We start from the raw sequence: 576,716 nt of genomic DNA on the forward strand, positions 1-576,716 counted from the left end.
CACATCACCACACATAATCCCACCCCCACCACATTACCACACATAATCCCGCCCTCCACCACATCACCACACATAATCCCATCCCCCACCACATTACCACAGATAATCCCGCCCCCACCACATTACCACACATAATCCCGCCCCCCACCACATTACCACACATAATCTCCGTCCCCACACATTACCACACGAGGCTCCATCCCCACACATTACCACATGAGGCTCCGTTCCCCCACATTACCACACAAGGCTCCGTCCCCACACATTACCACACGAGGCTCCGTCCCCGCACATTACCACACGAGATATCCCATTTAAGTTAACAAGAATACAATTCCTACTTCGCCTGGCTTATTCCATGACAATTACAAAATCGCAAGGACAAACATTTAATAAGATTGGCGTTCTCCTACCTGATCTTGTATTCACACATGGTCAATTATACACTGCATTCTCTAGAGCAGTGTTCCCCAAGTCCGGTCCTCAAGAGCCACCAACAGGTCATGTTTTCAGGATTTCCTTAGTATTTCCCAGTAGGGTTGAGTGACTTTTACTTTTATAGGATTGGGTCGGGTTTCACGAAACCCGACTTTTTCAAAAGTCGAGTCAAGTGAAATCGGCCGATCCTATAAAAAAGTCGGGGTCGGCCGAAACACGAAACCCAATGCAGTGCATTGGGTTTCCAATGGTTCCCAGGGTCTGAAGGAGAGGAAACTTGTGGCTTGTGATTCACAAGCCGCGACGTCACCGAAGGTCCTTCAAGCGCTGATTCTTAGGAAGGAAGGCTGCCGGAAAGAAGCAGGGCGCGTCCGAGGGTGATTATATTCCTATTACTGTGCCAATCAGCAACGGGCACAGCGACGATGATGTCATAAAGGACATAGAAATCCCACGTTTCTGATTCAGCGACGGGCACAGTATCGACGTAGATGTCATAATGGTTGCCATGGCGACGATGATGTCATAAAGGTTGCCTCGACCAATCAGCGACGGGCACAGTCTGCCGCAAATTCTGGAATCATCATTGTCCATATACTACGGGGACATGCATATTCTAGAATACCCGATGCGTTAGAATCGGGCCACAATCTAGTCTATATATATAATTGTCTAAGGGTTTTTCCGTCTGTCTGTCTGTCTGTCTGTCTGTCTTTCTGTCTGTCTGTCTGTCCTGGAAATCCCACGTCCCTGATTGGTCGATGCCGCCAGGCCTCAACCAATCAGCGACGGGCACAGTATCGACGTAGAAATCCCGCGTCTCTGATTGGTCGAGGCCGCCAGGCCTCGACCAATCAGCAATGGGCACAGCGACGATGATGTCATAATGGTTGCCATGGCGACGATGATGTCATAAAGGTTGCCTCGATCAATCAGCGACGGACACAGTCTGCCGCGAATTCTGGAATCATCATTGTCCATATACTACGGGGACATGCATATTCTAGAATATCCGATGCGTTAGAACCGGGCCACAATCTAGTATATATATATATATATTTATATATATACCCCTATACTATGTGTATTTATTTTAGCTATGCTATTCTAACCTGTCAGTGTGATTTTACTGTACACCGCACTGAATTGCCAACTTTTCGCTAGAACACCGCTGCGTATTTCTCGCAAGTCACACTGTTGGTACGTGTGTAATCCGTATTTTTCTCGCCCCCATAGACTTTCATTGGCTTATTTTTTGTGCAATACGGTGACAAACGCAGCATGCTGCGATTTTCTACGGCCGTAGAAGACTGTATAATACGGATCGGTAAAATACGGCAGATAAGAGCTGGGCCATAGAGAATCATTGTACCGTATGCAATCTGTATTTTCTGCACCTCTCATACGTCCCTAAAACTCGCTAGGGTGACGCCGGCCTTAAAAGAAGGATTCTGACTCAGCAGCACCTCTCCCTACACTAGCTGACTCAGGAGCAGAATGCGGCGAGCAGGGCAGTGCTAGGTATCTTATAGACCTGATGACACTGTGCAGCCAGCCAATCACTGTAATACCACAACAAAGATGGCTGCGGCATTACAGTGCATGGCAGACAATCCCTGCATGGACATTGGTGCTCTAAATAGCACCCAAATTGCAGGGCGGAGACACGAGCTCCCTCCGAATAATCCCGGAAATACTCAATGCTTGCCGAGTACACCGAGCATAGTGATTAGAGATGAGCGGTGTTCGAGTCGAACTGTTTGCCAATTTCAAATCCGAGCTGTTTTGGGCGGTGTTCGAGTCGTTCGACGAACTCTAACAATTTGCTTAAAATTCGGCTGTTCAAGTTTCTGTTTGATAATTGTTCGTTCACCAAAAGCCTAACTTGATTTGCACATTAAAAGTGTTTATCATTGTTAATAGACTGTTTCAGTGTATAGTGGGCAGGGAGGGGGGGCGGGGGATAGATCTGTGCTGAAATAATGCCGATCTCCATTTTTTTTTATTCCCGCATTTACAGTGGGGCGGTGCAGTCCCTCAGCCTATCACACAAGCAAGGGCATGTGTCATTGGCTGTGTATGTCACATGTCCTTGCCCTATAAGAACCAGCCATTTGCCCCGTCGCCACCATTTCCTCACTGCTGCAGCTTAGTGTTAGACGGCACCACTGCTGCTGTGTGCGCTATACAGTCTAATAATGTTTTTTTGAAGCGAATTTTCAGAGAGATAAGTTTAGGGAGTAGGGAGGAGTCGGGACTAGTTGTAATATCAGCCCTTTTCAGGGTAGGTTACAGCAGTTCATAGCACTGCCAGGCAGGTCTGTGCCAGTGCTGTGCATGTGTTTGTCACAGCATTTGGTGTAATCTAGCTCAGCCAATCCTTTTGGGCTAGTAGCTTTGTCTGATAGTCATCTGAGTAGCCCGCCTGTGAAGTTAGCTACACCGCCTGAGTATCTCAATTTTTACTGCATCTAACCCAGTTAATAGTTTTGGGCCTAGAAGCAGTGTCTGCACGTCAGCAGAGTAGCCCGCCTGTGAAACTAACTACACCGCCTGTGTATCTCTATTTTTACTGCATCTAATCCAGTTAATATTTTTGGGCCTAGGAGTAGTGTCTGCACGTCAGCAGAGTAGCCTGCCTGTGAAACTAACTATACCGTCTGGGTATCTCAATTTTTACTGCATCTAATCCAGTTAATAGTTTTGGGCCTAGGAGCTGTGTTTGCACGTCAGCAGAGTAGCCCGCCTGTGAAACTAACTACACCGCCTGTGTATCTCTATTTTTACTGCATCTAATCCAGTTAATAGTTTTGGGCCTAGGAGCAGTGTCTGCACGTCAGCAGAGTAGCCTGCCTGTGAAACTAACTATACCGCCTGGGTATCTCTATTTTTACTGCATCTAATCCAGTTAATATTTTTGGGCTTAGGAGCAGTGTCTGCATGTCAGCAGAGTAGTCCACCTGTGAAACTAACTATACCACCTGTGTATCTCTATTTTTACTGCATCTAATCCAGTTAATAGTTTTGGGCCTAGGAGCAGTGTCTGCACGTCAGCAGAGTAGCCCGCCTGTGAAACTAAGTACACCGCCTGTGTATCTTAATTTTCACTGCATCTAGCCCAGTTAATAGTTTTGGGCCTAGTACCACAGTTTGGCCACTCAGTTCTGCTCGGTTTTCATCCATCAGTTGTTGTGCCAACAACTACAGATACAGAGTTGCCAATTAGTTAAGCACTAAAATGAGTGTCAAAAGGCCTGCTGCTTGTGGAAAGGGGAATAGGTGTGTTGGAAAGGGAAAAAAAGGTTGTGTCCATGGGGTAGGTGGTAAAGCAACAGTAACATCTGCAGAAGAAAGACCATCTTCCAGCCAAAGTAAGATGTCTACTTATTTTCTACTTCTTTTCGTGGACAATTTGATATGATCCCTTTCTTACGACCATTGCTACACGCATCGCCAAAAATTCCAGATGAGGCACAAAAACAGCAGGTGTTTGAACGGATATCAAGTACTCGTTCAAGTGGGCTCTCCTCCATGTCAACTTCAACATCACAACTACTCCAGTCCTCAGAGTTGTCACCCCAATCGCACTTGCTTCCTCACAGCTCCCAAGTCTCCAGCTGCCCGTCTGAGCATGGGGTAACACACAAGGTTGAGTCTGTAGAGCTCTTTACGCATACTATAGCCTGGGAATCAGAGGTCTGCTCTAGAGCTTCTGTGAATCCAGACGAGGATATGATCTGCACTGATGCCCAGAATCTTTGTGAGTCGGATCCAGGCCCAGATGAAGAAGATTCTGAGCATAATGTAGACCCTTGGCCCAAACTGTAACTCCTGTTGGTGGAGACAATGAGGAAGATGATGATGAGACTGAGATACCTGATTGGAACGAAAACTTGAGTTTTCGGTCAGGGCAGGAAGAGGTTGGCTCTGAGGACGACGGGTGTGAGAACACACAGGATGATGATTTCGAGGTTGTAGACCCCACTTACTGTCAACACCCAGTTCGCCAGTCCATGAGGTCAGTGGAGGAGGATGCTAGTGACGAGTCTGATGACGAGGTTACGTTGCGCCTTCCTGGACAGAGACGGAGTACTGGAAGCACTTCAACAACTGCATCCTCAACCCCAACTGTGCCTCAGACCACAAGTCGTGGTGGCTCTTCAGGTCACACGGGCTCTAAGCCTTGCATAGCCTGGCCATTTTTTGACATTGCAAAGGATGATCCAACTCATGTCTGTAAGATTTGTCAACAAAATCTCAGTAGAGGACAAAAAATGACTAGCTTGAGTACTTCATGCATGAACCACCACATGGATATGAGGCATAAGTTGCAGTGGGAAGCTCACTGTGCTACAATGCGGCCTAGTGGGCCGGGTCAACCACCGTCTGCCCGATCAAGTGCATCCGCGTCCTCTTCATCCTCTGTGACTGAGGGGACAGCAGTCGCACATGGTTTTGGACGCAGACCTTACACCTTTTTACCCGCAACAGCCAGTGTGATTGGCAGGTCATCAGGACATTTGCAAGTTTAAACACCTGCTGTTGTTGAGTGCTCTCCGACATCGACACCACATTTTGATCAAGGCAACATAACATCTCCGCCTGCACCTTCCTCACAGACCAGCAGTTTCCTGGGCACACCCTACTCAACTCCGTCTAAGCACGACAGCCAGCCCTCAGTCCCTCAGATGTGGACAAGTAAAAGACCATTTCCTCCTAGCCATGACAAAGCTAAGAGCTTGAATTTCTCCATCTGCAAGCTGTCGGCTAAAGAAATGCTGCCTTTCCGCCTGGTGGACACAGAGGATTTTCGAGACCTTATGTGCCTCAGAACCAGATGCCCAGTCACCTCTACTACTCAAAGAAAGCTGTGCCTGCGCTACACCAGCATGTCGCACACAACATCACCGCTTCCTTGAGAAACTCTGTGTGTGACAGGGTGCATTTCACCACAGACACTTGGACGAGTAGACATGGACAGGGGCGTGACATGTCGGTGACTGGGCACTGGGTAACTATGGCAACATCAGGAGAAGGGGCTGCTGTCCAAGTCTTGCCGTCCCCACGAGTTGCTCATTGATCCTCTGTATCTAGAAGTTCCTCCACTGCTTCTGCCTCCTCAACCTCCTCTCAGTCCTCCACCTGCACCCAAAGCCTGTCTGGTAATGCCACCCGCATTGTAACTGCACAGAAGGAATCCTGCACACCTCCTCACTATGCTGTCACCAGGGCTTAACGGCATCAGGCAGTGTTTACATTGAAATGTCTGGGAAATGTGAGTCACACAGCTGAGGAGTTGTGGTCAGCTCTGGAGACTGAGTTCCATCAATGGTTGTCTCCACTCAACCTGCAGCCAGGGAAGGCTGCGTGCGACAATGCTGCAAACCTGGGTGCGGCCCTTCGCCGGGGCAATGTCACACACATGCCTTGTATGGCTCACATTTTGAACCTGGTTGTCCAGCAATTTTTATCCCACTATCCCGGACTAGATGGGCTTCTGCAGAGGGCACAGTCACTGTGTGCTCACTTCCGCCATTCGCATCCCGCAGCTCAACGACTTACATCTCTACAGAAGTTGTTGGGCCTGCCAGTTCACTGGCTGAAATGCGATGTGCCCACATGGTGGAATTCAACTCTGCACATGTTGCAGCGATTGTGGCAGCACCGACGAGCCCTGGTGCGATACGTTATGACGTATAGCCTGGGCCAAAGAGATCAAGAGGTGGGGCAAATCACGCTGCAGGAGTGGTCTCAGATCAGGGACCTATGCACTCTTCTGCACAGTTTTGAAATAGCAATGAAGATGTTTAGTGCTGACGATGCCATTATCATTATTACCATTCCGGTGATTTAAATGCTGAAGCACACCTTAAACAGTGTTCGGAGTCAGGTGGTGGAACAAGAGGAGGAGGAGGAGGAGGAAGAACAGGAGGAGTCGTATGCGGAAGGGATAATATGTCCAAGGTCAAGAAGGTTGGCAGCACCAAGGCGGCTGGCATTGGAGGCTGGGGGAGAGGGATTACCGAGGGCGCATGGTAGCAGCCAAACTGTTGAGGAAGGTGCAGGAGGCGAGGAAGAAGTGGAGGACGAACTGGCTCTGGGCATGGAAGAATCATCAGATGAGGGAGACCATGATCAAATTTCTGTTGTGCGAGGTTGGGGGGAGAGGGCAGACGAAGGAAGCATGATTCTCACCTCACCACCACCAAGACAACAAGGACTTGGTCCTCCTGGATGCGCAAGGCACATGAGTGCCTTCTTGCTGCACTACCTGCAACATGACCCTCGGATTGTCAGAATCCGAAGTAATGCTGACTACTGGGTTGCCACACTCTTAGATCCCTGGTGCAAAAGTAAATTTGGCGAAATAATTTCTGCCATAGAAAGGGTTTCATGCATGCAGGAGTATCAGCAGAGACTGTTACAGAATCTAACATCTGCTTTTCCACAAAATACCAGTGGTGCACGTAGTGAATCTATGAGTTCTAACTTGCCAACCGTGGGACTATCGAGTCATCACTCAAACCGTAACAGTAACATCGTATCTGGTGGTAACAGCAATTTTTTCCAATCGTTTCAAGATTTTTTTAGACCATCCTTTGCAAGGCCAAAGGAGACAAGAAGTCTGACACACAGCCAATGCCTAGAGAGGATGGTACAAGAGTATCTCCAAGTTAACATTGATGCCATGACTGTGGAACTGGACCCTTGCTCATTTTGGGCTTCCAATCTTGAAAAATGGCCTGAGCTCGCCACTCACGCCTTGGAGATCTTGTCATGCCCCGCAGCCGGCGTTCTCTCTGAAAGTGTGGTCAGCGCTGCTGGTGGTGTGCCGACAGATAAGCGCACGCGGCTGTCCAGTGACAATGTAGACAGACTAACGTTCATCAAGATGAACAAATCCTGGATCCGCAAGGACCTTTCTACCCTTGTGTCATCTTGGGGAGTCTAAAAGCTTGATGATTTTTGAAAATCACCTCACCAACCGTTTTAAAAAACTCTGTCGAAATTCATGCCACTTAAGTGGTGTCTGTGGACGAATTTTTGGAAAACATGGAGACTCTTTATTTAGTCCCCTTGCTGAGTTTTACATGATGTTGCCATCGTCAATTTCAGGTGGGTGGGGTCGTCTGCAGAGTTGTTTACTCACACTATTGCCTGGGATTCAGAGATCTGCTCCAAAGCTTCAGTGTCTGCTAGTCAGCAGAGTAGCCCAGCCACCCACCGCCTGTTTACCTAAGTACTATTTTTAACGGCATCTGGCCCAGGAAATCCTTTTGGGCCTAGTAGAATTTGGTGCTACTCAGCAGCGTACCCCACCCATGAAGCAAGCTACACTGCCTGTTTACCTAACTACTATTTTGTAACAGCATCTAGCCCAGGAAATTCTTTTGGGCCTAGTAGAATTTGGTGCTACTCAGCAGCGTACCCCACTCATGAAGCAAGCTACACCGCCTGTTTACCTAACTACTATTTTGTAATGGCATCTAGCCCAGGAAATTATTTTGGGCCTGGTAGAATTTGGTGCTACTCAGCAGCATACCTCACCCATGAAGCAAGCTACACCGCCTGTTTACCTAACTACTATTTTGTAACGGCATCTAGCCCAGGAAATTCTTTTGGGCCTAGTAGAATTTGGTGCTACTCAGCAGCGTACTTCACCCATGAAGCAAGCTACACCGCCTGTTTACCTAACTACTATTTTGTAACGGCATCTAGCCCAGGAAATCCTTTTGGGCCTAGTAGAATTTGGTGCTACTCAGCAGCATACCCCACCCATGAAGCAAGCAACACTGCCTGTTTACCTAAGTACTATTTTGTAACAGCATCAAGCCCAGGAAATCCTTTTGGGCCTAGTAGAATTTGGTGCAACTCAGCAGCGTACTTCACCCGTGAAGCAAGCTACACCGCCTGTTTACCTAAGTACTATTTTTAACGGCATCTGGCCCAGGAAATCCTTTTGGGCCTAGCAGCAATTTCTGCTACTCAGCAGAGTACCCCACCCATGAAGTAAGCTACACCGCCTTCTTTCTGTCTCAACCTAACCCCTCGGCTCTGGGGTGTCCACTCTCCCCCCAGCTCTCTCCTTATCACAGGTGGACTACCACGTGTTTTCACACTGTGGCGAATCTTTTGGGCCCAGGCATAAGAAGTCGTCAAGGTAATGGATAATATATGCTGCCTTACAAACTTCCACGACGACACATTCAAGGAAGCAACTAAACACCTCAAATAGTGAGCAGGATATGGAGCACCCCATGGGCAAACAGCAATCTATGTAGAATGCTCCTTCACAGAAGCAGTCCAATGGGAGGACACTATTCGGAGGCACAAGTAGTAACCGGAACGCCCCCTCAATGTCTGATTTGGCCATTAGGGTGCCCCTTACCAACTTCTTGACCCGCCTGATTGCCTCGTCAAAGGAAGTACAGTGCATAGTACTGTACTTGGTTCCGCGTCAATGTTGTCGTTTACTGACCTGCCCCTTGGATATGACAAATGGTGGATTAGTCTGAATGTATTGGGTTCATTTTTGGCACAACTCCCAACGGGGGTACCACTACGTCTTCTAAGGAAAGTGTTCTGAATGGACCCGCCATTCTACCTAAAGATATTTCTTTTTTTATTTTTTTTGTCAAGACGTCTGGGTGTTGGTAGAGTGATTTTAGATTTTTACTCCAGCCTTTCTTGATTTTAGAAGGGCATGACATGCCTATATCTGTATCTCCTCCTCCTTTTACTCCTCCACCTCTTTTCTTTTCGCATGACTATATGTAGTTGTGACTTTTCCATGTGTTTGTTGTGTCTTCTGAGCAGTTTGTCAGCTTTTGGACACCTTTTAAGGTGTTTTCTTTGTGTTTTCTATATGTTTGTATGTGTTTGTGTTTGACTGCCTTTGGTTTCAATGGGGTTCGACCGTGTTCGTCGAACGTTCGACGAACATTCGTCGAACACGTCCCAGTTCGACAAACTGAACCGAACCCGAACACTAGGGAGGTGGCTCAACACTAATAGTGATACTCGGGTGAGTACCGAGTAGTGGGGAGTAGGGTTGAGCGAAACGGATCGGTCATTTTCATAAGTCGCCGACTTTTGGCAAAGTCAGGTTTCATGAAACCTGACCCGATCCCTGTGTGGGGTCGGCCACGCGGTACGCGACCTTCGCACCAAAGTCGCATTTCATATGACGCGTTCAGCGCCATTTCTCAGCCAATGAAGGAGGATGCAGAGTGTGAGCAGCGTGATGACATAGTTCTCGGTCCCCACCATCTTAGAGAAGGGCATTACAGTGATTGGCTTGCTTTCTGCGGCGTCACAGGGGCTATAACGGGGCGTGCATGCCGACCGCCATCTTACTGCTGCTGATCTGAGCATAGGGAGAGGTTGCTGCCGCTTTGTCAGAAACAGGGATAGCGTTAGGCAGGGAATATAAACCCCCAAACCGCTTGTGCTGTAGCGATTTCCACTGTCCAACACCACCTTTTCCTTGCAGGGACAGTGGAGGCTAGATTTCTGTGCATCAGCTCTGTAGCTTATTAGGCTGCTTTATAAGGCTGCATTGCTGTTTGTATGCCGCTGTGCAAGCCAACTGCTTTTTTCAAAGCACAAATCCTGTTGCTCCTTCCTTTCTGCACAGCTATCTTGTTTGTTTGTCCACACATTTGTGTGTAGCAGTCCTTTTTATTGCTGCCTGCCATACTTTTCTGAGATTACTGTAGGGAGATAGTAATTGTAGTACAGTCCCTTTTCTTTTTTTTTTTTTTATATATCTTCAAGCCACTTTCTGCCACTGAAACTGTGTAGTGTGAAACAGTGGGCCTGTATTTTTCTGCACTGTCCCACACCTAAAAAGGGAGATTTATATTGCCAATCAGTGCATCTGTGCCAGTCCAGTCTGTTGTATCTGTCAGTCATTTTGTGCCACAGAAGCAATACTGTAAAACAGTGGGTGAGATTTATTCACTAGTCTTCCATATAAAAACAAAAAGGGGAGATTAATATTGGCAAATCTGTGCATCTGTGCCAGTCCAGTTTGTGGTATTGGTCTGTCATTTTGTGCCACTGAAAAAATACTGTAAAACAGTGGGCCAGATTTATTCACTAGTCTCCCATCAAAAAAAAAAGAAGGGGAGATTAATATTGGCAAATCTGTGCATCTGTGCCAGTCCAGTCTGTGGTATCGGTCTGTCATTTTGTGCCACTGAAACAATACTCTAAAACAGAGTGGGCCAGATTTATTCACTAGTCTCCCAGCAAAAAAAAGAAGGGGAGATTAATATTGGCAAATCTGTGCATCTGTGCCAGTCCAGTCTGTGGTATCGGTCTGTCATTTTGTGCCACTGAAACAATACTGTAAAACAGTAAGTCAGATTTATTCACTAGTCTCCCATCAAAAAAAAAAGAAGGGGAGATTTTTATTTCCAGTGTGTGCTTCTGTGTCAGTCCTGTTATTGGCATATCTGTCAGCCACTGTCTGCCACTGAAACTGTGTACTGTAATACAGTGGGCCTGATTTTCCCTGCAGTCTCACACACCTATAAAGGGAGATTTAAATTCACAACAATTTTGCGTCCACCTTGTAACTGGTTTTACAGTACCAAATACCATTTGTTAGTTTGGTTACATATTTCCAAGAATGAGGAAGTCTGGTGGAAGAGGTCGTGGCCGTGGGCGGTCATTGTCAACTGGTAATGATGGTAGTGGCGGTGGAGCATCAGGTGGTCGTGGGAACAGCAATATAGCATCTAAGTCTCGAGTTGTTCAGCCACCGTCATCGTCTGGCTACACAAGGCCTCGAACGCTCCCTTTTCTGGGAGTAGGAAAACCGCTTTTAAAGCCGGAGCAGCAGGAACAAGTTTTGGCTTTCCTTGCTGACTCTGCCTCTAGCTCTTTTGCCTCCTCTTCGGAAAGTGCAAAATGTAAAAGCAGCACGTCATCAGTGGATGTTCCCAGTCAGGGACTAGTCGCTTCCTTGCGTTCTGCACCCAGAACAACAGAGAAGGATGCGTCAGGTGACACAACGGATTACTCCATGGAGCTCTTTACACATACCGTTCCTGGGTTAGAAAGGGAAATTGTTAACAGGCCATGCCCATTACAAGATGAATCGGGCATGGAGTGCACAGATGCACAGCCACAGCCAGATTATTATGCTGTTCCTTTGACTCAGATCACAACATTGCCCTCGCAGTGTACTGATCCAGAATCTGACCCAGATGAGACTATGGAGCCCCGTCACGAACACTATAGCACCGCCTTACACGGTGACACAGAGGAAGGTGCACAGGACATAGAAGAGGAGGTCATAGATGACCCAGTTGTTGACCCCGATTGGCAGCCATTGGGGGAACAGGCTGCAGCCGGCAGTAGCTCTGAAGCGGAGGAGGAGGAGCCGCAGCAGGCATCAACATCGCAACAGATTCCATCTGGCAGATTCCATCTGGCAGGCCCGTATCTGGCTAAAAACGTGTGGCAAAACCAAAACCAGTTGTAGGACAGCGTGGCCATCCGGTTAAAGTAGCTCAGTGTGCAATGCCTGAAAAGGTATCCGATAGTAGGAAGAGTGCAGTCTGGCATTTTTTTAACCAACATCCAAATGATCAGTGCAAAGTCATCTGTAAGAAATGCTTAAGGACCTTCAGCAGAAGTCAGAATGTTAAAAATCTAAATACAAGTTGCATGCTTAGACATTTAAACACCATGCACTTGCAAGCCTGGACTAACTACCAAATGTCCCTTAACGTTGTTGCACCCTCTCACAATGAAGCTAGTCAGCAACGCTACATCCCTTCCCTCACTGTAAGCCCACCATTTACCACTAGGGTTGAGCGAAACGGATCGGTCATTTTCATAAGTCGCCGACTTTTGGCAAAGTTGGGTTTCATGAAACCCGATCCGATCCCTGTGTGGGGTCGGCCACGCGGTACGCGACTTTCGCGCCAAAGTCGCGTTTCAATGATGCGAAAAGCGCCATTTCTCAGCCAATGAAGGTGGACGCAGAGTGTGGGCAGCGTGATGACATAGGTCTCAGTCCCCACCATCTTAGACAAGGGCATTGCAGTGATTGGCTTGCTTTCTGCGGCGTCACAGGGGCTATAAAGCGGCGTTCCCGCCGACCGCCATCTTACTGCTGCTGATCTGAGCATAGGGAGAGGTTGCTGCCGCTTCATCAGAAGCAGGGATAGCGTTAGGCAGGGTACATTAACTCCCAAACCGCTTGTGCTGTAGCGATTTCCACTGTCCAACACCACCTTTCCTAGAAAGCTCCCAGGCTCGAGTTCATATGAGGACAACCAGCAGAGGGCGCCTCTTATGAACTCGAGCCTGGGAGCTTTCTAGGAAAGTTCCCACAATCTAGGAACAACCAGCAGAGGGCGCCTCACCGCAAATGAAGGTAAATATAGGTCATTGACCTACTTTACCTTCATTCCCCGGGGTTTTGCAGCAAGGAGCTGAGCTGCATTAGCAGAACTCCTTGCTGCAAAATATTTTAACCCCTTCAGATGGATTTACATCGTTGGGCTTTACAGATCTTCGGAAGGTACGGATATTGTTGTTTTTTTTTTTTTGGTACAGATCGAGGGTCTTCAGTGATTGGATTGAGCGTAGAATAAATTATTACAACAACCTTTGTTTTTATTTCATTAACATAATTTTTAATAATGTGTGTGGTTTTTTTTAACCCTTTACTAGTATTGGATTAATAATGGATAAGTGTCATAATTGATGCCTCTCCATTATTAATTTGGCTTAATGTGACCTTACAATAGCAAGGTAACATTAACCCTTCATTACCCCATATCCCACTGCTACACGGGAATGGGAAGAGAGTGGCCAAGTGCCAGAATAGGCGCATCTTCCAGATGTGCCTTTTCTGGGGTGGCTGGGGGCATGTGTTTTTAGCCAGGGGGGGGGGGCCAATAACCGTGGACCCTCTCCAGGCTATTAATATCTGCCCTCAGTCACTGGCTTTACTACTCTGGTGGAGAAAATTGTGCGGGAGCCCACGCCAATTTTTTCCGCCATTTAACCCTTTAATTTAATAGCTAGAACGGCCAAATTATGCATATACACACTACTAACATTAGTAGTGTGGAATATGCAAAAAAAATGGGGATATGAGATGGTTTACTGTATGTAAACCATGTCTCATATCATGTCGGGTTTAGGAAGGAGAAAGCAAAAGCCGGTAATTGAATTACCGGCTTTCTGCTATATCGCGCTGGATGAAATATTAATATATATACATATATGTGTCTCACTGACATATATATATATATATATATATATATATGTATACCTATTCTATGTGTACACATTTATTCTACCTATTCTACTGTAAGCTGTCAGTGTGATTTTACTGTACACCGCACTGAATTGCCGGCTATTCTCTCTAACAGCGCTGCGTATTCCTCGCAAATCACACTGCTGGTCCGTGTGTAATCTGTATTTTTGGGGCTTCCATAGACTTTCATTGACGTTTTATTTGCGCAATACGGTGACAAACGCAGCATGAAACGCAGCAGAAAGCCGTATAATACTGATCAGTAAAATACGGCAGATAGGAGCAGGGGCATAGAGAATAATTGTGCCGTATGTTATGCAAGTTTTACGGACGTAGTTTCTGCGCTCTTACGTCCGTAAAACTCGCTAGTGGGAGGCCGGCCTAACAGTGGGCCTGATTTCTTGCCAATTCTCCCATAAATAAAAAAAAATAGTGGGAGATTAAGATTGGCAATTCTGCCTCAGTGCCAGTCGTGTGTGTGGCATCATCTGTCTTTAATTTTGTGCCACAGAAAACCTAGTGTGTAATAGTGGGCCTGATTTTTTTTTAAATTCTTCCAGGAAAAAAAAAATAGTGGGAGATTAAGATTGGCAATTCTGCCTCAGTGCCAGTCCAGTGTGTGCCATCTCTCTCATTTTGCGACACATAAAACCTAGTGTGTAACACGGTGCCAGATTTTTTGACAATTCTCCCAGGAAAAAAAAAATAGTGGGAGATTAAGATTGGCATTTCTGCCTCAGTGCCAGTCCAGTGTGTGCCATCTGTCTCTCATTTTGTGCCACATAAAACCAAGTGTGTAATACTGGGCCTGATTTTTTGACAATAATCCCATAAATAAAAAAAAAATAGTGGGAGATTAAGATTGGCATTTCTGCCTCAGTGCCAGTCCAGTGTGTGCCATCTCTCTCATTTTGTGCCACAGAAAACCTAGTGTGTAACACGGTGCCAGATTTTTTGACAATTCTCCCAGGAAAAAAAAATAGTGGGAGATTAAGATTGGCAATTCTGCCTCAGTGCCAGTCCAGTGTGTGCCATCTCTCTCATTTTGTGCCACATAAAACCTAGTGTGTAACACGGTGCCAGATTTTTTGACAATTCTCCCAGAAAAAAAAATAGTGGGAGATTAAGATTGGCATTTCTGCCTCAGTGCCAGTCCAGTGTGTGCCATCTGTCTCTCATTTTGTGCCACATAAAACCTAGTGTGTAACACGGTGCCAGATTTTTTGACAATTCTCCCAGGAAAAATAAAATAGTGGGAGATTAAGATTGGCATTTCTGCCTCAGTGCCAGTCCAGTGTGTGCCATCTCTCTCATTTTGTGCCACATAAAACCTAGTGTGTAACACGGTGCCAGATTTTTTGACAATTCTCCCTGGAAAAAAAAAATAGTGGGAGATTAAGATTGGCATTTCTGCCTCAGTGCCAGTCCAGTGTGTGCCATGTCTCTCATTTTGTGCCACATAAAACCTAGTGTGTAACACGGTGCCAGATTTTTTGACAATTCTCCCAGAAAAAAAAAATAGTGGGAGATTAAGATTGGCATTTCTGCCTCAGTGCCAGTCCAGTGTGTGCCATCTGTCTCTCATTTTGTGCCACATAAAACCTAGTGTGTAACACGGTGCCAGATTTTTTGACAATTCTCCCAGGAAAAATAAAATAGTGGGAGATTAAGATTGGCATTTCTGCCTCAGTGCCAGTCCAGTGTGTGCCATCTCATTCATTTTGTGCCACATAAAACCTAGTGTGTAACACGGTGCCAGATTTTTTGACAATTCTCCCTGGAAAAAAAAAAATAGTGGGAGATTAAGATTGGCATTTCTGCCTCAGTGCCAGTCCAGTGTGTGCCATCTGTCTCTCATTTTGTGCCACATAAAACCTAGTGTGTAACACGGTGCCAGATTTTTTGACAATTCTCTCATAAATAAAAAAAAAATAGTGGGAGATTAAGATTGGCATTTCTGACTCAGTGCAGGTCCAGTGTGTGCCATCTCTCTCATTTTGTGCCACATAAAACCTAGTGTGTAACACTGTGCCAGATTTTTTGACAATTCTCCCAGGAAAAAAAAAATAGTGGGAGATTAAGATTGGCAATTCTGCCTTTGTGCCAGTCCTGTGTGTGGCATCTGTCTCTCATTTTGTGCCACAGAAAACCTAGTGTGTAACACTGGGCCAGATTTTTTGACAATTCTCCCAGAAAAAAAAAATAGTGAGAGATTAAGATTGGCATTTCTGCCTCAGTGCCAGTCCAGTGTGTGCCATCTCTCTCATTTTGTGCCACATAAAACCTAGTGTGTAACACGGTGCCAGATTTTTTGACAATTCTCCCAGGAAAAATAAAATAGTGGGAGATTAAGATTGGCATTTCTGCCTCAGTGCCAGTCCAGTGTGTGCCATCTGTCTCTCATTTTGTGCCACATAAAACCTAGTGTGTAACACGGTGCCAGATTTTTGGACAATTCTCCCAGAAAAAAATAGTGGGAGATTAAGATTGGCAATTCTGCCTCAGTGCCAGTGATGTGTGTGAAATCTGTCTCTAATTTTGTGCCACAGAAAACCTAGTGTGTAATACTGGGCCAGATTTTTTTAAAATTCTCCCAGGAATAAAAAATAGTGGGAGATTAAGATTGGCATTTCTGCCTCAGTGCCAGTCCAGTGTGTGCCATCTGTCTCTCATTTTGTGCCACAGAACATATACTGTATAAGAGTGGGCCACATTTCTTCAATATTCTCCCAGAAAAAATAAAAAGGGGGAGATTTTTATTGGTAGTGTCTGCATCTGCGTCAGTCCTGTTAGTGGCATATCTGTCTGCCACTGAAGCTGTGTACTGTAATATATTGGGCCTGATTTTCCCTGCAGTCTCACCCACTCAATAAAGGGATATATAAATCCAACTGAAGTTTGAGTTCACCTTGTAACTGGTTTTACAGTAACAAATACCGTTAGTTTGGTTACATTTTTCAAACAATGAGGAAGTCTGGTGGAAGAGGTCGTGGCCGTGGGCAGTCATTGCCAGCTGGTAATGATGGTAGTGGTGGTGGAGCATCAGGTGGTCATGGGAAAAGCAATGTAGCACCTAAGTCTCGAGTTGTTGAGCCAGGTTCGTCATCTGGCTACACAAGGCCCCGAACGCTCCCTTTTCTGGGAGTAGGAAAACCGCTTTTAAAGCCGGAGCAGCAAGAACAAGTTTTGGCTTTCCTTGCTGACTCAGCCTCTAGCTCTTTTGCCTCCTCTTCTGAAATGGCTAAATGTAAAAGCAGCGCATCATTAGTGGATGTTCACGGTCAGGGACAAGTCGCTTCCTTGTCTTCTTCACCAAGAACAACAGAGAAGGATGCGTCAGGCGACACAACGGGTTACTCCATGGAGCTCTTTACACATACCGTTCCTGGGTTAGAAAGTGAAATAGTTAACAGGCCATGCCCATTACAAGTTCAATCGGACATGGAGTGCACAGATGCACAGCCACAGCCAGATTACTATGCTGTTCTTTTGACTCAGACCAGAACATTGCCCTCACAGTGTACTGATCCAGAATCAGACCTTGATGAGACTATGGTGCCTCATCACGAATGCTATACCACCGGCTTACACGGTGACACAGACGAAGTTGCACACGAGATAGAAGAGGAGGTCATAGATGACCCAGTTGTTGACCCCAATTGGTAGCCATTGGGGTAACAGGGTACAGGCGGCAGTAGCTCTGAAGTGGAAGAGGAGGAGCCACAGCAGGCATCAACCTCGCAACAGGTTCCATCTGCCAGGCCCGTATCTGGCCAAAAACGCGTGGCAAAACCAGTTGTAGGACAGCGTGGCCATCCGGTTAAAGAAGCTCAGTCTGCAATGCCTGAAAAGGTATCCGATAGTAGAAAGAGTGCAGTCTGGCATTTTTTTAAACAACATCCAAATGATCAGCGCAAAGTCATCTGTCAAAAATGTTCAACTACCTTAAGCAGAGGTCAGAATCTTAAAAGTCTAAATACAAGTTGCATGCGTAGACATTTAACCACCATGCATTTGCAAGCCTGGACTAACTACCAAATGTCCCTTAAGGTTGTAGCACCCTCGGCCAATGAAGCTAGTCAGCAATGCTACATCCCTTCCCTCACTGTAAGCCCACCATTTCCCGCACCACCTGCAGTAAATGTGCAGGTTTTGTCGCCAGGTCAAAGCAGTCAGGGAATCACCAGGTTCGTGGTAGGAAACACAGCATGTAGGGCACCAGCAAGAATACCATCTCCAACCCTCTCTCAGTCTGCCATGTCCACCGGCACCCCCACTAGTTCCACCATCTGCAGCTCTCCAGTCCAGCTCACCCTACATGAGACTCTCATGTACTCATCCTCGCATCCGCGTACACAGGGTTTGAACGCCCACATTGCTAGACTAATCTCGTTAGAGATGATGCTCTACCGGTTAGTTGAAAGTGAAGCTTTTAAAGCCCTGATGGACTATGCTGTACCATGCTATGAGCTACCCAGTCGACACTTCTTTTTGAGAAAAGCCATCCCAGCCCTCCACCAGCATGTAAAAGACCGCATTGTCCATGCACTCAGGCAATCTGTGAGTACAAAGGTGCACCTGACAAGATGCATGGACCAGTAGGCATGGCCAGGGACGTTACGTGTCCATCACGGCACACTGGGTTAATGTGGTGGATGCAGGGTCCACAGGGGACAGTAATATTGGGACAATTCTGCCTAGCCCACGGTCTAGGAAACAGTTGGCTGTAGGCGTTCGCCCCCCCCCTCCTCCTCCTCCTCGTCCTCCTGCAGAAGTGAGAGCTCGTCCACAGACCGCAGTCGCACGACCACTCCATCCGCAGCTGCCACTGTTGCACACGAGGTGTTCCATTATGGGACAGCTAGTGGCAAGCGTCAGCAGGCTGTATTGGCAATGAAGTGTTTGGGCGACAACAGACACACCGCGGAAGTTCTGTCCGAATTCTTGCAGCAAGAAACTCAGTCATGGCTGGGCAGTGTACATCTTGAGGCAGGCAAGGTAGTGAGTGATAATGGAAGGAATTTTATGGCTGCCATAGCCCTTTCACAACTGAAACACATTCCTTTCCTTACCTGGCTCACACCTTAAACCTGGTGGTGCAGTGCTTCCTGAAAAGTTATCCGGGGTTACCCGACCTGCTCCTCAAAGTGCGCAGACTTTGCTCGCATATCCGCTGTTCGACCGTACACTCCAGCCGTATGCAGAACCATCAGCGGTCTTTGAACCTTCCCCAGCATCACCTAATCATCGACGTTGCAACAAGGTGGAACTCCACACTGCACATGCTTCAGAGACTGAGGCGTGCTGTTATGTATTTGTGGGAGGATACACATACACGGGCAGGCAGTTGGATGGGAGACATGGAGTTGTCAGGTGTGCAGTGGTCGAAGGTACAAGACCTGTGTCAAGTCCTTCAGTGTTTTGAGGAATGCACACGGCTGGTTAGTGCAGACAACGCCATAGTAAGCATGAGCATCCCCCTAATGCATCTGCTGATGCAAAGTTTGACGCACATAAAGGAGCAGGCGTCTGCAGCCGAGGAAGAGAGAAGCCATGATGACAGTCAGCCATTGTCTGGTCAGGGCAGTCTACAGGACGAGGTAGCAAGCGAAGAGGAGGAAGACGAGGAGGATGATGGGGATGAGTATTTTTTGAATGAGGAAGCTTCTCCGGGGCCAATAGCAACTGGTGGCGTTGCAAGGCCGGGTTCAGGTTTTTTGAGGGAGACAAGTGACGTAGATTTGCCTGAAACTGCCCCTCAACCCAGCACAACTGCAGATTTGACAACTGGAACTTTGGTCCACATGGCGGATTATGCCTTACGTATCCTCAAAAGGGACCCACGCATTATTAAAATGATGACCGATGACGATTACTGGTTGGCCTGCCTCCTTGATCCTCGCTATAAAGGCAAATTGCAAAATATCATGCCACATGAGAACCTCGAAAAAATATTAGCAACCAAACAAGCAACTCTTGTAGACCGTTTGATTCAGGCATTCCCAGCACACAGCGCCAGTGATGGTTCTCACACGAGCTGCAGGGGGCAACAGGGCAGAGGTGTTAGAGGAGCACAAATCAGAAGTGGCGTTGGACAGAGGGGTTTTCTGACCAGGTTGTGGAGTGATTTCGCAATGACCGCAGACAGGACAGGTACTGCAGCATCAATTCAAAGTGACAGGAGACAACATTTGTCCAGTATGGTTACTAACTATTTTTCATCCCTTATCGATGTTCTCCCTCAACCGTCATTCCCATTTGATTACTGGGCATCCAAAATAGACACCTGGCCTGAATTGGCAGAATATGCATTGCAGGAGCTTGCTTGCCCAGCAGCTAGTGTGCTATCAGAAAGAGTATTCAGTGCTGCTGGTTCAATATTGACCGAAAAAAGGACTCGTCTGGCTACCCAAAATGTTGATGATCTAACCTTCATTAAAATGAACCACTCATGGATTTCTAATTATTTTGCCCCACCTTTCCCGGCTGACACCTAGCTTTCCTTTAAAAAGGTCTTGCTTGTGGACTGGTCTTACTGACTGTTCCAATCTCTTAATTTGCAGCAGCTGTTTTTCCAGCATGCGACATGTTTACACCTCCCTAAATGGGCTAACTCCCCCCACGGGGCCGTGGTCTCGCCACTTGGCGCAAGCACCCGTGAGAGTGCCGTTTGTCTGAAGAGGTGGGTGTGCCCACTTTTGGACGACGGCACTGCCACTGGGTCCCTCATAGTACAATAAAGTGTCTCTGGCGGTGGTGGTGCGCACCCAACGTCCGACACACCGTTGTAACATGAGGGGCCCTGGGCCTGTACCGCCGGCCACAAGAGAGTTCCCCCCCAGCTAAAACAGTGCTCTACCACTTGCAAAATTATCTCTCACAGCTCCAACAATGTTTACTCTATGCGCTGACATCCTTCAATGCCTGGCACTGACAATACCAATTTGTTGACATGTATGATGCTAGTTAAAATAGTCAGGGTCAGTGTCCTATATTGACACCAGTAAATACTTAGCGCCAAATTACTATGTCTGAAACTCAGCAGAGGAGCCCACCCCTGTACCTAAGTATGCCACCCTTTTTTTTTGGTTTTGTTGTTTTGCGAGTAGTGTTGAGCGATACCGTCCGATACTTGAAAGTATCGGTATCGGATAGTATCGGCCGATACCCGAAAAATATCGGATATCGCCGATACCGATATCCGATACCAATACAAGTCAATGGGACATCAAGTATCGGAATGTATCCTCATGGATCCCAGGGTCTGAAGGAGAGGAAACTCTCCTTCAGGCCCTGGGATCCATATTAAAGTGTAAAATAAAGAATTAAAATAAAAAATATTGTTATATTCACCTCTCCGGCGGCCCCTGGACATCAGCGGGAGGATCCGGCGTCCGGCACGGCTTCTTTCTTCAAAATGCGCGCCTTCAGGACCTGTGGAATGACGTCCCGGCTTCTGATTGGTCGCGTGCCGCCCATGTGACCGCCACGCGACCAATCAGAAGCCGCGACGTCATTCCTCAGGTCCTAGAAGGCGCTCATTCTAGGACTTTAGCTGAGGAATGACGTCGCGGCTTCTGATTGGTCGCGTGGCGGTCACATGGGCGGCACGCGACCAATCAGAAGCCGGGACGTCATTCCACAGGTCCTGAAGGCGCGCATTTTGAAGAAAGAAGCCGTGCCGGACGCCGGATCCTCCCGCTGATGTCCAGGGGCCGCCGGAGAGGTGAATATAACAATATTTTTTATTTTAATTCTTTATTTTACACTTCCGATACCGATACCCGATATCACAAAAATATCGGATCTCGGTATCGGAATTCCGATACCGCAAGTATCGGCCGATACCCGATACTTGCGGTATCGGAATGCTCAACACTATTTGCGAGACATTAACATCTATTTATTTTTTGGGAATACTAACTGTGTCAGACACTCCTTCCAATCTTCCTCCGCTGACCACACCAATGCTGCCTGTGTACCCCTGCCACATAATCGAAGGTGCTTTGAGCCTATTTTTTTAAAATTTTAGGCCTACTAAGTGTGTCTGCGGTCCCTCCTTCCATTTGTCCTCCACTGAGCACACCAATGCCGACCATGTACCCATGTAACTTTTTTCAACCTGCAGTGAGCCTACTTTGTGGTGTAAGGCCTACTAGCAGTGTCTGTCTGTGCCACTTAATACAGCTGTCCTCCTCCTCTAAAAAAAAAAATGGCTGGTTTTCAGCCTGTCAGAATTATAAAACTGCATTGGGGCCACAAGTTTCATTGTGGTCTACAAACTGAGTCTTCCGCTCCAAGGTGTTCTCCTGATTGCCTTTACTGAGGTTCTATCTTCAGGCTCTTGTTAAATAGTTTTTTAATCGAACAACTGCAGTGGGGCTACTAGTTTGGTTGGGGCCTACTAACTGTGTCTGCCGCTCCAAGGTGTTCTCCTGGTTGCCTTTCCTGAGCTTCAATCTTCAGGCTCTTGTTAAATAGTTTTTAAATCGAACAACTGCAGTGGGGCTACTAGTTTGGTTAGGGCCTACTAACAGTGTCTGCCGCTCCAAGGTGTTCTCCTGATTGCCTTTACTGAGCTTCTATCTTCAGGCTCTTGTTAAATAGTTTTTTAATTGAACAACTGCAGTGGGGCTACTAGTTTGGTTGGGGCCTACTAACAGTGTCTGCCGCTCCAAGGTGTTCTCCTGGTTGCCTTTCCTGAGCTTCAATCTTCAGGCTCTTGTTAAATAGTTTTTTAATCGAACAACTGCAGTGGGGCTCCAAGTTTGGTTGGGGCCTACTAACAGTGTATGCCGCTCCAAGGTGTTCTCCTGGTTGTCTTTCCTGAGCTTCTATCTTCAGGCTCTTGTTAAATAGTTGTTAAATGGAACAACTGCATTTGGCCTACTAGTTGGGTTCGGGCCTACTTACGGTGTCTGCCGCTCCTTGCTGTTCTCCTGGTTTCCTGTCCTGAAATTCCATTTTCAGGCTCTCGTTAAGTAGTTGTTGAAACAACACTGCATTAGGCCTACAAGTTGGGTCTGGGTTGTAGAGACGGTGTCTGCCGCTCCAAGGTGTTCTCCAGGTTCCCTCTCCCTAGCTTCTATCTTGAAGCTCTCGTTAAGTAGTTGTTGAAACAACACTGCATTAGGCCTACAAGTTGGGTCTAGGTTGTAGAGACGGTGTTTGCCGCTCCAAGGTGTTCTCCAGGTTGCCTCTCCCTAGCTTCTATCTTGAAGCTCTGATTAAGTAGTTGTTGAAACAACACTGCATTAGGCCTACAAGTTGGGTCTGGGTTGTAGAGACGGTGTCTGCCGCTCCAAGATGTTTTCCAGGTTGCCTCTCCCTAGCTTCTATCTTGAAGCTCTCATTAAGTAGTTGTTGAAACAACACTGCATTAGGCTTACAAGTTGGGTCTGGGTTGTAGAGACGGTGTCTGCCGCTCCAAGGTGTTCTCCAGATTGCCTTTCCCTAGCTTGTATCTTGAAGCTCTCGTTAAGTAGTTGTTGAAACAACACTGCATTAGGCCTACAAGTTGGGTCTGGGTTGTAGAGACGGTGTCTGCCACTCCAAGATGTTCTCCAGGTTGCCTCTCCCTAGCTTCTATCTTGAAGCTCTCGTTAAGTAGTTGTTGAAACAACACTGCATTAGGCTTACAAGTTGGGTCTGGGTTGTAGAGACGGTGTCTGCCGCTCCAAGGTGTTCTCCAGATTGCCTTTCCCTAGCTTGTATCTTGAAGCTCTCGTTAAGTAGTTGTTGAAACAACACTGCATTAGGCCTACAAGTTGGGTCTGGGTTGTAGAGACGGTGTCTGCCACTCCAAGATGTTCTCCAGGTTGCCTCTCCCTAGCTTCTATCTTGAAGCTCTCGTTAAGTAGTTGTTGAAACAACACTGCATTAGGCCTACTAGTTGGGTCTGGGTTGTCGAGACGGTGTCTGCCGCTCCATGATGTTCTCCAGGTTGCCTCTCCCTAGCTTCTATCTTGAAGCTCTCGTTAAGTAGTTGTTGAAACAACACTGCATTAGGCCTACAAGTTGGGTCTGAGTTGTAGAGATGGTGTCTGCCGCTCCAAGGTGTTCTCCAGGTTGCCTTTCCCTAGCTTTTATCTTCAGGCTCTCGGTAAATTGTTTTTAATATAACACTGCATTTGGCCTACTTGTTTTGTTGGCCCTACTAACGGTGTCTGCCGCTCCTTGATGTTCTCCTACACTGAACAAACCAGTGCCGCCTGTTTACTTCTGTTACCAATTTTGAACTGCATTTAGCCTACTTACTGATTTGGGCCTACTCACTGTGTCAGCCTCTCATTACAGTTGTACACCACTGAACAAAGCAATGCCCCCTGGTTAGTCCTGTTACCAATTTTGAACTGCATTTAGCCCACTTTATTCTTTGGGCCTATATCTGTGTTTCCTCCTCATCCTGCCCATTGCCCAGCCAGTGATAGATAAGTCTGCTGGTACATTGACCCATAACGCAACATTCCCCATGCACGCTACACAGCAAGATTGTGACCCTGCTGAAAGTCAGGTTCCCCTTCCCGCATACCGTACCACCTTACACGGGGACAAAGAGGAAGGTGCAGATGAAAGTGCAGGTTCCTTCATCAGGTGGGGGGGGGACTCGTTGGCGACGTCACTGGCACAGGGCCCCTCATAGTACGCAATTAGTGTCGCTGCTGGTGGGAGGCGCCCCCGCCGTGCAAACACACTGCTGTACTTTGAGGGGCCCTGTGCCAGTGCCTATGCCATCGAGTGGGCCCCCCCTGCTTGCTCAGGATCACAGCACTTGCAAAGTTGAAATACTTACCTCTCCCTGCTCCACTGCTGTGATGTGGTCCAGATTTCCTGGGCCCACTAAATACTTGAACCAGCTCTACCCCCCACAACTTTAGCCAAATGATCCCCAATTTCCAATGCCTTACTATTATTATAAGATAAATTAAGATTGACAAGCTTCAGTAACAAGAATGGATGTTTTTGCCATTAAAATGGGCACTGTACATGTTTTCCTGGCCTCCACTCACTGTCGACTATGCTTCCCCATTGACTTGCATTGGGTTTCGTGTTTCGGTCGATCCCCGACTTTTCGCGATAATCGGCCGGTGATCTCCAGGTTGCCTCTCCCTAGCTTCTATCTTGAAGCTCTTGTTAAGTAGTTGTTGAAACAACACTGCATTAGGCCTACAAGTTGGGTCTGGGTTGTAAAGACAGTGTCTGCCGCTCCAAGATGTTCTCCAGGTTGCCTCTCCCTAGCTTCTATCTTGAAGCTCTCGTTAAGTAGTTGTTGAAACAACACTGCATTAGGCCTACAAGTTGGGTCTGGGTTGTAGAGATGGTGTCTGCCGCTCCAAGGTGTTCTCCAGGTTGCCTTTCCCTAGCTTTTATCTTCAGGCTCCACCTGAGGGAGGAAACTCAGAAGCCGCAGTACCACTTCCCTCCACCAACAGAAGCTCACAGAGAGAATCAGCCGAAGTACCACTTGTGACCACAGGAGGGAGCTCTGCCACAGAATTCACAACAGTACCCCCCCCCCCTTGAGGAGGGGTCACCGAACCCTCACCAGAGCCCCCAGGCCGACCAGGATGAGCCACATGAAAGGCACGAACAAGATCGGGAGCATGGACATCAGAGGCAAAAACCCAGGAATTATCTTCCTGAGCATAACCCTTCCATTTAACCAGATACTGGGGTTTCCGTCTAGAAACACGAGAATCCAAAATCTTCTCCACAATATACTCCAATTCCCCCTCCACCAAAACCGGGGCAGGAGGATCAACAGATGGAACCATAGGTGCCACGTATCTCGGCAACAATGACCTATGGAATACGTTATATATGGAAAAAGAATCTGGAAGGGTCAGACGAAAAGACACAGGATTAAGAACCTCAGAAATCCTATACGGACCAATGAAACGAGGTTTAAACTTAGGAGAGGAAACCTTCATAGGAATATGACGAGAAGATAACCAAACCAGATCCCCAACACGAAGTCGGGGACCCACACGGCGTCTGCGATTAGCGAAACGTTGAGCCTTCTCCTGGGACAAGGTCAAATTGTCCACTACATGAGTCCAAATCTGCTGCAACCTGTCCACCACAGTATCCACACCAGGACAGTCCGAAGACTCAACCTGTCCTGAAGAGAAACGAGGATGGAACCCAGAATTGCAGAAAAATGGCGAAACCAAGGTAGCCGAGCTGGCCCGATTATTAAGGGCGAACTCAGCCAAAGGCAAAAAGGACACCCAGTCATCCTGATCAGCAGAAACAAAGCATCTCAGATCTGTTTCCAAGGTCTGATTGGTTCGTTCGGTCTGGCCATTAGTCTGAGGATGGAAAGCCGAGGAAAAAGACAAGTCAATGCCCATCCTACCACAAAAGGCTCGCCAAAACCTTGAAACAAACTGGGAACCTCTGTCAGAAACGATATTCTCTGGAATGCCATGTAAACGAACCACATGCTGGAAGAACAATGGCACCAAATCAGAGGAGGAAGGCAATTTAGACAAGGGTACCAGATGGACCATCTTAGAAAAGCGATCACAGACCACCCAAATGACTGACATCTTTTGAGAAACGGGAAGATCAGAAATAAAATCCATAGAGATATGTGTCCAAGGCCTCTTCGGGACCGGCAAGGGCAAAAGCAACCCACTGGCACGAGAACAGCAGGGCTTAGCCCGAGCACAAATCCCACAGGACTGCACAAAAGCACGCACATCCCGCGACAGAGACGGCCACCAAAAGGATCTAGCCACTAACTCTCTGGTACCAAAGATTCCAGGATGACCAGCCAACAGCAAACAATGAACCTCAGAGATAACTTTATTGGTCCACCTATCAGGGACAAACAGTCTCTCCGCTGGACAACGATCAGGTTTATTAGCCTGAAATTTTTGCAGCACCCGCCGCAAATCAGGGGAGATGGCAGACACAATTACTCCTTCCTTGAGGATACCCGCCGGCTCAGACAAACCCGGAGAGTCGGGCACAAAACTCCTAGACAGAGCATCCGCCTTCACATTTTTAGATCCCGGTAGGTACGAAATCACAAAGTCAAAACGGGCAAAAAACAGCAACCAACGAGCCTGTCTAGGATTCAACCGCTTAGCAGACTCAAGATAAGTCAAGTTCTTATGATCAGTCAATACCACCAAGCGATGCTTAGCTCCTTCAAGCCAATGACGCCACTCCTCGAATGCCCACTTCATGGCCAGCAACTCTCGGTTGCCCACATCATAATTTCGCTCAGCAGGCGAAAACTTCCTGGAAAAAAAAGCGCATGGTTTCATCACTGAGCAATCAGAACCTCTCTGCGACAAAACAGCCCCTGCTCCAATCTCAGAAGCATCAACCTCGACCTGGAACGGAAGAGAAACATCTGGTTGACACAACACAGGGGCAGAAGAAAAACGACGCTTCAACTCTTGAAAAGCTTCCACAGCAGCAGAAGACCAATTGACCAAATCAGCATCCTTCTTGGTCAAATCGGTCAATGGTTTGGCAATACTAGAAAAATTGCAGATGAAGCGACGATAAAAATTAGCAAAGCCCAGGAACTTTTGCAGACTTTTCAGAGATGTCGGCTGAGTCCAATCATGGATGGCTTGGACCTTAACAGGATCCATCTCGATAGTAGAAGGGGAAAAGATGAACCCCAAAAATGAAACCTTCTGCACACCAAAGAGACACTTTGATCCCTTCACAAACAAAGAATTAGCACGCAGGACCTGAAAAACCATTCTGACCTGCTTCACATGAGACTCCCAATCATCCAAGAAGATCAAAATGTCATCCAAGTACACAATCAGGAATTTATCCAGGTACTCTCGGAAGATGTCATGCATAAAGGACTGAAACACTGATGGAGCATTGGCAAGTCCGAATGGCATCACTAGATACTCAAAATGACCCTCGGGCGTATTAAATGCAGTTTTCCATTCATCTCCTCGCCTGATTCGCACCAGATTATACGCACCACGAAGATCTACCTTGGTGAACCAACTAGCCCCCTTAATCCGAGCAAACAAATCAGATAACAATGGCAAGGGGTACTGAAATTTAACCGTGATCTTATTTAGAAGGCGGTAATCTATACAAGGTCTCAGCGAACCATCCTTCCTACAAAAAAGAACCCTGCTCCTAATGGTGACGATGACGGGCGAATATGCCCCTTCTCCAGGGATTCCTTCACATAACTGCGCATAGCGGCGTGCTCAGGCACGGATAAATTAAACAGTCGACCTTTTGGGAATTTACTACCAGGAATCAAATTGATAGCACAATCACAATCCCTATGCGGAGGTAGGGTATCGGACTTGGGCTCATCAAATACATCCCGGTAATCAGACAAGAACTCTGGAACCTCAGAACATCACCATGTACCCCCTGACAACCCCAGCTGGACACCGCCATGGATTTCCAATCTAATACTGGATTATGGGCTTGTAGCCATGGCAACCCCAACACGACCACATCATGCAGATTATGCAACACCAGAAAGCGAATAACCTCCTGATGTGCAGGAGCCATGCACATGGTCAGCTGGGTCCAGTATTGAGGCTTATTCTTGGCCAAAGGCGTGGCATCAATTCCTCTCAATGGAATAGGACACTGCAAGGGCTCTAAGAGAAACCCACAACGCTTAGCATACTCCAAGTCCATCAAATTCAGGGCAGCGCCTAAATCCACAAATGCCATGACAGAATATGATGACAAAGAACAGATCAAGGTAACGGACAGAAGAAATTTTGACTGTACCGTACCAATGGTGGCAGACCTAGCGAACCGCTTAGTGCGCTTAGGACAATCAGAGATAGCATGAGTGGAATCACCACAGTAGAAACACAGCCCATTCAGACGTCTGTGTTCTTGCCGTTCAACTCTGGTCAAAGTCCTATCGCACTGCATAGGCTCAGGTTTAAGCTCAGGTAATACCGCCAAATGGTGCACAGATTTACGCTCACGCAAGCGTCGACCGATCTGAATGGCCAAAGACATAGACGCATTCAAACCAGCAGGCATAGGAAATCCCACCATGACATCCTTAAGGGCTTCAGAGAGACCCTTTCTGAACATAGCTGCCAGCGCAGATTCATTCCATTGAGTGAGCACGGACCACTTTCTAAATTTCTGACAATATACCTCTATCTCATCCTGACCCTGACAAAGAGCCAGCAAATTTTTCTCTGCCTGATCCACTGAATTAGGTTCATCGTACAGCAATCCGAGCGCCAGGAAAAACGCATCGATATTATTTAATGCAGGATCTCCTGGCGCAAGAGAAAATGCCCAGTCCTGAGGGTCGCCGCGCAAAAAAGAAATAATAATCAAAACCTGTTGAACTGGATCACCAGAGGAGCGAAGTTTCAAGGCCAGAAATAATTTACAATTATTTTTGAAACTCAGAAACTTAGTTCTATCTCCAAAAAACAAATCAGGAATAGGAATTCTTGGTTCTAACATAGATTTCTGATCAATAGTGTCTTGAATCTTTTGTACTCTTGCCGAGAGCTGATCCACAAATGAAGACAGACTTCTAATGTCCATCACTACACCTGTGTACTGAACCACCCAAATATCTAGGGGAAAAAAAAGGCAAAACACAGTGCAAAGAAAAAAAAATAGTCTCAGAACTTCTTTTTTCCCTCTATTGAGAATCATTAGTACTTTGGGCTTCCTGTACTGTTATGAAAGGCAATTCAGTACCACAATGGACATAGCGGTCAGAGCACATACAGTGATCTGACAATAACCCAAAATCATAGAACGAGCTCTGAGACGTGGGAACTCTGCAGACCGCAATCCCTAATCCTCTCCAAACAACACTAGAGGCAGCCGTGGATTGCGCCTAACTCTGCCTATGCAACTCGGCACAGCCTGAGAAACTAGCTAGCCTGAAGATAGAAAATAAGCCTACCTTGCCTCAGAGAAATACCCCAAAGGAAAAGGCAGCCCCCCACATATAATGACTGTGAGTTAAGATGAAAAGACAAACGTAGAGATGAAATAGATTCAGCAAAGTGAGGCCCGACTTTCTTAACAGAGCGAGGATAGAAAAGGTAACTTTGCGGTCTACACAAAACCCTAAAGAAAACCACGCAAAGGGGGCAAAAAGACCCTCCGTACCGAACTAACGGCACGGAGGTACACCCTTTGCGTCCCAGAGCTTCCAGCAACAAATTAGACAAGCTGGACAGAAAAAATAGCAAACAAATAGCAAAGAAGAACTTAGCTATGCAGAGCAGCAGGCCACAGGAATGATCCAGGGAAAAGCAAGTCCAACACTGGAACATTGACAGGAAGCCAGGATCAAAGCATTAGGTGGAGTTAAGTAGAGAAGCACCTAACGACCTCACCAGATCACCTGAGGGAGGAAACTCAGAAGCCGCAGTACCACTTCCCTCCACCAACAGAAGCTCACAGAGAGAATCAGCCGAAGTACCACTTGTGACCACAGGAGGGAGCTCTGCCACAGAATTCACAACACACTGCATCCGCAGCTGCCACTGTTGCACACGAGGTGTCCCACTATGGAACAGCTAGTGGCAAGCGTCAGCAGGCTGTATTGGCAATGAAGTGTTTGGGCGACAACAGACACACCGCGGAAGTTCTGTCCGAGTTCTTGCAGCAAGAAACTCAGTCATGGCTGGGCAGTGTACATCATGAGACAGGCAAGGTAGTGAGTGATAATGGAAGGAATTTTATGGCTGCCATAGCCCTTTCACAACTGAAACACATTCCTTGCCTGGCTCACACCTTAAACCTGGTGGTGCAGTGCTTCCTGAAAAGTTATCCAGGGTTACCCGACCTGCTCCTGAAAGTGTGCAGACTTTGCTCGCACATCCGCCATTCGCCCGTACACTCCAGCCGTATGCAGAACCATCAGCGGTCTTTGAACCTTCCCCAGCATCACCTAATCATCGACGTTGCAACAAGGTGGAACTCCACACTGCACATGCTTCAGAGACTGTGCGAACAGAGGCGTGCTGTTATGTGTTTGTGGGAGGATACACATACACGGGCAGGTAGTTAGATGGCAGACATGGAGTTGTCAGGTGTGCAGTGGTCGAAGCTACAAGACCTCTGTCAAGTCCTTCAGTGTTTTGAGGAATGCACATGGCTGGTTAGTGCAGACAATGCCATAATAAGCATGAGCATCCCCCTAATGCGTCTGCTGATGCAAAGTTTGACGCACATAAAGGATCAGGCGTCTGCAGCCGAGGACGAGGGAAGCCTTGATGACAGTCAGCCATTGTCTGGTCAGGGAAGTCTACTGGACGAGGTGGCGGGCGAAGAGGAGGAGAATGAGGAGGATGATGGGGATGAGTATTTTTTGGATGAGGAAGCTTCTCAGGGGGCAATAGAAACTGGTGGCGTTGCAAGGCCAGGTACAGGGTTTTTGAGGGAGGCAAGTGACGTTGATTTGCCCGAAAGTGCTCCTCAACCCAGCACAAGCAGTGAATTGACAACTGGAACATTGGCCCACATGGTGTATTACGCCTTGCGTATCCTAAAAAGGGACCCCCGCATTATAAAAATGATGACCGATGACAATTACTGGTTGGCCTGCCTCCTGGATCCACGCTATAAGGGGAAACTGCAAAACATCATGCCACATGAGAACCTTGAACAAATATTGGCAACCAAACAAGCAACTCTTGTTGACCGTTTGATTCAGGCATTCCCAGCACACAACGCCGGTGAAGGTTCTCACACGAGCTGCAGGGGGCAACAGGGCAGAGGTGTTAGAGGTGCACAAATCAGAATTGGCGTTGGACAGAGGGGTTTTCTGACCAGGTTGTGAAGTGATTTCGCAATGACCGCAGACAGGACAGGTACAGCAGCATCAATTCAAAGTGACAGGAGACAACATTTGTCCAGTATGGTTACTAACTATTTTTCCTCCCCTATCGATGTTCTCCCTCACCCGTCATTCCCATTTGATTACTGGGCATCCAAAATAGACACCTGGCCTGAATTGTCCGAATATGCATTGCAGGAGCTCACTTGCCCAGCAGCTAGTGTGCTATCAGAAAGAGTATTCAGTGCTGCTGGTTCAATACTGACCGAAAAAAGGACTCGTCTGGCTACCCAAAATGTTGATGATCTAACCTTCATTAAAATGAACCACTCATGGATTTCTAATTATTTTGCCCCACCTTTATCGGCTGACACCTAGCTTTCCTTTAAAAAGGTCTTGCTTTTGCACTGGTCTTACTGAGTGTTTCAATTTCTCCATGTGCAGCTGCTGTATGTCCAGCATACGACATGTTTACACCTCCCTAAATGGGCTGACTCCCCCCACGTGGCCGTGGTCTCGCCACTTGGCGGAAGCACCTGTGAGAGTGCCGTTTGTCTGAAGAGGTGGGTGTGCCCACTTTTGGTCGACGGCACTGGCACCGGGTCCCTCATAGTGCAATGAAGTGTCTCTGGCGGTGGTGGCGCGCACCCAACGTCAGACACACCGTTGTAACATGAGGGGCCTTGGGCCAGTACCGCCGGCCATGAGAGAGTGCCCTCCACCCCCCAGCTCAAACTGTGCTCTACCACTTGCAAAATTATCTGTCACTGCTCCACCGCTGTTTAGTCTATGCGGTGAAATCCTTCAATGCCTGGCACTGACAATACCAATTTGTTGACATGTATGATGCTACTTAAAATATTCAGTGGCCCTGTCCTACATTTACACCAGTAAATACTTTGCGCCAAATAACAATGTCTGAAAGTCATCAGAGGATACCACCCCTGTACCTAAGTATCCCACCCTTTATTTTGTTTGTTTTGTTTTTTTGCGAGACATTAACATCTATGTATTATTTTGGAGTACTAACTGTGTCAGACACTCCTTCCAATTGTCCTCCGCTGACCACACCAATACTGCCTGTGTACCCCTGGAACCTATTTAAAAGTGCATAGAGCCACCTTTTTTTATGTTAGGCCTACTAAGTCTGTCTGGGGTCCCTCCTTCCAATAGTCCTCCACTGACCACACCAATGCTGCCTGTGTACCCCTGCAAGATAATTGAAACTGCATTGAGCCTCCTTTTGTTATTTTAGGCCTACTAAGTCTGTCTGCGGTCCCTCCTTCCAATAGTCCTCCGCTGACCACACCAATGCTGCCGGTGTACCCCTGCAAGATAATTGAAACTGCATTGAGCCTACTTTTTTATGTTAGGCCTACTAAGTCTGTCTGCGGTCCCTCCTTCCAATAGTCCTCCACTGACCACACCAATGCTGCCTGTGTACCCCTGCAAGATAATTGAAACTGCATTGAGCCTCCTTTTGTTATTTTAGGCCTACTTAGTCTGTCTGCGGTCCCTCCTTCCAATAGTCCTCAGCTGACCACACCAATGCTGCCTGTGTACCCCTGGAACCTATTTAAAAGTGCATAGAGCCACCTTTTTATGTTAGGCCTACTAAGTCTGTCTGCGGTCCCTCCTCCCAATAGTCCTCCACTGACCACACCAATGCTGCCTGTGTACCCTGCAAGATAATTGAAACTGCATTGAGCCTCCTTTTGTTATTTTAGGCCTACTATGTCTGTCTGCGGTCCCTCCTTCCAATAGTCCTCCACTGACCACACCAATGCTGCCTGTGTACCCCTGGAACCTATTTAAAAGTGAATAGAGCCACCTTTTTTGTGTTAGGCCTACTAAGTCTGTCTGCGGTCCCTCCTTCCAATAGTCCTCCACTGACCACACCAATGCTGCCTGTGTACTCCTGCAAGATAATTGAAACTGCATTGAGCCTACTTTTGTTATTTTAGGCCTACTAAGTCTGTCTGCGGTCCCTCCTTCCAATAGTCCTCCGCTGACCACACCAATGCTGCCTGTGTACCCCTGGAACCTATTTAAAAGTGCATAGAGCCACCTTTTTTTATGTTAGGCCTACTAAGTCTGTCTGCGGTCCCTCCTTCCAATAGTCCCCAACTGACCACACCAATGCTGCCTGTGTACCCCTGCAAGATAATTGAAACTGCATTGAGCCTCCTTTTTGTTATTTTAGGCCTACTAAGTTTGTCTGCGGTCCCTCCTTTCAATAGTCCTCCGCTGACCACACCAATGCTGCCTGTGTACCCCTGCAAGATAATTGAAACTGCATTGAGCCTACTTTTTTATGTTAGGCCTACTAAGTCTGTCTGCGGTCCCTCCTTCCAATTGTCCTCCACTGACCACACCAATGCTGACCATGTACCCATGTAACCTTTTTTAAACCAGCATCGAGCCAACTTTGTGGTGTAAGGCCTACTAGCAGTGTCTGGCTGCGCCACTCAATACAGCTGTCCTCTTTAAAAAAAATGACCTGCATTTATCAGGTTTTCAGCCTATCGGAATTTTAAAACTGCAGTGGGGCTACTAGTTTGGTTGGGGCCTACTAAAAGTGTCTGCCGCTCCAAGGTGTTCTCCTGGTTGCCTTTCCTGAGCTTCTATCTTCAGGCTCTTGTTAAATAGTTGTTAAATGGAACAACTGCAGGGGGGCTACTACTTTGTTTGGGGCCTACTAACGGTGTCTGCCGCTCCTTGCTGTTCTCCTGGTTTCCTGTCCTGAACTTTCATTTTCAGGCTCTCATTAAGTAGTTGTTAATATTACACTGCATTTGGCCTGCTAGTTTGGTTGGGGCCTACTAACGGTGATTGCCGCTCCTTGCTGTTCTCCTGGTTTCCTGTCCTGAACTTCAAACTTCAGGTTCTCGTTAAGTACTTGTTAATATTACACTGCATTTGGCCTACTAGTTGGGTTGGGGCCTACTAACGGTGTCTGCCGCTCCTTGCTGTTCTCCACTGAACAAAGCAGTGCCGCCTGTTTACTACTGTTACCAATTTTGAACTGCATTTAGACTACTTACTGATTTGGATAAGCATATTGGAACCCAAAATATAAAAGGACCATATTTATGGGGAATACTCTTCACAGAACCATATAGAAAACATACGAAAAAGACAAGAGTCTAAATTCCCAAATATGACTGGAACATATATAAATAATCACTGATGCCATGTGGTTCGTTTTTTGAAAAAGTATAAATACAATTTTATTCATATAACATCATAACAAAACAACACAGGCCATGACTTCGTGCAAGGATAAAAACAAAATCACTGGACAAGTATGACAGAGATGACGCATGCTAGTGGTGACCGATTATCCATATAACTCAGGCTAAGTTAAGTGGTACCAGAAAATGAACTCACTGACAGAAGTGGAAAGCCCAAGTAACCACATAAAAAATGGGCAAGCAAACCATAAAATGCCCCCTCCCACAGGATGTACTATAATAGCAAAAATAGCATAAGTGTAGCATAACTAGGTATGGACACCCATGAGAGGGAAAAAAAAAAAAAAAAGAGGCTAAAGTACTATGCATATGTGGCCAAAGTATTGCTTACCCATAGGATAATGCCAGTCACCACAAGTTACCCCAACACGCGTTTCGCTGCTTCTTCTTCAGGGGGCAGTGTGGAAATGTGCATAATCTGGACCTTAAATACCCCTCCAAGCACTCAGGACCAGGTGCAACGCATATCAGGAAGTTGCCAGTGACTGTGTTACTGGAGCGCATGTGGGCGTGGCCGCCCACTTCCCCAGCATCACACTCGGCGTCAGGATGCAAAGCAGTATGGGAATGAAGTGTTCCCATAGCAACAGTACAAGCATTGCTCACAGAGACGCCTTATGCGACGAGGGGCGGGGGCGGCCGCCGCGCACATGCGCAATCCACACCGGAACCGGCAAGTCCGCCATATTATTGAAGGGCACAGACCATGCCACATAGCCGCCCATAAAACACAGCGCCTATTAGGACAGAATGTAAAGGCGGTCGCCACACACAGGTATAGCCCATGAACAAAACCTAGCAACAGCACCATTTAACTAAAGGGAAAGAGCCCACTAAGCCACTAATGGCAAATTAACATGCAAATGCTGTAATAACAAATTAGCAACATAGTACATTCAATTAAATACAGCAAAAAACAGTTAAACACATAATGCATTATGCAACAGTTTTTAAAAGGTGACATGACATAAACAGACAAATATGGCGATGATGTCATAGATGCGTGACTGGTCTGTAAAATGTTGAGTATAGATAGGGAACAGGATTTTTCCAAAGTCCAAAAAACTTCATCCAAGATATCACACTAAATAAAAAAAGTGAAAAAACACAAACACACACATAAGACAATAGTAATAAAAACAACGGCTCCAGATAAAAGCACGACATGAGACCACTGCAAAAGGCAAACAGGATCCCCCACAGACGCACCGGATTATAGAAAAGGGGAGAAACTAATATTTTCATTAAGCCCAGCAGGGGCAATAGTATCTAACATAACGATCCAGCGACACTCAAGCTGCACCAGCCTGCGTTTAAGATCCCCTCCTCTGATGCCACAATGTAGGCGGTCAATTCCACGGACTTTCAATAGATCCGGGTTGCAGGCATGGTACAGCCTGAAATGCCGAGGGATCGTTTTAAGGGAAGCCACGTCGATAGACCGGTTCAGTCTAAGACGTCTGTCCGTGGCCGGCTGCTGACGGGCTCCGGGAGGGCTAAGAATGGTTCTGAACAGATTAGGTTCATAACTACGTATAACAATAGATGGGATGCTATTCGCGGTATCCTAAATAAACATTGGCCGATCTTAAAGACTGAACCGGTGATTGGTGATCTACTCCCCGAGAGACCATTAATGACAGCTAGACGGAGCAGCAACTTGAGGGACCTTTTGGTTAAAAGCCACTATGTGGCAACCCCGCCTGTTCCCTCCTTTTTCACGGGTACACCGCGGCTGGGGTGTTACCCGTGTGGTTCATGCGTGGCATGTCGGAACATTGTAAGGGCCACCGATTTTACATCATCTGATGGCAAAAGAACGTTTAAAATTAGGGACTATATATCCTGCAGTAGTGACTATGTCATATACTATGCCACATGCCCTTGTGGCTTGGTGTATGTGGGCCTCACCTCTAGGGCATTGCGTATTCGCACAAGAGAGCATGTGAGGGACATCAGAGCAGCACAATCCTCTATCGACGTGGCTTCCCTTAAAACGATCCCTCAGCATTTCAGGCTGTGCCATGCCTGCAACCCGGATCTATTGAAAGTCCGTGGAATTAACCGCCTACATTTTGGCATCAGAGGAGGGGATCTTGAACGCAGGCTGGCGCAGCTTGAGTGTCGCTAGATCGTTATGTTAGATACTATTGCCCCTGCTGGGCTTAATGAAAATATTAGTTTCTCCCCTTTTCTATAATCCGGTGCGTCTGTGGGGGATCCTGTTTGCCTTTTGCGGTGGTCTCATGTCGTGCTTTTATCTGGAGCCGTTGTTTTTATTACTATTGTCTTATGTGTGTGTTTGTGTTTTTTCACTTTTTTTATTTAGTGTGATATCTTGGATGAAGTTTTTTGGACTTTGGAAAAATCCTGTTCCCTATCTATACTCAACATTTTACAGACCAGTCACGCATCTATGACATCATCGCCACATTTGTCTGTTTATGTCATGTCACCTTTTAAAAACTGTTGCATAATGCATTATGTGTTTAACTGTTTTTTGCTGTATTTAATTGAATGTACTATGTTGCTAATTTGTTATTACAGCATTTGCATGTAAATTTGCCATTAGTGGCTTAGTGGGCTCTTTCCCTTTAGTTAAATGGTGCTGTTGCTAGGTTTTGTTCATGGGCTATACCTGTGTGTGGCGACCGCCTTTACATTCTGTCCTAATAGGCGCTGTGTTTTATGGGCGGCTATGTGGCATGGTCTGTGCCCTTCAATAATATGGCGGACTTGCCGGTTCCGGTGTGGATTGCGCATGTGCGCGGCGGCCGCCCCCGCCCCTCATCGCATAAGGCGTCTCTGTGAGCAATGCTTGTACTGTTGCTATGGGAACACTTCATTCCCATACTGCTTTGCATCCTGACGCCGAGTGTGATGCTGGGGAAGTGGGCGGCCACGCCCACATGCGCTCCAGTAACACAGTCACTGGCAACTTCCTGATATGCGTTGCACCTGGTCCTGAGTGCTTGGAGGGGTATTTAAGGTCCAGATTATGCACATTTCCACACTGCCCCCTGAAGAAGAAGCAGCGAAACGCGCGTTGGGGTAACTTGTGGTGACTGGCATTATCCTATGGGTAAGCAATACTTTGGCCACATATGCATAGTACTTTAGCCTCTTTTTTTTTTTTTTCCTCCCATGGGTGTCCATACCTAGTTATGCTACACTTATGCTATTTTTGCTATTATAGTACATCCTGTGGGAGGGGGCATTTTATGGTTTGCTTGCCCATTTTTTATGTGGTTACTCGGGCTTTCCACTTCTGTCAGTGAGTTCATTTTCTGGTACCACTTAACATAGCCTGAGTTATATGGATAATCGGTCACCACTAGCATGCGTCATCTCTGTCATACTTGTCCAGTGATTTTGTTTTTATCCTTGCACGAAGTCATGGCCTGTGTTGTTTTGTTATGATGTTATATGAATAAAATTGTATTTATACTTTTTCAAAAAACGAACCACATGGCATCAGTGATTATTTATATATGTTCCAGTCATATTTGGGAATTTAGACTCTTGTCTTTTTCGTATGTTTTCTACTTACTGATTTGGGCCTACTCACTGTGTCAGCCTCTCATTACAGCTGTCCTCCACTGAAAAAAAGCAATGCCGCCTGTTTAGTCCTGTTACCAATTTTGAACTGCATTTAGCCTACTTTTGTATTTGGGACTATATCTGTGTTTCCTCCTCATCCGGCCCATTGCCCAGCCAGTGCTAGATGACTCTGCTGGTACATTGACCCAGACCGCTACATTCCCCTTGCACGCTACACAGCTAGATTCTGACCCTGCTGAAAGTGAGGTTCCCCTTCCTGCATACTAAACCACCTAACACGGGGACAAAGAGGAAGGTGCAGATGAAAGTGCAGGTTCCTTCATCAGGTGGGGGGATACTCGTTGGTGACGTCACTGGCACAGGGCCCCTCATAGTACGCAAAAGTGTTGCTGCCGGTGGGTGGCGCCCCCGCCGTGCAAACATACCGCCGTACTTTGAGGGGCCCTGTGCCAGTGCCAATGCGAACGAGTGGGCCCCCCCTGCTTGCTCAGGATCACAGCATTTGCAAAGTTGAAATACTTACCTCTTCCTGCTCCACTGCCATGACGTGGTCCACGTTTCCTGGGCCCACTAAATACTTGACCCAGCCTTACCCCCCACAACTTTTGCCAAATGACCCCCAATGTCCAATGCCTAACTATTATTATAAGGTAAATTAAGATTGACAAGCTTCAGTAACAAGAATGGATGTTTTTGCCATTAAAATGTGCACTGTAGGTGTTTTCCTGGCCTCCACTTACTGCCGACTATGCTTCCCCATTGACTTGCATTGGGTTTCGTGTTTCGGTCGATCCCCGACCCCGACTTTTCGCGATAATCGGCAGATTTCACTCGACTCGACTTTTGAGATAGTCGGGTTTCGCAAAACCCGACTCGACCCTAAAAAAGTAAAAGTCGCTCAACCCTAGTGGGGAGCACGGTCACTCATCACTATTATTGATGCTCATCAGGCTGCAAAAGATTTCAAAATAGCCTTTAAACTGTTTGTACTCCACTAAACCAGATTCAAATAGATTGTGTAAAAATGGAGAAATTCAAAACCTCCACAGGCGTGGTTGACCAGATCACTGCAAGAGTAAAACATTTAATAGTCGCGAGGTCACAAAGGAACTCAAGGTAATCTCTAAACAACCTCTTTTACATTAGGTAATGTTAATTTTCATAAGTCCACCATCAAGAGAACACTGAAAATCAACTATGTGCATGGCAAGATTTCAAGGAGGAAGCCATTACTCTCCAAAAGGAACATTCCTGTCCATCTGCAGTTAGCTAAAGATCATGTAGACAAGCCAGTGGGACAGATGAGATAAACTAGACCGTTTTGGTTTAAATGAGAAGCATTTTGTTTGAAGAAACAAATGCACTACATTATACCATAAAACCTCATAACACAACACGGTTGTGGTAGTAATTGGGATAGTTTTGCTGAATTTGGGCTAGGACATTTTCCATTATTGATGGAACACTGAATTCTGAATTTTATTAGCAAATTCTAAAAGAAAATGCCAGAACATCCGCCCCTCAGCTAATTCTCAAGAGAACATGGGTCATTCAGCAAGACAATGGCGGACAAGACACAAGGCAAGTTAGTGGATCCGTGAAAGAAATCAGCCTAATTTTCATGAGCGATCTGATCAAAATCTGATTAAACTCTGTCCAGACTCTGATTAAAATAATGGGTCCAATTTTCTTTTCATGAGATAAAACGAGCATCTGAATGGGGTCTAAGGGTGAAAACAGAAGTTAGTTCTACTGACAAGTAGATATAACTCATTAGTCAGGTTTTTTTTTATAATTTTAATTGCCATGATCATTGGAGGAGTAACTTATACATTACGTCTTGATATTGCAAAGCTGTTACCGGAAATATTGAGCACATCTGAGTCACCATTTATTTCCACTCCCTGTCCCTTCACCCTTTCCCATCTCAGTTTCCTATTCTTCTTCCAGGTGTCTGAACAAGTGAGATCATCGTGGTTAAACATTAACTATTGTCTGCTGCAAACTCTCAGATTTCAGGTTTTGAGGCTCACTACACCAGAAAGGTTTTACAAACACAAGGCAGCCTAGGTGAGAGTGCTACAGACCTGAGGAACCACACGGAGACTCGTTCTTTGTAATCTAATAGCCATATTGATCTGGACTATGGTAACAAAAGCCTCCACGTCAGTGGTTTTATAGGCATTGTAAGTGCTAGAAATGCTTCCCGATTTTTCTGTTCCCACAGACGCACACAGCTTAAAACCCTGAATGCTGAATATTAATCAAACATGAAAGACTGTTCACTCGCTAACCTGTAAAAAGCTCATCTCACGCCAATTGTACCTTTTGGCTGAAAGCAATTTAATGATTTCATTGTTGCTTTTACATTCATACTTTTCTTGTTTATGCATCTGGAAATCATTTATATGATAATATAAATGCATTACACAGAATCTTTATGGAAATGCACATTAAATACTCTGCCGATCTTCAAGGTATGCTTGCAAAAATACCAGCAAATGCAAATATTTTCCCAGCAAAATGCTGCAGAAATATTATCTTGTTATATTTAGAGGCTGTGTTCTGTATATGACCTTGTTTTGTTTGTTGCATAAGATTTCAAGTCCCTCATACTGTAGATACTACACAACATTGAACTTGCAACACCGAGAAGCAAAAGTCATGGAATTATTGAAATCACAAGATGGATAGACATGGTAATGATAAGTAAATTATGAAAAATTGGAAATAACATTTTTAAAATATCTTGATTTATTCAGTATTAAGTATGAGCTCAATACACAGAAATATATGCACCTACACACCCTGGCTGCTATCAAAACTGTTATTCATGGTTGCCTAAGGAATGTTCTGCCATGCTGAATGCACCTGGCAATGGAAATCATCAAGATCCACTGCTGGCAGCTACCTTTGTAATTGCCACCAATAATGTCCCACATGTGATGGAAAGACAAATCCAGAGAGTCTTCAAGTCATGGTAGTACGCTTAGGCCATGCAGGCTGTTTACGATTGCACCAGTAACATGATGCCTGGCGATGTCATGTAGAGAAACCTGGGACACTTTGGGGAAATGGAAGTACCATTGGTTCCATGATTGACCTATTCTGAAATTGGACAAACCTACGGTATCAAACACTGTCTACACAAACCATCAGGAGGCTCATGCATGACATTGGGCTTTGAACCAGATATCCAGCTACAGGTGTTCTATTGACCTTACGCCATTGCTTTCAACGGCTATAAAGGTGCAGGGCATGACAGCAATGGAGGCTTGAATGGAAGTCTGTCCTTTTCAGCAATGAGTCATGTATTTTATCTTAGGAGTATCATTTCTTATTGCAGAGATTGACATGCTAAGTAAGCTGAGATGAGGAGACTTAAAGCTGCAATGCTCCTCTGGGAAATATGCTAATAATGCAAATTGTCTCTTCAGAGAGGACGAGAACTAGAACTCTAGTGCCATCTATTGGAAGGTAGCAACCCTACAAGTCAATGTCGACCCTTTAACAAGACTTGTCACATGACTTAGGATAATAGCCAAACCAGAATCTCAATTTGCAGACACTGTGTTTCCGGGTATTGCCCCTCGTCAGTGCAAAGTGGAGATCTGGCTTGGCTGTGTGAGAGGCGTCCAACCGATCTCCAAGAAGTAAGCATGCCGAGATGAGGAGACTTAAAGCCGCAATGCTCCTCTGGGAAATATGCTAATTATGCAAATTAAAAAAGCCAAGGCAGCGCTGGCTTCTTAGCTTTTTTTTTTCATATTGGTTTGTGGCTAACCACCACTTTGGCCGTGCATGCTTGGTTATGCATGCCATTTTATCTGTCTTTATTGTGATTGACCAGGACTGTTGTATACACTTGCAGCAGCCCTACCCTCTCCCATAGGCTCTACTTGATTATGAATCTGTGTCTGAGCCTGTTTCACCCTTTATCTATGGTTGCTGGTCTGGCAGTGTGGAGGTCAGATCTGTAACGTCTGGACGTCTTATCTGGACCTTGTCGGCCTTGATCCGCGCTTGCCCTTTTGGCGCCATGGGAGTGTTTCAGAAATGCTTCAGGTATATTTGCATTTAATATAGTCTTGCTTTTAATACATTTAGGAGGCTGTAATGGCACAGCGTACATAAAAAAAACATAGAGTAGGACTGCCCCTATCTGAGAATGCCGTGACATGGTGGGGTAAAGAATTGATCAATTGTTTGCTAAAAGTCTCAATTTAAAGTGCAGTAAGAAATTAATACGTGCATATGCACTTTATGTATTGCGTGCTAACCATAGACAGTGCTGGCTTCTTGGCTTTTTTTTAATCATGCAAATTGTCTCTTCAGAGAGGAAGAGAACTAGAACTCTAGTGCCACCTATTGGAAGGTAGCAATCCTACAAGTCAATGTCGACCCTTTACCAAGCCTTGTCACATGGCTTAGGATAATAGCCAAACCAGAATCTCAATTTGTAGACACTGTGATTTGGGGTACTGCCCCTCATCAGTGCAAAGTGGAGATCTGGTTTGGCTGTGTGAGAGGCGTCCGACCGATATCCAAGAAGTATAATTTCTCCTTGTGGAGATTGACATGCTATGCATGCTGAGAGGAGGAGACTTAAAGCCGCATTGCTCCTCTGGGAAATATGCTAATTATGCAAATTGTCTCTTCAGAGAGGAAGAGAACTAGAACTCTAGTACCACCTATTGGAAAGCACTAGTGCCACCTCTCACACAGCCAAGCCAGATCTCCACTTTGCACTGACGAGGGGCAGTACCCCGAAACATAGTGTCTCCAAATTGAGATTCTGGTTTGGCTATTCTCCGAAGTCATGGACAAGGCTCGTTAAAGGGTCGACATTGACTTGTAGGATTGCTACCTTCCAATAGGTGGAACTAGAGTTCTAGTTCTTTTCCTCTCTGAAAAGACAAGTTGCATAATTAGCATTTTGTCTTAAGGTACCTTCACACTAAACAACGCTGCAGCGATCCAGACAACGATCCGGATCGCTGCAGCGTCGCTGTTTGGTCGCTGGAGAGCTGTCACACAGACAGCTCTCCAGCGACCAACGATGCCGGTAACCAGGGTAAACATCGGGTTACTAAGCGCAGGGCCGCGCTTAGTAACCCGATGTTTACCCTGGATACCATCCTAAAAGTAAAAAAAACAAACGCTTCATACTTACCTTCCCCTGTCTGTCCTCGGCGCTGTGCTTCTCTGTACTGGCTGTGAGCACAGCGGCCGGAAAGCAGAGCGGTGACGTCACCGCTCTGCTTTCCGGCCGCTGTGCTCACAGTGAGTGCAGGAAAGCACAGCGCCGGAGGACAGACAGCTGAAGGTAAGTATGAAGCGTTTGTTTTTTTTACTTTTAGGATGGTATCCAGGGTAAACATCGGGTTACTAAGCGCGGCCCTGCGCTTAGTAACCCGATGTTTACCCTGGTTACCAGCGAAGACATCGCTGAATCGGTGTCACACACGCCGATTCAGCGATGTCAGCGGGAGAGCCAGCGACCAAAGAAAGTGCTGGCCCTCTAGCCCCGACCAGCGACATCACAGCAGGATTCTGATCGCTGCTGCGTGTCAAACTGAACGATATCGCTAGCGAGGACGCTGCAACGTCACGGATCGCTAGCGATATCGTTTAGTGTGAAGGTACTTTTAGGCACACACATAACCGGAGATCAGTGCAGATACCATGTGGGCAATGCTAAGAAGAGGCTTTCACAAGGGAAGGCCGGTTGTATGAAAGCCTGACTGTATAAAATTTATATTAATGATGCAATAACATTGAATTTAAAATGGTTGTCCAGTTCCTTTGATCACCAGGCTCCAGCAATGACTTTCCACGCAGAATGTGACAGCTGCAGTAAATCACTGTTATTGGCTGCAGCAATCATACATTGTGTGGAAACATTACTTCTGGTGCCCATCAGGAGAGCCAGGATTCATTAGTAAGGGTATGTTTCCACGTTCAGGAAACGCTTCGTGTTTGATGCTGCGTAGAGCCGCAGCGTCAAACACGCAGCGTCCAGATGTTACAGCATAGTGGAGGGGATTTCACTATGCATTAAAAGACGCATGCGGCAGACCCGCGGAAACGAGCATGCGGCGCGTCTTTTCAGAATGCAGCATGTCCTTACAATGCTTAAACAATGCATGAACAATGCAGGTGACCTGCCAGTGACCTCAAGTGCAGATTTGGTGCAGATTTTACCTGCGTAAAATCCTGACCAAATCCTGATGCAATCCTGAACGTGGACACATACCCTTAGTATATGTGTACACGATGTGGATTTTGCTGCGGATCCGCAGCGTTTCCGCAGCTGCGGGTCCGCAGCAGTTTCCCATGCGTTTACAGTTTAATGTAAACCTACAGGAAACCAAAAACGCTGTGTACATGCTGTGGAAAAAAACGTGCAGAAACGCAGCGGTTTACATTCCGCAGCATGTCACTTCTTTCTGCAGATTCCGCAGCGGTTTTACAACTGCTCCAATAGAAATCCGCAGTTGTAAAACTGCAGTGAAAACCGCAGAAAAACCGTGGTAAATCCCGATAAATCCGCATCGGTTTTCCACTGCGGATTTATCAAATCTGCTGGAATACAGAATACGTGTGCACATACCCTTAAGGTACCTTCACACATAACGATATCGTTAACGATATCGTTGCTTTTTGTGACGTAGCAACGATATCGTTAAGGAAATCGTTCTGTGTGACAGCGACCAACGATCAGGCCCCTGCTGGGAGATCGTTGGTCGCTGAGGAAAGTCCAGAACTTTATTTCGTTGCTGGACTCCCTGCAGACATTGGTGGATCGGCGTGTGTGACACCGATCCAGCGATGTCTTCACTGGTAACCAGGGTAAACATCGGGTTACTAAGCGCAGGGCCGCGCTTAGTAACCCGATGTTTACCCTGGTTACCAGCGTAAAAGTAAAAAAAACAAACACTACATACTTACCTACCGCTGTCTGTCCCCGGCGCTGTGCTTCTCTGCACTCCTCCTGCACTGGCTGTGAGCGTCGGTCAGCCGGAAAGCAGAGCGGTGACGTCACCGCTCTGCTTTCCGGCCGCTGTGCTCACAGTCAGTGCAGAGGAAAGCAGAGCGCCGGAGACAGACAGCGGTAGGTAAGTATGTAGTGTTTGTTTTTTTTACTTTTACGCTGGTAACCAGGGTAAACATCGGGTTACTAAGCGCGGCCCTGCGCTTAGTAACCCGAAGTTTACCCTGGTTACCCGGGGACCTCGGGATCGTTGGTCGCTGGAGAGCTGTCTGTGTGACAGCTCTCCAGCGACCAAACAGCGACGCTGCAGCGATCGACATCGTTGTCGGTATCGCTGCAGCGTCGCTGAGTGTGAAGGTACCTTTAGGGAGAAAATTAGTTAAGTGAGCGTGAAGGGGTGTTTACCCTGCAAGATAATAGTGAATGAACTTCATGATTACCATGTGAACAGGCTGCCGATAACCAGATAAATGAGCAAAATGCTTGTTCATCAGGTGAAATGATCAGCTTAAAAGATCATTTTCCTCAGTGGTGAATCGTCCTGTGCAAACATGACTCCTGCTGCCAAGAACAAAGGCAGCCTATGTGCACTGAGTAATCGAACATATTGTAGATCGCCCAGTGTGTATCATTTGTATTGGTCTGCCAGTGAAAACAGGCAGTTAAATGAATGTTGATCAGTAAACGTTTACCAGACGCATTGTGCTGCCAGTTGATCTTTGTAAATGGACTTTTAATCAGATTCTTTTTTATTGCATTATGTGCTAGGGAACTCTTTTACACAATAGCACTGGTAAATTTATTTTTATGGAGGGAGGAGATTTGTACTGTTTAGGAGAAATTGGGAAAGGAGAATGCAGGTTTGGGGGTAAATCAAAAAACTGCATTACTTTTGGGGTGAGGGTTATGTATGGTACTAGCAGAGCTAACGGTTATGGGACAGTCACAGTGACTGAACTTAAGAGGTAGGAGCATGGTACTATACTTTAACCCCTTCACCCGTGGGCGATTTTCTGTCTTTGCGATTTTGTTTTCTGCTCCCTTTCTTCCCAGAGCCAATACTTTTTTATATTTCCATCAATTTGAACGTATGAGGGCTTGTTTTTTGCAGGATGAGTATTACTTTGAATAACACCATTAATTTTGCCATGTAGTGTTCTGGAAAACGGGAAAAAAATCCAAGTCCAGTGAAATTGCAAAAAAAGTAATCAGATCAACTGTCATGTGAAAGGAAAGATGCGGGCTAAGTGCCACTGGGACATGACCAATGATGTATCTATATGTCATTGGTCGTGAAGGGGTTTAGACTATATTACAGATTCAGTGTCTTTAAAATGTCATCAGACAGATGATGAGAACACAATATGTAATACAATAGTGAATATGATGATATCTGTTACACCAGAGACCGATTGTTATGCCAGAGACGGGGGTGGACAAGAGTGGACCCACTGGACCATGATACCGAACCTCCTCCAAGTGAGCGATCCAGTATTATAACCCCTATACAGGGAAATTTGGGAAGCAAACTCGTAGGCCTCAAGTACCACGGATGCCAGGACCAGGGATCGGCTCAGGAGAGAAGGGAATGAGGACGGGACAGCAGAACTGGACAGGGAGAGGAGAGTAGGAGGTATGGAAGAGGACAACAGGGCTGAGGGGAACAGAGAAACCTGAAGGTTAGCAGAGGCAAAGGAAGCGTTTGGAACAAGGAGCTAGGGAAGCAGATTAGAGACTGCGATCAGAGGTGAAACAACAGACAGCAGGACGAGCCTGGAAAGACGAGCAAAACCAGAGGAGGAGCTCAGAGCAAATAGACTCAACAGTCAGGCGCCTCCACAAGGAGAGGGCGGCCTGAAACACAAGATGCCAAGCGCCCATTGGCCAACCAACACTGCCAGGTCAGGTCGCAGCCCAGGATAAGGAGGCGGAGTGTGCACGCGCCCGATCTCTAAGGAGAGAACGGGAGGAGACAGGACGCGTGACAGGCTGCAGAGGGGAGGCGCGCCGACGTGCCTGAAGAGACACGCACCGAGAACCAGACCAGGAAGAGGCGGAGACAGGAGCGACGACTGCGGAGGAAGAAGGAGCAGCGAGTGCGGCGTCGGCAGGGACAGACCCGGGACCGGCGGAGGTAAGTATAGTGGTAACAACATCACAGGGGCTTGCCTGTTATGTCTGCTTTAAAGGAAACCTGTCAGTACAAAATGACTGTTGAAATCAAGAACAGGTACAGTACCTTGATGTGCACAACAACAGCACAGGAAATCTTCCCATCTACTTGTTTTCAACCTACCTCCACCAGTCTTCTTTTCCTTGATTGAGAGCTCTGCCTCAAGGAAGAGCCAGAGGAGGACAGCGATAGATGGAAAACAACTAGGTAGGAAGGCACGCTGAGATGCTCGGCTGCGTGCATGGATCCCCGATGCTTGGTGTAAACAGCCATTTTCTGCTGGCATACTCCTTTTAGAATAAATGGTGTTATCTTCGATTCTTCTGCTTGGAGACATCACAGCCTAGACTTCCTTCACACTTCCATGTTTCCAGTACATGTGTCACGGTCAGCTGCGGCCGCAGATGCGGCCCAGCCCATAGATGCCCCCAAGCCGACCAACCTCAGAAGGTGCGGGACGGGCGTCCCCCGGGGACGAAATACGGACCCTTTAAACCGCAGAGGGGGACCCGGCCTACCCGAACTAGGGGAGGGCAGCGACCGGGGTTCTGTGGCAGCTAAGCATGTGGACAAGGAAAGAGACACATAGGACTTGCTCCAGATGCAGAGGGATTCCAGGAACATAATCACAGCAGACACAGTTCAGACAGGTTCAGGTACAGGACAGGTACAGGATCAAGGATTCGGGCCTGGATTTACCGCCTCCAGGACAGGTGCCAGAACAGGACAAAACAGGAATCAAGGCAAGGACTTTGGTACCAAAACATACACAGGAGAGGTGCAGGAACACAAACACACATAGCAAAGTTCAGGAGCTTAGTGAGTGTAGCTCAGGCCCCACCCATAGGGCAGGAGAGCTGCCCCTCAGCAATTGGCTGGGGATAGCTAACCCTGATAAAAGCAGGGGAGGTGTGGCTGCGCACGCCCTAAGCACACAGAAACCATTACAGCACACAGTGCAGGATCTGAAGCTCAGGGCACCTGACTGAAACTGCATGCACTGAGCCACGTGGAAAGTAGTGCACCAGCCGCAAATGACCTCACAACCCGCGGACAGCTTCACAGCAGCAACCAGGGACCGCACATGAGGAAGGTATGCAGCAGGACAAATACCTAAACACCCATGTACGACTGCGCAGCAGAGCAGGGAACTGAGAAGGCTTCATCCAGGTAACAGCCAACAGTATCCTAGCTCAAATTAGGGGGAAAAGAGTAAATTGTTAAAGCAAACATATGTATTGTCACGCCGAAAACCAAATACAAACAGAATGGCGTGACAACATGTGTCATCCGTTTTTCTTCATGGAGGCCAAAGGTACTCATTATAACCTATGCTGTTCACATGTCCATGTTTTTACATGGACCGTGTGTCCATGTAAACTACTCGGAGGCATGTCCGTATTTTCCCGGCAGCACGGATGACAAGGGCCAATATAAGACTATGGGTCCGTGAAAAACTGCACATAGATGGCATGAGTGTACAGTCCGTGGGCGGTCCTTCTGCCTTCCTTGATTAACATTGCAAAGTATATTAGAAGCTTTTTATCTTCTTTCTTTCTTTATCCATATCGGAAAAAGACTGATGACGCTTGATGATAAAAATGGACACTTGAATGACAAACTGATGGAAAACACCGATGACATCACAAATGTGTTTTATACAGATGTGTGAGGGAGGCCTTAATGAGGAAGAGTGGGGTTGTCCGAGAAGTTAGGGGACATATGCTGGTGGTTCTCATATAGAGCATCAGTGCATGTGGTGAAATTCAGAGGAGCGATTACATCATAATGCAATGTTGGTGACTTTGCTTTACGGCTTCCATTTTGTCTGAAAAATGGATTGAGATGTCACAGGTGATGCACAGATCAAAACTTAAAGGGGCTATCTACAGCTGAGTACAATTTGTTTTCTTTTTTCAATAAATGTGTGTACTTAAGGCTAAAAAATGCCATTTGATTTTAATAAAACTTTTGCACCATTTCGCTTTTAAAGGATTTATGCTTTGATGCACATTCAACTTAGATGTGGTCTAAGGTCATAACTCGGCTTCGAGCAAGTTAAAAAACAAAAAAAAATTAGAAACTCTCCCATTGGTTCATTAGAACTGGCTCATTGACAGATTCACAGTTAACTCATTCTGCAAACCTCAATGGACAGTCCAACCCAGCTCCATAGAAGAACGGTGCAACAATTTTAATGAGACCCAATTATAAAAATTATTTTGAGCCCAATTACATGCATTTAAGCAAAAAAAATAAAAAACATTTCTTCAGAGGCGGAATACCTCTTTAATGTTACTTCCTGGAAAGCTCAGTAGCAGAAGCATATTTTACAAGACTCTATGTAATTATGCAAATTGTATAACTCAGTTACTTATTTGTGAATGTTATTTGTGAGAAACACTGTGCCTCAAGCCACCACATATAAGTCTGCTTCCTTTACATCGGTGGTGGGCTGACGGCTCGGACGCGGAGCCTTTCATGCCTGTTCTAGAACAATGCCAATTGCAGTCTAGTACAACAGATCAATGGTCGCGGTTGGGAACATCTGAGTAATCATACACTTTGATATAATCCACTCATAACAAGAGGAAAGCTGCGATGCCCGGCGTCTCATCTTCGCAGTTGGTGAGCTGATACCACATCTCTTTGAATCTGTATTACTTTCAGACGTGACTTGTGAAACGTAAAGGATTTACAGGAATTTTAATCTGCTCCAATTTTTTTTAGATTTGTAATTAAAGTAATATCTATTCCCAAGAGGAAACACATGGAAAGTAATATCTGTTCCTGTACGGAAGTCAGAATCTGACTGTCAGCATTGCCAACAAGTCTTAAGAGCGTTTCCTGAACCTGTTCAGCTGCGGTGCTGTAATTGAGTGTTTTATAGAGCCTCAGTGGGAGAGCGGTGACGGCAGACTCCTGGGGGTAGTTACCCAGTCACCAGACAAGGCCATTGTCAAATGGGAAAGGGTTACATTTTAACTATCACAATGAATACATTCGTCATACTCTACATCTGCCAAGAAGAACGGAATATAATGTGTATTGATTTTATCTAAATGTCAAAAATTATGAAGGTAATGAATATATGTAATTATAAAATTCATGATTGCGCAACAATGACCATGACAATATTATGATAAACATATTACATGGTCGAGTCATCAGCACGGAGCCCTAGGAGGTATAAAGTCCCCATTCGTGCCTCTTTAGGTCCTGTGCCTACAATGGGTTTTTGGTGACATTTTGAACCTGCGTCTTACAGTTCCAGCCAAGTGGATGGGACTTACAGAAATCTCATTGACCACTGTGCTTTTTCAACTTGTTCTAGTTTAATATCTTGTAAAATTCCTCTGGCCATTTTTTTTTCTACTTGTTTATTTTTTCCCAATAACTGCTGCAACTTTTCTAAAAAAAATAAATAAAGGAATCTGAACATGCACATTGAAGAAATTGCTGTAGGTCAATGAATGAAAAAGAAAGCAATAGATATTCTTATATTTGTGGTTGGTTTTATTGTGGTATTAAATGGGTTCTTGAGGATCAGAACTAATAGTTGAAGCACATAATATACATAAACAATTTGTACATATATTTCTGTGCACTCAGTGGGGCCATATATGCATCTACATGCGCTGTGGGAGGTATATGAGTTTCAGCACTTTTAAGCAACTATTAATTTCAGAGATAAAATCCCGGGGAGCCCCTTAAACTGAACAATATTCTTGTTAAACCTATTCCACTATGACCAGTTTTAATCAAAATAAAAATGGATTGTTCCAGCCAAAATGACTTACTGTAGCTCTTTAATGGCATGTTCACACTGTTTTTTTTTTTCATTTTTCTTTTTTTTTGTGTATGTTTGCTCAGAAAAATGCCAGAAAAAAGCTCACAAAATGCTAGAAAGAATTGCTCTATTAATTTGCATGGAAAAAGACATGTGCTGTTGATGTGTTCAGACTTTTGAGTGTCTTTTAACCGCTTCTGGTTTTTCAAGATGCTAATCACTAAAAAGAACATGTATACTCCTCTGGCATTTTCTCCTAGACAGACAATTATATTAGAAAAAATAACTGGATGGATGAAAAGGGTCAATAGAAGTCTATAGGTGCGTGAAAAACACATGTAGCATATGGGTGGAGTCCGTGTTATGTTCGTAATGTTTTAAAGTATAGTAGAAGCTTTGTAATTGATTTATTTATCCATGAAAACACTGACACACTGATGGTAAAAAAGACACATGAAATATATACTGATGACACACTGATGGTAAAAATTGACATACGGGACACACACAAGGATGACACACTGATCCAAAACACTAACGACACCAGTACCATTTTTAAACAGACATGTGAATGAAGCCTAACAAGGGATGAAATTCCTGCTGGATTCTGTATAAAGAATTGACGTGCTACTGATTTTTTTAAAATTGAAACCTCATGTCAATTTGCACAGAAATATAATTCAACATGTAGATGAGATTTAATTGTATTTAATTTGCTGGTACTGTATTAAAATGTAGGCTTCCTCAACAAAAATCCCCACAGGAATTCTTCACAATACACAACTTGTGAACCTACCCTAGTAGTACACTTGGGGGCTAAATTGTTATTTTGCTCACACTGTGTGCCACTTTTACAGCAGCCAATTTTTTTTGTCTATGGTCTCAGAACAAAAGTTGCTGTTTTTTCCCAATTTCAAAGACAGATAATTGAAAGGGATAAATGAGAAATACAAAACATGTCTATTATCCATTTGGCTTTTGATCACTTCTGAAGTATTTATTATACTGCTAGACCGCATATATAGGATGTGGTATCTCAGCACCTGGGATCCCTCAGGCGTCACATAACACAAACCAGATGAGGCACCTAAACAAGAAAAATGACTACCTTGACTGTATCTGGGTCTTAGAGATACAGTAATGCAACAAGAGATTTTTTTACAGTGTCCAACAACAAACAACACTACATCTAGTGAATTCCACCCACAATAATCTACTCTCTGAACACCCTTAAAAGACCACACCTCAGTTCTCAAGATCGGCACCTCTATTACACCTAAATGATATTAAGTGGTTGTGTACTGAAGAATGATGCCACTGCAGCACAGTGTGGAGTTGGAGTGATTCCACTGGAAGTAGGTAAATAGTCCAAAAATTGTCATTCAATGTAGTAGAAAGCATCAGGTCCTATAAGGGCAATAATACAAGCACTACGGCCAGTAGCATCTCTCTAAGGCTGGGGACACACACAACGTATAAAAAAAAGGTCCGTTTTTGACGGACGAGAATCGCACAAATACCAAAACAGTGATCCGTGTGCAGTGCGAGGATGCGATTTTCTCGCATCCAATGATCCGTTTGGCATCCGTGTGACATCCGTATGGCATCCGTATGGTGAGATTTTCTCACACACTTGCAAAATGAGCAAATAATGGCTGAGCCTTTCCTGTCACCTGCCCAATGCCTGAGAATGTCTCGCAAGTCACACTGATGGTCCGTGTGCTGTGCTATTATTTCTCATCCCCATAGACTTTCATTGGCGATTCTCGGCTGAGATACGCTGACAATCGCAGCATGCTGCGATTTCACTCGGATCCTGAATACGGCCGAGAAAATATCGGATGATGGGAGCTGCCCCATAGATTAACATTGGGACGAGTGCTATGCGATTTTTTATCGCATTGCACTCGTCCGTATTGCGGTCTAGTGTGACCCCGGCCTAAGTCCACAACTTGCACTGTCCCAGTGATGTCACCGCTAGTGCAGAAATCTGTAAGGTCCAAAAATTATCCTCAACATTTCGGAAATGAGCACTGTCAGGGATCATAGAACAGTACACAGCCATGTAGAGGTGAAGCGTTGGGCTTTCAGGGTATTCACAGGACAGATTATGTATCAGATAAAGAGGATTTCTATAGATGTAGTGTTCATTATTGTTTGCTAATATTTAAGTATAAAGGTACCTTCACACTGAGCAACTTTAGAACGAGAACGACAGTGATCCGTGACGTTGCAGCGTCCTGGATAGCGATCTCGTTGTGTTTGACACGCAGCAGCGATCAGGATCCCGCTGTGACATTGCTGGTCGTAGCTAGAAGTCCGGAACTTTATTTGGTCGTCAGGTCGGCGTGATTCGTCATGTTTGACAGCAAAAGCAATGATGCCTGCAATGTTTTTTCATGGAGCTAACAACCAGCGAGAACGATAAGTACGTCACTGGATCGCTCCTGCATCATTCTGCTGTTACCGTGTTTGATGTCTCCTAGCGACCTAAACAGCGACGCTGCAGCGATCGGCTCGTTGTCTATATCACTGCAGCATCGCTTAGTGTAACGGTACCTTTAGAGGAAGTGATGGTGTCACTGGAAAGCCCCTCCAAGATGTGACATTAGTGAGGAAAGACTGCCATCTGCTGAGTGGACAAAACCAGACAAAACCAATTTGCACCAGGAAAATTGCAGGGGGAGCAAGTTCTGGTGCCGGACCTGGTCAGGTGCCTTAGATGACAGAGTTCCTGGATATAAAAGCTCTGCATGCCAAATCGCAGAAGGCAGATGTGCACAGGAGAGGACGCTGTAGTCACAGTGACAGGCTTCAGCAGGAATCGTGTGCCAGCAGAGTGCTGGCTACTTACTGACAGGATCCAGATGATGCCAGGTAAGATTCAGAGTCCCAACTACACTGGTAAAGACCTGAGGACACAATCTACGCCAGTCAAGACTCAGAGTCCAGTCTGCACCGGTCAAAGGCCCAAATCCAAGACCTCTGCCTGTCAAGATAGCAAACCCTGATGATGCCAGTCAAGATCCAAAGCTCAGCTCCCTTCTCTCCAGACAGCCGTTGTCAGTCAAGCCTTGTTGCAAATGTTGCAGACCTTGGAAGTCAACCAGAAGATGAAGTGGCCCAAATTAGTCTCTGAGTTGATGTGAGTCTACAACATTCAAATCCACACGACTACTGATAACACACCTATATGCTGTTTGGGCTGAGTTGACGAAAGATTACTGACCTGGAGCTTGACTCAAAAGACCCCTGTCTGGGCAGTAGTCTGAGTCCCTGGATCCGAGAACAATGACACGAACTTCAGACAGTAAGGCAACTGATTGAGCAGAAGTTTTGTGAGGTGGAGCACTCAGGTTGGCCCCCAACATTTGGCAATCAACTTCAGCCAGGAGACCGGGTGCTAGTACAGGGAAAGCGACCCAAGAATAAGCTGAATCACTGTAGGGAATCAATACCCTGCAGGGTAGTAATGGAGATTTACCCAGAAAATCCAGTCTATGAGGTCAGATCTAAGGGCGATGAGGGAGCATTGTTTTGAGTGTTACACTAGAATATGTTGCAACCCTACTCCTCTGAAGCAGAAGAGCCCACTGAGACCAGGTCTCAAATGGGATTGGCCAATGTCCCTGTGATGGATCACATAGGGGAAGGGGTGTGTCAACTTCACCAGGATGGGGCGAGAAGGACCCAGAAGGGATTGGCTCTCTGGTGCCAGCACTTGCCCCAGGTTAGTCAGGGAACTGCACGGACAGCAAATAGTTGCTGGAGAGGCTTCCCTTATAGGTAGTTATTGATGAGCTCCCAGTGAGGAGGGATATACATCATCAGTCCAGGCTGGGGACATATATGTAAACCACCCTGCCATCACTATCAGAGTCCCTCGCTAACACAGTATGGTATGCTGCCACCAGTTCCTCGGTATACATAAGTCCCTTCCAACAACAGGCTTATGTTGGGTCAGAAACCAACCAGAACAGCGTATAATTGACCAGCTAAGCGTGCGGACATGGGGATTCATGAATTGAGATAAAAGAGCAGCCCAAGATTAATTTCATATTTACTCGCCAAAAGGCGCACTAGAAATATGCAGGTATATATTTAGAAGAACAGATATGCAAGCATACAGTCAAGAGTGTAGTACAAGTGGAGGGTTCAGATAGATTGTAATTACTATGCTATGTAGCATATGACCACAGGGAGGCAGTGATGGATCACAAGTCCAAATCTTTGTTACATGATTCTCAGGCCCCATCACCTAACGGGCCTCCTGCCAGTAGAAAGACTGAATCCAAAATGAGGAGCTGCCTATTATGCCCTAGGCTGCCCCCTCCCACATGCTGCGCCAGCCTCTGGGCAGGCAGCCCCCCTCCGCCCACATCTAGAGTATGGTTTTCCAGGCCAGAACCGTGGAGGTCCATAACTTTCCACACGAAATTCTAAATGGAATGGCAGTGGCGCCACTGGATTCTGCTGGATTTTATCTGTGCAGGGAGACCAAATATGCCAATTGTATGTAATTCCTGGTAGCCATGCTTTATAACTCAGTAACTCAGAGTTCTACAGGTGGCTGCAGGGGATGAGCGTGAGAGAGAAGGAATGTCGATTCCGATTATGTGCTCGGCTAGGCTCAGAGATATTGCATTCTGTTATTATAGGTCAAGATTCAATATCTCAGAGCCTTGTGCTGGTTTAGCCTAGGATCTGTAGTGCCACATGTCAGGCAGAGTCAAACAAAGGAGCCAGCTGGCTCGTAGCTGCACAAAAGTTTACACCCCCCTGATAATTGTGGAGCTTGGTGCTGGGAGACACAGGGTCTATGCCTTTTGCATCCCCCTGGGGAGAGCTTCAAAGGCCTGTTTGCTTGGGCTAATTAGAGAAAAATATTGGTCGTGGGGAATCCCAACGGTGGGGGCTGAGTTTGGAAGCAAGTATTTTTGGGCCACAGCATCTGACAGGGAATTCTATCAGATATCAAAATTATATCATTTTTCCATATCTCACAGTCCCCCTAAGGGAAGTTCCAAGAGATAAGGAAGGATGGATTACAGTGCCATTGAGATCACCATAGTTGGCAATGCCGCCCCTGAGTGGGACAGAGAATGAATCAGTAATCAACTTACAGTACCCTGTGACTGGGCCTCCAAGCACTTCAGAAGTGCCCCTACAAGAAAAACCTTACAGGACTGAGCATGCCAACGCTGGTATTCCCACCAAAATCTACGCCCAAGACAAATTTGTTTGCACAGATACAGCAGAAAACACGATAGCGCTCTCAACTGTTGGCTGAACTTAAGTTACCCTTTGACAAACTTTGAACCCCCAAGGATTCCACTCGCTCGAGGACAGGGAGCTAAAAGGGAGGAGGAATGTAAGAGGAAGTGATGGTGTTTCTGAAGAGACCCTGCATGATGTGACATTAGAAAAGAAAGACTTCCATCTGCTGGCTGGATGAAACCACGCGGAACCAGAAGAATTGCAGGGGAGCAAGTTCTTGTGCGGGGCCTGGTCAGGTGCTTTGCATGCTAGAGTTCCTGGATATCAAAGCCCTGCTTGCCAATTTGCAGGAGGCTTTGGGCCAAAATAGCGCAACATGTAGATGTGCACAGGAGAAGATGCTGTTGCCAGAGTGACAGACTGCAGCAGGAAGTGACTAAACTGGTCAAGTGTTGTGAATTCTGTTATCGAACTCCCTCCTGTGGTCATGAATGGTACTTCAGCGAGTTCTGTCCATGGACTCCCTCTGGTGGCTGTGAGTGGAGCTGCTGCTTCTGAGGTTCCTTCCACAGGTGACGTAGCTTATTCTTTGGCTGGCTGCTCTATTTAACTCCACTCAGATCATTACTCTATGCCAGCTGTCAATGTTCTTGTACTGGTTCAGTTCGCTCTTGGATCTTTCGGGTGACCTGTCTACTCCAGCAGATGCTAAGTTTATTATTTGTTCATTGTTTTCTTGTCCAGCTGGCTATCATGATTTTTCCTTGCTAGCTGGAAGCTCTGGGATGCAGAGTGGCACCTCCGCACCGTGAGTCGGTGCGGAGGTCTTTTTGCACACTCTGCGTTGTCTTTTGTAGTTTTTTGTGCTGACCGCAAAGATACCTTTCCTATCCTCAGTCTGTTTAGTTAGTCTGGCCTCCCTTTGCTGAAACTTGTTTCATTCCTGTGTTTGTGACTTTCATCTTAACTCACAGTCAATATATGTGGGGGGCTGCCTTTTCCTTTGGGGAATTTCTCTGAGGCAAGGTAGGCTTTATTTTCTATCTCTAGGGCTAGTTAGCTCTTAGGCTGTGAAGAGGCGTCTAGGCCTGTTAGGTACGCTCCACGGCTATTTCTAGTGTGTGTGATAGGATTAGGGGTTGCGGTCAGCAGAGCTCCCACTTCCCAGAGCTTGTTCTTATTAGTTTAACCATCAGGTCATTCCAGGTGCTCCTAACCACCAGGTCCATAACAGTACAGCTGGCCCAAAGTATTAATGCATCTCAATAGAGGGATAAGAGAAGTTCTGAGACCATTTTTTTTCTCTGCAGTGTGTTTTGTCTTTCTTTTCCCCTTAACCTCTGGGTGGTTCAGGACACAGGTGTAGATATGGACATTCAAGGTCTGTCCTCTTGTGTGGATCATCTCACTGCAAGGGTACAAAACATTCAAGATTTTGTGGTTCAGAATCCTATGTTGGAGCCTAGAATTCCAATTCCTGATTGGTTTTCTGGGGATAGATCTAAGTTCCTGAATTTCAAAAATAATTGTAAACTGTTTCTTGCTTTGAAACCCCGCTCCTCTGGTGACCCCGTTCAACAAGTAAAGATCATTATTTCTTTGCTGCGTGCTGACCCTCAAGACTGGGCATTTTCCCTTGCGCCAGGAGATCCTGCATTGCGTGATGTTGATGCTTTTTTTCTGGCGCTTGGATTGCTTTATGATGAACCAAATTCAGTGGATCAGGCAGAGAAAATCTTGCTGGCTTTGTGTCAGGGTCAGGATGAAGCGGAGGTATATTGTCAGAAGTTTAGAAAGTGGTCTGTGCTTACTCAGTGGAATGAGTGTGCCCTGGCAGCAATTTTCAGAAAGGGTCTTTCTGAAACCCTTAAGGATGTCATGGTGGGATTTCCCACGCCTGCTGGTCTGAATGAGTCTATGTCCTTGGCCATGCAGATCGATCGGCGCTTGCGGGAGCGTAAAGCTGTGCACCATTTGGCGGTATTCTCTGAGCATAGGCCTGAGCCTATGCAATGTGATAGGACTTTGACCAGAGCTGAACGGCAAGAACACAGACGTCGGAATGGGCTGTGTTTTTACTGTGGTGATTCCACTCATGCTATCTCCGAGTGTCCTAAGCGCACTAAGCGGTTCGCTAGGTCTGCCACTATTGGTACGGTACAGTCTAAATTTCTTTTGTCTGTTACTCTGATTTGCTCTTTGTCGTCCTATTCTGTTATGGCATTTGTGGATTCAGGCGCTGCCCTGAATTTGATGGACTTGGAGTTTGCCAGGCGCTGTGGTTTTTTCTTGGAGCCCTTGCAGTATCCTATTCCTTTGAGAGGAATTGATGCTACGCCTTTGGCCAAGAATAAGCCGCAGTACTGGACTCAATTGACCATGTGCATGGCTCCTGCACATCAGGAGGATATTCGCTTTTTGGTGTTGCATAATCTGCATGATGTGGTCGTTTTGGGGTTGCCATGGCTACAGGTCCATAATCCAGTATTGGATTGGAAATCTATGTCTGTGTCCAGCTGGGGTTGTCAAGGAGTACATGGTGATGTTCCATTGCTGTCAATTTCGCCTTCCACTCCTTCTGAAGTCCCTGAATTTTTGTCGGATTACCGGGATGTATTTGATGAGCCCAAATCCAGTGCCTTACCTCCTCATAGGGATTGCGATTGTGCTATTAATTTGATTCCTGGTAGTAAGTTTCCTAAGGGCCGACTGTTCAATTTATCTGTGCCAGAGCACGCCGCTATGCGGAGTTATATAAAGGAATCCTTGGAGAAAGGTCATATTCGCCCGTCGTCATCACCGTTGGGAGCAGGGTTCTTTTTTGTGGCCAAGAAGGATGGTTCTTTGAGACCTTGTATTGATTACCGCCTTCTTAATAAGATCACAGTCAAATTTCAGTACCCTTTGCCGCTGCTGTCTGATTTGTTTGCTCGGATTAAGGGGGCTAGTTGGTTCACCAAGATAGATCTTCGAGGGGCGTATAATCTTGTGCGTATTAAACAGGGCGATGAATGGAAAACAGCATTTAATACGCCCGAGGGCCATTTTGAGTACCTGGTTATGCCATTCTGGCTTTCTAATGCTCCATCTGTATTTCATTCCTTTATGCATGACATCTTCCGAGAGTACCTGGATGGATTCATGATTTTATATTTGGATGATATTTTGGTCTTTTCGGATGATTGGGAGTCTCATGTAAAGCAGGTCAGAATGGTGTTCCAGGTCCTTCGTGCGAATTCCTTGTTTGTGAAGGGGTCAAAGTGTCTCTTTGGAGTTCAGAAGGTTTCATTTTTGGGTTTCATTTTTTCCCCTTCTACTATCGAGATGGACCCTTTTAAAGTTCAGGCCATTTATGATTGGACTCAGCCGACATCTGTGAAGAGCCTGCAGAAGTTCCTGGGCTTTGCTAATTTTTACCGTCGCTTCATCGCTAATTTTTCTAGTGTGGCTAAACCGTTGACTGATTTGACCAAGAAAGCTGCTGATGTGGTCAATTGGTTGTATTGGTTGCAGCGGCTGTAGAGGCTTTTCAGGAGTTGAAGCGTTGTTTTTCTTCTGCCCCTGTGTTGTGCCAGCCAGATGTTTCGCTCCCGTTTCAGGTCGAGGTTGATGCTTCTGAGATTGGAGCAGGGGCTGTTTTGTCGCAAAGAAGTTCTGATGGCTCGGTGATGAAACCATGTGCCTTCTTTTCTAGAAAGTTCTCGCCTGCTGAGCGCAATTATGATGTTGGCAATCGAGAGTTGTTGGCCATGAAGTGGGCATTCGAGGAGTGGCGACATTGGCTTGAAGGAGCCAAGCATCGCGTGGTTGTTTTGACGGATCACAAGAATTTGACTTATCTCGAGTCTGCCAAACGGTTGAATCCTAGACAGGCTCGATGGTCGCTGTTTTTCTCCCGTTTTGATTTTGTGGTTTCGTACCTTCCGGGCTCTAAGAATGTAAAGGCTGTTGCCCTGTCAAGGAGTTTTGTGCCTGACTCTCCGGGTGTTCCTGAGCCGGCGGGTATTCTCAAAGAGGGGGTAATTTTGTCTGCCATCTCCCCTGATTTGCGGCGGGTGCTGCAGAAGTTTCAGGCTGATAGACCTGACCGTTGTCCAGCGGAGAAACTGTTTGTCCCTGATAGATGGACTAGTAGAGTTATCTCTGAGGTTCATTGTTCGGTGTTGGCGGGTCATCCTGGAATCTTTGGTACCAGAGATTTGGTAGCTAGATCCTTTTGGTGGCCTTCTTTGTCACGGGATGTGCGTTCTTTTGTGCAGTCCTGTGGGACTTGTGCTCGGGCTAAGCCCTGCTGTTCTCGTGCCAGTGGGTTGCTTTTGCCCTTGCCAGTCCCAAAGAGGCCCTGGACGCATATTTCCATGGATTTTATTTCAGATCTCCCTGTCTCTCAAAGGATGTCGGTCATTTGGGTGGTTTGTGATCGCTTCTCTAAGATGGTCCATTTGGTACCCTTGTCTAAGTTGCCTTCCTCCTCTGATTTGGTGCCATTGTTTTTCCAGCATGTGGTTCGTTTGCATGGCATTCCGGAGAACATCGTCTCGGACAGAGGTTCCCAGTTTGTTTCGAGGTTTTTGCGGTCCTTTTGTGCTAAGATGGGCATTGATTTGTCTTTTTCTTTGGCTTTCCATCCTCAGACAAATGGCCAAACCGAACGAACTAATCAGACTTTGGAAACATATCTGAGATACTTTGTTTCTGCTGATCAGGATGATTGGGTGTCCTTCTGGCCTTTGGCTGAGTTCGCCCTTAATAATCGGGCCAGCTTGGCTACTTTGGTTTCGCCGTTTTTCTGTAATTCTGGTTTTCATCCTCGTTTCTCTTCAGGGCAGGTTGAGCCTTCGGACTGTCCTGGTGTGGATACTGTGGTGGACAGGTTGCAGCAGATTTGGACTCATGTGGTGGACAATTTGACATTGTCCCAGGAGAAGGCTCAACGTTTCGCTAACCGCCGGCGCTGTGTTGGTCCCCGACTTCGTGTTGGGGATTTGGTTTGGTTGTCGTCTCGTTATGTTCCTATGAAGGTTTCCTCTCCTAAGTTTAAGCCTCGTTTCATTGGTCCATATAAGATTTCTGATGTTCTTAATCCTGTGTCATTTCGTTTGGCCCTTCCAGCTTCTTTTTCCATCCATAATGTGTTCCATAGGTCGTTATTGCGGAGATACGTGGCGCCTATGGTTCCCTCCGTTGATCCTCCTGCCCTGGTGTTGGTCGAGGGGGAGTTGGAGTATGTGGTGGAAAAGATTTTGGATTCTCATATTTCGAGATGGAAACTCCAGTACCTGGTCAAATGGAAGGGTTATGGTCAGGAAGATAATTCCTGGGTTTTTGCCTCTGATGTTCATGCTGCCGATCTAGATCGTGCCTTTCATTTGGCTCGTCCTAATCAGCCTGGGGGCTCTGGTGAGGGTTCGGTGACCCCTCCTCAAGGGGGGGGGTACTGTTGTGAATTCTGTTATCGAACTCCCTCCTGTGGTCATGAATGGTACTTCGGCGAGTTCTGTCCATGGACTCCCTCTGGTGGCTGTGAGTGGAGCTGCTGCTTCTGAGGTTCCTTCCACAGGTGACGTAGCTTATTCTTTGGCTGGCTGCTCTATTTAACTCCACTCAGATCGTTACTCTATGCCAGCTGTCAATGTTCTTGTACTGGTTCAGTTCGCTCTTGGATCTTTCGGGTGATCTGTCTACTCCAGCAGAAGCTAAGTCCCTGCTAGTTTATTATTTGTTCATTGTTTTCTTGTCCAGCTGGCTATCATAATTTTTCCTTGCTAGCTGGAAGCTCTGGGATGCAGAGTGGCACCTCCGCACCGTGAGTCGGTGCGGAGGTCTTTTTGCACACTCTGCGTTGTCTTTTGTAGTTTTTTGTGCTGACCGCAAAGATACCTTTCCTATCCTCAGTCTGTTTAGTTAGTCTGGCCTCCCTTTGCTGAAACTTGTTTCATTCCTGTGTTTGTGACTTTCATCTTAACTCACAGTCAATATATGTGGGGGGCTGCCTTTTCCTTTGGGGAATTTCTCTGAGGCAAGGTAGGCTTTATTTTCTATCTCTAGGGCTAGTTAGCTCTTAGGCTGTGAAGAGGCGTCTAGGCCTGTTAGGTACGCTCCACGGCTATTTCTAGTGTGTGTGATAGGATTAGGGGTTGCGGTCAGCAGAGCTCCCACTTCCCAGAGCTTGTTCTTGTTAGTTTAACCATCAGGTCATTCCAGGTGCTCCTAACCACCAGGTCCATAACAGTCAAGACCTGAGGACCCGATCTACACCAGTCCATACTCAGAGTCCAAACTGCGCCCATCAAGGCCCGTATCCCAGACCTGCTCCAGTCAAGATACTGAACCCTGACTATGCCAGTGAAGATCTGGAGCCCAGCCCACTTCTTCCCAGATCCAAGAGACATCCGTCTTTGGTCAATCACCGAAGACCCCTAAGGAGACTCCATCCCAAAGTAGACACCTGTGGTTAAAGAAGGATAAGTGAGCTGGGATGTCGCTTCCAGCACTGACGTATGGCACAGGGGTTTGGCTGAGCAAGGACAGCAGACAGGGTGGGGGTCAGTTGGAGCGAAGGAGGCTCAACATGCATTGGGAGACTTTGTCAGGTGGACTTATGGCGGTACAACCCAGCGACCCCTGATAAGGCCATTACTTCAGAAGTGTCCAGCATAGTAACTCTCACAGTGACATGTGTATCACCCCTGTCAGAGGAACACTAGTATAATACCAGACAGACATTTCTGCCTTTTTAATTCTACTTTAAAACTCATTATATGTTCTACATTGTATAATATTGTACTTTTAATTACCCTGTTTATACTGTTTAACTTTTTTTTTAACTACTGAAAATTCCCATTGAGGGAAATATATAGTTAATTGACTGTTCTTGCCTTGTGTCTAACTGCGCGTTGCATCTGGTTACCTGATTTACACAAGCACACTTACCTGCAACCTGCTGCTTTTTATATTTGGTTGTTTTAGTTCACTAGACACCAATGCATAGTTATTGATTGTAGGAGAATCACTGCAATTTTGATTGTACATTTTTTACATTATTCACAAAGAAAAAGTATGGAAATTGTAAGCAACTTAGAGGTGTTATAGTTATAAATAGTAGAGGTTTCTATGTCCCATGACTAAAGTCACATTTAGACATCTGTGTCTGTTTTTGATCCAAGTCATAGAAAGATATTAAGCATACAAGTTTATGGGTCTGTGAAAGTCATGTTACTGATAATATTGTAATGGATGGAAGAAGCTGTGTAATTTATTTATTTATATTTTCATCAGTATAAACTGAAACACTGACCAAACACTGATGAAATTCAGAGGAACCAAAAGACTGATGAATAATGGTCCATATTCCCATATAGAAATATCACTGACATGAAAATGAAGCCTACTTTTGGGAACAAAGTCTAAGAAAGCTCTCAACATTGTCTTTAACCAAACTAAGTACCTTAATTCTAGGCATTTACTGGGCACAAATCCAAAGCAAGCTGACAAGCATTGAATTGGAATCATAATCCAAATAAATTAAGGTTGAGGATGTTAACTCATAAGTCCCATTAGGACATTTGATGGTACAATTGTTACGTTGTTCTCAAGTATGACTCTCATGACAAAATCTCACAAGACCTTTGTGCTAGGTAGCTATGCCTATTTTAAAGAACCACTCCAGGATTTTTTTTATTTCAGCACTGGAGTGGTGCCACTAATCTAAGTTCCCTGACCCTAGTATTATACTTATCAGCCACCATCTTCAGCTGTCCCATTTTATGACCACAGTTCCTGACTGACCTGAAGTCAGATGTAGCGATCCGAAGCTCTCAAAGCAAAATACAAGAGCCTCTTTCTGGATTTTCACAGATGTACATTGACTTATGATGACCTCTGCCTCGCTCAGCGAACACGGGATCCAGCAGGTCACAAACTGCAGCTGACGACCAGAGCGGCACTGAGAACAGAAGACGACTTTGGCTAGTAAGTATAATAATAGGAGCAGGGACGTTACATTAGTAGCACCACTCCAGTATTGGCATTTAAAAGAAACCAACATTTACAGGTTGTTAGGAGTCGAGTTCCCATCGCTGCACAGGGGGAAGCTCGAGCCATGCCAGCTGCAGTCTCCCATTCTGCATCAGCCGCAGTGGAGCCTGCTCAGCAGAGAAGTTGGTCCCAGCATCTCACTCAGTCTGGTATTGTGCAAAGGGTTACTGCTGCCTTTTCAGGTCCTGCTATTGTACCCTTTACTGGTCTGCAGCAAGCAGGCTTTTCTGGGACTAAGTCCAGCTTTGCACACACTGATTAAATGAAAAGACTCAAGGCAAGGGATACATAGGTGCTTCGGTCACTTAATAGGACAACCAATAAGAGATAATATATACATATATATTGTGTATCCCAGGATGGACATAGTGAGGACAAATAGGAGAAAATATACAAAAACAAAGAACACACAACCGAACTAATGCCCAAGTAATCAATTCAAATAAATTTATTAATACAAGAATACACCAATTAGTAGGGGGAAAAGAAACCAAAGAAAAAGGCACAACACCAAGGAGACAGGGCAAAATACAGTCCTGAAATAGTAAAGTGATGGCGTAATATAAATAAAAATAAATAAATATATAGCCAAACACAGAACTGAAAAAGTATGCACGCACTGAACTGATGAAAAAAGGGGGGATAGTACACTTTTAAAAAGACCTGAAAAGGTTAACATGCTAAGGCAAATACAATAACTGCAATTGCAGTAAAGGACGTGGAAATATAAATATATATATAAAAACAGTATTTGAAAGTGCAAATTTGTGCGGCTACATATGTGCTTACACTAATAATGAGTACAGGAGACTGCTAAATGAATTTAAGACACGTGTCACATGAAATAAATCATATATTGCAGCATGATGGCTTAAATAAAGTGTCTAGAGCAGGCGTTACCTGTGGTGCTACCCGTCCCCTGGATGTGCCAGTCCCCGACGCGCGTTTCGGCGTCAGCCTTCGTCAGGGGGAAGCTCGAGCCATGCCAGCTGCGGTCTCCCATTCTGCATCAGCTGCAGTGGAGCCTGCTCAGCAGAGAAGTTGGTCCCAGCGTCTCACTCAGTCTGGTATTGTGCAAAGGGTTACTGCTGCCTTTTCAGGTCCTGCTATTGTACCCTTTACTGGTCTGCAGCAACCAGGCTTTTCTGGGACTAAGTCCTGCTTTGCACACACTGAGCATGCCCAAGGAAGGGTCACACGCTCAAGCCATGTAGCAGCTCCCATTGGTCCTCCAGGAAGGTCCTGTAGAGCTGCAACTATAAAAAGTTTGCAGGTCCGCACGGCCATGCGCTAGTGTAAATTATGTATGTGCTCAGCGCCAGTGTGGTCGTGTGTGTGCAGTCAGGGACCCGGCTGAAATAAGCCCCTAGAATGCTGGCACCTCCGGCGAGGAGTTTCTTGTGTGTGCATTTAGGGACCCGGCTGAAATAAACCCCTAGAATGCTGGCACTTCCGGCGAGGAGTTTCATGTGTGTGGATTCAGGGCTGGCTAATAGCCATTAGAATTCCGGCTCCACCGGAGAGGAGCTGCGTGATTGCATTTGACTGCATGACCACTGTCGGCTCTATGAAGTAGCTGTGTTCCCCTGTGAGCTAAACAGGGCACAGCGTTCTCTTTGCTAACGGACTCTGTGAAGTAACAGAGTTCGTTTAAACCAATATTCTTCACCGCCTTACTTAGCAGCGGGTTCTTTCCTGCACGGTGGATCCCGGGTTGTGAACGCACTTATTACTTCTAATAAATATATTCGGTGCGTTCCGCCAACCCTAACACAGGTCAGGCTCCTGATATTTTTTAAGATGACCGATAATTGATAGTTTTACTGTTTATCCTTGATTTGTTCATTCATAATGACCATTTATTGTTATGATTGCTAAAAAACTGAAGATTTGGCTTTATAAAATGACACGAATTACTAATTGAAGGGCCGCACCTCAGTCAACCATCTGTTCTCAAGAACTGGACGTCATGTATAAACCCAGCATGGGAACAACAGTGGCTATTGTTGTAGTTGTTCTTACTACAAACTTGGCAATGAATAACAATGTCCTAACCTGATAAATGACAGCTGTAATGTTTTTAGTTCACAATGCGAACACTAATATCCTTACAAAGTCTCACGCACAGGAGTAAGTAATGACAGACCTAGAGAATGAACACGGAAGAAAGTAAATCTAGCTGAACAGTATATATTTCATATGCTCATTTGATATCATTGAGTATGTAAACTAAGGAAGGGTTCAAATGTGTTTTTATCAGCTATTTCAGGAACATAGACCTGTGTATGCAGAATTATCATGTGCATATAAAACTGTGGCTGCACATATAATAAAATGATGGGTAAAAAATAATCTCACAGTTCTCTTCCAGCTGCAATAACACTACATTACATTTTAGGCTTCCTCTCAGATATTAACTAGAAACAGGTGTGTGCAGATGTTAGCATTTCCCTGCATCCAGGCTCAGGGAGGAGAAGCTCCCATATGTCTGTGGTTTAGATGTACCACATCAGCTGGGCTCATTGGAAGAACGTTGGGTTGTTTGATCTTGTATAATTAGAAGGGGGAAGCAGCAGTTATGGGATGAATGGGGGTTGGCAGCATGAACTGAAGGTATAATTCATACTGGTAACTCTACTTATTATAAACATAGGATTAAGGGTTAAGCTTCAGATATAATTCAAGGCTACAATAATTATTGCAAAATATGGAACCATACGGGCGGTGGCACAGTGGTTAGCAATGATGTCCTGGGGTCATGGGGTCAGATTCAGCCAGAAAAACATGTATATAGTACATGCTATCAGAGTAAACTTCTGTGGCTCATTCACACTTGCGTAAGAAAATATTAATCAAATATGGGTGTGCAATTCAGATTTTTTTTTTTTCATTTTTTGCATCGGTATTGTATCAGTTTTGCTCCAGTCATTTTTATTTTTTTGCATTCATTCTCTCATCCCTCCCCCCAAATCTTCAAGGAGACATACATTTTTAATTTTTCGATCAACGGGGTTCTGTAAGGAATTCCAACAAAAGAAAACCCCAGCACTTACACACAGTTATTGGCAATATCTTGCACACTTTCAGAGGCTCTTGTCAGACACGGTGGTCATCAACTTATATACAGTGCACAGATATATAATCAACTCTATTTTCCAACAGGACAAAAGTAGTGAGCAGGACTCGACAATGAAAAATTAAATAATATTTCTTTCTTAAAGGTGCTTCTCATAAAATTAGAATATCATCAAAAAGTGAGACTTGTATATTATATATAGTCAATACAAACAGAGTGATCTATTTCAAGTGTTTATTTCTGTTAATGTTGATGATTATGGTTTACAGCCAGTGAAAACCCAAAGTCATTATCCCAGTAAATTAGAATAATTAGCAAAAGACACCTGCAAAGGCTTCCTAAGCATTTAAAAAGGTGACTTAGTTTGTTTCCATACGTTCCACAATCACGAGGAAGACTGCTGACTTGACAGATGTCCAAAAGGCAGTCACTAACACACTCCACAAGGAGGATAAGCCACAAAAGGTCATTGCTAAAGAAGCTGGCTGCTTGGTAGGTGTAATGGTAATGTAATGGTAGGTCAGTTTTAGCATTTAGTGGACATGGTTAAAAAACCATGTCCACTAAATGCTAGAACTGACCTACCATTATGATTCTCCAGGTCATTAAGAGTTCGGAAATACCAAACATGTATAGGTTCCTTTTTATTTAAGTGGTGAAAAAAATACCAATGTTTGTAAAAAAAATAAATAAATAAAAAGATTTCACCATTTTCCATGACCAATAGTGTCTACATTTTTCTCGTGCTGAGTGAGGACTTATTTTTTGCTCACCGAGCAGAAGTTTATTATTAATAACATTTTGGGGTAGATACAATGTTTTGCTCGCCTGTTACTGCACTTTATTGCAGTGATGCTATGACCACAAAAAGTAATTCTGTTGTTTTGATCTTTTTTCTCTTTACGTTGTTTACTGATCGGATGAAATTAGTTTATATTTTGATAGATCGGGTGTTTCTGAACCCAGTGATACCAAAAATGTAATTTTTTTTAATGGTTTTCTTTTGAATGGGGCAAAATGGGGTTGATTTGAACTTTTTATATTTTTTTACTTTTAATATTTAAAAAAACTTTTTTTTACACTTTTTAATGGCTTCAATAGTCTCCTAAGACTTGAGGCTGCAATCTTCTGATCGCTTGTGCTACACATAGCTGGTAAGCGCAAGATAAATGCCGCTGTAAGAGATTGTCAGCGGCATTTACCATGTTAATAGCCGTGGGTTGATCGCAGGTTGATCAGTTGTCATGTGTTAAGGGCTCATGACAGCTGATCAAATCCACTGTTCCTGGTAACTGCTATTTCTTAATTACAATTTTGAACTGAGGAAATGACAACTTGAAAACACTTTGCTATCTTCCTATAGCCTTGTCCTGCTTTGTGGGCCTCCACTATTTTCATTTTCAGAGTGCTAGACAGCTGCTTAAAAGAACCCATGGCTGCAGTTTTTTGGCACAAGGTTAGAGGAGAGTGGTTTTTTATAAAGAAAAGACACAAAAATTTAGCTTGGTTTGAGTTGGTATACATGCAGCACATAAACGCATGTTCTGATTGCCATAAAACATACAAAACCTACGAGAGACAAAATGAGCAAAAACCCTGCTGTAACTAAATAAGCAAAAAGCAAAAGTGCATTTAAACAACACAGAGTGCTTAGTAATACTGTTTTTAATCAAAAGTAGCATAAAAGCCATCCCACTGTCGACAAGGTGACTCTGATCAGGACAGTCCTACACTGTCTAAGTGTCTACACTTTTCTGAGATGGAAATTACATGTAAAGGCTTCCCCAGGCTGGTGTCCACTGGTTGGGACCCGTTTCTTTTGTCTGCCCTTATTCACACACTGAGGTCAACTCTGACACATGGTAAGGTTTTTTATATTAGACAGTGTAGGACCATCCTGCTATTTTTAATCAAAAACAGTATTACTAAGAACCCTGAGTTATTTAAATGCACTTTTGCTTTCTGCTTATTTAGTTACAGCAGGGTTTTTGCTCATTTTGTCTCTTTTAGATTTTTATAAAGTTGCATTGTCGGCTTTCCTAACGATAATAGTAAACAAGCCATAACCCTAAGGGTATGTGCCCACGATGAGCAATTGCTATGGTTTTGATGCTACGTATTTATGCAGCATAAAAACCGCAGCGGATGGATGTTACAGCATAGTGGATGGGATTTCCTAAAATCTCATGTCCACTATGCGTGAATGTCCACCTTAAAGACACAAAAGAGCACAGTGAGGTCAAAAATAATCTGTTGTAAAAAAAAAATCACAGTAATAAGCAAGTGCTACTCAAAAGATGGAAAAAACAGGGTATTTAGTAGATACATTTTTTTGCAAAAAAAATGTATACTAAGCTGCTCCACCAATCGTCAAGGTATACCCAAATAGAGCAGTCCTACCTAATGTATATAATCCCTATCTGATGTATTTAAAAACCTGATCATCTGTATAGTACCTGTATAAACAGGGCTCAGAGAGGGAATTTACATGTGGACATGCTGGATGGAACAGCTTTGATGCAAATGACCCATAAGGAGTGGTGGACTCCCTAGTCTTGTAGAAACAAGAGAACAATTACAGAACCAGAAACACATGGGCTACTTGCACAATGAACAAGTCTGTAGGAACCTGTTCACACACCACCAAGAAACTTGAAGACACAAAAGAGCACAGTGAGGTAAAAAATACTCTGCTGTAAAAAAAAATCACAGTAATAAGCAAGTGCTAGTCAAAAGATGGAAAAACAGGGTATTTAGTTGATACATTTTTTTGCAAAAAAATGTATACTAAGCTGCTCCACCAATCGTCAAGGTATACCCATATAGAGCAGTCCTACCTAATGTTTGGTGGAGCAGCTTGGTATACATTTTTTTTGCAAAAAAGCACTTGCTTATTACTGTGATTTTTTTTACAGCAGAGTATTTTTGACCTCACTGTGCTCTTTTGTGTCTTCAAGTTTCTTGGTGGTGTGTGAACAGGTTCCTACAGACTTGTTAATTGTGCAAGTAGCCCATGTGTTTCTGGTTCTGTAATTGTTCTCTTGTTTCTACAAGACTAAGGAGTCCACCACTCCTTGTGGGTCATTTGCATCAGAGCTGTTCCATCCAGCATGTCCACATGAAAATTCCCTCTCTGAACCCTGCTTATACAGGTACTATACAGATGATCAGGTTTTTAAATACATCAGATAGGGATTATATACATTAGGTAGGACTGCTCTATATGGGTATACCTTGACGATTGGTGGAGCAGCTTAGTATACTTTTTTTGCAAAAAAAACCGTATCAACTAAATACCCTGTTTTTCCCATCTTTTGACTAGCACTTGCTTATTACTGTGATATTTTTTTTTTACAACAGAGTATTTTTGACCTCACTGTGCTCTTTTGTGTCTTCAAGTTTCTTGGTGGTGTGTGAACAGGTTCCTACAGACTTGTTCATTGTGCAAGTAGCCCATGTGTTTTTGGTTCTGTAATTGTTCTCTTGTTTCTACGAGACTAGGGAGTCCACCATTCCTTATGGGTCATTTGCATCAAAGCTGTTCCATCCAGCATGTCCACATGAAAATTCCCTCTCTGAACCCTGCTTATACAGATACTATACAGATGATCAGGTTTTTAAATACATCAGATAGAGATTATATACATTAGGTAGGACTGCTGTTGTGAATTCTGTTGTCGGGCTCCCTCCTGTGGTCATGAATGGTACTTCGGCTGGTTCTGTCCATGGACTTCCTCTGGTGGGTGTTTCTGAGTTTCACAGGTGATGAGGTTAATTCGTTAGCTGCTGCTCTATTTAACTCCACTTAGATCTTTGCTCCATGCCACCTGTCAATGTTCCAGTATTGGTCTGTTCACTGCTGGATCGTTCTTGTGACCTGTCTTCCCATCAGAAGCTAAGTTCCAGCTTGTATTTCTTTGGTTTGCTATTTTTCTGTCCAGCTTGCTATGTAATTTGTTGTCTTGCTTGCTGGAAGCTCTGGGACGCAGAGGGAGCGCCTCCGCACCGTGAGTCGGTGCGGAGGGTCTTTTTGCGCCCTCTGCGTGGTCTTTTTGTAGGTTTTTGTGCTGACCGCAAAGTAACCTTTCCTATCCTCGGTCTGTTCAGTAAGTCGGGCCTCATTTGCTAAATCTACTTCATCTCTGTGTTTGTATTTTCATCTTTACTCACAGTCATTATATGTGGGGGGCTGCCTTTTCCTTTGGGGAATTTCTCTGAGGCAAGGTAGGCTTTATTTTTCTATCTTCAGGGCTAGCTAGTTTCTTAGGCTGTGCCGAGTTGCATAGGGAGCGTTAGGTGCAATCCACGGCTATTTCTAGTGTGTTTGATAGGTTTAGGGATTGCGGTCAGCAGAGTTCCCACGTCCCAGAGCTCGTCCTTATTATCAGTAACTATCAGGTCATTCCGTGTGCTCTTAACCACCAGGTCAATTATTGTCCTGACCACCAGGTCATAACAGTACAGGTGGCCAAAGGTACTAATGCATCTCAATAGAGGGATAAGAGAAGTTCTGAGACCATTTTTTTTTCTTTGCAGTGTGTTTTGTCTCTATTTTCCCCTTTACCTCTGGGTGGTTCAGGACACTGGTGTAAACATGGACATTCAAAGTCTGTCCTCTTGGATGGATAATCTCACTACAAGGATACAAAACATTCAAGATTTTGTGGTTCAGAATCCGATGTCAGAGCCTAGGATTCCAATTCCTGATTTGTTTTTTGGTGATAGATCTAAGTTCTTGAATTTCAAAAATAATTGTAAATTGTTTCTTGCCTTGAAACCTCGCTCCTCAGGTGACCCTGTTCAACAAGTAAAGATCATTATTTCTTTGTTACATGGTGACCCTCAAGACTGGGCATTTTCCCTTGCGCCAGGAGATCCGGCATTGCGTGATGTTGATGCGTTTTTCCTGGCGCTTGGATTGCTTTATGACGAACCTAATTCAGTGGATCAGGCAGAGAAAATCTTGCTGGCTCTGTGTCAGGGTCAGGATGAAGCGGAGATATATTGTCAGAAGTTTAGAAAGTGGTCTGTGCTCACTCAGTGGAATGAATGTGCCCTGGCAGCAATCTTCAGAAAGGGTCTCTCTGAAGCCCTTAAGGATGTCATGGTGGGGTTTCCCATGCCTGCTGGTCTGAATGAGTCTATGTCCTTGGCCATTCAGATCGATCGACGCTTGCGTGAGCGTAAAGCTGTGCACCATTTGGCGGTACTATCTGAGCATGGGCCTGAGCCTATGCAATGTGATAGGACTTTGACCAGAGCTGAACGGCAAGAACACAGACGTCGGAATGGGCTATGTTTTTACTGTGGTGATTCAACTCATGCTATCTCCGATTGTCCTAAGCGCACTAAGTGGTTCGCTAGGTCTGCCACCATTGGTACGGTACAGTCGAAATTTCTATTGTCTGTTACTCTGATTTGCTCTTTGTCATCCTATTCTGTTATGGCATTTGTGGATTCAGGCGCTGCCCTGAATTTGATGGACTTGGAGTATGCTAGGCGCTGTGGTTTTTTCTTGGAGCCCTTGCAGTATCCTATTCCATTGAGAGGAATTGATGCTACGCCTTTGGCCAAGAATAAGCCTCAGTATTGGACCCAATTGACCATGTGCATGGCTCCTGCACATCAGGAGGATATCCGCTTTCTGGTGTTGCATAATCTGCATGATATGGTCGTTTTGGGGTTGCCATGGCTACAGGTTCATAATCCAGTATTGGACTGGAAATCTATGTCTGTGTCCAGCTGGGCTTGCCAGGGGGTACATGGTGATGTTCCATTTTTGTCTATTTCGTCTTCCACTCCTTCTGAAGATCCAGAGTTTTTGTCGGATTATCGGGATGTATTTGATGAGCCCAAAGCCAGTGCCCTACCTCCTCATAGGAATTGCGATTGTGCAATTAATTTGATTCCTGGTAGTAAGTTTCCTAAGGGCCGATTGTTCAATTTATCTGTGCCAGAACACGCCGCTATGCGGAGTTATATAAAGGAATCCTTGGAGAAAGGCCATATTCGCCCGTCGTCATCACCGTTAGGAGCAGGGTTCTTTTTTGTGGCCAAGAAGGATGGTTCTTTGAGACCTTGTATTGATTACCGCCTTCTTAATAAAATTACAGTCAAATTTCAGTATCCTTTGCCATTGCTGTCTGATTTGTTTGCTCGTATTAAAGGGGCTAGTTGGTTCACCAAGATAGATCTTCGAGGGGCGTATAATCTTGTGCGTATTAAACAAGGCGATGAATGGAAAACAGCATTTAATACGCCCGAGGGCCATTTTGAGTACCTGGTTATGCCATTCGGGCTTTCCAATGCTCCATCAGTATTTCAGTCCTTTATGCATGACATCTTCCGAGAGTACCTGGATAAATTCCTGATTGTGTATTTGGATGATATTTTGGTCTTTTCGGATGATTGGGAGTCTCATGTGAAGCAGGTCAGAATGGTGTTCCAGGTCCTTCGTGCGAATTCCTTGTTTGTGAAGGGGTCAAAGTGTCTCTTTGGAGTTCAGAAGGTTTCATTTTTGGGGTTCATTTTTTCCCCTTCTACTATCGAGATGGACCTTGTTAAAGTCCAGGCCATTTACGATTGGACTCAGCCGACATCTGTGAAGAGCCTGCAAAAGTTCCTGGGCTTTGCTAATTTTTATCGGCGCTTCATCGCTAATTTTTCTACTGTTGCTAAACCGTTGACTGATTTGACGAAGAAGGGTGCTGATGTGGTCAATTGGTCTTCTGCGGCTGTAGAGGCTTTTCAGGAGTTGAAGCGTCGTTTTTCTTCTGCCCCTGTGTTGTGCCAGCCAGATGTTTCGCTTCTGTTTCATGTTGAGGTTGATGCTTCTGAGATTGGAGCAGGGGCTGTTTTGTCGCAAAGAAGTTCTGAGGGCTCGGTGATGAAGCCATGTGCTTTCTTTTCTAGAAAGTTTTCGCCTGCTGAGCGTAACTATGATGTTGGTAATTGTGAATTGTTGGCCATGAAGTGGGCATTCGAGGAGTGGCGTCATTGGCTGGAAGGAGCCAAGCATCGCGTGATGGTCTTGACAGATCACAAGAATTTGACTTATCTTGAGTCTGCCAAACGGTTGAATCCGAGACAGGCTCGATGGTCATTATTTTTCTCCCGTTTTGACTTTGTGGTTTCGTACCTTCCGGGCTCTAAGAATGTGAAGGCTGATGCCCTGTCAAGGAGTTTTGTGCCTGACTCCACCGGGTGTTCCTGAGCCGGCGGGTATTCTCAAAGAGGGGGTAATTTTGTCAGCCATCTCCCCTGATTTGCGGCGGGTGCTGCAAAAATTTCAGGCTGATAGACCTGACCGTTGCCCAGCGGAGAAACTGTTTGTCCATGATAGATGGACTAGTAGAGTTATCTCTGAGATTCATTGTTCAGTGTTGGCTGGGCATCCTGGAATCTTTGGTACCAGAGATTTGGTGGCTAGATCCTTCTGGTGGCCGTCTTTGTTAAGGGATGTGCGTTCTTTTGTGCAGTCCTGTGGGACTTGTGCTCGGGCTAAGCCCTGCTGTTCTCGTGCCAGTGGGTTGCTTTTGCCCTTGCCAGTCCCGAAGAGGCCCTGGACGCATATTTCTATGGATTTTATTTCGGATCTCCCCGTCTCTCAAAAGATGTCGGTCATTTGGGTGGTTTGTGATCGCTTTTCTAAGATGGTCCATTTGGTACCTTTGTCTAAATTGCCTTCCTCCTCTGATTTAGTGCCATTATTTTTCCAGCATGTGGTTCGTTTACATGGTATCCCGGAGAACATCGTTTCTGACAGAGGTTCCCAGTTTGTTTCAAGGTTTTGGCGATCCTTTTGTGCTAGGATGGGCATTGATTTGTCTTTTTCTTCGGCTTTCCATCCTCAGACAAATGGCCAAACCGAACGAACTAATCAAACTTTGGAAACATATCTGAGATGCTTTTTTTCTGCTGATCAGGATGATTGGGTGTCCTTTTTGCCGTTGGCTGAGTTCACCCTTAATAATCGGGCCAGCTCGGCTACTTTGATTTCGCCGTTTTTCTGCAATTCTGGTTTCCATCCTCGTTTCTCTTCAGGGCAGGTTGAGTCTTCAGACTGTCCTGGTGTAGATACTGTGGTGGATAGGTTGCAGCAGATTTGGATTCATGTGGTGGACAATTTGACATTGTCCCAGGAGAAGGCTCAACGTTTCGCTAACCGCCGGCGCTGTGTGGGTCCCCGACTTCGTGTTGGGGATTTGGTTTGGTTGTCGTCTCGTTATGTTCCTATGAAGGTTTCCTCTCCTAAGTTTAAGCCTCGTTTCATTGGTCCGTATAAGATTTCTGAGGTTATCAATCCTGTGTCATTTCGTTTGGCCCTTCTTGCTTCTTTTGCCATCCATAATGTGTTCCATAGGTCATTATTGCGGAGATACGTGGCGCCTGTGGTTCCATCCGTTGATTCTCCTGCCCCGGTGTTAGTTGAGGGGGAGTTGGAGTATGTGGTGGAGAAGATTTTGGATTCTCGAGTTTCGAGACGGAAACTACAGTACCTGGTCAAGTGGAAGGGTTATGGTCAGGAAGATAATTCCTGGGTTTTTGCCTCTGATGTTCATGCTGCCGATCTGGTTTGTGCCTTTCATTTGGCTCATCCTGGTCGGCCTGGGGGCTCTGGTGACGGTTCGGTGACCCCTCCTCAAGGGGGGGTACTGTTGTGAATTCTGTTGTCGGGCTCCCTCCTGTGGCCATGAATGGTACTTCGGCTGGTTCTGTCCATGGACTTCCTCTGGTGGGTGTTTCTGAGTTTCACAGGTGGCGAGGTTAATTCGTTAGCTGCTGCTCTATTTAACTCCACTTAGATCTTTGCTCCATGCCACCTGTCAATGTTCCAGTATTGGTCTGTTCACTCCTGGATCGTTCTTGTGACCTGTCTTCCCATCAGAAGCTAAGTTCCAGCTTGTATTTCTTTGGTTTGCTATTTTTCTGTCCAGCTTGCTATGTAATTTGTTGTCTTGCTTGCTGGAAGCTCTGGGACGCAGAGGGAGCGCCTCCGCACCGTGAGTCGGTGCGGAGGGTCTTTTTGCGCCCTCTGCGTGGTCTTTTTGTAGGTTTTTGTGCTGACCGCAAAGTAACCTTTCCTATCCTCGGTCTGTTCAGTAAGTCGGGCCTCACTTTGCTAAATCTACTTCATCTCTGTGTTTGTATTTTCATCTTTACTCACAGTCATTATATGTGGGGGGCTGCCTTTTCCTTTGGGGAATTTCTCTGAGGCAAGGTAGGCTTTATTTTTCTATCTTCAGGGCTAGCTAGTTTCTTAGGCTGTGTCGAGTTGCAGAGGGAGCATTAGGCGCAATCCACGGCTATTTCTAGTGTGTTTGATAGGTTTAGGGATTGCGGTCAGCAGAGTTCCCACGTCCCAGAGCTCGTCCTTATTATCAGTAACTATCAGGTCATTCCGTGTGCTCTTAACCACCAGGTCAATTATTGTCCTGACCACCAGGTCATAACAGACTGCTCTATATGGGTATATCTTGACGATTGGTGGAGCAGCTTAGTATACATTTTTTTTTGCAAAAAAACGTATCAACTAAATACCCTGTTTTTTCCACCTTTTGACTAGCACTTGCTTATTACTGTGATTTTTTTTACAACAGAGTATTTTTGACCTCACTGTGCTCTTTTGTGTCTTCAAGTTTCTTGGTGGTGTGTGAACAGGTTCCTACAGACTTGTTCATTGTGTAAGTAAGTAGCCCATGTGTTTCTGGTGTATGTGCACCTGCAGATCACCCACAGAAACTGACATGTGGAGCATCTTTCAGGACCGGAGCATGTTAATTCCTCTTGTAGAGATCGCTCTGTTGCTAGTCTCCGCAACAGAAACTTAATCAATAGAATGTATAGAATGTGGTAAACCGGCAAGGTTGAGTGAGCACATGTGAATTTACCTGCATTCAATAGAAGGCAGTAGGGTTGAGCGACTTTTAGTTTTTTAGGGTCGAGTCGGGTTTCGCGAAACCCGACTATCTCAAAAGTCGAGTGGAGTGAAATCGGCCGATTATCGCAAAAAGTCGGGGATCGACTGAAACACGAAACCCAATGCAAGTCAATGGGGAAGCATAGTCGGCAATAAGTAGAGGCCAGAAAAACACCTACAGTGCCCATTTTAATGGCCAAAATATCTATTCTTGGTACTGAAGCTTGTCAATCTTAATTTACCTTATAATAATAGTTAGGCATTGGACATTGGGGGTCATTTGGCTAAAGTTGTGGGGGTATGGCTGGGTCAAGTATTTAGTGGGCCCAGGAAACGTGGACCACGTCACGGCAGTGGAGCAGGGAGAGGTAAGTATTTCAACTTTGCAAGTGCTGTGATCCAGAGCAAGCATGGGGGGCCCACTCGTTCGCATTACCACTGGCACAGGGCCCCTCAAAGTACGGCGGTGTGTTTGCACGGCGGGGGCGCCTCCCAGCGGCAGCGACACTTTTGCGTACTATGAGGGGCCCTGTGCCAGTGGCAATGCAAACGAGTGGGCCCCCCACCTGATGGAACCTGCAATTTCATCTGCACCTTCCTATTTGTCCCCGTGTAAGGTGGTATAGTATGTGGGAAGGGGAAACTCACTTTCAGCAGGGTCAGAATCTGGCTGTGTAGCGTGCAAGGGGAATGTAGCGGTCTGGGTCAATGTACCAGCAGTGTCATCTAGCACTGGCTGGGCAATGGGCAGGATTAGGAGGAAACACAGATCTAGGCACAAATAATAAAGTGGGCTAAATGCATTTCAAAATTGGTAACAGGACTAACCAGGTGGCATTGCTTTTTTCAGTGGAGGACAACTGTAATGAGAGGCTGACACAGAGAGTAGGCCCAAATCAGTAAGTAGTCTAAATGCAGTTCAAAATTGGCAACAGTAGTAAACAGGTGGCACAGCTTTGTTCAGTGGAGGAGAACAGCAAGGAGCGGCAGTCACCGTTAGTAGGCCCCAACCCAACTAGTAGGCCAAATGCAGTGTAATATTAACAACTACTTAACGAGAGCCTGAAAATGGAAGTTCAGGACAGGAAACCAGGAGAACAGCAAGGAGCGGCAGACACCATTAGTAGGCCCCAACCCAACTAGTAGGCCAAGTGCAGTGTAATATTAACAACTACTTAATGAGAGCCTGAAAATGGAAGTTCAGGACAGGAAACCAGGAGAACAGCAAGGAGCGGCAGACACCGTTAGTAGGCCCCAACCCAACTAGTAGGCCAAATGCAGTTGTTCCATGTAACAACTATTTAACAAGAGCCTGAAGATAGAAGTTCAGGAAAGGCAACCAGGAGAGCACCTTGGAGCGGCAGACACCGTTAGTAGGCCCCAACCAAACTAGTAGCCCCACTGCAGTTTTAAAATTCCGATAGGCTGAAAACCTGATAATTGAGGACAGCTGTATTGAGTAGCGCAGCCAGACACTGCTAGTAGGCCTTACACCACAAAGTTGGCTTGACGCAGGTTTAAAAAAGGTTACATGGGTACACGGTCTGCATTGGTGTGCTCAGTGGAAGATAATTGGAAGGAGGGACCGCAGAAAGACTTAGTAGGCCTAAAATAAAAAAAGTAGGCTCTATGTACTTTTAAATAGGTTCCAGGGTTACACAGGCAGCATTGGTGTGGTCAGTCGAGGACTATTGGAAGGAGGGACCGCAGACAGACTTAGTAGGCCTAAAATAACAAAATAGGCTCTATGCACTTTTAAATAGGTTCCAGGGGTACACACGCAGCATTGGTGTGGTCAGTGGAGGTCTATTGGAAGGAGGGACCACAGACAGACTTAGTAGGCCTAAAATAACAAAATAGGCTCTATGCAGCTTCAATTATGTGACAACCTGGAGAACACCTTGGAGCAGGAGACAACGTCTCTACAATCCAGACCCAACTTGTAGGCCAAATGCAGTGTTGTTTCAGCACCTACTTAACAAGAGCTACAAGATAGAAGCTATCGAGAGTCAACCTGGAGAACACCTTGGAGCGGCAGACACCGTCTCTACAACCGAGACCCAACTTGTAGGCCAAATGCAGTGTTGTTTCAACAACTACTTAACAAGAGCTTCAAGATAGAAGCTAGGGAGAGGCAACCAGGAGAACACCTTAAAGCGGCAGACACCGTCTCTACAACCCAGACCCAACTTGTAGGCCTAATGCAGTGTTGTTTCAACAACTACTTAACAAGAGCTTCAAGATAGAAGCGAGGGAGAGGCAACATGGAGAACACCTTGGAGTAGAAGACTCAGTTTGTAGACCACAGCGAAACTTTTTTTTTTAGAGGACAGCTGTATTAAGTGGCGCAGACAGACACTGCTAGTAGGCCTTACACCACAAAGTTGGCTCATTGCAGGTTGAAAAAAGGTTGCATGGGTACACGGTCGGCATTGGTGTGCTCAGCGGAGGACAATTGGAAGGAGGGACCGCAGACAGACTTAGTAGGCCTAAAATTTAAAAAAAATAGGCTCAAAGCAGTTTGAATTATCTTGCAGGGGTACACAGGCAGCATTGGTGTGGTCAGTGGAGGACAATTTGAAGGAGGGACCGCAGACAGATTTAGTAGGCCTAAAATAAAAAAATTTGGCTCAATGCAGTTTGAATGATCTTGAAGGGGTACACAGGCAGCATTGGTGTGGTCAGCGGAGGACAATTGGAAGGATGGACCGCAGACAGACTTAGTAGGCCTAAAATAAAAAAAATTAGGCTCAATGCAGTTTGAATTATCTTGCAGGGGTACACAGGCAGCATTGATTTGGTCAGCGGAGGACAATTTGAAGGAGGAACCGCAGACAGACTTAGTAGGCCTAAAATAAAAAAAATAGGCTCAAAGCAGCTTCGATTATGTGGCAGGGGTACACAGGCAGCATTGGTGTGGTCAGCGGAGGACGATTGGAAGGAGTGTCTGGCACAGTTAGTACTCCCAAAAAAGAAATAGATGTTAATGTCTCGCAAAACAACAAAACCAAAAAAAAAAGGGTGGCATACTTAGGTACAGGGGTGGGCTCCTCTGCTGAGTTTCAGACATAGTAATTTGGCGCTAAGTATTTACTGGTGTCAATATAGGACACTGACCCTGACTATTTTAACTAGCATCATACATGTCAACAAATTGGTATTGTCAGTGCCAGGCATCGAAGGATGTCAGCGCATAGACTAAACATTGATGGAGCTGTGAGAGATAATTTTGCAAGTGGTAGAGCACTGATTGAGCTGGGGGGAAACTCTCTTGTGGCCAGCGGTACAGGCCCAGGGCCCCTCATGTTACAACGGTGTGTCTGACGTTGGGTGCGCGCCACCACCGCCAGAGACACTTTATTGTACTATGAGGGACCCAGTGGCAGTGCCGTCGACCAAAATCGGGCACACCCACCTCTTCAGACAAACGGCACTTTCACGGGTGCTTGCGCCAAGTAGCGAGACCATGGCCCCGTGGGGGGAGTTAGCCCATTTAGGGAGGTGTAAACATGTCTTATGCTGGACAAACAGCTGCTGCAAATTAAGAGATTGGAACAGTCAGTAAGACCAGTCCACAAGCAAGACCTTTTTATAGGAAAGCTAGGTGTCAGCCGGGAAAGGTGGGGCAAAATAATTTGAAATCCATGAGTGGTTCATTTTAATGAAGGTTAGATCATCAACATTTTGGGTAGCCAGACGAGTCCTTTTTTCGGTCAATATTGAACCAGCAGCACTGAATACTCTTTCTGATAGCACACTAGCTGCTGGGCAAGCAAGCTCCTGCAATGCATATTCTGCCAATTCAGGCCAGGTGTCTATTTTGGATGCCCAGTAGTGTTGAGCGATACCTTCCGATATCGGAAAGTATCGGTATCGGATAGGATCGGCCGATATTCAAAAAATATCGGATATCGCCGATACCGATACCCGATCCCAATGTAAGTCAATGGGACCAAAATATCGGAATTAAAATAAACCCTTTCTTGCCTTGTAGGTTCATTCTACATGAAGGAAAACAACTAAGAATAATGTAGGATGTATTGTGGGAGGTGGCGGAGACATTAAAGGCAATGAGGTTTAGCCCAATCAAATAGAATAGCATGTTTTTTTTTTTTTTTAAGACGTTCGGAGTGAAAAAGATATTGAGTATGTAAATTTTTTTTTATTTTGTCAGATATTGATGTTTCACTATTCCACGCCCTTCCCCTTCTTTTTTTTTCTTTTTTTTTTTTACTTTTCCCACACTTTCATCTTCATCATCATCAGCATCTTTGACATCAACTTCTTCTTCACCTTATTCATCTTCTTCTTCATCTTCTACCTATTTTTTTTTTTATTACATTCTTCATATTCATTTTATTCAACTATTATTATTCTTCCTATTCTACATATTCTTTTTATTCCACTGTTATTATTCTTCCTATTCTACTTCTTCATCATATTCTCATTTGTGACAGGCATTCCCGTAGTTGTTATCTATAAAAGTTGGAAGATTACACCTTCCGTTCTGCCAGTCACAAAAGTTACATTTGTCCGCGTTCAGTTTGGCCTGCAGCATCAGGCTTTATCCAGGGGCACCACGAGGAGGAACGGACTCACCCCCATACACTGCTTAGTCTTCTTCTGCATATAATTTAGATAATATCTTTTGCTCTGATATTAAGTCTTATGCTTAATGTTCTTCTGCTCTTTGTTCTGCAGCCTCTTGTTCTTCTGCTTCTCGGTCTTCCATGTCGTCGTCTCCAGGGTCGTCGTCTCCAGTGTCGTCATCTCCGCCGTCGTCGTCTCAGCCGTCGTCGTCTCCGCCGTCGTCGTCGTCGTCATCGGGGTGGTCTTCCGGGTCGTCGTCGTCGTCATCGGGGTGGTCTTCCGGGTCGTCGACTTTAGGGTCTTCAACTTGGAAATGTAGCAGAAGGTACAAGAAGGCTGAGAAAATGCCAAGAACCAGCTGATGGAACTGGAACTCGGATGGCTACCCGAAGGTTCAAGAGCCTATGGAACTACCGAGGACCAGCTGACGTTACTGGAACCCGGTTACTAAGCAGGAGGTACCCGTGCTAAAAAGCACTACCAAGGACTGCCTGACGTTGGCGGAACTCGGATACCCAGAAGGAGGCACCTAAGCCAAAGGCTCTGCCCGGAACCAGCTGACGGTACTGGACCCAGGATGGGGAGCAGAAGGTACAAGAGAAAAAGACACTGCTGAGAACCAGCTGACGGTACTGGAACCCGGATGGGTAGCCGAAGGTCCAAGAGCCAATGGAACTACCGAGGACCAGCTGACGTTACTGGAACCCGGTTACTAAGCAGGAGGTACCCGTGCCCGAAAGCACTACCAAGGACCACCTGACGTTGGTGGAACTTGGATACCCAGAAGGAGGCACCTAAGCCAAAGGCTCGTCCCGGAACCAGCTGACGGTACTGGAACCAGGATGGGGAGCAGAAGGTACAAGAGCAAAAGACACTGCCGAGAACCAGCTGACGGTGCTGGAACCAGGTGGTGGACCTGAAGGTCCACAGGAGAGGAGAGAGCAGCTAGGCCGCGAGGCAGCCGCAGTTACCGAACCCCAACAGTCCTACAGGGGGAGCTGGGCCTACTGGCACTACAGAACCAGCCTTGACTACCAGTTCACACAGCCCACATAGGAAGCTCCTAAACTGGAGGCACCCTGGAGTTGGCTAACCCGACCGCACCACGACGGGGCAAGCATAGGCGTCTCAGTGAGCTTGACACAACCCGGAAACAGCTGGCGGTGCTGAAACCAGGCTTGGCACGAGGGAGTACCTGTGTCAAGAACACTGCCGAGAACCAGCTGGCGGTGCTGGAACCCAGATGCGTTGCCCCAGTGTGCAAGAGCCAATGGCACGACCGAGGACCAGCTGGCGGTGCTGGAACACGGTTACTAAGCTGTAGGTGCCCGCGCTTAAAAGCACTACCAAGGACCGCCTGACGTTGGCGGAACTCGGATACCCAGGAGGAGGCACCTAAGCCAAAGGCTCGGCCCGGAACCAGCTGACGGTGCTGGAACCAGGTGGTGGACCCCAAGGCCCACAGGAGAGGAGAGAACAGCTAGGCCGCGAGGCAGCCGCAGTTACCGAACCCCAACAGTCCTACAGGGGGAGCTGGGCCTACTGGCACTACAGAACCAGCCTTGACTACCAGTTCACGCAGCCCACATAGGAAGCTCCTAAACTGGAGGCACCCTGGAGTTGGCTAACCCGACCGCACCACGACGGGGCAAGCATAGGCGTCTCAGTGAGCTTGACACAACCCGGAAACAGCTGACGGTGCTGAAACCAGGCTTGGCACGAGGGAGTACCTGTGACAAGAACACTGCCGAGAACCAGCGGGCGGTGCTGGAACCCAGATGCGTTGCCCCAGTGTGCAAGAGCCAATGGCACGACCGAGGACCAGCTGGCGGTGCTGGAACCCGGTTACTAAGCTGTAGGTGCCCGCGCTTAAAAGCACTACCAAGGACCGCCTGACGTTGGCGGAACTCGGATACCCAGGAGGAGGCACCTAAGCCAAAGGCGCGGCCTGGAACCAGCTGACGGTGCTGGAACCAGGTGGTGGACCCCAAGGCCCACAGGAGAGGAGAGAACAGCTAGGCCGCGAGGCAGCCGCAGTTACCGAACCCCAACAGTCCTACAGGGGGAGCTGGGCCTACTGGCACTACAGAACTAGCCTTGACTACCAGTTCACGCAGCCCACATAGGAAGCTCCTAAACTGGAGGCACCCTGGAGTTGGCTAACCCGACCGCACCACGACGGGGCAAGCATAGGCGTCTCAGTGAGCTTGACACAACCCGGAAACAGCTGACGGTGCTGAAACCAGGCTTGGCACAAGGGAGTACCTGTGACAAGAACACTGCCGAGAACCAGCTGGCGGTGCTGGAACCCAGATGCGTTGCCCCAGTGTGCAAGAGCCAATGGCACGACCGAGGACCAGCTGGCGGTGCTGGAACCCGGTTACTAAGCTGTAGGTGCCCGCGCTTAAAAGCACTACCAAGGACCGCCTGACGTTGGCGGAACTCGGATACCCAGGAGGAGGCACCTAAGCCAAAGGCTCGGCCTGGAACCAGCTGACGGTGCTGGAACCAGGTGGTGGACCCCAAGGCCCACAGGAGAGGAGAGAACAGCTAGGCCGCGAGGCAGCCGCAGTTACCGAACCCCAACAGTCCTACAGGGGGAGCTGGGCCTACTGGCACTACAGAACTAGCCTTGACTACCAGTTCACGCAGCCCACATAGGAAGCTCCTAAACTGGAGGCACCCTGGAGTTGGCTAACCCGACCGCACCACGACGGGGCAAGCATAGGCGTCTCAGTGAGCTTGACACAACCCGGAAACAGCTGACGGTGCTGAAACCAGGCTTGGCACGAGGGAGTACCTGTGACAAGAACACTGCCGAGAACCAGCTGGCGGTGCTGGAACCCAGATGCGTTGCCTATTAAAGATTGTCTTCCTAGAGCCCCAACTAGCGGTGTTGGAGCTAAGGGTAAGCAGGGGGAGCAGAGTGTAGGCCGAAGCCTGCACTGGAGGCAGCTTTGTGTCTGCGTTGCGTTTGCAGGACACTTTGCCGGCTACACAGTGGGGGAACAGCTGGCGTTGCTGAACCCCACTAACACAATGGCGTGTGTTTTTCTCTGTGCAGCTAGCACTTGCGGTCAAAAACTAGCGATGTTAGAGCCCGTGTTGAAGCAGGAGGAGGAGTAGAGGAGCAGAGTGTAGGCCGAAGCCTATTTGAACCAATTTCAAAGGAAACCTTTAACCCCCCCCCCCTCAGGTGTTGCAAGGTACAAGAGCCACACCTTGAACAGCATTAATGATGCACAAGTCAAAGGTTGCTCTATTTAATTTTGCTCCTTGCACACGCTGAATAAAACACGTACACTATTTAGCCCATTATACTGTCAAACAGTAGTGGAGGCGTGACTTGGCTTTTTAAGGAGACGCAGCACAGGTGTCCCAAATAACGCCTTGGTGCTTGGCGCAGCTTCCTGAGCATTGTTATTTGCTGTACAGGAGTCTGCGCTCTTGTGTTATCCCTTGGCAATGCCCTGTTAGAGCTGCCCGTCTTATGACCTCATTTCATGTTGGCCGGTGCGGTTAACGATGGCCATAAATCCCAGACCCACAGTGCCTTTTCATAAAGTCACACTGCGGTGCTGTGATTCGTGGCCTTGAGCAGTAAATATTTTGGCCGCTCACACACGTCCTTACACCTGCTTCAGACTGGGCGGCCTCTGCTGATCCCTTCTCGCATGCCGCGGCCATGAGGCTGCACAGTCTGAAGAAGGCGGAAGGAGATGAGTTAAGACAGGTGAAGATATGCACTGCTCGTGCCCATCAATCACACCCTCGCAGTCAAAATAAGACAACGAGGAGCATTGTTTCAGGCAGGGCGGACGCACAGGCGCAACAAGCCAACCAATGATGTCAGAAGACGGGAAGTGCTACCAAGGGGGGTGCTGCGTATCATTAGAAAGGAAAATCACACCTCAGGGACAGTGGAATGGTCTCAATGAGACGCATTTTGTACGTTTTGAGTTCCACGTGGGCAAGGACAAAAAGTCAGCCACCTTGTACAAATGCAGCAGTACTGCTGTACAAGGTGGCTGTTATACATAGAAACACCTGGGGGTGGGGGGCAGGCTCCCTTCAATTTCAGTTCATGTGCCTGCGTGGCGTTTGCAGGACACGTTGCCAGCTACACAGCAGGGGAACAGCTGGCGGTGCTGAACCCCACTAACACATTGGCTGGTGTTTTTCTCTGTGCAGCTAGCATGTCCGGGCAGAAACTGGCGTTGTTTGAGCCCAGGGTCAGCAGGAGGAGGAGAGGAGCAAAGTGTAGGCCGAAGCCTGCACTGGTGGCAGCTTTTGGTCAGTTGTGCCAGCGTGGCTTGTGCTGGACACGATGCCGACTACACAGCAGGGGAACAGCTGGCGTTGCTGAACCCCACTAACACATTGACTGGTGTTTTTCTCTGTGCAGCTAGCAGTTCCGGGCAAAAACTAGCGGTGTTTGAGCCCAGGGTCAGCAGGAGGAGTAGAGGAGCAGAGTGTAGGCCGAAGCCTAGTTGAACCAATTTCAAAGGTTACCTTTAACCCCCCCTCAGGTGTTGCAAGGTACAAGAGCCACACCTTGAACAGCATTAATGATGCACAAGTCAAAGGTTGCTCTATTTAATTTTGCTCCTTGCACACGCTGAATTAAACACGTACACTATTTAGCCCATTATACTGTCAAACAGTAGTGGAGGCGTGACTACTAGTCTTTTTAAGGAGACGCAGCACAGGTGTACAAATTTACACCTAGGTGCTGTGCGCAGATTCCTTACCGTTGTTATTTGCAGTACAGGAAACTGCGCTCTTGTGTTATCCCTTGGCAATACCCTGTTAGTGCAGGCCGTCTCATGACCTCATTTCATGTTGGCCGGTGCGGTTAACGATGGCCATAAATCCCAGACCCACAGTGGCTTTTCCTAAAGTCACACTGCGGTGCTGGGATTCGTGGCCTTGTGCAGTAAATATGTTCGCCGCTCACACATGTCCTTACACCTGCTTCAGACTGGGCGGCCTCAGCTGATCCCTTATCGCATGCCGCGGCCATGAGGCCGCACAGTCAGAAGAAGGCGGAAGGAGGGGAGTGAAGACAGGGGAACATATGCACTGCTCGTGCCCATCAATCACACCCTCGCAGTCAAAATATATGAAACAACGGGGGGCGTTGTGTCGGGCAGGGGGGACGCACAGGCACAGCCAGCCAACCAATGATGTCAGGAGACGGGCAGCGCTAACAATGGGGGTGCTGCGTGTCATTAAAAAGGAAAGTCACACCTCAGGGACATTGTAATGGTCTGTAATGAGACACATTTTGTACTTGTTGAGTTCCACGTGTGCAAGGAGAAAAAGTCAGCCACCTTGTACAAATGCAGCAGTACTGCTGTACAAGGTGGCTGTTATACATAGAAACACCTGGGGGGGTGGGGGGCAGGCTCCCTTCAATTTCAGTTCATGTGCCTGCGTGGCGTTTGCAGGACACGTTGCCAGCTACACAGCAGGGGAACAGCTGGCGGTGCTGAACCCCACTAACACATTGGCTGGTGTTTTTCTCTGTGCAGCTAGCATGTCCGGGCAGAAACTGGCGTTGTTTGAGCCCAGGGTCAGCAGGAGGAGGAGAGGAGCAAAGTGTAGGCCGAAGCCTGCACTGGTGGCAGCTTTTGGTCAGTTGTGCCAGCGTGGCTTGTGCTGGACACGATGCCGACTACACAGCAGGGGAACAGCTGGCGTTGCTGAACCCCACTAACACATTGACTGGTGTTTTTCTCTGTGCAGCTAGCAGTTCCGGGCAAAAACTAGCGGTGTTTGAGCCCAGGGTCAGCAGGAGGAGTAGAGGAGCAGAGTGTAGGCCGAAGCCTAGTTGAACCAATTTCAAAGGTTACCTTTAACCCCCCCTCAGGTGTTGCAAGGTACAAGAGCCACACCTTGAACAGCATTAATGATGCACAAGTCAAAGGTTGCTCTATTTAATTTTGCTCCTTGCACACGCTGAATTAAACACGTACACTATTTAGCCCATTATACTGTCAAACAGTAGTGGAGGCGTGACTACTAGTCTTTTTAAGGAGACGCAGCACAGGTGTACAAATTTACACCTAGGTGCTGTGCGCAGATTCCTTACCGTTGTTATTTGCAGTACAGGAAACTGCGCTCTTGTGTTATCCCTTGGCAATACCCTGTTAGTGCAGGCCGTCTCATGACCTCATTTCATGTTGGCCGGTGCGGTTAACGATGGCCATAAATCCCAGACCCACAGTGGCTTTTCCTAAAGTCACACTGCGGTGCTGGGATTCGTGGCCTTGTGCAGTAAATATGTTCGCCGCTCACACATGTCCTTACACCTGCTTCAGACTGGGCGGCCTCAGCTGATCCCTTATCGCATGCCGCGGCCATGAGGCCGCACAGTCAGAAGAAGGCGGAAGGAGGGGAGTGAAGACAGGGGAACATATGCACTGCTCGTGCCCATCAATCACACCCTCGCAGTCAAAATATATGAAACAACGGGGGGCGTTGTGTCGGGCAGGGGGGACGCACAGGCACAGCCAGCCAACCAATGATGTCAGGAGACGGGCAGCGCTAACAATGGGGGTGCTGCGTGTCATTAAAAAGGAAAGTCACACCTCAGGGACATTGTAATGGTCTGTAATGAGACACATTTTGTACTTGTTGAGTTCCACGTGTGCAAGGAGAAAAAGTCAGCCACCTTGTACAAATGCAGCAGTACTGCTGTACAAGGTGGCTGTTATACATAGAAACACCTGGGGGGGTGGGGGGCAGGCTCCCTTCAATTTCAGTTCATGTGCCTGCGTGGCGTTTGCAGGACACGTTGCCAGCTACACAGCAGGGGAACAGCTGGCGGTGCTGAACCCCACTAACACATTGGCTGGTGTTTTTCTCTGTGCAGCTAGCATGTCCGGGCAGAAACTGGCGTTGTTTGAGCCCAGGGTCAGCAGGAGGAGGAGAGGAGCAAAGTGTAGGCCGAAGCCTGCACTGGTGGCAGCTTATGGTCAGTTGTGCCAGCGTGGCTTGTGCTGGACACGATGCCGACTACACAGCAGGGGAACAGCTGGCGGTGCTGAACCCCACTAACACATTGGCTGGTGTTTTTCTCTGTGCAGCTAGCATGTCCGGGCAGAAACTGGCGTTGTTTGAGCCCAGGGTCAGCAGGAGGAGGAGAGGAGCAAAGTGTAGGCCGAAGCCTGCACTGGTGGCAGCTTTTGTTCTGTTGTGCCAGCGTGGCTTGTGCTGGACACGTTGCCGACTACACAGCAGGGGAACAGCTGGCGTTGCTGAACCCCACTAACACATTGACTGGTGTTTTTCTCTGTGCAGCTAGCAGTTCCGGGCAAAAACTAGCGGTGTTTGAGCCCAGGGTCAGCAGGAGGAGTAGAGGAGCAGAGTGTAGGCCGAAGCCTAGTTGAACCAATTTCAAAGGTTACCTTTAACCCCCCCCCCCTCAGGTGTTGCAAGGTACAAGAGCCACACCTTGAACAGCATTAATGATGCACAAGTCAAAGGTTGCTCTATTTAATTTTGCTCCTTGCACACGCTGAATAAAACACGTACACTATTTAGCCCATTATACTGTCAAACAGTAGTGGAGGCGTGACTACTAGTCTTTTTAAGGAGATGCAGCACAGGTGTCAAAATTTACACCTAGCTGCTGTGCGCAGATTCCTGAGCGTTGTTATTTGCTGTACAGGAGTCTGCGCTATTGGGATCCCTTGGCCATGCGCTGTGAGCGCTTCCTGTCTTCTGACCTCATTTAATGTCGGCCGTTACGGTTAGCGATGGACATGAATCCCAGACCCACAGTGTGTTTTCAAAAAATCACACTGCGTGGCTGGGATTCGTGGCCTTGTTCAGTAAATATGTTTGATGCTCACACATGTCCTTACACCTGCTTCAGACTGGGCGGCCTCATCTGATCCCTTATCGCCTGCCGCGGCCATGAGGACACCCAGTCTGAAGAAGGCAGAAGGAGATGAGTGAACACAGGCAAACATATGCACTGCACATGCCCATCAATCACACCCTCGCTGTTCAAAAAAATAAGACACCGAGGGGCGTTGTTTCGAGCAGTGCAGACGCACAGGCGCAGCCAGCTAACCAATGATGTCAAAAGACGGGCAGCGCTAACAAGGGTGGTGCTGCGTATCATTAGAAAGGAAAGTCACACCTCAGGGACAGTGGAATGGTCTCAATGAGACACATTTTGTACGTGTTGAGTTCCACGTGGGCAAGGAGAAAAAGTCAGCCACCTTGTACAAATGCAGCAGTACTGCTGTACAAGGTGGCTGTTTTACATAGAAACACCTGGGGGTGGGGGGCAGGCTCCTTTCAATTTCAGTTCATGTGCCTGCGTGGCGTTTGCAGGTCACGTTGCAAGCTACACAGCAGGGGAACAGCTGGCGGTGCTGAACCCCACTGACACATTGACTGGTGTTTTTCTCTGTGCAGCTCGCATGTCCGGGCAAAAACTGGCGGTGTTAGAGCCCAGGGTCAGCAGGAGGAGGAGAGGAGCAATGTGTAGGCCGAAGCCTGCACTGGTGGCAGCTTTTGGTCAGTTGTGCCAGCGTGGCTTGTGCTGGACACGATGCCAGCTACACAGCGGGGGAACAGCTGGCGGTGCTGAACCCCACTAACACATTGGCTGGTGTTTTTCTCTGTGCAGCTAGCACTTCCGGGCAGAAACTGGCGGTGTTTGAGCCCAGGGTCAGCAGGAGGAGGAGGAGAGGAGCAGAGTGTAGGCCGAAGCCTGCACTGGTGGCAGCTTTTGGTCAGTTGTGCCAGCGTGGCTTGTGCTGGACACGATGCCGACTACACAGCAGGGGAACAGCTGGCGGTGCTGAACCTCACTAACACATTGACTGGTGTTTTTCTCTGTGCAGCTAGCAGTTCCGGGCAAAAACTAGCGGTGTTTGAGCCCAGGGTCAGCAGGAGAGGAGCAGAGTGTAGGCCGAAGCCTAGTTGAACCAATTTCAAAGGTTACCTTTAACCCCCCTCAGGTGTTGCAAGGTACAAGAGCCACACCTTGTGCAGCATTAATGCTGCACAAGTAAAAGGTTGCTCTATTTGTTTTGCTCCTTGCACACGCTGACTAAAACACGTACACTATTTAGCCCATTATACTGTCAAACAGTTGTGGAGGCGTGACTTGTCTTTTTAAGGAGACGCAGCACTGGTGTCAAAATTTGCACCTAGGTACTGGGCGCAGATTCCTGAGCGTTGTTATTTGCTGTACAGGAGTCTGCGCTATTGTGATCCCTTGGCCATGCGCTGTGAGCGCTTCCTGTCTTCTGACCTCATTTCATGTCGGCCGTTGTGGTTAGCGATGGACATGAATCCCAGACCCACAGTGTGTTTTCAAAAAATCACACTGCGTGGCTGGGATTCGTGGCCTTGTGCAGTAAATAGGTTTGCCGCTTACACATGTCCTTACACCTGCTCCAGACTGGGCGGCCTCAGCTGATCCCTTATCGCCTACCACGGCCAGGAGGCCGCACAGTCTGAAGAAGGCGGAAGGAGATGAGTTAAGACAGGCGAACATATGCACTGCTCGTGCCCATAAACCACACCCTCGCTGACAAAATAAATATGACAACGAGGGGCGTTGTTTCTAGCAGGGCGGATGCACAGGCGCAGCCAGCTAACCATGATGACAAAAGACGGGAAACGCTACCAAGGGGGGTGCTGCGTATCATTAGAAAGGAAAGTCACACCTCAGGGACAGTGGAATGGTCTCAATGAGACACATTTTGTACGTGTTGAGTTCCACGTGGGCAAGGAGAAAAAGTCAGCCACCTTGTACAAATGCAGCAGTACTGCTGTACTAGGTGGCTGTTATACATAGAAACACCTGGGGGGGTGGGGCCAGGTTCCCTTTAATTTCAGTTCATGTGCCTGCGTGGCGTTTGCAGGTCACGTTGCCGGCTACACACCAGGGGAACAGCTGGCGTTGCTGAACCCCACTAACACATTGGCTGGTGTTTTTCTCTGTGCAGCTAGCACTTCCGGGCAAAAACTAGCGGTGTTTGAGCCCAGGGTCAGCAGGAGGAGGAGAGGAGCAGAGTGTAGGCCGAAGCCTGCACTGGTGGCAGCTTTTGTTCTGTTGTGCCAGCGTGGCTTGTGCTGGACACGTTGCCGACTACACAGCAGGGGAACAGCTGGCGGTGCTGAACCCCACTGACACATCACCTAGTGTTTTTTCTGTGTAGACAACACTTCCAGGTGGCAACTGACAGTGTTGAAACCCAGGGAATCAAAGAGGAGCAGAGTGTAGGCCGAAGCCTGCAGTGGAGCAAGTTGAAAGGGAACCTTTAACCCCCCCCCCCCCAAGCATTTGTTGCTGAAAGAGCCATCTTGTACAGCAGTAATACTGCACATGGAAAATGGTGGCTCCGAAAATTATGCTCCTTGCAAACGCTGAAGTACACACTCATATAATGTGTCCCCTCACACCGTCAAACCATCCCGGAAGTGGGACTTTCCTTTGTAATGTGACACAGCACAGCCGTCATTCCAACCCCCTTGGTGCCGGGCGCCACCTCCTCAACGTTGTTTGGTTCTGTCACGGAGCCCGCGCTGTAATGTTATCCCTTGGCCATGCACAGTTAGCGGTGCCCGTCTTCTGACATCATGTAGGTGTCAGGCTGGCAGTGCCTGTGCGTCCAAGCTGCCCGAGATCCAACCTTGCAGTGTCATCTAATGTAGTCCCACTGCGGGCCAGGGATCCATGGGCATGCGCAGTGCATATCATCGCCTCTCACTCACCTCCTTCCTGCTTCTTCAGACTGTGCGGCGTCACGGCCGTGGCATGCTATTAGGGATCAGCTGACGCCGCCTAGTCTGAAGAAGCGTGAAGAAGGGGAGTGAGAGGCTAGTATATGCACTGCGCATGGCCATGGATACCAGGCCCACTGTGGGATCACATTAGACGACACTGCGAGGTGTGATTTCGGGCAGCGTGGACGCACAGGCGCAGCCAGGACGACAACAAATGATGTCAGAGGACGGGCAGCGCAAACTGTGCATGGCCAAGGGATAACATAATAGCACAGGGTCCATGACGGAATCAAACAACGCTAAGGAGGCAGCGCACGGTGCCAAGGGGGTAGCAATGACGGCTGTGCTGCGTCACATTACAAAGGAAAGTCCCACCTCCGGGATGGTTGGACGGTGTGAGGGGACACATTACATGAGTGTGTAGTTCAGCGTTTGCAAGGAGCATAATTTCAAGAGCGACCTTTCCCTTGTGCAGTATTAGTGCTGCACATGGTGGCTCTTTCAGTAACAAACGCCTAGGGGGGGGGGACAGGTCCCCTTACATTTTAGTTGTGCCAGCGTGGCGGTCGCATGACACGTTGCCGGATACACAGCTGGGGATCAGCTGACGTTACTGAACCCCAATAACAGAGGAGCGACTGTTGACTGTGCACACAGCACTTCCAGGCACCAACTGGCGGTGTTAGAGCCCAGGGACAGCAGGAGGAGCAGATTGGAGGTATTGCCGCACACACAGCTGGGGATCAGCTGACGTTACTGAACCCCAATAACAGAGGAGCGACTGTTGACTGTGCACACAGCACTTCCAGGCACCAACTGGCGGTGTTAGAGCCCAGGGACAGCAGGAGGAGCAGATTGGAGGTATTGCCGCACACACAGCTGGGGATCAGCTGACGTTACTGAACCCCAATAACAGAGGAGCGACTGTTGACTGTGCACACAGCACTTCCAGGCACCAACTGGCGGTGTTAGAGCCCAGGGACAGCAGGAGGAGCAGATTGGAGGTATTGCCGCACACACAGCTGGGGATCAGCTGACGTTACTGAACCCCAATAACAGAGGAGCGACTGTTGACTGTGCACACAGCACTTCCAGGCACCAACTGGCGGTGTTAGAGCCCAGGGACAGCAGGAGGAGCAGATTGGAGGTATTGCCGCACACACAGCTGGGGATCAGCTGACGTTACTGAACCCCAATAACAGAGGAGCGACTGTTGACTGTGCACACAGCACTTCCAGGCACCAACTGGCGGTGTTAGAGCCCAGGGACAGCAGGAGGAGCAGAGGAACAGAGTGTAGGCCGAAGCCTGACTGGAGCAAGTTGAAAGGAAACCTTTAACCCCCCCCCCAAGACGTTTGTAGCTGAAAGAGCCATCTTGTGCAGCACTAAGGATGCAAAAGGAAAAGGTTGCTCTTTTAATTATGCTCCTTGCAAACACCGAAGTAAACACTAAAAATGTGTCCCTTTATACCGTTAAACCGTTCCGGAGGTGCGAATTTCCTTCGTAATGGGACACAGCACAGCTGTCATTCCTATCCCCTTGATGCCGTACGCTGCCTCCTCAGCGTTGTTTTAAGCTGTCACGGAGCCTGCGCTGTTCTGTTAGCCCTTGGCCATGCCCAATTAGCGCTGCCTGTCTTCTGACATAATTTGGTGTCAGGCTGTCAGTGCCTGTGCGTCCACGCTGCTCCAGATCCCACCTCGCAGTCTCATCTAACGTAATCCCACTGCGGGCCTTGGAACCATGGGCATGCACAGTGCATAACCTCGACTCTCACTCCCCTCCTTCCCTCTTCTTCAGACTGTGCGGTGTCACGGCCGTGGCATGCTAGGGATCAGCTGACGGTGCACAGTCTAAAGAAGGCGGAGGGAAATGAGCGAGAGCCCGAGGGGAAGATATGCACTGCGCATGCCCATGGATCCCAGGCCCGCAGTGTGACTCAATCAGAAGACACTGCGAGGCGGGATCTCGGGCAGCACGGCGGCACAGGCGAAGCCAGCCTGACACCAAATTATGTCAGAAGACAGGCAGCGCAAATAGGGCATGCCCAAGGGATAACAGAACAGCGCAGGCTCCGTGACAGCTTAAAACAACACTGAGGAGGCAGCGCATGGCACCAAGGGGGTAGGAATGACGGCTGTGCTGCGTCACATTACGAAGGAAAGTCCCAGCTCCGGGACGGTATAACGGTATCAGTGAACACATTTTATAAGTGTTAAGTTCTGCGTGTGCAAAGAGCTAAAAAAAAAGAGCTACCTTTTCCTTGTGCAGCATTACTGCTGCACAAGATGGCTCTTTCAGTAACAAACGACGGGGGGGGGGGGGGGACAGGTTCCCTTACATTTAGGTTGTTGTGCCAGCGTGGCGGTCGCAGGACACATTGCCGGCTACACAGCTGGGGATCAGCTGACGTTACTGAAACCCAATAACACTGGGTTGTATGTTTTTACTGTGCAGCCTGCACTTCTGAGCCGCAACTGGCGGTGTTGGAGCCCAGGAATAGCAGTTCAGGTGGTAGAAAGATGAACACAGCAGGAGACCTGGATGACACCCAATTACTTAATCAGGCAGAGGAGTGGCAAATTCCTGCGAGATCCAGGCCTGGTTCATTTTCAGGAAAGTAAGCCGGTCAACGTTATCGGAGGATAGTCGCATGCGACGGTCTGTTAGTACACCACCTGCGGCACTAAAGACACGTTCCGATAAGACACTAGCCGCAGGGCAAGCCAGCACCTCCAATGCATACTAGCTTAGCTCTGGCCATGTATCCAGCTTAGAGACCCAAAACTTGAACGGGGAAGAGCCGTCTGGGAGTACAGTAAGAGGGCAAGCCATGTAGTCTGTCACCATCTGACGGAACCGTTGCCTCCTGCTGACTGGAGCCGCCGGTGATGGTGTAGACATTTGGGGCGGGCACACAAAAGTGTGCCAGAGTTGTGCCATACTGGGCTTGCCTTGGGCAGAGGCACTGCTTCTGCTCCCTCTTTGGGCAGAGCCTCCCCCACTGCCTCGACGCACTGAGCTGCTTTGTAAAGCACTAGCAGCACTCCTCTCAGTTGGACAGGAGAAGATGATGGAATTCACCAGTGTGTCGTGGTACTCCCGCAATTTACGCTCCCGGGTCAACGCAGGGATGAGGTTTTGGACGTTGTCCCGGTAGCGAGGATCGAGGAGGGTGAACACCCAATAATCAGGCATGTTGAGAATGTAACATAGTAACATAGTAACATAGTTAGTAAGGCCGAAAAAAGGCATTTGTCCATCCAGTTCAGCCTATATTCCATTATAATAAATACCCAGATCTACGTCCTTCTACAGAACCTAATAATTGTATGATACAATATTGTTCTGCTCCAGGAAGACATCCAGGCCTCTCTTGAACCCCTTGACTGAGTTCGCCATCACCACCTCCTCAGGCAAGCAATTCCAGATTCTCACTGCCCTAACAGTAAAGAATCCTCTTCTATGTTGGTGGAAAAACCTTCTCTCCTCCAGACGCAAAGAATGCCCCCTTGTGCCCGTCACCTTCCTTGGTATAAACAGATCCTCAGCGAGATATTTGTATTGTCCCCTTATATACTTATACATGGTTATTAGATCGCCCCTCAGTCGTCTTTTTTCTAGACTAAATAATCCTAATTTCGCTAATCTATCTGGGTATTGTAGTTCTCCCATCCCCTTTATTAATTTTGTTGCCCTCCTTTGTACTCTCTCTAGTTCCATTATATCCTTCCTGAGCACCGGTGCCCAAAACTGGACACAGTACTCCATGTGCGGTCTAACTAGGGATTTGTACAGAGGCAGTATAATGCTCTCATCATGTGTATCCAGACCTCTTTTAATGCACCCCATGATCCTGTTTGCCTTGGCAGCTGCTGCCTGGCACTGGCTGCTCCAGGTAAGTTTATCATTAACTAGGATCCCCAAGTCCTTCTCCCTGTCAGATTTACCCAGTGGTTTCCCGTTCAGTGTGTAATGGTGATATTGATTCCCTCTTCCCATGTGTATAACCTTACATTTATCATTGTTAAACCTCATCTGCCACCTTTCAGCCCAAGTTTCCAACTTATCCAGATCCATCTGTAGCAGAATACTATCTTCTCTTGTATTAACTGCTTTACATAGTTTTGTATCATCTGCAAATATCGATATTTTACTGTGTAAACCTTCTACCAGATCATTAATGAATATGTTGAAGAGAACAGGTCCCAATACTGACCCCTGCGGTACCCCACTGGTCACAGCGACCCAGTTAGAGACTATACCATTTATAACCACCCTCTGCTTTCTATCACTAAGCCAGTTACTAACCCATTTACACACATTTTCCCCCAGACCAAGCATTCTCATTTTGTGTACCAACCTCTTGTGCGGCACGGTATCAAACGCTTTGGAAAAATCGAGATATACCACGTCCAATGACTCACCGTGGTCCAGCCTATAGCTTACCTCTTCATAAAAACTGATTAGATTGGTTTGACAGGAGCGATTTCTCATAAACCCATGCTGATATGGAGTTAAACAGTTATTCTCATTGAGATAATCCAGAATAACATCCCTCAGAAACCCTTCAAATATTTTACCAACAATAGAGGTTAGACTTACTGGCCTATAATTTCCAGGTTCACTTTTAGAGCCCTTTTTGAATATTGGCACCACATTTGCTATGCGCCAGTCCTGCGGAACAGACCCTGTCGCTATAGAGTCACTAAAAATAAGAAATAATGGTTTATCTATTACATTACTTAGTTCTCTTAGTACTCGTGGGTGTATGCCATCCGGACCCGGAGATTTATCTATTTTAATCTTATTTAGCCGGTTTCGCACCTCTTCTTGGGTTAGATTGGTGACCATTAATATAGGGTTTTCATTGTTTCTTGGGATTTCACCTAGCATTTCATTTTCCACCGTGAATACCGTGGAGAAGAAGGTGTTTAATATGTTAGCTTTTTCCTCGTCATCTACAACCATTCTTTCCTCACTATTTTTTAAGGGGCCTACATTTTCAGTTTTTATTCTTTTACTATTGATATAGTTGAAGAACAGTTTGGGATTAGTTTTACTCTCCTTAGCAATGTGCTTCTCTGTTTCCTTTTTGGCAGCTTTAATTAGTTTTTTAGATAAAGTATTTTTCTCCCTATAGTTTTTTAGAGCTTCAATGGTGCCATCCTGCTTTAGTAGTGCAAATGCTTTCTTTTTACTGTTAATTGCCTGTCTTACTTCTTTGTTTAGCCACATTGGGTTTTTCCTATTTCTAGTCCTTTTATTCCCACAAGGTATAAACCGCTTACACTGCCTATTTAGGATGTTCTTAAACATTTCCCATTTATTATCTGTATTCTCATTTCTGAGGATATTGTCCCAGTCTACCAGATTAAGGGCATCTCTAAGCTGTTCAAACTTTGCCTTCCTAAAGTTCAATGTTTTTGTGACTCCCTGACAAGTCCCCCTAGTGAAAGACAGGTGAAACTGTACAATATTGTGGTCGCTATTTCCTAGATGCCCGACCACCTGCAGATTTGTTATTCTGTCAGGTCTATTAGATAGTATTAGGTTTAAAAGTGCTGCTCCTCTGGTTGGATTCTGCACCAATTGTGAAAGATAATTTTTCTTGGTTATTAGCACAAACCTGTTGCCTTTATGGGTTTCACAGGTTTCTGTTTCCCAGTTAATATCCGGGTAGTTAAAGTCCCCCATAACCAGGACCTCATTATGGGTTGCAGCTTCATCTATCTGCTTTAGAAGTAGACTTTCCATGCTTTCTGTTATATTTGGGGGTTTGTAACAGACCCCAATGAGAATTTTGTTACCATTTTTCCCTCCATGAATTTCAACCCATATGGACTCGACATCCTCATTCCCTTCGCTAATATCCTCCCTTGGTATGGGAGGGTATCCTCCCTTGGTATGTGGTCGATGCGGCGGTCGTTTCTCAGGCACTGCAGCATGAAATCCACCATGTGCTGCAGAGTGCCAACTGGCCCAGAAACGCTGTCCCCTGCTTGAGACATGATCTCTGCCCGCTCGTCATCACCCCACCCTCGCTGTACACACTGACCACTGGACAATTGTGTCGCTCCCTCCTCTGGACGGAGCTCTTCCTCCTCCATTGACTCCTCCTCATCCTCCTCACAAATTGGCCCCTGCGTACCCCTTTGTGAGGAACCACGTGGCGCTGACTCTCCAGAAGCTGATGGAAAAGGTGACTCCTCATCCTCCACCTCTTCCACCACATCATCCCTTAACCCTTGCAAAGTTTGCTGAAGCAGGCAGATAAGGGGGACAGTCATGCTGACTAGTGCATCATCTGCACTTGCCATCCGCGTGGAATAATCAAAAGGACGCAAAACCTGGCAGACGTCCTTCATAGTGGCCCACTCTGTGGTTGTGAAGTCTGATCGGCGCTGACTGCGACTTCTTTGCGCCTGATGCAGCTGGTACTCCATAACTGCTTGCTGCTGCTCACACAACCGCTCCAACATATGTAACGTGGAATTCCACCGGGTAGGTAGGTCACATATGATGCGGTGTTCCGGAAGGCGGAATCGGCGCTGCAGAGCAGCAATGCGGGATCTGGCCAAGCTGGAACGCCGCAAGTGAGCACACTCTAGGCGGACCTTGTGCAGCAGGGCATCAAGATCCGGATAGTCCCTCAGAAAACTCTGCACAACCAAATTGAGCACATGTGCCAGACATGGGATGTGAGTGAGGTTGCCAAGGGCCAAAGCTGCCACCAGATTTTGGCCATTGTCACACACTACCATGCCTGGCTGGAGATTCGCTGGCAGTAACCACACATCGCTCTCCTGCTTGATGGCATTCCAGAGCTCCTGCGCTGTGTGGCTTCGATGCCCCAATGAAACTAGTTTCAAGACGGCCTGCTGACGTTTGGCCACGGCTGTGCTCATGTCGGTCATAGGTAAACGTTCACGGGTCCATGTGGAGGTGGACTGTGATGGATCCTGCAGAGAGGAATCAGAGGAACTGGTGTAAGAGGAGGAGTCGATGCGTACAGACTGGATTCCTGCAATCCTTGGAGTGGGCAGGACACGTCCTGCGCCACTCGCACGATCTGTACCTGGCTCAACAACATTAACCCAATGGGCAGTGAGGGAAACATATCGCCCCTGTCCATGCTGACTGGTCCACGCATCGGTGGTGAGGTGGACCTTGCTACTGACGGCGTTCAGTAGCGCATGTTTTATGTTTGCCTCAACATGCCTGTGCAGGGCAGGGACAGCCTGCCTGCTGAAGTAAAAGCGGCTGGGCACCTTGTACTGTGGGACTGCCAATGCCATCAAGTCACGGAAGCTGTCAGTCTCCACCAGCCTGAACGAGAGCATTTCCAGGGACAACAGTTTGGCAATGCCTGCATTCAGAGCCTGTGCTCGGGGGTGGTTGGCCGAGAATGCCCGCCTTTTCTCCCATGCCTGGACTACCGATGGCTGTAGAGTAGACTGGGAGTGTGAGGATGACTGGGAAGGTGGTGCTGTGGGTGGAATTACACTAGGTCTCTGGACAACAGTGGAGGAAGAGGCAACACGAGATGAAGAGGTGGTAGCTGCCGCTGTTGGTTGGCCTACGTCTTCACTGTGTTTCTGTAACTCCACCGCGTGCCTGTTCCGCACATGTTTCCACATATTTGTGGTATTGAGGTTGCTGACACTTTTACCTCTTTTTACTTTCTGATGACACAGCTTGCATTTGACAAAACAAATGTCATCTGCAACTATGTCAAAAAAGGACCAGGCACTGCAAGTCTTGGGAGCGCCCTTTTTGGCTTTGGAAAGAGACAGGCTCCTAACGGGTGCCAAAGTGGAGGCTACAGGCTCCGCAGTCTTCCCCCTCCCTCTCCCTCTTTGGCCCGTAAGGCGAAGCTCTTCCTCAGAGCTGCTCCCACCACCTTCCTGTTCCTCACGCCACGATGGGTCAAGGACCTCATCATCTCCACTACCCTCTGCCACCAACTGCTCCTCCTGGGTAGTCTCGGCAGCACAGTACGCATCAGAAAGCGGCACCTGAGTTTCATCATCAGATGCGTACTGCGCTGTGGTCACCGGAGGCACTGGCCCACCTGCCTCTTCAGAGTCAGAGAGATAAAGCTTTTGGGCATCACTGCACACTGCCTCTTCTTCCATTTCTCCAATGCTGCTTGGCTGGCCCCCTGTTTCCAAGCCAAGAGATTCAGAGAACAGAAGTAGAGACGGCTCCTGTCCTGGGCTCTCTGACTGCCTGGCCAATTTGGCAGGTGGTGAAGAGACAGATGGCTGCTCTCCAGTGCTCTGTGCCTGAGAGGATGTGGCACTAACTGAAGTCGATGCCGAGGCGTTAGCTGCCATCCACCCGACAACTGCTTCAATTTGGTCTTCACGTAGCAGCGGTGCACGGCGCTCTCCGACAAAGCTGCGCATGAAGGACTGTTCCCTGCTGAAACTGAGTGACGACGAGTCACCGGCGCCCGCAGCAGGCACAGAATCACCACGTCCTCTCCCTGCTCCTCTCCCTGCTCCGCGCCCACGCCCACGTGCCTTACTCCCTGCCCTCTTCATCTTGGTTGACAGATAAAGATAAGCAGAAAAGTACTAAGGCCTTAGTGTGCTTATTCCTGAAATGCTCCTCCTAACAGGTGTAAGAAACACTAATGTTGTAAATTGTGGACTAAACTTTATTATTTTTCAAATGTGGCCTACACAAGTGTTAAGTTGTGTTTGGTGAACTTAACTTTTTTTTTGGTGCAGATCGGGCTACAGAGCTAGTTTAAATCACACGGAGACCGTGTAGACAGCCGTAAACGGCGCTGCAAGGCCAAAAAACCCTCCTCTCGGTTATCCTATATAGTGTTTTTCCACTATTTAGCTGGATACGAGTGGAAAGACACTAATAGGAATTTTTTTTTTCAAATTTTAAACTGGCTGCACTATTTGAAAAAAAGGAAATTGTTTTTCAAGGTATGAGGCAGTAACGCACCCTGAGCTGAATCCAACCGGCTATGGCTGCACACAGACTACAGGGCGAGCTGCGCTCACACAGAGACCGTGCAGACAGCCGTAAACGGCGCTGCAAGGCCAACAAACCCTCCTCTAGGTTATCCTATATAGTGTTTTTCCACTATTTAGCTGGATACGAGTGGAAAGACACTAATAGGAATTTTTTTTTTCAAATTTTAAACAGGCTGCACTATTTGAAAAAAAGTAAAATTTTTCTCAAGGTATGAGGCAGTAACGAACCCTGAGCTGAATCCAACCGGCTATGGCTGCACACAGACTACAGGGCGAGCTGGGCTCACACGGAGACCGTGCAGACAGCCGTAAACGGCGCTGCAAGGCCAAAAAAACCTCCTCTAGGTTATCCTATATAGTGTTTTTCCACTATTTAGCTGGATACGAGTGGAAAGACACTAATAGGAATTATTTTTTTCAAATTTTAAACTGGCTGCACTATTTGAAAAAAAGGAAATTGTTTTTCAAGGTATGAGGCAGTAACGCACCCTGAGCTGAATCCAACCGGCTATGGCTGCACACAGACTACAGGGCGAGCTGCGCTCACACAGAGACCGTGCAGACAGCCGTAAACGGCGCTGCAAGGCCAAAAAACCCTCCTCTAGGTTATCCTATATAGTGTTTTTCCACTATTTAGCTGGATACGAGTGGAAAGACACTAATAGGAATTTTTGTTTTTAAAATTTTAAACAGGCTGCACTATTTGAAAAAAAGTAAAATTTTTCTCTAGGTATGAGCCAGTAACGAACCCTGAGCTGAATCCAACCGGCTATGGCTGCACACAGACTACAGGGCGAGCTGGGCTCACACGGAGACCGTGCAGACAGCCGTAAACGGCGCTGCAAGGCCAAAAAACCCTCCTCTAGGTTATCCTATATAGTGTTTTTCCACTATTTAGCTGGATACGAGTGGAAAGACACTAATAGGAATTTTTGTTTTTAAAATTTTAAACAGGCTGCACTATTTGAAAAAAAGTAAAATTTTTCTCTAGGTATGAGCCAGTAACGAACCCTGAGCTGAATCCAACCGGCTATGGCTGCACACAGACTACAGGGCGAGCTGGGCTCACACGGAGACCGTGCAGACAGCCGTAAACGGCGCTGCAAGGCCAAAAAACCCTCCTCTAGGTTATCCTATATAGTGTTTTTCCACTATTTAGCTGGATACGAGTGGAAAGACACTAATAGGAATTTTTTTTTTCAAATTTTAAACAGGCTGCACTATTTGAAAAAAAGTAAAATTTTTCTCAAGGTATGAGCCAGTAACGAACCCTGAGCTGAATCCAACCGGCTATGGCTGCACACAGACTACAGGGCGAGCTGGGCTCACACGGAGACCGTGCAGACAGCCGTAAACGGCGCTGCAAGGCCCAAAAACCCTCCTCTAGGTTATCCTATGTAGTGTTTTTCCACAATAGAGCTGGAGACTGGTGGAAAAACACTAATAGGAAATTTGAGAAAAAATGTGCAGCAGGCTGCACTAAGAGCAAAAAAGGACAACTGTGTGAGGCAGTGTGAACCCCCCCTGAGCTGAATACAACCGGGTATATGGCTGCACACAGACTACAGAGTGAGCTGCACACACACACACACAGAGACCTTGCAGAACGCTGTTAAAACAGCGCTGCAAGGCAAGAGCAAGGTGAACAGTGAAGAACACACAGCGTTTTGCTAAATTAGCCTTTGGAAAGGAAAATAAAGCAATTAGCTAGCTCGACTGGCCCTCAGTTAGAACACAGCGTCCTGTCCCTAACTGAAATCACAGCAGAGTGAGCGCAAAATGGCGGCAGCGTTTTTTATAGTGCAGAGTGACATCATTTCAGCAGCCAATCCAAGCCTTGCCAGTACTTACATGCCCACCATGCTAAACAGGATGTGCCCACACTTCCAATCATTCCTCATTGGCTGCTGCGTTCAGTTTGAATTCTGGGAACTTCCGATTCCGGTATCCGATACGCGGGAAGTATCGGAATTCGGTATCGGAATTCCGATACCGCAAATATCGGCCGATACCCGATACTTGCGGTATCGGAATGCTCAACACTAATGCCCAGTAATCAAATGGGAATGACGGTTGAGGGACAACATCGATAAGGGATGAAAAATAGTTAGTAACCATACTGGACAAATGTTGTCTCCAGTCACTTTGAATTGATGCTGCAGTACCTGTCCTGTCTGCGGTCATTGCGAAATCACTCCACAACCTGGTCAGAAAACCCCTCTGTCCAACGCCACTTCTGATTTGTGCACCTCTAACACCTCTGCCCTGTTGCCCCCTGCAGCTCGTGTGAGAACCATCACCGTCGCTGTGTGCTGGGAATGCCTGAATCAAACGGCCTACAAGAGTTGCTTGTTTGGTTGCTAATATTTGTTCGAGGTTCTCATGTGGCATGATATTTTGCAATTTGCCTTTATAGCGAGGATCAAGGAGGTAGGCCAACCAGTAATCGTCATCAGTCATCATTTCAATAATGCGTGGGTCCCTTTTGAGGATACGTAAGGCATAATCCGCCATGTGGGCCAAAGTTCCAGTTGTCAAATCTGCGCTTGTGCTGGGTTGAGGGGCAGTTTCTGGCAAATCTACGTCACTTGTCTCCCTCAAAAAGCCTGAACCCGGCCTTGCAACGCCACCAGTTTCTATTGGCCCCGGAGAAGCTTGCTCATTCAAAAAATACTCATCCCCATCATCCTCCTCATCCTCCTTCTCTTCGCCCGCTACCTCGTCCTGTAGACTGCCCTGACCAGACAATGGCTGACTGTCATCAAGGCTTCCCTCTTCCTCGGCTGCAGACGACTGCTCCTTTATGTGCGTCAAACTTTGCATCAGCAGACGCATTAGGGGGATGCTCATGCTTATTATGGCGTTGTCTGCACTAACCAGCCGTGTGCATTCCTCAAAACACCGAAGTATTTGACACAGGTCTTGTACCTTCGACCACTGCACACCTGACAACTCCATGTCTGCCATCCAACTGCCTGCCCGTGTATGTGTATCCTCCCACAAATACATAACAGCACGCCTCTGTTCGCACTGTCTCTGAAGCATGTGCAGTGTGTAGTTCCACCTTGTTGCAACGTCGATGATTAGGCTATGCTGTGGGAGGTTCAAAGACGGCTGATGGTTCTGCATACGGCTGGAGTACACGGGCGAACGGCGGATATGCGAGCAAAGTATGCACACTTTAAGGAGCAGGTCGGGTAACCCCGGATAACTTTTCAGGAAGCACTGCGCCACCAGGTTTAAGGTGTGAGCCAGGCAAGGAATGTGTTTCAGTTGTAAAAGGGCTATGGCAGCCATAAAATTCCTTCCGTTATCACTCACTACTTTGCCTGCCTCAAGATGTACAGTGCCCAGCCATGACTGAGTTTCTTGCTGCAAGAACTCGGACAGAACTTCCGCAGTGTGTCTGTTATCGCCCAAACACTTCATTGCCAATACAGCCTGCTGACGCTTGCCACTAGCTGTCCCATAATGGGACACCTTGTGTGCAACAGTGGCAGCTGCGGATGGAGTGCTCGTGCGACTGCGGTCTGTGGATGAGTTCTCGCTTCTGCAGGAGGACGAGGAGGAGGGGGGGCCAACGCCTACAGCCAACTGTTTCCTAGACCGTGGGCTAGGCAGAACTGTCCCAATATTGCTGTCCCCTGTGGACCCTGCATCCACCACATTAACCCAGTATGCCGTGATGGACACGTAACGTCCCTGGCCATTCCTACTGGTCCATGCATCTGTTGTCAGGTGCATCTTTGTACTCACAGATTGCCTGAGTGCATGGACGATGCGGTGTTTTACATGCTGGTGGAGGGCTGGGATGGCTTTTCTCGAAAAGTGTCGACTGGGTAGCTCGTAGTGTGGTACAGCGTAGTCCATCAGGGCTTTGAAAGCTTTGCTTTCAACTAACCGGTAGGGCATCATCTCCAATGAGATTAGTCTAACAATGTGGGCGTTCAAACCCTGTGTACGTGGATGCGAGGATGAGTACTTCCTTTTCCTAATGAGAGTCTCATGTAGGGTGAGCTGGACTGGAGAGCTGCAGATCATGGAACTAGCGGGGGTGCCGGTGGACATGGCAGACAGAGAGGGTTGGAGATGGTATTCTTGCTGGTGCCCTACATGCAGTGTTTCCTACCACGAACCTGGTGATTCCCTGACTGCTTTGGCCTGGCGACGAAACCTGCACATTTACTGCAGGTGGTGCGGGAAATGGTGGGCTTACAGTGGGGGAAGGGATGTAGCGTTGCTGACTAGCTTCATTGGCCGAGGGTGCTACAACCTTAAGGGACATCTGGTAGTTAGTCCAGACTTGCAAATGCATGGTGGTTAAATGTCTACGCATGCAACTTGTATTTAGACTTTTAAGATTCTGACCTCTGCTTAAGGTAGTTGAACATTTTTGACAGATGGCTTTGCGCTGATCATTTGGATGTTGTTTAAAAAAATGCCAGACTGCACTCTTTCTACTATCGGATACCTTTTCAGGCATTGCAGACTGAGCTTCTTTAACCGGATGGCCACGCTGTCCTACAACTGGTTTTGGTTTTGCCACATGTTTTTGGCCAGATACGGGCCTGGCAGATGGAACCTGTTGCGATGTTGATGCCTGCTGCGGCTCCTCCTCCTCCGCTTCAGAGCTACTGCCGCCTACACCCTGTTCCCCCAATGGCTGCCAATCGGGATCAACTGGGTCATCTATGACCTCCTCTTCTATCTCGTGTGCAACTTCGTCTGTGTCACCGTGTAAGCCGGTGGTATAGCGTTCGTGACGGGGCACCATAGTCTCATCAGGGTCAGATTCTGGATAAGTACACTGCGAGGGCAATGTTCTGGTCTGAGTCAAAGGAACAGCATAGTAATCTGGCTGTGGCTGTGCATCTGTGCACTCCATGTCCGATTCAACTTGTAATGGGCATGGCCTGTTAACTATTTCACTTTCTAACCCAGGAACGGCATGTGTAAAGAGCTCCATGGAGTAACCTGTTGTGTCGCCTTCTCTGTTGTTCATGGTGAAGAAGACAAGGAAGCGACTTGTCCCTGACCATGAACATCCACTAACGATGTGCTGCTTTTACATTTAGCAGTTTCAGAAGGGGAGGCGAAAGAGCTAGAGGCTGAGTCAGCTTTTCCCACGACCACCTGATGCTCCACCACCACTACCATCATTACCAGCTGGCAATGACCGCCCACGGCCACGACCTCTTCCACCAGACTTCCTCATTGTTTGAAAAACGTAACCAAACTAACGGTATTTGTTACTGTAAAACCAGTTACAAGGTGAACTCAAACTTCTGTTGGATTTATATATCCCTTTATAGGTGGGTGAGACTGCAGGGAAAATCAGGCCCAATGTATAACAGTACACAGCTTCAGTGGCAGACAGATATGCCACTAACAGGACTGACGCAGATGCACACACTACCAATAAAAATCTCCCCCTTTTTATTTTTTCAGGGAGAATATTGAAGAAATGTGGCCCACTCTTATACAGTATATGTTCTGTGGCATACAATGAAAGACAAATGCCACACACAGGACTGGCACTGAGGCAGATTTGCCAATCTTAATCTCCCACTATTTTTTTTTTCCTGGGAGAATTGTCAAAAAATCTGGCCCAGTGTTACACACTAGGTTTTATGTGGCACAAAATGAGAGACAGATGGCACACACAGGACTGGCACTGAGGCAGAAATGCCAATCTTAATCTCCCACTAGTTTTTTTTTACTGAGAGAATTGACAAAAAATCTGGCCCAGTATTACACACTAGGTTTTCTGTGGCACAAAATGAGAGACAGATGCCACACACAGCACTGGCACTGAGGCAGAATTGCCAATCTTAATCTCCCACTATTTTTTTGTATTTATGGGAGAATTGGCAAGAAATCAGGCCCACTGTTAGACTGTATGTTTTCTGCGCCAGAAAATGAGACACAGGACTGCCACTGATGCAGATTTGCCAATTTTAATCTGCACCCTTTTTTTTTTTTCTTCAGGGAGACTAGTGAATAAATCTGGGCCACTGTATTAGAGTATATTTTCTGTGGCAGAAAGTGGCTTGAGGAGATATAACGAAAAAAAAAGGGACTGTACTACAATTACTATCTCCCTGCAGTAATCTCAGTAAAGTATGGCAGGCAGCAATAAAAAGGAGTGGACTGCTGCACAAAAAAGTCAAAAGTGTGGACAAACAAACAAGATAGCTGTGCAGAAAGGAAGGAGCAACAGGATTTGTGCTTTGAAAAAAGCAGTTGGTTTGCACAGCGGCGTACAAACAGCAATGTAGCTATCAGGGAGCCTTCTAGGGCAGCCCAATGAGCTACAGCGCTGAGGAAATAAATGTAGCCTCCACTGTCCCTGCAAACAAAAGGTGGTGTTGGACAGTGGAAATCGCTACAGCACAAGCGGTTTGGGGGTTAATGTACCCTGCCTAACGCTATCCCTGCTTCTGACGAAGCGGCAGCAACCTCTCCCTATGCTCAGATCAGCAGCAGTAAGATGGCGGTCGGCGGGAACGCCCCTTTATAGCCCCTGTGACGCCGCAGAAATCAAGCCAATCACTGCCATGCCCTTCTCTAAGATGGTGGGGACCAGGAACTATGTCATCACGCTGCCCACACTCTGCGTCCACCTTCATTGGCTTAGAAATGGCGCTGAACGCATCATCGAAACGCGACTTTGGCGCGAAGGTCGCCGAACGCGTGGCCGACCCCACACAGGGATCGGGTCGGGTTTCATGAAACCCGACTTTGCCAAATGTCGGCGACTTATGAAAATGACCGATCCGTTTCGCTCAACCCTAGAAGGCAGCGTTTTGGACCCGTCGAGAAAACACTGCATCCAAAACGCTACTACTTCCGTATCATGGGCACATGGCCTTACAGGCTAACTAATTTCTGAAATCTGGGTCAAAATTATGTAAGCACACAAATCTCCAAGGGTGCCCAAACTTTTCCATCAGCTCATTTTCCTATCTGTAATTTTTAAAATGAAAAAAAATGACTATATATATATATAGTAGCCAATATATATATTGGCTACAATACAAAGGAAATGTGTCATCTTTAACTTTAGGCCTTTTGGAGATCATATCATCTTCAACTTACTTAACCCCTTCACCACCTTGGGATTTTCTGATTTTACATTTTCGTCTTTTGCTCTTCTTCCCAGAGCCATAACTTTTTATTTTTCCGTCAATATTGCCATGTGAGGGCTTTTTTTGTTGTAAGACGTCTACAAGAAATTTGTACTTTTGAACAACACCATTGGTTTTACCATATTGTCTACTGGAAAACGGTAAAAAATATTCTAAGTGCAGTGAAATTGCACAAAAATGCAATTCCACAATTGTTTTTAATTTTTTTTACCATGTTCACTAAATGCTAACACTGACCTGCCATTATGATTCTCCAGGTCATTGCGAGTTTGTAGATACCAAACATGCCTAGGTTCTTTTTTATTTAACTGGTAAAAAAAATTCTAGTTTTCTAAAATAAAGTCGCCATTTTCCAAGACCCATAGTGTCCCCATTTTTCATGATCTGAAGCTGTATGAGGGCTTATTTTGTGCGTGCTGAGCATTATGCTTCTCCAGGTCATTACGAGTTTGCAGATACCAAACATGTATAGGTTTTTTATTTATTTAAGTGGTGAAAAAAAATTCCAAAGTTTCTAAACAAAAAAAAAAAACTTTTACATGCCACTGTATATAGCCTGGTTAAAGGTGTTTCAAAAGAAGAGAAAGGGGATAATATGGAATGTTTTATTATATTCATAGGAAAACACACCAAGAGCTGAGAATTTGCTGTATTTTAAAATATGGATGGCTTTCAAGAGTACTGACTCTTTTATGCATTTACAGGTCCTTCTCAAAAAATTAGCATATAGTGTTAAATTTCATTATTTACCATAATGTAATGATTACAATTAAACTTTCATATATTATAGATTGATTATCCACCAACTGAAATTTGGCAGGTCTTTTATTGTTTTAATACTGATGATTTTGGCATACAACTCCTGATAACCCAAAAAACCTGTCTCAATAAATTAGCATATCAAGAAAAGGTTCTCTAAACGACCTATTACCCTAATCTTCTGAATCAACTAATTAACTCTAAACACATGCAAAAGATACCTGAGGCTTTTATAAACTCCCTGCCTGGTTCATTACTCAAAACCCCCATCATGGGTAAGACTAGCGACCTGACAGATGTCAAGAAGGCCATCATTGACACCCTCAAGCAAGAGGGTAAGACCCAGAAAGAAATTTCTCAACAAATAGGCTGTTCCCAGAGTGCTGTATCAAGGCACCTCAATGGTAAGTCTGTTGGAAGGAAACAATGTGGCAGAAAACGCTGTACAACGAGAAGAGGAGACCGGACCCTGAGGAAGATTGTGGAGAAGGACCGATTCCAGACCTTGGGGAACCTGAGGAAGCAGTGGACTGAGTCTGGTGTGGAAACATCCAGAGCCACCGTGCACAGGCGTGTGCAGGAAATGGGCTACAGGTGCCGCATTCCCCAGGTAAAGCCACTTTTGAGCTACAGAGAGGCAGCACTGGACTGTTGCTAAGTGGTCCCAAGTACTTTTTTCTGATGAAAGCAAATTTTGCATGTCATTCGGAAATCAAGGTGCCAGAGTCTGGAGGAAGACTGGGGAGAAGGAAATGCCAAAATGCCTGAAGTCCAGTGTCAAGTACCCACAGTCAGTGATGGTGTGGGGTGCCATGTCAGCTGCTGGTGTTGGTCCACTGTGTTTAATCAAGGGCAGGGTCAATGCAGCTAGCTATCAGGAGATTTTGGAGCACTTCATGCTTCCATCGGCTGAAATGCTTTATGGAGATGAAGATTTCATTTTTCAGCACGACCTGGCACCTGCTCACAGTGCCAAAACCACTGGTAAATGGTTTACTGACCATGGTATTACTGTGCTCAATTGGCCTGCCAACTCTCCTGACCTGAACCCCATAGAGAATCTGTGGGATATTGTGAAGAGAAAGTTGAGAGACGCAAGACCCAACACTCTGGATGAGCTTAAGGCCGCTATTGAAGCATCCTGGGCCTCCATAACATCTCAGCAGTGTCACAGGCTGATTGCCTCCATGCCACGCCGCATTGAAGCAGTCATTTCTGCCAAAGGATTCCCGAGCAAGTATTGAGTGCATAACTGAACATTATTATTTGTTGGTTTTTTTGTTTGTTATTAAAAAACACTTTTATTTGATTGGATGGGTGAAATATGCTAATTTATTGAGACAGGTTTTTTGGGTTATCAGGAGTTGTATGCCAAAATCATCAGTATTAAAACAATAAAAGACCTGACAAATTTCAGTTGGTGGATAATGAATCTATAATATATGAAAGTTTAATTGTAATCATTATATTATGGTAAATAATGAAATTTAACACTATATGCTAATTTTTTGAGAAGGACCTGTAGTTTATTTAGTAGGGATAGCTGACTAGGAGACTGCCTAAAGAATTGTAGTTTGTTTAGACAAGACAATATACCTTTTTTCACTGGTTGCAGTTGTTGTCATAGAGTTGGTGGAAGGTTGTAGAGCCAGGAGTAGTTGTGACTCAGTCCTTTGTTGTTGGTTAATATTTTGTGAAAGTCACAGTTATACATTTTTGTTGCAAATTTTCCACAGTTTTGCTGTGATTATTAATCAATATTTTCATACAGCAAAATAATTTTGTATACGGTAATTGTTTTTTATATTTATTTATTTATTTTACTCATTTATATAGCGCCTTTAATTCCACAGCGCTTTACAGACATATATATCAGTAAATACTATTGAGCTGATTTTTTTTATTGTAGCCATCTTATCTTTTCATCAGTCATATAGTATGTATTTTGCATTTCCTGGAGAAAAGGCTAAGTAATCTTATTTTATTTAACCCCTTAGCGACCACCGATACGCCTTTTAATGGCGGCCGCTAAGGGTACTTAAACCACAGCGCCGTTAATTAACGGCGCTGTGGAAAAAGTCAATAGCGCCCCCCAGAGGCCGATTTTCTCCGGGGTCTCAGCTGCCGGGGGTAGCCGAGACCCCAGAGAACATGATTCGGGGGGTTTTTAACCCACCCCGCATTTGCAATCGCCGGTAATTAACCGTTTACCGGCGATCGCAAAAAAAAACAAAAAAAAAAACGCGATCTCTTTAATTTCTCTGTCCTCCGATGTGATCGCACATCGGAGGACAGAGAAAAGGGGTCCTAGGTGGCCCCCCAATACTCACCTAGCTCCCCCGATGCTCCTCGTGTCTCCCGGTGGGCGCCGCCATCTTCAAAATGGCGGGCGCATGCGCAGTGCGCCCGCCGGCCGGCACCAGGAGAATCTTTGGGGTATCGGCTGCCGGGGGTAGCCGAGACCCCAAAGAGCATGATCGGGTCGGTTTTACCGACCCCTGTTTTGCGATCGCCGGTAATTAACTGTTTACCGGCGACCGCAAAAAAAAAAAAAAAAAGTAAAGTGTAATTCTCTGTCCTCTGATGTGATCGCACATCAGAGGACAGAGAAATAGGGGGATTCGGGGACCCTACAATACTCACCTGTGTCCCTGGATCCTCTTGCTGCTCCTCCTGGCCGCCGGCAGAAGAACATGGCGGACGCATGCCCAGTGCGCCCGCCATCTGTCTCCATCTGCCGGCCGGCAGGAGAACAGCAGTTGGGGCTAAAATTAGGGTTAGGGGTAGGGTTAGGGTTAGGGGTAGGGTTAGGGTTAGGGTTAGGGGTAGGGGTAGGGTTAGGGGTAGAGTTAGGTTAGGGTTTAGGGGTAGGGCTAGGGGTAGGGTTAGGGTTAGGGGAAGGGTTAGGTTAGGGTTAGGGGTAGGGTTAGGGGTAGGGTTAGGGGTAGGGTTAGGGTTAGGGGTAGGGTTAGGGGTAGGGTTAGGGGTAGGGTTAGGGGTAGGGTTAGGTTAGGGGTAGGGTTAGGGTTAGGGCTAGGGTTAGAGCTAGGGTTAGGGCTAGGGTTGGGGCTAAATTTAGGGTTAGGTTTGGGGCTAAATTTAGGGTTAGGCTTCTTTCACACTTACGTCGGTACGGGGCCGTCGCAATGCGTCGGCCCGACATACCGACGCACGTTGTGAAAATTGTGCACAACGTGGGCAGCAGCTGTAGTTTTTCAACGCATCCGCTGCCCAATCTATGTCCTGGGGAGGAGGGGGCGGAGTTACGGCCACGCATGCGCGGTCAGAAATGGCGGATGCGACGTACAAAAAAAACGTTTCATTGAACTTTTTTTGTGCCGACGGTCCGCCAAAACACAACTGATCCAGTGCACGACGGACGCGACGTGTGGCCATCCGTCACGATCCGTCGGCAATACAAGTCTATGGGCAAAAAACGCATCCTGCGGGCACATTTGCAGGATCCGTTTCTTGTCCAAAACGACGGATTGCGACGGAATGCCAAACGACGCAAGTGTGAAAGTAGCCTTAGGGCTAGGGTTAGGGTTGGGGCTAAAGTTAGGGCTAGGGTTGGGGCTAAAGTTAGGGTTAGAGCTGGGATTAGGGTTAGGGTTTGGATTAGGGTTGGTATTAGGGTTAGGGTTGGCATTAGGGTTACGCTTGGGATTAGGGTTAGGTTTGGGATTAGGGTTAAGGTTAGGGTTGTGATTAGGGGTGTATTGGGATTAGGGTTAGGTTTGAGGTTAGGGTTGAGATTAGGATTAGGGGTATGTTGGATTTAGGGTTTTGATTAGGGTTATGGTTAGGGTTGACATTAGGGTTGTTTTGGGGTAAGGGTTGTGATTATGGTTATTATTAGTGATTAGGATTATGGATCAGGTTGGGATTAGGGTTAGGGGTGTGTTGGGGTTAGGGTTGGAGCTAGAATTGGGGGGTTTCGACTGTTTAGGTACATCAGGGGGTCTCCAAACACGACAGCCAATTTTGCGCTCAAAAAGTCAAATGGTGCTCCCTCCCTTCTGAGCTCTGCCGTGCGCCCAAACAGTGGGTTACCCCCACATATGGGGCATCAGCGTACTTGGGATAAATTGGACAACAACTTCTGGGGTCCAATTTCTCTTGTTACCCTTGTGAAAATAAAAACTTGGGGGCTACAATATCTTTTTTGTGAAAAAAAAAATATTTTTTATTTTCACGACTCTGCATTCTAAACTTCTGTGAAGCACTTGGGCATTCAAAGTTCTCACCACACATCTAGATAAGTTCCTTGGGGGGTCTAGTTTCCAAAATGGGGTCACTTGTGGGGGGTTACTACAGTTAAGGTATATCAGAAGCTCTGCAATCGCAACATAATGCCCACAGACCATTCTATCAAAGTCTGCATTCCAAAAAGGCGCTCCTTCCCTTCCGAGCTCTGCCGTGCGCCGAAACAGTGGTTTACCCCCACATATGGCGCATCAGCGTACTCGGGATAAATTGGACAACAACTATTGCAGTCCAATTTCTCCTGTTACCCTTGAGAAAATAAAAACTTGGGGGCTACAATATCTTTTTTGTGAAAAAAAAAATATTTTTTATTTTCACGACTCTGCATTCTAAACTTCTGTGAAGCACTTGGGCATTCAAAGTTCTCACCACAGATCTAGATAAGTTCCTTGGGGGGTCTAGTTTCCAAAATGGGGTCACTTGTGGGGGGTTACTACAGTTTAGGTACATCAGGGGCTCTGCAATCGCAACATAATGCCCACAGACCATTCTATCAAAGTTTGCATTCCAAATAGGCGCTCCTTCCCTTCCGAGCTCTGCCGTGCGCCCAAACAGTGGTTTACCCCCACATATGGTGCATCAGTGTACTCGGGATAAATTGGACAACAACTATTGCAGTCCAATTTCTCCTGTTACCCTTGTGAAAATAAAAACTTGGGGGCTACAATATCTTTTTTGTGGAAAAAAAATATATTTTTTATTTTCACGACTCTGCATTCTAAACTTCTGTGAAGCACTTGGGCATTCAAAGTTCTCACCACACATCTAGATAAGTTCCTTGGGGGGTCTAGTTTCCAAAATGGGGTCACTTGTGGAGGGTTTCTACTAGTTAGGTACATCAGGGGCTCGGCAAACGCAACATAATACCCGCAGACCATTCCATCAAAGTCTGCATTCCAAAACGGCGCTCCTTCCTTCCGAGCTCTGCCGTGCGCCCAAACAGTGGTTTACCCCCACATATGGGGTACCAGCACACTCAGGACAAATTGGACAACAACTTTTGGGGTCCAATTTCTCTTGTTACCCTTGTGAAAATAAAAATTTGGGGGCTAAAAAATCTTTTTTGTGGAAAAAAAAATATTTTTTATTTTCACGGCTCTGCATTATAAACTTCTGTGAAGCACTTGGGCATTCAAGGTTCTCACCACACATCTAGATAAGTTCCATGGGGGGTCTAGTTTCCAAAATGGGGTCACTTGTGGGGGATTTCTACTGTTTAGGCACATCAGGGGCTCTCCAAACGCGACATGGCATCCGATCTCAATTCCAGCCAATTCTACATTGAAAAAGTAAAACGGCACTCTTTCTCTTCCAAGCTCTGCGGTGCGCCCAAACAGTGGTTTACCCCCACATGTTGGGTATCGACGTACTCAGGAGAAATTGCACAACAACTTTTGTGGTCTAATTTCTCCTGTTACCCTTGTGAAAATAAAAATTTGTGGGCAAAAAGATCATTTTTGTAGAAAAAATGCAATTTTTTTTTTCACGGCTCTACGTTATAAACTTCTGTGAAGCACATGGGGGTTCAAAGTGCTCGCCACACATCTAGATAAGTTCCTTAAGGGGTCTAGTTTCCAAAATGGTGTCACTTGTGGGGGGTTTCCACTGTTTCGGCACATCAGGGGCTCTCCAAACGCGACATGGCGTCCAATCTCAATTCCAGCCAATTCTACATTGAAAAAGTAAAACGGCACTCCTTCTCTTCCAAGCTCTGCGGTGCGCCCTAACAGTGGTTTACCCCCACATATTGGGTATCAGCGTACTCAGGAGAAATTGCTCAACAACTTTTGTGGTCTAATTTCTCCTGTTACCCTTGTGAAAATAAAAATTTGTGGGCAAAAAGAAAATTTTTGTAGAAAAAATGCGATTTTTTTTTCACGGCTCTACATTATAAACTTCTGTGAAGCACATGGGGGTTCAAAGTGCTCACCACACATCTAGATAAGTTCCTTAAGGGGTCTAGTTTCCAAAATGGTGTCACTTGTGGGGAGTTTCCACTGTTTAGGCACATCAGGGGCTCTCTAAACGTGACATGGCGTCCGATCTCAATTCCAGCCAATTCTGCATTGAAAAAGTCAAACGGCGCTCCTTCACTTCTAAGTTCTGCGGTGCGCCCAAAAAGTTGTTTACCCCCACATATGGGGTATTGGCGTATTCAGAAGAAATTGCATAACAAAATTTATGGTTACATTTCTGTTTTTACACTTGTGAAAATAAAAAAAATGGTTCTGATTTAAGATGTTTGCAAAAAAAAGTTAAATGTTCATTTTTTCCTTCCACATTGTTTCAGTTCCTGTGAAGCACGTAAAGGGTTAATAAACTTCTTGAATGTGGTTTTGAGAACCTTGAGGGGTGTAGTTTTTAGAATGGTGTCACACTTCATTATTTTCTATCATATAGACCCCTCAAAATGACTTCAAATGTGATGTGGTCCCTAAAAAAAAATGGTGTTATAAAAATGAGAAATTGCTGGTCAACTTTTAACCCTTATAACTCCCTAACAAAAATAAATTTTGTTTCCAAAATTGTGCTGATGTAAAGTAGACATGTGGGAAATGTTTTTTATTAACTATTTTTCTTGACATATCTCTCTGATTTAAGGGCATAAAAATACAAAGTTTGAAAATTGCAAAATTTTAAAAATTTTCGCCATATTTCCGTTTTTTTCATAAATAATCGCAAGTAATATCGAAGAAATGTTACCACTAACATGAAGTACAATATGTCACGAAAAAACATTCTCAGAATCAGCGGGATCCGTTGAAGCGTTCCAGAGTTATAACCTCATAAAGTGACAGTGGTCAGAATTGCAAAAATTGGCCTGGTCATTAAGTACCAAATTGGCTCTGTCACTAAGGGGTTAACCGATCACTCCAAATTGCACAATATAAAGTGAATGGAATGGCTCTTCCATTGGAAGCATCTGTTGAAAATACAGAAAATCAGATTAACGAGGTCCAAAGTCAAAGCTATACAAAGGATGAATAATGTTGTGTAATTATATTACTGTCATTAGCATAACTTTATCACTATTTATGAGCAAATAAACATCCAGATATGGATAATTAAATACAGGTGTAACTATCAAAGAGGAAGATAAAGAGCTGCACATTGTAGAGAATGTTGACAATGGACTTTTACTGAGTTTTTGCTACTATAGATCAAGCACGTATGGTTTTGTATGAATACAGATCTTTTTTAATGTGTTATTTGAAACTGATTTGTTGTTTACATCGAGTTTTATTTATTTTTGTTCCACGTTTCCATATTAGTAAAAGGGTCCAAATATTTTGCAGCATTCATTCTGGCCACTAAGCATCGTATTAGACTGACAACGTTTTGTAGATGTCACTTTGCAAAAGTTATCTTTCCAGAAGGTGGCAGTGGATTTTTATCACCCTGTAATCAAATATGTTGCTAAAATGTTGAGACGGATCGCCTCCTATCAAAAATTAATTTGTATATTTTGTTCTGCCATGTTAGCTCTCGCCTTTGTTAGGCATGTTTTCTCATTTTTAAGTTTTGTAAGATATTTGTTGAATCCTTGAGTAACTGCACAATCCAGAGGCCGAGGGAAGACATTAAAAGTTGTTGTTGAGTATGGAGCATGAATGGGCAGTGTGAATTGGTGCAGACTGGGTTTGTGAGATGGTCAGGTATATTAGTCTGATTCTTTCTGTCATTCAGAGTGAGTCACAAAAAGGCATATCACAGATACAAGTTGAGCATTCTAAAACAGTCTAAAATGGAGATATGAGTGAGGTTAGGCTACTGGAGGGGCCATTATTGACCAATGCATAGAAGACTGGCCAGCCATAAGGCAAAAGTGGCACTGGAAGCATAAATCTGCCACTAGTGGTAAAAATACGGCAGCAGTGGAAGGGGTGACTTGTTTGCCACATATACCAGGAGAAGTGTATCATTTCCATGAATTAAAGGTAAGGAAAGATCGGAGAAGCTAATTGTGGAGAGGTCCACATGATGCATCCAGATTCCAGATCATTTGGGGCTACTCCAGTTTGTGTAGCAGCGACTGCCAGAAATTGTGAGAGCATAGAGGAAGGCTAGTGAGTCTTGAGCCTTTTGTATGTTCAGGGAGAAATTATGTCTTTTGCTTGCACAAGATTCAAGCGCTTTTTCAATGACATGGGAAGTGAAGAGGATATCAATCATGCCCATGGGGTCGTGATTATGCCATATGGTGCCGGACAGATCTCAGAGAAGAGATGTCCCCTTTTCAGGCAGTATAGTCCTGATTCAGCCTACAATGAGCAGCATGTTTAGCAGTCACATGGCTTGCTCTGAGTGCTCTGCTTGTTGTTTACTTGTAACAGAGGATGAAATATAAAGATAATTAGTTTAATTCTTCCATATCTTCCACTTTATTTGGTTACGTCATAATGGGCAGTCTGATGACAGGACCTCTTTACACTTTGGCCCATTGAACCAATAAATGTGCTGGGTAGGGTCCTTTAACAGAAGTGTAAATAGAACTTTGTAATCTTTGAGAGAGGTTTAATAGGTAAGAAATCTAATTTTAATCTATACACATGAATCTACCAGTGCCCAGTTGGCGGTCCCGAGTCTGATGGTCTTGGTCTAATTGACTTGGCCCAATATTCTTCTACGACACCCTTTTTAGTGCCAAAATTATGCACAAAGATTTCAGTATAGAAGAAAGTAGCATAAAAGAATGATGGAACAGTTAATTATGACCTAGTTGGCTTTGTGGTGGGGCAGGGTGTACGGAGGAAGGTTCAGACACTTGGCAGCCTTTCGACTGCCCACTAGGCCCTTATGTTTTAATATTGCACATCAATTAAAAGTTTTCTTTGTTGACTATGACTCCTTTCTTGATTGATTTAATAAGCAGTAAGGAGCTGACACTCCTTTCAAAACAAAAAACAAAGAGCAAAGAAAGGCATAAATGGAAACTTCAGTATCAATTGTGGTGTCATTCAATACAAATAGTATATGTCTATTACTCTTTCTTGGTCAATACTCACATATCTGTTCTCGGAATGTCCAGCTCCATTTTCCGTGCCTCTCAGCCATTCGTCTGCACGATACATTTGGGTGTATTAGATTATGTATAACTTTTGAAGTTTTATTATGTGAATAGCATTAATCCATTAATTATTTGAACGGCAATAATCCAGAAAGTCTGCAAAGATAATTTGTATGAGAAAAGAGATAAATCAATAAGCGTATGTGATATCACTTATCAGCCGATCGTTCCAAGAGCTCTTTACTCTACAGATCTGTAGGTGTAGAAAATGAGACAGCAGCTGCATGAAGGAATACAGTTTGGCAGGTTGTAAGAAAAAAAATCTCATTCTTATTGAGAGTTGTGTCTCTTGGATAAAAGGATTACAAATGAATGTATCAAGAAAATATAAATACTTGTGCACAATATTAGCTATATGTTCTTAAAATGGGTTAAATACATTACTGATGATTTAATGCTACATGCCACTCAGCTATCTCATATGAATCTGTGTAATGTTTCTAGTGTGTTACCATCCTAAACAGGATTGCTGCACATCCTGTGTGAGCAGCCCCTGAGATTTGCAAAGTTTATACCTCATGAAATTGGGATTCCAAAAAAGTTTCCAAGAAATGAAGAAGTTTTCTAGTAGTCTTAATATGTTTTTCATATATTTTCCTTAGAGGGAACCTGTCAGCAGTTTTGGCCTATAAAAGATACGGCCATCACCATTCAGGGCTTATACAGAGCATTTTATAATGCTGTATGCAGTGGGGGAAATAAGTATTTGATTCCTTGCTGATATTGCAAGTTTGCCCACTAACAAATACATGAACAGTCTAACATTTTATGGTTAGGCTAGTTTTAACACTAAGAGAAAGAATATCAAAAATAAAATCCAGAAAATTACATTGTATAAATTATACAAATGTATTTGCATTTTGCAGTAAGAAATAAGTATTTGATCAATCTGGCAAGCAAGACTTAATACTTGGTGGCAAAACCTTTGTTGGTAAGCACAGCAGTCAAATGTTTTTTATAGTTGATGATGAGGTTTGTGCACGTCAGGAGGAATTTTGGTCCACTCCTCTTTGCAGATCATGTCTAAATCATTAAGATTTTGAGGCTGTCGCTTGGCAACTCGGAGCTTCAACTCTCTCCATAAGTCTTCTATGGGATTAAGGTCTGGAGACTGGCTAGGCCACTCTATGACTTTAATGGTTTTCTTTTTGAGCCATTTCTTTATTGCCTTGGCTGTATGCTTTGGGTCATTGTCTTGCTGGAAAACCCAGCCACGACCCATTTTTAATGTCCTGGCAGAGGGAAGGAAGCTGTCACTCAGGATTTTACGGCACATGGCTCCATCCATTCTCCCATTGACGCGGTGAAGTAGTCCTCTGCCCTTAGCAGAGAAACCTTTCCAAAACATAATGTTTCCACCTCCATACTTGACAGTGGGGATGGTGTTCTTTGGGTCATAGGCAGCATTTCTCTTCCTTCAAACACGGCGAGTTGAGTTAATGCCAAAGACATCAATTTTTGTCTGATCTGACCACAGCACCTTCTCCCATTCACTCACAAAATCATCCAGGTGTTCATTGGCAAACTTCAGACAGGCCTGCACATGTGCTTTCTTGAGCAGGGGGACCTTGCGGGCACTGCAGGATTTTAAACCTTTATGGCGTAATGTGTTAGCAATGGATTTCTTGGTGACTGTGGTCCCAGCTGCCTTGAGATCATTAACAAGTCCCTCCCCCCGTGTAGTTTAAGGCTGATCTCTCACCTTCCTCATGATCAAGAATACCTCAGGAGGTGAGATTTTGCATGGTGCCCCAGATAAATGTTGATTGACAGTCATTTAGTCATTTTGTATTTCTCCATTTTCTTTCTATTGCACCAACAGTTGTCTCCTTCTCACCCAGCTTCTTACTTATGGTTTTGTAGCCCATTCCAGCTTTGTGAAGGTCTAAGATCTTGTCCCTGACATCTTTAGAAAGCTGTTTGGTCTTGCCCATGTTGTAGAAGTTAGTCTGACTGATTAATTGAGTCTGTGGACAGGAGTCTTTTATAAAGGTTACTATGTAAGACAGCTGTCTTTAATGCAGGTATCGAGTTGATTATGAGCGTCTAACTGGTCTGTAGGAGCCAGAACTCTTAATGGTTGGTAGGGTATCAAATACTTATTTCTCACTGCAAAATGCAAATAAATTTATATAATTTATACAATGTGATTTTCTGGATTTTATTTTTGATATTTGATCTCTCAATGTTAAAATTAACCTACCCTTAAAATTTAGACTGTTCATGTCTTTGTCAGTGGCCAAACTTACAAAATCAGCAAGGGATCAAATACTTATTTTCCCCACTGTATAAGCCCCGAACCCGACCTGGAAGAACTGAAAAATAAGTTTTATTATACTCACCTGCGGGGCAGTCCCGTCCAAGGAGTGTCGCTCTTCTTGGTTTGGTGCCTCCCATCTTCTTATGATCGTCATCCTCCTTCTTGCTTCTTGAAGACACGACCCTACATTATCTACACAGGGTCCCCAGCATCGCGCTCCTGTACAGGCGTTCTTCTCTGCCCCATTGAGGGCAGAGCAAAGTACTAGAGTGCGCAGGTGGTGAGACTCTTTAACCTCTTTGGAATCCTGTAACTGATCCCAACAACAGGAGGCCTGAAGGTGAGCATGTATGTCACCACTCCAACAGACAGTGAATAGATCCTTTGTTTTTGGGAGAACACTTTCAATTTGCATACTGAAAGAGGGCTTGTCAGCAGAATATTCAACCCCCTAACTAAATGTAAATCCCCTCTAATGCTTATTACATTCATTCCTCTATAGTAAAATTTTGTTGAGGCATTTTTTTAAAAAAATCTGTTTTTGAAGGTTTATGCTCAAGAGCATTGTGACAGGCACTTCACTCACCAGCTCTGCTGTACTTTGCCACCCATCACCGTCCTTGGGTCATTTACAGGTCACTCTTCCCACAGTGACCTGTCTCTTTTGCACAGGTGCCATCATTGCCCAGGCTTGTTTCATCAGAAGAGGCAGCAGCTGCACAGTGAACAACTGATGATGTTGCAAGATCAATGTACAGCCCCGCAATAGTGTAATAGAGTGCAGGGTTGAGTATGTCACCACGGAACAGACAGACCAACTGTTAAAAAGGATTTATTAACAGGAGTAACATTCTCCTCGCAGGGAGTAAACAGGAGGTTAATAAAGATAAAGCAAGCAGTATAACAGTACACAACAAGTTAACTGAAGCTATGAAACAGTTAAGCAGAATCACAACGGTTAACGAATGTTCTTGTAACTTATCAATCCAGGGCGGTCCTGACTGGAGGGTCCTTATTTCAACGTGGGTACAGTCACCAGCAGTGCTTGAGATCCTGAAGTCTCTCTTCTGTCTCTTGGGCATTGGAGACTCTGGGGTTAAGTCTTTTCTTCCAGTGAAGCTGAAAGCAGGAAGTAACTCAGCCAATCTGCTGCGAGTCTCTGTATATCAGGCTGGCCGGCTTTCTGCAGTTCCAATGCTACACACAGACTGAGCAGTTTACTTGTCACTCTCAGGGGTTCTGGCTTGTCATTGCGGTCACCGGGGCTGCGCACTCAGGCCACTGTCAGGAGATGCGTCTTTTCGGATTACGGAGGCTGCCAAGTCCACACTCTCACATCCAGCCTTCACTATGGTGGGTATCTCAGCCTCAGTGCCCTCACGGGGAGCACTACCTTTAGGGGAGCACGATGCTGCAGCCTTCCCTCTTTTTGGCGCGCTGCCCTCTCTCTGCTCTCCTGCTCTTTTTCTGACCACACCCCTCTCTCTTCCCAGCAGTCACCTGGTCCCCTCTGTCCAGGGCAGAAAGTCTTCCCCCCAACAACCCAGCTGTCTGACTAAGTGGTTCCAGGCAAGGAGCAGGGAAAGCAACCTCCTTACAATGTCATCAGGAGCTCACTGAGGGAAGAGTGACCTGTCAATTAATAACCAGAGGCCAGCGGTGGGTGATGATATACAGCAGAGCTGGTAAGTGAAGTGCCACCTCCAATGCACTTGGGAATAATACTTCAAAAATAGATTTCTCAAAACAAAATTCTACTTAAGCATTAAAGGGGATTTACACTCATACCTTTAGTTAAGAGTGGCATATCCTGCTCACAAGTCCTCTATATACCTTGCATTGTATGCTGAAAGCCCCCCACATACAATAGACTAAAGTCAATCGAACCCACAGATATCGGTTGTAATCATCCAACAGTCTAATGGGGCCCTATTGATAATCCCCCAATAAAATAGGGAGATTCACCTCATGCTCCCACATGTAGACCTGTCCGGGTACATCCACTGGGTGCAGTATTGCCTCTGCAAAATCTTGAGAGTAGAGGATATGAGGGTCAGGCAGTTTGAACTTTAACACCCGATACAGTGCCTTGCTAAAGTATTCAGCCCCCTGGAACTTTTCAACCTTTTCCCACATATCCTGCTTCAAATATAAAGATACCAAATGTAAATTTTTGGTGAAGAATCAACAAGAGGAACACAATTGTGAAGTTGAAAGAAATTTATTGGTTATTTTACATTTTTGTGGAAATTTAAAAACTGAAAAGTGGGGCGTGCAATATTATTCAGCCCCTTTAACTTAATAGTTTGTTGAGCCACCTTTTGCTGCGCTTTCAGCTGCAAGTCGCTTGGGGCAGGGCCGGCTCCAGGATTTTGTGGGCCCCGGGCAAAAGAGTCTCAGTGGGCCCACATACCACGATTCATGATGCACAGATACGGCGGAGGAATAAAGATAAACTACATAGTGCCTAGCCTTCCCCCTCATCCTTCACATAGGCAGATATGCACACACACAATACGCAGACATACACACACATCTACAGTGTGCAGACATGTGCACTCACACACACACACAATACGCAGACATGCACACACACACAATACACAGACATGCACACACACACAATACCCATAAAAATGTACCTTTATTAAAAACAATGAATCGAAACAGGTACAAAAAAGCACAGGTATGGACAATACAATACTAAGTGGCAGTACATAAAAAGGGCCCAAGGTACCACCCACCGCCGAAGCATACCATACTCAAAATATATTGGACATCAATCCATAAATATGGGCAAAGGATATACAAAGCACTGGTACTATGACCCGATATCCAAAAGGCAAAGAAGTATCACAGAATAGTATGACGCACATTACCTGGTATACTCAGCAATGGGGGACCCAGAGCCCACCCCAACGTGCGTTTCGGAGCCACAGACCAGCTCCTTCCTCAGGGGGCGTGCACACACACACACACAATACGCAGACACGCACACACACACACAATACGCAGACATGCACACACACAATACGCAGACATGCACACACACACACTACGCAGACATGCACACACACACACAATACGCAGACATGCGCACACACACACAATACGCAGACCTGCACACACACACACACAATACGCAGACATGCACACACACACAATACGCAGACATGCACACACACACACACACACACAATACGCAGACATGCACACACACACAATACGCAGACATGCACACACACACACAATACGCAGACATGCACACACACACACAATACGCAGACATGCACACACACACAATACGCAGACATGCACACACACACAATACGCAGACATGCACACACAATACGCAGACATGCACACACACAATACGCAGACATGCACACACACACAATACGCAGACATGCACACATATACAGTACTCAGACATGCACACACACACAATACGCAGACATGCACACACACACAATACGCAGACATGCACACACATACAATATGCAGACATGCACACACATGCAATACGCAGACATGCACGCATACAATACGCAGATATTTACATACATATATTTGAAGACAAATTCACAAAAATACATAAATATGTACAGTCAAACACACTGATATACACAGATATGCACATCATACAGGCATACACAGACATACAGATAGACACAAGCCTCACTCACCTCCCCCAGGCTTGTCACCCATCAGGCTCCTCTGGCATGTGGCTGTGGAGGGAGCGCTGCTTGATCGATGGCCGTCACTTAAACGGACAGGGCCACCCACAGTGCACGCTGCAGCTGTGTCTGCTGCTAATGATGCGGTCAGGCAGACACTGCGCCTTTAACTTTGCTTGTGTGTCTGCCCGGCCACGTCATTACTAGCAGAGACATCGCTGCAGAGTGCACTGTGCGCGGCCATGTTTATTTAAGTGACGGCTGAGCTCAAATAGTGCCGAAGCTGCTGGGGGAGCGGCCCGGGCCCCCTGGTATCCCGGCAACGAGTGGGCCCCCCATTTGTTCAGGGCCCCGACACTTGCCCCGGTACGCCGGGTGCTGACGCCGGCCCTGGCTTGGGGTATGTCTCTATCAGTTTTGTACATCTAGAGACTTAAATTCTTGCCCATTCTTCCTTGGCAAACAGGTTTGATGGAGATCGTTTGTGAATAGCAGTTTTCAGCTCTTTCCACAGATTCTCGATTGGATTGAGGTCTGGACTTTGACTTGGCCATTCTAAGGGTATGTGCACACGTTCAGGATTTTTTGTGTTTTCTTTTGTGTTTTTCGCGATAAAAACACGTAAAAACGCATACATATGCATCCTATCATTTAGAATGCATTCCGCAATTTTTGTGCACATGATGCATTTTTTTTCGCATCGCAGTAAAAAAAGCAGCATGTTATTAATTTAGCTGATTTTTTGCATTTTTCCTGCTATTTAATGCATTGGGAAAGCTCCGGGAAAAAAGCGCAAAAAACACGAAAAAAAGCCTGCGGATTTCTGGCAGAAATGTCCGTTTTTTGTCAGGAAATTTCTGAAAGAAATCCTGAACGTGTGCACATACCCTTACACCTGGATACGTTTATTTGTGAACCATTCCATTGCAGATTTTGCTTTATGTTTGGGATCATTGTCTTGTTGAAAGACAAATCTCCGTCCCAGTCTCAGGTCTTTTGCAGACTCCAACAGGTTTTCTTCAAGAATGGTCCTGTATTTGGCTCCATCCATCTTCCCATCAATTTTAACCATCTTCTCTGTCCCTGCTCAAGAAAAGCAGGCCCAAACCATGATGCTGCCACCACCATGTTTGAGAGTGGGGATGGTGTGTTCAGGGTGATGATGAGCTGTGTTGCCTTTACACCAAACATATCGTTTAGCATTGTTGCCAAAAAGTTCGATTTTGGTTTCATCTGACCAGACCACCTTCTTCCACATGTTTGGTGTGTCTCCCAGGTGGCTTGTTGCAAACTTTAAACAACACTTTTTATGGATATCTTTGAGAAATGTCTTTCTTCTTGCCACTCTTCCATAAAGGCCAGATTTGTGCAGTGTACGACTGATTGTTGTCCTATGGACAGAGTGTCCCACCTCAGCTGTAGATCTCTGCAGTTCATCCAGAGTGATCATGAGTCTCTTGGCTGCATCTCTGATCAGTCTTCGCCTTGTTTGAGATGAAAGTTTAGAGGGACGGCCGGGTCTTAGTAGATTTGCAGTGGTATGATACTCCTTCCATTTTTCCATTTCAATATGATCGCTTGCACAGTGTGATGTGAATTCAGCTTTTGGGCTCCCTCCGGTGGTTGTAGATGGTAATGCAGTTGTGCCTGGACTGCAGGAGTGGACAGGTGTATCTACTAATTGCAAAACTGACTGGTGTATATAGCTTTGCAGGACTCTTTAGTCCCTGCCAGTTGTCCATTGTTTTTGGAGGATTCACTTCCCTGCTGGTCTCTCCAGTTTGCTGTGCTTTTCTACAAAGATAAGTCCTGGCTTTGTTTTTGCTGTCCACCTGCTGTGGACCTTATAGTTCTGTGCATATTCATGTTTTTGTCTTGTCCAGCTTTGTCTGTGAAGGATTTTTTGCAGCCAAGCTGTGTCTCTGGAGATGCAGATATACCCTCCATGTCTTTAGTCAGATGTGGTGATTTGTATTTTCTGTGGTGGATATTTTCTAGTGTTTTAATACTGACCGCATAGTACTCTGTTCTATTCTTTCTTTTTAGCTAGTATGGCCTCCTATGCTAAAATCTGATTTCATATCTGCGTATGTTATTTCCCTCTCCTCTCACAGTCAATATTTGTGGGGGGCTATCTATCCTTTGGGGATTTTCTCTGAGGCAAGATAGGTTTCCTGTTTCTGTCTTTAGGGGAAGTTAGATCTTAGGCTGTGTCGAGGGGTCTAGGGAGTGTTAGGTACCCCCCATGGCTACTTCTAGTTGCGCTGCTAGGTTCAGGGTTTGCGGTCAGTACAGGGACCACCTTCTCCAGAGTCCGTCTCATGCTGCTCCTAGGCCACCAGATCATAACAACAGTGCTCCTTGGGATGTTTAAAGGTTTGGAAATCAGTTTGTATCCAAATCCGGCTTTAAACTTCTCCACAACAGTATAACGGACTTGCCTGCTGTGTTCCTTGGTCTTCATGATGTTCTCTGTGCTTCAAGCAGAACCCTGAGACTATCACAGAGCAGGTGCATTTATACGGAGACTTCTTTACACACGGATTATATTTATCATCATTAGGCATTTAGGACAACATTGGATCATTCAGAGATCCGCAATGAACTTCTGGAGTGAGTTTGCTGCACTGAAAGTAAAGGGGCCGCATAATATTGCACACTCCACTTTTCAGTTTTTGATTTTCAACAAAAATTTAAAATAACCAATAAATTTTGTTCAACTTCACAACTGTGTACCACTTGTTGATTCTTCACCAAAAATTTACATTTGGTATCTTTATGTTTGAAGCATATGTGGGAAAAGGTTGAAAAGTTCCAGGGGGCCGAATACATTCGCAAGGCTCTGTATTCCAGGACATTTTTGACATCTGCTGGACAAATGTGTACGTTTTGTTTAGCTAGATGGAAAGTCACAGCCTTCACTGTCTTATGCAGAAGGTATATGTTTCTCACAATGGGTGTCTATGGATGTTCAAATGCATAGATTCTGGCTTTATATTTTGGAGTAAACGGTGGGTACATTTTCTGCCATATACACGAAATCCATGTTGTAAAGTTGTATTTATCAATTAGAATCTGATGCAGGAAAAGAAAATGTTAAAATAGTGAAAAACCCTAAGCTTGTCTTCTGTTAGTAGTAATCAGAAAAAAAGCTGACTATCTGTATTATAACCTGGGATAGTTCCAGTATTGACAATGTTGCTCAACTTGTTATCTAAATTAAATCTATAAATTAATTATATCATGATGAAAAGATGAATGGGAACCTGTTCCCAAAGGGAATCTGCCACGTTGTTCATTAATTCTGATCTGTGGACAGCGTGGCATAGAGAACTACAAGCTGAGCAGAACGGTATACAGGTTTGTGGAAAAAGATTCAGTATATCTTATTTTATGTATTGAAATTCCTGTTGTTCGTCTGCATATAAGACCAGTGGGCGGTCATTCTCGGTGATTGACAGTTATCTGCATGCAGTCATACAGGAAGGCCTGTCAATCACTGGATAGGACTGCCCACTGGACTCCTATTCGTAAAAACAACTCCGATTTCAATTATTAAGATGTGAGGTTTACTGAAACTTTCCCATAAAGATGTGTGAAAATCAGATACTATTTTCAACATGAGAATTTCTCTTTAAAATAGCAACATAACATTTTACATGGCACAACATGAAAAGCACAGACTTGTTATTTCAAGGTTTTGTGCTAATAAGTGCAAAAGGAAAAGCATTGCCCCTCTGTAGTCCATCAGAAGGGGACTTTGTTACACAGAACCTAATTATGGGATCATTAGCTGCATGAAAATACTGAGCCGCTAAACAACTGAGCACGTTTTTAACAAGGCCGCGTCTCAGCTTCTTACAGTGTTTCTCTTGATACAACTGTTTCTGGGTTGATGTCTGAAAAGCTGGAACAAACTGGGGCATATTTTCATAGATGGAAGATTAAGGTGTCTAATTAGCTTTGGCTCTTGTCGGCCTTAAATCACGAACAGTAATGGCAGCATTCAGTAAGCAGGCTATTTCTCCAGTGCTATAATGTGTCTAACTAGCTTTTGTCTGTAGATATTTATATAGCACCATCAGCTTCTATAACTACTTATATAGCACAATAATTGGGGTAATGCATTGTAAAAATTACACAAGACACCGTGGTATAGAGAACAAAAACTGTGCATAACATACTTTGAGGAGCAATCTATTACTTTAATAAGAGCTACGGTTTTGTGGGATATTTAAAATTTTCGATGGCATCATTTTGGGAGTACATATATACATATACACACATATTTTTATTATATATTTCTGCCCAATAAACAATGAAAAAAAAGAAACTCAATTACAATAAAAATACAAATCAAATAAAACCTTAATGTGCAGGAAAAACAACATTAGCTTAATTTTAGAGGTCAGTATGAATTAGACGACAAAAATATGTAGTTTTTCTACTTTTGAACCATAAAAAGTTTTTCCCTTTCTTCATACATAACATGCTGACATGAAAAAATAAATGATCTTTACGGATTGTTTTCATGGTGAACCATTAAAAAAACAACTTACTGAAAAAAAGGATTACAATTGTGCAGACTTTGTTTTAAGCCCTTCACCGCCAAGCCTATTTTCACCTTCATGACCAGGCCAAATTTTACAATTCTGACCAGTGTCAATTTACGTGGTATTAACTTTAGAACACTTCAATGAATGATAGTGATTGAGTGTTTTTTGTGACACATTGCTAGCGGTAACTTTAGGTTGAAATTTTTGGCGTTTATTTGTCAAAATATTGGAATTTTGGCTAAAAGTTTGAACATTTTGCAATTTTCAACACTTTCATTTTTGATATCCTTAAATACCGGTAAGTTAGTCATGCTGTACAAAATAAGTTATAAAAAACATTTACAATAAGTCATATTTAAATCTGCATCATTTTTTAAACATTTTTTATTTTTTAGGAAATTAGAAGGGTTTCATTTGACCATAAATTTCTCATATTTCCAAAAATTTTTTACAAAACCAGGAGAAGTTGCACAAGAAATTGTACAGTCAATTTTCTCCTGTTAGTCTTGTAAAAGTGCAAAATGGGAAAAATGAATGTGGGAAAAATCTAAAATTTTCACTTTTTCGTTCCATGTTGCTTTAATTCCTGTAAAAAACCGGAAGGGTAAATAAAAATCCTGAATGGAATTTTGGGCATATTGAGGGGTGCAGTTTTTATTATTGAAATTTTCTGTCACATAGGCAAACAGACCGTGAGGCAGAGAGGTCACAGTGTCTATAGAAAAAACAGCCGCACACTCAAGCCTTGCAGGTTTTTACGTGAAAGTTGTATTTTTTATTATTAGTACAGGCATCACCAAATGCTTATTAGTGTTCAGAGAAAATGACGGATACTTTAAGTTACGGTTAACGTTTCGACCAAGGCTGGTCTTTGTCAAAACCACACTTCTAATGGAGGGTAGAAAAGGTGCAGAAGCAGTCTGGAGTAGGCGAAGTCTGCAAGGGTCCTGTAGCACTGAGTCCGTCACACTGGTGATGCAGTCGGACACTTCGCCTACTCCAGACTGCTTCTGCACCTTTTCTACCCTCCATTAGAAGTGTGGTTTTGACAAAGACCAGCCTTGGTCGAAACGTTAACCGTAACTTAAAGTATCCGTCATTTTCCCTGAACACTAATAAGCATTTGGTGATGCCTGTACTAATAATAAAAAATACAACTTTCACGTAAAAACCTGCAAGTCTTGAGTGTGCGGCTGTTTTTTCTATAGACACTGTGACTTTGTGTTCAGCCTGCACCTTTTTTCCATGCGGAGTGCACCACATCTCTTGTACTACAGGCAGAGAGGTCAGACATTCCGGGGTCAATACCCAGAGAGCATGAAGATAACAAAGGGAAAAGACAAGGGCATACGTCAGGCCACAGTCCAAGGATCAAAATACCAGGAGATAGTGAATCAAAGCAAAAGGACAAGACAGTTGGGTAGTCAGAACACAGTCAAAATGGTCAGGCAGCAGAAGATCAGAACTCAGAACAACAGAATCAAGCAAACAGTCACCAGGACTCACAAACTACGTCTGGCAGGGATCAGTGGCAAACAACTCAGCTAAATAACTTGGGTAATCTCCAGAACACAGAACACCTGGAGAAAGTCATGAACCTCCCAGTGCCAAATTAGACAGCTAAGCTGTCAATCAAAGCGCCAACAGATCATCACGCCCATCATAAGATTGGACAGCCGAGCTGTCAATCAAAATACTGACAACACAGCAGGACCCAGTTTCCACAGTACAGCATAACAATCAGTCACTGAGTGGAGGAATCGTGGCACCATCTAAATCTTTGAATGATGTGATCCAGATGAAACCACCAGGAATCCATTTACTATTAGGCTAAGTTCACACTTTGCGGATTCCACTGCGGATTTTTCCGCAGCAGAATTCCAAAATCCGCAGTGAAAACCCGTTGCGGTTTTTACTGCGGATTTATCACGGTTTTTACTGCGGTTTCTTCTGCGGATTTTCATCTGCAGTTTCCTATTGGAGCAGGTGAAAATCCGCAAAAAAGAAGTGACATGCTGCGGAATGTAATCCTCTGCGTTTCCGCGCGTTTTTTTCAGCAGCATGTGCACAGCGTTTTTTGTTTCCCATAGGTTTACATTGTACTGTAAACTCATGGGAAACTGCTGCAGATCCGCAGTGGTCAAATCCACTGCGGAACCGCAGCAAAATCCGCAAAGTGTGAACATAGCCTCATGAGGCAGCAGAGTTAATCTGGACTCCATCTGATCTATGATCAGCTTTGTCCTTCTTTTCAGAGATGCACAAAACTGTGGCGGACCGCTCTTTTATGCACACCTGAAAAGACGGACACCGCTGGAGCAATATTTGGCTGCACTCCCTTTGGAATAAATAAGTCCAATCAATCGCTTTCTATAGCCATCAACAAGCTTCTTACATCTCTCAACTGGTGTAATAATTATGTGGGTACTATGGAATCTGATTGCGTGGGATAAAACAAGTCTGAGACCAAAACTGGGACAAATAAGTGTATTTAATAAAGCAAGAACATGAACTAGCAGAGACTTTCCTACACTTGTTGTGACGAAGTGACAGCACAGAACAGAAATCTCAGCAAACTTAGTAGCGGGGTGCGACCGCTCATACAAACAAGTCCAGCAGTAATATGCAGCAAGAGTGCCACCGGCACTTATATGTGGATAACCAGCAGTAGTATGCAAACAAGAGTGCGAGCGAACTGCACCTATACGTGGAAGTCCAGCAGTAGTATGCAAACAAGAGTGCGACCCGTACTTATACGAGGAAGTCCAGCAGTAGTATGCAGCAAGAGAGCGACGGCAATTACATGTGGAAGTCCAGAACTATGCAGAGGATATGACACCTTTCATGGAAGTCCAGAAATAAATAGGTGGAGCATAATAAGGAGTAGGTCCTTAAATGTACCTTTTGGGCTGAGAAGTCCATATCAAGTCCCGCACAACAGCCCGCAACAGAACACAGTCTCAGATGTCAAGACAACAGGTAACCCCAGTCAAGATCCGGAAGAAGCTTAGAAGACTGAAGGCAACTGGAAGTGGTGAGGCAGACCACAGAGTAACAAGCAGCAGCAGGAGCTCCAGAGGCAAGCTAGGAGGAAGCTCAGAAGCAAACAGCAACAAAATACTCAAGCAAGGAGGATCTCCAGACCTGGACTTAACCCCTTCCCGACCTGTGACGCCACATAGACGTCATGAAAGTCGGTGCCAATCCGACCTGTGACGTCTATGTGGCGTCATGGAGGGATCGCGTCCCTGCAGATCGGGTAAAAGGGTTAACTCCAATTTCACCCGATCTGCAGGGACAGGGGGAGTGGTACTTCAGCCCAGGGGGGGTGGCTCCGCCCCTCTGTGGCTGCGATCGCTCTGATTGGCTGTTGAAAGTGAAACATCAGAGCAATTTGTAATATTTCAGCTATGAAAAGTGGTGAAATATTACAATTGAGCCATGGCCGATTCTGCAATATCATCGGCCATGGCTGGAAACCCTGATCTGCCCCCACCACTAATCTCCTCCCCAGTCCTCCGTCCTGCCCCGTACTGTGGTCCGCTCCCCTCCGTCCTCCTGTCCGCTCCCCCGTGCTCCGATCCACCCCCCGTGCTCCGATCCCACCCCGTCATACTTATCGAGCCTCCCTGTGTCTGTCTTCTCCATGGGCGCCGCATCTTCCAAAATGGTGGGCGCATGCGCCGTGCGCCCGCCGAATCTGCCGGACGGCAGATTCGTTCCAGGTACATTTTGATCACTGTGATAAAACCACACTGATCAAAATAAAAAAAAATAGTAAATGAACCCCCCTTTTATCACCCCCATAGGTAGGGACAATAATAAAAAAATATATATTTTCTTTTATTTTTCCACTAGGGTGAGGGGTACAACTAGGGTTAGGGTTAGAACTAGGGTTAGGGTTAGGGCAAGAGTTAAGGTTAGGGCTAGAGTTAAGGTTAAGGCTAGGGTAAGTGGAGCACCCCCAGACGCAGGGCCTTGGGTGACTCGGTACCGGTCCTCTGCTGGCTCAGTTCTGGGGATGTCACGGTGGCTGGACCCGGTCCGTGACCCTGCTAAGGGGCGTCCAATGAAAGGTGATACGAGTCTGTCAAGGTTTAGTGACGCCACCTGTGGTACTCGGTCAGGGTGACAAATGCTGCTTGGGGTCCACTGGGGTGATGTGATGGCAGCTAGATGATATACCTTCCCACAGGTGAAGTATGTCCCCAGGGCTTCCCAGTATGATGGATGGTGATGGTGTGGGGTGCAGACAATAACGAGGACACAAGGTTGCAGTCTCTTTACCTCTTTACTGAAGACTTCAGGATCCTCAATCCAGAGCACAGTTAACAGGGCTGTCTGAGACCGGCCGGTCCGAAGGCACATCCAGAGTTTCCTTTACAGGTGGAAATCGTTACCTACCACTAGCGTCTGTGTGTTGTAGTGCTTCCCTGCTGAGCATTCGGGATAGTCCTCACAACTTCTATTCTCGTTCGTTCTAATTCGTTCCAGTTCTTTCTAGTTCTCCGTCTCCCAGGTATGTTATGGCTAGGACGCACCCGTTTGACGGGTAGGCTCGGAGTTTTTCCGGAACCCTAGAGATGCCCCTCTTCACGCGTTGCCCCCTATGTCTGCTTAGGTGATGTAAGGTAGACAGCCAACCTATAATTAACTGTCCTGCGGAGTTTGGAGTAATGCATAGAGTCAGTTACTTCCTCGGTGTTCCGGCCACAGGCCTCAGTAGGATGTTGCCGTTCTCCGGGCATGACTCCTACTGGCTCTCCTTTGTGCTTGATCTCGTTTCTCACTGTCCACAATATCCTTCGCTTCGTGTCTCTTTCTTAGGATACCGCTGCGGGGTGTGCAGGCGCAGTTCCGTAGCGTTTTATTCTGGTCGCTAGGTACCTGCCAGGTTCCCACGCCTGAAAGGGCCCCCCCTGAATCTTCTCCCTGCAACACCCCCTGCCACGGGATGTTGCCTGAATCCAACCCAGTCAGCTTCTGACTAACTTCCTATCCAACCCCTAGCTTTACCAGTGTGAGGAGTGGCCTAGTAAATAAAACCTTTTGCTCCCCCTAGTGGCCGGAGTGTGAAGTGTAATGTGTGCTGGTGATACCTGGTCAGAAGAACTCCTTTAGTGCCATCAGACGTACCATCACTCCCCTCAATGGCAGAGCGTCGTTACTGCAACGACCAGATCTCTGGGGCGCTGCACTCCCCCCCGGTTAAATCCAGTACTCCTGGACTGGGAAGAAGAGCAACAATACATGTTAGCAAAAGACATACAAAATTTTGGAATGCTTGAAACAAGTAATTAGAACAATGCTTCCCTTTATGGGAGGTGAGGACACTTGAACGTTACAAACAAAAACAAGGTTAAATATTTTTAAATAACATTCTGACTATAAATAACTTCTGGCACCCTGTCGGGTATTCTACTAAGTGCAAATTCTGAACAATAATTTAACTTCTCCTTTAAGGGCGTATAAGCTGAACCCACTAAAGATTTACTATAAAGTACTATAAGACAAACTCAACTGTATCTTTTCTTTCTAACTTCACTAATGCAGGACCGCCTAGCTCCTTGGCTGGGCTTACTGTCATTGTCGCAACCAGCTATCATTCTACAGTTCTCAGGAGGACTCTCTCTAACCCCTACGGGTTTAGGCAAAAGAGCAGGAAACAAACAGTTAACTATTTACATTTGTCGGGGTTTCGAGGTTTATTCTCGCGATGGTAGGTTGCAAGGCATCAGTTGGTAGCAAACACTTCCTGGGCTGGGAAGATCTGTGTTCGACTTCTCATCCGATGCGGTATCAATGTCACTAATCGGTTTTTCAGGCATAATCTGGGTTCGAATGTCACTTTTGGTAATAGGTTCAGTAGCGGCAATAATGCTCACTGTGGTAGTAGTATTAGGATTTGTCAGCTCAGAGGTAGTCTTAGTCATGGCAGCAGGTGGCGCCGCTACGGGGCCTACCAGTAGGTCTTCTATCACCGGGGCAGGGACATTCTTCATACCTGCTTCAGATGCGGTCCCTCCGGTGCTGGCCTGCTCCGTCTCCGCTGGGACCTGGAACGCTGACTGCGGGGCCTTGCGCTGTGGCGTTGTCATCTCTGTTTGCAGTATCTCGCTTTCCTGCAGGGCCTTGCTTTCTGGCTTCGGAGTGCTGGAACTTATTTCTTGCTCCGGACCAGACGAGGCTGCCGACAGACGTCTGGTGAGGCCCCCGATGACGGTCTCCTTCCACCCGGCCTCAGTGCTCAGCTGCGTCCGCCGGAGTTGATCGCTGAGCTCGTCCACTCTGGCCTGCAGGAAGTCGGGGCCAACAGGTGATGCCTGGCTGCGGTATCTCTCTGGGTAGCTGGGGGAGTCCTCTGCTCCGACCCCACGCTTCGATCCCGGTCGGCTGGCCATGGCGTCTCCCACGTGGTTCACTTCTTCTCCCTCCTTGTCCTTTTCCCGCTCTCTCCTTCATGGGCGGTTTCGCTGCCTTTGTCTCCGCCCTCCACTGAGGATCAGGAGGCAGATCTCGGCTGCTGACGGACACGTCCTCAAGGCACAGAAATATTTAGACTGGGCGGCCATTGTCGTTCACGCTCTTCAGCTTGTCCAAGCCCACTTCCACGCCCTTCTTCTTCTCCTGCGCTCCTCGTGGCGCTGCAATGGCGGAAGTTTTGGCAGGAATCTTGGTGGCAAATAGCAATACACAGTCTTTGCAATAAATCAGAGTTCAAGCACAATTCAATCACAGTTCCAAGGCACACATGACCTGCTTCTCAGGCTTAAGTAGATCCTGTTCGTGATGCCAAGTTGGAGTGCCCCCAGAAGCAGGGCCTTGGCTGACTCGGTACCGGTCCTCTGCTGGCTCAGTTCTGGGGATGTCACGGTGGCTGGACCTGGTCCGTGACCCTGCTAAGGGGCGTCCAATGAAAGGTGATACGAGTCTGTCAAGGTTTAGTGAGGCCACGTGTAGTATTCGGTCAGGGTGACCGACGCTGCTTGGGGTCCACTGGGGTGATGTGATGGCAGCTAGATGGTATACCTTCCCACAGGTGAAGTATGTCCCCAGTGCTTCCCAGTATGATGGATGGTGATGGTGTGGGGTGTGTTGCGAATTCTGCTCTTGGGCTCCCTCCGGTGGTTATGGGTGGTAGTGCTGCTGTCTTTGGATCACAGCATTTATCAGGTGTGTTCACTTTTTTCAATTTGGACTCAGCTATTTAGTCCTGCTTGATCCTTTAGTCAGTGCCAGTTGTCCATTGTTTTTGGAGGATTCACATCCCTTACTGGTCTCTCCTGTTTGCTGTGCTTTTCAACAAAGATAAGTCCTGGCTTTGTTTTTGCTGTCCACATGCTGTGGGCCTTATAGTTCAGTGCATTTTCATATTTTGTCTTGTCCAGCTTTGTCTGTGAAGGATTTTTTGAAGCCAAGCTGTGTCTCTGGAGATGCAGATATACCCTCCATGTCTTTAGTCAGATGTGATGATTTGTATTTTCTGTGGTGGATATTTTCTAGTGTTTTAATACTGACCGCATAGTACTCTGTCCTATTCTTTCTTTTTAGCTAGTATGGCCTCCTATGCTAAATCCTGATTTCATGTCTGCATATGTTATTTCCCTCTCCTCTCACAGTCAATATTTGTGGGGGGCTGTCTATCCTTTGGGAATTTTCTCTGAGGCAAGATAGTTTTCCCGTTTCTGTCTTTAGGGGAAGTTAGTTCTTAGGCTGTGTCGAGGGGTCTAGGGAGTGTTAGGTACCCCCCACGGCTACTTTTAGTTGCGTTGCTAAGTTCAGGGTTTGCGGTCAGTACAGGTACCACCTTCTCCAGAGTACGTCTCATGCTGCTCCTAGGCCACCAGATCATAACAGGGGTGCAGACAATAACGAGGACACAAGGTTGCAGTCTCTTTACTGAAGACTTCAGGATCCTCAATCCAGAGTACAGTTAACAGGGCTGTCTGAGACCGGCCGGTCCGAAGGCACATCCAGAGTTCCCTTTACAGGTGGAAATCGTTGCCTACCACTAGCGCCTGTGTGTTGTAGTGCTTCCCTGCTGAGCATTCGGGATAGTCCTCACAACTTCTATTCTCGTTCGTTCTAATTCGTTCCAGTTCTTTATAGTTCTCCGTCTCCCAGGTATGTTATGGCTAGGACGCACCCGTTTGACGGGTAGGCTCGGAGTTCTTCCGGGACCCTAGAGACGCCCCTCTCCACGCGTTGCCCCCTATGTCTGCTTAGATGATGTAAGGTAGACAGCCAACCTATAATTAACTGTCCTGCGGAGTTTGAAGTAAGGCATAGAGTCAGTTACTTCCTCGGTGTTCCGGCCACCAGCTACGCACCTCAGTAGGATGTTGCCGTTCTCTGGGCACGACTCCTACTGGCTCTCCTTTGTGCTTGATCTCGTTTCTCACTGTCCACAATATCCTTTGCTTCATGTCTCTTTCTTAGGATACCGCCGTGGGGTGTGCAGGCGCGGTTCCGTAGCATTCTATTCTGGTCGCTAGGTACCTGCCAGGTTCCCACGCCTGACAGGGCCCCCCCGAATCTTCTCCCTGCAACACCCCCTGCCACGGGATGTTGCCTGAATCTAACCCAGTCAGCTTCTGACTAACTTCCTATCCAAGCCCTAGTTTTACCAGTGTGAGGAGTGGCCTAGTAAATAAAACCTTTTGCTCCCCCTAGTGGCCGGAGTGTGAAGTGTAATGTGTGCTGGTGATACCTGGTCAGAAGAACTCCTTTAGTGCCATCAGACGTACCATCACTCCCCTCAGTGGCAATGACCAGATCTCTGGGGCGCTGCATAAGGGTTACAGTTAGGGCTAGGGTTAGGGCTAGGGTTAGAATTAGGGTTAGAACTAGGGTTAGGGTTAGAATTAGGCTATGTGCACACGGTGCGGATTTGGCTGCGGATCCGCAGCGGATTGGCCCCTGCGGATTCGTAGCAGTTTTCCATCAGGTTTACAGTACCATGTAAACCTATGGAAAACCAAATCCGCTGTGCCCATGGTGCGGAAAATACGGCGCGGAAACACTGCATTGTATTTTCCGCAGCATGTCAATTCTTTGTGCGGATTCCGCAGCATTTTACACCTGTCCGTCAATTGGAAACCGCAGGTGAAAGCCACACAAAAAACACTGAAAATCCGTGGTAAATCCGCAGGTAAAACACAGTGCCTTTTACCTGCGGATTTTTCAAAAATGGTGCGGAAAAATCTCACACGAATCCGCAACGTGGGCACATAGCCTTAGGGTTAGGGTTGGAATTAGAGTTAGGGTTGGAATTAGGGCTAGGGTTGGAAATAGGGTTAAGACTAGGCTTGTGGTTAGGGTTATGGTTAGGGTTAGGGGTGTGTTGGGGTTAGGGTTGTGGTTAGGGTTGGGATTAGGGTTAGGATTAGGGCTAGGATTACAATACGATCTGATACGATACACTTTATTGATCCCGTGGGAAATTATAGTATCACAGCAGCACAACTTAAATCATAAAAATCATAAAAGAATTACATAGTTGACATGACAGTGGAGTTGACAGAAGAACATTATACATTATACATTAGAATAGGACATACACAACAAGTGAACTGAAATGTAGAGAAATAAGTAGACATTCACCTTGGTGGTTTAACCCTAATATTATTGTTGTACATTCCCATGGCAGTTGGCACAAACTATTTCCTATATTTTTCCTTCTTACACCTCAGAAGTATTAGCCGGTTACTGAAGGTGCTCTTCTGTCTCATGAATAGCTCATATAATGGATGTGCATTATTGTTCATAATTGCCATACATTTTTTCAGAGTTCTTTTCTCCACTACCTCCCCAAAAGAGTCCAGATTACAGCCCACAGCAGAACTTGCCTTCTTAATAATCCTATTCAGCTTATTAGCATCAGAGGCCCGCACACTACTACCCCAGCATGTGATTGCAAAAAAGATGGCACTTGCCACTACTGATTGGTAGAACATTTCTAACATTTTGCTACACACATTAAAAGACCTCAGTTTCCTTAGGAAATACAATCTGCTCATCCCCTTCTTGTAGACAAACTCCAGTCCAGTTTGCTATCCAAATGGACCCCCAAATATTTGTAACTCTCCACCTGCTCTACCTCCTGACCAGCAATAGTGATCGGTAAGCATTCCATCTTTATCCTGCTATAGTTGACAACCAACTCCTTAGTTTTCTTAACATTTAGTTGTAGATAGTTACAATTGCACCAATCCACGAAATTCTACACCACCCTTCTGTATTCCTCATCCCCCTGATCTCCCCTAATGCATCCCACAACCACGGAGTCATCCGAAAATTTTTGAAGGTGGCAAAGTTCAGATTTATACTGAAAGTCTGAAGTATACAGAGTGAAAAGAAAGGGCGCAAGCACCGTTCCCTGGGGGGCACCAACACTGCTCAGTAATCTGCTTGACACAACTGCTCCCATCTGTACAAACTGTGGCCGATCTGATAGGTAGTCAGTTATCCAATTTCTCATCCCCACCTCTACCTTAGGGAGATTAGAAGTAGCCGTGGGATGCTCCTGACACTCCCTAGGCACCTCGTCACAGCCTAAGATCTAACTAACCCCTAAAGATAGAAACAGGAAAACTATCTTGCCTCAGAGAAAATCCCCAAAGGATAGATAGCCCCCCACAAGTAATGACTGTGAGTGGAGAGGGAAAAGACATACACAGAATGAAACCAGGATGAGCACAGGAGGCCAGTCTGGCTAGATAGATAGGACAGGATGGAATACTGTGCGGTCAGTATAAAACACTACAAAAAATCCACACAGAGTTTACAAAAAATCTCCACACCTGACTAAAGGTGTGGAGGGTAAATCTGCTTCCCAGAGCTTCCAGCTACACTGAATTAATTCATACTGACAAGCTGGACAAACATAGAAAGCACAGAATGGATAAGTCCACAACCTGTGGACAGAAAAGAGCAAGCAAGGACTTAACTTTGCTGAACTGGTCAGGATAACAGGGAAATCCAAAGAGATGTGAATCCAACCAGGAACCATTGCCAAGTGGCACAAGCTGAAGGAAAGAGCCAGGCTAAATAGCCGAGCAGAATAGACAATCAGTGGAAGCAGCTGCTGACTGCTAAATCCAAGGAGCAGCCATTCCACTTAAAACCACCGGAGGGAGCCCAAGAGCAGAACTCACAAAAGTGTCACTTACAACCAACGGAGGGAGCCCAAGAGCGGAATTCACAACAGTACCCCCCCCTTGAGGAGGGGTCACCGAACCCTCACCACAGCCCCCAGGCCGATCAGGACGAGCCAAGTGAAAAGCACAAACCAAATCGGCGGCATGGACATCGGAGGCAAAAACCCAAGAATTATCCTCCTGGCCATAACCCTTCCACTTGACAAGATACTGAAGCCTCCGCCTCGAAAAACGAGAATCCAAAATTTTCTCAACCTCATATTCCAACTCTCCCTCAACCAACACCGGGGCAGGAGGATCAACCGAGGGAACAACGGGCACCACATATCTCCGCAACAAAGATCTATGGAAGACATTACGAATGGCAAAAGAGGCTGGAAGAGCCAAACGAAAAGACACCGGATTGATAATTTCAGAAATCTTATAAGGACCAATAAACCGAGGCTTAAACTTAGGGGAAGAAACCTTCATAGGAACATGACAAGAAGACAACCAAACCAAATCCCCCACACGAAGCCGGGGACCAACACACCGACGGCGGTTAGCAAAACGTTGAGCCCTTTCCTCAGACAACGTCAAATTGTCCACCACATGATTCCAAATTTGCTGCAGCCTGTCCACCACAGAATCCACACCAAGACAATAAGAAGGCTCAACCTGCCCAGAAGAAAAACGAGGATGAAAACCAAAATTACAAAGGAAAGGTGAAACCAAAGTAGCCGAACTTATTAAGGGCAAACTCGGCCAACGACAAGAAAGCCACCCAATCATCCTGATCAGCAGACACAAAGCATCTCAAATAGGTCTTCAAGGTCTGATTAGTTCGCTCAGTTTGGCCATTAGTCTGAGGATGAAATGCCGAAGAAAAAGACAAATCAATGCCCATACTAGCACAAAAGGCCTGCAAAAACCTAGAGACAAACTGAGAACCTCTGTCAGACACAATATTCTCCGGAATGCCATGCAAACGAACCACATGCTGTAAAAACAATGGAACCAAATCTGAGGAGGAAGGCAACTTAGGCAAAGGTACCAGATGGACGATTTTAGAGAACCGGTCACAAACAACCCAGATAACAGACATCTTCTGGGAAACAGGAAGATCCGAAATAAAATCCATGGAAATATGCGTCCAGGGCCTCTCAGTGACCGGCAAAGGCAAAAGCAACCCACTAACGCGGGAACAGCAAGGCTTGGCCGGGGCACAAGTCCCACAGGACTGCACAAAAGCACGCACATCGCGCGACAAGGAAGGCCACCAAAAGGACCTAGCAACCAAATCTCTGGTACCAAAAATCCCAGGATGACCAGCCAACACTGAACAATGAACCTCAGAAATCACCTTACTTGTCCATCCATCAGGAACAAACAGCTTCCCCACTGGACAGCGGTCAGGCCTATCAGCCTGAAATTCCCGAAGCACCCGCCGCAAATCAGGGGAGATGGCAGAAAGAATCACCCCTTCCTTAAGAATGCCAACCAGCTCAAGGACTCCAGGGGAATCAGGCGAAAAACTCCTAGAGAGGGCATCAGCCTTAACATTCTTAGATCTCGGAAGATACGAGACCACAAAATCAAAACGGGAGAAAAACAGGGACCATCGAGCCTGTCTAGGATTCAGCCGCTTGGCCGACTCGAGGTAAATCAGATTCTTATGATCAGTCAAGACAACAACTCGGTGCTTAGCTCCCTCAAGCCAATGTCGCCACTCCTCAAATGCCCACTTCATAGCCAACAACTCCCAATTGCCGACATCATAATTGCGTTCCGCAGGCGAAAACTTTCTGGAAAAAAAAGCACACGGTTTCATCAAAGAACCATCAGAATCCCTCTAAGACAAAACGGCCCCTGCCCCAATCTCTGAAGCGTCAACCTCAACCTGAAAAGGAAGAGAAACATCCAGCTGACGCAACACAGGGGCAGAAGTAAATCGGCGTTTAAGCTCCCGAAAGGCATCAACAGCCGCAGAGGACCAATTCGTCACATCAGCGCCTTTCTTCGTCAAATCAGCAAGGGGCGTAACCACACTGGAAAAGTTGGCAATGAAACGGCGATAGAAATTAGCAAAGCCCAAAAATTTTTGAAGGCTCTTCACAGATGTGGGTTGAATCCAGTCATGAATAGCTTGGACCTTAACAGGATCCATTTCCATAGACGAGGGAGAAAAAATAAAACCCAAAAAAGAGACCTTCTGAACTCCGAATAGGCACTTAGACCCCTTCACAAATAAAGCATTATCACGAAGGATCTGGAATACCATCCTGACCTGCTTCACATGAGACTCCCAATCATTGGAAAAAATCAAAATATCATCCAAATATACAACCATGAATTTATCAAGATAATTGCGGAAAATATCATGCATGAAGGATTGGAACACAGATGGAGCATTAGAGAGCCCGAATGGCATCACAAGGTATTCAAAATGGCCTTCGGGCGTATTAAATGCAGTTTTCCATTCGTCACCCTGTTTAATACGAACAAGATTATATGCCCCTCGGAGGTCAATCTTAGTAAACCAACTAGCCCCCTTAATCTGAGCAAACAAATCAGAAAGCAAAGGCAAGGGGTATTGGAATTTGACCGTGATCTTATTAAGAAGACGATAATCTATACAGGGTCTCAAGGAGCCATCCTTCTTAGCAACAAAAAAGAAACCCGCTCCCAATGGTGACGAAGACGGCCGAATATGCCCGTTCTCCAAAGATTCCTTAACATAGCTCCGCATGGCGGCATGCTCTGGCACAGACAGATTGAAAAGTCGGCCCTTAGGGAACTTACAACCAGGAATCAAGTTGATAGCACAATCACAGTCCCTATGTGGAGGAAGGGAACTGGACTTGGGCTCATCAAATACATCCTGGAAATCCGACAAAAACCCAGGGACTTCAGAAGAGGGGGAAGAGGAAATTGACATCAAAGGAACGTCACTATGTACCCCTTGACAACCCCAACTAGTCGCAGACATAGTTTTCCAATCCAGCACCGGATTATGTTCCTGTAACCATGGAAAACCCAGTACAACAACATCATGCAGGTTATGCAACACCAGAAAACGGCAATTTTCCTGATGTGCTGGAGCCATGTACATGGTCATCTGCGTCCAGTACTGAGGTTTATCCTTGGCCAATGGTGTAGCATCAATGCCCCTCAAAGGAATAGGGCTCTGCAAAGGCTGCAAGGAAAAACCACAGCGCCTGGCGAATTCTAAGTCCATTAAGTTCAGGGCAGCGCCTGAATCCACAAATGCCATGACAGAAAAGGACGACAATGAGCAAATCAGGGTCACAGATAAAAGAAATTTAGGCTGTACAGTACTAATGGTAACAGACCTAGCGACCCTCCTAGTACGTTTAGGGCAATCAAAAATAACATGAGCAGAATCACCACAGTAAAAACACAGCCTATTCTGACGTCTGAATTCCTGCCGTTCTGTTCTAGTCAAAATCCTATCACATTGCATAGGTTCAGGACTCTGCTCAGAGGACACTGCCATATGGTGCATAGCTTTGCGCTCGCGCAGACGCCGATCAATCTGAATGGCTAGAGACATAGATTCTCTCAAACCAGTAGGCGTAGGGAAGCCCACCATAACATCTTTAAGGGCTTCAGAAAGACCTTTTCTGAAAATAGCAGCCAGAGCCTCCTCATTCCATTTAGTGAGCACAGACCATTTCCTAAATTTCTGGCAGTATAATTCTGCCGCTTCCTGACCTTGACACAGGGCCAACAGGGTTTTTTCTGCATGATCCACAGAATTAGGTTCGTCATACAATAATCCAAGCGCTTGAAAAAATGCGTCTACATTCAGCAATGCCGGATCCCCTGATTCAAGGGAGAATGCCCAGTCCTGAGGGTCACCACGCAGCAAGGATATGATGATTTTAACTTGCTGAATGGGATCTCCAGAAGAACTGGGTTTCAAAGCCAAAAACAGTTTGCAGTTATTTTTAAAGTTCAAAAACTTGGATCTGTCCCCAAAAAACAAATCAGGAGTAGGAATTCTAGGCTCCAAAGCCGGAGTCTGGACAACATAATCTTGGATACTCTGTACTCTTGCAGCAAGTTGATCCACACGAGAAAACAAACCCTGAACATCCATGCCAGAGCATAAATCCTGAACCACCCAGAGATCAAGAGGAAAAAAAAGACAAAATAGAGCACAGAAAAAAAAAATGGCTCAGAATTTTTTCCTTCTTTTGAGATGCATTTAATTCATTTTTGGCCACTTGTACTGTTATGATCTGGTGGTTTAGGAGCAACATGGGACGAGCTCTAAAGGTAGTGGTACCTGTACTGACCGCAGTCCCTAAGCTCAACACAACACTAGAAGTAGCCGTGGGGTGCTCCTGACACTCCCTAGGCACCTCGTCACAGCCTAAGATCTAACTACCCCTAAAGATAGAAACAGGAAAACTATCTTGCCTCAGAGAAAATCCCCAAAGGATAGATAGCCCCCCACAAGTAATGACTGTGAGTGGAGAGGGAAAAGACATGCACAGAATGAAACCAGGATGAGCACAGGAGGCCAGTCTAGCTAGATAGATAGGACAGGATGGAATACTGTGCGGTCAGTATAAAATACTACAAAAATCCACGCAGAGATTACAAAAATCTCCACACCTGACTAAAGGTGTGGAGGGTAAATCTGCTTCACAGAGTGGAAGCAGCTGCTGACTGCTAAATCCAAGGAGCAGCCATTCCACTTAAAACCACCGGAGGGAGCCCAAGAGCAGAACTCACAAAAGTGCCACTTACAACCACCGGAGGGAGCCCAAGAGCGGAATTCACAACAAGTTGGGATTAGGATTAGGGTTGTGGTTAGGGGTGTGTTGGGGTTAGGGTTGTGATTAGGGTTATGGCTAGAGTTAGGATTAGGGTTAGGGGTGTGTTGGGGTTAGTGTTGGAGTTAGAATTGAGGGGTTTCCACTGTTTAGGCACAACAGGGGTCTCCAAACGCAACATGGCGCCACCATTGATTCCAGCCAATCTTGCGTTCAAAAAGTCAAATGGTGCTCCCTCCATTCCGAGCCCCGACGTGCGCCAAAACAGTGGTTTACCCCCCACACATGAGGTACCAGCATACTCAGGACACACTGGGCAACAACTTTTGGGGTCCAATTTCGCCTGTTATCCTTGTGAAAATAAAAAATTGCTTGCTAAAACATTTTTAAGGAAAGAAAAATGATTTTTATTTTCAAGGCTCTGCGTTGTAAACTTCTGTGAAGCACTTGGGGGTTCAAAGTGCTCACCACATATCTCGATAAGTTCCTTGGGGGGGTTTAGTTTCCAAAATGGGGTCACTTGTGGGGGGTTTCTACTGTTTTGGCACATCAGGGGCTCTGCAAACGCAATGGTGCTCCCTCCATTCCGAGCACAGACGTGCACCCAAACAGTGGTTTACCCCCACATATGGAGTACCAGCATACTCAGGACAAACTGGGCAGCAACTATTGGGGTCCAATATCTCCTGTTACCCTTGTTTAAAATAAAAAATTGTTTGCTAAAACATCATTTTTGGGGAAAGAAAAATTACCGTATATACTCGAGTATAAGCCGACCCGAGTATAAGCCGACCCCCCTAATTTTGCCACAAAAAACTGGGAAAACGTATTGACTCGAGTATAAGCCTAGGGTGGAAATGCAGCAGCTACCGGTGAATTTCAAAAATACAAATAGATCATTATTTCCCCATAGCTGTGCCATATAGTGCTCTGCACCGTTCATTATTTCCCCATAGCTGTGCCATATAGTGCTCTGCACCGTTCATTATTGCCCCATAGCTGTGCCATATAGTGCTCTGCACCGTTCATATTTACCCATATCTGTGCCATATAGTGCTCTGCACCGTTCATACTGCCCCATAGCTATTCCATATAGTGCTCTGCACCGATCATACTGCCCCATAGCTGTGCCATATAGTGCTCTGCACCGTTCATATTGCCCCATAGCTGTGCCATATAGTGCTCTGCACCGTTCATACTGCCCCATAGCTGTGCCATATAGTGCTCTGCACCGTTCATACTGCCCCATAGCTGTGCCCCATATAGTGCTCTGCACCGTTCATATTGCCCCATAGATGCTCCACATAAATCTGTGCCGCTGCTGCCGCTGCAATAAAAAAAAAGCCATACTCACCTTTCTTGCTTGCAGCTCCCAGCGTCCGGTCCCGGCGTCTCTCCGCTCTGACTGATCAGGCAGAGGGCGCCGCGCACACTATATGCGTCATCACGCCCTCTGACCTGAACAGTCAGAGCGGAGCGACGCCGGGAAGATGGAGCGGCGCCCGGCGGCTGGAACGGGGACAGGTAAATATGACATACTTACCTGCTCCCGGCGTCCGGTTCCTTCTCCCGGACAGCTGTCGTCGGTGCCGCAGCTTCTTCCTCTATCAGCGGTCACCGGCACCGCTGATTAGAGAAATGAATAGGCGGCTCCACCCCTATGGGAGGTGGAGCCGCTTATTCATTTCTCTAATGAGCGGTCCCACGTGACCGCTGAAGAGGGGAAGAGCTGCAGCACAGAAGACCGTGGGACGGCAGGGGGAGCGCCAGGATCGCTGGAAGCAGGTAAGTATGCCTCAGCGCCCTCACCCCCTCACCAGCCGACCCTGCCACCCACCTTGACTCGAGTATAAGCCGAGAGGGGCACTTTCAGCCCAAAAATTTGGGCTGAAAATCTCGGCTTATACTCGAGTATATACGGTATTTTTTATTTTCACAGCCCTGCCTTGTAAACTTCTGTGTACTTGGGGGTTCAAAGTGCTCACCACATATCTAGATTAGTTCCATGGGAGGTCTAGTTTCCAAAATGGGGTCACATGTGGGGGAGCTCCAATGTTTAGGCACACAGGGGCTCTCCAAATGCGACATGGTGTCCGCTATCGATTGTAGCTAATTTTTCATTCAAAAAGTCAAATGGCGCTCCTTCCCTTCCGAGCTCTGCCGTGTGCCCAAACAGTGGTTTACCACCACATATGAGGTATCAGTGTACTCAGGAGAAATTGCCTAATAAATTTTAGGATCCATTTTATCCTGCTGCCCATGTGGAAATGAACAAATTGTGGCTAAAATAATTTTTTTGTGAAAAAAAAGTAATTTTTCATTTTTATGGATCAATTTGTGAAGCGCCTGAGGGCTCAAAGTGCTCACTATGTATCTAGATAAGTTCCTTGGGGGGTCTAGTTTCCAAAATGGGGTCACATGTGGGAGAGCTCTAATGTTTAGGCACACAGGAGCTTTCCAAACGAGACATGGTGTCCGCTAACAATTGGAGCTAATTTTTCATTCAAAAGTCAAATGGCGCCCCTTCCCTTCCAAGCCTTGCCGTGTGCACAAACAGTGGTTTGTGACCACATATGAGGTATTGGTGCACTCAGGAGAAATTGCCCAACACATTTTAGGATCCATTTTATCCTGTTGCTCATGTGAAAATGAAAAAATTGAGGCTAAAAGAAATTTTTTGTGAAAAAAAGTACTTTTTCATTTTTATGGATCAATTTGTGAAGCACCTGGGGGTTAAATGTGCTCACTATGCATCTAGATAAGCTCCTTGGGGGGTCTCGTTTCCAAAATGGGGTCACTTGTGGGAGAGTTCCAATGTTTAGGCACACAGGGCCTCTCCAAACGCGACATGGTGTCCGCTAAAGATTGGAGCCAATTTTTCATTGAAAAAGTCAAATGGCGCTCCTTCCCTTCCAAGCCCTGTCGTGCGCCCAAACAGTGGTTCCCCCAACATATGGCGTATCAGCATACTCAGGACAAATTGTACAATAACTTTTGGGTTCCAGTTTCTCTTTTTGCCCTTGGGAAAATAGAAAAAATTGCTGCTAAAAGATCATTTTTGTGACTAAAAAGTTAAATGTTCATTTTTTCCTTCCATGTTTCTTCTGCTGCTGTGAAGCACCTGAAGGGTTAATAAACTTCTTGAATGTGGTTTTGAGCACCTTGAGGGGTGCAGTTTTTAAAATAATGTCATTTGGGTATTTTCAGCCATAAAGTCCCCTCAAACTGACTTCAAATGTGAGGTGGTCCCTTAAAAAAATGGTTTTGTAAATTTTGTTGTAAAAATGAGAAATCGCCGGTCAAATTTTAACCCTTATAACTTCTTAGCAAAAAAAATTTTGTTTCCAAAATTGTGCTGATGTAAAATAGACATGTGGGTAATGTTGAAGACACAAAAGAGCACAGAGAGGTCAAAAATACTCTGTTGTAAAAAAAAAAATCACAGTAATAAGCAAGTGCTAGTCAAAAGATGGAAAAAAAACAGGGTATTTAGTTGATACTTTTTTTGCAAAAAAATGTATACTAAGCTGCTCCACCAATCGTCAAGGTATACCCATATAGAGCAGTCCTAACTAATGTATATAATCCCTATCTGATGTATTTAAGAACCTGATCATCGTATAGTACCTGTATAAGCAGGGTTCAGAGAGGGAATATCCATGTGGACCTGCTAGATGGAACAGCTTTAGTGCAAATGACCCACAAAGGAGTGGTGGACTTCCCAGTCTTGTAGAAACAAGAGAACAATTATAGAACCAGAAACACATGGGCTACTTGCACATTGAACAAGTCTGTAGGAACATGTTCACACCACCAAGAAACTTGAAGACACAAAAGAGCACAGTGAGGTAAAAAATACTCTGTTGTAAAAAAAAAAATCACAGTAATAAGCAAGTGCTAGTCAAAAGATGGAAAAAAACAGGGTATTTAGTTGATACTTTTTTTGCAAAAAAATGTATACTAAGCTGCTCCACCAATCGTCAAGGTACACCCATATAGAGCAGTCCTAACTAATGTTTATAATCCCTATCTGATGTATTTAAAAACCTGATCATCTGTATAGTACCTGTATAAGCAGGGTTCAGAGAGGGAATATCCATGTGGACCTGCTAGATGGAACAGCTTTAGTGCAAATGACCCACAAAGGAGTGGTTTTTTACAACAGAGTATTTTTGACCTCACTGTGCTCTTTTGTGTCTTCAAGTTTCTTGGTGGTGTGAACATGTTCCTACAGACTTGTTCAATGTGCAAGTAGCCCATGTGTTTCTGGTTCTATATGTGGGTAATGTTGTTTATTAACTATTTTGTGTCACATAACTCTCTTGTTTAACAGAATAAAAAATAAAAATTAAAAAATTGCGAAATTTTCAAAATTTTAGCCAAATTTCCATTTTTTTCACAAATAAATGCAAAAATGATCTACCTAAATTTACCACTAACATGAATCCTAATATGTCATGAAAAAACATTCTCAGAACCGCTAGGATCCGTTGAAGCGTTCCTGAGTTATTACCTCAAAGAGGGACACTAGTCAGAATTGCAAAAAGCGGCCAGGTCATTAAGGTCAAAATAGGCTGGGTCATAAATAGGAGGGCAGACAGGAAGTTCCAGGACAGGGCGAAGTACCAGACTCCATCAAGGGCAAAACAGGCTCCATGGAAACATCCAGGATCCTTACAACTGGAATTTTGGACCACTCTTCTTTTGAAAGCTGCTCCAGGTCTCTCATACTTGAAGGGTTCCTCCTCCCAACAGCAATTTTAAAATCTCTCCAGAGTTGATCAATGGGATTTAGATCAGGACTCATTGTTGGCCATTTCAGAACTCTCCAGCACTTTATTCTCTTCCATTTCTTGGGTCTTCTTGAAGCATGTTTGGGGTCATTGTCCTGTTGGAAGACCCATGACCTAGGATGCAAACCCAGCTTTATGACACTAACCACTACATTACCACCCAAAATCCTTTGGTAATCTTCAGACTTCATGATACCTTGCACCAGTCAAGGCATCCAGTGCCAGAGGCAGCAAAACAGCCCCAAAACCTCTTTGAACCTCCACCATGTTTGACAGTACATTCTGTGTTCTTTTGTTTGTAGGCCGCGTGTTTCATGGTAGATTTTTCAATGGGGACTGCATTGCGGGACTCCCACTGCAGGTCTCCCAATTGAAAAAGCTAACATGAAATGCACAACGGGATTGAGTCTGGCCCTCTAGTATATTCTTCTGCACATCATGGGTAAGCTTTTAGGATAATGATCTATAACACTGTTCAAATCTGCTATACCACTAGGGTATCTGAGATGTTTTCCTGTAGCAGTTAATCATGGTCAGGTCTGGGAAACCATGTACAACATGGCAGCGCACCCATAATTGGTTTGCACTTGCTTGTTTAATTTTATCATGCACACATCATGCTGCCAGTGTTGCACATGAATTTTTGATCATATGCTGTATAACTTGACTACCATAAGGGTGATGTTCACTGTAACTACACATAGACTGCTATATATCTAGGGCCCATTCTTTTTACTAAGGTTTTTTTGTCCTTGTTATTATACTGTGTTTATGGTGATTTTACCAATTTGTACTTGAGAAAGTGAATAATGTGTTTGATATATTTTATATAGCATAGGAGTATACAATTTAATATCCATCAAAACTACATGGGGGGTCATAAATATTTTTGTGTATAACCACGTGACATTAATTAAATTTTTGTGAGTTTATCATTGTTGCAGATATCAGCAAACATCATTGTTCAGTGACCCTACATCCCTGTTTTGCAAAGATAACTGTACAATAAACTGTAGGAGCTGATATTGGAAGTAAATAATCATTCGTCCATTTACAAATATCAAGTTAACCTACAACAAGAGTCAATACTTCAGACAACAGTTTATGATTCTGGCACTGCTGAATTTAGCTTGTCTCTCTCGCGCACCCACTCGTCCCTGCTATTTGTGACGTCACACTAGCTCTGCCCCCTTCTTGGCGCCGCATCCTCAGCGCTGCTTCCGGCCGGGGCACGCGAGACACTGGTACCTTCCCGCTACTCACTGGGACAAAATTGCCCAGGAATCCCGTTCTCTGACACCAAATCGGACCACAAACCCGCTGAGCTCAAGTAAGCGATTTAGCTGATACCACATTCACTGGATTGCTCTGCTATTTTCGCTGCATTTGTCTACCTAATTGGGACATGGTAAGGGTCAGTTGACACCGATTTATACCCTCTGGGAAGATTGTGGTTAGGAATAACCAAATAATATAATTGATTGTTGGTATATATTTTTTTGCTTTATTTATCAGCATTGGTTTATCACACCGCAGAAGTATAATACACATTCTCACAAAAAAAGACAAAAGAAACAATAAGAGTAAGTGTATTTTACCAAATACTCCTGGCGGTCCATTTTTACGGCACAAGTAATATACCTATCTTTCTCTGTATATTCTGCTTTCCAGCAAGTCACTATAACCAGGTGAAACTCTTCACTCACAAGAGTTCCTTAGTCATACACTACAAAAACATCTGTAAGATAAGTAAGTACTGCAAGTCACTGTTATGAAAGGCAATTCAGTACCACAATGGACATAGCGGTCAGAGCACATACAGTGATCTGACAATAACCCAAAATCATAGAACGAGCTCTGAGACGTGGGAACTCTGCAGACCGCAATCCCTAATCCTCTCCAAACAACACTAGAGGCAGCCGTGGATTGCGCCTAACTCTGCCTATGCAACTCGGCACAGCCTGAGAAACTAACTAGCCTGAAGATAGAAAATAAGCCTACCTTGCCTCAGAGAAATACCCCAAAGGAAAAGGCAGCCCCCCACATATAATGACTGTGAGTTAAGATGAAAAGACAAACGTAGAGATGAAATAGATTCAGCAAAGTGAGGCCCGACTTTCTTAACAGAGCGAGGACAGAAAAGGTAACTTTGCGGTCTACACAAAACCCTAAAGAAAACCACGCAAAGGGGGCAAAAAGACCCTCCGTACCGAACTAACGGCACGGAGGTACACCCTTTGCGTCCCAGAGCTTCCAGCAAAAAATTAGACAAGCTGGACAGAAAAAATAGCAAACAAATAGCAAAGAAGAACTTAGCTATGCAGAGCAGCAGGCCACAGGAATGATCCAGGGAAAAGCAAGTCCAACACTGGAACATTGACAGGAAGCCAGGATCAAAGCACTAGGTGGAGTTAAGTAGAGAAGCACCCAACGACCTCACCAGATCACCTGAGGGAGGAAACTCAGAAGCCGCAGTACCACTTCCCTCCTCCAACAGAAGCTCACAGAGAGAATCAGCCGAAGTACCACTTGTGACCACAGGAGGGAGCTCTGCCACAGAATTCACAACAGTACCCCCCCCTTGAGGAGGGGTCACCGAACCCTCACCAGAGCCCCCAGGCTGACCAGGATGAGCCACATGAAAGGCACGAACAAGATCGGGAGCATGGACATCAGAGGCAAAAACCCAGGAATTATCTTCCTGAGCATAACCCTTCCATTTAACCAGATACTGGAGTTTCCGTCTAGAAACACGAGAATCCAAAATCTTCTCCACAATATACTCCAATTCCCCCTCCACCAAAACCGGGGCAGGAGGATCAACAGATGGAACCATAGGTGCCACGTATCTCCGCAACAATGACCTATGGAATACGTTATGTATGGAAAAAGAATCTGGAAGGGTCAGACGAAAAGACACAGGATTAAGAACCTCAGAAATCCTATACGGACCAATGAAACGAGGTTTAAACTTAGGAGAGGAAACCTTCATAGGAATATGACGAGAAGATAACCAAACCAGATCCCCAACACGAAGTCGGGGACCCACACGGCGTCTGCGATTAGCGAAACGTTGAGCCTTCTCCTGGGACAAGGTCAAATTGTCCACTACATGAGTCCAAATCTTGAGAACAAGGATCCCAAATACATACTGTGAGATAACGGGTCCCGGCGAAAATTACCGCCAGTGAGCCCCGGAGTCACTAAATCCGCTCAAGAACATATCTTAGTTCAAGGAGAAAAAAACTGAGCATTGATGAACAATTAATAAACTTTATTCCAAAAACCAATAAAATCACAATAGGTCTCATATCAAAATATCATAGAGTAATATGCACAACGATGAAAGCTTAGAATATGCTGACAAGTAACCCCCATACACCTACTCCCCCAAAGCCCTGCCCACCCCCTCCAAAAAACCGAGGGAGAAAAAAAGGTTGAAGCACACATGCTGGTAAAAATATGCCCATAGACACAGGTGTGTCTAACCTGAAAAGAACCCAGCCCTATACACTGTGTAACAATATTCAATTAAACATTATTGTGGTACCAAAACCATATGAATCAGTAAGAACACAATACCAAGGGTATTCGGGTCCACAGGTAAATAGAGATATAGATGTGCCTCAACCTAATAGATAGGCGCCCATGCGTACGGAAGTAACATCCATGCTGCAGTTATACAAAAATACCTATAGTCATAGTGACCAGCATGAGGACAGTGTAAAAACATAGGCTTACCTAATTACAGGGCAGGGTAGGGGGACATTCAGGAGGTGGTAGTCCCCGACGCGCGTTTCGCGGCCTCAAACCGCCGCTTCCTCAAGGGGATAACTAAACTGTGCCCAAAAGGACCCTGAAATAATCCCTGACCCCGGTCACATGGTGCCCGGTGACCAATAGCAGTGGCGTGATCGGCGCATGCGCACTACGTCCGCCAGGTCCTGGCAGTGCAACTCAGCGTCAAGGCAAGCGCGCACGTGCAGAAAAAGATCCGCAACGTGCGAACGAGCCATAGAGACGCTAGTGCACGCCAGGACAAGGCCGGACGGAGCGCGACGCGCACTGCCACCAATGTGAAAAGAACTGATGGTAAAGGATGGTCTGAGCTAATACAGCCGTCCCAAACTCCGCCCCCACCAATAGGAACAAGTGCCAATCTGATATCAATCCCCCAAATCCCATATATACGACACACGAACGCGTCCATAAATACATGCAGAAACATTATCAATAAAAGAGAAGAATAGTCCAGTCTCCAAACGCCAATTCACTACTGCCGTGCATATATTCATTGCTTCATGGATGAAGTGTTCATAATATTAGATGAGAAATATCCTATTCAGTTGCACTGTGATAGTAGTTGGTGGAATCTTTATGTCACAGTTGGTGGTGAAGATTGACGGAGCCACATGATGGCATGACAGGAAACACCTCTGGGCACAACGTTATTCTGGTTCACTATTGATATAGACATAAAGCAGTTAAAATCACAAAGACAAGAACCAAAAAATAATTAAAATAACATAAAAACAACCACCCGACTGCCATCGGGTATGGAGGCCCCGGTAAGGAGAGATATTAGTACGATATTAACCTACAAATACAGGAGTACTTAGGAGGTAAATAGTATAATAAACACGCCAAGAGCAATATAAGACAGTGCCTACAGATAGGGGGCAAAACTTAATGCCTCATTTAGGCCTTTTGGTGCCATAGTGCCAAGCTGCACTATCCATTTTGTTTCTTTTTGCGCCAGCAACTTTTTATTGTCCCCACCCCGAACACCCAGATGTAAAACATCAATACCTCTCACACTCAGTAATTTTGCATCACATTTGTGGTGCAACCTGAAATGGCGTGGGATTGATTTCAGTTCGAAAAGATCAGGCACCGTCCTGGCCGCACCAATGTCCCGCACATGCTCACGGACCCTAACTCTCAATTCACGAGTAGTTAAGCCCACATAAACCATTGGGCAGGGACATGTGGCGTAATAAATCACATTGGTTGTGCCACAGGAGATTCGTTCTCTGATGTCATATTTTCTGGTCCCATCCGTAGATGTAAAACTAGAGCATCGCAGGACATTGGTGCAGGCAAGACAGTGCCCGCATGGGAAACAACCCTTAATGGGGCCCCTCGTACCAAATGGGTTGTTCGGGGTGGGGACATAGTGGCTACGCACCAATAAGTCGCTGAGGTTTTTACACCTCCTCGACGTCATCTGTGGGCCAGGACCCAGGAAGGCCGCCAGAGAGGGTTCAGTCCCCAAAACAGACCAATGTTTGGCAAGGATGGAGCGCATATTGCCCCACTCGTGATTGTACGTTGAAATAAAGCGAATGGGACCAGCCCCATCCCTGTTGGTCTGCTTTTTAAGTGAATGCAATAGAGTCTCACGCGGTGTTCTTCTGGCGCGATCATAGCCGTATTTGATAGATCTCCGGCTATAACCCCGGGCCAGAAAGCGCCCTTTTAGATCAGAGGCTTGTGCCTCGAATCTGGACTCAGAAGAGCAGATTCGCCGCATCCTGAGGAACTGTCCGACCGGGACGGCCCTCACCGTGGACGGGTCATGTGCAGATGAAGCATGTAGAAGTGAATTGACAGAAGTCGACTTCCTGAAGACATCCGCCTGGATACGCCGAAAAGAATCGACCTCCAAGCGGATGTCCAGAAAGTCGACCATGACATTACTATGTGTATATGTCAATCTAATATTGAACATATTATTATTTAGAGTACCCATAAAGTCCTCGAGCTGCCTGACGGTCCCGTCCCACAAAAAGAAAATATCGTCAATGAAGCGATACCAGCACAGCACATGGGAAGCGGCCCGCGGGCCCTCGTCGCCAAAAAGGAATCTCTCCCAGTAACCCAGGAAGAGATTAGCGTACGAGGGCGCACAGGCCGCGCCCATGGCTGTGCCACGCTTCTGTAAATAAAATACGTCTTTAAAGACGAAAAATTGTGGGTAAGGGCATAGTCAAGCAGCTCGAGGACAAGTCCACGTAGTGGGCCGTCCAGGTCGGAGGTCCCCAGGAAGAAGCGAGCCACCTCTAAGCCACAGGAGTGTTCTATGCACGTATACAAACCCTCCACGTCAGCAGGGGGCAGGGCTTTGGGGGAGTAGGTGTATGGGGGTTACTTGTCAGCATATTCTAAGCTTTCATCTTTGTGCATATTACTCTATGATATTTTGATATGAGACCTATTGTGATTTTATTGGTTTTTGGAATAAAGTTTATTAATTGTTCATCAATGCTCAGTTTTTTTCTCCTTGAACTAAGATGAGTCCAAATCTGCTGCAACCTGTCCACCACAGTATCCACACCAGGACTGTCTGAAGACTCAACTTGTCCTGAAGAGAAACGAGGATGGAACCCAGAATTGCAGAAAAATGGCGAAACCAAGGTAGCCGAGCTGGCCCGATTATTAAGGGCGAACTCAGCCAAAGGCAAAAAGGACACCCAGTCATCCTGATCGGCAGAAACAAAGCATCTCAGATATGTTTCCAAGGTCTGATTGTTTCGTTCGGTCTGGCCATTAGTCTGAGGATGGAAAGCCGAGGAAAAAGACAAGTCAATGCCCATCCTACCACAAAAGGCTCGCCAAAACCTTGAAACAAACTGGGAACCTCTGTCAGAAACGATATTCTCTGGAATGCCATGTAAACAAACCACATGCTGGAAGAACAATGGCACCAAATCAGAGGAGGAAGGCAATTTAGACAAGGGTACCAAATGGACCATCTTAGAAAAGCGATCACAGACCACCCAAATGACTGACATCTTTTGAGAAACGGGAAGATCAGAAATAAAATCCATAGAGATATGTGTCCAAGGCCTCTTCGGGACCGGCAAGGGCAAAAGCAACCCACTGGCACGAGAACAGCAGGGCTTAGCCCGAGCACAAATCCCACAGGACTGCACAAAAGTACGCACATCCCACGACAGAGACGGCCACCAAAAGGATCTAGCCACTAACTCTCTGGTACCAAAGATTCCAGGATGACCAGCCAACACCGAACAATGAACCTCAGAGATAACTTTATTGGTCCACTTATCAGGGACAAACAGTCTCTCCGCTGGACAACGATCAGGTTTATTAGCCTGAAATTTTTGCAGCACCCGCCGCAAATCAGGGGAGATGGCAGACACAATTACTCCTTCCTTGAGGATACCCGCCGGCTCAGATACACCCGGAGAGTCGGGCACAAAACTCCTAGACAGAGCATCCGCCTTCACATTTTTAGAGCCCGGAAGGTACGAAATCACAAAGTCAAAACGGGCAAAAAACAGCGACCAACGAGCCTGTCTAGGATTCAACCGCTTAGCAGACTCAAGATAAGTCAAGTTCTTATGATCAGTCAATACCACCACGCGATGCTTAGCTCCTTCAAGCCAATGACGCCACTCCTCGAATGCCCACTTCATGGCCAGCAACTCTCGGTTGCCCACATCATAGTTTCGCTCAGCAGGCGAAAACTTCCTGGAAAAAAAAGCGCATGGTTTCATCACTGAGCAATCAGAACCTCTCTGCGACAAAACAGCCCCTGCTCTAATCTCAGAAGCATCAACCTCGACCTGGAACGGAAGAGAAACATCTGGTTGACACAACACAGGGGCAGAAGAAAAATGACGCTTCAACTCTTGAAAAGCTTCCACAGCAGCAGAAGACCAATTGACCAAATCTGCACCCTTCTTGGTCAAATCGGTCAATGGTTTGGCAATACTAGAAAAATTGCAGATGAAGCGACGATAAAAATTAGCAAAGCCCAGGAATTTTTGCAGACTTTTCAGAGATGTCGGCTGAGTCCAATCATGGATGGCTTGGACCTTAACAGGATCCATCTCGATAGTAGAAGGGGAAAAGATGAACCCCAAAAATGAAACCTTCTGCACACCAAAGAGACACTTTGATCCCTTCACAAACAAAGAATTAGCACGCAGGACCTGAAAAACTGTTCTGACCTGCTTCACATGAGACTCCCAATCATCCGAGAAGATCAAAATGTCATCCAAGTACACAATCAGGAATTTATCCAGGTACTCTCGGAAGATGTCATGCATAAAGGACTGAAACACTGATGGAGCATTGGCAAGTCCGAATGGCATCACTGGATACTCAAAATGACCCTCGGGCGTATTAAATGCAGTTTTCCATTCATCTCCTCGCCTGATTCGCACCAGATTATACGCACCACAAAGATCTATCTTGGTGAACCAACTAGCCCCCTTAATCCGAGCAAACAAATCAGATAACAATGGCAAGGGGTACTGAAATTTAACCGTGATCTTATTTAGAAGGCGGTAATCTATACAAGGTCTCAGCGAACCATCCTTCTTGGCTACAAAAAAGAACCCTGCTCCTAATGGTGACGATAACGGGCGAATATGCCCCTTCTCCAGGGATTCCTTCACATAACTGCGCATAGCGGCGTGCTCAGGCACGGATAAATTAAACAGTCAACCTTTTGGGAATTTACTACCAGGAATCAAATTGATAGCACAATCACAATCCCTATGCGGAGGTAGGGTATCGGACTTGGGCTCATCAAATACATCCCGGTAATCAGACAAGAACTCTGGAACCTCAGAAGGGGTGGATGACGAAATTGACAGAAATGGAACATCACCATGTACCCCCTGACATCCCCAGCTGGACACCGACATGGATTTCCAATCTAATACTGGATTATGGGCTTGTAGCCATGGCAACCCCAACACGACCACATCATGCAGATTATGCAACACCAGAAAGCGAATAACCTCCTGATATGCAGGAGCCATGCACATGGTCAGCTGGGTCCAGTATTGAGGCTTATTCTTGGCCAAAGGCGTGGCATCAATTCCTCTCAATGGAATAGGACACTGCAAGGGCTCTAAGAGAAACCCACAACGCTTAGCATACTCCAAGTCCATCAAATTCAGGGCAGCGCCTGAATCCACAAATGCCATGACAGAATACGATGACAAAGAGCAGATCAAGGTAACAGACAGAAGAAATTTTGACTGTACCGTACCAATGGTGGCAGACCTAGCGAACCGCTTAGTGCGCTTAGGACAATCAGAGATAGCATGAGTGGAATCACCACAGTAGAAACACAGCCCCTTCAGACGTCTGTGTTCTTGCCGTTCAACTCTGGTCAAAGTCCTATCGCACTGCATAGGCTCAGGTTTAAGCTCAGGTAATACCGCCAAATGGTGCACAGATTTACGCTCACGCAAGCGTCGACCGATCTGAATGGCCAAAGACATAGACTCATTCAAACCAGCAGGCATAGGAAATCCCACCATGACATCCTTAAGGGCTTCAGAGAGACCCTTTCTGAACATAGCTGCCAGCGCAGATTCATTCCATTGAGTGAGCACGGACCACTTTCTAAATTTCTGACAATATACCTCTATCTCATCCTGACCCTGACAAAGAGCCAGCAAATTTTTCTCTGCCTGATCCACTGAATTAGGTTCATCGTACAGCAATCCGAGCGCCAGGAAAAACGCATCGATATTACTCAATGCAGGATCTCCTGGCGCAAGAGAAAATGCCCAGTCCTGAGGGTCGCCGCGCAAAAAAGAAATAACAATCAAAACCTGTTGAACTGGATCACCAGAGGAGCGAGGTTTCAAGGCCAGAAATAATTTACAATTATTTTTGAAACTCAGAAACTTAGTTCTATCTCCAAAAAACAAATCAGGAATAGGAATTCTTGGTTCTAACATAGATTTCTGATCAATAGTGTCTTGAATCTTTTGTACTCTTGCCGAGAGCTGATCCACAGATGAAGACAGACTTCTAATGTCCATAGCTACACCTGTGTACTGAACCACCCAAATGTCTAGGGGAAAAAAAAGGCAAAACACAGTGCAAAGAAAAAAAAATGGTCTCAGAACTTATTTTTTCCCTCTATTGAGAATCATTAGTACTTTTGGCTTCCTGTACTGTTATGAAAAGCAATTCAGTACCACAATGGACATAGCGGTCAGAGCACATACAGTGATCTGACAATAACCCAAAATCATAGATCGAGCTCTGAGACGTGGGAACTCTGCAGACCGCAATCCCTAATCCTCTCCAAACAACACAAGAGGCAGCCGTGGATTGCGCCTAACTCTGCCTATGCAACTCGGCACAGCCTGAGAAACTAACTAGCCTGAAGATAGAAAATAAGCCTACCTTGCCTCAGAGAAATACCCCAAAGGAAAAGGCAGCCCCCCACATATAATGACTGTGAGTTAAGATGAAAAGACAAACGTAGAGATGAAATAGATTCAGCAAAGTGAGGCCCGACTTTCTTAACAGAGCGAGGACAGAAAAGGTAACTTTGCGGTCTACACAAAACCCTAAAGAAAACCACGCAAAGGGGGCAAAAAGACCCTCCGTACCGAACTAACGGCACGGAGGTACACCCTTTGCGTCCCAGAGCTTCCAGCAAAAAATTAGACAAGCTGGACAGAAAAAAAAGCAAACAAATAGCAAAGAAGAACTTAGCTATGCAGAGCAGCAGGCCACAGGAATGATCCAGGGAAAAGCAAGTCCAACACTGGAACATTGACAGGAAGCCAGGATCAAAGCACTAGGTGGAGTTAAGTAGAGAAGCACCCAACGACCTCACCAGATCACCTGAGGGAGGAAACTCAGAAGCCGCAGTACCACTTCCCTCCACCAACAGAAGCTCACAGAGAGAATCAGCCGAAGTACCACTTGTGACCACAGGAGGGAGCTCTGCCACAGAATTCACAACAGTCACTAAACCACAATAATTTAGGATCAATCTAACCTCGGGTTAGCGCGGTGGCTTTCACAGTATTTTTTACCCATGAATTTATGTCTGGCATAAGTAAGAAGAAATATTATGTCATCACAATGTGCTTTACCAAAAAGCTCTATCTTGGTCTCATATATCTTTAAAACTCTTCCCAAAAAGATTTTGGCTTACTCACATATATTTTGGCAATTTGTATTCTAGTCTAGATTTTTTTTGTTTTTTTTTCTGTGTCATCAGTGGGGTCGTCTTGTGTCTCCTGCCATATCATTTCATTTGATTCAAATGTTGGACTGATTGTGCTGACCCTGAGCCTGCAAGACCATTTGAATTTCCATCCAGACTATCCTGCGTTGTAACTTTCCATCAATTTTTTTCTGTTATCCACGTCCATGGAGGTTAGCTATAGTGCCATGGGTTGTAAAAAGAGATGAGCAATGTTCGAGTCGAACTGTTCGCCCATTTCCAATTCGAGCTGTTTTGGGCGGTGTTCGAGTCGTTCGACGAATTCGAACAATGTGCTTAAAGTTCGGCTGTTCGAGTTTCTGTTCGATAACTGTTCGTTCACCAAAAGCCTAACTTGATTTTCACATTAAAACTGTTTATCAATGTTAATAGACAGTTCCGGTGTATAGTTCCCGGGGGAGGGGGGGTTATAGGTCTGTGCAGAAATAATGCCGATCTCCATTTTTGTTTCTTTTCCGCATTTTCAGTGGGGGAGTGCAGTCTCTCAGCCTATCAGCAGTGCAAACACACACAGCAAAGTGCATGTGATGCACACAAGCAAGGGCATGTTTCATTGGCTGTGTATGTCACATGTCCTTGCCCTATACGAACCAGCCATTTTCTCCATCACCACCATTTCCTCACTGCTGCAGCTTAGTGTTAGATGGCACCGCTGCTGCTGTGGGCGCTATACAGTATAAGAGTGTGAATTGCGAGCGAATTTGCAATTAGATAGAGAGAGATAGGTTTAGGGAGTCGGGACTAGTTGTAATATCAGCCCTTTTCAGGGTAGGTTACAGCAGTTCATAGCACTTTTTGCCAGGCAGGTCTGTGCCAGTGCTGTGCAAGTGTTTGTCTCAGCATTTGGTGTAATCTAGCTCAGCCAATCCTTTTGGGCTAGTAGCATTGTCTGGTAGTCATCTGAGTAGCCCGCCTGTGAAGCTAGCTACACCGCCTGTGTATCTAATAATTTTTTACAGCATCTAACCCAGTAAATACTTTTGGACTTAGTAGCAGTGTCTGCATGTCAGCGATGTAGCCCGCCTGTGAAGCTAGCTACACCGCTTGTGTAAAGTTTTACTGCATCTAACCCAGTAAATCGTTTTGGGCTTAGTAGCAGTGTCTGCATGTCCGCGGAGTAGCCCGCCTGTGAAGCTAGCTACACTGCCTGTGTATCTAATAATTTTTTACAGCATATAACCCAGTAAATCGTTTTGGGCCTAGTAGCAGTGTCTGCACGTCAGCGGAGTAGCCGCCTGTGAATCTAGCTACACCGCCTGTGTATCTAAATTTTTACTGCATCTAACCCAGTAAATAGTTTTGGGCTTAGTAGCAGTGTCTGCACATCAGTGGAGTAGCCCGCCTGTGAAGCAAGCTACACCGCCTGTGTATCTAATAATTTTTTACAGCATCTAACCCAGTAAATCGTTTTGGGCCTAGTAGCAGTGTCTGCACGTCAGCGGAGTAGCCCGCCTGTGAATCTAGCTACACCACCTGTGTATCTAAATTTTTATTGCATCTAACCCAGTAAATCATTTTGGGCTTAGTAGCAGTGTCTGCACGTCAGCGGAGTAGCCCACCTGTGAAGCAAGCTACATCGCCTGTGTATCTAATAATTTTTTACTGTTTCTAACCCAGTAAATCGTTTTGGGCTAAGTAGCAGTGTCTGCACATCAGCGGTGTAGCCCGCCTGTGAAGCTATCTACACTGCCTGTGTATCTAATAATTTTTTACTGCATCTAACCCAGTAAATTGTTTTGGGCCTAGTAGCAGTGTCTGCATGTCAATGGAGGAGCCCGCCTGTGAACCTAGCTACATCGCCTGTGTGTCTAATAATTTTTTACTGCATCTAACCCAGTAAATCGTTTTGGGCTAGTACTACAGTTTGGCCACTCAGCTCTGCTCGGTTTCCATCCATCGTTTTTTGTGCCAACAACTACAGAGTTGCCAATTAGTTAAGCACCAAAATGAGTGGCAAAAGGCCTGCTGCTGGTGGAAAGGGGAATAGGCGTGATGGAAAGGGAAAAAAAAGGTTGTGTCTATGGGGTAGGTGGTAAAGCAACAGTAGCATCTGCAGAAGAAAGACCATCTTCCAGCCAATGTAAGATGTCTACTTCTTTTCGTGGACAATCAGATATGATCCCTTTCTTACGACCATCGCTACGAGCATCGCTACAAATTCCAGATGAGGCACAAAAAGAGCAGGTGCTTGAACGGATATCAAGTGCTCCTTCAAGTGGGCTCTCCTCTACCTCAACTTCAACATCACAAATACTCCAGTCCTCAGAGGTGTCACCCCAATCGCACTTGCTTCCTCGAAGCTCCCAAATCTCCAGCTTCCCATCTGAGTATGGGGTAATACAGATGGTTGACTCTGCAGAGCTGTTTACTCATACAATAGCCTGGGAATCAGAGGTCTGCTCCAGAGCTTCTGTGAATCCAGATGAGGAAATGATCTGCACTGATGCCCAGAATCTTTGTGAGTCTGATCCAGGCCCAGATGAAGAAGGTTCTGAGCATAATGTAGACCCTCGTTCCCAAACTGTAACTTCTGTTGGTGGAGACAATGAGGAAGATGATGATAAGACTGAGATACCTGATTGGAACGAAAACTTGACTTTTCGGTCAGGGCAGGAAGAGGTTGGCTCTAAGGACGACGGGTGTGAGAACATACAGGGTGATGATGACGAGGTTGTAGACCCCACTTACTGTCAACCCCCAGTCCCCCAGTCCATGAGGTCAGTGGAGGAGGATGCTAGTGACGAAGAGGTTAGGTTGCGTCTTCCTGGACAGAGACGGAGTACTGGAAGCATGTCAACAACTGCATCCTCAACCACAACTGTGACTCTGAGCACAAGTCGTGGTGGCTCTTCAGGTCGCATGGGCTCTAAGCCTTGCATAGCCTGTGCATTTTTTGAGATTGCAAAGGATGACCCAACTCATGTTGTCTGTAAGATTTGTCACCAAAATCTCAGTAGAAGCCAAAAAATGAATAGTTTGAGTACTTCATGCATGAACCGTCACATGGATATGAGGCATAAGTTTCAGTGGGAAGCTTACTGTGCTAAAATGCGGCCTAGTGGGCCGGGCCAACCACCGTCTGCCCCATCAAGTGCATCCGCGGCCTCTTCATCCTCTGTGACTGTGGGGACAGCAGTCGCACATGTTTTGGATGCAGACCTTCCACCTCTTTACCAGCAACAGCCAGTGTGATTGGCAGGTCGTCAGTACATTTGCAAGTGGAATCACCTGCAGGTATTGAGTGCTCTCCGACATCGAGACCACCACATTTTGATCAAGGCAACATAATATCTCCGCCTGCACCTTCCTCACAGACCAGCAGTTTGCCAGGGACACCCTACTCAATCCCGTCTAAGCACGGCAGCTAGCCCTCGGTCCCTCAGATGTGGACAAGTAAAAGACCATTTCCTCCTAGCCATGACAAAGCTAAAAGGTTGAATTAAACCATCTGCAAGCTGTTGGCTACAGAAATGCTGCCTTTCCGCCTGGTGGACACAGAGGATTTTCGAGACTTTATGCCCATCGCAGTGCCCCAATACCAGATGCCCAGTTGCCACTACTGCTCAAAGAAAGCTGTGCCTGCGCTACACCAGCATGTTGCACACAACATCACGGCTTCCTTGAGAAACTGTGCGTGTGACAGGGTGCATTTCACCACAGACACTTAGACGAGTAGACATGGACAGGATCATTACATGTCGGTGACTGGGCACTGGGTAACCATGGTAACAGCAGGAGAAGGGGCTGCTGTTCAAGTCTTGCCGTCCCCAAGAGTTGCGCGTCGATCCTCTGTATCTAGAAGTTCCTCCACTGCTTCTGCCTCCTCAACCTTCTCTTGGTCCTCCACCTGCACCCAAAGCCTTTCTGGTAATGCCATCCGCGTTCTAACTGCGCAGAAGGAATCCTGCACACCTCCTCACTATGCTGTCACCAGGGCTCAACGGCATCAGGCGGTGTTTACCTTGAAATGTCTGGGAAATGTGAGTTACACAGCTGAGGAGTTGCAGTCAGCTCTGGAGACCGAGTTCCATCAATGGTTGTCTCCACTGAACCTGCAGCCAGAGAAGGCCGTGTGTGACAATGCTGCAAACCTGGGTGCGGCCCTTCGCCGGGGCAATGTCACACACATGCCTTGTATGGCTCACGTTTTGAACCTTGGTGTCCAGCAATTTTTATCCCACTATCCCGGACTAGATGGGCTTCTGCAGAGGGCACGGTCGCTGTGTGCTCACTTCCGCCGTTCGCATCCCGCAGCTCAGCGACTTACATCTCTACAGAAGTCGTTGGGCCTGCCAGTTCACCGGCTAAAATGCGATGTGCCCACATGGTGGAATTCAACTCTGCACATGTTGCAGCGACTGTGGCAGCACCGACGAGCCCTGGTGCAATACGTTATGACGTATAGCCTGGGCCAACGAGATCCAGAGGTGGGGCAAATCGCGCTGCAAGAGTGGTCTCAAATCAGGGACCTATGCACCCTTCTGCACAGTTTTGAAATAGTGACGAAGATATTTAGTGCTGACGATGCCATTATCAGCATGACTATTCCGGTCATTTACATGCTGGAGCACACCTTAAACAGTATTCGGAGTCAGGTGGTGGGACAAGAGGAGGAGGAGGATGAAGAACAGGAGGAGTCGTATGTGGAAGGGATAATATCTCCCAGGTCCAGATGGTCGGCAGCACCAAGGCAGCTGGCATTGGAGGGTGGGGGAGAGGGATTACCGAGGGCGCATGGTAGCAGCCAAACTGTTGAGGAAGGTGCAGGAGCCGAGGAAGACGTGGAGGATGAACTGGCGCTGAGCCTGGAAGACTCATCAGATGAGGGAGACCTTGATCAAATTTCTGTTGTGCGAGGTTGGGGGGAGAGGGCAGAGGAAGGAAGCATGATTCTCACCTCGCTGCCACCAAGACAACAAGGACTTGGTCCTCCTGGATGTGCAAGACACATGAGTGCCTTCTTGCTGCACTACCTGCAACATGACCCTCGGATTGTCAGAATCCAAAGTAATGCCGACTACTGGATTGCCACAATCTTAGATCCCAGGCAAAAAAAGTAAATTTGGCGAAATAATTCTTGTCATAGAAAGGGATTCACGCATGTAGGAGTATCAGCAGAGACTTTTACAGAATCTTACATCAGCTTTTCCACAAAACACCAGTGGTGCACATATTGAATCTCTGAGTTATAAATTGCCAACCGTGGGACTGTTGAGTTATCACTCAAACTGTAACGGTAACATCGTATCTGGTGGTAGCAGCAATTTTTTTCAATCGTTTCAACAATTTATTAGGCCACAGGAGACAAGAACTCTGACACATAGCCAACGCCTAGAGAGGATGGTACAGGAGTATCTCCAAGTTAACATCGATGCCAGGTTTCTAATCTGGAAAAATGGCCTGAGCTCGCCACTCACGCCTTGGAGATCTTGTCGTGCCCCGCAGCCAGCGTTCTCTCCGAACGTGTGTTCGGCGCTGCTGGTGGTGTGCTGACAGATAAGCGCACGAGGTTGTCCAGTGAGAATGTAGACAGACTAACGTTCATCAAGATAAACAAATCCTGGATCTGCAAGGACTTTTCTACCCCTGGGGAGACTAAAAGCTTGATGATTTTTGAAAATCACCTCACCAACCATTTTAAGAAGCTCTGGGGAAATTGATGCTACTTAAGTGGTGTCTGTGGCCCAATTTTTGGAAAAAATGGAGACTCTTTTTGGAGTCCCCTTGCTGTGTTTTACATGACGTTCGCATCGTCAATTCCTGGTGGGTGGGGTCGCTCCCCCCCTTTTAACCTTTAGAAACTACATACACTATGGCTTGGGGTAACACAGGTGGTTGAGTCTGCAGAGCTGTTTACTCATACTATGGCTTGGGATTTAGAGGTCTGCTCCAAAGCATCAGTGTCTGCTAGTCAGCAGAGTACCCCAACCATGAAGCAAGCTAAACCGCCTGTTTATCTAAGTACTAATTTTTAACTGCATCTATCCCAGGCAATACTTTGGGCCTAGTAGCAGTGTCTGCTACTCAGCAGAGTACCCCACCCATGAAGCAAGCTAAACCTCCTGTTTATATAAGTACTAATTTTTAACTGCATCTAGCCCATGAAATCCTTTTGGGCCTAGTAGCAGTGTTTGCTACTCAGTAGAGCACCCCACCCATGAAGCAAGCTACACCATCTGTAGATCTAATTACTAATTTTTAACTGCATCTAGCCCAAGCAATACTTTGGGTCTAGTAGCAGTGTCTGCTACTCAGCAGAGTACAGCACCCATGAAGCAAGCTACACCGCCTTCTTCCTTTCTCAATCTAACCCCTCGGCTCTGGGGTGTCCGCTTTCCCTCCAGCTCTCTCCTTCTCACAGGTGGACTATCGTGTGTATTCACACTGTGGCAAATCTTTTGGGCCCAGGCATAAGAAGTCGTCAAGGTAATGGATAATATGTGCTCCCTTAGAAACGTCCATGACAACCCATTCAAGGAAGCAACTAAATGCCTCAAATAGTGAGCAGGATATGGAGCACCCCATGGGCAAACAGCGATCTATGTAGTATGCTCCTTCACAGAAGCAGCCCAATGGGAGGACACTATTCGGAGGCACAGGTAGTAACCGAAATGCCCCCTCAATGTCTGTTTTGGCCATTAGGGTGCCCCTTCCCAACTTCTTGACCTGCCTGATTGCCTCATCAAAGGAGGTACAGTATATAGTACTGTACTTGGTTCTGCATCGATGTTGTCGTTTACTGACCTGCCCCTTGGATGTGACAAATGGTGGATTAGTCTGAATGTATTGGGTTCCTTTTTTGGCACGACTCCCAACGGGGATACCACTACGTCTTCTAAGGAAAGTGTTCTGAATGGACCCGCCATTCCACCTAAAGATATTGTTTTAAATTTTTTTGTCACAACGTCTTGGTGTTGGTAGGCTGATTTTATATTTTTACTCCAGCCTTTCTTGATTTTAGAAGGGCATGACATGCCTATATCTGTGTCTCCTCCTCCTTTTACTCCTCCACCTCTTTTCTTTTCGCATGACTATATGTACTTGTGACTTTTCCATTTGTTTGTTGTGTCTTCTGAGCAGTTTGTCAGCTTTTGGACACCTTTAAAGGTGTTTTCTATATGTTTTCTATGTGTTTGTATGTGTTTGTGTTTGCCTGCCATTGGTTTCAATGGGGTTTGACGAACATTCGTCGAACACGTTCCAATTCAACTAATTCACTAGTTGTAAACTTATTGTATATGTTGTGCAATGAGGACAAAGGACCATCAAGCTCTCTGGAGATGGATTTGTAACCTTGTGATTGTTGATATTGTTCAATGATTTTGGTTCTGAAGTCCTCAGACAGTTCTTTTCTCCTCTTTCTGTTCTCCATATTTAGTGTGGCACACACAGACACACAATGCAAAGATTGAGTCAACTTCTCCCCTTTTTATCTGGTTTAGGTGTGATTTTCATATTGCCCACAACTGTTACTTGCCACAGGTGCATTTGAACGAGCATCACATGCTTGAAGCAAAGTTGTTTTTCCACAGTTTTATAAAGGTGCCTACAATTTTGCCATACCCATTTTGTTTGTTTTTTTGTGAAATTATGTTCAATTTGCGAAGGTTACAAACACCATCTACTGCACAATGTTAGTCTGCATGCCAGCTTAATAATTACCATATAGAAAGTGAGGAAAGGGAAACACTGACCTCCCTATATTCCACCCATTTATGCTTCAACTTGCTGTGCCATATCGTAATATTAGAACAGTTGACAGTGCCTATTGGTAATATGTTTGCTTACATACCTAATGTATGGAGGTGTGTGTAGAATGCTGAGCGGCTAGTCTCCTTCAGAGGACCGAGGTACCGGACCCACACACAACGGAGCTCACTGCGGCTGAAAACCACCCCCGTCCACTTCCGAGGGTAAGCATGCGTCTACCGGTGTCGGTAGCAGCGGGTACTGCAGGTGAGGACTAGCGCTACTGCGTGCAGCGCCAGAGACGTCCCGGCCGGTGGCGTCCCTGGATGCACGAGGAAAATGGCCGACAATGACAAGCTGCGTGTGACGTCACTGGCCTATGGAGCCTCAGCAGGGTCAATTCTAACCAACGCATTTCAAAGTGTAACTCACTCCTTCATCAGGGTTACCGCCCATAGCTTAGTGCTCCATATATAGAAACTCTGCATATATGTGCTGAATTCATGCATTATTTTCTATATCTGTATTGCTGTCACTAGTCACTTTCACTTGTTGACATCTGCTTCATTCTGGTCAGTTTTTTTCTATCTTTACAAATTTAGTGCACCTTAACCCTGCTGTTCTGTTGGTCAAAAATTACCGACTTTGAACTTCAATATTCTTTAAAATATTCAAGATGCGGCTCTGAAACCCGTGGCCGACCGACCCATCCTCATTTAAGTCAATCAACCACAAGTTTCAGAACCGCATCTTGAACACCCCAAAAAATACCAAAGTTCAAAATAGGTCTCCCCAGACCGAACAGAACAGCAGGGTTAAGGTACCTTCACACTAAACGATATCGCTAGCGATCCGTGACGTTGCAGCGTCCTGGCTAGCGATATCGTTCAGTTTGACACGCAGCAGCGATCAGAATCCTGCTGTGATGTCGTTGGTCGGGGCTAGAAGGCCAGAACTTTATTTGGTTGCTGGCTCTCCCGCTGACATCGCTGAATCGGCGTGTGTGACACCGATTCAGCGATGTCTTCGCTGGTAACCAGGGTAAACATCGGGTTACTAAGCGCAGGGCCGCGCTTAGTAACCTGATGTTTACCCTGGTTACCATCCTAAAAGTAAAAAAAACAAACGCTTCATACTTACCTTCCGCTGTCTGTCCTCCGGCGCTGTGCTTTCCTGCACTCACTGTGAGCACAGCGGCCGGAAAGCAGAGCGGTGACGTCACCGCTCTGTTTTCCGGCCGCTGTGCTCACAGCCAGTACAGAGAAGCAGAGCGCCGAGGACAGACAGTGGAAGGTAAGTATGAAGCGTTTGGTTTTTTTACTTTTAGGATGGTAACCAGGGTAAACATCGGGTTACTAAGCGCGGCCCTGCGCTTAGTAACCCGATGTTTACCCTGGTTACCGGCATCGTTGGTCGCTGGAGAGTTGTCTGTGTGACAGCTCTCCAGCGACAAAACAGCGACGCTGCAGCGATCAGGATCGTTGTCTGGATCGCTGCAGCGTCGTTTAGTGTGAAGGTACCTTTACTCCTTCAGGGTTCAAGACTGACATATGAAATACTAGTCTTGAGAAATGTCCCGCCTTAATTTGTGAATGAACTCCATTGACTTAGCTAATCATTGACTTAGCTAATCTTTATCTGTATCTACTCTCTTGTCTATGTCCAACCAATACTAGCAAAAAGCCAAAGTTCTGGTACCACTAAAGTGTAGCCCACTGCTTTAATAATGCAAACTAAACATATACTGCAGTTCAACAATGGTTTCTTTCCAAATAACACAATGTACAGTAAGTGTGTTCTGCTTGGAAAAAAATGATTTCTATTTACCAAATCTATATACATAATTGTCTAAGGGTTACTTCCGTCTGTCTGTCCTTCTGTAACGGTTATTCGTTCGCTGATTGGTCTTGGCAGCTGCCTGTCATGACTGCCGCGACCAATCAGCGAAGTGCACAGTCCGGAAGAAAATGGCCGCTCCTTACTCCCTGCACTCACTGCCCGGCGCCCGCATACACCCCTCCAGTCTGCCCTCACACAGGGTTAATAGCAGCGGTAACGGACCGAGTTATGCTGCGGTGTAATGCAGTCCGTTACCGCTGCTATTAACCCTGTGTGACCAAGTTTTTTACTATTGACGCAGCCTATGCAGCGCCAATAGTAAAAACATTGAATGTTAAAAATAATAAAAAAAATAAAAAATGATTATATACTCAGCTACGCCGCCTTTCCCGCTCCTCGCTATGCAACCGGCACGTTCCGGTCGCACGGATGGTGTGGCAGAAGGACCTGCCATGACGTCATGTGACCGTGACGTCATCACAAGTCCTGTGCGCCTGCGCAATAAGGTCCTGCCGTGATGTCACGGTCATGTGACCGCGACGTCACGGCAAGTCCTGCACGACAAGGACCTTGCCGCTTGCAATGGAGCGATTGCGGGAGCATGGCGAGGAGCAGCAAAGGCGGCGGATGGTGAGTATAGCAGGACTTCCAACGGGCCTTCGGAAGGTGAGTATAGGTTTATTTTTTTTTCCGTCTCTATGCTACGTGGCTCTGTGCTGGGCAATATACTACGTGGCTGGGCAATATACTACGTGGCTGGACAATATACTACGCTGCTGGGCAATATACTACATGGCTCTGCTATATACTACGTGACTGAGCAATATACTACATGGCTCTGCTATATACTACGTCGCTGGGCAATATACTACATGGCTCTGCTATATACTACGTCGCTGGGCACTATACTACGTGGCTGGGCAATATACTACGTAACTGGGCAATATACTACGTAGCTGGGCAATATACTACGTGACTGGGCAATATACTACGTAAATGGGCAATATACTACGTCGCTGGGCAATATACTACGTGGCTGGGCAATATACTATGTGGCTGGCCAATATACTACGTCTACGTCACTGAGCAATATACTACGTGACTGGGCAATATGCTATGTAACTGGGCAATATACTATGTGACTGGGCGATATACTACGTAGCTGGGCAATATACTACGTGACTGGGCAATATACTAAGTAGCTGGGCAATATACTACGTGACTGGGCAATATACTACGTGGCTGGGCAATACACTACATGACTGGCCAATATACTACGTGACTGGGCAATATACTACGTAGCTGGGCAATATACTATGTGACTGCGCAATATACTAAGTAGCTGGGCAATATACTACGTGGACATGCATATTCTAGAATACCCGATGTGTTAGAATCGGGCCACCATCTAGTGCTAATAAAAGTTTCCATGGAATTTCCTGTGAGAATCCTCAGCGGGATGCAAGTTCTCATTCAATCACTGCTTTCTAATAAAACTTAGTAATATTAGAGAGTAACAGCTGAATGCAGGCACTGGATAGACATTGATATATGTCTTAAATAATCTGTTTTCCTAGACAATGGAACTTCACCTAAAATTCAGTTGTCTTGTCTCCTGCACATGACACATTCTGGTGCCTTACTCCGAGTCTAATAACATTAGTTTAGCTGGCTATGTCACAAATTCAGAGGAATAAAAATGAATCATTATAATTCTGTCTAGTCTCTGACCTTCATTAAATAATAATATCCTTCATCAGCGCTCTTGTAGTAAAAGATAAACCATCTTGATCTAATCTCTCAATTGAACTAATGAAATGGAAATATTATACCGAAAACGGATTCTAGAAATTATTATTTTCCAGTACAGGTTAGAAAATAAAATTCCTACTTGATTTTTTTTTTAAATAATACTGCCAATCCCATAATAAAAAGTAGCAGCTTCAACAATTGGCATATATATGGTACATATTATTTCCAGTGCCTATATAATGCCACACAGTGCCCAGATAAATATTGCCATACAATGCCCAGAAAGTGTAAGCAGGTTGCGGGATGTAGTGACAGACAGAAGGCAAAGTAAGGGATAACAGATTTAATAGTTTAATCAAACAGGGTATTAACTCCTCGCAGGGAGATAAATGGTTAAATGGCAGATAATAGGAATAACAAATGCAGAACAATAACGGTCTCATTGTTAGACTTATCGTGTCCTTTATGCTCCTCCACCTGCAGACGATCCCCCAGGGGTTACAGCACCGGCAACGGCCAGAAAGATGTCCACAGAAGGGGTCCTTAGAACGATGATCCGTCTTCTGGCGGCAGCGGTCGGTCTCCGGTACCTTCCGCAGAGCCCCCAGTCCATAAACTTGTGCTGCCAAAGTAAGAAGGGCCGCAGTACTTCCAGGAACAATCGTCAGCTGAAGTCTAGCAACTGGCGGGGCAGGCCGCTTGTGTCTGTCCAGCACCTGGCTTTCTTCATTCTGCACGTGCGCGGTACTCACAGTCACAGAGCGCACGGAGCCTCTCTCTCCTATGGTCCCGCTGAAATCAGTGGGAGTCAACAAGCCCAACGGGTTGCAGCATCGGTGCTCAGGGGACGGAGCACACTGCTCACCCTGCTGCACGTTGCTGGTTCGAGTCAAACTACCCCTCACTGCGCACTCTTTTGCTTTTATCGCGCCCCCTCCTATCTGGGTCAAGAGGTTGGTTCCATCCCTCATTTCTTTTCCCCGGCAACAGGAGAGGCAGCCTCAACAGTTCCGGACACGGCAAGCAGGTACCCGCAGCCCGGTCTTCCTCCTTACAAAAGCATCAGACAGTGACTTGATAAATAGTCATTCCAAGGATGTATATGAGGATATAGAATATTTGCAATGTCAAAAAACTTGCTACTCAAGTAGTGAAGAAAGTAAGTTCCATTTATTATGCATCCAGGCAATATGTCGTTATTGAATATTTTCGGCCACCACAGGACCTTCATCAGGATTGTCTTTTTTTCTAATTTAAGAGCATACATAAAGAATATGGAAGAAACACAAAGATAAAAACACACGTCAAACAATGCATTAGTATAAAGGTCAAATAATGTTTGATTATTATCGTATGTCAAAAATAAATATTCAGTATGTGGCAATAACCACGGAAAACATATCCCAGCGAGAGAGCATCATGCTGTATGAAGTGCAAAAATTTACATAAGATATCAAGTTGTATGCTGAAGCAATAAGGAAAAGTTGAAACAGAGTTGAAAAGAGTGGAATCAGGTATCTATAGCTAATATAAAGGATATAAGTGCTCCATAGTGGTGATGTCTAGGAAAGGAGGTCCATTGGCACCTGATTCATTATTGTGGAAGTAATTGAGATGCTTCAAGAATAGCTATCGAATATGTGCCTGAGGAACAAAAATCATATATTAAGTATAAAGAGATAAGTAACCTTGCCCAGGGAAAGATAAGTTAGGATTAATAGTATATTCTTATATTTTATATTTAATGGTATTAAAGGAAACCTGTCACCTGAATTTGGCGGGACTGGTTTTGGGTCATATGGGCGGAGTTTTCGGGTGTTTGATTCACTCTTTCCTTACCCGCTGGCTGCATGCTGGTCGCAATATTGGATTGAAGTTCATTCTCTGTCCTCCGTAATACACGCCTGCGCAAGGCAAGATTGCCTTAAATGCCTTAAATTGCCTTTAACCCTTAAATTTAATAGCTTTCAGCAATTTAAGGGTTAAATCGCTGAAAAAATTGGCGTGGGCTCCCGCGCAATTTTCTCCGCCAGAGTAGTAAAGCCAGTGACTGAGGGCAGATATTAATAGCCTAGAGAGGGTCCACGGTTTTTGGCCACCCCTGGCTAAAAACATCTGCCCCCAGCCACCCCAGAAAAGGCACATCTGGAAGATGCGCCTATTCTGGCACTTGGCCACTCTCTTCCCATTCCCGTGTAGCGGTGGGATATGAGGTAATGAAGGGTTAATGTCACCTTGCTATTGTAAGGTGACATTAAGCCAGATTAATAATGGAGAGGCGTCAATTCTGACACCTATCCATTATTAATCCATTTGCATTAAATGGTTAAAAAAAAAACACACACACATTATTAAAAAGTATTTTAATGAAATAAAACCACAGATTGTTTTAATATTTTATTGTACGCTCAATCCACTCGCTGAAGACCCTCGCTCTGTAACAAATAAAAAATAATAAACTAACAATATCCATACCTTCCGTAGATCTGTAACGTCCCACGTTGTAAATCCATCTGAAGGGGTTAAAATATTTTACAGCCAGGAGCTCTGCTAATGCAGCGCTGCTCGTGGCTGTAAAACCCCGGGGAATGAAGGTAATGTAGGTCAATGACCTATAGTTACCTTCATTCGCGGTGATGCACCCCCTGCTGGATGTCCTCATATGACCTCGAGCCTGGGAACTTTTCCCATGCTCCAGGGACATCCAGCAGGGGGCGCATCACTGCGAATGAAGGTAACTACAGGTTATTGACCTACATTACCTTCATTCGCTGGGGTTTACAGCCACGAGCAGCGCTGCATTAGCAGAGCTCCTGGCTGTAAAATATTTTAACCCCTTCAGATAGATTTACAACGTGGGACGTTACAGATCTACGGAAGGTATGTATATTGTTGGTTTATTATTTTTTATTTGTTACAGAGCGAGGGTCTTCAGCGAGTGGATTGAGCGTACAATAAAATATTACAACAAACGGTGTGTTTATTTCTTTAAAATACTTTTTAATATTGTGTGTGTGTTTATTTTTAACACGTTCATACAATTGGATTAATAATGGATAGGTGTCATAATTGACGCCTCTCCATTATTAATCTGGCTTAATGTCACCTTACAATAGCAAGGTGGCATTAGCCCTTCATTACCCCATATCCCACCGCTACACAGGAATGGGAAGAGAGTGGCCAAGTGCCAGAATAGGCGCATCTTACAGATATGCCTTTTCTGGGATGGCTGGGGGCAGGTGTTTTTAGCCAGGGAGGGCCAATAACTGTGGACCCTCTCCAGGCTATTAATATCTGCCCTCAGTCACTGGCTTTACTACTCTGGCGGAGAAAATTGCGCGGGAGCCCCCGCCAATTTTTTCTGTGATTTAACCCTTAAATTTAAGAGCTAGAGCGCTGAAATTTTGCACATACACACTACTAACATTAGTAGTGTGGAATATGGAAAAAAGGGGGATATGACATGGTTTACTGTATGTAAACCATGTCTCAAATCATGTCGGGTTTTGGCAGGAGAAATGAAAAGCCGGTAGCGCTGAAGTTAATATAAATATATATATGTCTGAATGACATATATATATATATATATATATATATATATATATATATATAAAACGAAACCCGATTTTTAAGTAGAGATCGCCGACCGCCGACCCGATCCCAGAGTGGGATCGGGTCGGGTTTCACGAAACCCGACTTTGCTAAAAGTCGGCGACTTCTGAAAAGTGCCGATCTGTTTCGCTCAACCCTAATTGGGAGGTTTCCACTGTTTAGGCACATCAGGGGTTCTCCAAATGCGACATGGCGTCCGATCTCAATTCCAGCCAATTCTGCGCTGAAAAAGTAAAACAGTGCTCCTTCCCTTCCGAGCTCTCCCGTGTGTCCAAACAGGGGTTTACCCCAACATATGGGGTATCAGTGTACTCAGAAAACATTGGACAACAACAAAAAAATACAAAAATACAAAACTGGGGGCTAAAAAATAATTTTTGTGGGATTTTTTTTTTTAATTTTCACGGCTCTGTGTTATAAACTGTAGTGAAACACTTGGGGGTTCAAAGTTCTCACAACACATCTAGATAAGTTCCTTGGGGGAGTCTAGTTTCCAATATGGGGTGACTTGTGGGGGGTTTCTACTGGTTAGGTACATTAGGGGCTCTGCAAACGCAATGTGACGCCTGCAGACCATTCCATCAAAGTCTGCATTCCAAATTGCGCTCCTTCCCTTCCGAGCCCTCCCATGCTCCCAAACGGTGGTTCACCCCCACATATGGGGTATCAGCGTACTCAGGACAAATTGGACAACAACTTTTGGGGTCCAATTTCTCCTGTTACCCTTGGGAAAATACAAAACTGGGGGCTAAAAAATAATTTTTGTGGGAACATTTTTATTTTTTATTTTTACAGCTGTGCTCACCACACATCTAGATAAGTTCCTTAGGGGGTCTACATTCCAAAATGGTGTCACTTGTGGGGGGTTTCAATGTTTAGGCACATCAGTGGCTCTCCAAACGCAACATGGCATTTCATCTCAATTCCAGTCAATTTTGCATGGAAAAGTCAAATGGCGCTCCTTTGCTTCCGTGCTCTGTGATGCGCCCAAACAGTGGTTTACCCCCACATATGGGGTATCGGCGTACTCAGGATAAATTGTACAACAACTTTTGGGGTCCATTTTCTCATGTTACCCTTGGTAAAATAAAACAAATTGGAGCTGAAGTAAATTTTTTTGTGAAAAAAAGTGAAACGTTCATTTTTATTTAAACATTCCAAAAATTCCTGTGAAACACCTGAAGGGTTAATAAACTTCTTGAATGTGGTTTTGAGCACCTTGAGGGGTGCAGTTTTTAGAATGGTGTCACACTTGGGTATTTTCTATCATATAGACCCCTCAAAATGACTTCAAATAAGATGTGGTCCCTAAAAAAAATGGTGTTGTAAAAATGAGAAATTGCTGGTCAAATTTTAACCCTTATAATTCCCTAACAAAAAAAAATGTTGGTTCCAAAATTGTGCTGATGTAAAGTAGACATGTGGGAAATGTTATTTATTAAGTATTTTGTGTGATATATCTCTGTGATTTAATTGCATAAAAATTCAAAATTGGAAAATTGCTAAATTTTTCAAAATTTTCGCCAAATTTCCATTTTTTTCAAAAATAAATGCAGGTAATATCAAAGAAATTTTACCACTAGCATGACGTACAATGGGTCACAAGAAAACAATGTCAGAATCACCAGGATCCGTTGAAGCGTTCCAGAGTTATAACCTCATAAAGGGACAGTGGTCAGAATTGTAAAAATTGGCCCGGTCATTAACGTGCAAACCACCCTTGGGGGTAAAGGGGTTAAGGGAGCCAACACTATAATTTTTTAGTTTCTTACTATTTACGTAGTTAAAGAATATTTTCAGATTATTTTTTCTCTGTCTGGCAATGAGTCTCAATCTTTGCTGCCTTGATTTGCTTTTTACAGAATTTATTTAATTTCTGTATTTATTTAATGCCTCATCACTACCTACTTCCTTTAATTCTCTAAATGCTTTCTTTTTGTCACTTATTGCGCCCCTTACAGCTCTATTTAGCCATATTGGTTTCCTCCTATTTCTAGTATGTTTATTCCCATACGGTATATACTGTGCACAGGTCCTATCCAGGATGCTAATAAACGTCTCCCATTTTCTTTGTGTATTTTTATGTCAGGATATCGTCCCAGTTAATTGCACCAAGATCCTCTCTCATCCGTTGGAAATTTGCCCTCCTGAAGTTCAGTGTCCTTTTAACCCCTCTACTACACATCTTATTAAAGGATACATAAAAACGTATTATATTGTGATTACTATTCCCCCCAACCTTTATATTTGCTACGCGGTCTGGCCTGTTGGTTAATATTAGGTCTATATATATATATATATTAGGTCAGTGCTAGAGGTGTATCTATCTAGCCTTTCCTGCACTCGGGGCAAAGGATCAGTTTGGCGCCCCCCACCCAAGCCTCCCCCATTTGAACCTTAACTCTATTGAAACTGTATGACCAAGCCAAGGTACATACCTGAATCCCCATAATGTTAAAATAGATTCCAACAAGAAAATTGAGTGTTTTGTAGCGGCGCTAGTGCAGGTGCATAAGATCAGCTGCAAGTATAATCCCAAACCGCATCGGGAGAGTAAGGCTAGAAGATATATAATAAAATATAATACCCGGGCTTTGAAATATGCACTAGTAAGATACCAATAAATGCAAAGATTATTGCAAAAAATTACCTTTTAGGTAGTATACAGTGGGCTGTCTGACGCTGTATGTTGAGAGAGGCAATTTCAGGGGAATGTGTGTGAGTTCAACTAAAGAATAAAAAAAAAAGGTATTTGGTATGCACACCTGCAGTGCCCCAGAGATCTGGTCGTTGCAGTATGACACTCTGCCACTAAGGGGAGTGATGGTACGTCTGATGGCACTGAAGGAATTCTCCTGACCAGGTATCACCAGCACACATTACACTTCACACTCCGGCCACTAGGGGGAGCAAAAGGCTTTATTTATTGGGCCACTCCTCACACTGGTAAAACTAGGGGTTGGATAGGAAGTTAGTCAGAAGCTGACTGGGTTGGATTCAGGCAACATCCCGTGGCAGGGGGTGTTGCAGGGAGAAGACACCGGGGGGTCCCTGTCAGGCGTGGGAACCTGGTAGGTGCCTAGCGAACAGAGCAGAACGTAACGGAACCGCGCCTGCACACCCCTCAGCGGTATCCTAAGAGAGAGACACACGAAGGGAAGGATATTGTGGAACAGTGAGAAACGAGATCAAGCACAAAGGAGAACCAGTAGGAGTCGTGCCGTGAGACCGAGGCAACATCCTACTGAGGCGCGTAGCCGGTGGCCGGAACACCGCGGGAGTAACTGACTCTAGGCCTTACTTCGAACTCCGCAGGACAGTTAATTATAGGTTGGCTGTCTACCTTAAATTTCCTACGAAGACATAGGGGGCAACGCGTGGAGAGGGGTGTCTCTAGGGTCCCGGAAGTGCTCTGAGCCTTCCCGTCATACGGGTGCGTCCTAGCCATAACATACTGGGGGACGAGAAACTAGTAACATCTGGATCAAGCGAGAGAGAATTAGAAAGAACGAACGAGAACAGAAGTTGTGAGGACTATTCCGAATGCTCAGCAGGATAGGACTACAACACACAGGCGCTAGTGGTAGGCACTGATTTCTACCTGCAAAGGGAACTCTGGAAGTGCCCATCGGACCGGCCGATCTCAGATAGCCCTGTTAAGCGTGCTCTGGATTGAGGATCCTGAAGTCTTCAGTAAAGAGGTAAAGAGACTGCAACCTTGTGTCCTTGTTATTGACTGCACCTCACACCATCACCATCCATCTTACTGGGAAGCCCTGGGGACATACTTCGCCTGTGGGAAGGTATACCATCCAGCTGCCATTCCATCACCCCAGCGGACCCTACAGCAGCGTCGGTCACCCTGACCGAACACCACAGGTGGCGTCACGAAACCTTGACAGACTCCTATCACCTTTTATTGGACGCCCCTTAGCAGGGTCGCGGACTGGGTCTAGCCACCGTGACAGCCTCAGAACCGAACCAGAGAGGCCCGGTACCGAGAAATCGTGGCCCTGTGTCTGGGGGCGCTCCACACCTATTTAGCAGAAAATGTGCGGCAATTAAAGGTACTAAAGTGGGTGTATCTAGATAATTCTCTGCTGCTTGCAGATACACATAAAAAATAGAGCACAATAAAATTAAGTCTTAGTGGAGGATATCCCTCTTAGATTGGCATTATAAGAACGGCAGGACTTTTAGTGAATAAAAGAAAAGGTACCTGTGAACTAAGGTACGTTGTTTCCGAGAGGAAATGTCCTTATTGTATAAAATAATGGAGTGGTACTTATCTCCTTAGTGCTATGAGTCCGGCTTGTAGGAGAGTTGCTGAGCGCACTGTCCCGGCCGGTGACAGGCGCTCGTGGTGCTTCGCTGTACTAAGCAGCAGTATGCAGGACCTGCGTGACGTTCGGGTCACGTGACTAGCTCGGTCACGTGGTGCCCCTGTATGCAGTACGGTGTGTGAGAGGAGCCAATAACCAACGCGTTTCGGAATTACAACGGATTCCTTCATCAGGGTTGGCTCCCTCTGTGTCACAGGGCTTTAAATACCCTCAGTTCATCATGATCGCAGGTGTTAATCAAAAGCAAACAGTTCGACTTCCTTATTTAACCCCTTGGGTTTGAGAGTGTCCAATTCAAAGATCAATCTTGTTTCTTCTCTAGACATCTGTTTTAGATAGTACCCATTCCGCCAATCCTTTTTAACCACCTTAATGCCAGTTACTTTAACCTCTTGTAGGGACCCCCATGGCAGGCTGCAAAGTGTTTAGACAAAGGATGTTCATCATATTTATTTTTTATATTGCGCAGATGCTCATTGATTATCTTGCAAAGGGGGCGTTTTGTGCGCCCTACATACATTTTACTGCAGGGGCATTCAATCGCATATATTACCCCCTGTGTGGTACATGTAATGAAATCTGTAATCTGTATATGAATATTATTCTGAGATGACACAAATTTCCGTTTTGACAGATGCAGGTGTTAGGAGTCGAGTTTCCTCTGCTGCACAGGGGGAATCTCGATCCGTGTCTGCTGCGGTCTCCCATTCTGCATCGGACACAGTGCAGCCTGCTCAGCGGAGACGTCGCTCCCAGCGTCTCACTAAGACTGATACTGTGCAAAGGGTTACTACTGCCTCTCCAGGCTCTGCTATTGTACCCTGCACTGATCTGCGGCGAGCAGGCTTTTCTGGAACTAAGTCCTGCTTTGCACACACTGAGCATGCCCAGGGCAAGATCTCTCAGTGGAGATCTAGGGTCACATGCTAACGTACTGCAGCAACTTCCATTGGTCCTTCTTGGAAGGTCCTTGTAGGTGTTAGGACTAAGTCCTGCTTTGCACTCTGAGCATGCCCAGGGCAAGATCTCTCAGTGGAGATTTAGGGTCACATGCTCAGGTACTTCAGCAACTCCATTGGTCCTTCTTTTATGGCCCTGTACGTGCTGCAACTATTTAAGGCTCGCATGGACGCACGTCCATGCGCTAGTATCAAATGTGTTTTGGCTTCTGCTAGTGGATACTATACTACTCTGTTCTTATGTGGTGTGAAGCTGTAGCATTGGGACTGTACACTCAGGCAGGCAGCTAGCGTCAGTGGGGGCAATTAGCCGTTGGCTTAGCATCTGGTTCCTTCATGTGTGTGGTTAGCACAGAAGAGTTCCAGAGCAAGCACAACCCTAGTTAGGGTTTCAGTTTTGTGTTCAGCTCGATTCTGTGAGGCAACAGAGTTCGCTATCAGTTCACACGGGGTGAAGCTTAACCCACGTGTGAGCTCAGAGTCCATCCGCCTTTACTTAGCAGCAGATATCTCTGCACGGTGGATCCCAGGCTGTGAACGCACCTTGTAGCTATCTACCTATTACTCGGTGCGTTCCGCTAGCCCTAACAGTATACTAGTGTTAGGATCTGGCTAATTAATGGCGGCTGAACAGCGATTGCAGGGGTACATCCAGCTGCTGGAGGGCCGGTTGGCGACTCTTGAGCGTGCAACCTCGGAGGTGGATGTTACCGCAATAGCTGTTCAGGCTGCTAGCGTGGCTGCAGCAGCTTTACCCACTGCCACCGCTGTTCCGACTCTATCTCACCTCCCTTGGCCTGAGAGATACTCAGGGGACAGTAAGTCCTGTAGGGGTTTCGTGAGCCAGTGTGGTATACACCTCGAGCTTCTGGCTGCACGTTTTCCCACTGAGCGGGCAAAGGTGGGATTCATAATCTCTCTCTTGTCGGACAAAGCGTTGGAGTGGGCTACGCCGCTGTGGGAGCGCAACGATCATGTAGTGTGGAGTGTTCCTTGGTTTCTGGACACTCTGAAACAGGTCTTTTTAGGACCTCAAGTCACCCATGATACAGCGCTCCAACTGCTGACTTTGACTCAGGGTTCAACCATGGTCAGCCATTTTGCTGTTCACTTCCGGACTTTAGCGTCTGAGTTGGAATGGCCAGATAAAACCCTCATTTCCGTATTTTGGAGGGGGCTGGCTGACCATGTGAAGGACGCTTTGGCTACTAGGGAGATTCCCGCCATACTGGAGGAGCTCATAGCTGTATCAACTCGCATAGACCTTAGTTTTCATGAGCGAAGGTTGGAGCGAGCCCAGTATAGGCAGAGGTTTCGGCTGGCTCCCACCTTCGCCAGAACTTTGGAATCTCCAGTCCAGGCGTCCGAGTCACATGAGGCCACAGAGGTGACACGAGTGGGATCCAAGTTCTAGTCCGCTCATGCACATAAGGTCTGTCATGTTTGCCGGCAGTCAGGACATCTTGCCTCCAAGTGTCCTCAGCGGTCGGGGAAACGTCAGCGTCTAGTGGCAGTTGGAGGAGGTACACTAGGCACGGCAACATTTGCCTCAAAGTTGTCCTTCAAGGGGACAATTACCATCGGTCCATCCACTCTTATGGTAGAGCTATGCGTGGACTCTGGGGCGGAGGGTAATTTTATGTCATCCGCTTTCGCCCAGCGTCATGCAATACCCCTGGTGATGCTCGCCAAGCCAGTAACCACTCGAGTGGTAAATGGGTCGACACTACCCTCACAGATTACCCACCAAACCATTCCTATCACGCTTTCTGTGTCTCCATCACATCAGGAGATTATCTCCCTATTAGTCATTCCAGAGGGAATTGATGAGGTCCTGTTGGGGATACCATGGCTACGCTATCATTCTCCTCATATAGAGTGGTCCTCTGGGAGAATTTTGGGATGGAGTAAATCCTGCGAGGGTAGATGTCAGAGGGAGTGCGTTCAGGTTGCTACAACACAGGTACCCGCAGATCTTTCCTCTCTCCCCAAACACTATTGGCCCTATGCAGACGTGTTCTCCAAAAGGGCTGCGGAGACCCTTCCGCCTCACCGCCCCTATGACTGTCCTATTGACCTCTTGCCTGGTGCTGAGCCTCCCCGTGGTCGAGTCTATCCGTCATCTCTCCTGGAGACGGAGGCAATGTCTCAGTACATCCAAGAGAATCTGGCAAGAGGATTCATTAGGAAGTCAGTGTCACCTGCAGGGGCTGGGTTCTTCTTCATACAGAAGAAGACTGGAGACTTACGTCCATGCATAGACTACAGGGGTCTTAACGACATCACCGTTAAGAACAAGTACCCATTACCCCTGATATCTGAGCTTTTTGATAGGCTACGGGGAGCAAGGGTGTTTACAAAATTAGATCTGCGGGTTGCTTACAACCTGATTTGCATCCGTGAGGGGGACGAATGGAAGACGGCTTTTAACACCAGGGATGGGCACTATGAATATCTGGTGATGCCCTTCGGGCTCTGTAATGCTCCAGCCGTTTTCCAAGACTTTGTGAATGACATTTTCCGGAATATGCTCACCACCTCGGTCGTAGTCTATCTGGATGATATTCTCATCTACTCTCCAGATATTAACTCCCATCGGAGAGATGTTCGCAAAGTCTTCGACCTCTTATGGGCAAACTCCCTCTACGCCAAGTTGGAGAAGTGTGTGTTTGAGCAGGAGTCCTTGCCTTTCCTTGGTTATATCATCTCTGCCCAGGGTTTGGCTATGGATCCTGCCAAGCTACAGGCTGTGATGGACTGGCAGGAACCCCATTCACTTAAAGTGGTGCAGCGCTTTATGGGGTTCAGTAACTACTATCGTCAGTTCATCCCACACTTCTCAACTTTGGTAGCTGCCTTGGTTGCCCTCACCAAGAAGGGAGCAAATCCCAAGTTGTGGTCAGAGGAGGTCTCCAAGGCCTTTCTCTCGATTAAGTCACACTTCGCTAGCGCAATGTGGCACCCCTAGGGGTATTTGCCACAAAAATAGTTACTGACAGTAAGTACAAATACTAAAATAGCAAGACTGCACTACCACCTCCGGCCAGAAGGGGGAGCTCCAGAGACTCCCCTTGATCCATTCTGGTCTGAGAGAAGAAATGGCAGTTGGGCCAAGGAGCTGAAAGTGAGAGGTCATACATTTGAATCTCTAACAGCCCTGTGACTGTTACCAGGCCTAAATCACCGGCCTGAGGAGAAGAGGGATAGAGAAAAAGGACATTGTGAGAACCGGGTAGCATTAATCACTACCCAGAACAGGCGCAAAGACGGATACCGGATCCGTGGCTGTATTCATTATATATAATACAGCAACCGGAAAAACGTGAGGTGATATCAGCTTCACTAGGGCCGGACGCAGCAACAGACACAGAGTTCAGCGGTACTCCCAGAGGGGGTAAACCGATAAAAGGACTCGGGTTGCCCGTCGAACCAGGACCCGGAGGGGACAGATTGGGCCGGCAGCCAGTTCACATACAGCAGCAGGGCCACACAGAAATTGCGCACAATAAGAGGCGAAGACCCCGGCAGGGTCAAAGTAACTCAGAGTTCCCATACAGACTCCGGTGACAGGACTGGTTGTAAATCCTTTTAATGTTGAAGTAAACTGGTTAAACGTTTTAGTGCCTCAGTCTTTCATTTGGACAATAGCCATCTATCCAGGATCGAGATCGTCACCGCTGGGAGAACCTGCTGCTGATCAAGTAAGTGCCTGTCCCCTCATGATACCCCTTACACTGTGCATTGCCTGAGGCCACAGCACCGGGTCAAGCCACCCGTGACATCCCCCTCAAGAGACAGACTCCATTGGTCTGGTGCTGGGTATCCCGGTCCCCTGGGCGTCACAATTGGCGTCACGAACAGGATCTAGCCAGCCCGTATACCGGGTATTGTGTGCCGTGATTGGAGCCCAAAACTGTGAAAACTGGGATGAAAAATCTTGAAAATTGACTTTATTAAAGAAAAATCCATTCCCCATTGAAAACTATTGAAAGTGACTTTTCCCCATTGGTTATAATGGAGTAAAGATGGCCGCCATCCCCTGAGGTAATCACTTCATAACCGTTAGGCACGAGACTGTTAATTGAGCTACGCCATCACCTGAGCCCCAGTCTAACTGAAAAACTTCAGAATCCGCCATTACAGAGCGCGGTGGGTGGGAGCATCAGGGGGCGTGTCATTGTGGGCGGCACCAAGCTGAGCGCTCTGACATCAGAGCAAGGGGAAAATCGATCCTGCTGCACAGCGGAACGAATCTACACTATCCCGACGGAAGCGGAGGACCGGAAGGGTCCGGATTAACTAAGGGGGCACAGTATGTCGCAGCACGGAGACGCCGCAGCACTCGGCAACGCTAATGCAGCTGAAAGACAGAGTGTCAATAGAGAGTCCGGCAGCGCAGCGGTGCAAGGAGTGGCGCCCATCATGCCGGTGCTGATGCCATATACCCCGGGTGGCCCATGGCTTCCAATGTATGAAGGTGAGCCTAATACCCTTGACGATTTCAGAGAAAAGATGCTGGCCCATTTTGACATGTTCCCTGTGGGTGAAGTTCAGCGTGTTAGTCTCCTGATGATGCAGTTAAGTGGCCATGCTAAGCGAGAAGTCACAGCATGGGCAGCTGATCTAAAAGGCACTGTTGAACGCATATTTGCTGGATTAAAAGCTACATTTGAAACCACGGCCAGCAGCAAAGCTAAAATACGATTCTTTAGTTGCAAACAAAAAGCTAATGAGGGCGTGAGAGACTTTGCCTTAAACCTGCAGGAAGCCCTTAAATCACTTACACTGGCTGAACCCATTTTTAACACCGGAGCGGATAAACTGCTAAGAGATCAATTTATTGAGGGACTCTACACCCCTTCTCACCGGGGGCATGTGAGCATGCTTGTTTTTAAGAACCCTGAATTGACATTTGCCCAATTAAAGGAGATCGCTATACGTCTCCAGCTGGCAGAGGCACCTCGGGATCAGGATCCTGCGCAACCCATGGCAGAGGCACCTCAACAACAGGGAGTGCCAGTGACATCAGCTATGTCCATTGCTAAGCCCCTGGGGCCCAGTACTAATGAGGCTCTTCAACAAAAGCTTGACTCTTTAGCTGATGTTGTTGCTTCAATGGCTAAAACCATGCAGGAGATGAGAGGACACAAGATGGAGTTGGCAAACTGTAGAGAGGATGTTCCATGGATGAGACCCCGGAGATACCCGACATGGAGAGGACGACCCCGCGACCGCTACCAACTGGATGGTCAGCCCATTTGCCGCCGTTGCCAGCAGCCGGGCCACTTTGCACGAGATTGTGATTTAAACGGGAATCCCCTGGGAATGCGGGCCGCTTCGCAGGAATGAACTTTCAAGGCCCAACACCCTGGCACGACAGGTACATCGGAGGACGACCCATTATCCCTATCGTGCTGGACGGAATTCCCCTCAACGCTTTGCTGGACACAGGTTCCCAGATTTCATCTATACCGTATATCCTTTATAAGAGGTACTGGGCTGATGCAGATATTGATAAAGGGCCCTCTGATGTTGAACTAGATATATGGGCCAGTAATGGTAAGTTGGTACCGAAACTACGATTCAGGGAGATGACCATAAAGATTGGTAAAGTAGAACTGAAGAAACAGGGTATAATTGTTGTTGATGTTGACCGGCGGAACTGTGAACCAACTGTATTGATAGGAATGAATGTGTTAGAGAACTGCTTTTCCGAAGTCATTTCTGTCTTACAGCAAATTGCTGAAACTGCCCAATCCTGCCAGCAGAGAGTTCTCCGGAGGGAAATAAAAGTATTGATGTTAAGGCAACAGGTAGAAGTTGCAGGTGGAGAAATCGGCAGTGTGAGGGTAAGTGATCCAACGTCTATTGTAATCCCACCAAAAACAGAAATGCTGGTATGGTGTAGAGCAGCCATTGGTACTAAGGGACGAGATTATCAAGCCTTAATAGAACCAGTGTACACCGACAGCAGGCCCACTATACTCACAGCACGAGGGATAGTCGAGGTACACCGGGGACGAGTGCCGGTACGACTTTTGAACTGTGGAGAGGAAGAGGTCACTTTGCCAAGGTATGCTACAATGGCAAAGCTATATACTGTTGACAACAATGCCATCACAACCATTGAGCCCTTAGAACCAACCTGTCAGGTGGAAGGCAATGGCTCAGATGGAGAAATGGAGGATTGGTGCCAACAGCTACACGTGGGCATAAATTCAACACCTACCCATCAAAAACAAGGGGTGTATAGGCTAGTGACGGAATATGAACAAGTCTTCAGTAAACACCCATTGGACTTCGGACGGATAGAAGGGGTAGAACACACAATCCCCACAGGTGACCATCCCCCAATAAAAGAAAGATATAGACCCATACCGCCCGCTCACTATCAATGTGCAAAAGATATGCTGAGGGAAATGAAACAGGCCAGGGTAATAAGAGATAGCTGTAGCCCCTGGGCGGCCCCTCTAGTGATTGTCAAAAAAAAGGACGGAACCATGAGAATGTGCGTAGACTACCGGAAGATTAATAACATCACCCATAAAGACGCCTACCCCTTGCCTAGGATAGAAGAGTCCTTAACTGCTTTGAAATCTGCTAATTATTTTTCCACCTTAGACTTAACAAGCGGGTATTGGCAAGTCCCTGTGGCTGAGAGAGATAAGGAAAAGACGGCATTCACCACACCAATGGGTCTATGTGAATTTAATCGCATGCCGTTCGGACTCTGCAACGCATCCGGTACCTTCCAGCGGCTGATGGAATGCTGCCTCGGACACAAGAACTTCGAGACCGTCCTCCTGTACCTAGATGATGTGATCGTCTACTCAAAGACTTACGAACAACACTTAATAGACCTGGCAGAAGTGTTCGAAGCCTTATCCAGGTATGGCATGAAAGTCAAGCCATCCAAATGTCACCTTCTCAAGCCAAAGGTACAGTACCTGGGACACATCGTGAGTTCGGAGGGAGTAGCACCAGATCCCGAGAAAATAAGCGCCATAAGGGATTGGCCAAGACCTACCAGCGCAAAAGAAGTGAGACAATTCCTGGGATTGGTGGGTTACTATCGCAGATTTATAAAAGGATTTACCAAGTTGGCAGCACCCTTGCAAGACACCTTGGTAGGGCAGACGAAGAAACCTTCAAACCGAAACCCTCCTTTTCAGTGGAACGACGAAAGGGAAGACTCCTTTGAACAACTAAAGAAGGCACTAACCGGAGAAGAGGTTCTGGCATACCCAGATTACCATAAACCTTTCATCCTCTACACCGATGCCAGTAATGTGGGACTAGGAGCGGTGCTGTCACAAAAGCAAGAAGGTCGGGAGAAAGTCATCGCCTTTGCAAGTAGAAAGCTCCGGCCTACTGAAAGAAATTCAGAAAATTACAGCTCCTTCAAATTGGAACTACTGGCAGTAGTTTGGGCTGTGACGGAGCGTTTCAAACACTATCTGGCCGCTGCAGAATTTATTGTCTATACTGACAACAATCCGTTGACCCACCTGGACACAGCCAAATTAGGTGCGTTAGAACAGCGATGGATAGCCCGGTTATCTAATTACAACTTCATAATCAAGTATCGAGCAGGTCGCAAGAATGGAAATGCCGATGCCCTATCCCGGATGCCACACTTGAGAGATGTAGAAGAGGAAACGGGGGAGCTTGAAGAAATTGAACTACCAGCCTTCCATCGTCCCAAGGCAAAACATCATCAGTCAAGTACCTATCAGAAACAACAAGAGGTGAATTTTAATCCGTTAGCACACCATAGATGGGCTGACACCCAAGACAGCAATCCGGCTGTGAAGTTGGTGAAGGAACTGTTGACTGAGCAAAGTGCATATCCCTATGAGGATGCCCCAGAAGAGACGCATCAACTCTGGAAAGAGAGAGGCAAAATGTTCCTGTATCAAGGGAAGCTCTGTAGAAGATACACCAATCCGAAAACACATGAATTGGTTTGGCAGATTATTGTGCCTAAACAAGATGTGAAGATGGTCCTCGAAGCTTACCATAATGGTGCTGGTCACTTCGGTTGGAAAAAGTTAGAAGTACTTCTAAGAGAAAGATTTTATTGGGTCGGGATGAGAAAATCAATCGAACAGTGGTGCAGAAATTGTGGCCCGTGTAACCTCAGAAGAAATGATCAAAAGAACCAAAGAGCACCACTGCAGCCCATAATCACCAAACAACCACTTGAACTTGTAGCCATGGACCACGTGAAGTTGACACCAAGCCGGTCCGGCTATGTCTATGCCTTGACCATCGTGGACCATTATTCACGTTTCTTGGTAGTAGTACCCGTAAAAGATCTGACAGCAAAAACAGCAGCCAAAGCGTTCCAAACGTACTTTTGTAGACCCCATGGATATCCGGAACAGGTTCTCACCGACCAAGGTACAGCCTTTGAATCAGAGATCTTCAGAGAATTCTGTAATATGTATGGTTGCAAAAAGATCCGGACGACGGCCTATCATCCACAAACAAACGGCTTATGCGAGAAGATGAACCATATTGTAATAGACCTACTAAAGACTTTACCTGAGACAGAAAGGAATCAATGGCCAGAGAAATTGCCTGACTTGGTGGATCTGTATAATCATGTCCCGGTGAGCTCCACCAACTGCACCCCAGCTTACCTTATGCGTGCAAGACCCGGCCAATTACCAATCGATCTAGAAATGGGAATTCTGAAACCAGACGCAGAAGTTCAAGACTCCAATTGGGATATCATACGGCAAAAGCAGTATCGCCAAGTGCAAGAGAGTGTGGAAAGAAGCCTTCAGCAAACTAGAGAAAGACAAGAGCGAACTTTCAACCAGAATGCTCTAGCGACCCCATTAAGACCGGGTGACCAAGTGCTCAAGAGAAATCGTCGAACCAATAAACTGGACAATCAGTGGGAAGCCGTACCCTACACAGTTTTACCAACAAGAGTGGATAATCCTAAAATGTGTCTCATTAGCAAAAACGGAGGCTTAACCTCTGTACTAGTGTCAAGAGACAATCTTAAATTATGTCCGGAAGCATTGAAAGAGCCAGACGTTGTCCAGCCAGAACCAGAAGTTATTCAACCCATACAGGTTCAACCAGTAAAGGAAAAAGAAGAGGAAGTGTATCACACCTGTATAGGAGACTTTCCCAAAACCCTACTAACATACCATGGTGCAGTAGTGGTTCCCATGGTGGCCTTTTACCCAACACCGAACCCAATACCAGAAGTCCCAAGACAGGAAGAGGCTGACCCCGTACTACAGGAGGTTCCAGGCCAGGAAGAACAGATTCCTGGTCAGAGTAATCCCATTCACGGTGGACTTGCCAACTCCATAGTCGTGGAATTATCTTTAGCAGAGCGGGCAGATACTACATCTGCAGTAGACAGTAGTACACCACATGAAGAGACACCGCTATTACGTAGATCACAGCGTAGTACCCAGGGTCAATTACCGGCCAGGTATGCAGATTACCAACTATAAAGCTCATAATGTGAATTGTATATATGTTATGCCGTATATAGTTAAACAGAAAATGTAGTATAGTCATTGCTATCAGTCTGCAACGTTTAAGCCCAGTGCCTACAGAGACTTGTCTGTATGAACTTATTGCATATTCTTGAACTTTTTATCAGCCCGGAGGCACTAAATCAAAGCTCCGGAAAGACTGCTTTTTGAACTTTGCTTTTTGCTCTTTTTGAACTTTCTTTAGACTTTATATTGATAACTCCGTTGGAAAAATGGAACTAAATTCCTGGACACTAAGTACAGTGCCGTTCCTAATACCTTCAAGGATAGAACTGTATTAATGGACGCTATTTGAAGTGACTTTTTACAGAACTCTATTTTTGTTTCCTTGAGTGGTTTTTGTAACTTTTCATTTTTAAGACTCTGTACATATTAATTGTTATTTCAAAATGTTATTGTCCCACAGTCCCGGAGTACTGTTCTTAACTAAGGGGGAATGTGGCACCCCTAGGGGTATTTGCCACAAAAATAGTTACTGACAGTAAGTACAAATACTAAAATAGCAAGACTGCACTACCACCTCCGGCCAGAAGGGGGAGCTCCAGAGACTCCCCTTGATCCATTCTGGTCTGAGAGAAGAAATGGCAGTTGGGCCAAGGAGCTGATAGTGAGAGGTCATACAGTTGAATCTCTAACAGCCCTGTGACTGTTACCAGGCCTAAATCACCGGCCTGAGGAGAAGAGGGATAGAGAAAAAGGACATTGTGAGAACCGGGTAGCATTAATCACTACCCAGAACAGGCGCAAAGACGGATACCGGATCCGTGGCTGTATTCATTATATATAATACAGCAACCGGAAAAACGTGAGGTGATATCAGCTTCACTAGGGCCGGACGCAGCAACAGACACAGAGTTCAGCGGTACTCCCAGAGGGGGTAAACCGATAAAAGGACTCGGGTTGCCCGTCGAACCAGGACCCGGAGGGGACAGATTGGGCCGGCAGCCAGTTCACATACAGCAGCAGGGCCACACAGAAATTGCGCACAATAAGAGGCGAAGACCCCGGCAGGGTCAAAGTAACTCAGAGTTCCCATACAGACTCCGGTGACAGGACTGGTTGTAAATCCTTTTAATGTTGAAGTAAACTGGTTAAACGTTTTAGTGCCTCAGTCTTTCATTTGGACAATAGCCATCTATCCAGGATCGAGATCGTCACCGCTGGGAGAACCTGCTGCTGATCAAGTAAGTGCCTGTCCCCTCATGATACCCCTTACACTGTGCATTGCCTGAGGCCACAGCACCGGGTCAAGCCACCCGTGACATCCCCCTCAAGAGACAGACTCCATTGGTCTGGTGCTGGGTATCCCGGTCCCCTGGGCGTCACAGCTCCCACCCTACATCGCCCCGATGTAGATAAGCCATTTGTCATGGAGGTGGATGCCTCATCCGTTGGTGCTGGAGCAGTTCTTTTCCAAAAGGATGCTCAAGGTCGGAAGCATCCTTGCTTCTTCTTCTCCAAGACCTTCACACCAGCGGAGAGGAATTATTCCATTGGGGACAGGGAGTTGCTAGCCATGAAGTTGGCTTTTTCAGAGTGGAGACACCTCTTGGAGGGAGCTCGCTTTCCCTTCCAAGTGTTCACTGACCACAAGAACTTGGTATATATACAGACGGCCCAATGGCTGAATTCTTGCCAGGCTAGATGGTCCCTGTTCTTCTCCCGGTTCCATTTTACTCTCCATTTTCTCTCTGGGGAGAAAAACATTCATGCCGACGCTCTCTCCCGCTCCATAGTGTCAACTGAGGAGGAGGAGGAAGAGGAGCCTCAGCTTATTGTCCCTTCTGAGAGCCTGAGAACTGTGGCTCCGGTTTTGCTAGAGTCCGTACCCCGAGCAAGACTTTCGTACCAGCGAATTTGCGACCGGAGGTTATCTCTTGGGCTCACTCGCAATTTGAGCACAATTATTGCCCCCACAACACGGAATTTCGTTCAACCAAATATAAACACAGGTCCCTTCAAACAATCTATAAAAGGTTTTTTTCTTTGCCAGAAGTGCAAAATGTGTAAGTCCCTGCATCTGTCAAAACGGAAATTTGTGTCATCTCAGAATAATATTCATATACAGATTACAGATTTCATTACATGTACCACACAGGGGGTAATATATGCGATTGAATGCCCCTGCAGTAAAATGTATGTAGGGCGCACAAAATGCCCCCTTTGCAAGAGAATCAATGAGCATCTGCGCAATATAAAAAATAAATATGATGAACATCCTTTGTCTAAACACTTTGCAGCCTGCCATGGGGGGTCCCTACAAGGGGTTAAAGTAACTGGCATTAAGGTGGTTAAAAAGGATTGGCGGAATGGGTACTATCTAAAACAGATGTCTAGAGAAGAAACAAGATTGATCTTTGAATTGGACACTCTCAAACCCAAGGGGTTAAATAAGGAAGTCGAACTGTTTGCTTTTGATTAACACCTGCGATCATGATGAACTGAGGGTATTTAAAGCCCTGTGACACAGAGGGAGCCAACCCTGATGAAGGAATCCGTTGTAATTCCGAAACGCGTTGGTTATTGGCTCCTCTCACACACCGTACTGCATACAGGGGCACCACGTGACCGAGCTAGTCACGTGACCCGAACGTCACGCAGGTCCTGCATACTGCTGCTTAGTACAGCGAAGCACCACGAGCGCCTGTCACCGGCCGGGACAGTGCGCTCAGCAACTCTCCTACAAGCCGGACTCATAGGACTAAGGAGATAAGTACCACTCCATTATTTTATACAATAAGGACATTTCCTCTCGGAAACAATGTACCTTAGTTCACAGGAGGTACCTTTTCTTTTATTCACTAAGAGTCCTGCCGTTCTTATAATGCCAATCTAAGAGGGATATCCTCCACTAAGACTAAATTTTATTGTGCTCTATTTTTAATGTGTATCTGCAAGCAGCGGAGCATTATCTAGATACACCCACTTTAGTACCTTTAATTGCCGCACATTTTCTGCTAAATAGGTGTGCATAACAAATACCTTTTTTTTTTTTTTTCTTTAGTTGAACTCACACACATTCCCCTGAAATTGCCTCTCTCAACATACAGCGTCAGACAGCCCACTGTATACTACCTAAAAGGTAATTATTCGCAATAATCTTTGCATTTATTGGTATCTTACTAGTGCATATTTCAAAGCGCGGGTATTATATTTTATTATATATCTTCTAAAATAGATACCAATAAAAGTAAAATTAATTGAGACATCAGTAGGTTAAGCGTTTTTGAATATCCATATTGAATCAGGAGCCCCATATAATCCTGCATAAAGGTTAATAGTGGCCCCATAAGATGCTCCATAGACACATTTGCCCAATATAGTACTGCAGAAACGTTGATTATGGCCCCATAAGATGCTCCATAAAGATAGTTGCCCCATATAGTGCTGCAGAAACGTTATGGCTCCATAAGATGCTTCATATAGATATTTGTGCCATATAGTGCTACACAAACGTTAATTATGGCCCCATAAGATGCTCCATACACACACTTGCCCCATGTAGTGCTGCATAAACGATTATGGCCCCATTCAAACACTTGCGCCATATAGTACTGCACAAACGTTATGGCCCCATACAGACACTTTTCCCATATAGTGCTGCACAAACGTTATAGCCCCATACAGACACTGCCACCATATAGTACTGCACAAAGGTTATGGCCCCATAAGATGCTCCATACAGACACTTTCCCCATTTGCTGTTGCTGCGATATAAAAAAAAAAAATTCACATACTCACTTCTCCGTCGCTCAGGCACGGTGGAGATTTGCATAGAACTTTATTAACACGTGAGGCTTATTGGATCTTCAATCTGGGTTCGAGATTTCCTGACTGGTTAAATAAGAGGAATGAATTAATGTTCCATTATTGATTCATACATTCATGTGCGACATTCAAATAATTTTTGCTTGTTTTTCATTTGTTTTTTATTTTATTTTTATGTGAATTGTCAATTTTCCTTTGTTCTTTTACTAGTAATAGGACCTTTCCGCTCATGTGATTTTTTTCTGTCATTTCATTGGTTCTGAGGTCTTTTTATACTGAATTCACTGTTTAGTAGATCAGCTTTGATAAAGACCGCTGTGCCGGTCGAAACGCGTAGCCTGCCTCGTACACTGCTATGGTGATGTCTCGGGAGCATTTTGTATTTTAATCATGTTACATTAATAAAGCATTTCTATTTTACCTGGGAGAAGCTGGAACCTTTTTTTCCTTTTCAAGTGTGTTTCATCACGTCTCATCAGGACGGAGTCCCGTGCTTCCCCGTGGGATCGGTGAGCTGGCTTTTTTCTTGTTTCATCTGTTTTCACTTTCAATATTCACCTGCTCCTCGTTCCAGCCGCCGCTCCATCTTCTTCAGCATCTTCTGCACTGACTTTCAGGCAGAGGGCGTGTACTACCCACGTCACCGCGCCCTCTGACCTCAGCGTCACTGCAGAAGACGCTAACGACAGAGCGGTGGCTGGAACGAGGAGCAGGTGAATATCGCGCAGCGTTACCCTCCCCATTATATTCACCTGCTCCTGGTGCAGTCCCTGCTTCCCCGGCGCCGGCAGCTTCTTCTGTACTAAGCGGTCACCGTTACCGCTCATTACAGTAATTAATATGCGGCTCCACCTCCCAATATTCATTACTGTAATGAGCGGTAACATGTGACTGCTCAGTACAGGAAGAAGCTGTCAGCACCGGGGAAAAGATGTGCAGGGACCGCACCAGGAGCAGATGAGTATAATTAGACAGCCCCCGCTCCCCCTCCCCTGCCGACCCCTGGGTATGACTCGACGAGGAGCCACCTTGGACCGCCACATCATCAGGCGGCCCGCTGGCACCCCCCTGTCGGCTGCGCCCGGGGCACATGCCCTGGCTGCCCCCCCTGGATACGCCACTGAGCAGTGCCCCCCTTCTTGTTGTGTCCTGAACCAGTTGTGAAAGGTAATTGTCCCTCATAGTTGTCAAAAACCAATTACCTTTGCTGGAACTGCAGGTTTCTGTTCCCCAATGTATCACAGGGTAGTTGAAGTCCCCCATTATAATGACTACTCCTTGAGTCACAGCTTCATCCATTTGCTTTATGAGGCTATTCTCCGTTGCTTCCATTATTTTTAGAGACTTATAACAAACCCCTATCAGTAATTTATTATTTTTTCCCCCTCCCCATATCTCACAGTAATCTATCAACCCGATCAGCGATGTGTCGGACTCGAGCGATAGGTAGGCAGCACACCGTTCGACGATCCTTGTCTTTGTGACAGATTGCCCTATCTGTTCCCCTAATAATTGAGTCCCCCACTCCCAGCACCTGTCTGGCCTGCACTGCTCTCCTATTTCCCTCCTTACTGGAGCAGACACTCCTCCAGCTTTCAGAGGACATGCCTGGCTGCAGCAGTGCTACCCCTGTACTGGCAGCCCCTCATCTGCCAACTTAGCAAACTTATTGGGGTGTGCCAGATCAGGACTAGTGTTGTGAGTTCTGTTTTTGGGCTCCCTCTGGTGGTTACTGATGGTACTGGGTGATTTGTGTTCTGCTGTCTCTGGTGTCCACCTGTTCTATTAGGATTTGGGAGTTTCCTATTTAACCGGGCTTTCTTGTCATTTCCCCGCCGGCTATCAAGGTTATCAGAGTGTTTTGTTACCTCAGCTTCTGGCTTCAGTAATCTTCAGGACAAGCTAAGTTTTTGATTTTCTTGTTCCACGTTTTGCTTTATTTTTGTCTTGTCCAGCTTGCATATAATTGTTTCTTTGCTGCTGGTTGCTCTAGCGGGCTGTAATTGCTCCTCATGTTCCATGAGTTGGAACATGAGTTCAAGTAATTACAGGATGGTTTTTTGAAGGGTTTTTTGCTGACCGCGCAGTTTACTTTTGTATCCTCTGCTATCTAGTTTTAGCGGGCCTCATTTTGCTGAATCTGTTTTCATACTGTGTATGTGCCTTCCTCTCATTTCACCGTCATTATATGTGGGGGGCTGCTATTTCTGTGGGGTATTTCTCTGGAGGCAAGAGAGGTCTGTGTTTCTTCTAATAGGGGAAGTTAGATCTTCGGCTGGTGCGAGACGTCTAGGATCAAGGTAGGCACGTTCCCCGGCTACTGTTATTTGTGTGTTCAGGTTTAGGGTCGCGGTCAGCTCAGGTTCCATCACCCTAGAGCTCGTTGGTGCTTGTCCTTTTGTGATTCCCTGCCATTGGAATCATGACAGACTAGCCTCCCTGGCACTCTTCCCTCTAACCGGCCTGCTGTCACCCAGCTTGCTGCCCCACTGTCCTGCAGCTCCATCCTACCATCCCCCTCATCTATCCCATTGAGCGTCTGCTCAGTGAGCAGAAGACTCCTTTCCATATTGTCAATGGATCTCAGTGTTGCCAGCTGCACATTTAGATTCAGAATCTGGGCTTCAAAATGCACAAGTGGTGCTGACATCTCGCACAGCAGTATACACCCTCGACTGGCTGCTCAAGGATTGCATACATGTGGCAAGACGTGCACTGGATGGCATTAACAATAGTGGAACACATTTCCTAATGGGGATTGCACCAGACAGAAAAGTTAAATAAAAAATAAATGCAAAGTATCAATAAAATACAAACAGCAATTCAGTAATTCCTCTCTTGGAAACTCCCTGAATCCAAAGTCACTGAATCTCAAGTCACACACTTACCGCCATTCGCACTTACGCTCAGGTCACACTCAGCTTGTTCACACTCGCTAAGCTGAAGATTTAAAGAGATTTTTTTTTCCTCTTTCCCCTCAGCAGCAATTCACCTTGCTGTTCAATGCACTTCCAAAAAGGACTTGAGCCCTAACCAGCTGCCCCTTATAAACCCTTGATTATGAGCCTCCACCCTAAATTAACCCCTTGGGAATATAGCTATTCCTAATTCAGCAACTCACACCAATTCACACAGGTATTTGATAAAAGTTCTTCACTGAATCTCAAGTCACACACTTACCACCGTTCACACTTACTCTCAGGTCACACTCAGCTCATTCACACTCGCTAAGCTGAAGATTTAAAGAGATTTTTTTTCCTCTTTCCCCTCAGCAGCAATCTACCTTGCTGTTCAATGCACTTCCAAAAAGGACTTGAGCCCCAACCAGCTGCCCCTTATAAACCCTTGATTATGAGCCCCCACCCTAAATTAACCTGTTGGTTTAGTAAACAGATCAATATATAGTTCACCTTCCTTTTCTTTGTATGTCATAGTATCTGAAAAACTTATGTTCTCTGTGCTATTCTGTAATGTAAATTTTAGTTCGGGCCAGATGTTATTAATATAACTGTCAAAAAGAAGGAGTGTCTCAATGAGTCCATTCCAAATGCAAAAAAAGTCATCGATCAATCTACTCCATATAACAGAATGCTGTTGGAATAGAGGATGGGTGTACACGAAATCTTCCTCAAAGGCTGCCATAAAGGCAACTGCGTAGGGGGGCGCTACATTGGATCCCATTGCAGTACCCTGTTGCACATAAAAAGTGTCCTGGAACATAAAATACTTCTCTCTGAGGATCAATCCCAATATGTCAGAGCAAAAATGTCTAATCCTTGTGTCGGTACCAGCTTCAATTAGTAATCTGCGTCTCTCATCCCTTTATCTTGTGTGATGGATGTATTAGACTTGAATAAAGAAGATCCAGGAAAACATACTCAGAAGGGAGGTAAGAACATTTCTAAAACAATCCACAGCGAGGAGATTGGAACAAAACAAAATCCTCTAAACTGCATGCTCGCAAACGCCAGAAGCCTGACAAACAAGATGGAAGAACTAGAAGCAGAAATATCTACAGGTAACTTTGACATAGTGGGAATAACCGAGACATGGTTAGATGAAAGCTATGACTGGGCAGTTAACTTACAGGGTTACAGTCTGTTTAGAAAGAATCGTAAAAATCGGAGAGGAGGAGGGGTTTGTCTCTATGTAAAGTCTTGTCTAAAGTCCACTTTAAGGGAGGATATTAGCGAAGGAAATGAGGATGTCGAGTCCATATGGGTCGAAATTCATGGAGGGAAAAATGGTAACAAAATTCTCATTGGGGTCTGTTACAAACCCCCAAATATAACAGAAACCATGGAAAGTCTACTTCTAAAGCAGATAGATGAAGCTGCAACCCATAATGAGGTCCTGGTTATGGGGGACTTTAACTACCCGGATATTAACTGGGAAACAGAAACTTGTGAAACCCATAAAGGCAACAGGTTTCTGCTAATAACCAAGAAAAATTATCTTTCACAATTGGTGCAGAATCCAACCAGAGGAGCAGCACTTTTAGACCTAATACTATCTAATAGACCTGACAGAATAACAAATCTGCAGGTGGTCGGGCATCTAGGAAATAGCGACCACAATATTGCACAATTTCACCTGTCTTTCACTAGGGGGACTTGTCAGGGAGTCACAAAAACACTGAACTTTAGGAAGGCAAAGTTTGACCAGCTTAGAGATGCCCTTAATCTGGTAGACTGGGACAATATCCTCAGAAATAATAATACAGATAATAATTGGGAAATGTTTAAGAACATCCTAAATAGGCAGTGTAAGCGGTTTATACCTTGTGGGAATAAAAGGACTAGAAATAGGAAAAACCCAATGTGGCTAAACAAAGAAGTAAGACAGGCAATTAACAGTAAAAAGAAAGCATTTGCACTACTAAAGCAGGATGGCACCATTGAAGCTCTAAAAAACTATAGGGAGAAAAATACTTTATCTAAAAAACTAATTAAAGCTGCCAAAAAGGAAACAGAGAAGCACATTGCTAAGGAGATTAAAACTAATCCCAAACTGTTCTTCAACTATATCAATAGTAAAAGAATAAAAACTGAAAATGTAGGCCCCTTAAAAGATAGTGAGGAAAGAATGGTTGTAGATGACGAGGAAAAAGCTAACATATTAAACACCTTCTTCTCCACGGTATTCACGGTGGAAAATGAAATGCTAGGTGAAATCCCAAGAAACAATGAAAACCCTATATTAAGGGTAACCAATCTAACCCAAGAAGAGGTGCGAAACCGGCTAAATAAGATTAAAATAGATAAATCTCCGGGTCCGGATGGCATACACCCACGAGTACTAAGAGAACTAAGTAATGTAATAGATAAACCATTATTTCTTATTTTTAGGGACTCTATAGCGACAGGGTCTGTTCCGCAGGATTGGCGCATAGCAAATGTCGTGCCAATATTCAAAAAGGGCTCTAAAAGTGAACCTGGAAATTATAGGCCAGTAAGTCTAACCTCTATTGTTGGTAAAATATTTGAAGGGTTTCTGAGGGATGTTATTCTGGATTATCTCAATGAGAATAACTGTTTAACTCCATATCAGCATGGGTTTATGAGAAATCGCTCCTGTCAAACCAATCTAATCAGTTTTTATGAAGAGGTAAGCTATAGGCTGGACCACGGTGAGTCATTGGACGTGGTATATCTCGATTTTTCCAAAGCGTTTGATACCGTGCCGCACAAGAGGTTGGTACACAAAATGAGAATGCTTGGTCTGGGGGAAAATGTGTGTAAATGGGTTAGTAACTGGCTTAGTGATAGAAAGCAGAGGGTGGTTATAAATGGTATAGTCTCTAACTGGGTCGCTGTGACCAGTGGGGTACCGCAGGGGTCAGTATTGGGACCTGTTCTCTTCAACATATTCATTAATGATCTGGTAGAAGGTTTACACAGTAAAATATCGATATTTGCAGATGATACAAAACTATGTAAAGCAGTTAATACAAGAGAAGATAGTATTCTGCTACAGATGGATCTGGATAAGTTGGAAACTTGGGCTGAAAGGTGGCAGATGATGTTTAACAATGATAAATGTAAGGTTATACACATGGGAAGAAGGAATCAATATCACCATTACACACTGAATGGGAAACCACTGGGTAAATCTGACAGGGAGAAGGACTTGGGGATCCTAGTTAATGATAAACTTACCTGGAGCAGACAGTGCCAGGCAGCAGCTGCCAAGGCAAACAGGATCATGGGGTGCATTAAAAGAGGTCTGGATACACATGATGAAAGCATTATACTGCCTCTGTACAAATCCCTAGTTAGACCGCACATGGAGTACTGTGTCCAGTTTTGGGTACCGGTGCTCAGGAAGGATATAATGGAACTAGAGAGAGTACAAAGGAGGGCAACAAAATTAATAAAGGGGATGGGAGAACTACAATACCCAGATAGATTAGCGAAATTAGGATTATTTAGTCTAGAAAAAAGACGACTGAGGGGCGATCTAATAACCATGTATAAGTATATAAGGGGACAATACAAATATCTCGCTGAGGATCTGTTTATACCAAGGAAGGTGACGGGCACAAGGGGGCATTCTTTGCGTCTGGAGGAGAGAAGGTTTTTCCACCAACATAGAAGAGGATTCTTTACTGTTAGGGCAGTGAGAATCTGGAATTGCTTGCCTGAGGAGGTGGTGATGGTGAACTCAGTCGAGGGGTTCAAGAGAGGCCTGGATGTCTTCCTGGAGCAGAATAATATTGTATCATACAATTAGGTTCTGTAGAAGGACGTAGATCTGGGGATTTATTATGATGGAATATAGGCTGAACTGGATGGACAAATGTCTTTTTTCGGCCTTACTAACTATGTTACTATGTTACTATATAAGCAGTTCACATCCCAGGTGGTAAGTAGTGAAGAGGGAGGAAGTGGGCCCAGTGTTTTTATTAAACTTATGAATTCATTAGTATCAAGTAAAAACGATTTGGTTTGTTTGACCAGAGGTGTTAACATTTTCTCCAGCACCATGGCTAGTGGTGAAAGGATGGAATCCCTTGAGGATACTATGGGGCGGCCTAGTTTTTTTTTGCGTCTCTTATGACATAGAAAATAGGTGTAAATGGGGTCTTACTTTATAAAGAATTCCCTAAGTTTGTTATCCTTTATGGTCATCCTAGGAATGACCATTTGATTCATGACAAATTTGATTATATCATGATATAATTAATATCTCTTTTCTCTCCAATAGAACCGCTAACTCCTTCCCTTTTGTCTTGCACTGGGCTTCTCTGTCCATCTATGGTAGAGTATTAAATAATACCTCACATTAATTCGATTGCTATTCCATAATATTTTAATAATATATACATGGTTATTTATTGGCCCTCCTTTACGCTGGCCATCCCTTATTAATGTTTGTATGACAATAATAGCTTTAATAAATAATCTTTTATATTCTAGCTGAGGGTTGAATCCATTCATATATTCCACTGGAGGATCTATATGATACCTCCCTTATACTGGTGAGATGGCGGGGTCTTCATTTTACATGCCCATTGCCCTCACAGTCCATTGCGCATGCGCCTCCAGGCCGCACACACTCATGTGACCGAGATGATGCAGCGCCATCACGTGACACGGTCCCAGACGGAACTTAACACGGAAGCACCCGCCAGACACATAGCGTGCATCCATAGTGACGATAGTCGCACACCGCAGACACGCTGCTCTGGCCTATACCGGCAACCAGGTAATACACCCGGGTTATTTTCCACTAATACTCCAACAAGGGCTTAATTATTACGTTGCTTTATATACCCAGCGCATATCCATAGCGACGGTGGTCGTAAGCTACAGACGCGTTGTAACATATTGAACCATGGCATCCAGGGAATATATGGGGCCTTAACCCCTTAGTGACAGAGCCAATTTGGTACTTAATGACCGAGCCAATTTTTACAATTCTGACCACTGTCATTTTATGAGGTTATAACTCTGGAACGCTTCAACGGATCCCGCTGATTCTGAGATTGTTTTTTCGTGACATATTGTACTTCATGTTAGTGGTAACATTTCTTCGATATTACTTGCGATTGTTTATGAAAAAAACGGAAATATGGCGAAAATTTTTAAAATTTTGCAATTTTCAAACTTTGTATTTTTATGCCCTTCAATCAGAGAGATATGTAACAAAAAATAGTTAATAAATAACATTTCCCACATGTCTACTTTACATCAGCACAATTTTGGAAACAAATTTTTTTTTGTTAGGGAGTTATAAGGGTTAAAATTTGACCAGCAATTTCTCATTTTTACAACACCATTTTTTTCTTAGGGACCACATCACATTTGAAGTCATTTTGAGGGGTCTATATGATAGAAAATGCCCAAGTGTGACACCATTCTAAAAACTACACCCCTCAAGGTTCTCAAAACCACATTCAAGAAGTTTATTAACCCTTTACGTGCTTCACAGGAACTGAAACAATGTGGAAGGAAAAAATGAACATTTAACTTTTTTTTGCAAACATCTTAATTCAGAACCATTTTTTTTATTTTCACATGTGTAAAAACAGAAATATAACCATAAATTTTGTTATGCAATTTCTCCTGAATACGCCAATACCCCATATGTGGGGGTAAACCACTTTTTGGACGCACCGCAGAACTTAGAAGTGAAGGAGCGCCGTTTGACTTTTTCAATGCAGAATTAGCTGGAATTGAGATGGGACGCCATGTCACGTTTAGAGAGCCCCTGATGTGCCTAAACAGTGGAAACCCCTCAAGTGACACCATTTTGGAAACTAGACCCCTTAAGGAACTTATCTAGATGTGTGGTGAGCACTTTGAACCCCCAAGTGCTTCACAGAAGTTTATAACGTAGAGCCGTGAAAATAAAAAATCGCTTTTGTTTACACAAAAATGATTTTTCGCCTACAAATTCTTATTTTCACAAGGGTAACAGGAGAAATTAGACCACAAAAGTTGTTGTGCGATTTCTCCTGAATACGTCGATACCCCATATGTGAGGGTAAACCACTGTTTGGGCGCACCGCAGAGCTTGGAAGTGAAGGAGCGCCGTTTTACTTTTTCAATGTAGAATTGGCTGGAATTGAGATTGGACGCCATGTCGTGTTTGGAGAGACCCTGATGTGCCTAAACAGTGGAAACCCCCCACAAGTGACACCATTTTGGAAACTAGACCCCTTAAGGAACTTATCTAGATGTGTGGTGAGCACTTTGAACCCCCATGTGCGTCACAGAAGTTTATAACGTAGAGCCATGAAAAAAAAAATCGCATTTTTTCTACAAAAATGATCTTTTTGCCCACAAATTTTAATTTTCACAAGGGTAACAGGAGAAATTAGACCACAAAAGTTGTTGTGCAATTTCTCCTGAGTACGTCGATACCCAATATGTGGGGGTAAACTACTGTTTGGGCGCACCTCAGAGCTTGGAAGAGAAGGAGTGCCGTTTTACTTTTTCAATGTAGAATTGGCTGGAATTGAGATCGGACGCCATGTTGCGTTTGCAGAGCCCCTGATGTGCCTAAACAGTGGAAACCCCCCACAAGTGACACCATTTTGGAAACTAGACCCCTTAAGGAACTTATCTAGATGTGTGGTGAGCACTTTGAACCCCCATGTGCTTCACAGAAGTTTATAATGCAGAGTTGTGAAAATAAAAAATATTTTTTTTTCCACAAAAAAGATTTTGTAGCCCCCAAGTTTTTATTTTCACAAGGGTAACAAGAAAAATTGGACCCAAAACGTTGTTGTCCAATTTGTCCTGAGTATGCTGGTACCCCATATGTGGGGGTAAACCACTGTTTAGGCGCACGGCAGAGCTCGGAAGGGAAGGAGCGCCGTTTTGGAATGCAGACTTTGATAGAATGGTCTGTGGGCATTATGTTGCGATTGCAGAGCCCCTGATGTAACTAAACAGTAGTAACCCCCCACAAGTGACCCCATTTTGGAAACTAGACCCCCCAAGGAACTTATCTAGATGTGTGGTGAGAACTTTGAATGCCCAAGTGCTTCACAGAAGTTTATAATGCAGAGTCGTGAAAATGTAAAATATTTTTTTTCCACAAAAAAGATTTTTTAGCCCCCAAGTTTTTATTTTCACAAGGGTAACAAGAAAAATTGGACCCCAGAAGTTGTTGTCCAATTTATCCCGAGTACGCTGATGCCCCATATGTGGGGGTAACCCACTGTTTAAGCGCACGGCAGAGCTCAGAAGGGAGGGAGCACCATTTGACTTTTTGAGCGCAAAATTGGCTGTCGTGTTTTGAGACCCCCTGATGTACCTAAACAGTGGAAACCCCCCAATTCTAGCTCCAACCCAACTCCAACACACCCCTAACCCTAATCCCAACCTGATCCATAATCCTAATCACTAACCCTAACGATAATCACAACCCTTACCCCAAAACAACCCTAATGTCAACCCTAACCATAACCCTAATCAAAACCCTAAATACAACACACCCCTAATCCTAATCTCAACCCTAACCTCAAACCTAACCCTAATCCCAATACACCCCTAATCACAACCCTAACCTTAACCCTAATCCCAAACCTAACCCTAATCCCAAGCGTAACCCTAAAGCCAACCCTAACCCTAATACCAACCCTAATCCAAACCCTAACCCTAATCCCAACTCTAACCCTAACTTTAGCCCCAACCCTAGCCCTAACTTTAGCCCCAACCCTAACCCTAGCCCTAAGGCTACTTTCACACTTGCGTCGTTTGGCATCCGTCGCAATCCGTAGTTTTGGACATGAAACGGATCCTGCAAATGTGCCCGCAGGATGCGTTTTTTGCCCATAGACTTGTATTGCTGACGGATCGTGACGGATGGCCACACGTCGCGTCCGTCGTGCACTGGATCAGTTGTGTTTTGGCGGACCGTCGGCACAAAAAAAGTCCAATGAAACGTTTTTTTGTACGTCGCATCCGCCATTTCTGACCGCGCATGCGTTGCCGTAACTCCGCCCCCTCCTCCCCAGGACATAGATTGGGCAGCGGCTGCGTTGAAAAACTACATCCGCTGCCCACGTTGTGCACAATTTTCACAACGTGCGTCGGTATGTCGGGCTGACGCATTGCGACGGCCCCGTACCCACGTAAGTGTGAAAGAAGCCTAACCCTAAATTTAGCCTCAACCCTAACCCTAAATTTAGCCCTAGCCCTAACCTTAGCCCTAACCCTAGCCCTAACCCTACCCCTAACCCTACCCCTAACCCTACCCCTAACCCTAGCCCTAACGCTAGCCCTACCCCTAACCCTACCCCTAGCCCTAACCCTACTCCTAACCCTACTCCTAACCCTAGCCCTAACCCTAGCCCTAACCCTACCCCTAACCCTACCCCTAACCCTACCACTAGCCCTACCCCTAACCCTAACCCTACCCCTAACCCTACTCCTAACCCTAGCCCTAACCCTAGCCCTACCCCTAGCCCTACCCCTAACCCTACCCCTAACCCTACCCCTACCCCTAACCCTAACCCTAACCCTAACCCTACCCCTAACCCTACCCCTAACCCTAACCCTACCCATAACCCTACCCCTAACCCTAACCCTACCCCTAACCCTAACCCTAGCCCTAACCCTAACCCTAATTTTAGCCCCAACTGCTGTTCTCCTGCCGGCCAGCAGATGGAGACAGATGGCGGGCGCACTGCGCATGCGCCCGCCATTTTCTTTTCCCCGTCAGCCAGGAGGAGCAGCAGGAGGACCCAGGGACACAGGTGAGTGTGCTAGGGTCCCCGAATCCCCCTATTTCTCTGTCCTCTGATGTGCGATCACACCAGAGGACAGAGAATTACACTTTACTTTCATGTTCTTTGGGGTCTCGGCTACCCCCGGCAGCCGAGACCCCAAAGATTCTCCCGGTGCCGGCCGGCGGGCGCACTGCGCATGCGCCCGCCATTTTGAAGATGGCGCCCACCGGGAGACACGAGGAGCATCGGGGGAGATAGGTGAGTATTGGGGGGCTACCTGGGACCCCTTTTCTCTGTCCTCCGATGTGCGATCACATCGGAGGACAGAGAAATTAAAAAGAGATCGCGTTTTTTCTTTTTTTTGCGATCGCCGGTAAACGGTTAATTACCGGCGATCGCAAATGCAGGGTGGGTTAAAAAAAACCCGAATCATGTTCTCTGGGGTCTCGGCTACCCCCGGCAGCCGAGACCCCGGAGAAAATCCGACTCTGGGGGGCGCTATTCACTTTTTCCACAGCGCCATTAATTAACGGCGCTGTGGTTTAAGTACCCTTAGCGGCCGCCGTTAAAAGGCGTATCGGCGGTCGCTAAGGGGTTAAGTCACCACTATGATATTTTGAATCAACCCTCAGATATACTACCAATTCCGTATGTCCATAAAACATACACTGAGTTACTATGCCTTATGTCAGAATTTATAGGTAAAGGGATTTACACTGGCAATATTTGGCTCCTGATAAATGTATTCCAACACTGTAACAGTGTCGCAGTGTTGTGCCTAGAGGAATATTTTTACAAAAGTATTGCTTCTACATAATGGTACCTTAATGCGATTAAATATAAAAATATACTATTTGTAATGTGTTGCTGCAGTGTAGTATAGTGCAACCTCCACAAGGGGGTGCTGGTTAAGGAAAAGAGGTTGTACACACAGCGCGGCAACACTGAACAATAACACAGGTGTCACAGGTAATGAAAGAGAAGTCAGACAAGGTTATACACCGAGAGATCAGCGCAGTACACAGGGGGAGTCAGAGGAATAGTCGGGGACAAACAAGAAGTCAGAGCCTACCGGGAACGTGGTAACCAAAACGTGAGACGTAAGACGACCAGCTCCAGTGTTATTGGGGTTCAGTAACATCAGCTGCTCCCCTGCTCTGTATCCGGCAATTTCTCCTGCTCCATCCACTCTCACACTAAGGCTGCCTTCACACTAGCAGTATTTGGTCAGTATTTTACATCAATATTTGTAAGCCAAAACCAGGAGTGGGTGATAAATACAAAAGTGGTGCATATGCTTCTATTATACTTTTCCTCTAGTGGTTCCACTCCTGGTTTTGGATTACAAATACTGATGTAAAATACTGACCAAATACTGCTAGTGTGACGGCAGCCTAATACAGATATTAAACTGCCTCCAATTAGGCCTCAGCCTACATTCAGTTTCTCCTGTAATCCCTGGGCTCCAACACCGCCAGTTGCTGCTCAGAAGTGCCATCTGCACAGTCAACACCGACTCCAGTGTTATTGGGGTTCAGTAACGTCTGCTGATCCCCTGCTGTGTGTGCAGCAATTTCTCCTGCTCCCTCCACTTTCACACTACTACAGATATTAAACTGCCTCCAATTAGGCCTCAGCCTACACTCAGTTTCTCCTGTAACCCCTGGGCTCCAACGCCACCAGTTGCTGCTCAGAAGTGCCGTCTGCACAGTCAACACCAGCTCCAGTGTTATTGGTGTTCAGTAACGTCTGCTTATCCCCTGCTGTGTGTGCGGCAATTTCTCCTGCTCCCTCCACATTCACACTACCACAGATATTAAACTGCCTCCAATTAGGCCTCAGCCTATAATCAGTTTCTCCTGTAACCCCTGGGCTCCAACACCGCCAGTTGCTGCTCAGAAGTGCCGTCTGCACAATCAACACCAGCTCCAGTGTTATTGGGGTTCAGTAACGTCTGCTGATCCCCTGCTGTGTGTGCGGCAATTTCTCCTGCTCCCTCTACATTCACACTACTACAGATGTTTAACTGCCTCCAATTAGGCCTCAGCCTACACTCAGTTTCTTCTGTAATCCCTGGGATCCAACACCGCCAGTTGCTGCTCAGAAGTGTCTTTGGCACGGCTACTCCCTCCTGCCCAGCCTTGTTCCTCCACACCAGCTGTTTCCGGGTAGTATCAAGGTCACTTTACCTCCAATACGTTGTCCTATTGGGTTGTGGTCGGATCTAGCAATCAAGGCTGGTTCCATAGTGCCAATAGGACAAGCTCCCCCTGTAGCACTGTGGGTTTTCGGTAACTCCGGCCGGCTCGCGGCCTTGAAATTTTTTTTTCATGTGGACTTTCTGCTTCCTATCTGAGTTCCAGCACCATTAGCTGGTTCGTTGGAAGTCAATCTTGAATACCGTATATACTCGAGTATAAGCCGACCTGAGTATATGCCGACCCCCCTAATTTTGCCACAAAAAACTGGGAAAACTTATTGACTCGAGTATAAGACTAGGGTGGAAATGCAGCATTTACCGGTGAATTTCAAAAATAAAAATAGATCATTATTTCCCCATAGCTGTGCCATATAGTGCTCTGCACCGTTCATTCTTGCCCCATAGCTGTGCCATATAGTGCTCTGCACCGTTCATTATTGTCCCATAGCTGTGCCATATAGTGCTCTGCACCGTTCATATTTCCCCATAGCTGTGCCATATAGTGCTCTGCGCCGTTCATATTTCCCCATAGCTGTGCCATATAGTGCTCTGCACCGTTCATTATTGCCCCATAGCTGCCATATAGTGCTCTGCGCCGTTCATATTTCCCCATAGCTGTGCCATATAGTGCTCTGCGCCGTTCATATTTCCCCATAGCTGTGTCATATAGTGCTCTGCACCATTCATATTTCCCCATAGCTGTGCCATATAGTGCTCTGCACCGTTCATATTTCCCCATAGCTGTGCCCCATATAGTGCTCTGCACCGTTCATATTTCCCCATAGATGCTCCACATAAATCTGTGCCGCTGCTGCTGCTGCAGTAAAAAAAAAAAAGCCATACTCACCTCTCTTGCTTACAGCTCCCAGCGTCCGGTCCCGGCGTCTCTCCGCACTGACTGATCAGGCAGAGGGCGCCGCGCACACTATATGCGTCATCGCGCCCTCTGACCTGCACAGTCAGAGCGGATAGACGCCGGGAAGATGGAGCGGCGTCCGGCGGCTGGAACGGGGACAGGTAAATATGCGATACTTACCTGGTCCCGGCGTCCGGCTCCTTCTCCCGGACAGCTGGTCTTCGGTGCCGCAGCTTCTTCCTCTATCAGCGGTCACGTGGGACCGCTGATTAGAGAAATGACTATGTGGCTCCACCCCTAAGGGACGTGGAGCCGCATATTCATTTCTCTAATCAGCGGTCCCACGTGACCGCTGAACAGTGGAAGAACTGCAGCACCGAAGACCGTGGGACAGGCGGGGAGCGTCAGGATCGCTGGAAGCAGGTAAGTATGCCTCAGCGCCCTCACCCCCTCACCCGCAGACCCTGCCACCCACCTTGCCTCGAGTATAAGCCGAGAGGGGCACTTTCAGCCCAAAAATTTGGGCTGAAAATCTCGGCTTATACTCGAGTATATACGGTAGGTCTTTCTGGGTTCCAGTACCGTCAGCTGGTTCCAGGCAGAGCCTTTGGCTTAGGTGCCTTTTTCTCGGTATCCGAGTTCCACCAACGTCTGGTGGTCCTTGTTAGAGCTTTTTGGCACTGGTACCTCCTGCTTAGTAACTGGGTTCCAGTACCGTCAGCTGGTCCTCGGTAGTTCCATTGGTTCTTGTACCGTCTGCTCCCCATCCTGGTTCCAGTACCGTCAGCTGATTCCAGGCAAAGCCTTTGGCTTAGGTGCCTCCTTCTCAGTATCCGAGTTCCACCAACGTCTGGTGGTCCTTGTCAGTGCTTTTTGGCACGGGTACCTTCTGCTTAGTAACTGGGTTTCAGTACTGTCAGCTGGTCCTCGGTAGTTCCATTGGCTCTTGTACCTTCTGCTACCCATCCGGGTTCCAGTACGTCAGCTGGTTCTCGGCATTGTCTTTGGCACGGGTACTCCCTCCTGCCCAGCCTGGTTCCAGCACGCCAGCTGTTTCCGGGTAGTGTCAAGGTCACTTTGCTTCCAATACGTTGTCCTGTCGGGTTGCGGTCTGGTTAGCCGACTCTATGGTGCCTGCAGTTTAGGTGCTTCCTATGTGGGCTGCGGGAACTGGCAATCAAGACTGGTTCCATAGTGCTATTTGGACAAGCTCCCCCTGTAAGACTGTGGGTTTTCGGTAATTCCGGCCGGCTCGCAGCCTTGAAATTTTTTTTTCATGTGGACCTTCTGCTTCCAATCTGAGTTCCAGCACATTGGCTGGTTCTTTGGAAGTCAATTGTGAATAGGTCCCCCTGGGTTCCAGTACCGTCAGCTGGTTCCAGGCCTAAGCCAAAGGCTCTGTGCCTCCTTCTTGGTATCCGGGTTCCATGACCTCGCAGAGGAGAACCCTGGACACCACCCCAAAGAAGATGACGACGACCCCGGAGACGACGACCCGGAGACTACGACCCGGGAGACCACCCCGAAGAAGACCAAGAAGATGACCCTGAAGAAGATGACCAAAAGGACAAAAAACAAGAAACAACCACCAAGATACAGAAGAACAAGAGACCGAAGACCAAGAAGCAGAAGAACAAGAAGCTGCAGAACAAAAAGCAGAAGAACATTAAGCAGAAGACTAAAAATCAGTGCAAAAGATATTATCTAAATTATAAGCAGAAGAAGACTAAGCAGTGTATAGGGGTGAGTCCGTTCCTCCTCGAGGAGCCCCTGGAATAAACTGCTGCTGCAGGCCAAACTGAACGCGGACAAATCCTGTTGTAAATCTTTTGTGACAGGCAGAACGGAAGGTGTAATCTTCAAACTTTTATAGATAACAACTACAGGAATGCCTGTCACAAATAAGAACATGATGAAGAAGAAGAATATGAAGAAGATGAAGAACTAGAATATGAAGAATAATAGTTGAATAAAAAGTATATGAAGAATGTAAAAAAAAAGAATAATAGGAAGAAGGTGAAGAAGAAGAAGATGAATAATGTGAAGAAGAAATTGATGAAAAAGATGCTGCTGCTGAGGATGATGAAGAAGAAAGTGTGGGAGAAGTGAAAAAGAAGGTGACGAACATGGAAGTAGTGAAACATAAATATCTGACAAAATATAAAAAAGCTTAACATAGTCAATATCTTTGCAACTCCGAACGTCTTAAAAAAAAATGATTCCTGCTATTCCATTTGATTGGGCTAAACCTCTATTCCTTTAATGTCTCCTCCACCTCCCCCAATACATTGTACATTATTCTTAGTTGTTTTCCTTCATGTAGAATTAACCTACAAGGAAAGAAAGGGTTTATTTCAATTCCAATATTTGTGTCCCATTGACTTGCATTGGTTTCCGGTATCGGTATCAGCGATATCCGATATTTTTTGGATATCGGCCGATCCAATCCGATACCGATATTTCTGGATATCGGAAGGTATCGCTCAACACTAGTTATGAGTTAACATTTAAGATATATCTACATTATTTTGACATCATTTTTAACGTCTTTTTATTTATTATGGCATTAGAAGGCTTATAAGTTTAGCAACCATTTTTCAAATTTTCTAAACCTATTCTTTTTTATGGAAATGGTAAATCTTCCTTCATTTTTTTGCTGTAATACATGTGTTAGCAGAAAAACAAAACTTATTATTTATTACATTAATATTGCAGTTTTTAGAAATATCCCATATTTTGTCTTAATGTGCAACTGCAGGCAAACACAGGCCTCAGTAATAAACTCCATATGGATTTTGACTGGAATGTTTTTGCAAAGACCCCATTTTTTATACTAAATCTCTCAAGATATTCATGTAGGGTGTGGGCATTTCTTCTAAATTCTTGATTTTAGAAACAGAGGCAGTATCATCATTAAAGTTTGAATCCATGAGCAGGCTTTTGCTGTGTAATCTTAGTGCAGTATAATGTAGGGGCATAGACCCTGATTCCAGTGATGTGTCACTTATTGGGCTGATTGTTGCAGTTTCAATAATATAATTGTTGTGTCAGCAGGAGATTATCACTAGAGGACTCATTGTCTCATGTCGTGCCATGTAGTTATTGTACTCTGTCTAACCTTGCGCTCACCACTCATTGGTAGCTTTCTGCCTATGCACGGTGTTCACAGAAAGCTTCCAATCAGTGGTGTGGGCAGGATTATACAGAGCTCAGTATTCAGATACAGTGGGGCAAAAAAGTATTTAGTCAGTCAGCAATAGTGCAAGTTCCACCACTTAAAAAGATGAGAGGCGTCTGTAATTTACATCATAGGAAGACCTCAACTATGTGAGACAAACTGAGAAAAAAAAATCCAGAAAATCACATTGTCTGTTTTTTTAACAATTTATTTGCATATTATGGTGGAAAATAAGTATTTGGTCAGAAACAAAATTTCATCTCAATACTTTGTAATATATCCTTTGTTGGCAATGACAGAGGTCAAACGTTTTCTGTAAGTCTTCACAAGGTTGCCACACACTGTTGTTGGTATGTTGGCCCATTCCTCCATGCAGATCTCCTCTAGAGCAGTGATGTTTTTGGCTTTTCGCTTGGCAACACGGACTTTCAACTCCCTCCAAAGGTTTTCTATAGGGTTGAGATCTGGAGACTGGCTAGGCCACTCCAGGACGTTGAAATGCTTCTTACGGAGCCACTCCTTTGTTGCCCTGGCGTTGTGCTTTGGATCATAGTCATGTTGAAAGACCCAGCCACGTTTCATCTTCAATGCCCTTGCTGATGGAAGGAGGTTTGCACTCAAAATCTCACGATACATGGCCCCATTCATTCTTTCATGTACCCGGATCAGTCGTCCTGGCTCCTTTGCAGAGAAACAGCTCCAAAGCATAATGTTTCCACCACCATGCTTTACAGTAGGTATGGTGTTTGATGGATGCAACTCAGTATTCTTTTTCCTCCAAACACGACAAGTTGTGTTTCTACCAAACAGTTCCAGTTTGGTTTCATCAGACCATAGGACATTCTCCCAAAACTCCTCTGGATCATCCAAATGCTCTCTAGCAAACTTCAGACGGGCCCGGACATGTACTGGCTTAAGCAGTGGGACACGTCTGGCACTGCAGGATCTGAGTCCATGGTGGCGTAGTGTGTTACTTATGGTAGGCCTTGTTACATTGGTCCCAGCTCTCTGCAGTTCATTCACTAGGTCCCCCCGCGTGGTTCTGGGATTTTTGCTCACCGTTCTTGTGATCATTCTGACCCCACTGGGTGGGATTTTGCGTGGAGCCCCAGATCGAGGGAGATTATCAGTGGTCTTGTATGTCTTCCATTTTCTAATTATTGCTCCCACTGTTGATTTCTTCACTCCAAGCTGGTTGGCTATTGCAGATTCAGTCTTCCCAGCCTGGTGCAGGGCTACAATTTTGTTTCTGGTGTCCTTTGACAGCTCTTTGGTCTTCACCATAGTGGAGTTTGGAGTCAGACTGTTTGAGGGTGTGCACAGGTGTCTTTTTATACTGATAACAAGTTTAAACAGGTGCCATTACTACAGGTAATGAGTGGAGGAAAGAGGAGACTCTTAAAGAAGAAGTTACAGGCCTGTGAGAGCCAGAAATCTTGATTGTTTGTTTCTGACCAAATACTTATTTTCCACCATAATATGCAAATAAATTGTTAAAAAAACAGACAATGTGATTTTCTGGGTTTTTTTTTCTCAGCTTGTCTCCCATAGTTGAGGTCTACCTATGATGTAAATTACAGACGCCTCTCATCTTTTTAAGTGGTGGAACTTGCACTATTGCTGACTGACTAAATACTTTTTTGCCCCACTGTATATGGGAGATCAGCAGCAGAGAGAACATGCAGACCAGTAAATGACATTGCTGGAATCAAGGTCTCTGCCCTTGCATTTTGATGCTCTCAGATTACATAACAACAACCTGCTGTGAGATTCCCTTTAAGACTTAACAAATGCTATAGTTATAATAACATTAAGCATCCAATATAGACTCATTATAGCAATCAATAAACTGGAGAAATAGGTGGAAAAGAGCCCCCAAAACACAATCTCTGGAATTGGCCACACTGGCCAGTTTAGTAAGGAGATCAACTGCTGGTGTTAGTGTGGCACCCCAGGGTCCTGGTCGTCACAGTAGCATTGCTTTCCTCATGGGCGAGTGATGAAGGATATCTTTTATCAGGTAACCACCATACACACAACATGTTCACACTCCAGGCCACAAGGGGGAGCTTTTGATCCTATTCCTAGGTGACTCCCCTATATATATTGTGGTTTGGAGGGAAAGGCAGTTTCAGTCAGATTGTCAGAGAGACAGAAAAGAGCAGACCGACATAGAGTGTCAGAAGGTCTGAAGGGGCCATGTAGTCTGAAGTACTACAGCTCCTGGAAAGAGACATGCAGAAAGCTGAACATTGTTCAGTGAGTGTGCAGGAGAGTGAAGCACAGGAGAATAACATCAGGGGAGACCAGCTAAGGGAAGGCTGCCTCCCTCTGAGGTGCAGATAACCGGTAGCCGGACCACCGAGGTTGTAAGGGACTCTACGACTTGCATCAGAGACCGGCAGGACAGCTGAACTGCAAGTTACCTGTCCGCCACACACACCTGAGACACAGTAACGCATAGAGCCCGGGGCGTGCTAGAGTCCCTGTAAAAAGGCTCGAGTTACCTGTCATGCAGGTATTGTCCTATCCTATAATTGGGACAGCGAGAAGAACTGTGAGGACCCTATCTGAAGCCATAGGCAGTAAGGGACTACAACACCACCACGCTAGAGGAAGGTTTTTAACTCCACCTGGTAAAGGGGACCCTGGATTCGCTTCCAAGCCAGCCGGACCCTGCCTGCCCTGTGATCTGGTACCCTGGACTGTGGCTGCCTGAAGTCTTCAGTAAACCAGGCAAAGAGACTGAAAACCTGTGTCCTCGTTCTTTGACGTGTCATTCACCATCTTCCATCTACACACCCAGAGCCCTGGGGATATATTTGACCTGTGGGAAGTTATACCATCTAGCTGCCATAACTGTTATGGCTGGCAATCAGGCAACACAGCGTGCAGTAATCAGCGCACATACAGAGATCTGGCAAAAACCCAAAACAATAGGACGAGCTCTGAGACGTGGAATCTCTGTAGACTGCAGTACCTGAACTGTCCTCACACAACTGGAAGCAGCAGTGGATTGCGCCTATCACTACCTATGCAACTCGGCACTGCCTGAGGAGCTGACTAGCCTGAAGATAGAAATACAAGCCTGACTTACCTCAGAGAAATACCCCAAAGGAATAGGCAGCCCCCACATATAATGACTGTTAGCAAGATGAAAAGACAAACGTAGAAATGAAATAGATTCAGCAAAGTGAGGCCCGATATTCTAGACAGAGCGAGGATAGCAAAGAGAACTATGCAGTCTACAAAAAACCCTAAAACGAAAACCACGCAAAGGGGCAAAAAAGACCCACCGTGCCGAACTAACAGCACGGTGGTGCACCCCTTTGCTTCTCAGAGCTTCCAGCAAAAGATAATAACAAGCTGGACAGAAAAAACAGAAAACAAACTAGAAGCACTTATCTAGCAGAGCAGCAGGCCCAAGGAAAGATGCAGTAGCTCAGATCCAACACTGGAACATTGACAAGGAGCAAGGAAGACAGACTCAGGTGGAGCTAAATAGCAAGGCAGCCAACGAGCTCACCAAAACACCTGAGGGAGGACGCCCAGAGACTGCAATACCACTTGTGACCACAGAATTCACAACAGTACCCCCCCCTTGAGGAGGGGTCACCGAACCCTCACCAGAACCCCCAGGCCGACCAGGATGAGCCACATGAAAGGCACGAACAAGATCTGGGGCATGGACATCAGAGGCAAAAACCCAGGAATTATCTTCCTGAGCATAACCCTTCCATTTGACCAGATACTGGAGTTTCCGTCTAGAGACACGAGAATCCAAAATCTTCTCCACAATATACTCCAATTCCCCCTCCACCAAAACAGGGGCAGGAGGCTCCACAGATGGAACCATAGGTGCCACGTATCTCCTCAACAACGACCTATGGAATACATTATGTATGGAAAAGGAGTCTGGGAGGGTCAGACGAAAAGACACCGGATTGAGAATCTCAGAAATCCTATACGGACCAATAAAACGAGGTTTAAATTTAGGAGAGGAAACCTTCATAGGTATATGACGAGAAGATAACCAAACCAGATCCCCAACACGAAGTCGGGGTCCCACACGGCGTCTGCGATTAGCGAAAAGCTGAGCCTTCTCCTGGGACAAGGTCAAATTGTCCACTACCTGAGTCCAGATCTGCTGCAACCTGTCCACCACATAATCCACACCAGGACAGTCCGAAGACTCAACCTGTCCTGAAGAGAAACGAGGATGGAACCCAGAATTGCAGAAAAATGGAGAGACCAAGGTAGCCGAGCTGGCCCGATTATTAAGGGCGAACTCAGCCAACGGCAAAAATGACACCCAATCATCCTGGTCAGCGGAAACAAAACATCTCAGATATGTTTCCAAGGTCTGATTGGTTCGTTCGGTCTGGCCATTAGTCTGAGGATGGAAGGCCGAGGAAAAAGATAGGTCAATGCCCATCCTACCACAAAAGGCTCGCCAGAACCTTGAGACAAACTGGGAACCTCTGTCAGAAACAATATTCTCAGGAATGCCATGCAAACGAACCACATGCTGGAAGAACAAAGGCACCAAATCAGAGGAGGAAGGCAATTTAACCAAGGGCACCAGATGGACCATTTTAGAAAAGCGATCACAGACCACCCAAATGACAGACATCTTTTGAGAAACGGGAAGGTCAGAAATGAAATCCATCGAAATATGTGTCCAAGGCCTCTTCGGGACCGGCAAGGGCAAAAGCAACCCACTGGCACGTGAACAGCAGGGCTTAGCCCTAGCACAAATTCCACAGGACTGCACAAAAGCACGCACATCCCGCGACAGAGACGGCCACCAAAAGGATCTAGCAACCAACTCCCTGGTACCAAAGATTCCTGGATGACCGGCCAGCACCGAACAATGAAGTTCAGAGATGACTTTACTAGTCCACCTATCAGGGACGAACAGTTTCTCGGCCGGACAACGATCAGGTTTATTAGCCTGAAATTTCTGCAACACTCTCCGCAAATCAGGGGAGATGGCAGACACAATGACTCCTTCCTTGAGGATACTCGCCGGCTCAGATAACCCCGGAGAGTCGGGCACAAAACTCCTAGACAGAGCATCCGCCTTCACATTTTTAGAGCCCGGAAGGTATGAAATCACAAAATCAAAACGAGCAAAAAATAACGACCAACGGGCCTGTCTAGGATTCAAGCGCTTGGCAGACTCAAGATAAGTAAGGTTCTTATGATCAGTCAAAACCACCACGCGATGCTTAGCACCCTCAAGCCAATGACGCCACTCCTCGAATGCCCACTTCATGGCCAGCAACTCTCGGTTGCCCACATCATAATTACGCTCAGCAGCAGAAAATTTCCTGGAAAAGAAAGCACATGGTTTGAACACTGAGCAACCAGAACCTCTCTGTGACAAAACCGCCCCTGCACCAATCTCAGAAGCATCAACCTCGACCTGGAACGGAAGAGAAACATCAGGTTGACACAACACAGGGGCACAGCAAAAACGACGCTTCAACTCCTGAAAAGCTTCCACGGCAGCAGAAGACCAATTAACCAAATCAGCACCCTTCTTGGTCAAATCGGTCAATGGTCTGGCAATGCTAGAAAAATTACAGATGAAGCGACGATAAAAATTAGCAAAGCCCAGGAATTTCTGCAAACTTTTTAGAGATGTCGGCTGAGTCCAATCCTGGATGGCCTGAACCTTAACCGGATCCATCTCGATAGTAGAAGGGGAAAAGATGAACCCCAAAAATGAAACTTTCTGCACACCGAAGAGACACTTTGATCCCTTCACAAACAAGGAATTAGCACGCAGTACCTGGAAAACCATTCTGACTTGCTTTACATGAGACTCCCAATCATCAGAGAAGATCAAAATGTCATCCAAGTAAACAATCAAGAATTTATCCAGATACTCACGAAAAATGTCATGCATAAAAGACTGAAAAACAGATGGAGCATTGGCAAGTCCGAACGGCATCACCAGATACTCAAAATGACCCTCGGGCGTATTAAATGCCGTTTTCCATTCATCTCCCTGCCTGATTCTCACCAGATTATACGCACCACGAAGATCAATCTTAGTAAACCAACTAGCCCCCTTAATCCGAGCAAACAAGTCAGAAATCAATGGCAAGGGATACTGAAACTTAACAGTGATCTTATTAAGAAGGCGGTAATCAATACACGGTCTTAGCGAACCATCCTTCTTGGCTACAAAAAAGAACCCTGCTCCCAATGGTGACGACGATGGGCGAATATGTCCCTTCTCCAGGGACTCCTTCACATAACTGCGCATAGCGGTGTGTTCAGGTACGGACAAATTAAATAAACGACCCTTAGGGAATTTACTACCAGGAATCAAATCGATAGCACAATCACACTTCCTATGCGGAGGAAGGGCATCAGACTTGGACTCTTCAAATACATCCTGAAAGTCCGACAAGAACTCTGGGATGTCAGAAGGAATGGATGACGAAATAGACAAAAATGGAACATCACCATGTACTCCCTGACAACCCCAGCTGGTTACCGACATAGAGTTCCAATCCAATACTGGATTATGGGTTTGTAGCCATGGCAACCCCAACACGACCACATCATGCAAATTATGCAGTACCAAAAAGCGAATAACTTCCTGATGTGCAGGAGCCATGCACATGGTCAGCTGGGCCCAGTACTGAGGCTTATTCTTGGCCAGAGGTGTAGCATCAATTCCTCTCAACGGAATAGGACACCGCAAAGGCTCCAAGAAAAATCCACAACGTTTAGCATAATCCAAATCCATCAGATTCAGGGCAGCGCCTGAATCCACAAACGCCATGACAGAATATGATGACAAAGAGCACATTAAGGTAATGGACAAAAGGAATTTGGACTGTACAGTACCAATAACGGCAGAGCTATCGAACCGCCTAGTGCGTTTAGGACAATTAGAAATAGCATGAGTAGAATCACCACAATAGAAACACAGTCTGTTCAGACGTCTGTGTTCGTGCCGTTCTACTTTAGTCATAGTCCTGTTGCACTGCATAGGCTCAGGCTTACTCTCAGACAATACCGCCAGATGGTGCACAGATTTACGCTCGCGCAAGCGACGACCGATCTGAATGGCCAAGGACATAGACTCATTCAAACCAGCAGGCATAGGAAATCCCACCATTACATCCTTAAGAGCTTCAGAGAGACCCTTTCTGAACAAAGCCGCTAGTGCAGATTCATTCCACAGAGTGAGTACTGACCATTTTCTAAATTTCTGACAATATAGTTCTACATCATCCTGACCCTGGCATAAAGCCAGCAGATTTTTCTCAGCTTGATCCACTGAATTAGGCTCATCGTAAAGCAATCCCAGCGCCTGGAAAAATGCATCAATATTACTCAATGCAGAATCTCCTGGTGCAAGAGAAAACGCCCAGTCCTGTGGGTCGCCGCGCAAAAAAGAAATAATAATCAAAACCTGTTGAATAGGATTACCAGAAGAATGAGGTTTCAAGGCCAAAAATAGCTTACAATTATTTCTGAAGCTCAGGAACTTAGTTCTGTCACCAAAAAACAAATCAGGAATCGGAATTCTTGGTTCTAGCATCGATTTCTGATCAATAGTATCTTGAATCCTTTGTACATTTACAACGAGATTATCCATTGAGGAGCACAGAGCCTGAATATCCATGTCCACAGCTGTGTCCTGAAGCACTCTAATGTCTAGGGGAAAAAAAAGACTGAAGACAGAGCTAAGAAAAAAAAATGATGTCAGGATTTCTTTTTTCCCTCTATTGGAAATCATTGAATCGGCTCCTTGTACTGTTATGGCTGGCAATCAGGCAACACAGCGTGCAGTAATCAGCGCACATACAGAGATCTGGCAAAAACCCAAAACAATAGGACGAGCTCTGAGACGTGGAATCTCTGTAGACTGCAGTACCTGAACTGTCCTCACACAACTGGAAGCAGCAGTGGATTGCGCCTATCACTACCTATGCAACTCGGCACTGCCTGAGGAGCTGACTAGCCTGAAGATAGAAATACAAGCCTGACTTACCTCAGAGAAATACCCCAAAGGAATAGGCAGCCCCCACATATAATGACTGTTAGCAAGATGAAAAGACAAACGTAGAAATGAAATAGATTCAGCAAAGTGAGGCCCGATATTCTAGACAGAGCGAGGATAGCAAAGAGAACTATGCAGTCTACAAAAAACCCTAAAACGAAAACCACGCAAAGGGGCAAAAAAGACCCACCGTGCCGAACTAACAGCACGGTGGTGCACCCCTTTGCTTCTCAGAGCTTCCAGCAAAAGATAATAACAAGCTGGACAGAAAAAACAGAAAACAAACTAGAAGCACTTATCTAGCAGAGCAGCAGGCCCAAGGAAAGATGCAGTAGCTCAGATCCAACACTGGAACATTGACAAGGAGCAAGGAAGACAGACTCAGGTGGAGCTAAATAGCAAGGCAGCCAACGAGCTCACCAAAACACCTGAGGGAGGACGCCCAGAGACTGCAATACCACTTGTGACCACAGAATTCACAACACATAACATCACCCCAGAGGACCCCTTAAAGCAGCGTCGGTTCACACTGACCGAATACCACAGGTGGCGTCAAGAAACATAAACTCTTTTCACCAAATTCCCTTCAAAGACTTTCCCCTTTTACATGGGCGCCCAGGGCCACGGACCGGGTCGCCACCGTGACATCCCCTTGTGAATACCGGACCCGGTATCGGGTACCCTATGGCCCTGGCAGAGCGACTCATTACCATCTCTTGTAGATCACACCTCTTTTGACTACAATTTAAGATGGTTGTCTCAAAGAAGTACAATAGTGTCCACCTAAATACTATGTAAATTGCCCAAATAAGACTAGAAAATAACAGCAACTTAAAACATAAGTGAGAAGAAAACAAATTACTGTAAATTAAAATGCCTCCAAAAAAATTAAAGCAAAGCAATAGAAAAATGTTTTATTTTTCTGATAACTGAAATTCAGACATGCTGAAATATGTTGCTGAAACTTTTTTTTTCTGCCCTAAACTCAAAACTGCTTATTAAAGCTACAGATAACAAACATGAATCTGTGAATTTAGTGAGAACTTAATGGAGAAGGTCATAAGTGTCCACACTAATGGCTGAAAAAAACCCAGTTAATTATAGAAGAAATACACTCAGTGCAGACATGTCATTAACCTTATGGCTCATTCTAGCAAGGTCGTAAATGTGTAATGTTGCGTGCAAATGTGAAATAATAAAAAAGTAGCAACTAAATATACTAGTAACTGGTAACGCGCTTAGGTGATTAAGGTGACCTATCCCTGGCTACAGGGGTGCGATCAACCTGAGTGCAATGGTGGATAAAGCAAATGTCCCACTGTGAATGATGGTGTGCCCAGTACCTAGCTGGTAAACAGGCTAACCACCTATAAATAATGGTAATGCACACTGTGCATGTAAAGACACTATGTCCCCCGACAGAACAGATATCAGCAAGTATGGCGGCCGCAAAAAAACAATAGTTGTGTGACGCTCTTACCGTGTGCTGTATCTGGTTGGACGTCCAGCTACTCCTGGTAAGTGTCAGAGGGGATGCACTGTGTCCCGCAACTGGACGTGGCGAATATGAAAGCAGAACGAGTCTGCAGGTGGTGGCCGGTGGGTGGGCACACAAGTATTTGGTCAGGCGAGACCGGTATGGGGTGTTGCTGATAAGTGCAGAGCCAGGGAACGTCCCGGCTGGAGGCGTCCCTGGTTGCACTTGGAAACAAAGATGGCCGCCGCTGACAAGCAGCGTGTGACGTCACAGGCCTACGGAGCCTCACTGGGACCAAAAAGCAAACCGACGCGTTTCGAAGGGTAAACGCCCTTCTTCATCAGGGTTAAACCTGATCAGCGACACACCCCAGCACTTATCAGCGACACCCCATACCGGTCTCGCCTGACCAAATACTTGTGTGCCCACCCGCCGGCCACCACCTGCAGACTTGTTCTGCTATCATATTCGCCACGTCCACTTGCGGGACACCGCGCATCCCCTCTGACACTTACCAAGAGTAGCTGGACGTCCAACCAGATACAGCACACGGTAAGAGCTTCACACAACTATTGTTTTTTTTGCGGCCGCCATACTTGCCGATATCTGTTCTGTTGGGGGACATAGTGTCTTTACATGCACAGTGTGCATTACCATTATTTATAGGTGGTTAGCCTGTTTACCAGATAGGTACTGGGCACACCATCATTCACAGTGGGACATTTGCTTTATCCACCATTGCACTCAGGTTGATCGCACCCCTGTAGCCAGGGATAGGTCACCTTAATCACCTAAGCGCGGTACCAGTTACTAGTATATTTATTTGGTTTTTACAAAATTGGCACATGTTCTGAGGATACCAGCAGCTGGGGGATTTTATTAGTAACTCCCACAGTGGGCAGCAGTGTTGAGCGCCAGTGATATTGTTTTTGTAAAAAGTAGCAACTACTATACAGTTGGTATAATAAGTATTTGGTACACTGCAAGTTTTCCCATCTACAAAGAATGGAGAGGTCGGTAATTTTTATTGTAGGTACACTTCAACTGTGAGAGACAGAATCTAAAAATGAAAACCACAAAATCGCATTTTATGATTTTTGCATAATTAAATTGTATTTTATTGCATGAAATAAGTATTTGATCACCTACCAACCAGCAAGAATTCTGGCGGTCACAGACCTGTTTTTCTTTAAGAAGCCCTCCTACTCTGCACTCATTACCTGTATTAATTGCTCCTGTTTGAACTCCTGACTTGCATAAAAGACACCTGCCAACATACTCAATCATACTCCAACCTCTCCACCATGGCCAATACCAAAGATCTGTCTAAGGACACCAGGGACAAAATTGTAGACCTGCACAAGGCTGAGATGCGCTACAAGCAGCTGGGCAAGAAGGCAACAACTGTTGGCACAATTAGTAGAAAATGGAAGACACACAAGATGACTGTCAATCTTCCTCGGTCTAGGGCTCCATGCAAGATCTCTCCTCGTGGGGTAAGGATGATTCTGAGAAAGGTCAGGAATCAGCCCAGAACTACATGGGAAAGAACTGAAGACAGCATGCAAGGTCTAGGCCCGTTTGAAGTCCGCCAATGACCATCTGGATGATCTCGAAGAGGCATGGGAGAAGGTCAAGTGGTCAGATGAGACCAAAACTTTTTGGCGTCAACTCCACTCGCCGTGTTTGGAGGAGGAAGAAGGATGAGTACAAACCCAAGTACAACATCCCAACCATGAAGCATGGTTTGGGAAACATCATACTTTGGGGATAATTTTCTGAGACGGAAACAGATTCACTGCAACGTATTGAAGGGAGAATGGATGGGGTCATGTATGGCCAGATTTTAGCCAACAACCTCCTCCCTCATTAAGAGCATTGAAGATCGGTTGTGGCAGGGTCTTCGGGCATGACAATGACCCGAAACACAGTGAGGGCAACTAAGGAGTAGCTCTGTAAGAAGTATTTCTAGGTTCTGGAGTAGCCAAGCCAGTGTCCAGACCTGAACCCAATATGAAATCTTTGGAGGAGGCTGAAACTCAATGTTGCTCAGTGACAGCACTGAAACCTGAAAGATCTGGAGAAGATCTCTATGGAGGAGTGGGCCATAAATCCTGCTAAAGTCTGTGCAAACTTGGTCAAGAACTACAGTATACTGTATGTCTGGCCTATGTAGTTGCAAATAAAGGTTTCTGTATCAAATATTTACTTCTATTTTTCTATTGTATCAAATACTTATTTCATGCAATAAAATGCAACTTAAAAAAATCATACAATGAGATTTTCTGGATTGTTTTTTTATAGTGTTTTTAAATTCTGCCTTTCACAGCTGAAGTGTACCTGCGATACAGCAAAATCGGCATTGTATCAAATACTTATTTTCACCATTGTATAGTAGTAAATTGTATGCTTAATTTTGTGCTAACAGTTTTAAAATTAAGTTAAAAAGTTGATAAAAAAATAAACTTTTAGACTCCTGCATGCTAAAATGTATGCATAAAACAGCTATGTTGAGCATGTAATGCAATGTAGGTTGGTAGTACACACTAGAGATGTGCAGACCTTTTGAAATGTGAATTTGCTATTTGATTTGGCAAATATTCATAAAAAATCTGATTCCCAGTTGAACAAGCGCCATTAGCACTGGTGGGAGCAGAACTGTGTAGTAGACCAACATTAGACAGTTAGGCAGGCTGAGGTGAAAAATCATGGAATCAGGGACTTAGGGTCTCTGCTTGAGAAAGGACACAGTCTAGGTATGACTAAACCGGGCTGTTCAGCCATTGCATCTCTGTTTGCTGAGTGCACCCAATAAAACGTCTGGTCCATCATGTCAAATATACTGTAGCTGTTGCTGCTGCTGCCTCAACTACTTGTTGTAGCCCTAATACTGGCATAGGCAGGGGAGAATTGAGTCTCCTGGGATTGCAGAGGTGGTTCCTGGTCAGTCATGCAAACAACATTCATCCGCATTGCAGAGCAGGTAACATGGCTTATCCTGGTAATAAGCCAATGTATACTCCCTTTCAGAAGCTAGAAAAAATACCCTATTTTGCATTTATGATGAGGGTATAAATGCATAGCTTTCCTATTGGTATCCCTTTTCTTAATGGTAACTATATGCCTTTCATCTCACAAACAATCCAGCATGAACCTTGCATGAAAATAGCCCTATTGGTTTACTTTCATCACCCCTGCTGCAAGGGTTGACTATCATGGCCAGCAGCATTATCGTCTTCATTTTCACCCTGTCTATGCCAACTCTACGTCCACATCCACCTGCTATTACTCCTCCTCTTCCTCCTGCTCCTCCTCCATATCCTGCAGCATATAACATGGGACTTGATGAACTTGTGCAAGTTGCTGTTCTTCCTCCATCCCATCTTGAATTTTGTTGTGTTATAGTTTAGTTTTAGAAGTAATTTCATCGACTGTAAACTCACTCACTTGTTGACAGCTTACTGCTGCAACTGAATTCTCATGCTCTGCTCATTGTTTTCCTGAATTCTTGGCTGAGCAGTCGCATTGTGCCGTTGCTCAGCCGAGATATCCAGATGTAGCAGACTTGGAGCACATCATGGGACATATGGATTATTGTTGAATAGGTGAGGAATATGGTGTTTTTTTTATTTTACATTTTTGAAAATAAATTGATAAGACAGGAAGGAGAGTTTAATTTCAAATAAAGGACTCTAATCTGGCTGTGTCTTCTTTATTACAATATGACTATGGGGTCTTATAAACGCCTCTCAATTGCTAACCTGTGGGCTTGATATCAGCTAACATTACAAAGCTGACATCAACCCTACAAATATTACTCTACTTGCCATGGGGCCAGGGCAAGTGGGAAGTGCTGACAAAGCGCCTTTTCTGGTGTGGCTGTGGGCTGCTATTTTTAGGTTGAGGTGGGTTAATACCCAAGGGACTTTCAAAGTCTGAGAATACTAGCCCCCAGCTGTCTGCTTCAGCTCAGCTGGTTGTCAAAAATGGAGGGGACCCCTCTATTTTAGATAACCAACCAAGATAACGCTGACAGCTGAGGGCTGCAACCCCCAGGTGTCGGTTTTGCCTGCACTGGTTAGCAAAAATAGAGGGGACCCCGCACTGTATTTTTATTTGTTTATTTATTGCACAGACACCTGTTATGAAAGGCAATTCAGTACTACAATGGACATAGCGGTCAGAGCACATACAGTGATCTGACAATAACCCAAAATCATAGAACGAGCTCTGAGACGTGGGAACTCTGCAGACCGCAATCCCTAATCCTCTCCAAACAACACTAGAGGCAGCCGTGGATTGCGCCTAACTCTGCCTATGCAACTCGGCACAGCCTGAGAAACTAACTAGCCTGAAGATAGAAAATAAGCCTACCTTGCCTCAGAGAAATACCCCAAAGGAAAAGGCAGCCCCCCACATATAATGACTGTGAGTTAAGATGAAAAGACAAACGTAGAGATGAAATAGATTCAGCAAAGTGAGGCCCGACTTTCTTAACAGAGCGAGGACAGAAAAGGTAACTTTGCGGTCTACACAAAACCCTAAAGAAAACCACGCAAAGGGGGCAAAAAGACCCTCTGTACCGAACTAACGGCACGGAGGTACACCCTTTGCGTCCCAGAGCTTCCAGCAAAAAATTAGACAAGCTGGACAGAAAAAAAAGCAAACAAATAGCAAAGAAGAACTTAGCTATGCAGAGCAGCAGGCCACAGGAATGATCCAGGGAAAAGCAAGTCCAACACTGGAACATTGACAGGAAGCCAGGATCAAAGCATTAGGTGGAGTTAAGTAGAGAAGCACCTAACGACCTCACCAGATCACCTGAGGGAGGAAACTCAGAAGCCGCAGTACCACTTCCCTCCACCAACAGAAGCTCACAGAGAGAATCAGCCGAAGTACCACTTGTGACCACAGGAGGGAGCTCTGCCACAGAATTCACAACAGTACCCCCCCCCTTGAGGAGGGGTCACCGAACCCTCACCAGAGCCCCCAGGCCGACCAGGATGAGCCACATGAAAGGCACGAACAAGATCGGGAGCATGGACATCAGAGGCAAAAACCCAGGAATTATCTTCCTGAGCATAACCCTTCCATTTAACCAGATACTGGAGTTTCCGTCTAGAAACACGAGAATCCAAAATCTTCTCCACAATATACTCCAATTCCCCCTCCACCAAAACCGGGGCAGGAGGATCAACAGATGGAACCATAGGTGCCACGTATCTCCGCAACAATGACCTATGGAATACGTTATGTATGGAAAAAGAATCTGGAAGGGTCAGACGAAAAGACACAGGATTAAGAACCTCAGAAATCCTATACGGACCAATGAAACAAGGTTTAAACTTAGGAGAGGAAACCTTCATAGGAATATGACGAGAAGATAACCAAACCAGATCCCCAACACGAAGTCGGGGACCCACACGGCGTCTGCGATTAGCAAAACGTTGAGCCTTCTCCTGGGACAAGGTCAAATTGTCCACTACATGAGTCCAAATCTGCTGCAACCTGTCCACCACAGTATCCAACACCAGGACAGTCCGAAGACTCAACCTGTCCTGAAGAGAAACGAGGATGGAACCCAGAATTGCAGAAAAATGGCGAAACCAAGGTAGCCGAGCTGGCCCGATTATTAAGGGCGAACTCAGCCAAAGGCAAAAAGGACACCCAGTCATCCTGATCGGCAGAAACAAAGCATCTCAGATATGTTTCCAAGGTCTGATTGGTTCGTTCGGTCTGGCCATTAGTCTGAGGATGGAAAGCCGAGGAAAAAGACAAGTCAATGCCCATCCTACCACAAAAGGCTCGCCAAAACCTTGAAACAAACTGGGAACCTCTGTCAGAAACGATATTCTCTGGAATGCCATGTAAACGAACCAAATGCTGGAAGAACAATGGCAACAAATCAGAGGAGGAAGGCAATTTAGACAAGGGTACCAGATGGACCATCTTAGAAAAGCGATCACAGACCACCCAAATGACTGACATCTTTTGAGAAACGGGAAGATCAGAAATAAAATCCATAGAGATATGTGTCCAAGGACTCTTCGGGACCGGCAAGGCAAAAGCAACCCACTGGCACGAGAACAGCAGGGCTTAGCCCGAGCACAAATCCCACAGGACTGCACAAAAACACGCACATCCCGCGACAGAGACGGCCACCAAAAGGATCTAGCCACCAACTCTCTGGTACCAAAGATTCCAGGATGACCAGCCAACACCGAACAATGAACCTCAGAGATAACTTTATTGGTCCACCTATCAGGGACAAACAGTCTCTCCGCTGGACAACGATCAGGTTTATTAGCCTGAAATTTTTGCAGCACCCGCCGCAAATCAGGGGAGATGGCAGACACAATTACTCCTTCCTTGAGGATACCCGCCGGCTCAGACAAACCCGGAGAGTTGGGCACAAAACTCCTAGACAGAGCATCCTCCTTCACATTTTTAGAGCCCGGAAGGTACGAAATCACAAAGTCAAAACGGGCAAAAAAACAGCGACCAACGAGCCTGTCTAGGATTCAACCGCTTAGCAGACTCAAGATAAGTCAAGTTCTTATGATCAGTCAATACCACCATGCGATGCTTAGCTCCTTCAAGCCAATGACGCCACTCCTCGAATGCCCACTTCATGGCCAGCAACTCTTGGTTGCCCACATCATAATTTCGCTCAGCAGGCGAAAACTTCCTGGAAAAAAAAGCGCATGGTTTCATCACTGAGCAATCAGAACCTCTCTGCGACAAAACAGCCCCTGCTCCAATCTCAGAAGCATCAACCTCGACCTGGAACGGAAGAGAAACATCTGGTTGACACAACACAGGGGCAGAAGAAAAACGACGCTTTAAGTCTTGAAAAGCTTCCACAGCAGCAGAAGACCAATTAACCAAATCAGCACCCTTCTTCAAATCGGTCAATGGTTTGGCAATACTAGAAAAATTGCAGATGAAGCGACGATAAAAATTAGCAAAGCCCAGGAACTTTTGCAGACTTTTCAGAGATGTCGGCTGAGTCCAATCATGGATGGCTTGGACCTTAACAGGATCCATCTCGATAGTAGAAGGGGAAAAGATGAACCCCAAAAATGAAACCTTCTGCACACCAAAGAGACACTTTGATCCCTTCACAAACAAAGAATTAGCACGCAGGACCTGAAAAACTGTTCTGACCTGCTTCACATGAGACTCCCAATCATCCGAGAAGATCAAAATGATCGTACAAGTACACAATCAGGAATTTATCCAGGTACTCTCGGAAGATGTCATGCATAAAGGACTGAAACACTGATGGAGCATTGGCAAGTCCGAATGGCATCACTAGATACTCAAAATGACCCTCGGGCGTATTAAATGCAGTTTTCCATTCATCTCCTCGCCTGATTCGCACCAGATTATACGCACCACGAAGATCTATCTTGGTGAACCAACTAGCCCCCTTAATCCGAGCAAACAAATCAGATAACAATGGCAAGGGATACTGAAATTTAACCGTGATCTTATTTAGAAGGCGGTAATCTATACAAGGTCTCAGCGAACCATCCTTCTTGGCTACAAAAAAGAACCCTGCTCCTAATGGTGACGATGATGGGCGAATATGCTCCTTCTCCAGGGATTCCTTCACATAACTGCGCATAGCGGCCTGCTCAGGCACGGATAAATTAAACAGTCTTCCTGTAATGTTATGAAAGGCAATTCAGTACTACAATGGACATAGCGGTCAGAGCACATACAGTGATCTGACAATAACCCAAAATCATAGAGCGAGCTCTGAGACGTGGGAACTCTGCAGACCGCAATCCCTAATCCTCTCCAAACAACACTAGAGGCAGCCGTGGATTGCGCCTAACTCTGCCTATGCAACTCGGCACAGCCTGAGAAACTAACTAGCCTGAAGATAGAAAATAAGCCTACCTTGCCTCAGAGAAATACCCCAAAGGAAAAGGCAGACCCCCACATATAATGACTGTGAGTTAAGATGAAAAGACAAACGTAGAGATGAAATAGATTCAGCAAAGTGAGGCCCGACTTTCTTAACAGATCGAGGATAGAAAAGGTCACTTTGCGGTCTACACAAAACCCTAAAGAAAACCACGCAAAGGGGGCAAAAAGACCCTCCGTACCGAACTAACGGCACGGAGGTACACCCTTTGCGTCCCAGAGCTTCCAGCAACAAATTAGACAAGCTGGACAGAAAAAATAGCAAACAAATAGCAAAGAAGAACTTAGCTATGCAGAGCAGCAGGCCACAGGAATGATCCAGGGAAAAGCAAGTCCAACACTGGAACATTGACAGGAAGCCAGGATCAAAGCATTAGGTGAAATTAAGTAGAGAAGCACCTAACGACCTCACCAGATCACCTGAGGGAGGAAACTCAGAAGCCGCAGTACCACTTCCCTCCACCAACAGAAGCTCACAGAGAGAATCAGCCGAAGTACCACTTGTGACCACAGGAGGGAGCTCTGCCACAGAATTCACAACAGGCACCTACTGAGGAATACTCTCTTCATCATACGCCTGCTCTCGCTGCTATCAGCAAGACTGGGCATGCGATGAGAATAGTGCTCTCATCAGCTGACACCTGTGATTGGCGGTAACTAAAAGTTCTCACCCAGTGAGCTGTGCCGTAAGTGAGGTCACTGGGGTTAATCAGCTATAAACTCCAATGACCATTCTCTGGGGAGCTCAGCGCCACACACTGCAGGAGCATGTTTATGCTCCTGTCTCAATGTGAGCCAGCTAGTGCAGATAGCAGTCAAATCACTGATGTGACCACTAGGGTTGAGCGACCTTTACTTTTATAGGATCGGGTCGGGTTTCACGAAACCCGACTTTTTCAAAAGTCGGGTCGAGTGAAATCGGCCGATCCTATAAAAAAGTCGGGGTCGGGGTCGGCCGAAACTCGAAACCCAATGCAGTGCATTGGGTTTCCAATGGTTCCCAGGGTCTGAAGGAGCGGAAACTCTCCTTCAGGCCCTGGGATCCATATTTAAGTGTAAAATAAAGAATCAAAATAAAAAATATCGCTATACTTACCCTCTGACGCGCCCTGGTACTAACCGGGAACCTTCCTTCCTTCGAATCAGCGCTTCCAGGACCTTGCGGTGACGTCGCGGTGACGTCACGGCTTGTGATTGGTCGCGCGGCCGCCCATGTGACCGCTCGCGCGACCACTCACAAGCCGCAACGTCACCGCAACGTCACGCAAGGTCCTGCAAGCGCTGATTCTTAGGAAGGAAGGCTGCCGGAAAGAAGCAGGGCGCGTCCGAGGGTGAGTATACACCTAATAGTATATATTAGTATATATATACCTAATAGTATATACTCACCCTCAGACGCGCCCTGCTTCTTTCCGGCAGCCTTCCTTCCTAAGAATCAGCGCTTGAAGGACCTTCGGTGACGTCACGGCTTCTGATTGGTCGCGCGAGCGGTCACATGGGCGGCCGCGACGTCACCGCGACATCACCGCAAGGTCCTGGAAGCGCTGATTCGAAGGAAGGAAGGTTCCCGGTTAGTACCAGGGTGCGTCAGAGGGTAAGTATAGCGACATTTTTTATTTTAATTCTTTATTTTACATTAAATATGGATTCCGATACCGATTTCCGATATTGCAAACATATCGGAAATCGGGATCGGAATTCCGATACCACATTCAGAAGATCGCCGACTTCATGGCCGACCCCACACAGGGGTCGGGTCGGGTTTCATGAAACCCGACTTTGCCAAAAGTCGGCGACTTCTGAAAGTGGCCGACCCGTTTCGCTCAACCCTAGTGACCACTATCCAAATCATCCGGTTCTTCATCGGATAGGTGAGGGATATGGTTGATTATTATTTTTCTTCTTTTACGGGGACATGGACATTGGTGGATTAGTCATAAAGGTGAGTATTATGGTTGTTTATTATTTTCTGTCTTTTATGGATGACATGGGCTTCAGTGGATTAGGTGTAAAGGTGAGTATAACTGTTCTTTCTTTTTTTATTTGAAATAAAGATGTATGTGTCTCATTATTTAAATTAAAGGATTTATTCTGGCTGTGGTTTTTTAAAAATCTAACTATGGAGTAACTAATGGAGGCATCTTATAGATGCCTGTCCATTACTAACCTGTGGACTTGATGTCAGCTGACAATACAAAACTGACATCAACTCCACTAATATTACCTAACTTGCCACCACACCAGGGTAAGCGGGAAGAGCTGGGCAAAGCACCAGAATTGGTGCATCTAACAGATCTGCTATCTGCTCCTATTTTTAGTCTGGGGGGCAATATCCATTGTTCCTTACCAGTCTGAGAATACTAGAAACCAGTTGTCCACTTTAGCTTGGCTGGTTGTCAAAAATGGGGGTACATCACGTTGTTTTTTTATCATTTATGTCAGTTTTGCCTGCGTTGGTTATCAAAAATAGAAGAGACCCCCATGTCATTTTTTTAAAATGTTTTTATTTATAGCACAGGTGCCGACTGATGAATAAAGCAACAGCAGGTGTACACTGATGAGAGTAGTACTCATCACCCGACACCTGTGATCAGCGGTAAACTTTTTCCTGCCAGTCATCTGACACTGTGGGAACCACAGCTATCTGACCCGCTGTAATGATCTTACCACCGATCAGAGCCAGTGTTTGCTGTGCTGTCACGCAGATAACAACATGGCAAACAAGGGTTGTTCTGGCCCCCTATTCATCTGAATATGGTCCAGGATCAGGTACTGTTCTGGTACCAGAAACAACCTTTTTTTTAGCTGTTTGGCCAGACGCAAACATCCACAGGCTCGCCCATCACTAAGCAGAACCAAGGATGCTTATAGAACTCTGTTTTGCTCGACTGTAGTGCTGTTATTGGAGATAAGGAGGCTCCTGGGATAGTGTGCTGGGCTGTCTTGAGGCAGAAGAGCTAAGTGAAAAGGAAAGCGAGTGTACTCCAGGAAAGGGAGGAAAAAGTGTTGGATAATGTTCCACGTAATAACCGAAACCTACATAAGGATGAATGATTACTAGCTGCTATACATAGTTCCTCAAAAGTTAATGTTCAGTAAAAATAGGTTTATTTAAGAACTATGGACTCCCTCATTGAACTCTGCAACACTCGGTACTGGCCCACTGCATACAATGGCACCATGTAGTCTGCAAGGGGGTATCGCCATCACAGCTAAAGTCCAGACACCCAGCCAGGATCCACACTTTCATGTAGCATGCCGGGGTGTGAAGCATGTAACGAATGGAAACGGAGGCACAGAAGTTGAAGTTCACATTCATTTTTATTAAGATTTAACGTGGAACCTCAGGACCATGGTCTGGGGGGCTCTGAAGGGCGTGACTACATGAGTCCCAGACACCCAAGGTAAGTCCCCTCGAACAGGGTCAGAATGGAATGCCTGGGGGTACACGGGTGCTACCTCCAGTTAGACCCCAAACTCATGGCAGCTGTCCCAGTGGGACAAAGGGACAAGCAGGGTTAGCGGGAGAGGTGGAGCTAACCAGGTGATACCGGGTGTACGGGTAGAAGCTGGTTCCAGCGGTACTGGCGTTGTCCGGAGATGAGGATGACAGATTGGCGGGATGAGACGGATCTGGCATAGACCGCGAACGTCATCCAAGATAACCGGGAAACCGGTAACTGATGATTTGTGGAGACAGAGAGTATAAGCAGAGCAGTGGCAGAGAACTTCAGAAACAGAAGCACATGCTGATAGGAACCAGAATGAGCAACAGTGGATTCTTGTTGCTCCGGCACCCTCCCTATGGTGGAGGAGCTAGAAATAACAATGAACAACACGCTATTGGCCAGAAGCATCTTTTTAAAAATGCGTGCTGCCTCTTTAAGAGACCGGGAGCGAGCGCACGCGTGAACTAAGCACTCTGCCTGAGAACCCGCTGGCAGCACGCCAGGAAGCAGGAGAGGCAGAGGCCGCATCCTGACAGCGTGGAGCCAGCACAGAGCAGGAGCCCCAAATGGGGACCCCGCAAAGGTGCAGAAACAGAACCGGGTGTAACAGTATCCCCCTCTTTATGCCCCGTCTTTTTCAAACCTACGTAGAATATTTTCAGAAGAAGAGGAGCCCGGATATTCTCCTTAGGCTCCCATGACCTCTCCTCAGGACCAAAGCCCCTCTAATCCACCAGATAATAGGTCTTACCCCTTACTCTCTTAGTGGCCAAGATATTCTCTACCTCAAAAACATCCTCCTCACTGACGGGATTTGGAGTAGAACCCGAGTCTTTAAAAAAGGAGCTCAAAACTACTGGTTTGAGAAGGTAAACATGAAAAGAGATAGGCACTCGAAAAGAAGGAGGCAATTTCTATTTGTACAAAACTGCTTTAATTTGTTTAAAGACTATAAATGAACCGATGAAGTGAGGTCCCAGTTTGTATGAGGGCATCTTCAGATGGATATACCTGGAGGAAAGCCACACCTTATCTCCAGGTTAAAAGATTGGAGCGTCCAGACGTCTTTGGTCCACATGCCTCTTCATACGTTGTGAGGCTTTCTCCAAGGCGACTTTTGTGTCACTCCATGTCTTTGAGAATTCCCCAGTAAAGGTGTCAGCTGCAGGAACCCCAGAAGGCCCGGAGATGGGATGGGGAATCTCGGGTTGGAGTCCAAACACAATCTGAAAAGGAGATTTTCCGGAAGATTAACTTACTTGATTATTGTACGAGAATTCTGCCCAAGGCAGCAACTTGGTCCAGTCATCATGATACACATTGACGAAATGTCGCAGGAATCCAGTCAGGATTTGATTGGCCCTCTCTACTTGCCCATTGGATTGAGGATGGTATGCAGAAGAGAAGTCCAGCTTCACTTGCACAGATTTGCAAACTGTGAACTGGACACCCCTGTCGGACACAATATGGAGAGGAAATTCATGAAGACGGAAGATGTGCTGAATAAAACGGTCCTCGAGCTCAGAAGCAGACGGAAGACCAGGTAGCAAAACGAAATGAGCCATCTTCAAGAAAAGATCCACCACTACTCAGATAACAGAAAAGCCAGAAGAAATAGGAAGATCAGTAATGAAGTCCATTGCGATGTGCTGCCAGGGAACAGAAGGAACAGAAAGAGGTAATAACTGCCCGGAGGGGAGATGTTTAGCAGTCTTGTAGCGGGCACACAAAGGACAGGCAGCAACATATTCCTGGACATCTTTGCCCATGGTGGGCCACCAGTAGTAATGAGAAATGAGTTGCAAAGTCTTCTTCTGACCGGCATGACCAGCCAATTTTGAAGAGTGACCCCAGTGGAGAACTCCGCTTATCAGAACTAGGAACCCCAGGAAGCGTTGTATGGCTTTCAGGCCAGATGGGCGAGGCCATTTTAGGATACCGGATACTTTTTCCGGATCCATCTTTAAACCTGTGGATGAGATTATGTATCCAAGGAAGGGCAGAGAGGCTTGCTCAAAGAGACACTTTTCAAATTTAGCATAAAGTCTGTTCTCCCTGAGTCTTTGTAAGACCAGACGTACTTGTCTCCGATGAGAGGCTAAATCTGCAGAGAAGATCAAAATGTCGTGCAGATAAACGACAACACACGAATAGAGCAGATCTCTGAAAATATCATTTACAAATTCCTGAAAAACTGCAGGTGCATTGCTTAGGCCGAACGACATTACCAGGTATTCGTAGTGTCCATCCCAGGTGTTAAAGGCGGTTTTCCACTCGTCGCCCTCACGAATGCGTATCAGGTTGTAGGCCCCTCTGAGGTCCAGTTTGGTGAAGATTTTAGAACCCCTAAGACGGTCAACCAACTCAGAAATTAGTGGCAATGGATATCTGTTCTTTACTGTAATCTGACTCAAACCCCTGTAATTGATACAGGGCAGTAGGGAACCATCGTTTTTATTCACGAAGAAGAATCCTGCTCCGGCTGGCGAGGATGACTTCCAGATAAATCCCCTGGCCAGGTTCTCCTGAATGTATTCAGACATGGAGTGAGTCTCTGCTTGAGAAAGAGGATAAATTTGCTCTTGAGGAGGAGATGTTCCGGGGAGCAGATCGATGGGGCAATCATATGACCTGTGCGGAGGTAATTTCTCCGCTTCCTTTTTCCCAAAGACATCAGTGAAGGATCAGTAAGAAGATGGTAGACCCGGCAGGGCAGTGACCTGTACTGGAGGAAGGACAGGACGGACTGGAATGATACACCGATCCAAGCAAGAGTCTCCCCAGCGCAGAATCTCTCCCGTCTTCCAATTTAAGACTGGTGCATGTATCCGAACCCAAGGTAGACCTAGAAGCAAGGGGTGAGACGAATCTAGCAACACATAAAAGCGGATTCTTTCTGAATGCATTGAGCCTACCCAGAGTTCCAAAGGCTCAGTCTGGAACCTAACGGACTCGGACAAAGGTTTGCCATCCACGGATGTCACATGCAACAGTTCCGGAAGGCTCTGGACTGGTATCTGATAACGATCCAATAGCGCCTGCTGAATGAGAATTCTGGTGGCTCCAGAATCCAGGTGACAGAATTCTGAAAATTTTACCTTGCCGAAGACCACGGAGACAACAATTTATAGTGAAGGCGAGAGATGATCCTTACCTAGGGTAGCCTCTCCAACAGACCCAAGGCACTGGAGTTTCCTGACTTCTTTGAACAAGTGTGGATATAATGCTTGGAACTGCCACAGTAGAAACAGCTCCCCTCCTGGCGGCGGTTGCCGAAGCTTACTCGATCTACCTCCATAGCCATAAATGATTTAGGAGTATTAGAAACCAGATGATAGGACCCCTTTTCACGTTTGGTCTCCTTGGATAGTTCTTGAAACCGTAGATCAATCCAAACTGCCAGGGAAATCAGGTCATCCAGAACTGTAGGTATGTCCCGTCCTGCCAGCTCATCCTTAATTCTCCCTGAAAGACCCTGCCAGAAGGTAGCCACCAAGGCTTCGTTGTTCCAGGATAATTCAGACGATAGGGTACAAAACTGCACCGCATACTGAGCTACTGTAAGATCCTCCTGTCATAGTCGAAGAAGAGCTAAAGCTGTCAACGTAGCATGACTGGGTTCATCAAAGGTCCTGCGACATGCCTCTAGAAAAGACTGGAGATTAGTAACCACAGGATCCATTCTCTCCCACAGCGGATTCAACCAGGCAAGAGCCTCTCCATCAAGATGGGACATGAAGAAACCCACATATGCCCAAGGAGTTCAAAGTGCACTTTCTAGGAAAGTTCCCACGATCTAGGAACAACCAGCAGAGGGCGCCTCACCGCAAATGAAGCTAAATATAGATCATTGACCTATATTTAGCTTCATTCGCCGGGGTTTTGCAGAAATAAGCAGCCTGCATTAGCGGAGCTCGTGTCTGCAAAATATTTTAACCCCTTCAGATGGATCTACATAGTTGGACGTGCCAGATCCTCGGAAGGTATGTATATTGTTGGTTTATTATTTTTTTTTAATTTACAGATCGAGGGTCTTCAGTGAGTGGATTGAGAGTAGAATAAATTAATACAACAGCCTTTGTGATTTTTTCAATAAATTAATTTTTAATAATGTGTGTGTGTTTTTTTATTTAACCCTTTACTAGTATTGGATTAATAATGGATAGGTGTCATAATTGACGCCTCTCCATTATTAATTTGGCTTAATGTCACCTTACAATAGCAAGGTGGCATTAACCCTTCATTACCCCATATCCCACCTCTACACGGGAATGGGAAGAGAGTGGCCAAGTGCCAGAATAGGCGCATCTTCCAGATGTGCCTTTTCTGGGGTGGCTGGGGGCAGATGTTTTTGCCAGGGGGGGGCCAATAACCATGGACCCTCTCCAGGCTATTAATATCTGCCCTCAGTCACTGGCTTTACTACTCTGGCGGAGAAAATTGTGCGGGAGCCCACGCCAATTTTTTCCGCCATTCAACCCCTTATTTTACTAGCTAGAACGGCCAAATTTTGCACATACACACTACTAACATTAGTAGTGTGGAATATGCAAAAAAAATGGTGATATGAGATGGTTTACTGTATGTAAACCAGGTCTCATATCATGTCGGGTTTAGGAAGGAGAAGGCAAAGTAATTCAATTACCGGCTTTTCTCTCTAACAGCGCTGCGTATTCCTCGCAAGTCACACTGCTGGTCCGTGTGGAATCCGTATTTTTGGGGCTTCCATAGACTTTCATTGACGTTTTATTTGCGCAATACGGTGACAAACGCAGCATGTTGCGATTTTCTACGGCCGTAGAAAGCCGTATAATACGGATCAGTTTAATACGGCAGATAGGAGCAGGGGCATAGAGAATAATTGTGCTGTATTTTTTGCGAGTTTTACGGACGTAGTTTCTGCGCTCTTACGTCCGTAAAACTCGCAAGTGTGACGCCGGCCTAAGCAGAGTATTTAGCTGTATTTTGTCTGTTCTATGTATCACAGAGGCCAAAAACCTCATCCTCTGGCACCATCACCTCTTCTATGCCAATGTCTGGTTGCAGGTCTTGTCCACCAAACAATCATCACCATTGTAATCCCTGATTAGGCTGACAGTTTGCTTCTGTTTGGAAAATGGCCTGAGGCCCCCCCACCAGCTTACCCCAGGCTTGATAGCTTAAATCAGATACATTTGTATTGAATTTTCCAACATACAACAAAAGACAACAACCCCAAACCAAACCTCCTCCCCCCACTCATTGTTCTGGATCACATAGTAATTAGCAAGTATCTTATTATGATACACATTAGTGATGAGCAAATATACTCGTTACTGGAGATTTCCCAAGCACCCTCGAGTGTCCTCCGAGTATTTTTTAGTGTTCGGAAATTTAGTTTTCATTGCTGCAGCTGAATCATTTACATCTGTTAGCCAGCATAAGTACATGTGGGGGTTGCCTGGTTGCTAGGGAATCCCCACATGTAATCAAGCTGGCTAACAGATGTAAATCATTCAGCTGCGGCAATAAAAACTAAATTTCCAAGCACTAAAAAATACCCAGAGGACACCCGAGCGTGCTCGGGAAATCTCGTGTATATTCGCTCATCACTAGTGCAGGGGTTGCAATCGCATCCGGGGCCTGGAGCCTAGGGGGCCCTAAAAGTCCCTTTGGCCTATATAAAAAGACTATTGCTATTAAAGATTAAAAATATTTGGGGGCCCCATTGGAGCTTGCGCATCGGGGCCCATGAGTTTCAAGTTACACCACTGTATATATACAGGGCTGAATTTGCCACTAGGCACTTGAGGGCATGTGCCTAGGGCGCCAGGATTTGGGGGAGCGGCACATGAGCAAAACCCACTGTCGGAGCCGCGCCCGCACGTCAATAGTTAACAGCCGCCAGCCGCAGCGTGCAGGTCGCCGGCGTCTGACGTCAGTCGCCGGCGAGTGCACGGTGCAGCTGCGTGGAGAGAGGAGCGCGGCAGGTAAGTAGAACTTTTTTGTTTTTTTGAGAGCTGCGATGCGGGGGGGAAGGGGGGGGGGGCCCAGGGCAGTAAAGCTGGACACAGGGTGGGGGCCCGGGGGCAGTAAAGCTGGACACAGGGTGGGGGCCGGGGGGCAGTAAAGCTGGACACAGGGTGGGGGCCGGGGGGCAGTAAAGCTGGACACAGGGTGGGGGCCGGGGGGCAGTAAAGCTGGACACAGGGTGGGGGCCGGGGGGCAGTAAAGCTGGACACAGGGTGGGGGCCCGGGGGCAGTAAAGCTGGACACAGGGTGGGGGCCCGGGGGCAGTAAAGCTGGACACAGGGTGGGGGCCGGGGGGCAGTAAAGCTGGACACAGGGTGGGGGCCGGGGGGCAGTAAAGCTGGACACAGGGTGGGGGCCGGGGGGCAGTAAAGCTGGACACAGGGTGGGGGCCCAGGGCAGTAAAGCTGTATACAGGGTGGGGGCCGGGGGGCAGTAAAGCTGGACACAGGGTGGGGGCCCAGGGCAGTAAAGCTGGACACAGGGTGGGGGCCCGGGGGCAGTAAAGCTGGACACAGGGTGGGGGCCGGGGGGCAGTAAAGCTGGACACAGGGTGGGGGCCGGGTGGCAGTAAAGCTGGACACAGGGTGGGGGCCGGGGGGCAATAAAGCTGGACACAGGGTGGGGGCCGGGGGACAGTAAAGCTGGACACAGGGTGGGGGCCGGGGAGCAGTAAAGCTGGACACAGGGTGGGGGCCCGGGGGCAGTAAAGCTGGACACAGGGTGGGGGCCCGAGGGCAGTAAAGCTGGACACAGGTTGGGGGCCGGGGGGCAGTAAAGCTGGACACAGGGTGGGGGCCGGGGGGCAGTAAAGCTGGACACAGGGTGGGGGCCGGGGGGCAGTAAAGCTGGACACAGGGTGGGGGCCCAGGGCAGTAAAGCTGTATACAGGGTGGGGGCCGGGGGGCAGTAAAGCTGGACACAGGGTGGGGGCCGGGGGGCAGTAAAGCTGGACACAGGGTGGGGGCCCGGGGGCAGTAAAGCTGGACACAGGGTGGGGACCGGGGGGCAGTAAAGCTGGACACAGGGTGGGGACCGGGGGGCAGTAAAGCTGGACACAGGGTGGGGGCCGGGGGGCAGTAAAGCTGGACACAGGGTGGGGGCCAGGGGGCAGTAAAGCTGGACACAGGGTGGGGGCCGGGGGGCAGTAAAGCTGGACACAGGGTGGGGGCCGGGGGGCAGTAAAGCTGGACACAGGGTGGGGGCCCAGGGCAGTAAAGCTGGACACAGGGTGGGGGCCGGGGGGCAGTAAAGCTGGACACAGGGTGGGGGCCGGGGGCAGTAAAGCTGGACACGGGGGGGCAGAGTGCTGGGCAGAGTGCTGGACAGAGATGGGGCAGAGTGCTGGACAGAGATGGGGCAGAGTGCTGAACAGAGATGGGGCAGAGTGCTGAACAGAGATGCGGCAGAGTTCTTGACAGAGATGGGGCAGAGTGCTGGACAGAGATGGGGCAGAGTGCTGGACAGAGATGGGGCAGAGTGCTGAACAGAGATGGGGCAGAGTGCTGGACAGAGATGGGGCAGAGTGCTGGACAGAGATGGGGCAGAGTGCTGAACAGAGATGGGGCAGAGTGCTGAACAGAGATGGGGCAGAGTGCTGGACAGAGATGGGGCAGAGTGCTGGACAGAGATGGGGCAGAGTGCTGGACAGAGATGGGGCAGAGTGCTGGACAGAGATGGGGCAGAGTGCTGGACAGAGATGGGGCAGAGTGCTGGAGAGAGATGGGGCAGAGTGCTGGAGAGAAATGGGGCAGAGTGCTGGACAGAGATGGGGCAGAGTGCTGGACAGAGATGGGGCAGAGTGCTGGACAGAGATGGGGCAGAGTGCTGGACAGAGATGGGGCAGAGTGCTGGACAGAGATGGGGCAGAGTGCTGGACAGAGATGGGGCAGAGTGCAGGACAGAGATGGGGCAGAGTGCAGGACAGAGATGGGGCAGAGTGCTGGACAGAGATGGGGCAGAGTGCTGGACAGAGATGGGGCAGAGTGCTGGACAGAGATGAGGCAGGATTGGAAACAGATGGGGCAGAGTGCTGGACACAGATGGGGCAGGATTACACACAGACTGGGCAGAGTGCTGGACACAGATGGGGCAGGATTGGACACAGATGGGGCAGGATTGGACACAGATGGGGCAGGATTGGAAACAGATGGGGCAGGATTGGAAACAGATGGGGCAGAATGGAGACAGATGGGGCAGGATGGATACGATGGAGACAGATGGGGCAGGATGGGGAGATCATATGGGGCAGAATGGATACCCATGAGGGCAGGATGGGAGAACATATGGCTGGAGCCTGGAATGAGACACACGGGGGCTAGGATGGCGAATATTACCATAGGGGCTAATTAAGGGATATTATTATTGCAGTGATGTATTTATTTTATTTTTTGAGTATACTGTTTTAAATGGGGGGGAGGTCCTGTTACTGTGTAGAGTGATACTATGTTGCCTTCTTCATGTGGTGTAATGTAGAAGTTGGGAAAATTAAGTAATGTGTTCTACAAGCGGAACTCGAGATAACTGTTTTATTTCCTGCAGAGACGAGTCCTGGCTGGATGAAGTGATGACGGTCTGTGCTGGATGAAAGATGATGGACTTCACCTAGAGACGTCACTGGTGAGTCAGTGTTACCTATACACTGACACTATACACTGTATACTATATACAGAGGTCCTGTGTACAATGTCACCAGTGATCACTGTATTACCTATACATTATATACAGAGCTCCTGTGTATAATGTCACCGGTGATCACTGTATTACCTGTACACAGACACTGCATACTAATTACAGATCTCCTGTGTATAATGGCACTGCTGGTGATAGTATTGTGTTTTTTTTTAATTACTGATCAGTATTGTAGTATTCAGTCATTTGTGGTTATATGCGGTCTGGTCATGGTGTAGCGGTATTTGTTCCTTGTATTTTATATTATTCGATCACTGTGGTGGTAATATGTCATCTGGTCATAGTGCGGTGGTATTTGTTCCTTGTATGTAGTATTATAGGTCATTTTAAAAATTGAAAAATAAATAAAAAATATACCTAAACTGTATTGCATATTTTAACAAATATTTAGTAGGTTACAGTAGAGTAGGGCCCGGCCAAAAGTGTCTACCGTGTTATGGTGGCGGCTTAAAAAATCTTTTGGCCAAAACAAAAGCTGCCGGCTATATGTGTGATCTGGTGATGGGAACTGTCAATGTGTGATAGGTGAGAAGTGGAGATTTTCCAAGAGAGAGCGGTGGGACTGTGGACAGTTCGAGGGGTGGAGCCTGGAGGCGGGGCTGGGGTGGAGCCTGGGCGGAGTTTCAAGGGGGCCCCGAAAATTTTGCCAGTATGGGGCCCCGAAATTTCTAGTGGCAGCCCTGGTCGGAGCCAGGGCCGTATTTAGAGTTTATGCTGCCCTAGGCACTTTTAGTGCTGCCTCCCCCATTGGTGAGTATGACACTATCGGCAGTGACATTGGCAAAAATCACTGATGTGAAAGTAGCCTTTTGCAGCAGATCTGGCAGTTTTTCCGCATCTGTCGAGTAACGGATCACTTACGGCAACACTGCGTTTGGCTTCATTCATTCCCTATGGGACTTGCGGACGTGTGGGGCATTTGCGGTTTTGCCATGATCCGGAAAATGCAGTATTTGCAGCAATGGAAAAAAAAACGCTGCTAGCAGTCTTTTTTTGTCTCACCGCAAGTGCACAACTGCAAGTGCCGCACATGTCTGCAAGTAGCCATCAATACCTGTCCCTGCACCTTGCTAGCTCATCCCTAACCATCCCTCCCTGACCTAAAACTACTCTATAAAGCTTTAGAAAAACAATTTATTAACTGACATATTCCTATGATAATGAGGGCTCCAGGCTACGGCATAGACTGGGACGGGCAGTCTCCGGGTCTCAATTCTCTCTCTGTGCACACCCTCAGTCCCTGCCTCACTGCCTGTGCTGCACTGCGCACATACATCCCTCCACCAGACCCGGTAATCACCGCTCGCAGTGGCATCCCGACAGAGGTGTACCTAGGTTTTCTGGCACCCGGAGCAAGAATTCATTTTGGCGTCTCCCCAAGGACATATGCGATTTGCACACTTAGTCATGTACCCACGAGCTCCTCTCCCTAATGCTCTCAATGTTCAGTGAAAAACAGAGAAGCAGGAAGAGAAGCTCGTTGTCACAGGACCACAAGTATGAAAGTCGCATATGAGTGAAGTGTCCATGTGACGACTACTGGAACCTGCAGAGCTGAATCCTGACATCGCAGCTTCTGAATTCTCACAACGAATGCACTGCACACTTTTAGGATTCTCCCTTGCCGGTGGACAGTCATGACAGCACAAGCATGTGATTTGTATATTTCTGACCACGTTCCGACTAGAGGTGCCCTCATTGAGTGAGGCCACACATGTCTAGTCAGCGCATGACTGTATGTATGTAAATCGCTGGCACGAGAGATTCCTGACAGCGTGCAGTGCGCACTGTGAGAATTTAGAAGTCTGCAGTCACAAAGAATGACTGCAGACTCATCACAAACCTGGACATCCCCTTTAATGCTCCTAACATAAATAAAAACATGAGAATTAGTTAGTATTACAAATAACATTTACATCCAGGTACCTTATAGATGACGTCGTCTCTGGAGTCATTCTCCCTCTTTTCTTCATCTTGTCCAGACCCCATGATGAGTTTTTTCATCCACAGCTCGTCTCTGCAGACTTTCATCCTCTCCGCAGAAATTCTCCACATGATGCCCTTAAAGATAGAAGTGTCATTATAATGCTCCTGAATAAAAAAAATTGCCCCTCACTACTATATTGTCTGCACAAAATATGACCCCCACACTTTCCCTCTTATGGTACATGTTCTTTACACTGACCTCTCCTTTCCATAATGGCTCCTTCTCCACTGTTCTCTCACACTGTGCCCCCCATAGGGCCCAGTATTTATACTGTACTCTCATCACACTTCCCCTCCTTTGTATACTGTCCCCTCCTGGCTGTGCTCTTACACTGCTCCTCCATGCTACGCCCCCACTACTCAGTTTTTTTTCTGTCCCACTCACTTTTCTCCCCCATACTGTCTCCTCACACTATTCCCCTCCCTCCTCATACTGTCTCCTCTCACATCCCCCTGTTCACCATACTGTCTCCTCATATATTTACCCCCTCACTTTCTATATTGCCTCCTTGGTATACTGTCCCCTCCTGGCTGTGCCCTTACACTGGTCCTCCATGCTACGCTCCCACTACTCAGTTTTTATTCTGTCCCACTCACTTTTCTCCCCATACTGTCTCCTCACATTATTCCCCTCCCTCCTCATACTGTCTCCTCTCACATCTCCCCTGTACACCATACTGTCTCCTAATATATATACCCCCTCACTTTCTATATTGCCTGCTCACCTTACTCCCCAAACTGTGTCTGCACTCACCGCATCACCCTCACTCCCCGTACTCTGTTAACATACATTTTTCACATTGCTACTCATACTGTGTCCACATACATTCCCCCGTCCGCTCCCCTTACTGTCTGCACCCATCCCCCATACTGTTTCCTCATAATATGCCCCCCATCCCCCCATACTGTTTCCTCATACATGCTCCCATTCCCCACTACTGTTTCCTCATACATGCCCTCATTCCCCATACTGTTTCCTTGTACATGCCCCCCATTCCCCACTACTGTTTTCTCATACATGCCCTCATTCCCCCATACTGTTTCATCATACATGCCCCCAATTCCCTGTACTGTTTCCTCATACATGCCCCCCATTCCCCTGTACTGTTTCCTCATATATGCCCCCATCTCCCCCTTTGTTGTTCATTTTGTGTCCTCAGATCTCCCCCACACATTAAATCCCCCCATCCCCACTACAGATCTCCCCACACACAATAAATAACCCCATCTCCACTACAAATCTCACCCCACACATTAAACACCCCCATCCCCACTCCAATTCTCCCCACACACATTAAAAACCCTTATCCCCACTCCAATTCTCCCCACACATAATAAATCCCCCATCCCCACGTAAATTCTCCTCACACAATAAATCCCTCTATCTCCACTCCAATTGTCCCCCCCATGCACTTAATCTTCAGTGTCTTCAGCTCCACTGGAGCACTTACCACCAGTGTTTGCCTCTGCAGCACAAGTGACTTCAGCAGCATGATCACATGATCTGATCACACTCCTCAAGTCGCTCTGACCCAGCTGTCAGAGCTTCAATTGTACTCACTTCTGTAAGATGCGAGTACAATTGATCCCTGGGCAGGGGCGGACAGTGACAGCTTGGGACCTCTGTGCAAGAAATGTGTCTGGGCCCCTTCCTTTTATGGCGACAAAACTATATATATATATATAGCCACACACACATACATGTGTATATATTACATAATCTCCTTTATTATGTATATTGCCGTCCCTTATTATACAGTGACCTCTCTTGTTATGTACAGTACCGTCCCTTACATATTGGATTATATAGAGCCCTGTTTTTTATTACATACAGTCCTCTCTTATTAGCTGTATAATGCAATAATGGCTGAATGAGCATGGGAAAGCTTCTTTTCTAATGGAGGAGCTGATGGACTGGTCATCTGGTCACCGACTCCTTCATCAGCAGTCATTTTATATCTAAATAGAGAAGGGACTATGTAATAAAAGAGGGTGCTGTGAATAACAAAATTAACAAGAATACACTATGTAAGAAATAGTACTGTACAAAACAGCAGAGGAAGCTATATAATAAGGGACGGCACCATATATAACTAGAGAGGATGGTATGTAATAAGGGACGATGTTATACAGAATAAAAGAGGAAACTATGTAACTAAGGATGGTGCTATCCAGAATAAGAGAGTACACTATATCCTAAGGGACTGTGATATACTTAATAGGAACATACACTCTGTACTAAGGGACTGTCTTAGATATACGGTAAGTGATAATAATGTCTTCCTCCACCTCCCCCTGTTCCTAAGTTCGTTATAAGTCCCCCTTCCTCCCATCCCAATCCCCAATACCCCTCATTGTCCTCCTCCCCCACATCCCATTATTGTCGACCCCACCCCATCATTTCCCTCTTCACCACCTCCATCATTGCCTTCTCCACCACCATCATTGCTTTCTCCCCCACCACCCCATATCATTGCCCTTTACACCACCTGCATCATTTCCTCCACCCCCTCCACCCCCAACATTGTTTTTTCCCCCACCACTCCAATCATTGCCCACTCCACCACCTCCATCATTTCATCCTCCCCACCATCCCCACTATTGCCATTTCCACCACCACATCATTGTATTCTCCCCATCATTGTTTTTCCACCACCTCCATCATTGCTTTTTCCCCATCACCCCATCATTGCCCTTTCCACCACATTCATCATTGCCTTCTCAACCACCACTATCAATGCATTTTCCCCCACCACCCCATCATTTCCCTTTCCACCACCTCCATCACAGCCTTCTCCTCCCCACCTCCATCATTTCCTACTCCCCCACCATCCCCATCATTGCCCTTTACACCACATCCATAATTCCCTCCTCCCCACCATCCCCATCATTGCCCTTTCCACCACCACCATCATTGTCCTTTCCACCACCACCATCCTTGCCCATTCCACCACTTCCATCATTTTCTCCCCCCTCCTCCATCATCATTGTCCATTCCACCACCACCATAATTTCCTCCTCCCCACCTCCCCATTATTGTCCTTTCCACCACATCCATCATTTCTTCCTCCCCCATGATCCCCATCCTTGCCCATTCCACCACTTCCATCATTTCCTCCTCCCCCACCATCCCATCACCCCATAATTGCCTTTTCCCATCAACCTCATCATTGCCCTCTCTTCCCCTACACACACAGACACACACAACACCATTTACCTCTCTGCACATTCCCCCACAGCACTACACACACACGCACAACACACAACTCACCGCTCTGCCGCAGCATCTCCATCGCCTTCCTCTCTCTGGCATAGCCGCCGCTGAATGATGATGTGATCCAGCTGTACTGCTCTGTGTGTGAGGAAGTGCAGGCAGAAAGCAGGACAGAGCCGGCGCGCTGCAGCTTCTTTGTGCCGGCTGTCAGCTTGACAGCTGGCATAGAGAACAGCCGACTCTCAGTCCGGGAGTGGCAGAATGCAGCTGTCAGGGGAGACCGCCTCATTAGATGGCCCAAATGTGCCCGGCTGCGCCCCCCCTAGATACGCCTCTGGCTGGGCTCACCCACCGAGTCCTCGCGCGATCCATGCATCTCTCTCTGTTGTCTATGTGTTGGCATCTTCTTCCTGTGTGAGCGGTTACGCGGCACCACTTATTAAGGGAATGAATATGTGCTCCACGCATATGGGAGTAGAGACGCATCCATATTCATCACCTTAATGAGCGGCACTATGTGACCGCAGAGCACAGGAAGAGCTGCCGGTGTTGAGACCATCAGAGTTGCAGGCACCGGTGGAGGAGGGTGAGTATGATGTGTTCAAGAAGGTGGGGAGGTGGATAGGTGGGTAGGTTCGGCCGACCCCAGACTTAAAAAAAAAAAAAAAACTTGCTCAGGTGCCGCTCCCCCGCATCCTGGTGCCCTAGGCACACGTCCTCAAGTGCTTAGTGGCAAATACAGCCCTGTATATATTCAGTGGTGTAACTTGAAACTCATGGGCCCCGATGCGCAAGCTCCAATGGGGCCCCAAAATATTTTAAATTTTTAATAGCAATAGTCTTTTTCTATAGGCCAAAGGGACTTTTAGGGCCCCCTAGGCTTCAGGCCCCAGATGCAATTGCAACCCCTGCACTAGTGATGAGCGAATATACTCGTTACTCGAGATTTCTCAAGCATGCTCGGGGGTCCTCTGAGTATTTTTTAGTGCTCGGAGATTTCATTTTTCTTGCCGCAGCTGAATGATTTACATCTGTTAGCCAACATAAGTACATGTGGGGGTTGCCTGGTTGCTAGCATATAGCACAGCCACATAGTATATAGCTCAGCCCTACGTGGCTGTACAATATACTACATGGCTGTGCAATATACTATATGGCTGTGCTATATACTACGTGGGCTGTGTTATATGCTACGTGGGCTGTGAGACTCTTTCGCCTGGGGCCCTCAAAAACCTGGAGCTCGCCCTGGCTTCACTGATTGGTCGCACCCGGCCGGCCGTGAACAATCAGCGACAGACACAGTCCGGCTGTGAATTGGCGCAGGATTTGAACCACACTTCGCTAATTGGTCGCGCCTGGCCGGCCGAATCCTGTGTATTCATTGCATTATTCTGAAATCTTCATAAATAAACTACATACATATTCTAGAATACCCAATGCGTTAGGGTATGTTTCCACGTGCAGGAAACGCTGCGTGTCTGACGCTGCATAGAGCCGCAGCGTCAGACACGCAGCGTCCAGATGTTACAGCATAGTGGAGGGGATTTAATGAAATCCCGTCTCCACTATGCGTGGTAACACGCACGCGGCGGCCCTGCGACTCCGGACATGCAGCGCGTCTTTTCAGATCGCAGCATGTCTGTATATCTTGCGGCGACGCTGCGTTGCCGCAAGATATAGCACAGGGCCCTATGGTGGGGAGCGATGATCCCGGATGTGTGCCATGAACACATCCGGCATCATCGCGTCCCAGAAAGGGGGCGGGGCTTACCGCAGAGCGGGTTTGCCGCTCCTACGATACCGCCGGCCATCCTGAACGTGGACACATACCCTTAGAATCAGGCCACCATCTAGTTATTATATATATATATATATATATATACATATATATATATATATATATATATATATATATATATACACACACTGTGGTAATGCCACTCACTTGTCCGCTACTGATTTAGACACAGAAACATCTGGTGTTAAAGTCCGTGGCTGGTTCATTGCTTCCTAAGGCTGGGTACACATTGCGTTAATGGCAATGCGCTGACGACATCCGTTACATAGTGGCACTAACGCTATGTAACGGAAGCATTAGCGCACCCATTAACTGCCAATATGCAGTGCAGCGCTAACGCATGTCATAATCGGCATGCGTTAGCAATGTGCCGTCATTCTGTGATGGACCCTCGGACGCAGTCTGCAGCAATTTCGGGTCCGTCACCGCTAGCACAGATAGAGCATCTGTGCTAGCACGATCGCATAAACGCGATCTTTTTCGGCACTTGCGTTAACGCAGTCCGTTTAAAGTATGCGTTGAACGGACTGCACTAATGCAATGTGAACCTAGCCTAAGCCAAAAAACAAAATAGTAACACAAAAACGACCCTTTCTGGCATGAATGATAATAAACAGCACGTATAGCGTCCTTTCCACAGCAGCTCCGGCCTTGTGGGAAATAACAAATTTCAGTTCACACTGGAGCTCCAGTCTGGAAAATTGCTTGCCTCCAAACACACACAGAGCAAAAAAAAAAAAATTCAGTGGCCAGACATTTATCTGCTGGACCACACCTTTGGGGTAGAGATGTGATGAGCAGCTGTCCCGCCCACCTCTTACAACTACTCACAAAAATACCCAACCCTGTCATGGCCGATTAACCCCTCAGCAGATAACATGATGGAGAGAAACTTCTGGCTTTCATATAATGGAGGATAGCAATCTTCGTGATGCATACAGTATCTCCCCTCACAGACATTGACAGTGACCCTGTTACAATATATATATACAGTATATATATAATCTTAAAATGAATGCAGTGTCACAAATCACCAGGCACTGACCCAGTTGCTATGAATCTACAGGTCCTTCTCAAAAAATTAGCATATAGTGTTAAATTTCATTATTTACCATAATGTAATGATTACAATTAAACTTTCATATATTATAGATTCATTATCCACCAACTGAAATTTGTCAGGTCTTTTATTGTTTTAATACTGATGATTTTGGCATACAACTCCTGATAACCCAAAAAACCTGTCTCAATAAATTAGCATATCAAGAAAAGGTTCTCTAAACGACCTATTACCCTAATCTTCTGAATCAACTAATTAACTCTAAACACATGCAAAAGATACCTGAGGCTTTTATAAACTCCCTGCCTGGTTCATTACTCAAAACCCCCATCATGGGTAAGACTAGCGACCTGACAGATGTCAAGAAGGCCATCATTGACACCCTCAAGCAAGAGGGTAAGACCCAGAAAGAAATTTCTCAACAAATAGGCTGTTCCCAGAGTGCTGTATCAAGGCACCTCAATGGTAAGTCTGTTGGAAGGAAACAATGTGGCAGAAAACGCTGTACAACGAGAAGAGGGGACCGGACCCTGAGGAAGATTGTGGAGAAGGACCGATTCCAGACCTTGGGGAACCTGAGGAAGCAGTGGACTGAGTCTGGTGTGGAAACATCCAGAGCCACCGTGCACAGGCGTGTGCAGGAAATGGGCTACAGGTGCCACATTCCCCAGGTAAAGCCACTTTTGAACCATAAACAGCGGCAGAGGCGCCTGACCTGGGCTACAGAGAAGCAGCACTGGACTGTTGCTAAGTGGTCCCAAGTACTTTTTTCTGATGAAAGCAAATTTTGCATGTCATTCGGAAATCAAGGTGCCAGAGTCTGGAGGAAGACTGGGGAGAAGGAAATGCCAAAATGCCTGAAGTCCAGTGTCAAGTACCCACAGTCAGTGATGGTGTGGGGTGCCATGTCAGCTGCTGGTGTTGGTCCACTGTGTTTCATCAAGGGCAGGGTCAATGCAGCTAGCTATCAGGAGATTTTGGAGCACTTCATGCTTCCATCGGCTGAAATGCTTTATGGAGATGAAGATTTCATTTTTCAGCACGACCTGGCACCTGCTCACAGTGCCAAAACCACTGGTAAATGGTTTACTGACCATGGTATTACTGTGCTCAATTGGCCTGCCAACTCTCCTGACCTGAACCCCATAGAGAATCTGTGGGATATTGTGAAGAGAAAGTTGAGAGACGCAAGACCCAACACTCTGGATGAGCTTAAGGCCGCTATTGAAGCATCCTGGGCCTCCATAACATCTCAGCAGTGTCACAGGCTGATTGCCTCCATGCCACGCCGCATTGAAGCAGTCATTTCTGCCAAAGGATTCCCGACCAAGTATTGAGTGCATAACTGAACATTATTATTTGTTGTTTTTTTTGTTTGTTATTAAAAAACACTTTCATTTGATTGGATGGGTGAAATATGCTAATTTATTGAGACAGGTTTTTTGGGTTATCAGGAGTTGTATGCCAAAATCATCAGTATTAAAACAATAAAAGACCTGACAAATTTCAGTTGGTGGATAATGAATCTATAATATATGAAAGTTTAATTGTAATCATTACATTATGGTAAATAATGAAATTTAACACTATATGCTAATTTTTTGAGAAGGACCTGTACAGTACAGAGTGATGAGGCTATGTGCACACGTTGCGGATTTTGCTGCGGATCCACAGGGATCTGCAGCTGCGGGTCCACAGCAGTTTTCCATGAGTTTACAGTACCATGTAAACCTATGGAAAACAGAAACTGCTGTGCCCATGCTGCAGAAAAAAACACACGGAAACACTGCGTTGTTTATTCCGCAGCATCTCAATTCTTTGTGCGGATTCCGCAGCTGTTTACACCTGCTCCTCTATAGGAATCCACAGGTGTAAAACCGCAGGTGGAATCCGCACAAAATCCGCATAAAATCCGCGGTGAATCCGCAGTAAATCCGCAGGTAAAACGCAGTGCCTTTTACCTGTGGATTTCTCAAATCCGCTGCGGAAAAATCTGCAGACCTTAAGAATGTGTGCACATAGCCTAAAGATTTATTGACTCCATGTATGTTTCTCATTATTTCATCAAACCTCATTTACTATTCTTTTTTTGCATTATGAAATTAAAAAGATACATTCTCACAGATATTATAATGTCTCCCAACAAACATATGTTCACTTTTCACTTTTTTTTTATTAAAAATGCTAATCTTAATAATATTGAGATGGTATAGAAAATTATAGTAATGCTTTTTCTGCCATAATATGAACATTATAATAATAATACTTCACTTTAGATTCTGGAAAATCCATGAAGCTTGTCAGCAGTAATGAACAGTAAGTGCAGAATATTAGATCAGTTCTGTTCTAAAATGTATCATCTGTAATAACTACAGTGTGTGGCCTCTATGTGCGAGTGCAGATGTCTGGGCAAAAAATGCTTTATAATCATATTCCTGTGAGATGTAATAAAGATGCTCAATTTAGTCCATTTACAGAATTTGTAATATAGCGGATCTGGATACTGTGAATGTAAATTATTGTCTGTACCGTGAATATGAATATAAAATCTGTACCATATAAAGCAATAGTGACTTCATGGACTCATTTGGTGATTATACTTGAGCAGCATAAAAAATGATTACGGTATATGGAAAACACAGTGACTGTGGTATCACATGCACATATACATTACAAGCCAATGGGGGAAAAAGAGATATACTGAGATTAATATTAATTGCAGAAGAACCACAAATCATTGGAAGACTTGGCCATATTAATTAATACTGCTGGGATATCACTAGGTAATTTAGTGCTTGCTGCAGGCTTGGACTGGCCCACCGGAGAACCGGAGGATTCTCTGGTGGGCCCAGGCACTGATACAGGGCCCCCACTGCTCCAGGGCCCCCCCCCCCCCGCGCTCGCCCGCCTCCCTCCCACCCACCCTCATTGAAGACGATACTCGCCTGACCCTGCTCCAGCGATGCCTGGTCCCGGCGTCTGCAGCTCCTCCTGAATGAGCGGTCACGTGGTACTGCTCATTAAGGTCATGAATATGTGCATATTTATGACCTTAATGAGCGTTATCACATGACCGCTCACGCAGGAAGAAAGTGCTGCGTCGGGAGTCGGGACAGAGGCAGAGGGATGTCGGCGCGGCCGCGCGGTGTGTGGGACAGGTGACGCCAGTCAGGTGAGTATGAGGGACGGGGGGGGAGGGGACGGGGGGATGAAGTAAGACATAAGCCGGTGTGCCATGCAGGAGCGGGGGGGCGGGTGGTTGTGGAGAGAAGCCATGCATACAGGAGGGGGGAATATGGGCCAGAGCCATGCATTCAGGAGGGGGAATATGAGCCATGCATTCAGGGGGGAGATATGAGCCAAAGCCATGCATTCAGGAGGGGGGAATATGAGCCATGCATTCAGGGGGGATATGAGCCAGAGCCATGCATACAGGAGGGAGAATATGAGCCATGCATTCGGGGGGGGATTATGAGCCAGAGCCATGCATTCAGGAGAGGGGAGTATGAGCCATGCATTGGGGGGGGATATGAGCCAGAGCCATGCATACAGGAGGGGGAATATGAGCCATGCACTCGGGGGGGGGGGGGGGGATATGAGCCAGAGCCATGCATACAAGAGGGGGGAATATGAGCCATACATTCGAGAGGGATATGAGCCAGAGCCATGCATTCAGGAGGGGGGAATATGAGCCATGCATTCGGGGGGGGGGGAATATGAGCCAGAGCCATGCATAGAGGAGGGGGAATATGAGCCATGCATACAGGAGGGGGGGATATGAGCCGCCATGCATACAGGAGGGGGGGTCATTATACAGTATTGAGCATCATGTGGGATCATTATACAGTATGGAGAACTGTGTGTGGCCATTATACAGTATTGAGCATCATGTGTGGCCGTTATACAGTATGGAACATCATGTGTGGCCATTATACAGTATGGAGCATCATGTGTGGCCATTATACAGTGTGGAACATCATGTGTTGCCATTATACAGTATGGAGCATCATGTGTGGCCATTATACAGTGTGGAACATCATGTGTGGCCATTATACAGTATGGAGCATCATGTGTGGCCGTTATACAGTATGGAGCATCATGTGTGGCCGTTATACAGTATGGAGCATCATGTGTGGCCATTATACAGTATGGAGCATCATTTGTGGCCATTATACAACATTGAGCATCATGTGGGATCATTATACAGTATGGAGCACTGTGTGGCCATTATACAGTATGGAGCGCTATGTGTGGTCATTATACAGTATGGAGCACTGTGTGGCCATTATACACTATGGAGCATCATGTGTGGCCATTATACAGTATTGAGCATTGTGTGACCATTATACAGTATGTAGCATCATGTGTGGCTATTATGTGTGGCCATATTTATTTTTGTTTATAATTATTGTATATAAAACAGTGTGATCAGCAGTGCTAAATGGCTGTGGTTGGGACGTGGATATGGGTGTGACTAGTTGTGAAATGGGTGTGGTCAGAGGTGTGGCCTAAAATTTGCCGCGGCGCACTACGCACGCCGCAAACTTTATACCTCCTTCCCTTCAAACGTTGAGAGGTATGGTACCACATTTGCCAGATCACGGCAAGTGCCGCAAATCCCATAGGGAATGAATGAGGCCGAATGCAGTGTTGCTGTAAGTGATCTGTTACACGGCAGATGCAGAAAAACTGCCAGATCTGCTGTAAAAGGCGACTTTCACATCAGTGATTCTTGCCAAAGTCACTGCCGATAGTGTCATAGTTACCAAAGGGGGAGGCACCACTAAAAGTGCCTATGGCAGCAGAAACTCTAAATACGGCCCTGGTGGGCTACATTATATTCTGTGGGGGAACTGCATTATACTCGAGTACTACATTATATTATGGGGGGCTACAGTATACTCTATGGGGGGGCTGCATTATATTCTGTGGTGGAACTGCATTCTCTCAGGGGACTACATTATATTCTGTGAGGGGGCTACCCCAACCCTTGCTACATTATTAAGATGTGAACTACCTTATATTATACCCTGATATTAGCGATTTTTACCACACAATTGGTGGTCTTGTATCTATTTCTATGTAGCTACATAGTGGGCCCCAAGAATGATTTTCTCTGGTGGGCCCAAGGTGCTCCAGTCCGACACTGGCTTGCTGAATATGTAAGCACAATTACTAATCTACAACACCTTCCTTATCTTTTCTCCTCTAGCTTTATGAATGATGTGAAATAACAAGCTATGAAACATAGGGTCTCTGTATGCCATATGGAATTGCAAGTAATGTAAATATTTTTTGGGCCACTTTGGGCCACTCATAGTAGGATACCTCGAGTTAAGAGGAGAAATAGAGAAGCACTCATCTGTATGGTGGTTATTGCTTTGTAATATACCAGTGCCATAAAATGGAGCACATTCATGAGTATGTTTTATTTTGTTTTGTTAAAAGATGGGACAAAAACTCAGTAAAGTATAACAAATATGTTTTACCTAGTCCTAAGTAAAAAGAGGACCTAGATCCTTCGAATGTGTTGCCTATTTTGTAAGTTAGCAATCCAAGGAAAGCCCACATATATTATTGAGGTCCTTATGACTAAGGAAAATCAATAGAATAATGGACCCTAAAACTATGTAATAATATGTAATAATAGAAAATCGTTATCGTACAAACTTTACATAAGATAAACTAAGGACATCCACATATCCCAGGCCAGGTTGGTTACAGAGGCATACCTAGAGCTTCAGCTCGGGAGGGGGGACATCTGAGTGCACCCCTAACCGGTAATCCAGTATACTCCACTCTCATAGTCTTCCATACAGTATACCGCACTCCCATAGTCCTACATACAGTATATTGCACTCCTCATAGCAGTGGCGTATCTAGGGGGGGTAGCCGGGGCATTTGTCCCGGGCGCAGCCGGCAGGGGGTCGCAGTCGGGCCGCCTATTTCGGCGGCCCGCAGTGTCTCCCCCGGCGGCTGAATTCTGCCGCCCCCCGCACTGGGAGTCAGCTGTTCTCTGTGCCGACTGTCAAGCTGGCAGCCGGCAAAGAGAAGCTGCAGAGTGCCGGCTCCCAGTGTGTGCAGAGGGGGAGGGGAGCCCCTGCAGAGTGGCTGCGGCGGGCAGGGAGAAATCCCTGCAGCTCCACTGCCCAGCCGCACGATCTGTCTTCTTCCTGCTTCCTCTCACACAGACGCCGCTGGATGATGTCATCATTCAGCGGCCGGCTGTGTCAGAGGAAGGCGATGGAGCTGCTGCGCAGAGCGCGAGGAGAGGTGAGAGGAGTGTATGTGTGTGTGTATGTGTGTGAATGTGAGTGTGTATGTGTGTGTGTGTGTGTGTGTGAATGTGTATGTGTGTGAGTGTGTGTGTATGTGAGTGTGTGCGCATGTGTGTGTCTCAGTATTGTGTGTGTGTATCGCGCTGCAGGGGAATGTGCAGAGAAGTGAATGGTGTGTGTGGGGGGGGAGGAGAGGGCAATGATGGGGCTGACGGGGGGCATATGCCCTTGGAGGGGGGGGGCGCCAAAATGAATTCTTGCCGCGGGTGCCAGAAACGCTAGATACACCTCTGCCTCATAGTCCTCCATACAGTATACTGCTGCACTCCCCATTGTCCTTCATACAGTTTACTGCACTCCCCATAGTCTTCCATACGGCATAATGCTCTCCTCATAGTCCTTAGTCCATAGGGGTTTGTGTATTTCCTGGTGGCGCTCCTCCTACTGTCATGGGTAAGGGAGACATACTTAAATTTACCTTCAAATTATGCACAATTGGTACAATGTGTGAATAATTCTATAAGTTCTTTATGTGTGATAGCTATTCAGACATCCTAAACTAGAGTTATTATATGTGTTATTTGCATGCTTAGCAGACTTGCCTATCCAGGGTAGGTTAGAATAACTGGATTGCACTATGCTTTATTACTGATTAATTGCCACCAGGATACTTAGTAATAAAGTCTTTGCCATCCTTATTCATGTCTTTACATGCATGTTATTTTACCATTCCTTCTGTTTTCTTCAAATAAAGATATTTATGATTTTGTGAAAGTTCCTGGCTCCTGATTGCTTTATGTAGTTTATTGGAGTGGCAATCTCTATCCACATTCACATATGGATATATCTATATTGTGTGGATTTTGTTTAATTATGTGCCTAATGAATGTATTGCTATTTATGGTTACATAGGCATACCTAGGGTTTCAGCTCAGGAGGTGGGTGAACATCTGAGTGGACCCCTAACCTGCACTCCCCATAGTCCTTCATACAGTATACTGCTGCACTCCCTATAGTCCTCCATACAATTTACTGCACTCCCCATAGTCCTCTGTACAGTATAATGCTCTCCCCATAGTCCTCCATACAGTATATTGCACTCCTCATAGTCCTCCATACGGTATAATGCTCTCCCCATAGTTTTCCATTAACATAGTAACATAGTAACATAGTTAGTAAGGCCGAAAAAAGACATTTGTCCATCCAGTTCAGCCTATATTCCATCATAATAAATCCCCAGATCTACGTCCTTCTACAGAACCTAATTGTATGATACAATATTGTTCTGCTCCAGGAAGACATCCAGGCCTCTCTTGAACCCCTCGACTGAGTTCGCCATCACCACCTCCTCAGGCAAGCAATTCCAGATTCTCACTGCCCTAACAGTAAAGAATCCTCTTCTATGTTGGTGGAAAAACCTTCTCTCCTCCAGACGCAAGGAATGCCCCCTTGTGCCCGTCACCTTCCTTGGTATAAACAGATCCTCAGCGAGATATTTGTATTGTCCCCTTATATACTTATACATGGTTATTAGATCGCCCCTCAGTCGTCTTTTTTCTAGACTAAATAATCCTAATTTCGCTAATCTATCTGGGTATTGTAGTTCTCCCATCCCCTTTATTAATTTTGTTGCCCTCCTTTGTACTCTCTCTAGTTCCATTATATCCTTCCTGAGCACCGGTGCCCAAAACTGGACACAGTACTCCATGTGCGGTCTAACTAGGGATTTGTACAGAGGCAGTATAATGCTCTCATCATGTGTATCCAGACCTCTTTTAATGCACCCCATGATCCTGTTTGCTTTGGCAGCTGCTGCCTGGCACTGGCTGCTCCAGGTAAGTTTATCATTAACTAGGATCCCCAAGTCCTTCTCCCTGTCAGATTTACCCAGTGGTTTCCCATTCAGTGTGTAATGGTGACATTGATTCCTTCTTCCCATGTGTATAACCTTACATTTATCATTGTTAAACCTCATCTGCCACCTTTCAGCCCAAGTTTCCAACTTATCCAGATCCATCTGTAGCAGAATACTATCTTCTCTTGTATTAACTGCTTTACATAGTTTTGTATCATCTGCAAATATCGATATTTTACTGTGTAAACCTTCTACCAGATCATTAATGAATATGTTGAAGAGAACAGGTCCCAATACTGACCCCTGCGGTACCCCACTGGTCACAGCGACCCAGTTAGAGACTATACCATTTATAACCACCCTCTGCTTTCTATCACTAAGCCAGTTACTAACCCATTTACACACAATTTCCCCCAGACCAAGCATTCTCATTTTGTGTACCAACCTCTTGTGCGGCACGGTATCAAACGCTTTGGAAAAATCGAGATATACCACGTCCAATGACTCACCGTGGTCCAGCCTATAGCTTACCTCTTCATAAAAACTGATTAGATTGGTTTGACAGGAGCGATTTCTCATAAACCCATGCTGATATGGAGTTAAACAGTTATTCTCATTTCGATAATCCAGAATAACATCCCTCAGAAACCCTTCAAATATTTTACCAACAATAGAGGTTAGACTTACTGGCCTATAATTTCCAGGTTCACTTTTAGAGCCCTTTTTGAATATTGGCACCACATTTGCTATGCGCCAATCCTGCGGAACAGACCCTGTCGCTATAGAGTCCCTAAAAATAAGAAATAATGGTTTATCTATTACATTACTTAGTTCTCTTAGTACTCGTGGGTGTATGCCATCCGGACCCGGAGATTTATCTATTTTAATCTTATTTAGCCGGTTTCGCACCTCTTAAAGTATATTGCACACCCCATAATCCTCAATACAGTATGCTGCACAGCCCATAATCCTCAATACAGTATACTGCACTCCCCATAGTCTTCCATACAGTGTAATGCTCTCCTTATAGTCCTCCATAAGGTATATTGCACTCCATAGTCCTCCATATAATATAATGCTCTCCCCATAGTCCTCCATACAGTATACTCCACTCCTCATAGTTCTTCATACAGTATAATGATCTTCTCATAGTACTGCATACAGTATAATGCTTTTCTCATAGCCTCCATTCAGTGTAATGCTCTCCCCATAGTCCTCCATATAGTATAACGCACTCCCCTTAGTCCTCCATACAGTATAAGGCCGGGGTCACACTAGAGAGGAATACGGATGAGGGAGAGGTGCAAAAACAACGCATTGCACATGGACCAATGCTTCTCTATGGGGCAGCTCCCATCAGCCGTATATTTCTCCGCCGTATTTTACGGGCTGAGAAAATCACAGCATGCTGCATTTGTCAGCATATTGCGCAAAAAAAGCAGTTATCAAAGCAATAGGTGGCTACTTTGAACAACCTAGAATATAAGACATAATTTCAGTTGTTTCACACTTTTTGTTAAGTATATAATTCCACATGTGTTAATTCACAGTTTTGATGCCTTCAGTGTGAATTTACAATTTTCCTAGTCATGAAAATACAGAAAAATCTTTAAATGAGAAGGTGTGTCCAAACTTTTGGTCTGTATTTAGAAAACTAGGGAGCACCACAACTGGGCAGTCACCATAATTGTAATGAATATATAGAGGGGTGCAGCTCAATGCACAGCAAAAGAGCCATGCAAAAAGAGCGCACACCCAAAAGAATACAAGTTAAATAGCAAAAAATACAAAAATGATTTATTGGGGAAAGAGACAAATGCACAAGGATAAAAGCATATTAAAATACAACAACCACACAACTGGTCCCGAGATACTGATATACAACCGACCCAGATATAAATGGTGTTGAACGACAACAATAAAGACACGCCACAATTAAATAGTTACAACATAGGGATATGTCTATAAATGTGTGCACATACCTTTCCCAAGCCGGTATATGGGAAAGACCTCTAATATGGGGAATAAGATCCCCCTAAGTATAATGTAGGTAAGATATAGCTCAATGATTCAAATGGCCAAAGTATAGCAATATCTATAGATATATGAGCACATAGAGTCTGGGCGTCCCCAGACAACTTTATAATACATAAAGGGCCCTAATATAGAAAAAAAGGCTAATACCGCCACTGGGGCCACAATAAGCACAAAGGAGAGTAATGCCCATAAAGCAAAAAGTGCCAGTCAAGTAAAGAAATACAAGAGGCAAGAAAGCCTGGTGGGGTAATACTACCAGCCAGGCTCAGAGCAAGTGCCCACAAGAATGGAAAAGTGTGGCACAATAGTAAATGAGACACAGAGGTTAGGGATAAATCACCCAGAAGTAGATCCTCCAGTCTGTGGCGTGAGTCGTCGACAGTCAAAAGTCAAGGGTAAGGGAGGGCGAACCCGGGATCCAGAAGGTGTGGGGGAAGCCCAGTGAGTGGTCTGGGCCAAGTCTATCCTATATGGATTGGGAAATTCGTGAGGCTTCCTGGCAGGCCTGCTCCTCTAATATTTTTCAAATTCAGGACGTTCCGGTTGCCGGATCTGATTTCTCTAAATTAACTAATGATCTTACCACGGCGCATAAGTCAGGCATCCGTTTATGGTGGAATATAAGGAGCCTTGAAGAGTAAGCCAGAACTACCATCATTCCACGTGGCCTTAGAGTCTCTATATTCCCCGCCTGGGAACCTTCACCTTCCTTTAAAACTATTTGGGAACAAGGCCTTATTCGGTGCTCTGGCATACTTATTTCCTTGCTTCTCGAACATGATAAAGAGCTCCTTGTTTCCACCAAGGCACAAATTAGAGAATTAGAGTCTAAGCTCACTTCATATGAAACCACCCAAGTTGCTGAATACAAATTGAGGCTGAAGGATATCCTCGACAAATTTGAGACCGAGGTGATTGCCAAAAAACGTAAGAAATTCCAACGGGATCGTGGGGATTTTGATAACAACACTGTATTCAAGTGGAGACATTCTGGTAACAGACGGCAGCCTAATAGACCAGCTCCGAATCAGACTGCCAGTCTCATGGATGATCCCCCTTTGGGGGCTACAAGCTCGAGTGATTTTTTATCGTCAGGGGGAAGCGATCTGGACGTAGGACACGGCGAGGGGGCAAGCACAAGGGTCTTAAGAAAAAGGACAAACGTCTACAAAGGGCCCAAATCCCCCTTTCATCGTCCATACAGACATCGACGTCAATGAACGCTTCCCCGTCACCCTCAGATGTCCAGGCCTCTTTAGCCACATCTGAACACCTACAGGTAATTAACCTTTCTGATTATTCTTTGTCCACTTCTGAGATTTCCATTCTGCAAAAGGGCCTCACGTTCTCACCTACCAAAGCCCTTGACAAATTAGTTTTGGTCAAGGACTTATTTTTATTTTGCCGTAAATTAGTCTTGCAAGCTATACATCGTAAACCAGATATGGCGAGGAATTTGGATGTTGTGGAAGAACAGGCACTACAGGATCTTTTGGATCTCCTACACGAAGGTGAGGGCGGACCAGGTAGGAGGATTTTTCCACACAAAAATGAATCTGTATTTTCTCCATCATTTTCCCTGGTTCCTGCCGTTAAGATCTTCTACGAACTCGCCAAAAGGGACATTATGCGCCTGTCTCCCTCCTCTGGGGTACCTAGTAATCTTACCCCAAGTGAAAAGAGAGCACTCACTTCACTTAAAAATAACAAGGACTTTGTTATTAAGGAGGCGGACAAGGGCGGGAATGTTGTTCTATGGCCTGTCCATCTCTATATGACAGAAGTCCATAGACAGCTTAACAACAATAGGTTTTACACCAAGCTCCCTTCTGATCCTACCAAGACGTTCTCGGTTAAATATCATTCTTTGGTTAGTCAGGCCTTTGACTATGGTAATATTAATAAAAACACACAATACTTGCAGGTGGAGTTTCCGGTCATCCTTACGTTCTATTTGCTCCCTAAGGTGCATAAATGTTTAACCGCACCTCCTGGACGCCCCATAGTGTCCAGTATAGGTAGCCTCTGTGAAAAGGCCAACGTTTATGTGGATTTCCTTCTACAACCGTTGGCCACATCCTTACCATCTTATACCAGGGATTCGGCCCATTTTATCAGTAGGTGTTGTGATGTAGTTTGCCCGGACCAAACATTTTTGGTGACTTGCGATGTCGAATCGCTCTACTCAAACATCAACCATTTTGATGGACTGGATGCAGTGGGGCACTTTCTCAGTAAGCAGGACAATCCAGATCGTTTTCATGATTCTTTTTTGATTGATTTACTGTACTTCATCCTACATCACAATTATTTTTTATTTGATCGTACTTTTTTTCGACAGATATCGGGTGTGGCCATGGGGGCGCACTGCGCACCGGCTTATGCGAATATCTTTTTAGGCTGGTGGGAGGAAACCATTGTGTATCGCTCCGATTCCTTCAAAACATACGTCCGGCATTGGCATCGCTTTATTGATGATGTTTTTTTCTTATGGACAGGTACGGAGCAGGAGTGCCTTGATTTCCTCAATGAATTGAACAGCAACAACTTAAATATCGCCCTTACACACTCTTTCTCCTCTGATTCAGTGAGTTTTCTGGACTTAAAAGTCTGCATTCATGATGAACATCTGGTCACGGATCTGTACCGCAAATCCACCGCGACAAACAGCCTGCTCAGGTATGATAGTTTCCACCCTCTCCACACCAGAAGGGGTATTCCCATTGGCCAATTCTTAAGGATCCGTCGCAACTGTACGTTGGATGAGGACTTCTTTACACAATCCAGGGCCCTTACCTCTAGATTCAGACAGCAGGGTTATCCAAAAAAGACCATTTCCCAAGCCTTTCAAAGGGCTTCGGGTATGAATCAGGACCTATTAATTACCCCTAGTGTCCGCCATCACGATAATAGTGTCCGTTTCATTACGGATTTTAATGATCAATGGGATCGGGTAAGAAGTGTCCTTACATCTCACTGGGACATCCTCACTACTGACACACAAACTTCTACTCTCGTTACTCCCCGTCCTGCCTTGACGGCCAAGAGGGCTCCCAATCTCGGGGATATCCTGGCTAGAAGCCACTTCTCACGCCCTACCATCAGTTTGAATCGTGGCATACGCTTGAGGGGGTCATTCCCTTGTGGGGGATGCAGTGTCTGCCAACATGTCCCTGTTACCAGAGATCAGTTCATCAATCCTTTGGACTCCAAGTCATATCGATTAACATCGTACATCAACTGCAGAACGGCCAATGTGATCTACGCCATCATTTGTCCATGCAATCAGGTGTATGTGGGCCAGACCTCACAGGAATTTAGGAAGAGGGCACAGAAACATCTGTCAACAATACATCTGGCGGCATCTGACACTAGAAAAGGCAGGATGGTGTCTCCAGTCGCCTCGCATTTCTTAACGGCTCATGGTGGCTCCTCGGCTCATATTTCATTTTTTGGTTTACAGAAAGTCTTTTTCAACACCAGAGGAGGAAACCTTAAGAAGCGGCTGCTCCAAACTGAGTACCGGTGGATCTTCAATCTGCAGAGTCTTTCTCCCACCGGGCTGAACGAGGAATTGCTTTTCGCGAGCTTCCTGGGATGATCTTACTGGACTCAGGCACCTAAAATTGGAAACCCACGGAAGAGGAAGAGGGACTATAATGTTTCCTGGGATCTTCAAGGGGGCTTTGACCTCCAACACAAGGACACCGGCTCTTCTTCTCATAAAGATTGTACTCTTTGTGGATTCACGTTCTGCCTACCCGTTTTGTTGTTTTTCCACATACCTTTTGTTATTACTTTTATGGGTTGTTTACTATGTTTGGCAACTCGTATATATAGGACCTGCGTTATAATGGGATTGGCTACCCTATTTTGACCTGCTTTCCCATCATTTATTTGCTTATATGGGGCTGATATCCCTTGTGTGTGGACATCTAGCTATTTTATTGGGGGCCTCGTTGTTGTTACTCCATCTTGCCTTGCCATTATTTACCACGGTCCTTTGTAATTATTTATTCACACGTTTCCTGCCTTTATAAATTTATTATATGTTTATTAAAATATTGTTTAAGCATTTGATCCATACATCTCCTGTATATATTACTTTTTTACTTTTTTGCCTTTTTTATTTATTATTTTTTGCCCTTACTCCTTTTAGGTTTTTCCTTTGCTTTATATGTGTCTATAGTGCATATATATATACAGTTAGGGCCAGAAATATTTGGACAGTGACACAATTTTCGCGAGTTGGGCTCTGCATGCCACCACATTGGATTTGAAATGAAACCTCTACAACAGAATTCAAGTGCAGATTGTAACGTTTAATTTGAAGGGTTGAACAAAAATATCTGATAGAAAATGTAGGAATTGTACACATTTCTTTACAAACACTCCACATTTTAGGAGGTCAAAAGTAATTGGACAAATAAACATAGCCCAAACAAAATATTTTTATTTTCAATATTTTGTTGCAAATCCTTTGGAGGCAATCACTGCCTTAAGTCTGGAACCCATGGACATCACCAAACGCTGGGTTTCCTCCTTCTTAATGCTTTGCCAGGCCTTTACAGCCGCAGCCTTCGGGTCTTGCTTGTTTGTGGGTCTTTCCGTCTTAAGTCTGGATTTGAGCAAGTGAAATGCATGCTCAATTGGGTTTAAATCTGGAGATTGACTTGGCCATTGCAGAATGTTCCACTTTTTGGCACTCATGAACTCCTGGGTAGCTTTGGCTGTATGCTTGGGGTCATTGTCCATCTGTACTATGAAGCGCCGTCCAATCAACTTTGCAGCATTTGGCTGAATCTGGGCTGAAAGTATATCCCGGTACACTTCAGAATTCATCCGGCTACTCTTGTCTGCTCTTATGTCATCAATAAACACAAGTGACCCAGTGCCATTGAAAGCCATGCATGCCCATGCCATCACGTTGCCTCCACCATGTTTTACTGAGGATGTGGTGTGCCTTGGATCATGTGCCGTTCCCTTTCTTCTCCAAACTTTTTTCTTCCCATCATTCTGGTACAGGTTGATCTTTGTCTCATCTGTCCATAGAATACTTTTCCAGAACTGAGCTGGCTTCTTGAGGTGTTTTTCTGCAAATTTAACTCTGGCCTGTCTATTTTTGGTATTGATGAATGGTTTGCATCTAGATGTGAACCCTTTGTATTTACTGTCATGGAGTCTTCTCTTTACTGTTGACTTAGAGACAGATACACCTACTTCACTGAGAGTGTTCTGGACTTCAGTTGATGTTGTGAATGGGTTCTTCTTCACCAAATGAAGTATGCGGCGATCATCCACCACTGTTGTCATCCGTGGACGCCCAGGCCTTTTTGAGTTCCCAAGCTCAACAGTCAATTCCTTTTTTCTCAGAATGTACCCAACTGTTGATTTTGCTACTCCAAGCATGTCTGCTATCTCTCTGATGGATTTTTTCTTTTTTTTCAGCCTCAGGATGTTCTGCTTCACCTCAATTGAGAGTTCCTTTGACCACATGTTGTCTGCTCACAGCAACAGCTTCCAAATGCAAAACCACACACCTGGAATCCACCCCTGACATTTTAACTACTTCATTGATTACAGGTTAACGAGGGAGATGCCTTCAGAGTTAATTGCAACCCTTAGAGTCCATTGTCCAATTACTTTTGGTCCCTTGAAAAAGAGGACGCTATGCATTACAGAGCTATGATTCCTAAACCCTTTCTCCGATTTGGATGTGTAAACTATCATATTGCAGCTGGGAGTGTGCACTTTCAGCCCATATTATATATATAATTGTATTTCTGAACATGTTTTTGTAAACAGCTAAAATAACAAAACTTGTGTCACTGTCCAAATATTTCTGGCCCTAACTGTATACTCATAGATATGTATGCACATGTCTATATTCTCCCTTTGTCACGGCTACATGACTGGATACTAATTGGTAACTGTGATTTCAACTGTCCCTGCACCTCATTTTGGTCCTTGAACACCCCTTTTCCCTTCCCCCCCCCCTTTTCTTCTCCTCCCGCCTTCATCCGGGATATCAGGCCCATCTGCTCATCCCATATGTTTGGTTTTTCATTTCTGAGCAAATATGCCTCTTTTTTTACATTGTCTAACTTACTATTCCTGCTTCCCTGCTTGCGATGTTGGCGCTGGATTTTGGCTCTGTATGCCATAGTTTGGGGGTTATAATGCGGCGCTGGTTGTTCTGCTTCACGCATGCGTCAGATGTTGGTCTTGTCACGGGCTTATCCGGCCTCTTTACCATCACACAAGCTCTATCTTGAGCGGTGTGTTGTGCGCATGCGCTCTGCTTACGTTTTGCATTTAGTATTGTGCGCAGGTGCGCACTTTCACTTTCATTTTTTGTGACGACTCTGTATGGACGCTGGCGCACTTCTCTAACCCCCTCCGTTTATCTAGGTATGTACTTGGGCATCGCCCACCCACCTGCTAGTAATTATCCTCAATTTGTTTACCGCTACTTAAGACGCTTCTACCCGTCTCCCAGCACTTCCCCTGACCAAGCTGCGCTTAGCAGCGATACGCGTGGGGCTTCCCCCACACCTTCTGGATCCCGGGATCGCCCTCCCTTACCCTTGACTTTTGACTGCCGACGACTCACGCCACAGACTGGAGGATCTACTTCTGGGTGATTTATCCCTAACCTCTGTGTCTCATTTACTATTGTGCCACACTTTTCCATTCTTGTGGGCACTTGCTCTGAGCCTGGCTGGTAGTATTACCCCACCAGGCTTTCTTGCCTCTTGTATTTCTTTACTTGACTGGCACTTTTTGCTTTATGGGCATTACTCTCCTTTGTGCTTATTGTGGCCCCAGTGGTGGTATTAGCCTTTTTTTCTATATTAGGGCACTTTATGTATTATAAAGTTGTCTGGGGACTCCCAGACTCTATGTGCTCATATATCTATAGATATTGCTATACTTTGGCCATTTGAATCATTGAGCTATACCTTACCTACATTATACTTAGGGGGATCTTATTCCCCATATTAGAGGTCTTTCCCATATACCGGCTTGGGAAAGTTACGTGCACACATTTATAGACATATCCCTATGTTGTAACTATTTAATTGTGGCGTGTCTTTATTGTTGTCGTTCAACACCATTTATATCTGGGTCGGTTGTATATCAGTATCTCGGGACCAGTTGTGTGGTTGTTGTATTTTAATATGCTTTTATCCTTGTGCATTTGTCTCTTTCCCCAATAAATCATTTTTGTATTTTTTGCTATTTAACTTGTATTCTTTTGGGTGTGCGCTCTTTTTGCATGGCTCCTTTTCTTGTTGTTTTTCCAAACTTTTGGTCTGTACTGTATAGCATAACATATTAATATATCACACTTTACTTTTAACCCTCTGTTGCCACGATGTCTTCATCTACCCCCCTACAAATATATGGTGTCCCATTAAAGTGGTCATCCCGGACTCATTTTGTTTCTTTTTTGGAGCTAAGCATTCATCGACCGTGCCCCGATCTTTCTTGGTCACAATCTGCTCCTGCAAGTGATTCTCCTGCTTCCTGTCTCATCACATCAACAGAGCAGTTTCTTCTCTTCCACTCTGCTGTGTTGACAGGGCATCACTGCCAGTGTCATGCTGAATGAAAGCCAGCTACCTACTGCTGACCTTGGCAGTGAGCCCTGTCAACTGAGCACAGAGGAAAAGAATAAACTGCTCTGTGACAACACAGGAAGCAGGAGAATCACCAGCAGGAGCTGGCCGTCATCGCTCTGAGATACAAGTACGGTAGTTAAAATCTGCCTGTAAATGCTTATGACCCATAGAAAAAAATAGCCCCAGATATCTCCTTTTATAATTTGCCCCACATGCAGTGCTCTCAGGTTGCCCTCTTACATAGAGACACATGCATAGTAGCCCTATCAATAATTGTAAGATCCTGTAGTCATGTAATTTTGTCCTTCAAGGTGCACTGTGCAAGATAACAGCAAATGGCAGACTGGCTTTAGGAGCAGCAGGACTACAGGAGACTCATCATTTACCTGGCAGACCTTAACGCTTCATCTATCAAGCTGCAAAGTGTTGCCATGTGACAGTCACTGTAAATGGTGTCTAGAGTGTTCAATAGGACTGCAGGCAGAATCTACAAGGGGTTGTTAGTGCAGCTTGAGACTTGCTAAATCCCCCTATGGGTGCTATTTTTGTTCTCCTGTAAAACTCAGCCTACGATCAGGCTTCACAGGAGAACATCATTTTTGTCAGTATATTGCAGTACTGTTGTATCAGACAATCGCAAGTTCAAGTAAAAAAATGCCATAAAGAGTAATCCACGGGCAGTATTTCTAAGAAAAGGAGATTTTTTTTTCTATCTTAATAGCTAAATAAGCATAGAGGTGGGTCGCTGATGTTTTGGGAATGTTTGAGCTACAAAGGCACCTGAAACTTGGTCAAAGTTGAAGGAAAGATGAATGCAGCATGTTATCAGCAAATACTGGAGGCAAATTTCTACTCATCAGCACGGAAGCTGTGCATGGGACGTACATGGATGTTCCAACATGACAATGATCCAAAACACAAGGCCAAGTAGACCTGTCATTGGCTGCAGCAGAAGAAAGTGAAGGTTCTGGAGTGGCCACCTCAGTCTCCTGACCTCAATATCATTGATCCACTCTCGGGAGATCTCAAGCGTGCAGTTCATGCTAGACACGTGGGGAGAAAAAAGAAAAATCTGCACAGCTTGAACACCTGCAGTGTGGCCGCAGTAGATCTATGGGAGCCACAGCTGGCAAATGACCTGAAGCCTTCAGGTGCTCATCCAGAACATTAAGGCTAAGTGCACACGTTGCAGAATTGCCGCGGAAATTTCCATGGCAATTCCGTAACTCATGCCGTGGGTATATCCCATGCAGAATTGGCATGCATATTCCCGCTAAACACCAGCATTATACAAGCATAATTAGCTTGCAGAATGCTAGCGTTTTAGAAGCGATCTGTAGCATCGCTTGGAAAACAAATTGACAGGTTGGTCAAATTTGTCAAACATAGTGTTTGACAAGTGTGACCAACTTTTTACTATTGATGCTGCCTTTGAAGCATCAATCGTAAAAAGATAGAACGTTAAAAATAATAAAAAATCATGATATTCTCACCTTCCGGCAGCCTTCCCTCTCCTCGCAATGCTCCGTTCCCAATAATGCATTGCGGCAAAAACCCCAGATGACGTAGTGTTCTCGAGAGACCACTACGTCATCACAGGTAATTTTCGCAATGCATTATTGGGAATGGAAGCATCGCGAGGAGCGGGAAGGCTGCCGGGGATGCTGGAAGGTGAGAATATCATGATTTTTTATTTTAATTCTTTGTTTTTTTAACAATTATTAGCTGAAGAGCCCGGCGTTGCTTGGGCATAGTAAATATCTGTGGTTAGTTATAGCACCTCACTTCTCTTATTTTCCCATCACGCCTCATTTTCCCCCTCACATCTCTCATTTTCTCCCTCACACCTCTCATTCCCCCCTCACACTTTGCATTTCGACCTCACATCTGTCATTTTCCGATCACTCCACTATTTTCCCTCACTCCTCTCATTTTGCACTCACACCTTTTCATTTTCACCTCACACCTCTTATTTTCACCGCACACCTCTCATTTTTACCTCACACCTCTCACTTTCCCCTCAGTACATGTTTGCCATCTCCCTGATATACAGTATATACCTGTATGCCATGTCCCCTTTAAATAGTATATACCTGCTGTATGTCATCTCCTTCTGTATATAGTATATACTTGTATGTCATCTCTTCTGTATATAGTATATACCTGTATATCACCTCCTCCTATATATAGTATATACCTGTATGTCATCTCCCCTGTATATAGTATATACCTGCTGCATGTCATCTCCTCTTCTATATACCTATGTGTCATCTCCTCTTTTATATAGTATATACCTGTATGTCATCTCCTCCTGTATATAGTATATACGTGTGTCATCTCCTTCTGTATATAGTATATACCTGTATGTCATCTCCTCCTATATATAGTATATATCTGTATGTCATCTCCTCCTGCTATATACCTGTAAGTCATCTCCTCCTGTATATAGTATATACCTGTGTGTCATCTGCTCCTGTATATAGTATATACCTGTGTGTCATCTCCCCTGTATATAGTATATACCTGTATGTCATCTCCCCTGTATATAGTATATACTTGTATGTCATCTCCTGTACATAGTATATACATGTATGTCATCTCCCCTGTATATAGTATATACCTGCTGTATGTCATCTCCTCCTCTATATACCTATGTGTCATCTCCTCTTTTATATAGTATATACGTGTGTCATCTCCTCCTGTATATAGTATATACGTGTGTCATCTTCTCCTGTATATAGTATATACCTGTATGTCATCTCCTCCTATATAAAGTATATATCTGTATGTCATCTCCTCCTGCTATATACCTGTAAGTCATCTCCTCCTGTATATAGTATATACCTGTATGTCATCTCCTCCTGTATATATTATATACGTGTGTCATCTCCTCCTGTATATAGTATATACCTGTATGTCATCTCCTCCTATATAAAGTATATATCTGTATGTCATCTACTCCTGCTATATACCTGTAAGTCATCTGCTCCTGTATATAGTATATACCTGTGTGTCATCTCCCCTGTATATAGTATATACCTGTATGTCATCTCCCCTTTAAATAGTATATACCTGCTGTATGTCATCTCTTGTATATAGTATATATTGTATGTCATCTCTTCTGTATATGGTATATACCTGTACAGTATGTCATCTCCTCCTATATATAGTATATACTTGTATGCCATCTCCTGTATATAGTACATACCTGTATGTCATCTCCCCTGTATATAGTATATACTTGTATGTCATCTCCTGTACATAGTATATACCTGTATGTCATCTCCCCTATATATAGTATATACCTGCTGTATGTCATCTCCTCCTCTATATACCTATGTGTCATCTCCTCTTTTATATAGTATATACGTGTGTCATCTCCTTCTGTATATAGTATATACCTGTATGTCATCTCCTTCTGTATATAGTATATACGTGTGTCATCTCCTCCTGTATATATACAGTATATACCTGTAAGTCATCTCCTCCTATATATAGTATATACCTGTATGTCATCTCCTCCTATATTTAGTATATACCTGTATGTCATCTCCTCCTATATATAGTATATACCTGTATGCCATCTCCTCTTATATATAGTATATACCTGTATGTCATCTCCTCCTGTATATAGTATATACCTGTAAATCATCTCCTCCTGTATATAGTATATACCTGTGTGTCATCTCCCCTGTATATAGTATGTACCTCTATGTCATCTCCTCCTGTATTAGACCTCGTTATTTGGTCAGTATTTTTACCTCAGTATTTGTAAGCTAAATTGGCAGCCTGATAAATCCCCAGCCAAAAGGAAGCCCTCCCCCCTGGCAGTATATATTAGCTCACACATACACATAATAGACAGGTCATGTGACTGACAGCTGCCGTATTTCCTATATGGTACATTTGTTGCTCTTGTAGTTTGTCTTCTTATTAATCAGATTTTTATTTTTGAAGGATAATACCAGACTTGTGTGTGTTTTAGGGCAAGTTTCATGTGTCAAGTTGTGTGTGTGTTGAGTTGCATGTGGCGACATGCATGTAGCGACTTTTGTGAGATGAGCTTTGTGTGGTGACATGCGTGTAGCAACTTTTTGTGTGTCGAGTTGCATGTGACAGGTAAGTGTAGCAAGTTGTGTGCAGCAAGTTTTGCGCATGGTGAGTTTTGCGCATGACAAGTTTTATGTGTGGTGCGTTTTGAGTATGTGCAAGTTTTGTGTGAGGCAGCTTTTGCATGTGTTGCAACTTTTGTGCATGTGGCAATTTTTCCGCTTGTGCAAGTTTTGCATGTGGCGAGTTCTCCATGAGGTGAGTTTTGCACGTGTGGCGAGTTTTGCGTGAGCCTAGTTTTGCATGTGGCGAGTTTTGCATGTGGTGAATTTTGCGCGTGGCGAGTTTTGAGCGGTGACTTCTGTTTCGACTTTTATGTGGCGAGGTCGGTGTATGTGTGGTGAAATGTGTGCTGAGCGTGGTATATGTGTTTAAGCACGTGGTAGTGTGTGGCGCATTTTGTGTGTGTGTTCATATTCCCGTGTGTGGTGAGTATCCCATGTCGGGGCCCCACCTTAGCAACTGTACGCCATATACTCTTTGGCGCCATCGCTCTCATTCTTTAAGTACCCCGTGTTCACATCTGGCAGCTGTCAATTTGCCTCCAACACTTTTCCTCTCACTTTTTCCCCATTATGTTTGGTTAATTAGAAAGCATGGGGTTAAAATTTCGCCTCACAACATAGCCTATGACGCTCTCAGGGTCCAGGCGTGTGACTGTGCAAAGTTTTGTGGCTGTAGCTGCGACGGTGCAGATGCCAATCCCAGAAATACACACATACAGTTAGGTCCATATATATTTGGACAGAGACAATATTTTTCTAATTTTGGTTATAGACATTACCACAATGAATTTTAAACAAAACAATTCAGATGCAGTTGAAGTTCAGACTTTCAGCTTTCATTTGAGGGTATCCACATTAAAATTGGATGAAGGGTTTAGGAGTTTCAGCTCCTTAACATGTGCCACCCTGTTTTTAAAGGGACCAAAAGTAATTGGACAGATTCAATAATTTTAAATAAAATGTTAATTTTTAGTACTTGGTTGAAAATCCTTTGTTGGCAATGGCTGCCTGAAGTCTTGAACTCATGGACATCACCAGACGCTGTGTTTCCTCCTTTTTGATGCTCTGCCAGGCCTACACTGCGATGGTTTTCAGTTGCTGTTTATTTGTGGGCCTTTCTGTCTGAAGTTTAGTCTTTAACAAGTGAAATGCATGCTCAATTGGGTTGAGATCAGGTGACTGACTTGGCCATTCAAGAATATTCCACTTCTTTGCTTTAATAAACTCCTGGGTTGCTTTGGCTTTATGTGTTGGGTCATTGTACATCTGTAGTATGAAACGACGACCAATCAGTTTGGCTGCATTTGGCTAGATGTGAGCACACAGTATGTCTCTGAATACCTCAGAATTCATTCGGCTGCTTCTGTCCTGTGTCACATCATCAATAAACACTAGTGACCCAGTGCCACTGGCAGCCATGCATGCCCAAGCCATCACACTGCCTCCGCCGTGTTTTACAGATGATGTGGTATGCTTTGGATCATGAGCTGTACCACACCTTCACCATACTTTTCTCTTTCCATCATTCTGGTAGAGGTTGATCTTGGTTTCATCTGTCCAAAGAATGCTCTTCCAGAACTGTGCTGGATTTTTTAGATGTTTTTTAACAAAGTCCAGTCTAGCCTTTTTATTCTTGATGCTTATGAGTGGCTTGCACCGTGCAGTGAACCCTCTGTATTTACTTTCATGCAGTCTTCTCTTTATGGTAGATGTGGATATTGATATGTCTACCTCCTGGAGAGTGTTGTTCACTTGGTTGGCTGTTGTGAAGGGGTTTCTCTTCACCATGGAGATTATTCTGCGATCATCCACCACTGATGTCTTCCGTGGGCGCCCAGGTCTTTTTGCATTGATGAGTTCACCAGAGCTTTCTTTCTTTCTCAGGATGTACCAAATTGTAGATTTTGCCACTCCTAATATTGTAACAATTGCTCGGATGGGTTTTTTTTCTGTTTTCGCAGCTTAAGGATGGCTTGTTTCACCTACATGGAGAGCTCCTTTGACCGCATGTTTACCTCACAGCAAAACCTTCCAAATGCAAGCACCACACCTCCAATCAACTCCAGGCCTTTTATCTGCTTAATAGAGAATGACATAACGAAGGGATTGCCCACACCTGTCCATGAAACAGCCTTGGAGTCAATTGTCCAATTACTTTTGGTCCCTTTAAAAACAGGGTGGCAAATGTTAAAGAGCTGAAACTCCTAAACCTTTCATCCAATTTTAATGTGCATACCCTCAAATGAAAGCTGAAAGTCTGACCTTCAGCTGCATCTGAACTGTTTAGTTTAAAATTCATTGTGGTAATGTCTATAACCAAAATTAGAAAAATGTTGTCTCTGTCCAAATATATATGGACCTAACTGTACACACACACACACACGCGCATTCAGCTTTATATGTTAGATATGGTTCCCAGGGCCTGGAGGAGAGTCTCCTCTCCTCCACCCTGGTTACCAACCGCACATGATCCGCTTACTTCCCGCATGGTGGGCATAGCCACATGCGGAAAGTAAGCGGATCAATGCATTCCTATGTGTGCGGAATCCCCGCGATTCCGCACAAGGAATGAACATGCTGCGTATTTTTCCTGAATGCAATTCCGCCGCAGAAAAAAATGCAACATGTGCACAAAAAGTACAGAGTGTATTCTAATAATAGGATGCTTAATGTATGCGTTTTTTCCGCGGTTTTATCGCGTTTTGCTAGCAAAAAAAACACAAAAAATCCTGAACGATTGCACACAGCCTTACAGTCCTCCAATGCAAGCAAAATAAAGACGGATGAATGGCACTCACCAAGCTGGTTTTCAAACTTCATTGGAACATCTTCTGCGGGAGAATGGGAACAGGGGTGCAGGAATGATGACGATCATTTAGCGCAAGTGCGCTTCAACGGGTCACACAAGGAAAGGGAAATGGCGAAGACTTTTTGCCAAGAAGAGTGGGCAGCTTTACTATCTGAGAAAATATAGAACATCATCCACAACTACCAGAAAAGACTTCAAGCTGTCATTAATGATAGAGAGGGCAATACACGGTATTAATAAATGGGGTATGTGAACTTTTGATCAGGGTCATTTGGATGTTTTGGGTTTTCATTATGATTTAAAAACAGAAAACACCGTAGTTTGACAATAAATGGCTTCACCCAACCACTAACCATGAGTGGAGAAAAAGTTTTGGTGTTATCATATTCTCTGAAAAAAGGCCAAAAAAGCAAAAATTCTGCCGGGGTATGTAAACTTTTGAGTACAACTGTATTCCTGCTATCTGACTCTTGTCTCTAGGTTACTCATGTCTCAGTGACCTGTCAGTCACAGACAGAAGCAGGAAGCAGGTGGGGAAAAGGCAGAGAAGCAAGAGAGCTGGAAGTAGACCTGCACCTCGTTAGCTTAGCATACAATTTCAGATATGGATTACTCTAAAACAGACAGATGGATTTCAACAAGCAAGGTAAAGATTTAATCAGCATTAAAGCGCCTCAATATACATGTATTTGTTTGGAGTATAAAATCCTGATGACAGATTATCTTTAATATTGTAACACTTTTATATACCTGTTTGACAAAGTGACAGTTAACTAAATTACAGCTTCTTCTTATATACTGAAACTTAGATAAATAAAATGTATGGCTGTTAAAACTATGAATGAATAAACCAGAGAAAAAACATTTAGTGATGCAAACCAGTGGATCGCAAAATTGTCATTGTGTATGTGCATATTTTGTATATTCTTTTGTGCATGTGTTTACTATGTACATGCGTATGTGTGTTTATGTGGGTGGGGCTTGATAGGGGGCCGCCCCAGATACAAATACTTCACAGGGGCCCATCACTGTCAGTGTCCACCCCTGATCAAAATGTCTCCTCATTAATAATAATAATAATCTTTATTTATATAGCGCCAACATATTCCACAGCGCTTTACAGTTAAACAGTTTCAAACACAACAGTCATAAGTAACAGCGTTAACAATAATATAATGATTAAAGCAAAATAAGACGACCCTGCTTGTGAGAGCTTACAATCTACAATGAGGTGGGGGAGATACAAAGTGCAGGTGTGTATTTACAATGATGTATTTACAATGAAGGTCCAGCCATCTTCAGAGGGTGGGGGATAGATGGAGAAAGTGAATGGGCTACACACACACACTTACACATAAAATGACTGATTAGGGAACGTGATAGGCTGCTCTGAAGAAATGTGTTATGAATGAGCGCCTAAAACTGTGCAAGTTGTGGCTGGTCCTAATATCTTGGGGTAGAGCATTCCAGAGGATTGGCGCAACGCCGGAAAAGTCTTGGAGTCAGGAGTGGGAGGTACAGATTAGTGCAGAGGTTAGTCGAAAGTCGTTTGCAGAGCGCAGCGATTGACTAGGTCAATAGACAAATGAGGGAGGAAATGTAAGAAGTTGCTGCACTGTGGAGAGCTTTGTGGGTGAGAACAAGTACTTTGAATTGTATCCTGTAATGAATGGGCAGCCAGTGTAATGACTGGCGAAGAGCGGACACGCCCGAGTACCGATTAGCCAGGTGGATGACCCTGGATGCTGCATTAAGGATGGACTGGAGAGGGGAAAGTCGAGTGAGGGGGAGGCCAATTAATAAAGCGTTACAGTAGTCCAGATGGGAGTGGATCAGGGCTACAATGAGGGTTTTTGTTGTTTCCTTGGTGAGAAAAGGGCGGATTCTAGAGATGTTCTTTAGGTGTAAGCGGCAAGAGCGGGCAAGAGATTGTATATGGAATGTGAAGGAGAGATTGGTGTCAAACATAACACCCAGACAGCGCGCCCACTGCCGGGGTGTTATTATGGTGCCACCCACAGAGAGGGAAATGTCAGATTTAGGGAGGTTAGTAGATGGCGGGAGCAGAAGAAGTTCAGTTTTGGAAAGGTTGAGTTTCAGATAGAGAGCAGACATGATGTTGGAGACTGCAAACAGTCAGTGGCGTTCTGTAGTACAGCAGAGGTAAGGTCAGGGGATGATGTGTATAGTTGTGTGTCATCAGCATAAAGATGGTACTGAAAGCCAAATCTGCTGATGATCTGTCCAATTGGGGCCGTGTAGAGGGAGAAGAGAAGGTGGCCAAGGACTGAGCCCTGAGGTACCCCAACAGTGAGAGGAAGGGGAGATGAAGTGGAGCCAGAGAACAGAACAATGAAGGAGCGGTCAGAAAGATAGGAGGAGAACCAGGAGAGAGCAGTGTCTTTAATGCCTAGTGACTGGAGCCTAGAGAGTAGGAGAGGGTGGTCAACAGTGTCGAAATCTGCAGAAAGGTCGAGAAGAATGAGCAGACAGGGGTCCCCCTTACATTGTCAGAAGGTCGTTGATCACTTTGATGAGTGCAGTCTTCACTCCCTGCTCACTGTCCCTGGGTCACATTCCTCATATACCATATTCTAAGTACGCCCCTGAGAAATTGCTGGACTGAATATAAAATTTGGTGACTATTACTTTAAAATTGATATTAGACTACAGTTTAAATCCTTTAATAATCTCTAATATTCCTTAAAGGAGAGTAAAAATCAAGATATTCAGTGTCTTATGTGGGTATAGTAACTTATATACTGGCCCTATGGAGTCTCTTAGCAGTCTCTGGAGGTCACTTGTGACTTATTGCTCAAGGATAAGATAGTAATCTTCAGCTATCTATCAAGCTATCAGTCACTGCACTCCTGTCTGGAGCTGAAAAATGTACTTTGTCACATTTTCTAGTCTCTAAAAGCACTTGTCGCCTCTACATAAAATTAGTTTATTAAAAAAACACAGAAGCCCTTGTATATATAAGCAGAGCACACTACCAATGTATAAGTAATACCGATACAGAACGGGTGCTACATATTGTAGTAAACCATAGTAACAATATATGGGAGAGGAGAGAGCTACATATCAATGTGCACACCTGAGATTTAAAAAAAATTAAATCAATATTTATTAGTGAAAAATGGACAAATGTTTAAAAACATTTCAAAACCACATACCATGCCAACACCTCCTATTATAATTATACATTTTTATTGCGTCATTTATTCCATGGTGCTTTACATGTGAAAAGGGGCAAAAATAGACAAATACAATAAACATGAGCAAAAAACAAGGCACTAAAAGGTACAGAAGGAGAGAGGACCCTGCCCGTGAGGGCTCACACTCTGCAGGGGATGGGAGAGGATACAGTAGGAGAGGATAGAGCTGGTTGTGTGGCGGTTCAGTAGGTTGAGGATCACTGCAGGCTTGTCGAAAAAGGTGAGTCTTCCGGGGTTTTTTTAAGGTTTCTATGGTAGGCGAGAGTCTGATATGTTGTGGTAGGGAGTTCCAGAAAATGGGGGAAGCACGGTAGAAGTCTTGGATGCGGTTGTGGGAAGAAGAGATAAGAGGGGAGTAGAGAAGGAGATCTTGTGAGGATCGAAGGTTGCGTGTAGGTAAGTACCGGGAGACCATGTCACAGATGTATGGAGACTGGTTGTGGATGGCTTTGCATGTCATAGTAAGGGTTTTGAGCTAGAGTCCCTGCATGATAGGAAGCAAGTGAAGGGCTTGACATAGGGGAGAGGCTGGGGAGTAGCAGGGAGACAGGTAGATTAGTTGGGCAGCAGAGTGTAGGATGGATTGGAGTGGTGGCAGAGTGCTAGAGGAGAGGCCAGAGAGAAGGAGGTTGCAGTAGTCAAATAGATAAATGGCTGCAGTCAATTGTACTAAAGCAAGGGAATGTGTGGTACATGAAATGTGAATAGCATAATGGCTTGTGAAATCTATGAAAAAACACATGAGATGCTTAGCACAAAATTTGGCCAAAAAATGGGAGCCCATCTACCAACATCAAGGTAATCTCATGGATCAGATGGGTCCCTGACCTGACTGCCTAGTGTGAACACTTACCTCTGGCTAATATGGTAAAGCCTGCATTTGTAGGAAGGTTGGAACCAACTGTGTTTGGATGTAATTAAAATCACAGCATGGTGAATGGCGGGGTGTTTAAGTCAGAAAAAAATAGTACATAGCAAGTAAGTAAACTGACTTACTCACAACTGTGGGGAAGATACCAGTTGTGAGTGAGAGGTTGAAGAGGTGTGTTATGGTTGGGATGAAGACTGTGGTGAGGTTAGGGATGAGGTGGGATGGGAGCGGATCAAGCGTGCAAGTGGTGAAATGTGATCTAGACAGGACGGTGGAGAGCTGATCTTCTGTCATGGTGGAGAAGCTGGTTTTGGAGGAACAGGGTTGAGCAGCTAAGAGGGGCATTGGGAGCTGCGGGCCAAAGCTTTCCCTGATCGTTTCGATCTTCTGTTTAAAGAAAGAGGCAAACTGTTCAGCAGAAATGAGAGGGGAGGGAGGGAGGTGCTGGGGGACAGAGTAGAGAATTTAAAGTACTATAATGTATAACCTACATAAATCAAAGTACTCCATAGATGATGTGTGTCAAATATCCCAAGATGGAGGTCCTAAAGTAACCAGGTATAATACAAATTTAGCAATTCATGTATTTGCAATTGACCATAGATTTTGAGGTATAAAGCCTAGCCAATAACATAAATGCTGCACTGGTATAGATATAAAGAATCAAACAAGCATTGAAAGTTGCACAGTGGATTTACATTGAGGATTACAGTGGGATAAATAGTACCATAAAGATATGTTTGGAGTCCAAAAATAGAGCTAATGTGAGAGTATTATACCAATGAATATAGCAGAAGTAAATGAATGTGGTACATGTGTGTTTTTGGATTCCCAATACTATGTTATTCTATTGCACTCCTATCATATCAGGTTTTAATGTAAGGCAGTGTTTCTCAACTCCAGTCCTCAAGACCCCACAATAGGTCACATTTTCTGGATTTCCTTAGTATTGCTCAGGTGATAATTTCATCACCTGCTCAAGCATTAATTCCATCGCTTATGCAATACTAAGGAAATCCTGAAAGCATGACCTGCTGTGGGGTCTTGAGGACTGGAGTTGAGAAACACTGATGTAAGGCCATTATACTGTATGGAGCACTATGTGGGGCCATTATACTGTATGGAGGACTATGAGGCGCCATTATACTGTATGGAGCTTTATGTGGGGTCATTATACTGTATGAGCACTATGTTGGGCTATTTTACTGTATGGAGCACTATGTAGGGTGGAATAAACCATATGGGAAACTATGTGGGGCCATTATACTGTATGGCGCACTATGTGGGGCCATTATACTGTATGGCGCACTATGTGGGCCATTACACTGTATGGAGCACTATATGGGCCATTATACTGTATGGAGCACTATGGGGTCATTATACTGTATGGAGCACTATGTGGGCCATTATACTGTATGGAGCACTATGTGGGGTCATTATACTGTATGGAGCACTATGTGAGGCCATTATACTGTATGGAGCACTATGTGGGCCATTATACTCTATGGAGCACTATGTGGGGTCATTATACAGTATGGAGCACTATGTGAGGCCATTATACTGTATGGAGCACTATGTGGGCCATTATACTCTATGGAGCACTATGTGGGGTCATTATACTGTATGGAGCACTATGTGAGGCCATTATACTGTATGGAGCACTATGTGGGCCATTATACTCTATGGAGCACGATGTGGGGCCATTATACTGTATGGAGCACTATGTGAGGCCATTATACTGTATGGAGCACTGTGTGGCACCATTTTACTGTATGGAGCACGATGTGGGGCCATTATGCTGTATTGAGCACAATTTTGGGCCATTATATTGTATGGAGCACTATGTGGGGCTCAATATACTGTATGGAAGGCAATGCAGGGGCCCTGTTATGCTGTATGGAAGGCTAAGTGGGGCCATTATGCTGTATGGAACACTTTTTGTGGCCATTATACTGTTTGCAGGGCTATGTAGGGATTACAGTTGGAGAATCATACTGTGATGGGGTCCCCATTCTTTGTTGGGGGATTAAGGGAGGGTGGGTACAATAGTGTCATCATACTGTGCATGTGGAGGGTATTGTGGAGGAATTCACTATTGGGGTATCATACTGTTTTTTTTTCATCTTACTTTATTATTTGTATTATTCAAAGGTTTTTATCCTTTGTAATACATATTAAAATTAGGCCATATGCTTTTTACTGCTCTTACATAGCATATTATATTATTCCAATATTTTACTCTAAAATCTATTAATTAATATGTACTTTGCTAGTGGAAAACTCCTTTAAGTTTGTTCCCATATGAAAAAGTTAATTGTTTTATTTGATAAGGAAAAACTTGAAGACTTTTTTTTATAAATATCAAAGTTGGCCGGCGACTTCTTCCAAGCTTTTAATTTTGGTCCTCTGTGTATTTAAGTTTGACATTCCTTGTCTAATACATATAGCCATCCCCAACTATATTTCAAAGTGATGCAGGGCAAGATTAAAATTTTACCAACTTTTATTATCTATGGCCTTAAGACCTCTAATTCTGGGTGTCTTACCGCAGTGTGTAGGGATAATTTCATCTAGTTCTAGTGGCCATAATAAAACCAGCTGTACTATATCATTAAAGATGCCTTTAAGTAAACCGTAGTGCACTGGTGCCTGGCAAAGTTGAAATGCAAGGCTGCACATCCATGACAGCTCCTTCACAGAGTGTTCCCCTCCTTTTATCAGCAAGACAGACAGGTCTTTTTCATGTGCTAAGCTCTTTTATTTTCTAACAAAAACACAGAGTGTGTAACAATGACAAAGATATGTATAGACAGCGTGTGCTGATTATATCTCCTGTCACTTTATATCAGTGTCTAAAAATACAACAGACATTGTTTAAACATTCAAGAGTAATTTTAGTGACATCTCTAATCTGTTTCTCATGAAATGTAATAGAAAAATCACAGATGTAACGTGGCAGCGTGCCACAATACTTTCGCTGCATGAAAAAGTTTAGGGTCAACATTTTGTGAAATCTAACATACAAAGCACTGTACTTAGGATCTGGTTAAACAATTCTTATGACAGTTTATCAAAGAACAACTCATTTTCGTTTTATTCTTTAATTATCCTCCAGGCATTGCGTTTAAGCATTTCTTCAAAATACGTGATTAAGCTATTTTGCTTCCTTCTTCTGAAAAATTGTGCTGCAGTAATCAAACAGTCCGTGCATAGGACTTTCCCTTTTACATTCCCCACGTTATACTCAGACAGTTGAATTCCCATACTTTGATTGTTTGATTATAATGTACACATATTGGTGAGTGGCAGTTAAAAGAAACTTCTAAAGGAGCATGACCTGGGCACTAAAACAGCACTGCAGCACAGTGTTTGGGGAAAAAAGAAGGAAAAACAAGGAAAAGAAGTATATTCCAAACATTCATAACTTTTGAAAATTAAAAGGAGCAACACAACCGACCAAATAGTCCACTATAAAATAACTTTATTCTATCAATATAAGATTACAATAAGTAGTACAGTAGCAGGAAAATCTCCAGGATAATAAAAACAGCAAGTATCAATAGAATTGCAAAAGGACACTATCCAGAATAATATTGAATAAATATATATATACAATAGGACACAATATAAATCACGGCCAAGAACATGTGCAAACAATCATGATGTATAATATGACTGAGGTAAAATAAAAATAAAAAAATAAAATCCCCAGATATTACCAAAAACAAACAGTGTGTAAAAAACTAAAAACAATAGTGTACATAAGGTAAAAAAATGTAATTCAGACAAAATTCAATACTTGACTCAGTGCCAATAAACCAAATAATAATACCGTGAGTTATAAATAGAAAACAAGTGAGATTTGATTTGGATAAATATAGGAAATAGTAGCAGTATACTATCATTGGTGTAAGAGAGAGAGGGGTTAAGCCGTGAAAAAAGTAAAAAAGCAAGTGGGGAAACGCTGAAAACACCGTAAAAAAGAATATCAGTAATGTATAATCACCTCGGTGAGGTACTGAGTCCCTGGTTCCTGAATGGCGTCCTCCCCAATGCGTGTTTCGGTGCTTTGCCTTCGTCAGGGGGTGGCGTCATGAGGATCAAATGGGGTATTTAAATAAGAAGAGACCAATTGAAAAAGAGGTGTGTAAGTGAAAAAACCAATGAGAAAACAAGGGGCGGGGTAATGTAAGAATAAGACGTGATGTAGAGAACCTCATCATCACTGACGTACAGATCATGTGAACAATCAGGTGATCTGGAAGCATCCAAGACAACGGGGAATGCTGGCAAGATTAAGGAAAGTGTACAGCGGCGCGTGTTAATCTAAATGCCTAAGGATGAAGGGGGTGTGTATACAAACAAGCCAATAATAAATCAAGGGGCGGGGTAAAGTGAGAATGGGACGTGAAGGACCTCGTCATCACTGACGTTCCGGTCACATGAATAGTCAGGTGACCAGAAGCATCCTAGGAAACGGGGGATTCCGGCCAGATTGAGGTTTAGTATATAGCGGCGCATGTTACCCAGGACCCCAAGAGGTAACTCAGACACCCGCGTCATGCATGGGGAGGTACGGAGTTAACCAAACCGCGCCACATACATAAAGATGCGGCCATCAAAGTCAGCAACAAGGGGACACTGAGACGCACGAGCACTACCATCCCCAAGATGGAGGAAATGTGATCACCTAGTTTGAAGAAAACAAGAGATATAAGATAAGTGAACTGGAATAGTGTAAGGAGGAGAGGGCAAAGTAAAAGGAATAATAAATGAAAATACTAAATAATAAGAATAGGAGGGGAGACACAAAAACACAAGTAAATATATATAATATAATATGTGCTACATGTGCGATGTGATGAATGCGCCACCATGACAATGATAAAACTTACATGACAAATTACATGATAAATACATAATATGCAAAGTTGATGAATATACATGAATAAAGAAATAATTGAATCAATCAAGTGGATAGAAATAAAAATAAAAAAATTATAAAATTATTCATCTTCTTTCTTCAGCATCAGAGACCAGAGAAAACCGGTACAACGGAGAAAGGACCGAACGACCGACCAGGAAGGTAAAAATTCAAATGTACTGCACACATCGTTAATCTCACTGGAAAGATAAAATAAATGAACAAATAAGAATAGTTAAAATGATAGCAATATAAATATGTAAAAATTTAACAATTATGTCCATATAACACTAATGAATTGTACCAATATAAGGTGGAAAAAATAGTCGATATACCAATTACGAAAAGGGCCTCTAAAAGATTATATAAAGTAAAAAAATATAAAGACAGAAAAATTACAAAAAATATAATAAAAAATAAAGAATAAAATTAAATTAAATTTAAAAAATAAAAAAAGAGAGAAAAGGAGCATAGCTGTTATTATCGTTCAGACCAAATGGTTGGAGAGTGTTGAGGGTCCATATCCATTTAGTTTCACATTGAGCAAGTCTACGACTCACCTTACCGCCTCTAATGTCTGAAGATATCATATCTATGCCCCATACTTTAAAAAGACTAGGATCACAGTTATGGTGGGTCTTAAAGTGTCTCGGGATCGTCTTAAGGATGTTGATATTATCTTCGTTAATAGCAGCGGAGATACCCAGGACATGTTCACGTACCCGAACCTTTAACTGTCTCGTAGTCATACCATTATAAATTTTGGGGCATGGGCATGTGGCGAAATAAATGACAGCTTTGGCGGTACAAGTGATGTTATGTTTAATCTGGTAAACCCGGTTATCATTAGAGTTGGTAAATGTATTATTACGCTCTACATTTGGACACGCTACGCAATTCCCACAGAGCTGGGAACCTGGATCTGCGCTGGGAAAATTGTCCAGGAAAGTAGGTAAAGGAGTTGCTTTATAGTGACTTTTAACAAGGTAATCTCTGAGGTTTCTTGCACGGCGAAATGTCATCTGTGGTTTATCTAGCAGATATTTAGTTAATATAGAATCAGCCTGAAGTATAGGCCAAAATTTGGTAAGGCATTGTCTCATGGTGTCAGCCTGTGTATTAAATTTAGATATAAATCTTACCATATTATTTGTGTCGGAATTTTTAGTTGAATACAGAAGTTCACTGCATGAGGAATATTTAGCTCTATGATATGTTTTTTTAATCATACGACAACTGTAAAACCTAGTTTTCAGGTCCTGAGCCTGTTTCTCCAAATCCTCGTTTGAGGAACAAATTCTCCCTAGTCGTAGAAATTGACCTATTGGAACTGCTTTAACAACTGGTGCAGGATATGCAGATGTAGAATGTAAAAGACAATTAACTGACGTTGCTTTACGAAAGATATCCGTTTGGAGGGTATTATGGGCATTCCGCTTAATATTAACATCCAAAAAATCAATTGATGTTTGATGTACTTTAAAAGTAAGATGGATGTTAAGATGGTTTTCATTAATGGTGGAAATAAAAGATGTACGAGATTCAAGGTCACCCTGCCAGATCAAAAAGATGTCATCGATGTAGCGCGTCCAAAAGAGGACGTGGTCCATCGATGGCAGCCGATCTGACAGGAAGAGGTCCCTCTCCCACAGCCCCAGAAACAAATTAGCATACGAGGGCACGAAGGATGCCCCCATAGCTGTGCCCTGGAGCTGTAGGTAGAAGGACCCCTTAAAAGTAAAAAAATTGTGAGAAAGGGCAAAAACAAGAAGTTGTGAGATAAAAGATGACATAGAAACAGAATTATTGAAGGATTTCAAAAAGTTTTCAGTAGCTTTAATGCTGTCACTGTGTCGTATACTCGTATATAGGGATTCAACATCACAAGTGACAAGCAGACTGCCCTCCTCAATCTTTTTTTAAAAATCTGTTGTGTCTTTAGTATAAGATGGAAGAGATTCAACTAACGGTTATAACTTTGCATCAATAAATCTATTGACATTTTCCAAATAGTTTTCAGTGCCAGAAACAATGGGTCTACCCGGTGATGTTTCCTTGTTTTTATGTATTTTTGGTAATAAATACAATGTGGGAATTATGGGTTCAATAACCTGTAGGGCCAAAAATAACTCCTTGGATATGATACCATCATTATTGGCTGTCACTAACAGATCATACAGTTGTTTGCAGAAACTTATAGAAGGATTGTAAGTAAGTTTCTTGTAGCAATTTATGTCCCTAAGTTGCCGGAATGCTTCCTGTTCGTAAAGATTGATGGGCCAAATAACGATATTACCCCCTTATCTGATGGTTTAATAACCACATGATCAAGATTCTGAAGTTTTAAAAGGGATGTGCATTCACCCTGAGAAAGATTATCATGTCTAATTCCTTTAGGAATTTTTTTGAACTCTTTAGATACTAATTTTACAAAGAGATCTACATTTGAACATGTAGTAAAATGTGGCAATTTTTTAGATTTAGGTCGTATGGATGGAGGAATCTTACCACACTCAAGGGTATCATGTTCTATTGCCAGTTCCTCAAGGTTCCTTAAAGCTTCCTGTTCCATTTCTGTTGGAAATATGGAGTGGAGAGTTTGATCATGAAAATGTTTTTTGAACATTAAAGTACGTGCAAAGATGTGTAAATCTTTTATAGCATTGAAAAGGTCAAAGTTCGATTGGGGCGAAAAAGAAAGGCCTTTTGAAAGTACAGAATGATCAGTATGGGAAAGAACATGCGTACTGAGGTTACTTACCTTCAGGTCATGCTGACTTCTCTCTGGGGAATTATCCATGTTCCGTTTATATGGGAAATGTCTCTGATCACGGTTAAAGCTTGATCTATTCCCAAACCGTGTTTTCATAGTGAAGGATGGACAGTCAGAGGTGTCACTCATAGATGTCAGTGAAGAAACAGAAGATGTACGAGATATCTGTCTCGATTGTTGTTGTGTTTTTCTTCAACGATAGACTGTTTTTTGTTGAAAATCCTTGAGATCACGATTGTATTTGTTAGTCTGGGTTTCTTGTATCCCTTTAACCAGGGTCTCAATATGTTTCTCAATCTGTACATTGATAGTTTGAAAACTACCAGCTGATATTTCAGCTTTTAATTGATGAAAAAGTTCATCAACTTGTTTGTCCAACACCATGAGAGCTTAATTATTGGAGTCGATTAACAATTCCATAAATCTCTTTGACGCAATATTACATGCTTCTTCCCAAGCTTTGATGAAATTGTCATCTTCAACAGGGAATGATGGTATAACCTTAATACGTAGGCCCCTAGGAATTATCTGTTTTATAATATAATTTTCAAGAAATGTTTTATTCCACCATAAGCGTGTCCGTTTAGATAGAATTTGTTTAATACTATGAATCAATTCATCACTTCTCTGATTATAATTAATTTGTACATTTGATCCATTGTTAAAAACCTGATTAATCTTCCCGAGCCAGTTTTGTTCACTGGCATTGAAGTCCATATCCTTTGCAGAGAACCTGTGCAGAACACAGCAACGAAGAGATCAATAAAAATTTTTGCAAAGAAACGCTCACGTAGGTGGTACGGACAATATAAAAACAAAGAAATAACTTAAAAGTGTTTAGTACCCGTGAGGAAGGACAAATATAAACATACGTGGACAGTCGGACAAAAAGACAATCGAAAACTAAAAGGAGCAACACAACCGACCAAATAGTCCACTATAAAATAACTTTATTCTATCAATATAAGATTACAATAAGTAGTACAGTAGCTGGAAAATTTCCAGAATAATAAAAGCAGCAAGTATCAATAGAAAAAACTAAAAACATAAAGTTCATAACTTTGCCATGCCTGGGAGAAAATTACATTGAAAAAAATTTTAGTTACTCTTTTTAATGTCTGTATATGGAACCTGACATCTCTTAATAGGGCTTCCATGGATAGATCTGACACAAGCCACATCACTTTGTAGGTCCCAGGGAAAGCTCTGGTTTTCACCATTCTATTGGCCTTTGTTGCAGTGGCTTTTGTGTTGGGTCCACAGCGTTGCTGCTGGCTAAGGTGTTATCTGCACCTCAAAAACGTTTCTAGAATTTGACCTTTTCTTAATTTCAACTCTGCAAAAATTCTCACTGTTTCTCTTATTCATTCTCGTCTGGGCTATTGTAAATCTCTACTAAATGGCCTCCCTCTTACCAAACTCTCCCCTCTCTAATCTGTCCTGAATTCTGCAGCCAGGATCATGTTCCTCACCAACCGTTTTTTTCGATGCCTCTTCCTTGTGCCAGTCATTACACTGGTTACCCATCCACTCCAAAATCCGGTACAAAATTATTACCCTCACGCACAAAGCACTCCATGGCACAGCACCACCCTACATCTCCTTCCTGGTCTCAGCCTACCACCCTACCCGTGCCCTCCGTTCTGCTAATGACCTGAGGTTAGCATCCTCAATAATTTGAACCTCCCACTCCCGTTTCCAAGACTTTTCAAGTGCTGCGCCAATTCTTTGGAATGCACTACCCAGGTTAATATGCTTAATGTAGAATGTAAGCCCGCAAGGGCAGGGTCCTCTTCCCTCTGTATCAGTCTGTCATTGTTAGTTTGCTTACTGTAAGTGATATTTGTATTTTGATGTAACCCCTTCTCATGTACAGCACCATGGAATTAATCTTGCTATATAAATAATAATAATAATAATACCGTATTTTCTGGTGTATAAGACGACTGGGCGTATAAGACGACCCCCAACTTTTCCATATGAAATATGGAATTTGGGATTTACCCACTGTATAAGACGGGGGTCATCTTACACGCCCAGTCATCTTATACGGCGTGTGGTTCCCAGGGTCTGGAGGAGAGGAGACTCTCCTTCAGGCCCTGGGATCCATATTCATGTAAAAAATAAAGAATAAAAATAAAAAATATGGATATACTCACCCCTCTGAAGGACCCTGGCTGTCACCGCTGCAAGCGTCTGCCTCTGTTCCTAAGAATGCAGTGAGTGAAGGACCTTCGATGACGTTGCGATCAGGTGACCGCTCACCTGACCGCTCACGTGACCGCGACGTCATCGAAGGTCCTTCACTCACTGCATTCTTATTAACAGAGGCAGACGCTTGCAGCGGTGACAGCCAGGGTCCTTCGGAGGGGTGAGTATATCCATATTTTTTATTTTTATTCTTTATTTTTTACATGAATATGGATCCCAGGGCCTGAAGGAGAGTCTCCTCTCCTCCAGACCCTGGGAACCATCAAGGATTGCTCCGTGCAGCCGTACCCGGCATATAAGATGACCCCCGACTTTTGGGACAATTTTTAGGGGTTAAAAAGTAATCTTATACGCCGGAAAATACGGTAATAATAATCCCCAATCCACACAGTTTTAAGCGTGCGCTAAAAACACTTGTTCAGACCGGCCTACCCTCTCAGCGCATTAACCTAACTATCCCTGTGTTGCCCATTCAAAAAACTTAAACCATAATCAGGTTCCCCGCATCATGTTCTCACATGCTTTATGCATTTAATAGCCCTGGCTATCTGTTCTGTTACATACTGAGGCTGACAACCGGTTCATGCAGCTTTACATGAACACTCGATTCTTACACTATGGCTGGTCCGAACAACAAAAGCAATTGTTACCATCCACCTCTCGTGTCTCCCCTTTTTCCTCATAGTTTGTAAGCTTGCGAGCAGGGCCCTCACTCCTCTTGGTATCTGTTTTGATCTGTGTTTTTGTTATGCTGTAATTTCTATTGTCTGTACAAATCCCCTCTATAATGTAAAGTGCTGCGGAATATGTTGGCGTTATATAAATAAAAATTATTATTATAGTTATTATTAAGTTGGCTGTGTGAAGGTTACCAAGCAAAATATGGATCAGACAGATTGAATCAAGCAAGCAGGGACAAGGTCAGGTGGATAGCCGAAACCAGGGGGACATTACTAATGACAGCGTCAGCAGCCAATATAAAGTTCAAGGCCTAGATTTCATTTTAGGGATTATACAGAATAGAGGTAGTAAACAAACTGGGTCAGATATCAGATTATTCAAATAGGATAAGTTGTACTCAATCCAATAATTGGCATTGAACAAGGAATAGATAGGGATTTTATTAGTGTGTCTGCTATTAATCACTGAAGACCATCCTGTAACTACTGTGACAAAGTCACTGTTAAAGTACTGAAGGGGAGATATGTGTCACTATGCTTAATGGCGTCAGTCATATGAAGCCAGAGTATTTTCCTGCAGCTCACTAAAGTGTTGTGAGATTTAAGCTAAAGTTGCATAAATGGGTTAGTTTTACGTGGACATTCGTGGAGTGGGTGGGAGAATGTACACGTTATCTCCACCTGCAGTGCTGGAATCACCGTGTAATGACAGGAACTGTGTGATGTCACAGCCATGTGATCAGTCATATGATGGAGGAATCACATGGTCTGGGGCTTAAGTAGCTTCCTTCCAAAGCCAGCAGTCTTCAGTGTGCCTGGAGAAGAAACACTCCAGGAAAATGTTTGTGCATGTGTTGTATGCTAAAACTTGAACTGTGTGTTCTGCTAGCGGTGAGTGGGAGGAACCCTGCTCCGAGAAGGATTGTGTTTTCCGCCACCATTTTTGTTTTGTTTTCCTGTTTTTGCCCAGAGGGCTGTATTTGCTTTGCTACACCTTGATTTATGCTGCCTATAATAAACCAAAGGAAGTTCATAAAGCTGCAGTATACCCGTGTCTATCTCCATGTGCAGTCGAGTGAGCCGATCTACCACACTGCATATAGTGGATATAAAAATTCTACACACCCCTGTTAAAATGCCAGGTTTTTGTCTTGTAAAAAAAAAAAATCATATGAAGGAGAATAATTTCAGAAATATTTCTACAAATCCATTGAGAAACAAACCAAAATCAATAGCAAAACTAAAATAATGTGGTTGCATAACTGTGAACACCTTTTTAAAATTGGGGTCGTATTCAGAATTAGACAATCACATTTAGATGCATGTTAAATAGTAGTCAATACACGGCTGTCACAATATACAGTGATTCTGATTAACACTATATAAAGTTTAGCTGTTCTAGTAGGATTTTCCTGACATTTTCTTAATTGCATTTTACAGCAAAGTCATGGTCTATAAACAGTTTATAACACAGCAAAGGGATCTCATTATTGAAAGTTATCTGTAGGAAAAGTGTACAAAAAGCTTTCAAGGAATTAGATATACCATAGAATATTGTGAAGAGGGTCATCATGAAGTGGTTTAAGTTTGGCACAACACTGACATTGAGATATCCCTCAAAAGATAAAAAGGCATGAAGCTAATTTGTTCAGGATGCTGCCAAGAGACCTACAGCAACACCTGTAGTGCATGTGACAACAAACCCCTGTATTCTTTATATATATCTGCCTTGTGGGATAGGGTGGCAAGACAGAAGCATTTTCTTAAAAAGAAAAGACATGTTTTGCCAAAACCAACATCAGGTGTACAAATAGCATGTAGGAAAATATGTTATGGTGTGATGAGACCAAGGTTGAACTTATTGGCTATAATTTTAAAATTTATATTTGAATCAAAGTCAATACTGCACATCACCAAAGGAACATCGTATCCACAGTAAAGAATGGTTGATGCAGCATTATGCTTTGGGGCTGCTTTTTAACAGCTGGAACTGGAGCGTTAGTCATGGTGAACGGAATTATGAACAGTTCCAAACATCAATCAAGTTTTCAAAAAAAAAAAACCTTCAGGCCTCTGCTAAAAAGCTGAAGATGCAGAGGAATTTCACCTTTCAGCATGCCAATGGCCTTAAGCTTTCCTCCAGATCAACAAAGCCCAGACCTGAATCAAATTGAATATCTCTGACTGACCTGAAGAGAGCGCAAAACACAGAGGAGGTTCGCGCAATACACAGAGGAGGTCCTCACAATATGACAAATTTGGAGCACTACTGCAAGGAAGAGTGGAAAAAGATTGTCAAATCAAGATGTGCCATGCTGACAGACTCCTAACCAAAAAGACTGAATGCTGTCAGAAATTCAAAGGGTATTTCAACAAAGTTAGTTTAAGGCTATGTGCACACGTTCAGGAATTCATGCAGAAAATTCCTGTGAAAATCCGGACATTTCTGGGAGATTTCCGCATGAAATCCACATGCGTTTTTTGCGCGGTTTTGACGCGGTTTTTGCGTGTTTTTTTCCGGACATTTCCCAATGCATTAGACAGTGGGAAATCTGTGAAAAAAACGCAAAATTATAGAACAGGTTCATTATTTTTCCGCAATGCGTTTTTCATGCGGAAAAACGCACATCATGTGCACAGAGATTGCGGATTTCATTAAAAATGATAGGATGCTTAATGTAAGCAGATTATTTGCGGTTTTATAGCGTTTTTATAGCGCAAAAACGCTAGAAAACCGCAAATAATCTGCAATGTGTGCACATAGCCTTAGGGTGTGAATATTACCTGCATCCAACCCACAGCGTCCAGATGTTACAGCATAGTGGATGGAATTTCAAGAAATCCCATGTCCACTATGCGTCCACTTTTGCCCGCGGCTCACCCACAGAGACGGACATACAGCGCATCTCTGCAGACCACAGCACATCAATGTCTCTTGCAGAGATGCGAGTCTCTGCAAGGGAAATTTTCAAATTTCACCTGCACAATGGATTGGATATATATAAACCAGGAGGGCACATGGAAGTTTATAGAAAGATACAAACTGAATTTTATTAACGACACCAACATTAAAAATTCACACTGCCATCACATGATGGTAGTGCAACATAGACATAATAAAATGCAAGACACCAGCAAAAAAAGTGCCCACATTTTACCTGCTCCCTAAAGTCCACAAGGACGCCATCAACCCACCAGGACGTCCTATCGTGTCTGGAATAGATGGTCTTTGTGACCCCATATGTAAATTCATCGACTTTTATTTAAAACCTATAGTAGAGACATTGCCTTCGCATGTAAAGGATACGACGGATGTCCTTGCGAGGGTTGACGGCCTCCTTGTGGATAGGGATACTATCCTCGTGACTGCTGACGTGGAGACGTTGTACACATGTATCAGTCACGAGGATGGGGTCCGAGCGGTCCGCTTCTTCCTGGGGACCTCCAACCTGGGCGGCCCTCTGTGTGAACTCATCCTGGAGCTGCTGCACTTTGCCCTCACACATAACTTTTTTACTTTTAAAAATCAGTTTTATCATCAGAAGCGTGGCGCAGCCATGGGTGCGGCCTGTGCCCCCGCGTACGCCAACCTCTTCCTGGGGTTTTGGGAGAGGTTGGTGTTTGGCGTGTCGGGGGCAGGGGCCGCCGACCATGTGCTGTGCTGGTTACGCTATATTGATGATGTTTTATTTTTGTGGCGGGGCACAGTGCAGCAGCTGGATGAGTTTATGGCTATGCTTAATGACAACAATTGTAATATCAAACTAACATACAGATTTGATGCAGTGAAAATCGACTTCTTAGACATCAGTCTGGAGGTGGACTCGTCCTCTACCATCCAGACGGATGTTTTCCGTAAGGAGACATCGGTTAATTCGTTAATACACGCTACTACTGCACATAGCCAGTCCACAGTTAGGGCCGTCCCGGTTGGACAGTTTCTCAGGATGAGGCGGATCTGCTCTACCGACCAAAAATTTGAAGCTCAAGCGCTGGATCTGAAGAAACGCTTTCAACAACGTGGTTATAGCCAAAGATGTATCAAAAATGGATACAACAGAGCCAAGTCGGTATCCCGTGACTCCTTGTTATATCAAAATAGAAAGAGAGAGAAGAAGGATGAAAATATACGGTTCATTTCAGTGTTTAATCATGAGTGGGATAGTATGCATCATATTTTGACGAAATATTGGCCTGTCCTCAGTGCTGAGCCCTCCCTGAGGCCCTTCCTCACTGATAGACCTCTCATGACCCCTCGTCGCTCCAAAAATCTCAGCGATTTACTTATCAAGAGTCATTATGTTGCCCCGACCCCTAATTTCTTTGGTAACACACAGCCGAAAAAGGTTTTTTTTAAATGTGGCCACTGTGTGGCATGTGCGAACACATGCCAAGCCTCCACCTTTTGTTCGGTGGATCAAAAAATATTCGATATTCGAGAATATATCTCCTGTGGTACAAGGAATGTAGTGTACTATGCCACATGTGCGTGTTCACTCATATACGTGGGGCTTACGTCACGCGAATTGAGGATACGAATCCGGGAACACGTTAGGGACATTTGTGCAGCTAGAACAACAGAGGATGTAGCAACTCTCAAAACCATTCCGAGGCACTTTCGAATGGTCCACAATTGTGATCCTAAGGAATTCAAAGTTCGAGGAATTGATGTTATACACACGGGCATTAGGGGGGGCAATGTGAAAAAAATGTTGGCTCAAAGGGAACTTATGTGGATAGTCAAACTTGGGACTGTTAAACCTGCTGGGTTAAATGAAGCCCTGAATTTTGGTCCTTTTCTTTAATTTCCTTTACTTTGTCTCATGACTTTATACTGGTACTTAGTACATCTCTAGGTCTCTTGGGTTTTCTTCCTCTGCATTTTAGTTTAGTTGTTTTTTAATGCTTCTTTGTGTCTTATATTTATATTTAGGTTTTTGTCTTTTTATGACCGTTATCCCTCTTGTGATGCGACAATATGAGTACAGCCATTGGCAACCATCTGTAATCGTTATATGGAAATGGATGTATATCTGGCCGATTAAAGAAACCTTCAGCCCATTGCGATATATTGGCACAGATTGGACAACGCTGTCAAGTTTGAGAGTGCACCCACGTTTTTATAAAGACGCACGAAGTTGTATTATATCTGTTTACATCACGGAACATGGTGCCACGCCTCTCGATTCACGCAAGCAGCGTTGCTATGGCTGGGCGGCCCCTATCGAGCATACATTTCCACATTCATTTTTTGGCTGTTGTGCGCGTGCGCGCGCCTCCGTCGTGGCTCCGCCCTCCCTCTTCCGGCGACTTCCTGTGACGAGCGCGGTCGGGACCTATGGGTACCCGCCTGGCTCCCGTCGCTGGATATGACCGGGGGAGGGGGCGTTCGGACTCGGAGGGCGACGCGCGCATGCGCCGGACCATCATGGCCTCGGTGGGGTACCGGTATCCACCCCTTTTCTTAATTAGGTTATGCACTATTTAAGGCGCTATTGGGCACTAAGGTAGCATACTATCCCCTTGAAAAAGAAAGGCGAAACGCGCGTCGGGGCATGTTTTAGAGGTCTATCTGCGGTCAGGTGAGATGCTTCTTTCTTCCCTCCCTCCCCCTTTGTTATTCCTTTGAGGCTGGATGTTAGACATGAAACGAGGGTGTGAGTCTTCGGGTCCCTTGGAATTATATGTATGGGGCACTTTAGCATTGTCTTAGTGCCGGGACCGTTGTGGGGAGACTGTCTCTTACCTGCACCTTTTGTATATACACAGTTTGGATTATAAGATATTAATATATATTACAAATACGCAGTGGACCTATTGCTGGTGTCTTGCATTTTATTATGTCTATGTTGCACTACCATCATGTGATGGCAGTGTGAATTTTTAATGTTGGTGTCGTTAATAAAATTCAGTTTGTATCTTTCTATAAACTTCCATGTGCCCTCCTGGTTTATATTGATCCGTGTATGGGGGTAATTGTGGCGATGGTGACTGAGTCCAGTCACTAAAATGAAGCTGGTATATTTGATACTTACAATGGATTGGATGCAGGGAATCTGCATGGTTCAGTGAACACATGTGGATGCATCTGCATTCAATGGACAGCAGCGCTTTGGATGGAGCGATAATGAGCTGCATCCAAAGCGCTGCCATTTCCGAATCGTGAGCCCACAATCTTAGGTAGTGTTAGCACTGCGCAGAGCTGCCCAGCAGAAGGAGGTCTCTATTTCAGACAAGAATTTTATCACCGTCTCCTCCTGCCAGTCCAATTGTTGTTTAAATAAAAAATGAATCCCCTATAGCGCCATTCACCATCTTTGTGCACAATGCATTGCCCATGGGTGGTTATTCCATGCAACAAACAATTTACCCTTCCAGGTGCCTTGTTCACCTCCTAACAGTAGAGCTTAATCCTTTAGAGGGCCAAGCCACTTTGTAGGTTAATGACCCAGCTTCATTTTTTAATTCTGACCACTGTCACTTTAAGAGGTAATAACTCTGGAACGCTTCAACGGATCCCACTAATTCTGATATAGTTTATTTGTGACATATTGTACTTATTACTTTGACAGAATTGTGAAATCATCGGAAATATGGAGAAAAATTTGAAAATGTCACAATTTTCAAACTTTTAATTCTTATGCCTTTAAACCAGGGAGTTATGTCATGCAAAATGGTTATTAAATAACATTTTCCACATGTCTACTTTACATCAGCACATTTTTTTTTAAATATTTTTTTTTGCCGTTAGAAAGATATATGGGGTTAATCAGCAATTTATCATTTCTCCAACTGAATTTGGACCACATCACATTTGAAGTGACTTTGAGGGGCCTATATGGCAGAAAATACCCAAACGTGACACCATTCTAAAAACTGCACAACTCTAATTCCTAACAACCACATTCAAGAAATTTATTATCACTTCAAGTGTTTCACATGAATTAAGGCCGAGGAAGGAAAAAAATTAACATTTTACATTTTTTAAGAAAACTTTTAATTTATACCCAATTTTTTTATTTCAGGGTAACAGGAATTTGTTGTTCGGTTTCTCCTTAGTATGCTGATACCCCATATGTGTGCCTAAACAGTAGAAACCCCCCAAAAGTGACACCATTTTGGAACTAGACCCCTCAAGGAATGATAATAGATGTGTGGTGAGCATTTTGAACCCCCAGGTTCTTCACAGAAGTTTTTAACGTAGAGCGGTGAAAATTAAAAAATAATACTTATTTTTCCCACATAAATGTTGTTTTAGCCCCAATTTTTTTCTTTTCACAAGAGTAACAGGAGAAAATGGACCCACAAATTGGTGCAGTTTCTCCTGAGTACGCCGATATCCCTTATGTGGGGCAATACTTATGTTTGTGTGCGTGGTAGGGCTTGGAAGGGAAGGAGCACCATTTGACTTTTTGAACTAAAAAATGTCTGGAATCGCCCTGGATATTGCTTCTGGGCTCACGCTTCTTAGAAGAACGTGGGTACTTCACTTTCCCTAAGAAAACAGTACATGTGTAAATTAATGTCAAAACATATAATACATTAGACAGAGTAATACGCTGTATGTGTAGCAGTACTCATATATAGGGGTGATAATACACCATTGAGTATAGCAGTATCACCTGTACATAAACATAGTGAAGACATACAATATATAATTGTCACATCCCCTACATTCCCCCTTTCTTTCAATATGGTTGTCCCCAACCATTGCAAAACTTTAATAACATATATATATACTTTAATAATAAGTACGGCAAAAAATACAGAGGGGACTCAATATGAGTCAAGTCCAACTATCAATGGGAGGCACTCCCCCCCCCCCCTTTCTTTGAATGTGGTACTCCTGTACCTTAAGACAGTCTCCAGAATAGTTCTGCTTTTCCAGCAAAATGGGCACAACAGGTGCAACAAAAAAAACAGAAAGAGTCCATAGGCTCTGAATATAGCTATCCAGCTCACAGTCCTTTGAATCACATATAAAAGACAACACAAATGTCCTTATGACAGACCACTCCTGGCCATGTAACTCCAGAGCATTTCCCTTTGCCCAGAAAGACGTGGAACAGTCCTTCATCATTTTTTATACATAGTGCAATGGCACCACAAATATCACTGTCCTGTTAATCCCATCTCCAATCTCCAACTTTGGGATGAGGGTGGCTCTGCAGCTGCAGAAACCACTAGCTGCCCAGGTGAGGCAGCTAGTGGTTTTTAGAAATCAAAACTGTGCGGGAATCAGACTAGACCGAGCTCGGTCCCACATGTTTCATCTCCTCCGAGGTGTACACGGTCACAGCCACCGCATAATAGCCCAGAGGGCAATTTTCTTTGTAGAAGGAGACCTGTTGTGGCTGGCAATCAGGCAACACAGCGTGCAGTAATCAGCGCACATACAGAGATCTGGCAATAACCAAAAACAATAGGACGAGCTCTGAGACGTGGAATCTCTGTAGACTGCAGTACCTGATCTATCCTCACACAACTATAAGCAGCAGTGGATTGCGCCTAACAACTACCTATGCAACTCGGCACTGCCTGAGGAGCTGACTAGCCTGAAGATAGAAATACAAGCCTGACTTACCTCAGAGAAATACCCCAAAGGAATAGGCAGCCCCCCACATATAATGACTGTTAGCAAGATGAAAAGACAAACGTAGGAATGAAATAGATTCAGCAAAGTGAGGCCCGATATTCTAGACAGAGCGAGGATAGCAAAGAGAACTATGCAGTCTACAAAAAACCCTAAAACGAAAACCACGCAAAGGGGCAAAAAGACCCACCGTGCCGAACTAACAGCACGGCGGTGCACCCCTCTGCTTCTCAGAGCTTCCAGCAAAAGACAATAGCAAGCTGGACAGAAAAAAACAGAAAACAAACTAGAAGCACTTATCTAGCAGAGCAGCAGGCCCAAGGAAAGATGCAGTAGCTCAGATCCAACACTGGAACATTGACAAGGAGCAAGGAAGACAGACTCAGGTGGAGCTAAATAGCAAGGCAGCCAACGAGCTCACCAAAACACCTGAGGGAGGAAGCCCAGAGACTGCAATACCACTTGTGACCACAGAAGTGAACTCAGCCACAGAATTCACAACAGTACCCCCCCCTTGAGGAGGGGTCACCGAACCCTCACCAGAACCCCCAGGCCGACCAGGATGAGCCACATGAAAGGCACGAACAAGATCTGGGGCATGGACATCAGAGGCAAAAACCCAGGAATTATCTTCCTGAGCATAACCCTTCCATTTGACCAGATACTGGAGTTTCCGTCTAGAGACACGAGAATCCAAAATCTTCTCCACAATATACTCCAATTCCCCCTCCACCAAAACAGGGGCAGGAGGCTCCACAGATGGAACCATAGGTGCCACGTATCTCCTCAACAACGACCTATGGAATACATTATGTATGGAAAAGGAGTCTGGGAGGGTCAGACGAAAAGACACCGGATTGAGAATCTCAGAAATCCTATACGGACCAATAAAACGAGGTTTAAATTTAGGAGAGGAAACCTTCATAGGAATATGACGAGAAGATAACCAAACCAAATCCCCAACACGAAGTCGAGGTCCCACACGGCGTCTGCGATTAGCGAAAAGCTGAGCCTTCTCCTGGGACAAGGTCAAATTGTCCACTACCTGAGTCCAGATCTGCTGCAACCTGTCCACCACAGAATCCACACCAGGACAGTCCGAAGACTCAACCTGTCCTGAAGAGAAACGAGGATGGAACCCAGAATTGCAGAAAAATGGAGAGACCAAGGTAGCCGAGCTGGCCCGATTATTAAGGGCGAACTCAGCCAACGGCAAAAATGACACCCAATCATCCTGGTCAGCGGAAACAAAACATCTCAGATATGTTTCCAAGGTCTGATTGGTTCGTTCGGTCTGGCCATTAGTCTGAGGATGGAAGGCCGAGGAGAAAGATAGGTCAATGCCCATCCTACCACAAAAGGCTCGCCAGAACCTCGAGACAAACTGGGAACCTCTGTCAGAAACAATATTCTCAGGAATGCCATGTAAACGAACCACATGCTGGAAGAACAAAGGCACCAAATCAGAGGAGGAAGGCAATTTAACCAAGGGCACCAGATGGACCATTTTAGAAAAGCGATCACAGACCACCCAAATGACCGACATTTTTTGAGAAACGGGAAGGTCAGAAATGAAATCCATCGAAATATGTGTCCAAGGCCTCTTCGGGACCGGCAAGGGCAAAAGCAACCCACTGGCACGTGAACAGCAGGGCTTAGCCCTAGCACAAATTCCACAGGACTGCACAAAAGCACGCACATCCCGTGACAGAGATGGCCACCAGAAGGATCTAGCAACCAACTCCCTGGTACCAAAGATTCCTGGATGACCGGCCAGCACCGAACAATGAAGTTCAGAGATAACTTTACTAGTCCACCTATCAGGGACGAACAGTTTCTCGGCCGGACAACGATCAGGTTTATTAGCCTGAAATTTCTGCAACACTCTCCGCAAATCAGGGGAGATGGCAGACACAATGACTCCTTCCTTGAGGATACTCGCCGGCTCAGATAACTCCGGAGAGTCGGGCACAAAACTCCTAGACAGAGCATCCGCCTTCACATTTTTAGAGCCCGGAAGGTATGAAATCACAAAATCAAAACGAGCAAAAAATAACGACCAACGGGCCTGTCTAGGATTCAAGCGCTTGGCAGACTCGAGATAAGTCAAGTTCTTATGATCAGTCAATACCACCACGCGATGCTTAGCACCCTCAAGCCAATGACGCCACTCCTCGAATGCCCACTTCATGGCCAGCAACTCTCGGTTGCCCACATCATAATTACGCTCAGCAGCAGAAAATTTCCTGGAAAAGAAAGCACATGGTTTGAACACTGAGCAACCAGAACCTCTCTGTGACAAAACCGCCCCTGCACCAATCTCAGAAGCATCAACCTCGACCTGGAACGGAAGAGAAACATCAGGTTGACACAACACAGGGGCACAGCAAAAACGACGCTTCAACTCCTGAAAAGCTTCCACGGCAGCAGAAGACCAATTAACCAAATCAGCACCCTTCTTGGTCAAATCGGTCAATGGTCTGGCAATGCTAGAAAAATTACAGATGAAGCGACGATAAAAATTAGCAAAGCCCAGGAATTTCTGCAGACTTTTTAGAGATGTCGGCGGAGTCCAATCCTGGATGGCCTGAACCTTAACCGGATCCATCTCGATAGTAGAAGGGGAAAAGATGAACCCCAAAAATGAAACTTTCTGCACACCGAAGAGACACTTTGATCCCTTCACGAACAAGGAATTAGCACGCAGTACCTGGAAAACCATTCTGACTTGCTTCACATGAGACTCCCAATCATCTGAGAAGATCAAAATGTCATCCAAGTAAACAATCAAGAATTTATCCAGATACTCACGGAAAATGTCATGCATAAAAGACTGAAAAACAGATGGAGCATTGGCAAGTCCGAACGGCATCACCAGATACTCAAAATGACCCTCGGGCGTATTAAATGCCGTTTTCCATTCATCTCCCTGCCTGATTCTCACCAGATTATACGCACCACGAAGATCAATCTTAGTAAACCAACTAGCCCCCTTAATCCGAGCAAACAAGTCAGAAATCAATGGCAAGGGATACTGAAACTTAACAGTGATCTTATTAAGAAGGCGGTAATCAATACACGGTCTTAGCGAACCATCCTTCTTGGCTACAAAAAAGAACCCTGCTCCCAATGGTGACGACGATGGGCGAATATGTCCCTTCTCCAGGGACTCCTTCACATAACTGCGCATAGCGGTGTGTTCAGGTACGGACAAATTAAATAAACGACCCTTAGGGAATTTACTACCAGGAATCAAATCGATAGCACAATCACAATTCCTATGCGGAGGTAGGGCATCAGACTTGGACTCTTCAAATACATCCTGAAAGTCCGACAAGAACTCTGGGATGTCAGAAGGAATGGATGACGAAATAGACAAAAATGGAACATCACCATGTACTCCCTGACAACCCCAGCTGGTTACCGACATAGAGTTCCAATCCAATACTGGATTATGGGTTTGTAGCCATGGCAACCCCAACACGACCACATCATGCAAATTATGCAGTACCAGAAAGCGAATAACTTCCTGATGTGCAGGAGCCATGCACATGGTCAGCTGGGCCCAGTACTGAGGCTTATTCTTGGCCAAAGGTGTAGCATCAATTCCTCTCAACGGAATAGGACACCGCAAAGGCTCCAAGAAAAATCCACAACGTTTAGCATAATCCAAATCCATCAGATTCAGGGCAGCGCCTGAATCCACAAACGCCATGACAGAATACGATGACAAAGAGCACATTAAGGTAATGGACAAAAGGAATTTGGACTGTACAGTACCAATAACGGCAGAGCTATCGAACCGCCTAGTGCGTTTAGGACAATTAGAAATAGCATGAGTAGAATCACCACAATAGAAACACAGTCTGTTCAGACGTCTGTGTTCTTGCCGTTCTACTTTAGTCATAGTCCTGTCGCACTGCATAGGCTCAGGTTTACTCTCAGGCAGTACCGCCAGATGGTGCACAGATTTACGCTCGCGCAAGCGACGACCGATCTGAATGGCCAAGGACATAGACTCATTCAAACCAGCAGGCATAGGAAATCCCACCATTACATCCTTAAGAGCTTCAGAGAGACCCTTTCTGAACAAAGCCGCTAGTGCAGATTCATTCCACAGAGTGAGTACTGACCATTTCCTAAATTTCTGACAATATACTTCTACATCATCCTGACCCTGGCATAAAGCCAGCAGATTTTTCTCAGCCTGATCCACTGAATTAGGCTCATCGTAAAGCAATCCGAGCGCCAGGAAAAATTACTCAATGCAGAATCTCCTGGTGCAAGAGAAAAACGCCCAGTCCTGTGGGTCGCCGCGCAAAAAAGAAATAATAATCAAAACCTGTTGAATAGGATTACCAGAAGAATGAGGTTTCAAGGCCAAAAATAGCTTACAATTATTTCTGAAGCTCAGGAACTTAGTTCTGTCACCAAAAAACAAATCAGGAATCGGAATTCTTGGTTCTAGCATCGATTTCTGATCAATAGTATCTTGAATCTTTTGTACATTTACAACGAGATTATCCATTGAGGAGCACAGAGCCTGAATATCCATGTCCACAGCTGTGTCCTGAAGCACTCTAATGTCTAGGGGAAAAAAAAGACTGAAGACAGAGCTAAGAAAAAAAAATGATGTCAGGATTTCTTTTTTCCCTCTATTGGGAATCATTGGTGTGGCTCCTTGTACTGTTGAGGCTGGCAATCAGGCAACACAGCGTGCAGTAATCAGCGCACATACAGAGATCTGGCAATAACCAAAAACAATAGGACGAGCTCTGAGACGTGGAATCTCTGTAGACTGCAGTACCTGATCTATCCTCACACAACTATAAGCAGCAGTGGATTGCGCCTAACAACTACCTATGCAACTCGGCACTGCCTGAGGAGCTGACTAGCCTGAAGATAGAAATACAAGCCTGACTTACCTCAGAGAAATACCCCAAAGGAATAGGCAGCCCCCCACATATAATGACTGTTAGCAAGATGAAAAGACAAACGTAGGAATGAAATAGATTCAGCAAAGTGAGGCCCGATATTCTAGACAGAGCGAGGATAGCAAAGAGAACTATGCAGTCTACAAAAAACCCTAAAACGAAAACCACGCAAAGGGGCAAAAAGACCCACCGTGCCGAACTAACAGCACGGCGGTGCACCCCTCTGCTTCTCAGAGCTTCCAGCAAAAGACAATAGCAAGCTGGACAGAAAAAAACAGAAAACAAACTAGAAGCACTTATCTAGCAGAGCAGCAGGCCCAAGGAAAGATGCAGTAGCTCAGATCCAACACTGGAACATTGACAAGGAGCAAGGAAGACAGACTCAGGTGGAGCTAAATAGCAAGGCAGCCAACGAGCTCACCAAAACACCTGAGGGAGGAAGCCCAGAGACTGCAATACCACTTGTGACCACAGAAGTGAACTCAGCCACAGAATTCACAACAGAGACCCAATCCCCCTCATGCAGGGGCCTTCCAAACTTCACAGAGGCAGCGTTAACGTATACTTTATCGTTGGTGTTGTCTTCCCATTCACGACGGCCACAGGAGGAATCAGGAGGCTCGGTCACAGGGACAGGGGACCAAAGTGAAGTAGCAGGCCGCTGTGCTGAACAGCCTTTCAGGGTCAAAGGCCATGTCTGACTCACCGCTGTTGATCTTGGTGGTCCTGCCACGCCCGTCCTGTGAATGAAGAACCTCTCCGTGGACGCTGCTGTGCACTCCGGCTCCCAATGACAAAGTACCGTTTGGGTCATTATTTCCGGCGTGGGCTCCTCTGAGGCGGTCGATGTTTCTGGTCCCCGCTGAGTTAACAACTTTAGTTCCAGGAGATGTGGTTCCTCCTCCTGGCATCGAAACGCTGGCTCCACAAGGTGTTCCAGGTCCAGTGAACGTAAAGAGGACTGCTCCGCTTGTGATGTCTCTGGCCTGTGGGACGATATGGACTCTGCCGGCTGCCGACTCTGTGCTGAAGAATTCTCCGGGCGCTGGTAAATGGGGTGCTCTGCTATTTCTTACCACTGTCTGGTGGGCCGGGTTCTTACTTCCTCCTGCCGCCACCTACATCCAATGTGGCCTAGGCTGCCGCAGCTGCATGTAAGGTTTTCTTTCAGGCCCCACCCATTCCAGTTGCTCCTTCCATTCTCTTAGTCCTCAGTTTCTTAACTGAGGACTAAGAACACTACACGTGTTTGAAACGCGTCCAGTTGTTCAAAAGCATTTCTTCTTCCGGTATGTACCGGCTTGTCAAGCAGCTTATTTTTAAAATTGTTCAATAAAGCCCTTTAATTTTAATTCCGGAGCTGGATACCTTAATTTTCACTTTTGAGGTTCTCTACCTAATGGTTGTCAGGGCACCTATGGCTAGCACATGGAGGGATGTGCAGCCTTTCAAAGACATGCCTCCCCACGACATTACTGAACACTGCCAAACCAGTCATACTGGAGGATGTTGCAGGCAGCAGAACGTTCTCCATGGCGTCTCCAGACTCTGCCAGATCTGTCATATCTGCTCAGTGTGAACCTGCTCTCATCTGTGAAGACCAATAAATACAATAGAAATATACCTGAGGATCCCAAAAATCTTGAATACTGAAAGATAAAATATGTTTCTATTATTAATATTGCGAGGTGTACTTCAAGAAAAAAGTGGAAACCACTCTATTGAAGTCAAAAGATGAACTATCCCCAACTTAAGGACTAAAATATAAATAAAAAATACCTTTATTTATACATATGGCAAATATAGTATTAATACAAATTTAAAAGCAAATGCCTGTGCACAGGTAAAAATCAGGTAAAAGAATTAATAATTCTACAACAATGTGTACTTATGATAGACCAAAAGGTAGAAGATGTAGAATAAATATTGTATAGATTAGATGCAAGATACCAAGAGAATTATTCTAAAAAAATTAAAAATGTGTGATAAAAACCAATGTGTGAATTGGGATAAATCCTTAATCAGCGAGGTGCAAGGTGTAACAGGAAGTCACACAATGTGAGAGCAAAAAAGTGACCAAGTGCAATGTAAAGAGGCTATAGTGCAAATAGAAAATCCAGAGCGATCAGATGGGATCAATATCTATGGTATGTACCTTGAAGTCACATCACAGACCTGACACAGCGCACTTCCCGACGCGCATTTCGGAATTACTTCCTTTGTTAACTGTGTAAAATCAAGTAGTTTTTATAGTGTAAATGTGTGATGCTGATAATGGCGTCCGGAGCTCGTGCGGCACATGCGCCACCAGGAGGACCCAGAATTCTGAGCTCCCGCACCATGACCGGACGCACGGGGTCAGAGTACTCGGTGTTACCAAGGTAAAAGGATGCAGGCAGCCAGGAACGAGGCCACAGGAAGCGCACGTGCACAGCACCGGACACAAAGCATGGGCAGAATATGAGGAAATGGAACCAGAGTGTCATGTAAGTGTGCTTGTAATGTGTTTTACCTGTGCACAGGCACTTGCTTTTAAATTTGTATTAATACTATCTCTGCCATATGTATAAATAAAGGTATTTTTATCTGAATTTTCTGTGGTCCGGTATTTATATTTTAGTCCTTAAGTTGGGGATAGTTTCTCATTTGTGAAGAGCAGAGGGCACCAATGTTGGATCTGCCAATCTTGCTGTTCTCTGGCAAATGCCAATTGCCCTGCACGGTGTTGCGCTGTAAACACAGCACCCACTTGTGGACATTGGGCTCTCATTCCACCTTCATGGAGTCTGTTTCTAACAGTTTGAGTAGAAACATGGATGTCAGTGGCCTTCTGGAGGTCATTTTGCATGGCTCTGACTATGTCCCTCCTTGCTCAAAGGAGGATGTAGAAGTCCTGATGCTGGGTATTTGTCCTCTTACGACCCCCTCCACGTCTTCTGATGTAGTAATCTGTCTCCTGATATCTACTTTATGCTCTGGACATTGTGCTGACAGGCACAACTTCCCTTCTTCCTACAGCTCGCATTGATGTGCCATCCTGGATGAGCTGCATTACCTTAGCAACCTCTGTGGGTTGTAGACACTGCCTCATGCTACTATACAGTACCTATAGGGGTGAGAGTAATGACAAAATGGAAAAGTAGCCAAAAAGGATGAGAACTGAGAAATGGTCTGTGATCACCCACTGCAGAACCACTCCTTTATAGGGTCTGTCTTGCTAATTGCCTATCATTTCTACCTGTTGTCTGTTCCACTTGCACAACAGCAGGAGAAATTGATTCACAATCAGTGTTGCTTCAAATCTGGACAGGTTTATTTCACAGAAGAGTGATTGACTTGGCATTACATTGTGTTGTTTAAATATTCACTTTATTTTTTGCACATTATATATATATATATATATATATATATATATATACTATATATATATATATAGTATATATATATATATATATATATATATATATACACATACAGGATATATAATATTTTGAGTATCTAGCTTGCATGTATGTATAAACTTGGAGGGAACTACAGAAAAAACTGGGCAGTACAAATGCTACTGTTAGAAGCCCTTTTAACATTCATTTTCTTAGACTTCTTATGATACCTCTGACAAATTGGAAGTAGGAAGGCATTATAATATAGCACTAAAAACTACAATGCATGCAGTGAATAAATCATTTCACTGTACAGTACAAAATAAATGTTCTTGATTGATAAGCACTTTTCCAAAGTGTCCAAACTACATGATGCACTATTTGGTACATTAATAAACATTAAGGCTATGTGCACACGTTCAGGATTTGTTTTTTTCTTTAGCGTTTTTTCAGCCATTTTCCGCTAAAAAAAGCTTACATAAGCATCCCATCATTTTTAATCAAAGAGCCTAATACATACCCCCAAATCTAACAGACGCTAAATATTAATATTGCGTCCACATAGTTAAACATAGTTTGCACATGTTCTACGCTAGATATATAGAGAAAACCATATAGAAAAAATGCGTATTAAGAACAAATTCTTTATTTGAAACAGATATAAAAACAAGGTATATACTGAAGACCATAAACAAGCATAAATATTAAAAAATCTGGTAGCCAACAAAGTGCTCAAAAATGTGAGCCAAGTAAATATATGTGGCACCCCTCCTACACAAACAGCATTACTAGTTACTGATAGTCCATATAACCATGTGTACGTACCCCTAGCACACATCTATCTAGTAAATTTCAAGAACAATCCTAAGGGTGAACTAACGGCCAAATTGGCACATCAAAATGCTCTTACTCAATAATATTCATGATAATAACGGTAGTATATGCCAGTATACTCACATGGAGGTGTTAATTTCTGCTGATGTCCAGGAGATGGTGCCACAGCCCCTACGCGCGTTTCGGCGGCGTGCCTTCGTCAGGGGAAGTGGCATCATACTCCCAGAATGCTCCTTATAAACCACAAAGGGCCAATCACCACGTTGTGTCCTTATGTCACATGATCCTATACCAAAAGGAAATCATGGACACGTGACACGGCCCCATTGCCTGTCGGTATCTGTAGTCCCATATAGTGGTAATCCCTCCTGTGGTTTTTACAGAGGGCACATATCATTGGTGATCGCAGGGCCGGCCGGAAACGGTAGGCGCGCCCATAGCGAACAACGACATGGCGAGCACAGGGTCCCCGACCGTGCGGCCGCATACGGAAGGAGACCCCGCCCACCAGTCCATCCTCCACACAAGACGCGCACCATCACCGGCCACACCCCGAGACGCCAAGGCGCATGCGCCCCGAACAACACATTCCATAGATGGATAACAGATCTCTCAAAGGTGGAGACAGGGACATCCTCCGTTTCCACCTACCCAAAAAAATGTGGTATGTGATAGGTCCCCTCTCCTATAGATCCCGGACATGCATAAACAAACCTCAATACACACAATAAGGCAATATATAAAAATAGATCATATTAAAGTCTGGATAACATACATATAAATATCAATAGTCACAGAACAGACAAAAGGAAACATGAAAGGCGTAACACCAAAAAAGATAAAATTGGGTCCACAGAAGTAGATCCAATACATGTGTAATTAAATTAACCACTAATAGTGTATATACGAAAAAAGATAAAAGGAAAGTGCATATCTGCACATATGTATCAAACCAAAATCTGCGCAATCAAACATGTGCAGTACAGTACATAAAGTGTAATATAATTTTATGAATGAAAAAAAAAAAAAAAGAGGACGGTCATATCAATACCGAAAAATGTATAAAACCGTGACATCACAATAAAAATGTGATAAAGTGCCATCAGTGCTAGTGAAGAGAAAAACCCCCATGATTCCCAATTTCTACCCCACAGTTACAACTGTGGCGTATCCCTAAAGACCTTCACACAGATACCATTCCAAAAAGGTCATATTGGAGTATAACACCTCACAAGAATGGACGGCACTGTGGGCCAGACAATAATTCATGTTTAAGTCACAAATTCCATTTAGTCCATAAGTGATTCGTCCATATTGATATCTTTACTGAAAGATCATAAATATTATTATGTCCGTTTTCCACAGGGGCACTCCATCATCATGGAACGGCGCACATCCGAAGCCAAGCAAGGAAGCCGAGAGAGACAAACCGGTGGGTATTGCACGGTGATACACAGCCACAACAGTCCTTCATAGTAATACACTAAGGAGCATGGGAGAAAAAGTATATATTAATACCAGAATACACACAATTAAAATCATACATACAAAAAACAAAAAAATTTTTAAAAGGCAATGATGCCAAGAAGAAAAACCATAACATTGCACGGTGTCAGGATCCTAGACAGGAGGAGCAGACTGTCAAGTTATTTTTTCAAATGAAGGGGGCAAAGCTTAATGTCTCATTGAGTCCATCTGGTTGTAGAGTGCGAAGTGTCCAAATCCACTTCGCCTCTTTCTGTGCTAGATTCCGACTCAAATTACCTCCTCGGAGGTTAGGACGGATGTGGTCAATACCTTTGACCCTCAGACCAGATGGATCACAGGAATGGTGCTTTTTAAAGTGTCTTGGTAGCGTCTTCAATTTATCCGTATCATCCTCTTTCGTAGCTGCCATGATCTCACGAACATGCTCACGTACCCTTACCTTTAAGGCCCTTGTTGTTAGACCTATATATATAAGTGAGCATGGACATGTTGCATGATACACTACCGTTTGTGTCATGCAATTGATGGCATGGGTAATCGTAAATTTTCTGCCATCGGATGATAGGAATTCTCTAGTTTCCTCTATATTGGGACACGATATGCATTTCCCACAAGGTACACATCCCCAAATGTTAGCGGGCCTCTTACCTGTAAATATCCTTGGTTGGTTCGTCGGTGTATAGTAGCTCTTCACCAGGTGATCCCGCAAGTTGTCACAGCGTCTTGCTGTTATCATAGGTCTCATGGGTAAGTATTGTTGCAATGTCCTATCAGCTAGTAGGATCGGCCAATGTTTTTGCATTATTTCATGCATTTTTTGCCATTGGGAATGGTATCTTGTCACCATCCTTACAGATTCCATCTTTGGTTTTGGTGGTTTAGGGTACATCAGATCATGGCGGTTAGAGTTTCTCGCTCTATTGTATGCATATTTAATAGACCGTCGACTGTATCCCCGTTCCAAAAATCTCCTCTTCATTTCCGTAGCCTGGACTTCGAAATCATTGGTTGTAGAACAAATACGTCGGATCCTTAAAAATTGACTCACAGGGATGGATTTGACCGTATGCAAAGGATGAGATGAGGCTGCATGTAGTATAGCATTCACAGCAGTATCTTTCCGGTGAACGTCCGTCTGTAATAGACCAGAGTGATCCTTCTTAACCAAAACGTCTAAGAATTCAATTTGGGTAGTATGGTACTTGTATGTCAGTCTGATATTGCGATTATTTGAATTCAAATCACAGAAAAAATCTTTTAACGTGGCTGGTGTACCCCGCCAGATCAAAAAAATGTCGTTGATGTACCGGGTCCAAAGAATGACCCGGTCCATCGACGAACATTGATCCGCGGAGAATAGGTCCCTCTCCCACAGCCCCAAGAACAGATTAGCATACGATGGTGCGCATGCTGCCCCCATCGCTGTTCCCTGGAGCTGCAGGTAGAGGGACCCATTAAAAATAAAAAAATTGTGAGTCAACAAAAAATCCAACAATTGTATAAGGAATCCAATTTCATCTCTGGAAAGCATAGTCATGGAAAGATAGTACTCAACAGCCTGAAGTCCGTCATGATGTCGGATACTCGTGTAGAGGGACTCCACATCACATGTGACGAGCAACATGTCCTCGTCAATGTGTATGGAGTCCACTCTACACAGGAAATCAGATGTGTCACGTAAATATGACGGGATTGTTTCAACCAAGGGTTTTAAAAAGGAATCGATATATTTGCCCGTGTTTTCTGTTAAACTCCCAATCCCAGATATGATGGGCCTACCTGGTGGATTTTTGATGTCTTTGTGTATCTTTGGTAATAGATACATTGTAGGAGTGACCGGGTCCTTGGTCCACAGAACTTCGCGTATTTCTTGGGTGATGATATCCATATCCAATGCAGTCTGGAGTATCTTCCCCAATTTTTCCCTGTATGATAGCATGGGATTGAATGTATATTTTTTATAACAGACTGATTCTCTCAATTGGCGATACGCTTCAATTTCGTACATCTTATTTGGCCACACCACAATGTTGCCCCCTTTATCGGCGGGTTTAAATGTTACGTCATCAAGTTTTTTGAGACGTTTGAGGCCAGCCCTTTCACTTACAGTCAGGTTATCTTTGGGGATTCTCATGGAAATCTCCTCAAAGTCCTTTGCCACCAATTGAACAAAAATTTCCACATTAGGACATATAGATAATGGAGGAAACTTTTTAGATTTTTGTTTAATTATGGAGGGTACAATACCTAGGGGTGGTAGATCGTGTTCTCGACTAAGACCCTCCAGGATTTGTAGTGCTTCTTGTTCTTCAGGCATAGGGAACATACGTCTCATCTCCTCATTGTGGAACCATTTTTTAAAAACAAGTGATCTGGCGAATATGTGAAGATCTTTGACGGCCGTGAAGGTGTCAAACCTACTGCTGGGTGAGAAGGTTAAACCTTTAGACAAAAGCTCAATCTCAACCTTGGAGAAAGAATGTTCAGATAAATTAATCACCTTTGGTGTATTCTTTGAATCATATGCTCCTCTCTTAATATTTGGGAGCTTGTGATCTGCTTTCCGCTTGTTGTTACCGAATTGAGTCTTCATTTTACCATGTGAGTATTGAGAATTATCAGATGATTCCCCCATTGAGGATGCTGAGGACATGGATTCTGATCTCTTATTTCGTGTCCTCATATTTCGTCTTCTCCACCTATACACCTGGTTCTGCTGATAATCCATGGAGTCACGTGTCAATTTTTTCCCTTGTGTTAGCTTAATCTGTTCCTCCCATTCTTCGGATTTTTTGGTCATTAGTGTGTTAAACGAAGCAATTACCTCTGGTGTACCATCTCTTTTTAATATTGTATAAAGTTCATCGATCTCGCCTTCAATGGCAGTGATTGAGTTCTTATTCAATTCAATTAGTAGCTCCATGAGTTGGTAGGATCCTTTGCTACATACCTCCTCCCATTTAGAAATGAAACCTTCATCTTCTATTGGAAATGAAGGGAAGATTTGGATCCGGAGACCACGTGGAATAAATTTCTTTTTGATGTAATTTTCAAGGAACGCCCGGTTCCACCAAATTTTGGTCCTTTTGTGCATTAACCTTTCTATTTTCAATTGTAGTGTGCTCAACTCATTGCTCTCTCCTGACCCCGTGCAATTTGACTCACCGAACACTTTGGCTATTTGTGTCAGTCAGACACTATCCCTGGCTTTAAAATCCATGAGTGCAGAGGGTATTTGGTTCTGTGAAAATACACAGCAAAAAATGAATCAAAGAGCCTAATACATACCCCCAAATCTAACAGACGCTAAATATTAATATTGCGTCCACATAGTTAAACATAGTTTGCACATGTTCTACGCTAGATATATAGAGAAAACCATATAGAAAAAATGCGTATTAAGAACAAATTCTTTATTTGAAACAGATATAAAAACAAGGTATATACTGAAGACCATAAACAAGCATAAATATTAAAAAATCTGGTAGCCAACAAAGTGCTCAAAAATGTGAGCCAAGTAAATATATGTGGCACCCCTCCTACACAAACAGCATTACTAGTTACTGATAGTCCATATAACCATGTGTACGTACCCCTAGCACACATCTATCTAGTAAATTTCAAGAACAATCCTAAGGGTGAACTAACGGCCAAATTGGCACATCAAAATGCTCTTACTCAATAATATTCATGATAATAACGGTAGTATATGCCAGTATACTCACATGGAGGTGTTAATTTCTGCTGATGTCCAGGAGATGGTGCCACAGCCCCTACGCGCGTTTCGGCGGCGTGCCTTCGTCAGGGGAAGTGGCATCATACTCCCAGAATGCTCCTTATAAACCACAAAGGGCCAATCACCACGTTGTGTCCTTATGTCACATGATCCTATACCAAAAGGAAATCATGGACACGTGACACGGCCCCATTGCCTGTCGGTATCTGTAGTCCCATATAGTGGTAATCCCTCCCGTGGTTTTTACAGAGGGCACATATCATTGGTGATCGCAGGGCCGGCCGGAAACGGTAGGCGCGCCCATAGCGAACAACGACATGGCGAGCACAGGGTCCCCGACCGTGCGGCCGCATACGGAAGGAGACCCCGCCCACCAGTCCATCCTCCACACAAGACGCGCACCATCACCGGCCACACCCCGAGACGCCAAGGCGCATGCGCCCCGAACAACACATTCCATAGATGGATAACAGATCTCTCAAAGGTGGAGACAGGGACATCCTCCGTTTCCACCTACCCCAAAAAATGTGGTATGTGATAGGTCCCCTCTCCTATAGATCCCGGACATGCATAAACAAACCTCAATACACACAATAAGGCAATATATAAAAATAGATCATATTAAAGTCTGGATAACATGCATATAAATATCAATAGTCACAGAACAGACAAAAGGAAACATGAAAGGCGTAACACCAAGAAAGATAAAATTGGGTCCACAGAAGTAGATCCAATACATGTGTAATTAAATTAACCACTAATAGTGTATATATGAAAAAAGATAAAAGGAAAGTGCATATCTGCACATATGTATCAAACCAAAATCTGCGCAATCAAACATGTGCAGTACAGTACATAAAGTGTAATATAATTTTATGAATGAAAAAAAAAAAAAAAAGAGGACGGTCATATCAATACCGAAAAATGTATAAAACCGTGACATCACAATAAAAATGTGATAAAGTGCCATCAGTGCTAGTGAAGAGAAAAACCCCCATGATTCCCAATTTCTACCCCACAGTTACAACTGTGGCGTATCCCTAAAGACCTTCACACAGATACCATTCCAAAAAGGTCATATTGGAGTATAACACCTCACAAGAATGGACGGCACTGTGGGCCAGACAATAATTCATGTTTAAGTCACAAATTCCATTTAGTCCATAAGTGATTCGTCCATATTGATATCTTTACTGAAAGATCATAAATATTATTATGTCCGTTTTCCACAGGGGCACTCCATCATCATGGAACGGCGCACATCCGAAGCCAAGCAAGGAAGCCGAGAGAGACAAACCGGTGGGTATTGCACGGTGATACACAGCCACAACAGTCCTTCATAGTAATACACTAAGGAGCATGGGAGAAAAAGTATATATTAATACCAGAATACACACAATTAAAATCATACATACAAAAAACAAAAAAAATTTTAAAAGGCAATGATGCCAAGAAGAAAAACCATAACATTGCACGGTGTCAGGATCCTAGACAGGAGGAGCAGACTGTCAAGTTATTTTTTCAAATGAAGGGGGCAAAGCTTAATGTCTCATTGAGTCCATCTGGTTGTAGAGTGCGAAGTGTCCAAATCCACTTCGCCTCTTTCTGTGCTAGATTCCGACTCAAATTACCTCCTCGGAGGTTAGGACGGATGTGGTCAATACCTTTGACCCTCAGACCAGATGGATCACAGGAATGGTGCTTTTTAAAGTGTCTTGGTAGCGTCTTCAATTTATCCGTATCATCCTCTTTCGTAGCTGCCATGATCTCACGAACATGCTCACGTACCCTTACCTTTAAGGCCCTTGTTGTTAGACCTATATATATAAGTGAGCATGGACATGTTGCATGATACACTACCGTTTGTGTCATGCAATTGATGGCATGGGTAATCGTAAATTTTCTGCCATCAGATGATAGGAATTCTCTAGTTTCCTCTATATTGGGACACGATATGCATTTCCCACAAGGTACACATCCCCAAATGTTAGCGGGCCTCTTACCTGTAAATATCCTTGGTTGGTTCGTCGGTGTATAGTAGCTCTTCACCAGGTGATCCCGCAAGTTGTCACAGCGTCTTGCTGTTATCATAGGTCTCATGGGTAAGTATTGTTGCAATGTCCTATCAGCTAGTAGGATCGGCCAATGTTTTTGCATTATTTCATGCATTTTTTGCCATTGGGAATGGTATCTTGTCACCATCCTTACAGATTCCATCTTTGGTTTTGGTGGTTTAGGGTACATCAGATCATGGCGGTTAGAGTTTCTCGCTCTATTGTATGCATATTTAATAGACCGTCGACTGTATCCCCGTTCCAAAAATCTCCTCTTCATTTCCGTAGCCTGGACTTCGAAATCATTGGTTGTAGAACAAATACGTCGGATCCTTAAAAATTGACTCACAGGGATGGATTTGACCGTATGCAAAGGATGAGATGAGGCTGCATGTAGTATAGCATTCACAGCAGTATCTTTCCGGTGAACGTCCGTCTGTAATAGACCAGAGTGATCCTTCTTAACCAAAACGTCTAAGAATTCAATTTGGGTAGTATGGTACTTGTATGTCAGTCTGATATTGCGATTATTTGAATTCAAATCACAGAAAAAATCTTTTAACGTGGCTGGTGTACCCCGCCAGATCAAAAAAATGTCGTCGATGTACCGGGTCCAAAGAATGACCCGGTCCATCGACGAACATTGATCCGCGGAGAATAGGTCCCTCTCCCACAGCCCCAGGAACAGATTAGCATACGATGGTGCGCATGCTGCCCCCATCGCTGTTCCCTGGAGCTGCAGGTAGAGGGACCCATTAAAAATAAAAAAATTGTGAGTCAACAAAAAATCCAACAATTGTATAAGGAATCCAATTTCATCTCTGGAAAGCATAGTCATGGAAAGATAGTACTCAACAGCCTGAAGTCCGTCATGATGTCGGATACTCGTGTAGAGGGACTCCACATCACATGTGACGAGCAACATGTCCTCGTCAATGTGTATGGAGTCCACTCTACACAGGAAATCAGATGTGTCACGTAAATATGACGGGATTGTTTCAACCAAGGGTTTTAAAAAGGAATCGATATATTTGCCCGTGTTTTCTGTTAAACTCCCAATCCCAGATATGATGGGCCTACCTGGTGGATTTTTGATGTCTTTGTGTATCTTTGGTAATAGATACATTGTAGGAGTGACCGGGTCCTTGGTCCACAGAACTTCGCGTATTTCTTGGGTGATGATATCCATATCCAATGCAGTCTGGAATATCTTCCCCAACTTTTCCCTGTATGATAGCATGGGATTGAATGTCAATTTTTTATAACAGACTGATTCTCTCAATTGGCGATACGCTTCAATTTCGTACATCTTATTTGGCCACACCACAATGTTGCCCCCTTTATCGGCGGGTTTAAATGTTACGTCATCAAGTTTTTTGAGACGTTTGAGGCCAGCCCTTTCACTTACAGTCAGGTTATCTTTGGGGATTCTCATGGAAATCTCCTCAAAGTCCTTTGCCACCAATTGAACAAAAATTTCCACATTAGGACATATAGATAATGGAGGAAACTTTTTAGATTTTTGTTTAATTATGGAGGGTACAATACCTAGGGGTGGTAGATCGTGTTCTCGACTAAGACCCTCCAGGATTTGTAGTGCTTCTTGTTCTTCAGGCATAGGGAACATACGTCTCATCTCCTCATTGTGGAACCATTTTTTAAAAACAAGTGATCTGGCGAATATGTGAAGATCTTTGACGGCCGTGAAGGTGTCAAACCTACTGCTGGGTGAGAAGGTTAAACCTTTAGACAAAAGCTCAATCTCAACCTTGGAGAAAGAATGTTCAGATAAATTAATCACCTTTGGTGTATTCTTTGAATCATATGCTCCTCTCTTAATATTTGGGAGCTTGTGATCTGCTTTCCGCTTGTTGTTACCGAATCGAGTCTTCATTTTACCATGTGAGTATTGAGAATTATCAGATGATTCCCCCATTGAGGATGCTGAGGACATGGATTCTGATCTCTTATTTCGTGTCCTCATATTTCGTCTTCTCCACCTATACACCTGGTTCTGCTGATAATCCATGGAGTCACGTGTCAATTTTTTCCCTTGTGTTAGCTTAATCTGTTCCTCCCATTCTTCGGATTTTTTGGTCATTAGTGTGTTAAACGAAGCAATTACCTCTGGTGTACCATCTCTTTTTAATATTGTATAAAGTTCATCGATCTCGCCTTCAATGGCAGTGATTGAGTTCTTATACAATTCAATTAGTAGCTCCATGAGTTGGTAGGATCCTTTGCTACATACCTCCTCCCATTTAGAAATGAAACCTTCATCTTCTATTGGAAATGAAGGGAAGATTTGGATCCGGAGACCACGTGGAATAAATTTCTTTTTGATGTAATTTTCAAGGAACGCCCGGTTCCACCAAATTTTGGTCCTTTTGTGCATTAACCTTTCTATTTTCAATTGTAGTGTGCTCAACTCATTGCTCTCTCCTGACCCCGTGCAATTTGACTCACCGAACACTTTGGCTATTTGTGTCAGCCAGACACTATCCCTGGCTTTAAAATCCATGAGTGCAGAGGGTATTTGGTTCTGTGAAAATACACAGCAAAAAATGAATCAAAGAGCCTAATACATACCCCCAAATCTAACAGACGCTAAATATTAATATTGCGTCCACATAGTTAAACATAGTTTGCACATGTTCTACGCTAGATATATAGAGAAAACCATATAGAAAAAATGCGTATTAAGAACAAATTCTTTATTTGAAACAGATATAAAAACAAGGTATATACTGAAGACCATAAACAAGCATAAATATTAAAAAATCTGGTAGCCAACAAAGTGCTCAAAAATGTGAGCCAAGTAAATATATGTGGCACCCCTCCTACACAAACAGCATTACTAGTTACTGATAGTCCATATAACCATGTGTACGTACCCCTAGCACACATCTATCTAGTAAATTTCAAGAACAATCCTAAGGGTGAACTAACGGCCAAATTGGCACATCAAAATGCTCTTACTCAATAATATTCATGATAATAACGGTAGTATATGCCAGTATACTCACATGGAGGTGTTAATTTCTGCTGATGTCCAGGAGATGGTGCCACAGCCCCTACGCGCGTTTCGGCGGCGTGCCTTCGTCAGGGGAAGTGGCATCATACTCCCAGAATGCTCCTTATAAACCACAAAGGGCCAATCACCACGTTGTGTCCTTATGTCACATGATCCTATACCAAAAGGAAATCATGGACACGTGACACGGCCCCATTGCCTGTCGGTATCTGTAGTCCCATATAGTGGTAATCCCTCCCGTGGTTTTTACAGAGGGCACATATCATTGGTGATCGCAGGGCCGGCCGGAAACATCATTTTTAATGCATTCCGCATTTTTTGTGCACATGCTGCATTTTTTCTTGCATTCTGGAAAAAAACGCAGCATGTTCATTCTTTGTGCAGAATCGTGGGGATTCCGCACACATAGGAATGCATTGATCCGCTTACTTTCCACATGTGGCTATGCCCACCATGTTGGAAGTAAGCGGATCATGTGCGGTTGGTACCCAGGGTGGAGGAGAGGAGACTCTCCTCCAGGCCCTGGGAACCATATAATTGTTAAAAAAAGAATTAAAATAAAAAATCGTGATATTCTCATCTTCCGGCATCACCCGCAGCCTTCCAGTTCCTCGCGATGCTCCCGTTCCCAGTAATGCCTTGCGAAAATGACCTGTGATGTCGTAGCGGTCTCGCGAGACCACTACATCATCTGGGGTCATTGCCACGAGGCATCGCTGAGAATGGGAGCATCGCGAGGAGCGGGAAGGATGCGGGGGTCGCCAGAAGGTAAGAATATCGCAATTTTTTACATTTTTTTTATTATTATTATTTTTAACCTTATATCTTTTTACTATTGATGCTGTATAGGCAGCATCAATAGTAAAAAGTTGGTCACACTTGTCAAACACTATGCTTGACAAGTGTGACCAACCTGTCAATCAGTTTTCCAAGCGATACTACAGATTGCTTGGAAAACGCTAGCATTCTACAAGCTAATTACGCTTGGAAAACGCTAGTGTTTAGCGGGAATACTCATGCCAATTCTGCGTGCGATATACCAGCGGCAGGGATGCAGAATTGCCAAGGAAATTTCCGCGGCAATTCTGAAACGTGTGCACTTAGCCTAATGGAAAGTTAGTTGCTTTCAATTCTTTTTAAATGTCATGAAAATACAGTATATATATTCACGAATATTATTATCAGTTGCCATGGACACTACAGAAGTTTTCCTTGCACTGATTTTCAGAAGTGTATCTCCATGTCCTTGTAGGTAATTTACCCTGCTACAGAGAAAGTAGAAATATATTTATGCAATGAATATATCTATTAATACAAAGGTTAATCAAAATTCAGAGAAAAAAGGCAGTCTTGCTATGTATTTATGGTCTGTATCAGTACTGAATCAATACAGCTATAATTTATAGCAGTTAGAGTTTCATTCAGCAGAGTTTGAAGAAAGTTTTATTTTGTTTATTAAAGAGGGTGTCCAGATGTAGACACTTGTGAAAGATTAATAGGATATATCATGAATGTTCGACTGTGGTGGTCTACCCTCAAAAACCTCCAATTCACCCTTAAAAAACAATTAGCTATAGCAGAGAATAGTTTGATTCCTTCACACTACCCTTAGCTCATAGAGACAACATACTGACATTGCTGTTTTCAGAAAAAAAGGGTTATATAGTATTTAAGGTTGAAAGTGGACATAAGTCCATCGAATTCAACCTATAGCCTAATATATTGATTAAGCGAAAGGAGGAAAAAAGCATGAGTCAGATGCTAATTGTTCCATATTAGGGGAAAAATTCCTTCCCAACTCTACATGCGGCAATCAGTCTAGTTCCCTAGATCAATGTCCCATCGCAAAATCTAGTATCCATTTCCTAGAATATTATATTTTTAAAAAATGGCATCCAGGCCTAATTTAACATAGTTCAAATATCTGTTAACATCTGTGCAAATTCATGTTTCTGCTTTGGCCTCTGTGCCTTTATTGCTTGCGACGCGTGACAGCAACAGTCCCATTTTTTCCCTGGGAATTTTGGTGCTGCTTTATAAGGGAGCTATAGAGTTAATTTTGGTCTAGCTTTTGATCACTCCTCCCTGAAAGCCCTGGGCATGACTTGTTTTGGCACGGCCCTTTTGGGCAATTTGCTTGGAATCAAGACAATTGCCTAAGTATTCTGCGGGCTTTTGTACCCCATGGTTGTACATCTGAGCTCTATATGGCTCATATACGGGGGTCACATCATCTGTGGACTCTTCTAATGGAAATGTGGACATTGACATCGACTTTGCACGGGATGACAAGCTGGATCCGGGTGGATTGGAATCGGACATATGTTTTGTTATTATTACTTTCTGTGGACTATTGGCTCTTCTGCACATGACCTACCTTTTTTCATCGTGGGTTCATAAATGGACTTGCTCTGGACCCTTGGGACCCAAGAGGACAGTACGGGAAATGTACAGATGCTGCATCCCTCCTAGTTATCTTGCAACAATTGTCTTCTGCTAGAATGCGGAATGGAGAGGGCTCATTAGCCCTATGGCTTTTCACCCATGGCAGGGTCAATGCGGTTTCCACTTTATGTATTGGTTTGACCGCTTGTCTCTCTTTGGGTTTATGTTATACATGTGATTAAATCTTTTTGTATTTACTCAGTCTCTGTGCCTTGGTCTAGTGTGGATAAGTTCCATTCATTTGAGTTATTTCTGTATTGTGCATGATACTATAATCTGTGTTTAACATGCTCTTTATCTTTTAGCATTCAGGTTCTATAGGGACCGCCTATTATTGGTCCTCTTTGTATACTCCTCCCCCAGCCCTTCACTCTATCATTGTCAGGTCCATCTATATGGTTCCATCCCTTTGTTCCTACCATACAGGCTTTTTTATGCCTGGCGCATGCGCGGTGCGGCTTTTGTATCGGCGCTCTGTCCCCACTATACGCTCCACTCTTATCCGACGCATGCGCATCGCGGCTCTTTATTAGAGCCGCGTCTGCGCGTGCGCGGACTTACTATCTACGGAGGCCTCCGCTATTCTCAGTCTGCTTTCCGCTTTCCTTCTACGTGCGGCTGCACGCTACTTCCGCCGCCCCTCTCCCTCCTGGGAGCATCACAGCGGTATGGTATTTCACTGATTAGAGCTTCTACTTATATGCAGGGTGTTCACCACATACCTCACTTCCCCTGACGAAGCCGCTGCGGCGGCGATACGCGTGGGGCTCCCTCCCTACACCCCTTCCAGGACATTTGCTGGTCATTTATGACATACGCACCTGCAGCAGCACTTTAGCTTTCTGGCCTATGGGCCCCCTTCTACCATATTTTGGATTCAGTTGAGTATCTTGACGGGGTCATACCGTCCTCACTATCCTATGGGGGTGCCCTGATTCTTCTTTTTCTTCTGGCTACACGCCACATATGCTGTAGCTTGTTAGCTGGGTTTTGACACCTACGTGTCATCAGCTCTAGGCATACATATGTACCCTTTTATGCTATTTAAGATGTATTCATCTACCAGTTATTTATGAACTATCTGGTATCAGGGTTATTTTCTTTAGGGGTCCTTTTGCTGTTTGTATATACCATGTACCTTGTTTATTGCCTTATTGCTCAGGACGTCTATTTACTTGTCAGCACATGATATGTGTGTCTATAATAGCCTTTGGTGCTTTTTCATGATATTACTGCAGTTTCATTTGGATATATAGGGGTGTTTTGCACATCGTTGTATTTTAAGTGTTTTTATGTTTATTTATGTGGTGTCTAATAAAATGCCGTGTTATATATTTTGTACATTATGTGGTTGTGCAGACCTTTTTTGGTTCATTCCTTTTCTTCTCTTTTCTGGTTATATATACTAGTGAACTAGGTTATGCACCCACCCTAGATCTGAGATACAGCTAGAGTGCACCCTTTACCTATATATTGTGAGATAGTTAAACCCTTGAAGTTCTGACTTCCACTGCCATTAGCCTTGTGTAATACTATTGTAGGAACTTGAGGATTCTGATAGCGTGGGGAATGAACAGACAGAGACAGGTTTCTTTAGTGCAAATACTGTATTTGTACAACAGCAATAACACCCGAAACAATATACTGATAACACGCAGTGACCTGCAATGAAACAAGTCCTTGAAACATATACAGCAATTCAGCAGAGTTCCTAAGGCAAAGTCCTCAGCAAGGTGATCAAAAGGTGAGTGTGACAGGTGACGTGGTGCAGATCCAAAACACTGTCAGTTCAGAAAGTCAGATCCAGGTATGAAGTAAACACAGGGAAGTCCAGAACAAGTCCACAAGTTAATCCCAGGTGTGGCATGAACACGAGTAAGTCCAGAAACAGGTTAACATAAAAGTATTATACTGGTGTTGTTTCCAACAGCTCCCACCAGGGGGGTAAATGAAGGATTAAGTAGCAACACACAGTCCAGAAACATAGTCCAGAAACATTGTTCAAAAACACAGTTCTTACCAGGAGGAGTGAACCAAGGGCTCAATTCCAAAGTCAACAGACTAATGATAACATGGAGAGTGTAGCTTGTTATGATAAGGTAATTCAGTACCACAATGGACATAGAAGTCAGAGCACATACAGTGACCTGACAGTAACCCAAAAACATAGAACGAGCTCTGAGACGTGGGAACTCTGCTGACCGCAATCCCTAATCCTCTCCAACCACACTAGAAGCAGCCGTGGATTGCGCCTAACGCTCCCTATGCAACTCGGCACAGCCTGAGAAACTAGCTAGCCTGAAGATAGAAAATAAGCCTACCTTGCCTCAGAGAAATCCCCCAAAGGAAAAGGCAGCCCCCACATATAATGACTGTGAGATAAGATGAAAAGACAAACGTAGAGATGAAATAGATTTAGCAAAGTGAGGCCCGACTTTCTGAACAGAGCGAGGATAGGAAAGGTAACTTTGCGGTCAACACAAAACCCTACAAAAAACCACGCAAAGGGGGCAAAAAGACCCTCCGTACCGACTAACGGCACGGAGGTACACCCTCTGCGTCCCAGAGCTACCAGCAAGCAAGAAAAAACCAAACAAGCAAGCTGGACAGAAAAAACAGCAAACAAAAATAACAAAAGCGGGACTTAGCTATGCAGAGCAGAAGGCCACAGGAACGATCCAGGAGGAAGCAAGTCCTAAACTAGAACAGACTGGAGGCCAGGATCAAAGCACTAGGTGGAGTTAAATAGAGCATCACCTAACGACTTCACCACATCACCTGAGGAAGGAAACTCAGAAGCCGCAGTACCACTCTCCTCCACCAACGGAAGCTCATAGAGAGAATCAGCCGAAGTACCACTTGTGACCACAGGAGGGAGCTCTGCCACAGAATTCACAACAGTACCCCCCTTGAGGAGGGGTCACCAAACCCTCACCAGAGCCCCCAGGACGACCAGGATGAGCCATATGAAAGGCACGAACAAGATCGGGAGCATGGACATCAGAGGCAAAGACCCAGGAATTATCTTCCTGAGCATAACCCTTCCACTTAACCAGATACTGGAGTTTCCGTCTTGAAACACGAGAATCCAAAATCTTCTCCACAATATACTCCAACTCCCCCTCCACCAAAACCGGGGCAGGAGGATCAACAGATGGAACCATAGGTGCCACGTATCTCCGCAACAATGACCTATGGAATACGTTATGGATGGAGAAAGAGTCTGGAAGGGTCAAACGAAAAGACACAGGATTAAGAACCTCAGAAATCCTATACGGACCAATGAAACGAGGTTTAAACTTAGGAGAGGAAACCTTCATAGGAATATGACGAGAAGACAACCAAACCAAATCCCCAACACGAAGTCGGGGACCCACACAGCGTCTGCGATTAGCGAAACGTTGAGCCTTCTCCTGGGACAAGGTCAAATTGTCCACTACATGAGTCCAAATCTGCTGCAACCTGTCCACCACAGTATCCACACCAGGACAGTCCGAAGACTCAACCTGCCCTGAAGAGAAACGAGGATGGAACCCAGAGTTGCAGAAAAACGGCGAAACCAAGGTAGCCGAGCTGGCCCGATTATTAAGAGCGAACTCAGCCAAAGGCAAAAAGGACACCCAGTCATCCTGATCAGCAGAAACAAAGCATCTCAGATATGTTTCCAAGGTCTGATTGGTTCATTCGGTCTGGCCATTAGTCTGAGGATGGAAAGCCGAGGAAAAAGACAAGTCAATGCCCATCCTAGCACAAAAGGCTCGCCAAAACCTCGAAACAAACTGGGAACCTCTGTCAGAAACGATATTCTCTGGAATGCCATGTAAACGAACCACATGCTGGAAGAACAATGGCACCAAATCAGAGGAGGAAGGTAATTTAGACAAGGGTACCAAATGGACCATCTTAGAGAAGCGATCACAAACCACCCAAATGACTGACATCTTTTGAGAGACGATAAGATCAGAAATAAAATCCATAGAGATATGTGTCCAAGGCCTCTTCGGGACCGGCAAGGGCAAAAGCAACCCACTGGCACGAGAACAGCAGGGCTTAGCCCGAGCACAAATCCCACAGGACTGCACAAAAGAACGCACATTCCGCGACAGAGATGGCCACCAAAAGGATCTAGCCACTAACTCTCTGGTACCAAAGATTCCAGGATGACCAGCCAACACCGAACAATGAACCTCAGAGATAACTTTATTCGTCCACCTATCAGGGACAAACAGTTTCTCCGCTGGGCAACGATCAGGTTTATTAGCCTGAAATTTTTGCAGCACCCGCCGCAAATCAGGGGAGATGGCAGACGCAATTACTCCCTCTTTGAGAATACCCGCCGGCTCAGATAAACCCGGAGAGTCGGGCACAAAACTCCTAGACAGGGCATCCGCCTTCACATTTTTAGAGCCCGGAAGGTACGAAGTCAAAACGGGCAAAAAACAGCGACCAACGAGCCTGTCTAGAATTCAACCGCTTGGCAGACTCGAGATAAGTCAAGTTCTTATGATCAGTCAAGACCACCACGCGATGCTTAGCTCCTTCAAGCCAATGACGCCACTCCTCGAATGCCCACTTCATGGCCAGCAACTCTCGATTGCCCATATCATAATTTCGCTCAGCAGGCGAAAACTTCCTGGAAAAGAAGGCGCATGGTTTCATCACCGAGCAATTAGAACTTCTCTGCGACAAAACAGCCCCTGCTCCAATCTCAGAAGCATCAACCTCGACCTGGAATGGAAGCGAAACATCTGGTTGACACAACAAAGGGGCAGAAGTAAAACGACGCTTCAACTCTTGAAAAGCTTCCACAGCCGCAGAAGACCAATTGACCACATCAGCACCCTTCTTGGGCAAATCGGTCAATGGTTTAGCAATACTAGAAAAATTGCAGATGAAGCGACGATAAAAATTAGCAAAGCCCAAGAACTTTTGCAGACTTTTCAGAGATGTCAGCTGAGTCCAATCATGGATGGCTTGGACCTTAACAGGGTCCATCTCGATAGTAGAAGGGGAAAAAATGAACCCCAAAAATGAAACCTTCTGAACACCAAAGAGACACTTTGATCCTTTCACAAACAAAGAATTAGCACGCAGGACCTGAAACACCGTTCTGACCTGCTTCACATGCGACTCCCAATCATCCGAGAAGACCAAAATATCATCCAAGTATACAATCAGGAATTTATCCAGGTACTCTCGGAAGATGTCATGCATAAAGGACTGAAACACTGATGGAGCATTGGCAAGTCCGAATGGCATTACTAGGTACTCAAAATGGCCCTCGGGCGTATTAAATGCAGTTTTCCATTCATCACCTCGCTTAATACGCACTAGATTATACGCACCACGAAGATCTATCTTGGTGAACCAACTAACCCCCTTAATCCGAGCAAACAAATCAGATAACAGCGGCAAGGGGTACTGAAATTTAACCGTGATCTTATTTAAAAGGCGGTAATCTATACAAGGTCTCAGCGAACCATCTTTCGTGGACACAAAAAAGAACCCCGCTCCTAATGGCGACGATGACGGGCGAATATGCCCCTTCTCCAAGGACTCCTTCACGTAACTCCGCATAGCGGCGTGCTCAGGCACAGATAAATTAAACAGTCGACCTTTTGGGAATTTACTACCAGGAATCAAATCGATAGCACAATCACAATCCCTATGCGGAGGTAGGGTATCGGACTTGGGCTCATCAAATACATCCCGGTAATCAGACAAGAACTCTGGAACCTCAGAAGGGGTGGATGACGAAATAGACAGAAATGGGACATCACCATGTACCCCCTGACAACCCCAGCTGGACACAGACATGGATTTCCAATCTAATACTGGATTATGGACTTGTAGCCATGGCAACCCCAACACGACCACATCATGCAGATTATGCAACACCAGAAAGCGAATAACCTCCTGATGTGCAGGAGCCATGCACATGGTCAGCTGGGTCCAGTACTGAGGCTTATTCTTGGCCAAAGGCGTAGCATCAATTCCTCTCAATGGAATAGGACACTGCAAGGGCTCCAAGAAAAACCCACAACGCCTAGCATACTCCAAGTCCATCAAATTCAGGGCAGCGCCTGAATCCACAAATGCCATGACAGAATAAGATGACAAAGAGCAGATCAAGGTTACGGACAAAAGAAATTTTGACTGTACCGTACCAATGGTGGCAGACCTAGCGAACCGCTTAGTGCGCTTAGGACAATCAGAGATAGCATGAGTGGAATCACCACAGTAGAAACACAGCCCATTCTGACGTCTGTGTTCTTGCCGTTCAACTCTGGTCAAAGTCCTATCGCACTGCATAGGCTCAGGTTTATGCTCAGATAATACCGCCAAATGGTGCACATATTTACGCTCACGCAAGCGTCGACTGATCTGAATGGCCAAAGACATAGACTCATTCAGACCAGCAGGCATAGGAAATCCCACCATGACATCCTTAAGGGCTTCAGAGAGACCCTTTCTGAAAATAGCTGCGAGCGCACCTTCATTCCATTGAGTGAGTACGGACCACTTTCTAAATTTCTGACAATATACCTCTATCTCATCCTGACCCTGACACAGAGCCAGCAAATTTTTCTCTGCCTGATCCACTGAATCAGGTTCATCGTACAGCAATCCGAGCGCCAGGAAAAATGCATCAATACTACTTAATGCAGGATCTCCTGGCGCAAGAGAAAATGCCCAGTCCTGAGGGTCGCCACGTAAAAAAGAAATAACGATCCTAACTTGTTGAACTGGGTCACCAGAGGAGCGAGGTTTCAAAGCCAGAAATAGTTTACAATTATTTTTGAAACTCAGAAATTTAGTTCTATCTCCAAAAAACAAATCAGGAATAGGAATTCTTGGTTCTAACATAGAATTCTGAACCACAAAGTCTTGAATATTTTGTACTCTTGCCGTGAGCTGATCCACACATGAAGACAGACCTTTAATGTCCATCGCTACACCTGTGTCCTGAACCACCCAAATGTCTAGGGAAAAAAAGGCAAAACACAGTGCAGAGAAAAAAAAATGGTCTCAGAACTTCTTTTTTCCCTCTATTGAGAATCATTAGTACTTTAGGCCTCCAGTACTGTTATGATAAGGTAATTCAGTACCACAATGGACATAGAAGTCAGAGCACATACAGTGACCTGACAGTAACCCAAAAACATAGAACGAGCTCTGAGACGTGGGAACTCTGCTGACCGCAATCCCTAATCCTCTCCAACCACACTAGAAGCAGCCGTGGATTGCGCCTAACGCTCCCTATGCAACTCGGCACAGCCTGAGAAACTAGCTAGCCTGAAGATAGAAAATAAGCCTACCTTGCCTCAGAGAAATCCCCCAAAGGAAAAGGCAGCCCCCACATATAATGACTGTGAGATAAGATGAAAAGACAAACGTAGAGATGAAATAGATTTAGCAAAGTGAGCCCCGACTTTCTGAACAGAGCGAGGATAGGAAAGGTAACTTTGCGGTCAACACAAAACCCTACAAAAAACCACGCAAAGGGGGCAAAAAGACCCTCCGTACCGACTAACGGCACGGAGGTACACCCTCTGCGTCCCAGAGCTACCAGCAAGCAAGAAAAAACCAAACAAGCAAGCTGGACAGAAAAAACAGCAAACAAAAATAACAAAAGCGGGACTTAGCTATGCAGAGCAGCAGGCCACAGGAACGATCCAGGAGGAAGCAAGTCCTAAACTAGAACATTGACTGAAGGCCAGGATCAAAGCACTAGGTGGAGTTAAATAGAGCAGCACCTAACGACTTCACCACATCACCTGAGGAAGGAAACTCAGAAGCCGCAGTACCACTCTCCTCCACCAACGGAACCTCATAGAGAGAATCAGCCGAAGTACCACTTGTGACCACAGGAGGGAGCTCTGCCACAGAATTCACAACAGTAGCTTACATATGCAGAGAATGTCCAAAGCCAGAGGTAGAGGCACACTCAGAACAAGCAGCTGAGCAGAAGGAGAACAGAAGCAGAATACTCCAGCAAGGAAACTGACACCTGAACCAGGTTTTAAACAAACGAACAGGAAGTAGGGCAGACAAAAACAGCAAACTCCATCTTAGCAAAGGGCAAGATCATTCACAAGGTGATTTGGAAAACCCGGAATACTGACACCTTGCTGTCCTGGCATAAACCTCTGAGCTGTGCTCCTGTTGTTTTGTCCTGATTCATCCTGTTCTTTGACCTTGGCTTGACATTTCACTATTCATTTGCATTACGATTTTCTCCCTCTCGGCTTTGACATTTCCTGGTGACCCTTCCTGCCTCTGGTTCGCTTCTCAGGATGGCAAATCTTCCATGGAAACAGTAAAGTTTACCCCATTGTAATTCCAGACATGGTGAAGGTTGGGGGATCTGTTGTGAATTCCGCTCTTGGGCTCCCTCCGGTGGTTGTAAGTGGCACTTTTGTGAGTTCTGCTCTTGGGCTCCCTCTTGTGGTTTCAAGTGGTATGGCTGCTCCTTGGATTTAGCTGTCAGCAGCTGCTTCTACTGATTGTCTTTTCTGCTCGGCTATTTATGCCTGGCTCTTTCCTTCAGCCAGTGCCACTTGTAAATGGTTCCTGGTTGGATTCACATCTCTTTGGATTTCCCTGTTATCCTGACCAGTTCAGCAAAGCTAAGTTCTTGCTTGCTCTTTTCTGTCGACAGATTGTGGACTTATCCGTTCTGTGCTTTCTATGTTTGTCCAGCTTATCAGTATGAATTATCTCTGTGTTGCTGGAAGCTCTGGGAAGCAGATTTACCCTCCACACCTTTAGTCAGGTGTGGAGATTTTTGTAATCTTTGCGTGGATTTTTGTAGTGTTTTATACTGACCGCACAGTATTCCATCCTGTCCTATCTATCTAGCTAGACTGGCCTCCTGTGCTCATCCTGGTTTCATTCTGTGTATGTCTTTTCCCTCTCCACTCACAGTCATTATTTGTGGGGGGCTAATCTATCCTTTGGGGATTTTCTCTGAGGCAAGATAGTTTTCCTGCTTCTATCTTTAGAGGTAGTTAGCTCTTAGGCTGTGACGAGATGCCTAGGGAGAGTTAGGAGCATCCCACGGCTACTTCTAGTGTTGTGTTGAGCTTAGGGACTGCGGTCAGTACAGATACCACTTCCTTCAGAGCTCGTTCCATGTTGCTCCTAAACCACCAGATCATAACAGGGATCCTCTTGAATCTATTAGACAGAGAGGCTTGTGCCAAGTCTGTCCAAATTACCCTTTTTGAGCCTATGGCCTCTGTCAGATGTCAGATGTGACAGAACCATTACATCATGTGGCAGAGAGTTCCATAGACTCACAGTAAAGAATCACCGTCTGTGATGATGATTAAAACTTTTTTCCTCTAGAGGGCATGCTCCCTTTTCACCATTGCATGCCTAGCTGATAATTAGAAAGAACTATGTGCCGTCCTGTTCGTTCCTTTAATGAGCTTGGTCGCTCTTTTCTGCACTTTCTCTAGTTTTGCTAAGTTCTTCTTATACAAAAAATTGTGCACAGTATTCTAAGTGTAGCCGCATATCAGGAACTGAAAGGTGACTGATCACCTACAAGCACAAAAAGGTCATCCCCAGTTCTTAAAGTAATTACCAATCTACAGGAGAGCTAAAACATTTTGTGGATCATATGCTAGGTGACCACTGAGACAACCTACTGGTCTCGAGAAGATGGCTCTTAAATTTCCCATTGGAATTGAATGGTCAGTCAGACAAACAGTTAATGAATATTACAATCAGTAGTATAAGTTTAGACCATGGTGCAAGCAGGATGGTAGAGGCCCTGTACAATTGACTTTTTGAGCATGCCTTTGCCTAGCCCATTTTTTTTAGCACTTACACTTTTGCTGATAAGATCACCATACTATATATGTGTGTACAGTACAGACCAAAAGTTTGGACACACCTTCTCATTTAAAGATTTTTCTGTATTTTCATGACTATGAAAATTGTACATTCACACTGAAGGCATCAAAACTATGAATTAACACATGTGGAATTATATACTTAACAAAAAAGTGTGAAACAACTGAAACTATGTCTCATATTCTAGGTTCTTCAAAGTAGCCACCTTTTGCTTTGATGACTGCTTTGCACACTCTTGGCATTCTCTTGATGAGCTTCAAGAGGTAGTCACCGGGAATGGTTTTCACTTCACAGGTGTGCCCTGTCAGGTTTAATAAGTGGGATTTCTTGCCTTATAAATGGTGTTGGGACCATCAGTTGTGTTGTGCAGAAGTCTGGTGGATACACAGCTGATAGTCCTACTGAATAGACTGTTAGAATTTGGATTATGGCAAAAAAAGAGCAGCTAAGTAAAGAAAAACGAGTGGCCATCATTACTTTAAGAAATGAAGGTCAGTCAGTCCGAAAAATTGGGAAAACATTGAAAGTGTCCCCAAGTGCAGTGGCAAAAACCATCAAGTGCTACAAAGAAACTGGCTCACATGAGGACCGCCTAAGGAAAGGAAGACCAAGAATCACCTCTGCTTCTGAGGATAAGTTTATCTGAGTCACCAGTAGAGATGAGCGGTGTTCGAATCTTAAATTCGAGCTGTTTTGGGCGGTGTTCGAGTCGTTCGACGAACCCGAACAATTTGCTTAAAATTCGGCTGTTCGAGTTTCTGTTTGATAACTTTTCATTCAGCAAAAGCCTCACTTGATTTGCACATTAAAACTGTTTATCATTGTTAATAGACTGTTTCAGTGTATAGTGGGCGGGGGATAGATCTGTGCTGAAATAACGCCGATCTCCTTTTTTTTTTCTGTCCCGCATTTACAGTGGGGCGGTGCAGTCTCTCAGCCTATCAGCAGTGCGCACACACACAGCAATGTGCATGTGATGCACACAAGCAAGGGCATGTGTCATTGGCTGTGTATGTCACATGTCCTTGCCCTATAAGAACCAGCCATTTGCCCCGTCGCCACCATTTCCTCACTGCTGCAGCTTAGTGTGAGACGGCACCACTGCTGCTGTAGCCGCTATACAGACAAAGAGTGTTTTTTTGGAGCGAATTGTGAGAGAGATAGGTTTAGGGAGTCGGGAGGAGTCAGGACTAGTTGTAATATCAGCCCTTTTCAGGGTAGGTTACAGCAGTTCATAGCACTGTTTGCCAGTCATGTCTGTGCCAGTTCTGTGCAAGTGTTTGTCACAGCATTTGGTGTAATCTAGCTCAACCAATCCTTTTGGGCTAGTAGCATTGTCTGGTAGTCATTGGAGTAGCCCGCCTGTGAAACTAACTACACCACCTGTGTATCTCTATTTTCACTGCATCTAATCCAGTTAATATCAATACCAAAGAAACAACTTCACACAAGGCGACATAGTGAAGAAAGTAATAATAAAAATATATTTATTGTACAGTAATCATGTAAAAAGCACAGCAATTCCCAAAACTACAGGAAAAAAGATGGTGGAATACCGTCAAACAACATCCTCAGGTCCTATTTCCTTCATGCAGCATATAGCTTGCATATAATATATAAATCATTAGTAAAAAAAATGTGTCAATCCAGGTGTACCAGAAGACAGTGCCATAAAGTGCAAACAGTGCATAGATAGATACAGACCAGAAATAGTCACATACATAACTATGCCCCAAGTAAGGGTTAAACACAGAATGTAAGTATAATAATATCACAAAAAATGCACAGAAAACGTAGGCATGCAACACTGTCACTAAAGACAAATACCAATGCAACACATATAAAAGGACCTAGGCATAGTTACCGGTAGAGGAGCGTTAGGAGGACCCACCACACCCGACGCGCGTGGTGTCCAGTTAATAGTTTAGAGCCTAGGAGCAGTGTCTGCAAGTCAGCAGAGTAGCCAGCCTGTGAATCAAACTATACCGCCTGTGTATCTCTATTTTCACTGCATCTAATCCAGTTAATAGTTTAGGGCCTAGGAGCAGTGTCTGCACGTCAGCAGAGTAGCCTGCCTGTGAAACAAATTAAACCACCTGTGTATATCTATTTTCACTGCATCTAATCCAATTATTAGTTTAGAGCCAAGGAGCAGTGTCTGCACGTCAGCAGAGTAGCCCGCCTGTGAAACAAACTATACCGCCTGTGTATCTCTATTTTCACTGCATCTAATCCAGTTATTAGTTTAGGGCCTAGGAGCAGTGTCTGAACGTCAGCAGAGTAGCCCGCCTGTGAAACAAACTATACCGCCTGTGTATCTCTATTTTCACTGCATCTAATCCAGTTATTAGTTTTGGGCCTAGCAGCAGTGTCTGCACGTAAGCAGAGTAGCCCGCCTGTGAAACAAACTATATCGCCTGTGTATCTCTATTTTCACTGCATCTAATCCAGTTAATAGTTTAGGGCCTAGGAGCAGTGTCTGCACGTCAGCAGAGTAGCCCGCCTGTGAAACAAACTATACCACCTGTGTATCTCTATTTTCACTGCATCTAATCCAGTTATTAGTTTAGGGCCTAGGAGCAATGTCTGCACGTCAGCAGAGTAGCCCGCCTGTGAAACAAACTATACCGCCTATGTATCTCTATTTTCACTGCATCTAATCCAGTTATTAGTTTTTTTGGCCTAGGAGCAGTGTCTGCACGTCAGCAGAGTAGCCCGCCTGTGAAACAAACTATACCGCCTGTGTATCTCTATTTTCACTGCATCTAATCCAGTTATTAGTTTTGGGCCTAGTACCACAGTTTGGCCACTCAGTTCTGCTCGGTTTTCATCCATCAGTTGTTGTGCCAACAACTACAGATACAGAGTTGCCAATTAGTTAAGCATTAAAATGAGTGGCAAAAGGCCTGCTGCTGGTGGAAAGGGGAATAGGTGTGTTGGAAAGGAAAAAAAGGTTGTGTCCGTGGGGTAGGTGGTAAAGCAACAGTAACATCTGCAGAAGAAAGATCATCTTCCAGCCAAAGTAAGCTGTCTACTTCTTTTCGTGGACAATCTGATATGATCCCTTTCTTACGACCATCGCTACAAGCATCGCCAAAAATTCCAGATGAGGCACAAAAACAGCAGGTGCTTGAACGGATATCAAGTGCTCGTTCAAGTGGGCTCTCCTCCATGTCAACTTCAACATCAAGACTGCTCCAGTCCTCAGAGTTGTCACCCCAATCGCACTTGCTTCCTCACAGCTCCCAAGTCTCCAGCTGCCCTTCTGAGCATGGGGTAACACACATGGTTGAGTCTGTAGAGCTGTTTACGCATACTATAGCCTGGGAATCAGAGGTCTGCTCCAGAGCTTCTGTGAATCCAGACGAGGAAATGATCTGCACTGATGCCCAGAATCTTTGTGAGTCGGATCCAGGCCCAGATGAAGAAGGTTCTGAGCATAATGTAGACCCTCGTTCCGAAACTGTAACTATTGTTGGTGGAGACAATGAGGAAAATGATGATGAGACTGAGATACCTGATTGGAACAAAAACTTGACTTTTCGGTCGGGGTAGGAAGAGGTTGGCTCTGAGGACGACGGGTGTGAGAACACACAGGATGATGATGACGAGGTTGTAGACCCCACTTACTGTCAACCCCCAGTCCGCCAGTCCATGAGGTCAGCAGAGGAGGTGGAGGAGGATGCTAGTGACGAGTCTGACGACAAGGTAACGGTGCGCCTTCCTTGACAGAGATGGAGTACTGGAAGCACATCAACAACTGCATCCTCAACCCCAACTGTGCCTCAGACCAGAAGTCGTGGTGGCTCTTCAGGTCGCATGGGCTCTAAGCCTTGCATAACCTGGGCATTTTTTGACATCACAAAGGATGACCCAACTCATGTTGTCTGTAAGATTTGTCAACAAAATCTCAGTAGAGGCCAAAAAATCACTAGCTTGAGTACTTCATGCATGAACCGTCACATGGATATGAGGCATAAGTTGCAGTGGGAAGCTCACTGTGCTACAATGCGGGCTAGTGGGCCGGGTCAACCACCGTCTGCCCCATCAAGTGCATCCGTGTCCTCTTCATCCTCTGTGACTGTGGGGACAGCAGTCGCACATGGTTTTGGATGCAGACCTTCCACCTCTTTACCCAAAACAGCCAGTGTGATTGGCAGGTCGTCAGGACATTTGCTAGTGGAAACACCTGCTGGTGTTGAGCGCTCTCCGACATCGACACCACATTTTGATCAAGGCAACATAACATCTCTGCCTGCACCTTCCTCACAGACCAGCAGTTTGCCGCGGACACCCTACTCAACTCCGTCTAAGCACGGCAGCCAGCCCTCAGTCCCTCAGATGTGGACAAGTAAAAGACCATTTCCTCCTAGCCATGACAAAGCTAAGAGGTTGAATTTCTCCATCAGCAAGCTGTTGCCTACAGAAAAGCTGCCTTTCCGCCTGGTGGACACAGAGGATTTTCGAGACCTTGTGTCCGGCGCAGTGCCCCAGTACCAGATGCCCAGTCGCCACTACTTCTCAAAGAAAGCTGTGCCTGCGCTACACCAGCATGTTGCACACATCACCGCTTCCTTAAGAAACTCTGTGTGTGACAGGGTGCATTTCACCACAGGCACTTGGACGAGTAGACATGGACAGGGGCGTAACATGTCGGTGATTGGGCACTGGGTAACTATGGTGACATCAGGAGAAGGGGCTGCTGTCCAAGTCTTGCTGTTGCCACAAGTTGCTCGTCAATCCTCTGTATCTAGAAGTTCCTCCACTGCTTCTGCCTCCTCAACCTCCTCTCAGTCCTCCACCTGCACCCAAAGACTGTCTGGTAATGCCACCCACGTTGTAACTGTGCAGAAGGAATCCAGAGGGCAGCAGATCATGTGAAAATATAATTTTGGTGTCATTCTCAAAAATTTTGGCCATGACTGTACAGGACAATAGTCAATTTTTGAACAACCAACTTTCAGCCCAATTTAGGTTTTTATTTCATACAATTTTGGAACACCCAAATTTCTACACTCATAGAAGAAAAATGTTTGGTTTTATTTCAAACCAATGACATTTCACACAAACCAAGTTCTACAGTATATCTGACAACTACCCACCTTTTTTTCTCCATTATTTTTTTTTTAATCTACAGTTTGCAAGAAATGAAACATCTTTCACTGAAAAGATTTTTAAGTAAAAGAAAACTGTGTGACAAATATCCTTGCTGTAAAAAAAAGCTAAAAAAAATCTTCATGGTAATAGTCAGTTTTTGAACAGCCACATTTCTACACCTATAGCAGGCCAATTTTTTTTTTAATTTCAAGCCAACAAAATTTCACACAAACCAAGTTCTAGAGTATATATGACAATAGTCAATTTTTGAACAACCAAATTTCTACATCTGTAGCAGGCCAATTTTTGCTTTCATTTCAAACAAACAAAACTTTATACAAACAAATTCTACAGTTTATATGACAATAATCAATTTTTGGATAAACAAATTCTTCTTATTCCTCGGGAAGCTGGGGGATCTGCCTCCACCTGCTTCCTGGAGCCCGATTCTAAGGTGCCTGGGCTATAAATGACCTGGCTTTGGGTAGTGCCAAAGCCCCCGACATGTAGAAATGAGCGACAGCCTCCTGTGTCACCTGCACCATTGCCTGCTCCCGCATAGGAGGTAGTGAACCCCAAGGACAGTACGATCTCTTGGGGGTGGTTGCCCCATCTCAAGTCTCCTTGAGGGGTCTCTCCCAGGAGCCTTCATTTATGAAGAAGGGTTTATGCTGCTCCCTTCCTTGTCAGATCACACACCATATACCAGCAATGTTGATCTTCCATTTTGAGGAATGTGACCTTGGTTCCAACAGTAAGCTCTTACAGCCTTTAAGACAAGTGTTCGGTTGTCAGATCACACACCATATACCAGCAATGTTGATCTTCCATTTTGAGGAATGTGACCTTGGTTCCAACAGTAAGCTCTTACAGCCTTTAAGACAAGTGTTCGGTTGCTACTGCCTGCTGGTTGAACGAGATGTGATGACAGGTTGCAAACTCTTCTATGGACTCTCATGTCCGCTGCCAGTCATACATAACAAACTCCCCCTGGGATGCCAACTGTCGGTACATTGTGGCTAGCGAGCCCACTAGCATTTCTCCAGCCCTGATTCTAGAGACCCTCCTTGTCCCTTCAGAGCAGTGGAGGTTCCACAGTCCATTCACCAGTTCCTGAATCCAGGCTCTCCCATCTGCAGTACGCAAGAACTCCAGAGGTAAAGACGGCAGCCAGGGATCAGGCCTTGGTGGTCTCGGGAAAGTGGCCAGTTCCGGACCACTGGCTCCTGCAACCTCCATTGTCACGTCAGTTCCTCTGGTTCCAATTTTCCTCCAGTCACTCCCTCTAGAGTCTCGCGTGATTCTGCCATCTATGCCACCCACTGAGTATGTAATACACTATGGATGAATAATTGAATACAGTAAAAATGTTCAACGCTTTATTGAAGAGTTATATAATACTGAAATCTACCATAAAGCACATATTATGGGTGAGTAATTTAATCCAGAAAAATGTATCAACGCTTCTTGGGAGTGTTATATGCCACCAAATTTGTACCACAGAGCATGTAATAGTATTTGGACAAGTAAATGAATACAGAAAGATGTTTTAACGCTTTCTGGGAGTGTTATAAAACAACAAAATGTACCGCAAAGCATGTAATATTCTATGGGTGAGTAATTGAATCTAGAAAAATGTTTAAACGCTTTTTTGAAGTTTTATATGCCACTGAATGCATCCATTTGAATGCAAAAACAAAATGTCACTTTTTTTTGTACTGTTATGCAACATCGAAATGTACCACAGACAATGTAATACTCTATGGATGACTAATTGAATACATAAACAATTTTTCAATGCTTTTTTGGAGAGTTATATAACAACAAAATCTACCACAAAGCATGTAATACTCTATGGGTGAGTAATTTAATCAAGAAAAAATGTTTCAATGCTTTTTTGTGGTATTATATAACACCAAGATGTACCACAAAGCACATAATAATCTATGCGTGAGTAATTGAATGCAGAAAAATGTTTCAACACATTTTTGGAGTGTTATATAATGCCGAAATGTATCACGGAGCACGTAATAGAGTATGGATGAGTAATTGAATACAGAAAAATGTTTCAGCACTTTTTGGGAGTGTTAACCAGTGAAATGTGCAACATAGCACATAATATTCTATGAGTGAGCAACAGAATCCAGAAAAATGTTTAACGCTGTTTTGGAGTGTTATATAACTCAGAAATGTACCTCAAAGCACGTAATACTCTATGGATGATAATATAGTCCATTTTTCATCCCCCAAAAACCATGTTGTCAACTACCGCAACTCTATATTTAGCAACCTACTGCAAAGCCCTTATCCCTGCCTAGAGTCTGTATTCAGACAATATTCCTGCTACTGCAATTCTATCTACCTCCCTAGGCTAAATGCAAAATGTATCTGATACAAATAGCAAAGCACAAAATTAGCCCTTATAAGGACTGTTAGTATAGTGGTTCAGCTTCAGCACCAGTATCAAAACTACAGGACTCTGAGTATTTGAACTGCATGCATACGCCTGGACAAGCACTCTCTGCCTCCAATAAAAACTGTCACAGAGCACCTGTCCTTTTATAACCCCTGATGATGTCATACGGCCAGCCAATCACAGTAATGCTACTATCAAGATAGCTACAGAATTACAGTGAGTCACAGGCAATCCCCACATGCTTATTGGCTGTGTAACAGGTGCTAACATGGGGGTGAGGATTCGAGTTTGAAATCAAGCACCGTCTATCAAGCACATCCGAGCACCCAGATACTCGAGTGATATTCAAGTATCACCAAGCACATTCGCTAATCCCTATTTATTATATCTCCTAAGAATCTGACCCATACTGCACATCTGTAATTTCAGTGTTGAGAAACATGCATATGATCAGCTCTTCTGCCCAAACATGAGCAGAATTATCTGCATTTATAATAAATGTATTTGATTGAACATACGGTAGTTTAGTATTGCTTGACTTTTGTCAATGTTTTTTTTAGGTTAACTAATTCCAATCCAGCATTTTAAAATACACTCCCTGACAGAAGTTATGTCGCTTATCCATGTTATGTAAATAAAAGCTTATAACCTGATGTTAAATTCATCCATTAGTTGTATAAATTATTCCTTTGAAAGCTGAAACCCTCTGAAATGTGGTTTAAGGTAAGAAAATTGGCATCAATGCAGAAATATTGATCAGTTAAAGGGAACCTGTCACCCCCAAAATCGTGGGTGAGCTAAGCCCACCGGCATCAGGGGCTTATCTACAACATTCGTAATGCTGTAGATAAGCCCTCGATGTATCCTGAAAGATGAGAAAAAGAGGTTAGATTATACTCACCCAGGGGCGGTCCCGCTGCGGTCCGGTCCGATGGGTGTCGCGGTCCAGTCCGGGGCCTCCCATCTTCTTACAATGACGTCCTCTTCTTGTCTTCACTATGCGGCTCCGGCGCAGGCGCACTTTGTCTGCCCTGTTGAAGGCAGAGCAAAATATTGCAGTGAGCAGGTGCCCAGAAAGGTTAGAGAGGCCTGTGCACTGCAGGGCTTTGCAGGACCGCGACGCCCATCGGATCGGACCGCCCGCCCAGGTGAGTATAATATAACCTCTTTTTCTCATCTTTCAGGATATATCGGGGACTTATCTACAGCATTACAGAATGCTGTAGATAAGCCTCTGATGCTGGTGGGCTTAGCTCACCTTTGATTTTGGGGGTGACAGGTTCCCTTTAATGGACACAGAATGGTCAGATTTTGGCAAGACAAAAGTTTTGCGCCTAGTCATATAATGCACCTAATCCTCGTATACATCCTCACCTGTGCTCAGTCAATGATCGGTTAATTAGTGTGTGTGTGTATAAAAAGAAACCCAGCACCCCAGACCTTCACTTGAACTGCAACTTGAGCTCTGACAACATGCCAAAAATCCATCCTGCGACCAAAGACTGGATTATCAAGAGGCTGAAGACCAGATCCACTGGCACCTTTAATGTGTCTCAGCGTCAAGTACAAAGAATTAAAAAAAATTTGAAGAGGCTGGAGATGTATTTGACAAGCCCAGGTCTGACAGACCCCACAAGACAACTGCTTAGGAGGAATGTTTGTTGGTTAGAAAATTCAAAGCAAGCCCCTCTTCCACTGCAGCAGAGCTCCAACAGGCCAGGTCACCTCAAGTCCCTATGTCAACTAGAATAGTTTGTAGGATTCTGTCTCAAAATGGCCTCCATGGTCAAATCAGTGCCCAGAAGCCAGCACTAAACAAAAGGCAAATAAAAAACCGTGTGGCATTTGCAAAGTCGCACAGCCTGCTAAACAGATGGACGCTGAAAAAGTGGCAGAATGTGGATTTCTCTGATGAATCTTCAGTAGAATTACACCCCAGCCGCCGCAATTATTGCAGGAGACCTACTGGAGCCTGTATGGATCCAAAATACACCCAGAAAACAGTTAAATATCAATAGCAATATCAATAGCCTAAAATAATAAGAAGTATTAGCTACCTCTTATATTCCAAATCTTAAAAGGGGTCAAATTCTGCAGCAGGATGGTGCTCCATCTCATACATCCATCTCTACAACAAAGTTTCTCCAGGCAAAAAGATCAAGGTGCTCAAGGACTGGTCAGCCCAGTCACCAGACATCAACATCACTGAGCATGTTTGGGGTAGGATGAAAGAGGAAGCTTGGAAGACAAAACCAAAGAATCTGGATGAACTCTGGGAGGCATGTAAGACTGCATTCTTTGCTATTCCTGATGACTTCAGTAATAAATTGTATGAATCAATGTTGAACCGCATGGATGCAGTCCTTCAAGCTCATGGAAGTCACAAAAAATATTAAATATGACTCTAATAGACCAAAACTTCATTCACAAATGTTATGCAACATACATTTGTATTTTAAGTTAATTATTTGTTTGACTATCACATTACTTTCTGTGGGTGACAACTAGTGTTGAGCGATACCGTCCGATACTTGAAAGTATCGGTATCGGATAGTATCGGCCGATACCCGAAAAATATCGGATATCGCCGATACCGATATCCGATACCAATACAAGTCAATGGGACATCAAGTATCGGAAGGTATTCTCATGGTTCCCAGGGTCTGAAGGAGAGGAAACTCTCCTTCAGGCCCTGGGATCCATAGGGATGTGTAAAATAAAGAATTAAATTAAAAAATATTGATATGCTCACCTCTCCGGCGGCCCCTGGACATCACGCTGCTAACCGGGAGGCTTCTGTGTTTAAAATGCGCGCCTTTAGGAGCTGCGAATGACGTCCCGGCTTCTGATTGGTCGCGTGCCGCCCATGTGACCGGCACGCGACCAATCAGAAGCCGCAACGTCATTCGCAGGTCCTTAATTCCTAGAATTAGGAGTTTTTGTGAATGAGAATGACGTCACGGCTTCTGATTGGTCGCGTGCCGGTCACATGGGCGGCACGCGACCAATCAGAAGCCGCGACGTCATTCGCAGGTCCTAAAGGCGCGCATTTTAAACACAGAAGCCTCCCGGTTAGCAGCGTGATGTCCAGGGGCCGCCGGAGAGGTGAGCATATCAATATTTTTTATTTTAATTCTTTATTTTACACATCCCTATTGATCCGATACCGATACCCGATATCACAAAAGTATCGGATCTCGGTATCGGAATTCCGATACCGCAAGTATCGGCCGATACCCGATACTTGCGGTATCGGAATGCTCAACACTAGTGACAACTTTTGTCTTGCCAAAATCTGACCATTCTGTGTCCATTAACTGATCAATATTTCTGCATTGATGCCAATTTATTTTCTTAACCTAAACCACATTTCAGAGGGTTTCAGCTTTCAAAAGAATAATTTATACAACCAATGGATGAATTTAACGTCAGGTTATAAGCTTTTATTTACAAAACATAGATAAGTGACATAACTTCTGTCAGGGAGTGTACTTCCTTTGAGGACAATTAAGATCAGCCTAGTACTTTGGTTACCAACATGCTCATTGGCTTCTTATAATATCGAAAGGTGCCTGCATTGGGCAATAAACACTAGAAAACTTCACCGTAAGGCCTAAGTGTGTATCCTCTAAATTATCAGTTTTCCCCAAATGACAAGAAGACATAGATCAAGCAAACAGAACTATACATTATTCACTGTATAGCTATTTGCCATGGACATTTATTTATATTTGCTTATATAGTGCTGATACATTTTGCAGCAATGTCCAGACATTGTTATGTTGTTGGACTGTTCTTCTTTTCACTGGATTGTTGGCATATCCTTAAAAATTCTTGACAAATATCCAATCTAAATTTCCATCTTTGTCTTTAAATCATTTGAACTCTGTCACAAATTTACTGCTCTTTCTGTAATAAAAAAAAGGAAATTGGTCTTAGCACATCCAGATCTAATCCTATTTTGCAGACATCCATGCGCTACTTGCCTCTTCTGGGTTGCAACTTTTTTTTTAACTCTTAAATAAATTTTATTTAGCTTGCTGACCTTGTAATCGTTAGCAAATTCCAGCAATGTGTATCAGGGCAGTACCATAGCTCCTGTATTGGGGAAAGGAAAATTTGGCACATTAGATTTGGATATGTTCAATAAGTAGACATGTGAAGTCAGAGGTATCTGGCAGCTACTTATATGCTCTTTCTATGTCAAAATAACATACATGCTAAACTTTAAAGGGGTTATCCGGTCAAAATTGATAAGTTTGCAGTCACTCTGTGTGATTGCAAACTTATGAATCCACCCAACGCACGCACTGTGCACAATGGGGATTCGCCAGTTTTTGAGCCAGGACCGGAAGGTATGTATGCGTTATACATACTCCCGGCCAGTGGACGTGGCTTCATTTCTATTCACTAGTATACTAGCTTGAGCACTCTAGTTGGTCACACTCACTTGATGGCCGCTAGATGGGGCGCAGCCTCGCTCTTTACAAATGTATGGAGCGAGGCCACGCCTAATAGACGGACCCAGGCCCGGAATATGTATAACATATGGATCAGAAACCGGCGAATCCCCGTAGCCTCAGTGATTGTGCTGGGGGGGTTCATAAGTCTGCAGTCACACAGAATGACTGCAGACTTATTGATTTTGAGTGGACAACCTCTTTTAAGATTTCTACTAATTGGCTATGTAGGCATCAAAATAAAGCTTTATGTCTTTGGCATAAAAATAATTTTGCACCAATGTAATAAACGTTTCTGTGGACAAGCAAAACTTGCCTAGATATTTGGATAACCTGAATAAGGGCTATCTAAAAAATTATAGACGCAAGACATTTTCCTATTACAAAAAATGGATTAAAAAGATTAGATATAGTAACAGATGCAAAAACACCACAACAAGATAATGTGGAAAAATATTGAAAACATACAGTATACGAGTCTTAATCATTAGCAGGCAACATCTGGTCTTTCGGAATAATCTGCTGTGAAGATGGTAAGATCAAGGCAGCAGGACTGAAATCAGACTGAAAACATACTCCCTCCACTTGTTTCAATGCATTATCGGTTTACAATGGGTAACTTTTTGAAGAATTCATTGTATTTCAAGAATATTTATATTTAATGCATCACCTTAAGGCGCGCGAATTTTTGCCTGTAGGACATTATTGCAAGAGAGCTTGGCTGAGTAGATTACACAAGAAGGAAAACACACAGCAAGTCAGCAGGATCTAGGAGCAACATGGCAGATGTGACAACCTACATGGTGAGCTGCAGCATGTGCTACATGTTCACAGATCGACTAGAAGAAGAATTAAATTTCACCTGTCAGAAGTGTAGACTAGTGTCCCTTTTAGAAGAAAAGGTGCGGGGTCTGGAAGAAAGAATAGCAACTTTGAAACTCATCAAAGAAAATGAAGACTTTCTAGACAGAACAGAAGCATCTCTACTGGTCACAGAAGGTGAAAAAAGTGTCAGAGAACCTCCAAAAGCAGATGAGTGGAAGCATGTGACCAAAAGAAGCAAGAAGACCATGGAGAAATCACCAACCACACAACTGAAGAACCAATATCAAATCTTTGTAGAGGATGAAGATGGCACACCTAAGGATGAAGCAATACCAGCAAGCAAAAAAGAAAAGGGCACACAGCAACAAGTGACAGCAAAAAGTACAGCCAAGAAGCAACGAAGAGTGGTGGTGGTGGGAGACTCACTACTGAGAGGCACAGAAGCAGCCATCTGCAGACCGGACATAACTGCAAGAGAAGTATGCTGCCTTCCAGGTGCGATGATCAAGGATGTGACCGATAGGATACCAAAGCTCTTCAACTCCAAGGACGTCCACCCATTTCTTCTGATACATGTTGGCACCAATGACACGGCAAGGAAGGACCTACCGACAATCTGCAAAGACTTTGAAGAGTTGGGGAAGAAAGTAAAGGAACTGGATGCACAGGTAGTTTTTTCTTCTATCCTTCCAGTAGACGGGCATGGCACCAGGAGATGGAACAGGATCCTTGATGCAAACAACTGGCTAAGACGATGGTGCAGACAACAAGGATTCGGATTCCTGGACCACGGTGTGAATTACTTGTACGATGGACTCCTCGCCAAAGACGGACTACACCTCAACAAACCTGGGAAACACACATTCGCCAGAAGACTCGCTACACTCATCAGGAGGGCGTTAAACTAGAAGAAGAGGGGACGGGAAGAAAAACATTAGACTTGAACAAAGAAGATCCAGGAAAACATACTCAGAAGGGAGGTAAGAACATTTCTAAAACAATCCACAGAGAGGAGATTGGAACAAAACAAAATCCTCTAAACTGCATGCTCGCAAACGCCAGAAGCCTGACAAACAAGATGGAAGAACTAGAAGCAGAAATATCTACAGGTAACTTTGACATAGTGGGAATAACCGAGACATGGTTAGATGAAAGCTATGACTGGGCAGTTAACTTACAGGGTTACAGTCTGTTTAGAAAGGATCGTAAAAATCGGAGAGGAGGAGGGGTTTGTCTCTATGTAAAGTCTTGTCTAAAGTCCACTTTAAGGGAGGATATTAGCGAAGGAAATGAGGATGTCGAGTCCATATGGGTCGAAATTCATGGAGGGAAAAATGGTAACAAAATTCTCATTGGGGTCTGTTACAAACCCCCAAATATAACAGAAACCATGGAAAGTCTACTTCTAAAGCAGATAGATGAAGCTGCAACCCATAATGAGGTCCTGGTTATGGGGGACTTTAACTACCCGGATATTAACTGGGAAACAGAAACCTGTGAAACCCATAAAGGCAACAGGTTTCTGCTAATAACCAAGAAAAATTATCTTTCACAGTTGGTGCAGAATCCAACCAGAGGAGGAGCACTTTTAGACCTAATACTATCTAATAGACCTGACAGAATAACAAATCTGCAGGTGGTCGGGCATCTAGGAAATAGCGACCACAATATTGTACAGTTTCACCTGTCTTTCACTAGGGGGACGTGTCAGGGAGTCACAAAAACACTGAACTTTAGAAAGGCAAAGTTTGACCAGCTTAGAGATGCCCTTAATCTGGTAGACTGGGACAATATCCTCAGAAATAAGAATACAGATAATAAATGGGAAATGTTTAAGAACATCCTAAATAGGCAGTGTAAGCGGTTTATACCTTGTGGGAATAAAAGGACTAGAAATAGGAAAAACCCAATGTGGCTAAACAAAGAAGTAAGACAGGCAATTAACAGTAAAAAGAAAGCATTTGCACTACTAAAGCAGGATGGCACCATTGAAGCTCTAAAAAACTATAGGGAGAAAAATACTTTATCTAAAAAACTAATTAAAGCTGCCAAAAAGGAAACAGAGAAGCACATTGCTAAGGAGAGTAAAACTAATCCCAAACTGTTCTTCAACTATATCAATAGTAAAAGAATAAAAACTGAAAATGTAGGCCCCTTAAAAAATAGTGAGGAAAGAATGGTTGTAGATGACGAGGAAAAAGCTAACATATTAAACACCTTCTTCTCCACGGTATTCACGGTGGAAAATGAAATGCTAGGTGAAATCCCAAGAAACAATGAAAACCCTATATTAAGGGTCACCAATCTAACCCAAGAAGAGGTGCGAAACCGGCTAAATAAGATTAAAATAGATAAATCTCCGGGTCCGGATGGCATACACCCACGAGTACTAAGAGAACTAAGTAATGTAATAGATAAACCATTATTTCTTATTTTTAGGGACTCTATAGCGACAGGGTCTGTTCCGCAGGATTGGCGCATAGCAAATGTGGTGCCAATATTCAAAAAGGGCTCTAAAAGTGAACCTGGAAATTATAGGCCAGTAAGTCTAACCTCTATTGTTGGTAAAATATTTGAAGGGTTTCTGAGGGATGTTATTCTGGATTATCTCAATGAGAATAACTGTTTAACTCCATATCAGCATGGGTTTATGAGAAATCGCTCCTGTCAAACCAATCTAATCAGTTTTTATGAAGAGGTAAGCTATAGGCTGGACCACGGTGAGTCATTGGACGTGGTATATCTTGATTTTTCCAAAGCGTTTGATACCGTGCCGCACAAGAGGTTGGTACACAAAATGAGAATGCTTGGTCTGGGGGAAATTGTGTGTAAATGGGTTAGTAACTGGCTTAGTGATAGAAAGCAGAGGGTGGTTATAAATGGTATAGTCTCTAACTGGGTCGCTGTGACCAGTGGGGTACCGCAGGGGTCAGTATTGGGACCTGTTCTCTTCAACATATTCATTAATGATCTGGTAGAAGGTTTACACAGTAAAATATCGATATTTGCAGATGATACAAAACTATGTAAATCAGTTAATACAAGAGAAGATAGTATTCTGCTACAGATGGATCTGGATAAGTTGGAAACTTGGGCTGAAAGGTGGCAGATGAGGTTTAACAATGATAAATGTAAGGTTATACACATGGGAAGAAGGAATCAATGTCACCATTACACACTGAATGGGAAACCACTGGGTAAATCTGACAGGGAGAAGGACTTGGGGATCCTAGTTAATGATAAACTTACCTGGAGCAGCCAGTGCTAGGCAGCAGCTGCCAAGGCAAACAGGATCATGGGGTGCATTAAAAGAGGTCTGGATACACATGATGAGAGCATTATACTGCCTCTGTACAAATCCCTAGTTAGACCGCACATGGAGTACTGTGTCCAGTTTTGGGCACTGGTGCTCAGGAAGGATATAATGGAACTAGAGAGAGTACAAAGGAGGGCAACAAAATTAATAAAGGGGATGGGAGAACTACAATACCCAGATAGATTAGCGAAATTAGGATTATTTAGTCTAGAAAAAAGACGACTGAGGGGCGATCTAATAACCAAGTATAAGTATATAAGGGGACAATACAAATATCTCGCTGAGGATCTGTTTATACCAAGGAAGGTGACGGGCACAAGGGGGCATTCTTTGCGTCTGGAGGAGAGAAGGTTTTTCCACCAACATAGAAGAGGATTCTTTACTGTTAGGGCAGTGAGAATCTGGAATTGCTTGCCTGAGGAGCTGGTGATGGCGAACTCAGTCGAGGGGTTCAAGAGAGGCCTGGATGTCTTCCTGGAGCAGAACAATATTGTATCATACAATTATTAGGTTCTGTAGAAGGATGTAGATCTGGGGATTTATTATGATGGAATATAGGCTGAACTGGATGGACAAATGTCTTTTTTCGGCCTTACTAACTATGTTACTATGTTACTATGTTACCATATGTCTATTTGTAATGTTGTACATCTTCGTTAAAAGAAAAAGAAATAGATTTAAGCAGTGACGTTTTAGAAACTATTAAAGCTTCATTTACATTTTGTAACAAATATGTCAAATCTGGAGTGAAAATCCACAGCAAGTGTTCATAGTATACAATATCCACAGTGTCTGAACATAGGATTATGTACGCAGGTTGCTTCAAGGTGATATGTTCTTGTTAGTTTTTACCCAACACACTAAAACCTACAAGAGAAAAAAGTTAAAAAAAAACCCTGATGTAACTAAGTAAAAAAGCAAAAGTGCATTTAAATAACACAGAGTTTTTAGTAATACTGTTTTTTGATTAAAAAAATAGCACAAAAGCCATCCCACCTTGTCACGGTAACTCTGATCGGGACAGTCCTACACGGTCTAATATTAAAACCTTACCATGTGTCAATGTTGACCTCAGTGTGAATAAGGGCAGATGAAAGGACTGGGCCCAACCAGTGAAACACTAGACTGGGGAAGCCTTATATAGTCTCTAGCTCAGAAACAGGGAGGCATGGTAAGGTTTTAATATTAGACAGTGTAGGACTGTCCAGATCAGAGTTACCGTGACAAGGTGGGATGGCTTTTGTGCTATTTTTTAATCAAAAAACAGTATTACTAAAAACTCTGTTATTTAAATGCACTTTTGCTTTTTTACTTAGTTACATCAGGGTTTTCGTTTACTTTTTCTCTTGTAGGTTTTAATGTTTTGTGGCCAATGTGAACATGCGTTTAACCTCTGCATGCGTAACAACTTAAGTTAAGCTCAATTTTGTGTTTTTTTTTGTTTTTTTACCCAACACACAGCTTAACTCTTCTGTATTATTTTTTGTATTGAAAAACTTTTCGAACCTTACATAAGCCTCCAATCTGTTTTGTAAACCAAATAAGAGATTTGGACGGCACTCCATGTAGAATTTGTGGTTCACATGAACAGGAATGATGCATCAATTAAGAAATCCGGCACTCGCTTAGTTTTGTGTCTTAGGATTGGTTATACAAACCGATCAGTGGCATTAAACCATTGCCAGTCATTTCTATAGCCTGTCTACACAGGTAGGCCATGTTTAAAGGAAACCTGTTGCCAGGTCAAAAATTGGCACATTTTGATCTTACTTTACTTTTGCTGCTCCCAGAATACTTTTTTATTTTTTTAACCCGCCATTTGGCTCCAGAGATATGGGCATTTTTAGTTAATGCTATTTTCAAAGGTTTTTTCCAAGGGGGCGTGGTTCACAGGGTAATAATTCAGAGCAGCCTAAAGACACGCCCCTAGATAATTCTGTGAGCCACGCCCCCTTTTAAAAATCTTTTTTTTTTTAATTACCACCAAATAAGAGGCCCATATCTTGGGAACCATTTAGCAATTTTTAAAAAAATGAAATGCTTGGAAGAGGCAGGAATGAAATAAGAGCAGAAGTTGGACACTTTTTACCTGGTGACAGATTGTCTTTAATGAAGTGCACTGAAAGATCTCTACTAGATCTGTAATAAATCACTCAGAACACATAAGCTGCCATTTTTTTCACAGTGCAGGTTCTATTTACACACAATGATGCACTGCCAAAAACAATGATCTTTTAGCAGCAAAAAAATATCATTTCACCCAACAAACAAGACTTTTGCTCGTACATTGAGAGGTCGGCGGCCTGATTACACAGCTAGGTTCTAGGAAGCCATAATAGTGCCCACATAAAGGGGTATGAGACTCGCTAATTTTATCCCCGTGAAACACTGACAAACGAAAGATCATGGTATGTCCCATCAGAAGGACTACTAGAAAATTTCTTTGCTATTTTGTGGTTGAACGATACAGTATATTATTATTATTTATTGTTATATTATTATTATTATTTATTGTTATAGCGCCATTTATTCCATGGCGCTTTACATGTGAAGAGGGGTATACATAATAAAAAACAAGTACAATAATCTTAAACAATACAAGTCATAACTGGTACAGGAAGAGAGAGGACCCTGCCCACGAGGGCTCACAATCTACAAGGGATGGGTGAGAATACAGTAGGTGAGGATAGAGCTGTTCATGCAGCGGTTTGGTCGATCAGTGGTTACTGCAGGTTGTAGGCTTGTCGGAAGAGGTGGGTCTTCAGGTTCTTTTTGAAGGTTTCGATGGTAGGCGAAATATATATAGATGTTCTAGAACCAGATGTACTCATCAGAAAACCATTTGCCTGAAACTTGCCAGTTGTCAATCCTTCATAGCATGTTAATGTTATAAAACTATGCTTAGGTGAAAACAATTTAGATTGATCAGTGACACCCATAGTTGTACATACTACAGTATTATATGAATTAGCAATTGTCAGCACCAAAATGGTTTTTGGTTTTACTAATGGTTAATAACAATTTTTTTGAAGAATTACAGTATCTCTGAGACTGGGGGTTCGCTCACACTAGCGTATAAAAAAAAATTATCCCATTCTCCAACAAAGTGGGATGATTTTTTTTCTCCCTTTTCATCCGTGTACTGTCCATATACAATCAGATTTTTACTCAGCAGCTATTAATCTTTTACAGAACTATTTATAGCTTCCTATGATACAGAATTGTAATTTATCCATAAAAATCAGACACTATACTGATGGTCCATATGGCATATGATTTTTTTCTCTCACACACATTAGATTTCAGAGTCAAATCGCAACATGCTGTGATTTTTTTCCTATGCCGAAAATAATCAGTCAAAGAAGATTATCATGTAAAAGTGCTTCTCACAAAATTAGAATATCATCAGAAAGTTAATTTATTTCAGTTGACACTTGTAGCCCATGTCCTGGATACATCTGTATGTGGCGGCTCTTGAAGTAATGACTCCAGCAGCAGTTCACTCCTTGCGAATCTCCCCCAAATTTTTGAATGGGCTTTTCTTAACAGTCCTTTCAAGGCTGTGGTTATCCCAGTTGCTTGTGCACCTTTTTCTACCAAACTTTTTCCTTCCACTCACTTTTCCATTAATATGCTTGGATACAGCACTCTAAACAGCCAGCATCTTTAGCAATGACCTTTTGTGGCTTACCCTCCTTGTGGAGCATATCAATGACTGCCTTCTGGACAACTGTCAAGTCAGCAGTCTTCCCCATGATTGTGGATCCTAAAACAGACTAAGGAACCTTTATCATGCTTAGGAAGCATTTGCATGAGTTTTTTGTTAATTATTCTAATTTACTGAGATGATGACTTTTGGGTTTTCATTGTCTGTAAGCCATAATTATCAACATTAACAGAAATAAACACTTGAAATAGATTACTCTGTCTGTAAAGACTTTATAATATATGAGTTTCACTTGTTGTATTAAAGAGCTTTAATTGTTTTAACTTTTTGATGATATTCTAATTTTCTGAGAAGCACCTGTATAATAGCATTTTCAAGACCTTGGGAACGTTTTTTTAACAGAACTAAAAAGAATGCAGGAAAGTATTACTTACCCACTATGCCTTGACCTAATGTCTCCTCCTTTTGAGATTCCAGCTTTTGCTGTGGTTGACCTCTTCTGAACAGTCCAAACAAATAGATGACTGTTCATTAAAATTCTGTTTTTGTGGATTTCAGGAATTCCAAACCATTATTTTCTTCTGTATAGGAATTTTACAAATGTATGTATTCAGGATCGCTTTGTCAAATGCTCTTCTGAAAGACATGCATCCGTTGTATTACTAATTATAGAAGATACGGAAAATGCCTCTTCAGAAAGGAAGAGGACTTGGAACTCTATAGTGCCACCTGTTGGAAGCAGCGATCCTACAAGTCATTATCAACCCTTTATTGAGTCTTGCAATGTGACTTAGGATAAAAGCGAAATCACTTGTTGGATTGCTGCTTGCAACTGGTGGCACTATAGAGTTAGAGTCCTCTTCCTCTCTAATAACAATTTGCATATTAAATTTTCCAGAGGAGCATTGCACGGTGAAATAGCCTCATTACAATGGCATGCCAGAGCTGGTATGTCATTCTCCACAAGGAGAAACGTTACCCCTTTGACTTCAGTTCAGAGGCTCTCACCTAGCCAAATCAGTTCTCAAATTTGGAATTTATGAGGGGCAATACTTCAAAACACAGTGTCTGCAAATTGAGATTCTGATTTGGCTTTTATCCTAAGTCATATTTCAAGACTTGTAAAGGGTCGCTAATGACTTGAATAATCGTTGCTTCCAACAGGTGGCACTATAGAATTCAAGTCCTCTTCTTCTCTGAAGAGGAAATTTGCATGTTAAAGTCCTCAGAGGAGAATTAAGGAGCCTCCTTACATTGGCATGCCAGATCCGGTATGTCACTCTCCACAAGGAGAAACATTACCCCTTAGGCCTAATTGGAGAAGACACACTCTTGGTGTAATGGTGCGATATGGCATGTCGGTTGTTATGGACCTGGTGGTTAGGAGCACCCAGAATGACCTGATGGTTAAACTAACACTGGACAAGCTCTGGGAAGTGGGAGCTCTGCTGACCGCAACCCCTAATCCTATCACACACACTAGAAATAGCCGTGGAGCGTACATAACTCTGCCTAGACGCCTCTTCACAGCCTAAGAGCTAACTACCCCTAGAGAAAGGAAATAAAACCTACCTTGCCTCAGAGAAATTCCCCAAAGGAAAAGGCAGCCCCCCACAAATATTGACTGTGAGTTAAGATGAAAGTCACAAACACAGGAATGAAACAAGTTTCAGCAAAGGGAGGCCAGACTTACTAAACAGACTGAGGATAGAAAAGGTATCTTTGCGGTCAGCACAAAAAACTACAAAAAGACCATGCAGAGTGTGCAAAAAGACCCCCGCACCGACTCACGGTGCGGAGGTGCCACTCTGCATCCCAGAGCTTCCAGCTAGCAAGGCAAAATCATGATAGCAAGCTGGACAAGAAAACAATGAACAACAAATAAACTAGCAGGGACTTAGCTTCTGCTGGAGTAGACAGGTCACCAGAAAGATCCAAGAACGAACTGAACCAGTACTGGAACATTGACAGCTGGCATGGAGTAACGATCTGAGTGGAGTTAAATAGAGCAGCCAGCCAAAGAATAAACTAGGTCACCTGTGGAAGGAACCTCAGAACCAGCAGCTCCACTCACAGCCACCAGAGGGAGTCCATGGACAGAACTCGCCGAAGTACCATTCATGACCACAGGAGGGAGTTCGATGACAGAATTCACAACAGTACCCCCCCTTGAGGAGGGGTCACCGAACCCTCACCAGAGCCCCCAGGCCGATCAGGACGAGCCAAATGAAAGGCACGAACCAGATCGGCAGCATGAACATCAGAGGCAACAACCCAGGAATTATCTTCCTGACCATAACCCTTCCACTTGACCAGGTACTGGAGTTTCCGTCTCGAAATACGAGAATCCAAAATCTTCTCCACCACATACTCCAACTCCCCCTCGACCAACACCGGGGCAGGAGGGTCAACGAAGGGAACCATAGGCGCCACGTATCTCCGCAACAACGACCTATGAAACACATTATGGATGGCAAAAGAAGCTTGAAGGGCCAAACGAAATGACACAGGATTGAGAACTTCAGAAATCTTATAAGGACCAAAGAAACGAGGCTTAAACTTAGGAGAGGAAACCTTCATAGGAACATAACGAGACGACAAACAAACCAAATCCCCAACACGAAGTCGGGGACCAACACAGCGACGGCGGTTAGCGAAACGTTGAGCCTTCTCCTGGGACAATGTCAAATTGTCCACCACATGAGTCCAAATTTGCTGCAATCTGTCCACCACCGAATCTACACCAGGACAGTCCGAAGGCTCAACCTGCCCTGAAGAAAAACGAGGATGAAAACCAGAATTACAGAAAAAAGGCGAAACCAAAGTAGCCGAGCTGGCCCGATTTATTAAGGGCGAACTCAGCCAAAGGCAAGAAGGAAAACCAATCATCCTGATCAGCAGAAACAAAGCATCTCAGATATGTTTCCAAAGTCTGATTGGTTTGTTCGGTTTGGCCATTTGTCTGAGGATGGAAAGCCGAAGAAAAAGACAAATCAATGGCCATCTTAGCACAAAAGGACCGCCAAAACCTCGAAACAAACTGGGAACCTCTGTCAGAAACGATATTCTCCGGAATGCCATGCAAACGAACCACATGCTGGAAAAATAATGGCACCAAATCAGAGGAGGAAGGCAATTTAGACAAGGGTACCAAATGGACCATCTTAGAGAAGCGATCACAAACCACCCAGATGACCGACATCCTTTGAGAGACAGGGAGATCTGAAATAAAATCCATGGAAATATGCGTCCAGGGCCTCTTCGGGACCGGCAAAGGCAAAAGCAACCCACTGGCACGAGAACAGCAGGGCTTAGCCCGAGCACAAGTCCCACAGGACTGCACAAAAGAACGCACATCCCGTGACAAGGAAGGCCACCAAAAGGATCTAGCCACCAAATCTCTGGTACCAAAGATTCCAGGATGACCAGCCAACACCGAACAATGAACCTCAGAGATAACTCTACTAGTCCATCTATCAGGGACAAACAGTTTCTCCGCTGGACAACGGTCAGGTCTCTCAGCCTGAAATTTCTGCAGCACCCACCGCAAATCAGGGGAGATGGCAGACAAAATTACCCCCTCTTTGAGAATACCAGCCGGCTCAGGAACACCCGGAGAGTCAGGCACAAAACTCCTTGACAGGGCATCAGCCTTCACATTCTTAGAGCCCGGAAGGTATGAAACCACAAAATCAAAACGGGAGAAAAACAGCGACCATCGAGCCTGTCTAGGATTCAACCGTTTGGCAGACTCGAGATAAGTCAAATTCTTGTGATCCGTCAAGACCACCACGCGATGCTTGGCTCCTTCAAGCCAATGTCGCCACTCCTCAAATGCCCACTTAATAGCCAACAACTCTCGATTGCCAACATCATAATTGCGCTCAGCAGGCGAGAACTTTCTAGAAAAGAAAGCACATGGTTTCATCACCGAGCCATCAGAACTTCTCTGAGACAAAACAGCCCCTGCTCCAATCTCAGAAGCATCAACCTCGACCTGAAACGGGAGCGAAACATCTGGCTGGCACAACACAGGGGCAGAAGAAAAACGACGCTTCAACTCCTGAAAAGCCTCAACGGCCGCAGAGGACCAATTGACCACATCAGCACCTTTCTTGGTCAAATCAGTCAACGGTTTAGCAACACTAGAAAAATTAGCGATGAAGCGACGGTAAAAATTAGCAAAGCCCAGGAACTTCTGCAAGCTCTTCACAGATGTAGGCTGAGTACAATCATAAATGGCCTGAACTTTAACAGGGTCCATCTCGATAGTAGAAGGGGAAAAAATGAAACCCAAAAATGAAACCTTCTGAACTCCAAAGAGACATTTAGACCCCTTCACAAACAAGGAATTCGCACGAAGGACCTGGAACACCATTCTGACCTGCCTCACATGAGACTCCCAATCATCCGTAAAGACCAAAATATCATCCAAATATACAATCATGAATCTATCCAGGTACTTTCGGAAGATGTCATGCATAAAGGACTGAAACACAGATGGAGCATTAGAAAGCCTGAATGGCATCACCAGGTACTCAAAATGGCCCTCGGGCATATTAAATGCTGTTTTCCATTCATCTCCCTGTTTAATACGCACAAGATTATACGCCCCTCGAAGATCTATCTTGGTGAACCAACTAGCCCCCTTAATCAGAGCAAACAAATCAGACAGTAGCGGCAAAGGGTACTGAAATTTGACCGTGATCTTATTAAGAAGGCGGTAATCAATACAAGGTCTCAAAGAACCATCCTTCTTGGCCACAAAAAAGAACCCTGCTCCCAACGGTGATGACGACGGGCGAATATGCCCTTTCTCCAAGGACTCCTTTATATAACTCCACATCGCGGCGTGTTCTGGCACAGATAAATTGAACAGTCGGCCCTTAGGAAACTTACTACCAGGAATCAAATTAATAGCACAATCGCAATCCCTATGAGGAGGTAGGGCACTGGATTTGGGCTCATCAAATACATCCCGGTAATCCGACAAAAACTCAGGGACTTCAAAAGGAGTGGAAGACGAAATTGACAGCAATGGAACATCACCATGTACCCCTTGACAACCCCAGCTGGACACAGACATTGATTTCCAATCCAACACTGGATTATGGACTTGTAGCCAAGGCAACCCCAAAACGACCACATCATGCAGATTATGCAACACCAAAAAGCGAATATCCTCCTGATGTGCAGGAGCCATGCACATGGTCAATTGAGTCCAGTACTGAGGCTTATTCTTGGCCAAAGGCGTAGCATCAATTCCTCTCAATGGAATAGGATACTGCAAGGGTTCCAAGAAAAAACCACAGCGCCTAGCATACTCCAAGTCCATCAAATTCAGGGCAGCGCCTGAATCTACAAATGCCATAACAGAATAGGACGACAAAGAGCAAATCAGAGTAACGGACAAAAGAAATTTAGACTGTACCGTACCAATGGTGGCAGACCTAGCGAACTGCTTAGTGCGCTTAGGACAATCGGAGATAGCATGAGTGGAGTCACCACAGTAAAAACACAGCCCATTCTGACGTCTGTGTTCTTGCCGTTTAGCTCTGGTCAAAGTCCTATCACATGGCATAGGCTCAGGCCTCTGCTTAGAGAATACCGCCAAATGGTGCACAGCTTTGCGCTCACGCAAGCGCCGATCGATCTGAATGGCCAAGGACATAGACTCATTCAGACCAGCAGGCGTGGGAAATCCCACCATAACATCCTTAAGGGCTTCAGAAATACCTTTTCTGAAAATTGCCGCCAGGGCACACTCATTCCACTGAGTAAGCACAGACCACTTTCTAAACTTCTGACAATATACCTCCGCTTCATCCTGACCCTGACACAAAGCCAGCAAGATTTTCTCTGCCTGATCCACTGAATTTGGTTCATCATAAAGCAATCCAAGCGCCAGAAAAAACGCATCTACATCACGCAATGCAGGATCTCCTGGCGCAAGGGAAAATGCCCAGTCTTGAGGATCGCCACGCAACAAAGAAATAATGATTTTTACTTGCCGAACGGGGTCACCAGAGGAGCGGGGTTTCAAAGCAAGAAACAGTTTACAATTATTTTTGAAATTCAGGAACTTAGATCTATCCCCAGAAAGCAAATCAGGAATTGGAATTCTAGGCTCTAACATTGGATTCTGAACTACAAAATCTTGAATTCTTTGTACCCTTGCAGTGAGGTGATCCACAGAAGAGGACAGACCTTGAATGTCCATATCTACACCTGTGTCCTGAACCACCCAGAGGTTAAGGTGAAAAGAAAGACAAAACACACTGCAGAGAAAAAAAATGGTCTCAGAACTTCTCTTATCCCTCTATTGAGACGCATTAACACTTTGGGCCAGCTGTACTGTTATGGACCTGGTGGTTAGGAGCACCCGGAATGACCTGATGGTTAAACTAACACAGGACAAGCTCTGGGAAGTGGGAGCTCTGCTGACCGCAACCCCTAATCCTATCACACACACTAGAAATAGCCGTGGAGCGTACCTAACTCTGCCTAGACGCCTCTTCACAGCCTAAGAGCTAACTACCCCTAGAGAAAGGAAATAAAGCCTACCTTGCCTCAGAGAAATTCCCCAAAGGAAAAGGCAGCCCCCCACAAATATTGACTGTGAGTTAAGACGAAAGTCACAAACACAGGAATGAAACAAGTTTCAGCAAAGGGAGGCCAGACTTACTAAACAGACTGCGGATAGAAAAGGTATCTTTGCGGTCAGCACAAAAAACTACAAAAAGACCACGCAGAGTGTGCAAAAAGACCCCCGCACCGACTCACGGTGCGGAGGTGCCACTCTGCATCCCAGAGCTTCCAGCTAGCAAGGCAAAATCATGATAGCAAGCTGGACAAGAAAACAATGAACAACAAATAAACTAGCAGGGACTTAGCTTCTGCTGGAGTAGACAGGTCACCAGAAAGATCCAAGAACGAACTGAACCAGTACTAGAACATTGACAGCTGGCATGGAGTAACGATCTGAGTGGAGTTAAATAGAGCAGCCAGCCAAAGAATAAACTAGGTCACCTGTGGAAGGAACCTCAGAACCAGCAGCTCCACTCACAGCCACCAGAGGGAGTCCATGGACAGAACTCGCCGAAGTACCATTCATGACCACAGGAGGGAGTTCGATAACAGAATTCACAACAGTCGGTATCATTTTGTGTGTATTAATATTTTACTGATGTTCATGGTGTTCTCTTGTAGGATGAGTCATCTTATTTTTATAATTGATGAATAGCTGTTGTTGCCATCTGATATCAGCCCCCACAGTACTGTACTGTTATCTTTCCACAGGATCAGCGAATCATGTTGTTTGCTAATATGCTAATGACATATTGAACTAGCTTGTTGAAACAATGAGCTCCTGCGACCTTCCCCCCCAAACCCCAACCCCCCCCCCCCCCCCCCCCCCGGATCTGTGAATGAGTAGAGGGACTTTTAAAGTATCAGGGAGGTGAAACAGAAAAGCAGTTCATGTGTGGAACTATGATGTGATCACAGCACCTCAGAGAGAACAAAGAGTACATGGACTATGTTACCCTCTGTCTGCTGGATTGTTGGACTCACATCTCCCAGGGCTTTTATCCTGTTACTGAACTGCATTCGGGTTCTGGACTATCTTATCCCTTGTGTGGTGGATTGTATATGGACCTTTTTTTATTTTTGCCTAAATAAAGGTCTTGTGATTGTTCACTCTTCTCTTTCTCTGCTGATTGTGTGATACCAGAGAAGGACCCCGTGACAACTGGTGGCAGTGGTGGGATCAACAGAGCGTAACCAAATAGAGAACCACACACAGAGTACAGAAATTGGACTGTATCCAGTTTACATGAGAGAGCCAGAGACCTGGGCCTGAACTACCAGGGACTGGTTAAAGAGGCCTTAATTGATGTACTGGTGGGTGCTAGCCAAACCACCTACTCCCATATGTCTGAAGGAGAAACACAAGAGATGGGAATCCCCACCCTAAAAAGCCAGTGGGTGCTGTGGTACGAAGAAGAGAGGTTGCTCGCCGAGCATAGTGGAGACCAGAAGCCATGCAGATGAAAAGAGGGACTAATGCAATGTAACATAGTAACATAGTTAGTAAGGCCGAAAAAAGACATTTGTCCATCCAGTTCAGCCTATATTCCATCATAATAAATCCCCAGATCTACGTCCTTTTACAGAACCTAATAATTGTATGATACAATATTGTTCTGCTCCAGGAAGACATCCAGGCCTCTCTTGAACCCCTCGACTGAGTTCGCCATCACCACCTCCTCAGGCAAGCAACTCCAGATTCTCACTGCCCTAACAGTAAAGAATCCTCTTCTATGTTGGTGGAAAAACCTTCTCTCCTCCAGACGCAAAGAATGCCCCCTTGTGCCCGTCACCTTCCTTGGTATAAACAGATCCTCAGCGAGATATTTGTATTGTCCCCTTATATACTTATACATGGTTATTAGATCGCCCCTCAGTCGTCTTTTTTCTAGACTAAATAATCCTAATTTCACTAATCTATCTGGGTATTGTAGTTCTCCCATCCCCTTTATTAATTTTGTTGCCCTCCTTTGTACTCTCTCTAGTTCCATTATATCCTTCATGAGCACCGGTGCCCAAAACTGGACACAGTACTCCATGTGCGGTCTAATTAGGGATTTGTACAGAGGCAGTATAATGCTCTCATCATGTGTATCCAGACCTCTTTTAATGCACCCCATGATCCTGTTTGCCTTGGCAGCTGCTGCCTGGCACTGGCTGCTCCAGGTAAGTTTATCATTAACTAGGATCCCCAAGTCCTTCTCCCTGTCAGATTTACCCAGTGGTTTCCCATTCAGTGTGTAATGGTGATATTGATTCCTTCTTCCCATGTGTATAACCTTACATTTATCATTGTTAAACCTCATCTGCCACCTTTCAGCCCAAGTTTCCAACTTATCCAGATCCATCTGTAGCAGAATACTATCTTCTCTTGTATTAACTGCTTTACATAGTTTTGTATCATCTGCAAATATCGATATTTTACTGTGTAAACCTTCTACCAGATCATTAATGAATATGTTGAAGAGAACAGGTCCCAATACTGACCCCTGCGGTACCCCACTGGTCACAGCGACCCAGTTAGAGACTATACCATTTATAACCACCCTCTGCTTTCTATCACTAAGCCAGTTACTAACCCATTTACACACATTTTCCCCCAGACCAAGCATTCTCATTTTGTGTACCAACCTCTTGTGCGGCACGGTATCAAACGCTTTGGAAAAATCGAGATATACCACGTCCAATGACTCACCGTGGTCCAGCCTATAGCTTACCTCTTCATAAAAACTGATTAGATTGGTTTGACAGGAGCGATTTCTCATAAACCCATGCTGATATGGAGTTAAACAGTTATTCTCATTGAGATAATCCAGAATAACATCCCTCAGAAACCCTTCAAATATTTTACCAACAATAGAGGTTAGACTTACTGGCCTATAATTTCCAGGTTCGCTTTTAGAGCCCTTTTTGAATATTGGCACCACATTTGCTATGCGCCAGTCCTGCGGAACAGATCCTGTCGCTATAGAGTCCCTAAAAATAAGAAATAATGGTTTATCTATTACATTACTTAGTTCCCTTAGTACTCGTGGGTGTATGCCATCCGGACCCGGAGATTTATCTATTTTAATCTTATTTAGCCGATTTCGCACCTCTTCTTGGGTTAGATTGTTGACCCTTAATATAGGGTTTTCATTGTTTCTTGGGATTTCACCTAGCATTTCATTTTCCACCGTGAATACCGTGGAGAAGAAGGTGTTTAATATGTTAGCTTTTTCCTCGTCATCTACAACCATTCTTTCCTCACTATTTTTTAAGGGGCCTACATTTTCAGTTTTTATTCTTTTACTATTGATATAGTTGAAGAACAGTTTGGGATTAGTTTTACTCTCCTTAGCAATGTGCTTCTCTGTTTCCTTTTTGGCAGCTTTAATTAGTTTTTTAGATAAAGTATTTTTCTCCCTATAGTTTTTTAGAGCTTCAATGGTGCCATCCTGCTTTAGTAGTGCAAATGCTTTCTTTTTACTGTTAATTGCCTGTCTTACTTCTTTGTTTAGCCACTGTAATGTGGAGTGTAATCCCCACGATCCAGGAGCCTGCATAGATCACCCAGACAGACTTTAAGCTATTTGATGAGGCTTCTGGAGATGTATAGGGGTTCTTTAAGGACTTTGAGCAGCAGTGTGCTGTGATGGAGGTGCCCCACTTATGCTGGATGTGTTTATTAGTGGGACTCCTGAACAGAAGCATGACTGAGGTTTACCGAACCATTGACTCCCAGCAGAATCGGGATTATAACATTGTAAAGCAGACTATCCTGGATTACCATGCTATCACCCCAGACTCACATAGGGCCCAGTTCCGAGACCTTCCACGCACCACGGAGGAATTGTTTAGGATATATTCCTATAAGATATCCCAGGCATGTCGGAAATGGCTGGAAACAGAAAATGCATTTACTGTGGAAAATGTTATAAAGGCGTTCCTTATAGAACAATTTTTTGCCAAGTGCCTCGCAGAATTACGGGAATGGGTCCAGGAGCGCACGCCGTGCACCGTGGACAAAGCTGCAGCACTGGCCGATGAGGCCCTTACTATCCGACCACAATGGAGGAGGCTTCTGGACAGTAAAACCCAGCCTGCTCCCTCGCCCCGACCCCCTCAGACTATATCTGCACTTCCACCCAGCCACAGGCCAATAATAATTACACCTCACAATCCAGGGCACCAACAGTTTCGACTATGACCTGGGGGAGTATCACCAAGAGGAAATGTTATGGGTGTGGGCAACCAGGGCATTTGCAATCCAGCTGTCCCTCAAGGATTCAGAGGGAGCCCCACGTAGTCCCACCTCATCCAGTGCATCTTGTGCACTGCATCCCCCTGAAGAGGATTGGCCACCACCCACACCCAAGAAGACCACCGACCCGGACACCATAGATATTCCTCCTGGAATGTACGGACTCTGGCCTTTGTCCCTCAGAAATACAGAGCAACGGCAACGCCATCTGCAGGATGTCTTCATTGATGGATACAAAGTGTTGGGATTTAGAGACACGGGAGAATTCCTGACTATCGCTGACCCCCATGTGGTTCAACCCGAGGCAATTCACCAGGGCCCGAGAAATCCCACTGTCCTTGCGGGGGGTGTCCAGAAATGTTTACAGCGAGCATTGGTGCTTTTGGATTATGGTTTTGGAGAAAAACTGTGTTGGATTGGAGTTATGGGAAGACTTCCTGCAGATATCCTCCTTGGAAATGACATTGGGGAGTTACAGTGTCATTTTGTGGGAGCAGTCACCTGACTACAGGCCCTTCAAGCACCATGACATCCGGACTGCACCGGGAGGAGCAATTTGTTTGGCTGGAAGGTCTGTGGACCTATCACTCTTCTGAAAGAACAATTGGAGTGAGATATCACAGACATTGGAATGTCCATCATTCCCTACGTTCTAGATTTCATAAACCGTCTTGCCCAGCTAGCTACCTTTCCTATTGAAGATCAGCGAATGGCCCAGTCCAGTCAAAAAACCTGATATGACCGTAACACCATGACCTGGGAATTTATGGAAGGACAAGTGCTCATAATTATTGCTATCCCTGCCACTGTACAAGGAACTACAAACAGTGGAGCAATGTGGACTAAAGTGCGCAGGCCAGAGGTCTGTGTAGGCCTCATGGCGTGCTCACTTATTAAGAGGGGGGAGAGGTTGTGATGGTGGGATATGGCATGTGGGTATCATTTTGTTGTATTAATGTTTTACTGATGTTCATGGTGTTCTCTTGTAGGATCAGTTGTTGTTTGCTAATTGATGAATAGCTGTTGTTGTCATCTGATATCAGCCCCCCCCCCCCCCCCAGTACTGTACTGTTATCTTTCCACAGGGTCAGGGAATCATGTTGTTTGCTAATCTGCCAATGACATATTGAACTAGCTTGTTGAAACAATAATCTCCTGCGACCTTCCCCCCCCCCCTCACACACAACCTTTGAATGAGGAGAGGGACTTTTAAAATATCAGGGAAGTGAGACAAGAGAGCAGATCATGTGTGGAACTATGATGTGATCACAGCACCTCAGAGAGAGAGAAGAGTATATGGACTATGTTATCCTCTGTCTGCTGGATTCTTGGACTCTCATCTCCCAGGGCTTTTATCCTGTTACCGAACTGCATTTGGGTTCCGGACTATCTTATCCTTTGTGTGGTAGATTGTATATGGACCTTTCATATTTTTGCCTAAATAAAGGTCTTGGGATTGTTCACTCTTCTCTTGCTCTGTTGATTTTGTGACACCGGAGAAGGACCCCGTGACACTTGGTTCCACCACTCTTAGCTCATATTTAAGGTGTTTTAAGGGTTCACCAAGCTTATAGTAAGGCTGGGTTCTCACAAACTAATAAAAATTCCAATTTTCATACAAAAAAGCGGGGTGATTTTTTTTGTCATGTCATCCATGTTCATTTTTTACATTAGTAGTAATTAATCATTTACAAGACTATTTACAGTTTTCTATTTACAGTTATAGAATTGCAATGTATCCGTAAATGTCGGATGCTATGCTGTGGCATCCGATTTTTTTCTCGCACCCATAGATTGGAATGGTTGAGTTTCATATTCTTTTGCATGCTCGGTCATCAGTATTGCCCTATTAAATGACATTGGTCCAAGTGTTATCAGATAAAAAAAATCAGATAGCAATCGTCCAATTTATACGGTGGTGTGAGTGAGCCCTAATGATCAGATCGGTAGGATCCAACTCACTGATTTTCATCTCTTCTGGAAGCAGATGGAAACATTGTAATGGCCATTCCCATTTATGTGTAATGTATGCTCCTGTTTATTATGTAGTGGTCATTTACTTCACTAGAAGCTAAGCTGGGAATGAAAACTACACAGTGCTGCTGTTTGGCTCTATTCACATTGTACATGTGGCCTCTGCCATGGCTTAAAACAGCTGCACTGTGGGGGTGCTGCATGACAGACCTCCGCCATTTTTATAATTTATCCTATTTACAGATAGTTAATATGAAAACCCTGTTTAAATAAAGATTATTATTAGAAGTGGATAAGATATTAATATAATTTTATTGCTAACCCACATTATAAATTTAATTGGCCTTTACATAAAAAATACACAAAATGATCCTCTGTTTAAGTAAATATATTTCTATATACATAATATTTTATGGGAAGGCATAAAATGGTCTTAATTATGCCTTATTGTGAAAAGACAAGAATTAAGAATTGCTATAATTGCAAAATGATTAGTATTACTGTTATGTCATTGTTGTCTTTATTTTGTTACTGCTTGGAGTTAATTAGTACATTAATTACGCATTGTCAAGAGGGAACTGAGATACATTGAATAAAGAGCTAAAGGTACTGTCACACTAGACGATATCGCTAGCGATCCGTGACGTTGCAGCGTCCTCGCTAGCGATATCGTCCAGTGTGACAGGCAGCAGCGATCAGGCCCCTGCTGGGAGATCGCTGGTCGGGGAAGAAAGTCCAGAACTTTATTTCGTCGCTGGACTCCCCGTAGACATCGCTGAATCGGCGTGTGTGACACCGATTCAGCGATGTCTTCACTGGTAACCAGGGTAAACATCGGGTAACTAAGCGCAGGGCCGCGCTTAGTAACCCGATGTTTACCCTGGTTACCATCCTAAAAAGTAAAAAAACAAACAGTACATACTTACCTACAGCCGTCTGTCCTCCAGCGCTGTGCTCTGCTCTCCTCCTGCTCTGGCTGTGAGCGTCGGTCAGCCGGAAAGCAGAGCGGTGACGTCACCGCTCTGCTTTCTGGCTGCCCGGCGCTCACAGCCAGACCAGAGAAGCAGAGCGCCGAGGACAGACAGCGATAGGTAAGTATGTAGCGTTTGTTTTTTTACTTTTTAGGATGGTAACCAGGGTAAACATCGGGTTACTAAGCGCGGCCCTGCGCTTAGTTACCCGATGTTTACCCTGGTTACTGGGGACCTCGGGATCGTTGGTCGCTGGAGAGCTGTCTGTGTGACAGCTCTCCAGCGACCAAACAGCGACGCTGCAGCGATCCGGATCGTTGTCGGTATCGCTGCAGCGTCGCTATGTGTGACGGTACCTTAACAGTTGATTGTGCCTGGGTTAAAATCAAATCTTTATTTGCTATAGACAAATATACGGTGTATTGTTATGGCCAAAGTATAGGCATCCTTGAAATTGTTCCAGAAAATCATTGCAATTACACTTTTTGTTATGCAAATAATAATAATAATAATAATAATAATTTAACACAAAACCCCAAAAGGGGCCAGACAAAATTATTGGCACATTTCCAAAATTTGTTTCAAGCATGTGATGATTGTTCAAGCTCACCTGTGGCAAGTAACAGGTGTAGGCAATATGAAAATCACACCTGAAACCAGATAAAATGGGGAGAAGTGCACTCAATCTTTGCAATGTGTGTCTGCATGCCACACTTAGCATGGAGAATAGAAAGAGGAGAAGAGAACTGTCTGAGCAGTTGAGAACCAAAATTGCTGAAAAATATTAACAATCTCAAGATTACAAGTCCATTGACAGAGATCTTGATGGTCCTTTGTCCACAGTGCACAACATAATCAAGAAGTTTACAACCCGTGGCACTATAATCTCCCTGGATGTGGAAAGAAAAGAAAAATTGATTAAAGGTTGCAACACAGGATAGACAGGGTGGTGGGTAAGCAGCCCCAGTAAAGTTTCAAATAAATTCCAGCTGTCCTGCAGGCTCAGGGTGCATCAGTGACAGCCAAACTATATGTCGCCGTTTGAATAAAATGAAACTCTATGGCAGCAAACCCAGGAGTACCCCACTGCAGACACGTATATAAAAAAAAGCTAGACTGCAGTTTGCCAAAATCATTCTGGGAAAGCATCTTGTGGACACATGAGGCCACGTTAGAGCTTTTTGGTAAAGCACATCATTTTACTGTTTACCAAAAACTAAATGAGGTCTTTAAAGAAAATAACACAGTAACTACAGTCAAATACAGTGAAGGTTCAAAGATGTTTTGGGGCTGGTTTGCTGCCTCTGGCACTGGGTGCCTTGACTGTGTGCAAGGCATCATAAAATCTGGAGAGTACCAACAGATTTTAGATTGCAATGTAGTGCCCAGTGTCAGAAAACTTTGTTTGTGTTCTAGGTCATGTTTCTTACAGCAGGACAATGACCGAAAACATACTTCAAGAAGCATCCAAAAAAGGGTGAAAACAAAGCACTGAAAAGTTTTGAAGTGGCCAGCTATGAGCCCGGATCTAAACCCCATTGAAAACCTGTGTAGAGGCCTTAAAATTGATGTTGGTAGAAGGCACCTTTCAAATATGAGAGACCAACCTTAAGCAGTTTACAAAAGAAGAGTTGTCTAAATTTCCAGTTGAGAGGTGTAAGAAGCTTGTGATGGTTATAAGAATCGATTGATTGCAGTTAATCATTCCAAAGGGTGTGCAACCAAATATTAAATCGAGGGTGCCAACAATTTTGGCTGGCCTGTATTTGGGGTTTTGTGTGAAATTATGTCCAATTTGCCTTTTTTTCTCAGGTTTTTTTGTTATTCCATTGTAATACATACAAAGGAAATAAGCATGTGTATAACAAAACATGTAACTCTAATAATTTTCTGTTTGAAATACTTAATTTTCTGGAACAATTTCAAGGGTGCCAACACTTTCGGCCATGACTGTATGTGAGAACAGGCACAGTAGGAAAAGGAGAAGGTAACCATAACAAAGATCAACATTGTTTCAGAAGGGAACTAAGTCTCTGTGGCTTCATGATTTGTGGCTTTTAGACAGCCTCAACACGTGGGGGATTGCCTGGTTGTTACCCAATCCGCACAGGTGTTTAGGCTGTCTAACAGCGGCAAATCATGAAGCCACAGAGACTTGAACATGATGTACGAGCACTCCTAGATGTTTGAATAACACCAGAGCATACTCGGATAAGATGTTATCCGAGCACGTTTGCTCATCACTACTCACCACCTCTGCTGGCAGCTTGTTCCACTCATTGATCAAGTTTTTTCTAATATCTAATCTGTGTCTCCTCCCATTCAGATTCATCCCATTGCTTCTAGTCTTTCCTTGTATAAATGAGAATAAAGATGATCTCTCTACAATGTGACAGCCCTTCAGATATTTGTAGACCACTATTAAGTCTCCTCTCAGTCTTCTTTTTTGCGAGCTAAACATTTCCAAATCCTCTAACCATTCCTCATAGGACATAGTTTGCAGACCTGTCACCATTCTGGTCGCTCTTCTCTGAACTTGCTCCTGTTTTTCAATGTCTTTTTTAAAATGTGGCGCCCAGAACTGGACACAGTATTCCAGATGACACATCACCAAACCTATTATATTATACTAGATGGCAGCCCGATTCTAAAGAATCGGGAGTCTAGAATCCATATATACTTTATTTATTCAAATGTAAGAATAATACAATTAATAAATAATAGTAAGAAAGAACAAAAATAATAGGCAGTATATGGAGAAAACACCAAACAAAAGTTCAAAATTGGTGTGAAAATGTCACTGAACCACTTCACAACTAAATATATATAGTTTTGGTAAATGGTATTATCATTTTTTTGACGAAATTCGGCAGGAGCTTGAAGAGCAACGTCACTGGGCCCGCCTCCACGCAGTAGAAACTTGCTGTGAGGTAAAAATTCAAAAATCACACCAAAATGGCGGGCGGAGTGTGTCACAGTACGGCACGTTTCTGATTGGTCGCTCGCAGCAGGCGGCAACCAATCAGACACTGGACACTGTTGACGTCACTTATCTCCGGACATTAGCTCCGGACATTAGCTCCGGACATTAGCTCCGGACATTATCTCCGCACATTAGCTCCGGACATTAGCTCCGGACATTAGCTTCGGACAAAGCCACGGAAGTTGGCACAAATTGCAGGAAGTAGTATTCTAGGCAATTAATCTCCGGACATTAGCTCCGGACATTAGCTCCGGACATTAGCTCCGGACAAAGCCACGGAAGTTGGCACAAATTGCAGGAAGTAGTATTCTAGGCAATTATATATTAAATATTGAATATGATATTGTCATAGAGTGTTTAGAAAACTACAGTCATACTGTCTATTAGCTTACACGTTACATGTAATGTATTTGATCGTAGAACTGAATAAATAATACTAGGCATAGTAGCGTAGGGGGCGGTCAAGGATTCTCACTCCCCTCTGAATCTGTGTAACTGTATTTTATCATATAATGTGTTATTTATGATATGGCCATTAGCTGGCAGTAATGTGTTACAGTTAATATGACTTTGTCTGTCCTGTCAGTACAGGATATGGTTAACCTAATAGGACGACCCCTCAGGAGGGAGTTAGACTGAGGGATCACTGGAAGATTTTGGGTCCCATCTGTCTTTGTCCATGATCACTGCGAGAGAGTGCAGTTGCACTTGAAGGAAGAGAAAGGAAACTGTCACATATTATTCTCTGTATTTGACCGTTACTGAAATGAAAGAAGTTGTTAAATTTTCAAACTGGTGTGATTATCTCCTTCTGAAGACCAACAGAAATGGCTCCCAGAAGTGAGTATGGAGATTGGCAGAATCCCCTATTTCTGTAGCGGGCCGCGGTGAAGATGCATAAGGTAATGTGCCCCTCGACCATGACTACCGCCCCACTGTCTGTTAACCCCTTCCTGACCCATGACGCCACGTAGGCGTCATGAAAGTCGGTGCCAATCCGATCCATGACGCCTATGTGGCGTCATGGAAAGATCGCGACCCTGCAGATTCGGTGAAAGGGTTAACTCCAATTTCACCCGATCTGCAGGGACAGGGGGAGTGGTACTTTAGCCCAGGGGGGGGTGGCTTCACCCCCTCCCGTGGCTATGATCGCTCTGATTGGCTGTTGAAAGTGAAACTGCCAATCAGAGCGATTGGTAATATTTCACCTAAAAAACTGGTGAAATATTACAATCCAGCCATGGCCGATGCTGCAATATCATCGGCCATGGCTGGAAACACTGATGTGCCCCCCCACCCCACCGATCGCCCCCCAAGCCACCGATCTGTGGTCCGCTCCCCTCTGTCCTGTGCTCCGCTCCCCGTCCTCCTGTCTGCTCCCTCGTGCTCCTATGCCACCCCCTCGTGCTTCGATGCCCCCCCGTGCCCCGATCTCCCCCCTTATACTTACCGAGGCTCCCGGGGTCTGTCCGTCTTCTTCATGGGCACCGCCATCTTCCAAAATGGCGGGCGCATGCGCAGTGCGCCCGCCAGCAGATTCATTCCATGTACATTTTGATCAATTTTTTTTTCCACTACAGCTAGAACTAGGGTTAGGGTTAGGGTCAGGATCAGGGTTAGGGTTAGGGTATGTGCACACGTATTCTGGTCCTCTGCGGATTTTTCCACAGCAGTTTTTATAAATCTGCAGTGCAAAACCGCTGCGGATTTATAGCGGATTTACCACGGTTTTTCTGCGGATTTCACTGCGGTTTTCTATTGGAGCAGTTGTAAAACCGCTGCGGAATCTGCAGAAAGAAGTGAAATGTGCGGAATGTAAACTGCTGCATTTCCGCACAGTTTTTTCCGCAGCATGTGCGCAGCGTTTTTTGTAAACTCATGGGAAACTGCTGTGGACCGTGTTGTGAATTCCGCTCTTGGACTCCCTTCCGGTGGTTGTAAGGGTATGTGTCCACGTTCAGGATTGCATCAGGATTTGGTCAGGATTTTATGTCAGTATTTGTAAGCCAAAACCAGGAGTGGAACAATTAGAGGAAAAGTACGAGTATAATAGAAACATATGCACCACTTCTGCATTTATCACCCACTCCTGGTTTTGGCTTACAAATACTGACATAAAATCCTGACTAAATCCTGATGCAATCCTGAACGTGGACACATACCCTAAGTGGCACTTTTGTGAGTTCTGCTCTTGGGCTCCCTCTTGTGGTTTCTAGTGGTATGGCTGCTCCTTGGATTTAGCTGTCTTCAGCTGCTTCCACTCATCGTCTTTCTGCTCGGCTATTTATGCCTGGCTCTTTCCTTCAGCCAGTGCCACTTGTAAATGGTTCCTGGTTGGATTCACATCTCTTTGGATTTCCCTGTTATCCTGACCAGTTCAGCAAAGCTAAGTTTTTGCTTGCTCTTTTCTGTCCATAGATTGTGGACTTATCCGTTCTGTGCTTCCTATGTTTGTTCAGCTTATCAGTATGAATTAATTCTGTCTTGCTGGAAGCTCTGGGAAGCAGATTTACCCTCCACACCTTTAGTCAGGTGTGGAGATTTTTTGTAAGCACTATGTGGATTTTTTGTAGTGTTTTATACTGACCGCACAGTATTCCATCCTGTCCTATCTATTTAGCTAGACTGGCCTCCTGTGCTCATCCTAGTTTCATTCTGTGTATGTCTTTTCCCTCTCCACTCACAGTCATTATTTGTGGGGGGCTAATCTATCCTTTGGGGATTTTCTCTGAGGCAAGATAGCTTTCCTGTTTCTATCTTTAGGGGTAGTTAGCTCTTAGGCTGTGACGAGATGCCTAGGGAGAGTTAGGAGCATCCCACGGCTACTTCTAGTGTTGTGTTGAGCTTAGGGACTGCGGTCAGTACAGTTACCACTTCCTTCAGAGCTCGTTCCATGTTGCTCCTAGACCATCGTATCATAACAGGACGCGCAGCGGCGGAAACGCTGTGGATCCGCAGCATTTTCCGCATCGTGTGCACATACCCTTAGAATTAGGCTATGTGCACATGGTGCGGATTTGGCTGCGGATCCGCAGCGGATTTGGCTGCGGATCCACAGCGGATTGGCCGCTGCAGATTCGTAGCAGTTTTCCATCAGCTTTACAGTTCCACGTAAACCTATGGAAAACCAAATCCGCTGTGCCCATGGTGCGGAAAATACAGCGCGGGAACACTGTGTTGTATTTTCTGCAGCATGTCAATTCTTTGTGCGGATTCCGCAGAGTTTTACACCTGTTCCTCAATAGGAATCTGCAGGTGAAATCTGCACAAAAGTTAGTGTTGGAGTTAGAATTGAGGGGTTTACACTGTTTAGGCACATCAGGGGTCTCCAAACGCAGCATGGCGCCACCATTGATTCCAGCCAATCTTACGTTCAAAAAGTCAAATGGTGCTCCCTCCCTTCCGAGCCCCGACATGCTCCAAAACAGTGGTTTACCCCCACATATGGGGTACCAGCATACTTGGGACAAACTGGGCAACAACTATTGGTGTCCAATTTCTCCTGCCACCCTTGTGAAAATAAAAAACTGCTTGCTAAAACATCATTTTTGAGGAAAGAAAAATTATTTTTTTATTTTCACGGCTCTGCGTTATAAACTTCTGTGAAGCACATGGGGGTTCAAAGTGCTCACGAGTCACCACATATCTAGATAAGTTCCTTTGGGGGTCTAGTTTCCAAAATACTTACTTGTAGGGGGTTTTACTGTTTAGGCACATCAGGGGCTCTGCAAATGCAACCTGACGCCCGCAGACCATTCCATCAAAGTCTGCATTTCAAAACGCCACTACTTCTCTTCCGAGCCCCGACGTGTGCCCAATTAGTAGTTTACCCCCACATATGGGGTATCAGCGTACTCAGGACAAACTAGGCAACAATTATTGGGGTTCAATTTCTCCTGTTACCCTTGTGAAAATAAAAAATTGCTTGCTAAAACATTATTTTTGAGGAAAGAAAAATGATTTTTTTATTTTCACGGCTCTGCGTTATAAACTTCTGTGAAGAACTTGGGGGTTCAAAGTGCTCACCACATATCTAGATAAGATCCTTGGGGGGTCTAGTTTCTAAAATGGGGTCACTTGTGGGGGGTTTCTACTGTTTAGGCACATCAGGGGCTCTGCAAATGCAACATGACGCCCGCAGACCATTCCATCAAAGTCTGCATTTCAAAGCATCACTACTTCCCTTCAGAGCCCTGACGTGTGCCCAAACAGTGGTTTACCCCCACATATGGGGTACCAGCATACTCAGTGCAAACTGGGCAACAACTATTGGGGTCCAATTTCTCCTGTTACCCTTGTGAAAATAAAAAATTGCTTACTAAAACATCATTTTGAGGAAAGAAAAATTATTTTTTTATTTTCACGGCTCTGCATTGTAAACTTCTGTGAAGCACTTGGGGGTTCAAAGTGCTCACCACATATCAAGATAAGTTCCTTGGGGGGTCTAGTTTTCAAAATTGGGTCACTTGTGGGGGGTTTCTACTGTTTAGGCGCATCAGGGGCTCTGCAAATGCAACATGACGCCCGCAGACCATTCCATCAAAGTCTGCATTCCAAAACGTCACTACTTCCCTTCCGTGCCCCGACATGTGCCCAAACAGTGGTTCCCCCCACACATGGGGTATCAGCGTACTCAGGACAAACTGGACCACAACTTTTGGGGTCCAATTTCTCCTGTTACTCTTGTGAAAATAAAAAATTGCGGGCTAAAAAATAGTTTTTGAGTAAAGAAAAATGATTTTTTATTTTCACGGCTCTGCATTATAAACTTCTGTGAAGCACTTGAGGGTTTAAAGTGGTCACCGCACATCTAGGTTAGTTGCATGGGAGGTCTAGTTTCCAAAATGGGGTCACATGTGGGGGAGCTCAAATGTTTAGGCACACAGGGGTTCTCCAAACGCGACATGGTGTCAGCTAACGATTGGAGCTAATTTTTCATTCAAAAAGTCAAATGGCACTCCTTCCCTTCCGAGCCCTGCCGTGTGACCACATATGAGGTATCGGTGTACTCAGGAGAAATTGCCCAACACATTTTAGGATCCATTTTATCCTGTTGCCCATGTGGAAATGAACAAATTGAGGCTAAAAGAAATTTTTTGTGGAAAAAAAGTACTTTTTCATTTTTACTGATCAATTTGTGAAGCACCTGGGGGTTCAAAGTGCTCACTATGCATCTAGATAAGTTCCTTGGGGGGTCTAGTTTCCAAAATGGGGTCACTTGTGGAGGAGCTCTAATGTTTAGGCACACAGGGGCTCTCCAAACGCGACATGGTGTCCGCTAAAGATTGGAGCCAATTTTTCATTGAAAAAGTCAAATGGCGCTCCTTCCCTTCCAAGCCCTGTCGTGCGACCAAACAGTAGTTTCCCCCCACATATGGGGTATCAGCGTACTCAGGACAAATTGTACAATAAGGTTTGGGGTCCAGTTTCTCTCTTTACCCTTGGGAAAATAAAAAAATTGTTGCTAAAAGATCATTTTTGTGACTAAAAAGTTAAATGTTCATTTTTTCCTTCCATGTTGCTTCTGCTGCTGTGAAGCACCTGAAGGGTTAATAAACTTCTTGAATGTGGTTTTGAGCACCTTGAGGGGTGCAGTTTTTAGAATGGTGTCACTTTTGGGTATTTTCAGCCATATAGACCCCTCAAAGTGACTTCAAATGTGAGGTGGTCCCTAAAAAAAATGGTTTTGTAAATTTTGTTGTAAAAATGAGAAATCGCTGGTCAAATTTTAACCCTTATAACTTCCTAGCAAAAAAAATGTTGTTTCCAAAATTGTGCTGATGTAAAGTAGACATGTGGGAAATGTTATTTATTAACTATTTTGTGTCACATAACTCTCTGGTTTAACAGAATAAAAATTCAAAATTTGAAAATTGCAAAATTTTCAAAATTTTTGCCAAATTTCCATTTTTTCACAAATAAACGCAAAAATTATTGACCTAAATTTACCACTAACATGAAGCCCAATATGTCGCGAAAAAATAATCTCAGAACCGTTAGGATCCGTTGAAGCGTCCCCGAGTTATTACCTCATAAAGGGACACTGGTCAGAATTGCAAAAAACGGCCAGGTCATTAAGGTCAAAATAGGCTGTGTCATGAAGGGGTTAAATTAGCTTGTTAACACACTGCATTTTTGACTTGGTCACATGCTTCATCTTTGCCATGAAAAAAATGCAATGTTTTACAGCACCAGTTAAATGACTTAGATGTCTGAAATCTCATGCACATCCTCCTTGAATTTTCCTTGCAGATCAAAGTTTGTTTATTTTTTGTTTTTCAAACCTGCAGCATGTCAATTCTATTAGCTTTTATGCAGCACTTTTCACCCATTCAAATGATTGGGAAAAAGCTCAAGTAAAAATGCATGCAAGAGTGTTAAAAACATGTCAAAATGCACATATTTTATTCAGCGTTTTTCGTGCTAACGCTCTTGTTTTTGCTGTTGAAAAATTATTATTTTTATTATTTATTTCCATAGCACCATTAATTCCATGGTGCTGTACATGAGAAGGGGTTACATACAAATTACAGATATCACTTACAGTAAGCAAACTAACAATTACAGACTGATACAGAGGGGCGATGACCCTGCCCTTGCGGGCTTACATTCTACAGGATGGTGGGGATGGAGACAATAGGTTGAGGGTTGTAGCAGCTCCAGTGTTGGTCAGGCGGTAGCTTCGGTAGTGGTAAGGAGGCAGCGGGGTCAGTGCAGGCTGTAAGCTCCTGAAGAGATGGGTTTTCAGGTTCCGTTTGAAGGATCCGAATGTGGTTGATAGTCGGACGTGTTGGGGCAAAGAATTCCAGAGGATGGGGGATATTCGGGAGAAGTCTTGGAGGCGGTTGGGTGAGGAGCGAGTAAGTGTGGAGGAGAGAAGGAGGACCGGAGATTATGTGAGGGAAGATATCGGGAGATTAGTTAAGAGATATATGGAGGAGACAGGTTATGGATGGCTTTGTAGATCAGTATTACTAATCTGAACTGGATACACTGAGGGATTGGTAGCCAGTGAAGAGACTTGCAGAGGGGAGAAGTAGAGGAGTAGCGAGGAGAGAGATGAATTAGTCGCACATCAGAGTTAAGGATGAACTGGAGAGGTGCAAGGGTGTTAGCAGGGAGGCCGCAGAAAAGGATGTTGCAGTAGTCGAGGCAGGAGATGATGAGGGAATGCACAAGCATTTTAGAAGATTGAAGGATGAGGAAAGGATGGATTCTGGAGATATTTTGGAGCTGGAGGCACCTGTGTCTCGCCTGTGGACACTGGGTTCTTTTTCATAAAAAGAAAGATGGTGGTTTGCGGCCGTGCCTCGACTTTCGGGAACTCAACAAGATTACTGTGAGAAACACGTATCCACTACCCCTCATTCCGGATCTGTGTAACCAACTTCCGGGGGCCAAATGGTTTTCCAAACTTGATTTACCGGGGGCCTATAACCTGATAAGGGTTTGTGAAGGGGATGAGTGGAACACTGCGTTTCTCACGTCCGAAAAACTGTTTGAGAACCTGGTATTGCCCTTTGGTCTGACTAACGCTCCTGCTGTCTTTCAAAATTTTATTAATGCCGTTTTTTCTGAACTGATTGGGCGCTTTGTGGTCATTTATCTTGATGACATTTTAGTGTACTCCCCCGATAGTCAAAACCACTTGCACCATCTGCGAACGGTTCTTCTGAGACTTAGAGAAAACCATTTGTATGCTAATTTGGAGAAGTGTTCAACTGCTGCAAATACTCAACATGTGCACATACTGTACCTTAACAACTTCAAAAGTCAAGAACACCTTCATGGCCAATAGAGGTTGTCTGCTGCTCTGCTCCATTTTCAGCAGGACGCCCACTGAGGGGTTGGGTTTACCAAAGATTGTGACTTGAATGGAATCTGTCAGCAGATTTTTGCTACCTCATCTGACAGCAGCCTGATGTAGGCAAAGAGAAGCTAAATCCAATGATGTATCACTTACATTACTGGGTGCAGCCATTCTCACACAATCAGAGCTTTGAGATTTAGCATGAAGCAGAGCTGAGAAAGTAAACTCCGCTCACACCAGGCTCTGTATATATGACATCTTTAGACAGCGAGCTGCCTATCACAGGGGGTGTTGCCAAACTTATGTAGTCGAGTAATGTTAATCTCTTAATGATAAATCCATCACAGTTAGTAAATAACAACACAGACTTTAACAATTGACACATCCCTGAATTCTGTGTCTCAGACTCTATCTCCTGCTGTCTTCAGATTACATAGCAAAAACCTGCTGACAGTTTCCCTTTAAAGGGAATCTGCCAGCAAGTTTTAACATAATAGTATGGATGCAGAGGTGCTTGATTCCCAATAAAAATAATACTTGAACATAAAAAATAAAAAATAATAATCACCACGAGGAAAGCCTGACCAACACTTGTTAGATGACAAATGCACTAGCAGGCTGCAGCTGGCCTCCATTATATAGGCTGGGGATGCACAGGTGCAAACTACTGATAATAGAAGCCACTCATAGACCTACCAATTTATGGAGGGGGTGGCTGCCTAGTAGCAAAACGTGCACACTAATAGGGCTTGCATAGGACGCCATTCACATGGATATGCGTGATGCAAGATGTCTGGGTTTGAAGCCAATTGATGACACCCAAAATTTTATAATAGGCGGGTTGACCAGCACCAAAAAAAAGTGCAATACCTTTTTTTGTAGACATCAGATGTGCCAGACATGAGAAACTTAGTTTAGAAACAATATGCAAATCAGGCTGGTGTGACGGGGAGCCTGTCAATGCACTGGGAATTCTTATTTTAAGTATACAGGCAGAACCCCAAGTGCATCTCATACCACATAGTACCACTACAAAAAAATATATATACCGGTAATTTTTAAAAAGGAACAATAATCTATGCAGCAAATCACTACTTCCATATATAAACCAGTGCCTACAGGTTCTCTTTGAAGGGAACCTGACAACTGATATATGCTGCCTGACCTACGTCCAGCATGTATCGGACACTGGCTGTATAATTACAGCCAGACATGTCTGACTCTAAAACTCTGCGACGTTTCACAGAAAGATATACTTTACAAGCTGCCGGGGAAGGTGCGGCTTAGAAGACTAGTCAGACAGGCAGATCCCTGGTGGAGTCTCCTCTCTCATGCCCCTGGTGTGTTAGGTCTCTTCCTATACACACACACAGGTAGAGAACCCTCCCTCCATGAGAGCGGGTGAGGAGAAGGCACCAGGTACCCACCTCTCCAACTGATCTCTCGTGCGGCTCGGTCCCTCGGTCGAATTGCCACAGCATATATGGCTATCACACAGCCAGGGCCTGACAATATGCTGCCATAGATCGGGCAACACGTATCAGCTGTCAAGTTCCCTTTAACAACCTCTATGTCCTGCTGCAGACCAGACACGGCAGGGAGGTTTCTGCTTCAGCCAGTTGTCTTACCACCACACACAGCACAGTAAGGAGGGGACATGGCTGATTTAATAAGAGGATTTCTTTGTATGTTTCTCAGTTTTAATTAAGACCAAAAATAAAGAAAATGATTAATTAAAAAGTGCTGAGATACTGTTTTTTTTTCCCTTTTCATTTTCTATGCTTAGCATTCCTTTACAATGTGAACGTGAGATGAACCTACAGTTTCTATTGGTTATATGACTCGTGTCTAAATATGATATTTCGTCAATATCCTGCTTACCTGCATTAAGTAACCAGACATCACAGCCTAGGTCACTATGGCCTCTCTGTCAGACAGGGAGTGCATAGGCAGCACCTGGACCCGGTGCATGAGAGGGTCTGAAGACCTTCTACCATATAAGAAAATTGTATAAAGTTTTATAATGGGGTCTATAATTTATGCCTCAAAAAGTACGAAAGACCAGCCTGGCCAATTATTCTTCATAAAGTTTAAAAAGAACCTATCACCCTGAAATTGCTGTCCAATCTGCAATTTTAGGTAAAACACCAGTAAAAGCCAAGGTAGCTGCCGAACTCACCTGATCACATTGACCCCTCTGTTTCATAGGGACCTGGAAGCCAGAACTGCAGCAACCAAATATCCATTACTTTCCTTTTTCTGAAAACAAGGCTACACAAGAAATAAAACAAAGGGTTAATATCGCAGATGCAAAGTATTCTGGTGTGCACAAACATTCAATCAGCAAGTATCCTTGTACTGCCACCTTCAAGCACAACCCAAATGCACAAAGGTATATTCCGAGACAAGGAGTGTGGAGCAAAAAAATGTTTAAAAGAAAATGCTGGGAGATTTATAAGACATAATGAATCTTTTACAGAATTTAGATGAAAAGCTTTGTTTCATTTTCATGGAAATGTGTCACATTTAGCTACATCTTGATCAGTGAGGAAAAGAAGAAGACACAAAAGTGAGGAATTCCTGTAGCACATTTTTAAAAGTCTCCACAGCTACCAGGAACAAAGGGAAAACCAAACTCTCCAAGCCCCTTTGTTTATGATGGCAAAAGGTGGTCAGCTTAAAAGGGAGGAAATACTGCCCTCTGCTGTTCCACTGTAATATAACAGCTGTCTCCGGACAAATCCTCGTCACAGTCACAATAGTAGTGTTTCTTGTGGGTAACATGGGTCAACAAATAACTCTGTAACTCAATTAGAGAAGTTTATATTAATTAATTAACGCATGTCAATAAGCTAGACTGCTGTTCGTAAGAACAAAATATTAAATTCAGTTCTGGATTCACCTTGCAAGCCTCGTCCTGCATATTCCCATTTTTTAAAATAAATTAAACTATGCTTTCCTGATATTCCAGAAAGCTTGACGACCCTGCAATTGTCCTCATATGAACTCGAGCGTGGGAAAATATTCTGAAACGTTCCCAGGCTCGAGTTCATATGAGTTCATCCAGCAGAGGGCGCATCACCGCGACTCGAGGTAATTACAGTACATTCCCCTGCATTCCATTCATTCACCATGTTTTACAGACAGGAGCACAGTTGCATTAGCAGAGCTCCTGGGTGTAAAATGATTTAACCCCTTCAGATGGATTTACAGCGTGAGACAAGACTGTAACGACGGAAGGTATGGAATATTGTTGTTTGTTTTTTTAACTTTGTTTGAAGTGACAAGGGTCTTCAGGTGGATTAAGAGTATAATAAAATATTAAAACACCATGTGTCTTTATTTCATTAAAATACTTTTTAATAATGTGTGTGTATTTTATTAAACATTTCGTACTATTGGATTAATAATGGATAGGTGTCATAATTGACACCTCTCCATTATTAATCTGGCTTAATGTCACCTTACAATAGCAAGGTGACATTAACCCTTCATTACCTCATATCCCACCGCTACACGGGAATGGGAAGAGAGAGGCAAAGTGCCAGAATAGGCGCATCTTCCAGATGTGCCTTTTCTGGGGTGGCTGGGGGCAGATGTTTTTAGCCAGGGGGGCGGCCAATAACCATGGTCCCTCTCTAGGCTATTAATATCTGCCCTCAGTCACTGGCTTTCCCACTCTGGCAGAGAAAATTGCACAGGAGCCCATGCCATTTTTTTCTGGGATTTAACACTTTAATTTAATAGCTAGAGACCCCAAATTTTACACAGAGACACTTGTTACATTACTAAAGAGGAATATGTAATAAAAGAAGGGATATGAGATGGTTTACTGTATGTAAGCCATGTCCCACATCCTGTCGGGTTTGTGAAAGAGATAGGAAAAGCCGGCAATTGAATTACCGGCTTTTCTGCTATCTAGCGCTGTATGAAATATAAATATATATATTTATATATATATATATATATATATATATATATGTGTCTCACTGACAGTATATTGCACTATATTGCCCAGCCACGTAGTATATTGCCCAGTGACGTAGTATATTGCCCAGCCACATAGTATATTGCCCAGTCACGTAGTATATTGCCCAGCCACGTAGTATATTGCCCAGTCACGTAGTATATTGCCTAGCCACATAGTATATTGCCCAGTCACGTAGTATATTGCGCAGCCACGTAGTATATTGCCCAGCCACGTAGTATATTGCCCAGCCACGTAGTATATTGCCCAGTTACGTAGTATACTGCCCAGTGACGTAGTATACAGCATAGAGCCACATAGTATATTGCACAGCGACGTAGTATACAGCACAGAGCCACATAGTATATTGCACAGCGACGTAGTATACAGCACAGAGCCACATAGTATATTGCACAGCGACGTAGTATACAGCACAGAGCCACGTAGTATATTGCACAGCGACATAGTATACAGCACAGAGCCACGTAGTATATTGCCCAGCCACGTATGTCACAGGTTAAAAAATAAAAAATAAACATACTCACCTTCCGAGGGAGCCCTTGTAGTCATGTCGCCTGTGTGCGGTGCACTCGGCAGATTCCGGTCCCAGGGTTGGTAGCGCAGGACCCGTGATGACGTCACGGTCACATGACCATGACGTCATGGCACGTCCTTCTCGCGCAGGCAGGCAGGACCTGTGATGACGTCGCGGTCACATGACCATGACGTCATGGCAGGTCCTTGTCGCATACCATCCTTGCCACCGGAACCTGCCGCTTGCATGGAGCGGTTACCAGAACATGGTGAGTAGCGGGAAAGGCGGCGGACGGTGATTATATAATGATTTTTTATTTTTTTAATTATTTTTAACATTAGATCCTCTTACTATTGACGCTGCATAGGCAGCATCAATAGTAAAAACTTGGTCACACAGGGTTAATAGCGGCAGTAACGGAGTGAGTTACCCATGGCATAACGCGGTCCGTTACCGCCGGCATTAACCCTGTGTGAGCGGTAACCGGAGGGGAGTATGCTGGCGCCGGGCACTGACTGCGGGGAGTAAGGAGCTGCCATTTTCTTCCGGACTGTGCCTGTCGCTGATTGGTCGTGGCTGTTTTGCCGCGACCAATCAGCGACTTGGATTTGCTTGACAGACAGAGGCCGCGACCAATGAATATCCGGGACAGACAGAGAGACAAAAAGACAGACAGACGGAAGTGACCCTTAGACAATTATATAGTAGATATAGACTGTATATATGTTTATAATAATATTTGAGCCGATGGATCCATGATATGTCCATTTTGCCAGCCTGCGAGAAAAAAATCGCCATACGGAAGCCATATGGATGACACACGGATAAATTTGTGCGTAAAAATTGCATTCTCGCATTGAAAATGGAAAAGTGTTTTGGCACAATTACTGCGTATTACGGCCGTAAAAAAACGGACCGTATTTTCATACGCTGAGTGTGACGCCGGCCTTACAATGTATCCTAATGGCAAGTTAAGTGGAGAATAAAAGAAAATGATATCAAATAAGCGAAAAGAAATCCTTCTTGATTGAGACTAGCAGGCATTTTATTGAGAAGCTGAGCAAAGACATTGTAGATGACTCCCCTTATTCACATTGCTTTCATTCTCTACAGGCATGGAGACAGTTACGTAACTAAATTGTGACGGTAGTGACTACTCACGGACAGACCATGAGGCAGAGAAGTCAGACGTTTCAGGGTCAGTGCCATGAGAGCACATAGAAAGCCAAGGGATAAGACAAAAGCGTATGTCAAGTCACAGTCTGGGGTCAGAATACCAGGAGCTAGTGGATAAAGGCAGAAGGACAAGACAAAGGGATAGTCAGAACATGGTCCAAGGGTCAGGCAGCGGAAAATCAGAACTCAGAACAACAGAATCAGGCAAACACTCACCAGAAAGCCAAAACTTTGGCAGGGAACAGAGGCAAACAGCTAAATACCTTGGGCAATATCCAGAAGAGAGAACACCTGGAGAAAGTCCCAAACCTCCCAGATTGGACAGCCGAGCTGTCAATCAAAGCACCGGCTACTTAGCACTCCCATCACAACATTGGATGGCCGAGCTGTCAATCAAAATACTGACAACTCAACATGACCCAGTTTCCATAGGACAGCAAACCAATTACTCACTGAGCAGAGGAATGGTGACATAAATGAATGGCTTCAGCAAATGGAAATTAATTCCAGTTATATCAGATGACAAATTTGCTCTGATTTTTTCCCAGTTTTTAGTGAGTAAAGGCAACAATCCTAACGTTTTATCTGCTACTGAAATAGGAGAGAATACAAAAATGCACATGAATGTGGACAATTATTCCCACTGATGCAGATATCTACTGCAATATTCCCTTTTAATGATCAACATCTCATGAGTGAAGAATACTTACAAAGGTCAACAATATGTGATATGGGGGGCACAGGCTCTTCATTTCAGTGCAGGACATAGCACCATCTTCATCCACTCCGCTGTGTCTGATTCAGCAGTTCAGTGATAGTTCGGTTTATTCACTTAAAGGGAATCTGTCAACAGGTTTTGGCTACTCTGAGAACAGCATGATATAGGAGTAGAGACCCTGATTCCAGCTATGTATCACTTACTGTTCTATTTATTGTCATTTTGATACAATCCCTGTTTTCTGAATGCTGAGCTGTGTATAACCCCGCCCACACCACTGATTGGCAGCTTTCTGTGTACACTGTGCAGAAAGCTGCAAATCAGAGGTGGGGGCGGGCTTATACAGAGCTCATGAATATGCTTGACTACTTGGCAGCAGGTTTACTAGCCGTCTAATGAAGAAACAGATTTTATAAAAAATTAAATTAAGCACAGCACAGTAAGTTTTTTGCTTACTGTAAGTGGAAAAATTAATATTTAGCATATACTAATCATCTATTTGAAACTGATTCAGTAAGCAAAAAAATGGATCCTTTTCAAATTGGAGAAAAACGCATAGCTATTTAACATATCTATTTTACATACACTTCAATGGTAAACAAACAGATCCAATTGAGATGGGGGGGGTTTCAAGCAGACCAAAAAGTTGTGTCTGCACAGCTTTTTTGTCAATGGATTGCTGCTGGATCTGTTCTAACTGATGACTACTGGACATGTGAACAGAGCCTTAGGTAGATACCTGTAAATACAGTTGTGTGAAAAAGCCCAAGACCATCACTCTACCAGCACAATGGTATGATGTTACTTTTTCTGAAATGCTGTGTTACTTTTACTCTAGATGTAATGGAATGGGACGTACACAATCAAAAAAGTTAAACTTTTGTCTTGTCAGTCAACAAAGCATTCTCCCCAAAATCTTTGGGATCATCAAGATGTTTTCTGGCAAAACTGAAACGAGAAATATGTTCTTATTGCTCAGCAGTGGTTTTCGTCTTTGAACTCTGCCATGCACGCCATTTTTGCCCAGTCTCTTTCTAGTGAACATCTTAACTGAGGCCTGCAGTTATTTGTATGTTGCTGTGGGGTCTTTTGTGACCTCTTAGATGAGTCAGCTCTTGAGGTAATTTTGGTCAGTCGGCCACTCCTAGGAAGGTCCACCACTGTTCCATGTTTTTGCCATTTGTGGATAATAGCTCTCACTGTGGTTCTCTGGAGTCCCAAAGCTTTAAAAATTGCTTTATAATCTTTTATAGATGGATAGATCTCAAATCCTTTGTTTCTCATTTGTTCCAGAATTTCTTTGGATTGCGACATGATGTCTAGCTTTTGAGAATCTTTTCGTTTACCGTATATACTCGAGTATAAGCTTACCCAAGTATAAGCCTAGGCACCTAATTTTGCCACGGAAAACTGGGTAAGCTTATTGACTCGAGTATTGTTAGGGGTCGAGTTCCCGCCTCTGCACAGGGGGAATCTCAGGCCATCTCCGCTGCGGTCTCCCATTCTTCTCCTGCCGCAGTGGAGCCTGCTCAGCTGAGACGTCGATCCCAGCGTCTTGCTCAGTCTGACTCTGTGCTAAGAGTTACTGCTGCATTTCCTGCTTCTGCCATTGAAGTCAGTGCTGGGCAGCGGCGAGCGGACGCTTCTTGGGCTAAGTCCTGCTTTTCACGTTCTGAGCATGCCCAGAGTAAGATCTCTCAGTGGAGATCGAGGGTCACATGATCAGATGCTGCAGCTAAGGTCCTTGTAGGTGTTAGGACTAAATCGTGCTTTGCACTCTGAGCATGCCCAGGGCAAGATCTCTCAGTGGAGATCTGGGGTCACATGCTCAGGTGCTGCAGCTCTCCATTGGTCCTTCTTTGAAAGGTCCTAAACGTGCTGCAGCTATTTAAGGCTCGCATGGCCGCATGGCCATGCGCTAGTATCAAGTCATATATGTGCTTTGCGCCAGTGTGGTTATGTATGAGTGTGTTCAGGGACCCGGCTGAAATAAGCCCCTAGAATACCGGCACCTCCGGTGAGGAGATTGTATGAGTGTGTTCAGGGACCCGGCTGAAATAATCCCCTAGAATACCGGCTTCTCCGGTGAGGAGATTGCATGTTACATAACCACTCACTGCTATCGGTTTGGCAGTAAGCTTGTGCTCCTGTGAGGCTAACAGGGCGCAGTGCTTCCCTTTCACGGCTACTCTGTGGAGTAACAGAGCTAGCCTATACCACCAAACAGTGCCGCCATTCGCTAGCAGCAGGTTCCTCCTGCACTGTGGACCCCGGGCTGCGAACGCACCTTTCATAATAAACATCTCTATTTTCTCGGTGCGTTCCGCTAGCCCTAACAAGTATAAGCCGGGTATGTATTGTCCCCTCATCCCTGTCCTGGTATGCATGGCTCCCCCATCCTGTCCTGGTATCCATGGCTCCCCCCGTCCTGTCCTGGTATGCATGGCTCCCCCCATCCTGTCCTGGTATGCATGACTCCCCCATACTGTCATGGTATCCATGGCTCACCCGTCCTGTCCTGGTATGCATGGCTTCCCCATCGCTGTCCTGGCATGCATGGCTCCCCCATAACTGTCCTATTGTGCGTAGCTCCCCCATCCGGTCCTGGTATGCGTGGCTCCCCCCGTAGCTGTCCTGGTATGCGTGGCTCCTCCCCTCCCGTCCTTGTATGCATGCTTCCTATTTCAGAAAAAGCATCCTACTCACCCTCCAGCGTGCCATTGCAACACTTCATTCTGGGTCCAGCAGCTCTTCCTGCCGAGCGATCATGTGGCACCACTCATTAAGGTAATGAATATTCCCTTCACGCCTATGGGAGTGGAGACGCGTGCATATTCATTACCTTATTGAGCGGTGCCAAGTGATTGCTCAGCACAGGAAGAGCTGCTGGAAGCCAGGACCAACGAGATGCTGCGAGAGTATTCTGGAGGGTGAATAGGATGTCTTCTGGAAGCCGACAGCTGCAAGTGTCACTGTGCGCACTGTAAGAGAAATGAATATTCATTTCTCTTTAGCAGCGACACAGGTGACCCACTGCTCCCACCCATCCCCCACCAGCTTTCTGGGACAATTGACTTGTGTATAAGCCGAGGGGAGCATTTTCACCACAAAACAATGTGCAGAAAAACTCGGCTTATACATGAGTATATACGGTACTTCACTTTGTCAGGCAGGTTCTATTTACACCGTGCGCCAAATTATTATGCAAATTATATTTTTATTGGATTTTCCTGAATGGTCGGTGCAAATGACAGTCAGTTTAAGGGCTCCTTTCCACTTGCGAGATAAACGTCCATGTCTCGCATGTGAAAACCAAGCTCTGTCGCCGGCACTTGGGAGCGGAGCGTGCGGCTCAATGTGTTGCTATGCGGCTGCACTCTCCTCTCTGGAGTGCCAGCGCCACAGCTTGGTTTTCACATGCGAGACACGGACGTTTATCTCGCCAGTGGAAAGGAGCCCTAATAAAAGTCATCACCTGTTAGATTATCGAATTTTATTGAAGAAACCTCCCAATGATAATAGTATAATCTCTAAAATGAATAAAAACTCAAAATGCACTGTTCCAAATTATTAGGCACAGTAGAATTTCTATACATTTGATATGTTTTAAAGAACTGAAAATGCTCATTTGTGGAATTTGCAGCATTAGGAGGTCACATTCACTGAACAAAAAAACTATTTAACTCCAAAAGATCCTAACAGGCCAAGTTAGGCTAGTTTCACACTAGCGTTCCCCTGATGTGCAGCGGGCTGCGGACTTCCTCCGTGAAGCCCCGCCCTCGGCCGTACCTCCTCGCATGCGACCTGCGTACCTATATTTAACATTAGGTACGCAGGTCGTGCGGCTGTATGCGAATGGTGCTGCATGCGTCGTTTTGACGATGTGGCGACCAGCGGAGACGCAGCCATGTAGCATTTTTTTTTTGCCGCATCGTCAAAACGACGCATGCGGCACCATCCGCATACAGCCGCACGACCTGCGTACCTAATGTTAAATATAGGTACGCAGGCCGCATGCGGGCCGCATACAGATGTAGGTGGAGCTACAAGTGGAGATGCGGCCGAGGGTGGGGCTTCACGGAGGAAGTCCGCAGCCTGCCGCACATCAGGGGATTGCAAGTGTGAAACCGCCCTTACATGTTAACATAGGACTCTTCTTTGATATCACCTTCACAATTCTTGCATCCATTGAACTTGTGAGTTTTTGGAGAGTTTCTGCTTGTATTTCTTTGCATGAAGTCAGAATAGCCTCCCAGAGCTGCTGTTTCGATGTGAACTGCCTCCCACCCTCATAGATCTTGTGCTGGATGATACTCCAAAGCTTCTCTATAGGGTTGAGGTCAGGGGAAGATGGTGGCCACACCATGAGTTTGTAAGGGGGTTACCTTCTCTGCTCCGTGCCTGGAACCACTTAGCTGTGCAGCAGGTTTCCCTGGGGGCAGACTTAGAGGCCGGGACAGGAAGGAAGCCGGGCTGAGAGAGAAAAGAGGCACGCTTTCCATGGCTAGAGCAGCGTGCACAGCAGGGAGAGCAGAATGTGCAGCAGATAGAGCAGAGCGTGCAGCAGAGAGAGCAGCACATACAGCGGACAGAACAGAACGCAGCTGCGCTCCGGGGAGGAGAGAGAGAGCTCCCGGTCGGAGGACTGAGACAGGAAGATTGTCCAGAAAGACTGCATCTTGTGAGTACGTGAAAGCGGACTCTGCTGTGACTGGAGAGGTGCGCCCTGACGCTCGTGCAAAGACATTGACCCGTGCAAAGACAGTGACCCGTGCAGAGACAGTGGCCCCTAGCACCCACGGCATTAGTGCAGAGCCCCTGATTCCTGTTGGGAGACCCAATAATAGACTGATCATCGTTCTCCCGAGATAGGCTGCACTGTTGAGGCAGAAGACTCAGAGCACAGGGGACTCAATTTGCCTAGCATCCCCTCTACTCACCACAGTAACCCCTCAAACCCCAGGTTGTGGGTTCCCAGAGACTACACAGCTCACGGATAACAGAGGGACGACAAGTGCCGCTGTTTCCCAGCGCCTACGTTGGAGAAGACGACCCTATCAGACTGATAAGTGTTTTCCCAAGAACTTCCGTTTACTTCTGTTATACTGCTTTCCATATATTTTGCACCGTTATTTCTGCAGTTTATATTCTACTGTTTTCTCCATGCGAGGAGAATATTGCTTCTGTTAATAAACCCCCCTCAACAGTTGGTCTGTTTGTTCCGTGGTGACATAGTCTACCCTGCACTCTATTTCAAATTTATCTCCTTTTATTCCCATAGCCGCCAATGACTCAGAGGTATTCTTTGCAGCATGAAATGGTACAATGTCATGCATGAAGATGATTTTGCCACTGAAGACACGTTTCTGTTTTTTATACCATGGAAGAAAGTTGTCAGTCAGAAACTCTATATACTTTGCAGAGGTCATTTTCACACCTTTAGGAACCTTAAAGAGCCCTACCCGCTGTTTCCCCATGATTCCAGCCCAAAACATGACTCCTCCACATCCTTGCTGTCGTTGCAGCCTTGTTGGGAAATGGTTGCCATACACCAACCATCCACTACTCCATCAATCTGGACCATCAAGGGTTGCTCGACACTCATCACCAGTAAAAAAGACTATGGGGGCTGCCTTATTACAGGGTCTGACTATTGGGGTGCTACCTTATTACAGGGTCTGACTATGGGGGCTGCCTTATTACAGGGTCTGACTATGGGGGCTGCCTTATTACAGGGTCTGACTATGGGGGTGCTGCCTTATTACAGGGTCTGACTATGGGGGCTGCCTTATTACAGGGTCTGACTATGGGGGTGCTGCCTTATTACAGGGTCTGACTATGGGGGCTGCCTTATTACAGGGTCTGACTATAGGGGTGCTGCCTCATTACAGGGTCTGACTATGGGGGCTGCCTTATTACAGGGTCTGACTATGGGGGTGCTGCCTCATTACAGGGTCTGACTATAGGGGTGCTGCCTTATTACAGGGTCTGCCTATAAGGGTGCTGCCTTATTACAGCGTCTGATTATGGGGGTGCTGCCTTATTACAGGGTCTGCTGCCTTATTACAGGGTCTGCCTATGGGGGTGCTGCCTTATACTACAGAGTCTGCCTATGGGGGTACTGCCTTATTACAGGGTCTGCCTATATGGGGGTGCTGCCTTATTACAGCGTCTGCCTGTGGGGGCTGCCGTATGCTATAGAGTCTGCCTATGGGGAGTGCATTATACTATATTGTGGACTATTTGGTGCATTATGCTACTGTATATGGGGGCTATCTAGGGGGCCATCAGACAGTATGGAGATTACAGTGTGGGGTTCAATATACATTGTTGGAGCCATCAAACAGTTTGGGGGCTACTAAGGAGTCAGTATACTATGTGAGTGCATTATACTGTGCAGGGTCGGACTGGCCTGGCGGGATGCTGGGGAATTCCCCGGTGGGCCGCTGGAGAAGAGCAGGAGAGGGGAGGGGGAAAAAAAGGTTGCGGGCCCTTTAAATGTGGGCGTGGCTGAATGGCCACGACACACAGACAGTGGAGAGCTGGGCCAGAAAGCAGGAGAGCAGCAGGGGGTCACACAATCAGCAGCCTCACAGCTAGCAGACTCGGCCACAGCCGCATCTGCTTAAAGTGACATCATTCAGCGCGCCCAGCACTGCTGCTAACGGTATAAGAGTGCAGTGCTTCAATAATGCCTGCGCTGGGCTGGAAACAAGCCAAGGTAGGGTGCTAACACCCCGAATGTGTGTGTATGGTTATATATGGATTGTATGCATATGCTTGCATGTGTACATGGTATATGTGTGTATGTATGTGCCTGTATATTTATGCATGGTATATGCGTGTATGTGTATATATGCTTGTATGTGTGTATGTATGCATGGTATATGTGTATGTATATGCCTGTATATGTATGTCTGCATGGTATATGTGTGTCTATATATGCCTGTATGTGTATGCATGCATGGTATATGTGTGTATGTATGCCTGTATGTGTATGTATGCATGGTATATACAGTTAAGTCCATATATATTTGGACAGAGACAACATTTTTCTAATTTTGGTTATATACATTACCACAATGAATTTTAAACAAAACAATTCAGATGCAGTTGAAGTTCAGACTTTCAGCTTTCATTTGAGGGTATCCACATTAAAATTGGATGAAGGGTTTAGGAGTTTCAGCTCCTTAACATATGCCACCCTGTTTTAAAGGGACCAAAAGTAATTGGACAGATTAAATAATTTTAAATAAAATGTTCATTTCTAGTTCTTGGTTGAAAACCCTTTGTTGGCAATGACTGCCTGAAGTCTTGAACTCATGGACATGACCAGACGCTGTGTTTCCCCCTTTTTGATGCTTTGCCAGGCCTTCACTGCGGTGGTTTTCAGTTCCTGTTTGTTTGTGGGCCTTTCTGTCTGAAGTTTAGTCTTTAACAAGTGAAATGCATGCTCAATTGGGTTGAGATCAGGTGACTGACTTGGCCATTCGAGAATATTCCACTTCTTTGCTTTAATAAACTCCTGGGTTGCTTTGGCTTTATGTTTTGGGTCATTGTCCATCTGTAGTATGAAACGACGACCAATCAGTTTTGCTGCATTTGGCTGGATCTGAGCACACAGTATGTCTCTGAATACCTCAGAATTCATTCGGCTGCTTCTGTCCTGTGTTACATCATCAATAAACACTAGTGACCCAGTGCCACTGGCAGCCATGCATGCCCAAGCCATCACACTGCCTCCGCCATGTTTTACAGATGATGTGGTATGCTTTGGACCATGAGCTGTACCACGCCTTCGCCATAATTTTCTCTTTCCATCACTCTGGTAGAGGTTGATCTTGGTTTCATCTGTCCAAAGAATGTTCTTCCAGAACTGTGCTGGCTTTTTTAGATTTTTTTTAGCAAAGTCCAGTCTAGCCTTTTTATTCTTGATGCTTATGAGTGGCTTGCACCTTGCAGTGAACCCTCTGTATTTACTTTCATGCAGTCTTCTCTTTATGGTAGATTTGGATATTGATACGCCGACCTCCTGGAGAGTGTTGGTCACTTGGTTGGCTGTTGTGAAGGGGTTTCTCTTCACCATGGAGATTATTCTGCGATCATCCACCACTGTTGTCTTCCGTGGGCGCCCAGGTCTTTTTGCATTCATGAGTTCACCAGTGCTTTATTTCTTTCTCAGGATGTACCAAACTGTAGATTTTGCCACTTCTAATATTGTAGCAATTTCTCGGAAGGGTTTTTTCTGTTTTCGCAGCTTAAGGATGGCTTGTTTCACCTGCATGGAGAGCTCCTTTGACCGCATGTTTACTTCACAGCAAAACCTTCCAAATGCAAGCACCACTCCGCAAATCAACTCCAGGCCTTTTATCTGCTTAATTGAGAATGACATAACGAAGGGATTGCCCACACCTGTCCATGACATAGCCTTGGAGTCAATTGTCCAATTAGTTTTGTGTTGTGAATTCTGTGGCTGAATTCACTCCTGTGGTCACAAGTGGTATTGCAGCCTCTGGGCTTCCTCCCTCAGGTGTTTTGGTGAGCTCCTTGGCTGCCTTGCTATTTAACTCCACCTGAGTCTGTCTTCCTTGCTCCTTGTCAATGTTTCAGTGTTGGTTCTGAGCTACTGCATCTTTCCTGTGGCCTGCTGCTCTGCTAGATAAGTGTTACTTTGTTTTTGTTTCCGTTTTTTCTGTCCAGCTGTGCTATTCTCTTTTGCTGGAAGCTCTGAGACGCAAAGGGTGCACCGCCGTGCCGTTAGTTCGGCACGGTGGGTCTTTTTGCCTCCCTTTACGTGGTTCTGCTTTAGGGTTTTTTGTAGACTGCATAGTTCTCTTTGCTATCCTCGCTCTGTCTAGAATATCGGGCCTCACTTTGCTGAATCTATTTCATTCCTACGTTTTGTTTTTTCATCTTGCTAACAGTCATTATATGTGGGGGGCTGCCTATTCCTTTGGGGTATTTCTCTGAGGCAAGTCAGGCTTGTATTTCTATCTTCAGGCTAGTCAGCTCCTCAGGCAGTGCCGAGTTGCATAGGTAGTGTTAGGCGCAATCCACTGCTGCTTTTAGTTGTGTGAGGATAGGTTCAGGTATTGCAGTCTGCAGAGATTCCACGTCTCAGAGCTTGTTCTATTGTTTTTGGGTTATTGCCATATCACTGTATGTGCGCTGATTACTGCACACTGTGTTGCCTGATAGCACAGCATAACAGTACAAGGAGCCCAAACCAATGATTCTCAATAGAGGGAAAAAAGAAGTCCTGACATCATTTTTTTTTTTTTTTCCTCAGCTCTGTCTTCAGTTTTTGTTTTTTTTTTTTCCCCTAGACATTAGAGTGCTTCAGGACACAGCTGTGGACATGGATATTCAGGCTTTGTGCTCCTCAATGGATAATCTCGTTATAAATGTACAAAAGATTCAAGATACAATTGATCAGAAATCTATGCTAGAACCAAGAATTCCTATTCCTGATTTGTTTTTTGGTGACAGAACTAAGTTCCTGAGCTTCAAAAATAATTGTAAGCTATTTCTGGCCTTGAAACCTCATTCTTCTGGTAATCCTATTCAACAGGTTTTGATTATTATTTCTTTTTTGCGCGGCGACCCACAGGACTGGGCGTTTTCTCTTGCGCCAGGAGACCCTGCATTGAGTAATGTTGATGCGTTTTTCCAGGCGCTTGGATTGCTTTACGATGAGCCTAATTCAGTGGATCAGGCTGAGAAAAATTTGCTGGCTTTATGCCAGGGTCAGGATGATGTAGAAGTATATTGTCAGAAATTTAGGAAATGGTCAGTACTCACTCAGTGGAATGAATCTGCGCTGGCAGCTTTGTTCAGAAAGGGTCTCTCTGAAGCTCTTAAGGATGTCATGGTGGGATTTCCTATGCCTGCTGGTTTGAATGAGTCTATGTCCTTGGCCATTCAGATCGGTCGTCGCTTGCGCGAGCGTAAATCTGTGCACCATCTGGCGGTATTGTCTGAGAGTAAACCTGAGCCTATGCAGTGCGACAGGACTATGACTAAAGTTGAACGGCAAGAACACAGACGTCTGAACAGGCTGTGTTTCTACTGTGGTGATTCCACTCATGCTATTTCTAATTGTCCTAAGCGCACTAGGCGGTTCGATAGCTCTGCCGTCATTGGTACTGTACAGTCCAAATTCCTTCTGTCCATTACCTTGATATGCTCTTTGTCATCGTATTCTGTCATGGCGTTTGTGGATTCAGGCGCTGCTCTGAATCTGATGGATTTGGATTATGCTAAACGTTGTGGATTTTTCTTGGAGCCTTTGCGGTGTCCTATTCCGTTGAGAGGAATTGATGCTACACCTTTGGCCAAGAATAAACCTCAATACTGGGCCCAGCTGACCATGTGCATGGCTCCTGCACATCAGGAAGTTATTCGCTTTCTGGTACTGCATAATCTGCATGATGTGGTCGTGTTGGGGTTGCCATGGCTACAAACCCATAATCCAGTATTAGATTGGAACTCTATGTCGGTAACCAGCTGGGGTTGTCAGGGAGTACATGGTGATGTTCCATTTTTGTCTATTTCGTCATCCATTCCTTCTGACATCCCAGAGTTCTTGTCTGACTTTCAGGATGTATTTGAAGAGCCCAAGTCTGATGCCCTACCTCCGCATAGGAATTGTGATTGTGCTATCAATTTGATTCCTGGTAGTAAATTCCCTAAGGGTCGTTTATTTAATTTGTCCGTGCCTGAACACACCGCTATGCGCAGTTATGTGAAAGAATCCCTGGAGAAGGGACATATTCGCCCATCGTCATCACCACTGGGAGCAGGGTTCTTCTTTGTAGCCAAGAAGGATGGTTCGCTAAGACCGTGTATTGATTACCGCCTTCTTAATAAGATCACTGTTAAGTTTCAGTATCCCTTGCCATTGATATCTGACTTGTTTGCTCGGATTAAGGGGGCTAGTTGGTTTACTAAGATTGATCTTCGTGGTGCGTATAATCTGGTGAGAATCAGGCAGGAAGATGAATGGAAAACGGCATTTAATACGCCCGAGGGTCATTTTGAGTATCTGGTGATGCCGTTCGGACTTGCCAATGCTCCATCTGTGTTTCAGTCTTTTATGCATGACATTTTCCGTGAGTATCTGGATAAATTCCTGATTGTTTACTTGGATGACATTTTGATCTTCTCTGATGATTGGGAGTCTCATGTGAAGCAAGTCAGAATGGTTTTCCAGGTACTGCGTGCTAATTCCTTGTTCGTGAAGGGATCAAAGTGTCTCTTCGGTGTGCAGAAAGTTTCATTTTTGGGGTTCATCTTTTCCCCTTCTACTATCGAGATGGATCCGGTTAAGGTCCAGGCCATCCAGGATTGGACTCAGCCGACATCTCTGAAAAGTCTGCAGAAATTCCTGGGCTTTGCTAATTTTTATCGTCGCTTCATCTGTAATTTTTCTAGCATTGCCAGACCATTGACCGATTTGACCAAGAAGGGTGCTGATTTGGTTAATTGGTCTTCTGCTGCCGTGGAAGCTTTTCAGGAGTTGAAGCGTCGTTTTTGCTGTGCCCCTGTGTTGTGTCAACCAGATGTTTCTCTTCCGTTCCAGGTCGAGGTTGATGCTTCTGAGATTGGAGCAGGGGCGGTTTTGTCACAGAGAGGTTCTGGTTGCTCAGTGTTGAAACCATGTGCTTTCTTTTCCAGGAAATTTTCTGCTGCTGAGCGTAATTATGATGTGGGCAACCGAGAGTTGCTGGCCATGAAGTGGGCATTCGAGGAGTGGCGTCATTGGCTTGAGGGAGCTAAGCATCGCGTGGTGGTATTGACTGATCATAAGAATCTTACTTATCTCGAGTCTGCCAAGCGCTTGAATCCTAGACAGGCCCGTTGGTCGTTATTTTTTGCTCGTTTTGATTTTGTGATTTCGTACCTTCCGGGCTCTAAAAATGTGAAGGCGGATGCTCTGTCTAGGAGTTTTGTGCCCGACTCTCCGGGGTTATCTGAGCCGGCGAGTATCCTCAAGGAAGGAGTCATTGTGTCTGCCATCTCTCCTGATTTGCGGAGAGTGTTGCAGAAATTTCAGGCTAATAAACATGATCGTTGTCCGGCCAAGAAACTGTTCGTCCCTGATAGGTGGACTAGTAAAGTTATCTCTGAACTTCATTGTTCGGTGCTGGCTGGTCATCCAGGAATCTTTGGTACCAGAGAGTTAGTGGCTAGATCCTTCTGGTGGCCATCTCTGTCACGGGATGTGCGTGCTTTTGTGCAGTCCTGTGGGATTTGTGCTAGGGCTAAGCCCTGCTGTTCACGTGCCAGTGGGTTGCTTTTGCCCTTGCCGGTCCCGAAGAGGCCTTGGACACATATTTCGATGGATTTCATTTCTGACCTTCCCGTTTCTCAAAAGATGTCGGTCATTTGGGTGGTCTGTGATCGCTTTTCTAAAATGGTCCATCTGGTGCCCTTGGTTAAATTGCCTTCCTCCTCTGATTTGGTGCCTTTGTTCTTCCAGCATGTGGTTCGTTTGCATGGCATTCCTGAGAATATTGTTTCTGACAGAGGTTCCCAGTTTGTCTCGAGGTTCTGGCGAGCCTTTTGTGCTAGGATGGGCATTGACCTATCTTTTTCCTCGGCCTTCCATCCTCAGACTAATGGCCAGACCGAACGAACCAATCAGACCTTGGAAACATATCTGAGATGTTTTGTTTCTGCTGACCAGGATGATTGGGTGTCATTTTTGCCGTTGGCTGAGTTCGCCCTTAATAATCGGGCCAGCTCGGCTACCTTGGTCTCTCCATTTTTCTGCAACTCTGGGTTCCATCCTCGTTTCTCTTCTGGACAGGTTGAGTCTTCGGACTGTCCTGGTGTGGATTCTGTGGTGGACAGGTTGCAGCAGATCTGGACTCAGGTAGTGGACAATTTGACCTTGTCCCAGGAGAAGGCTCAACTTTTCGCTAATCGCAGACGCCGTGTGGGTCCCCGACTTCGTGTTGGGGATCTGGTTTGGTTATCTTCTCGTCATATTTCTATGAAGGTTTCCTCTCCTAAATTTAAACCTCGTTTTATTGGTCCGTATAGGATTTCTGAGATTCTCAATCCGGTGTCTTTTCGTCTGACCCTCCCAGACTCCTTTTCCATACATAATGTATTCCATAGGTCGTTGTTGAGAAGATACGTGGCACCTATGGTTCCATCTGTGGAGCCTCCTGCCCCTGTTTTGGTGGAGGGGGAATTGGAGTATATTGTGGAGAAAATTTTGGATTCTCGTGTCTCTAGACGGAAACTCCAGTATCTGGTCAAATGGAAGGGTTATGCTCAGGAGGATAATTCCTGGGTTTTTGCCTCTGATGTCCATGCCCCAGATCTTGTTCGTGCCTTTCATGTGGCTCATCCTGGTCGGCCTGGGGGTTCTGGTGAGGGTTCAGTGACCCCTCCTCAAGGGGGGGGTACTGTTGTGAATTCTGTGGCTGAATTCACTCCTGTGGTCACAAGTGGTATTGCAGCCTCTGGGCTTCCTCCCTCAGGTGTTTTGGTGAGCTCCTTGGCTGCCTTGCTATTTAACTCCACCTGAGTCTGTCTTCCTTGCTCCTTGTCAATGTTTCAGTGTTGGTTCTGAGCTACTGCATCTTTCCTGTGGCCTGCTGCTCTGCTAGATAAGTGTTACTTTGTTTTTGTTTCCGTTTTTTTTGTCCAGCTGTGCTATTCTCTTTTGCTGGAAGCTCTGAGACGCAAAGGGTGCACCGCCGTGCCGTTAGTTCGGCACGGTGGGTCTTTTTGCCTCCCTTTGCGTGGTTCTGCTTTAGGGTTTTTTGTAGACTGCATAGTTCTCTTTGCTATCCTCGCTCTGTCTAGAATATCGGGCCTCACTTTGCTGAATCTATTTCATTCCTACGTTTTGTCTTTTCATCTTGCTAACAGTCATTATATGTGGGGGGCTGCCTATTCCTTTGGGGTATTTCTCTGAGGCAAGTCAGGCTTGTATTTCTATCTTCAGGCTAGTCAGCTCCTCAGGCAGTGCCGAGTTGCATAGGTAGTGTTAGGCGCAATCCACTGCTGCTTTTAGTTGTGTGAGGATAGGTTCAGGTATTGCAGTCTGCAGAGATTCCACGTCTCAGAGCTTGTTCTATTGTTTTTGGGTTATTGCCATATCACTGTATGTGCGCTGATTACTGCACACTGTGTTGCCTGATAGCACAGCATAACAGTTTTGGTCCCTTTAAAAACAGGGTGGCACATGTTAAGGAGCTGAAACTCTTAAACCCTTCATACAATTTTAATGTGGATACCCTCAATTGAAAGCTGATAGTCTGAACTTCAACTGCATCTGAATTGTTTTGTTTAAAATTCATTGTGGTAATGTCTACAACCAAAATTAGAAAAATGTTGTCTCTGTCCAACTATATATGGACTTAACTGTATGTGTATGCCTGTATGTGTATGTATGCATGGTATTGGTATATGTGTATATGTGCTTGTATGTGTATATATGCTTGCATGTGTATGCCTGTATGTGTATGTATGCATGGTATGTGTGTATATTCTTTTATGTGTATGTATGCATGGTATATGTGTGTATATATGCTTGTATGTGTATGCCTATATGTTTATATATGCTTGCATGTGTATATATGCTTGTATATGTATGCTTGTATGTATTCATGGTATATATGTGTATATATTCATGATATATGTGTGTACATATGTGTGTATGTATGTATGCATGGTATATGTGTGTGTATATATGCTTGTATGTGAATGCCTGTATGTGTATATATGCTTGTATGTGTATGCCTATATGTATGTATGCATGGTATATGTGTGTATGCCTGTATGTGCATATATGCATGGTATGTGTATATGTGCTTGCATGTGTATGTATGCATGGTATATATCTGTATGCTTGTATGTATATGTATGCATGGTATATACTGTATGTGTATGCCTGTATGTGCATGTATGCATGGTATGTGTATATGTGCTTGTATGTGTATGTATGCATGGTATATATGTGTATGCCTGTATGTGTATGTATGCATGGCATAAATGTGTATGCCTGTATGTGTATGTATGCATGGTATGTGTGTATATTCTTTTATGTGTATGTATGCATGGTATATGTGTGTATGCCTGTATGTGCATATATGCATGGTATGTGTATATGTGCTTGCATGTGTATGTATGCATGGTATATATCTGTATGCTTGTATGTATATGTATGCATGGTATATACTGTATGTGTATGCCTGTATGTGCATGTATGCATGGTATGTGTATATGTGCTTGTATGTGTATGTATGCATGGCATAAATGTGTATGCCTGTATGTGTATGTATGCATGGTATGTGTGTATATTCTTTTATGTGTATGTATGCATGGTATATGTGTGTGTGTATATATGCTTGTATGTGTATGCCTGTATATGTATGTATGCATGACATATGTGTGTATATATGGTTTTATGTGTGTGTCTGTATATATAGGTATGCAAGGCATGTGTGTATATGCTTGTATGTGTATGTCTGTATGTGTATGTATGCATGGTATATGTGTGTATATATACTTGTATGTGTATGCCTGTATGTGTGTGCACGCGTATGTCTACGTATGTGTGTCTGTGGCTGCATGCACGTGTCTGTGTTTACATATGCATTTCTGTGTGTGTATGTCATTGAGTGTCTGCATGTGTGTGTGTCTGTCTTCCTGCGTGTGCTTGTATGTCTAGTCTGTGTGCATTTCTGTCTACGTGTCCAGGGTCGGACTGGCCCACCGGGATATCGGTGAAATGCCCGGTGGGCCCCGACCCAGAGAGGAGAGGAGGAAGAAAAAAAAAAGAGACGCAGGCCCTTTAAATCTTCGGGCGGCGCCGACCGCCGCTACGACCAAGACCCCTCCCCCCCCCCCTGGTGCCAGCACTGGCCATGGGCCCCCCTTCTACAGCGCTGGCACTGGGCCCCCCTTCTACAGCGCCGGCATAGGGCCCCCCTTCTAATACCTCTCTTGGTTCCTGCGGCAGCTGCAGCGTCTTCAGCTCCCTCTGACTCTGCGACGTCTCAGGGCAGAGGGTGCGATGACGTCATCACTGCGCGCTCAGCTTCTCTGTCCTGGGAACGGGAGAGGTGAGGATTTTACTTTTTTTTTTCTTTATGTCTGACTCTGTCTGGGGGCAATGCTGGACACACTGGGGCAATGCTGGAGACCTTGGGGCAGATTGCTGGACACACTGGGGCAATGCTGGACCCTGGGGTAGATTGCTGGACACACTGGGGGCAATGCTGGACACTGGGGCAATGCTGGACACTGGGGCAGATTGCTGGACACACTGGGGGCAATGCTGGACACACTGGGGCAATGCTAGAGACCCTGGGGCAGATTGCTGGACACAGTGGGGCAATGCTGGACATACTGGGGCAGATTGCTGGACACACTGTGGGCAGTGCTGGACATACTGGGGCAGATTGCTGGACACACTGTCTGGGGGCAATGCTCGACACACTGGGGCAATGCTGGACATACTGGGGCAGATTGCTGGACACACTAGGGCAATGCTGGACACTGGGGCAGATTGTTGGACACACTGTGGACAATGCTGGACAATTGGACATACTGGGGCAGATTGCTGGACACACTGGGGGCAGTGCTGGACATACTGGGGCAGATTGCTGGACACAATGGGGGTAATATGCTGGACACACTGGGGCAGATTGCTGGACAACCTGGGGGTAATATGCTGGACACACTGGGGCAGATTGCTGGACACACTGGGGGTAATATGCAGGGCACACTGGGGCAGATTTCTGGACAACCTGGGGGTAATATGCTGGACATACTGGGGCAGATTGCTGGACATACTGGGGCAGATTGCTGGACACACTGTCTAAGGGAAATGCTGGACACACTGGGACAGATTGCTGGACACTGGGGCAATATGCTGGACATACTGGGGCAGATTGTTGAACACACTGTCTGGGGGCAAATCTGGACACACTGGGGCAATATGCTGGACATACTGGGGCAGATTGCTGGACACACTGTCTAAGGGAAATGCTGGACACACTGGGACAGATTGCTGGACACTGGGGCAATATGCTGGACATACGGGGGCAGATTGTTGAACACACTGTCTGGGGGAAATGCTGGATACACTGGGGCAATATGCTTGACATACTGGGGAAGATTGCTGGACACACTGGGGGCAATGCTGGACATACTGGGGCAGATTGCTGGACACACTGGGGGTAATATACTGGACACACTGTCTGGGGGCAATGCTGGACATTCTGGGGCAATATGTTGGACATACTGGGGCAGATTGATGAACACACTGTCTGGGGCAAATCTGGACACACTGGGGCAATATGCTGGACATACTGGGGCAGATTGCTGGACACACTGGGGGAAATGCTGGACACACTGGGGCAATATGCTTGACATACTGGGGAAGATTGCTGGACACACTGACTGGGGGAAATGCTGGACACACTGGGGCAATATGCTGGGCATACTGGGGCAGATTGCTGGACACACTGGGGGTAATATGCTGGACACACTGGGGCAGATTGCTGGACACACTGGGGCAGATTGCCGGACATACTGGGGCAGGTTGCTGGACACACTGGGGGGAATATGCTGGACACACTCGGGCAGATTGCTGGACACACTGGAGGCATGGGCAGAATGTAGATACGGGGCATGATTGGAGACACAGGGCAGAATGAAAGACATGGGGCAGGATTGGATCATGGGGCAGGATGGATACGATGGAGACTGATGGGGCAGGATGGGGAGATCATAAGGGGTAGAATGGATACTCATGAGGGCAGGATGCGAGAACATATGGCTGACGCCAGGAATGAGATAAACGGGGCCAGAGTGGGGAATATTATTACCATAGGGGCTAATTAAGGGATATTATTACTGCAGTGATGTATTTATTTTATTTTTTGAGTATACTGGTTTAAATGGGGGGGCGGTCCTGTTACTGTGCAGAGTGACACTACAGCGCCTTTTTTTCTTCATGTGGTGTAATGTAGAAGTTGTGAAAAATTAAGTAATGTGTTCTGCAAGCGGAGCTTGAGATAACTGTGTTATTTCCTGCAGAAACGAGTCCTGGCTGGAAGAAATGATGGCGGTCTGTGCTGGATGAAAGATGAAGGACTTCACCTAGAGACATCACTGGTGAGTCAGTGTTACCTATACACTGACACTATACACTGTATACTATATACAGCGGTCCTGTGTACAATGTCACCAGTGATCACTGTATTACCTATACATTATATACAGAGCTCCTGTGTATAATACCACCAGTGATCTCTGTATTACCTCTACACAGACACTGCATACTAAGTACAGATCTCCTGTGAATACTGGCACTTATGTTGATAGTATTGTGTTTTTTTTGTTTTTTTATTACTGATCAGTATTGTAGTATTCAGTCACTATCTGGTGGTAATATGTGGTCTGGAAATGGTGTTGTGGTATTTGTCCCTTGTATGTGCTATTTGGTCACCAAGTGGTGGTAATATGTGATCTGGTCATGGTGTGGCGGTATTTGTCCCTTGTATGTAGTATTATTCGGTCACTATGTGGTCTGGTCATGGTGTGGTGGTATTTCTTCCTGTATTATTGGTCTTGGTATAGTGGATTGTGTTGTGTATGGTGGTCATTTGTTCTCTCTGATATTAATTAGGAGAAGATTCTTTATTTCCATTAGAGTTTTAATGCTTTGTACACAGCGGCGGAGATGCACTTACAGGGGGTTTCCTGTGGAAAAAAGTAATCACCTCTCCACAGGATAAGTGATAACGTATTGATTGGTGGGGGTCTGACTGCTTGGACCCATTCAGCAAAATGTGGAACTTTTTATCCCCATTAGACTGGAGTGGCATGTCCGACTAGATCACTGATCCATTCATTCCCTCAGTGGTTGCACTTGTTTTTTTCTGGAAGCCCCAAAGAGAATGAATGGAGCTGCGGTCAGAAATACCACCTGCCGCTGCTTTTAAAATAGTGATAAAAGTGTCCTGTCAGTGATAAAACTTCCCCATTCTTCCGATTGGTGCAGTTTCTAATGGTCGGATCTAAGGCTACGTTCACGTTTGCGTTGCTGGGCGTTGCGTCGGCACAACGCATGCAAAACGCATGCAAAAACGCATTGTTTTGTGATGCATGCGTCCATTTTTGGCTTGATTTTGGACGCAAAAAAAATGCAACATGCAGCATCTTATGCGCCCTGACGCTTGCGCCAAAAATGACGCATGCGTCACAAAACGCAAGACAACGCATGTCCATGCGCCCCCATGTTAAATATAGGGGCGCATGATGCATGCGTCGCTATGCGTCGCCTAACCTGCGCCCGACGCAACGCAAATGTGAACGTAGCCTAAGCGATCACCTATCCTGTGGAGCCCATGGATCAGTGATAACTTGTTTTAACCAAGAACCCCATTAATGTAAACTACCGTAATTGTACATCCCAGTTATTGGGGCACACGGTGTTTTACAGCCGATGCTCCACTATAATGACAGATATTTGCATATAGCTGTAGGGTGGGCCCGTAGAGTCCATTCCTCTGGTGGGCCCCAGACACCCCAGTCCGACCCTGTACGTGTCTTCACATGTGTGTGTGTGTGTGTTTGTGCTTGTCTGAGCGTGAATTTCTGTGTGGGTATCTGTGTGTATGAGCATGACTGTCTGCGTGTCTACGCATGCACTTTTGCATGCAAAAGTGAGCTTGTCTGTGTGTATATGTGTGTGTCTCCATTTCTGTGTGTGTGTGTCTACTAATGCAGGTCTTCGTGTGTGTGTGTGCCTATCGTAGCTGACCTCCGCCACTATGTGCCAGGAGCGGTCACAGAGGGAGGTGGCTTACCAAGTGCCTTCTCAGAGGAGGCGCTTGGTAAGCCTGCAGCGCTCTAAGTCAGATCGCTGATCTGACAGAGTGCTGTGCAGATTGTCAGATCAGCGATCTGTGATGTACCCCTGGGACAAAGTAAAAAAGTTTTTAAAAAAAATTCCAAATGTGTAAAAAAAAATATAAAAAATTCCTAAATAATGAAAAAATATATCTATTATTCCCATAAATACATTTCTTTTTCTAAATTTAAAAAAAAACAATAAAAGTACACATATTTGGTATCGCCGCGTCCGTAACGACCCAACCTATAAAACTGTCCCACAAGTTAACCCCTTCAGTAAACACTGTAAGAAAAAAAACGAGGCAAAAAAACACTTTATTATCATACCGCTGAACAAAAAGTGGAATAACACGCGATCAAAAAAACAGATATAAATAACCATGGTACCGCTGAAAACGTCATCTTGTCCCGCAAAAAACGAGCCATGACACAGCATAATCAGCAAAAAAATAAAAAAGTTACAGTCCTCAGAATAAAGCGATGCAAAAATAATTATTTTTTCTATAAAATAGTTTTTATCGTATAAAAGCGCCAAAACATAAAAAAATTATATAAATGAGGTATCGCTGTAATCGTACTGACCTGAAGAATAAAACTCCTTTATCAATTTTACCAAATGCGGAATGGTATAAACGCCTCCCCCAAAAGAAATTCATGAATAGCTGGTTTTTGGTCATTCTCGGAATAAAAACGATCAAAAAATTTCACGTGCCTGAAAATGTTACCAATAAATACGTCAACTCGTCCCGCAAAAACAAGACCTCACATGACTCTGTGGACCAAAATATGGAAAAATTATAGCTCTCAAAATGTGGTAACACAAAAAATATTTTTTGCAATAAAAAGCGTCTTTCAGTGTGTGACGGCTGCCAATCATAAAAATCCGCTAAAAAACCCGCTATAAAAGAAAATCAATTTCCCCTTCATCACCCCCTTAGTTAGGGAAAAATTTAAAAAATGTATTTATTTCCATTTTCCCATTAAGGCTAGGGTTAGGGTTCGGGCTAAGGCTAGGGTTAGGGTTAGGGCTAGGGTTAGGGCTAGGGTTAGGGCTAGGGTTAGGGCTAGGGTTAGGGTTAGGGTTAGGGCTAGGGTAAGGGTTAGGGCTAGGGTTAAGGCTACAGTTAGGGTTGGGGCTAAAGTTAGGGTTAGGGTTGGGGCTAAAGTTATGGTTAGGGTTTAGATTACATTTACGGTTGGGAATAGGGTTTGGATTAGGTTTAGGGGTGTGTCAGCGTTAGAGGTGTGGTTAGGGTTACTGTTGGGATTAGGGTTAGGGGTGTGTTTGGATTAGGGTTTCAGTTATAATTGGGGGGTTTCCACTGTTTAGGCACTTCAGGGGCTCTCCAAACGCGACATGGCGTCCAATCTCAATTCCAGCCAATTCTGCATTGAAAAAGTAAAACAGTGCTCCTTCCCTTCCAAGCTCTCCCGTGTGCCCAAACAGGGGTTTACCCCAACATATGGGGTATTAGCGTACTCAGGACAAATAGCACAACAACTTTTGGGGTCCAATTTCTCCTGTTACCCTTGGGAAAATACAAAACTGGGAAAAAAAGATTTTTTATTTTCACGGCTCTGCATTATAAACTGTAGTGAAACACTTGGGGGCTCAAAGTTCTCACAGCACATCTAGATAAGTTCCTTGGGGGGTCTAGTTTCCAATATGGGGTCACTTGTGGGGGGTTTCTACTGTTTAGGTACATTAGGGGCTCTGCAAACGCAATGTGACGCCTGCAAACCATTCCATCTAAGTCTGCATTCCAAATGATGCTACTTCCCTTCCGAGCTCTGCCATGCGCTCAAACCGTGGTTCCCCCCCACATATCGGGTATCAGCGTACTCAGGACAAATAGGACAACAATATTTACGGTCCAATTTCTCCTGTTACACTCGGGAAAATACAAAACTGGGGGCTAAAAAATAATTTTTTGGGGAAAGTTTTTTATTTTTATTTTCCCGGCTCTGCATTATAAACTGTAGTGAAACACTTGGGGGTTCAAAGTTCTCACAACACATCTAGATAAGTTCCTTGGTGGGTCTAGTTTCCAAAATGGTGTCACTTGTGGGCGTTTCTACTGTTTAGGTACATTAGGGGTTCTGCAAACGCAATGTGACGCCTGCAGACCATTCCATCTAAGTCTGCATTCCAAATGGCGCTCCTTCCCTTCCGAGCCCTCCCATGCGCCCAAACGATGGTTCCCCCCCACATATGGGGTATCAGCGCACTCAGGACAAATTGGACAACAACTTTTGGGGTCCATATTCTCCTGTTACCCTCGGGAAAAACTGGGGGCTAAAAAATAATTTTTGTGGGAAAAAATTTTTGTTTTATTTTTACGGCTCTGCATTATAAACTTCTGTGAAGCCCTTGGTGGGTCAAAGCGCTCACCACACATCTAGATAAGTTCCTTAGGGGGTCTACTTTCCAAGAGTAATAAACTTTATCTTTTCCATAAAATAGCACGGTGCTACAACTATTACAGACTCAAAATATGTCTAACAAGCAAATGTAAACAATAAACGAGTGATGATGCTACTCTACGTATAACCTCCCTGGCCTTTACTAAGCAGGCCACACGGCTCCCATGTATTGACTATTACACTAGGCCCTAACAGGTGCACCAAACAGGAACAAATTCACGGTGATGTTGGAGAATCAGGTCCAGTCCCAGGGGGGCCCCCAGCAGTCTAATACGGTGGTGCGCACGGCTTCCTGTCAGCTCTGTGAAACGTGGTCTTCTCCTTGCTTCTGGATCCTAGGGATGCGCCTGGAAACTGTAAATCCCTTTCTCTGTATCTTCGTGGCTCTCTTGCAGCTATATCAGGTCACAGTTCTTCTCTCTTTCAGCTATCAGCACAAAAAGTCCCCTCTGCAGCAGCCTCAGCTCACACACGCTGCCCCAGCTCCACACCTGCACTCTGCACAGACAACAATTATTGCAGGGGAGAAGCAGAACATTCCATCATGCCAGACAAGGGGGTGCAGCCTCTTAAAGTGATAGTGTGTTCCTTACTGTAGATAACTGTTATGATCTGGTGGTTTAGGAGCAACATGGGACAAGCTCTGAAGGAGGTGGTATCTGTACTGACCGCAAACCCTGAACCTAGCAGCGCAACTAGAAATAGCCGTGGGGGGTACCTGACACTCCCTAGACCCCTCGGCACAGCCTAAGATCTAACTTCCCCCAAAGACAGAAACAGGAAACCTATCTTGCCTCAGAGAAAATCCCCAAAGGAAAGATAGCCCCCCACAAATATTGACGGTGAGAGGAGAGGGAAATAACATACGCAGAAATGAAATCAGATTTTAGCATAGGATGCCATACTAGCTAGATAGATAGGACAGAACAGGATACTGTGCGGTCAGTATAAAAACTACAAAAAATCCACACAGAGTTTACAAAAATCTCCACACCTGACTAAAGGTGTGGAGGGTAAATCTGCTTCCCAGAGCTTCCAGCTTAACAGAATTAATCCATACTGACAAGCTGGAAAAAAACATAGAATGTACCGAACAATGAAGTCCACAACATGTGGACAGAAAAGAGCAAGCAAGGACTTATCTTTGCTGAACTGGTCAGGATATCAGGGAAAACCAAGAGAGATGTGAATCCAACCAGGAACCATTGACAAGTGGCACAAGCTGAAGGGGAGAGCCAGGCTAAATAGCCGAGCAGAATAGACAATTAGTGGAAGCAGCTGCTGACTGCTAAATCCAAGGAGCAGCCATTCCACTTAAAACCACCGGAGGGAGCCCAAGAGCAGAACTCACAAAAGCGCCACTTACAACCACCGGAGGGAGCCCAAGAGCGCAATTCACAACAGATAACAGCACCACCCTCTTACAATAGCACATCATCCTTTCCAATGGGTGTACAGTCTGGGCCTAATTTTCATGTCGCTACACAGCCAATACACATCAGGCAATTGGTAAATTGAAAACATTGAATCATTGTATGGGCTTTCCTCCTGGACCTGGATGACATGATTACAGTAGTCAGATGGTAACTTATCTACAGTGCCCTGGGATTAGCATGTTCAAAACAGGTGTAATTCCCTGGATAGGGGGTGATCCCATGGCCAGTTACTTCCTTACTTTGGTTAGGTGACTATAAATGGGATACAGCTTGACATTTTTGTGAGTTACTTGGGTGGTTACTTGGGTCTATTGGGAAAGGCACTGTGCCTAAATAAGGTTGGACAGTGGTGCAGGCTATGCATAAGGAGCGATTTGCATTAGTGACAGTCAGAGGTGTAGCTAGGGTTTTGGTCCAGGGGGGCGAAGCTTCTGAGTGGGCGCCTAACCAGGTAACCTTGATTACAACTCGGTGACGCGCCCTAATACTGGAGGAAAACCTCAGCAGATGACCACGCTTTTACTGAAGATAATCACTATATAAAGACCAATATGGATATTACCGCCATATAATCAGTGGTAGATACCAGCCCTACAGAACATATAACAGATCACTGCACAGTTAGGCTACTTTCACACTAGCGTCGGAATCTCCCCGTCGCAATGCGTTGGGCAGAGATTCCGACGCTAGCGTTTAACGCACTGCCCAACGGAGGCAGCGGATGCATTTCTCCGGCGCATCCGCTGCCCCATTGTGAGGTGCGGGGAGGTGGGGGCGGAGTTCCGGCTGCGCATGCGCGGTCGGAAAAAGCGGTCCGTCAGGAGCAAAAAACGTTACATGTAGCTTTTTTTGCTTCCGACGGTCCGCCAAAGCACGACGCATCCATCACACGACGGATGCGACGTGTGGCAATCCGTCGCAATGCGTCGTCAATACAAGTCTATGGGGAAAAAACGCATCCTGCAAGCACTTTTGCAGGATGCGTTTTTTCTGCAAAACGACGCATTGTGACGGATTGCAGTTAACGCTAGTGTGAAAGTAGCCTTACAGATAATGTCTTACCGCTGATGTTCTTTCTGATGGAATCGTTCATTTTTCCCGTCTTTTCCATCTGGCCCAGACCGACATGACAACTTCTTCCAGAAACGACTCACCTGCAGAGAATACAACAAAGACACGTTTCACTTCTCATATTCCAGCCCCATCACCATCTATTCCCAACCTGCACAAACTCCTCATCCTGCTGATACCCCAATACTGAGCCGCTGCTGCCATATGTGTCCCTATTACTGCCCCTGATACCCCAATACAGAGCCGCTGCTGCCGTATGTGACCCTATTACTGCCCCTGATACCCCAATACTGAGCCGCTGCTGCCGTATGTGACCCTATTACTGCCCCTGATACCCCAATACTGAGCCACTGCTGCCGTATGTGTCGCTATTACTGCACCTGATACCCCAATACTGAGCCGCTGCTGTCGAATGTGTCCCTATTACTGCACCTGTTGTGTGGTTCTCTGTGCCCTCTAAATTCTAAATCACCCCACTACAATATAGTAATGCCAGGTGCAAGTGCCCTAGAAAACAGTGCCCATATTTTGCCCCTAGAAAGTAATAATGCCCTGTGTGCCCCTTTGATAGCCACAGTAACCCGAGTTCCCCTATAACAAATCTCCCCCTGTACAGCTCCCCTATACACAGCAAGATGCTCTCTTATACACAGTATCAGGGTCGGACTGGGGTGCCTAGGGCCCACCAGGGGAATTAACTCTAGGGGCCCACTCTACAGCTTTCATAAACTTTTTTTTTTTATATAACATACGGACAGGGATATAAATCATATTTGCAATATACCTCATTAGAAAAATAAGTTTCTGGCAGCAGTGAATGATGAGTCCGGATGTTCCTGAGCTCCCGGCTTTCTCTACACCCGGCCCCTGATTTACAGGATGGTTTTTTTGTTGTTTTTGTTTTTTAAACTAAATTAGTAGCGAAGGGCAGAGAAAGTCAGGAACTCATGAATATTCAGGACTCATCATTACATGCTGGAGCTCCCAATACAAGATTGTGGTGCAACTGAGTGTCCCGGCATTCTGCTATGGGGATCTGTCACTAGTTTGTTTCTCTTAGTTATGGACACCATGAAATCAGTGACAGAATCCCTGTAACAGAACCCCTGGATAGACCTTTATAGCAATTTCACACTAGCGTGTCCACTGCAGGATGCCTACTGCTTGTATCCCACAGTGGACCCGCTCTGGAGGAGGATTGTGCCGACATTATACGGATATATTCTCATATATAATGCTGGGTGCATTATATACAATGTTTTGAGTCACAGTGAAACCTTTCAGGTGTGTCGGACACATCTTTAAAGGCCCTCTGTCAGCACAGAATGACAGCACAGGAGCTCAGATCATCATGGCGGCCAATCATTTATATACCCCTTCCCACCTGCTTGTTTCCCATCCATTTCCATCCTTCTCTGACTCTATGAAGTCAAAGCTGTCAATCACATTAGACGGGGTGGAGAATGATGGAATACAAACAGGTGGGAAGGTGAATGTACATGATTGGCCCCGCCATGAAGCACCGAGTGGCAGGACTTAGTCTGAACAGTCATTCTGCACTGACAAAGTCCCTTTAAGGGTAACTTGTCATCTTCAGAAACATTATTTATCTGCAGATATAGGGTTAATCTTCAAGTAAATGGGGTTTAAAGCCTGGTTAGCCGGCATAATGGGAAAGCGTTGGCTGCAGGGAGAAATTTAAGCTTTATTCTCCCTTCCACCAGTCGCTTCCTGTGATGGGGCCGGTGCAAGGAGGGAGACATTACAGTAACCGCTTACTACAAAGTGAGCGTGCTGTAATGATGTCCCGACACTGATTGCGACATCGTCCAGGGAGCCCAACCTCAGGCCGTGCTTCATTGACGACTAAGATGGCAGCAGCATGTGACACCCATCAGCAACCTGCAAGTGCATCACAGGAGGCTGATGGGTGCAGGTGAGTGCAGGCACCGGCCATCGTGCCATCTAAATGCCGCTGTCAGTGATTGACAAGGGCATTTAAATACCTAAAACAGCAGCAATCAAGGCGAGCTCTGATCACTGCTGTTACAGGCAGACGCCGGCTGTGTATGACATCCGACATCTGCCTGGTATGAAGCAGGCTCAGCTCCTGAACCCCTCCATACAAGCACATCCCTAAGGTGACAGTTATGTCAAGGTTAGAAAATTTCACATATCTGTTCCTAAACATGGAAAGACAAATGGAATTCCCTAACACGTGAAAGAGCCCTAATAGATTTAGTAAATGTGCCCAAACATACAAATGTTTTTACACTCCAGAATACACATCTTACAAAGATACATATAATTCCAAACAGGCAGACAGGCACAAACATGCAGACAGGCACAAACACGCAGACAGGCACAAACACGCCAGTATACAGAATACATCACCTGAACCACCATCAGTACATGGTACATCAATTGTAGTGTCAACTCAACCCAATATGCCTTTGTATCACATGAACCTACAACTCCCAGTATGTCCTTAACCCCTTTACCCCCAAGGGTGGTTTGCGCGTTAATGACCGGGCCAATTTTTACAATTCTGATCACTGTCCCTTTATGAGGTTATAACTCTGGAACGCTTCAACGGATCCCAGTGATTCTGACATTGTTTTCTCGAGACATATTGTACTTCATGAAAGTGGTAACATTTCTTTGATATTACCTGCGTTTATTTGTGAAAAAAACTGAAATTTGGTGAAAATTTGGAAAATTTTGCAATTTTCCAACTGAATTTTTATGCAATTAAATCACAGAGATATGTCACACAAAATACTTAATAAGTAACATGTCTACTTTACATGAGCACAATTTTGTAACCAATTTTTTTTGTTAGGGAGTTATAAGGGTTAAAATTTGGCCAGCAATTTCTCATTTTTACAACACCATTTTTTTTAGGGACCACATCTCATTTGAAGTCATTTTGAGGGGTCTATATGATAGAAAATACCAAAGTGTGACACCATTTTAAAAACTGCACCCCTCAAGGTTCTCAAAACCACATTCAAGAAGTTTATTAACCCTTCAGGTGTTTCACAGGAATTTTTGGAATGTTTAAATAAAAATGAATATTTAACTTTTTTTCACACAAAATTTATTTCAGCTCCAATTTGTTTTATTTTACCAATGGTAACAGGATAAAATGGATGCCAAACGTTGTTGTACAATCTGTACTGAGTACGTTTATACCCCATATGTGGGGGTAAACCACTGTTTGGGCGCATGGCAGAGCTCGGAAGGAAAGGAGCGCCATTTGACTTTTCAATGCAAAATTGACAGGAATTGAGATGGGACGCCATGTTGCGTTTGGAGTGCCCCTCATGTGCCTAAACATTGAAACCCCCCACAAGTGACACCATTTTGGAAAGTAGACACCCTAAGGAACTTATCTAGATGTGTGGTGACCACTTTGACCCTCCAATTGCTTCACAGAAGTTTATAATGCAGAGCCGTAAAAATAAAAAATCATATTTTTTCACAAAAATGATCTTTTCGCCCCCAATTTTTTATTTTCCCAAGAGTAAGAGAAGAAATTGGACCTCAAAAATTGTTGTCCAATTTGTCCTGAGTATGCTGATAGCCCATATATGGGTGTAAACCATTGTTTGGGCGTATGGCAGAGCTAGGAAGGGAAGGAGCGCCATTTTACTTTTCAATGCAAAATTGACTGGAATTGAGATGAGATGCCATGTTGCGTTTGGAGAGCCCCTGATGTGCCTAAACATTGAAATCCCCACAAGTGACACCATTTTGGAAAGTAGACCCCTTAAGGAACTTATCTAGAGGTGTGGTGAGCACTTTGACCCAACAAGTGCTTCACAGAAGTTTATAATGCAGAGCCGTAAAAATAAAAAATCTTATTTTTTCACAAAAATGATCTTTTCGCCACCAATTTTTTATTTTCCCAAGGGTAAGAGAAGAAATTAGACCACAAAAGTTGTTGTGCAATTTGTCCTGAGTGCGACGATACCCCACATGTGGGGGTAAACCACTGTTTGGGCGCATGACAGAGCTCGGAAGGAAAGGAGCGCCATTTGACTTCTCAATGCAAAATTGACTGGAATTGAGATGGGACGCCATGTTGCGTTTGGAGAGCCCCTCATGTGCCTAAACATTGGAACCCCTCACAAGTGACACCATTTTGAAAAGTAGACCCCTTAAGGAACTTATCTAGATGAGTGGTGAGCACTTTGACCCAACAAGTGCTTCACAGAAGTTTATAATGCAGAGTCGTAAAAATAAAAAATCTTATTTTTTCACAAAAATGATCTTTTCGCCCCCAATTTTTTATTTTCCCAAGGGTAAGAGAAGAAATTAGACCACAAAAGTTGTTGTGCAATTTGTCCTGAGTGCGACGATACCCCATATGTGGGGGTAAACCACTTTTTGGGCGCATAGCAGAGCTCGGAAGGGAAGGAGCGCCATTTGACTTTTCAATGCAAAATTGACTGGAATTAAGATGGGACGCCATGTTGGTTTGGAGAGCCCCTGATGTGCCTAAACATTAAAACCCCCCACAAGTGACACCATTTTGGAAACTAGACCCCCTAAGGAACTTATCTAGATGTGTTTTGAGAGCTTTGAACCTCCAAGTGTTTCACTACAGTTTATAACGCAGAGCCGTTAAAATAAAAAAAAAATTTTTTCGCAAAAATTATTTTTTAACCCCCAGTTTTGTATTTCCACAAGGGTAACAGAATAAATTGGACCCCAAAAGTTGTTGTCCAATTTGTCCTGAGTACGCTGATACCCAATATGTGGGGGGGAACCACTGTTTGGGCGCATGGCAGAGCTCGGAGCACCATTTGGAATGCAGACTTAGATGGATTGGTCTGCAGGAGTCACGTTGCATTTACAGAGCCCCTGATGTACCCAAACAGTACAAACCCCCCACAAGTGACCCCATATTAGAAACTAGACCTCCCAAGGAACTTATCTAGATGTGTTGTGAGAACTTTGAACCCCTAAGTGTTTCACTACAGTTTATAACGCAGAGCCATGAAAATAAAAATTCTTTTTTTTTTTTCTTCACAAAAATGATTTTTTAGCCCCCAGCTTTGTATTTTTACAAGGGTAACAGAATAAATTGGACCACAAAAGTTGTTGTCCAATTTGTCCTGAGTACGCTGATACCCCATATGTGGGGGGGAACCACTGTTTGGGCGCATGGCAGAGCTCGGAAGGGAAGGAGCGCCATTTGGAATGCAGACTTAGATGGATTGGTCTGCAGGAGTCACGTTGCATTTGCAGAGCCCCTGATGTACCCAAACAGTACAAACCCCCCACAAGTGACCCCATATTAGAAACTAGACCTCCCAAGGAACTTATCTAGATGTGTTGTGAAAACTTTGAACCCCCAAGTGTTTCACTACAGTTTACAACGCAGAGCCGTGAAAATAAAAAATCCTTTTTTTTCCCACAAAAATGATTTTTAGCCCCCCAAATTTTTATTTTCCCAAGGATAACAAGAGAACTTGGACACAAAAGGTTGTTGTCCAATTTGTCTCGAGTACGATGATACCCCATATGTTGGGGTAAACCCCTGCTTGGGCGCACGGGAGAGCTCGGAAGTGAAGGAGCACTGTTTTACTTTTTCAATGCAGAATTGGCTGGAATTGAGATCAGACGCCATGTCGCGTTTGGAGAGCCCCTGATGTGCCTAAACAGAGGAAACCCCCCAATTATAAATGAAACCCTAATCCAAACGCACCCCTAATCCCAACTGTAACCCTAACCACACCTCTAACCCAGACACACCCCTAACCCTAATCCCAACTGTAACCCTAACCACACACCTAACCCTGACACACCCCTAATTCTAATCCCAACTGTAAATGTAATCCAAACCCTAACCCTAACCCTAGCCCTAACCCTAGCCCTAACCCGAATGGGAAAATGGAAATAAATACATTTTTTTAAATTTTATTATTTTTCCCTAAGGCTAGGTTCACATTGCGTTAGGGAAATCCGTTTAGCGCTAGCGGATTGCGCTAACGCAATGTCTTTTTAGGTGTCGTGTTTAGTGGTCGCGTTAACGTCCCCGCTCTGGAAGATCGGGGATCGGACCTCGGGCGCGCCGTGGACGCTGCAAGCAGTGTCTGAGGCGCGCCACAAAAGAACGGCACCTTGCTAGCGCGAGCCGAAAATGGCACGCTCTAGCGATGCGCTACACACGAAAATCACATTGCTGTCAATGGGTGTGCTAACGGACCCGTTGCACGGCGTTAATTGTGACATTTTCGCCGTGCAACGCTGTCCATTAGCGTTAACCCATTAACGCAATGTGAACCTAGCCTAACTAAGGGGGTGATGAAGGGGGGTTTGATTTACTTTTATAGCGTTTTTTATATCGGATTTTTATGATTGGCAGCTGTCACACACTAAAAGACGCTTTTTATAGCAAAAAAGTTTTTGCGTCTCCACATTTTGAGACCTATAATTTTTCCATATTTTGGTCCACAGAGTCATGTGAGGTATTGTTTTTTGCGGGACGAGTTGACGTTTTTATCGGTTACATTTTCGGACACGTGACAGTTTTTGATCGCTTTTTATTCCGATTTTTTTGTGAGGCAGAATGACCAAAAACCAGCTATTCATGAATTTCTTTTGGGGGAGGCGTTTATACCGTTCCGCGTTTGGTAAAATTGATAAAGCAGTTTTATTCTTCGGGTCAGTACGATTACAGCGATACCTCATTTATATCATTTTTTTTATGTTTTGGCGCTTTTATACGATAAAAGCTATTTTATAGAAAAAATAATTATTTTGGCATCACTTTATTCTGAGGACTATAACTTTTTTACTTTTTGGTTATGATGCTATATGGCGGCTCATTTTTTGCGGGACAAGATGACGCTTTCAGCGGTATCATGGTTATTTATATCTGTCTTTTTGATCGCGTGTTATTCCACTTTTTGTTCAGCGTTATGATAATAAAGCGTTGTTTTTTTGGCTCGTTTTTTTTTTCTTACGGTGTTCACTGAAGGGGTTAACTAGTGGGCCAGTTTTATAGGTCGGGTCGTTACGGACGCGGCGATACTAAATATGTGTACTTTTATTGTTTTTTTGTTTGTTTTTTAGATAAAGAAATGTATTTATGGGAATAATATTTTTTTTTTTCTTCTTTATTTAGGAATTTTTTTTTATTTATTTTTTACACGTGTGGAAATTTTTTTTTCTACTTTTTCACTTTGTCCCAGGGGGGGACATCACAGATCACCGATCTGACAGTGTGCACAGCACTCTATCAGATCGGTGATCTGACATACAGCCGGGCAGGATTAGAGCTGCAGCTGCAGCCTGATCCTGACCCGGAAGTGCTCCCTGCAGGACCCGGATGCAGCCCGGCGGCCATTTTGGATCCGGGGACTGCAGGGAGAAGACGCTCGGTACACGGTGAGTACATCACCGTGTACCGATCGTCTCAGGGAAGCACGCAGGGAGCCCCCTCCCTGCGCGATGCTTCCCTGCACCGCCGGCACATCGCGATCATCTTTGATCGCGGTGTGCCGGGGGTTAATGTGCCGGGAGCGGTCCGTGACCGCTCCTGGCACATAGTGCCGGATGTCAGCTGCGATAGGCAGCTGACACCCGGCCGCGATCGGCCGCGCTCCCCCCGTGAGCGCGGCCGATCGCATATGACGTACTATCCCGTCACTGGGGATTAAGTACCAGGTCACCTGGACGGGATAGTACGTCTTATGGGATTAAGGGGTTAAAGGGACCAAAAGTAATTGGACAGACTAAATAATTTTAAATAAAATGTTCATTTCTAGTACTTGGTTGAAAACCCTTTGTTGGCAATGACTGCCTGAAGTCTTGAACTCATGGACATCACCAGACGCTGTGTTTCCCCCTTTTTGATGCTCTGCCAGGCCTTCACTGCGGTGGTTTTCAGTTGCTGTTTGCTTGTGGGCCTTTCTGTCTGAAGTTTCATCTTTAACAAGTGAAATGCATGCTCAACTGGGTTGAGATCAGATGACTGACTTGGCCATTCAAGAATATTCCACTTCTTTGCTTTAATAAACTCCTGGGTTGATTTGGCTTTATGTTTTGGGTCATTGTCCATCTGTAGTATGAAACGACGACCAATCAGTTTGGCTGCATTTGGCTGGATCTGAGCACACAGTATGGCTCTGAAGACCTCAGAATTCATTTGGCTGCTTCTGTCCTGTGTCACATCATCAATAAACACTAGTGACCCAGTGCCACTGGCAGCCATGCATGCCCAAGCCATCACACTGCCTCCGCCGTGTTTTACAGATAATGTGGTATGCTTTGGATCATGAGCTGTACCTCGCCTTCGTCATACTTTTCTCTTTCCATCATTCTGGTAGAGGTTGATCTAGGTTTCATCTGTCCAAAGAATGTTCTTCCAGAACTGTGCTGGCTTTTTTAGAAGTTTTTTAGCAAAGTCCAGTCTAGCCTTTTTTTTCTTGATGCTTATGAGTGGCTTGCACCGTGCAGTGAACCCTCTGTATTTACTTTCATACAGTCTTCTCTTTATGGTAGATTTGGATATTGATACGCCGACCTCCTGGAGAGTGTTGGTCACTTGGTTGGCTGTTGTGAAGGGGTTTCTCTTCACCATGGAGATTATTCTGCGATCATCCACCACTGTTGTCTTCCATGGGCGCCAAGGTCTTTTTGTATTGATGAGTTCACCAGTGCTTTCTGTCTTTCTCAGGATGTACCAAACTGTAGATGTTGTCACTCCTAATATTGTAGCAATTTCTCGGATGGGTTTTTTCTGTTTTCGCAGCTTAAGGATGGCTTGTTTCACCTGCATGGAGAGCTCCTTTGATCGCATGTTTACTTCACAGCAAAACCTTCCAAATGCAAGCACCAAACCTCAAATCAACTCCAGGCCTTTTATCTGCTTAATTGAGAATGACATAACGAAGGGATTGTCCACACCTGTCCATGAAATAGCCTTGGACTCAATTGTCCAATTACTTTTGGTCCCTTTAAAAACAGGGTGGCGCATGTTAAGTAGCTGAAACTCCTAAACCCTTCATCCAATTTTAATGTGGATACCCTCAAATGAAAGCTGAAAGTCTGAACTTCAACTGCATCTGAATTGTTTTGTTTAAAATTCATTGTGGTATTTTCTATAACCAAAATTAGAAAAATGTTGTCTGTTCAAATAGATATGGACTTAACTGTATATATACCACTGAGTCCTAGTTATATTATATTCTGTTAAGGGGGAGGCTGCATTATATCCTGTGTGGGGAGACTGCATTATATCCTGTGGACGGGACGTTGCATTTTACCCTATCAGGGAAGGTTGCATTATATTCTGTGGGGGGGGGGCTGCATTATACCCTATAAGGGGAGGCTACATTGTATTCTGTGGGGGTGAGGCTGCATTATACCCTATGATGGGAGGCTGCATTATACCCTAGAAGGGGGGCTACATTATACCCTATAAGGGGGCTGCATTATATTCTATGGGGGGGTTGCATTATACCTTATTAGGGGGGTTGCATTATACTATATGAGGGGGCTACATTATATTCTGCAGGGGTGCTGCATTATACTATATGAGGGGGGTTACATTATACCCTATGGGGGGCTACATTATATTGTAGGGGGGCTGCATTATATTTTATGAAGGGGCTGCATTATACTATATGAGAGTGCTGCATTATATTCTCTGAAGGGGCTAAATTATATTCTCTGAGGGGGCTACATTTTATTCTGAGAGGGCTGTATTATACTATATGAGTGGGCTACTTTATATTCTATGAGGGGGCTACATTCAATTCTATGAGGGAGGCTACCCCAACCCCTGCTACATAATTTAAATGTGTACTACCTTATATTATACGCGGATATTAACAGGACAATTGGTGGTCTTGTATTTATTTCTATGTTGCTACATAGTGGGCCCCAAGAATGGTTTTCTCTGGTGTGCCCAAGGTGCTCCAGTTCCACTTATCATGAAATTACAGAATTTACTAACTACAAACCATCACTTTGTGAGATGCAAATACTCCTTCAAAAGATATCTTGTAAAAATAGTTATTAACTAACAAAAAATATTTTAAAAATATCATAACATGGAAAATACTCCAGACTGAATATAACGTGAAGTATGTTTGGAAATATAGCACAAGCCAGTGTTGCCATCTAGTGGTAATTTTTCTAAATAAGAGATGTAGACAGTCGAGAGTATTTAGTAAAGATAGACGTGATTGTGTTTGTTAAAAAAAATTGTGATTGTATTGTGCCGGAAATAGTGCAATGAAAAAACTAATCAAGAATAACCACTCATAATATTTGATTTAGCATAAAGTATAAAGGCAGCCTTGCTTACCAACACCAGGTCTCAACACCAATGCACTTCAGGATGCAGCAGACCACCATGATAAAGACACTGTGTATCACTCGTTCTTGTGTGACTGGTGTCCTATAAAGCCTCATCGGTGCATTTATAATGTTAGGCAACCTCCGTTTCCATGAGTTGTAGGTTTGCAAGTGATTGTTTATCAGTCTTTTTCACCTGTGCTGCCCCCCACCTTTATCCTGGGGGTTTGCTGCATCCTGTAGTGTTATTGTGATCTGGGGTTAGTAAGTAAGGCTACTTTCACACTAGCGTTGGATTCGGCCCGTCGCATTGTGTCGGGCCGAGATTCCGATGCTAGCGTTTGATGCGCTGCACAATGGGTGCAGCGGATGCATTTCTCCGGCGCATCCGCTGCCCCATTGTGAGGTGCGGGGAGGTGGGGGCGGAGTTCCGGCCGTGCATGTACGGTCGGAAAAAGCAGTCCGTCGGCAGCAAAAAACGTTACATTTAACGTTTTTTGCTCCCGGCGGTCCGCCACAACACGGCGCAACCGTCACACGACGGTTGTGACGTGTGTCAATACGTCGCAATGCGTCGGTAATGTTACTCTATGGGGCAAAAACGCATCCTGCAAACAACTTTGCAGGATGCGTTTTTTCCCCTAAACGACGCATTGCGACGTATTGTGTCTCCGCAGTGTTGGATGTTTTGATCTTCCCGAGGTCATTCATCCTTATGTTTATAGTCCTTTTACTAGGCACTGCTCCTAATAGCCAGTTTGCTACTCGTCACTGATGAGGGGCAAATACCCCGAAACAGCTGTCTGTGGATGGATACCATGTTTTGGCATAGGTGGTTTTCCTTTTGGATGCTGCCCTTCCCGTGGTTGTTCCTTCCCGGTGAAAGACCTGGCTATTCACTGCTTGCGTTGAGAAACACGTGATGGTGTAGTAGAGAGGCAGCCTAAGACGGTGCTGGTGGGAACGCAGGGAGAGGAAGGAATGAGGAATGCAGTGCACACAGGACCTGAACTAGGCAGGTCATATGCATTATATACATTAACTTTATTTATATAGTTATTTTATTAGTCTAACCCTAAGTTTAAATAGGTTAGAAAAAGTGTGTAAAGGCGTATAATTTATTATTTTGTGATAATAGACAACACTCAAACCCTATGTAGTCCTTTTATCCAGTAACCTTCCTTCTCTCTATTCCCACCTTCTTCGTAATGTACATTTCAGTTGATTATCAAGGAGCAGAGAATACATTTATTTGTACCAAAATTCATACAGTGCCTTTAAAAAGTATTCATACCCTGTGGATTTTCCATATTTTTCACGTTATACCCACAAACAAATATATTTTATTGGGATTTTATGTGCTATACCAACACAAAGTAGCAAATATTTATGAAGAGTAAAGGAAATGCTACATGTTTTTCTAATTATTTTAAAAATATAAATTTGAAAATTGTAACGTGGATTTGTATTCAGCCCCCTGTAGTTAGCCTGTTATCTCAGTAGGGGGCAGCATTGTCATAATCTTCATTATACTATATGTGACGTGTTCATAATGTTACCATGTATAGACCAGTCTGGTGACTGACAATATAAAAGGACCTTTGATCAGATCTAGGTAATATGTTATATATTGTTTAACTTGGTAAAGTTATAAACTGCTTAAAGAGAACATGTCACAAGTTTTGCCAATATAAACTAATTGCTCTATTTCCATGGTTCATTCATCTGTATTTAAGCCCCCGACTTCCCCTTCAAATGCCAAAAAATACCTTTTTAACTTCTGGCATAAAGCACGGTTCATCTCTGCCAAAACCAGGCATGAAACCGACAAAAGTCACCAAAAATTTGCGCAACTTCATGTTGCACAAAAATTCTGCAACATTGGTAGGTGTTTTAAGACAGAATTCTGCTGTAAACCCCATGATAAATCAGGGCCTAAATGTATACATTCTGATATCAGTGCAGCTGAAGGTGGGCAAATAGACTGCTCAAAACAAGGGTTGAACGCCACTTACATTCAATTCTTGTTAGGACTTAAGACAAATCCCCAAATAAAGTGATTTGCAAAGTTTTGAGAAAAAAATAAAATATTAGTTACTCATTTTAAGTTTCTACAAAAAGCATGCACAAAGTAAGGCCATACTGGGCAGTAGGTCTTTGAAGGGAGGACGACATGATTGGGTTGAGAGGACCCATGGGGAGCTGAATATGGGAATGTCGGCAATGTGTAAAGGGATTTGAATAATTATAGGGCCGGGATAGGGCTTAGAGGTGTAGGAGAGGTCAATAGCTGGAGTTAAGGGGGTTAATGTAAAAGGGGGTGGCCATGTTAGTTGGGCAACCATTTTAGAGGACACCAGTACAATTAAAACAAGCTGCAAGCACTGTACCTTGGCGATGGAGGTCAATACGATACTTCAGCAATTGAGGGAAGCTGCGGATTCAGGGGTGCAGGCTGGTTGCAGGCATCCATCCAGGGCCTGCTGCAAGGTGGGGGGCGGGCACCAACTGGAGGGATGACGGCCTAGGAGAACCAGGCCTCCATAGCGCCTCAGTCCTGAGGCTACCCCACGGGTCCGACGTCGTGTAAGTAGCCTATCTAGAGACCCTCCGGTGGGGGCTACAAGCCACAGGCCGAGGGCACGCGGCTCCAGAGCTGGGAGGAATCCGGCAACATGGCGGGACCTGCAGCGGCCTTCCCCTCGACAAGTACGGCGGTGGCGGGCGAGGATCTGGGACTGCATACAGTGAGAGCCCAACCGGGTACGGGCTCCGTTCGGCGGCAGCAGGAGGCACAGAGGTCAGTATGGGGGCATGCATTGCAGGTGCCTTCTTTGAGGACTCGGCGGGGTGGCTCCGCTCACTCACCGGCGGTGGTGTTGGAGCAGGATCCGGGCTCAGGTGCAGCAGGGGCTCTCCATGACCAGGCCTCTGCTCGGCGGTGTGCTGGAAACCAACGGGGCAAGCGGCAAATGCTGCAAGACACAGAGTGGCTGGTGAGTGGCGGCATGATGGCTCTGCCCCTTCATCTGCCATATGCCAAATCGATTTTCCCCGCCTTGAGGCAGGGAAAATCGATTTGGTATATGGCAGATGAAGGGAGATAAGTGATCATATCGAACTATTCATGTAACACCACGTGGTTTCTTATCTGATGTTTGGATTGTGCTCGATTGTTGGGACATTGAAACCATGGTGGTTGGTGGAATATATATACGGATGAGAGGCGCTTTATATTTCCCTTGCACTTTAGGTCTGTTTATGAGGTCTCTAGGGGAAAGGAGACAATATGATTGGTTAATGCTCTAAGCTAACATTATATTCATCGGATTAATATATTTAAACGGAGTGCTATCTGTACAGTATATGAAGTCATTTATGCTCCTGTACTAAGGTGCCATGAATATGCCTTGTGTGTTCTACATATACTATTGTTTTTAATGTGTCGGGGTATAGGATTCATTTAGTGCAGTAAATATCTTTGTTTCTCGGTAGTGGACATATAGCCTGTGGGTAGGGGGATTCCCTAGTGGCGGTAGGGTTCAACAGGGTCCCTAGGGATAGCCATCGTGGAGCGGGGGCGCCAAAATGCTTCCCCTTAGGGTGCCAACCTCCGCAGACAGGCAGGTGTGTGTATAGACAACACACCAGGGATACCTAGTACCCCCCACTTTTAATTAGTGTCTTTGTGTGAACACTAGTGTTTATTTTTTTGATTTTGTCATGTTTTTGTGGAGTGAACCAATTTGTGAGTTCTAATTATCAATAAAGATTTATTTAGGTAGGGATTTAGAAGAGATGAGTCTAAGAAAGAGGATGAGGATAAGAAGAGGTTTTGGTTAATTCCCCGCCTGTTTGCTAACTGGTTGCAGGCTTTTGCTATACTGGCCAGCGTGATTGGTGAAAAGTCTCCAGAGACTTGTTCGGCCCTCTTTTGCTATATGGATGCGATTGGGGAAGCTTATAGAGTCTATGGGGGACAAGGATGGCTCAGATATGACGAGCAATTCCACCAACAGAAAGCAGTACGGCCTATCATCTGTTGGGATCATAAGGACATAGCTTTATGGATGAGAGTGACTGCCCCGGTTAGATCAGGTCAGGGGACTCAGTCGTTTCATGGGGGCGCCAGGGGTCTGGGACAGTCAGGGCACTTTGTGGCTTTGTAAAAAGGACTGTGCTTCTCATTTAATGAAGGAGCATGTAGATTTGGGGCCAAATGCAAATTTAAGCATGACTGTTCTTCCTGTGGAGGTAGCCATGGGGCGTTTAAAATGTTTTAGGGGAGGAAGACAAAAGGGGTCAGAGGGTACTAAAAAAAGGAATGACACCAATACGTCTGGGAGAGATGGAGCAATTTCTAAATAGATACCCAGATAAGATAGTGGCAATGTTACTGAGAGAGGGTTTCAGGGATGGGTTTAGAATTCCGTTTGTTGATGTTCAGGTGAAGCTATCAACCAAGAATTTGAAGTCAGCCATGGAATTCCTAGAAGTGGTCACAGAGAAATTGAAAAAAGAAGTGGCCTTAGATAGAATGGCTGTACCTTTTGAGTCGGCTCACATTAGTAACTTGAGGGTCTCACCAATGGATTTAGTGCCAAAAAAGGAGCCTAGCAAATTCAGGTTGATCCATCACCTTTCATTTCCAAAAGGTTTGTCGGTTAATGACGGGATTGACCCCCAGTTATGTTCTGTTTTGTACACATCTTTTGATACTGCCATGGTTTTCTTTCGGGAATGTGGAAAAGGGGCATGGTTAGCAAAGACAGACTTTGAGCCGGCTTTTCGCTTATTACCAGTTCACCCCGATAGCATGCATTTGTTGGGGTGTTTTTGGGATGGGGTTTTTTTCGTGGATCATTGTCTGCCTATGGGGTGTTTGCTATCTTGCACATATTTTGAAACGTTCAGCACGTTTTTAGAATGGACGGTTAAGAAAGAGTCTGGGCTAAATTCATGTATTCACTATTTAGACGATTTTTTGTTTATTGGTTTGGCGCAATCGCATGACTGTTCTGTGTTACTTCATACAATGGAATGGGTAACCAGCAAATTCGGGGTCCCCTTTGTGGCTGAAAAACAGTGGGCCCGGTAACTTCGTTAAGTTTTTTGGGTATCGAAATTGATTCGGTCACGATGGAGTGTAGATTGCCTGATGACAAATTGTTGAATTTGAGGTCGGAAGTGAGACGGGTCTACAGTATGAAGAAGGTAACGTTGAGGGAGGTTCAGTCACTGTTGGGCCTATTGAACATCGCGTGTCGGATTATGCCGATGGGTAGAGCATTTTGTCGGCGGCTTTCTTCGGCTACAGTTGGGGTCAAGGCACGCATTTTATCAGGCTTAGGAGGGAGTTAAAAGACGATTTGAAGGTTTGGGCACTGTTCTTGGATTCCTACAATGGGAAGTCGATTTGGATTGCACCGGTGGTGTCGGCAGAGTTCCTAGGCATTTTAGTGGATTCGGCGGACGAACAGGAATTCAGTTTCTTTTTTCATGGTGTGTGGTTGGTGGAGCAGTGGCCACAAATCTGGAAGGATAAGGGTTTATCGGCTAACTGAGTGCTATGGCAGGTGTTCGTCATTGTAGTGGCATTATCACCAAAAACAAGAAACAGAAGCCACCAAAAATGTCTGCACACCACAAATATAATAAGTAGAAAATACAAAAGCTTTATTGGTAACATAATTTAAAAACATCTAAAACAATGTACAACCCCCTCCGTGCACATATTATATATCCACTGTGTGCCGCAAAACAATTCGCAAACAATAATACATCAATTGCAAAACTATGCATAAATACTCTATCATATAGCTATATACACTGTTAGGTGAACTGTGTAGTATACCGGCATTCATATATACAGTTCACAATCATCACAACCTGGTAACATAAACCGCCTCACCATAATACATAGCCCCCGACATTGTCCCTCTAAATCCAGAGGAACAAATACTGAAATGATGCCCAAAGAAAAGAGAGAAGAGACACTACCCTAAGAAATGTATTTCTCGTGCTTACCAGGGAACAAGATCACAGTCACAGGATGCCCTGTTGGTTTCCACAAGGAAGGAAACGGATAATTTTGCGCGTTTCATTTCGGGATATCATACTCGGTGGAACCAGGTAAGGAGCATCCTGAACAATCATTGGAGAATTTTGACTACTGACACACAGATGGCACAGGTTGTTAGCCCACGACCCCTAGTGACTGCCAAAAGGGCCCCTAATCTTAGGGACATACTTACGAGGAGCCACTATACCAGGCCCACGTACAAACTGAACCGGGGCATTGTCCTGAGAGGATCTTTTCCCTGTGGGAACTGTACTATATGTCGCTATATGCACCCTACGCGTCATTCTTTTACCAATCCTACTGATCAGATGTTACATAAACTGAGGTCTTACATTAATTGTAAAACATCTAATGTCATTTACGCCATTATCTGTACTTGCCCTCGTATCTATGTAGGCCAGACTTCACAGGAGCTGCGCCGAAGGATTCAGGGACATTTTTCGACGATCAATACAGCGGCGGCAGATAGGCGTAAGGGTAAGACTTTAACTACGGTGGCAGCCCATTACCTGATCCATCACGCTGGGAGTTATACCAACACAAGGGTGATTGGCTTGGAACATGTGAGGGCCCCTGGCAGGGGTGGCTCACTACACAAGAAATTGTTGCAGATAGAGTCCCGTTGGATTTACTTACTTCATTCTGTGGCACCCTGTGGGATTAATGAAGATCTCCTCTTTACAGGTTTTCTTGGATGATTTGCCTTTCCTCCTTGAGCTACAGGATTGTTCTTTGGTGGTTGGTGTACATAACCCGATGATCTTCTGTTACACTGGAGGATCGTACTGGCTGATGAACTGCATATGGAGATTCCTGATGAGTATCTCATTTTGTCAACTTCGGAGAGAAAGAATATCATGGAGTACCAATTGAACAACACCGACGCTCACAGCCAGTACAGGAGGAGAGCAGAGCACAGCGCTGGAGGACAGACAGCTGTAGGTAAGTATGTAGCGTTTGTTTTTTTTTCTTTTAGGATGGTAACCAGGGTAAACATCGGGTTACTAAGCGCGGCCCTGCGCTTAGTTACCCGATGTTTACCCTGGTTACCGGCATCGTTGGTCGCTGGAGAGCTGTCTGTGTGACAGCTCTCCAGCGACCAAACAGCGACGCTGCAGCGATCCGGATCATTGTCGGTATCGCTGCAGCGTCGCTTAATGTGAAGGGGCCTTTAATTTCCTCATAAGAACAAGTCCACTATCTGTCCACCTCTTTCTACTGTACCAGCTGTTAAGATCTTCTTTGAGATGGTCAAACAAGATATTGAAGCATTGCCCCCCAGGGCAGGCCTCATGCCTAATTTGACTATTCAGGAACAACGGACTTTGTCTGCTTTAAGATCTAATAAATAATTTCTAATTAGGGAGGCGGATAAGGGGGGTAATGTTGTCTTGTGGCCCCATGAATTGTATCTAGAGGAAGCTAATAGGCAATTGAATAATCAGCAGTTCTACCGCAGATTACCCTCTAACCCTACTGGGGTGTTCTCTACTAAACTGAGAGCTCTCATAGATAGGGCATTCGAATTGGGAGTCATCAGTGCGAGTGAACGGGACTTTATTTGGGTAGAGGAGCCAATTACGTCCACATTTTACATGCTAACCAAGGTACATAAGAACCTTAATAAGCCCCCGGGTCGACCAATTGTATCAAGCATTGGGAGTCTCTGTGAAAAGGCATGTACATATATTGATTTTTTCTTACAGCCATTTGTACTTACTCTACCGTCCTATGCCAGAGACTCCTCGCACTTCATCAGCAGATACAAGGGGTTGGACCTATTACCAGGGGAAATTATGGTTACCTGTGATGTAGAGTTCCTATATTCGAACATTAACCATGATGATGGCTTGCGGGCAGTGATGTTTTTCCTCGATCAACAAACCAACTCGGACAGAATGCATGACTCTTTCATCATTGATTTATTAAATTTTATTTTGAGACACAATTTTTTCTTATTTGACAGGACTTTCTACATCCAGACATCAGGCGTAGCGATGGGGGCGCGCTGCGCCCCTGCTTTTGCTAATCTTTTTTTAGGGTGGTGGGAGCTCACATTCGTCTATGTCTCCAACCTTTTCACCAACAAGGTACGGCATTGGTCGCGATTCATAGACGATATTTTCTTTATTTGGTCAGGTTCTATTGAGGAATGTCAGGAATTTTTGGACGACCTCAATCACAATTCTCTTAATATTTTTTTGACTCACCAGTTTTCTTCCGTTGCAGTTCAATTTTTGGATTTGGAGATCAAATGTCAGGACGGTAAATTGTCTACCTGCCTCTATCGCAAACCTACAGCGGTGAACAGCTTGTTGGAGTACCGCAGCTTCCACCCGAGGCATACGAGGGATGGGATTCCGAGAGGACAGTTTCTTAGGGTGAGAAGAAACTGCACCAATGATGAAGACTTCCGGAGGGAAGCCCATGATCTTACCGATAGACTTAGGAAGAGACACTACCCTAAGAAATGTATTTCTCGTGCTTACCAGGGAGCAAGATCACAGTCACAGGATGCCCTGTTGGTTTCCACAAGGAAGGAAACGGATAATTTTGCGCGTTTCATTTCGGGATATCATACTCAGTGGAACCAGGTAAGGAGCATCCTGAACAATCATTGGAGAATTTTGACTACTGACACACAGACGGCACAGGTTGTTAGCCCACGACCCCTAGTGACTGCCAAAAGGGCCCCTAATCTTAGGGACTTACTTACGAGGAGCCACTATACCAGGCCCACGTACAAACTGAACCGGGGCATTGTCCTGAGAGGATCTTTTCCCTGTGGGAACTGTACTATATGTCCCTATATGCACCCTATGCGTGATTCTTTTACCAATCCTACTGATCAGATGTTACATAAACTGAGGTCTTACATTAATTGTAAAACATCTACTGTCATTTACACCATTATCTGTACTTGCCCTCGTATTTATGTAGGCCAGACTTCACAGGAGCTGCGCCGAAGGATTCAGGGACATTTTTCGACGATCAATACAGCGGCGGCAGATAGGCGTAAGGGTAAGACTTTAACTACGGTGGCAGCCCATTACTTGATCCATCACGCTGGGAGTTATACCAACACAAGGGTGATTGGCTTGGAACATGTGAGGGCCTCTGGCAGGGGTGGCTCACTACACAAGAAATTGTTGCAGATAGAGTCCCGTTGGATTTACTTACTTCATTCTGTGGCACCCTGTGGGATTAATGAAGATCTCCTCTTTACAGGTTTTCTTTGATGATTTGCCTTTCCTCCTTGAGCTACAGGATTGTTCTTTGGTGATTGGTGTACATAACCCGATGATCTTCTGTTACACTGGAGGATCGTACTGGCTGATGAACTGCATATGGAGATTCCTGATGAGTATCTCATTTTGTCAACTTCGAAGAGAAAGAATATCATGGAGTACCAATTGAACAACAAACACCCCCCCCCCCCCCTCCCTCCCACCACTCCTTCTTTTCGGATTGGGGATGAATCTCTTCTTCATGTGAAGATTTAACTGGATATTGACTCTATTGGATATATGGCGGGAATACAGAAATGGATGTGGATTGATATTGAGACATGAACCTTGTGGGATATTATATTGTTGGTATTTATGTCATCACCTTTTCTTGTATACTAATAACATGATCCCGGTCTAACTGGTCGCTGGGTACATATGGAGATATATATATTTCTTCTTTAGCAATATTGTTTAAAATGCATATATATGGTGAAATCATGTTTTTTATTTATGTATTGATTAGTTAACTGTATTATAAGGCCACAAGAATGCATTGCCTTTCATAGGATCTAAATATTAATACAGGTTTAGTATATATTTTTCTGCATTATCACTACAATTTTTTCCTTCCCTCAGGGTTCAGGCTCATATCTTGTAGCCATACCAGGTTTTCCTTGATTGGTTTCCCATTTTTTCCGTTTAGCCTTCTCCTTCTGATGTTCAGTGTGGATGCACGTTTTGCGCCCACTATCGTTTCAGCTCCGGATATGCTGACAGTTGTGAGATCAGAACTGTCATAATATCTGCTCCCGGGAGCCTGCGCGTGCGCTGTATTCATTTCTCTCCAGCACTGTCCCGCTTTGTGTGCTGTTTTGACCTTCTTGTTGGCGCATGCGCTACTCTGCGCTCAGGACGTACTTTTGTTTGCCTCTCCTTGCGTCACTTCCGGCTTCTCGCTCTTCATTTCCGGCTAGCCACGGATCGGATCAGGTGAACCAAGTTATGATCAGGTATTTAAAAGCCTCATTGGTGATAGCTCAGCTACTTCCCCTGACGAAGCTGTCTTTGCACAGCGATACGCGTTGGGCTCTCCCTCCGGTCACCTTTGTCCTGCGGTAGCTAGGCCTCACAGCCTCCCTTATGAGCTTTTGCTCTTTGGTGCCCTTTCCAGCACACAACTTTTCCTTGCCTTTGTACCATCATTGGCGTACTGCCTTACAGGGTATGCTGTTTCATGACTGAGACATTTGTTCTCTCTTTTCTTTGGGCATCATTTCAGTATTTGTTCCTCTGGATTTAGAGGGACAATGTCGGGGGCTATGTATTATGGTGAGGCGGTTTATGTTACCAGGTTGTGATGATTGGGAACTGTATATATGAATGCCGGTATACTACACAGTTCGCCTAACAGTGTATATAGCTATATGATAGAGTATTTATGCATAGTTTTGCAATTGATGTATTATTGTTTGCGAATTGTTTTGCGGCACACAGTGGATATATAATATGTGCACGGAGGGGGTTGTACATTGTTTTAGATGTTTTTAAATTATGTTACCAATAAAGCTTTTGTATTTTCTACTTATTATATTTGTGGTGTGCAGACATTTTTGGTGGCTTCTGTTTCTTGTTTTTGGTGACTTTGTATACTAGCCACCAGTCTTGCACCCACCTGGCTTATTGTTTATATTAGTGTAGTGCGCCAGCTATCCCCCAGTTCTGTAGTGGCATTATCGTTATGGGGCAGGAGTGTTCAGAACAGAAAAATTAGTTTTGGTTGTGAATCAACAGGGTCGGTAAAGGCCATAAATTCATTGTCATCACCCGATCAAACAGTACTGAGAGTTTTACAGCATCTGGCATGGGCAGGCTTGATTTTTAACTTGTGGAATACTGTGTCGTTGGGGCCTAGGGCCTTACCCTATTCTCGAAACTCTTTCTTGTTCACAGTGGGATCGTGTGCGGGAGTTGTCACTTCAAGCAGAATCCACGGGGCTGGTGTGTCCAGAGGAATTATGAAACCTCCCATTTGGGCAGTAAGAGATGTGTTATCCAGATCTTTGACAGCCGGGAAGTGGGCGTATTATACAAGGGCATGGAGTATGTGGGAAGACTGGAAGGCAAAGTTGGGGGAGGAGTGCAGATTATTATTGTTAATTGGGCACTACTGGGAGGCGGGTTGGTCAGTCCCAAAACTTAATACCTTTTTGGCAGGTTTAGCTTTTGGTTTTAAATTCAGGGGCTTACAGGATGTGACAAAGTCATTTTTGGTTCTTCAAGCGGTGAAGGGTTCTAAAAAAAGGTTGGAAGGTGTTGGACAGAAGATGTCCAGTGTCTTATGAGGTATTGCTGGTTTTGAGTGAGCAATTATGGGAAGTCTGTTCTTCTCATGGGGAGGTTGTTCTTTTTAAGTTGGCTTTTTCGTTAGCGTTTTTTGGGGCTTTTCGTATAGGGGAGTTGGTTAGTCCTTCTAGATCTAAAAAAGGGGGGCTTCTTAAACCAGATGTGGATATGTATGGGGACAGGTTAGATATATTTATTCGGTCTTCAAAGATGGACACAGAGGGGAAAGGCTGTAGGGTGGTACTTTTTTCAAGTGAATGGTTCACCTTTATTGCCCATTGAAGTGCATGAAGAATTTTTTAAAGGTTAGGGGACCTGGGAATGTTCTGTTGTTGGTACATGAAGATGGTTCATTCTTGTCATGTTTCCAGTTTGTGACAATATTTAAGCAGTGCTTGGAAAGAGGGGGCATTTCAGCAAAAAACTACAGTGGGCATTAATTCCGTATTGGAGCAGCCAGGAGGGGTTTAGGGGATGAACTGGTAAAGAGGATTGATTTGGAATCTGAGATTCCGTTCATAGTTACATAGTTATTAAGGTTGAAGGAAGACTATAAGTCCATCTAGTTCAACCCATAGCCTAACCTAACATGCCCTAACATGTTGATCCAGAGGAAGGCAAAAAAAACCATGTGGCAAAGAGTAAGCTCCACATTGGGGGAAAAAATTCCTTCCCGACTCCACATACGGCAATCAGACTAGTTCCCTGGATCAACGCCCTATCAAGGAATCTAGTGTATATACCCTGTAACATTATACTTTTCCAGAAAGGTATCCAGTCCCCTCTTAAATTTAAGTAATGAATCACTCATTACAACATCATACGCCAGAGAGTTCCATAGTCTCACTGCTCTTATAGTAAAGAATCCGTGTCTATTATTATGCTTAAACCTTTTTTTCCTCCAAACGCAGAGGATGCCCCCTTGTCCCTGTTTTAGGTCTATGATTAAAAAGATCGTATGTGCGCCCGTCTGTGGTATAAGTTTGAACTTGTGTGCAAGGACCGTCCCCCCTTGGTTAAAATGTTTAAGAAATGTTACAGTATGTTTAAATGTTAATAAAAGGCTGCTGTGGCAAATTTATCCAAAAAATTTATGTAGTTATTTATTGGATATGGAATTAGAGTTGGTGGGATGAATTGGTGTGGGAGATTTTGGAAAAAGGGTGAAGCTTACGGGAATCACGAATATCCAATTGTCATGTAACAGAACAATCTACATTTTTATTCCCCATACTGTGAAAGCTTCTCTTACACAAGCCTCTGGGATCAGTTTCAGTAACCACAAAACTGACTGATAAAATAAGTTGTTTGAATCTTTATTTTGGACAAATGTTAAAGGGAACCTGTCACCCCCAAAATCGAGGGTGAGCTAAGCCCACCAGCATCGATGTATCCTAAAAGATAAGAAAAAGAGGTTAGATTATACTCACCCAGGAGCGGTCCCGGTCCGGTCCGATGGGTGTCACAGTCCGGTCCTGCGCCTCCCATCTTTATCAGATGACGTCCTCTTCTGGTCTTCACGCTGCGGCTGCGGCACAGGCGTACTTTGTCTGCCCTGTTGAGGGCAGAGCAAATTACTGCAGTGCACAGGCGCCGGGCCTCTCTGACCTTTCCCGGCACCTGCGCACTGCAGTACTTTGCTCTGCCCTCAACAGGACAGACAAAGTATGCCTGCGCCAGAGCCGCAGCATGAAAACCAGAAGAGAACGTCATCCTATGAAGATGGGAGGCCCCGGACCGGACCGCGATGCCCACCAAATCGGACGGCCCGCCCAGGTGAGTATAATCTAACCTCATTTCTTATCTTTTAGGATACATCGGGGGCTTATCTACAGCATTCCAGAATGCTGTAGATAAGCCCCTGATGCCGGTGGGCTTAGCTCACCCTTGATTTTGGGGGTGACAGGTTCCCTTTAAGTGACTTGTGACCCTGATTACCAGAAATAGCAAATTACATTCTGTTCTTCTGGCATGTAAATTGTGGTGTACATAACAAACTCTTAATATTATATTCATCTTAATATCCCTGTTTTGCTCATGTTCACCCAATAACATTTGTGATGGCCTCGAATAGATGCCGTATTTATTATTATTAATAATAATAATAATAGTTGTTATTATTATTATTATTATTATTATTATTATTATTAATAATAAAGGTTTTTCAAACCTGCACAAATCCAGCACAGAAAATTAAAAGCAAAAAAATATTTACTGCAACTTTATTAAAATAGTAGCACAAGCATAGAAAAATTTCTGACGGGTTTCGAGTCTGGCTTACTCTTAATCGTAGATATTTTTCTATGCCCATGCCAATATTTTAATGAAGTCACAATAACAAATTGTTTTGCTTTTAATTCACTGTGATGGATTGGAAAACCTTTATCATCACTTTGAGCAAAGTTGCCTGAGGAAAAAAGAAAAAAAAAAAAAACAAGCCAGCTCACCAGTATCCACCGCAGTTGCCTGGAACTCCGCTGCAGGCAAACGTAGTAATCAGAAAAAAAGGGGGGTTTCGTTCCAGCTCCTTAAAAATTCCTTTTATTATTGAATATATTAAAAAACATAGTGTACATGCTCCCTGAAATTTATGCCGACCACCAACAGAGGCACAGTGGCAACGCGTTTCGATCTCAACGATCTTTGTTAAAGCTAAACAGGCTTTGACAAAGATTGTTGAGATCAAAACGCGTTGCCACTGTGCCTCTGTTGGTGGTCGGCATAAATTTCAGGGAGCATGTACACCATGTACACTATGTTTTTCGATATATTAAATAATAAAAGGAATTTTTAAGGAGCTGGAACGAAACCCCCTTTTTTTCCTGATTACTAAAGTTGCCTGATACCTTACATGCTTTATCTGGGCACTATGGAGTGGATTGCCCAGGAACCAGATTGAACAACACACATATATTGATTGGAGTGAGCTGTCTCCAGAAACTATCTTACACTACTGCTCTGTTTAGTTATACTTCCTTATTAAGACTAAGATAGTGTATGTCTAGAATCTGAAGGCATTCATTCAAGGGTTGCACAACTGAATGCGTGAAATTCCCACAATCATCGGGGTATTTCTCTGAGGCAAGGTAGGCTTATTTTCTATCTTCAGGCTAGCTAGTTTCTCAGGCTGTGCCGAGTTGCATAGGGAGCGTTAGGCGCAATCCACGGCTGCCTCTAGTGTGGTTGGAGAGGATTAGGGATTGCGGTCAGCAGAGTTCCCACGTCTCAGAGCTCGTTCTATGTTTTTGGGTTTTGTCAGGTCACTGTATGTGTTCTGACTTCTATGTCCATTGTGGTACTGAATTACCTAATCATAACACTTCAGATGGCGAAGGTGTCGGGGCCTCCGCCTTTGCCTTTTCTCCTAAGTTAGCCCTCCGTCTGTTCTCCTCACCCACCCATGGAAGAGGGGCACTACAGTGCACCATAGTACACCAACCCAACAAACAAGGCAACATGGACAAGGGTTAACAGAAAACTCTAGGCACACAAAATATTCACTCACATGTAACAGAGGAATGCACTGGGGTGTGAAGGTAGGGGAATGAACAAAATCAGAATGATAAGGAATTACCACACTTACAAACCAAGCAACAGTCACTATTAACTTCTCCAATTCTCCTTCTCATATGTACTCCTCTCCCACTGTTAGTCATGCAGCAAATGCTTGTTCTGACAAGGATTATTAACAGAGCCCAGATTATAAAGGGAAAAGGAGTGGCTATTTGAGCTCAGCTGGGAGCACACAGATTTCCAACATGGCCGATTAACCCCTGTTCTGCCAAAAGAAATAAAGACATTTAAAATGAAGGAGAAGTGCTTATTCTCAGCGCCAGAGTAGGAGCAATCAAACGCTCCGGTCTTCTGGCTCCACACTGTTGCGGTAACCCCGTGACACCCTGTCTTCCTATGGGATGTTTATTATCTTGCACTTATTTTGAGACATTTAGCACATGTTTTGAGTGGACAATAAGGGATGATTCTAGTTTGTAATCTTGTATCCACTATTTGGACGATTTTTTTTATAGGTCCAGCAAATTCTTTTGAGTGTTCTGTATTGTTACTTACCATGGAGAGTGTGGTTTAGAGATTTGGGGTTCCATTGATAGAGGAAAAAAATGGTACTGCCTGTCAGTCACAGTTCTATGTTTTGTGGGTTCTGTTATTGATACGGTGGGGATGGAGTGTAGGTTGCCCGAGGAGAAGTTAGTGGATCTCTTGGCGGAAGTAAACAGAGTTAGCAAAATGTGAACGGTTACATTGAAGGGTCAGCAGTCTTTGCAAGGAAAAATGAATTTTGCATGCCGCATCATGCGAGTGAGAAGAGTTTTTTTGTCGGTGGTCGGCTATGGCAACGTCTGGGGTTAAAGCCTCACGCCAGTTTGTTAGGTTAAAAAAGGAATTATGAGACAATTTGAGTGTTGTGGAGTTTTTATATTCAGACAACAAGAGATCATTATGGTTGGAGCTGTCAGTTAGTGCGGACAAGTTATTCACGGATGCAGCAGGAAAAAATGGTTTCAGAGCATATTGGCAGCAGGGCTTTTGGAAAATAGCCAGAATATTGATAATCTTACTTTACTCAAATTGTTTCCCATTGAGGTAGCTTTTCAATTTGGGGGGACAAATTCAGGAAAAAACAGGTAATATTTAATTGTGATAACAAGGGTGTGGTGGCTGCAATTAACTCTTTATCATTTTTTCTCCACCAGTGGTGAGGGTGTTGCCACGCTTGGTGTTGATTTTTTTTACGCCGATTTCTGGTCAATATTACAATAAGTCTTTTAAGCATATGGGGGTCTCGACTCTCCCAGCTAAGCCCTCACACTTTTCTTACAACTTTTCAAATGTGGCAAGAAGAAGAAATGTTAAAAGTAACAGGCATCAAAATGTGCAACTTTTGCATGCCAGATATTTTTGTTTTCTTAGAAGTTGAAACGTAGTGGATTAGACTAATGTCCACTCGCTACTTTTATCTTTGTTGTTTGGTCAATAAAGAAGAGATGAATTGAGGAAAAACTACTTTAATCCCACAGCATTCCCCAGTGCCATCCACAGAACACAAAGTTGTTACTCTCAAATGGAGAGAATGACAGGTGGTGTGTGAGGCTGAAGGCTGTTGACACAACCTTCCCACGGTGTTGACACTGCCCAGGAGAACTGGTGAAGATTGAGTTTCCTGGAACTTCCTCTTTTTACTTTCCTAACTGTCTTTGCTTCTAAAACCGTTGCAGTTGTGTTATATAAAAGCAAAGGGTATTAATATTGGACAGATACCTGCAAAACCTGTCAGCCCCCTCTCTCTCTCTACTCCCCCATACACCTGTACTATTTTTTCTGACTGCATGGGGAGAGGAGAGAAAAATCTGATATTTCCGGTGGTAGCTAATCTCCAGCGGGAACAAAAGGAACAGGCCTTTAATGATCAAATGCCGATCCTTGTATCGCTTGACATTAAAAAGTGGGGAGCTACCCATACACATTAGATGATCATTTGCTAGCATCAAAAGTTATAGTTTTTGTCAACTTTATGCCATGCTTTATGGGAGAAAAAAACATGTTTGGCTCAAGAACCGAGTGTTCAAAAACAATGCCCCTATATATAGAATAATTAAAAGCATTATTTTGTAATTGTTTTTATTTTCTAATTGTGTTTCTTATTTTATTTTCCGTACATGTGAGATTATTTTTCAGTGGCAATCTTGCCTGAGCATCGGTTAATGTCATTTTAGAGATTTGCCATATAGACTAATAAACCAGCACTGAATCAATGACTTTTATAAGATGGTTTTAAGCAGTTTTGATCTGGTAATGGTCATTATCAGGGAGAAAGTGGTGATATGTGCAATTAACAATTGTGCATGGGGAATCCTGTGTTATCTACTTTTTATAGAGGTGTTATCTGTAATTGTAATCAAGGCCCTAATGGCAATGAGATAACAACTGAAATGTAATCTCTACAGAACAGGTGTTCTGTCTCACCTGGAGAGGAGCTGTATCCACAAAGCCTTTGGTCAGGATGAGCATTTCTTAAGGTACCTTCACACATAACGATATCGTTAAGGATATCGTTGCAACGTCACGCTTTTTGCGACGTAGCAACAATCCCGCTAACGATCTCGTTAGGTGTGACAGCGACCAATGATCAGGCCCCTGCTGGGAGATCGTTCTAGTTAGGGAATGATCAGGACCTTTTTTTCGTCGCTGATCACCCCGCTGTCATCACTGAATCGGCGTGTGTGACGATCCAGCGATGTGTTCACGTCTAACCAGGGTAAATATCGGGTTACTAAGCGCAGGGCCGTGCTTAGTAACCCGATATTTACCCTGGTTACCATTGTAAAAGTTAAAAAAAAAAACAGTACATACTCACATTCCGATGTCTGTCACGTCCCCCGCCGTCAGCTTCCCTGCACTGACTGTCAGAGCCGGCCGTAAAGCAGAGCAAAGCGGTGACCTCACCGCTGTGTTCTGCTTTACGGCCGGCGCTGACACAGTCAGTGCGGGAAGCTGACGGCGGGGGACGTGACAGACATCGGAATGTGAGTATGTACTGTTTTTTTTTTTTTTACTTTTACAATGGTAACCAGGGCAAATATCGGGTTACTAAGTGCTGCCCTGCACTTAGTAACCCGATGTTTACCCTGGTTACCCGGGTGCTGCAGGGGGACTTCAGCATCGTTGAAGACAGTTTCAACGATGCCGAAGTCGTTCCCCTGATCGTTGGTCGCTGGAGAGAGCTGTCTGTGTGACAGCTCCCCAGCGACCACACAACGACGTACCAACGATCACGGCCAGGTCGTATCGCTGGTCGTGATCGTTGGTAAGTCGTTTAGTGTAACGGTACCTTTATGCAGTATGAAGAGATTGTGTTGATGCAGCAAGACGAGCCTGTTGGAATAATGGTGTCTGATGCGGTAGGACTGGAACAACGCAATTGGATTGTAAAAACAAGAACCACAGAAATTTAAGAAATTCAATTTGCAGCACTGGTTGATGTAGCAGAAGTGGTTACAGCGAAGTAACAGGGTTGACTCAGTGAGTGAAGAAAACCCAGTGTACCAGAGTTGAGTTTGCAATGGAGATTCAAAGGCACATCGAAGTAGCAGAGGTAACCTAGCGATGAGGAATATGTGCAGCAGAGTTGGCACAGTGGTGGCAGTAGACAGATGACATAATGCCCCCAGGAGAGGTGAGTAACAATAGGAAGTATGAGCTTTTTATTTGGCTTAGTGGCCAGTGTAAAATATGGGTTCACAAAATGAAAATTTCTGCAAGCGCTTTAGAAATTCGATTAATTTTTTTTATGTATGAAATAGTCAAGAAATATTACATTTATATTCCTAAAGCGCTGGAGCCGCAGGCTTTTGTAGATTATTTAACAAAACCCAAGATGAAAACAAAATTAGCAAATATCATGCAGTAAGTAAACATATAAATAACTAGGAATAGTACATATACAGGTGCTTCTCACTACATTAGAATACCATGAAAAAGTTAATTTATTTCAGTTCTTCAATACAAGTGAAACTCAGGTAGAGTCATTACAAACAGAGTGATCTATTACAAGTGTTAATTTCTGTTAATGTTGATGATTATGGCTTACAGCCAATGAAACCCCAAAATAACAGGGTACTTAGTTGACACTGTTTTGATCAAAAGAGTGTAAAAGAAGTCATCCTACCGCGACAAGGTGTACCCAATCAGGATGGACCCTAACTTTTGTAGTTCACCTATTTGTAAGCAGATTTCAAAACAGACGGGGACGGAGCAGGACCCAGACCTGACTGTTTTGCACCTGCCTGTGGAAGGCTATAAAGACAAGACGCACAGCTCAAGCCTACACATTGGACTTATACCAACATGTGCTCCCTCGATGTCTTAGGTTTTGCTGTAGTGTATATTGTATTTTGTACATACATAGGTGTGGCTCCCCCATTTGGTGGCCATATTTTATATGGGGAAACCCGATGACAGTTTCCCTTTAACCCCTTCCCGACCCATGACGCCACCTAGGCGTCATGAAAGTCGGTGCCAATCCGACCCATGACGCCTATGTGGCGTCATGGAAAGATCGCGTCCCTGCAGGCCGGGTGAAAGGGTTAACTCCCATTTCACCTGATCTGCAGGGACAGGGGGAGTGGTAGTTTAGCCCAGGGGGGGTGGCTTCACCCCCTCGTGGCTACGATCGCTCTGATTGGCTGTTGAAAGTGAAACTGCCAATCAGAGCGATTTGTAATATTTCACCTATTATAACTGGTGAAATATTACAATCCAGCCATGGCCGATGCTGCAATATCATCGGCCACGGCTGGAAATACTAATGTGCCCCCACCCCACCGATCGCCCTCCCCAGCCCCCCGATCTGGCCGGTACACTGCTCCGGCTCCCCTCCGTCCAGTGCTCCGCTCCCCCCCGTGCTCTTGTCCGCTCCCCCCGTGCTCCAATCACCCCCCCCGTGCTCCAATCACCCCCCCTGCACTCCGATCCACCCCCCCGGTGCTCCGTTCCACCCCCCCGTGCTCCATTCCAGCCCCCCCGTGCTCCGTTCCACGCCCCCGTGCTCCGTTCCACCCCTCCCGCGCTCCGATTCCCCCCCCGTGCTCCGATCCCCCCCCCCCGTGCTCCCCCCCCACCCCATCATACTTACCGATCCAGCCGGGGTCCCGTCCGTCTTCTCCCTGGGCGCCGCCATCTTCCAAAATGGCGGGCGCATGCGCAGTGCGCCCGCCGAATCTGCCGGCCGGCAGATTCGTTCCAAAGTGCATTTTGATCACTGAGATAGATTATATCTCAGTGATCAAAATAAAAAAAATAATAAATGACCCCCCCCCCCCCTTTGTCACCCCCATAAGTAGGGACAATAAAAAAATAAAGAAATTTTTTTTTTCCACTAATGTTAGAATAGGGTTAGGGTTAGGGGTAGGGTTAGGGGTAGGGTTAGGGGTAGGGTTAGGGGTGGGGTTAGGGGTAGGGTTAGGGGTAGGGTTAGGGCTAGGGCTAGGGGTAGGGTTAGGGCTAGGGCTAGGGTAGGGTTAGGGCTAGGGTTAGGGTTAGGGTTTCGGTATGTGCACACGTATTCTGGTCCTCTGCGGATTTTTTCGCTGCGGATTTGATAAATCCGCAGTGCTAAACCGCTGCGGATTTATGGCGGATTTACCGCGTTTTTTTCTGCGCATTTCACTGCGATTTTCTATTGGAGCAGTTGTAAAACCGCTGCAGAATCCGCACAAAGAAGTGACATGCTGCGGAATGTAAACCGCTGCGTTTCCGTGCAGTTTTTCTGCAGCATGTGTACAGCGATTTTTGTTTCCCGTAGGTTTACATTGAACTGTAAACTCATGGGAAACTGCTGCGGATCTGCAGCGTTTCCCGCAGCGTGTGCACATACCTTTAGAATTAGGCTATGTGCACACTGTGAGGATTTGGCTGCGGATCCGCAGTGGATTGGCCGCTGCGGATTCGTAGCAGTTTTCCATCAGGTTTACAGTACCATGTAAACATATGAAAAACCAAATCTGCTGTGCCCATGGTGCGGAAAATACCGCGCAGAAACGCTGCGTTGTATTTTCCGCAGCATGTCAATTCTTTGTGCGGATTCCGCAGCGTTTTACACCTGTTCCTCAATAGGAATCCGCAGGTGAAATCCGCACAAAAAACACTGGAAATCCGCGGAAAATCCGCAGGTAAAACGCAGTGCCTTTTAACCGCGGATTTTTCAAAAATGGTGCGGAAATATCTCACACGAATCCGCAACGTGGGCACATAGCCTTAGGGTTAGGGTTGGAATTAGGGTTGTGGTTAGGGTTGTGATTAGGGTTATGGCTACAGTTGGGATTAGGGTTAGGGGTGTGTTGGGGTTAGTGTTGGAGTTAGAATTGAGGGGTTACCACTGCACATCAGGGGTCTCCAAACGCAACATGGCGCCACCATTGATTCCAGCCAATCTCGTATTCAAAAAGTCCAATGGTGCTCCCTCACTTCCGAGCCCTGACGTGTGCCCAAACAGTGGTTTACCCCCACATATGGGGTACCAGCATACTCAGGACAAACTGCGCAACAATTACTGGGGTCCAATTTCTCCTGTTACCCTTGTGAATCTAAAAAAATGCTTGCTAAAACATAATTTTTGAGGAAAGAAAAATGATTTTTTATTTTCACGGCTCTGCGTTGTAAACGTCTGTGAAGCACTTGGGGGTTCAAAGTGCTCACCACATATCTAGATAAGTTCCTTGGGGGGTCTAGTTTCTAAAATGGGGTCACTTGTGGGGGTTTCTACTGTTTAGGCACACCAGGGGCTCTGCAAACGCAACGTGACACCCGCAGACCATTCCATCAAAGTCTGCATTTCAAAAGTCACTACTTCCCTTCTGAGCCCCGACGTGTGCCCAAACAGTGGTTTACCCCCACTCATGGGGTATCAGCGTACTCAGGAGAAACTGGACAACAACTTTTGGGGTCCAATTTCTCCTGTAACCCTTGGGAAAATAAAAAATTCTGAGCTAACTAATTATTTTTGAGGAAAGAAAACGTATTTATTATTTTCACGGCTCTGCATTATAAACTTCTATGAAGCACTTGGGGGTTCAAAGTGCTCACCACACATCTAGATAAGTTCCTTTCGGGGTCTAGTTTCCAAAATGGGGTCACTTGTGGGGGGTTTCTACTGTTTAGGCACATCAGGGGCTCTGCAAACGCAACGTGACGCCCGCAGAGCATTCCATCAAAGTCTGCATTTCAAAACGTCACTACTTCAATTCCAAGCCCCGGCATGTGCCCAAACAGTAGTTTACCCCCACATATGGGGTATCACCGTACTCAGGAGAAACTGGACAACAAATATTGTGGTCAAATTTCTCCTGTTACCCTTGGGAAAATTAAAAAATTCTGGGCTAAATAATTATTTTTGAGGAAAGAAAACATATTTATTATTTTCACGGCTCTGCATTATCAACTTCTATGAAGCGCTTGGGGGTTCAAAGTGCTCACCACACATCTAGATAAGTTCCTTTCGGGGTCTAGTTTCCAAAATGGGGTCACTTGTGGGGGGTTTCTACTGTTAAGCCACATCAGGGGCTCTGCAAACGCAACGTGACGCCCACAGAGCATTCCATCAAAGTCTGCATTTCAAAACGTCACTACTTCACTTCCGAGCCCCGGCATGTGCCCAAACAGTGATTTACCCCCACATATGGGGTATCAGCGTACTCAGGAGAAACTGGACAACAACTTTTGGGGTCAAATTTATCCTGTTACCCTTGGGAAAATAAAAAATTGCAGGCTAAAAGATCATTTTTGAGAAAATGATTTTTTTTTTTATTTTCATGGCTCTGCGTTATAAACTTCTGTGAAGCACTTGGGGGTTCAAAGTCCTCACCACACATCTAGATTAGTTCCTTTGGGGGTCTAGTTTCCAAAATGGTGTCATTTCTGGGGGATCTCCAATGTTTAGGCACACAGGGGCTCTCCAAACGTGACATGGTGTCCGCTAATGATTGGAGCTAATTTTCCATTTAAAAAGCCAAATGGCGTGCCATCCCTTCCGAGCCCTGCCGTGCGCCCAAACAGTGGTTTACCCCCACATATGGGGTATCAGCGTACTCAGGACAAACTGGACAACAATATTTGGGGTCCAATTTCTCCTATTATCCTTGGCAAAATAGGAAATTCCAGGCTAAAATATCATTTTTGAGGAAAGAAAAATTATTTTTTATTTTCATGGCTCTGCGTTATAAACTTCTGTGAAGCACCTGGGGGTTTAAAGTGCTCAATATGCATCTAGATAAGTTCCCTGGGGGGTCTAGTTTCCAAAATGGGGTCACTTGTGGGGGAGCTCCAATGTTTAGGCACACAGGGGCTCTCCAAACGCGACATGGTGTCCGCTAACAATTGGAGCTAATTTTCCATTCAAAAAGTCAAATGGCACGCCTTTCCTTCCGAGCCCTGCCGAGTGCCCAAACAGTGGTTTACCCCCACATATGAGGTATCGACGTACTCGGGAGAAATTGCCCAACAAATTTTATGATCCATTTTATCCTACTGCGCATGTGAAAATGAAAAAATTGAGGCGAAAAGAATTTTTTTGTGAAAAAAAAGTACTTTTTCATTTTTACAGATCAATTTGTGAAGCACCTGAGGGTTTAAAGTGCTCACTAGGCATCTAAATAAGTTCCTTGGGAGGTCTAGTTTCCAAAATGGGGTCACTTGTGGGGGAACGCCAATGTTTAGGCACACAGGAGCTATCCAAACGCGACATGGTGTCCGCTAACGATGGAAATAATTTTTCATTCAAAAAGTCAAATGGCGCTCCTTCCCTTCCGAGCCTTACCATGTGCCCAAACAGTGGTTTACCCCCACATGTGAGGTATTGGTGTACTCAGGAGAAATTGCCCAACACATTTTAGGATCCATTTTATCCTGTTGCCCATGTGAAAATGAAAAAATTGAGGCTAAAAGAATTTTTTTGTGAAAAAAAAGTACTTTTTCATTTTTACGGATCAATTTGTGAAGCACCTGGGGGTTCAAAGTGCTCACTATGCATCTAGATAAGTTCCTTGGGGCGTCTAGTTTCCAAAATGGGGTCACTTGTGGGGGAGCTCCAATTTTTAGGCACACGGGGGCTCTCCAAACGTGACATGGTGTCCGCTAAAGAGTGGAGCCAATTTTTGATTCAAAAAGTCAAATGGCGCTCCTTCCCTTCCAAGCCCTGTCGTGCGCCCAAACAGTGGTTTACCCCCACATATGAGGTATCAGCGTACTCAGGACAAATTGGACAACAACTTTCGTGGTTCAGTTTCTCCTTTTACCATTGGGAAAATAAAAAAATTGTTGCTAAAAATAATTTTTGTGACTAAAAAGTTAAATGTTCATTTTTTCCTTCCATGTTGCTTCTGCTGCTGTGAAGCACCTGAAGGGTTAATAAACTTCTTGAATGTGGTTTTGAGTACCTTGAGGGGTGCAGTTTTTAGAATGGTGTCACTTTTGGGTATTTTCAGCCATATAGACCCCTCAAACTGACTTCAAATGTGAGGTGGTCCCTAAAAAAAATGGTTTTGTAAATTTCGTTGTAAAAATGACAAATCGCTGGTCAAATTTTAACCCTTATAACTTCCTAACAAAAAAAAATTTTGTTTCCAAAATTGTGCTGATGTAAAGTAAACATGTGGGAAATGTTATTTATTAACTATTTTGTGTCACATATCTCTCTGGTTTAACAGAATAAAAATTCAAAATGTGAAAATTGCGAAATTTTCAAAATTTTCGCCAAATTTCCGTTTTTATCACAAATAAACGCAGAATTTATTGACCTAAATTTACCACTAACATGAAGCCCAATATGTCACGAAAAAACAATCTCAGAACCGCTAGGATCCGTTGAAGCGTTCCTGAGTTATTACCTCATAAAGGGACACTGGTCAGAATTGCAAAAAACGGCCAGGTCTTTAAGGTCAAAATAGGCTGGGTCATGAAGGGGTTAAATGCATTATAATGAATAATATCATGTTTTGGGATCATTCCTTTAATAGTTTCGCAGTTGGTGCTCTGAGAAGTTAATACATAACCTACAGTGTATTCTGCTGCTCTCGCTGCCTCACAGCAGCCATATATTCCTAGGCTTACAGCCAAGAGGTTTAAAGCCCACGTGGTCATTTTGCAATCCCTTTCTCAGTAAACGCTTCATCTCTGTTCTAAATTTAGCCGTTCACCGCAGGAGCACAGCACAAAATGTAACCGGGTTGTTTCAGAACATTCTCTTTCCACATCTCATCCAATGTGTTGATTAGCTTTTTTTTAAGATTCCTTAATTTTCCGCATCTTTCCATTTGTATGCACAAATATATGTTCACATTCATTAATCCTTTAGTGATTTTGCAGATAGGTTTTATCTGTTTTGAGGTTATTGTACTAGGTGAAATTGAGAACATATACTGTATTTCTCCCAAATAACGTGTTCCAGGATCTGCTCAGAACACAAGTGCTAGTATGATATTCGTTCTTCTATAACTAGCCTAAGGAGTCTCAAACAAGAACTGTGATTTCAGTAAGCAGAAATTAGCACTGCTTCTATTTTTAGGCAAAGAAAATGAAAGGCTGTTCTGCATAAATTATAATGTAATTTGCAGCTTTAGTGTGCAGAATTCATCCATGGAGGCCAGAGACGGGAAGTGGTAGAATAGATAGATGTGCTGAATAACCTCCAGGAACCAGCAGCTGCCTGGACAGGGAATCAGAATTTGTCAGGAGGGCTGACATCCCTGGAAACATCAGAGGGCGTAAGATAGGTCTCATAATGATAATGTGTGCAAAAATGTAAAGCGCTGCGGAATATGTTAGCGCTATATAAAAATAAAGATTATTATTATTATTATTATAAAATGGCTGTACAACCTGATTCGGCTGCTAGGACCTAGAATTAATTATTAACAGTCTGCAGCCACTACTGTATGGCGTTCTGTGTGTGCTAGGGAAGGAATACAGGAAACATATATAATCTATACCTCCAACACTACGACCTGACAGCTCTCCTGAGATATCTGTTATACTAATGTATTCCCCATCAAACAATTCTGGGACATCTTTTCCTACAGCTCTGTATATTACAACTTCCGTTATTCTTCCCAGAAATTTAAGAACTAATGGCCAACTGGGTGTTAGCAGTTGAAGTGTGTCCTTATACACTATGACATTGTCCAATGAGAGCTGACAGTAACACACTGTATAAGAACACACCATTTTGCCAAAGTGAATGGTAACTCCTGGTTGTCAATTAATTCATTTATTTAGAGGAGGAATAACAGGAACTAAAAATAAAGATATTTCAGAATGCCTTTCCCCTTAGTGGAAACAGGAAACTTCTATCTTATATCTGTTATGATGCGGTGGTCTAGGAGCAACATGGAACGAGCTCTGAAGGAAGTGGTAACTGTACTGACCGCAGTCCCTAAGCTCAACACAACACTAGAAGTAGCCGTGGAATGCTCCTAACTCTCCCTAGGCATCTCGTCACAGCCTAAGAGCTAACTACCCCTAAAGACAGAAGCAGGAAAACTATCTTGCCTCAGAGAAAATCCCCAAAGGATAGATTAACCCCCCACAAATAATGACTGTGAGTGGAGAGGAAAAAGACATACACAGAATGAAACCAGGATGAGCACAGGAGGCCAGTCTAGCTTGATAGGTAGGACAGGATGGAATACTGTGCGGTCAGTATAAAACACTACAAAAATCCACGCAGAGTTTACAAAAAAAATCTCCACACCTGACTAAACGTGTGGAGGGTAAATCTGCTTCCCAGAGCTTCCAGCAAGACAGAATTAATTCATACTGATAACGCTGGACAAACATAGAAAGCACTGAACGGATAAGTCCACAATCTGTGAACAGAAAAGTGCAAGCAAAAACTTAGCTTTGCTGAACTGGTCAGGATAACAGGGAAATCCAAAGAGATGTGAATCCAACCAGGAACCATTTACAAGTGGCACTGGCTGAAGGAACAGCCAGGCCTAAATAGCCGAGCAGAAGAGACGATAAGTGGAGGCAGCTGATGACAGCTAACTCCAAGGAGCAGCCATACCACTTGAAACCACAAGAGAGAGTCCAAGAGCAGAACTCACAAAAGTGCCACTTACAACCACCGGAGGGAGCCCAAGAGCGGAATTCACAACATATATCCTACTAAGACCCTTGTCACATAAGCTGGCCATGAAAGGTTAGCAGTCACTTGTAATTTGGGTAGTATGCACACTGCTCTTCTCTAGGACACATATTTTAGAAAACAAAAATTGATCCCTCAAAGGCCATATAGAGATTATGTGTGTCCATGTCTGATCAAAGTCTCCCTTTCCTGGAGTGACTTATAACTGGGAAAACTAGCATACACAAACTTTGTGGCATTTGCGCGGTTATGACTTTCTTCTGGCGACCATGCAGCCCATTTTTCTTCAAGTGTCTCCTAATTGTGCATCTTTAAATAGCCACACCGCTAGTTTTCAGAGAGTCCTGTATTTCAGCTCATGTTATTTGTGGGGTTTTCTTTGCATCACAAACAATTTTCCTGGCAGTTGTGGGTGGCATTTTTATTGGGTTACCAGACCGTGGATTTTATTTTACAGAACCCCTGATTTTTCATTTGTTAATCACAGGATATCTTTTTGTATCCCTTTCCTGTTTTATACAGTTCAACTACCTTTTCCCATAGATCCGTTGACAATTTTTTCCTTTCCCCATGACTCACAATCCCAAAACGTCAGTGGCTGGATGAAACATGCAAGAGTCTGCCTGGATCCCAGAAACTCACTCAGCTTTTATGCACACACTGATAACAAGCAAACAGGTCACAGATGAGGATGTTACCTTTAGTAGTCTTTCAAGCCCATTTGTGTCAACTTCTGTGCATGTAATCGGGTCAAAATTACCAGAGTATGTGAACTTTTGATCAGGGTTATTTGAATGTTTTGGGTTGTCATTATGATATAAAAAGAGAAATCACAGTAGTTTGACAATAAATGGCTTCACCCAACCACTAACCATGAGTGGAGAAAAAGGTTTGGTGTTATCATTCATATTCTCTGAAAAAAGGCCAAGAAAGCAAAAATTCTGCCGGGGTATGTAAACTTTTGAGCACAACTGTAAATGGTTGCTGATTGGCTGCAGTGAATACTAAAGAGACCAGTATAGGGTGCTTTTATGTCTCCATGCATATCTTCTTTACATTTTTGTATAACATCTGTATTCATGAGCTATGTGAAGAAGCACAACGCCTTATGCAGGAGCATTCCTAACAAAGTGGAGGTGAAACAAAAAAGCCTTTGTCCACCAGGATGCAATATTTAGATTTACACTTTCCTAGGGAAACAAGTATTTCCTGTGGGATTTGCACTGAGAGCAAACACGTTTTGTTTGACAAGTGATGGTTAATAGTTAACTTGTATAGGATGTCTATATAATCCAACTACATCAATCCATACATGTTATAGGTTGTGTACAATGTTAGCTTTCAGTGTCCTAAAGGATAATGAACTTCTTGTTAAGCACATTTACAGAAATCACATGCCCTATTCTCAATACACGTGGTCGAATTCCTCTGTTTCCAAACAAGCGTGTGTCCCAGCCTAGTAACTGTGATAAAAGAGGATATGATATTGGATGGAGGACTTTCAATTCTCAAGTAACTTCAAAGGACAGGTAGAGAATTTGCTAGCAGTATTTTATCATTCTAAATTATGCAAAAAATAGATATGAAATAACTAAAGCATAAAGTCTAAGTAATGCTTATGTCCACAAGATTTAGAAGAAAATCAACTCAATTGTCCGATAACCTATACATTGTTACTGATTTTAGAAGTCAACTCAGATTCTGGAAAAATGGCAAAATTAAAATGGATCACAATTACAGTGATTGCAGTGTAAGCGGTTTATACCTTGTGGGAATAAAAGGACTAGAAATAGGAAAAACCCAATGTGGCTAAACAAAGAAGTAAGGCAGGCAATTAACAGTAAAAAGAAAGCATTTGCACTACTAAAGCAGGATGGCACCACTGAAGCTCTAAAAAACTATAGGGAGAAAAATACTTTATCTAAAAAACTAATTAAAGCTGCCAAAAAGGAAACAGAGAAGCACATTGCTAAGGAGAGTAAAACTAATCCCAAACTGTTCTTCAACTATATCAATAGTAAAAGAATAAAAACTGAAAATGTAGGCCCCTTAAAAAATAGTGAGGAAAGAATGGTTGTAGATGACGAGGAAAAAGCTAACATATTAAACACCTTCTTCTCCACGGTATTCACGGTGGAAAATGAAATGCTAGGTGAAATCCCAAGAAACAATGAAAACCCTATATTGAGAGTCACCAATCTAACCCAAGAAGAGGTGCGAAACCGGCTAAATAAGATTAAAATAGATAAATCTCCAGGTCCGGATGGCATACACCCACGAGTACTAAGAGAACTAAGTAATGTAATAGATAAACCATTATTTCTTATTTTTAGTGACTCTATAGCGACAGGGTCTGTTCCGCAGGACTGGCGCATAGCAAATGTGGTGCCAATATTCAAAAAGGGCTCTAAAAGTGAACCTGGAAATTATAGGCCAGTAAGTCTAACCTCTATTGTTGATAAAATATTTGAAGGGTTTCTGAGGGATGTTATTCTGGATTATCTCAATGAGAATAACTGTTTAACTCCATATCAGCATGGGTTTATGAGAAATCGCTCCTGTCAAACCAATCTAATCAGTTTTTATGAAGAGGTAAGCTATAGACTGGACCACGGTGAGTCATTGGACGTGGTATATCTCGATTTTTCCAAAGCGTTTGATACCGTGCCGCACAAGAGGTTGGTACACAAAATGAGAATGCTTGGTCTGGGGGAAAATGTGTGTAAATGGGTTAGTAACTGGCTTAGTGATAGAAAGCAGAGGGTGGTTATAAATGGTATAGTCTCTAACTGGGTCGCTGTGACCAGTGGGGTACCGCAGGGGTCAGTATTGGGACCTGTTCTCTTCAACATATTCATTAATGATCTGGTAGAAGGTTTACACAGTAAAATATCGATATTTGCAGATGATACAAAACTATGTAAAGCAGTTAATACAAGAGAAGATAGTATTCTGCTACAGATGGATCTGGATAAGTTGGAAACTTGGGCTGAAAGGTGGCAGATGAGGTTTAACAATGATAAATGTAAGGTTATACACATGGGAAGAGGGAATCAATATCACCATTACACACTGAACGGGAAACCACTGGGTAAATCTGACAGGGAGAAGGACTTGGGGATCCTAGTTAATGATAAACTTACCTGGAGCAGCCAGTGCCAGGCAGCAGCTGCCAAGGCAAACAGGATCATGGGGTGCATTAAAAGAGGTCTGGATACACATGATGAGAGCATTATACTGCCTCTGTACAAATCCCTAGTTAGACCGCACATGGAGTACTGTGTCCAGTTTTGGGCACCGGTGCTCAGGAAGGATATAATGGAACTAGAGAGAGTACAAAGGAGGGCAACAAAATTAATAAAGGGGATGGGAGAACTACAATACCCAGATAGATTAGCGAAATTAGGATTATTTAGTCTAGAAAAAAGACGACTGAGGGGCGATCTAATAACCATGTATAAGTATATAAGGGGACAATACAAATATCTCGCTGAGGATCTGTTTATACCAAGGAAGGTGACGGGCACAAGGGGGCATTCTTTGCGTCTGGAGGAGAGAAGGTTTTTCCACCAACATAGAAGAGGATTCTTTACTGTTAGGGCAGTGAGAATCTGGAATTGCTTGCCTGAGGAGGTGGTGATGGCGAACTCAGTCGAGGGGTTCAAGAGAGGCCTGGATGTCTTCCTGGAGCAGAACAATATTGTATCATACAATTATTAGGTTCTGTAGAAGGACGTAGATCTGGGGATTTATTATGATGGAATATAGGCTGAACTGGATGGACAAATGTCTTTTTTCGGCCTTACTAACTATGTTACTATGTTACTATGTTACAGATTACTTTAGTCAACACACTAGAGTTACAAGGTCCAAATAGCAATGTGGGGGAACTCAGAACCAAAGGAAGGCCTGCTGGGCACCACAGAAATATTATATCCTGCCTCTGCAATAGAGAAGAACCACCATTCTAAGGTCCTCATAAATATTAGACTAATATCGCCCGAGCTCACTGATATTGTCTGGTTAAGCTGATGCCATCCTCTATTATATATGGGTCCATCAGCCAACTGATGGTTGGAGGAGAAGTCTACACGCAGGTCTGATTGTGAACTTCATATCGCATTGTTCTCCGGGAGACAAGCCACCGGCCGAATGAGTGCTCGAGTGTATGGTATGGGAGTATCAGCTGAGATGGTGTTTCTGCCATTTAATGTGTATGGCTAGCGTTACACACATACAATAGTCTAATTAATGTATGGTAGGACTGAAAAATAGCGTAAAATAGGATAGTGTCAACCTACAAAACAGAGAGGTGCAGTGTTATTCTAGGGATCTATTCTATATAGTTCTATTAGAATCAGTTATGATCATCAAAGAAAACATGTGATGTGTGGTCTGATTTGGGACACTGGCAGCTGAAAACATTAAGCTATAAAGCAAATAAACATTAGATATAGATCTGGCAAATACTTTGTTCTCAAAACAGCTTTGATTCACAGGGAACTATTGCATTGCTGGTCTGATGAAATGGTGTAACTAGGTTAGCCACGAGACTGAAAATCATCCACCTATCTAAAAACAAGGAGAATTTCAGAAAGTGCACAGTGCACAATATAAATTGCGATGCACATTGTCAGACTACAGCACTTAAAAGGGATGTCCACTACTAGGAAAATGGAACGCCCGCCAGGGCCTAGGGGTACTTGGTACCGGTCCGGTACTTAAAGGGATGTGTCACGTCCGCGGTGACCCAGTCCGTGGCCCTGGGCGCCCTGTTAAAGGGAATGTCTTTAAACGGAGTTTGTTAATGACGCCACCTGTGGTTTTCGGTCAGGGATGACCGACGCTGCTTAAAGGGACACTGTCACCTGAATTTGGAGGGAACAATCTTCAGCCATGGAGGCGGGGTTTTAGGGTGTTTGATTCACCCTTTCCTTACCCGCTGGCTGCATGCTGGCTGCAATATTGGATTGAAGTTCATTCTCTGTCCTCCGTAGTACATGCCTGCACAAAGCAATCTTGCCTTGCGCAGGCATGTACTATGGAGGACAGAGAATGAACTTCAATCCAATATTGCAGCCAGTATGCAGCCAGCAGGTAAGGAAAGGGTGAATCAAACACCCAAAAACCCCGCCTCCATGGCTGAAGATTGTTCCCTCCAAATTCAGGTGACAGTGTCCCTTTAAAGGGGTCGTCTGGGGTGATGTTATGGCAGCAATGATGTTATGACGTCCCACAGGTGAAGCTGGGTCCCCAGGGCTCCCGGTGTAGTAGGGACAGGTGGTAGGTGGTGCAGAAAGAATCGCAGGACACGGGGTTGCAGTCTCTTTACCTTTTTACTGAAGGTTCAGACAGCCACAGTCCAGGGTGCTGATGGTCCCGCCGGCTTGGAAGCGAATTTGGAATCCCCCTTACCAGGTGGAGTCAGAAGCCTTCCTTCTAGCACTTTGATGTAGTCCCTTGCTGCCTTAGGCCTAACACAAGGTCCTCACGTGTTCACTCTGTCCCCCTTTAGGTAGGACAATACCTGTATGAAAGGTAACTTGAGCCTTTTTACAGGATCTCTATCACGATCCAGCTCTATGTGTTACTGTGTCTTAAGGTGTGTGGTGGACAAGTAACTTGCAATCAGCTGTCCCGCCGGTTTCTGATGTGAGATTTAGAATACTGCACAACTCAGTCTTCTGGCTACCGGTTTCATGCGCTCTGTAGGGAGGTAGCCCAGTTGCAGCTATTCTCCCCAGCTCTAACACTCCTGGTTTTGGCCTACAAATACTGAGGTAACAAACTCACCAAATACTCAACATGTGCACATGGCCTTACTGAGCCACAGTAAAACTTGGGATACACTAATGATACATTCAGATGAACATACGGTTGGTCCATATCTGTGTGTGCAACACCCAATGTTAAGGCCCACATGTATGATCGTTCAGCCAACAGCGACTTCTCCCGACTCCCTCACACACAGGAATGCTCAGCAAGGACTTAACTAAACCAACAAAAGGACTAGGCCCTGAAATTAAACAGGCTGGATCCTTCTCTCATCAGATGATGTCAGGACCGTGGGAAGTTGAGAGGCCCCCATACATATTCTGTGGCCATGCACGGACGTACCACATGTGCAGCCAGTTTAGCTGCATTAGGGGTGAACACATGGAGGAAGGGGACCCAGTCACACTGCAGGTTTCTTTTGTGTGCCATGTGTGTAGATTCTCTTTCTGTGGACTTTGGGGTGGAGTGCCCCCTGTGTTTGTCTCTACTCATTAGTTCCTTTCATATGTAGTTAATTAATTCTTATCGTTTGAAATGTGACTAGTCATGGGATTTAAACTCTGAACCTGTAGTATGGCAAGCAGGAGCTTTACCATACCATCAAGCTAAGTTGTATGTTTCTGCTTTATAGGTACATTTTACTTACCTTACTTTACGTTCATAGAGATACATCTGTACATATAGGTACATCTGTGTAAATCTGTAACATATATATTGTGATGCAGTGACCCATGTTGCCGCCAGGGAGTGCTGTGTGTGTGCTTCAGGATGCGCTTGGAGGCATAATTATGATGGTGAATTAGCGACCGGCAGAATTGTAACTGGCCAGTATGTGTCGCAGAGGGAGTTTGCGCTGTTAGCCCAAAGTGATATGGTTATGCTGGGACTTGTAGTTCCACAAGTGTTTGTTGTGTTTACTTATAAGGGAGGGTTTATAGGGCTAGTTTGAAGAGCTGGGCGGGTCGAACTAGGCACACACACACCTCCCACCTATGGGAGAGGTTACAGCTACGTATTGTGACCAGGGTGTGGGTCACATGGTGAAGAGTGTATGGAACTGGAAGGTTCAGAGCGTGAGTCCTGGAATAGCCTGTGTGTTGGAATGTCCTGTGATGGACTGGATTCCTGAAAGCACCTGCTGAGGCTATGGACTGAATGGTCAGTGTGTTGAAATGTCCTGGGATGGACTGGATTTCTGGAAGCACCTGCTGAGGCTATGGGCTGAATGGTCAGTGTGTTGAAATGTCCTGGGATGGACTGGATTCCTGATAGCACCTGCTGAGAGTGTGAGTCCTGGAATGGTCAGTGTGTTGAATTGTCCTGGCAGGGCCGGCTCCAGGTTTTTGTGGGCCCTGGGCAAAAGAGTCTCAGTGGGCCCACATACCACGATTCATGATGCACAGATACGGAGGAGAAATATAGATATACTACACAGGGCCTAGCCTTCCCCCTCATCCTTCACATAGGCAGATCTGCACACACACACTACGCAGATATGTACACATACAATATGTAAACATACACATAAATACAGTACGCAGACATGCACAAACATACAATAAGCAGACATGCACACACATACAGTACTCAGACATACACACACTTACAGTACATAGACATGCACACACATACAGTATGCAGTACGCAGACATGCACACACATACAGTACGCAGACATGCACACACATACAGTACACAGACATGCACACACACACACACAATACGCAGACATGCAGACATACAGTACTCAGACATACACACATACATTACTCAGACACACACACAATACGCAGATATCTACATACATATATTTGAAGACAAATACACAAAAATACATAAATATATACAGTCATACACACTGATATACACATCATACATGCATACACAGACAGACACAAGCCTCACTCACCTCCCCCTGGCTTGTCGCTCATCAGGCTGCTTTGGCATGTGGCTATGGAGGGCGCGCTGTTTGATGGCAGTCAGACATGGCTGCACACAGTGCACTCTGCAGCTGTGTCTGCTACTAAATGATGCGGTCAGGCCGGCACTGTGCCTTTAACTTTGCTCGTGTGTCTGCCCGGCCGCATCATTACTAAAGCTGCAGAGTGCACTGTGCGTGACCATGTTTGTTTAAGTGATGGCTGAGCTCAAGTAGTGCCGGAGCTGGTGGGGGAGCAGCCAGGGCTCCCTGGTGTCCCGGCCACCAGTGGGCCCCCCATTTGTTCAGGGCCCCGGCAGTTGCCCGGGTACGCTGGGTGCTGACGCCGGCCCTTTGTCCTGGAGTGGACTGGAGTCCTGGAAGCACCTGGCGAGACATGGACTGATGGCCTGTGTGTTGGAAGTGCCTGGGACTGGACTTCCTGAAAAGCGCACGGAGGGGGCGCATCTACAGAACCTGTGACGGCTACTGTGTTGGGGAAGCTACAGTTCCTACTGTGGGTTTGGACTACCTGAGGTGCCCTGGTCACAAGGACGGTGATCCCAGTGAGGTAGCTTTCCCCTGGGAACCAGCACTGACAGGAGTCAGTGTGTGGAGCCGGAGCTCCTGTAAGGTAACTTCAGATAACAGGGGGTTACGGGCAGAGACGTATCTGCCAATGGAACAGACTGTCGCTGGTTAATGTATTCCGTTTATGTATATAATGAACTGTAATGATCTGTTAGTGATGCGGTTTATGACATTTAGTAAACCGGAATAGACTGTTTATGTGGAGAAACCGTGCCTGAGTGCTTTAATCCCATGCCAAGCGAGTGTCCCCAACCCGCTCAGGTAGCGCTGTCACCACAATATATATACATATATATTTATATATATACTGTATATATATAAATTGAATCTACGTGTATGTGTATAAAAATGCTTGTGTGCATGTTTGTACTCTGTATATGAGTGTAATATATAAACGCGAATGTATGATTAGCATATTTTATTACGATATGACTAATGTGACTATGCATGTAAATGTGCATAAATTGGAACCTGATTGGGGGGGCCAACACAACACCTTCACAGGGACCCTACACTGTGTCTCACATGGAAATACCCTTTAAGGAGCAATACCCTTTAAAGCAGAGGTCCCCAACTCCAGTCCTCAAGGCCCACCAACATGTCATATTTTCAGGATTTCCTTAGTCTTGCCCAGGTAATAATTGCATCACCTGTGCAATGCAAAGGAAATCCTGAAACCATGACCTGTTGGTGGGCCTTGAGGACTGGAGTTGGGGACCTCTGCTTTAAAGGGCTGAAATGTGGTGACCTCAGCACCATGAGAAAAAGTCACTAAGTTCACTGCAGTTCATCTCAGTGAGTTCACCACAGATGTTTGATATTTGATCTGCGGTGAACTCACTGAATTGAACTGCAGTGAACTCAGTGACTTTTTCTCACGATGCTGAGGTCAATGCGGTTCAGCCGGCTGGGAACGCAGCCTCAGTGACCAGCGGTAACCTCGATGAGATAACCGCTGCTCAACAGCAGCTCATTCATCAGTGGTTCTCAGCCTGGATGGTCGCATCTTGGCACCATCCAGGCTGAAAACTATTAATCCCCAGGCATGGATTATGGCATGGGACAGAACGTCAAACAGGTGAGGGATATATGGTAGTTTTTTTATTTTTGCTTTATTACAGGAGACAAGGGCTTCAATTCAATGGGCAGCAGGCGAGTATAACTGTGTTTGTTATTTTTAAATAAAAATGGAAAAATGTGTTTCGTTTTTATTTCAAATAAAAGATTTTATACTCGCTGTGTTTTTATTTACCATTCAACTATAGGATTAGTAATAGAGAGGTGTCTTATAAACGCCTCTCCATTACTAATCATGTACTTGATGTTCCCAGACAATACAAAGGTGACATTAACCCCGCAAATATTACCCCATTTGCCACCACCACAGGGCAAGTGGGAAGAGTCGGGCATAGCGCCAGAATTGGCGCATCTAATAGATGTGCCTTTTATGGGTGGCTGCGGGCTGCTATCTTTAGGCTGGAGGTGTCAACATCCTTAGCCCCTTACCAACCTGAGAATACCAGTCGCCTCCAGCTGTCTGCTTTAGCAAGGCTGGGTGGCAATAATAGGGGAGGACCGCATGCCATTTATTTATAAATAATTTAAAAAAAACAGCGTGGGAACCCCTCTATTTTTGATATCCAGCCTTGCTGAAGCTGACAGCTGAGGGTTGCAGCCCACAGCTGTCAATTTTGCCTCATTGGTTATCAAGAAAACAGGGAAACCCATCATGGTTTATTTATTTATTTATAGAGCATGCAGCGGCTGCTGAATACTGCCATCAGCTGCTGCCTGCTCTCACTGTTTTTAGCGGCAGCAGGTGTAAGTTAAATATAACTCAACATTCCCCCCTGCTTGCACTGATTGCCAGCAGAATAGAGGAGAATGATGAGAGCCATCTTCAGTACCCGGTGCCGGGAAACAGCGTTAACTGTACCGCTGCTTCTCAGGCACCGGTACTTGTAGTACTGATGTGGGATACTGATGTGGCGGCACACGGTTGCCACATGTATGCAACAAATATTACACACATGGACACTGATATCTCCAGTAGTGTTTTTTCAGGTTCTGGAAATATCAGAATCTATGAAACCGACCTTATGCACAAGGCAGGGCTTGGGTGGGGTGTTACAATGCATGACAAATGGTTTCAAAAAGCACCATAGAGAAATTACCTGTCATGGTCTTTACTAATCATTAAACAGTAACAGTTTTGCTTGGATTGCTCACTAAGGTTTATTAACTTGCAACTGATACTGCCCTATGGTACAATACAACATTGCCAGTTTGATCATTGAGGAAATATCATCACAAGCCCTCCAAGCTGCAGCTTCTGCATCCCTGTTGTATAGCGATATTACAAATGGATTAGGTCATAGATCATGGGTACAGGTATGTGATCCCTGCCGCCAATGACATCCTACAGCAGACTTTCGGAGCTGTAGAAATTTCTCACAGTGCTAGGGGTAACGTCCTAAAGGTCACCGCAGTTCATCAGCTGGCTCACACTGAACTGACAGTGGGAACAGCTGGCTGTGACCTGCGGTAATCTCAAAGATGTTACCGCTCATCACTGAAGCTGCATCCCAAACTTGGTTCAGTGTCTCCTGGAATCGCATCATGCCACCGCTCAGACATGCAATCTAGATGAAGCATAATTCATCTCTTGGTGGGACAAATGGATTGTCGTCTTACTGGTGAGAAATATGGTGTTTTATTATTTTTAATTTTACAGTAATAAATAGGAAAAAAGGGTAGGGAGTGTTTGTTTCTTTATTACATTTGACTATGTGGTTAGTAATTGGGGTGCCTTATAGACGCCTCTCCATTATCAACCCCTGGACTTGACTTCATCAGCCATAAAACAGCTGACATCAACCCCAACCCTATTACCCAACTTGCCACAGTACCAGTGCAAGTGGAAAGAGTGAGGCTAAGCAACAGATTTGGGGCATCTTATGGATGCGCCATTCCTGGGACGACTGAGGGCTGATGTTATTAGCCTGGGAGGGGGGCAATATCCATAGCCCTTCCATGGTTATTAAAATCAGCCCACAGGCAGGTTTAGTCTTTGCTGGTTAGAATTTATAGTGGGACTCTACATCATTTTTTTCAGGGGGTCTCCCTGTAAACTAGCCAGTACAGGCTAAGCAAATAACTGTGAGCTGTTATTAAGGCGGTGAAGTGCCTCTAGCCTCTGGATGCACGCCGAACCATCACTACCGCAGAGCGCCATTCTATGTATATGCCTTGGGCATAGGATACACTACGCACGCCAGCAACCTGATATAAAGTTCCTTGAAAAAGGCATAGTTTGCCGAAACGTCGATGTGATGAGGTCTGTTGTTCTTTATATCGGCTGAATACTAGAAATAAAAGAATTATCCTTTGAAACAGCATCTGTTTGTGGATCAATTGAGTGCCAAAGGTTATCTTATGTTGTTCCAGTACCATAGTCACCAGGACATATGAAGGAGGCCTTAGGGGTAGTTCAGGACGAATGAGTGCCAGGACTGAAGAGGTACTGTACTAAGGAAGGAAGAAACATGAATTACTATGCCCTATCCCACTGTGTAAGCGCCAGCCGGAAAGCAGAGCACAGCGGTGACGTGCTTTCCGGCTGGCGCTCACAGTCAGTGCAGAGAAGCACAGCGCCGGGGGACAGACACCGGAATGTAAGTATGTAGTGTTTTTTTTTTTACGTTTACGCTGGTAACCAGGGTAAACATCGGGTTACTAAGCGCGGCCCTGCGCTTAGTAACCCAATGTTTACCCTGGTTACCAGGGGACTTCGCATAGTTGGTCGCTGGAGAGCTGTCTGTGTGACAGCTCTCCAGCGACCACACAGCGACGCTGCAGCGATTGGGATCGTTGTCTAGATCGCTGCAGCGTCGCTAAATGTGATGGTACCTTTACATAGTCACCTTGATAAAAGATAATAATCAGTCCGACTCTACCCTCTACATGTTGTAGAGTCTACAACATGGGCAAGACCAAAGAGCTTTATAAGGATGTCAGGGACAAGATTATAGACCTGCACAAAGCTGGAATGGGCTACGAAACCATAAGTAAGACACGGGGTGAGAAGGAGATAACTGTTGTTGCAATAGTAAGAAAATGGAAGAAATACTAAATGACTATTCAATCGACACAATCTGGCGCACCATGCAAAATCTCACCATGTGGGGTATCCTTAATCAAGAGGAAGGTGAGGGATCAGCCTATAACTACACGGGGGAAACTTGTTAATGATCTCAAGGCAGCTGGGACCACAGTCACCAAGAAAACCATTGGTAACACGTTACGCCTTAAAGGTTTAAAATCCAGCAGTGCCCGCAAGGTCCCCTTGCTCAAGAAGGCACATGTGCAGGCCCGTCTGAAGTTTGCCAGTGAACACCTGGATGATTCCGTGAGTGACTGGGAGAACGTGTACTGTGGTCAGATGAGACAACAATTGAGGTCTTTGGCATTAACTCAACTAGCCGTTGTTGGAGGAAGAGAAATACTGCCTATGACCCAAAAGAACACCGTCCCCACTGTCAAGCATGGAGGTGGAAACATTATGTTTTGGGGGTGTTTCCCTGCTAAGGGCACAGGACTACTTCACTGCATCAATGGGAGAATGGATGGAGCCATGCACCGTAAAATCCTGAGTGACAACCTCCTTCCCTCTGCCAGGACTTTAAAAATGTGTCATGCTGGGTCTTCCAGCAAGACAATGACCCAAAACATACAGCCAAGGCAACAAAGGAGTGGCTCAAAAAGAAGCACATTAAGGTCATGGAGTGGCCTAGCCAGTCTCCAGACCTTAGTCCCATAGAAAACTTATGGAGGGAGTTGAAGCTCCGAGTTGCTAAGCGACAACCTCAAAATCTTAATGATTTAGAGATAATCTGCAAAGAGGAGTGGATCAAAATTCCTCCTGACGCGCGCAAACCTCATCATCATCTACAAAAAAAGTCTGACTGCTGTGCTTACCAACAAGGGTTTTGCCACCAAGTATTAAGTATTGTTTGCTAGAGGGATCAAATACTTATTTCTCACTGCAAAATGCAAATAAATTTATATAATTTATACAATGTGATTTTCCAGATTTTATTTTTGAACATTTATTAGAAATAAGATACATATATTATAAAGAAAAAAGCATTTTCGTAAAAACAAAAATAAGTGATTCCCTATTTGGGAATAGAAGTGATTGCTTCCATCATATTTATATATGTATTTCCTGATTCAACAGTGGCTACATGTACCACGGTGCTGTACAGATTGTAATCAGTCCTTTTTTCCCATTTGCATTCTTTACTCACTTAGGCTACGTTCAGACTAGCGCTGTGCGCCGCTGCGTCGGCGACGCAACGCACAACGCACGCAAAAACGCGGCAAAACGCACGCAAAAACGCTGCGTTTTGCGACGCGTGCGTCGTTTTTTGCCGAAAATCGGACGCAAGAAAAATGCAACTTGTTGCGTTTTCTTGGTCCGACGCTTGCGGCAAAAAAGACGCATTTGTCGCAAAACGCAACAAACAAAAACGCATGCGTCCCCCATGTTAAACATAGGGGCGCATGACGCGTGCGTCGCCGCTGCGTCACCCGACGCTAACCCGACGCACACTAGCACAACGCTAGTCTGAACGTAGCCTAATTCTTAGGCTGTGCTCACATGCTGCAGATGAAAACTACAACAGCTCGTTGCTACTGATGTCTTTCCACTGTTTCCCTGCACAATCACTTTATTTTGCACAGAAACAAATTTTTCACCTGCAAAACTGCTGGAACCTAGCCATGGCAATTGCTCCACGATGTTGAAGGTAAAACAATTGTTTCCATGCAATTAATGTAATTGTGCAAAGATACAGTGTAAGGCTGGGGTCACACTTGCGTGTGCAATGCGAGAAACTCACACGAGTCTCTTGCATCAATACCCAGCACTGCCGCCTGCACAGAGTTCAGCTGCATGTATGTCTATGCAGCTGAACGTTCCGGTCAGAACTGCCGGTGGCAATGCCAGGTATTGACACGTGCAAGCTTCTCGCATTGCACACGTACAGTAAGTGTGACCCTGGCCTAAAGATCACAGCGATATAGTACTGTTACAGTTTTCAGCTGTGAGCATGTGAATGCACACTTAGGCCTCATTCAGATTTTTCACATACACAAAAAATAGTGCTAGTGTCATCAATGTTTTTCATCAAGTTTTTGTCTGTTTTCTATCCAATTTCATCAGTGTTTGGCCAGTATTTCAACAGTGATTTTCAATGATAGAAAAACAAATAATTAATCTTCTATCCATTAAAATGCTAATCACGGACAGCACACTGACGCCATACATGTTCTATCCGTGATTATCATAGACAAACAGGCTCGTATGAGTAATCTTGATCCATGGGCCCGATCAAAAATGGACATTTCTCCACGATATTTTTGAGTACACACAGTCCACAAAAGTATAAGGCCATGTAAATAGCATCATGGGCTTTAATGGGTTCATACTCTATCCATGGAAATGACAGATAGAAAATGTCTGTGATTCACAGATGTCTGAATGGCACATTTAAAGGAGCCAATAGTTGGCCAACGATTGTTTGTAAAAACGCTTATTGCCATTATCAGCTTGCGTAAACATGGTGGCATTCATCTAAAGAATGAACAAGAATGTGTAAGGGGGTACCTCATCTGCTCCGTGCCTGGAACCACTTATCTGTGCGGCAGGTTTACCTGGGGGCAGACTTAGAGACCGGGACAGGAAGGAAGCCGGGCTGAGAGAGGAAAAAGGCGCGCGTTCCAGGGCTAGAGCAGTGTGTACTGGAGAAAGAGCAGCGTGTGCAGTGGAGAGAGCAGTGGGCGCAGTGGAGAGAGCAGCGCATACAGCGGATACAGCGGACAGAACAGCACGCAGCTGCGCTCCAGGGAAGAGAGAGAGCTCCCGGTCGGAGGACCGAGACAGGGAGATTGTCCAGAAAGACTGCATCTTGGAAGTACGTGAAAGTGGACTCTGCTATGACTGGAGAGGTGCACCCTGACGCCCGTGCAGAGACAGTGACCCGTGCAGAGACAGTGACCCGTGCAGAGACAGTGGCCCCTAGTACCCACGGTATTAGTGCAGAGCCCCTGATTCCTGTTGGGAGACCCAATAATAGACTGAGCGTCGTTCTCCTGGGATAGGCTGCACTGTTGAAGCAAAAGACCCAGAGCACAGGGGATCCCATTTGCCTAGCATCCCCTCTGCTCACCACAGTAACCCCTTAAACCCCAGGTTGTGGGTTCCTACAGACTACACAGCCCACGGATAACAGAGGGACGACAAGTGCCACTGTTTCTCGGCACCTACATTGGAGAAGACGACCCTACAAGCAAGTCCTCATCAGACTGATAAGTGTTTTCCCAAGAGATTCCGTTTACTAGTGTTATACTGTTTGACTGTCTGGGAACTTATACTGCTTCCCATATATTTTGTACTGTTATTTTATCAGTTTATATTCTACTGTTTTCTCCCTGTGAGAATATAGCCCCTGTTAATAAACCCCCCTCAACAGTTGGTCTGTCTGTTCCGTTGTGACATACTCTACCCTGCACTCTATTACACTTGGCGTAGTCGGCAGGATATCACATGGTAGTGCGGAAAGGGCAGACCAAGCAGTTTGGGAAGCTCCCAGGTCTAGCATTTCCCTGGGAGCCATGTTGAATAATTTGCCAAGGTTCACTGGGAGCAATGAGATGTTGTGGAGCAGGACGGAGCGTATCCGGGGAATGATACGGATGCACCCCATGACACCAGCCCTGGAGGCAGAAATTGTGTTGATGGCCCTGGAGGGGGAGGCATGGGATTCTGTCATGCATAGGTCTCCCCGGGAGAGAGATACCCTAGACAAAGTGCTGCGCATACTGGAGGAGACGCATGGGAACCCCACTGACGTAGGGGAACTTCGCATGCGACTATTTCACGGGGTACAAAGAGAGGGGGAATCCGTGACCCAATTCATGAATGCCCTACAAGAGCTTCACACTGCTATTAGACGTAAAGATGGTGTAGGTGTAGGGCCAGTTGATGTAGTGCTAAGGGATCAGCTGGTGACGGGACTGTGTGATGAAATGATGAAGCAGGCACTGCGAGAGCGCATGCGGGTGAAGCCAGACATGACTTTCTCTGAAGTTGGCAGTGAGGCACGTGTGCGAGAACAAGAACAGGGAGTGACAAGGCCAGTGGGGAGGGTACGGAGTGGGGAGGTAACCACCACCGTAGACAATATCCCTCAATGGGTGGAGGACCTGAGAATGGAGATTAAGCAGGTCCGTGAAGAAATGGCAGCCTCAAGAAGAACTCTGGCAGTAGGGCCCGGCCCTTTGGTGCGAGGCGGAGAAGCTGCCCCCCGAACGGAGGGTGAAGCTACCAGGAGGAGAAGCCCTCTTACATGCTACACCTGTGGAGAGCCCGGCCACATCGCCCAGTGGTGTCGCCGCCGGAGCCGACCATCCCTGCGCCCTCCTTTAAACTAGGTGGCTCCGAGCTCGAGGGACGCCGCTCGGAGCGTGGAGAGCAGAAGAGGAGTAGTAAAAGTCCCCCCAGCCTTGTTTCCACGTGCCCCCTGGTCTGGGCAGAAATCAATGGAAGAGCGGTGCGGTGCCTGGTGGACACAGGCTCACAAGTGACCACCATGCCTGAGGGATATTTCCGCCATCACTTCACGGAGGCGCTATGGCCCAAATGGGGCCCTGTAATCAAACTTGCCCATCCCGGTCACAGGGATGGTATGGATGAACATAGAGGTCTGTGGTAAAGATGTCGGGAGAAGAGGAGTAGTATTGGTGAATGGAGAAGTAGCTAAAGACCATGCCGTGACCCTTGGCATGAATGTGTTAAAAGACCTCGGGAGCCTTCTTTTCAACGAGTCCCCAGAACAGTTCCTACAACAATGGAGCGACCAAACACCCCAGAAAAGGGTTTTTCAACAGCTGATACGGACAGCACAGGTCCGGAAAGCATACAGCGGCGGAAAGGAACTCAACAAAGTCATTGTCCCCACCTCTGTCAATCGAGTGTTGCCCCCTGGACAGACGGTCCTTCCCCTGCCTATATGAACTGGTATCCCGCTGGAAGGGGTGGAAGTCCAGATTGAGCCCAGAAGAGTAGACCAGCTGCCGTCAGAAATATTGGTCACGCGGTCCCTGGCTACTGTGCGGGACGGTACCGTCCTTGTGCGCTGCATGAATTTGGGTGAGACAGATGCAACTTTACCCCCCAGGAGTGAAGTTGCCCAGGTCCTGGGCCTCCCAGACAAGCTGGTCCCATCGGAAACGGTGCATCTGACCGCTAGGTCAGAAGATCCATGGCTGGTGACCGTCAAAGCGGAGGCATCTCCGGACCCCAGACTGCTGCAAGAAGGGCGACAGATATTGGAATGCATGAGGGCGGAGCTCTCTGAACTTACCCCACAGCAGGTACCTAAGGTGGAAGCCTTATTGGGGAAATATCAGGAGGTGTTCGCCAGAGACGAAGACGACTTTGGACGTACCACGGCCATCACCCACGAGATACCCACCAGGGACGCGGCCCCAATCCGGGAACGGTACCGCCAAATACCCCCACAGATGTACCAGGAGGTGAAGGGAATGCTGTCGCATATGTTGAAGAAGGGAGTCATACGTGAGAGTCAGAACCCATGGGCTTCCCCTGTAGTCTTGGTGAGGAAGAAGGATGGGTCCTTGTGGTTCTGTGTGGGCTATCGCCAGCTCAACGCTTGCACTGTGCGGGACTCATACCCACTGCCCAGGATAGAGGAGTCCCTGCCGGCACTAGGGAATGCCAGGTATTTCTCCATGTTAGACTTGGCCAGCGGCTACTGGCAGGTGCCCATGTCAGAGCGAGAACGAGCCAAGACGGCTTTCATCCTTCCGATGAGACTGTATGAGTTTGACCGGATGCCCTTTGGCCTAGCCAATGCCCCTGGAACGTTTCAGCGACTCATGGAGAGATGTCTGGGAGACTTGAACTTTGAAGCCACTTTGATTTACTTGGATGATATCATTGTCTTTGCCCTCACCTTTGAGGAGCATCTGCAGAGACTGGGGCAAGTTCTGAGTCGACTACAGAAGTACGGCTTGAAAGTGAAACACCAGAAATGTCACCTCTTCTGGACTGAGATTGAATACTTGAGGCACATTGTCTCCGCTGAGGGGGTGAGGCCTTCCCAGGAGAAGATCGCTGCGGTACAAGAGTGGCCAAATCCAAAAACTGTGAAGGATGTGCATGCGTTCCAGGGACTCACAGGATACTTCAGACGCTTCGTAAAAGACTTTGCTCGCCTTGCTAATCCACTCCAGGAGTTGTTGAGGGGAGTGCCCTCTTGCACCAAAAACAGGAACATACAGTGGAGGAAGCATAGGGAAAAGGTATTCTTAGCTCTGAAAAAGGCTCTAACGGAGGCCCCTGTGCTGGCCTACGCCGACTTCACGCAGTCGTTCATCTTGCACACTGATGGGAGCCTGCAGGGTCTCGGGGCAGTACAATCGCAGATGCAGGATGGAAAAGAGCGCGTCAACGCATACGCCAGTCAGTCTTTGCATGACTTGGAAAGGAATCCAGAAAACTACAGTTCACTTAAGCTGGAGTTGTTGGCGCTGGTGTGGGCAATGACTGAGAAGTTTGCGGAATATCTGGCTGGCTCAGAAGTTCATGTACGCACCGTTAACAATCCGCTGGCCCATCTTGAGACTGCCAAGTTAGGGGTCCTAGAACAACGTTGGGTAGCCCGAATGGCCAAGTTTCGATACAGAATTTCGTATAAAAGAGGAGCCGAAAATGTTCATGCAGATGCCCTCTCTCGAGTCAACTATCGCAAACCGACACCCAGCCAGGATGAAGAACTGGAGGATGGGGAAGTTGCAGCTTTTGGAGAGACTGCCAGGACGGTGGCAGCGGCATGGGAAATTGAACAGAAAGAGGCCTGGGTAAGTTTGTCGGAGCAGCCCCGCGACGAGTGGGTCCGAATGCAGCAAGAAGATCAGGAACTAGCTCAGGTTTGGCGGTGGGTCATGTCTGAACAAATGCCCAATTGTCACGAGAGGAGGTCCATGTCATCTGTAGTGCTGAAGATGTTACGCCAGTGGGAGTGGCTGCAGTTGCGGGATGGTATCCTGTACCGGAAGGTATTCCGGCAAACAGAACTCGGTCCTGTATGGCAGACGGTTATTCCCTCATCCCTGATAGATCAGGTGGCTAAGGAAGCGCATGAGAAAAGAGCACACTTTGGGCCAGAAAAAACGTTCTAGTGGTTGCAGCGCCTATTTTATCATCCCCACCTGGGGAACATTGTGGAGAAAGTATGCCAGCAATGCAAGAGTTGTGTGCTGGTCAAACCACCAGAACAACCAGCTCCCACAGAGACGGTGAGGGCTTCTGGCCCCTTGAACCTCCTGGCTATAGATTACTTGACAATTGGACCAGCGCACCAAGGCTATGAGCATTGTTTAGTGATGATAGACCACTTTACTAAATTTGCCGTAGTGACGCCCACACGGGACCAGACTGCCGAGTCTGCTGCTCACGCAATCTGCAAGCACTTCATACAGGTGTACAGGTGTCCTAAGCGCATCCATTCTGATCAGGGGGCCTGCTTCCTCGGAAGAGTGATGGAGGAGTTGCATCAGCTATACAAGATTGATAAGTCACGGACCACCCCTTACCATCCACAGGGGAATGGGGCTTGTGAAAGATTTAACCGCACTCTGATTCAAATGCTGAGGACACTGGAAGAGGACCAAAAGGCGAGGTGGACTGAGTCCATCCCTGAATTGGTGTGGGCGTATAAGAATCAGAAACACAGCACCACCGGATTCACTCCCTACTCTTTGTTCTTGGGCCGACCCGGGAAGGGGCTGGCAGAGCTAGAGCTGGAGCTTGAGGAGGACTACCCACGGACGGGGGATGTACTCCTGGGTTCAAGAACATCGTCATCGGCTGCAGAACCGACTACAGGAATTGGAACACCCCCAGGTAGTTCCTCAAAGGGGGACAGCCCTGCGGCCTGGAGACTGAGTCTTAGTGAGGGAAAAGCGCCCACACAACAAATTTGTGTACTGGTGGGAGAAGAGGCCGTACTGAGTGAAGCGGCGGCTCGGCAACGGGAGTCCCGTTTATGAGGTTCAGCCCGAAATGGAAGAGGGGACCCCCACTCGCACACTGCACAGGAATATGTTGCGTCCATGTTTGTCTTAAGATCCTGAATCGGTTCAATTGGCCCCAGCGCACACACCGGCTGTGTCAGTGATCAATGTTGATGTGGAAGATGAGGAAGACTCCCAATTTCTCCCAGGGAACCCAGAAACAGAGCTGGTGCCTGGAGTCACCAACGTATCAGAGGAGACCTCGACCCCCACTCCTCCTATAGTAGTTGACATCACCGCCCCTGCTGATTTGAGACGCTCTGAACATTCAACTGCACTGTTGAAGCAAAAGACTCAGAGCACAGGGGACCCCGTTTGCCTAGCATCCCCTCTGCTCACCACAGTAGCCCCTTAAACCCCAGGTTGCTGTTTCCTACAGACTACACAGCCCACATATAACAGAGGGTTGACAAGTGTCACTGTTTCTCGGCACCTACGTTGGAGAAGACGACCCTACAAGCAAGTCCTCATCAGACTGATAAGTGTTTTCCCAAGAGATTCCGTTTACTACAGTTATACTGTTTGACTGTCTGGGAACTTATACTGCTTCCCATATATTTTGCACCGTTATTTTATCAGTTTATATTCTACTGTTTTCTCCCTGCGAGGAGAATATTGCTCCTGTTAATAAACCCCCCTCAACAATTGGTCTGTCTGTTCCGTGGTGACATACTCCACCATGCCCTCTATTACAAATGATCAGGTGTAATGTAGCAGACATGGCAGCCCATGAGCAGACAGGCCCTTCTGGCTTTTGACAGATGGCCATTCTGACAGACATGAGTACAATTGAGTGCGGGAAGGAAGCAATGGCCATGACGACGATAAAGAGAGGATTGAGCGGTTTCAGTGACTGACAGGATATTGGGCGAAAGAAGAAGGATATCGGGCGAAAGCAGACATACAGCAATTTTTTTCAAAGTCCGTCAATAGAGCAGAAGAGAAACCGCTACTTTGTCGACATGACGTCAGTGGAAGGCGTAGAATTACCGGCATGAGCAGTCTGTGACCACTCTGTGCTGACAGAGATCGGCACTGGGCAGTACAGGCAGGTAGTTAGCAACTATGTACCTGTGAGTTCTTAGGCCCAAAGTAAAAAAATAAAGTAGACCCAGATAGCCCCTTTAAGGTTACTATATGTAAATGAAACCTACACAAGCTGGAGAGCGACTAACAGTGTAGCATTAAGGGGCCACTATGTCTACATACCCCCTGCAGCAGGACGTAGCCTTCCCAACAAACTAGGCTTCAATAGAAAAATGAGTTCAATTATCTTACTAATATTATGGATGATTCTACAATGCAAAGTAAAAATGTCTTGTGAAAAATGAAAACATATTAAATAAACATCACTCAAATAGAAGCTATAATTAATAATGATATACAGTACTCTTAACACCCAGCTATTACTCAACCTTATTAAAGTAGACCTGTCATCAGATTTCACAATACCAACTGCATACATTATCAAATAGATCTGCTAGATCCAATGAGTCTGGTACACTTATTTTGAAAATCCATGTAAGAATCGTGATGTAATGCTTTAGTCCAACTCCCCAATATTAAAATGAGTATATTATTAGTCTGGAGTTTTACAGGAAGCACACCAGCCTCATCAGGTCTTAAAATCTTATTTGGTAATATAAGCAGTTTGTATGATGAAATCCGGTAACAGATCTACTTTTAGTATACTTATAGTAAAAAGAGGGGTCCATTAACCATTAATCCTTGCATGTCTCTATGTGAAGAACTGTGGAATTATTTGTAGTCTGTTATAGTAGATTTGGTGACATGTCACCTGTACGTGTACTAGACATTTTCAAGGAAATAATTCCAGTGTCCTGTTTTCCCGATCAGTAGCATCCAGCCAAACATTTAAGCATTTTGCTCTTTGTACCCAGCTTTCTCTGTACATTAGTCCTGTGTCCTCAGAAGACCTGACAGTGTTGTTGGCACATGCGGAAAGATTACTCACTCATAACTATAGACAGTTAACAGATAAAAACAATCACTATAACTACAAGACATCACTTGAAAATATAATAGCACTCAGACAAAAGAGGATTATCTATGAAAAACTGATTAGAAAGCACAAAAAAGTACAAAATTACTATATAATTACAATTACAATAAACCTAAGGAGAGTATTTCACACTACACTGAAGCCAGAGTGAACTAAAGGCCCCTTCTAAGCGCAGGGCCGCGCTTAGTAACCCGATGTTTACCCTGGTTACCAGCGTAAAAGTAAAAAAAAAAAAACACTACATACTTACCTACCGCTGTCTGTCCCCAGCGCTCTGCTTCTCTGGTCTGGCTGTGAGCACAGCGGCCGGAAAGCTTTCCGGCTGACCGACGCGGCCCTGCGCTTAGTTACCCGATGTTTACCCTGGTTACCAGTGAAGACATCGCTGGATTGGTGTCACACACGCCGATCCAGCGATGTCCACGGGAGATCCAGCGACGAAATAAAGTTCTGGACTTTGTTCAGCAACCAACGATCTCCCAGCAGGGGCCTGATCGTTGGTCGCTGTCACACATAACGATTTCCTTAACGATATCGTTGCTACGTCACAAAAAGCAACGATATCGTTAACGATATCGTTATGTGTGAAGGTACCTTTAGACTGCAAAAGAGAGTGCCCCATAGATTTGCAACCATTTCTTAACTTCTTTTTGGCTTGATTGTTGGCAGGCAGTCTTTAGCATTCTCATATTATATATACAGTGGCTTGTGAAAGTAATCACTTCATTGGCTTTTAACCTATTTTGCTACATTACAACCTGTGTTTAAATATTTTTGTAATCATTTATATGCTCCTAATACCAAACAGGTACAATGGCTCTCCAAAACATTGGATACACTTAATCTATTCCAAGAGGGACTGTTAATTGTAGGTGGGGATTGGACTCTTAAGGCCCCTTCACATTAAGCGACGCTGCAGTGATACCGACAACGATCCGGATCGCTGCAGCATCGCTGTTTGGTCGCTGGAGAGCTGTCACACAGACCGCTCTCCAGCGACCAACGATCCTGAAGTCCCCGGGTAACCAGGGTAAACATCGGGTTACTAAGCGCAGGGCCGCGCTTAGTAACCCGATGTTTACCCTGGTTACCAGCGTAAAAGTAAAAAAAAAAAAACAGTACATACTTACCTACCGCTGTCTGTCCTCCGGCACTCTGCTTCTCTGCACTCCTCCTGTACTGGCTGTGAGCACAGCGGCCGGAAAGCAGAGCGGTGACGTCACCGCTCTGCTTTCCGACTGACCGACACTCACAGCCAGTACAGGAGGAGTGCAGAGCACAGCGCCGGGGACAGACAGCGGTAGGTAAGTATGTACTGTTTGTTTTTTTTACTTTTACGCTGGTAACCAGGGTAAACATCGGGTTACTAAACGCGGCCCTGCGCTTAGTAACCCGATGTTTACCCTGGTTACCAGTGAAGACATCGCTGGATCGGTGTCACACACGCCGATCCAGCGATGTCCATGGGAGATCCAGCGACGAAATAAAGTTCTGGACTTTGTTCAGCGACCAACGATCTCCCAGCAGGGGCCTGATCGTTGGTCGCTGTCACACATAACGATTTCCTTAACGATATCGTTGCTACGTCACAAAAAGCAACGATATCGTTAACGATATCGTTATGTGTGAAGGTACCTTTACAATCCAGCCTAATCTAGACACTTCTAGTGGCTCTTCCACCATATCAGGGAAAACGAGACAACGACTTGTGAACAAATTTAACTCCTTGCATTTAGTTGACCCCTGGTGGACCTTATCTCCAACTAAGAAAGACTACACTTTTTTCTCCCCCCCCCCCCCCCACACAACTCGTACCACCGGATAGATTATTTCTTTGTACAGTCACGAGCTTTACACCTAATCAGATCTTCCCATATAGGAGAAATCACGATTTCGGACCAAGCTCCTGTATTTTTAGACATCGCCATCTCCACATTGCCTTGTGTGACAGTGACCTGGAGATTAAATGAGTCATTATTAGATAACCCCAAAAACGTAGAAAATTAAAAAATTAGCATTGTACATTATTTCGATGAAAATATCAAAAATGGACACCTTACACCTAATATATGGGAGGCTCATAAGGCGGTAATTAGAGGGGAGCTCATTTCTTTGGGGTCCTACACTAAAAGACAGAAAGAAAAAGCAATCGAATCACTTCTTCATCAAATCAACATGGCGGAACGTATCCACAAAACTAAAAGGTCAAACGAATCTCACCAGGACCTCATCTCCCTCTGAAACAAATTAAAAAATTTGCTAAATGTGAGGTCGACTAAGACATTCATGTACTGTAGACATCGGTTCTACAGTAGCAGAAGCAGCAAGCTTACCTCTCAAATGTTGAAAAAGCAGAAGGAAAGAACATATATTGAAAGCATCCTAAACTAAAGAAAATAAGAGGGTGTTTGAATCTGGTGACATCTCTGAAGCCTTTAGACAATACTACAGAGCCTTACATAACTTAAATCCCCCGGACCCTATGAAGGACTGTGTGGAGACCACAGAGAGCATACAGGACTTCCTAGCTCCCCTCTCCCTCTCAACAATACTTTCTAATGATTATGAAACCTTAATCGCTCAAATTACACCTAAAGAAGTAGAGGACGCCCTGCATGCAACACCTAGCGGGAGAGCACCTGGTCTCGACGGGTTCCCAGCTGGATACTATAAAAAGTTCTCTGAAATCCTGCTCCCCACTCTTTTTAAGTATTCTTTCATAAAAGGAGTACTCCCACCTTGTCAAGCTCTAGAGGCTTACATTGCCATTATTCCAAAGGAGGGGAAGGATGACAGCCTTTGTTACAATTATCGGCCTATATCGCCTCTTAACAACGATATAAAATTGTGGGCAAAAATATTAGCTTCAAGAATCAATGGTATTTTAGGAAAGTTAGTCCACCCTGATCAAGTGGGATTTTGTTAGGGAAGGAGGGCAAAGACAATGCTACCAAGATCCTCCATGCTATCTCTTACACAAGGCGTTATAAGACAACCCTCACTATTCTGGCAACCGACGCCGAGAAGGAGTTTGATAGAATCGGCTGGAATTATATGGTGTGTTCACTTCAAAAATTTGCCTTCCCTCCTCTTTTCATAGACGCCATCATGACCCTCTATGCAGATCCCAGTGCCAGGGTGGGAGTGAATGGGATATTTTTGGATCCTTTTGAAATAAGAAATGGAACTAGACAGGGCTGTCCTCTTTACCCTGCTTTATTCATTTGGGTAATAGAAACCCTAATACAGAAAATTAGATAAGATGTAGGCATTGAAGGCCTTTTGGTTGGTAAGATAGAGATCAAAGCTGCACCTTTTGCCGACAACCTTCTTCTTCTGACCTCAAATCCTAAAATAGCTTTTCCCAGACTCATGAACATATTTGACAAGTTTGGTTTTGTCTCTAATTTCAAAATTAATTTGAGTAAGTCGGAAGCTATGAATATTTCAGCTATTAATAAGGCGCACACTGATCCCAAACCTTATACCTCACTGTTTTTTTTTTTAAACAATGTCCCAATTAAACTTATCCCTTGGCTGATGGATCCTAATTATGTGGACATTCATGCTCTTTGGGACGGTCGTGCACATTTTCCAATTTCCCACCTCCTTTCTAACTGGGTAGCATGTGCGGAAGGCTGGCCGTCTGCAGCCAGAAAACGCTCCTCGAATTTCCTACAAAAACATCACGCACATTTCATTTTATCCAAATTTAAGTCTGAGCTAAAACATTTACCAGACTGGCTCTGGCTTGAATTTTTGGTTAAGCTACATTCTCCTATCCCTAAATTAGTGTCTAAACTATATGCTAATCTAATCAAACCTCAAGAGAGATTTAAACCTCTTTATTTACTGTCCTGGGAATCCGAGTTGAAGATATCTTTGTCTTCTCAAGAGAAATATCTGATACTTGTTAACTCTCTTGGGTTTTCCAGTTGCATTTTGCTACAAGAAAATGCATTTTAAATACTCTCTAGATGGTACAGAAACCTGGAATATTTATTCCACTTGAGATTGAGCAAAGCGCCACAGTGCTGGAAATGCTTCAAGGAAATAGGTTCCCTAATACATATTTTTTGGCAATGTTCAGGTATCATTACTTTCTGGATGTGTATTAATAAATCCTTATGCTGTTTGGGTCTAATGAAACGAGACCTCACCCCTCAAGAGGTCTTATTGTCATTTCCTTCGAAAACCTTTAAACCAAAAAAGCATGATTTAACATCGTTACTACTGGCTGCGGCAAAACATTTGATTTCTTTACACTGGAGGTCTCCCACCCCTCCAACGTTAGAATGGTTTAATAAGGTCCATGATATATACCAACTAGAGGAATTATCTAGTTGGGAAACGTGCACAAACGAGAAATTCAAGTGCTCATGACTTCCCTGGACAGTGCACTCTCACACCCTTCTTTAAAATAACTTGGCCCTCCCCTTTCCCCTTATTTATTATCTAGTTCATAAGTTCTTGACAGGACCTCTCCCTCGTTTTACCTCTGGGGTCCGTGCCGCAGTGATCAAGTCTGTTACCCAAACTGGTAGCCCGTTTTAATCCCTAATAAAGGATAGTTTTTACTCCCCTTTAGTACCAAGCTAATTGATGCTTACTAGTGTGAAATCCTAATGTCACATCCTCTCAAGTATTAGTTTGTACTAATGTACATGCATTAGCAAGCTCCTGCTTGTAAAATTATTTAACCCCTTCAGATGTATTTACAGCGTGGGACAAGACTGAACGACGGAAGTAATGGGATATTGTTGTTTTTCTATTTTAACTTTGTTTCAGGTGACAAGGGCCTTCAATTGGATTGAGAGTATAATAAACTATTACAACACCCTGTGTCTTTATTTCAATAAAATACTTTTTTCCTAATGTGTTTGTGTTTTATTAACCATTTACTAGTATTGGATTAATAATGGATAGGTGTCTTATTGACGCCTCACCATTATTAACCTGGCTTAATGTCACCTTACAATAGCAAGGTGACATTAACCCTTTATTACCCCATATCCCACCACTACACAGGAGTGGGAAGAGAGAGGCTAAGTGCCAGAATAGGCGCATCTTACAGATGTGCCTTTTCTGGGGTGGCTGGGGGCAGATGTTTTTAGCCAGGGGGGCCAATAACCATGGTCCCTCTCTAGGCTATTAATATCTGCCATCAGTCACTGGCTTTCCCACTCTGCCGGAGAAAATCGCGCGGGAGCCTACGCCAATTTTTTCCGTGATTTAACCCTTTATTTTAACAGCTAGAGCCCCCAAACTTTACACACATACACTTGTAACATTACTAATGAGGAATATGTAAAAAATAAGGGATATGAAAAGGTTTACTGTATGTAAACCATGCCTCATATCATGTCGGATTTGGCGATAGCAAAAGTCGGCAATTGAATTACCGGCTTTTCTGCTATCTAGCACTGCATGAAATATACATATATATATATATATGTCTCACTGACATATATATATAGACTGTATATATGTTTTAACGAATATTTGAGCCCATGGATCCATTGTATGTCCGTTTTGCAAGCCGGTGAGAAAATCTCGCTGTATGGATGCAATGCGGATTACATACGGAGGATGACATGCGCAAAATACGCTGAAACACCCTGCCTACGGATGACATACGGATCACTATTTTGGGAACATTTCTGCGTATTACGGCCATAAAAAATAGACCGTATTTTCATACGCCTAGTGTGACGCCGCCCTAAGGGGTGCAGTTTTTAGAATGGTGTCACTTTTGGATACCTCCTGTCATATTGACCCCTCAAAGCCACTTCAAATGTGAGGTGGTCCCTAAAATAATAGTTTTGTAAATTTTGTTGGAAAAATGAGAAATCACTGGTCAACTTTTAACCCTTATAACTTCCTAACAAAAAAAATTATGTTTCCAAAATTGTGCTGATCTAAAAATGTGGGAAATATTATTTATTAACTATTTTGGGTGGCATAACGCTCTAATTTAAGGGCACAGAAAGTAAAAGTTTGAAAATTGCTCAATTTTGAAAATGTTTGCCAAATTTCCGTTTTTTTCATAAAGAAACACAAGTCATATTGAAGAAATTTTACCACTAACATGAAGTACATGTCGCAAAAAATCAGTCTCAGAATTTGTGGGATCCATTGACATGTTAAAGAGCTATAACCTAATAAAGTGACAGTGGTCAAAACTTTAAAAATTGGCCTGGTCATTAATTGGCTCAGTCACTAAGGGGTTAAAAACATTTGTCATGAAAGGGGTGAATATATAATGCTAAAACTACATAAATCACTAAAAGTGGTATTTTGTATTGAATTTGAAGACACCGCTTGTAATATTAGTTGTGTTGAGCTAATTACATTGTTCTTGAAAGTCTGTAAATCTTGCTAACAAAATTAAATTAAAGCGGGGGTTGACTAATTTTGATTGCAACTGTAGATAAGAATTACCTCCCATAGGGGTGGAGCCGCATATTCATTACTGTAATGGGCGGCCCCACGTGACCGCTCATACAGGAGAAGGTGCGGCGAGGACAGGACACTGCGAGGGAGCCGTGTGAGTATTTTATTAACAGCGGGTGGGCGCACAGGGGGTGGGACGGGGGTGGGGACAGGGATCTTTATTTTAAACACGAGAATAAAAAAAAAAGATTATTCATATCTTCTCTCCAGCGAACGCTGCTGGAGGGAAGATATGAATGGCGGCTTCAGCACCAGATGCAGGGGACAGCGCTTATCTCTAGCGCTGTCTCCTGCACGCTCCGTGTGGTACCCAGTCGGCACACGGGCGGCACACGTGTGCCGCACGTGTGCCGCACTGATGTGCCACATAAACACACGGGCACACGGACACGGATAATTCCGGTACCGATTTTTCCGGTACCGAAATTATCTGGACGTGTGAGACTGCCCTCATATGAAGGAATACTTAAAAAGTAATTCCTTTATTAGCAAATTCTTCACCTATGATCTGGTTTTCAGCTCCGAATCGGAGCCTTTGTCAGATGAGTACACAGCTCTGGCAAAAATTAACCCCTTCATGACCCTGGATATTTTCTTTTTTTGGTTTTCGTTTTTCTCTCCCCCCTTTCCCAGAGCCATAACTTTTTTATTTTTCTGTCAATATGGCCATGTGAGGGCTTATTTTTTGTGGGACGAGTTGTACTTTTGAACGACATCATTGGTTTTAGCATGTCATGTACTAGAAAACGGGAAACAAATTTCAAGTGCGATGAAATTGCAAAAAAAGTGCAATTCCACACTTGTTTTTTGCTTGGCTTTTTTGCTAGGTTCACTAAATGCTAAAACTGACCTGCCATTATGATTCTCCAGGTCATTTTGAGTTCATAGACACCAAAGATGTCTAGGTTATTTTTTATTATTTTTTATAAGTGGTGAAAAAAAGTTCCAAACTTTGCTAAAAAAAAAAAAACTTGCGCCATTTTCCGATACCCGTAGCGTCTCCATTTTTCATGATCTGGGGTCAGGTGAGGGCTTATTTTTTGTGTGCCGAGCTGATGTTTTTAATTATACCATTTTTGTGCAGATACAATCTTTTGATCGCTCGTTATTGCATTTCAATGAATGTCGCGGCGACCAAAAAAAGTATTTTTGAATTTTTTTCTCACTACGCCATTTAGCGATCAGGTTAATCCTTTTTTTTATTGATAGATCGGGGAATTCTGAATGCGGCGATATCAAATATGTGTATGTTTGATTTTTAATTGTTTTATTTTGAATGGGACAAAAGGGGGGTGATTTAAACTTTTATTTTTTTTTTCACATTTTTTTAAACATTTTTTTTAACTTTTGCCATGCTTCAATAGCCTCCTAGAAGCTGGCACAGGGGGTCAGCGATGAGTGTATTTCCGGCCTGATGGCCGGAAGCGGTAGTTAAATGCCGCTGTCAACGTTTGACAGCGACATTTAACTAGTTAATAGTGGCAGGTGGATCGCGATTCCACCCGCCACTATTGCGGGCACATGTCAGCTGTTCAAAACAGCTGACATGTCCCGGCTTTGATGTGGACTCACTGCTGGAGTACTATCCCGTCCGAGGTCATAAAGGGGTTAAGAGACCACGATGCAAAAAGAAAGTTAGTATTTCAGCTCACCCTTGTAGATCATATCCAATGTGGTCAAAGATAAATCCGAGTACGGAAATAGCGTCACTGCCAAAACGCTGAAAATTTGATTCGAAGGAAAAGAAATCCAGCTCCGGAATTAAAATGGAAAAAAATTTATTTAAACATTTTAAAATTGAAAAGAACAGCCACTGGTTCGGAGACATGTTGTCAGAAGTTTATAGACTAAAAGAACAATTTACATTTTACTAAAAATTATACCTATAAAGAGAAAAACTAAACAGTGATTTCTTAATTTTTGCCAGAGCTGTATATTGCAGTATACAATAGATTATCACGTCATACCAGCACATGATAAGTGTGTTTGTTCCAAAATTTGAGAATTCTAATTTTATTGCGAAAATGGCATTTTAACCCACGTTCAGTGCCTGCATTATATAGTCAACTAACGAAGGCTCAGGAGCTGAAAACTGGTTCATGTCTGAAGAATCTGCTAACAAAAGAATAACTTTTCAAGTATCTCTCTGAAGTCTCAGCAGACGGCACACAGCATTACTCTGGCTTCCCAGCTTTTTAATTTATCTAAACCTGATCGGAGGACCGAAAAGGAAGGATCAAGTGCAGCTGTTCTCACCATAAGGGCTCATACTCGTTTGCGAGAAAAACGGACGAGTGCAATCAGATAAAAAAATCGGATTGCACTCTGACCAATGTTATTCAATGGGTGACATCTCATCTGCGATTTTTTTTCTCTGCTGAAATCGGACTGAGAAAATAATCGCAGCATGTGGCGATTTGCTACGTATCTCGGATGAGACTCCCCAATGCAAGTCAATGATTGGAGAAAAAAATCGCATGGCATGCGGACCATCTGTATGCCGTCCGTTTTTTACAGATACCTTACCATTCTGTGGCATAGAACACTGTAAATGGTCCTGCAAATGATTGTAGAAAAATAGTAGCAGAGAAAAAAACGCATTGCATACACATGTCATACGGATGTCATACGGATGCTATGTGAGAAAAATCGCATTGTACTCGCATGGCACTCGTCCATTTTTTTGGGTCCAGGTTACGGACCATTTTTTTTATCGCAAATTGGTATGTGCCCAAAAGGAGAGAGTTATTTACGGTATTAAACACATACCCACCACCATTACCACCACCATCCCCACAGGGCCCAATCACAAATCGAAATTGCTAAAATGCCCTTCAGGGTAGATAAGAAACATGAACAGGGCATGGAGGATGGGTAGTAGAGATGCATAATCTGTTATTGATTAGCACAAAGGGCTGACAGACTTGGCTAACCTCCATGACAATCTTTATTGGGTAGCTCCATAAGAATATGGAGATTTATACTGTAAGATCAGTAGTTGGCACATTTGTATGGCGGAGCAGCATTCCAGGAGAGGGAGGAGAGGTGCATGAGCTATGGACTGGAGCAATGCCAGTCTGCTCACCTCAAGGTCACCAACAAGGTATCGCAACAATGAAGAGATAACCGAGTATGCACTATCATATGTAACAAAGCGTTCTGGGTGTTTTTAAGATATAAAAAGCTACATCCTTACAGATATAATAACTCTCATCCTCTGTCAATTCCCAGAGGAATAACAAAGGACTAGCATAAAAAATAAATTAAAAAAAATCTGATTACTAATTTTATGTAAAATGTCAGTACTTGTATTCATTAGGAGAATTGACCGGTCCTCAGTTTTGTGAAAAATAATAAGAGTGTGTTTAAAACACCTGAGAAAAAGCTATATCCTCATAATGGCATTCATTTCTATACAGATAAAAGCACTGGGAGCACTGCACATTCAGTTCCAAATGAAAACATCAACAAAATATCAATTTTTAACCCCCACACGACCTTGGACATAGCCATACATCCAGGTTGGTAGGTAGTTACCAACCTTGGACATATGGATACGTCATATCTTTAATGCGGAATGGCGATTCTCACAGTAGGGCACCGAGCGGTGGCGCCGCCCCACCGCAACTACATTTGCTGTGATTGGCTGTTCAAATCTGGACAGCCAATCACAGCATTTTTAGTGTTTCAAGCACTGAAATTGCCTGAAAGGCTAATATCCAACCTACGATCAGTGCTGTAACAACACCGATCATAGGCTGGAGCCTAGCAATAGGAGTGTCACCAGGGTGATCTCTGATTAGTGCGATTGGACGATGATGTCGATCGCACCAATCAGTGAACAGAGGCGATCTGACCTCAGAATGACCACCCTGCACTTCCTCATTTTAGCTTTGGACGTATGCAGGGCGGTTATACTATCTTTCTGTCATGTTATGCTGGGTCTTGTGGTGCCACAGACTTTTTGAAGCCTGTGTCGTCACTTCTACTTGTGCTGCTGTTGTTGAAGAAAGAAAGTGATTCCTGATCTGTTCCTGCTCCCTGTTCTAATACGCCTCTCTCTCCTTTCCCCCCTTTTCCCCCTCTCCCCTTCTCAGTAACCCTTTCCCCATCCCACTTCTGCCACAAATCACTGATCAGCACTTGTGTTAGCTATTTTGCAGGACTTTTTTTGTCCTTGTCTATTTCCTCCTCCCCTTTTGCACCACCTCCATGTGTGCATCCGTATTTTTTTTATCCACTTTTTGCACCACATTGGTCAGTGAGTCCTACAGCTGTTGAGCTCTGGTCGGTGACACAAATCACTGATCGGCCTCCGGTTGGTGATTTGCCTTTTTTTGGTGTGAAAAAAAGAATAAAAAATGTTTTAGATAAGGAGAGTAAAAATATACTGTAGTGATCAGCAACTACTACAGTATTTTTTCAGGGTTAGTGTCAGACAGCAGCATTTTTGTTTGTTTTTTATTTTATCAAATTTTTATATTCTTTTGTTTTTGTTTTTTCTCTTCTACATAAAAAAAGTTTGTTAGGGAACACAGATACACCAAAATAAAAAGAATATCAATGAATATATATCTATTTTCTTCAAATAAGTAATAACAGTGCTCTGTGAAAAAGTAGTGACTAAACACGAGGATAAGGACCAACCTTACGAAGGAAGAGATTCCGAAACGCGCGTCGGGGTGCGCAGTGACGGGACTTGGTGACCCTCCATTAAGGTATTTTGCAGATATAGGCATTATCGTTGTACACTTGTTTTTTGCACTCTGCACTTTATTGGTGTGTTTTTTTGAGCCTGCAGCTGTGTGCTGTTCAATTCTGTGGCTCTGCACACATACAGTGGGGCAAAAAAGTATTTAGTCAGTCAGCAATAGTGCAAGTTCCACCACTTAAAAAGATGAGAGGCGTCTGTAATTTACATCATAGGTAGACCTCAACTATGGGAGACAAACTGAGAAAAAAAAATCCAGAAAATCACATTGTCTGTTTTTTTTAACATTTTATTTGCATATTATGGTGGAAAATAAGTATTTGGTCAGAAACAAACAATCAAGATTTCTGGCTCTCACAGACCTGTAACTTCTTCTTTAAGAGTCTCCTCTTTCCTCCACTCATTACCTGTAGTAATGGCACCTGTTTAAACTTGTTATCAGTATAAAAAGACACCTGTGCACACCCTCAAACAGTCTGACTCCAAACTCCACTATGGTGAAGACCAAAGAGCTGTCAAAGGACACCAGAAACAAAATTGTAGCCCTGCACCAGGCTGGGAAGACTGAATCTGCAATAGCCAACCAGCTTGGAGTGAAGAAATCAACAATTGGAGCAGTAATTAGAAAATGGAAGACATACAAGACCACTGATAATCTCCCTCGATCTGGGGCTCCACGCAAAATCCCACCCCGTGGGGTCAGAATGATCACAAGAACGGTGAGCAAAAATCCCAGAACCACGCGGGGGGACCTAGTGAATGAACTGCAGAGAGCTGGGACCAATGTAACAAGGCCTACCATAAGTAACACACTACGCCACCATGGACTCAGATCCTGCAGTGCCAGACGTGTCCCACTGCTTAAGCCAGTACATGTCCGAGCCCGTCTGAAGTTTGCTAGAGAGCATTTGGATGATCCAGAGGAGTTTTGGGAGAATGTCCTATGGTCTGATGAAACCAAACTGGAACTGTTTGGTAGAAACACAACTTGTCGTGTTTGGAGGAAAAAGAATACTGAGTTGCATCCATCAAACACCATACCTACTGTAAAGCATGGTGGTGGAAACATCATGCTTTGGGGCTGTTTCTCTGCAAAGGGGCCAGGACGACTGATCCGGGAACATGAAAGAATGAATGGGGCCATGTATCGTGAGATTTTGAGTGCAAACCTCCTTCCATCAGCAAGGGCATTGAAGATGAAACGTGGCTGGGTCTTTCAACATGACAATGATCCAAAGCACACCGCCAGGGCAACGAAGGAGTGGCTTCGTAAGAAGCATTTCAAGGTCCTGGAGTGGCCTAGCCAGTCTCCAGATCTCAACCCTATAGAAAACCTTTGGAGGGAGTTGAAAGTCCGTGTTGCCAAGCGAAAAGCCAAAAACATCACTGCTCTAGAGGAGATCTGCATGGAGGAATGGGCCAACATACCAACAACAGTGTGTGGCAACCTTGTGAAGACTTACAGAAAACGTTTGACCTCTGTCATTGCCAACAAAGGATATATTACAAAGTATTGAGATGAAATTTTGTTTCTGACCAAACACTTATTTTCCACAATAATATGCAAATAAAATGTTAAAAAAACAGACAATGTGATTTTCTGGATTTTTTTTCTCAGTTTGTCTCCCATAGTTGAGGTCTACCTATGATGTAAATTACAGACGCCTCTCATCTTTTTAAGTGGTGGAACTTGCACTATGGCTGACTGACTAAATACTTTTTTGCCCCACTGTACATTGCCTTTTTTGCACCAGGATTATTTTTTATATAGCAATTATTGATACTTTTTGCACTCCTATTAATTATTCATAATTATCCTTTTGCACTTTTTTTATATTGTTATATTTCTTATTGACTTTCACTAAATTTTAAATTTTATTTTTTTGCAAATAATCTGCATCGGTCGATATTGGAGGTCACCAATTTATATCTATAATGACAGTTGTATAATATATTTTTTTAATCGTCCTGTCATAAATTCGCGTACTTGTTTATTATTTTTTATCTTGATTTTTTAATTTTTATATATTGTTGCCACTTTCACCTTAATAAAGGCTATTGATATTTATCCTCTGTGTGGGTTCACTCTTTTTGGCTTTCCAAGGTATAGTTGTTGTGGTTGGTCCATAAAAAAAGTTTGCACCAAACACTCATATACACACATCTGAATATAATTTGGTACACACACAAACACCACATACGTGAAAAAATGGCATCACAATCACGGTATTCAGCAGAAGAGGCATATGCTCTCCTTACCTCCTACACTGATAGTGAGGGAGAAGATGCCACCTTCCTTTATTTTTCATGCTCCTCATCCTCAAGTGATACTGAACTGCCACACAGACACCAGAGGACACCCGTATGGACCTCACCCCTCAAAGATTATGAACCACTGATTCCTGATTTTGTGGCGAAATCAGGAATCAAATTTGACATCACTGGCATTACAGAAATAGACTTTCTCGAAGTCTTTAACTCTGAGGATTTTGAAATTCTTAATTTGAGGCAATCTACAATTTTTTCATTACAGTGATAATTCACAATGTCTTCTCTGAGGTAACCCCAACTTTAACTGACTTTTCAATGTTCAGCCGGTCATTGATCACTTCAGAAAAAAGTTCAGCAAAGGGACATCTGCGTGGATGAGTCCCTAATACATTTCAAGGGTAGGCTCAAATTTCGTTAATACCTGCCCAGTAAAAGCACCAGGTTCAAAATTAAGCTCTACAAACTGTGTGAGAGTACCTCAAGGTACCAACAGGTTTAGAGTTTATGAAGGGAAGGGCACCCTCATTGAACCCCCTAAATGTCACCCTCTCCTGGGAGTGACTGGGAAAATTGTGTTGGATTTGGTGCACCCACTGCTGGTTCAAGGTGATCACCTCTATCTAGATAACTTTTATTCCAGAATCCCAATCTTCAAGTCCTTCTCTGAGCGAGCTACCACAGCCTGTGGTACTGTCTGCAAAAATCAGACAGGCCTTCCTAAGATGTTAACTTGGGCAGCAGGTCAGAAAGGGTGAGAGCAGAGCTCAATGTAGCAACAACATGCTGGTGGGTAAGTACAAGAACAAAAGTGATGTCCTTTTCTTAACCACTATACATGGTCAAGGCAGCACCCACACCACTGTACGAGGTACCTCTACACAGGTCATCAAACCAGACTGTGAACTGGGGTGCAACAAGAACATGGGGGGAGTTGATCTCTCTGATCAAGTCCTCCAGCTGTATAGTGCCATGAAAAAGGCCAAGTTGTGGTACAATAAACTGGCCATGCACATAGTATAGAATTGTACAATGTGCAAAGCTTATGTGCTATCACGATGTGCAGGCCAGACCGCTACGTACCTTCAGTTCCAAGAGGTAGTAATCAAGGCCCTAATGTTTGGAGATAAGGAAGGAGCAGGCACCAGTACTTCCAAAACTGAAGGTGCTTGTATCATTCAAAGCCAACATTTCCCGGTGAGGTGCCTCAAATCACAAAGAAAGGAAGGTTGCAAAAGAGGTGCCGAGTGTGTTACAAAGCTGGATACGCAAGGACACCACTTACCAATGTGACATATGCCCCGACACGCCTGGCCTGTATATAAAACATTTCTTCAAACTGTACCACACGTCCTTTGACTATTAAATTCAATTATGACTTGCACAACTCAAGTATACCAACCTAACGCACACTACACAACTCACGTATGCCAATCTGATGCACTCTACACAACTCATGTATGCCAACCTGATGTACACTACATAACTCATCTATGCCAATCTGATGCACTCAACAGAACAGACGTATGCCACCTGATGCACTCTATACTACTCATGTATGCCAACCTGATGCACTCCACATAAATCACGTATGCCAACCTGATGCATTCTACACTACTCACATATGCCACTACATTATGAAATTCAAATACCAGGAAACACTAGTTCAATTCCAATATAAGGTCACTTGTGGAGAGTTTCCACTATTTAGGCAGAACAAAGGCTCTCCAAGCGTGACACGACGCCCACAGACCATTCCATCAAAATCTGCTTTCCAAAACATTACTCCTTCCCTTCTGAGTACTGCCATGCGCCCAAACAGTAGTTTTTCCCACATATGGGTTGTCAGCGTACTCAGGAGAAATTGCACAACAAATTTTGTGGACCATTTTCTCCTTTTACCTTTGTGAAAGTAAAAAGTTTGGGGATAGAAGAACATTTTAGTGGAATTTTTTCTTTCATGCCTCAACATTATAACTTTCTGTTAAGGATCTGGGGATTCAGGTGCTCACTGCACATCTAGAGAAATTCATTTGGTTAGTTTCCAAAATGGGGTCACTTGTGGGGGGTTTCCACTGTTTAGGCACATCAGTGACTCTCCAAACATGACATGGTGTCCGCTCTCGATTCTAGCCAATTTTGCATTCAAAAGTCATACCGTGCTCCTTCCCTTCCGAGCCCTGCCGTGTGCCCAAACAGTAGATTTCCCCTACATATGGGGTATCGGCTTGCTCAGGAGCAATTGCACAGCAAATTTTAGGGTCAATTTTTTCCTGTTATCCTTATAAAAAAAATTGGGGTCTAAGAAAAAAATTTTGTGAAAAAACATAGATGTTCATTTTTTTCTTCCCCATTGTTTCAGTCCTTGTGATGTACCTGAAGGTTTAATAAACTTCCTGAATGTGGTTTTGAGCACCATGAGGGGGCAGTTTTTAAAATGTTGTCACTTTTTGGTATTTTCTGCCATATAGAGTCCTCAAAGACACTTCAAATGTAATGTGGTCCCTTAAAAATGGTTTTGTAAATTTTTATGCTTAATAAATGTGCTGAGGTAAAGTAGATATGTGGGAAATGTTATGTATAAACTATTTTGTGTGACATAACTCTCTGGTTTAAGGGTGTAAAAATTGAAAGTTAGAAAATTGCAAAATTTTCAAAACTTTTTGACAAATTTCCAAATTTTTTGCAAGTCATATCAAATATATTTTACCACTTTCATGGAGTACAATATGTCATGAAAAAACACTCTCAGAATCAGTGGGATCCGTTGAAGCATGCCAGAGTTATTACCATATAAAGTGACACTAGTCAGAATTGTAAAAATTGGCCTGGTCATGAAGGTGAAAACAGGCTTGGGGTGAAGGGGTTAAGAAGTACTCAAAAGGTCTACAAATCTCACTTGACTCAAACCTTAAAAATTGTTCATTAATACTTTTCAAGAGCTGAAAATAAAGAACAAAGAATAATATTCTGCTAAAAAAAATAGCAGGGTCTTAATTTTCATTGACAAACGTGGATATTTACAGTATAAACTAAAACTTGTTTCCAGACTTAGCTTTTGGCCGATGTCTCACTTGCAACTGCAATGCGAGAAACTCGTGCGAGTCTGTCACCTCAATAATCGACAATGGGACTTGTGTGGCTGCATGTATTTCTATGCAGCTGAACGCTCCGGTCCGAACCGCCGGCGGCAGTGCCGGGTTGTTAAATATGCTTATTTCGCACATTTATTTAATTAGGACTTTAGCAGGTGCGGTACTCTTAAAGAAAAAATGTCATGATATTTTCATAAAAAATGTAGTGGTTTATTGAATTGTCCACAGAAAAACCACATTGCAGCAAAACATAAAAATAGATGAAATAGTTACGAACAGATTGTCCATTTGTAAATATCAGTGCTTGTTACTCATCTTTCCCAAAGTTCTGAATGGTAAAAGCTGTCTGTCTGTGTGAAGTCTGAAGTCATCATGGCTATCAGCTGTTCCTTCCTTGTGTGACTTGTCTGATGTCCATGGAGAATGATGGTGAAGGCAGGAGGTGACAGCCCCCATGTGACAGCCCCCACGTGACAAGCCCACACCTTCCTAAGAGACGTTATTTATATGTCCCACAGATCACGTGTTCCCTTTATATGGTGTTGACTTATACTCTGAGCTATATATATATATATATATATATAGATATAGCTTTTGTAACGTCAGCAAGAAGCAATGTGCTCAGTACAGAATTGAGAATAAGAATAATTCAAATAATAATTAATATTTAACACGGGTATTGATGTGACAGACTCACGCGAGTTTCTCGCATTGCAATTGCAAGTGAGACACTGACCTTTCTATTAATCACTCAACTAATATTTAGTTATATAACCTTCTCCAGGTCCATCGGAGCACCTCCAACAGTGCTTGTCGGGCCGAGCTGGGCAGATTCCCTCTACACCTAACAGTTCTAAAGAGGGCGCTGTCATTCCGGGCTCACCTGCATAGGAGCAATCCAAGCTCCCATCACCATAAAGCCCTGATACATGAAGGTGAAACAGAAAAACCAGAACCCCCGGAACAGCCCAGCCAAACCCAACCGGAGCAGAACACCAATCACAACAACCTGACAAAAGCCGGAATTAGGAAGATGGCAGACGAAGGCCAGGAGAGGTATGTCAGTGACTGGAAGAATGATATCAACAGCTCACAGAAACTGACCATGTACCGGAGCCTACAGAGAGACTACAGACTGGCCCCATATCTGGAGAAACTCCCGGACCCCAGAGATCGCAAGATTCTGAGCCGATATAGACTCAGTGCCCACAGTCTGGCCATCGAATGTGGCCGACACAGGCAGAGCTACAAGCCCAGGGAGGAAAGACTGTGCCAACACTGTGACCAGGAGGCCATAGAGGACGAAACCCACTTCCTGCTACACTGCTCCAAATACTCAGCAGTGAGGGACACTCACTTCAGGAGACTCTCACATCTCTTCCCAGACTTCATCACCATGAAGGAGGAAGAGAAAACCTATATCTTGCTGGGAGAAGAAGAGAGAGCGGTGGAGATAGCAGCGCGGTATGTGAGCGAATGTCATAGACTACGAGAAAGAGAACTATGATGCCATGGACTATAGCCCCCAACCTGGACCTGCCCCATCCACCTCCCCTATGCCATGGACTATAGCCCCCACCCTGGATCTGCCCCATCCATCTCCCCTATGCCATGGACTATAGCCCCCACCCTGGATCTGCCCCATCCACCTCCCCTATGCCATGGACTATAGCCCCCACCCTGGATCTGCCCCATCCACCTCCCCTATGCCATGGACTATAGCCCCCACCCTAGATCTGCCCCATCCACCTCCCCCCACAGCTCCTATCCAACATCCCCTCAGTCCCTATCCCTATTGCCTCTATACACTTGCTTTGGCAAAACTGATGTGTATTTGGTCCTGCCAATAAAGCTTCTTTGAATCTTGAATCTTGAAACCTTTATTTTTGATGACTGCTTTACATCTGTGTGATATTCCAGCCCAAACTGACTGCACTACATTCTACAGTTCTTGTGCATTCTTAGGTTTTGTATGAATAACAGCATTTTTTATGTCAACCCACAAATTCTCAGTTGGATTGAGGTCTGGCGATTGGGCTGGCAAATTCATAACTAGTGATGAGCGAATTTGTTCGGAAAACAATCACCAAACATAAATTTGGCACAAATATGGCACATTCAAATCTGTGATCTGAAACACGAGCACAATTTTATAAAATCAGAAACATTCGGTAAAAGTGTGGGAAAATATTTGCATTGCCACTAAAGTATTTTCAGTATTTTCAGTAGTGGCGCATGATGAGCGTGGGACATCTGATTGATGTGTGTAGGAGGTTTGTAGAGCTCGGAGGAGCGTCGTGCTTGTAAACTATTTTTCTTCTAACGTTCTGTGTGCACATTGCGGATAGCCAATCAGGGCAGAGGAAACATCCACAATGTCCTGAAACAACGGCTTGTGTCATTGGCTGCTGAAATCACAAGTCTCTCTCCATATCAAAAGGGGACATTTTGTTTTAGCGCCATTTTGACACTGTAACAGCGCAGAGAGGCTGCTCCTGACACTGCCACTGTTAGCAGTTAGATTTTAGGTAGTTAGCTAGGCGGTTGTTTATTAGTCAGATAGTGTAGCTAGCTAGTGTCCTGTGTGGCTGTGAAATCGACCTTCCAGGAGATTTTTTTGTGCCATTACTGAGGTCCACAGACAAAGCCAACAGGGCACATGTCCTACAAGTGTGTTGTGCACTGCTTCTATTGTGCTCCATGCATAAGTATAGCATTCTAACTCTTATCTTTTCGCTTGCTAAATGTGAAACAGAATGCAATATCCCATCTGGAATAATATCAGGAATAATAGAGGAAAAGTCCAATGAGAGACATAAAAAAGATAGAATAGTTTATTAAAACATTAATTTCAGAAGTGGTAACAGGTGCACTTCAATGGATTTTGCCACTTGAACAGTTACAAGTTATTATAATTGTGTAATGTAACTTGTTTTTTTTCTTTGCTTAGTTGAGCTGATCTAACCCGAGAAACCCTATTAGTGCTATTTAGCAAATTCACTTTAAAATGCCCCCAAATATAATTTCAATTACACACACTTATTATATAGTCTACATTATACACACACTTATCGTGCTTGTTATGCCCACACCTTTTATGTTTATTATGCACACAAATATTATGTGCTGTCTTCAAATAAAGAGGAAAAGAATCCTGACCTTCCCCAAACATTAGTGCTTCTTTTATTAATCCAAAAGGACTTTACAAGAAAAGGGCCGTAGTGGGATCCCTTCTCCTAATGCGGCACAATGGCCATTTCTTGTCACTGATGATGCTATAACTGGTTTGCAAAGTTGCCATAGTATTAGGGGAGAAGGGAGCCCATCCCTTGTCTTGTAAACCCTGTTTGGCTTTCTAAAAGGAGTATTAAAATTGGTGAGTGACATAATTATTTTCTTCTTTATTTGAAGATATTGAAGATTTCTGTGAACCTTATGGTAAAGAGGGCCTTTTACCAAATTGCAAATTGTTCATGTTGAACTGAAAGTATTTGGCACCCAATAAGTTAACTTTTTTTGTTAAATCCAAGTGGGCATTATTAGATCGTTTTCACTGGGAACGTGTACTTATAGTAATAATACATTTTATTTCTATAGCGCCAGCATATTCCGGAGCACTCTACAATTAAGAGGGAACACGTACAGACAAAATCAGACATTACAGAGTAAAGCTATGTTCACACGTGGCGTTTTTTGGTGCATTTATTTCTGCAAGCAATAATGCTCTCTTGGTAGAAAGAAACTAGCTGCAAAAAAGCAGTTTTTGCTTATTTTTGTTGCGTTTTTGCTGCATTTTTTTCCTGCGTTTTTGTCAGGGTACATTTGTCTCTTGTGTATGCTGCTAAAGATTAGTGCATAAAAAAAATCTTCTTCTGCTTCATCAGGTTTTGACACCAAAAATGCACCAAAAACTGATACCTGCATTTTTTTACTGTTTTTTTGCACCACCCATTGCTTTCAATGAGTATAATACACTGACAAAAACACTGAAAGAAGTTATATGCTCCTTAGATTTGCACAAAACACTGAGGACAAAAAAACTTTCACAAGGGTAACAGGAGAAATTGGACCCCAAAATTTATTGTGCAATTTATGCTGAGTAGGCTGATACCGCATATGTGGGGGGGGACCACTGTTTGGGCGCATGGCAGAGCTCGGAAGGAAAGGAGTGCCGTTTTGGATTGCAGACTTTGATAGAATGGTCTGCGGGCGTTATGATGCGTTTGCCGAGCCCCTGATGTACCTAAACAGTAGAAACCCTCCACAAGTGATCCCATTTTGGAAACTAGACCCCCCAAGGAACTTATCTAGATGTGTGGTGAGAACTTTAAATGCCCAAGTGCTTCACAGAAGTTTATAATGCAGAGTCGTGAAAATAAAAAATATTTTTTTTTCCACAAAAAAGATTTTTTAGCCCCCAAGTTTTTATTTTCACAAGGGTAACAGGAGAAATTGGACACCAAAGGTTGTTGTCCAATTGATCCCAAGTACGCTGATGCCCCATATGTGGGGGTAAACCACTGTTTGGGCGCATGGCAGAGCTCAGAAGGGAGCACCATTTGACTTTTTGAGCGCAAAATTGGCTGTCATGTTTGGAGACCCCCTGATGTACCTAAACAGTGGAAACCCCCCAATTCTAACTCCAAACCTAACCCCAACACACCCCTAACCCTAATCCCAACCCGATCCATAATCCTAATCACAACCCTAATGATAATCACAGCCCTAACCCCAAAACAACCCTAATCTCAACCGTAACCATAACCCTAATCAAAAACCTAAATCCAACACACCCCTAATCCTAATCTCAACCCTAACCTCAAACCTAACCCTAATCCCAATACACCCCTAACCCTAATCCTAACCCTAACTTTAACCCTAATCCCAAACCTTACCCTAATCCCAAATGTAACCCTAATGCCAACCCTAATCCAAACCCTAACCCTAATCCCAATTCTAACCCAAACTTTAGCCGCAACCCTAGCCTTAACTTTAGCCCCAACCCTAGCCCTAACTTTAGCCCCAACCCTAGCTCTATCTCTAACCCTAGCCCTAACCCTAAATTTAGCCCCAACCCTAACCCTAACTTTAGCCCTAACCCTAGCCCTAAGGCTACTTTCACACTTGCGTCGTGTGGCATCCATCGCAATCCGTCGTTTTGGACTAAAAATGGATCCTGCAAATGTGCCCGCAGGATGCGTTTTTGCCCATAGACTTGTATTGCCGATGGATCGCAACGGATGGCCACACGTCGCATCCGTCGTGCACTGGATCCGTTGTGTTTTGGTGGACCGTCGTCACAAAAAAAGTTCAATGTAACGTTTTTTGTACATCGCATCCGCCATTTCCGACCGCGCATGTGTGGCTGTAACTCTGTTCCCTCCTTCCCAGGACATAGACTGGTCAGCGGATGCGTTGAAAAACTGCATCTGCTGCCCACGTTGTGCACAATTTTCACAACATCGCATTGCGACGGCCCCATACAGACGCAAGTGTGAAAGAAGCCTAGCCCTAAATTTAGCTCCAACCCTAACCCTAACCCTAAATTTAGCCCCAACCCTAACCTAAACCCTAAATTTAGCCCCAACCCTAACCCTATATTTAGCCCCAACCCTAAATTTAGCCCCAACTAAATTTAGCCCCAACCCTAACCCTAAATTTAGCCCCAACCTTAACCCTAAATTTAGCCCCAACCCTAAATTTAGCACCAAACCCTAACCCAAAATTTAGCCCCAACTCCTCTAGCTGCCGGCCGGCAGATCATGCGCCCGCCATTTTCTTGCCAGATGAAGAAGCCGGTGGGCAGGAAGGGACACAGAGGACCCAGGGACACCGGTAAGTATGATAGGGTCCCCGAATCCCCCATTTCTCTGTCCTCTGATGTGCGACCACATCAGAGGACAGAGAATTACACATCTTTTTTTTTTGCGGCTGCCGGTAAACAGTTAATTACCGGCGATCGCAAAACAGGGATCGGTAAAAACCGACCCTGATCATGTTCGTTGGGGTCTCAGCTACCCCCGGGAGCCAAGACCCCAAATATCTTCCGGATGCCAGCCAGCGGGCGCACTGCGCATGCGCCCACCATTTTTTGGCCGGAACAAGATGGCGGCGCCCATCGGGAGCCACGAGGAGCACCAAAGGAGACAGGTATCGGGGGGCTATCGGGGACCCCATTTCTCTGTCCTCTGATGTGCGGTCACATCGGAGGACAGAGAAATTAAATGGGAAATCACGTTTTTGTTTTTTTTTCGACCGCTGGTAAACGCTTAATTACCGGCGATCGCAACCCGGGGGTCAGTAAAAAACCCCCAAATCATGTTCTCTGGGGTCTCGGCTACCCCCCGGCAACCGAGACCCCAGAGAAAATCTGACTCTGGGGGGCGCTATTCACTTTTTCCACAGCGCCGTTAATAACTGCCGCCGTTAAAAGGCGTATCGGTGGTCATTAAGGGGTTAAGCACACACTTATTTACTATTGCAAAAGTGTGAGCATAATATACGATGCATAATTAGTGTATTTTATGAGCAAACTACCCACGCTTATGCGCTGAACATTATGTGAACTATTATTATTATTGTTCATTATGCGCATACTTTTGTATTGTACATTATACACACACACTTACAGTGGCATATAAAAGTTTGGGCACCCCGGTAAAAATCACTGTTATTGTGAACAGTTAAGCAAGTTGAAGATAAAATGATCTCTAAAAGGCCTAAAAGCTAAAGATGATACATTTCTTTTGTATTTTAGGTAAACAAAATATTACATCTGTTACATTTTTGAAATTACAAAAAGGAAAATGGGCCGATGCAAAAGTGTGGGCACCTTTGGAGATTTGTGTACTCAGATAATTTTGACCAAGGGTCTGGCCCTGGTCGGTCTCCCTCTTAGCAAACTTTCTCCTCTCCAATCCATCTTGAATGTGACAGCCAGGGTCATATTTCTGTCCATCCACTTCACCGATGCCTCCGTCTTGTGCCAGTCATTCCAATGGCTACCCATTCGCTACAGGGTCCAGTATAAACTCATCTCGATCACCCACAAAGCTCTCCACAGTTCTGCACCGCCTTATATCTCCTCTCTTATCTCTGTCTATCGCCCTACACGTGCCCTCCATTCTACAAATGACCTAAAGGTACCTTCACACTAAACGATATCGCTAGCGATCCGTGACGTTGCAGCGTCCTCGCTAGCGATATCGTTCAGTTTGACACGCAGCAGCGATCAGAATCCTGCTGTGATGTCGTTGGTCGGGGCTAGAGGGCCAGCACTTTCTTTGGTCGCTGGCTCTCCCGCTGACATCGCTAAATCGGCGTGTGTGACACCGATTCAGCGATGTCTTCGCTGGTAACCAGGGTAAACATCGGGTTACTAAGCGCGGCCCTGCGCTTAGTAACCCGATGTTTACCCTGGTTACCAGCATCGTTGGTCGCTGGAGAGCTGTCTGTGTGACAGCTCTCCAGCGACCAAACAGCGACGCTGCAGCGATCCGGATCGTTGTCTGGATCGCTGCAGCGTCGTTTAGTGTGAAGGTACCTTAAGACTAACATCCTCCGTAATCCGAACCTCACACCTCCGTCTCCAAGACTTCTCTTGTGCTGCGCCAGCTCTCTGGAATGCACTTCCTCAGACGATCAGACTGATACCTAGCCCCGACCTATTCAAGCGCGCTTTAAAAACCCATCTCTTTAAACAAGCCTACCACATCAACTACTCAGTAAACTAACTTTGTCCTGTTCCCTCCTTCCAAATATTGTTCTGAATCTGCACCCTACTATTCATCTGTCTCCATACCCTCCATGCACATGATAACTGCACTTGATACTTGACTATTGCACTTAAACACACAGGCTGATGACCGGATCATGCAGCTTTATATGAAAATCCCTATTTATTATAATTGCCAGACCTGAAATAACAAGCACTTTTCACCTATTGTGTCCCCCCCTTTTCCTTGTAGATTGTAAGCTTGCAAGCAGGGACCTCACCCCTAATGTCACAGTTTAAATTGTCTTAACTTGTATTGAATTTATTGTCTGTACATGTCCCCGCACAATTGTAAAGTGCTGCGGAATATGTTGGTGCTATATAAATAAAAATTAGTATAGACCTTAATTAGCCTGTTAAGGTTATGGCTTGTTCGCTATCATCGTTAGGGAAGACCAGGTGATGCAAATTTCCCAGCTTTATAAAAACTCAGCCTCCTCTAAACTTGTGCAAAAAACAGCAGCCATGGGCTCTTCTAAGCAGCTGCCTAGCACTCTGAAAATAAAAATGGTGTAGGAACACAAAGCAGGAGACAGCTATAGCAAGATAGCAAAGTGTTTTCAAGTTGTCATTTCCTCAGATTGAATTGTATTTAAGAAATGGCAGTTAAAAGGAATGATGGAGGTCAAGATAAGGTATGAAAGACTAAGAAAAATTTCAGTGAGAGTAGAGATGGGCAAACCCGAATATAAAGTAAGGGGTCTGTGCATGGACCCCGAACATGGAATTCTCCCGAAAGTCCGTGTTACTGTTTGGGTTCGGCAGCCCAAGCAAAGTTTGCTGAAACACTGCAACGCAACCAATCAACAAGCTTTACTGTGTGGGCATTTACGGCTCAATCACAGCCATGTCAAGTATTGGCATGGCTGTGAATGACTAGCGCACACTGTGTAAAACAAAAAAAGGCATTGGGGTCTTGTCTTTTTAATAACCAGTGCAGGCAAAATTGACAACTGCGGGCTGCAGCACCCAGCTGTCAGCTTTATGTTGACTGGTTATCAAAAATAGAGGGGTCCCCATGCCGTTTCTTAAAATTTATTAAACAAAGAATTTTTAAAAATGGTGCCGGGTTCCCTCCCCCCCCCATTTTTTATAACCAGCCAAGCTAAAGCAGACCGCTGGGAGAATGGGATGGGGCCCCCCAGCCTAAAAATAGTAGCTCGCAGATAAACCAGACAAGGTGCATTCATTACAGGTGCTTATTCTGGCTCTTTGTCCGGCTCTTCCTACTTGCCCTGGTGCAGTGGCTAGTGGGGTAATAGTTAGGGTTATTGTCAGCTGTTTTATGTTCGCTGACACTAAGCCCTGGGGTTAGTAATGGAGAGGTGCCTATCAGACGCTCCCATTACACACCCCATAGTCAAATTTAATAAAGACACAGACAAAGTAAAGTCCTTTAATTTAAATAAACACAGAGTCCTTTATTTGAAATAAACATTCCCCGACCTTTTTTTTTACACATTTATTCAACAAAAAATAAAAATAAAAAAGCAAAGTTATACTCACCTTTCCAACGATAATCTATTAAGCTTATGTCTCACGACGATGCCGATGGTTTGGTGAGCGATCACATCAGTAATATGACCTCTCACCACACCAGCCGGGAGATACTGAGCTAAGCGCGAAACGCAGCTGCAGTGACTGGTAGTAAACTTAATGACATCACCGCCTTTCACAGGCAGCTAAGCCAGGCATAGGATTACGAGAGATCATAAACAAAGGAAAAAAACAAATTTGAATTGAAACGCAGGTTATGTGAAAAAATACAAACTTTATTAATCACAGAATAACAATAAAATAAGGTGCAGGTGGACACAAATAGCCAGAGAAAGGTTAAAAGCCAGGGAAAAGTTATTAAAATGTCAAAAATAGAAAAGAGTGCCTTAGTGCTGTGCTGCTTAGAAACCAGAAAAATGGATCAGGTTTCAATATATAATTTAAATAATTATGGCCCCAAATCAAAAAGGCAGGTTACATTTAACAAGAAAAAAATGGTAAAAAAATTTAAAATTGACAATGAATATGAATCAATATAAATCAGATGGCAGTCACATGGTGTATCATAAAAGGGGAAACCTCTCAATTGTCTTCCGGTAATGCTAGGCTGCAAAGAGAATGAGTTATATAGTACCTGCTGGAGGTGGAGAGGAGGGCCATCAGATGTCCCGTGGATGCATCCACCCCGACGCGCGTTTCCGCGTAAGCCTATGTCAGGGGGTTTATATTGATCCATATTCATTGTCACCTGCACCTTATTTTATTTTTATTCTGAGATTATTAAAGCTTGTATTTTTTCACATACCTGGGTTTCAAATTCGTTTTTTTCCTTCGTTTATGATTTACCGTATATACTCGAGTATAAGCCGAGATTTTCAGCCCACTTTTTTGGGCTGAAAGTCCCCCTCTCGGCTTATACTCGAGTCATACCCAGGGGTCTTATACCCAGGGGTCGGCAGGGGAGGCGGAGCAGGGGATGTCTAATTATACTCACCTGCTCCTGGCACAGTCCCTGCAGATTCCTGCTTCCCTGGCGCTGCAGCTTCTCCCTGTACTGAGCAGTCACATGGTACCGCTCATTACAATAATGAATATGCGGCTCCACCTCCCATAGGGATGGAGCCGCATATTCATTACTGTAATGAGCTGTAACGGTGACCGCTCACAACAGGAAGAAATGCGGCGCCGGGGAACAGACGTGCAGTGACGGCGCCAGGAACAGGTGAGTATGACGGGGGCAGTGCACGATATTCACTTGCTCCTCGTTCCACCGTCAGCGCCACTGTGTCTTCCGCAGTGATGCTTAGGTCAGAGGGCGCGGTGACACGATTAGTGCGCGCCGCCCTCTTCCTGAACGTCAGTGCAGAGGATGGGGAAGACACAGCGGCGGTCAGTGGTGGAACGGTGAGCAGGTGACTATAGCAAGTGCCGGAGAGGTATGTAATTTTTTTATTTTTTTAATCGCAGCAACAGCATATTGGGAAAATGTCTGTATGGAGCATCTTATGTGGCCATGAGCAGCATTATATGGGGGCAAATATCTGTATGGGGCATCTTATGGGGTCATAATCAACATTTGTGGAGCATTATATGGGGCAAATATCTGTATGGAGCATCTTATGTGGCCATGTGCAGCATTATATGGGGCAATTATCAGTATGGAGCATCTTATGGGGCCATAATCCACATTTGTGGAGCATTATACGGGGCATATTTTAATATGGAGCATCTTATGGAGCCCATCATAAACTGTATGGAGCATTATATGGGGCTCCTGATTCAATATGGATATTCAAAAACACTTAAACTACTGATGTCTCAATTAATTTTACTTTTATTAATATCTATTTGTATTTTTGACATTTACCGGTAGCTGCTGCATTTTCCACACTAGGCTTATACTCCAGTCATTAAGTTTTCCCAGTTTTTTGTGGCAAAATTAGGGGGGTCGGCTTATACTCGAGTATATACGTGTTATGAACAGGTGATTCAGAACCACAATGGACCTGGTGGTTAGGAGCACAGAAAATGACCTGATAGTTGCTAATAACATAGGACGAGCTCTGAGACGTGGGAACTCTGCTGACCGCAATCCCTAATCCTATCACACCACACTAGAGGTAGCTGTGGAGCGCTCCTGACCAGACCTAGGCGCCTCGGGCACAGCCTGAGAAACTAGCTAGCCCTGAAGATAGAAAAATAAGCCTACCTTGCCTCAGAGAAATTTCCCCAAAGGAAAAGGCAGCCCCCCACATATAATGACTGTGAGCAAAGATGAAAACACAAACACAGAGATGAAATAGATTTTAGCAAAGTGAAGCCCGACTTACTAAATAGACCGAGGACAGGAAAGATAGCTTTGCTGTCAGCACAAAAACCTACAAACAACCACGCAGAGGGCGCAAAAAGACCCTCCGCACCGACTAACGGTACGGAGGTGCTTCCTCTGCGTTCCAGAGCTTCAGCCAGCAAGACAAACCAATATAGCAAGCTGGACAGAAAAAATAGCAAACAAAAATAACACAAGCAGAACTTAGCTTATGCAGGGCAGACAGGCCACAAGAACGATCCAGGAGAAAGCAAGACCAATACTGGAACATTGACTGGAGGCCAGGAACAAAGAACTAGGTGGAGTTAAATAGAGCAGCACCTAACGACTTAACCTCGTCACCTGAGGAAGGAAACTCAGAAGCCGCAGCCCCACTCACATCCACCAGAGGAAGCTCATAGACAGAACCAGCCGAAGTACCACTCATGACCACAGGAGGGAGCTTGACCACAGAATTCACAACATATACGGTATCTTTCCGATTTGCCCAATACCATGTCCATTGTACGCAAATGGTGATATAAATGCCTATTTTTCTTCATTATATAATTCACTTTTGATTATAGCATCATTTAATTTTGTGTACGTTGTCTTTGAGATTTTGTTGTCTTAACATAAGATGATAAGAGGAGTACTCTCATCAGTCAACACCTATAACCTATCATCTTGTGTGACAGTGTGGGAACTGCAGCGCCCTGACCGGGGCGGGGGTAATGTGAAAGGTTACCGCTGATCTGAACCAGTGTCTCTCTTGCTATCACACAGATGACAGTGTGGGAAATTCATTTAAATGAGGTCTGGGCTCCAGTTTGAGTTCGGGTACCATCTTGATACCTGAACCAAACATTTTTTTAAAGTTCGGCAGAAACCGACGGACCCAAACATCCACAAGTCCGCCCATCACTACTAGAGAGGTGAATCAGAGCCCCCACTTGACTAAAGAAGTCCTTCAGAAAGATTTAGCAGGCTCAGAAGTTGTGGTACATTGTTCTACTGTTCGGACCCTTCATGGAAGAGTCATCGGAAAAAAACCTCTCCTGCCTCTCCACCATAAAATTAAGCATCAGAAGTATGCAAAAGAACATCTAAACAAGCCTGATGAATTTTGGAAACAAGTCCTCTTGACCGATGAGGTTAAAATAGAGCTCTTTGGTCACAATGATCAAAGTTATGTGTGAAAAAAAAGGGCACAGAATTTCAGGAAAAGAATATCTCACCAATTGTTAAGCAAGGGGATGGATAAATCTTGCTTTGGGTTTGTGTTGTGAAGTTTTCATTCAATGATATGTTCATACTTGTTCACAAGATTGTATTTTTGGTTTGAGTGAAAAAAAACGGACAGCACTAAAATCAATGTTATTCAATACGACATTGCGGATGAGCGATTTTTATCACTTACCAATTCTACATGTGAAAAAAAAATCACAGCATGTACTAAATTTTAATGAGACTCACCCATCCAAGTTTGGGGTGCGTGGAAAAAAAATCAGATGTCATACAAAGGCCCAGTACAGCATCCGATTTATATTGATAAATTGCAATTCTGTAACACAGGAAACTGTAAATGGTTGTGTAAAATGATCAGGATGGACCCAGTCTCATGTAGTTCATCCCGCTATATGTCAGCAGACCTCAAAAAAATACGGGGACAGAAGAGGACCCAAACTGGACTGTTATGCGTCTACCTGTAGAGCATCTTGATTGGGTACACCTTGTCGCGTTCAGTTGACTATTACGTTCTTTTGATTAAAATTGTGTGTACTAAGTGTCTTGTGTTATTTACATGTACTATTACTATTTACTGTACTTATTCACTTACCTTAGGGTATTTGCTTATTTGTTTTTATCCTAGGTTCTGTCTGTTAAATGACCACCTATTTTCAGGTGCGCTGACACATAGTGAAGTGAACTACAAGAGTTAGGGTTCATCCTGATTCGGGTACACCTTGTTGCGGTGGGATGGATTTTATGCTCTTTTGAACAAAATAGTGTCAATTAAGTACCCTGTTATTTACATATACTATTACTATTTACATACTGCAGGGTGTTTGCTCATTTTCTTTTTTATTTTATCTTTACTGTATAAATGAACAAATTGTATTACTATAAAATAAAAAAAATTCAGATTTAAGATATTGTTCACATTCAGTTCTTGTTTCCATTTAGCGTCTAGATCAGGAAAAGCCACTGACATATATATTAAGCGGAGGCTTTTGTCATCCATAGACACCTCTCGTGTCTCCCCTTTTCCCCATAGTTTGTAAGCTTGCGAGCAGGGCCCTCACTCCTCCTGGTATCTGTTTTGAACTGTATTTCTGTTATGCTGTAATGTCTATTGTCTGTACAAGTCCCCTCTATAATTTGTAAAGCGCTGCGGAATATGTTGGCGCTATATAAATAAAATTATTATTATTATTAATATACCCCGCTGCCTTGGGGTCATACTTGATTCCGAGCTTTCATTCACCCCCCACATCCGATCACAGGCTCGCTCTTTTTATCTGCATCTCAAAAACATTTCTAGAATTCGCCCTTTTCTTACTTTCGACTCTGCAAAAACTCTTACTGTTTCACTTATTCATTCTCGTCTGGACTATTGTAACTCTCTACTAATCGGCCTCCCTTTTAACAAACTCTCCCCGCTCCAATCTGTCCTGAATGCTGCAGCCAGGATCATATTCCTCACCAACTGTTACACCGATGCCTCTACCTTGTGCCAGTCATTACACTATTTACGCATCCACTCAAGAATCCAGTACAAAACTACTACCCTCATCCACAAAGCACTCCATGGCTCAGCACCACCCTACATCTCCTCTCTGGTCTCAGCCTACCACCCTACCCGTGCCCTCCGCTCCGCTAATGACCTGAGGTTAGCATCCTCAATAATCAGAACCGCCCACTCCCGTCTCCAAGACTTTACACATGCTGCGATGATTCTTTGGAATGCACTACCCAGGTTAATACGATTAATCCCCAATCACCACAGTTTTAAGCGTGCCCTAAACTCATTTGTTCAGATTGGCCTACCGCCTCAACGCATTATTCTAACTATCCCTGTGTGGCCCATTAAAGGGAACCTGTCACCCCGTTTTTTCAGATTGAGATAAAAATACTGTTAAATAGGGCCTGCGCTGTGCGTTACAATAGTGTATGTAGTGTACCCTGATTCCCCACCTATGCTGCAAAATACATTACCAAAGTCGCCGTTTTCACCTGTCAATCAGGCTGGTCAGGTCAGGTGGGCGTGGTGACATCGCTGTTTCTTCCCCAGCTTTCCGTTGGTGGCGTAGTGGTATGCGCATGTCCAAGTGCCGAATCCACTGCGCGCAGGTGAAGAAAAAGGGCGCGATCTGCGCTATTACCATTGTCATCGGTGGGGGCGGCCATCTTCCTGAGGCCACGCGTGCGCAGATGGAGTGCTCTGCTGCACGGGGCTTCAGGAAAATGGCCGCGGGATGCCGCGCGTGCGCAGATGGAGATCGCGGCGGCCATTTTCCTGAAGCCGAGATGCAAACTCGGCTTTGGGAAAATGGCCGCCGCGATCTCCATCTGCGCACGCACGGCTTTTTCTTCACCTGCGCGCAGTGGATTCTGCACTTGGACATGCGCACACCACTACGCCACCAATGGAAAGCTGGGGAAGAAACAGCGATGTCACCACGCCCACCTGACCTGACCAGCCTGATTGACAGGCGAAAACGGCGACTTTGGTAATGTATTTCGCAGCATAGGTGGGGAATCAGGGTACACTACATACACTATTGTAACGCACAGCGCAGGCCCTATTTAACAGTATTTTTATCTCAATCTGAAAAAACGGGGTGACAGGTTCCCTTTAAAAAAAAACAAAAAACATAATTGGGTTCCTCGCATCATGTTCTCATACACTTTATGCAGTTAATAGCCCTCTGTGTCTGTACTGCTACATACTTAGGCAGATAACTGGTTCATGCAGCTTTACATGAACACCTGAGCCTCACACTATGACTGGTCCGACTAACTAAAGCAATTGTTACCATCCACCTCTCGTGTCTCCCCTTTTCCTCATAGTCTGTAAGCTTGCGAGCAGGACCCTCATTCCTCTTGGTATCTATTTTGAACTGTGATTTCTGTTATGCTGTAATGTCTATTGTCTGTACAAGTTCCCTCTATAATTTGTAAAGCGCTGCAGAATATGTTGGCGCTATATAAATAAAATTATTATTATTATGATATCTGTTTAACTTTACATCATTAAACGCTAATGACATCCACATTTAACCATGGCCTTTGATGGATGGCCTACCGAACAGTATATGTTTTTCACCAGGAATTTGTGGGATGGAATATTAGTATTGTACTATACTACGTTATTCTACTCTACTTAGATCCCTGTGGACACATTTAACGTGTATTTCAGGAGCTTTCTCTGTGTGCACGCTAAACCTAAACTAAACAAGTGACGAGAACCAGGTCTAAGCCGAAAGCCTTTTAGATCTATATCAAGACAAGCCAACATTCAGTTAAGAAGTCCAAATCTTATTACAAACTATTATTGTAGAGTTTGGTATAGAACATATAAAATTAACACTACGTACAACGTATCCTTAATGTCTGATCCTTTTAGAGACATTGTGTAAAATAATCACAGAACCTATTGTTGTATTTCCTAGACATATAAAACCTAGTCTAATATTTTCTGGAAATTGTAACGGTCTGACAGCATCATGTCACGAGGCTGAGCTATAAAGTCACACTAGGTATAATAGTACAGGACCGTGCTTTGACCTGTCCTTTGAAGACACAGTGACCTGCTCACGAGACAAATTGGGCAAGTCTTCGTAAAAGTCATGCAAGTTTCCAAACATTTGAGCTTGCTTTTCCTGACTCCACCCTGCCGGTCTATCACTGTGGGAGAAGGTTATGACTTTGAGAACATAATTATACTGGGTTTCAGACTAGGAGTGGGAGTAAATGTAGTAGGGAGGGAGTAGGGAGGTGCTGTGCAGAGTTGGGAAGTCCTAACCAGCCGGCTTATGACACTGTACTCACATAGGACTGCATTCACCTTGGGAGTGTTCTCTGCCCTCATTGCCCACACAAGTTAGAAGCTGCCAACCTGGGAATGGTGAAGGCTTCGGCTATGTTCACCCGCAGTGTTTTTGCAGCATTTTTATGCAAATAAGAAGCTGCGTATTACAGTACCAGCAAAAGCTATGGGATCTCAGAAATCTCATGCACACGCTTGTTTTTTTCTGACTGAATTTGAGGGCTCCAGTGTTTCTTAAATCTGCAGTATGTCACTTCTTTCAGCATTTTTGCAGTGTGTTTCTCACCCATACAAAGCAATCAGAAAGTGCAAAAATGCAGCAACCAGATTTAGCTCAGTTTTTGTAGCCTTTTTGATGCTTTTTTTTGGTGAAGAAAACTAACTTTATTAAATATGAACCATAGGCAAGTAGTGTGTAATCTGCACCAAAAAACACAGCTAAAAAAGGAAGCAAAACCTGTGTCATGAAAGCAGTTTTTACAGGTTTTGGCTGCAGAAAAAAATGTTACAAAAACATTGCATAATTAGCAAATCAACATAATATGACAACTTCACATGTGGTAGGAGCACAGATCCTAAATTAAAAGTAGCCAAATGTGGCTGATGGCCAAGCTCGTCTATACTGTCCATCATAATGTAATGTAGCTATCATCTAGAGCAGGAGTGTAAAGCGATCTCTAAGCTGTGGCTCTCCAGGTGTTCCAAGACTACAACTCCCAGGAAACTCAAGACAGAATGGTAGTTTTGGAAAAGATGGCAAGCCACTAATTGTAGGCCACTGGTAGGCCGGGGTCACACTTACGTGTGCAATGTGAGAAATTCGCACAAGTCTCTTGCATCAATAACCGATACAGCCTCCGGCACTCGGCACCGGAGTGTACGGTTGCATGTCTTTCTACATAGCTGAACGCTCCGGTCCGAACCGCCGGCAGCGGCAGCATTACACACACAAGTGTGACCCCGGCCGTAGGCTAAGTAAAAATCGTTAGAGAAAAGAATTGCAATGTTATAGAAATGCAATGTCTCTAAACAAAAATAGATGCTACACTGTGTCTCCGTATGGTATCTGATTTTTTGAGGTGCACCCATAGACTTGAATAGATGAGTCTCATCCAATGCATGGAATAAATCAGTGCAGGCAACGATTTTTTTTCACATGCAGAATCAGTGGCAACAAAAATTGCCCTTCTCTATTGAATAACATTGGACCGAGTGCTGTCCGTTTTTTCACGACCGAAAATACAGTTGTTTGAACCTATCACTTTAAGGAACAGAACGAAACCTGGAAACAGTGATAAGATAAGCCAATGATGTGTGTGAGTGCGGCCTGATAGTCCTGGCGCTTGTGGTTATCCTGAGGAAAAAGTCGGCTAACAATAAACTACTTTGAATCATTTTCTTGCCCGTGGCTCCTTTATCAGTGCAGAGAAAACCCACTGTCCCAACACTTCCACAATGTATCCTTGTGTAAGGTGAATATGGTGGTTGTGTCACAGGGCCCCATCAGGTGAGCACCTCCTGTATATTTCATCATTTCATCTCACCTGGATAACACCCTATCCAATCATGTCTTAGCACTGATATAAAAGACAGGATTGCTATGAACATAGCTTTTCCTTTGTTCATCTAGGGCAGTGTTCCCCAACTCCGGTCCCCAAGAGCCACCAACAGGTCATGTTTTGAGGATTTCCTTAGTATTACACAGGTCAGTGAATGCTTGCCTGCCCAGGTGATGCAATTATCACCTGTGCAATACTAAGGAAATCCTGAAAACATGACCTGTTGGTGGCTCTTGAGGACCGGAGTTGGGGAACACTGATCTAGGCTATAATCTGCAATTCTTCACCAAAATGGAAATGGCGGATTGAGAGCTCTTGGCCGAACAGCATCTAGTAATGTGAGAGGAACAATGCAGAATACTCTCTAATCCTCATTCAGACTCAGGTGTTATTTCTTGAGTAGTATAATTCCTCAATTCAGGATTAGTGTTTTATGAAGCCATTCACAGGTCCATAATACTAACAGCCAATATATGACTACTCCATCGCAGGACGTACGACAGCAGTATTATTCCTGCAGAAGTCACCGACTACATACATGGGAACAGATAAAATACATAAGTGAAGTGCTGAAATCATATGGCGCCCAAGGAGAGACCAATACGAGCCCTACTATAGACCGTCCAGCAATCCACAGGGGTCAGCTTTACGTATCACGAAGACAAGCACATAATCTGTACGGCACATGGAGTCCCTATGGGTCTGTACCCCTAGTCAAAGAAAACAAAAAAAAGATGATCCAAAGGCCAATATATATGAAAAATACCAAATTTGATTTAATTACAACCGTATAAAAGCATATGATCGTAGTGTAACATATAGGGAAAACAAAACCACCCATAAGATACCATCATACATACTACGCACATCCACAGGATATATGTGGCAACAAAAGATCGTAAACTAGGACAATACAGGCAAAAACCCTGACAGGGTAATAACTAATAAAAAACTATAATTGCACCTAGCCCGAACACTGCCCACAGGGAAACCTCACTTAGCTATGTAGAGTATACATCTGCACTGCAGATCTCCTATATAGTATATCCGCTACCCTGAGTATTCCCCATGTCCCCACAGTTGGTAGCACACATGGCTACAAAGCCCCATCATAGCTAACCAATCTCTGCATAATTACATGCTCCAAACAATGGGGGAATGTCAAAGGTTAAGCACATGGAGCTACTGTATATATTATATCATTAGTACACGGTCGCACAATTATTAGCTAATTATATTTTTGATGGCTAATTTTATTATTGGACAACTACAGTGCAGTCGGTCAATACAAAAAGGTTAATAATCCTGAAACTTGAATATTTAAGGAAGTAAAAGTGAAGTTTTGTCATTCTGAGAGCTCATTCATACGACTGTAGTTTTGGTCCATGTGCTGTTCATGGGAAAAAAGGATCACACTCGGACCAATGTTATTCAATGGAGCAGTGCAAATGATTTTTTTTTCTGACTGAAACTGTGTGAAAAAAAAATTCAGCATTCCCTAGATTCTTTAGAACAATAAATAAGCAACACAAGATGAATCCAAAATTATTGATCGCTCAAAATCATAGAAAATCAGCAGAACAAATAATTTAAAGGGAACCTGTCACCTGGATTTGGCGGGACCGGTTTTGGGTCACATGGGCGGAGTTTTCGGGTGTTTGATTCACCCTTTCCTTACCCGCTGGCTGCATGCTGGCCGAAATATTGGATTGAAGTTCATTCTCTGTCCTCCGTAGTACACACCTGCGCAAGGCAAGAATTCAGGTGACAGGTTCCCTTTAATATTACCATTAAAATATCATGACACAACACACATAGAAATCAGAACTCCCAGCAAGGTAGCCAACCATATATGCATCAAAAACTGGGGACTGAATATGATCCAAAATATCTACCAGAACTGGAAATGCAATACAAAAAACATAATCAGACATGGGGGACCTTGTAGACCCATCAGTACAACTGACACATTTACCTTTCTACGTCTCAAAACACCCAAAGGAGATCCATATAACAGAATTTGGAACAGATCCGTAGGCAATGGATTCTCCGATGTTACAGAAAGAACCTCCTATGCAGCAGTAAACAAGAACCCATAAAGGCAATTAACCATGCCAGGATAGAGTTCACGAAGTCAACGCAAGAGAGGGCAACGCCCAACGCGTTTCATCCTTGAAAGACTCCTCAGGGGATATAGCAGCCAAGGCAGGAGTGCTCCACCATCACTGGTATTATTCACTCTTGCCCTTTCTGTAACATCGGAGCATTCATTGCCTACGGATCTGGTGAGAATGTTCCAAATTCTGTTATATGGATCTCCTCCTGGTCTGTCAAGAGAGTCACTCTTATCTCATCAAAAATGGTCATTACGGCACTCGTTTGGATGCCCAAGTAGGATCCTATCCCATGTAAAACTTGTAGAAAATTTGGCACTCAGGTAAATGTTATAAGAAGATGACTTTATAATGCGCAGGCAATCCAAAAATAAAGAAACCTTTCATTCCTACAATGACCTTCATCAGTCAGATTGCAGAGTGCACAGGGTTACAGGCAGAAACGAATTCTCAAGATATGCAGCACGTGCTGCAGCAGTGTGTGGCGTTCTCATCTCATCAGTCAATCTGTGATCAGATATTTCTTGGCCCAGTATCGATGGTTCACCTTCTGTGTTTTATTCAGTGGTGGTCGGGCTCAGCCTCCTTACCTTGGCCATGTCTCTGAGCACTGAAAACCTTGTACTTGCATTTCTGGAATGTGAAAGCACTGGAGGATAATGGCTTCTTGGTCGCGTCACGTAACGTTTGATTCTTTTCAAATCTTTGGCAGTTAATGTGCATCTTTATATCAACACATTTTCTGTGATCTTGTTATAATAAATCTTTATTTAATATAATCTTTATTTATATAGCACTAACATATTCCGCAGCGCTTTACAATTCAATAGTTCATATACAAGTCATAAGTAAGAATGTTAAAGGTAATACTATAATTAAAGCAAAAATAATGATGACCCTGCTCGTAAGAGCTCACAACCTATAATGAGGTGGGGGGAGACCCAAATTACCGATGTTTATTTACAATGCTGGTCCAGCCATCTTGAGGGAATGGGGATAGATAAAGGCTGCATGAGGTTGTCACCAGCCAGTATGTGTGGAGCTTTTAGGTGCAGTGGAGTTTGACTGAACGTGATAGGCCGCTCTAAATAGATGTGTTTTTAGGGAGCGCTTAAAAATGTATAAGTTGTCGTTAGTCCTGATTTCTTGGGGTAGAGCATTCCAGAGGATTGGTGCAGCTCCTGAGAAGTCTTGGAGCCGGGAGGTATGGATTAGTGCGGGTGTTAGTCGAACTTCGCTTGCGGAGCATAACAAGTGGTTAGGTCGATAAGTAGAAATTAATCTTGCTATTTGCAACACAACTTTTGATGGTTCTGTGATCACCTCCCAATATATTAGCAATTTCAAGAATGCTGCATCCCTCTGTTAGACTTGTGACTTGTGTCCAATCTCTTTTTTTACTCATTTTGCCTGAGGACAAGAAGCCTAATAATGCTGAACACCCTGATAAAGGGTGATGTAATCCTTAGACAATCTCCCTCATTACACAAATACACATCACGTGATCTGCTTCATCCAATAAACAGCTTGGAGTTGAAAATCTGCATAAAAATGATGACATGGTCAAAATCAGTGGGGTACAGCTTATAACAGCAGACCACATAGCTGCTATGGGGCCCGTGATCTGGAGGGGCTTGATGCCAGGGATGTCACCAGGCCCCCTGCCGACTTTCAACTGTATCCGCAGTCTGGATGCAGTTGAAAGCAGTGATTGAAGATGGAGCTGTCAGCTGACGCTCCCTTTCTCACTGTGCATCCGACGTCTCAGCACAGTGGGTGCGGTGATGTCATTACATCATGACCGTTGTGCCTAGCAGGGCAGAACATCAGACAACGCGCTATGGTGACCGGAGCAGAGGGGAACGGGGAAAGGTACTTTTTTAAAATCAATGAGTACTGTGTGGGGGCCATCATACTATCTGGAGTGCTATGTGGGAGCCTTGATACTATCTGGAGTCCTATGTAGGGGCCATCATACTATCTGGAGTGCTATGTGGGGGCCATCATACTATCTGGAGTGCTATGTGGGGGCCATCATACTATCTGGAGTGATATGTGGGGGCCATCATACTATCTGGAGTGCTATGTGGGGGGCATCATACTATCTGGAGTGCTATGTGGGGGCAATCATACTATCTGGAGTGGTATGTGGGAGCCATCATACTATCTGGAGTGCTATGTGGGAGCCATGATACTATCCAGAGTGCTATGTGGGGCCATCATACTATCTGGAGTGGTATGTGGGAGCCATCATACTATCTGGAGTGGTATGTGGGAGCCATCATACTATCTGGAGTGGTATCTGGGAGCCATCATACTATCTGGATTGGTATATGGGAGCCATCATACTATCTGGAGTGATATGTGGGGGCCATCATACTATCTGGAGTGATATGTGGGGGCCATCATACTATCTGGAGTGGTATGTGGGGCCATCATACTATCTGGAGTGGTATGTGGGGGCCATCATACTATCTGGAGTGCTATGTGGGGGCCATCATACTATCTGGAGTGCTATGTGGGAGCCATCATACTATCTGGAGTGCTATGTGGGGGCCATCATACTAACTGGAGTGGTATGTGGGGGCCATTATACTATGTGGAGTGGTATGTGGGGGCCATCATACTAACTGGAGTGGTATGTGGGAGCCATCATGCTACTTGAGGGGTCATCATACAATATGCAGGGCAGGGCCGTAACTACAACCAGCGCAGCCGGGGCACTGCCCCGGGGGCCCAACCACCCAAGGGGCCCCAAACTGATTGTATTTTAATACTTTAATTTCTCATAAAATACCCAGATCAACTTTGACAAAGTAAATGATGAATTCGCTTCTCTGAAAGTTAGGAAACAAATGTTTAAGTAGCTGTTAAGTAGCTGTTTAAAACTGAACAAATTGGTAATGTTTAAGTAATGTTATGTTTAAGTGAACAAAGTTTAAATATAATACTGTTTAACCCCTTCCCGACCCATGACTCCACGTAGGCGTCATGAAAGTCGGTGCCATTCCGACCCATGACGCCTATGCGGCGTCATGGAAAGATCGCGTCCCTGCAGATCGGGTGAAAGGGTTAACTCCCATTTCACCCGATCTGCAGGGACAGGGGGAGTGGTAGTTTAGCCCAGGGGGGGTGGCTTCACCCCCTCGTGGCTACGATCGCTCTGATTGGCTGTTGAAAGTGAAACTGCCAATCAGAGCGATTTGTAATATTTCACCTATTATAACGGGTGAAATATTACAATCCAGCCATGGCCGATGCTGAAATATCATCGGCCATGGCTGGAAATACTAGTGTGCCCCCACCCCACCCCACCGATCGCCCCCCCAGCCCTCCGATCTGGCCGGTACACTGCTCCGGCTCCCCTCCGTCCAGTGCTCCGCTCCCCCCCGTGCTCTTGTCCGCTCCCCCCGTGCTCCAATCACCCCCCCGTGCTCCAATCACCCCCCCTGCACTCCGATCCACCCCCCCCGGTGCTCCGTTCCACCCCCCCGTGCTCCGTTCCAGCCCCCCCGTGCTCCGTTCCACGCCCCCCGTGCTCCGTTCCACCCCTCCCGCACTCCGATTCCCCCCCCCGTGCTCCGATCCCCCCCCCCGTGCTCCCCCCCACCCCATCATACTTACCGATCCAGCCGGGGTCCCGTCCGTCTTCTCCCTGGGCGCCGCCATCTTCCAAAATGGCGGGCGCATGCGCAGTGCGCCCGCCGAATCTGCCGGCCGGCAGATTCATTCCAAAGTGCATTTTGATCACTGAGATATAATCTATCTCAGTGATCAAAATAAAAAAAATAATAAATGACCCCCCCCCTTTGTCACCCCCATAGGTAGGGACAATAAAAAAATAAAGAAATTTTTTTTTTCCACTAATGTTAGAATAGGGTTAGGGTTAGGGGTAGGGTTAGGGGTAGGGTTAGGGTTAAGGTTAGGGGTAGGGTTAGGGTTAGGGTTAGGGGTAGGGTTAGGGTTAGGGGTAGGGTTAGGGCTAGGGTTAGGGTTTCGGTATGTGCACACGTATTCTGGTCCTCTGCGGATTTTTCCGCTGCGGATTTGATAAATCCGCAGTGCTAAACCGCTGCGGATTTATGGCGGATTTACCGCGGTTTTTCTGCGCATTTCACTGCGGTTTTACAACTGCGATTTTCTATTTGAGCAGTTGTAAAACCGCTGCGGAATCCGCACAAAGAAGTGACATGCTGCGGAATGTAAACCGCTGCGTTTCCGTGCAGTTTTTCTGCAGCATGTGTACAGCGATTTTTGTTTTCCATAGGTTTACATTGAACTGTAAACTCATGGGAAACTGCTGCGGATCCGCAGCGTTTTCCGCAGCGTGTGCACATACCATTAGAATTAGGCTATGTGCACACGGTGCGGATTTGGCTGCGGATTCGCAGCAGTGTTCTATCAGGTTTACAGTACCATGTAAACATATGAAAAACCAAATCCGCTGTGCCCATGGTGCGGAAAATACCGCGCGGAAACGCTGCATTGTATTTTCCGCAGCATGTCAATTCTTCCGCAGCGTTTTACACCTGTTCCTCAATAGGAATCCGCAGGTGAAATCCGCACAAAAAACACTGGAAATCCGCGGAAAATCCGCAGGTAAAACGCAGTGCCTTTTACCCGCGGATTTTTCAAAAATGGTGCGAAAATATCTCACACGAATCCGCAACGTGGGCACATAGCCTTAGGGTTAGGGTTGGAATTAGGGTTGTGGTTAGGGTTGTGATTAGGGTTATGGCTACAGTTGGGATAAGGGTTAGGGGTGTGTTGAGGTTAGTGTTGGAGGTAGAATTGAGGGGTTACCACTGTTTAGGCACATCAGGGGTCTCCAAACGCAACATGGCGCCACCATTGATTCCAGCCAATCTCGTATTCAAAAAGTCAAATGGTGCTCCCTCACTTCCGAGCCCTGACGTGTGCCCAAACAGTGGTTTACCCCCACATATGGGATACCAGCATACTCAGGACAAACTGCGCAACAATTACTGGAGTCCAATTTCTCCTGTTACCCTTGTGAATCAAAAAAAAATGCTTGCTAAAACATAATTTTTGAGGAAAGAAAAATGATTTTTTATTTTCACGGCTCTGCGTTGTAAACGTCTGTGAAGCACTTGGGGGTTCAAAGTGCTCACCACACATCTAGATAAGTTCCTTTGGGGGTCTAGTTTCCAAAATGGGGTCACTTGTGGGGGTTTCTACTGTTTAGGCACATCAGGGGCTCTGCAAACGCAACGTGACGCCCACAGAGCATTCCATCAAAGTCTGCATTTCAAAACGTCACTACTTCACTTCCGAGCCCCGGCATGTGCCCAAACAGTGATTTACCCCCACATATGGGGTATCATCGTACTCAGGAGAAACTGGACAACAACTTTTGGGGTCAAATTTCTCCTGTTACCCTTGGGAAAATAAAAAATTGCAGGCTAAAAGATCATTTTTGAGAAAATAATTTTTTTTTTTTTTTCATGGCTCTGCGTTATAAACTTCTGTGAAGCACTTGGGGGTTCAAAGTCCTCACCACACATCTAGATTAGTTCCTTTGGGGGTCTAGTTTCCAAAATGGTGTCATTTCTGGGGGATCTCCAATGTTTAGGCACACAGGGGCTCTCCAAACGTGACATGGTGTCCGCTAATGATTGGAGCTAATTTTCCATTTAAAAAGCCAAATGGCGTGCCATCCCTTCCGAGCCCTGCCGTGCGCCCAAACAGTGGTTTACCCCCACATATGGGGTATCTGCGTACTCAGGACAAACAGGACAACAATATTTGGGGTCCAATTTCTCCTATTATCCTTGGCAAAATAGGAAATTCCAGGCTAAAAAATCATTTTTGAGGAAAGAAAAATTATTTTTTATTTTCATGGCTCTGCGTTATAAACTTCTGTGAAGCACCTGGGGGTTTAAAGTGCTCAATATGCATCTAGATAAGTTCCTTGGGGGGTCTAGTTTCCAAAATGGGGTCACTTGTGGGGGAGCTCCAATGTTTAGGCACACAGGGGCTCTCCAAACGCGACATGGTGTCCGCTAACAATTGGAGCTAATTTTCCATTCAAAAAGTCAAATGGCGCGCCTTCCCTTCCGAGCCCTGCCGAGTGCCCAAACAGTGGTTTACCCCCACATATGAGGTATCGACGTACTCGGGAGAAATTGCCCAACAAATTTTATGATCCATTTTACCCTACTGCCCATGTGAAAATGAAAAAATTGAGGCGAAAAGAATTTTTTTGTGAAAAAAAAGTACTTTTTCATTTTTACAGATCAATTTGTGAAGCACCTGAGGGTTGAAAGTGCTCACTAGGCATTTAAATAAGTTCCTTGGGGGGTCTAGTTTCCAAAATGGGGTCACTTGTGGGGGAGCGCCAATGTTTAGGCACACAGGAGCTCTCCAAACGCGACATGGTGTCCGCTAACGATGGAAATAATTTTTCATTCAAAAAGTCAAATGGCGCTCCTTCCCTTCCGAGCCTTACCATGTGCCCAAACAGTGGTTTACCCCCACATGTGAGGTATTGGTGTACTCGGGAGAAATTGCCCAACAAATTTTATGATCCATTTTACCCTACTGCCCATGTGAAAATGAAAAAATTGAGGCTAAAAGAATTTTTTTGTGAAAAAAAAGTACTTTTTCATTTTTACGGATTAATTTGTGAAGCACCTGGGGGTTCAAAGTGCTCACTATGCATCTAGATAAGTTCCTTGGGGCGTCTAGTTTCCAAAATGGGGTCACTTGTGGGGGAGTTCCAATTTTTAGGCACACGGGGGCTCTCCAAACGTGACATGGTGTCCGCTAAAGAGTGGAGCCAATTTTTGATTCAAAAAGTCAAATGGCGCTCCTTCCCTTCCAAGCCCTGCCGTGCGCCCAAACAGTGGTTTACCCCCACATATGAGGTATCAGCGTACTCAGGACAAATTGGACAACAACTTTCGTGGTTCAGTTTCTCCTTTTACCATTGGGAAAATAAAAAAATTGTTGCTAAAAGATAATTTTTGTGACTAAAAAGTTAAATGTTCATTTTTTCCTTCCATGTTGCTTCTGCTGCTGTGAAGCACCTGAAGGGTTAATAAACTTCTTGAATGTGGTTTTGAGTACCTTGAGGGGTGCAGTTTTTAGAATGGTGTCACTTTTGGGTATTTTCAGCCATATAGACCCCTCAAACTGACTTCAAATGTGAGGTGGTCCCTAAAAAAAATGGTTTTGTAAATTTCGTTGTAAAAATGACAAATCGCTGGTCAAATTTTAACCCTTATAACTTCCTAACAAAAAAAAATTTTGTTTCCAAAATTGTGCTGATGTAAAGTATACATGTGGGAAATGTTATTTATTAACTATTTTGTGTCACATATCTCTCTGGTTTAACAGAATAAAAATTCAAAATGTGAAAATTGCGAAATTTTCAAAATTTTTGCCAAACTTCCGTTTTTATCACAAATAAACGCAGAATTTATTGGCCTAAATTTACCACTAACATGAAGCCCAATATGTCACGAAAAAACAATCTCAGAACCGCTAGGATCCGTTGAAGCGTTCCTGAGTTATTACCTCATAAAGGGACACTGGTCAGAATTGCAAAAAACGGCAAGGTCTTTAAGGTCAAAATAGGCTGGGTCATGAAGGGGTTAAAACTACTTAATATTTAATAAACATATGCAGTTATTGGAAAATTGTGCAATATTTGGAATTATTCACCTTATTAATTTTCCAAACATATTCACTGAATATTTAAAGGGACACTGTCACCTGAATTTGGAGGGAACAATCTTCAGCCATGGAGGCGGGGTTTTTGGGTGTTTGATTCACCCTTTCCTTACCCGCTGGCTGCATGCTGGCTGCAATATTGGATTGAAGTTCATTCTCTGTCCTCCATAGTACACACCTGTGCAAGGCAAGATTGCACCTTGTGCAGGCATGTACTACGGAGAACAGAGAATGAACTTCAATCCAATATTGCAGCCAGCATGCAGCCAGCGGGTAAGGAAAGGGTGAATCAAACACCCAAAAACCCCGCCTCCATGGCTGAAGATTGTTCCCTCCAAATTCAGATGACAGTGTCCCTTTAACTTCTAAAACTTGCATCATAAACAAAATCTATTAAAGGTCTTGCGGAACGTGGTGAAGCTTGTGTGCTGTATACAACAATGCGTAGCAGGCTTCACCACGTCCCGCACAACCTCTAGTGATTGAAATGTTGAGGGGCCCACTATGAAGTTTTGCCCCGGGGTCCTGAAGTTTATAGTTACGGCACTGATGCAGGGCTATCTGGGAAGCCAAAATACAGTACTATTTGAGGACCATCATACTATTTGGAGGACTATGTGGGGTCCATTATACTGTGTGCAGGGTTGTGTGGGGTCCATTATACTGTGTGCAGGGTTGTGTGGCGTCCATTATACTGCATGCAGGGTTGTGTGGGGTCCTTTATATTGTGTTGAGGGTTGTGTGGGGTCCATTATACTGCGTGCAGGGTTGTGTGGGGTCCATTATACTGCATGCAGGGTTGTGTGGGGTCCTTTATATTGTGTTGAGGGTTGTGTGGGGTCCATTATACTGCGTGCAGGGTTGTGTGGGGTCCATTATACTGCGTGCAGGGTTGTGTGGGGTCCATTATACTGCGTGCAGGGTTGTGTGGGGTCCATTATACTGCGTGCAGGGTTGTGTGGGGTCCATTATACTGCGTGCAGGGTTGTGTGGGGTCCATTATACTGCGCACAGGGTTGTGTGGGGTCCTTTATATTGTGTTGAGGGCTGTGTGGGTCCATTATACTGCGTGCAGGGCTGTGTGGGTCCATTATACTGCGTGCAGGGCTGTGTGGGTCCATTATACTGCGTGCAGGGTTGTGTGGGTCCATTATACTGCGTGCAGGGTTGTGTGGGGGCAATTACACTGGATGGAGTGCTATGCGGGAGCCATTATACTGTTTGGAGTGCTAGTGGGGTTCATTACAATGTGTGCAGGCCATTATACAGTTTGGGGGGTTATGTGGGGGTGATTATTCTCTATGCAGGGCCACTATACTGTATGCAGGGACACTATACGATATGGAGTGACATCATCCTGTATGGAAGGGCCGTTATGTTGTGTGTAGAGCTGTGTCGGGACCATCATTTTGTGTGGGGGACTATGTGGGCCATCATACTGTGCTAGGGTCACTGTAGGGGCATCATCATTTTTGTGGGGGGTATTATAGGGCCTCATACAGTGCGTGTGGAGGGTAATGTGGAGAAATTCACTGTGAGGTATCTTATTGTGTGTGGGGGCACTTTGTTGGCATCATACTTCATGGTGGCCATGAAAGGGGGTTTGTTAGTGTGTGGGAACACTAAAGGGCTTCAATACATGAAATATTACTTTGTAAGGGCTGCAGAATTGCGGGATATGCTCTTCTGTGAGCCGCAGAATATTATTTTTCTTTTTTGGGAGAGAGCGGGGCCCAATTAGGACTTCTGCAATGGGGCCCTGCTAATAACTTTATTGTCTAATAACTGTGCAGTGAATATAGCACCATGTTTGATAACATATATTAATAGGACACCTATTATAAGTGGGGGGTCACCATTTGACATTGTGCCTTATTACACTGGTAATTACAATGGTGCTTGTACATGGGGCCAGACATAGCGGGCCGCAGCTGCAGGCACAGGCCTTTGTGTCCGGCAGCAGAGGGGTTACAGCGCGGCACAGGGGCGGAGCTACGATTCTCCACAGTCCCGCAGTGAAGGAGTTACCGCGTCCCTTACCGGCGCGTGAGAAACGAATGAATGAAAAGTGGAGCATGCTCGATGCCGGCCCCGCCCCCTGCCGTCAGTGACGTCATGCTAGCTATAAATTGCCGCGATGCTGACGTGTGCGCCCTTGAAGCCGGGCGGTTTGGGGGTGAAGAGTGCTGCGAAGTATCGACCCTGCGGTTTCTCCGGTGCACCCCCATTCTTGTGACCGTCTTCCCGTCTCTCCCTGTTCTACGGAAATATGGCCGGCTACCTGCGAGCTGTCACCTCCATCTGCAAGTCCTCCGCGGCGGTGCTGGGCAGAAACCCCGCGGCCCTCGCCCCCGCCCTCACCCAGCAGCAGAGGAACTGTGAGTGCGGCCGCCGGGGGCTACGTCCTGCAGCGCGGGGGGAGGGGATGCGGCCCCATTGTCTGTGCAGGAGCCCGAAATATCCGTCCTGTGGCGGGGAGGCGCGTAGTCTGCGGCCTGCAGCGCTCTGCGGAGGATGCTGCCGGGTGACCGGGGCATGGGTGACCTTCATCGGTGACCTAGATCCGTGCACCCGGCAGTGAGGAGCGGAGTCCCCGCCTGTGGGGGTCTGATCATGGGGGGCGCACTGCGCGTGTACCGCTGTGTAAGGGGATGCTGCAGGGATTGTGGGAGGGGGCACCGTGCAGATGGTATGCTCTGCCCCGGGATTATGGGGAGGAGGGGGCACAGTGCAGATGGTATACTCTGCCCCGGGATTATGGGGAGGAGGGGGCACAGTGCAGATGGTATGCTCTGCCCCGGGATTAAGGGGAGGAAGGGGGAATAGTGCAGGTGGTACGCTCTGCCCCGGGATTATGGGGAGGAGGGGGGAACAGTGCAGGTGGTACGCTCTGCCCTGGGATTATGGGGTGTAGGGGGGCACAGTGCAGGTGGTATGCTCTGCCCCAGGATTATAGGGGGGGGGGGGGGAATAGTGCAGGTGGTACGCTCTGCCCCGGGATTATGGGGAGGAGGGGGCGCAGTGCAGGTGGTATGCTCTGCCCTGGGATTATGGGGAGGAGGGGGCACAGTGCAGGTGGTATGTTCTGCCCCGGGATTATGGGGAGGAGGGGGGCACAGTGCAGATGGTATGCTCTGCCCCGGGATTAAGGGGAGGAAGGGGGAATAGTGCAGGTGGTACGCTCTGCCCTGGGATTATGGGGAGGAGGGGGGAACAGTGCAGGTGGTACGCTCTGCCCTGGGATTATGGGGTGTAGGGGGGCACAGTGCAGGTGGTATGCTCTGCCCCGGGATTATAGGGGGGGGGAATAGTGCAGGTGGTACGCTCTGCCCTGGGATTATGGGGTGTAGGGGGGCACAGTGCAGGTGGTATGCTCTGCCCCGGGATTATAGGGGGGGGGGGGGAATAGTGCAGGTGGTACGCTCTGCCCTGGGATTATGGGGAGGAGGGGGGCACAGTGCAGATGGTATACGTCGTTTGGACCAGTAATAGGTCTTTATCACACTGCAGGTGTAATAAGTGGCACGCTGCTGATGTTGGCCTGGCTTCCCAGGAGGCATACTGCTGTTGGCATGCACGGTCATATCTGCAGAGTGCCCCCTATTGCACCACATGACATCTGCACCATACAGTTATACTGCTTGGCCTAAAATCTGTAGAAGGGCTGCGTTATCTGTAAGGTGCCCCCAATAATGGGACACAGCGAAAAGCTCTTTATAGGGGGCTTTCTGCAGCTGGTTCTCAATTACTTAAGATAAAACATGTGTATAATCTTTATTAAATACAATACATATTAAAAAACAAATAATGGCGGGTGAAAAACCCAGAGCACAGAACAAAAGGTGGGCAACCCAGAGCAAGAGTTCCATAAATCACATCCTCAATGTAAAGTACCATAAATGACATCACCAATGTAAACAATATGACCCAGCAAAGTGCCGATGTGCAATTGATCATGTACATACATGCATATAATATAGGTGAACAGTAACCTGTATATTTACCAAATGGTGAAATTTACCCTGGGTGTGGTGGGTCCCCAGGAGCGCTCCATTTGGTAAATATACAGGTTACTGTTCACCTATATTATATGCATGTATGTACATGATCAATTGCACATCGGCACTTTGCTGGGTCATATTGTTTACATTGGTGATGTAATTTATGGTACTTTACATTGGTGATGTAATTTATGGAACTCTTGCTCTGGGTTGCCCACCTTTTGTTCTGTGCTCTGGGTATTTCACCTGCCATTATTTGTTTTTTAATATGTATTGTATTTAATAAAGATTATACACATGTGTTATCTTATGGCCTTGGTGTGAAGGTTGTTTTTTGGTGATTTATAAGTTTCCTTCGTGGCTGTACTTTAGGGATATTTATAGGTGTTGGTTCTCAATTACTGCGCACCACACTTGTACTGCTGTACCCAAGACAGAAGGAACTCTGCAGATATAACCTGGGGCGTGAGGCTGATGGAGCCCTGTATGGGGAGCCCACCAGAGTTCTTCCCGAGGTGTAGAATACAGGGCTCTCTACCTGTTTTGGTGGTCCTCCTTCAGTGATGGCACATAGCTGTAGGAGCAGTCGAGCCGTCCCCCTCGTGTACTGTAAGGATGAGGCCGGTTGGACGGTTTCCCCATGTGATGTCACTAGTGGTCGTTGCATCCAACATGTTTTCGGCTCGCGCCATCATTCGTGTTCTTGGACATGTGTGCTGTGCTGCAGCTCACGGTACCTGTGCTTGGTAACTTCTGGTGGTATCTGATTACCTTAATTGTGCAGGAACACTGATGACTGGGTATTACTGCAGTCGGCCCCATCAGAAAAACTGACACTTGCCTATAAATAACGTGAGCAAAGATTGGAGACTAATAATCGCTGTGGACAAGTGTGGTCTGTTCTTCAATCGACTTGTACATCTATAGTTTTTTCCTGAGGATCTGGACGGCTGTATGATTACTGCAGTATGGCCGTGCTCTGTAATGTTCCTCTCCTGGTGCCACTTCAGTCTTTGCCGGCTGGTGCTGGTATCGGATTCCTCATGGCATGTGACTGAACGTCAGATGGAAACTATTCTGAGTTTACATAGTGGCGGTCTGGTAACTGCAGCCCAGGGTCCTGCTGTATACAGGTGCTGATACTGTGCAGCCGCCAGATTGAGGCTTCCTGCAGACTATCTGTTCTGGCAGTGACATTTGACCCATTTGACCATCACAGCCTGACATGGTGGTGCCAAGTCCTGACCGTATGGTTGTGACAGAACTGGGCAGAGGTGCTAAATAGTGTCAGTCTAAATGAATCCGATACACAAGATGCCAACATGTGATCCAGACTCAAGAGAAGCATTTCACGGAATTACGGTATATGTAAAGATTGGCTGGTGGTAGACTATATAATTACTCTGCATGTTGCACCCACTCAATAAATCCGAAGTCAAAGTTGCTCTAATATGGTGGGGTTGACTGTAATGCCCTAGTCTGATGTCTGACATTGTCCTCTCAGAAGTGGCTGGTTTGAAGTTTTTGGACACTTCTTCTGATGTGTGCTCTGCAGAATGCTAATGCCATGGAGGACATAAATATGCAGTTGTCTGAGGACTAGACTTGTGTTGGTGGTTGTGTAGGAGTGATTGTTTAAAATGTTGGCTCTAATTCTGGTTTGTGTCTCCAGAATACTAACTGGTGGTGACACCATGGGAACTGCTGTCCTGCAGCTTCTTAACATTGTATTGCTGGTTGTCACAGCAAATGGAACGCATGCTCTGATCAGGTTGTCACTATGGTCTGGTGCAAGGTTTATGGAAAATTCAGTCGCTGACCTTATGGCTGTCCTTGATCCTGTAGAAAGCGGGCCTAGTTTACTTAAAAAATAAATAAAAAATATCTGACTGGAGTCCCGAAGATTTTGATGGCACAATATTGGATTGTAGTACAGTAGGTTTGTGAACCACTTGAGGGGGTCCATTCATCGTCCGGAAGTAAGTTTTATCATATGCCCTTGGGTTCTAGAAGAGTTTGGCATGCTATGTAAATCCCTCCTGGCCTCTGCCCAGTCCTTGGTAGAGTATGGGAATGTTACAACTGCAGAGCTTTGTAGAGTACAGTGGAACGGTTTAGTGATTTACCATGTCGTATTTTGAAGGACACGTCGGGATCATCTCTGGTTATGGGAGCAGAGTAACTGTTCTAGCTCCTGTGTCCTGACCTGCTCACCACCTTAGCGTCTACAATACACTTTCTCCAGGAAGCACTTCAACAATTTACTGTTCAGAATAATCTGGACAGGCTTAGTTAGAACTTGTCCTTGGAGGGAGATCCTGGAGGTTGACGTAGAGGACAGACCTGGAACTTACACTGACTGTCAAAGCCAGGAATGTGGTCAGACTGGCTTCTGAGTCCAGTGCTGATAGCGCTGGGTTCAACACTTGTCAGCCACTAAGAAATGCTTAATTTCTCAGCGGTCAGTCCATCCAGGACTGTAAATGTAAGTTTCCGAGAACATTAAATAAAGCACCCTAGGAAAATCATAACTCAGATTTGGCCTATCTCTGAACAGCTGCTGCTTCCTTTGCTTGCCTAACTTGCTGACGTTGGCTATTTTTGTTTGAGATTTTCCTCTTCTGATGTGATCAGATTAAATGTCATACTCTGGAGCTTTCTGCTGCCTCTTTAGGTCTAGTGTGTGGTAAACCAGACTAATGGTGGGTGTGTGTATACATATGCATATACATGTGTGGGTTATTCATATATTCTCCCATCTGAGTAGGTTATTGGTGCTAGATTAGCAAAGCTTTTTTTTGTTCCTGCATTCCACTCCAGTTTATATGTACTACGCGTATGTAGATGGATAACCATGCTTTAGGCTATGTGTACATGATGCGGATGTAGTGCGGATCCTCAGCGGATTTTTCAGCGCAGAAACGCTGCAGATCCGCACTGTGATTTACAGTACAATGTAAATCAATAGTGAAAAAAAAGCTGTGCAGAAAAATCCGCACGGAAACTCTGTGGATTTAAAAGTGCATGTCACTACTTTTGTGCGGAACTGCAGCGTTTCTGCACCCTTCCATTATAGAAATCCGCAGTGGTAAAAAACGCATAAAATCCATGCAAATCTGCATCTGCAGTTTCTGCCAGGAGATGCGGATTTTGTGCATAAAACTCTGCATTCCATTCCGCAACGTGTGCACATAGCCTTATATATCTAACTTGCAGGCATCTAAATGTGTAGAGTAAACTTTATATATAACAAGACCTACACATTACTGCTGGACAACTGTCCATTGATGGCGATCTTTTGACGTGCCTTCAGTGATTGTGGTCATGTGGTCTTCCTTCTATGCTGTAGAATTCCGCATGTATGTGATGTCATGGGAGCCTGGATGTGGCCTAGTGCTTGTGTATTGTATCTATGAAGGGTACACGTACACTGTCTGAACTGCACATCACTGTCCCACTAAACTGACATAGCAAGGGGCTCAGAACCGCTTTATTTTAATGTAATAAGGGGTCTGCAGGCTCAACAGGCGATTCTGTAGTTTCACAAACAGATCACAACAGCTAATCCATCACTGATTTTACAAGCTGCATCGTCACATGCTGTCAGTTGATGTACTCACCATTCTTAGGAGTGACAGCAGTAAATAAATGTTTGGCCTAAAACCAATATGTACATGTCCTTTACATGACTTTCTGCAGAATATTTCATAGCTGGTTTCTAGACCAAGTCAGACTTTGCATTGCACCATTAAACTATGTGCTACTCCCCATAATTGTATACAGTAGATGTCATGTTCATATGTTGCTGTCCTAGGTTGGAAGAGAGTTCTGCCTACAATGGAATTTGTTTTCACTGTTCTTTAATTGGGTAGTGACAACAGTCTTGAGAATGCAGCGGGTATGTAACAAACTTACTACCCTCTTCCTATTGTACCAGGCACCTCTGCAGTCTGAGGTGGCTGGCATCCTAGGTAAGGAGCAGCACTTGCAAGCAAGTGCTCAGTCTGGCCGGACAACCAACAGCCCCCTTGTGCTGCAGAGTATGCTGGTCCATACAATCAGTATTCAGGAGCACCCCAACCCCTGAAGGTGTGGGTCTTTTTTTTTTTTTTTTATGGGTTGTCCAATGCATTTTTATAAATATCTATCTTTAAAGGGAACCTGTCATATAAAGAGCACTTAATTTTTGTTGCAGGCATTTCTCCTGCAACATCTATCAACCAGCAACACTGCAGTCACATATTGCAGATTGTCACCACTGTCCACTGATTACGTCCTGTTTAAGGGTCCCTGCTGCTTCTGTCCCTGCCACCTCAATCTTCAGTAAAGGAAAAACAGACCTTAGAAGGTGCTCACGTAGGGCCCCACACTATACATGTATAATAAAGAAAACTTGGCACTCAACTTCTAGAATATTTTTTGGATTTTTTAATGCAGCCAGAAAATGGACGTTTCGGCCTCATTGGCCTTCATCAGCAACTATAAGTGAAAAAATATATACAGAATGATTGACAATGAAAATATCATATCAAAGAAATTACAACAAATATAACAAGTATATACAGGATTGGGCAATCTAGAGACAGGGAATAATGTAGACATAGGGACAAGTCAGAATTGAATAATCAGATCCATTTAATGTTTCTCAACGCAAGCAATGAATAGCCAGGCCTTTCCCCGGGAAGGCACAACCACGGGAAGGGCAGCATCCAATAATGGAAACCACCTATGCCAAGCATGGTATCCATCCACAGACAGCTGTTTCGGGGTTTTTGCCCCTCATCAGTGTGGAGTAGCAAACTGGCTATGTGGAGTAGGAAACTGGCTATTAGGAGCAGTGCCTAGTAAAAGGCTGTGAAGGTACAGATGAATGACCTCGGGGAGACCAAAACATCCAACAATAGCCAGTTTCCTACTCCACACTGAGGGGCAAAAACCCCGAAACAGCTGTCTGTGGATGGATACCATGCTTGGCATAGGTGGTTTCCTTTATTGGATGTTTTCCTTTATTGGATGCTGCCCTTCCCGTGGTTGTTCCTTCCCGGAGAAAGGCCTGGCTATTCATTGCTTGCGTTGAGAAACACGTGATGGTGTCTCCGCAGCTTACTTTACATGCATTTGCATATTTCCCATAAGGGATGGGGGCAGTGTTCTGGATCACTGCGTTGAGAAACACATGATGGTGTCTCCGCGGTGTTGGATGTTTTGGTCTCCCCGAGGTCATTCATCTGTACCTTCACATCCATTTAATGTGGCATGAAATTATCATTAAATTGCACAAAATAGTAATGTTCTAAACCAGGGGTCCCCAACTCCAGTCCTCAAGGCCCACCAACAGGTCATGTTTTCAGGATTTCCTTTGCATTGCACAGGTGATGCAATTATTACCTGGGCAAGACTAAGGAAATCCTGAAAACATGACATGTTGGTGGGCCTTGAGGACTGGAGTTGGGGACCCCTGTTCTAAACAAATGAGAGTATAATATCTGGTGGAAAAAATGTGTGGACATACCGGACTGCAGTATAGTGGTTAATCGCGTTCAGTGCGATAATAGGAGTGACACCATAGTCTATGAAGGTAAATAAGCGGAGGTAAGAACACCAGGCAATATATGAAAAAAATAGAGGGTCACTGTCACGATTCACACCGTGACCGTCACCCTTACGTCACGGGTCGGGGTGACTTTAGGCCAACAGACGGCTATCACATGTGCAGGGGGGCTTATCTTAGTTATCCCTCCACTCCACAATGTGATGAAAAAACACACAAGGCTATTGACCTCTTAGTTTACAGCAGGGGCTTATTTTAGGTATCCCACTGCTCTGCAATATACCACTAACTGCAGGGATTTATGTATATCCCACTTACAGTTCCATTTGGAACTTGCAGCTCTCTGGCACCCCCTTACTCTCAGGTCAGATTAGGTACTGCACCTAGGGTAATTAGTCGCCAGAAAGGCTGCCTGCTATGTACTGGCTATTGGGCACGCTGCAGCGAGGTGATTTAACTACTCCCACTCAGGCAGGAACAATAATTATCAACGCTGCAGTCGTTACGACTCCCAACTACCCAGTACAAACGTATGCTGCCACCAGCTTCGATTAAACCGGTCCGACGCTAACCCAAAGCAGTAGCGTAATTTCCTTCAGAAGACTTGTATGTTTTAGAACAGGAAGAACGAATCTAGTATTAAATATTATACTCAATCAAAGGTTTCAGGCAGTGTTTATAAACAGTTATATAAAAATGTTACAATATGAGACAATTGAAAATATGTACAAGGTAATTATAAAAATAACGGGTTAAATGAGAATTCAACACTTACATGTGTTCAGAGCATTGCAGGCAACCAGGCTAGTTGGGGGAGTTTCAATCTGTCCCAGTTCATTAGGACTCTGGTTAGGAACAGCTCTTCAAGTCAGACTCACATAGGCTCCAGCAGACAGACTGCAGACTGGGGTGCCTGGCAGACTTATAGCTCATCCTGATGACTTCACAAAAAGGGTTGGTTTTCCCAGACCCTCCTATCTCTTCAGTTTAACTAAATGTAACCTAAACTTGCCTAATGCCTGTAACTCCGCTACAGAACATGTCATAGTCATAACAAACCCAGCATTCATCTCGTATTAACATTGGCATTCTAATGAGATCAAATATGTCCTATTTGTGATGCATAATTACAGAGAAATCCCTACTTTTTACCTGATGGAGTTAGAAGCTCATGTTTAGAGTGGCTGATAGAACTGCCAATGAATGATAACAATATGTATTTTTCCTTTTCTAGCCTAAATCGTTGGCCCAATATCTTACAATAATGGAACAAAGGACTTCTTGCATTTACAGAAGGGAATCAGACCAGTTTTAGCTAGCAAAACTTTCCACTGCAGCTATGCCAGTCGTAAATGCCTTTCTTCGATGAAACTCCCCCACATGCATTGACAAGGCAAGCTCTTGCCTGAGTGAAAGGGAAGGGGGAGGGGGGGTTTAGCCCACAGCCTGGGCTAAAAAGAGAAACTAAAATTATGATATTTCATACAATATCGTGACAGTCAGTGAAAATTTTTTTTTTAAAACTGGCCTACCACTTTAAATGTCTGGTCACGCACTAGGCGCTGGGCATGGAGCCTATATAAGATAGTACCTAGTAAGAAAAAGACTAGCTATAAAATTCTGCCCAAACCAGTGCAAGTAAAAAATGCAGTATAGAAGGGGTTTAAGAGCTCGCGTGGGTGGGGGTGTCGGCGTGCAGTCATCAGCGACACCATATCCACCGCTGGTCAGCTGAGTGTGAACTTGTGGGGAGCGCTATAAGTAAGGAAGTGGTGGGAATAACTCTTGGCTAGGACCAATGGCACAGTGGGAAGTGAGAGCGTGTGTTCAGCATGTTTCCAGGTAATTGAATTAGACCAAATTTTATGGCTAGTCTTTTTCTTTTACTAGGTACTATTTTATACAGGCTCCATGCCTAGTGCATGACCAGACATATTTAAAGTGATAGGCCACCTTTTATTTTTATTTCACTGTGACCCTCTTTTTTTTTTTTTTTTTTTTTCATATATAGCCTGGTGTTCTTACCTCTGCTTATTTACCTTCATAGACTATGGTGTGACTCCTATTACCACACTGAAAGCGATTAACCAATAAACTGCAGTCCGGTATGTCTCCTTCTCATTTTTTCCACCAGATATTATACTCTTAATTTCTTTTTAACATTATTATTTTGTGCAATGTAATGGTAGTTTCATGCCACATTAAATGGATCTGCTTATTCAATTCTGACATGACCCTATGTCTAGATTATTCCTTGTCACTCTAGATTGCTCAATCCTGTATATACTTTATATTTGTTTTTGTTGTAATTTCTTTGATATATTTTCATTGTCAATCATATTCTGTATATATTTTTTCAATCATAGTTACTGATGAAGGCCAGTGAGGCTGAAACGTCTATTCTGGCTGCATTTAAAAAATCCCCAAAAATATTCTAGACGTTGAGTACCTAGCTTTTATTATACCTCAATCTTCAGTGGCTGCTGACAGTCCCTGCTTCTGACACCGCTGTCTTTCCCTGAAACAAATTGTCAGGGGGCGGTGATGTAAGCAGGGTGAGTGATGCCCACTGACTACTTGTTTCAGTGAAAGAGGTGGTAGTGTCAGAGGTTTGATGTTGTAGTTGGTGAGATCAGAAGCTGTGGTCACTACGTCATCACTGGTACCAAAACATGACATCTTCAGATGACAGCAGTGTCATGCTGTAGTAAGTGACCGCACTGCTGCCGTCAGATGATGTCCTGTTTCAGTGGAGATTATAGAAGCTTCTGAGAAGTTACTTCAGAGCTGGTCTCCTGTGACATCCAGTTTCAGATAACCCTCAAAGGAAAATGTTACAGGAAGTAAAGCGAATGGCTGTGTAGAGAGAATAGTTGGGAATTTTATAATGAAGCAAATTACAAAAGTGGTTAGGGATTACAGATAAATATTTCTAAAGTATTATAGGTAGCAGACAACCCCTTTAAAGAGAATCTGTTGCCAGTTTGTTTGTTTTCTACCCTAGTTGAGAATCATGTGGGGACTGAGCCAGATTCCAGCAATATATAATTTGGCCGCTTGCTGTAGTTAGCTGAATGCTGACCTCTGACCCTGCCCACATCAGTGATGGCTTTCTGCCTATGCAGTCAGTGGCGTGGGCAGTTATACAGAGCTCGGCATTAGAGGACTGCTAGATCTGCATCAGATGAGTGACTTGATCAAAACTGCAGCGAGCAGCTCAGTAAGTGATACATTGCAGGAATTGGGGTCTCTGTCTCTAGACTATGCTGCTCTCAGATTGGTTAGTGACCTATTCTCCTTAGAAAAAGCGGTTTAGCATCTGAGACTTGTGGAGCATTAAACCCCTTAAATGCTGTTTCAGTTTTGATATGTAAACATTTAAAGGGTACAGTCACCCTGTGTTGCCTGTATCAAAGGAGCTGATGGTGTTTGGTCCCATAAATATTTGCATATATTTTCTGCAACAATAGATGTGGCTAAATACTAATACTAACATAGTCCACATACAGACTTTGAATACTTAAAGGGGTTGTTTCATTGTTGAAACCCCTATTACAGGACAGCCATTGCATGATTGCTACAGATCCTGTTCACAATACCACCAGCAATGTATTATCCTAACTTTGGAAGATGTGACTCAGTGCTTCAGGTTGCATTATGTGGGTACATTATGTCCAGCATTCAGGCAAATGCCTGTGTATATAGGACTTGGGCAGCAATGACAATGATTCTCTACTCTGGTCAATAGGAAGGCTGAGCAGGAGAACCACCTGATGTTTCATATGTGATGATGGGCTCTAAGAATATTGGATTCCTTGATGATACATCGTTGGGGATTTTATCTGTAGAAAGCTGTTGGCATGAAACCTCTATGTAATGGATATTTAGCATTGTTCATATTCCACCTACAGTGTGTTGCGAAAGTATTTGGCCCCCTGGAACTTTTCAACCTTTTCCCACTTAATCGTGCTTCAAACCTAAAGATACCAAATGTAATTTTTAGGTGAAGAATCAACAAGTGGAACAGTTGTGAAGTTGAATTAAATTTATTGGTTATTTTTACATTTTGTGGAAATTCAAAAACTGAAAAGTGGAGTGTGCAATATTATCCAGCCCCTTTACTTTCAGTGCAGCAAACTCACTCCAGAAGTTCATTGTGGATCTCTATCTGTGATGGTCTCGGGGTTCTGTTTGAAGCACAGAGAGCATCATGAAGACCAAGGAACACAACAGGCAGGTCCGTGATACTGTTGTGGAGAAGTTTAAAGCCGGATTTGGATACAAAATGATTTCCAAAACTTTAAACTTCCCAAGGAGCACTGTGCAAGCGATCATATTGAAATGGAAGGAGCATCATACCACTGTAAATCTACCAAGACCCGGCCGCCCCTCTAAACTTTCATCTCAAACAAGAAGACTGATCAGAGATGCAGCCAAGAGGCCCATGATCACTCTGGATGAACTGCAGAGATCTACAGCTGAGGGACAGTCTGTCCATAGGACAACAATCAGTCGTACACTGCACAAATCTGGCCTTTATGGAAGAATGGCAAGAAGAAAGCCATTTCTCAAAGACATGCATAAAAAGTGTTGTTTAAAGTTTGCAACAAGCCACCTGGGAGACACACCAAACATGTGGAAGAAGGTGCTCTGGTCAGAAGAAACCAAAATTGAACTTTTTGGCAACAATGCTAAACGATATATTTGGCGTAAAGGCAACACAGCTCATCACCCTGAACACACCATCCCCACTGTCAAACATGGTGGTGGCAGCATCATGGTTTGGGCCTGCTTTTCTTCAGCAGGAACAGAGAAGATGGTTAACCCCTTCACGACATGCGCCGTACTATTACTGCACATGTCGTATCTCCCCTTTGATGTGGGCTCCGGTGGTGAGCCCACATAAGTCGCGACATGTCAGCTGTTTTGTACAGCTGACATGTGCGCGCAATAGCGGCAGGTTAAAACTCGATTCACCCGTCGCTATTAACCTGTTAAATGCCGCTGTCAAATGCTGACAGCGGCATTTAACTAATAATAAAAATAATAATAATAATAATAATCTTTTTATATAGCGCTAACATATTCCGCAGCGCTTTACAAGTTGCAAACATTATCATCACTGTCCCCGTTGGGGCTCACATTCTAAACTCCCTATCAGTATGTCTTTGGAATGTGGGAGGAAACCGGAGTACCCGGAGGAAACCCACGCAAACACGGAGAGAACATACAAACTCTTTGCAGATGTTGTTCTTGGTGGGGTTTGAACCCAGGACTCCAGCGCTGCAAGGCTGCTGTGCTTACCACTTCGCCACCGTGCTGCCCTACTGCCCTAACTACTGCTTCCAGCCGCGCGGCCGGAAATGAGCGCATCGCTGACTTCCGTCACATGATTGGGGGTCAGCGATGCGTCAGGACAGTAACCATAGAGGTCCTTGAGACCGCTATGGTTACTGATGTCAGCCTGCTGTGAGCGCCCCCCCTGTGGTCGGCGCTCATAGCAAGCCTGCATTTTGGCTGCATAGCAGTGATCTGATGATCGCTGCTATGTAGCTGAGCCAATCGAGTTGTGCCAGCTTCTAGCCTCCCATGGAAGCTATTGAAGCATAGCACAAGTTAAAAAAAAATGTTTTTAAAAATGACAAAAAAATATAAAAGTTTAAATTACCCCCCCTTTCACCCCATCCTAAATAAAACAATAAAAAAATAAAACCTTCATAATTGGTATCACCGTGTTCAGAATCGCCCGATCTATCAATAAAAAGCATTAACCTGATCACTAAGTGAGAAAAAAATTCGGAACGCCAGTATTACTTTTTTTGGTCACCGTGACATTGCATTAAAATGCAATAATGGGCGATCAAAAGAACGTATCTGCACAAAAGTGCTATTATTAAAAACATCAGCTCAGCACGCAAAAAATAAGCCCTCACCTGACCCCAGATCACGAAAAATGGAGACGCTACGGGTATCGGAAAATGGCGTTTGTTTTTTTTTTTTAGCAAAGTTTTGAATTTTTTTTCACCACTTATAACCTAGACATGTTTGGTGTCTTTTTTTATCTATGAACTCGTAATTACCCGGAGAATCATAATATCAGGTCAGTTTTCGCATTTGGCGAAGCTAGAAAAAAAGCCAAACAAAAAACAAGTGTGGGATTGCATTTTTTTGCCATTTCACCTCACTTGGAATTTTTTTTCCCGTTTTCTAGTACATGACATGGTAAAACCAATGTTGTTGTTCAAAAGTTCAACTCGTCCCGCAAAAAATAAGCCCTCATATGACCATATTGACGAAAAAATAAAAAAGTTATGGCTCTGGGAAGGAGGGGAACAAAACGCAAAAATGAAAAAGGGCTGCGCCTCGAAGGGGTTAAAATTCATGGTAAGATGGATGGAGCCAAATACACGACCATTTTCTTGAAGAAAACCTGTTGGAGTCTGCAAAAGACTTGAGACTGGGACAGAGATTTGTCTTCCAACAAGACAATGATCCCAAACATAAAGTATAATCTTCAATGGAATGGTTCACAAATAAACGTATCCAGGTGTTAGAATGGCCAAGTCAAAGTCCAGACCTCAATCCAATCGAGAATCTGTGGAAAGAGCTGAAAACTGCTGTTCACAAACGATCTCCATCAAACCTCCCTGAGCTCGAGCTGTCTGCCAAGGAAGAATGGGCAAGAATTTCAGTCTCTCGAAAAACTGATAGACATACCCCAAGAGACTGGCAGCTGTAATCGCAGGAAAAAGTGAAGCAACAAAGTATTAAGTTAAAGGGGCCGAATAATATTGAACGCCCCACTTTTCAGTTTTTGGATTTCCACAAAAACTTAAAATAACCAATAAATTTTGTTCAACTTAACAATTGTGTTCCATTTGTTGTTGTTTCTTCACCAAAAATTTACATTTGGCATATTTGTTTGAAGCATGATATGTGGGAAAAGGTTGAAAAAGTTCCAGGGGGCCAAGTACTTTCGCAAGGCACTGTATGTGGTCTAAGTAGTAAACACTGGAGCCGCTGCAGCTCCAACACTGACTTGGAGACGTAAGCTTTGAAGGAAACAGGAGTAAGGCGGCTAGATTTAATCTACATAAAACCCATTTCCAGAATATTTGGTAAATACAAGCTTGTAACTCTCTGTAAATGGAATTAATGTCCAAAAACCACTTTTGAACTGTAGTTTTGCTGATGCTTTTTCTAGTGTAAAATGAACACCCAATAATTAGTGGGACACCTCTGCTTCGGTGTATGCAGCTGAAGTTTTGAACATTAATTTGTCTTTTTCAAAAAAGAGAATGCAATGTCAGTGTGAATGTTCCTGAAGTCTGTAATCTTAAAATCACAATATGCACCTATATGAAAACAACAAAAATCACCACTCTCCTGATAACTGACTTTAGTGTCTTCCGTCTAATCATTGTCTAATTTTGCAGACCTAAAGGTACCGTCACACTCAGCGACGCTGCAGTGATATAGACAACGAGACTATCGCTGCAGCGTCGCTGTTTAGGTCACTGTAGAGACGTCAAATACAGCAACACCAGAACGATGCAGGAGCGATCCAGTGATGTAACGGCGACTCACTTATCGTTCTCGCTGGTTGTTAGCTCCGTGTAAAACATTGCAGGCATAGTTGCTTTTGCTGTCAAACATGACGATACACGCCGACCTGACGACCAAATAAAGTTCTGGCCTTTCTGCTCCGACCAGCGATGTCACAGCGGGATCCTGATCGCTTCGCTGCTGCGTGTCAAACACAACGAGATCGCTATCCAGGTCGCTGCAACGTCACGGATCGTTTTTTGTTTTCGTTGTAAAGTTGCTGTGTGTGACGGTACCTTAATAGTGTCCCATGCTGCTGTTTTTGTCCAGTGGTTTGACAGATCTGTTATTGGGACATTGTCTCCAAAACAGATGTGCACAAAGCCCCAGTCAAAAACAGAATTGATGATGATTTAGAAGCCAGGAAACTCTCTTATGTATTAAACCTATACAATGTATCAGTCCGGCAATGTACGAGCTTTTGGAATATGGAATATCCCCATTAAAAGGCTTTAGCTTGCATGAAATGTACATGAGCAGCTTAATAAAGGATTTCCTGGCTAGCATGTCTTCTGCTTCAGCCTTGGTTGACTTCTAAAATTATATCGCCCATGGTTTTTTCATCCATTTTGTAGATGCAGACAAACGTATCAAGGTGGCTAATCCAGTGGTGGAAATGGATGGGGATGAGATGACCCGTATTATCTGGGAGTTCATCAAGGAAAAGGTACAATTGTGTGCAATGTTGGAGGTTGTAAGCTACTTTTAGGCTATGTGCACATGTCAGGATTTTCTGCAGAATTTTCCTGAACAAAACCAGACTTTTTCTGCAGGAAATCCACATGCGTTTTTTTCGCTTTTTTTTCCTCAGAGCTTTCCCAATGTAATAGCGGTAAAAACATGAAAAATTGCAAAATTAATGAACATGCTGCGTTTTTTATCGCAATGCGTTTTTATCATGGAAAAAACGCAACATATGCACAAAAATTGCAGAATGCATTATAAATGATGTGATGCATATGTATGCGTTTTTTAAGCGTTTATCGAGGTTTTTATAGCAAAAAACACAAAAAATCCTGAACGTGTGCAGTCTTACTTTGACCTATGTTTAGGATAGGCCATCAATGTCTGACTAGCCTGGGTTTGACACCCGGCACTCCTGTCAGTCAGTGGTTACTGGTGGCAGCTGGAAATACTCACTTGCAGAGCTGCTCAGTCTACTTGTAGTGGCAGCCGCAGGGTACTGCACACCCACCTCCTATTCCAATCAATGGGTGGGCAGCAGATGTGTAGTGCCCTTCAGCGGCTACTATAAGTAGCAGCTTGGCAAGTGAGTACTTCCAATAACAGCTGATCGGTGGTGGTCCTGGGTGTCAGACCCCAGCAGATCAGACATTGACCTATCCTAAGGGTAGATCAAAGTAAAAGTAGTGGGCAACCTTTAAGCTGCTGCATATCTCAGTGCCTTTCCCAAACTTATCCTGTTCAGCTGAATGCACAATATACCACTGCCTTTAGTTTCATACACAGCAGCTGTGTAATGTATCTGTAGGACGGATTGGTCATCTTCTATGGGGTGTCACACACCCAATCCTCCTTCGTGCTCACAGTAGATGAGGGGTACCTAGCAGTGACTTGCTCCCCTCTTTCAGACAAGTATCCAGTGCCGGCTTCCTAAGATACATTGTTAATTTTACACCAACTACATCAGTCCTTGACCAGTTGTCTGCACTTTGGGCCTGGTCATTAGGCAGAGCATTGTTTAGGCCAGGGGTCCCCAACTCCAGTCCTCAAGGCCCACCAACATGTCATGTTTTCAGGATTTCCTTAGTCTTGCCCAGGTAATAATTGCATCACCTGTGCAATGCAAAGGAAATCCTGAAAACATGACCTGTTGGTGGGCCTTGAGGACTGGAGTTGGGGACCCCTGGTCTAGGCTGTCCCCAACGGCAATTTGATGCTTGCAGTTAACTCTTAACTTTATTTTTTTCAGTTGATCCTATCTAATGTTGATGTTGAGCTAAAATACTTTGATCTTGGACTTCCATACCGTGACCAAACCAATGACCAGGTCACAATTGACTCTGCCTTGGCCACTAAGAAGTACAGTGTTGCTGTGAAGTGTGCCACCATCACTCCTGATGAGGCCAGAGTTGAAGGTAATAAACATGTTGTATCTTAAGTCACTCACTCCCTTTTTATTATGCCCTCATATTGGATTATTGCCACAATAGAGAACTTCCAGGAAAGTATGTCTTGAAGTGGGAGTGTGACCATTACTACTTCTACTTTGAAGGAAGATGCTTAATCTTGTGGCATTTCCTAAATTCTGTTTCCTGCCTTGTAAGTGTCAATGGGGGGTTTTCCTTGTGAAAATTTTGCAGTAGGACTTATCTTAGACTGTATGATGGCCCACTCTACACTGCCTGCCATCCACATTAATATCAATGACGTATACAGCCAGGTATCCTGTCAGACTGGGAGCTCTACCTGCTTTTTACAGGTTTGATTTGACTCCTGTGATTAACAGGAAAGTGATCTCCCATATGATAAATCCTCCGGAGTGGACAGCTCTAGGTCTTGGGGTGGCTTACAAGTGTTTTCTGTTAGCTGGCTTTATTTCAGTGGAAAACTTTGCCGGTCAGACCCACCCCACAGGGTTATCGGTGGTATGGCCAAAAATGCAAGCGACTAACGTTATTCATAGCTGGTTCTGTCCTACAAAGGTCCAGACTACTTTGCTTTGGTCCATTGAAAGCAGCTGTAATTACTGCAGTTGTTGGTGTGGGAGGACACTGTCTCCACACTCTGCATGACGTATGGCCGGTAGAAGCCTTTGTTTTACTGTGGTAAATGCAGAGACGTGGCCTCGTATAACTCCTGTAACACCAAGCTATCGTGGAGGAGTGATCCAGCTCACAGGATAAACCCACTGCCCTTGCTTACATCCGGTTTTATCCCAAGTCTCCAGTATTATATCTCCCAGAACCAGCAGTGCTTGCCTGTGAGCTGGACCTCTCCTTATCTCCACTAGCTGCATATCCACACTATGGCAGAGCATGTCTGCGCTCTGGGTTACAGGGAAACTGTAAGGAGCTGAAAGTCCTTCTTTCCAGTACCAGACTATGGACTGAGATGGCAGCCTGACACAATTCGTAAACCATTGTGAATTGCCAAATAAAATGTACCCAAAATACCGTAATTGTTCCAGCTACAGAGCCGTTACGATCCTGGTAAATACTCGGTTCCATCTCCATCTGTGACCACTAGTGGACCATAACGTGGTGGTCTGGAGATAGTTTTATACTTATTTTTGAGGTATGATGTTGTGTATGTTAATTGCATTAAAGCACCACTCCAGCATTTTTTTTTTTTTTGTTTTTTTTCCAGCACTGGAGTGGCACATTAAATGTAAGCCCCATGTCTTATACCCTCCCGGCGTCCTCACTGGTTTTCAGCACCGCTCCAGTCCCACGTCACCATCTTGTGAGCACAGCTACTGACTGACCAGAAGTCAGGAACAACATCACAAGCGCTCAATGCAAACCTGTAAGAGCCAGAGCGAGACCAGAACAAGGCTCTCGTAGACTTACACTGACCAGTGACCTCCACACAGCTCCATGAAACGCTAAGGCTATGTACACACTGTGCGGATCCGCAGCGTTTCTGCAGCTGCGGATCAGCAGCAGTTTCCCATGAGTTTACAGTTCAATGTAAACCTATGGGAAACTGCGTGGAAACGCAGCGGTCTACAATCCGCAGCATGTCACTTCTTTTGTGCAGAATCGCAGCGATTCTGCACACACAGGAATGTATTGATCCGCTTACTTCCCACATGGGGCTATGCCCACCATGCGGGAAGTAAGCGGATCATGTGCGGATGGTACCCGGGGTGGAGGAGAGGAGACTCTCCTCCAGGCCCTGGCAACCATATTTGTGTTAGAGAAAAAAAAAAAAATGAAAATAAAAAATGATATACTCACCTCTCAGTGCTGCACGCGGCCGTCCGGTCTCAGGTTGCTATGCGAGCAGGGCCTGTGATGACGTCGCGGTCACATGACCGTGACGTCACGAAGGTCCTTCTCACATAGCATCTTTAAAACCGGACCGCCGCGTGCAGCCCTGAGGAGATCAGGATGTCGGGGGGTGAGTATAACCATTTTTTAAAATTTATTTTTAACATAGCATATGCAGCATCAATAGTAAAACAAGTGCAGGAGTAAACCCGCAGCGGAAACCGCAAGACAAAACGTGATAAATCTGCAGGGATAAGCGCAGCGGTTTTGCCCTGCAGATTTATCAAATCCGCTGCGGAGAACCTGCAGAGGACCCAGCCTACATATGCACATAGCCTAAAGCTGCCAACTGGTCACTTTTCGCTAGAAAATAAGACCGTCCCCCATCTAAGTTCCTGCTAACACTTAAAGTACCACTCCAGCGGTGCACTAAAAACGCTGCAGTGGTGCTTAAAGGAGAAATTACAAATCGCCCAGTGTTCTCATGACTCGCTATGTACTAAATATACAATGGGTGACATGGAGTTGGCCTAGAGCGCACACTCATCCAAAGTGTAGTGCCTTGGTTATTGACAATAGATAAATGCTGCTTTAAGGATGTCGTCAGAAAATGATTGGTTTGTTTAAACCAGGTTTTTGTGTTCCTAACCATGTATATTCATAATCGAGCTGCAATTCTCACTCTGGCCACCAGGGCTAATCTTGCTTTCTGTTCGCATGGACATAAGCAGCCGTCTAAATCAGACCCTATATGGAAGTATAAACTGGGCACCCACTAATTAAAGCTAAGGACATTGACTGTCGCGAGGGGGAGGTGATCACCGTGCATCTACCATGAAGGTGAAGAATGGCTGTGTATTGAGTATTACAATGAAAAGTTAAGACTGCAGAAGAGTCCTATGTACTGAATAGGAAGTGTTAGCCTAGTGGCCAATTTATTTTAGCATTTTAAAAAAATACACATAACTAAAGTCAAGTTTTCATCACACAAAATGTTTTCAATCAGGGCTAAATGTATTTTACAAAAATTACTGTAATTCTTCCTTTATCATATGTATTTAAAACAGAAAAAAAAAACCTTGCACATCAGCCACCTAACTTTTTTTGTATTGTAACATTTAATTAGCATGTGCAAAGGTAATTGTGAAGGGAGCTGGGTCAGCTATGGTGGATCCTGTTATCAGCCTGTGTAATCCTGCCCTTCAGGCAAACTAAAGGTACCGTCACATTAAGCGACGCTATGAAGAGAAAAAGATGACTAACGGCCAAAAAAGTATCAAAAGATATAAACTTTATTAGTCTAAAAATACAACAAGTGTATAAAAAATGACTTGAGGCATGGCGCCACAGGACGGGACGCAGCAGAGAAAACAGGAGGCACGTGCCCAGGAAAAACGGTCCACAGAGTATAATGGTCACATATTGCCAAGCATAATACAGAAAAAATAATCAAAATGGTGAAATTAACCTAAAAAATAAGTATAACAAAATAAATGTGGCTATATGTGACTAGGACCCATTGGAGTGGGAAGTCAAGCTGTCTGCGGCGATTAAGAGAAAACACCACAGACTACAGTCCCCGGGATACTTAGTAAATTGACAGTGCAGAGTAAAAGAACCTAGGGCTGCCAAACTACACAATAAGTAGTAGATCCAATGATGCAGCTGTACAAAAAATCACCACCGAATGGTACCCACCGCAATGTGGACTGAAGCTCCTGGGAATGCGCCTCCGCAGGTTAAGCGACGCTGCAGCGATATAGACAACGATGCTGATCGCTGCAGCGTCGTTGTGTGGTCGCTGGAGAGCTGTCACACAGACAGCTCTCCAGCGACCAACGATGCCGAAGTCCCCGGGTAACCAGGGTAAACATCGGGTTACTAAGTGCAGGGCCGCGCTTAGTAACCCGATGTTTACCCTGGTTACCATTGTAAATGTAAAAAAAAAACAGTACATACTTACATTCCGGTGTCTGTCGCGTCCCCGGCGTCAGATTCCCTGCACTGTGTAAGCGCTGGCCGTAAAGCAGAGTGGTGACGTCACCGCTGTGCTCTGCTTTACGGCCGGCGCTGACACGGTGCAGGGAAGCTGACGCCAGGGGAGGCAACAGACACCAGAATGTAAGTATGTAGTGTGTTTTTTTTTTTTGTTTTTTTTACATTTACAATGGTAACCAGGGTAAATATCGGGTTACTAAGCACAGCCCTGCGCTTAGTAACCCGATGTTTACCCTGGTTACAAGTGAACACATCGCTGGATCGGCGTCACACACGCCGATTCAGCGATGTCAGCGGGTGATCCAGCGACGAAATAAAGTTCTGGCCTCCTAGCTCCAACCAGCGATCTCACAGCAGGATCCTGATCGCTGGTGCATGTCAAACACAACGATATCGCTATCCAGGACGCTGCAACGTCACGGATCGCTATCATTCTAAAGTTGCTCAGTGTGAAGGTACCTTTACTGTAAGGACGGTTTAGTTTAAAGTCAGTTGTCATGGTAAAAATTGCAAGAATTGTTGTTTTCTCTATCGCCTCTCATTGGGGGACACAGGAACCATGGGTGTATGCTGCTGCCACTAGGAGGCTGACACTATGCAAATAAAAAAGTTAGCTCCTCCTCTGCAGTATACACCCTACCGACAGGAAGTAGGATATTCAGTTTAGCTTAGTGTCAGTAGGAGGTGGACACGGGTCTTTCATTAGACCCTTATCTACCTCAATGTGCGTCGTTTCTTTTCAGGTTTCCGGAGGGATACAGGGTGAGCAGTCACACATGTATTCCCATTATGCGGACTATGAGTACGGCGTGTACTGCCACCCCGTATCCTCATAGATCCCTCTCCAGGACCAAGAGCCTAGCACACAAGCGTGCTTAGAAGTCCGGTCCTGGCTCCGTCCCCCACCCACTCGCCCACCAGAGCCTGTCGGTTGGAGGAGACGAGGACGTCCATCTCCAGCTCCACGGACGTCTAATACTTTCCACACTTTAAGGTTAGTACCGGACGGCGTGGGATTTTAGGTGAGTATTTTTTCCCCTAATCAGCTCTCCCACGGCGCCTTACAGGCAGTGGATTCCTTCCTTTTCTGCGGCTGCATCTTTACTGTGCGGTGCGGCACCTTACAGGCAGCCTCGCTGCTATTTCTGCGGCCGCACTTCTATTACTGCGGGCACTTTTTCTGGCAGAACAGTCCTATCGTTTGCCCTGATGTCCGGCAGCTTCCCCTCGGTGGCCGCACTTTTACAGGCAGTCACACTGCCTTGTCTGCGGCCGCATCCTTTCACCCTGCGGCGCGGCTACCTGGGGGGGCCGTACCCTTTAGGAGCTTGCTCGCGGCCCGCCGTTCTCTCCAGCGGCCGCCGCTTTCTAATATAGACCCCGGCGGCAGCGCTCCCCTTTTTATGCGGCGGCTGCCGTGCCTCTTAGCTGGGCAGCGCCCACTCCGCTGGTTACCTCCAGCGGCCGCCGGCTTCTAATCTAGGCTCCGGCTTTTCCGGGGCCTGCTTCCGGCGCCGGCGGCAGCGCTCCCCTTTCTATGCGGCGGCTGCCGCGCCTTAGCCGGGCTGCGCCCGCTCCACTGGTCACCTCCAGCGGCCGCCGGCCTCTAATCTAGGCCCCGGCTTTTCCGGGGCCTGCTTCCGGCGGCAGCGCTCCCCTTTCTATGCGGCGGCTGCCGCGCCTCTTAGCCGGGCTGCGCCCGCACCGCTGGTTACTTCCGGCGGTCGCCGGCTTATAATTTAGGCCCCGGCGTTTCCCGGGGCCTACCTCCGGTGCCGCGCTCCGCCCACTTCCGTTTTAATCGGGCGGGCTTTCTCCCGCCCGACAATCTGTCCGGCGCCATCTCAGCTGACTCCTCCCCTTCCTCTACGCCGCTGCTCGGCATCTGGATTTTAACTCATCGCGCTCCGCATCTCATGGTCCCTCTGGCGTCGCCAGGGGTCGCCGCATCCAGCGGTGCATCTGTCTGCAAGACCTGCTCCTCTACAGCCTGGAAGCTACAGGACATCTGTTGAGTACCTCTTCACATCAGACTGACACTTCCCTCTGCCTCCGTCCCCTAACCCTCTGGCACTATGTCTAATTCTAAGGCAGAACTCTCCTGTCCTCCTGCTTCTTCTGCTATTTTGGTACGTCACATTGTATGTACGCCCTACATATGCAGATTTCCCTCCCTCTGTCAGGACTGCGATGGCTCCGCGGTGCCTATTGCCCTGGACACCCCTGCTGTCCGAGAGAGTGAGTCCCCTATCCCAGGGTGGGTCTCCTCTGTCCCAATCCCTGCGTTCTCACCCAAGTGTCTCAGACCCTAGTGTCTGTGCTGGATAGGTTGCCCCTGACGTCTTCTGCTGTGGCCAGCAGATCACAGGAGGCTCTGTCCGAGTCTACTAAGATTGGCTGCACCTTCGGAAGATGTGTTGAAGCTGGATTCTAACCAAATCACTAGCAGGGATATGGTTCAGAACCTCATTGCTGCAGCTAACCAGGCCTGTTGCATCAAAGACTCCGCTACGGAACCCGCAGATCAGGCGGTTTCGTTTAGACGGTCCAAACCACCTTCCAAAGTTTTCGCTCCTCATTCTGAGTTTGAGGAGCTGGTGGACAGAGAGAGAGAATCCGGCCAGATGCTTTCAAGGAGGACAGCGCCTCGGCGTGTTATATCCTTTTCCCCGGAGCACCGCTAACTGGACAGCTCATTCGTGGGCCCGCCAGTCTCCAGACTACACAGTCCGACCCTTTTCCTGGTGCAGCATTTTTGAAGGAATCTAATGGTAGGCATTTAGAATCCTTTGCGATGTCAGCCTTCAAAGCGGCTGCGTCCACTCTTTGCCCGACCTTTGCCTCCTCATGGGTTTCAAGGTCTGTGGCCAAATGAGCAAAGCAACTCCGTCAGGGCACTCTGACTGGGCCAAACCAGATCAGCTAGCGGAGCTTAGCAACCGAATTTCTCATGCGAGCGAGTATTTGGTCTCTGCCTCCCTGGATGCCGCGTCTCGTGCAGCTCAGGCATCCGGCAATGTTGTGGCCATCCGCCGGACAGTTTGGCTTAAGGCCTGGCAAGCGGACCTGTTTTTTTTTCTAAGAGGGCACTTACCACTTGCCCTTTCAGGGATCACGTCTTTTGGTTCCAGACCGTTCCGAATTATTAAGGACACAACCGGGGGGGACAAGTTCCCTTCTCCCCCAATCCAAACCTCGCCGACCTCTTCCTCTACAGCAGAGGTCGCAAGCGCGCCAGGATAGGAAGTTTTCCTTTGGGTCCACTTCTTCCTGGCTCATATGCTAGGAAGATCCACCCGGTCTACACCTGGAAGATGTACATCGGCATGATTCTCACTGAAATCCCGGCGCATCTCCCAAGCTAGGCGGTTGCCTTCCTCTCTTCAAAGACGTTTGGCTTATGGCGATGGAGGATGCATGGGTCAGGGAAGCGATCTCCTCGGGATACAAAATTGATTTCGCTTCTCAGCCCTGGGATCGTTTCTTTGAATCTCGCCCTCCAAAGACCCGACTTGATTCCGGGTTTCCTTGCAGCCATCACCTCTCTCCTCAGCGCGGAGGTAATTGTTCCCGTTCCAGAAAGAAAAGGATTCACAGGCTTCTACTCAAACCAATCCCGGTTCTTAAGTTACTAAATAAAAGGGTTTGTCTGCGACCTTCGGAATGGAATCCCTTCGTTCGGTAATCACTTCCATTTCGGCATAGGAATTTCTTACTCCATAGATGTTCCGGATGCCTAATTTCATGTCCCTATATCCCCAGGACATCACAGATTCCTGCGCTTTGCGGTACATCGGGAGCATTCCCAGTTGGTCGCCCTGCTTTTCGGTCTCGCAACCGCTCTGTCTTCACAAAGATCACGGCGGCGCTGATAGCCATCTTGAGGCTCCGTCCTTTTCTTAGGCTCATGAGAGCCACTCCATCGTCCTCCACACTCTAGCCCATTTCAGGTGTCTTGTCAACAGGAAGAAATCCTGTCTTGTTCCCTCCCAGCGCCTCGTCTTTCTGGGCTTGCTCTTTGACACTCGTCAGACCAAAGTCTTCCTCCCCGAAGATAAGAGATCCATCCTTCGTCAGGACGTACGCTTGCTCCAGGTCCTCGGCTTCTCTCCGTTCAATCGGCCATGAAGGTTCTGGGGAGAATGGTGGCTACATTGGAAGCGATTCCCTTCGCCCAATTTCACTCTCAACCTCTTCAGCAGGCCATTCCGTCACAGTGGGACAGGTCTGTCTTCCCTCTGGATCGTCCGATTCTACTCTCTTCCCGGGTCAAGCGGTCCCTCAACTGGTGGCTGACGTCACCTCTCATCCCCCAGGGCAGGTCCTTCCTTCGAATTCTCTGGCGGGTGGTGATGACGGATGCCAGCCTGCTCGGCTGGGGCGCGGTGTCTCGCCACCTGACTGTTCGGGGTCGTTGGTCGGCGCAGGAGTCTTCTCTACCGATCAACGTCCTCGAGATTCAGGCCATCCTTCTCTCCCTTCGTCCCTGGGCAAGGATTCTCAGGGGTCTTCCTATCCGAATCCAGCGGACAATGCCACGGCGGTGGCATATGTCAACCTTCTAGGGGAGACTCGGAGCTCCTTGGCCGAGGTATCCAAGTTCCTCCTCTGGGCAGAGGCAATGTATCCGCGGTGCATATTCCCGGCGTGGACAATTGGGCCGCCGGCTTCCTCAGCCACGAGGGTCTCGCGGCAGGGGAATGGCCCTGGCATCCCTAGGTTTTCCATCAGATTTGTCTTCGATGGGGGACAGGTACAGGAATGTGCCTCGGTTCGTCTCCAGGTCTCGCGACCCCCCCCCTCGCAGGTGGCGTCGATGCTTTGGCCATTCATTGGTTGCAGTCTGTGCTGCCCTATCTATTCCCACTCCTGCCCTTACTTCCCAAGATGTTGGAAAAGTTCAAAGCGGAAGGGGTGCCGGTTTTTTTGATTACCCCGGACTGGCCCAGGAGAGCTTGGCTTGCGGAGATCGTCAATTTTCTCGCGGACGCTCCTTGGCACCTTCCAGACAGGCCCGATCTGCTCTCTCAGGGTACAATTTGCCACCCGAATTCTCGGTCGCTCAGTTTAACGGCATGGCTGTTCATACCGCAGTTCTAAGAACGTCCGGCCTTTCGGATCGGGTGATTCACACCATGATCCAGGCTAGGAAGCCTTCGCCTTCCAGGATTTACTATCGTACCTGGAAGGCTTATTTCCGTTGGTGCGAGTCCAACTACTTTTTACATAAGTCCCTTTCCTTGCCTTCCATTTTGGTTTTCCTTCGGGCTGGTCTGGATTCGGGCCTTGCTCTTAGTTCCCTGAAGGGCAGGTTTCTGCGCTCTCCATCCTTTCCAGAAGACTGTATCTTCTCGGCCACAGGTGAAGACCTTCCTTCAAGGAGTGGCCCATGCTGTCCCTCCGTTCAGGGCCCCTGTGGATTCATGGGATATAAATCTGGTACTGGACTTTCTGAGGGTTTCCCCCTTTGAGCCTCTCAGGGAGGTTCCCCTGTCCCTTCTATTTTGGAAGGTGGCCTTTCTTGTGGCCATCACTTCTATCCGCTGCGTTTCCGAGTTGGCGGCCCTCTCTCGCCGACCTCCTTCCTTGGCCATCCACCAGGACAAGGTGGTCCTCAGGTCTCCGCCTTCCTTCCTTACTAAGGTGGTTACCACCTTCCACCTCAACTAGGGCATCGTTCTACTTTCCTTTTGCCCAGCTCCGACTCATCCTCTGGAGCGATCGTTGACCATGCTGGACCTCGTCAGGGCAGTGAGGATCTACCTGGATAGAACGTCCGCTTTCCGGAAGACTGATTCTCTTTTCGTCATTCCTGATGGCACGCGTAGAGGCCTGTCGGCTTCCAAGGCGACTATTGCTCGCTGGTTCAGAAAGGCAATTTTGGAGACCTACCGGGTCAAGAACAGAGTGCCCCTCCGGGGATAAGGGCTCATCCGACCTGGGTAGTCTGTGCCTCCTGGGCGGTGCACCACAGGGCTTCCGCCCTACGGCTCTGCAAAGCGGCAACCTGGTCTTCCATCCACACGTTCACCAAATTTTACAAGGTCCATACCTACGCTTTGGCGGATGCCAGCCAAGGCAGAAGGATCCTGCAGGCGGCAGTGGTGAGTCCTCGGACCTGATGGAAGTCTGTTTTTCCCACCCCAGGGACTGCTTTGGGACGTCCCATGGTTCCTGTGTCCCCCAATGAGAGGCGATAGAGAAAACAGGATTTTTAGTTGCTTACCGTAAAATCTGTTTCTCTGAGCCTTCATTGGGGGACACAGCTCCCTCCCAAGTTGAACAGCTCTGTTTATTGTGTTATACTGTTAACATTCGAGTTCTTTGAACACTCTTTGAGTGTTTGAAACTGTTAAACTGTAAAGCGCTGCGGAATTTGTTGGCGCGTTATACATAAAGATTATTATATTCTTTTACATGTTGCTTCTCCTACTGCTTTCTCACTAACTGAATATCCTACTTCCTGTCGGTAGGGTGTACACTGCAGAGGAGGAGCTAACTTTTTTATTTGCATAGTGTCAGCCTCCTAGTGGCAGCAGCATACACCCATGGTTCCTGTGTCCCCCAATGAAGGCTCAGAGAAACAGATTTTACGGTAAGCAACTAAAAATCCTGTTTTTTTTTTTTTTTGTTTTTCCATATTACAAACTTTATTAAAAAAAAAAAAAACTGCCAAAATGTGGCATAAGTCTGACTTTTACAAAGAAAAAAGATGGTAACAAATTGCAAGCTTTCAAGACTACTCGGGTCTCTTCATCAGGCATAGACTAAAGCAAATTCTGAAGAATCACATATTTATGCACAACATAGCACAGAAAAAAGGAAAAACCATGGATAAGACAGGTGACAAGTCTCCTGTCTTATCCAGTTTTTCCTTTTTTTTTTTTTTTTTTTCCTGTGCTACGTTGTTCATAAATGTGATAAATATTCTTCAGAATTTCTTTTAGTCTTTGCGTGATGAACAGACCTGTGTAGTCTCGAAAGCTTGCAATTTACCATCTTTTCAGTTAGCCATTAAAAGGTATCAACCACTGAGGACTCTCAATTCTAAATATTTTTCTATCTACTGGCTAGCACAGTACCGAGATATATATCTTTCCTGTTTAACAATAGATTTTCTGAGAACCTTTTCTAAGCAGTTCCTTTCCAATATCTCCCCCATGTGTAGTCCTGTGAGGCTTTAACTGAATTATGAAGGTGCACACTGCCATCCAGTGGTGTGCTTGGCAAACAGCTGACCTGACTCGTTCTTTAGTAACTTGAACATTGCACTTAACGCTACATAAAGGCAGGAAATATTGGCACTTGTTCTCTGAGGCACCAATGAACACCATTTTAAGTGAAATTTCAGTTTATGATCTTGGAGAAAATGCAGCACCTTGGTGTGGCTTATAGCAAGTGTGTAAGCTGCTTCAAGCACCTACTAAGTAGCAAAACTTTCTGCATAAGTCACCAGTGCTGATACAAATATTTTTTTCTTACATTTTAGAGTTTAAGCTGAAGAAGATGTGGAAGAGTCCCAATGGAACAATCAGGAATATTTTGGGTGGAACAGTCTTCCGTGAGCCAATTATTTGCAAGAACATTCCACGCCTGGTGCCTGGATGGACACAAGCCATCACTATTGGCAGACATGCACATGGTGATCAGGTAAGTGTCTTCATTGGCTCATGCCTTACGAATGTTGGTTTATCTTTAAGGACCTTTCTCATGCATAGGCTTTTTTTTTGTGTGTTTTTTTTTGTTTTAGTACAAGGCCTCAGACTTCGTTGTTGATCGAGCCGGAAAATTCAAGATGGTGTTCAATCCAGCTGATGGCTCAGCAGCTAAGGAATGGGAAGTGTATGACTTTCCTGCTGGAGGCGTGGGCATGGGAATGTACAACACCGATGAGGTAATGATGGCTCTTCACTGTACACTGCGTGCAGAATTATTAGGCAAGTAGTATTTTGATCACATGATAAAACTTTTTATACATGTTGTCCTACTCCAAGCCATTGTTAAACTGATCTGCTGGATCTGTTTTTTTCCATAGATTTTAAACTGATCTGTTAAAAGCAATCTACTTTTCTTCTTTCAATTTGTAAAGATCTGGTTATTGCTTACTGCATCTACTAGAAATAATAATAAAAAATAAAAAAAAATGGCTAGCTGATCCATAGACTTCAGTAAAACTGCTCCAACATAAATCAACTTTCTTTTTAAAAACTAAAGTTGTTTGCACTTTTTTTTTTTTTTTTTTTTTGCCATCTGATTTCAGCTGGATCTGTTCCAACAGATCATAACTGGACATGTGAACAAATTCTTAAGGAAGTAATGCTGCCTGTGAGTTACAATACTCCGGGTGCCCCTATACTGTAATAAAGCCCTTGACGACTAATAATGCTCCATGTGGCCCTGGAGTAATGGTGACCCCACTAAAGTTAACCCCTTGAGCTCCCCTTTACAATGCCTTGAGTGCCTCAACAAAAATACTTTTTTTTTTTTTTTTTTAAATCAACCTGTATCACTGGTAAATGACCAGTGACTGAAAATCAAAGCAAAACTGGCTTGGGTGCTCATCACATTTGATTACATTTTTCAAGACCCAAATTTAAAATGTGATTTACATACTATGGAGACCCTTTCAGAATAAATGTGCACTGTATAGAAACTGCACTTCAGGATCGTTGGCTCAAGCACCCTGTGACTTCTGTGGGGCTACATCAAGGCCTTGTTGTACCGGCCCTCCCAATCAGCCACAGGATCTAATATACTGAGGCTGGCGGTGTATAGCTGATAACACTGGCACCTGTGAGCCCAGCATTGTCCAGACATCTACACATCTGTTTCACCATCACTTTGATCATTTGTAATGTGTAGATTTCAATTTACTATGTTTTCAGTTATGAATGCTGAGGCCATAATTCATATACAATGGCAATCATTCCCCCATATGTGCTAAATATGCCTGAGTTCCCGCAAAAAATGTTATACTGCAGCAGAAATTGAAATAAAAAAATGTATACACTCCTAACCCTGATGGCACTTGCTGGCTGTTGGTGTCCTGGTGGAGTGAAGCACTGATGTCAAAGCGATGCCAAGGCTGATATTCTATGCATGCACCTGCCATTGTGTAGGCTGCAGCTTCAGGCTATGTGCACACGTTGCGGATCCACAGCGGATTTGATGCTGTAGATCTACAGCAGTTTTCCATGTGTTGTACCATGCAGGGCTGTCACTAGAAATTTCGGGGCCACATACTGGCAAAATTTTTAAGGCCCCCCCCCCCCCCCCCGAGACTCCACCCACGCTCCACCCCTCGAATTGTCCAGTCCCACTGCTCTCTCTTGGAATAACTCCACTTCTCACCAATCACACATTAACAGTTCCCATCACCAGATCACGCATATAGCCGGCAGCTTTTGTTTTGGCCAAAAGATTTTTTTTTTTAAGCCGCCACCATAACACGGTAGACACTTTTGGCCGGGCCCTATGCTACTGTAACCTATTAAATGTTAAAATATGCAATACAACTTGGGTATATTTTTATTTATTTTTCAATTTTTAAAACTACCAATAATATTACATACAAGGAACAAATACCACAACACCATGACCAGACCACAAATTACCACCACATAGTGACTGAATACTACAATGCTTATCAGTAATAAAAAAAAAAAATCACAATCGGTGCCATTATACACAGGAGATCTGTACTTTAGTATGCAGTGTCTGTGTACAGGTAATAGTGATCACTGGTGACATTATACACAGGAGCTCTGTATATAGTATACAGTGTATAGTGTCAGTGTATAGGTAACTCTGACTCACCAGTGACGTCTCTAGGTGAAGTCCTTCATCTTTTATCCAGCACAGACCGCCATCACCTCTTCCAGTGAGGGCTCATCTCTGCAGGAAATAAGTTATCTTGAGCTCCACTTGCAGAACACACTACTTATTTTTTCCAAACTTCTGCATTACACCACATGCAGAAAAAAGGCGACAGTGTCACTCTACACAGTAACAGGACCGCCACCCCATTAGGTGTCCTCAAAAAAAATAAAACAAATGCATCACTGCAGTAATAATGTCTCTTAATTAGCCCCTATGGTAATACTAATATCCCCCACCCTGGCCCCGTGTATCTCAATCCTGGCTTCAGCCATATGTTCTCCCATCCTGCCCTCATGAGTATCCATTCTGCCCCATTTGATCTCCACATCCTGCCCAATCAGTCTCCATCATATCAATCCTGCCCCCAGGTCTTTCATCCTGCCCCGTGTCTCCAATCATGCCACGTGTCTCCAGTCGTGCCCCCAGTGTCTCCAGGATCGCCACTCTCAAATATTACTATTATGATGTTCTTACCTGGCCGTGCTCCTGTGGCGAAGCTCTCCACGCAACTGAAGCTCACTCGCCGGCGACTGACATGACTTCAGACGCCAGCGATGTGCGCGCTGTGGCTGACAGCAGCTGCTAGCCTCTGATGCGGGCCACCTCTGCCCACCGGGCCCCATACGCCAGTCAGGGCAGTAATGCCCTGATGGTGGCCCTGATACCATGTAAATGTATGGAAAACAAAATCCACAGTGCACATGCTGCAGAAAAAAACACGCAGAAACGCTGCGTTGTATTTTCCGCAGCATGTCAATTCTTTGTGCAGTTTACACCTGCTCCTCAATAGGAATCCGCAGGTGGAGTCTGCACAAAATCTACAAAATCCGCAGGTAATCCGCACTGCAGATTTGCCGCAAAGACAATGTGGAAAAATTTTCACACCAATTCGCAACGTGTACATAGCCTCAAGGTGACCTCCGGCCTACAGGCAGTGTATGGGCATGATTCTCTCCTCTACCACAGTAACAGTATTTGTCCTCTGCACTCTCATGTATTTAACCCCTTCACAACATGTGCCGTACATGTACGGTGCATGTCATGTCTCCCCCTTTGATGTGGACTCTGGCAGTGAGCCCACATCTTTCCTGGCACGCCAGCTGTTTTGAACAGCTGAAATGTGCTCTTACAGCTGCAGGTGGAATTGTGACCCACCCACAGCTGTTAACCCACTTAATGCCACTGACCAACTCTGACAGTGGCATTTAACGCACGCTTCTGGCAATCGTTCTGGAAATCCCACCCATTGGTGACCCCATCATGTAATTTTGGGTCACCAAAGGCATGCAGGTCTCGTGCAGACCTCTATGGTTCACTGCTGGATTGCTAGGAGCACCACCCAGTCGGCGCACATAGCAAGTCGGCAATTCTACTGCAAACGGGCGATCGGCTCTGCTACATACAGTCGATCAGATCGGATTATGGCAACTTCTAGCCTCCCATAGTGAAGGCTTATGTTTTGTGGGCCGAGCTGGTTTTTAATTATACCATTTTAGTGCAGATACGATCTTTTGATTGCCTGTTATTGCGATCAAGTCATTCTGGTGTTGTCTTTTTCCCGCTATGCCGTTAAGCAATCAGGTTATTTATTTATTTTTTTTTTTATTGATCTTGTGATCCTGGACATGGCGATGCCAAATGTGTAGGTTTGAATTTTTTTTTTTTTTTTGAATGGGGCGAAAGGGGTGATTAAAATATGAAAAAAAATATAAAAGTTTCAAACACTTTTAAAAAATTTTTTGGCATGCTTCAATAGTCTCATTGGGAGGCTAGAAACTGCCATAATTTGATTGCCTCGGCTACATAGGTGATGGTCAGATCGCCTCTAGGTAAAATTACATCATCATAGCTATGAGCACTGATTAGTGAGTGGGAGATTCTGAATGTACAATCTGTTGGGTATGATGAGATCTAAGATGGTGCAAAGTATGTGATGCCAAGAAATGAGAATCTGTATTAAGAGGGAATAATCCACTGTGTCGAAGGCAGATGTAGAAGGACAGTAGTGTTGCTTGGATTTGGTGATTTAGTAGGTCATTGGTGACTTCAGTCTGGGCAATTTCAGTGGAATGGTGCAGTCAGAAGCCAGATTGTAAGTGGTTGAAGAGGGAGAACTGGGAGGACAGTTCAAGATGGACCTGGTGTCCCAGTAGTTTTGAGGCATAGGGGAGAAGTGATATGGGGCAAAAGCTAGACAAAGAATGGGTCAAGTGAGGGTGGGTGTGATCGAAGAATGTCCAACCTACACAGATCCTTAACCCCTTCACACCGCAGCCCTTTTTCATTTTTGCATTTTCATTTTTCGCTCCCCTCCTTCCCAGAGCTATAACTTTTTATTTTTCCGTCAATATGGTCATGTGAGGGCTTATTTTTTGCGGGACGAGTTGTACTTTTGAACGACACCATAGGTTTTACCGTCTTGTACTAAAAAACAGGAAAAAAATTTCAAGTGTGGTGAAATTGCAAAAAAGTGCAATCCCACACTTGTTTTTTGTTTTGGCTTTTTTGCTAGGTTCACTAAATGCTAAAACTGACCTGCCATTATGATTCTCCAGGTCATTACGAGTTCATAGTCACCAAACATGTCTAGGTTCTTTTATCTAAGTGGTGAAAAAAATTAAACTTTCTCTTAAAGAGAGGGAAAAAAAAATTGCGCCATTTTCCGATACCCGTAGCATCTCCATTTTTTGTGATCTGGGGTCGGGTGAGGACTTATTTTTGCGTGCCGAGCTGACATTTTTAATACCACTTTTGTGCAGATATGTTTTTGATCGCCCATTATTGCATTTTAATGCAATGTTGCGGCGACCAAAAAACGTAATTCTGTCGTTTCAATTTTCTTTTTCTCACTACACTGTTTAGCAATCAGGTTAATGCTTTTTTTATTGATAAATCAGGAAAATCTGAACTCTGTGATACGAAATGTGTAGGTTTATATTTCTCTTTGTTTAGGATGGGGTGAATGTATGTAGTCAGAAGCGGTAGTTAAATGCCGCTGTCAGCGTTGGACAGTGGCATTTAACTGGTTAATAGCGGCGGGTGAATCACCATTTCACCCGCTGCTATTGCACGCACATGTCAGCTGTGCACAACAGCTGACCTGTCGCAACTTTGATGTGGGCTCACCGCCGGAGCCCACATCAAAGGGGAGACACGACATGCGCCGTACTAGTACGGGACATGTTGTGAAGGGGTTAAAGCAACCCTCCAAATGTAAATGACTGTACTGTTACAATACTTGGTACCCTCCATTCTGCAGCCACTGCATCCCTGTCTGTTCAGCAACATTCTCAGAATTCTGGTTAGGGGATTTTTGTTTTTTTTTGGTCTTTATCCCTTGATAAGAAAAAAACAAATTCTGAAGATAAACTGTTAATTTCTTGTGCTTGGTTTACAGTCTATTTCTGGCTTTGCACATAGCTGCTTCCAGTATGCTATTCAGAAGAAATGGCCTCTGTACATGAGCACAAAGAACACCATACTGAAGGCTTATGATGGCAGGTTCAAGGACATCTTCCAGGAGATCTTTGAGAAGTGCGTATACAATAAATCTACAGTATTGCTATGTATTGGGCACTTACACATTGCAATAAATCAAGATGCTGTCAAATCTAGGCCATGACTTCAGTTAAACATCCCTAAGTACATAGAATATCAGTAGGATCAACTCTCCTAAGCAGTCTATATGGGACTGTAGGTCCTATCAAGGTATCATTTTATTAAACTTTCTATCTGCAGTCTGATCTCACAGCCTGTGTGGATGGGATGGATGGCATGAAAGCTACAGAAGTGTATGTAATTGCACCTGGTCTCCTCCACTCAAGGTGACTGTCAGTCATTACGTGTCTTGCTGGTAACGCTGCGTTTCTCATCTCTGGAGGCAGATTCTCATGCAGATCAGTGTCCTCCCCATATTCTGTAACAGGATATATTAAGAGTTGTGAATTTCTCTGGATTAAGTTCGGATTGCAGATATAAAAATATAATTTTATTGGGCTACACACCAATATAGACTGCTTAGGAGCGTTGATCCTACTGGCTATTTACTTTGAAATAGTTGCTGTTGGACGCTTCTGTAACTTTTGGTCTTTTATACACATTTATATCCTTGGCTTGATTGATGTTGTATAAATTCATGTTAACATGAAGGCACGGTGTTTCCTTTCTAGGCATTATAAGCCACAGTTTGATAAACTGAAGATCTGGTATGAGCACAGGCTGATTGATGATATGGTAGCTCAAGTTCTCAAGTCTTCTGGAGGCTTTGTCTGGGCTTGTAAGAACTATGATGGAGATGTCCAGTCTGATATTCTTGCTCAAGGTAAGCTTGTGTTTGTGCTTGACTGACTTACTCTGCCTCAAATGTTATTCTGACCTTTATTGAGCTGCTCATAATGTTTTTGTGAGATCATAGGCAATTTTATCGCTATTATAGAAAAAATAAAACTTATTGTACAAAGTTGACACTTATCTGAGGCACAAGTCTGTAAAGACTGACTACTGCTATGGAGACACTCTTCTCCATGAGCAGCAAGCCGAGTATTAAAGGGGTTGTCGGGTCTGCAGACTTGTGAATCCTTACTTCTCGGTTGTCTAAGCTCTCATCTAGTCAGACTGGCCGGGAGTATGTAAAGTACATACTTGTGGTCATATGATCGCCCACTCCCGGCAGAGAATCCTCAGCTTGTGCATTCTGTGACTGCAGATTTGTAGCTTAAGCCCGACAACTGCTTAAATCATGAATCGCTGTGCACCTCCTCAGAGCATGGGACTTAGGCCATGTTCAGTATTTGGCCAGTATTTTACCTCAGTATTTGTAAGCCAAAACCAGGAGTGGGTGATAAACACGTCACCACTCCTGTATTTATTATACAAAACCTTAATGGGTTTCCTGTTGTCAGCAAAGTGAATGCAATTCCTGAAGTCTCGTGCACACGTTGCTTATTTGTGACCTGCAGATGTAAATCTGCAGCATGTCAATTATTTCAGCATTATTGCTGCACATTTCCCACATACTGATGAGTGGGGAAAAATCTGCACCAAAAAATGCAATAAAAAAAAATCACAATTGCGTATTATAAGCTGTGGTTTTCCTGCCAAGAGATGCAGAACTTTCTACACCAAATACTTGTGTGCACAGACCCTAAAACAGTTTTACATGGGCGTTTGTATGGTGATCTGTTTTGCATGGACTGTTAAAGGCGTTTGTCTCTTGTTTGACCTGATTGCTGCTCCGGATATTATCCCCTGCAGACTGAGCCCTCGCAGGCAGGGTCCTCCCTTCTTGTGTACCTGTCTGCCTTGTTTTTGCTCATGTTTATTGTATTTGTCTATATTTGCCCCTTTTTCACATGTAAAGCATCATGGAATAAATCAGAAAAATAATAATAAAAAAAAATATTAATTGTGGCTTCAGTGATTCTCTCAAGACACTCGCCATGCATGGTGTTGCTAGAGTGGGGAGTCGGGAATATTAATGGGGATTGGCAGTGTTTCTACTATTGTGCTGATGAGCTAATGGCTGTCCAGTTATGGCCCACTGTATAGTAATAAATGTGGTTCATTTCTTTCAGGATTTGGTTCCCTTGGATTAATGACATCTGTCCTGGTGTGCCCAGATGGAAAAACCATTGAGGCAGAAGCTGCACATGGAACTGTTACACGTCATTACCGGGAACATCAGAAGGTGCAGTTCCATGCATTAACGTGACTTCTAGAGTCTGACTGTAATATCCATTTATGCCAGGGAGGGAGTTTCCTACTGTAATTCTCTTGTGGGACTTTCTTTGGGGGAGGCAAGGTAGTCTGGTCTGAAAGCCGCCTTCATATTTTTGTTTTCTTATATAGGGTCGTCCCACAAGTACAAATCCCATTGCCAGCATCTTTGCATGGACTCGGGGCTTGGAACACAGAGGAAAGCTGGATGGAAACCAGGATCTAATTGAGTATGTCTTTCTTCTTTGATTTTTGTCTGAGAACAAATTGTGGTCTGTGACAATTGTAAATCGCTGCTTCATTTGTAACGCTTAAGAAAATACTGACCCTTTCCAATATATTTTATGGGACAACAAGTTGTGATGTGCAGTTCAGTGATTGAACTGTCAGGTTCTTGAACTTGTTTTAAGCTACGTCGCGAAAATGAAGTACTGACCACCAATTCGGGGATGACTTCATAAAACTGCTGTAGACTGGTGATTATTGTAATAAAAGCATCCTTACTGCCACATGAGAGCCCAACTTTCCAAAAAAGTCAAGGCTAAACTTCTGGGTTGTAGTATCCCACAAGCACTGGTGGCACCGAAGGATCCCTCTCCACTACCAGTGCTGCCCTCTACTTAGCAAAGCTGTTGGGTCATGTTCACATCTGTGTTTTTGCTGTGCAACAATAGTGTATTTACTGTACCTGCAAAGTAAATGAGATTCTGAAATCTCGTGCAGACGCTGCTTATATTGTTCCTTGCATATTTGAACAATCAAAGCTTCTTTTTTTTTTTTCCACCATCCAAATGAATAAAAACCACTTGTACTTTGGTGTTTATCCTGACAACGCTGATTCTTGTGCAGAAAAATCTGGAAATACTTGGTGTGCATATACCCTTTACTGTACAGTAATCAATAGTGAAGTCCACCAGAGCACTGGGGGTTGAAAGACCAGGATCTCTCCAAGAAGGGCCACAGAGGGTTGTGCTATCACTCTCTAGTCTGTGGGATCCCAACAACTCAAAGTTCAATGCTGACTGGTAGAAAGGTGGGCACTTTCATAAGTTAATGCCAAGTCTGTGCTGCCTAATGTTGAATAATGAAGCACTTGGTGACATCAGGTTTTCAGATTCGTGGAGTAAAAAATATTGAGAAATAAAGCTTAATTTTTTTTTAATTAAACAATGGTACACTTCATTTTGTAGTTGCAGTAACTGGTTAAAGTGTCTGATCATTTCTTCATCTGAATATTTCCTTTCTAATTGTTTTAACCATAGTTTGAATATTCAATGTTGTCATTTAGCAGCCAATTGTTAGGAAGAAATATACAAACACGTATATCTCTTGAGAAATCTGACATCCTCCGCTTAATTGCTGGGTAGCACAAATATAGTTTCATGTGAAAGGAGTATATTATGACTTGTGGGGTCTATAAATTGTGTATTTTCTGTTGGTGGCCATGTGCAGTAGCAATCAATGTCTGACATTCTGCAGTGTCCTGCTGCCCCAATGTGGGTTTTAAGGTGAATGTTCTTTCTTGCAGCTTTTCTTTGAAACTGGAGAAGGTTTGTGTTGAGACGGTTGAGAGCGGTGTAATGACAAAAGACTTGGCTGGCTGCATTCATGGTCTAAGCAAGTGAGTGTCTAATGCTTCCAATCTCTAGTCAAGTCCTAGAAGTTGAGCTTCCATCTCATAGCTGTTCTCTTTCCGCAGCGTCAAACTCAATGAACATTTCGTCAACACCACAGACTTCCTAGACGCCATAAAGAACAACCTGGACAAAGCACTTGGGAAGAAATGAAGTTTGCACTAGTTCAACAGCCAGACAGTTTTACCTCATTTTTAACCTTTTCAATATAGGAAGTCGCCTTAGACATTGGAATAAACTTTTTAACCTATTAAATGCTGGTTATATAAGACACTGCACAACTGCAGAATCTGGACAGGTGTTTGTCACCTGTGTTTAGTGCTGGACTTCCGTTTACTGCACCTTTTGTATCTGTCACCTTGATCTGATGGTGCCATGTATAGCAAATAAAACAGTCACAAACTTCTCCTTGTAAAGTAGTTGAGAACACCTTTTGGAGAATATAAGGCCTGTTGCCTTGTAAGACTCTTTGAAGTAATCAAATATCTTTGCATGTGCAACCAATAAGAACGAACAATCTTGTCTGTAGATACCTGATCTGCCTACCTCAGCCTGTGTGGAAGACCAGAGATGGTGCTCATGCTGCCGCAGAGAAGGTGCCGCTGGCTATTGCTGTAGTTTTCAAAATTGCCCATTATAAACTTTTTTTGCTGGGGGAACTGTTGTCCACTATTGTGTAAAACCCCCATCTCAATCAATTGTTTAATAGGTAAAAAAAAAAAACTTGCAGACGTTTGACTTTTCATGTGGGTTTTTTATTTTTTTGAGCCCTGGCTTGGCATACGCTACTGAAAAACATATAAACATGACTGGGCTTTCAGAATGGCTTTTTGCCTTATTGGAAAATAGACTGGGTTGTCATGTGGACCTTCGTGATAGCCAGAGTAAGATGCCACCAACATATTCTGGAGTTGGCATGTAATATTGCATGTCTCCCTCTGGCTTTTAGCTCTGATGTAGAGATGGGCAGACCCCTGGATGTTTGGGTTTGGCCAAACAGTTAAAAAGAAAGTTTGGGTACCAGAACAGTACTCAGACCTCATTTACTTGAATGGGGGGCTCAAACATCCATTGTTTGCCACACTGTCATAAATATGACAGTGTGGCAAACACTACTTTTGATATAAAAAAAATGGTGTTCTGGCTTCTTATAAAATTCAGTTTTATTAAAATTAAAGATGACAGACGTGATGTAACATGATAAATGGCGATGCGTTTCGAACACAATCTTTTCTCAAGCTACACATACTAAAACCTCCATGGATTTTATATCATGGTTAACCAATTAAAATGTATTCACTTATCGCTTTAAAATCACATGCATATATAAAAAGGAAAGACCAAAAAAACCAAGCAATAATGTAACCAAATCTGAGAAGAATACAATTAAGCATAATTACAGTTGACAGGGGTCAAAAAAAGACAAATCCCCAACAATGTGTTAGTAACAATGAAATTTTAATAGTGGAACATTAGTTCCTTGCTGGCATTCAGTCCTGTGAAATGGCATGATCCTTAACGAAAGATCCAGTAGGCTTCCCTGCTCATAAGCATTCGTTTGTCACCGCTTGGTGGTCTCAACAATCGCTCAATACCAGTAACTTTCGTTTTGTCTGTACTCCGACTGCTACTGAAGTGTTTAGACGCTATCTAGAGGGATAGATGACATCAGTTATATGCTCTGATCTGATATTCTAGTTTTTACATTGAGTGGTACACCAACATATTCAAATTACATTCAATACAGGTAATTAAATATACCACATTTAGTTAATGTAATGTTGTATTTTAAATTGTTTCTGATTTTGATGATCCTAAACATCGGTAACTGATCAACAAGTGATTAATACACCAGATGGCTTGCAAACAAGAAATCCAAGCTTTTATCCAGTCCAGAGTGGAGTGTATGGATCGGTTCTAATTGGTAATGGAGCATGAGTTGCGGGCTTTGGACGTGACAATCAACCGCATGAGGTAGAAGTCAAATCTGAGCACTGCCCAGATTAAAGCACTCAGATCGGTGTAATGTCTGAAATCACTGTCAAGATAGCTGACAAGGGGATTTTGGTGGTAGTTCTTGATACAGGTGTTTATAGAGGGCAAATTACCAGCCTTCTAGCAGACAATATGACCTATAAAAACAAACAAAAATAAATAAAAACTAGGTTTGGATCAGACTAGGTGCGTTCAAGAAAAAACAATTGATATAATTGATGAAGGTTGTTCCTTGAGCCATTTCTCTGCCACCTATGCGCCCTATTACTTCTGACATGGCATCAGTCACTGAGCGGCTCAGCCAGTGGTTACTCTCTTCAACCTTTGTGCACAAGAGTCCAAGGATTCCTGGTACTAGGGATGTACTAGATGAATTTTCAGATGTTATACGGAAGGATCATTTTTCGTGGGTCAGTTGTGATGTGGTTGCTTTATACACCTATTTCCGTGCATGTGGCTATTTCTGCACTGGAATTTCATATTAATAAATACAGCAACTACACAGCTGACCTATGTAATTTTGTGATCCGCTTTTCTTGTATACTGCAGACAATCCTTTTGTCATGTCTTTTCTGGTATGGCAGATACATCGCCCTTCCATATCAGGAGTGTGTGAATGTATCTGTCATACCAGAACTTGTCAAATTCCTCAATTCCAATCAATTTAACTTACATTTTACATATGTGGTTAATCCTTCAATTTCATTTTTAGATCTGCAATTAAAGGGAGTAGTGGTCAGCCCATTGAGACTTCAACATTTTGTAGACCCCTATCAGGCAATAGCATTCTACATGCGAACAGCAGCCACCCCTTAGATACAACAAAACTGGTGCTGGGGGGCGAGTTGACACGCATAACCAGGAATTGCAGTAATTTAGATTGGAGCAGGTTAGTCAGTGCTGTAATAAACTAGACAAGAGGCTATCCTAAATGGACCCTAAATAGAACTTGTAAAATTGTGCAGAGCAAATCTCACCAGGCTCTCATCACTCCATGCCATGGTGCCGAGAAATCTCTGAAGTCCAAACCTGTTTTTTCTACCCCTTATAGTTTGCAGTGTAACCAGATCAAAGCATATTCCAATTTTATATGAAGATCCCACTTTGTCCTCAATTTTAGCTCCTGGTTGTAATATTGCCAGGAGGGCTGCCACGGTGGGCAATATTGTGTCTCCAAGTTGTTGTTTTTTTTCAATCCCACAAATGCATCTTACTTGGATACTGTCCAGGTTTCTTTAAATGTGCAGGCACCTAATGTAGAACGTGTTAACATGTGGCAGTTACTGATGTTTTTTGGGATCATCAAAATCAGAAACCATTTAAAATGTGACATTACATTAACTGTAACTCTAAATATGTGTCATATTTAATTGTATTGAATGTAATTTGAATATGTTGAGTGTACCACTCAATATAAAAACTAGACTATCAGAGCATATAACTGATGTCATCTCTCCCTCTAGTTTGAATCGCACAATTTCTGCAGCGTCTAAACACTTGATTAATCATCACAGGAGTACTGACAAAATGAAAGTTACCGGTATTGAGTAATTGAGACCACCAAGAGATGACTTCAAACGAATGCTTATGACCAGGAGGCCTACTGGATCTTGCGTTCAGGATGTTGCCATCCTACAGGACTAATTGCCCGCAAGGAATTAATGTTCCACTATTGAGATTTCATCGTTACTATAAACATTGTTTTTTTTTTTTTTTTTATTGCCACACATGAGACTACAGGTTCCACGCTTCTACATACTGCATGCTGCTGCAGTTGAGCTGATTACTTTTTTCCTATTTGTACTACTTTTGATTGGTAAAATCATTACCACCGGTCAGACAGCTGTGGTTCCCACACTGCAAATGACAGCGTGAGCTCGCATCTACTACTGATCCCATCAGCTGATGCCTGCTGCCACTAATAACTGCTGATGGCAGTGTTAATCAGCTGGTGCCTGTGCAATAAATTGAAATAAATTTCAAAAGGCATGGGTTCCCCTGTATTTTTGATAACCAGCAGGCAAGTGACAGCTGGGGTCTGCAACCCTCAGCTTCAGCAAAACTGGTTATCAAGAATAGAGGGGTCACCATTAGTGTTGAGCATTCCGATACCGCAAGTATCGGGTATCGGCCGATATTTGCGGTATCGGAATTCCGATACTGAATTCCGATACTTCCCGCGTATCGGATACCGGAATCGGAAGTTCCCAGAATTCAAATTGAACGCAGCAGCCAATGAGGAATGAATGAAAGTGTGGGCACATCCTGTTTAGCATGGTGGGCATGTAAGTACTGGCAAGGCTTGGATTGGCTGCTGAAATGATGTCACTCTGCACTATAAAAAAGCGCTGCCGCCATTTTGCGCTCACTCTGCTGTGATTTCAGTTAGGGACAGGACGCTGTGTTCTAACTGAGGGCCAGTTGAGCTAGCTAATTGCTTTATTTTCCTTTCCAAAGGCTAATTTAGCAAAACGCTGTGTGTTCTTCACTGTTCACCTTGCTCTTGCCTTGCAGCGCTGTTTTAACAGCGTTCTGCAAGGTCTCTGTGTGTGTGTGTGTGCAGCTCACTCTGTAGTCTGTGTGCAGCCATATACCCGGTTGTATTCAGCTCAGGGGGGGTTCACACTGCCTCACACAGTTGTTCTTTTTTGCTCTTAGTGCAGCCTGCTGCACATTTTTTCTCAAATTTCCTATTAGTGTTTTTCCACCAGTCTCCAGCTCTATTGTGGAAAAACACTACATAGGATAACCTAGAGGGGGGTTTTTGGGCCTTGCAGCGCCGTTTACGGCTGTCTGCACGGTCTCCGTGTGAGCCCAGCTCGCCCTGTAGTCTGTGTGCAGCCATAGCCGGTTGGATTCAGCTCAGGGTTCGTTACTGGCTCATACCTTGAGAAAAATTTTCCTTTTTTTCAAATAGTGCAGCCTGTTTAAAATTTGAAAAAAAAAATTCCTATTAGTGTCTTTCCACTCGTATCCAGCTAAATAGTGGAAAAACACTATATAGGATAACCTAGAGGAGGGTTTTTTGGCCTTGCAGCGCCGTTTACGGCTGTCTGCACGGTCTCCGTGTGAGCCCAGCTCGCCCTGTAGTCTGTGTGCAGCCATAGCCGGTTGGATTCAGCTCAGGGTTCGTTACTGGCTCATACCTTGAGAAAAATTTTCCTTTTTTTCAAATAGTGCAGCCTGTTTAAAATTTGAAAAAAAAAATTCCTATTAGTGTCTTTCCACTCGTATCCAGCTAAATAGTGGAAAAACACTATATAGGATAACCTAGAGGAGGGTTTTTTGGCCTTGCAGCGCCGTTTACGGCTGTCTGCACGGTCTCCGTGTGAGCCCAGCTCGCCCTGTAGTCTGTGTGCAGCCATAGCCGGTTGGATTCAGCTCAGGGTTCGTTACTGGCTCATACCTTGAGAAAAATTTTCCTTTTTTTCAAATAGTGCAGCCTGTTTAAAATTTGAAAAAAAAAATTCCTATTAGTGTCTTTCCACTCGTATCCAGCTAAATAGTGGAAAAACACTATATAGGATAACCTAGAGGAGGGTTTTTTGGCCTTGCAGCGCCGTTTACGGCTGTCTGCACGGTCTCCGTGTGAGCCCAGCTCGCCCTGTAGTCTGTGTGCAGCCATAGCCGGTTGGATTCAGCTCAGGGTGCGTTACTGCCTCATACCTTGAAAAACAATTTCCTTTTTTTCAAATAGTGCAGCCAGTTTAAAATTTGAAAAAAAAAATTCCTATTAGTGTCTTTCCACTTGTATCCAGCTAAATAGTGGAAAAACACTATATAGGATAACCTAGAGGAGGGTTTCTTGGCCTTGCAGCGCCGTTTACGGCTGTCTGCACGGTCTCCGTGTGATTTAAACTAGCTCTGTAGCCCGATCTGCACCAAAAAAAAGGTTAAGTTCACCAAACACAACTTACACTTGTGTAGGCCACATTTGAAAAATAATAAAGTTTAGTCCACAATTTACAACATTAGTGTTTCTTACACCTGTTAGGAGGAGCATTACAGGAATAAGCACACTAAGGCCTTAGTACTTTTCTGCTTATCTTTATCTGTCAACCAAGATGAAGAGGGCAGGGAGTAAGGCACGTGGGCGCGGAGCAGGGAGAGGAGCAGGGAGAGGACGTGGTGATTCTGTGCCTGCTGCGGGCGCCGGTGACTCGTCGTCACTCAGTTTCAGCAGGGAACAGTCCTTCATGCGCAGCTTTGTCGGAGAGCGCCGTGCACCGCTGCTGCGTGAAGACCAAATTGAAGCCGTTGTCGGGTGGATGGCAGCTAACGCCTCGGCATCGACTTCAGTTAGTGCCACATCCTCTCAGGCACAGAGCACTGGAGAGCAGCCATCTGTCTCTTCACCACCTGCCAAATTGGCCAGGAAGTCAGAGAGCCCAGGACAGGAGCCGTCTCTACTTCTGTTCTCTGAATCTCTTGGCTTGGAAACAGGGGGCCAGCCAAGCAGCATTGGAGAAATGGAAGAAGAGGCAGTGTGCAGTGATGCCCAACACCTTTTTCTCTCTGACTCTGAAGAGGCAGGTGGGCCAGTGCCTCCGGTGACCACAGCGCAGTACGCATCTGATGATGAAACTCAGGTGCCGCTTTCTCGTGCGTACTGTGCTGCTGAGACTACCCAGGAGGAGCAGTTGGTGGCAGAGGGTAGTGGAGATGATGAGGTCCTTGACCCATCGTGGCGTGAGGAACAGGAAGGTGGTGGGAGCAGCTCAGAGGAAGAGCTTCCTCTTACGGGCCAAAGAGGGAGAGGGAGGGGGAAGACTGCGGAGCCTGTAGCCTCCACTTTGGCACCCGTTAGGAGCCTGTCTCTTTCCAAAGCCAAAAAGGGCGCTCCCAAGACTTGCAGTGCCTGGTCCTTTTTTGACACAGTTGCAGATGACATTTGTTTTGTCAAATGCAAGCTGTGTCATCATAAAGTAAAAAGAGGGAAAAATGTCAGCAACCTCAATACCACAAATATGTGGAAACATGTGCGGACCAGGCACGCGGTGGAGTTACAGAAACACACTGAAGATGTAGGCCAACCAACAGCGGCAGCTACCACCTCTTCAGCTCGTGTTGCCTCTTCCTCCAGCTCACGCACAGCTGGTTTGGCTTCCTCCCAGAGACCTTGTGTAATTCCACCCACAGCACCACCTTCCCAGTCATCCTCACACTCCCAGTCTACTCTACAGCCATCGGTAGTACAGGCATGGGAGAAAAGGCGGGCATTCTCGGCCAACCACCCCCGAGCACAGGCTCTGAATGCAGGCATTGCCAAACTGTTGTCCCTGGAAATGCTCTCGTTCAGGCTGGTGGAGACTGACAGCTTCCGTGACTTGATGGCATTGGCAGTCCCACAGTACAAGGTGCCCAGCCGCTTTTACTTCAGCAGGCAGGCTGTCCCTGCCCTGCACAGGCATGTTGAGGCAAACATAAAACATGCGCTACTGAACGCCGTCAGTAGCAAGGTCCACCTCACCACCGATGCGTGGACCAGTCAGCATGGACAGGGGCGATATGTTTCCCTCACTGCCCATTGGGTTAATGTTGTTGAGCCAGGTACAGATCGTGCGAGTGGCGCAGGACGTGTCCTGCCCACTCCAAGGATTGCAGGAATCCAGTCTGTACGCATCGACTCCTCCTCTTACACCAGTTCCTCTGATTCCTCTCTGCAGGATCCGTCACAGTCCACCCCCACATGGACCCGTGAACGTTTACCTATGACCGACATGAGCACAGCCGTGGCCAAACGTCAGCAGGCCGTCTTGAAACTAGTTTCATTGGGGCATCGAAGCCACACAGCGCAGGAGCTCTGGAATGCCATAAAGCAGGAGAGCGATGTGTGGTTACTGCCAGCGAATCTCCAGCCAGGCATGGTAGTGTGTGACAATGGCCGAAATCTGGTGGCAGCTTTGGCCCTTGGCAACCTCACTCACATCCCATGTCTGGCACATGTGCTCAATTTGGTTGTGCAGAGTTTTCTGAGGGACTATCCGGATCTTGATGCCCTGCTGCACAAGGTCCGCCTAGAGTGTGCTCACTTGCGGCGTTCCAGCTTGGCCAGATCCCGCATTGCTGCTCTGCAGCGCCGATTCCGCCTTCCGGAACACCGCATCATATGTGACCTACCTACCCGGTGGAATTCCACGTTACATATGTTGGAGCGGTTGTGTGAGCAGCAGCAAGCAGTTATGGAGTACCAGCTGCATCAGGCGCAAAGAAGTCGCAGTCAGCGCCGATCAGACTTCACAACCACAGAGTGGGCCACTATGAAGGACGTCTGCCAGGTTTTGCGTCCTTTTGATTATTCCACGCGGATGGCAAGTGCAGATGATGCACTAGTCAGCATGACTGTCCCCCTTATCTGCCTGCTTCAGCAAACTTTGCAAGGGTTAAGGGATGATGTGGTGGAAGAGGTGGAGGATGAGGAGTCACCTTTTCCATCAGCTTCTGGAGAGTCAGCGCCACGTGGTTCCTCACAAAGGGGTACGCAGGGGCCAATTTGTGAGGAGGATGAGGAGGAGTCAATGGAGGAGGAAGAGCTCCGTCCAGAGGAGGGAGCGACACAATTGTCCAGTGGTCAGTGTGTACAGCGAGGGTGGGGTGATGACGAGCGGGCAGAGATCATGTCTCAAGCAGGGGACAGCGTTTCTGGGCCGGTTGGCACTCTGCAGCACATGGTGGATTTCATGCTGCAGTGCCTGAGAAACGACCGCCGCATCGACCACATTCTCAACATGCCTGATTATTGGGTGTTCACCCTCCTCGATCCTCGCTACCGGGACAACGTCCAAAACCTCATCCCTGCGTTGACCCGGGAGCGTAAATTGCGGGAGTACCACGACACACTGGTGAATTCCATCATCTTCTCCTGTCCAACTGAGAGGAGTGCTGCTAGTGCTTTACAAAGCAGCTCAGTGCGTCGAGGCAGTGGGGGAGGCTCTGCCCAAAGAGGGAGCAGAAGCAGTGCCTCTGCCCAAGGCAAGCCCAGTATGGCACAACTCTGGCACACTTTTGTGTGCCCGCCCCAAATGTCTACACCATCACCGGCGGCTCCAGTCAGCAGGAGGCAACGGTTCCGTCAGATGGTGACAGACTACATGGCTTGCCCTCTTACTGTACTCCCAGACGGCTCTTCCCCGTTCAAGTTTTGGGTCTCTAAGCTGGATACATGGCCAGAGCTAAGCCAGTATGCATTGGAGGTGCTGGCTTGCCCTGCGGCTAGTGTCTTATCGGAACGTGTCTTTAGTGCCGCAGGTGGTGTACTAACAGACCGTCGCATGCGACTATCCTCCGATAACGTTGACCGGCTTACTTTCCTGAAAATGAACCAGGCCTGGATCTCGCAGGAATTTGCCACTCCTCTGCCTGATTAAGTAATTGGGTGTCATCCAGGTCTCCTGCTGTGTTCATCTTTCTACCACCTGAACTGCTATTCCTGGGCTCCAACACCGCCAGTTGCGGCTCAGAAGTGCAGGCTGCACAGTAAAAACATACGACCCAGTGTTATTGGGTTTCAGTAACGTCAGCTGATCCCCAGCTGTGTAGCCGGCAATGTGTCCTGCGACCGCCACGCTGGCACAACAACCTAAATGTAAGGGAACCTGTCCCCCCCCCCCCCCCCCCCGTCGTTTGTTACTGAAAGAGCCATCTTGTGCAGCAGTAATGCTGCACAAGGAAAAGGTAGCTCTTTTTTTTTAGCTCTTTGCACACGCAGAACTTAACACTTATAAAATGTGTTCACTGATACCGTTATACCGTCCCGGAGCTGGGACTTTCCTTCGTAATGTGACGCAGCACAGCCGTCATTCCTACCCCCTTGGTGCCATGCGCTGCCTCCTCAGCGTTGTTTTAAGCTGTCACGGAGCCTGCGCTGTTCTGTTATCCCTTGGGCATGCCCTATTTGCGCTGCCTGTCTTCTGACATAATTTGGTGTCAGGCTGGCTGCGCCTGTGCGGCCGCGGTGCCCGAGATCCCGCCTCGCAGTGTCTTCTGATTGAGTCACACTGCGGGCCTGGGATCCATGGGCATGCGCAGTGCATATCTTCCCCTCGGGCTCTCGCTCATTTCCCTCCGCCTTCTTTAGACTGTGCGCCGTCAGCTGATCCCTAGCATGCCACGGCCGTGACACCGCACAGTCTGAAGAAGAGGGAAGGAGGGGAGTGAGAGTCGAGGTTATGCACTGTGCATGCCCATGGTTCCAAGGCCCGCAGTGGGATTACGTTAGATGAGACTGCGAGGTGGGATCTGGAGCAGCGTGGACGCACAGGCACTGACAGCCTGACACCAAATTATGTCAGAAGACAGGCAGCGCTAATTGGGCATGGCCAAGGGCTAACAGAACAGCGCAGGCTCCGTGGCAGCTTAAAACAACGCTGAGGAGGCAGCGCACGGCATCAAGGGGATAGGAATGACAGCTGTGCTGTGTCCCATTACGAAGGAAATTCGCACCTCCGGAACGGTTTAACGGTATAAAGGGACACATTTTTAGTGTTTACTTCGGTGTTTGCAAGGAGCATAATTAAAAGAGCAACCTTTTCCTTTTGCATCCTTAGTGCTGCACAACATGGCTCTTTCAGCTACAAACGTCTTGGGGGGGGGGGGGTTAAAGGTTTCCTTTCAACTTGCTCCAATCAGGCTTCGGCCTACACTCTGTTCCTCTGCTCCTCCTGCTGTCCCTGGGCTCTAACACCGCCAGTTGGTGCCTGGAAGTGCTGTGTGCACAGTCAACAGTCGCTCCTCTGTTATTGGGGTTCAGTAACGTCAGCTGATCCCCAGCTGTGTGTGCGGCAATACCTCCAATCTGCTCCTCCTGCTGTCCCTGGGCTCTAACACCGCCAGTTGGTGCCTGGAAGTGCTGTGTGCACAGTCAACAGTCGCTCCTCTGTTATTGGGGTTCAGTAACGTCAGCTGATCCCCAGCTGTGTATCCGGCAACGTGTCATGCGACCGCCACGCTGGCACAACTAAAATGTAAGGGGACCTGTCCCCCCCCCCCCCTAGGCGTTTGTTACTGAAAGAGCCACCATGTGCAGCACTAATACTGCACAAGGGAAAGGTCGCTCTTGAAATTATGCTCCTTGCAAACGCTGAACTACACACTCATGTAATGTGTCCCCTCACACCGTCCAACCGTCCCGGAGGTGGGACTTTCCTTTGTAATGTGACACAGCACAGCCGTCATTGCTACCCCCTTGGCACCGTGCGCTGCCTCCTTAGCGTTGTTTGATTCCGTCATGGACCCTGCGCTGTTATGTTATCCCTTGGCCATGCACAGTTTGCGCTGCCCGTCCTCTGACATCATTTGTTGTCGTCCTGGCTGCGCCTGTGCGTCCACGCTGCCCGAAATCACACCTCGCAGTGTCGTCTAATGTGATCCCACAGTGGGCCTGGTATCCATGGCCATGCGCAGTGCATATACTAGCCTCTCACTCCCCTTCTTCACGCTTCTTCAGACTAGGCGGCGTCAGCTGATCCCTAATAGCATGCCACGGCCGTGACGCCGCACAGTCTGAAGAAGCAGGAAGGAGGTGAGTGAGAGGCGATGATATGCACTGCGCATGCCCATGGATCCCTGGCCCGCAGTGGGACTACATTAGATGACACTGCAAGGTTGGATCTCGGGCAGCTTGGACGCACAGGCACTGCCAGCCTGACACCTACATGATGTCAGAAGACGGGCACCGCTAACTGTGCATGGCCAAGGGATAACATTACAGTGCGGGCTCCGTGACAGAACCAAACAACGTTGAGGAGGTGGTGCCCGGCACCAAGGGGGTTGGAATGACGGCTGTGCTGTGTCACATTACAAAGGAAAGTCCCACTTCCGGGATGGTTTGACGGTGTGAGGGGACACATTATATGAGTGTGTACTTCAGCGTTTGCAAGGAGCATAATTTTCGGAGCCACCATTTTCCATGTGCAGTATTACTGCTGTACAAGATGGCTCTTTCAGCAACAAATGCCTGGGGGGGGGGGTTAAAGGTTCCCTTTCAACTTGCTCCACTGCAGGCTTCGGCCTACACTCTGCTCCTCTTTGATTCCCTGGGTTTCAACACTGTCAGTTGCCACCTGGAAGTGTTGTCTACACAGAAAAAAACACTAGGTGATGTGTCAGTGGGGTTCAGCACCGCCAGCTGTTCCCCTGCTGTGTAGTCGGCAACGTGTCCAGCACAAGCCACGCTGGCACAACAGAACAAAAGCTGCCACCAGTGCAGGCTTCGGCCTACACTCTGCTCCTCTCCTCCTCCTGCTGACCCTGGGCTCAAACACCGCTAGTTTTTGCCCGGAAGTGCTAGCTGCACAGAGAAAAACACCAGCCAATGTGTTAGTGGGGTTCAGCAACGCCAGCTGTTCCCCTGCTGTGTAGCCGGCAACGTGACCTGCAAACGCCATGCAGGCACAGGAACTGAAATTAAAAGGGAACCTGGCCCCACCCCCCCAGGTGTTTCTATGTATAACAGCCACCTAGTACAGCAGTACTGCTGCATTTGTACAAGGTGGCTGACTTTTTCTCCTTGCCCACGTGGAACTCAACACGTACAAAATGTGTCTCATTGAGACCATTCCACTGTCCCTGAGGTGTGACTTTCCTTTGTAATGATACGCAGCACCCCCCTTGGTAGCGTTTCCCGTCTTTTGTCATCATGGTTAGCTGGCTGCGCCTGTGCATCCGCCCTGCTAGAAACAACGCCCCTCGTTGTCATATTTATTTTGTCAGCGAGGGTGTGGTTTATGGGCACGAGCAGTGCATATGTTCGCCTGTCTTAACTCATCTCCTTCCGCCTTCTTCAGACTGTGCGGCCTCCTGGCCGTGGTAGGCGATAAGGGATCAGCTGAGGCCGCCCAGTCTGGAGCCGGTGTAAGGACATGTGTAAGCGGCAAACCTATTTACTGCACAAGGCCACGAATCCCAGCCACGTAGTGTGATTGTTTGAAAACACACTGTGGGTCTGGGATTCATGTCCATCGCTAACCGCAACGGCCGACATGAAATGAGGTCAGAAGACAGGAAGCGCTCACAGCGCATGGCCAAGGGATCACAATAGCGCAGACTCCTGTACAGCAAATAACAACGCTCAGGAATCTGCGCCCAGTACCTAGGTGCAAATTTTGACACCTGTGCTGCGTCTCGTTAAAAAGACAAGTCACGCCTCCACAACTGTTTGACAGTATAATGGGCTAAATAGTGTACGTGTTTTAGTCAGCGTGTGCAAGGAGCAAAACAAATAGAGCAACCTTTTACTTGTGCAGCATTAATGCTGCACAAGGTGTGGCTCTTGTACCTTGCAACACCTGAGGGGGGGGTTAAAGGTAACCTTTGAAATTGGTTCAACTAGGCTTCGGCCTACACTCTGCTCCTCTCCTCCTCCTGCTGACCCTGGGCTCAAACAACGCCAGTTTCTGCCCGGACATGCTAGCTGCACAGAGAAAAACACCAGCCAATGTGTTAGTGGGGTTCAGCACCGCCTGCTGTTCCCCCGCTGTGTAGCCGGCATCGTGTCCAGCACAAGCCACGCTGGCACAACCGACCAAAAGCTGCCACCAGTGCAGGCTTCGGCCTACACTTTGCTCCTCTCCTCCTCCTCCTGCTGACCCTGGGCTCTAACACCGCTAGTTTTTGCCCGGACATGCAATCTGCACAGAGAAAAACACCAGTCAATGTGTCAGTGGGGTTCAGCAACGCCAGCTGTTCCCCTGCTGTGTAGCTTGCAACGTGACCTGCAAACGCCACGCAGGCACATGAACTGAAATTGAAGGGAGCCTGCCCCCCACCCACAGGTGTTTCTATGTATATCAGCCACCTTGTACAGCAGTACTGCTGCATTTGTACGAGGTGGCTGACTTTTTCTCCTTGCCCACGTGGAACTCAACACGTACAAAATGTGTCTCATTAGAGACCATTACAATGTCCCTGAGGTGTGACTTTCCTTTGTAATGACACGCAGCACCACCCTTGTTAGCGCTGCCCGTCTTTTGACATCATTGGTTAGCTGGCTGCGCCTGTGCATCTCCCCTGCTCGAAACAACGGCCCTCGGTGTCTTATTTTTTTGGACAGCGAGGGTGTGATTGATGGGCATGTGCAGTGCATATGTTTGCCTGTGTTCACTCATCTCCTTCCGCCTTCTTCAGACTGGGTGTCCTCATGGCCGCGGCAGGCGATAAGGGATCAGATGAGGCCGCCCAGTCTGAAGCAGGTGTAAGGACATGTGTGAGCGGCAAACATATTTAGTGCACCAGGGCACGAATCCCAGCACCGCAGTGTGATTTTTTAAAAACACACTGTGGGTCTGGGATTCATGTCCATCGCTAACCGCAACGGCCGACATGAAATGAGGTCAGAAGACAGGAAGCGCTCACAGCGCATGGCCAAGGGATCACAATAGCGCAGACTCCTGTACAGCAAATAACAACGCTCAGGAATCTGCGCCCAGTACCTAGGTGCAAATTTTGACACCTGTGCTGCGTCTCGTTAAAAAGACAAGTCACGCCTCCACAACTGTTTGACAGTATAATGGGCTAAATAGTGTACGTGTTTTAGTCAGCGTGTGCAAGGAGCAAAACAAATAGAGCAACCTTTTACTTGTGCAGCATTAATGCTGCACAAGGTGTGGCTCTTGTACCTTGCAACACCTGAGGGGGGGGTTAAAGGTAACCTTTGAAATTGGTTCAACTAGGCTTCGGCCTACACTCTGCTCCTCTACTCCTCCTGCTGACCCTGGGCTCAAACACCGCTAGTTTTTGCCCGGAAATGCTAGCTGCACAGAGAAAAACACCAGCCAATGTGTTAGTGGGGTTCAGCACCGCCAGCTGTTCCCCTGCTGTGTAGTCGGCAACGTGTCCAGCACAAGCCACGCTGGCACAACCGACCAAAAGCTGCCACCAGTGCAGGCTTCGGCCTACACTTTGCTCCTCTCCTCCTCCTGCTGACCCTGGGCTCAAACAACGCCAGTTTCTGCCCGGACATGCTAGCTGCACAGAGAAAAACACCAGCCAATGTGTTAGTGGGGTTCAGCACCGCCTGCTGTTCCCCCGCTGTGTAGCCGGCATCGTGTCCAGCACAAGCCACGCTGGCACAACCGACCAAAAGCTGCCACCAGTGCAGGCTTCGGCCTACACTTTGCTCCTCTCCTCCTCCTGCTGACCCTGGGCTCAAACAACGCCAGTTTCTGCCCGGACATGCTAGCTGCACAGAGAAAAACACCAGCCAATGTGTTAGTGGGGTTCAGCAACGCCAGCTGTTCCCCTGCTGTGTAGCTTGCAACGTGACCTGCAAACGCCACGCAGGCACATGAACTGAAATTGAAGGGAGCCTGCCCCCCACCCACAGGTGTTTCTATGTATATCAGCCACCTTGTACAGCAGTACTGCTGCATTTGTACGAGGTGGCTGACTTTTTCTCCTTGCCCACGTGGAACTCAACACGTACAAAATGTGTCTCATTAGAGACCATTACAATGTCCCTGAGGTGTGACTTTCCTTTGTAATGACACGCAGCACCCCCATTGTTAGCGCTGCCCGTCTCCTGACATCATTGGTTGGCTGGCTGTGCCTGTGCGTCCCCCCTGCCCGACACAACGCCCCCCGTTGTCTCATATATTTTGACTGCGAGGGTGTGATTGATGGGCACGAGCAGTGCATATGTTCCCCTGTTTTCACTCCCCTCCTTCCGCCTTCTTCTGACTGTGCGGCCTCATGGCCGCGGCATGCGATAAGGGATCAGCTGAGGCCGCCCAGTCTGAAGCAGGTGTAAGGACATGTGTGAGCGGCGAACATATTTACTGCACAAGGCCACGAATCCCAGCACCGCAGTGTGACTTTAGGAAAAGCCACTGTGGGTCTGGGATTTATGGCCATCGTTAACCGCACCGGCCAACATGAAATGAGGTCATGAGACGGCCTGCACTAACAGGGTATTGCCAAGGGATAACACAAGAGCGCAGACTCCTGTACAGCAAATAACAACGCTCAGGAATCTGCGCCCAGTACCTAGGTGCAAATTTTGACACCTGTGCTGCGTCTCGTTAAAAAGACAAGTCACGCCTCCACAACTGTTTGACAGTATAATGGGCTAAATAGTGTACGTGTTTAATTCAGCGTGTGCAAGGAGCAAAATTAAATAGAGCAACCTTTGACTTGTGCATCATTAATGCTGTTCAAGGTGTGGCTCTTGTACCTTGCAACACCTGAGGGGGGGGTTTAAGGTAACCTTTGAAATTGGTTCAACTAGGCTTCGGCCTACACTCTGCTCCTCTACTCCTCCTGCTGACCCTGGGCTCAAACACCGCTAGTTTTTGCCCGGAAATGCTAGCTGCACAGAGAAAAACACCAGCCAATGTGTTAGTGGGGTTCAGCACCGCCAGCTGTTCCCCTGCTGTGTAGTCGGCAACGTGTCCAGCACAAGCCACGCTGGCACAACAGAACAAAAGCTGCCACCAGTGCAGGCTTCGGCCTACACTTTGCTCCTCTCCTCCTCCTCCTGCTGACCCTGGGCTCTAACACCGCTAGTTTTTGCCCGGACATGCAATCTGCACAGAGAAAAACACCAGTCAATGTGTCAGTGGGGTTCAGCAACGCCAGCTGTTCCCCTGCTGTGTAGCTTGCAACGTGACCTGCAAACGCCACGCAGGCACATGAACTGAAATTGAAGGGAGCCTGCCCCCCACCCCCCCAGGTGTTTCTATGTATAACAGCCACCTTGTACAGCAGTACTGCTGCATTTGTACAAGGTGGCTGACTTTTTCTCCTTGCACACGTGGAACTCAACAAGTACAAAATGTGTCTCATTACAGACCATTACAATGTCCCTGAGGTGTGACTTTCCTTTTTAATGACACGCAGCACCCCCATTGTTAGCGCTGCCCGTCTCCTGACATCATTGGTTGGCTGGCTGTGCCTGTGCGTCCCCCCTGCCCGACACAACGCCCCCCGTTGTCTCATATATTTTGACTGCGAGGGTGTGATTGATGGGCACGAGCAGTGCATATGTTCCCCTGTTTTCACTCCCCTCCTTCCGCCTTCTTCTGACTGTGCGGCCTCATGGCCGCGGCATGCGATAAGGGATCAGCTGAGGCCGCCCAGTCTGAAGCAGGTGTAAGGACATGTGTGAGCGGCGAACATATTTACTGCACAAGGCCACGAATCCCAGCACCGCAGTGTGACTTTAGGAAAAGCCACTGTGGGTCTGGGATTTATGGCCATCGTTAACCGCACCGGCCAACATGAAATGAGGTCATGAGACGGCCTGCACTAACAGGGTATTGCCAAGGGATAACACAAGAGCGCAGACTCCTGTACAGCAAATAACAACGCTCAGGAATCTGCGCCCAGTACCTAGGTGCAAATTTTGACACCTGTGCTGCGTCTCGTTAAAAAGACAAGTCACGCCTCCACAACTGTTTGACAGTATAATGGGCTAAATAGTGTACGTGTTTAATTCAGCGTGTGCAAGGAGCAAAATTAAATAGAGCAACCTTTGACTTGTGCATCATTAATGCTGTTCAAGGTGTGGCTCTTGTACCTTGCAACACCTGAGGGGGGGGTTAAAGGTAACCTTTGAAATTGGTTCAACTAGGCTTCGGCCTACACTCTGCTCCTCTACTCCTCCTGCTGACCCTGGGCTCAAACACCGCTAGTTTTTGCCCGGAAATGCTAGCTGCACAGAGAAAAACACCAGCCAATGTGTTAGTGGGGTTCAGCACCGCCAGCTGTTCCCCTGCTGTGTAGTCGGCAACGTGTCCAGCACAAGCCACGCTGGCACAACAGAACAAAAGCTGCCACCAGTGCAGGCTTCGGCCTACACTTTGCTCCTCTCCTCCTCCTCCTGCTGACCCTGGGCTCTAACACCGCTAGTTTTTGCCCGGACATGCAATCTGCACAGAGAAAAACACCAGTCAATGTGTCAGTGGGGTTCAGCAACGCCAGCTGTTCCCCTGCTGTGTAGCTTGCAACGTGACCTGCAAACGCCACGCAGGCACATGAACTGAAATTGAAGGGAGCCTGCCCCCCACCCCCCCAGGTGTTTCTATGTATAACAGCCACCTTGTACAGCAGTACTGCTGCATTTGTACAAGGTGGCTGACTTTTTCTCCTTGCACACGTGGAACTCAACAAGTACAAAATGTGTCTCATTACAGACCATTACAATGTCCCTGAGGTGTGACTTTCCTTTTTAATGACACGCAGCACCCCCATTGTTAGCGCTGCCCGTCTCCTGACATCATTGGTTGGCTGGCTGTGCCTGTGCGTCCCCCCTGCCCGACACAACGCCCCCCGTTGTCTCATATATTTTGACTGCGAGGGTGTGATTGATGGGCACGAGCAGTGCATATGTTCCCCTGTTTTCACTCCCCTCCTTCCGCCTTCTTCTGACTGTGCGGCCTCATGGCCGCGGCATGCGATAAGGGATCAGCTGAGGCCGCCCAGTCTGAAGCAGGTGTAAGGACATGTGTGAGCGGCGAACATATTTACTGCACAAGGCCACGAATCCCAGCACCGCAGTGTGACTTTAGGAAAAGCCACTGTGGGTCTGGGATTTATGGCCATCGTTAACCGCACCGGCCAACATGAAATGAGGTCATGAGACGGCCTGCACTAACAGGGTATTGCCAAGGGATAACACAAGAGCGCAGACTCCTGTACAGCAAATAACAACGCTCAGGAATCTGCGCCCAGTACCTAGGTGCAAATTTTGACACCTGTGCTGCGTCTCGTTAAAAAGACAAGTCACGCCTCCACAACTGTTTGACAGTATAATGGGCTAAATAGTGTACGTGTTTAATTCAGCGTGTGCAAGGAGCAAAATTAAATAGAGCAACCTTTGACTTGTGCATCATTAATGCTGTTCAAGGTGTGGCTCTTGTACCTTGCAACACCTGAGGGGGGGGTTTAAGGTAACCTTTGAAATTGGTTCAACTAGGCTTCGGCCTACACTCTGCTCCTCTACTCCTCCTGCTGACCCTGGGCTCAAACACCGCTAGTTTTTGCCCGGAAATGCTAGCTGCACAGAGAAAAACACCAGCCAATGTGTTAGTGGGGTTCAGCAACGCCAGCTGTTCCCCCGCTGTGTAGCCGGCATCGTGTCCAGCACAAGCCACGCTGGCACAACCGACCAAAAGCTGCCACCAGTGCAGGCTTCGGCCTACACTTTGCTCCTCTCCTCCTCCTCCTGCTGACCCTGGGCTCAAACACCGCTAGTTTTTGCCCGGAAATGCTAGCTGCACAGAGAAAAACACCAGCCAATGTGTTAGTGGGGTTCAGCACCGCCAGCTGTTCCCCTGCTGTGCAGCTTGCAACGTGACCTGCAAACGCCACGCAGGCACATGAACTGAAATTGAAGGGAGCCTGCCCCCCACCCCCCCAGGTGTTTCTATGTATAACAGCCACCTTGTACAGCAGTACTGCTGCATTTGTACAAGGTGGCTGATGTTTTCTCCTTGCCCACGTGGAACTCAACACGTACAAAATGTGTCTCTTTGAGACCATTCCACTGTCCCTGAGGTGTGACTTTCCTTTCTAATGATACGCAGCACCCCCCTTGGTAGCGCTTCCCGTCTTCTGACATCATTGGTTGGCTACTTGCGCCTGTTCGTCCGCCCTGCCTGAATAAAATGCTCCTCGTTGTCTTAATTATTTTGACTGCGAGGGTGTGATTGATGGGCACGAGCAGTGCATATCTTCGCCTGTCTTAACTCATCTCCTTCAGCCTTCTTCAGACTGTGCAGCCTCATGGCCGCGGCATGCAAGAAGGGATCAGCAGAGGCCGCCCAGTCTGAAGCAGGTGTAAGGACGTGTGTGAGCGGCCAAAATATTTACTGCTCAAGGCCACGAATCCCAGCACCGCAGTGTGGCTTTATGAAAAGACACTGTGGGTCTGGGATTTATGGCCATCGTTAACCGCACCGGCCAACATGAAATGATGTCATAAGATGGGCAGCGCTAACAGGGCATTGCCAAGGGATAACACAAGAGCGCAGACTCCTGTACAGCAAATAACAACGCTCAGGAAGCTGCTCCAAGCACCAAGGCGTTATTTTGGACACCTGTGCTGCGTCTCATCAAAAAACCAAGTCACGCATCCACTACAGTTTGACTGTAGAATGGGGTAAATTGTGTATGTCTTTCATTCAGCGTGTGCAAGTAGACAAATTAATAGAGCAACCTTTCACTTGTGCAGCATTAATACTGCACAAGGTGTGTCTCTTGTACTTTGTAACACCTGAGGGGGGGGTTAAAGGTTTCCTTTGAAATTGGTTCAACTAAGCTTCGGCCTACACTCTGCTCCTCTCCTCCTCCTCCTGCTTCAACACGGGCTCTAACATCGCTAGTTTTTGCCCGCAAGTGCTAGCTGCACAGAGAAAAACACACGCCATTGTGTTAGTGGGGTTCAGCAACGCCAGCTGTTCCCCCAGTGTGTAGCCGGCAAAGTGTCCTGCAAACGCAACGCAGACACAAAGCTGCCTCCAGTGCAGGCTTCGGCCTACACTCATCTCCCCCTGCTTACCCTTTGCTCCAACACCGCTAGTTGGGGCTCTAGGAAGACAATCTTTAATAGGCAAGGCAACGCATCCGGGTTCCAGCACCGCCAGCTGGTTCTCGGCAGTGTTCTTGTCACAGGTACTCCCTCGTGCCAAGCCTGGTTTCAGCACCGTCAGCTGTTTCCGGGTTGTGTCAAGCTCACTGAGACACCTATGCTTGCCTCGTCGTGGTGCGGTCGGGTTAGCCAACTCCAGGGTGCCTCCAGTTTAGGAGCTTCCTATGTGGGCTGCGTGAACTGGTAGTCAAGGCTGGTTCTGTAGTGCCAGTAGGCCCAGCTCCCCCTGTAGGACTGTTGGGGTTCGGTAACTGCGGCTGCCTCGCGGCCTAGCTGTTCTCTCCTCTCCTGTGGGCCTTGGGGTCCACCACCTGGTTCCAGCACCGTCAGCTGGTTCCGGGCCGAGCCTTTGGCTTAGGTGCCTCCTCCTGGGTATCCGAGTTCCGCCAACGCCAGGCGGTCCTTGGTAGTGCTTTTAAGCGCGGGCACCTACAGCTTAGTAACCGGGTTCCAGCACCGTCAGCTGGTCCTCGGTCGTGCCATTGGCTCTTGCACACTGGGGCAACGCATCCGGGTTCCAGCACCGCCAGCTGGTTCTCGGCAGTGTTTTTGTCACAGGTACTCCCTCGTGCCAAGCCTGGTTTCAGCACCGTCAGCTGTTTCCGGGTTGTGTCAAGCTCACTGAGACACCTATGCTTGCCTCGTCGTGGTGCGGTCGGGTTAGCCAACTCCAGGGTGCCTCCAGTTTAGGAGCTTCCTATGTGGGCTGCGTGAACTGGTAGTCAAGGCTGGTTCTGTAGTGCCAGTAGGCCCAGCTCCCCCTGTAGGACTGTTGGGGTTCGGTAACTGCGGCTGCCTCGCGGCCTAGCTGTTCTCTCCTCTCCTGTGGGGCCTTGGGGTCCACCACCTGGTTCCAGCACCGTCAGCTGGTTCCGGGCCGAGCCTTTGGCTTAAGGTGCCTCCTCCTGGGTATCCGAGTTCCGCCAACGCCAGGCGGTCCTTGGTAGTGCTTTTAAGCGCGGGGCACCTACAGCTTAGTAACCGGGTTCCAGCACCGTCAGCTGGTCCTCGGTCGTGCCATTGGCTCTTGCACACTGGGGCAACGCATCCGGGTTCCAGCACCGCCAGCTGGTTCTCGGCAGTGTTTTTGTCACAGGTACTCCCTCGTGCCAAGCCTGGTTTCAGCACCGTCAGCTGTTTCCGGGTTGTGTCAAGCTCACTGAGACACCTATGCTTGCCTCGTCGTGGTGCGGTCGGGTTAGCCAACTCCAGGGTGCCTCCAGTTTAGGAGCTTCCTATGTGGGCTGCGTGAACTGGTAGTCAAGGCTGGTTCTGTAGTGCCAGTAGGCCCAGCTCCCCCTGTAGGACTGTTGGGGTTCGGTAACTGCGGCTGCCTCGCGGCCTAGCTGTTCTCTCCTCTCCTGTGGGCCTTGGGGTCCACCACCTGGTTCCAGCACCGTCAGCTGGTTCCGGGCCGAGCCTTTGGCTTAGGTGCCTCCTCCTGGGTATCCGAGTTCCGCCAACGCCAGGCGGGTCCTTGGTAGTGCTTTTAAGCGCGGGGCACCTACAGCTTAGTAACCGGGTTCCAGCACCGTCAGCTGGTCCTCGGTCGTGCCATTGGCTCTTGCACACTGGGGCAACGCATCCGGGTTCCAGCACCGCCAGCTGGTTCTCGGCAGTGTTTTTGTCACAGGTACTCCCTCGTGCCAAGCCTGGTTTCAGCACCGTCAGCTGTTTCCGGGTTGTGTCAAGCTCACTGAGACACCTATGCTTGCCTCGTCGTGGTGCGGTCGGGTTAGCCAACTCCAGGGTGCCTCCAGTTTAGGAGCTTCCTATGTGGGCTGCGTGAACTGGTAGTCAAGGCTGGTTCTGTAGTGCCAGTAGGCCCAGCTCCCCCTGTAGGACTGTTGGGGTTCGGTAACTGCGGGCTGCCTCGCGGCCTAGCTGTTCTCTCCTCTCCTGTGGGCCTTGGGGTCCACCACCTGGTTCCAGCACCGTCAGCTGGTTCCGGGCCGAGCCTTTGGCTTAGGTGCCTCCTCCTGGGTATCCGAGTTCCGCCAACGCCAGGCGGTCCTTGGTAGTGCTTTTAAGCGCGGGCACCTACAGCTTAGTAACCGGGTTCCAGCACCGTCAGCTGGTCCTCGGTCGTGCCATTGGCTCTTGCACACTGGGGCAACGCATCCGGGTTCCAGCACCGCCAGCTGGTTCTCGGCAGTGTTTTTGTCACAGGTACTCCCCTCGTGCCAAGCCTGGTTTCAGCACCGTCAGCTGTTTCCGGGTTGTGTCAAGCTCACTGAGACACCTATGCTTGCCTCGTCGTGGTGCGGTCGGGTTAGCCAACTCCAGGGTGCCTCCAGTTTAGGAGCTTCCTATGTGGGCTGCGTGAACTGGTAGTCAAGGCTGGTTCTGTAGTGCCAGTAGGCCCAGCTCCCCCTGTAGGACTGTTGGGGTTCGGTAACTGCGGCTGCCTCGCGGCCTAGCTGTTCTCTCCTCTCCTGTGGGCCTTGGGGTCCACCACCTGGTTCCAGCACCGTCAGCTGGTTCCGGGCCGAGCCTTTGGCTTAGGTGCCTCCTCCTGGGTATCCGAGTTCCGCCAACGCCAGGCGGTCCCTTGGTAGTGCTTTTAAGCGCGGGCACCTACAGCTTAGTAACCGGGTTCCAGCACCGTCAGCTGGTCCTCGGTCGTGCCATTGGCTCTTGCACACTGGGGCAACGCATCCGGGTTCCAGCACCGCCAGCTGGTTCTCGGCAGTGTTTTTGTCACAGGTACTCCCTCGTGCCAAGCCTGGTTTCAGCACCGTCAGCTGTTTCCGGGTTGTGTCAAGCTCACTGAGACACCTATGCTTGCCTCGTCGTGGTGCGGTCGGGTTAGCCAACTCCAGGGTGCCTCCAGTTTAGGAGCTTCCTATGTGGGCTGCGTGAACTGGTAGTCAAGGCTGGTTCTGTAGTGCCAGTAGGCCCAGCTCCCCCTGTAGGACTGTTGGGGTTCGGTAACTGCGGCTGCCTCGCGGCCTAGCTGTTCTCTCCTCTCCTGTGGCCTTGGGGTCCACCACCTGGTTCCAGCACCGTCAGCTGGTTCCGGGCCGAGCCTTTGGCTTAGGTGCCTCCTCCTGGGTATCCGAGTTCCGCCAACGCCAGGCGGTCCTTGGTAGTGCTTTTAAGCGCGGGCACCTACAGCTTAGTAACCGGGTTCCAGCACCGTCAGCTGGTCCTCGGTCGTGCCATTGGCTCTTGCACACTGGGGCAACGCATCCGGGTTCCAGCACCGCCAGCTGGTTCTCGGCAGTGTTTTTGTCACAGGTACTCCCTCGTGCCAAGCCTGGTTTCAGCACCGTCAGCTGTTTCGGGTTGTGTCAAGCTCACTGAGACACCTATGCTTGCCTCGTCGTGGTGCGGTCGGGTTAGCCAACTCCAGGGTGCCTCCAGTTTAGGAGCTTCCTATGTGGGCTGCGTGAACTGGTAGTCAAGGCTGGTTCTGTAGTGCCAGTAGGCCCAGCTCCCCCTGTAGGACTGTTGGGGTTCGGTAACTGCGGCTGCCTCGCGGCCTAGCTGTTCTCTCCTCTCCTGTGGGCCTTGGGGTCCACCACCTGGTTCCAGCACCGTCAGCTGGTTCCGGGCCGAGCCTTTGGCTTAGGTGCCTCCTCCTGGGTATCCGAGTTCCGCCAACGCCAGGCGGTCCTTGGTAGTGCTTTTAAGCGCGGGCACCTACAGCTTAGTAACCGGGTTCCAGCACCGTCAGCTGGTCCTCGGTCGTGCCATTGGCTCTTGCACACTGGGGGCAACGCATCCGGGTTCCAGCACCGCCAGCTGGTTCTCGGCAGTGTTTTTGTCACAGGTACTCCCTCGTGCCAAGCCTGGTTTCAGCACCGTCAGCTGTTTCCGGGTTGTGTCAAGCTCACTGAGACACCTATGCTTGCCTCGTCGTGGTGCGGTCGGGTTAGCCAACTCCAGGTGCCTCCAGTTTAGGAGCTTCCTATGTGGGCTGCGTGAACTGGTAGTCAAGGCTGGTTCTGTAGTGCCAGTAGGCCCAGCTCCCCCTGTAGGACTGTTGGGGTTCGGTAACTGCGGCTGCCTCGCGGCCTAGCTGTTCTCTCCTCTCCTGTGGACCTTCGGGTCCACCACCTGGTTCCAGCACCGTCAGCTGGTTCCGGGCCGAGCCTTTGGCTTAGGTGCCTCCTCCTGGGTATCCGAGTTCCGCCAACGCCAGGCGGTCCTTGGTAGTGCTTTTAAGCGCGGGCACCTACAGCTTAGTAACCGGGTTCCAGCACCGTCAGCTGGTCTCGGTCGTGCCATTGGCTCTTGCACACTGGGGCAACGCATCCGGGTTCCAGCACCGCCAGCTGGTTCTCGGCAGTGTTTTTGTCACAGGTACTCCCTCGTGCCAAGCCTGGTTTCAGCACCGTCAGCTGTTTCCGGGTTGTGTCAAGCTCACTGAGACACCTATGCTTGCTCGTCGTGGTGCGGTCGGGTTAGCCAACTCCAGGGTGCCTCCAGTTTAGGAGCTTCCTATGTGGGCTGCGTGAACTGGTAGTCAAGGCTGGTTCTGTAGTGCCAGTAGGCCCAGCTCCCCCTGTAGGACTGTTGGGGTTCGGTAACTGCGGCTGCCTCGCGGCCTAGCTGTTCTCTCCTCTCCTGTGGGCCTTGGGGTCCACCACCTGGTTCCAGCACCGTCAGCTGGTTCCGGGCCGAGCCTTTGGCTTAGGTGCCTCCTCCTGGGTATCCGAGTTCCGCCAACGCCAGGCGGTCCTTGGTAGTGCTTTTAAGCGCGGGCACCTACAGCTTAGTAACCGGGTTCCAGCACCGTCAGCTGGTCCTCGGTCGTGCCATTGGCTCTTGCACACTGGGGCAACGCATCCGGGTTCCAGCACCGCCAGCTGGTTCTCGGCAGTGTTTTTGTCACAGGTACTCCCTCGTGCCAAGCCTGGTTTCAGCACCGTCAGCTGTTTCCGGGTTGTGTCAAGCTCACTGAGACACCTATGCTTGCCTCGTCGTGGTGCGGTCGGGTTAGCCAACTCCAGGGTGCCTCCAGTTTAGGAGCTTCCTATGTGGGCTGCGTGAACTGGTAGTCAAGGCTGGTTCTGTAGTGCCAGTAGGCCCAGCTCCCCCTGTAGGACTGTTGGGGTTCGGTAACTGCGGCTGCCTCGCGGCCTAGCTGTTCTCTCCTCTCCTGTGGACCTTCGGGTCCACCACCTGGTTCCAGCACCGTCAGCTGGTTCCGGGCCGAGCCTTTGGCTTAGGTGCCTCCTCCTGGGTATCCGAGTTCCGCAACGCCAGGCGGTCCTTGGTAGTGCTTTTAAGCGCGGGCACCTACAGCTTAGTAACCGGGTTCCAGCACCGTCAGCTGGTCCTCGGTCGTGCCATTGGCTCTTGCACACTGGGGCAACGCATCCGGGTTCCAGCACCGCCAGCTGGTTCTCGGCAGTGTTTTTTGTCACAGGTACTCCCTCGTGCCAAGCCTGGTTTCAGCACCGTCAGCTGTTTCCCGGGTTGTGTC

At 45.2% G+C, this 576,716-nt stretch overlaps 2 protein-coding genes and 2 long non-coding RNA genes across 4 annotated transcripts; 3 read left to right on the top strand and 1 right to left on the bottom strand.

Moving 5' to 3' along the window:
• Window positions 1-49,786: 49,786 nt before the first annotated feature.
• LOC138674586 (uncharacterized) lies at window positions 49,787-484,387 on the top strand. Its single transcript, XM_069762404.1, has 5 exons — window positions 49,787-50,121; window positions 284,257-284,315; window positions 308,924-308,990; window positions 483,150-483,824; window positions 484,379-484,387. Exons 1-5 carry the CDS (start codon window positions 50,095-50,097, stop codon window positions 484,385-484,387), a joined length of 837 nt encoding a protein of 278 aa, XP_069618505.1. The 5' UTR covers window positions 49,787-50,094.
• Window positions 116,628-122,159, bottom strand: LOC138674239 (uncharacterized). The gene is made up of 3 exons (XR_011320542.1): window positions 121,968-122,159; window positions 119,060-119,217; window positions 116,628-116,976 (listed from the first exon to the last, which is right to left on the bottom strand). It is a non-coding gene; the product is annotated as an uncharacterized lncRNA (long non-coding RNA).
• On the top strand, window positions 423,386-427,497 carry LOC138674240 (uncharacterized). Its single transcript, XR_011320543.1, has 5 exons — window positions 423,386-424,232; window positions 424,372-424,523; window positions 424,635-424,736; window positions 425,083-425,163; window positions 425,371-427,497. It is a non-coding gene; the product is annotated as an uncharacterized lncRNA (long non-coding RNA).
• Window positions 484,388-512,371: 27,984 nt separating the features above from the next.
• On the top strand, window positions 512,372-551,109 carry IDH2 (isocitrate dehydrogenase (NADP(+)) 2). Its single transcript, XM_069766181.1, has 11 exons — window positions 512,372-512,743; window positions 528,098-528,189; window positions 529,456-529,621; window positions 540,966-541,126; window positions 541,227-541,370; window positions 546,753-546,889; window positions 547,525-547,676; window positions 548,929-549,041; window positions 549,203-549,300; window positions 550,599-550,691; window positions 550,770-551,109. Exons 1-11 carry the CDS (start codon window positions 512,635-512,637, stop codon window positions 550,855-550,857), a joined length of 1,353 nt encoding a protein of 450 aa, XP_069622282.1. The 5' UTR covers window positions 512,372-512,634; the 3' UTR covers window positions 550,858-551,109.
• The last annotated feature ends 25,607 nt before the right edge of the window (window positions 551,110-576,716 follow it).

Source organism: Ranitomeya imitator, chromosome 4, assembly GCF_032444005.1.
Source record: "Ranitomeya imitator isolate aRanImi1 chromosome 4, aRanImi1.pri, whole genome shotgun sequence".
In the NCBI taxonomy this organism is placed as follows: domain Eukaryota; kingdom Metazoa; phylum Chordata; class Amphibia; order Anura; family Dendrobatidae; genus Ranitomeya; species Ranitomeya imitator.

Bases quoted from the DNA above. Each gene is read 5' to 3' on its own strand.
- LOC138674586 (XM_069762404.1), top strand. From the start codon at position 50,095: ATGCCCGGCGTCTCATCTTCGCAGTTG. The intron at 50,122-284,256 runs GTGAGCTGATAC...TTCTTTCTTCAG, and splicing joins GCGTCTCATCTTCGCAGTTG to CATCAGAGACCAGAGAAAAC. The intron at 284,316-308,923 runs GTAAAAATTCAA...CGTTTTCCACAG, and splicing joins CCGAACGACCGACCAGGAAG to GGGCACTCCATCATCATGGA.
- IDH2 (XM_069766181.1), top strand. From the start codon at position 512,635: ATGGCCGGCTACCTGCGAGCTGTCACCTCCATCTGCAAGTCCTCCGCG. The intron at 512,744-528,097 runs GTGAGTGCGGCC...TCCATTTTGTAG, and splicing joins CACCCAGCAGCAGAGGAACT to ATGCAGACAAACGTATCAAG. The intron at 549,301-550,598 runs GTATGTCTTTCT...TCTTTCTTGCAG, and splicing joins GGAAACCAGGATCTAATTGA to CTTTTCTTTGAAACTGGAGA.